The sequence below is a fragment of the Eulemur rufifrons genome, unplaced genomic scaffold (genome assembly GCF_041146395.1).
Source record: "Eulemur rufifrons isolate Redbay unplaced genomic scaffold, OSU_ERuf_1 scaffold_150, whole genome shotgun sequence".
Classification (NCBI taxonomy): domain Eukaryota; kingdom Metazoa; phylum Chordata; class Mammalia; order Primates; family Lemuridae; genus Eulemur; species Eulemur rufifrons.
In genome coordinates this window covers 17,501-487,644 of record NW_027182932.1, presented here as the reverse complement: position 1 = coordinate 487,644, position 470,144 = coordinate 17,501, and the positions used below count along the sequence as shown (strand labels likewise).

General features: G+C 50.4%; 9 protein-coding genes and 2 long non-coding RNA genes across 36 annotated transcripts; 7 read left to right on the top strand and 4 right to left on the bottom strand.

Annotated features, from left to right (window-relative positions):
• Positions 1 to 24,238: 24,238 nt before the first annotated feature.
• Positions 24,239 to 48,593, top strand: KCNG2 (potassium voltage-gated channel modifier subfamily G member 2). The gene is made up of 3 exons (XM_069464839.1): positions 24,239 to 24,258; positions 33,117 to 33,753; positions 46,887 to 48,593. The coding sequence occupies exons 1-3, from the start codon at positions 24,239 to 24,241 to the stop codon at positions 47,655 to 47,657; spliced, it is 1,428 nt and encodes a 475-aa protein (XP_069320940.1). The 3' UTR covers positions 47,658 to 48,593.
• A 2,594-nt stretch (positions 48,594 to 51,187) lies between these two features.
• Positions 51,188 to 82,920, bottom strand: SLC66A2 (solute carrier family 66 member 2). 3 transcript variants are annotated; one of them, XM_069464858.1, is made up of 5 exons: positions 82,621 to 82,920; positions 79,049 to 79,182; positions 74,334 to 74,387; positions 61,559 to 61,775; positions 51,188 to 52,895 (listed from the first exon to the last, which is right to left on the bottom strand). In XM_069464858.1, exons 1-5 carry the CDS (start codon positions 82,821 to 82,823, stop codon positions 52,688 to 52,690), a joined length of 816 nt encoding a protein of 271 aa, XP_069320959.1. In that variant the 5' UTR covers positions 82,824 to 82,920; the 3' UTR covers positions 51,188 to 52,687. The 3 variants fall into 3 exon arrangements, with proteins under 3 accessions (XP_069320959.1, XP_069320960.1, XP_069320961.1); XM_069464859.1 differs by lacking the exon at positions 74,334 to 74,387; XM_069464860.1 differs by lacking the exons at positions 61,559 to 61,775; positions 74,334 to 74,387 and having other exon boundaries at positions 52,833 to 52,895.
• Positions 82,921 to 87,205: 4,285 nt separating this feature from the next.
• Positions 87,206 to 93,890, top strand: HSBP1L1 (heat shock factor binding protein 1 like 1). 4 transcript variants are annotated; one of them, XR_011232287.1, is made up of 7 exons: positions 87,206 to 87,653; positions 87,760 to 87,926; positions 88,450 to 88,685; positions 89,429 to 89,495; positions 90,212 to 90,306; positions 92,110 to 92,167; positions 93,388 to 93,890. XR_011232287.1 is itself a non-coding variant. In XM_069464850.1 (6 exons), the coding sequence occupies exons 1-6, from the start codon at positions 87,358 to 87,360 to the stop codon at positions 92,113 to 92,115; spliced, it is 867 nt and encodes a 288-aa protein (XP_069320951.1). In that variant the 5' UTR covers positions 87,206 to 87,357; the 3' UTR covers positions 92,116 to 92,357. The 4 variants fall into 4 exon arrangements, 3 of the variants coding, with proteins under 3 accessions (XP_069320951.1, XP_069320950.1, XP_069320952.1); XM_069464850.1 differs by lacking the exon at positions 93,388 to 93,890 and having other exon boundaries at positions 92,110 to 92,357; XM_069464849.1 differs by lacking the exons at positions 92,110 to 92,167; positions 93,388 to 93,890 and having other exon boundaries at positions 90,212 to 90,437.
• Positions 93,891 to 99,360: 5,470 nt separating this feature from the next.
• TXNL4A (thioredoxin like 4A) lies at positions 99,361 to 117,275 on the bottom strand. 4 transcript variants are annotated; one of them, XM_069464852.1, is made up of 4 exons: positions 116,267 to 117,275; positions 115,579 to 115,752; positions 102,697 to 102,800; positions 99,361 to 99,687 (listed from the first exon to the last, which is right to left on the bottom strand). In XM_069464852.1, exons 2-4 carry the CDS (start codon positions 115,729 to 115,731, stop codon positions 99,516 to 99,518), a joined length of 429 nt encoding a protein of 142 aa, XP_069320953.1. In that variant the 5' UTR covers positions 115,732 to 115,752; positions 116,267 to 117,275; the 3' UTR covers positions 99,361 to 99,515. The 4 variants fall into 4 exon arrangements, with proteins under 4 accessions (XP_069320953.1, XP_069320955.1, XP_069320956.1 ...); XM_069464854.1 differs by lacking the exon at positions 116,267 to 117,275 and adding an exon at positions 116,225 to 116,256; XM_069464855.1 differs by lacking the exon at positions 116,267 to 117,275 and adding an exon at positions 116,192 to 116,212.
• Positions 117,276 to 117,662: 387 nt separating this feature from the next.
• LOC138379721 (probable 2-ketogluconate reductase) lies at positions 117,663 to 136,898 on the top strand. 7 transcript variants are annotated; one of them, XM_069464845.1, is made up of 10 exons: positions 117,663 to 117,857; positions 119,106 to 119,209; positions 122,094 to 122,177; positions 128,049 to 128,192; positions 129,431 to 129,495; positions 131,375 to 131,870; positions 132,929 to 133,100; positions 133,694 to 133,872; positions 135,122 to 135,218; positions 136,488 to 136,898. In XM_069464845.1, exons 6-10 carry the CDS (start codon positions 131,453 to 131,455, stop codon positions 136,642 to 136,644), a joined length of 1,023 nt encoding a protein of 340 aa, XP_069320946.1. In that variant the 5' UTR covers positions 117,663 to 117,857; positions 119,106 to 119,209; positions 122,094 to 122,177; positions 128,049 to 128,192; positions 129,431 to 129,495; positions 131,375 to 131,452; the 3' UTR covers positions 136,645 to 136,898. The 7 variants fall into 7 exon arrangements, with proteins under 7 accessions (XP_069320946.1, XP_069320944.1, XP_069320947.1 ...); XM_069464843.1 differs by lacking the exon at positions 119,106 to 119,209 and having other exon boundaries at positions 117,695 to 117,857; XM_069464846.1 differs by lacking the exon at positions 117,663 to 117,857 and having other exon boundaries at positions 119,086 to 119,209.
• Positions 136,899 to 140,351: 3,453 nt separating this feature from the next.
• On the top strand, positions 140,352 to 155,157 carry RBFA (ribosome binding factor A). 2 transcript variants are annotated; one of them, XM_069464861.1, is made up of 7 exons: positions 140,352 to 140,566; positions 142,717 to 142,759; positions 143,696 to 143,872; positions 144,461 to 144,573; positions 147,357 to 147,441; positions 149,210 to 149,277; positions 150,329 to 155,157. In XM_069464861.1, exons 1-7 carry the CDS (start codon positions 140,403 to 140,405, stop codon positions 150,600 to 150,602), a joined length of 924 nt encoding a protein of 307 aa, XP_069320962.1. In that variant the 5' UTR covers positions 140,352 to 140,402; the 3' UTR covers positions 150,603 to 155,157. The 2 variants fall into 2 exon arrangements, with proteins under 2 accessions (XP_069320962.1, XP_069320963.1); XM_069464862.1 differs by lacking the exon at positions 147,357 to 147,441 and having other exon boundaries at positions 150,329 to 150,563.
• Positions 155,158 to 183,083: 27,926 nt separating this feature from the next.
• On the top strand, positions 183,084 to 210,104 carry ADNP2 (ADNP homeobox 2). 7 transcript variants are annotated; one of them, XM_069464865.1, is made up of 4 exons: positions 183,084 to 183,247; positions 192,075 to 192,195; positions 200,333 to 200,422; positions 205,549 to 210,104. In XM_069464865.1, the coding sequence occupies exons 2-4, from the start codon at positions 192,088 to 192,090 to the stop codon at positions 208,681 to 208,683; spliced, it is 3,333 nt and encodes a 1,110-aa protein (XP_069320966.1). In that variant the 5' UTR covers positions 183,084 to 183,247; positions 192,075 to 192,087; the 3' UTR covers positions 208,684 to 210,104. The 7 variants fall into 7 exon arrangements, with proteins under 7 accessions (XP_069320966.1, XP_069320968.1, XP_069320965.1 ...); XM_069464867.1 differs by having other exon boundaries at positions 183,084 to 183,251; positions 192,075 to 192,129; XM_069464864.1 differs by having other exon boundaries at positions 183,084 to 183,251.
• Positions 210,105 to 225,912: 15,808 nt separating this feature from the next.
• On the bottom strand, positions 225,913 to 298,095 carry PARD6G (par-6 family cell polarity regulator gamma). The gene is made up of 3 exons (XM_069464840.1): positions 298,024 to 298,095; positions 264,391 to 264,613; positions 225,913 to 226,952 (listed from the first exon to the last, which is right to left on the bottom strand). Exons 1-3 carry the CDS (start codon positions 298,093 to 298,095, stop codon positions 226,117 to 226,119), a joined length of 1,131 nt encoding a protein of 376 aa, XP_069320941.1. The 3' UTR covers positions 225,913 to 226,116.
• A 13,621-nt stretch (positions 298,096 to 311,716) lies between these two features.
• Positions 311,717 to 356,028, top strand: LOC138379727 (uncharacterized). Of its 5 annotated transcripts, none has more exons than XR_011232289.1 (5): positions 311,717 to 311,781; positions 317,213 to 317,383; positions 348,213 to 348,289; positions 352,210 to 352,348; positions 355,542 to 356,028. It is a non-coding gene; the product is annotated as an uncharacterized lncRNA (long non-coding RNA). The 5 variants fall into 5 exon arrangements; XR_011232291.1 differs by having other exon boundaries at positions 311,722 to 311,781; positions 348,210 to 348,289; XR_011232292.1 differs by lacking the exons at positions 311,717 to 311,781; positions 317,213 to 317,383 and adding an exon at positions 337,274 to 338,192.
• LOC138379728 (uncharacterized) lies at positions 352,773 to 418,928 on the bottom strand. The gene is made up of 4 exons (XR_011232293.1): positions 418,503 to 418,928; positions 415,542 to 415,632; positions 381,730 to 381,864; positions 352,773 to 353,334 (listed from the first exon to the last, which is right to left on the bottom strand). It is a non-coding gene; the product is annotated as an uncharacterized lncRNA (long non-coding RNA).
• LOC138379724 (ribonuclease H-like) lies at positions 403,558 to 405,251 on the top strand. Its single transcript, XM_069464857.1, has 2 exons — positions 403,558 to 403,743; positions 404,578 to 405,251. The coding sequence occupies exon 2, from the start codon at positions 404,634 to 404,636 to the stop codon at positions 405,249 to 405,251; it is 618 nt and encodes a 205-aa protein (XP_069320958.1). The 5' UTR covers positions 403,558 to 403,743; positions 404,578 to 404,633.
• Positions 418,929 to 470,144: the final 51,216 nt, after the last annotated feature.

The following is a 470,144-nucleotide window of genomic DNA, read 5'->3' as shown; positions in this document are numbered from 1 at the left end:
ACTGTGTTGTGCACCTGCACGAGTGTGGCCCCTGCATGAGCCAGGTGATTGATTGACCGTGTGCCCCGATGTATGAGTGACCTGCGGTGTGCACCTGCACGAGTGTGCCCTGCATGAGCCCAGGTGAGTGGTATGAGGTGACTGGTGTGCAGCCTGCTCACGAGTGTGGCCCCGGCATGAGCACTAGGTGAGTGTATGAGTGACATGTCGTGTTGCCACCTGCACGAGTGTGCCCCCTGGCATGAGCCCAGGTGTGTGTAGAGGTGACTGTGTGCACCTGCAACGAGTGTGCCCCCTGCATGAGTCACAGGTGAGTGTAAGACGTGACTGCGTGTGCACCTGCACGAGTGTGCCCCTGCATGAGCCCAGGTGAGTGTATGATGACTGGTGTGTGCACCTGCACGAGTGTGCCCCTGCATGAGCACAGTTGAGTGTATGAGTGACTGTGTGTGCACTGCACGAGTGTGCCCCTGCATGAGCCCAGGTGAGTGTATGAGTGACTGGTGTGCACCTGCACGGAGTGTGCCCCTGCATGAGCACAGGTGAGTGTATGAGTGACTGCGTGTGCACCTGCACGAGTGTGCCCCTGCAATGAGCCCAGGTGAGTGTATGAGTGACTGTGTGTGCACCTGCACGAGTGTGCCCCTGCATATGAGCCCAGGTGAGTGTATGAGTGACTGTGTGTGCACCTGCACGAGTGTGCCCCTGCATATGAGCCCAGGTGAGTGTATGAGTGACTGTGTGTGCACCTGCACGAGTGTGCCCCTGCTATGAGCCCAGGTGAGTGTATGAGTGACTGTGTGTGCACCTGCACGAGTTGTGCCCCTGCATTGAGCCCAGGTGAGTGTATGAGTGACTGCGTGTGCACCTGCACGAGTGTGCCCCTGCATATGAGGCCCAGGTGAGTGTATGAGTGACTGCGTGTGCACCTGCACGAGTGTGCCCCTGCATATGAGCCCAGGTGAGTGTATGAGTGACTGTGTGTGCACCTGCACGAGTGTGCCCCTGCATATGAGCCCAGGTGAGTGTATGAGTGACTGTGTGTGCACCTGCACGAGTGTGCCCTGCATATGAGCCCAGGTGAGTGTATGAGTGACTGTGTGTGCACCTGCACGAGTGTGCCCCTGCATATGAGCCCAGGTGAGTGTATGAGTGACTGTGTGTGCACCTGCACGAGTGTGCCCCTGCATATGAGCCCAGGTGAGTGTATGAGTGACTGCGTGTGCAACTGCACGAGTGTGCCCCTGCATGAGCACAGGTGAGTGTATGAGTGACTGTCGTGTGCACCTGCACGAGTGTGCACCTGCATATGAGCACAGGTGAGTGTATGAGTGACTGCGTGTGCACCTGCACGAGTGTGCCCCTGCATGAGCCCAGGTGAGTGTAATGAGTGACTGTGTGTGCACCTGCACGAGTGTGCCCCTGCATGAGCACAGGTGAGTGTATGAGTGACTGCGTGTGCACCTGCACGAGTGTGCCCCTGCATATGAGCCCAGGTGAGTGTATGAGTGACTGCGTGTGCACCTGCACGAGTGTGCCCCTGCATGAGCCCAGGTGAGTGTATGAGTGACTGTGTGTGCACCTGCACGAGTGTGCCCCTGCATATGAGCCAGGTGAGTGTATGAGTGACTGTGTGTGCACCTGCACGAGTGTGCCCCTGCATGAGCCCAGGTGAGTGTATGAGGTGACTGCGTGTGCACCCTGCACGAGTGTGCCCCTGCATGAGCCCAGGTGAGTGTATGAGTGACTGCGTGTGCACCTGCACGAGTGTGCCCCTGCATATGAGCCCAGGTGAGTGTATGAGTGACTGTGTGTGCACCTGCACGAGTGTGCCCCTGCATGAGCCCAGGTGAGTGTATGAGTGACTGCGTGTGCACCTGCACGAGTGTGCCCCTGCATATGAGCCCAGGTGAGTGTATGAGTGACTGTGTGTGCACCTGCACGAGTGTGCCCCTGCATATGAGCCCAGGTGAGTGTATGAGTGACTGTGTGTGCACCTGCACGAGTGTGCCCCTGCATATGAGCCCAGGTGAGTGTATGAGGTGACTGTGTGTGCACCTGCACGAGTGTGCACCTGCATATGAGCCCAGGTGAGTGTATGAGTGACTGTGTGTGCACCTGCACGAGTGTGCCCCTGCATATGAGCCCAGGTGAGTGTATGAGTGACTGTGTGTGCAACTGCACGAGTGTGCCCCTGCATATGAGCCCAGGTGAGTGTATGAGTGACTGTGTGTGCACCTGCACGAGTGTGCCCCTGCATATGAGCCCAGGTGAGTGTATGAGTGACTGTGTGTGCACCTGCACGAGTGTGCCCCTGCATATGAGCCCAGGTGAGTGTATGAGTGACTGTGTGTGCAACTGCACGAGTGTGCCCCTGCATATGAGCCCAGGTGAGTGTATGAGTGACTGTGTGTGCACCTGCACGAGTGTGCACCTGCATATGAGCTCAGGTGAGTGTATGAGTGACTGTGTGTGCAACTGCACGAGTGTGCCCCCTGCATATGAGCCCAGGTGAGTGTATGAGTGACTGTGTGTGCAACTGCACGAGTGTGCCCCTGCATATGAGCTCAGGTGAGTGTATGAGTGACTGCGTGTGCACCTGCACGAGTGTGCACCTGCATATGAGCCCAGGTGAGTGTATGAGTGACTGTGTGTGCAACTGCACGAGTGTGCCCCTGCATATGAGCTCAGGTGAGTGTATGAGTGACTGTGTGTGCACCTGCACGAGTGTGCCCCTGCATATGAGCCCAGGTGAGTGTATGAGTGACTGTGTGTGCAACTGCACGAGTGTGCCCCTGCATATGAGCCCAGGTGAGTGTATGAGTGACTGCGTGTGCACCTGCACGAGTGTGCCCCTGCATGAGCCCAGGTGAGTGTATGAGTGACTGTGTGTGCACCTGCACGAGTGTGCCCCTGCATATGAGCCCAGGTGAGTGTATGAGTGACTGTGTGTGCACCTGCACGAGTGTGCCCTGCATGAGCCCAGGTGAGTGTATGAGTGACTGTGTGTGCAACTGCACGAGTGTGCCCCTGCATATGAGCTCAGGTGAGTGTATGAGTGACTGCGTGTGCACCTGCACGAGTGTGCACCTGCATATGAGCCCAGGTGAGTGTATGAGTGACTGTGTGTGCAACTGCACGAGTGTGCCCCTGCATATGAGCTCAGGTGAGTGTATGAGTGACTGCGTGTGCACCTGCACGAGTGTGCACCTGCATATGAGCCCAGGTGAGTGTATGAGTGACTGTGTGTGCAACTGCACCAGTGTGCCCCTGCATATGAGCTCAGGTGAGTGTATGAGTGACTGCGTGTGCACCTGCACGAGTGTGCCCCTGCATGAGCCCAGGTGAGTGTATGAGTGACTGTGTGCACCTGCACGAGTGTGTCCCTGCATGAGCCCAGGTGAGTGTATGAGTGACTGTGTGTGCACCTGCACGAGTGTGCCCCTGCATGAGCCCAGGTGAGTGTATGAGTGACTGCGTGTGCACCTGCACGAGTGTGCCCCTGCATGAGCCCAGGTGAGTGTATGAGTGACTGTGTGTGCACCTGCACGAGTGTGCCCCTGCATGAGCCCAGGTGAGTGTATGAGTGACTGTGTGTGCACCTGCACGAGTGTGCCCCTGCATATGAGCACAGGTGAGTGTATGAGTGACTGTGTGTGCACCTGCACGAGTGTGCCCCTGCATGAGCCCAGGTGAGTGTATGAGTGACTGTGTGTGCACCTGCACGAGTGTGCCCCTGCATGAGCCCAGGTGAGTGTATGAGTGACTGCGTGTGCACCTGCACGAGTGTGCCCCTGCATGAGCCCAGGTGAGTGTATGAGTGACTGTGTGTGCACCTGCACGAGTGTGCCCCTGCATGAGCACAGGTGAGTGTATGAGTGACTGCGTGTGCACCTGCACGAGTGTGCCCCTGCATATGAGCCCAGGTGAGTGTATGAGTGACTGCGTGTGCACCTGCACGAGTGTGCCCCTGCATGAGCCCAGGTGAGTGTATGAGGTGACTGTGTGCACCTGCACGAGTGTGCCCCTGCATGAGCACAGGTGAGTGTATGAGTGACTGCGTGTGCACCTGCACGAGTGTGCCCCTGCATGAGCCCAGGTGAGTGTATGAGGTGACTGTGTGCACCTGCACGAGTGTGCCCTGCATGAGCACAGGTGAGTGTATGAGTGACTGCGTGTGCACCTGCACGAGTGTGCCCCTGCATGAGCCCAGGTGAGTGTATGAGTGACTGTGTGTGCACCTGCACGAGTGTGCCCCTGCATATGAGCCCAGGTGAGTGTATGAGTGACTGTGTGTGCACCTGCACGAGTGTGCCCCTGCATGAGCCCAGGTGAGTGTATGAGTGACTGTGTGTGCACCTGCACGAGTGTGCCCCTGCATGAGCCCAGGTGAGTGTATGAGTGACTGTGTGTGCACCTGCACGAGTGTGCCCCTGCATGAGCACAGGTGAGTGTATGAGTGACTGCGTGTGCACCTGCACGAGTGTGCCCCTGCATGAGCCCAGGTGAGTGTATGAGGTGACTGTGTGCACCTGCACGAGTGTGCCCCTGCATGAGCACAGGTGAGTGTATGAGTGACTGCGTGTGCACCTGCACGAGTGTGCCCCTGCATGAGCCCAGGTGAGTGTATGAGGTGACTGTGTGCACCTGCACGAGTGTGCCCCTGCATGAGCACAGGTGAGTGTATGAGTGACTGCGTGTGCACCTGCACGAGTGTGCCCCTGCATGAGCCCAGGTGAGTGTATGAGTGACTGTGTGTGCACCTGCACGAGTGTGCCCCTGCATATGAGCACAGGTGAGTGTATGAGTGACTGTGTGTGCACCTGCACGAGTGTGCCCCTGCATGAGCCCAGGTGAGTGTATGAGTGACTGTGTGTGCACCTGCACGAGTGTGCCCCTGCATGAGCCCAGGTGAGTGTATGAGTGACTGTGTGTGCACCTGCACGAGTGTGCCCCTGCATGAGCACAGGTGAGTGTATGAGTGACTGCGTGTGCACCTGCACGAGTGTGCCCCTGCATATGAGCCCAGGTGAGTGTATGAGTGACTGTGTGTGCACCTGCACGAGTGTGCACCTGCATATGAGCCCAGGTGAGTGTATGAGTGACTGTGTGTGCACCTGCACGAGTGTGCCCCTGCATATGAGCCCAGGTGAGTGTATGAGTGACTGTGTGTGCACCTGCACGAGTGTGCCCCTGCATATGAGCCCAGGTGAGTGTATGAGTGACTGCGTGTGCACCTGCACGAGTGTGCCCCTGCATATGAGCCCAGGTGAGTGTATGAGTGACTGCGTGTGCACCTGCACGAGTGTGCCCCTGCATATGAGCCCAGGTGAGTGTATGAGTGACTGTGTGTGCACCTGCACGAGTGTGCCCCTGCATATGAGCCCAGGTGAGTGTATGAGTGACTGTGTGTGCACCTGCACGAGTGTGCCCCTGCATATGAGCCCAGGTGAGTGTATGAGTGACTGTGTGTGCACCTGCACGAGTGTGCCCCTGCATATGAGCCCAGGTGAGTGTATGAGTGACTGTGTGTGCACCTGCACGAGTGTGCCCCTGCATATGAGCCCAGGTGAGTGTATGAGTGACTGCGTGTGCAACTGCACGAGTGTGCCCCTGCATGAGCACAGGTGAGTGTATGAGTGACTGTGTGTGCACCTGCACGAGTGTGCACCTGCATATGAGCACAGGTGAGTGTATGAGTGACTGCGTGTGCACCTGCACGAGTGTGCCCCTGCATGAGCCCAGGTGAGTGTATGAGTGACTGTGTGTGCACCTGCACGAGTGTGCCCCTGCAAGAGCACAGGTGAGTGTATGAGTGACTGCGTGTGCACCTGCACGAGTGTGCCCCTGCATATGAGCCCAGGTGAGTGTATGAGTGACTGCGTGTGCACCTGCACGAGTGTGCCCCTGCATGAGCCCAGGTGAGTGTATGAGTGACTGTGTGTGCACCTGCACGAGTGTGCCCCTGCATATGAGCCCAGGTGAGTGTATGAGTGACTGTGTGTGCACCTGCACGAGTGTGCCCCTGCATGAGCCCAGGTGAGTGTATGAGGTGACTGCGTGTGCACCTGCACGAGTGTGCCCCTGCATGAGCCCAGGTGAGTGTATGAGTGACTGCGTGTGCACCTGCACGAGTGTGCCCCTGCATATGAGCCCAGGTGAGTGTATGAGTGACTGTGTGTGCACCTGCACGAGTGTGCCCCTGCATGAGCCCAGGTGAGTGTATGAGTGACTGCGTGTGCACCTGCACGAGTGTGCCCCTGCATATGAGCCCAGGTGAGTGTATGAGTGACTGTGTGTGCACCTGCACGAGTGTGCCCCTGCATATGAGCCCAGGTGAGTGTATGAGTGACTGTGTGTGCACCTGCACGAGTGTGCCCCTGCATATGAGCCCAGGTGAGTGTATGAGGTGACTGTGTGTGCACCTGCACGAGTGTGCACCTGCATATGAGCCCAGGTGAGTGTATGAGTGACTGTGTGTGCACCTGCACGAGTGTGCCCCTGCATATGAGCCCAGGTGAGTGTATGAGTGACTGTGTGTGCAACTGCACGAGTGTGCCCCTGCATATGAGCCCAGGTGAGTGTATGAGTGACTGTGTGTGCACCTGCACGAGTGTGCCCCTGCATATGAGCCCAGGTGAGTGTATGAGTGACTGTGTGTGCACCTGCACGAGTGTGCCCCTGCATATGAGCCCAGGTGAGTGTATGAGTGACTGTGTGTGCAACTGCACGAGTGTGCCCCTGCATATGAGCCCAGGTGAGTGTATGAGTGACTGTGTGTGCACCTGCACGCGTGTGCACCTGCATATGAGCTCAGGTGAGTGTATGAGTGACTGTGTGTGCAACTGCACGAGTGTGCCCCTGCATATGAGCCCAGGTGAGTGTATGAGTGACTGTGTGTGCAACTGCACGAGTGTGCCCCTGCATATGAGCTCAGGTGAGTGTATGAGTGACTGCGTGTGCACCTGCACGAGTGTGCACCTGCATATGAGCCCAGGTGAGTGTATGAGTGACTGTGTGTGCAACTGCACGAGTGTGCCCCTGCATATGAGCTCAGGTGAGTGTATGAGTGACTGTGTGTGCACCTGCACGAGTGTGCCCCTGCATATGAGCCCAGGTGAGTGTATGAGTGACTGTGTGTGCAACTGCACGAGTGTGCCCCTGCATATGAGCCCAGGTGAGTGTATGAGTGACTGCGTGTGCACCTGCACGAGTGTGCCCCTGCATGAGCCCAGGTGAGTGTATGAGTGACTGTGTGTGCACCTGCACGAGTGTGCCCCTGCATATGAGCCCAGGTGAGTGTATGAGTGACTGTGTGTGCACCTGCACGAGTGTGCCCCTGCATGAGCCCAGGTGAGTGTATGAGTGACTGTGTGTGCAACTGCACGAGTGTGCCCCTGCATATGAGCTCAGGTGAGTGTATGAGTGACTGCGTGTGCACCTGCACGAGTGTGCACCTGCATATGAGCCCAGGTGAGTGTATGAGTGACTGTGTGTGCAACTGCACGAGTGTGCCCCTGCATATGAGCTCAGGTGAGTGTATGAGTGACTGTGTGTGCACCTGCACGAGTGTGCCCCTGCATATGAGCCCAGGTGAGTGTATGAGTGACTGTGTGTGCAACTGCACGAGTGTGCCCCTGCATATGAGCCCAGGTGAGTGTATGAGTGACTGTGTGTGCACCTGCACGAGTGTGCCCCTGCATATGAGCCCAGGTGAGTGTATGAGTGACTGCGTGTGCACCTGCACGAGTGTGCCCCTGCATGAGCCCAGGTGAGTGTATGAGTGACTGTGTGTGCACCTGCACGAGTGTGCCCCTGCATATGAGCCCAGGTGAGTGTATGAGTGACTGTGTGTGCACCTGCACGAGTGTGCCCCTGCATGAGCCCAGGTGAGTGTATGAGTGACTGTGTGTGCAACTGCACGAGTGTGCCCCTGCATATGAGCTCAGGTGAGTGTATGAGTGACTGCGTGTGCACCTGCACGAGTGTGCACCTGCATATGAGCCCAGGTGAGTGTATGAGTGACTGTGTGTGCAACTGCACCAGTGTGCCCCTGCATATGAGCTCAGGTGAGTGTATGAGTGACTGCGTGTGCACCTGCACGAGTGTGCCCCTGCATGAGCCCAGGTGAGTGTATGAGTGACTGTGTGCACCTGCACGAGTGTGTCCCTGCATGAGCCCAGGTGAGTGTATGAGTGACTGTGTGTGCACCTGCACGAGTGTGCCCCTGCATGAGCCCAGGTGAGTGTATGAGTGACTGCGTGTGCACCTGCACGAGTGTGCCCCTGCATGAGCCCAGGTGAGTGTATGAGTGACTGTGTGTGCACCTGCACGAGTGTGCCCCTGCATGAGCCCAGGTGAGTGTATGAGTGACTGTGTGTGCACCTGCACGAGTGTGCCCCTGCATATGAGCACAGGTGAGTGTATGAGTGACTGTGTGTGCACCTGCACGAGTGTGCCCCTGCATATGAGCCCAGGTGAGTGTATGAGTGACTGTGTGTGCAACTGCACGAGTGTGCCCCTGCATATGAGCCCAGGTGAGTGTATGAGTGACTGTGTGTGCACCTGCACGAGTGTGCCCCTGCATGAGCCCAGGTGAGTGTATGAGTGACTGTGTGTGCACCTGCACGAGTGTGCCCCTGCATATGAGCCCAGGTGAGTGTATGAGTGACTGTGTGTGCACCTGCACGAGTGTGCCCCTGCATATGAGCCCAGGTGAGTGTATGAGTGACTGTGTGTGCACCTGCACGAGTGTGCACCTGCATATGAGCCCAGGTGAGTGTATGAGTGACTACGTGTGCACCTGCACGAGTGTGCCCCTGCATATGAGCCCAGGTGAGTGTATGAGTGACTGTGTGTGCACCTGCACGAGTGTGCCCCTGCATATGAGCCCAGGTGAGTGTATGAGTGACTGTGTGTGCACCTGCACGAGTGTGCCCCTGCATGAGCACAGGTGAGTGTATGAGTGACTGTGTGTGCACCTGCACGAGTGTGCCCCTGCATGAGCACAGGTGAGTGTATGAGTGACTGTGTGTGCACCTGCACGAGTGTGCCCCTGCATATGAGCCCAGGTGAGTGTATGAGTGACTGTGTGTGCACCTGCACGAGTGTGCCCCTGCATATGAGCCCAGGTGAGTGTATGAGTGACTGTGTGTGCACCTGCACGAGTGTGCCCCTGCATGAGCACAGGTGAGTGTATGAGTGACTGCGTGTGCACCTGCACGAGTGTGCCCCTGCATATGAGCCCAGGTGAGTGTATGAGTGACTGTGTGTGCACCTGCACGAGTGTGCCCCTGCATATGAGCCCAGATGAGTGTATGAGTGACTGTGTGTGCACCTGCACGAGTGTGCCCCTGCATATGAGCCCAGGTGAGTGTATGAGTGACTGTGTGTGCACCTGCACGAGTGTGCCCCTGCATATGAGCCCAGGTGAGTGTATGAGTGACTGTGTGTGCACCTGCACGAGTGTGCCCCTGCATATGAGCCCAGGTGAGTGTATGAGTGACTGTGTGTGCACCTGCACGAGTGTGCTCCTGCATATGAGCCCAGGTGAGTGTATGAGTGACTGTGTGTGCACCTGCACGAGTGTGCCCCTGCATATGAGCCCAGGTGAGTGTATGAGTGACTGTGTGTGCACCTGCACGAGTGTGCCCCTGCATGAGCACAGGTGAGTGTATGAGTGACTGCGTGTGCACCTGCACGAGTGTGCCCCTGCATATGAGCCCAGGTGAGTGTATGAGTGACTGTGTGTGCACCTGCACGAGTGTGCCCCTGCATATGAGCCCAGGTGAGTGTATGAGTGACTGTGTGTGCACCTGCACGAGTGTGCCCCTGCATATGAGCCCAGGTGAGTGTATGAGTGACTGTGTGTGCACCTGCACGAGTGTGCCCCTGCATGAGCCCAGGTGAGTGTATGAGTGACTGCGTGTGCACCTGCACGAGTGTGCCCCTGCATGAGCCCAGGTGAGTGTATGAGTGACTGTGTGTGCACCTGCACGAGTGTGCCCCTGCATGAGCACAGGTGAGTGTATGAGTGACTGCGTGTGCACCTGCACGAGTGTGCCCCTGCATATGAGCCCAGGTGAGTGTATGAGTGACTGCGTGTGCACCTGCACGAGTGTGCCCCTGCATGAGCCCAGGTGAGTGTATGAGGTGACTGTGTGCACCTGCACGAGTGTGCCCCTGCATGAGCACAGGTGAGTGTATGAGTGACTGCGTGTGCACCTGCACGAGTGTGCCCCTGCATGAGCCCAGGTGAGTGTATGAGGTGACTGTGTGCACCTGCACGAGTGTGCCCCTGCATGAGCACAGGTGAGTGTATGAGTGACTGCGTGTGCACCTGCACGAGTGTGCCCCTGCATGAGCACAGGTGAGTGTATGAGTGACTGTGTGTGCACCTGCACGAGTGTGCCCCTGCATATGAGCCCAGGTGAGTGTATGAGTGACTGTGTGTGCACCTGCACGAGTGTGCCCCTGCATGAGCCCAGGTGAGTGTATGAGTGACTGTGTGTGCACCTGCACGAGTGTGCCCCTGCATGAGCCCAGGTGAGTGTATGAGTGACTGTGTGTGCACCTGCACGAGTGTGCCCCTGCATGAGCACAGGTGAGTGTATGAGTGACTGCGTGTGCACCTGCACGAGTGTGCCCCTGCATATGAGCCCAGGTGAGTGTATGAGTGACTGTGTGTGCACCTGCACGAGTGTGCCCCTGCATGAGCCCAGGTGAGTGTATGAGGTGACTGCGTGTGCACCTGCACGAGTGTGCCCCTGCATGAGCCCAGGTGAGTGTATGAGTGACTGCGTGTGCACCTGCACGAGTGTGCCCCTGCATGAGCCCAGGTGAGTGTATGAGGTGACTGTGTGCACCTGCACGAGTGTGCCCCTGCATATGAGCCCAGGTGAGTGTATGAGTGACTGTGTGTGCACCTGCACGAGTGTGCCCCTGCATGAGCACAGGTGAGTGTATGAGTGACTGCGTGTGCACCTGCACGAGTGTGCCCCTGCATATGAGCCCAGGTGAGTGTATGAGTGACTGTGTGTGCACCTGCACGAGTGTGCCCCTGCATATGAGCCCAGGTGAGTGTATGAGTGACTGTGTGTGCACCTGCACGAGTGTGTCCCTGCATATGTGCCCAGGTGAGTGTATGAGTGACTGCGTGTGCACCTGCACGAGTGTGCCCCTGCATATGAGCCCAGGTGAGTGTATGAGTGACTGTGTGTGCACCTGCACGAGTGTGCCCCTGCATATGAGCCCAGGTGAGTGTATGAGTGACTGTGTGTGCACCTGCACGAGTGTGCCCCTGCATATGAGCCCAGGTGAGTGTATGAGTGACTGTGTGTGCACCTGCACGAGTGTGCCCCTGCATGAGCCCAGGTGAGTGTATGAGTGACTGCGTGTGCACCTGCACGAGTGTGCCCCTGCATATGAGCCCAGGTGAGTGTATGAGTGACTGTGTGTGCACCTGCACGAGTGTGCCCCTGCATATGAGCCCAGGTGAGTGTATGAGTGACTGTGTGTGCACCTGCACGAGTGTGCCCCTGCATATGAGCCCAGGTGAGTGTATGAGTGACTGTGTGTGCACCTGCACGAGTGTGCCCCTGCATATGAGCCCAGGTGAGTGTATGAGTGACTGTGTGTGCACCTGCACGAGTGTGCCCCTGCATGAGCCCAGGTGAGTGTATGAGTGACTGTGTGTGCACCTGCACGAGTGTGCCCCTGCATATGAGCCCAGGTGAGTGTATGAGTGACTGTGTGTGCACCTGCACGAGTGTGCCCCTGCATGAGCCCAGGTGAGTGTATGAGTGACTGTGTGTGCACCTGCACGAGTGTGCCCCTGCATGAGCCCAGGTGAGTGTATGAGTGACTGCGTGTGCACCTGCACGAGTGTGCCCCTGCATATGAGCCCAGGTGAGTGTATGAGTGACTGTGTGTGCACCTGCACGAGTGTGCCCCTGCATATGAGCCCAGGTGAGTGTATGAGTGACTGTGTGTGCACCTGCACGAGTGTGCCCCTGCATATGAGCCCAGGTGAGTGTATGAGTGACTGTGTGTGCAACTGCACGAGTGTGCCCCTGCATATGAGCCCAGGTGAGTGTATGAGTGACTGTGTGTGCACCTGCACGAGTGTGCACCTGCATATGAGCTCAGGTGAGTGTATGAGTGACTGTGTGTGCAACTGCACGAGTGTGCCCCTGCATATGAGCCCAGGTGAGTGTATGAGTGACTGTGTGTGCAACTGCACGAGTGTGCCCCTGCATATGAGCTCAGGTGAGTGTATGAGTGACTGCGTGTGCACCTGCACGAGTGTGCACCTGCATATGAGCCCAGGTGAGTGTATGAGTGACTGTGTGTGCACCTGCACGAGTGTGCCCCTGCATGAGCCCAGGTGAGTGTATGAGTGACTGTGTGTGCACCTGCACGAGTGTGCCCCTGCATGAGCACAGGTGAGTGTATGAGTGACTGTGTGTGCACCTGCACGAGTGTGCCCCTGCATGAGCACAGGTGAGTGTATGAGTGACTGTGTGTGCACCTGCACGAGTGTGCCCCTGCATATGAGCCCAGGTGAGTGTATGAGTGACTGTGTGTGCACCTGCACGAGTGTGCACCTGCATATGAGCTCAGGTGAGTGTATGAGTGACTGTGTGTGCACCTGCACGAGTGTGCCCCTGCATGAGCCCAGGTGAGTGTATGAGTGACTGTGTGTGCACCTGCACGAGTGTGCCCCTGCATATGAGCCCAGGTGAGTGTATGAGTGACTGTGTGTGCACCTGCACGAGTGTGCACCTGCATATGAGCTCAGGTGAGTGTATGAGTGACTGTGTGTGCACCTGCACGAGTGTGCCCCTGCATATGAGCCCAGGTGAGTGTATGAGTGACTGTGTGTGCAACTGCACGAGTGTGCCCCTGCATATGAGCTCAGGTGAGTGTATGAGTGACTGTGTGTGCACCTGCACGAGTGTGCCCCTGCATATGAGCCCAGGTGAGTGTATGAGTGACTGTGTGTGCACCTGCACGAGTGTGCCCCTGCATATGAGCCCAGGTGAGTGTATGAGTGACTGTGTGTGCACCTGCACGAGTGTGCCCCTGCATGAGCCCAGGTGAGTGTATGAGTGACTGTGTGTGCAACTGCACGAGTGTGCCCCTGCATATGAGCTCAGGTGAGTGTATGAGTGACTGCGTGTGCACCTGCACGAGTGTGCACCTGCATATGAGCCCAGGTGAGTGTATGAGTGACTGTGTGTGCAACTGCACGAGTGTGCCCCTGCATATGAGCTCAGGTGAGTGTATGAGTGACTGTGTGTGCACCTGCACGAGTGTGCACCTGCATATGAGCCCAGGTGAGTGTATGAGTGACTGTGTGTGCACCTGCACGAGTGTGCCCCTGCATATGAGCCCAGGTGAGTGTATGAGTGACTGTGTGTGCAACTGCACGAGTGTGCCCCTGCATATGAGCCCAGGTGAGTGTATGAGTGACTGTGTGTGCACCTGCACGAGTGTGCCCCTGCATATGAGCCCAGGTGAGTGTATGAGTGACTGCGTGTGCACCTGCACGAGTGTGCCCCTGCATATGAGCTCAGGTGAGTGTATGAGTGACTGTGTGTGCACCTGCACGAGTGTGCCCCTGCATATGAGCCCAGGTGAGTGTATGAGTGACTGTGTGTGCACCTGCACGAGTGTGTCCCTGCATATGTGCCCAGGTGAGTGTATGAGTGACTGCGTGTGCACCTGCACGAGTGTGCCCCTGCATATGAGCCCAGGTGAGTGTATGAGTGACTGTGTGTGCACCTGCACGAGTGTGCCCCTGCATATGAGCCCAGGTGAGTGTATGAGTGACTGTGTGTGCAACTGCACGAGTGTGCCCCTGCATATGAGCCCAGGTGAGTGTATGAGTGACTGTGTGTGCACCTGCACGAGTGTGCCCCTGCATGAGCACAGGTGAGTGTATGAGTGACTGTGTGTGCACCTGCACGAGTGTGCCCCTGCATATGAGCCCAGGTGAGTGTATGAGTGACTGTGTGTGCACCAGCACGAGTGTGCCCCTGCATGAGCCCAGGTGAGTGTATGAGTGACTGTGTGTGCACCTGCACGAGTGTGCCCCTGCATATGAGCCCAGGTGAGTGTATGAGTGACTGCGTGTGCACCTGCACGAGTGTGCCCCTGCATATGAGCTCAGGTGAGTGTATGAGTGACTGTGTGTGCACCTGCACGAGTGTGCCCCTGCATGAGCCCAGGTGAGTGTATGAGTGACTGTGTGCACCTGCACGAGTGTGCCCCTGCATGAGCCCAGGTGAGTGTATGAGTGACTGTGTGTGCACCTGCACGAGTGTGCCCCTGCATGAGCACAGGTGAGTGTATGAGTGACTGTGTGTGCACCTGCACGAGTGTGCCCCTGCATGAGCACAGGTGAGTGTATGAGTGACTGTGTGTGCACCTGCACGAGTGTGCCCCTGCATATGAGCCCAGGTGAGTGTATGAGTGACTGTGTGTGCACCTGCACGAGTGTGCCCCTGCATATGAGCCCAGGTGAGTGTATGAGTGACTGTGTGTGCACCTGCACGAGTGTGCACCTGCATATGAGCCCAGGTGAGTGTATGAGTGACTGCGTGTGCACCTGCACGAGTGTGCCCCTGCATGAGCCCAGGTGAGTGTATGAGTGACTGTGTGTGCACCTGCACGAGTGTGCCCCTGCATATGAGCCCAGGTGAGTGTATGAGTGACTGTGTGTGCACCTGCACGAGTGTGCCCCTGCATATGAGCCCAGGTGAGTGTATGAGTGACTGTGTGTGCACCTGCACGAGTGTGCCCCTGCATGAGCCCAGGTGAGTGTATGAGTGACTGCGTGTGCACCTGCACGAGTGTGCCCCTGCATGAGCCCAGGTGAGTGTATGAGTGACTGCGTGTGCACCTGCACGAGTGTGCCCCTGCATATGAGCCCAGGTGAGTGTATGAGTGACTGTGTGTGCACCTGCACGAGTGTGCCCCTGCATATGAGCCCAGGTGAGTGTATGAGTGACTGTGTGTGCAACTGCACGAGTGTGCCCCTGCATATGAGCCCAGGTGAGTGTATGAGTGACTGTGTGTGCACCTGCACGAGTGTGCCCCTGCATATGAGCTCAGGTGAGTGTATGAGTGACTGTGTGTGCAACTGCACGAGTGTGCCCCTGCATATGAGCCCAGGTGAGTGTATGAGTGACTGTGTGTGCAACTGCACGAGTGTGCCCCTGCATATGAGCCCAGGTGAGTGTATGAGTGACTGCGTGTGCACCTGCACGAGTGTGCCCCTGCATATGAGCCCAGGTGAGTGTATGAGTGACTGTGTGTGCAACTGCACGAGTGTGCCCCTGCATATGAGCTCAGGTGAGTGTATGAGTGACTGCGTGTGCACCTGCACGAGTGTGCACCTGCATATGAGCCCAGGTGAGTGTATGAGTGACTGTGTGTGCAACTGCACGAGTGTGCCCCTGCATATGAGCTCAGGTGAGTGTATGAGTGACTGTGTGTGCACCTGCACGAGTGTGCCCCTGCATATGAGCCCAGGTGAGTGTATGAGTGACTGTGTGTGCAACTGCACGAGTGTGCCCCTGCATATGAGCCCAGGTGAGTGTATGAGTGACTGTGTGTGCACCTGCACGAGTGTGCCCCTGCATGAGCACAGGTGAGTATATGAGGTGACTGTGTGCACCTGCACGAGTGTGCCCTTGCATATGAGCTCAGGTGAGTGAGTTGACTGCGTGTGCACCTGCACGAATGTGAGGGTGCCATGCGCAGAGTGGGGCCCGAGGTCCCCTAGAGCCGCCCGTGCTCGCTCCAGTGGACACGCCAGGCTCGGGGACCAGAGCGGTGCGCTGGACGGTGAGGAGACGGGCTGTGGGCTCCGGAGATGCCGCTAGCAAAGCGCGAAGCCCTCGTCGTCCCAGCCCCCAGGTGAAGTTGCGCGCCGGGGGCCGGGGTGGGGGCAAGGGGTCGACACTGACTCCGGTCCGGCCTGAGCGGACACAGACCCGGGCGCAGCTGCGGGTCGCGTGACGGGCGGTGGGGAGCGGGGAGGGGCGTCGGGAGCGCCCCCTCGGGCGCCGGGGCCGGGGCGGGGCTGTGCTGGGAGCCGCCCCCACCGCGCTCGGCGGCCGCGCTGCCGGTGGATGGAGGTCCTGCCGCGCCGCGCCGCGCCCCGTCCGAGCGCGAGGGTCCTACCGCCGCCCGGGTGAGAAGCGGGGGGCGGGAAGGCGCATCCGCGCTGGGGTCTCCGGGAGGGCCGGGCTCCCCCGGGCTTGGCTGGGGGCGCACCTGGCTCCTGCGGAGAGGGGGCGGGACGCGGGCGAGTCCCGGCGCTGCTGCCCTTCCTGGGCCTCTGCCGCCCCCGCCGCCACCGTCCCCGCACGTGCGCGCGCACACGGCCACCCCCCACCGGCCTCGCCGCGGACCCGTGCGGGGAGAGGGGCGCCCGGCAGCGGCGGATCCTGCGAACTCCGCGCGGGAGCCGGCCGGGGCCCTCCCTGCCGGGCCGGTGGGGGCCGGGCTGGGGGCGCGGTCGGGACAGCGGTCCCGGAGGGCGAGGAAGGGCGTCCGCCGCGGGGACGTGGGCTCTGCCGGCCGAACGCTCCCCCGAGTCGGGAGTCCCCGGAGACTGGGGCGCCCGGCGGCTTGGGGTGACCGGCGCTTGGGGTGACCGGCGGAGCCCCTCCAGTCCGCCTCGTGGCCAGTGACAGAACAGGGCCGCAGTCGCTGGCCGTGACTCTGGGACCACTTGTCACCCTCCCGAAATCCTGGCCCAGAGCTTGCTTTGGGCTCCGAGGGACCCACCTGCCTTGGGAGTTCGGAACGTCTCCCTCCCTGCTGGCCTCTGGCTGCGCGACCCCGGCACCCCGGGGTCTGCCCAGGCCGGTGTTGAGCGACCAGACCGGCCGCGTTGTGAATAACAGATTCCGGGAATCGAATGGTTAAGGGGCGAGGCCGGTTCACTCTTCGGCCTGCCCAGGGCAGCTGCCGCCAGCCGGGCAGTTGAGTAGACCCCGGTCAGGAGCGGGAGGGAGGCTCCGGGACCCCTCTTGAGAATCCGGGGGGCTCCACAGACCCCGGCGAGGGTTGGGGAGGGAGATCTGTGCTCCCCCATCCCCTGTCCTCTCCCGGGGGTCTGCGGCTGCCCCTGAAGTTGTCGCTTTCTTGGTAATTCCTGGCCAGGCGGATGGAACCACTGGGGTCTCTCAGACTGTGAATGGGGCCGTTGTGGCACGTTTGGGGGACAAAGGCCACCTGGCTGCTCCAGTGCTGAGGGTCACCAGTGTCCCCACAAGGAAGATGGCATCTGACCTTAACTGGGTGAGGTTCTGAAGACACTTTGATTCTTACACAGCCAGTGCCAATTTATATGTTCCACTTGGTAGCTTTTTAATACCTTGAGATTTCCATAATCTAAGAAAAATTGCTGTTTTGTAGGCATGGGAAGAAAAGGAGGGAAGCGAGTTCTTAGCCGACACAGAGGCCCGGGAGGCAGAGTCCTGCATGTGCCAGATGCTCGGGAAATAGGTGCTGGTTGATTAATCATTTGAGTTATAATTAAGAGTTTCCGCCTAGCGTATGGCTGGGAGCTGCACGATCATAATTACAGGTATAGGTGCCGAATTAATAGGTCGTGCCGAACACACAGGTTGGCAGCAAACGGTGGTGGAGTGCTGGGTTCTGAGTGTCTTGGGAGGATCTGGCTGCTGGGATTGTGCAGCCTCATCCTTCTGCCGGTGGTTTGGGCCGTTCTCCCGGAAGGAGTGAGTCTCACACGGGCGCCAGGAGGGCAGGAGGCGAGAGGGTTGTTTGCGGTGGGAGGCCCCGAGCCCAGCCCCAGCCGGTGTGTGGGGGCGGGAGTGAGGGGAGCAGATGGGACCTGTGAGCGAGGGGGGCCGCAGAGGACTGGCAGATGGGGGCGGGTCCCTGGAGGCCGCCTGTTTCTGAGGAATGGAGACATTTTAGGGCCAAAACTCTTTCCAGGGACATCCTTCAGTGGTGAGCAAAGGAACCGTGGTGTCCCCGCCTGTGGGAAGTGCAGCCACCGTGCAGTCTCCAGGAGCCCAACTGTGTGCCAAGGTCTGACCGAGGGTGCTAAAGACCCTGCCCCCACCGCAGCCTGGGATGCGGGATCTGGGGCCCCACCAGACCGGACCGCTGGCCAGAGCCTGCCGGCAGCAAGTGCTGCACCTGCACTTGGGTCTGGAGGCACGTGGAGCCCTTTTGGCATTAAAGAAGCACAACCACGTCCCTTCCAGGCACAGCAGCTTTCTGGAAGGAATTTTAGCAGTTCTCTCTCCAGGAGGAGCTGAGGCGGACAGGGAGGGTGAGCTGGTTCCTCTACTTGGAGCCGCCTGGCATCACCTGTGAGCACCTGCAGATGTCTCTGGGCTCCACTTACCATGGAGCAGATGGGTTTGCAAGAACAAACCTGCATAAGGAGCCCCTTTGAGAAGCAACCGAAGCAAACGCCAAGTCAGATTAGGTCACTCGGGGAGGCTGGGAAGGACGCGGCCAGACCCACGAGACTGACCACCTGGTTCGACCTCTTCCAGGGGTGTGGAAGCTGCGGCCTTCTGATTTCAAGATTGTTCTTTTTTAAGCACCAAAGGAAGTAAGAAAAGATTCATCTTTCTCTGCTGCACCCCTTTTGATAAAAGGATCTGTTCTGTAAAAAAAAGCTCCCCGATAGTAAGACACTCCGTGAGCTGACAGATGGTGTTCCGGTGGGGACAGCTATGCTGACGTCTGGCCTCACTGGCCACGAGGTGTGGGACACGTCTCTCGACTGCGTGTGGCTTCTCATTCCTCCCCTGTCAGGTGAGAGGGTTGGACTGAGTGACGTCTGTCTTAGTTTCAGAGGAGAAACTTGTGTTGTAAAAAGGGAAATCAGTAATAAATTCACTCAAAAAGAAAACACGTGGTATTTTAATTCGATGGTGAGTTTGGGAAAAGACTAATTGAAACGTAATGTACAAATAGCACAGAAGCCCATTGTGTTGCTCTCGTCAGTCCTGGGAGCTGAGACTGCCGGAAGTCAGAGGTGACAGTGCACCACTTGTGAAGGCCAATGCTCCAGACCCAGGCTCCAGTGGGGCCCCGGCGGGCTCGTCCTCCTCTCGAGTTGCAAACGTGCTCTCTCTTAATTTAGCGGCTCACCTGTCCGCCAAGGACTCCCCCGCCCAGTTGCCTCAGCCAGCACCTGTGCAGGGGCCACACCGGCTCACGGTTCACGCCGGCTCCCGCCGGGCCGGGGAGCCGTGGCAGTTCCCAGATGTAATGGCCTTCTTGGGGATATTTAACCTTCCCAGGCATTTATTTATTTATTTTTGAGACAGAGTCTCGCTCTGCTGCCCGGGCTAGAGTGCCGCGGCATCAGCCTAGCTCCGGTAACCTCAAACTCCTGGACTCAAACGATCCTCCCGCCTCAGCCTCCCAGAGTGCTAGGATTACAGACGTGAGCCACCGCGCCCGGCCCTTCCCAGGCATTTAAACGACGGAGTTTACATCTTAGATTGCACCTGGGTGGTGTTGAGCCCAGGAAATCAAAAGCTGGAATCACGGGGCGAGAACCTCAGAAACCCTCTGGCTGATCTGACTGTGGCTGCAGTTTCTCTTTCTGTGGAGGGTCAGCGAGTGGGGACAGCTGTGACGTCCCAGTCGTCCCTGAGCTGGCCGGCTCCACTCTGGGTGTGGACAGAGGCCCCCGGCTGGCCTGGCCTCTGGCTCTGGGCCCCGCCTGGGTGGTGCCGCCTGCGGGTGGAGGGAGCCACCCCTCATGCCAGCCCTGGTTGTGGGGACACAGTGGCTCCCCGGATCCCTGCCAGGGGCTCCCTAGGTAGATTCAGGAGGGGCCTGGAATTTGGATTCTCAGCACCTATCTGAGGTGCCTCTCATCTTTGGGAAGTTTGGGAAATGCTGATTTGTGGTTGTGACTAGCGTTTTTGTAGCAAGATATAATCAGCATTTCCCATATTATGGGTTAGTTTTATGTGCTCTGGTCATGACACAAAGTGTCTTTCTTACTGTGGGTTTAAAAATCATGGAAAGACCCTGCCCAAACTGTGTGCAGCTACAGGCAAACGTCCTCCTTGTCTCTGAGCTCAGCTCGCTGAGGTTGAGAAGGAGAAGGGCACAGGGCGCTCAGGACAGGTGCCGTGGACATGGGTGTCCCAGCCTCGCCCTTCCAGTCCAGGGCGCCGGTTCTCGCACTTGGCCCGCCTGCAGCTCTCAGTCTGGCTGTGCCCTATGCACCCAGCGCCAAGCAGGAACCCACCGGCTCCCCACCCAGGTCCTGCCCCAGCTCAGGGTCACAACTCAAGGACGCCTCCAGCCGCCCCTGAGCAGTGACCTGTGTGCGCTCCCTGAACTGCCCCCACCCCACGGCCAGCTCAACAGGGAGACACACCTGTCACAGTCCCGGGGGGGGGCTCCCTTTCTGTTTTCTGTATTGGAGGGGGGATGTCTTTATGTGCAGATTAACAAGAGAAAAGTCTATGACAAGTTTTATATTGGTGCATTTTATTTAACATCATAGCAATTAATGCAATAGAGTGAAAATGCTTTGGTGAAACGAAATACCTTAAAAATTAACGCGGTTCCCTTACAGGGACTGGCCCTGTGGCCCCAGGGTGCGACCCACCTCCTTGCTCGGCCTCCTTGGGGGAGCTGGGGCTGAGGCGTGCGCGGAGGCGGAGCCACCTCCCTCTGGGCTCTGAGCGCGGCTCTCCGCATCCACTGGGTCCCCATCCCTCGGGAAAATGACAGCTCTAACTGTGAACAAATTGTCTTGATTTAGTTTTCTTTTGTTTTCTGCCAAAAGAAAAAAAAGATCTTTTAGATGAGAGGAGATAGGAAATATATATCACTGGCTTCTTTAACACTTGCCAAATTAGAAACAGAAAAATTCTAGAGTCAAGAAACGCAGTGGGTAGGAGCTGGTGGGCAACGACCAGGATAGGCAAGTGGGAATTTTGTCTCTGGGAGTCAGAACGTGTTGCTTTTCGAAAAACCTGCGGGGCTGCCTGGGGTTCTCGTGGCCTCCACAGGAGCCGGTGCCAGCGGCCCCCCCTTGCCGCAGGGTCCAGGCTGCCTGCGCGGCTCTGCTGGCCGCCGTGGCTCCCCGGGTCCAAGCCAGCGGCAGCAGCCCAGGCCTGGCCCCCACGGCTCCCCGGCAGCCGGACGCGGGGCACCCTGCCTGGCCTGGCCTGTGGCAGGAGGTTTCTCAGCACAGAGATCCGGTCCCTTTTGACAAGTACGCAGGGCACTGGGTGCCCGCCAGGCACTGCTGGTGCGGTGGCTGCAGCCCTTGTGCCACGGTTCTCCTGGCCTCTGCACCCTCTGTCTGCCGCCACCTGTGTTCCCGAGCCCCGTAGGCGTGCCGGAGCGTGTTCTGGGCCCGCTGGCCAGCGACAGCCTGCCTCCTGGGCCTGCGGGGGCTCCCTCGGCCGGCTCTGCCCCAGGCTCGGGTGGGAACCCAGGGCCTGGGGTCAGGCCACGCCCACCTGACGGGCGTGGTCGCGGTGGGCGGGGCGCTGCCCGGCCGCACAGGGCTCCTGCGCCGCCAGCCCCGGAGAGGCCGCAGGTGGGTCCCGCTGGGCAGGTGTCCTCTCACGAGAGCTGTGGTTGTTGCCCTCGGAAGAAACCGGGTCACCCCAAAGGGGGTGTGGCCTCAGGAAGAAGCCAGAGCTGAGCTCCGAGGGGGACGGCTGGAGAGAGACTCTGTCGTATTTCCAGGTACAACAAATACGATTTTAAAATGACTTTTATCGCTTTTCCACTCCTCATAAAAGGAGCACATTTTTATCACAGAAGGACTTGGAACTGTAAAGAGAAGTCTGTATTTTTTAATCTTGTGTCAGATTACCCTGTCCAGACGCAATGGCTGCTGATGTCTTAGGGGACTCGTCCCCGTTCCCGCGTTTGTGCCACGCCGGCTGCCGCGTCTATGCGGCTCGTCTCGTACCTCGCTGTGCCGGCGGACAGCCTGCCGTGGGTTCGCTGGAATCCGCTTGTGTGTCCTGTTCCTGGCCCTGTAGGTTGCTTCCAATTTGTCAAAATTCCAAATGCCACAGTAATGGACATTTTTGTAGATAAATCTTTGAAACATGTTGAATTTAGTCAAAAGCTATAAACACTTGAGGCCCTGGATGCCCAATGTTAACACCGACGGGTTTCTCGGGAGAGCTGTGCCAGCATCCTCCCTCACGCTCTCTTCACCCGCGCCACACTGCACATCAGCATTTTTCATCTTCTTCATTTACAAAATAAATAGCTTTTTGTTGTGAAAGTAATACGTGCGATGTCCGTGTGGCCGGCGGGGTGAAGCGGGAGGTCTGGCCCCAGGGGTGCGGCCCACAGAGGACGCCCCAGCCCGCCGAGCCCTCGGTCGCGCCTGCTGCTCTGGCCGTAGGTTGTTTCTAGGAATCACAGCACCTGCTCACTGCCAGGTGAGCTGCGCTTTCCCTCCTGCTGCTGCTGTTTTTGCGTGGCGGTCGCAGTGGCTTTCTGTTTTGCGTTCTGTCGAGTTTTTGGCGCATGCGTCTTCCCAGACTGCGCCTCCGCCCCGCGCTGCAGCGGTGGCCGCGCCAGGGCCGCCTGTGCCCACCGTTCCTCTGCGCTTGGCCGGGGCGCGGCCGTGTACGGTCACAGGGCCCGAAGTACGTTCCAGCAGACATTTCTGAGTGTTTAGGGTGAGCCGGATCCGGTGCGAAGCGTTGGGACCAGACAGACACCTCCGTCCTCTCACATTTCGAGCCTGGCTGTGGGGAGGCCAAACACGTTCAGACACGCACACGCCTGGGGACGGGGCAGAGCCAGGCACACGCGGAGTGGCGAGTGCCCCGGCCGTGCACAGCGTCCGCGCAGAGGGGCAGATGCTTGCGGAGATCCTGGCTGCACCGCGTCCGTCACCCCCCGAGCGCAGGTGGAGTCCCAGGGGGTGTTCGCTCTGCCTTACGGAGGAGAAGCTGGTAGGGTCAGGTCGGGAGCTCAGCTCAGTCTCCCAAGTGAGCGGCGAAGGCTCGGAACCCTCGAACCCTCAGTCGTCTCGCACCGAGGCCAGCCCTGCCCCCCTGCCCGCTCCGCCCCCGGGACCGGCCACGCTCCGAGGCCATCTCTGCCGCTCGTCACGCGGGCGCGGCTGAGTCCCACTGTGGAGCCCCCGAGCGCGCATTTGCAAAGCCAGCCTGGCGCGCCGGCCGGGGCTCTGCGCCACAGACGTGGCTTCCTGTTCTGGACCTCGCTCCCGGGAGGCAGGACGTGTTTCTCAGAGGGTGCGATGTTAGAGTCCTCCGGTAGAACAGAAGGAGCGCTCACCGATTCCAGGAAAAACAAGACAGTAACCGAACGCGCAGCCGCTGTGCAGGTGAGCTGCTCACGCGAGTCTAACACCCCCCCCCCCCCCCGGGGTTGACGGGGACCAGAGCTGCTGGCGGCATCCTTGCCCCGCTCAGGGGGGCTGCAGTCGGTTCTGGCCCCAGCGTCCTCCGCAGGGCAGTCTTGCAGAGCCACGGGCCCTCGCTCCTGTGCCCGCGCTGGTCGGGGGTGCGGGCGGAGGATGCCCCGGCCCGTGTCGGCCCGTGCGGTGCTTCTCACGTGGAGAGAATTTCCACTTTATGGCAGAACCTGACTCTATTTTTAAAGAAGAGGAAGTTGGAAATAGTCTAAGGTGAAAAAAAAGAAGTAAAAATGGACAAGAAAAGCCACTTTGAAAGGACGCTTTGGAAAAGAGCCAGGAGCCGCTGGAGAGAGGACTGAGAGGACAGCGGCCGCCTCTGCTCAGCGGGGAGCGCGGACGTGGGGCCGTCGCCGTCGCCGGGAGCTCTGCGAGGCCACTCAGCTTTGGGCCATCTGACGCCAGACACGAGTGTGAAATCCTGGTGAGCAAAGGCAGTAAATGTAGAAACCAAAAATCAAAGCACAAACTAGAAAAGTCTGGAAGGACGTGTTCACGCCACCCTGGACAGCGAGGGCCGTCCAGCGTTGGCAGCAGCGGCAGCACCAGCCAGGCTCTTCCGGGCGGGGACTGTGCTGTAGAAACAAGCCCGAACTCAAAGCCAAACATCAGCTGCGTCTCTATACACTGGCAGGAAGCAGTCAGACGAGGATATCAGGGAGACAAAACCATTTATAACAGCCTCAAAAAGAATAAAATATCAAGGAAGAAGTTTAACCTAAGAGGCATAAGACTTGTACACTGAAAACTGCAAAACATACTGAAATCAATTAAAGACCCACATAAATGGAAAGATACCCATGCTCATGCATCAGAAGACTTGATATTGTTAAAGTGGCAACATTCCCCAAACTGGTCTATAGCTTCAACACAATCCCTGTCAAAATCCCAACTGCCTTTTTGCAGAAATGGACAAGCTGATCATAAAATTCATAAAGAATTGGCACTGACCAAGGTAAGCCAAAAAAAAAAAAAATCTGAAAAAGAACAAAGTTGGAGTACTCACACTACTTACTAAAACTTACTACAAAGCTACAGTAACCAAAATAGTGTGGTATCGGTGTAAGGAGAGACATATCAATTGATGGAATAGAATTGAAAGAGCAGAAATGAACCCACACATCTGTGGCCAGCTGACTTTTGGCAAGAGCACCAAGACTGTTCAAAGAGGGAAAGAAATGGTATTGGAACAACTGGATTCCACATGCGAGACAATGAATATCCAGAATATCCATGATACAATAGACAAAATCATTCATCAGGAACCAAGAAAACCAAAACAAATTAATGAAGACAACAGACACTAATACCACAATGAATCAGATGTTGGGATTGTATGACTAATATTTTAAAGTAGCTTTCACCAATCAGTTATGGGTTTAAAATACTTCATCGGTCATTTATGGGTTCTTCTGAAACAAATGAAAGAATAGAAAATCTAAGCAAAGAAATAAAGATATTAAAAACATGAAATTATAGAAATGAAAAATACAGGCCGGGCGTGGTGGCTCACGCCTGTAATCCTAGCACTCTGGGAGGCCAAGGTGGGCGGATCGTTTGAGCTCAGGAGTTCGAGACCAGCCTGAGCAAGAGCGAGACCCCATCTCTACTAAAAATAGAAAGAAATTATATGGACAGCTAAAAATATGTATAGAAAAAATTAGCCGGGCATGGTGGTGCATGCCTGTAGTCCCAGCTACTCGGGAGGCTGAGACAGGAGGATCCCTTGAGCTCAGGAGTTTGAGGTTGCTGTGAGCTAGGCTGACGCCACGGCACTCACTCTAGCCTGGGCAACAAAGCGAGACTCTGTCTCAAAAAAAAAAAAAAAAAAAAAAAGAAATGAAAAATACAAAAACTGAATTAAAAACTTGCTGTATGGGTGGAAAGCAGAGAGGAGATGACAGGGGATAGAATCAGAGAACTTGACAGATACACAGAAATCACCCAGTATCAACAACAAAAGGGCCTGAAAAAAAATTGAGTTGATTCACAGGGACCTGTGTGACGATAATGAAAGTATCAGCATTCATATTATGAGGTCCCAGAAAGAGAAGAAAAAGAGAGTGAGGCTGAAAAAATCTGTGAAGAAAGAATGCCTGAAAATCTCTCAAATTTGGCGAAAGACATAAACCTACAGATTCAAGGAGCAGAGCAGAAAGACAACAGGAAAATCTCTAAATGCTTGGAAATCAAATAACATACTTTTAAATTATCTGTGGGTCACAGAGGAAGCCACAAAGGAAATTTTAAAATACATAGAACTAAATGGAAAATGAAATGACAACAGATCAAAATACCCAAGATACAGCCAAAACAGTTCTCAGAGGGAAATTTACAGCACCAAAATGCTTACGGACTTAGAAAGGAGGAAAGGTCTCAATAATATAAGTTACAAAATTGAATTAATTCTTTAAAAACTCCTAAAAAAGACATCTCCAGGCCCAGGTGGTTTTACTGGAAAATTCTACCAAACATTCAAAGAATTTATTCTATGAAACATTCAAAGAAGAGGAGTGAACACTTCCTAACTTACTTTATGAGGTCAGCATTACCTGGTGACCATACTAGATAAAGATAGTACAAAAAAGAAAATGATAGATCAATATTTCTCATGAATTTAGATGCAAAGTCCTCAACAAAATATTACCAAATTGGATAGAGTTTCTGAGACAAGTGAGATTTAATCCAGGTGTGCACGGCTGGTTCAATTTCAAAATCAATATGTATAATCACCATGTCAACAGAACAGATATATAATCATATCAATTGATGCAGAAAAGCTTTTGACAAAATCCAACATCTAGTAGTAATAAAAACTCCCAGAAAACTAGAAGTAGATCCTCAACTTGATAAAGAACATCTACAAGAAAACCTACAGATGACGTCAGACCTAAGGGTGCAAGACTGCATGCCCTCCCTCCAATGTGAGGAACTGCAAGGATGTCCACTCTCACCACTGTTACTCAGCACAGCACTGGAGGTTAAGTAAGGCAAGAAAGGGAAATAAATGGCATACAAGTCAGAAAGGAAGAAATGTATCTACCCCTATTTGTAGACGTCATGATTATCTATTCAGAAATATCTTCCAAGAAATGTACCAAAAAAACCATCCTAGAAGCAATAAGTGAGTTCAGCAAAGTTGCAGAGTAAAAGATTAAAACAAAAATAAAATTACTTGTAGCCATGTTTGGTGGCTCATGCCTATAATCCCTGGTGCTTGGGAAGCTGAGGCAGGAGGATCACTTGAGCCCAGGAGTTCGAATCCAGACAGGGCAACACAGCAAGACCCTATCTCAAAAAAAAAAAAAAAAAACCTGTTTAAAAAAATTGCTTGCGGCCGGGCGCGGTGGCTCACACCTGTAATCCTAGCACTCTGGGAGGCCGAGGTGGGCGGATCGTTTGAGCTCAGGAGTTCGAGACCAGCCTGAGCAAGAGCGAGACCCCACCTCTACTAAAAATAGAAAGAAATTATATGGACAGCTAAAAATATATATAGAAAAAATTAGCCGGGCATGGTGGTGCATGCCTGTAGTCCCAGCTACTCGGGAGGCTGAGACAGGAGGATCGCTTGAGCTCAGGAGTTTGAGGTTGCTGTGAGCTAGGCTGACGCCACGGCACTCACTCTAGCCTGGGCAACAGAGTGAGACTCTGTCAAAAAAAAAAAAAAAAAAATTGCTTGCATTTCTACATACCAATAATTAACATGTGAAACCAAAGCTAAAAACACAGGACTATTTACAATCACTCCAAAAAATTAAATACTTAAGTATAAATAATATAAAACATCTCCAGAGTTCATATGCTACAAATTACAAAATGCTGATAAAAGATATCAAAGCAGACCTAAGTAAATTGAAAAACATACATGTTCATGGATTAGAAGACTCTATAAGGTACAGGTATCTGTTCTCCTCAAACTGATCTATAGGTTTAATATAATTTCTGTCAAAATCCCAACAAGTCTTTTTATAGACAAGTTTATTCTAAAATTTATATGGGAAATCACGGACTCTAAACTAGCTGAAACAACCTTGAAGAGGGAGGATGCAGTGGGAGGAATCGCTCCCCCAGTATTAACGCTGCAGTAATCCAGGCACTGAGGTGCTGGCAGCGGGACGGACACAGAGATCGACCCAGTGTAGACCCACACAAATATGTCCAACAGATTTTTGATGAAATTGCAAAACCAGTTCAATGGTGGAAACAGCTTTTTCAACAAATGCAGTTGGAGCAATTGGTTGTCCATGGGAGCTGGGGGAGAACTTCATCCTAAACCTTCACCTTCTACAAAACTCACCTGAAAGTGGACCACAGACTTAAATGTAAACATGAAGCTGTAAGAGTTCTAGAACAAGGCCGGGCGCGGTGGCTCACGCCTGTAATCCTAGCACTCTGGGAGGCCGAGGCGGGTGGATTGCTCAAGGTCAGGAGTTCGAGACCAGCCTGAGCGAGACCCCGTCTCTACTAAAAATAGAAAGACATTATATGGACAACTAAAAATCTATATAGAAAAAATTAGCCGGGCATAGTGGCGCATGCCTGTAGTCCCAGCTACTCGGGAGGCTGAGGCAGTAGGATCGCTTAAGCCGAGGAGTCTGAGGTTGCTGTGAGCTAAGCTGACGCCACGGCACTCACTCTAGCCTGGGCAACAAAGTGAGACTCTGTCTCAACAAAAAAAAAAAAAAAAAAGAGTTCTAGAACAAAGTAGGAGAAAAATCACTGGGATCTAGGGTTGGGCAAAGCATTCTGTGACTTGATATCAAGAGCATGACCCATAAAAGGTAAATCTGATAAATTGGACCTCATCGAAATTAACAACTGCTCTGCAAAAGTCCCTTTTAAGAGCACGAAGGGTAAAACTGCAGAATGGGAGAAACTGTTTGACCACCATGTAGTCAGTAGAGGACCAAAGTCCTGTCAAAATCAACAGTAAACAGCAAAAAAAATCCAGTTAGTGGGTGAAAGACACAAGGAAACCCGTCACTGGAGAGGATCGCAGGGGACAAGTGACACGTGACCACATGCTCAGCATCGTCAGCCTTCCGGGAAATGCGGATTGACCGTGATGACACACGGCTGCGCAGCTCTCAGAACGGCTACAGTAAAAGCACCGGAGCCCACGAGGTGCCGGGAAACGTCTCCCGTGCGCGGCTGGGAACGTGCAACGGCTCAGCCACGTTAGAAACCGTGTGGAGGCAGCTTCTCGCGCTGATCCTGCACCCGCCCCTCGCAGCCATGCAGCCCCGGGCATTTGTCCCCGAGAAACAGAAACAGTCACACAAACCTGGACATCAGTTTCTGCAGCAGCTCGATCACGAACAGCCCAGCTGGAAACTGCCCGGGTGTCCCTCGCCAGCTGGTGGCTGAACCGTGGTGCCTCCATGCTGCGGAGGGCTCTGCGGAAGGAAGGAATTATTGACACACACGCAAGCCGGGCTGACTCTCGGACCATCATGCTGAGTGAGCAGCCAACTCCAGAAAGTTCTGCCGTCTGTGGCTCCAGTTTACGGCGTCTTGGCACAACCGCAGGGCGGGAGAACAGGCTGCCGGGGTTGGGGAGGAGGCGGCCAGGATGGGAGTGGGTGGCCGGGATGCAGGGGGCCCTGTGAGCTGTTGCTGGGCATGGGGGTGTCAGGCTGGGGGCGGCTGTGCTGAAGTTTCCCAGCTTGTTACCAGCGGGGGAAGCCGTGGACAGGGACCAAGGGATGCCTTTGTGTTACTTCTGACAACTGCATGTGAATTTACAATTATCTCAAATAAAACATTTAATTTTAAAAATGTGTATGTACTTGTATCGTATAAAGGTTTACCAAAAATCCTGGACAAGTGAGTCACCTTAAGAGTTGTTACCTGTGGGGATGGATCGGTTTTGAAAAGGGGGACTTGGATTTTCACTATACACACTGCTGTATTTTTTATTTTTTTACATTGAAAATGCATGTGTTGGTAATATACTTGAAGTATAAACATTTATGTTAGATTAAGGGAGGCTTCTCGGAGAAAATGAATTTAATATGCAAAAGTATGTTCTTTGCAGCATTCATAAGATACTATCAAACTTTAATGTTAAAATAATGTCCAATAGGGAAATGTAAGTAAATTAGGAGGCAGCCTCAGGGTGAGACACGACTGCTTCCCGGCAGAGGCCTGTGAGGGCGTCGGCGGGTCACCTGGCGACCAGGAGCATCAGAGAACACTCGACATCGGGCCTCTGCCGGGTTCCCGGCGTCGGTGCGAGCGAGAACCACGTAATCCCGCCGCGTCCTGCTGCCTGGTGCCGTCTGGCCGTGGCGCTCCCGCGGCGGGACAGAACAGCCGCCGCTGCCCCGCCACCCCCAGCCTGGGCCCCGATGCAGCCGCCCCCGGCCCTGCCGCGCAGCCCGGGTCCAGCCAGCCTTTGCGGAGCCGGCGAGAGGGGCGACCCCGTGAGAACACGCAGAGAGACGAGTGGACGACACCCTCCGGGGCTTGCGGTCGGAATTTTTCCCTTGTGTTTTATTGTACTGTCCAATTTTCCATTTTTTCCAGTGAGAACACTGATTTTTAAGCAGGTGAACATCTCAGACTAATGAGGGGAAGAATGAGAAGCGCCAACGTGTCCTCCCAATGGCTGAAGAACGGAGGGCGGGCTGCGTCCTTCCTGGGACCCCCACGTTTTCTGGCAGGTGCCCTCTCTCTGACACCCACCCACTGACTGGTGACATGCGGCACTTGCAGAGTGGGCCCTGTACGGGTTCTGCTGTGCTGGTGGCAGCCCGAGTCTCAGTGGGGTCGTGCGTGATCTGTTTCCACGAACCGGCCCGCTGATGCAGGCGAGGCTCGGGCTCTGCGGGGCAGGTGCCGGCCGCTGGGAGGGGACTGCCTGGAGATTGACAGGGACTGAGCCGGGCGCCACCGGGCGTGTAGTTTGGTGCCCTCGGATGGCTTTGTACTCACGGGAAGCGTTAAACCGCGAGAGACAGCACAGGTCAGAACCGCCGAGTGTTGTGGCGGGTCAGGGTCAGGGTGTCGCTTACTGAGACGATGTGAGGCAGCCGCGTCCCCTCCCGCAGAGGGGCAGGCCGGGGAGACCAGCAGCAGGTCCCAGCGACCGGGGTCCCTGTGCGAGGCTCTGCCCTCCGTGGGGCCCCCTTACCTCTGCCCGCTCGTCTCTGGGTGCGGCCCGTCCGCACGGTGGCCTCCTGTGTTCCAGTACGTCGTGACGGTGCTGCATTGAGACTTCCCGCGAAGCCAGGTGCGGGTGGAGCTGGTGTGGGCAGGAGACACTGAGCTCTTCCAACCCACTGTTTTCCTTCCAGAAGTGGATTTCCGTGAGCACGTGGCGCGAATGTGTGGTTTGCTCCATCTCACCATGTTAAACTGCTCGGGCAGAGACATTCCGTGGCCTGACTGGGGGATCCGAACATTGGCTGAGCCCAGAGGGAAACCGCGGCACAGCAGGGAGGGCCTGTGTGGCCTAGTGGCTCCCAGCGACCCTGGCGCGGCCTGGCTCTGTGGAGAAGGAGGGATCAGAGAGCAAGACACGTGGTCCCTGATGGCAGAACTGACCCATCTGGTTACTGAGCAGAGGAAGCGCCGAGGCAGAGGGAGGGGGCTGTCACCACAGTCACACATGGCTGTCACACACAGGGCTGTCACATGGCTGTCACCACTGCCACACATGGCTGTCACACACAGGGCTGTCACTGCTGTCACACAAGCTGTCACACATATGGCTGTCACCTGGATGTCACCACTGTCACACCTGGCTGTCACACACAGGGCTGTCACTGCTGTCACATAAGCTGTCACACACACGGCTGTCACCTGGATGTCACCACTGTCACACATGGCTGTCACACACATGGCTGTCACTGCTGTCACACAAGCTGTCACACACACGGCTGTCACCTGGATGCCACCACTGTCACACATGGCTGTCACACACACGGCTGTCACCTGGATGTCACCGCTGTCACACGTGGCTCTCACATACGTGGTTCTCACATGGTGCCCACCCTGCCGTACCATCCTGTTTATTGTGGAAATATCGACCATGCAAAGTGTGAGGAGAAAAGTGCAATGACCCTCCTGTGCCCGTCGCCGGCTCCAGCAGCTGCGAGGTTGGGAGGTGTCCTGTCCTCACCACTCTGTCCTGTGTCATGTCGCCTGTGAACACCTCGCTGCGGACTCTGAGACATTAAACATTTCCTGCCTGATTCCCACATACCACAAAGCCGTTAGACCTTTAAAATAATTCCTCTAGGCCGGGCGCGGTGGCTCACGCCTGTAATCCCAGCACTCTGGGAGGCCGAGGTAGGTGGATCGCTCAAGGTCAGGAGTTCGAGACCAGCCTGAGCAAGAGCGAGACCCCCGTCTCTACTAAAACAAAATTGAAAATTATCTGGCCAACTAAAAAAATATATATAGAAAAAATTAGCTGGGCATGGTGGCGCATGCCTGTAGTCCCAGCTACTCGGGAGGCTGAGGCAGGAGGATCCCTTGAGCCCAGGAGTCTGAGGTTGCTGTGAGCTAGGCTGACGCCAGGGCACTCACTCTAGCCCCAGCAACAGAGCAAGACTCTGTCTCAAAAAAAAAAAAAAAAAAAAAAAAATTCCTCTAAATCATATGCCGTGCTTAGGTTTTCCATTTTCTGTTACATGTCTTCTTACTGTTGGTTCCTTCTAATCCCATCCACCTACACGTGACCAGCCTTTCTGAATATTCTCCGTCATAATGCCCAGGCGCCACTGCCATGCCCTTTGACCTCTGTTTCCTAAAGAGCAGGTGGTTTTATTTCTAAATATGCCAACAGCCAGCCCTGGCCGGGACTACTGAGGCAGCATCTGCAGGGCCCAGGCATCTATAAAACCTTCCTTCCACCATGTGTTCCATGGCCCACACTTTGAGAACTTTGAGAACGTTTTGCTCTTCTCCAGGCCTGCGGCCTCCAATGTCGGCACCATCTTGGCCTGTTAGGACCGGGGCGCACAGCAGGAGGTGAGCACAAGTGAGCGAGCAAAGCTTCACCTGTGTTTACAGCTGCTCCCCATGGCTGGCATCGCCGCCTGAGCTCCGCCTCCTGTCAGATCAGCAGCGGCATCAGATTCTCACAGGAGTGCGGACCCCACTGTAAACTGTGCGTGGGAGGGATCCAGGTTGTGGCTCCTTGTGAGAATCTAAAGCCTGGTGATCGGAGGTGGAGCTGAGGCGGTGATGCTAGCGCTGGGGAGCTGCTGCAAATACAGATTATCATCAGCAGAGAGGTTTGACTGCACAATAAATGTAATGTGCTCGAATCATCCCAAAACGATCCTCCCCAGTCTATGGAAAAACTGTCTTCCATGGAACCGGCCCCTAGTGCCAAACAGGTTGCGCACCGCTGCTCTGGGCCGTAAGCCAGGTCGCCACTCAGCCGGCAGTGCTGGCAAGCTGGAGGGGCCGCAGTCTGGCTTATTCGTAGCAGGAGAGGAGGGAAGAGGCGGGGGGCGGGCCAGGGACCCTCCGGGTGGTGCTGTTCTGCGCTGTCCCGCCCTCGTGGCCTAACACAGGCTGTCCTCCCCTTTCCTTTTGCAGGCCCAGCTGGCCGACCCTGGCGCGGCGCCACGACCTCTGCGGGCCCTCGGTGCGGCGCACAGACCATGGCCTTGATGCCCGGGCCCGTGGAGACCCCGGGCACGGAGACCCCCGGCGGTGGCGGCGGCGGAGGAGGCAGGGGCGCGCCCCGGCACGTCATCATCAACGTGGGCGGCTGCCGCGTGCGCCTGGCCTGGGCCGCGCTGGCGCGCTGTCCCCTCGCGCGCCTCGAGCGCCTGCGGGCCTGCCGCGGCCACGACGAGCTGCTGCGCGTGTGCGACGACTATGATGTGAGCCGCGACGAGTTCTTCTTCGACCGCAGCCCGTGCGCCTTCCGCGCCATCGTGGCGCTGCTGCGCGCCGGCAAGCTGCGGCTGCTGCGAGGCCCGTGCGCGCTGGCTTTCCGCGACGAGCTGGCCTACTGGGGCATCGACGAGGCGCGCCTGGAGCGCTGCTGCCTGCGCCGCCTGCGCCGCCGCGAGGAGGAGGCGGCCGAGGCGCGCGAGGGGCCGTCGGGCCAAGGGGCGCCCGGGAGCCCGGCCCGTGCCCTGGGGAGCCCGGCCCGCGCCCTGGGCCCCGGTGGGCGGCTGGAGCGCGGCAGGCAGCGCCTGCGCGACGTGGTGGACAACCCTCACTCCGGGCTGGCGGGCAAGCTCTTCGCCTGCGTGTCGGTGGCCTTCGTGGCGGTCACAGCAGTTGGCCTCTGCCTGAGCACCATGCCGGACATCCGCGCCGAGGAGGAGCGGGTGAGAGCGGGCCCTGGGATGGGGTCGGGCTGCTAGGGCCCAGGGCGGCAGGGTCAGGGCCAAGGCCTAGAACTGCGCTGGGAGCTGGTGGGGGGCGGGGGCGGACAGGGGTGGTGGAGGGAAGGGATGTGTAGGTAGTTAGGGTCAGGAGTGGCAGGGTCAGGGGCCAAGGCCTAGGACTGGGCAGGGACAGGACGGCAGGGGAAGGGCTGTGGGGGCGGGGTGGCTGGGTGAGGGCTGGTCCACACTTGTGCACACCCCTTCCCCCAGCGCTGGTTACAGCACAGGTCCCAGCGGCCTTGGCCCCCTCTGGTTACCGGGCACAGTGGGGCCCTGCCTGCTGTGGCTGGGACGGCAGAGGCTCCAAATTACATTCAGTTTCACGTCACAGCTCCGGGCAGCCTTCTCCCTGCAAACGGCTCAGCCAGTCGGAGCCCCAAGGCTCAGACATCGCGGAGCTAAACAGTCAGTGTCTTAAGGGTCTGGAGAATTTCATGGTTTAACCCCAGCCTTGGTCATCCAGACCAGAGGGACCCGACCTCCACCAGGGCCAGGCTTCCGGCCACGGCGCCCAGGATAGCTTTGAGGAGTTGCTGGGTCCCCCTCTCACTGGGCTGTCGGCTTCCTGCCTCTGTCTGTGCCGTCTCTGCCGCCCGGAGGCGTCTGCACATAAATGTGGGCTAACCAGTGTTACCACAAGAGGCAAAGCTTTTCAGCATTTGTGCACAGTCATGGAACCTTCTGGAAATGTCTGGGGAGGGACAGTGTGCCCTGGGCTGGAGGCGGGGGCTTTCTGTTGTCTGAGCTGGTGGAGTTGGGGGAGGAGAGGATGCTACTGTATTTGAGAACATTGTCCTGGCACATCACCAAAGACACAGGTCACACCAGGAAGCAGAGCAGCCCTAGCCTGGGCGGGGGACACAGAGCCCCTCCCCTGGCACTGCTCCGGCCCTCAGGGTGCCAGGAGTGCCTCTCCCTTCCCGTGTGGGGCCCCTCCCTTCCTTCCGAGGGGCTCTGAGGTGCCCTGACCCGGAGGACAGCGAGGACGGCCTGCAGGTCTCCTGGCCGCGTGCGAGAATGAGGGAAACCTTGCGTCAGTCTCTGGCTTCCAGCCCTGCCTTACGTGCCTCCCTGGGCCTCATGCCCTCTCAGGCCCCTCCCCCCTGGCCGTGCCCCCAACCCCTGGCCTCGCCCTGCCACCGGCTGTGCCCTCCGGCCTCGCCTCCATCTGCCACTGTCAGGTGGACCCGGTGATGCTGCCCGTGAGGCTGGGGTGGGTCTCATGAGGGCAGCTGGGAGCGTCTGGCCACTGCCCATGGCAGGTGATGAAGAAGTAAGAACTGTCATCACACCACCTGCCGCAAGGAAGAAATTTTGTATTTCATCAGCTCCCTTTTTTAAAAATTTGGTGAAATATACATAAAATTTACCGTTTTCACCATTTTTAAGTATGCAGCGTTAAGTACGCTCACATAGTTGTGCAGCCACCAGCACCGCCCTCCCCAGAACTCCGGCGCTTTCCCGGTTCGTTGAACTCTGACTCCCAGCCCCTGGCGCCGCATCTGCAGGGGACCCGGCAGAGCTGATGGGGCAAGTTCCCGTCCGGAGACCTGGACGTTTCAGTCCCCACGGAGGCCACAGACGGCCCTGTCCCCTGGGCGGCCAGGCAGGAGGAGCTCCCGGCGCTGGGGAGGGTCAGGGTCAGGGTCAGGGCTGGCGTCCCTGCTCTGGCCAGGCGATGTGCACCCGGTGGGGCCACCCCATGGCGGGAAGGCGGTGGGCTCCGCTCAGCTCTGATTCCGGCATCGGCCAAGCACCCTCACTGAGACCCCCAGAGTGAGGCTTGAGCAGAGTTCCCCGCGTGGCCCAGTTGAGGGACAAGTATACTCTCCATCACAGGGGCTCTGACCTGGCCCCGCCGTCCCACCCCCTTGGGTCTGAGGGTTGGGGGGTGTCCTCTTCACAGCACACCCCACAAGGCTGGCACCTGTGTGATGACAAGTCACATCAGCAAACATGCATCTCGTATTTGTCAAAACCTGTCCTCTGGGTCCCTCGGGGTGAGGGTGGGACACGGGGCACGGGGCACGGTGGGGGCGAGTCCTCCCCTCCCTGGAGCAGCTCTCGCATTCGGAATGAGCTGGCAAAGGGACCCCTGGGAAGTAGGCAGGGCCCCAACTGTCTTGACAGGGCGGTTTCAGGCCAGCAGCAGGTCAGCACGTGAGCCCACCTCGTCCCCAGGAGGCTCCAGTTGGCAAGCCCCACCCAGCGGGGGCAGGTGTCATCATGCGAGGCCCAAGCTTCTGGGGTCCCGGACGTCTGCACTCACTGAGGGTCCGGGCAGCACAGTCCCCACCAGGCGGCCACATTGCCAGCAGATGCCACACGGACAGTCCATGTCACCAAGGGTGCTCTTGGACTCTGACAACATCACCTTAGAAACGTACAGAAATGCACACGTAAGACCAGCCGTGGGTTCTGCAGAGTAAGAAGGAGAGCAAAGGAGGAGACCCGCGGCTCCGTTTGCTGTGAACCGACGGCCCGGACCTCACGGATCCCAATGGCAGCCCCTCCTCATGGCTCCTGGGGCTGGTCCTGTGCTCTGGCCTGAGGCAGCAGCCGGGCTCTGGGCCGGGGTCTCCGCCTCTCCGCGGACAGGAGGCCAGTGCAGGCTCCTCCGCACAGTGGCGGGAAGCTTCCAGCAGCTGCAGCGCACGGCTGCAGGGCTCTGCTTGGTCACACATGCTGACGTCCCCTTGGCATGTGACACAGAGGTTGGGGAGGGCCACCACAGCCTCTGTTACCGAGGAGACCTGGCCCATCCTCTGTCTACTGTCACTGGAGAATCACAGCAGGGCTGGTGCCAAGTGGACACCACGTCCGTGGAGGCCTCGCCATCTGAGAAGCCTCCTGCACCCCCCAGTTTCCAAGGGCAGCTCCCCATGGCCCTGTGTCCTGCCCTGGGGCCTGCAGGCCTTGTTCCCACCTAGCCCCTCTGCCTGGCACTCTGGACTCCTGCTCAGCCGTGTCCTGAAGTCCATCTTGAGGCTGAGCCTGAGCCTGCTGTCGGGGTGGCTCTTCCCGCTTGTCCTTCCTGGGCAGTCTGTGGGTGTCATTGGTGCCATCAGTGCAGCGGGGTGTGTGAGTGCCCTGGGAGGAAGGACCAAAAGCCCCACCAGTCCCAGGGCACGTGGAGTCGGTGTCTGCAGCAGACACCCAGTCCCCAGGGGAGGCTGGAGGAACCGGACTCCTCCCAGGGGACAACGTTGGTGGCAGGTGACGGGCACAGCAAGGCCCAGCGCTTGGCAAGCCCCACCCAGGCCACAGCGCAACCTGGACAACGTCCTAGTGCCCCTGTCCACGGTGGACGTGTAGGGAAGGACCTTGGCACAAAAGACCACAGCAGGGAGGGACGAACAGGGGCTCAGAGGGGACGGACGCTGTGCAGGAAACAGAAGGAAACTGCAAGATCCGTCACCAGCAGCTGAGAGGCCGAGAGGAGGTGTCACGTCCACAAAACAGGAGTGAGATGCTGCGAAAAACGAACCAAGAATAAGGAGAAGCTCTTAGAATTTAAAAACGGGATTAACCAAAAAGGAAGTGGTAATGTTTAGGAGGAGAAGATGAAAAAGTAGGCAAAGGTGAGAAACTGGAAGTTTGGTCAAGGTGACACTCACTGCCGCGAGTTCCGGATGCCAACAGTGAGAGAGGACTTGGTGCCCGAAATCTAGGACACACGTCTCATCCTGGACAGGCCACGAATACCCCACACTTGGTGGAAATGCACACGTGTGCTCACCCTGAAACTTTAGGGAAGGAAGAATGTTCCAGAAGCTCTGTGAGGAAGGGAAGGACGTAGGTCCGGGTGGGGGTGAGCAGGCAGTGGGCCGGGCCGGACGTCGGATCGGAGCTCTGCGCCGGCTGTGCTGTCTGCTCCGTTTGGGACGCGCTGCGCTGGGGACTTGCAGTCTGCACACGTGTCCACCTGAACGTGAGACTTCAGCGGCAACGCCAAAGCTCGGACGTCACAGAGGAACCTCCGAAATCCGGCGTGAAAATGTTCTCTACCTGCCAAGCTCTATCAGGCCAAACCGCAGTCAGGTGTGCGGCGGAGCACAGACGTTTCCAGGTTTGCAAAGACTCGGATGCTGCCGCCCGTCCACTTTCTCAGGACGCCGTGGGCGGAGGCGCGTCTGGAGGGACGCCAGGGAGCCAGGAGGGGACACAGGCGGAGGCAGCGGGGACCCAAGGGGGCTCCGACACCACAGCTCGGAGCAAGAGGCGGGGAGCCCCCAGGAGATCAGCAGAGTTGCCCATTTCTGATGCTTGTGCCGTTCGGGGAAATACGCCAGGATTCATTGAGAGCAGCGCACGTTCAGAATGGAGCCACGAAACGTTAGGAAACCAATGAGGAACAACGGGAAAATGCAGCCCTGCCCCGCTGCTTGGCGTGAACCTTGCTCACGTTTCCTCGGCCGTGCAAACACTCCCGGCACTGTGGGAGCCGAGGCGCCAGGTTCACTGCAGCTGCTCTCCAGCCCCGGCGACAGAGCACGGCCCATCTCCCTAAATAAACACGAGTTTCTTGCAAACAGTGTGATGTAGCTGCTTTTGGAGGATGTGGCGGGGGTTGGGCTGGGGCGCGTGAGGAAGCCGGACTCCGGAGCAGAGAAGCCAGCGCAAAGGTGGCACCTCCGTGGCCAGCGGATGAGCACGTAGAAGTAGGAAGTAACTCTCAGAAGAAATGATTAAACACTGAGAAATCACTGCCTGTGTGAGATGAGACTAGGGGCTAGGAGAACCGTTTTCCCTGTAAGCCTTTCGGTATTATTGAGTTTTTAAAAAATTATATGCCTGTTTACTTTGGCAAAACAAAAATTATGTGGAAAAACATGCTCACTCACCAAAACTCACTCAAGAAGAAATAACTAAGCTGAATAATCCTGTGCTTATTAAAGAAATTAAATTCATAGTTTAGAACTTTCTAGAAAGATAAGTCCAGGCCCAGATAGTTTCACTGGTGAATGTAACAAAAATTTCAGGAAGAAATAACACCAATTCCCATAGCGTCTTCCAGAAAAACACAAGAGCAGGAAGCGCTTCCCAGCTCATGCCAAGAGACCAGAGTTACCAAACAGAGAAAAGACAGCGCAAGGAGAAACTGTCTCATGAACACACAGAAACCCCTCAGCAGAGTGTCAGTGGACGGGACACAGCAGTAGACATGGGGACAGCACACCGTGAGCGAGCGGGGTTTCCCCAGGACACCAAGTGCGGTTCAATATTCCAAAAGCCATCAGTGTGATTCGTAATATTAACACGCCAAAGAGAAATGTCATCTTGTCATACGTCCTCGTCCGGATAGGGAACGTGCACGGAGCCCACAGCTAACCACAGACGTGTAATGAGACTTTCCCACCAAGATGGGGACCAGCACGAGGCGTCCTCTTGCGCCTCTGCCGTTCAGCCTCAGTCAGGGTAAGGAAGCAAGGAAACAGGCATGTGATCGGAAAGAAAGAAATAGAATTGTCTGTGTACAAAATCCTAAGAAATCCTTGAAGAAGCTTATAGAACAAGTAAGTGAGTTTAGCAAGGTCACAGGATACAAATCAGTATGTGAAAATCAATTATATTTCTGTATACGAGCAGTGAACAATTGGAATTCAAAATTGTTTTAAAGTACCATTAACAATAGCATAAAAAACACAAAACACTTAGGTATAAGTCTAACAACGTATTGCGGGATCCATCTATATGCTGAATATTAGAAAACACTGATAAAAGAAATCAAAAAACGAGGCTGGGCATGGTGGCTCACGCCTCTAATCTTAGCACTCTGGGAGGCCGAGGCGGAAGGATCTCTCGAGGGCAGGAGTTCAAGACCAGGCTGAGCAAGAGCGAGACCCCCGTCTCTACTAAAAAAAATAGAAAGAAATGATCTGAACAGCTAAAAAATATATATAGAAAAAAATTAGCCGGGCATGGTGGCGCATGCCTGTAGTCCCAGCTACTCGGGAGGCTGAGGCAGGAGGATTGCTTGAGCCCAGGAGTTGGAGGTTGCTGTGAGCTTGACGCCACGGGCACTCTAGCCCGGGGAATAGAGCGAGACTCTGTCTCAAAAAAAAAAAAAAAAGAAAGAAAGAAAGAAAAGAAATCAAAAGTGACCAATGAATGGAGAGACATGAGACACTGTGACTGTGGACAGGAAGACTTGTTCTTACTGAGATGGCGTCTTGCTGGGCTATATTGAGATGGCATCTTGCTGGGCTCAGACAGCCGCCACCTCTGCCTCCGAGCAGCTGGGACGACAGGTGCCACGACGCTCTGCCGGGCGGGAAGATGCCGGATCACTGAGGTGTCCCTTCTCCCACAGCTGATTTCCAGATTGAATGAAATCCCACTCGAAACCCCGTTTTTTGTAAATATGAGCAAGCTGATGCTGGTATTTTTATGGAAAGGCAAAGGAACCGGTTTGAAAAAGGAGTTGGAGGCTCGCGTGGCTTGACTGCAGAGGTAGGATAAAACCCCTGTCAGGACACCGCAGCCCTGGGAGAGGACAGGCGTGGTCTGTGGGCACAGAGGGTGTCTGGAGCGCACCACGCAAACCAGGCGCAAAGGCAGCACACGGGGAAAGAACAGGCTTTTCAACACTGGGCCCCAAGAACTGAACTTCCATATTCAAAAACAAAAAAACACAACCCGTGCCTTATATTTTCTACAAAAATTCAACTCAAAGTGGGCCATGGACCTAAACAAAATGTAAAACTATAAAACATAGGAGATAGTCTTTACTTATTTAGGTTAGGCAAAGAGTTCTTAGATCTGACATGAAAAGCATGATTCGTAAAAGAAAAAAATTAATAAACTACACTTCATCAAAATTTAAAACTTTTGTCTGCAACACTTAAGAGAATTAAAAGACAAGCTTCGGAGTGGGAGAAAATATTTGCCAATCACATATCTGACAAAAAGACTTGTAATTTGATTGCATAAAGAACTGTTTAAACTTAACTGTAATAAAACAACCCATTTAAAAAGGGACAAAAGATTTGAAATTTTTTAAAAAGATGCTTCATGTGAACAGTAAATACATGAAAAGATGTTCAGCCTTATTAGTTACTAGGGAAATACAAATTAAACCACAACGAGATGTCAGTTTCGTGTTGGAAGGGCTGTAATTTCGGAACCCGCGAGCTGGCAGGAGCAGGTGCGGCCGGAGCGCGGGGCCTGCGCGTGGGTGCGGCGCGGCTGCGTGGAGAACAGCTGCGGCCTCTGATGCGCTGAGCATGCGCTTGTCAGAGGACCCAGAAATACACTCCAGGGACTTCTCAAGGGGAAGGAAAGTGCGTGCCCATGTGTAAATTTGTGCGTGCCGTTCGTACCGGCTTTATTTGCAATAGCGCAAACCTGGGAACGACTCGAATGCACGTCAGCTGACGCCGGTGGGTGAGCGGCGATGAGTCCCTGCAGCGAGAGGACACGCTGGGGCCTGCTGGTTCTCGACCCTCCCGGCGGGGCCTGAGAGCCCCTCCCTCCGCTGTGAGGCTCCTCTGTGCTCCTCCGCCACTCCTGGGGGACAGGCCCCCCACTGGCTCCCGGGGACGGGGTGGCCGCCCGGAGGAGGGATCTAGATTCTGGAGTTTCCTTCGTTATGACTGTAGGTTTTCTACACAGAGCTGAGAAACGCTTGCGGTTTCTGGAAAGACCAGGTGCCCCAGAGACAGACGGGGGTGGGCAAGTTCCTAAGCGGGGGGCCGCCCGCGCGGGACGCGCTCCTCCCGGGCGCTGGTTGCAGCTCAGGGTGGAGGGATCGGTTTTCCCACGTGTTCCCGCAGACGCGAGCAACTGTTGCTCGTAGAACACCGCAGGGAGCCTGGGGGTGTTTGCACGAAAGGCCGTGAGGATCAGAGCTCTTCTCTCTGCCAGGGACGGGAACCCCAGCTGCTCTCCACGTTTGGGGGCCACTCTCTCTCCTGAAGCAGCGTTCACGCGGCTCCGGGGTCCTCCTCACGCCGCTCACGGCCCCGCCCCGGCAGGGATCGGGGTGGAGACCGCACCGGGGAGGGGACAGGATGGAGGCAAAGCTTCCGAGGTGCTGCCAGGACGGGCCTCCGGGGGAACCCCCAGCCCCGCCGGCCACAAGGCGGGGCCAGGGCTCCCTCTCACGTCTGCGCGGCTCACCCAGCCCCGCCAGCCCAGGTTGGAGCCTGGAGCAGCAGCGACTCGCAGTGGAATTAAAGAAAACCCCACTGTCAGCAGAAACGCAAGCAGGAGCCAAACAGAATTAAACGCCGGGGGGCGCCGTTCAGAGCTGCTCTGCTCAGGCCGCATCAGGGCTCAGCCCGTGTCCGGTCCCCACGGGCTCGCACGGCCCCTGCCAGAGCCCGGCCTGTCGAGGGCCCGGGGGAGGTGCCCGCGGCTTCCGCGCATGGTGCTTAGGCGCCCGGCAGCCCTGCTGCTCCTCTACCTGTAGCGGCGGCCGCCCAGCTGTCGGCCGTGCTCAGGGCCAGGGCGCCCTTCCTGCTGTCACGGCCCAGCCCCGGCCCTCGGCCAGCAGGTGCCCCAGGGAGCCCTTGCCGGGGCGCTGAGCCTTGGACGCAGAGGCAGGGCCGGAGCTAGGCCCGTGGGAGCAGGTGGACTTGGCCGGCGTGAAGACCCCCCCCCCCCCACCGCCCAGGGCAGGCAGGCAGGTGCCACGGGGTGGGGTCGTCTCGGGACGGAGGCCACAGTGCACTCAGGCAGCCCCTCAGGGGCCCAGGGGACGGGGAGAAGCTCTGTGGCAGGACCAGGGTTGGAGGAGCCCAGAGGGGGTGTGGGGACTGGGGGAGCGGAGAGAGCCAAAGTCCAAGGCCGGCTCACAGTGAGCTGGGGGTCGGCAGCCGTGAGGGCATCGCCGCAGCCCTGGGCCCAGGCCGGCCCCTTCCTGTGCCACGCGGAGCTCTCTCGGCTGCACAAGGCCGGTGCCCCCGCCCAGCCGCGACTCCTGCCCGTGTGGCCCCAGGCTTAGGCGGGGGCGGGAGAGACTGGCTGGGCAGCAGGAGGGCTCGGTTTAGGGGAGAGGCCCCAGGGGGGTGCCCTGGGCTTCCAGCCCGTGCCCCACGGGGCTCCCAGGGACCGAGGGGAGCAGTGCTGGCTTCTGCCCATCCCGGAAGGTTCCGGGTGGCCTCGTCAGCAGGGAGGTCAGCACGTGACCGGTATCTCCAGCCACACAGCAGGACGGTGACGAGCGGCCGTCATTGGGGTCCCACCGCTCGTTAACGCAGAAGTTGGTGGGAAAAGCTCAGGGCGCTGACGGACGCAGACTCCGCCCCCAGCAACGCGCTTCCTGGGCGGAGCCGTCTGCTCTGGGTCCCTCGCAGACCAGGTGACAAATCCGTTCCTGGTCCTGAACATACAAAACAGGCTTGGGGGGCCCTGTGGGGTCCACTCACCTCTGCCCCACTGTGTACCAGGGTCAGTGCTGGCTCCATAGCCTAGGACAGATGTTTGCGGTGTTTAAAAACCGCCGTCGCTGAGCCAGGACCCGTCCTGGAACCGACGTCTCACGGGGGTGGGAGGCGCGTTGCTGGTCCCCGGCCTTCATCAACCTCGGGGACGGGGCCCCCGCGCAGACGTGGGAGTTCTGCCTGCAGATACTCACGGGCCCCGAGCCAGTGAGGGCCAGGCGGGGGGCGCCGTGCGAGGCGCCGGGACACCACCCCGGTCTTCCCCGTGTGACTCGGCGGCGAGGCGGCCGTGCTGCCCTCGAGCGAGCGTCACTGCAGATGCTTCCTCGGCGCCCCCAGGGACAGACGGACCCGGAGCTGCTCTGCCCGCCAGGCGGCCACTGCGGTCGCACACAGCGCCGGGACACTCGCCGACTCCCCACCCACCCCAGCAGCCCCGCCAGCCACACACGCAGGGGTTTGCCTCGAGGTTTTTTTGAAAAATAGTTTTATTGAGATACGATTGGCACACCGACAGTTCACACTCTTCCGCACAGCCAGTGATTTTCAGTGTCTTCGGCTGTGCAGCCGCCACCGGGCTGTCCACCTAAAACATTTCCGTCACCCCAAGGAAGCCCCCGCCCTGGGCAGCCCCTCCCCCCAAGGCCACCACCGCTCTCCTGTCTCCACAGATGTCCTCACTCTGAAGCATCCTGTGGCAGGAAGCCTAAAGCATTGCTCTAGGGTTTACCATATGCAACTTATCAAAATCTGCTTCAGATTCGTATTAGCGTCACTCTGGTGAGGTACAGAAAGGTTACACCTATGTAGCTATATTCACTTTTCTCCCTGTTGGTGATATTGTTGGTATACATACTGTATCTGTTAATGTTACCAACCCAACAATACATTATTATATTACATATAATTATATATATTATTGTGTTACACATAATTTATATACATTATTATGTTATATATAATTATATATTATATTCCGTCATTACACTGTTACAGCTTTGCTCCCACACAGCTCCTTTGTGCTTTTATTGGCAAATACATTGCACATATATTATATTTCTATATGCTATAGGCCCAAAAATACATTATATACATATTATTTTTATACAATTGCTTTTCAAATCAGTTAAGAGAAGAAATAAGAAAAATGCATAGTGTCTTTTCTAATTACATAATTACCTTTACTGGTGCAGCTTTGTTTGCGTGGATTCAGATTATCATCTAGGGTCACCCAAAGTTTCCTTTCATATTTCTTGAAAGGCAGATCTGCTAGCAATTAATTCTGTCAGTTTTTGTTTACCTGGGAAAGTGTTTATTTTTTACCTTCATTTTTTAACAGCTTTGCTGGACAGGAGATTCTTAGCTGACAGGGTCTTTCCTTTGAGCACACTGAATATATCATCCCAGGGCCTGCCGGCCACGCCCCTGTCTGCTGACAGGTTGGCTGTCAGACTTATGGAGCTTCCCTTGTGAGTGACGCTTCATTTTCCTCTTGCTGCTTTTGAGATTTTCTCTTTGTTTTGACTTTCATTATTTTATTATGATTACGTTTATTTGTGGGTCTCTGTGTTTATCCTACTTGGAGTTTATTGAGCTTGGATGTGTAGGTTACTGCTTTTCAACAAATTGGGAGTTTTATCAGCCATTATTTCTTTGAATATTTTTTTCTTCCTTCTCTTCTCTCCTGGCATTCCCATGGGAAACTGTCAATGCACATTACTGTGTCCCGCAGTTCCTGAGTCTTCCTTTATTTTTCTCTTTTTCTCTCTGTCCTTCAGCTTGTACAACTGCTACTGAGCTAGCTTCACATTCGACAATTCTTTTTTCTGCCAGTTCAAATCTACTGTTAAGCTTTTCTAGTGAATTTTATTTCCATTGTACTTTTCAACTCCATAATTTCCTTTTTTAAAAAAAATTTTTGGCCGGGCGAGGTGGCTCACGCCTGTAATCCTAGCACTCTGGGAGGCTGAGGTGGGCGGATCATTTGAGCTCAGGAGTTCGAGACCAGCCTGAGCAAGAGCGAGACCCCGTCTCTACTAAAAATAGAAAGAAATTATATGGACAGCTAAAAATATAAATTTAAAAAAAAAATTTTTGTCTCTTTATTGATAGTCTCTGTTTGTGGCATTTTCATCATGCTTTCCTTCAGCTGTGTGAACATGTTCTCAATGGCTACTTTGAAATATTTTTTGTTAAATTTGACATCTGGTCACTCTCACAGGCAGTTTCTCTTGCCTGCTTTTTCCCCAAGGTATGGGTTATACTTTCCTTCTTTCTTTTTCTTTCTTTTTTAACATGCCTTGTGATTTTTTTTTGTTGTTGTTGAGAACTGGGCATTTTAGACAACATATTCTAGCAGCTCTAGGTACCACCCCCATCATGGTCTTGATATTTACTTTGTTCTTTTAGCGACCGGCTGGATTGTTGTTCTGGGGAAGCCTGTGCTGAAGCCTCCGTGTTGGAGCAGCTTGGCTGCGCCCACAGGCACTCTGGGATGGCAGGTCTGGGTAGCAAATTCTTCCTCTCTTTCACTGACCACACCCAGCTGTCAGACTCCACCAGTAGCCCACTGATAGCTCTATTATTTTCAACAATGTCCTAGGGCACAGATTCCTCTACAAACTGGTCAAACTGTGGCTCCTCAGTAGTTTCTGAGGTCAGTGTCTGATGCTGTTCTGACCCCAGGGGGTCTCTTCCCAGCGATCTTATTCCCTGGTTCTCTCCTGCGAACTCAGCAGCCTACCGTCCACGCTGTGTCTTTAATAGATCTGGGAATATCCTCCTAATTCCCTTCACCACAACCTCCAGTGTTTTGAGAGTGCCCTTAGGGTTTAAACTCCATGTTCTGTTGCAAATGAAGTCAGTTTCTTTGGGAAGAGACTAGGTTAGGATCTCTCCCTTACTTCCTCCGTCTCCCTCCAGGCAAAATCTCTGAGCCAGGCTCTGGAGCTGGGGATGGAAAAAGAAAAAGCTTCAGTCTGAGTGACGCCCCCTCTCGGAGCTGAGTGCTCGGAGGGAAGGCATCCTAAGATCGCATGGGCTTGGGATCACTGCCCCTTGCGCCAAGGCCAGGGCACCGAGGCCTGGTCCTCTCAGCGTACCACACTCAAGGTCCAGCTTCTGGTCCACGAGTGGGGAGTGGGTAGAAGAAGGGAGCCCCCCCATCCCTCCACTGACTCTCCCCGGGCCCTCACTCCAGCAGCAGGTAGCTGAGGGTAGAGTGCAAATTGCCGACACCTGGCCCTTCCTGGGGACGAAAGCTCCCACCTGGGCGCTGTGGGGGGGGGGGCCTCCCCGGCCGCACCCCCCCCCCCACTCTGCCTTGCTGAGCTGGGAGGGAGAATGCAGTCTTGGTCCAAACACCCCAGACTAACCTTTCTTGCTGAATTTTCACAGATTTTCTTGAATAGATGTTTCTTCATCTGCCGTTTGCTCAGAAGGCCATTTCCAAAGGCTTTAAGTGGTTAAGGGTTTTTAATGATTTTCGCCACTTTCCTGGGTCGGCCAAGCTCGTCGGCTCTCTTGCCATAAGTGCACCTCCAATTAAGACTTTTTTTTTTTTTTTTATAAACAGGAATTGGGCCCTTTCTCTGCAGTCCCACGCTTCCGCCGGGTGGGGTGGGGGAGGAAGGGCAGGCTCCCTGCGACCCAGCGCCTGGCCCCAACCGCGGTGCCTTCTCCCCGCAGGGCGAATGCTCGCACAAGTGCCGCAGCCTCTTCGTGCTGGAGACGGTGTGCGTAGCCTGGTTCTCTTTCGAGTTCCTGCTGCGCTCCCTGCAGGCCGAGAGCAAGTGCGCCTTCCTGCGGACGCCGCTCAACATCATCGACATCCTGGCCATCCTGCCCTTCTACGTGTCGCTGCTCGTGGGCCTGGCGGCGGGCGGCCCGGGGGGCAGCAAGCTGCTGGAGCGCGCGGGGCTGGTGCTGCGGCTGCTGCGCGCGCTGCGCGTGCTCTACGTGATGCGCCTGGCGCGCCACTCGCTGGGGCTGCGCTCGCTGGGCCTGACCGTGCGCCGCTGCGCGCGCGAGTTCGGGCTGCTGCTGCTGTTCCTGTGCGTGGCCATGGCCCTCTTCGCGCCGCTCGTGCACCTGGCCGAGCGCGAGCTGGGCGCGCGCCGCGACTTCTCCAGCGTGCCCGCCAGCTACTGGTGGGCCGTCATCTCCATGACCACGGTGGGCTACGGCGACATGGTCCCGCGCAGCCTGCCCGGGCAGGTGGTGGCGCTCAGCAGCATCCTCAGCGGCATCCTGCTCATGGCCTTCCCCGTCACCTCCATCTTCCACACCTTCTCGCGCTCCTACTCCGAGCTCAAGGAGCAGCAGCGGCGCGCCGCCAGCCCCGAGCCGGCCCTGCGCGAGGACAGCTCGCGCTCGGCCTCGGCCTCGGCCTCGGCCGCGGAGGACAGCTCCCAGGGCCCCGACCCGGCCGCGGAGCGCGCGCACGCGGGGCCGCCCTGACGGACGCGCCCCCGGAGCGTCCCCGGCCTTCTCCTCCTCCTCGCACCTCTATTTCCTCCCGATTTGAAGTCTTCTATGGCTGGCTAGATACGAGTTCAGTGAGTTCCAGAAATTCCAAGCCCGTAGCAAACGCCAGACTGCCGCGCTGCCTTAGGCCTCGCCTGCGGGTTCGCCTTCAGCCAGGGCGGCCCAGAAGGGGCAGGGCCCCGTGGGAACAGAGGCCAAAGCCCACGTCACCTTCCAGGCTTGGCCCTGCTCACAGCCCCCACTCCACCTGAGTGCCCTTATGGGGGGCGTCCCTTGGGCCCCGAGAAGGTGACAAGGGCTTCCTGATACAGTCGCCCCCCCATGATGCCCATTGCAGAGCCCAAGGTTTACCTGTGGGCATTTTAACCCTTTTCCTGCCTTCCAGGGCAGGAATCCAGGCCTGTGGGACATCCTCACCCTCCAGAACACCTCGTCTCCCCTAACAGGACATTTCCCTAAGACTGAAATGGAACAAAGAACCCCTCTGCCCTCCAGCCCTGGCTGCAGCAGGAAGGGGCTCAGGGAGGAGATGGGTGGACGCCTCCTGGCAGCCGCTGCAGGGCACCCACAAAAGCACCCACTGAGCCTGCTCTGCTCCGTGGAGACCAGTGGGGGTGGCACTTTCCAAATTGTGCCCCTTCATACTTTCATCTCAACGATCTCAGCCTGAACACCTGAGACGTCTTGGCCACAGCCCACAGCAAGAGGGCCCTGCTGTCCAGTTACAGGGAGCTGGTCTCGGGCCCTGGTGTGGCTGTGCTACTGCAGACGGTGCCTGATTCTACCAGAAAAAGAGCACCGGCCTCCTGCGCGGCTGTCAGTCGAGTTCCTCTGGGGCACCGCTGTGCTCTGTGGGGTCTGCCCCAGAGATCGGGCTCCTGGGGCCAGAAAGGGGGTTTCCTGTGATGCACACAGCATGAACCACCAGGGCAGGGCACCTATGATGGCGACAGCATCCCTGCACTTGGCCTGGTGGCACAAAGCACCCCCCACGTCCACAGCTGCAAGCCCCTCTGCAGAATCCGTGACTGCACAGCAAGCCCAGCTTCACACTGGGCCCCGCCGCGCCAGGGCAGGGCCAAGAACAGAACCCAGGGTGCGAACGGGCTGAGAGTTCCACACGAGCCTGGCTTCTGTGGGGCAGACCACCACGACAGCCTGTGCCCACCTCTGTCTCCTCCTCTCTCCCAGTGCCGGCACACACAGCACCTGGGCTCCACCCAGAGTCTGTCGTCAGGGTGCTGGGATGCCTGGAAACTTGGAAATAACTTGGTCTGCCCAGTGACCTGGACGCATTCCTCCAGGGTCAGACTGAGCAGCCAGCAGACAGCACAGGTGAGGCTGGATCCCACGTCTGCCTCCCAGGGGCCCCACGTGTTCATGGATCCTCACACCAGCTCCTTGGGGCAGAAAGGGGAAACCGAGCTGCCCACAGTGGACCAGGCCAGGGTGGCACCTGCCCACAGAGCCAGTCTGGAGAGCGAGGACCACAGGGCTGCACTGCCACTCCCGGAGGTGCACAGACCTGCCCTGCTGGCCGCAGCCCTCCCCTCCCTGCGGGGCCACACATCCCAGGCCAGCAGGGGGTCTGTGAGGGACACAGGTGTGCAGCGAGGACAGCGAGTGCCCTGGATGCAGGCTCTGGCACCATCCCCCAAAGCTGGGGTGGCGGCCAGATGGCACCCGAGAGCAGCTGGCCTCAGCCCTGCCTCCTCCTGCCGCCGGGACCCGACACCTCTCACAGGACAGCCTGGGGGAGCAGGAGTCAGACAGTTGCCGGCAGGCGGGGCAGGGCTCAGAAGTCACGAGAATGTGCTTGGCCAAGGTGAATGTCACCAATAGGGGCCTGCTGGCTATTTTGCTTTAGCCATAGCATCTTTATCCAGGGAAAAGGGGGAATTCCTTTAATCGGGGCATGTGTCCAGCTGAGGTGACAGTGTCCCTAAATGAACTGGCCTCATTAACCCACCAGCCCCAACTGTTTACATATGCCACAGCGACTCCTGGAAGCCACCTATAAGGTCAAGGGAAGGGTTCCTGGTTCTAGGAACTCTCCACCCCTGTCCCAGAAAACCCACGAATGTTCCACCCCTGGCTCAGCATATTGTTAGGGATTAGCATAAAAGGACAGACCCTAGCCCTGGGGTGGCATTGCTCCCGTGAGGATCAGTCTGCTCTTTGCTTCTGTCCTAAAGAGTGTCCTTTGCTTTCCATAAATCTGCTGTCTACACTTCATGCCTTAATTCTTCTCTTTTTTTTGTTGCCCTGCCCTTGAATTCCTTCCTGTGCGAGGTTCGTGGTCCCTCTCGGCGGGCGCGGTGGTCTGCGCTGCTAACACATCACTGCTCAGGCAGGCGCAGCAGACCCTCGCCGGAGGACAGTGCTGCCGGTGAGCTCCAGGGAAACGATTCCTCTTGTGCAGCGGGCGAGGACGCCCCGATCCACATTGTCCCTCCCAGGTCGCAGCCTCCCCGCCCCATGCTGGGCGAACCCGGGAGCACCGGGGGTGGGGATACACTTCCACCTGGGCACGCAAACCCCCTGCCCCGGACTGCTGTCCCCTCGGGGAAGGGCCCACCTCTGTGCCTCAGTTTCCTGTTAAACCAGAGTTGTCCCAGACTGATCCCCAAAGCTGGCTGCACTCTGAAGATGCACGGCCCCAGTCACTGCCACTGAGCTCCGACTCTCCTGGCACCATCTGTCAGCATTCCAGGGCGGCGAGTGCCAGAGACACGCCGGGAATCCGCTAGCCTTGATCACCCTGCTCACCCATGACCTGTGCTGTCACCTTGTGCCCAGCCCCCCCCCACTGACCCCTACCTGTCCACACCCGAGTGTCTGGAGATGGATCCGACTGAGCAGCTCCGGGACTGCACAAGCTCCCGTCAGTGTCGGGCGTCTGGAACCCCCCATATTTGCTGCCAAGCCCTTACGCTGGGGAAACAGCCACCTGTGTGGTCCCTCTGTGGCCAGCGGCTGCCACACGAGAGCTGCAAGGTCCCACCAGGCTCTGCCCCGCCACGTGCCCCACTGCACACCCCGCCACGCCTACCGCTCCCAACACGCTGGCCCCACGGGGAGGAAGAGCCGGGAAATACACAGATTTAGGGTTTGGGGAAAAGTGACCTCCAAGTACTCTTTGGAGAAGCTCATCCTCCCCCCAGTCCTGGTCCCTGGAAGCATGGTCTTCCATGAAACCGGTCCCTGGTGCCAAAAAGGTTGGGGGCCGCTGCTTTAAAGCATCCCATGGTGGGTGGGAAGTGGGAAGCAGGAGGACGTGTGAACCGCCACGGGCCGGGGCGCGTGGGGGGGAGGGGCAGACCACCAGTGCTGGGTGGAGCCGCAGAGCTGCCCCCGGGGTCGCGGGAACAGCCCGGGTCACACAGGGCCCCTTCCGGGGCCTCAGCACAGCGGACAGGTTCTGCCCGCCCCCTGCCTGGCCCACACCTCGCTGGGTCCAGTTTACGGACTCCAATCGCCACACGGGGGACAGTCGTCGCACCTGCAGTCAGTGACATTTTAATTTGGAGGAATTAACACTACAGACATCTCCATTTTAAAAAAATAAAAATCTTCAAAGCATTTTACAGGCCAAAGAGCTGAGGAAGATCCTCACCCAAACATTCAAGAGATCTCTGAGGGGCACTCGGGGGGGAGGGGCAGCGCTGGGTCTTCCCCCGCCGGCCACAGGAGCGACACCACCGCGCACGGCTTTGGTGCACACAGGCGGGCGCCTGCACGGCAGGCGGCCCCTCTGCCAGCAGAAGGGGAGACCGAGCCACAGGAGCCACACAGAAGCATCTAGAGCTCTGGGGCCAGCACTGGGCTGAGTGCGGCGTGACCGCGTGTTAAACTGAAAACAGGGCTGGGCAGATGTGCGGTGCCAAGGTCAGACCAGCGGCTCCCACCGCAGACGCTGCAGACCCAGAACTCCGGGGGCCGACGGGGCTGGGGCTGCGGACAGAGGATGCGGCAGGAGCCCCCACCAGGCCACCCGGGGCAGCAGCAGGACCCTGCCTGTCGGGACACCGGCCTGGCCTCCCCCTACTGACCCAAGGCCATCTCTGTCCCGGAAGACGGAAGTTAAAGCTGTGTCTGGCCAGTGTGTACAATGCCCAGAATCAAGGGAATCTCCCCCGTGGAGCCCACCAGGGCTGTCCATGGCCCGGCCCAGCAAGGGCCTCCACGTCTGTCTAAGGGACATCCCCAGGGACCCGAGGAGAACCTGACGCCCCGACTCTCACACCCGAACTCGCAGGCTCAGACACAGGCCCGGGGGGTGCACACACAGCCCCTCCCGGGAAGGGGCAGCACAGCAACGGGGTTTCCGGGCCCTGCCGGGCCGGTGCCACATCCCAGGGGGCTGCTCAGGAGCACGGGCACCTGCATCCTCGTGGCCCCTTCCATGCGCACCAGGGCAGAGAAGACGCCAGCCCTGCCCTGTGCCGCCGGCGCCGGGCAGTGGGGCACGTCCCCTCCAAGCAGCACATCGGTAAGGGTCCCAAGGCTCCGCTCACGGGACTCGCGGGGTCTCCAGACACCTGTCCCCTTCGCATTTCCTGCACACTGGTGCGTGGGTCTGCTCCCCGCGGGCCGCAGGCCCCCTGGCCCCACCGGGGAGCCCGTCCTGTGGGCTGAGGCGGACCGGGAGGCGGAGCCGAGACAGGGGCAGGGCTGCTGGGCCTTCTTGTGTGTCTGTGAACACAACCTGGGTTCAGGGCAGGTGTTTCTGAGCAGAAGTGAGAAAAGATGCTCGCTTTTGCCATCACCTTAAAAACACCTGAAACCCAGCCCTGGGGTGTCAAACCCACGCTGGCCGTCCCCGCGGTGGTGAGCGCAAACATCGCCCGGTCCTGCCTCCCGCAGCCTGCCCGGGGCCCATGCACAGGCTCATCAAGAACCTGACACCTGCCTGCAGGGGCCACGGTGCCCGTCCCCCAAGCCAGGACAGGTGGGCAGTGTCTGTGGCTGGCGGCCACGGGCCTTTGTCCTCCCTGGCTGTCTCACAGGGCCTTGGCACTGGCGGGGTGCATGGCGTGGGGTGCTGGCTTCTGGGGGTGGCGGGCGAAGGCGTAGGCTTGCGCCAGGATGGCCAGGTCCACCAGCACTTGCAGCAGGCCGCACACGGAGAACTGCAGGGGCGCCCCATTCAGCAGGAAGTAGGCCGTCTTGAAGGCGTCCCCGCTGGTCCACATGAGCACCATCTTTATGCTGAGGAGACACAAGCCAGAAGGTCAGCTGTGTGACCCAGGAGGTCGGGGGCACGGGGGGGGGCGGTCGGAGGATACCCCAGGAAGTTGGGGATCACCCCAGACTTATCTCACCCACCCCACCCACCCGAGACCCCTCTGTGGCCTCCGACCGGAGAGAGGAGAAGTGCTCCCCCGGCCAGGGGTCCAGCGTTCAGCTGTAAGACCCAAGAACTGGGCAGGGTCGTCCCGGCCACAGGGAACAGCAGGGCTGCGTCTGCAGAGCCGGGGCCTCTGGTCGGGCAGCCGTGTGCTGCCGGGAGGAGTGGCCGCTCCCCCAGAGCTCCTGTACCCCGCAGCCCGCACCCTGGGCGCTGAGGGCACAACCCGGAGGCTGCCGGGCCGAGGTCCGAGGCCAGGCACGAGCAGAGCAAAGCTGCTTCCCCAGGACTTCTCCATGCCCGAGACCCGCAGGGTCTCCATTACTGGTCATTGGTGCAAACTTTCCCTTCAGATGTCTCTGTCCCCGCGGCACAGGGACCTCGGTGAGTGAAGGAGGAACAACTGCCACCCGCTGTCCTGGGCCACCCGCATCCCTCTCTGCCCACTGCGTCTGGCACCCTAGCTGGACTGGCAGCAAACATGAGCACCGCTGCCTTCCTGCAGGAAATGTGTCTAAATTAAACCCGTTTCCACGGGCGGTCTGAATATTTCACAGCCAATGAAGCCAGACCACACGGCCTGAGGGGCTGCCGGGCCGTCAAAGAGGAGGGGTGCCGAGGAGATGAGGACACAAGGACACGGCGGCTTGCCCACTGGAGCCACGTGCACCTCTGAGCCTCCGCCTCAGCTCACTGCAAAACCAGGGTTCGGGGAGCCCCTGTGTGCAGGGTCAAGAGAGAGAGGCCACAGCTTGGACTGTGACCTGGCAAAAGCAACCGCTGAGTAGAGCCGGAAACGCACCTTCATCTTCTCCTCAAGCCCACACTCAGCTATGGGCAAGTCCTGTCAGCCTCTGAGAACACAAATTTGGCTTGGTAATTAAACCCACAGCAAAAACAAAGAGGGTGTGACATTCTTCCACTTGGGTCAGTTTTGCTAGATCATAACATCATTTCCTGGGTCCTTGAGGATTATGAATTTACCTCTAAGTATCGCTTTAATTGCATCCCACAAATTTTGATATGTTTTATTTTTCAGCTCAAAACATTTTCTAATTTGCTTTGAGACATCCTCTTTGATTAACAGATTAGTTAGAAGTACGTTGCTTAGCTTCTAAATCTTTGGAGATTAATTTCTAACTTAATTACATTATAGCCATACAACATAGTTTGGATAGTTTCAGTTCCTTTAAATAAATATTTATGACCCAGTAAATGGTCTGTTTTGGTGAATGCTCAATGACCATTTGAAAAGGATGTATATTCTGGGTGGAGTGTTCTATAGATATCAGGAAGATTCACTTGGCTACTGGTGGTGGTCAGATTATATCCTTGCTGATTTTCTGTCTTCTTTTTCTCTCAATGTCTGAGGAAAACTGAATTCTGTAACTGTAATTGTGGATTTGTCTTTTCATTTCTACCAGCTTTGGCTTTATGTATTCTGAGGCTCTGTTGTTCCGTGCGTACACGTTTAGGGTTGCTGCACCTTCTGGTGAATTACCCGTTTATCATTATGTATTGTCCCTTTTAATCCAAAGCAATTTTCCTTTACTTTCTTTTTTTTTTTTTTTTTTTTTTGAGACAGAGTCTCACTTTGTTGCCCAGGCTAGAGTGAGTGCCGTGGCATCAGCTTAGCTCACAGCAACCTCAGACTCCTCGGCTTAAGCGATCCTACTGCCTCAGCCTCCCGAGTAGCTGGGACTACAGGCATGCGCCACTATGCCCGGCTAATTTTTTCTATATAGATTTTTAGTTGTCCATATAATGTCTTTCTATTTTTAGTAGAGACGGGGTCTCGCTCAGGCTGGTCTCGAACTCCTGACCTTGAGCAATCCACCCGCCTCGGCCTCCCAGAGTGCTAGGATTACAGGCGTGAGCCACCGCGCCCGGCCTCCTTTACTTTCTCACATATTAATATAGCTATTCCAGTTTCCTTTTATTTGTGTATGCATAGTATGCATAGTACACACTAGTATACATCTTTCCCCAGCCTTTTATTTTTAATCTCTGTCACTATATTTAAAGTGGGTTTTTGACAGCAGGTAGTTGGGTCTTATTTTTATAACGAATATGAAAATCTCTGACCTTTAATTGGTGTGTTTCAACCATTTACATTTAATGTTCTTATTGACATGTTTGAATGTAGGTCTACCATTTTACTTTTTTGTTCTCAAATTGTCCCTATTTTTTATTCCTCCCTTCTTTTAGATTATTGTAAATTTTCTTAGTATCCCATTTTATCTAATGGATTTTTCACTGTCTCCTTTTGTATAGATTTTTTAATGCTTCCTCTAGGGCAGTGGTTCCCAAGTGGGAATGGTTTTGCCCCCATTCCCCCACTCCAGCTGGCAATTTCTGAAGACATTTTTAGTTGTCACAACTGGAAGAATGCCACTGGCATCTAGTGAGTAGAGGCCATGGACACTCTTAAACATCCCACAATCATAGGATATTCCCCCACAATATCAGTAGTGCTGCTGTTCAAAAAGTCTACTCTAGGGAATTATAATATAGTTAACTTTTCAGAGTCTGCTTAGAATCAGTATTTTATTACTTCACATGGAATGTGGAAACCTTACCACCATAAAGGCTGCTTTAGCCTCGCTCTCTTATACTGTAGCTGTCGTACACATCATATCTACGTGCATTGAAAACCTCACCAGACAATGTTATAGTTTTGCTGTTAAGCTTCACACATATTTTAGATAACTTAAGAGAAGAAAAATAATCTATTATATTTACCCCAGATATTAGCCATTTCTGTTGCTCTTCCTTCATTCCTGGAGCTCCAAGTTTCTGTCTGGTACCATTTCCCTTCCAGCCAAAGAACTTCCTTTAACATTTCCTTTAAAGCAGGACTGATGGCAGTGAATTCTCTTAGTTTTCCTTCATTTGAGAAGTGAAGCGAAAACTGCATTTCACCTTTATTACTGAAGGATATTTTTGCTAATATAAAATTCTGGGTTAACAGTTCTTTTCTTTCAGCATCTGAAAAATGTGCTACTTCCTTCTGACCTCCATGGTTTCTGATGAAAAATCCATAGTAATTCAAACTGTTGTCCATATAGATAGATACAGATATATATCCTCTTTTGTCTGATTGCTTTCAACATTTTTCCTTTGACTTTGATTCTTACAAATTTTTGAGGTGATACATGTTTGGGATTCACTGAACTTCTTAAATCTATGTTATCTTTCACCAAATTTGAGGTATTTTCAGTCCTTATTTCAAGTGTTTTTTTTCTTTTTTCTTTCTTTTTGTGAGACAGAGTCTCTCTCTGTTGCCTGGGCTAAGAGTGCAGTGGCATCATCATAGCTCACAGCAACCTCAAACTCCTGGGCTCAAGTGATCCTCCTGCCTCAGCCTCCCGAGTAGCTCCGAGTACAGGCATGCGCCACCATGCCCCGCTAATTTTTCTATTTTTAGTAGAGACGGGGTCTTACTCTTGCTCAGGCTGGTCTTGAATTTATGAGCTCAAGCGATCCTCCTGCCTCGGCCTCCGACAGTGCTAGGAATACAGGCGTGAGCCACCATCCCAGCCTATTTTTTTTCTATACCACATTCTTTCTCCTCTCCTCTGCACTCAGATGACATGAATATTAGACCTTTTGGTATTGCCCCTGACTATTCTTTTTTTTTAATTTTTCTATTGTTTCCTGTTCAGAATAGATACTTTTTGTTGGTTTGCCTTCAAATTCACTGCTTCTTCTCAGCTCCATTCTACTATTGAACCCATGGAGTACATTTTTTATTTACATTATTGTATTTTTCAACTTAAATTTTTCTTTTCTTTTTTTTTTTTTATACCTCTACTTCTCTGCTGAGATGTTCTATGTTTCCATTCATTTCAAGAGTACGTGCTCTTACTCTATGGAGCATAGTTATAATGGTGACTTTAATAGTCTCAGATAATTCCAGCATCTGGGCTGGGCGCAGTGGCTCACGCCTGTAATCCTAGCACTCTGGGAGGCCGAGGCGGGAGGATCGTTTGAGCTCAGGAGTTTGAGACCAGCCTGAGCAAGAGTGAGACCCTGTCTCTACTAAAAATAGAAAGAAATTATATGGACAGCTAAAATATATATATAGAAAAAATTAGCCGGGCATGGTGGTGTATGCCTGTAGCCCCAGCTACTGAGGCAGGAGGATCGCTGGAGCCCAGGAGTCTGAGGTTGCTGTGAGCGAGGCTGACGCCACGGCACTCTAGCCCGGGCAGCAGAGCGAGACTCTGTCTCAAAAAAAAAAAAAAAGAAAAAGAAAAAAATTCAGCATCTGTTTTGCCTTAGGTTGGTGAATGCTGATTATCATTTCCTTTTAGAGTTGAGATTTTTCTGATTCTTCATATGTAATTTTGGTTTATAACCTGGACATTCTGGACATCATGCAGTGAGACTCTGAGTCTTGCTAAATCCTACGGGCAGTGCTGTCACAGGCAACTGACATGGTTGGGTTCAGGATGCCAGTTCTGACGGTTCAGTTTTCAGAACCTCTTAGTGCCCGAGATCCATGCTGCACACGCACCACTCAGAGGCCAGTCCGGGACCTGGGTGGTGTCTGCTCTGAGGTTCAGTTCTCAAACCCTTTGGGTGCGGTTTAGAGCCAGATCCATGCATGCCTGGCTCCAGGGTGAGTCCAGGGGACACGTACCTGCCTTCCCATCATCTCACCACACGGTCCCACCTTCCCCGTCACCTCACCACATGGTCCAGCCTTCCCTGTTACCTCACTGCAGATCCCACCTTCGTCGTCACATCACCTCAGGGTCCCACCTTCCCTGTCACCTCACTGCAGGGTCCCACCTTCCCCATCACCTCACTGCAGGTCCCAGCCTCCCCCATCATCTCACCTCATGGTCCCACCTTCCCCGTCACCTCACCTCATGGTCCCACCTTCCCCGTCACCTCACCTCATGGTCCCACCTTCCCCGTCACCTCACTGCAGGTCCCACCTTCGTCGTCACCTCACCTCAGGGTCCCACCTTCCCCGTCACCTCACTGCAGGGTCCCACCTTCCCTGTCACCTCACCTCAGGGTCCCACCTCCCCCGTCACCTCACGGCAGGGGCCCAGTCTCCCATACTCCTGGGCTGGGCCCTCAGCTCCGCTCCCATCTTCCTTGCACAGAGCCCAAGCACAAAAGCTATAAAAAGGTGTCTCTTTTGGGCGAAGCCCAGAGTTGTGGGTTCAGACACTCCAGGAAGAACTCAGGCAGCACCCACTTTCACATTCCTGTCCACCCGCAGATCTAGGAGTACAGGGCGCGGCGCAACCTCCATCCTGTGGTGAATGGCTATCACAGGAAGTTCCTCTGGGCAGACACGCTCTCCTTCTAGTGACCCACAGATCCCACCTAGCCCACCTAGCAATCTGCTCCCATCATAGTCCACAGCTTGTGGGCAGAAACTGGGATTGCTGTGTATCACTGGAGGCTCCGGTGGCAAGGATGGGCCCGTGTTCTGCAAACTGTGAGCATAAACATAGATTCTGCGCTTCTCTGTTGGCCTCCACGTGGTCCCCAGCTCGCGATTCCTTCCCTGAGGGTGGATTCGCACGTGGCGCGACAGCACGCAGCAGGACAGCGGCAAGACATTTCTCTCCCAAATTTCAGAGCATTTTTTCCCATCACATACGAACTAAACTACAATTTAAGGCACATTTAAGCTGTAATTTAACTTGAAATCCTCTTACTCTAAAACCTTCCTGGAAAACCAAATTATGAAAAGAACCCATATGAACCACAGGCAAATTCCACGTAGGGACCGAGGGCAGGTGTGAAACAGAGAACTATGGCTTCTGCAGAATGTTCCATCCATGCCTCTGCTTTGCCGAGTCCCCCACGCGGCCGGGCATGTTGGGGGTTGGTGCAGGGCCACACACCTTCGCATCTGGCACCAGCAGCCCTGGATTCGCTGCTCTGACAGACAACGTCCCTGCATACAGGCTGGCCACACGAATCCACCACAAACGGCTTTCAAAATATCTTCCATGAAACACTGTCAAACCAAGCGTCCCAAACCCAGAAAGGCGGCTTTTTGCTCCCATTTTAATTCAGGTAAAGCCAAACGGTTTGCAGCTCAGAACACCAGGTGCTCCTTGAGGCTGGGGAGGTGTCCAGGCCTCAGAGGCAGACGAGCTGCAGGAGGGGCACCTGGGCCACCGTGCTGCTGCTGAGGGGAGGCTCCAACCAAAGGTGGAGCCCAGAGCCATCTGGGAGGGGCTGGTCAGCCTTCACGTCCCCTCGGCGCCTTCCCTGCCAAAGCCGCCAGCACAGAGCACCACAGGGAGCCGGCTGGGCCGGGAGCACGCGGGACGGTCACCCAGACAGCACCGACCACGGCAGGGCTCACACCTGCACACGCCAACAAAAATGGAGGGCAGAGGCCGGGACGCGGCCCTGGGTACACGCGGCCGGCAGGATGCACAGCTGAAGCTCTGATCCCAGGGCCACTTGTCCCAGCCCTGTCTACGTCCCTGGGCCCCCGACACACAGGTGTGTTCTGCACCACGGCAAGCACACACATGGGTCGTTGCTGGCTCCATGCAGGGACCCTGCCAACTGCGGGCGCCTCACCTCGTCTTTGCCCGTGGACGTGACAGCTGCCGACAGCCCTGCCCTTACAGGGGACAGGAATCCCTTGCTGCAGCCCCAAACCAGCCACATGATTTAGGGGGGGAGGGAAGCAGGACCAGCAGCAGGTAAAATGCGGAATTCAGGTGTGCGTCCCTGTCCCGAGCTCGCAGGGGTCTGCTCGCTGGGAGGCAGTGTCCCCTCGTGCAGGAGGAAAACCTGGCGTCTTGGAGGCACCTCGATGTCACGGGATTGGCGTCGAGCCAGCCTCCCCGTCTGTGCCCTCGGGTCCACTGCAAGGTCCCCACGGTGAGGCCCTCAGAGCAGGCACCAGGTGTCGGCGGGAGTCCACGGCGTCAACTCCGTGCTGCCGGGACTCGGCGCCCTGGTTCCCCCGAGACGGAATTCCTGCTCCTCCACGCTGGGTTTAGACAACCTTCACCCCGGCAACCATCCAAAGGAATGAATGAATGGACGAAGACTGAGCCCCGCAGGGTCCGTCACAGTTCAATGAGCCAGTGGGTTCCTGACTAGACTGAGTCTGGCCTGGTCCTGCCGGGAGAGTCCCAAGAACGAGGACGTCCCTCCGTCCTCGGACAGAGGAAACGCTGGCCCAGGGTTCCACCGAGAGGCACCCACAGCGCGGGAGCCTGCCAGGGTGCGGAGAGCCCTGCACGGGGCTGTCTCTTCCCAGGGCCCAGGCCTCAATCTCCCCTCTCTGCTCCCCAGCCTCAGCTGCCCCCACCTTCAAACCCCTCACCTGCCCTACCCTCCCTTCCTGTGGGAACATTCTGGCAGCTCCTGGAAGGCTCAGCTACCATTTGACCCCTGAATTCTGCTCCCAGGTCCACACTTGAGAGAAAGGAAAACACACATCCATGTGAAGGCGTGGGTGTGGACGTGGCCGTGGATGTGGGCGTGGCCATGGGCGTGGTCATGGGCGTGGTCGTGGGTGTGGACGTGGCCGTGGATGTGGCCATGGACATGGGCGTGGCTGTGGGTGTGGCCATGGGCGTGGCCGTGGGCGTGACCGTGGTTGTGGACGTGCACAGCACACTCACAACTGCCTCCGAGTTGCTGCACAGCCCAGTGTCCGTCTGCGAAGGATGGACGAGCAACACTTGCTGTATCCGAGCCACGGAATATTCCTCAGCCACAAAAAGGAGCAGAGCCCTGACACAGGCTATGACACGCATGAACCTGAAAAACGTCACACTCAGCGACGGAAGCCAGTCACAAAAGGCGACGTGTTGTACGGCTCCGTGTACATGAAGCGTCCAGAAGAGGCAAATCCACAGAGACAGACAGTGGACGGGAGGTGCTGGGGGTGGCAAGTGGGAGCGACGGCTCTTGCGCACGGGGCTCCTCTCTGGGGTGATGGAACATTCCGGAATCGGACCGTGGTGGTGGCTGCACGACTCTGAATGTGCCGAAACCCCCCGTTGGTGCGCCGTGAAGGGCCGTGTGTGGCGTGCGAGTGGTGTCTCTCCCCGTGAACCACGGGGGTCTCTTGCTACCACAGTTCTTTCACGGCAAGGCTCTTGAGTGAGCCCACGGGAAGGGTCTCCGCTCGTCCCCGGTGCTGGCCGTCACCCTGTGGGCATCCAGGCTGGGCTGGCGGAGAGCCTGCCGCACTTGGTCCACAGTTCCAAACTCCAGCCCCACCCACCTCTGCCGGGGGTCAGGGTCGGAGGCCACAGCTGGGGCCTTGGGGAACAGCCAGCAGCCAGGGCAGGCCCCGCGCCCCTCCCAACCTTGGGCCACCCTCGAGCCCTCCCTCTCCTCCAGCAGCCTGTCTCAGCGGCCCTGCAGGACGGCCGGCCACCCATGCCGGCTACGTGCTGCGCCCTCGGCCCCCGCGCACACACGTCTGCTCAGACAGGAGGGCCAAGGGCCAGTGAGCTGCAACCTACCTGGCTGTGGACCTGGCAGCTTTACAGCGCTGAGGAGAACAGCCTACCTCATGCCCTCCGTGGAGCGGAGGCAGTGGTTGCGGTAGAGCTGGGGCACGCCCAGCATGGCCTCGGTAAACACGGCCAGGAAGCCCAGGGTCTCCACGAACAAGGCCGAGTCAATGGACAGGTACGTGATGTAGCCCGCCACACCTGTGAAGGCCAGGACACACTGCACGTAGTCCGAGAAGCTGCTCCAGTGCCAGAAGTGGTGAGGGTCGAAGTCTAGGGCGGAGAGAGAGAGCAGCCTCAGCTGGGTGTGCAGGTCAGGGGTACAGGTGAGGGGTGCAGGTGTGCAGGTGAGGGGTGTAGGTGTGCAGGTGAGGGGTGTAGGTGAGGGGTGCAGGTGTGCAGGTGAGGAGTGCAGGTGAGGGGTATAGGTTAGGGGTGCAGGTGTGCAGGTGAGGAGTACAGGTATGCAGGCGAAGGGTGCAGGTAAGGGGTTCAGGTGTGCAGGTGAAGGGTGCAGGTAAGGGGTACAGGTGTGCAGGTAAGGGGTACAGGTATGCAGGTGAAGGGTGCAGGTAAGGGGTACAGGTGTGCAGGTAAGGGGTACAGGTATGCAGGCGAAGGGTGCAGGTAAGGGGTACAGGTGTGCAGGTAAGGGGTTCAGGTGTGCAGGTGAAGGGTGCAGGTAAGGGGTGCAGGTGTGCAGGTGAGGGGTACAGGTATGCAGGTGAAGGGTGCAGGTAAGGGGTGCAGGTGTGCAGGTGAGGGGTACAGGTATGCAGGTGAAGGGTGCAGGTAAGGGGTACAGGTGTGCAGGTGAAGGGTGCAGGTAAGGGGTGCAGGTGTGCAGGTAAGGGGTACAGGTATGCAGGCGAAGGGTGCAGGTAAGGGGTACAGGTGTGCAGGTAAGGGGTTCAGGTGTGCAGGTGAAGGGTGCAGGTAAGGGGTACAGGTGTGCAGGTAAGGGGTTCAGGTGTGCAGGTGAAGGGTGCAGGTAAGGGGTACAGGTGTGCAGGTGAGGGGTACAGGTATGCAGGTGAAGGGTGCAGGTAAGGGGTACAGGTGTGCAGGTGAAGGGTGCAGGTAAGGGGTGCAGGTGTGCAGGTAAGGGGTACAGGTATGCAGGCGAAGGGTGCAGGTAAGGGGTACAGGTGTGCAGGTAAGGGGTTCAGGTGTGCAGGTGAAGGGTGCAGGTAAGGGGTGCAGGTGTGCAGGTGAGGGGTACAGGTGTGCAGGTGAAGGGTGCAGGTAAGGGGTGCAGGTGTGCAGGTGAGGGGTTCAGGTGTGCAGGCGAAGGGTGCAGGTAAGGGGTACAGGTGTGCAGGTAAGGGGTTCAGGTGTGCAGGTGAAGGGTGCAGGTAAGGGGTGCAGGTGTGCAGGTGAGGGGTACAGGTAAGGGGTGCAGGTGAAGGGTGCAGGTAAGGGGTGCAGGTAAGGGGTACAGGTGTGCAGGTGAGAGGTGCAGATGAGGGGTACAGGTGAGGGGTACAGGTGAGAGGTGCAGGTGAGGGGTACAGGTGTGCAGGTGAGGAGACGCAGACCAACTGAGTGAGAGGCAGAGGCCAAGGTCCGAGTGAGGAGACATAAGCTGCGTGTTTTCTGGTCCAGGCACTCTGAGGGAGATGTGCACAGATACTAAGTCAACATAAAACATGCTAAAGTCAAGCCAGGTGCAGTGGCTTGGGGGAATGTGCCTGTAGTCCCAGCCTCTCGGGAGGCTGAGGCAGGAGGATCACTTGAGCCCAGGAGTTCAAGGCTGCAGTGAGCTGTGATTGTGCCACTGCACTCCAGCCTGGGTGACAGAGCAAGACCCTGCCTCTTAAAAAAACAGAAAAAAAGATGCCAAATCCTTAAGGTTCCTCTTACCATCTCTGAGAGGGGGTATAGTATGAGGGCTCCGCCACAGTCTCGGGATCTGATTCCCGGGTCGGAATCACAGTGTCCCCAGTAACACCAGGCTGACCAAGTGTCTCCTTCCCTGTCCCTGCCGCCAGGGCTGTCATGACGATGAACGAGTCAGTCTCGACTCTTGTTCCATGCCTGCCCACATCGAGACCCGACATAAACCGTCACCACCCACTTGGCTTCGGGGACAGCACCTGTGCTCCGGGACACATCCAACAGAACCCGAGTTCTAAACACTCACACAAATTAGCAAATCAAACGAGGCAGATGAACAGGCAATGCCCTGGGGACAGAGAGGCTGGGCTGTGGGGAAACATCAGGCAAATGCTCCGGGGCCCGAGGAGCAGCCCCCACACTAAGGCAGGTGGGGCAGGTGGGGCAGGTGGGGGCCAGGGAGGGGCGTCCTGGCTGCACCCACGTGCCCCTCCCCCTCCCTGTGCTAGAGCACTTAGCAAGAGGCAGAGCCTGAGGTCACGCCAGGGTGGACTGTCACCTCCCGGAACACAGGGAAGCTGCAGTGAGGGGGAAGGGCCAGTGCAGGGACGGCTGTGCACAGGTGGGCTGGGGACACACACAGGACACCAGGTGGGGGCCCAAGGGACGTGGGAAAACCAGGTCTGAGGTCAGTCTGTAGGAGACCTTTCTATTTTAGGTTCTCTGAGGGAGTCATTAGTAAATGAAAAATAGAAACGCCTCATTAAACAGTTTTTGAGAAAAAGAACAAGCTTGGACATACTTACCTTATACCATACACAAAATTTAACCTAAAATGGATCAAAGAAATAAATGTAAGACCTAAAACTATAAAACTCTTAGAAGAAAACATGCAGAAGACCCTCATGACGCTGGGTTTGTCTATGACTTCTTGGCTGTAACACCAAAGCACAGGCAACAAAAGAAAAAACAACTGGACTCATCAAAATGTAAAACGTCTGTGTTTCAAAGGACAAAAATCAACAATGTGAAAAGGCAACCAATGGAATGAGAGAAAATAGTTGCAAATCACATGTCTGCTAAGAAATGACGTCCAAGGCACATAGAGAGCTCCTGCAACTCAACAATGAAAAAAACCCAATTTAAAAATGTGCAAAGGCTTAAATATATTTTTCTCCAAAGAAGATCTACAAATGGCCAACAAGCACATGGAAAAATGCTCGCCACCACCTGTCGTATCAGGAAAACGCAGACCAAAACCACGAGGAGATGCCACGTCACACTCAGCACGAGAGCTACTGTCAAAACACAAGGACACAGGCGTTGGTGCGGGCGTGGAGAACACTGTGGGTGGAGACGGCGCAGTTCCTGTGGAAAACAGTCCCTCAAAACTACCGAAAACAGAGTGACCATGTGATCCAGCGATTCCACGTCTGGGCACATCCTCGGGAACTGAAAGCAGGGACTGGAACAGACACCTGCACACCTGAGCTCACGGCAGAGCCCGTCACAGCAGCCCAAGGGGGAAGCCACCCGAATGTCCCCAGTAGACGAGCGGGCAAACGAAACATGGGACACGCCTGCACAGGACGTCACCGGCCTTCACGAGGAGGAGATTCCGACACCTGCTGCGCCGCGATGAGCCTCAAGGCCGCTGTGCGGAGGGAATGAGCCTGTCTCGGGGACGAGCCCTGTGTGACGCCCTCACACGAGGTCCCAGAGCCACCAGGGCCACAGAAACAGTGGGGTGCGGGAGCCAGGGGCCGGGACCGGGGCCGGGAGGGGCGTCAGTGTTTGCGGGGACGAGTTTCCGACTGGAAGGCGGACAGGGTGGCAGCTGCACGTGGTATTTCACCCCACGAAGCCGACTCTGCACCTACTACTGGCTGAGACCGTCGATTTTACGTTATGAGTATTTTACCACAATACAAAAAAACTGAAAAAAAAAAAGAAACTGTGAAGGGGAAAAACAATTCAGAGAACGTGCTTGTGTGGAAAATCTAGTCCTGTGGAGGCCCGGCCGGCACCTGACCCCAAAAACAACCCCGGGAATGACAGATGCTCAGGCTGGGGCAGGACGGTGGTCCCGGGGCCCGGGAGGAGCCTGCACGTGGTCCGAGCCCCGCCGGCAGCCGAGGGGGGCTCGGAGGTCCAGGCATGGGCGGCGGAGCCACACGCCCGTGTTCGTATTTGCTGGGGGGCCACTTCAAAATGCAAAAAGCAATCGCTGGAATCACTGGTAATCCTGCATTTCATTTAACCCAAGACATCTAAACTACAACCATTTCCACAGGAATCCACGTGCAAGAACCTCAGCCGCCCGCATCCTCCTTCCGGTGCCACGGCCTTCAGGTCTGGAGCACGTGGCACACGTGGGCCACAGTCTACACTCCAGGCGCACCCGGGACAGGGTCCACACTGAGCAGTCCCAGGTGCTGCTGGGAGTCCCAGGGAGGCCAGGTGGCCGCAGGGCTGGCGCTGAGGGGGCAGCGACGGGCAGGTCAAGCCAGCGCCGGTCTCCTGGGGTCCCGGGGAAGAGCCGGGCACCGAGGGCGGCAGGGCGAGGGCGGTCTCAGGCAGGCCCAGGTGTGCCACCAGGAGGCCACGCCTTGCCGGTCAGCGATGAACGCGAGTGCGATTCTGGCACAAGAAACATGGCGATGCAACGCAGCATCAGGGCGCAGCCACCGTGTGCGCCTTCGCTTGCTACACAGAACAGGTCCGAGGGATCACGGCCCCGCACACCACTCTGTGGACACTCGCGACTCGTCCTGAAGACACAGAGACAAAGATCTGTCCAAGGACGGACACAGCAACGAGTCTGGCGTGGAGGGAGGGACCCAGGCAAGAGGGGAGGGGACACACAGGCTCCTTCTAGAAGCCCTTCCCGCCTGTGTTGCTGGAAGGAGAGCAGCGTCTCCCCCAAGAGCTGAGACGACAGAAGGCGCCAGCACCAGGGCAGCACCGAGCCCTTCCCCAGGCGACACACCGGGGCGTTACCGGAAAGAAAGGTCGTCGTGCGCATTTTAACACCACACGCTGCATCTCCAAGGAGACAGGGGCCCAGGTGTGCTGCGGCTGAGCACCCAGTGACAACCAGACTGTCTCATGGCCACAGCGCGGCCGTGGTCCCGTTACAGCCCGTGGGATTCAGAGACTGCCGTCTGCCCCTTGCCACGGCCCCTAACAGCTGAATCAGAAGGTCCAGCTTGTCAGCTAACTCATCCAGGCTACAGTGTCACTTGTCATCACTGAAATCAAGGCATAGGATACTCGTGGGCTCAGTGACACACTCTGAACAGCCTCAACCCACACAGTCAGCACTAAAGACCCTGGGAGGGCAGCACAGGGGTGGCAGGCGTCACCTGCTGAGACGCGGGCAGGGAAGACACGTGTGGCCCATCCACATAGACCCACGTGAGGCCCAGATCAGCAATTTCATAAACTCAAAGCAGTGCCGCGTGTCCTGAGTCCACAGTCAGCTGTTTGTCCTTGACACCTCCTGTCTCCCCAGTGCCCAGCCCCTCACCAGCCGCAGCTGGACCCCAGCACATGGCAGCCCTCGCCCTGGTGGCCGCCACACTAAACACGCCCTGCCACCCACCCTCAGGGAAGGAGATCCAAGCATCTAGCGGAACAACCTCCCCACCCAGACACGTCCTACCACTGAGGGGAGATGAGCCCCTCCTTCCAAAGTGCCAGGCAAGCTTCCAAAGAGGACCCCCTGGGAAACTTACAGCCCACCTTCAGCAAAACAACTATAACCAGTGAACTTGACCAAAGCAGCCATTTAAAGTCTGAGACCAGGCACGGCAGCTCAGGCCTGCAATCCCAGTACTTTGGGAGGCCAAGGCAGGAGAATCACTTGAAGCCACAGTTCAAGACCAACCTGGACCCTATCTCTAAAAAATTTTTTAAATTAGCTGGGTGTGGTGGCATGTACCTGTAGTCTTGGCACTTCAGAAGGCTGAGGCGGGAAGATCCCTTAAGGCCAGGAGTTCAAGGCTGCAGTGAGCTATGAACGTGCCACTGCACTCCAGCCTGGGTGACAGAGTGAGATTCTGTCTCTACAAAAATTAGAAAAATTAGCCGGGTGTGTTGGTGTGTGCCTGTGGCAATAGCTACCTGGGAGGCTGAGGCGGGAGGATCGCTTGAGCCCAGGAGTCTGAGGTTGCTGTGAGCGAGGCTGACGGCACTCACTCTACCCCAGGCAACAGAGTGAGATTCTGTCTCAAAAAAAAAAAAAAAAAAAAAAAAATCTCTGGAGCGTGTCTTAAGGGTACACAGCAAACAGAGACATTTGTCCAAGGATACCCTCTAAATGGCAGTAGGAACTAAGTCTGTGGCACGTGTGAGCCAGGAAGAGGCCCCCACTGCCCAGTCCAGCAGGGCAATGGCTTCTCCAGGAGCAGCAGGTGCCAGCACTTCTCACCTACCTGCTCAGCTCCAGGCCCCCTCCCCTGCCCGGCTTGGGTCCACCCCAGGCTCCGTGGTCCCTGCCTCAGCTGCTCACAGGGTGAGGACTCCCGTGAGGTGCAACTCAGGAGGGTGTCACCCAAGAGGCTGACTGCTGCCCCTGCCACCTGCTCCAGAGCAGAGGCTCAGAGGTGTGGCCCAGAGCTGGGGGTGCAAGAACAGAGAGAGCCCTGTAGCACCCTCTAAGGGAAGAGCCACTTAGACCAGAGCTCGGGCAAGCCGGAGCTTAAGGATGCTGACAAAACAGAGACCTTGACAGTCAGCAGTTCAGAGGAGGCTACAGCTCCATGAGCAGCCCGAAGTTTACCTAGGGACAGCCAAGAGGAGCTCTCCTGGGGGCAACCGTCAGACTGCCACCCCTGCCCAGCTGTGGGGCAGTATGTGCCCAGGCGTTATCAGGTCTGACAGCAGGTGTAACACCAGTGGAGGTAGACCCCCGACACCCAGGGATCAGGGAGAGTCAAAGCCAGCTAGAGTCACCAGCATGTCAGGGAGGAAGAGGCTCAGAGACTACACTAGTCCAGCCAAATTATGAACAAATAAGCAAGCAATAAACCACCCTCCGACCAGGTAGGGGATCAGTATCCATAGCTGCTGTTACATTTTACCTAAATGTCGGTTTGCAACAAAAAAAATCAGATATACAAAGAAACAGGAAAATGCAGTCCATATATGGTGAGAAAAAACAATGGTACACAAACTGCTTTTCAAGAGGCACAGATGTTGTACTTAGCAGAAACAGACTTCAAAATAGCTATTATAAATATGTCCAAAGAAACTAAAGAAAACATGTACAAAGAATTAAAAGAAAGTATGATAACAATATCTTATCAAATAGAGAATAAAAATAAAGAGATAGAAATTATAAAAAAGAGCCAAATGGAAATTCTGGATTTGCAAAGTACAACTGAAATAAAATTAAAAAAAAAAAAAAAAAAAAAAAACTCCTAGGCCGGGCGCGGTGGCTCACGCCTGTAATCCTAGCACTCTGGGAGGCCGAGGTGGGCGGATCGTTTGAGCTCAGGAGTTCGAGACCAGCCTGAGCAAGAGCGAGACCCCATCTCTACCAAAAATAGAAAGAAATTATATGGACAGCTAAAAATATATATAGAAAAAATTAGCCGGGCATGGTGGTGCATGCCTGTAGTCCCAGCTACTCGAGAGGCTGAGACAGGAGGATCGCTTGAGCTCAGGAGTTTGAGGTTGCTGTGAGCTAGGCTGATGCCACGGCACTCACTCTAGCCTGGGCAACAGAGTGAGACTCTGTCTCAAAAAAAAAAAAAAAAAAAAAAAACTCCTTATAAGGGCTCAACAGTAGATTTGAGCAGGCAGAAGAATCACTGAACTTAAAGAAAGATCAAGAAAGATTATGCAACCCGAAGAACAAAGAGAAAATGGAACCAAGAAAAATGAACAGAGACTCAGAGAAACATGGAACATCGCTAAATGCACCAGCGTATGCATGACGGATGTGCTACAGGAGAGGAGAGAAAAGGCAGGAAAACTACTCAAAGAAATTATGACTGAAAACTCCCCAAATATGTTAAAAATATTAATCTACATACCCAAGAAGCTCGACAAACTCCAAGGATCGTATGTACAAAGAAATCGGACACATCACAGTCTAAATGTTCAATGCCAAAAAACAAAATACAAAATCTTGACAGCAACAAGAGAAAAATATTTGTCACTTACAAGGAAACCCCAATAAGATTAACAGCTGACTTCTCATCAGTAACAATGGAGTCCAGAAGGCAGTGGAATAACACATTCAAAGTGCTGAAAAGAAAAAAAACTGTCAACCAAGATTGTTACAACTCCCAGAATTTTTTGTTTTTAGAAAAAAGGGGGGAGGGCAGGAATAAAGATGCTCCCAGATAAACAAGAATTGGGAGAATTTGTTGCTAGCAAACCCACCATACAGAAAACACTTAAATAAGTTCTTTATGCTGAAAGCACGAGGCAGTCGATGGGATTCAAATCCACAGGAAAAACACAGAGTGCAGGTCGAGGTGACTTATTATAAAAGACAACATAAGTGCACATTTCTTCTCCTTTCCTCTCTTAACTGACTTAAAAAGTAACTGCATAAAATAACATGTATTGTATTATTTGTATTATTGTATTATTATTTAACATACAGAAATGTAGAAGACTTGGCAATAAGCACAAATGAGGTGGGTGGGATCAGAACTGTATGGAGCAAGGAAGTGACAGCAGACGGTGACACAATTCACAGAAGGAAGTGAAGAGAACCAGAAGTGGCAAATAACAAGGTTAAAATAATAACTATAAATGTTCGCTTATTCTCCTCTTTTCTCTCAACTTCTTTGAAAGACAAAACTTATATAAAGGAACAATCAGAACAATGTTTTATTAGATGTGTAACACATGTAGATATAACACTATAGTAATCATACCGTTAGAAAAGGCAGGGGGGAACAGAACTATACAGGAGTAAGGTTTCTATCTGGAGTTAAGTTAGTATAAATTTGAAGTAGGTTCTGGTAAGTTAAGGTGCATATTGTAAGCCTTAGAGTAACTACTAACAAAATATCTCAAAAAATATAGGTAAGAAATTATTATTATTATTATTATTTTTTTTTTTGAGGCAGAGTCTCACTCTGTTAGCCAGGCTAGAGTGCCATGGCATCAGCCTAGCTCACAGTAACCTCAAACTCCTGGGCTCAAGCAATCCTACTGCCTCAGCCTCCGGAGTTGCTGGGACTATAGGGATATGCCACCATGCACAGCTAATTTTTTCTATGTATTTTTTTAGTTGTCCAGCTAATTTCTTTCTATTTTTTTTTTTCAGTAGAGATGGGGTCTTGCTCTTGCTCAGGCTGGTCTCGAACTCCTGAGCTCAAATGATCTGCCCGCCTTGGCCCTCAGCCTCCTAGAGTGCTAGGATTACAGGCGTGAGCCACCATGTCCAGCCGCTAAGAAATTATTAAAGAGATTAAAACGTTATGCTAGAATATAGTCACTTAAGACAAAAGAAACTATACAGGAGCAACAATGGGGGAAAAAAGACATGAGACATATCGAAAACAAAAAGTAAAATGACAGACGTAAATCCAAACATATCATAACATTAAATGTGAATGAGATAAACAATCAAAGCAAAGGGCAGAATGGCCAGAATGAATTTTTTTAAAGACCTAATATATGCTGTCTACAGAAGACACTTTAAATGCAAAGATACAAAAAAGTCAAAAGTAGAAGAATATAAAAAGATATACTATTCAAATAGTGACCATAGGAAATCTGCAGTGGCTATACTAGCATCAGAAAAAATAGATTTTGGCCAGGCACAGTGGCTTATGCCTATAATCCTAGCACTTTGGGGGGCCGAGGCGGGAGGATTGCTTGAGCCCAGGAGTTTGAGACCAGCCTGAGCAAGAGCAAGACCCCATCTCTACAAAAAACTAGAAAATTAGCCAGATGTGGTGGTGCATGCCTGTAGTCCCAGCTACTCGGGAGGCTGAGGCAGGAGGGTCGCTTGAGCCCAGGAGTTTGAGGTTGCTGTGAGCTGTGATGATGCCACTGCTCTCTAGCCTGGGCAACAGAGTAAGACGGTCTCAAAAAAACAGATTTTAAGGCCGGGCGTGGTGGCTCACGCCTGTAATCCTAGCACTCTGGGAGGCCGAGGTGGGCGGATCGTTTGAGCTCAGGAGTTCGAGACCAGCCTGAGCAAGAGCAAGACCCCATCTCTACTAAAAATAGAAAGAAATTATATGGACAGCTAAAAATATGTATAGAAAAAATTAGGCGGGCATGGTGGCGCATGCCTGTAGTCCCAGCTACTCTGGAGGCTGAGGCAGGAGGATCGCTTGAGCTCAGGAGTTTGAGGTTGCTGTGAGCTAGGCTGACGCCACGGCACTCACTCTAGCCTGGGCAACAAAGCGAGACTCTGTCTCAAAAAAAAAAAAAAAAAACAAAAAACAAAAAACACAGATTTTAAAACATAAATATCACTAGAAATAAAGAGACACACATTATAATGATATCAATCTATCAGGAAGATATAACAACTGGAAACATATATGCACCTAAGAATGGTGCCCCAAAATACATTAAGAAAAACTAACAAGTGAAAAGAGAAAAAGATAATTCAAAAATAGTTGGAAACGTCAACACCCAGTTTTAGTAGTGCATGTGACAAGTAGACAAGCAGAGCAATAAGGAAACAGATGACTTGAACACTGTCACCCACCTGCACGTAACAGACAACCCTCCCCGCTACCCAACAGCAAAACACGAGTGCACAGGGCCAGCCCAGACAGACTGGATGCCAGGCCCGCAGACGAGCCTCCATGTGGAAGTGCTGGGCTCACACAGAGTGTGTCCTGCAAGCACCATGGAAATAGAAGCGATCACAGAAAGAAATTTGGGGTGTTCACAAACATGTAGACGTTAACACATTCCTAAATAAACTTAGGAATAAATACTTGAAAGAAGAGATCTTGAAAGAAATTAGAAAATACTTTAAGCTGAATGAAAACAAAGAGACAACATACCAAAACTACAGGATGCAGCTAAAGCATTGCTTAGAGGAAACTATTGCTATAAACACCCATATTAAAAAGGAAGAAAGAAAAAAAAATCTCAATTCAGGAATCTAACCTTACACGTTAAGAAACTAGGAAAAGAGCAAAGCAGGCAGAAGGAAAGAACACTAGAATGGAATGAAATAAACCAGAGAATAAAAAAACAATAAAGAAAATCAACAAAACCCAAAGTTGATTCTTTAACACGAACAATAAAACTGACAAACCTTGTCTAGAGGTGTGGCGGGGAGACCCCAACCGCTGATGTCAGGAAAGAAAGTGGGACCGTCACTCACGACCTCACAGACACGAAGGGATCACAAGGGGATGCTCAGAAAAACCGTTTGGCAACAAATTACATTAGGTGGAATTAGATACGTGAAATGAACAAATTCCAATTCAAACTACCAAGCTGACGAGGAAGAAATAGAAAATCTTAAGAGACTTATAACGAGAGATTGAATTAGTCATTTTAAAACTTCCCACAAAGAAAAGCCCAGGCCCAGATGGCTCATGGGATAATTCTACCAAATATGTAAAGAGGAATTAATACCAATCCTTCTTCCTCCCCCACAAAAAAATTTAAAAAGAAGGGAACACTTCCCAACTTGTTTTTTTTTGGGGGGGGACCAGGTCTCACTCTGTCCCTGTGGGGTACAGTGCAGAGCGCGGTGGTGTCATCGTGGGTCACTGCAGCCTCACACTGTGGGGCTCACACACCCTCCTGCCGCAGCCAACTGATTTTATGCCAGTATTATCCTAATACTAACACCGGACAAAGTCACCACAAGAAAAGAGAACTACAAACCATTATCTCTTATGAAAATGGACACAAAAAATCCTCAACATAATACACAATCCAGCAACAGATAAAAAGTGGTATACACCACAATCAAACAGGATTTATCCCAAGAATGCAAGCTTGGTTCAACATACAAAAATCAACCAGTGTGATACATCATAATAACAGAATAAAAAACCCATGGTCATCCCAACAGACACAGAACAGTATTTGGTAAACTCTAATATTCTTTCATGATAAAAACACTCAACAAATTCAGAATAGAAGGGAACTCCCTTAACCTAATAAAGGGCAACTATAAAAATTCTGTAACTAACATCACACTTAATGGTGAAAGACCAAACCCTTTCTCATGAAAATCAGGAACAAGACAAGCATATCCATGCTCTCCGCTTCTAACCAGGGTAATTAGGCAAGAAAAAAAATAAAAAGCAACCAACTCTGAAAGGAAGAAAAAAACTATATTTGCAGATGACAGAATTATATATAAAAAATCCTAAGGAATCTACTAAACAGCTATTAGAACTAACAAATGAGTTCAGCAAAGTTGCACAATACAAGATCAATATGCAACAATTTTATTTCTACAAAGTAGCAATGAACAATCCAAAATGAAATTATTAATAAGAAAACAATTCTACACCGTCTAGGGGATGGACACACTTGAAGCTCTGATTGGGGGGGCGGGGACAAGGGCAATATACGTAACCTAAACTTTTATACCCCCATAATATGCTGAGATTAAAAAAAAAATTTCATTTACAACAGCATCAGAAAAATAAAATACTTTGGAATAGATTTAACAAAGAAAGTCCAAAACTTGTAACCTGAAATTTGCTCCTTTCTTCCTTCCTACCTCCCTACCCCGCCCCTCCCTCCCACCCTCCCCACCCCCCATGCACACAAACACACACACAAACACGCACACAAACACACATACACACATACACACACGCACAATGGCAGACTTCTAAGAACTACTTCACACTTGAAAATAGCAGCGCCGTGGGCTGGTTAGTTCGCGGGGGACATGGCCACGCGTAGTAAGTGACCCGCATGCATGGTCACCAGGCAGCAGGATGACAGTGACAGAGGGAGCAAAGCCGCAAAGGGTGGCGTGAAGCCCGCGTGTTGTGGGTGGGTGGCCTCATGCAGCGCGGTACATACCCAGATAGGACCGCCTGGGGGGCACTTTGATTTCTTCATCCTTACTATCTGCAGCTACATTTTTAAGAAGAGAGAAAGAAACAGAAAGGGAAAAAAGACAGAAACAGACTGGTTTTAACACTGGTAAACAACTGCGTTTCCCAGCCCTTTTTGCATTTCTTTAAAACAAAATTGGACCAGAAATACCACAAGATTTTGGTTTCTGTGAATTAGAAAATTCACTTTCTGAACTATTTTTCTCCAAAACTCTTCCAATATCCTAAAAGTGGATGGGGAATGGGGAGAAAATTTTAGGCCCAAAATTAAAGTTATCACATTTTCATTTAATTTCTGAGGTCAAAGGGGGATGAAGCCACCACATGTGTGCTACGTCGACAGAAAGCAACGTGACAGGCCCCACTTCCCTCTTCCCTAGAAGCCGTCTGCACACAAGCTTTGCCTGTGACACGGCCGTCCCGTGGGCAAAGCTCTGCGGGAGGCTGCTTGACGAGGCTGCTGCAGAGCTCACCCCACAAAACGCTGCGCACGGACGCCGGGTTCGACACGTGAAGTTGACAAGCGCACGGCAGAGACACGGACGATGACGGCAGTGACAGGTGGGCCTGGGCGGGAGTCTGCCAGACCGGCCCACCCAGCAGGGCTGGCCCCCACCGACCCAGCCCGGGACCCAGAGTGACAGGCCGGGACGGTGCTGTGGACAGGGCGCCCTCCCGCGGGTCTGGATTTAAAAGGAACAGACACAGATGAGTCCCGGGTGGCAGCCCTGAGGGCAAAGGTTGCCTGGCGCCTGCCCCAGGCAATGAGGACTGGACCTGAAAATGAAAATTTTGCAAGCAAACAGCCAAAAGCAAATACTGGAAAGACCTCTGCCCCTAGACTCTGTGGCTCCACACACAGGCAGCCACCTGGGTGGGAGCTGGGGCGTTTCCCCCGAACCTGAGGCTTAGCCTCCGGGTCTCATGGTCCCTGCACGGGCGGCTGGGTTTCCGCGGCTCCTCCCTTCTGCCGCTTTGATCCAGTCCAGACCGATTTCTCAGCCACTGGCACCTCGTCTAAAGGCCGAGACCCATGGGGGTGGCAGGGAGGGACCGCCCACGAGAGGGCAGCTCAGTTCAGGACTTGGGCACTTCAGCCACAAGCAGACTTTGCTCCCTCTTGTCCCCAGGCCCGAGCGTGCGGCCGTGGCCAGCAGAGCGCTGGGGCACGAGGACACCCAGCACAAGGCGCGCTGGAGTGGAGGCCCCGAGTGCGAGAGCACAGGTGTGGGGCTGACTGCGGACGGTGGGGAGGAACCAGCGGGCTGGGAACGGGCGCAGCGTGTCCCGCACAGGACCCTCCTGGGCGCCACCCAGGGAAGCATGTGCCCAGGTCTACCCTCATGCACGCAGACTGCGGGAGACAGGGTCTGACACTGAGAGCCCAGTTAGGGCCGTTTCAGCAACTGCCCGGTTCCACAGATCTGTCCTGAGCACGGACTGCGGCCCGGGCGTTCACCACGACAGCCCATCAGGACGCGGCGTCTGCCTCTTCTCGCTCGGAGCACTCTGGTTTGCAGAACGATGCTGCGATTTCAAGGCCAGGCCATAAAAAAGGCACAGCTTCCACCTACTTCTCTCAGCAGGCTCCCACCTGGAACCTGCCACCGTGTGAGGAAGCCCAGGGCATGTGGGAGGCCACACGGGCGTCGTGGAGGGAGCCCGGCCAGGCCCCAGCTGACGGGCAGCGCCAGCCACGCAAAAGTGTGAGAGTGATGGAGACAGAGAGATATAGAGAGAGAGAGACAGACAGACACAGCAGGCAAGCACGTGAGCTCCAGGGTCCCTGCCAGGCCTCTGAGAGCCGCCCCAGCTGTCACACAGGACAGCAGAGACCAGCTGTCCCTGCCAAGCTCGGCCCAAAGTGCAAACTCATGAGCAAAATAAATGTCGGCCTTTCAAGCCCTAGGCTTTGGGGCACCTGGTGGAGCAGCCAGAGAGACTGGAACGGCAGACGGGCCGGGGAGAAGGTGCCGCACAGCGGAGGCCGGAGGCCGGCGAAGAGGGGTTTGCGTCAGGAGACCCTCCTGGCGCAGGGGAGGACGTCGGCGGCACGGCCGGGCGGGCACGGGGAGGGCGTGGTCACCGGGGACCAGGCGAAAAACCCAGACCGGCCTGTCAGACTGGGGCGCACACGGGGGCGGCACAGGGGCTGTCAGCGTGGCGTCCACAGATGCCAACAAGCCCTGAAATGCCTGCAAGATGGCATGTGACCCTCCCACACCACGCGGCTACAGCTCCTATTGAGATATAATTATATGCCATAAAAAGCTCACTCTTTCAAGTGTGTAATTCAATGGCTTTTAGTATATTCACAGCGTCACGCAGCCACCATCACTATCTAATTTCAGAACATTTTCAGAAAGAAACCCTGTACTTATTAGCAGTCACCGTCCTCCCCTCCTCCCCTCCGCCAGGTCCATTCTGGGACTCACGTTGAGATTTGGGGCAAATGTCAAAGAAATTGAACCACCTCACTTTGAGCCACAGAAAACCATTTCTCAAATAACCCCTAAGAGGAATTTAAGAGAAAAAGTATACATTATAGAACAAAGTTAAATTTTAAAAAAGCAATAATAAATTTAAAATAAAATGAAACAAATGAACTCAGCCTCGTGTCCAGTTGCTGCAACCTGCTAAGAATCGGTGTTAAAATGCCACCACCTGACCCTCCATCCCTGTCCTGAGCTGATGCCTGACTCCCAGCGAAATACCAGTTTCGGGAACCAGGAGGCTGGCACTGCCATCGAGCCTCTGACTCGGGTGACGCTGTCACTCCCGGGTCCTTGAGCAACGAGGCTGGGACGGGTGGCAGGTCCGAGGGAGGCCACAGCAGCCTAGTCGCGCCCCCAGGCTGGAGTCCAACGGGAATGTAAGGCTGGTGGCGGGCACCCCTCCCTTCCCTAATGAAAAAAGAAGTCCTTCCTGTCCCTCAATACCTGCCCCAAAGCTGAAACAAAGAAATTCCTCACTCCTCACACCGACATCTCCTGGCCGAAGAAGCTCCCATCCCCCAGTCCTAAGAACCTATATAAACCCACTCAGACTTCTGGGCAGGGCAGCTTTTCTAGTCCCACTGGTGGGACTGTGAGGCTCGCCCGGGTCCCTCTCTCGGGGACTCGTTACCCCCACCCGGGAGCGCCCCAATAAAGCCTCTTTACTTATCCCTTTCAACTCTGCTTGTCTTTCTTTCTCTGGCGCCGGCTACTTCAAAGAAACCTTACATTTGGTGCCGAAACCCGGGAGGGTACTTTAACTTTCAGCTGCGCCGCCCGTCCCCTGGACTCCGGTCTTAAAACCTTACAGCTCCAGGGGGCGTGATCGGGCCATGGGGAGCTTACGGCCCAGGGAAGAGACAGACTTGGGAGAAGAAAGCCCGCGTGGCCTAAGCAGAAACGGAAAGCCACAGCCCCTCACCTCGCACGGGATCCTGACCAGTTTTAAAACCCAGCTTTCCAGGCACGATCAGTGACATGACCGGCACCCTCTCGGGTGTGACGTCCAACCCACGGCTCAACAGGAGAGGAGAACAGACACTGAGGCAGGAGAAGTGGCATCAACAGGGGAGCGAGAACAAAAACGCACCAGAAACAGACGTCTGTGGTCCCCTTGACACTCAGAGTGGCTCTAATCGGCCCAGGCACCCCGCAGCACGGAGGCTCTCTCCACAGACTGGAATTCGAGCGCCCTGGCCGCTGGCTGGCAACAGCAGCAGACAGGGAGCAGGACGGGCCCTCCTGGACGGGACGAACACAACGACCAGGAACAAGAACACAGGGACCAGCTCCCCGGTGGGAGTTCAAACACACAGCAGCCCCAGAACCAAACGAACCCTCGAAAGGCCTCTCCAAGCGATAGCTGAGATTAAACCAAGTCTCCTACTCTCTCCCCCCCAATGGCCCACAGACGAAACCAAAGTGCGAGCTGTCTTGGATTTAGTAACTAGAAAAACAGGAGAGGGAAGGCTCGAACCCTTCTGCACAGGGGAAGCCCCCAGCCTACATGTTCACACGAAGAAGGTCGGGTTGGAAAAAACTTGCAAAAGAGAAGGCAAAAACAGCAAGAAATATTTTCTATTTTCTGAGCTGCCAAAAGTTAAGGAGTGGCACATGCTAAGTGTGTGCTAAGCGTGTGCTAAGTGTGTGCTAAGCATGTGCCTGGCCTTGCCCAGATGACAGCACCATGGAGCACGCGGCCCGCATGTGCACGCCACAGGCAGAGCCTCCCTCCCCCCGCAGCAGGCCCCGGCGCACGCCTGCAGGGTCCGTGAGAGAGGCCCAGCCACCTTGGCGGCGGGTGACGGTAAAACGCAAGGGCAGCTTCAGGCAAAGCCGGGCACAGCCGTGACGCTGCCCTCTCAGGCGCCACCGTCGGTGGTGAGCCGGGACACAGACAGAAACGCGCGTCCTGCTCTGACACGGAACCTGCAGGTGCCGACGCTCCCGCCGGGGGAATGTGTGAAGGTCGGGACTGTCATCTGGAATTGCCTCACGTCACACACGTTTCCAGTCAGCCAACACACCGAAAATACTACTTCAGTTCCAGGTCACAGCACCGTCTGGTGAAATGAAAGCTGCTCCCATAGCGCTAAAGTGGCTTTTATTTTACCAAATGAACTCGAGACAAAATTCTCTTGTCGACTTAGTAGAGCTTTATTCCCAAAAGTCGTGTGTCACCAACCTGCGAAGGAGTGGCGCTTCACGTTCAGCTCGTTGGCCACGCGGACTTCGGTGCAGAGCTTCAGCATCAGCAGCATGGTCGAGATCATGACCACGCTCTGCCACAGCAGCGGGGACTCGAAGCGCCTTCCAAACCTGGGGGTGAAGAGCCCACCGCATCAGCAGGGGTGCCGGACACCAGCCCTCCCATCCGGGTCCCCAGCAGCGCCCAGGGAGAGGGGCCCTTGGGACAAGCTCATTTCTGGCAGTGAGGGTGAGCAATTTGGGCCATTATGTGCAAAAGGCCACTTCTGTTTCTTAAATGTTCAACAGAAACGATGAATGACTAGAGAAACTACGTGGGGAGAAATCAAGGTTTGAACTTCCTCATGTACCACACAGCAAAAACCAAATTTAGATGAACCCAATACTCAAGGTAAAGAATGAGACCATTCAAGATAAAACGGGAGGGAACAGAGGTGAATGTTTAACCAAGTTTAGGATAAAGAAAAAGACAAAATTTCAAAAGCACAGCTTTCCACAAAAGATGTACAAGGGACAAAACAATAGGAAACAAAATTCAACATCATTAGTAATTTTAAAAAGCTATCTAAAATAGAAAGATGTCAGTTTTTACTTACCAAATTGGTTTAACTTTTTTTCCTTTAATGCTAACAGTCAGTACTGGCAAGGACCTCACAAGAGCACTTTTTCCTCTCCAGCCCTGAGGATGTGGCTTACACAACCTCATCCAGGAGGCGGGATGTGGGAGGCTGCTCCTCAGGGGGCGCTGAGCTGCCCTGTCTGAATCCGGTTCTCCATGGGTTACAGCACGCATGCCTGGCCACAGAGAGACAACTCCTCCGCTTTCCAAGTGACAGAAAAACTCCAGTGGAAGAGAAGTTGTGAATCCACTTCCCTATGCAACACTGAATCTATCAACCTCAGTAGCAAAATGTTGCAACCTCTCTGATACAGTGTTTCATTCTTAAGAGCCCGCAGAGGCAGGGACTGGCTCAGTCTATAGACGCCGGAGGCTCTGGGCCACCAGGAGCAAGCATTAGCCCTGCACACATCAGCCACCAGGCACTAGCCAGCCCCTCCCCTCGCTCCTGACACCACAGACGCCAAATCCTGCATGTCAGCATTTCATGAATGTCATCTGCTGAATGCTGGTTTTGCAAAGTGATGTAAGAAACACGGTTAAATCGGCCCTTCAGGACTGTAGAGCCCCTCATACGCCGTGCACCCCCAATGCCCAGTGGGGCAGGACACAGCCCAGAGGGACTGGGCTCTTGGAAGCATGAAGATCCCAACCACACACTGTCCTGGTGTGGGCCCACCTGCTTTCTCACCTGAGGCCTGCTTCAGCCCCCCGCCCCCGCTCTCTCCCGACCCACACCCCATGTGTGTGCGCATGCATGCATGGTGGGGTGTGCACATACATGTGCCACACACTCCATGTATCCCGACCGCTACAGCGTAAACCCTGAGGCCTCTGGCCCAGTGCCAGACACCTGCTAAATCAAAGAGGCTGCTAACCTAGCAGGGCTGGTGCACAGCACAAGTGGGGCAACACGAAGCTCTAGAGAGAAAGAAGCTGATCATCGTATCACCCTCAGAGCAGAGGGCCTGGGCGGGCAAAGAGGATGCGCAGCTGTTTCAGAGTTTTGGACGGCCCCCTGGGCTGTCTGCTGGGTTTTGCTGGGGGAGGTGCAGGGAAGCACATGCCCAGGCTGGAGAGACTCTCAAGGGGGGACCGGCACCCTCTGCCCTCCTTCCTTTCTCCCACAGTTCTGGAATGTGCTGTGGAATTAGGGCCCTGTGTGTTCCCGCAGTGGCCACAGAAGCTGTGAGTGACCCAGGACAGCTCAGGACGCTGGTTCTATGCAAGAGAGCAGAGGACAAAGTTTAGGATCCCACAGAAGGCTGCCCTGTGCGCCACTAGGAAAGAGCTCAAGAGAGAATGCCCAGTCCACCACCTTCGCTGGGAACACCTGCTCCAAACATCTGTCGAATGCAGGGACAAGATGGCACCAAGGAACTGGTTTAATTTCCAGCTTCTTCAAAACAGATACTTAGGTGTACATCAGATCATTTCTCTTAGCGATTCTGAACTATAAGCATACTGGGGAGGAAAAACCTCTAAGTAGAACTTTTTTCCCATATGGCAATCCGACCTCAGGCAGTTCTCCATTAATTCACAGAAAACGGATTGCACAGCTCTACAGAAAAGCACAATGTTTCTTCACAACCTAAACATGTGAGTCTGGGCCACAGTGGGTGGCCAGCTGGTCGGCATGCAAACCCTAACCCGGTGAGCTCCTCTGGCGTACCCCTGCTAAAGCAAGCAGCATTAGACACATGTATATTTAGGGACCTGCTTCTGTTCACCTTACACTTAATTAAGGCCACTTTAGGGCACCCAGCCACAGGGAGGAAGGAAGGAAGGGATCTTCAAAGTGAACACCCTCTGCCCCCTGGCCCAGACACAGCCTGACCCAGAGACAAACCTCCAGACAAGACTCAAACTCAAAAAAGTTGCTGCGGTGGGCACCTCAGAGACAAATTCTCTTGGGAAGACACAGTCAACTCACTAGTTCCCCTTCTAAAAACCTCCAGGCAGGGCACACAGTGGACAGTAAGTCAACAGCTGCCGGAGGCCAGGGCTGGGACAGAACACAAGTGGCAAAGAGAACTTCCAGGCTTATGAACCCAGGTGGAAACCTCGGTCAGAACTCATCAAACTGCACACTTAAAATGGGCACATGTTTCTTAATGTAAGTCATGCCTCCATAAGGTTCATTTACAAACCAGCTAGTAAAAAGGCAGACACTCAGTGACCAAAGTCAAAAGCAGAGCTCTGGACACCAGCTGCCTGGAGTCCTTCCCTGCATTGGCAGAAGGGCCTTGGGACCACCCGGAAGGGAAATGGGGGCTTTTTTGGCCCTAGAATGCAGCTGTGAAACCTCTTGCCATTTCCTCTGAAAATTCACCCGCCCAATTATGTCTGGCTTCAACTGTTAAAGTTCACCTCAACTTCCTTAGCAGAATGCAAATGATCGGAAGTTGGCCTGACAGGGGCAGGAAAAAATAGTCTCCACTTAAGTGTTACCCAGAAAGTTTGACTTCCTATGAAAAAGAGGAAGAAAAGAAAAGAAAAACCACAGGACGGCCTGTCCAGGCGCCGGCCCAGGAGGCCCTTCCTGCCAGCTGTCCTCGCTTGTCACCCCCTCCTCGGTCACCCCCTTCGGGCTTCCTCCCCCCTCCCCCACTGCGAGTGCAAATTCCCGGGGTTGGGGGGGCAGCGCCCGCACGCAGGCCCTGGTAGTGTTTGATGCGTGTATGCCCGACATTAAATGAGGAGGTAGATCCGGAAATTATTTTGAGGTTTTCTGCTCCAACACCACCATGTTTTCGATAAGATAAAATCATAACAAGTTGTGACTCGCCTGAGACCACATATCTGGTCCCCTGCAGGCTGGGGCCGGACCCACTTCTTAGGAAGTGCGGGCACCTCCACTCGCCTGGCCTCAGCTGGGTACCCCGACAGGAGACAGCTGGCGGCGCCCAGGTGAGAAAGCCCCAACTCACCAGAACAGTATCCGTAAGATATTGGCCACCAGCAGCACCAGGCATACGTAGACGGAGAAGCCCTCGGCGTTCTGCGTCCTCCGGATGTCGCGGTACTGTGGGACGTAGGGCACCACCCCTCCGAAGACCATGGCCCCAGCTGCCCCCCAGGAAGCCAGCCGGTGCAGCGGGACCAGAAGCCAGTCCAAGCCTTCGGCCTCCATCGTGAACGCCGCTCGCAACACCGGCCGAGGCCCCTGCGCTCTCAGCGGCTCCCACGCATCGCCGCCGCGGTCCTGCGCGACCCTGCACCGCCGGCGCCTGGCGAGGGAGGCAGAAGGCGAAGAGCTCGAGTCCGAGCGGGAGGAGGCCGGGCCCGGGCGCACCTGCGCGTGACCGCGGGAGCCCGGCAGCAGGGTCCGGGCGCAGAGCGCAGCGCTCGGCACCAACAGCCGGAGGCCCAGGGCGCGCGCGGGGCACGGCGGGGACCTCCTGCTGGGGCAGCGGGCGCAGGGCCGGGGGGCAGGGGAGGCGGCCCCGAGGGCAGGGAGCGCGACCCAGGAGGGTGCAGCCCCTGGTGGGAGACTTACGGCCCGCGGGGCGGCTCAGCCCGGTGGGGGAGGAGCAGGCGAGACGCGCCCGGAGGGGGACCTCGGGCTGGGGGAGCACACACGGCCGGGGCGGGGGGTCGTGACCGCGTGCCCTGGCCGGGTCTCCTGGGCCCCCGGGGCCGCCCTGCATGGACCCCAGGGAAGGGCTGGGCAGACGGGCCCGCGCGCCCCTTACCCGCGCGCGCTCCGCTGGTCCGCGCCAGTGCGGGGCGGCCCCGCCCGCGTGACGTCACAATGGCCGGGGCCCCGCCCACGCCGGGACGGCGGAGCGACGCCGCTGGGTCCTAGAGTGCGCGGGCGGAGCGCGGCCGGGAACCCAGACGCGGTGGGGACAGCGGCGGCCTTCGGGCGCAGGGCTCCGCCCGGCCTGGGTCACAAAACACCTTCCTAGTCGAACCGCATCCTCAGGCCGGGCGCCCACGTGGACCCTTCTCCAGCTATCCCGGCGACCGAGGCCTCTTGTAGACGCGGCGCGCGGCCATCGAGAGCGGAAAACGCGGTCCTGGGATGGGGAAGATGCAGTTACGGGGCCGCGGAGGACACGGTCCTGGGGCGGCCGAGGGCGCGGTCCTGGGGCGGAGGAGGACGCCAGGCTGAGACGTACCCCTAGCGGCGTCACCGGAGCACAGGGCGCCCCGGGGATTTCAGGGGCATTTGTGCCCGTTTGCTCTCTGGACCAGTCTGTCCAGCTCCATCCTGACCCAGAGCCCGACTCGGAAGTTTCCTGTGTCAGGAAGCAGCTCTAAGCCCCGGAGGTGGTTGACCGGTCTCCAGTGGGGACAGGGTCATCCCTGGAAACCAGAAACCACCCCCTACATGTGTCTCTATTCCAAAGCAAGTACCCCAAGAGCAGCAGCACCCAGGATGGGCCACTACCATGGTAGGAGCTTGTTGGGCACATTGGTGTTGAAGGAATGCTGCCCAATACTTGCCAAGAGTTCCACAGGCCTCATCTCAACCGCACAATTCTGTGAGGTGAACCATTAGGGTGCCCGTTTACAGAAAAAGAAAGTAGAATTCCTGAGTCTGTCACCTGACCAAGGGACAGAGGGAAGACCTCAGGACACCAGCTCCATGGTGGGCTGGGTGAGTTCCAGCCAGGCCCTGCTGCCAAGTCTGGCCCCTCCAGCAGGTGAGGCTCCAGGGCAGAAAAGGCCAACTGCAAGTCCTCAGGGTCTGTCTGCAGAAAGCCCTCCTCTCACCAGGCTCTGCTTGGCGACTACAGGAGGGACCCGCAGATGAGGGACAGCCGGTGTCGTCTTCTCCCCAGTCCACCTGGCCTGGCCTCCTGCTTCCTGCCTTCTTGGTTTTGTGGGAAATGGTAAGAACCGTTATGGCCTGACCAGAGCAACCCCCCAGCGTCCTGACGTCATGCGGAGGCTCCTAGATGAAATACAGGGTGCCCACACCCCTCCAACCTCCCCGCTGCTCCTGAGGCAGCACTGTTCAGAGCGGCTTGCAGCGGGACGTGTAGGTAAATAAAAACGCTTGCAGAAGACAGCTGTGGCAGGGCTGGGAGAGAGAAAGTAGGTGTTTCCGCCTCGCCACATCCTCCTCCCAGCTCTAAAGCTGTTCCCTTCTCTCCCTCCTGGGGCTGGAGTAAGGCCACAGGCTTCCCTCCTGACCCAATGGAGCATCTCACCTCATGTGTCCCGAATGTGTGTGAGAGAATGCGGAGCACTTGGGCAAATTGGTGGCCAGCTCGTAGCCTGCTGCCACCCACAGGGTGCCAGCTCGTGCCTCTAGGAGTCCTACTAGGTGGATACAACCTTGCATACTTGGTCCAGGACCTCACCCACAGAGGTGCCCGGGAGGGTGAGCCGATGACTGCAGAGTGGGTTTGTACCCTTTGAACAGCACCCGTCTGGGATCAGAGCCCCCAGTCTATAAGGTGAGTCAGTCCAGCACACCTGCCGCATGGCCTTCAGCCTTCTCAGACAGAAGAGGCCAACCACGCCACGCAGGGCAGGAAAACAGCCCTCAGGGATGTCCCATCCTAATCCCAGCAACCTGTGACTGTTACCATATATGGAAAAAATGTTTTGCAGATGAGATTAAATTAATCCACCTTGGATTATCTGGGTGGGCCATAAACACGATCCGTAAATCTTCATAAGAGGAAGAAGGAAATTTGAAGGCACACGAACGGGCAGGCCAGGTGAAGAGATCTGAGGACATGGCCTTGGAGACTGGAATGCTGTGGCCACAAGCAGGGGAGTGCTGGTGGCCACCTGAGGCTGGAAGAAACAAGGAACCAATTCCCCCAGTAGCCCCCAGGGGCTCATGGCCCTGCCACCACCTTGGTTTCAGCCCAGTGAAACTGATTGCAGACTTCTGGCCTCCAGACCCTGAAGGAATAAACTCCTGTTATTTTAAGCCACCCAGTTTACAGTCATTTGTTCCAGGAGCCACTGGAAATCAGCACGGAAGCCCAAAATGAGTGACGAGAAGATCCTCGGAGAGGAAGCAGAGCTACTGCAGCGGCTTTTGCCACGCTCTGCTCACGGGGAGCAGGTGACCAGGCTCGGCCCCACACCGGGCGTGTGACGTGAGCACGAACAGGCTGGGAGCCCTTCCGGAAGTTGCCTGATCAACGGTGCTTCCGAAATGAAAAGTGAACAGCCGTGACCTTGGTCCTGAGAGCTGGGACTTTAGGGGAGGGCTGCAGGCCACTCACCCTGGTTCTTGCAGAAACCTGGGAAGGAGACTTCATGGAAGAACCACGCGAGGAACTTGGGCTCCACACTTGGGCAGTGGAGAACTTCTAGCACCAGCTCCTGCAGGGCAGCAATTAGAACATCACTGAGCTGTGAGGGCTAGATTGATGGCTGCTACGGTCACCATTTAGTTGTAATTTCCCCGCACCTGACTGGCACCACTACCGCACAAGGCCAGCTGGCGAGGGTTTATGGGGGTGGAGTACGCCAGTCTGTTATCAGCTTTTGTCAACAGTGCACTGTGTTTCTGTTTGAAGTGGAATTTGTGACTAGTTGCACAGCTAAATTAATGCAGCCTCCAACATGACAAGGTTCCCCACTCCTGGTTTAGAGAGAAATGGAGAAAGTTATGGACAAACCTGGCAATATATAGTTGTACCCTGATATTTATTATTCATCATCAGAGGTGTGGGAGGAAGACTCTCCAAAAATTCTTTTTAGATGGAAATTTTCCTTAAAATTAAACATAAGACAACTGTCTGAATATTGATTGACAATACCTTATAAATAGATTTTACTTTAGTTTTTATTAAACTTGTATTCTGTACAATGGAAATAAAGATTGCCTTTCAATAAGCTCAATGTATGGTATTAGAGGATTTTTCCCTGAACATAGTTCCTGAAATTTAATGTCCTTAACAAACTGAGCTTCCCTATTCTCACTTCCATATCAATGGGTTTGTCTCCCATGCAGGCAGGACCAAGAATCTGATCCCTCACTAGGCACCATACCTGAAAAACCAACCAGGTGCTAGGTGTAGAATGACAGGTCCTATTTCTCCAGCAGAGATTGGGGTCCTCAGGATCAGCAGAGAGTTTTTGAGTGGGTTCCCACTGGGCCAAAGAGATTACAGTTGAGAACGATCAAACATACGTTAGAAATACAATGCGAGAGCCAAAGAGAACCAGCACAGGGCTGGCCGCACCCTGTCCTCCCCACCCTCCGCCGCCGCCTCCTCTGCAGCCTCAGCCTCCAAAGAGAAACCAGAAGCTGTCTGACAGGATTCCGCACCCCTGAGCCCTCCTGGGCCGGCGGGCAGTCCCAGCTCAGCCTGTCTTTCCCTGAGCAGCCCACACAGTCTGTCACAACTGTCCCCAGCTCAGCCCCTCTCAGAGAAGGAAAAGAGGAAGATGCCAAAAGGACACAAGAAGCGGCAACATGGCCATGCTTTTTAAAAATTATCATTTTCACAGCTTTAAGATACAATTCATGTACCATCAAATCCACCCATTTAAGGGCACAAATCAATGGTTTTTAGTGCACTCACAGGGCTGTGCAACTGGCCCCACAATCTGATTCTAGAACATCTCTTGTCCTCTCCCAAAGAAATCCCTCCCCTCTTGAGAGGCAGCCCGTCCACTCTCCCTCCAGCCCCAGCCGCCACCAGCCTGCTTTCTGTCACCATGGGTTTGCCTGCTCTGGACACTTCATGCACATGGAGTCACACAGTGTGTTCTCTTGTGACTGGTTTCTTCACCGTGCTCACCGGGTGCAGCTGTGCCAGGCTCTGCTCCCGTGTGAGGCCGGGACGCTGCGTCACACGGATGTGCTGCACTTTGCTCATTACTCCTCTGCGGTGGGCACCGTCACTATGGTAACAATGCTGCCGTGTTGTCCCGTCCCTGGGTGTTCACCTGGGGGTAGAGGGGCTGGGTCACTGGTCACTCTGCTGAGCTCTTTGAGGACCAGCACAGCAGCGCACTGTGTCACACCCCACGGCTGTGGGTGAGCGTCATTCCCACACCCCTCCACACTTGTTTTTGTCTAATTCTGGCCGTCCTAGTGGCTGGGAAGTGGGACCTCACTGCCCTCTCGCTTTCCTTTTCCTGAGGACGGTGGCGTCTGGCGTGCTTGGCCGCATTGCACCTGTGGACAGTCGGCAACCCTGGCGAACGAGTCCTCGCTGGGCTGGGCTGGGGGATCCCTGCGTGACCCAGACTCTGCTTCGCCCCCACAGAGCTCCGCGCCCAAGAGGGTACAGACGTGTGAACAAAACAGGTAACTGCTGGGCACAGGGTCCCGGGAGGTCGGTCACCCCCCGCGGCCCGCGAGCCGGGACTCCGTCTGCGAGCGGGAAGGGCCGGGTCTGGCTCCCGAGACACACTGGAGGTGCGTGTTGGTAAAGTTGGCGGAGTCGAGAGGAGGCAGACTGACCGCCAGCCTGGGCGGCGGCGCGTCTGGGGCGGTGTGGGTGGCCGGCGGCCCCAGACCGCCCTGAGCCTCCGGGTCGCAGGTTAGAGGCGGCGGCGCCGCGCGAACACAGGCTGTGCGGGGAGAGGGTGGGCGGGGCGCCCGGGGTCGCGGGCAGCGGGGTCGCGGGCAGCGGGGTCGCGGGGGCGCCCGGGGTCGCGGGGGCGCCCGGGGTCGGGGGCAGCGGTCCGTGCGGCGGGGCAGAGCCTCCGTTCGGGAGGACGGAAGCCTGGAGCCGGCACGGCTGCGCCGCGGTGCGAGAGCTTCGCGCGGCTGACCTGGCACCTGACGTTCAGGTGGTGACTCTTCTGTCCTGTCTACTTTACCACAGTTACAACAGTGACAGACCGAGCTCCCCTGGCGACCGCCTGCTTCCCTGACCCGGGGACACCGCGCCCCGCCCAGGAGCCGCGCCCCGCCCCGCGCAGGTGCAGGGAGCCCGGCTGCGGGCTGCGAGGGCCGAGCGCGGAGCCGCTGCCACGCGGGGCCGGACCGCACCACCCGGCCCGCAGCCACATGGACGCGCGGGGCCCGGAAATCCCCGGCGGGGCCGCGCTGCGGGACGCGGTGAGTGCCTCGATTCCCGCATCCCTCCTCCATCCTCCCTTCCCCCGCTCCCGCCTCCCCACCCCTCCTGCCTGGGTCTGCGGGGTGGGTGCGGGAGCCCCGGCGCAGCCCCCCGCTCGCCCCGCCCCGGAACCCTCCGGCCCGAGTTCCAGACCCAGGCGACACTAGTCGTGAGGAAGAGACGTGGACTTTAAAGGACGTGGTAGGTGTCGCAGACTCTAATCCGCGTTTCCACACTAGAGCCGGACAGGTCCTCTGCTCCCCCGGGCCGCGCCGCGCAGCGGGGAGACCGCAGGGCCGTCTGCGAACGCGGAACCCTGTTGGGAACAGCTGCGATACTCTCCTGTCGCCGGGTGCACATTGTCCCAATCCCAATGCCAGCCAATAGATTCCCAGGAGTGTAAGAGACCCCCACCTTTGACAGGCTGCGGTGACTTCCGGTCATCCGGAGAGTCCTTGGGGAACCCAAGTTACCGAGGTCTCCCACGTCCGTCAGGCGCAGGACCGTTCTCCCCGTGCGGGGTGGGGAGGCCGGGCCTCCGCCTTACTCGGACTGCACGCGGCTCTCCTTGTTCTAGCACTGTCTGTTGGGAAGATTCCCCTTGTCCTCTGAGTCGAAAGGCTTTGGCGCCTTTGTCAAAAGTCAGAAGGCCATTTATAGATGAGTCTATTCCAAGATATTTAAAGTGCTGAACACTAGTAGTAAATATTACATTTACTTGCCTTTTGTTTCATTTTTTCAGGCAGAAAATCTGTTTCGGGAACTTCAAGAACATTTTCAAGCTCTGACTGCAACATTAAACATCAGAAATATCCTTTTTTATCTTTCACAAAAGCTGCAATGCTTTCCCACCGTTAAACTGTCTTGGAGTATCTTTTTGCTGCCTGCCATTGGTAGGTGATTGTCTACCTAGGATTTCCCAGGATTTGCCTTTGCTATTTTGTGCGGCATCCTGGTGTATGAATTACCATTCTCTCCTAGCAGTAGGTTTTACTTCCTGCGTGACCAGCAATGCAGCACATTTGGCATGGCGAGTATAGATTACAAGGAACACAATGTACAGTAGGCCCAGCTGCTCCGGAGACCAAGGCAGGAGGACCGCTTGAGCCCAGGAATCTGAGGCCAGCCCGGGCAACAAAGCAAGAGTCCCCCTCCCCCCCCCCATGAAAAATAAAAAATAAGTTTATTTTTATTATATTTACATGCTTAGAGTTTGGCTAAAACATACCAGACAGCCTCATATCCACAAATCTATGTCCAAGCAAGGGGAGCCAACTTTTCACAACTGAGGGCACGGTTCAATGATTACAGGTACATACTAAGAAAACTCAGGGAAAGTAGCTAAAGTGCACTCACATTAAGGCTGTCTTTGAGTCCCTCATTTTACAGGGTGCATCTGCCATGGCATTTTATGAGTACCCAGGATGAGCAGATGCAATTGGAAGGAGGGTCTTGGAGGGTTCGAGGGTGTTTTTGGCTTCTCGGGGCTCCAGTGCTACACAGGCAGTTCTCCTTAACATTGTACTGGAAGAAATGGGGAATCGCATTGAGGACTTGCAGAAGAATGTAAATGACTTAATGGTGCAAGCTGGGATTGAAAACTCTATTAAAGAACAAATGGTAAGTTTATTGTTTGGAAATTATGTTTACCTTTCGAATATCTTTTGATTCCTTTCACCTTGAAAAATACAATCCCCTATTTGTTCACTATGGGAATTACTGCCTCTGTGCTACATGGAAATCTCTAGAAATAATAACAGATATTCCCAAATGCCCTTTTCTAAATAGACTAAAACACTCTGTCCTAATTCCTTAAAAAGTACACATTTTAAATGCAAAACTGTATTATGTAAAAATCAGATTTTATTAGAGTACTTTTCACTCTACCCCTTAAGTTAGTCTTCAGTCGAAACACAAATCATAACAAGTTAACTACAGAACTGGTAGCTTCTCTTTGAGATTACATATTCATGTAACCATTTAAAGGATTCGTGTGTGTATATGAAGCCCTGACACATTCTGTGACTGGTCCTGAGGACCCCACCCTGGCCACCTGCAATGGAAACATTCCCTTTCTAGTGGAATGTCACGCTTACTCTTGAAGATGCACATAAATGCTGAGTTTTAGGTCTCAGACTGGATTTATGTCCATGTAACATATATGGACATATATCCCTTTGTTTTATTAAAGTATTTATATTATAATATTCTGAATATGCAAACATATTTTAATTGAACGATTTAAATGCCTTTGTTTGCTGACAATTGTTATCCTGAGCTGGCAAATTATCCTGTCCAATCAGAGCTAGTTCACTGATCAGTGACCTAGTAATGTCTAAAGCTGGTATTCTGGTAAATAAGATCACTGTAAACTGTGTCTTGCTACACAGAAGCTGCAAAACATCAAAGGGGAGGGTCTCTAAAATGCCATCTGCAAGGTGAAAACATAAAGCTTTACCTGTTCAGCTCTATCAGGTCCCACCTACCCAGGAGCTCCCAGCCTTCTCCAGGCTGCGTGGATTCTAAGCCTTCACCCTCCCACATCAAATTCCAGATCTCTTGAGGCCCAGGCACCTGTCCACCCAAAGCTAAGGGCTTGAGGGCAGAGACCACGGAGACCTGGCCTCTGCCGTGCACCAGGCCCCAGAGCTTAGCACAGGGCAAGGCACGGGGTAGCAGTCCAGCAACTACTAGAATGAGGATGAACTGCCCAGGCTCCAGATGGCTGTTTCAAATTAGATCAAAACATAATTAATTGTTAGCCATCAATTAAATGGTTAAGTCATTGTCAAAACTTCACTTTTTCGATGCACATACAGTCATTAAAGGCAGCATGAGAAAAAGTCAGATATCTAAAAGTTTATTTAAAAGCTGAAAATTAAAAAAAATACAAAAAACTGAAAATGCTTTTAAATTGAAAGAAGGACCAAAGAAAGTAAGTTTAAATCTGTTTGGATCAGTCTGTTGGTTGGTCATGTGAGGGCAGAGAGGATTTCGGGGGATTCTGCAAAGACCTGAAATTGTGCTTCTGTTGGGGAGGAGAGTCCATCATCCTGAAACGTTAAAAACTGTTCGGGATCCTGACAGAGTTGGCATATTATTGGCAAAGTATGTTTTCCTGGATACTCTTGATCGTTAGACAGTAACAGAGTATCACCAACATGATGTGACGTTTTCTGGTTTGGAGAGTACACCCTGCTCGTTCATTTTGAGTTTTCAATCCACACTAACCCCCATTTGACTAAAAGGAAAATCATTTAACATTTATGTTTTTCTGTATTCTGAATGTTTCTATGCAAAAATGTTTTAATACTTGCAGGAAATTAAGGTACTTTATTGAAAACTTTGGATTTGGATTTATTTAACTGTATATGAATTGGTATATAAATCAACCATCACTTCTCTCCATATTTTTTCTTACAGACCTGAAGATGTTATTAGACAAGTCACTTGAAACTGTGATAAAATGAAAACTCTTTGAGTAATAATCTATGTCATATGATTCTGATTTTCCATATTTAATTTAAAAATTCATTTAGTAAAATAAGAGATTAAAAGAACAAAAGCAACGAAGGAAGAATATAATTCAGAGGTGACTAAGTGCTTACCAAACACGGTTGTAAATAACAGAATATTTCTCAATGCATACCTAATACTTACCCACTGTGGATGAAAAGCATAGCCATATTAGTTCAAATATTTTTCCAAATTAAAATTCTATACAGATCTTTTTTCAAAAAGATGATAAGCAGTTTTCCAACAGAAGCTGCATTTGACTAACTGCATTCCAACTCATTTCTAGTCACATGCTTTTTAGAAAGACTCATTTTAATATATCCAGTCCAAATAGATTCTCACAGCAATTGTTCTTCAAACTAAATAAGACTTAGAAAACTCCAAACCAAATCAAACCAAACTATTAAGAAAAAACAAGAAAACAAGTGCTTGAGGAATTCAGTCTTTACTTCCTAAAGGAAACCAGTTATCCTTCATGAATATTACCTTTTAGTGGTGTTTTTTGTTGTTGTTATTGTTGTTGTTTTTACCAAAGAGAGTTTTCCCGAGGCCTGAGCTTACCCCTTCACCCACTCCACCCTGTAGAAGTCATTGCTAAGGAAAGGATTACTATTCAAGATTACTGTTCAATTCACTTCTCTCCAAGCCAAAGTAAAACAGAGCTATTATTATCTAAAAAAAAGTCAATTATACTCTCTCTTTTTAAAAAATAACATTATTCCTGTGTATATTAAGTCACATTCATACAACACTCAAAATTAAGACAGGCATGGTGGCTCACGCCTGTAATCCTAGCATTTTGGGAGGCCACGGTGGGAGGATCGCTTGAACCCAGGAGTTCCAGACCAACCTAGACAACATAGGGAGACCCTGTCTCTACAAAAATTTAATTTAATTTAATTTAAAAAATTGAAAAATGGAAAATCACTCATAACTCTACCAATTAACCAGTTAACTTTTTTTTTTTTTTTTTTTGAGACAGAGTCTCACTCTGTTGCCCAGGCTAGAGTGCAGTGGCGTCAGCCTCACTCACAGCAACCTCAAACTCCTGGGCTCAAGCGATCCTATTGCCTCAGCCTCCCGAGTAACTGGGACTATGGGCATGTGCCACCATGCCTGGCTAATTTTTTCTATATATTTATAGTTGTCCAGCTAATTTCTTTCTATTTTTTTTTTTTTTTTTAGTAGAGACGGAGTCTCACTCTTGCTCAGGCTGGTCTCAAACTCCTGAGCTCAAGCGATCCACCTGCCTCGGCCTCCCAGAGTGCTGGGATTACAGGCCTGAGCTACCACACCCAGCCACTGTTAACATTTTCTATGTGTACAAATTTATAGTTGCTCATATTGCTTATAATGTAGTATCCTGTTTTCTTTTCATATCATAAACATTTTTCCCATGTGAAAATTTCATACCCACTTTTTTCTTTGGCTGCTTAATATTCTATCTTATGGCTGTAATAATTTAAGCTATTTAGGTTAAGTGTTAACTAGTCGCTTGGACATAGAGGTTACTTCCCACCGTCATGCTGTTATAAATGATGCCACAATGAGCACCTGCCCGGGAAGTCTCTGCGCACTTCACAAGCAGCCGGAGGGAGGGGCCGCCAGCCACGTGACCTGCGGAGGAAACGCCTTTGACGCTCCAAACAGCAGCGTCCCAAACAGCCCATGCAAAGTTTTATTAATAAAATCGCATCATTTAAATTCAGTGTTCTTGGTGGTTTAAAATCATGGTAGTTCCATTTGGTTTTGTGACAAATCTCAAAGCATCTTAGCTGTAATTGTAATTTTAGTAGAAACTACAGTAGATATTTGAGTTGAAGTAAACCAGATGTGAATCCTCATCAGTGACATAGAACACAGATTATAAACCCAGTATTTTAAAGAAATTAAGTATCAATAGAAAAGAAAGCTTCAATTATTAACTAAAATAAAAACTTTGAGACTATAAAAAACACAGTAACTTCTTTCTAAATAAAGTTCTAAGCTGATCTCCTTTATAGGCTGCCAGCTAACATCTCAAATATTCATGTAAACCACAGACACCCACCTTTAAGGAGATCATTTGGCTTTATATAGTATCAATACCTGTTTAAACATCTTCCTGACATTTTTATAAGTGATTGCTGTTTTCTGCCAACTTGGAAAATTACATATATGTTAGAGGTATCTGCAAATTTTCATAAGGAATAGATAGACAAATTTACACGGGTTAAACACTCTTATTCTATTTTAATATTTATTGTTTAAAGTTGTATATCCCTAAAGTCAATACAAAATTTATGTAGAAAACAGTTTACTCATAGAATAAGTAAAATGGAGCTAATTCGACATCAAATGCAATATTCACATACCTAGAATTTAAAACTCATTTAACACAAAGTTATGAAACTTAACATAAAGCTTATAATAAAGGGTCAAATAAAGTCTGGGTGCAATTTCCTGAAGTTTTAAATTTTCAAATTTTAAGTGAAAACACACAACTTCCTTTCTTTGTCAGAGTATTTAACATGCAAACCAAGTTATATATAAACTTGTAACATCTCCACTTCAACCATGTCTCTTGCTTGATGTATCGCCATAGACTTTCCTTTTATTTTTCTTTAAGATGGGGTTTTGCGATGTTACCCGGGTTGGACTTGAACTCCTGGGCTCAAGCGACCCCCGTAAATCAGCGGGACGACAGGCGCCACCGCGTCCGCTCCGTCACCGGAGACGCCTGGTTCTCTCCCCTCCAAACCCTCTTCTACACGAGGGTCAGAAAGATCTTTTCAGAACGAAAACCCGGTCCTGCTACGCTCCTTCCGCGGCAAAGGCCCCGCGGCGCGCACCCGCCTGCGCCCCGTTCTCGGGCGGGCCCAGCTCACGCAGGTCCCTTCTGGAAGTCAGTGTCCCTCACTCTCAGCGCGCCCTTTTAAATCTTCAGCCTGAACTGATTTCCTCGGGACCTTCCCCGGACCGGTCCGGGTCTGCTGTCCGGTCTGCGGTCCCCAGCCCCCGCCGCCCCCGCCGGCCACGCCGCAGCCCCAAGCCTACCCCACCGCGGCGGCGGCGCCCGACTCCCAGGAGCGCGACCCCGCCGGAACCGCGGCCCGGCGCCGACGGCCCAGCGCGGGGAGCGGCCGCCCTCGCTCCTGCTCCGCCGAGGCTGCTCCACGGGGGGCGCTGCGACCGCTTCACCGTAAGCTCCACGTGCGCACAGACGCCGCGCGCCCGAACCGCCCCGAAACCGTCCTCCCCCACGCCACCGCGGGAAAGTCGCCCTCCGGGAACCGGTCCCAGTCGGCCTCTTTGGCCGGGGACCGGGGACCGCGGCTCTGCGTAACCGCAGGGGCCACTTGGGCGTCACAGTTGTGACCTGGGACCACCCTCCCCAGGCCGCTGCCGCGTGTCCTCTGCTAACCACTGTGTGCCCCGCGCTGGCACAACCTGCCAACCAGAAACTGCTCAGATCGTTTGGAGTTAATGAATTTCAAGAGTTTCAAAATACTTTGCACTCGTTTGTACGATGCTTTCTGTTCGTGGCCCGTGAGAGCACGGCCGCCGTCCCGAGGGCTGGAGGACGTGGCCCAGCGGCGACTGTGGGAAGACCAGCGCCACGTGTCCTTAGTAGAGCACTGAGACCGTACAAGGCGACGCGAACCTCGTCAGGACACTGGGGCATTCCTTTTATAGCTTTCGATGATAAATGTAAAAATGCCATAAAAGAATCCGAGAATCAGATCCATTTTAAAATCCATTAATAGGCCGGGCGCGGTGGCTCACGCCTGTCATCCCAGCACTCTGGGAGGCCGAGGTGGGAGGATCGCTCCAGGTCAGGAGTCCGAGACCAGCCTGTCTCTACTAAAAATAGAAAGAAATTATCTGGCCAACTAAAAATATATATAGAAAAAATTAGCCAGGCATGGTGGCGCATGCCTGTAGTCCCAGCTACTCGGGAGGCTGAGGCAGGAGGATCGCTTAAACCCAGGAGTTTGAGGTTGCTGTGAGCTGGGCTGACGCCACGGCACTCTAGCCAGGGCAAAAGAGCGAGACTCTGTCTCAAAAAAAAAAAAAAAAAAAAAAATCCATTAGTAAGTAAGTCATGCAGGGAAATCTATTCAAAATCAGCACCCACGTGAAGCAGGTGCCCAACATGTGTCCACTCTGAGTTTCTTGCCCAATTATCACATGAACTTTCAGGTAAGAAAGAATCCCAGTGATGGCCGGTGGCTCATGCCTGTAATCCCAGCACTCTGCACTCTGAGAGGCTGAAGCCAAGGATCACCTGAGCTCAGTTCCCCCTGAGCAAGCAAGACCCCATCGAGAAGAGGAGAGAGGAGGGGAGAGAAGAGAGGAAAGGGGAAAGGAAAGAAACCCGGTGAGGCCACAAATCGCCCTGCACGTCCCCTTTGAGAGTGGCTGGTTAGGGTGGGCGTAGACGAGGGTGCGCGCCTCATGCCCGCTCTGTGCAAGATCAGTGCAGGCACAAGGAGGCCCCCGGTTGCCTCCTGCAAACACACTGGCGTTTTAACCTTTCACATCGTTATTCTGAACATCTTAAAACTGTATGTAAGCGACACCATTCTGTAAGTGGCCTCCTCCTCCTCTTGTTTTTCTGTTCTGTGGTATGAGACTCACCTGTCCATGGCTGTGGCTCTGGTTCAGTCTCTAGCTGCTCGGTAATAGTCCTCTGATGATCCATCTTCTACTGGTATTTGACCAGTAGTGTTTCCAAATAATGCTGCAATATTCTCGCCTGTCTCCTTGTGTACACATGCCAGCTTGTCCAGGAAATTGACTACTTACCCTAGTCTGAACCTAGGTGTACTGCCTCCGTTAGCTGCCATAACTAATTTCTGGATTTTGCCTAAAAGCCATCCTGGGAAGATGGGAAACAGGAACCACTACTTCCTTCCACCTTGATTAAAGCAACATGAAACAGCAGATGAGGCAAGGCTCAGCTACACAGGCCTAGGTTTCGAATTCATATCCTCCGTTGCTGGTTGTTAACTTGGGGAAATATAAGCTTCAATTTCCCTCTCTGCAAATTATCTATCTTGTAGGTGGTTGTAAGGATTTGAGAAAATTGCTCGCAAAGCACTTAGCTCAGGGGAAGGTAGACAGCAGATGCACAAGAGAGAAAGTTGGAACGGAGTCTAAATCACTAGGAATTCAACTATGCTGTGATCACAAAGCACCAGCGAAAAAAGTTATTAAAATCAAGTGTGAATGAAGTTACTACGGCGCATATGTGTGTCATGGACTGAATGAATGCTTATGTCCTCCCCAAATTCTGAGTTGAAGGCGTAACCTCAGTACGTCTGTATTTGGAGTCGGGGCCTCTACAGAGGTGACTAAAGTGAGGTCGTAAGGTTGGCCCTGAACGGACAGGAATGGTGTCCTGTGAGGGACACCAGGGAGCCTGCCTGGTCTCTCTCCCTGGCACCCACGGAGGGCCCGGTGAGGACACGGTGAGAGGGCAGCCGTCCCCAAGCCAGGAAGAGCCCTTGCCAGAAACCAAATCAGCTGGAGCCTTGATCTTGGGATTCTAGACTCCAAAACTGCGAGGAAACAAATTTCTATTGTTTAAGCCACCCAGTCTGTGGCATTTTGTTATGGAAGTCCGAACAGACTAAACATTTACAATAAATATACAATAAACTTAAAAATCTGGAAGGTAATTTTTTGCTTATCTTTTTCTGGTAACAGCTAATAAAGCTGTTATCGATGAGAGATATAAGTCACATACCATACAATTTGCCCAATTAAAATATACAATTTCAATGGTCTTTTATATAATCAGGATTGTGCAACCGTCAACACAATCATAAACATTTTAATCATCTCAAAAAAAAAAAAAAAAAAAACCCAACCCCTGTGCCCACTGGCCACACCTCCTCATGCCCCCATCCCTCTCCGTCCTAAGCAACCACTACTCCACTGTCTCTGTGGATCTGCCTGCACTAGACACGCCACACAAGTGGGATCTACAGTATGGAGTGACGGGTTCCTTGCACTTACACTGTTTCCAAGGTTCATCCATATCGTAACATGTATCAGTACTTCACTGCGTTTCACAATTGAATATTTCATTGTATGGAGGGACCACATTTTGTTTTTCCATCCATCTCTTGAGGGTTTCCACATTTCTGGCTATGTGAACAATGCAGCCGAATACAAGTTTCTGTGTGGACACATGTCCAGCCCTCTTGGGTGTACACCTAGGAGTGAGATTGCTGCTCAAATGGTACCAACATGATCAACTCTCTGAGGACCAGACTGCCCCGTTTCCCAAAGTGGCTGGACCGTCTTATATTCCCCCCAGCAGTGTGTGAGGGTTCCAATTTCTCTACATCCTCACCGACACTCGTTATAATCTGACTTTTTGAATCTAGTGACCCTAGCGGCTGTGAAGTGGTATCTCATTTCAGTTTTGATTTGCATTTCTCTAACAGGCAGTGATGCTGAGTATCATTTTATGTGCTTACTGGCTATGTGTTTTACCTTATTTGGAGAAAAAGTAGGAGTGTCATACTGAATGTGCTGTGTGCCTGGTACTTGAGGTCATATGGATTCTTTGCACCGACCTCTCACTGTGACATGATTTTCCCTATTTTACATATGGGGAAAACTAACCCACAAGAGATTAAACTGTAGATTTTCATTTGAATTTTAAATCAATTTAAAAGGCATACACTCATTTGTATTTATGTAAAAAATGGGTTTCACTTGTTTTTAAGTACTCCTCATGTTTGCACAATAACCATAAACCAGCCGAGTGCAGTGGCTCACGCCTGTAATCCAGCACTTTGGGAGACCAAGGTGGGATGATTGCTTGAGGCCAGGAGTTGGAGGCCAGCCTGGGCAATACCTATGCAATAGCAAGACCAATCTCTACAAAAAACACAGTTAACCAAGTGTGGTGGTGCATGCCTGCTGTGTTCCAGCTACTCGGGAGGCCGAGGCAGAAGGGGCACTTAGCCCAGGAGTTGGAGGCTGCAGTGAGCTATGATGACTCCAGGCAGGGCAACAGAGTGAGACCCTGACTGAAAAAAAAAAAAAAAAAGAAATATAAGAGCTTCATAGGGTAAACACCTTAATCTCACTCCAAGAATGAAGATAAGAATTCACTTTGACCAAAATCAGTCATCTATACATGAAGTTTCTTAAGCGCAATTCAGACTGCTATCACGGCGTGTTTATTTCAGCTAGTTAAGGCCCTGCAATCCTATCTCAGCGACCCTCCAGCCCTTGAGCTTCATGTACTTTTCCAAAGGCTTTAAATAATTTGAAATATCTCCACATTTGTCCGTACACTGTGGCTCACGCGCTCAGTATCTGTATTTGGTGGAATAGTCCTTGGGAGACACAACCAGGCCGCGGCCTTTGCGGGCCCCGCGGTACACAGTCTCTATGATGTCCACCATCTCCTGCTTGTCCTCCATGGCCCAGTTAATCTTGTTGTTGTTGCCGGTGCCCAAGTCAATCATGATGTGCTTGTTCCTGCAGAGAGACCAGGGCGTCAACCCCACACAAATCCCACAATCCCATGGAAAAAGCCGTATTTTTCCTGTTGTTAAGAACACATACACTCAAGAGGGTACTCCATGATTTAGGTAGAAGGCGGGAAACAACCTAAATGTGATTTTTAAAAACGCAACGCGTTGGCCACCAAGCTTTTCCCATATTTTTCTGCATTTCTTTAGGACAAATATCCTAAAAGGAAATTAAAAAGTCAAAGGACACAGCTTTAGTCACTTGGAGAGACAAATTGTTCCCCAGAGGACTGTATTAATTTGCCTGAAAAAAACAATACATACATTTTTCATAGTGTTCTTATGAGTACTTGGCATACATTTTGTTAAAAGTCCTATGATAGTGAAATGAAAATGACATTTTATACTCTATAATTAGGGAAGTAGATGATTCTTTACATGTGGTTTTTTTTTTTTTTTTTTGAGACAGAGTCTCACTCTGTTGCCCGGGCTCGAGTGCCGTGGTGTCAGCCCAGCTCACAGCAACCTCAAACTCCTGGGCTCAAGCGATCCTCCTGCCTCAGCCTCCCGAGTAGCTGGGACTACAGGCATGTGCCACCATGCCCGGCTCATTTTTTCTATATATTTTTAGTTGTCCAGCTAATTTCCATTTATTTATTTATTTATTTATTTATTTTTTCCCAGTAGAGACGGGGTCTCACTCTTGCTCAGGCTGGTCTTGAACTCCTGAGCTCAAATTATCCTCCCGCCTCGGCCTCCCAGAGTGCTAGGATTACAGGTGTGAGCCACCGCACCCGGCCCTACATGTATATCTTTTAAGAGGCTAGATTTCACCTTATGAATTTATATGTGCACTTTACAAGGTAAAAATATTAACCCACTGTACTTACATGAAGTTTTCCTGGTTTGCTGAAGATTGATTTTTATTAATTTAACTTCTCACTTCTACAAGATCGTACATTTGGCTTCAATGCACTATTCCATGACAAGTGCCACCTGAGGTCTCTGGTTTGGCCTCCTCTCAACCAGAGCGAGCTACGGGCAACTCCGATGTCAGTCTCCTGCTTCAAACCTTCACTCCAAGACAAGATTCCATGTCCTCACGCTGGCCCAGGGGCCCAGGGTCGGACCCTCACCTGCCCTCGTCCTTGCTCTCCCAGGCAGGCCCCACATGATGTGCATGGAGCTCCTCCTGCGCTGGCTCCAGGCTGCCCGCCAGGCATTCCCCACAGCCCTGGCTGCTTTAGGTGCACTTCCCAGGAACTATTTCCATGCAAACACCTGCCCCTTCGCACTTCCCCAACTCCCTCTGCTAATCTGCTCAGCTGCTTGCTTCTATCAGATGAAGTTCTTAGTGTTGTTGAGACTAAGAAATATTGATTTATAGAAATGCCCCCTATATTTTTAGAGACAGATATGATTTCAGAAGTCAAGGAAGGCTTTGCCCTAAAGGAAAATGTGAACGTGTTAGTTCGCATGTCAAAAGCTGCCTCCCTCAGGAGGGCGTCTCAATGGTCAGTAGCAGCTGCTTTCCAAGGTGACACTGCAGTCCGGGCCTGTGGCTCTTACCTGTTTTGAAAGACAAAGCAGGTCTTGCCTAGAGCCACTCATGTGTGGAATCTAAAAACGTTGATCTCATAAAGTAAAGTAGCATAGTGGTTACCAGAGGAAGGGGTGGCTGGGGGGCAGGGGCTTGCAGAGATGTTGGTCAAAGAATATATATTTACGGTTAGAAGGAACAAGTTCAAGAGATCTACTGTACAGCATGGTGGCTACATTTAATGACAATACATGGTATTCTTGAAAAATGCTAAGAGAATGGACGGACGTATTCTTACCACAAAAATAACTATGTAAGCCTATGTGTTTGTTAATTAGCTAGGTTTAACCATTCCACAATGTATATATACTTCAAAACATCATGTTGTACACAATAAACACATACAATTTTATGTCAATTTAAAAAATACATTTAAAAAAAAATTAAAATCAGATTATCCTGGATTGTTTGCGTGAGTCTAACTAAACACATGAGGCCTCTAATAGCAGAACATTTTCTCAGGCGGAATTCCAAGCTGGAGAGACCCAGTATGTTGGTGCTGGCTGTGACGGCTCGGGGTCCCCAAGAGCAGAGAGAGCCCCTGGCCCACAGCAGCGGTAAACAGATCCCAGACCCATCACCACAAAGGACAGGCCTCAGCCAAGAGCCTGAACAAGCCAAAGGGGATTCTTGCTCAAACCCCCGAGATGAGCAGGCTGCCCATGGCCTGCTGAGACCTTAGGCAGAGACTCCAGCTGACCCTGCCTGGACTCTGGCCTACAGAACTGTGAGGTCAGAAATGGGTGTTGATGTCAGCTGCCAAATCTGTGCACGTGTAACACAGAATATAAAATGAATACACACCCTACACAACCCACCCAGACCTTCCTTACCCATAAGAGGCTCTACTTTTGGAATATGGTCGAATGCTCATATTGCTATTTACCAACCTCTATGGTAACTATAGTAAGAAATTTTGACAAGAAATAACAATTTCAAATGATGATTTCTTTCCAGATTAAATCTGCACAATAGAATTTTTGAGCTGATAAAATAATCTTGTATTTATAAGCTAAGTAATTGAGTTCAGGTTTTCCCCTTGGATATCAAAAAAGGACATTAAATAAAATCATTGATATCATATTTAATAAGTGAGTTATTTTAAAACATTTTTAATCAACAGATTATAGTCAAAGGTATCTTAAATGTCAATAAGAATGTCTTCCATTTAATTATATTAATACTTTACATAGGTTTCCGGGGAAAGTTGTTTCAAAAGGGTAATTTGCTACTGAGCAAATACTAAAACTTGAATTGTTACTTTAAAAATTATTTAAAGGGCTTACAGTGATTGCCTGGTGAAACAAACTGGACTGTGGCATGACCGTATAATCCACTTTCTTCTAAAGATATCTCAGCTATGTTAAACTTCCACACCAACATTCCATTTAAATAACAACTTTTAAGATAACATACCTGAAGAAAAACATGACGGTACACGGATCATATAACTCATACATTTTGTTGAAGTCAGGTACTTCTGTTATATCCACAAGATAAATAACTGCAAAATTTTTAACCTAAAAGTAAAGGAGATTAAAAAAAAAAAAAACTAAAGTAACAGATTGATTTGGATTTCATCCTATAAAAACAATTATAAAAACAAAATCAAGAATTTGTGTATAACAGAAGAGTTTTCACACTATTCTTCAACATTTGTTCCCAGTAGAGCTAACACAGAGGAAACTGATGCACCATCAGGACCCTCGGGGGCTGGCTACTTCTACCTGGTGTCAGCACTCCTCGGAACAGTTGGGGAACAGCTAAACTTCACTCAGGCCACAAGTTCTGAAAGTCCTGTGGAAAACACTCACAGCTATGAAATTCACACTGATCTAGTAATAGTCTATATGAACTTTTACAAACACTTAATAACATGCATTAAAAAATGCTCTAAAACACGCCTGTAGAATCCAGCCATCCAGCCCCCATCATTTATGTTTGAACACTTAAAAATACGAATCACACTACAAATGATACCATATATAGCAAGTTTTCTACAATATTTTAACTACAAGTTCATCAGAGAAGATTTAGAAAAACCAAAAAAGTATAAAGAAAGTAAAATCACCTCCAATCCCAACACCCAGAGGTGATTGCCGTTAACATTTTTGCCATTTTCTTTCCCATCATTTTTCTGGGTATATTGTTAAAAATCTGTTTATACTATTTTAACAAAATGTGGCCATAATGTGATCATACTACATTTTGTATACTGCTTTAATTATGAGCATTCTCGAGCCGGGTGTGGCGGCTCACACTTATAATCCCAGCACTTGGGAGGCTGAGGTGGGAGGATCACTTGAGCTCAGGAGTTTGAGACCAGCCTGAGCAAGAGTGAGACCCCAGGCGCAGTGGTGCACACCTGTGGGCCCAGCTACTCAGGAGGCTGAGGCAGGAGGATCTCTTGAGCCCAGGAGTTGGAGGTTGCAGTGAGCTGTGATGATGCCACTGCACTTCAGCCAGGGTGACAGAGCAAGACCCTGTCTCAAAAAAACCATGAGCACTCTCTTAGGTAAGACAAGGTCACACTGGATGGGCGGGCCCCACCCAACATGACGGCTACGGGAAGACACACCCCTGGCAGCACCAAGGACTGCAGTGAGGTGTCCACAGGCCCAGAGGCATCAGTAGTTGCCGGCAGCACCAGAGCTGGGAAGAGCAAGGAGGGACACTCCCTGGCAGGCTTCCGAGGGAACATGGCCCTGCCACACCTCAGTTTTGGACTCTGGTCTCCAGAATCATGAGAGAATAAATTTCTGCTGTTTTAAGTCCCTCAGTTTGTGGTGCTTTGTCATGGTAGCCACAGGAAACCAACATGACATACACAACATTTCTTCATATAATTCTAAAAACCTGACTATAATTTAGAGAGCAAATAACATATGTAGGATTTGCATTAAATACTGTAGCCTAAAACATGAGGGGTTAGATAACAAGACTAGCCAAATGTTGATAATTGTTGAAGCTGGGTGATAGGAATGAGGGTTGCTATCCTCTCCTCTCTGCTTCTGGGAATATTAAAAATTAATATGGAAATTTAAACCACCACCAGAGAGAGGGAGGGATGGAGGGAGAGAGGAGAAGAACAGAGAGAAAGTTCACAGGGAAACTCCATTTGCCCTCCAGCCTGGCAGAGAGAACCTTGATGAGCCCCCAGCATGCGGCACACCCTGGATGCCTGTGGGCCCCACCATCCATGTGTGGCTTTTAAAAACCCCTAACGTGCACCTGCACATTTGCATCACACAAACTGCTTGGCTGGATCATTCTCAGTGAACACCTATTTCTGAAACTGGTTTCCTGCAGTGGCGACAAGGGAATGTGTTTGTCAGATCGCTAGAACCTAGTTTTATTTTCATGGTAAACTAGTAAAACTGTATTCTGGTTTTATTTAAAAGCAAAATACCCTACTATAGAAGTTAAGACCACAAAATGGTCACAGACATTAGGAAAGTGGAGGTTATATTTCATTTTTATCCTTTCAATGCCTTGTTCAGGGATAGAGACAATAAATACCAATAAAAATCATATTAACTTCTAGAGTCAGGAGGCAAATATTATTTTAAAACTCAAGTTGACAGGGCTATAAATTATGTATAGAAAAAAGTAACATCACAAAAATTTTATCCTTTTTTCTTCTATACAAAACTATTAAATAATATAATCATTTGTAGTTTATAATGATTTGTGGGCATTTAATAATCAGAAGGTAAATGAATAAATGCAACGTTTAAAGACAACCGTGTTACAGAGGAGGGAAGGTGCTTGGTCACGTGGACATGGGGGGACGGTGCTGGGTCACCTGAGCACCGAGGAGGGGAGGTGCTTGGTCAGGTGAGCACCGAGGAGGGGAGGTGCTTGGTCAGGTGAGCACCGAGGAGGGGAGGTGCTTGGTCAGGTGAGCACCGAGGAGGGGAGGTGCTGAGTCACGTGGGCACCGAGGAGGGAAGGTGCTGGGTCACTGGACGCGGAGGTGGGGACGGTACTGGGTCACGTGGGCACCAAGGCGGGAAGGAGGTGGGTCATGTGGACACGAGGAGGGAAGGTACGGGTCACGTGAGCACCGAGGAGGGGTGTTAGAGTGTGTGTTTTGCGCGGAAAAATCATTAATCTGCCGTTCTGCTTCTGTAAACCTGCTTGCTCAAGATAGTACCCCCAGCACAGCAATTCCTAAGTGACTACAACACCCATGTTCTGCGTAAAATGTTTACAGCCCCCACGTTTTGTGTAAACAAAATATGGCCCGGAGCCCAAACTGCCCGGATCCTGTTACACCAAAGACAAGAAAATGATGTAATGCTCACTCAAGGCTTTTTGTACACATGCTTGCTCAATCTTAATAATTTTCCACCATACAAACTTACGATATAAAAACTTTCTGTTTCAAAGGCTGGCTGCTGCTCTCTGTGCCGCCGCCTCTGGCAGTGCAGAGGGTACTCACTGGCCAGCTAATAAAGACTCCTGATTTGGCTCAAAATAAATAAATAAAGACAAACATGTTATCTCCTCTTGCCTTCAAGCTCTGGCCCATGGCATCTAGGCCCCCGGAATTCTAACAGAAGCAGATGATCACATCAAGCTCACGTCCTACAAGAACCTGAATATCCTATTTCACCACAAATGGGTTTCAGGAATGTATGCAAGGCACTTCTAACTCATGAATTCTAATTCTTTCAACAGCCCTAACCAGGCTTGTTAATGTTTTACATTTGATGGGATTAAGGCTCAGTAAGGTCTCAGGATGCCCAGCCACAGCGAGAAGTGGCAGAGCTGAGATTCAAGCCAAGCCTGGATGAGATTTCCTAGACCGAGTCTGGCAGCCATCAGTGTTCCCACCTGCGGCAGGGGCGGGGCCCTCGGGAGGATAAGGCACTTGTCAGGCTAAGAGAATCCCACGTGTGGAGAGAAGACCCGAGAGAGCAGCCCAGTCTCAGGTGCCACACCTGGAACAAGGCAGCACAGGTGCGGGGAGAGGCTGGAGACGCCAGCAGGGACGCAGCCTCGAAGGACCTTTTACACTTAAGGAGCCTGGGCTATTGTTTATTTATTTCTAAGCAAGGCGGGGTGGGTAAAGAGTTCAGTTTTGTACACACCGAGTTTGAGAAAACTAAGGGAACATCCAGAGAAAAGTTACTATGGGCAGTGATGGCACAGGCTGGAGCTGAGCAAAGGAGTCTGGGCTGGAGAGAGTCACCTCACCGCTGCCACCTGCACCCAGCAGTGACCCCAGCCAAGGCAGCAGATGTTGGAGAAGGAACAGCCGGGAGGTGCACCAGGGAAGGCACCCTCAGAAACCACGACAGGAGGCTCCCAGGAGGGAGCTGTGCCGAACACCCCAGGGAGGTCAAGAGGGGACAGAAAAGCGCCTGTGACTCTGGCTCCTGGAAAGTCACAGCGACAATGGAAGACTGCAGGGGCTGAAGCCCCGGGGAGGACTGGAGCCAGCGGCATTCAGTGTGAACACACTCAGGAGCTGAGCCAGAAGGCCTGGAACAGGCCGGCGAGGGAGGAGGTGCATCTCCGCCGAGCTCCGCCTCTTGGTGAAACAGGAAATGCCGTCGGCGGGCTGCAAAGAGGTGGGTCGGAGGAGCCCAGCCGAGCAGGCCTCCAAGATCCGCGGCTGGAAGAGCCATCTCCAGGGCGACAAAGGGCACCCAGCCGAGGGGCTGGATAAAAGCCGCCGCCACATACTCTGCTGCAGGGTCAGTACCTCATGTCCTGGCCAAAGTTTAGCCTGCCAGTTTTTAAGGTTCTGCCTACATCTAAATTTCACTAAGCAGAGATAATTTCTCCTATCACTTTGCACATAATAAAACAATGAAAGAGGGCGTGGTGGCTCATGTCTGCAGTCCCAGCACTTTGGGAGGCCAAAGTGGGAGGATCACTTGAGGCCAGGAGTTCCAGACCATCCTGGGCAACACAGTGAGACCCTGTCTCTACAAAAAGAAAAAAATTAGCAGGACGCAGTGGTGCGCACCTGTAGCCATAGCTACTTGGGAGGCTGAGCCAGGAAGAATGTCTGAGTCCAAGAGTTCAAGGCTGCAGTGAGCTATGATCATGCCACTGCACTCCAGCCTGGGCAGCAGAGTGAGGACCTATGTCTCTAAAAAAATATCAATTAATTAAAAAAAAATAAATAAAAATTTTGAAAAAGAATTATAATTGAAAATGACTGTTGAGCCTAAGAATACTGAGTTATAGAAATGCCCCCTGTATTTCTGGAGACAAGATTTGATTTCAGAAGTCAAATAAGGCTTTGCCTTAAGGAAAAAATAAATGTGTTAGTTCAAAAGCTGCCTCGCCTCAGGAGGGCGTCTCAGGAAGGCCTCTCGTTGGTCAGTAATAGCTGCACTTCAAAGAGACAGCTGTAAACTGGGCCTATGGTTCTCACTTGTTTTGAAAGACAAGGCAGGCCTCTCCCTTAGAACCAAAAGGTTGCCAGAGCTGACAGGTGGACCCCCAGAGATGAGAGCTAATCAGATAGATATGCTAATGCCCACGCCGGGCCCAGATGGAACCATGCGGTTGAAGTGATTAACACAAACCACAGCTCCTGTTGACTTCTGGGATCATCTCTGTCTCCAAAAACACAATCACCAGAGCCAAGATGTCTCTGTTTGTTACTAAAGTAATAGCCTTATCATAAAACTTAGAAGTTTGCCCCAAGATTTTATAACTTATTGTTCCCCTAGTTAGAGCTAGTTAAAGGATCTGTAGTAGCCTTTTAGGAGACTTTGACCCTAAAGCAAACTGCCTGTTAATATGTAAATGAGAGCCTGTATCTACCCTATAAAATACCTGTGTGGAGTTTCAGTCTGGGATTTTTTATGCGGGAAGAAATATATCCATCTGGACAACCACCTTACACCTATTTTCATAAACCTTTACTTTATAAAGTATATCTTTGGCTCTGTGTATTATTACTATCATTATTTTACTTTTATTTCTGTTTCCTACTATTTTTTTCATCCTTTGCGATGACCCCTGCCTGAGAGACCTGATCAGAAGAAAAAAACCTCTTTGCGGGGAGCATAGCTAACTCCCTGCTAACTCCCTGCAAACAGGTGTAGTCAACTTAGAGACCTGATGGGAAGAAAAAAACCTCTTTGTGGGGAGCGTAGCTAACTCCCCGCAAATGACAAATATTATTAATAACATTAAAGAATAACCAAACACAAGAAAAAAATCCTGCCTCCTAAAGCACAAACTGCCAATTCAACGAAAGCCCAGGACACATTTCAGAGTCAACACGAATGACTCAGTGGACTGGACCCCCAGCGCCTCCAATCTCCCAAGTCAAAGCAGAAATTGACAGGAGAAGCCACATCCTCCTAAAAGTGATTAAAACATTTCATCTATTATTTTGTAAATAAGAACATTTATTCAAATTCAATGATTTCATGTAATTTTCATACTGTAAATGATAGTTTTGTAAGATTTTGAAAAAATGCCTTATTTCTCCTTTTCTTCAACAATGCGCAAAATTGTAGGTCATCCAAAAGTAAAAATAAACCACAACTAAGTGACACCACAGTACTTAATTTTTTTCTCCCTTTCTATATAAATTATATTATGGTTCTTCAAATTAGTTTGAAGCCCCCCAAGAGTAGGGAATTATATCTGCTGTTGCTACTGATTTATCCTCAGAACCAAACAGTACCTGACACAAACAAGGCACTAGCTAAACTTTTAACAATAAAAATGTTTTAAAAACTCAAGGACTGTATCTTTTTTTTTTTTTTTCCCCTGAGACAGAGTTTTGCTGTGTCGCTCAGGCTAGAGTGCCGTGGCGTCAGCCTAGCTCACTGCAACTTCAAACTCCTGGGCTCAAGTGATCCTCTTGCCTCAGCCTCCCGAGTAGCTGGGACTACAGGCGAGAGCCAGGACGCCCAGCTAATTTTTCTATTTTTAGTAGAGATGGGGTCTCGCTCTTGCTCTTGCTCAGGCTGTTCTGGAACTCCTGAGCTCAAGCAATCCTCCTGTCTCGGCCTCCCAGAGTGCTAGGGTTATAGGTGTGAGCCACTGCACCCAGCATATTGTTATTAAAAATGTGTTCCTGGCCCAGCATGGTGGTACACACCTGTAATCCCAGCACTTTGGGAAGGCCAAGGTGAGAGGATTGGTTGAGGCCAGGAGTTTGAGATCAGCCTGAGCAACAGAGCAAGACCCCGTTTCTACAAAAATATGGAAAAAAAAAAAAAACACAATTAGCCAGGCACGCTGGCATGTGCCTGCAGTCCCAGCTGCTTGGGAGGCTGAGGCAGGAGGATTACTTGAGCTCAGGAGTTCAAGGTTGAAGTGAGCTATGATCACGCCATTGCACTCTAGCCGGGGCAAAACAAACAAACAAACAAACAAAAGAACACGTGGTTTTGGACAGAATGGATTTAATGATACAATTTTGAATTCAAACAGTCCTGCCTTAGGAGACGGTTTGGTCTAATGTCTTACTTAAGGGCAGTGTCCTGCCAGGGGCTTGTGTACCTCTAGTAAGGACGGGACCCTCCTCCAGAATGCTGTTCCCGTCTGGGCAGTTCTGTGAGAAGTGCCAACACAGCGCCTCAGCTGCCTCCCTCTGGCTTTGACTCCCCAAACTCACGTGCCCAAGCCCACCCTGCGTGGCTCGCAGGGACTGTGCTGTGCTGCTGCTGTGTGGGCTGAGATGCAGAATACGGCAGAGCTATTTCTCCTCCTCATTTCACATCCACTAACAAATCTGTAGTAAACTGTGTATTTTTTTATATAAAACTGAAATTAAGCTAGATGTCCACTATTTTTTTCTCCATTGTAAAAATGTTCATTTTGAAACTACAGAAATGGAATGGAAAAGCCATTGGCTTGTATCAGCCCAGCATGTTTATTTTAAACAAGTTACATAACTTTAGAAAACATATGACAGTCAAATAAAGTAGATAGTATAGCAATGTTCTGTTTTAGGAGACCATGTCTCACCGCATGTTGCCTAGGCTGGCCTCAAGCAATCCTCCCACTCAGCTTCCGGAGCAGCTGGAACCACCCCTGTGCCACCACGTCCAATTCAGTAGCATGGGAGTGTTTTAAAGTGAGAAGTAAATGTTCCTTTTCCAGACTCACATATTTTCTTGTAAGGGAAGGATATACAGTCTGTTTTTTCTCCAGCTAACATCACAACAAACATTTCCTCACGGTAATAAGTAAAGCTCTTAGAAAAAAAAAAAAAAAAAAAAAAAAAAACATTCTATCCAGAAGCATGGACATTCCCAGTTTAAACCCCAGTTCTTCGGTTTTCAAGGCAATTAATTAACCAATTTGCAATGCCTGTCTAACGGAGCCATCCTGGGGCCCATAGGAGATACCCAACTTCCCAGCACTGTGACAGCTCAAAAAACAGAACTGTTCATTACTGTGTTCTCCTATCACTGGACATTTTGGATGTTTCCAATTTTGCTATAAATTACAGCAAAATTCTCACTGAGCATAAAACCATGTATAGTTGCGCTTTGTTTCCTACTGAAGAGGTAGAACTACTGGGCCCTGAGGCCTGATGACTCTTCAGGTTCTTCATATAATGCCAAACTGCTTCCTATAAGGATTATATCAATTTTATTCCCACCTGAACATTACAATGACTTTCACCCCAACCAGGTAATGCCACAACATTAAACGCCGTTTAATCTTCGATATACCTAAGTAACAATACGCACTGTTTTAATGGGTGTTTCTTTGAAGTTTTACTTATTAACCATTGGAATTTCTATTTTTTTTCAAGTTCATTGCCCATTTATCCATGGTGTTTTAAATTTCTCTATTTGCATAAGTCGTGTGTATATACATAAGCATAAGCCTATATCTAAAACAACATTCTGCCTACTATATTTGTAGTAATCTTCACTGTTTGAATAGCACAGATTTTTTTAAACCAAGTGCCATACGTATAAATTTCATTTCTTTATTTGCATTCCATGACTTCAATCTATCAAGTTGTTTTTTTTTTTTTTTTTTTTTTTTTTTTTTTTTTTGTTGAGACAGAGTCTCACTTTGTTGCCCAGGCTAGAGTGAGTGCCGTGGCGTCAGCTTAGCTCACAGCAACCTCAAACTCCTGGGCTCAAGCGATCCTACTGCCTCAGCCTCCCGAGTAGCTGGGACTACAGGCATGCGCCACTATGCCCGGCTAATTTTTTCTATATAGATTTTTAGGTGTCCATATAATGTCTTTCTATTTTTAGTAGAGACGGGGTCTCGCTCAGGCTGGTCTCGAACTCCTGACCTTGAGCAATCCACCCGCCTCGGCCTCCCAGAGTGCTAGGATTACAGGCGTGAGCCACCGCGCCCGGCCTCAAGTTGTTTTTTAATATGTATTTTTTTTATCATTTGTACAAGAGTAAATGTTTTTTCCAACCTTGCTGCCTACATTTCATAAGCATGCTTTTTCTTCAAGCGTGTTAGAGACTGGAGTGTTCAGCCACTCAATCTGTCTCCAAGTTCCAAGTGAGTAACTCTACAGAACACACAGCCAAAGGCTGACACGTGATTGCCAACCACCGTTCCACACTTCTGCACGGAGTTCCTCAACCAGCTAGGAATCCACATAAGATTCTGGAAAAAATGTTCTGGGAAGTCGATGGGTATGACAAATTTTAAGCATCAATTTTTGCATTTTTAAGTAATTCATTTCAAAGCCATCAAAAAACTGAGTGCTAACTTTATTTTCTAAAACGAATACTTGCTCTGATTAGCCTACTCATAATAATTTGAAAGTTTTGTAATGTGAGAGAGTAATGCCAGTAACCACAGTGGCTGATGATTACTGAATGTGCCACTTGCCACGTGACAGAAGTGTTCTAGAAACCTTTACGTTAACTCAATCCAACCACCAACGTATGGGCTAGGTGCTATTACCGGCTTTCCACAGATGAGCGAGATGAGGCACTGGGCCAAGTCTGTAAAGACCACACAGAGGGTCAGTGGCAAGAGCAAGGCTCCAGTCTGCACCCCCAGCCACGCTTCCCACCCCCCATGCCTGCTGCGAGCCACAAGCCTGTTTTGAACCAGAGACAAAAATACGTAGGGAACACCAAAAATATGCATTGTTTGTTTCTACGGGACTCCTCATCTGGCTGAGGGTCGACTTCTACTGGTTCATTTGACTCTCTGTAATCCTTAATGTGGTGTTTATGACAAATCCCCTAATATCGTTCCTAAAAAGTTCCATAAATACATCTGCCTTATGTACTATTAAAATGTACTATCATGAGTCATTAATATCACCAAGGGTATTTTAAACTCTATTTGTATAGGCTTTTTAACACAAAAATTAAATGTCCCATTTATTCTTACCCAAGGTGGAATTTAGGTAACGTGAACCCCAGAGCATTGCCGTGAGACAAACTGTGTTTCTACACAATGGAAAAAATACCCCAAAGCTACATGAAATAGTTCCTCGTCAAAACTGTGCATGAAATCAGCTGTTAATCGAAAACTTCAATTTTTATTATCACTCTTATCAATTAAATTGTCCCACATTTATTAACAGCAAACGCTGGACATCTGTCAAATCTTTAAGTGCATCTCCATATCTTCAGACCAACTTTCTTCATTAAGTTTATAGCTCAAAGCTGATCCAGCATGCGGTGGGGACAGGCACCGCAGAAACAGCACATCGACGTAACACATTCCAGGAGAAATGGTACAGTCAAGTCCAGCCTGAACATTTGGAACTTCACTCACTTTAAAACAGCTGGGTATCCAAACGGGGCTCGTACCAAGATGAGGAAGACCCTGTTATCTGCCATTTCTGCAGAGGGAGATTTTTAAATAGAGAGTTATATTGCTCTTTATACTAAAACCTTAGATTGCAAAATTTCTTGTTGAGCTTCCCCCAAAAAGGGCTTCCAGAATTATGAGTTCATATTTTGCCCTTATACTAAGAAAGTAAAACATTGACAGTCTTTTAATGCATTTAAAATTTGCACTTTAATAACTGTAATATTGCATTAAAAGTTTATTGATAAAGTAATCCAAATTTTTGGACCAAAAAGAGAGACTAATTTAAAAAAACCAAAGAAAAATACCCAAAAGTGAGCCCAATTAAGCTGTCCTTACCAACAGGTTCAATACCAAATAAAGTGTGTGTCCACTAGTAATAATACAGTGATTCAGTCTATAACTGACATACAGGAATTAGAAAAGAACAAATCTGGTAAAGCCCCCAGACAGTTACATCAACACATAAACTCTGTTTCCTAGCTAAGCGCCTCTTGCTGAGCTTTGCGCGGATGTGCCCGCCAAAGGCTCCCATCTCCAGCCACCCTGGCCTAGTGCTGCAGGCAGCAGGATCTAAACACCACCCGATGTTCCTTCCACCACCTGCGACGTACAGCAGTGAAAGATTCCAGAACACATGTCTCAAGTTATTTCAAAGGCAATAAAGCCAAGATTTGCCTATGGGGAAACTGCTTTTAGTTGATTCATCACTGAATTTCAGCAATCTGCCCTTGTCCACCACTGCTTAAGCAGCGGAAAACTGGTTCCCAGGCACGAGCTCTCTCATCACTTCTGACCCCTGGCAGGCAGGACCCTCTGCACGTGGGAGAACCGCTGCCCTCACTGACCCCCAAGTGCCCCCTCAAGGCCTCACTGTCTCAGCGTCCTAGAGGAAGAGTCTGGGAAACAGCTGACAACCAAAGCACTCCTACTCTAATTCTGACCTCCGCTGGGGGTTTCTGAAAAGTGTGGCCCTAATAAAAAAACAAACAAACAAAATATCTTGCACTCTTACTGGATTAAAGTAAAAAAAGAAAAAAAAAAGAAAACTGTGGCTCAAAGTCAAGTCATATCAGAATTCCCTGCGGAGCCTCCTTAAAAAGCCATTTCCAGACCTCGCTCCAGACCTACAGAGTCAGACTCTCTGAGCTGCATTTTAGAAGCACTCCAAGAGATACTTATGACAACTAAAATACAAGAACTGTCCCTAACACGCTGCCTCTTGATCTAAATAGGAGATAGTAAAAATTAATGAATGGCAGATCTTTCCTTTCTTAAATATACAATATAGCCTTCTCTCCGTTAGTATTTACTCGAAGGAGTGACTTTAACCCAGGCTGTACTAGCATCTGCGAGAGAAAAGATAGCTTCAATGTTTCTCACCATTCATTAAAATGAATGACCTTTCAAATTACTTATAGAATATTAATGTCAAATATGCCAAATATTTTATTAAGACCTTAATATTTTTGTCTTTGCCCTATTGCTCAATTACAAAAACCCAAATAAAACTTCTCCTGAATCCACCATAAGGAAATTAAAGAAAAGGAATTAAACCTCTGGTCATACAGTAGTGTCTGACAAACAAGTGCCACAGACCACCCAGTATACTAATATTAAAAATCCAGGGAAACTATTTCTAACAAAAGCATAATTCTATTTTCTCCTGGTGTTTTCTGCGTTTGAATCACTCTAAGGTATACATCACATGACTTACAAAGAGCATGGCAGGATAAAGGAAAAAAAAACCCTCCAAAATAAAAAGAACAGGATTTACTATGCTATTAACATAAAAGTTCTGCTTTGTAAATACAATAAACAAACAAGAACCAAAAAAAGACCACCCTTTCAAGCAAGCTATTTAAAGTAAGCTTCAACGTTCTCAATAAAGCCTAAAAATGTATTTTGTTCACTGCACTAAAAATTTTGAAAAAACACCATATCAATAGAAATGATTAACTTATTTGGGAGGAGGGGGATCATGAACCTCTTTAAAATTTGAAAAATCATACAAACTTCTCCCAGGAAAAGGTAAATTATTCTGTACATCCTCACATCACAAAGGTAAGAATCTGCGTATTGTTTCCTCTTTTCATTCTTTTCGCTACATTAGAAATTAAGCCATTAAGAATGAGTATATGGGCCCGGCGTGGTGGCTCACGCCTGTGATCCCAACACTCTAGGAGGCCGAGGCGGGAGGATCGTTTGAGGTCAGGAGTTCGAGACCAGCCTGAGCAAGAGCGAGACCCCGTCTCTACTAAAAATAGAAAGAGATTATATGGACAACTAAAATATATATAGAAAAAATTAGGCGGGCATGATGGTGCACACCTGTAGTCCCAGCTACTCGGGAGGCTGAGGCAGGAGGATCGCTTGAGCCCAGGAGCCTGAGGTTGCTGTGAGCGAGGCTGACGCCACGGCACTCACTCTAGCCGGGGCAACAGAGCGAGACTCTGCCTCAAAAAAAAAAAAAAAGAAAGAAAGAAATTCCAACACAGTGACACCACCCGGCAGATTACCGAACGCGACGCGACGACAGCGGGGCCGCCTTACCTTCTCAGCTATGCTGTACAGAACCTCATCCATTTTCATACAAGTGGGGTCCCAGTCGTGCCCGAACCGAATGACGACGACTCGGTCCTCCTCCGAAAGGATGGCCTGGTCTACCTGCCAGCCGTTGTGCAAGTGTGGGAGCATGTACGACATCTCGGCGGCCGGACCGGGTGCCTGTGGAGGGGACACCGCTAGCTGCTTCTCCGCCCAGGGCAGGGCACCTGGCGGGGACCCCACCCGCAAGCTTCGCCAGTGCGGGCGGCCGCCGCGGGGCGGGCCCCCCAGGGCTGGGAAGCCGGCCTGGTCCAGAGCCCACCGGCGGAAGACACTGCCCGGCCGGGCCTCCCCCCACACACCATCCTGTCCCCCCGACCCCCTCGCCCCGCCACCTCGTACCCTGGTACCCTCCTTATCCCCCCGACCCCCTCACCCCCCGCACCCTCGTACCACCCTTATCCCCCAACCCCCCCCACCCCCCGCACCCTCGTACCCTCCTTATCCCCCCGACCCCCGCCCCGCCACCTTACACCCTGGTACCCTCCTTATCCCCCAACCCCCCCTCATCCCCGCCCCCTCACCTCGCACCCATCGCTATCCCCGCCAGGCTCCTCACCCCCACCAGCCCCGCAAGCTCCCGCCCCCTCACCCCGGCCCCGCGAGGCCCCGTCACGTCCCGGCCCGCCCGCACCTCCGGGTAGGGTCAGGGGCTCCCGCCCAGGAATTCCTCCGGGCGTGCAGGCGCCGGCGCCGTGCGTGCTGACGCCGTGCGTGCCGACGTCGTGCGTAGCGGTGAGGGGCGGTGCTGGTCGCCGTCCTGGCGGCGGGTCGGGCTGGACGTGGGTGGGCGTTGGACGCCGTCTGAGGGGCGGGCGCCGATGCGGCCCCGGTGGCGCGTCGCCGAGCTGGTTCCTGAGGGTCGCGGGCTTCCCGTTTCCGTCCTTGCAGGGCTGGCTCGGCTGTGCCCCGCGCGTGCCGGCCCGGAGCGGGGGTGCCGGGCGGCCTGCGGGGCGGGGCCTCCGCGGTGGGGGCTCGGGTCTCGTTCGGTAACGCGGAAGGCACAGCGTGTCCGCGCGGGGTCAACCGTGAGGGCTGCGGCCCCGTCGGGAGTGCCCGGGTCGTCTCTGCCTCGCGCACGGGGTCCCCGTAAACTGCAGGGTCCTCCTCTGGGAGCGAGGGTGGAACACAAGGTGACTTGCCCCTCACGGGCACAAGGTACGGGCTTGGAATCTGAGCCCTTATTGTCGTTATTAACCTCAGCCCGTGGACGCCTACGGCATGCCCCCAAATTAGCGTCTTGGCAGTCACACTTGTCAGGCATCAACACAGTCGCTTAGCCTGTCGCAACCAGTTTATTAACAGAAGAGTTCTCCAAGCGAAGGCATAAGACTCACATGTCCCCAAGTAACTTATTGAAACTAGTTTCTTTAAAAACATTTTTCATTGTGGTAAAATATATGTGATATAAAATTGATCACTGTAACCATTCTTAAGGGTGGAAGCTCAGTGGCATTAAGTGCATTCATATTGTGCAGCCATCACCTCTGTCCGTCTTCAGGTACCTCTTTTTTTAAAAACTTTTGAGATATAAGTCACACACTAAAATTCACCAATTTAACGTCAGGTGGTTTTTCAGAGTTGTAGAACCAACGCCACAATCTAATTTTAGAAAATGTTTGTCACCCTGAAAAGAAACACCTTACCCATTAATAATCATTTCCCATTTCCCTCCCCCCAACCTCTGGCAACCACTAATCCATTTGCTACCTCTATAGATTTGTTTATTGTAGACGTTTTATATCAGTGGAAACTCACAGTAGGTAACATGTAAGTCAGTTTGTGAGGGACTTCTTTCATTTAGCTTAATGTTCTCAAGGTTCATCCATATTATAGCAGACTTCAGTAGTTGGTTCTTTGTTATTGCTGATTAATATTCCATTATATGGATATACTATATTTTATTTGCCCATCAGTTGATTGACATTCGCTTTTTCACTTTTTGGCTATTATGAATAATGCTGCTATAAACATTCATGAACAAGTTGTTGTGTGGACTTAAGCTTTCATATGGTAACTATGTTTAACTTTTTCTTTTCTTTCATATTTTTTTCCTTCCTAGCCAGCGGATTCCAGCATAACAGTTTGAGGAATTGCCGAACTGTTTTCCAAAGTGGCTACACCATTTCATATTCTCACCAGCAATGTGTAAAGGTTTCAGTTTCTCCACGTCCTTGCCCACACTTATTATAATTATTTACATACTTCTCCTTATGACCATCCTGGTAGGTATGAAGGGATATCTTATTGTGGTTTTGCTTTACATTTCCCTAATGGTTAGTGATGGAGAGCATCTTTCCATGGGCTTATTGGCCATTTACAGAAATAACTATTTATATCGTTTATGCATTTAGAAAATTGGGCTAGTTATCTTTTGATTATTGAGTTGTAATTGATTCTGGATAGAAATCCCTTCCCAGATAAAGGGTTTGAAAATATTTTCTCCCATTCTGTGGATTGTCTTTTTTTATTGGTATCATTTGCACACAAGTTTTAAATTTTGATTAAGTCTTTATCTTTTCTTTTGTTGCTTATGCTTTTGGTATTGTGTCTAAGAAACCACTGTTTAATTCAAGGTCATGAATATTTACTCGTGTTTTCTTCTAGAGTTTATAATTTTAGGTCCTATATTTAGGTCTGTGATTCATTTTGAGCTAATTTTTATGTATGGTATGAGGTATCCAACTTCATTCTTTTGCATGTAGATATTCAATTGTTCCAGCACCATTTGTTAGAAAGATTATTCTGTCCCCATCACATTATCTTGGCACCTTTGTTGAAAATCAATCAGTTTAAATATAAGGATCTATTTCTGTACTCTCAATTCTGTTCCATTGATTCACGTGTTCAGCCTTATGTCAGTACCACACTGTCTTGATTTGTTCTAGAAATTGGGAAGTCTCAGTCCTCCAACTTTGTTCCTTTTCAAGATTGGTTTGGCTATTCTGGGTTCCTCACATTTCCATATGAACCTTAGGATCAGTTTGTTAATTTCTATAAAAGGGGCAGCAGGGATTTTAATAGGAATTAATGTTGAATTCCTGTTCACACTAATTTAGAAGGCATTGCCATTATTGCCATCTTAACAATATTGTCTTCTGATCCGTGAACATGGGATTTCTTTCCATTTATTTAGGTCTTTTTTAATTTCTATGATACATTATAGTTTTCAGTGTCCACATCTTACACTTTTTTTGTTAAATTTATTCCTAAATATTTTCTTTTTAATGCTATTTAAATGGGATACTTTTTAAGTTTAATTTTCTGATTATTCATAGCTTGTGTATAGAAATGCAATCAATTATTGTATATTGATCTTGCATCCTGCAACCGTGCTGAGTCATTTATTATTTTTAATAATTTTTTTAGTGGCTTTCTTAAGATTTTCTATATACAAGATCATGTCATTTGCAAATAGGGACAGTTTTATTTCTTCCTTTCCAATTTGGATGCTTTTCCTTTTTCTTGCCTAGCTGCCGTGGCTGAAATATCCAGTACAATGTTCAGTAGAAGTGGTGAGAACAGACGTCTTGTCTTGTTCTTGATCTTAGCGGAAAGCATTCAGTCTACCCATCAGGTATGAATGGTTTGAGTGTTTCATAGATGCCCTCCATCAGGGTGAGGAAATTCTCTTCTGCTCCTAGTTTGTTTTTATCATGAAAGGGTGTTGGATTTTGTCATATGCTTTTTCTACATCTAGTGAGATGATCCTGTGGTTTTTGTACTTTATTAATATGGTATATTACATTGATTTTTTTAATATGTTAAAACAACCTTGCATTCCTAGGATAAATCTCAGTTGGTCTTGGTAATTATTTTTTATATGTTGCTAGATTTGGTTTGCTAGTATTTTGTTGAGATTTTGTGTCCATAATTCCTAAGATATTGGTCTGTAGTTTTCTTGTGATATCTTTGTCTGATTTTGGTATCAGGATAACAATGATGGCCTCATAGTTGAGAAGTGTTATCCTCTTTTCTATTTTTTTTTTTGAAGAGTTTGTGAAGTATTGATATTAATTCTTCTTTAAATGTTTGGTAGAATTCACCAGTGAGGGCATTTGGCCACATTTTTTCTTTGTAAAATAAAATTAGAAATACTGTTCTAAAAAATTTTTAAAATACAATAAAAGTTGCAGATTTGGCAGGGTAAGCTCCACTTATTGGGAAAGTTAAAGCATGTGGAAGACATCATTCCCTCATTATAATTTAAAATGAGATGTTATTTATTTTTGTGTAGAAACTGTGTTTGGTCAACATTTTCTGTTCTATCAATATGGAGGCAGATAGGATTTTTTTTTTTTTTTTTTTTTTTGAGACAAAGTTTCATTCTCACCCAGGTTGGAGTGTAGTGGTATGATCATAGCTCACTGTAGCCACAAACTCCTGGGCTCAAGCAATCCTCCTGCCTCAGCCTCCCACATAGCTGGGACTATAAGCATGCATCACCACACCTGGCTAATTTTTAAACATTTTTTTTGTAAAGATGAGGTCTCACTATGTTGTTCAGGCTGGTCTTGAACTCTGTCCTCAAATAATCCTCCTGCCTCTGCCTCCCGAAGCACTAGGATCACAGGTGTGAGCCACCGTGCCTGGCCAAGCCTAACAATTATTTGGCTAAAGCTCCTCATCTCTCCTTCCATTACATCAAAAAGTATCTGATCATCAAAAAAATGGCAATAAATAGGCAAAATCATCACTTGAGCTAATCAAACTGCTTGAGTTACACTTTAGAAATAGGATTCTTCATTAAAAGAATGACTATGCAAATTGAAGGCACTGTAAAAGCAAAAAAAAAAGAATGACTAAACATAAGCATTAAATAATGCAGTCTAAAATTCTCAAGTAAGAGCCAGGCAGATATCTGGGGGAGACGAAAGTGTCACTGCATGTCCTGACTGGGAAAGGGTGCACACATCCACAGTGCCCATCCCTTCAGAGCAACTGCCTTGAGTTAAGGAACCAATTGCTACTAATGATAGCCCTGTAACTCCTCTAGATGACTTTATAGTTTTAAAAGAATGTGTTAAGCCAAATATAAGACAATGTTAACATGAGGCTTTCCTCTCTCAAATTTCAGCAGAGTCCCCAGGTTTAAAATAAATGATTCTAGGTGCATATTCTTTCCAGAGAAACCAGACAAGGTTTACAGATTTTGCAGAGGAAATACCAGCCTACAGATTGTCCATCACCCTACTTGAGGATATATGAGGTGTTCCATCCCCGCCAAAACTGAGGCTGGAGTTGCCCCAAAAGCAGTGGCAAAGAAGTTCTCACAAGGGAGTGCCCCAAACTGTCCTGATGTGGGACCAGTTGGGATTCCAAAGAAAGCAGAGCGATTGGTCCAAAGGGCTTATTAGAGGAACTAATATACAGAGTGCTTCAGCAGTCATCCTTGTGGACAGCAAAAGAGTTGTTCTACCTATGTATGTCCACCATGAGGGGGTTGGGGCATGCAGTTTACATAAAGGTTCCGGGAATTTGGCTCAGGGCCAGGGCTGGGTTTCTTCAGTGTTTCGGGCAGCAACCTAAAACATCTTTAACAGTGTCTGGGAATGTTCATGGGCCCTGTGTGGGTTCGCGCCTACAGGGAGAAACACGCAGCTGGCCAGGCCACAGAAAAGTGAAGGCACTCTATGTCTTGGTCAGGACAGAGAAAAACGTGGGAGGAACTGGGCCACCATACAGGATATAAGAAAATATGTTGAGGGAAAATTTTGAGATCATTTCTTTGGAGAAAGTTGTGGTATGATGTATATTCCCATTCTCATTCTCTTCCCTTTGGGAAAAGAGGGGGTGCTTCCATGCTACCTCAAGCCAAGCAAGAACCCTCACTTTGGGTGGGATGGGGTCGGAAGGGAAAAGACCCTATCACTGGGGACTTGATCTTTGCTTAGCTGCAGAAATCTCTAAGTCCGTGTTCACTAAAGGGGCTTGAGTTGAGCTCTTGCGAGAAACCCTCAAAATCATACACAGTATGTTCTCTTTGAAAGGAGCCAATGCTTAACCTTATACTAAGAGTAATGCAAGTATCCAACTGCAGAAAAATAAACAGGTATACTTATTGACACTATATAGCTGTAAAAATGAATGATTACACCTCCACATATGAATAGGGACGAATCTCACACATACTGCTAAGTTTAGGAAAAAGCAGGTCACAGAAGACTAAAGTATAATCCCATTAAAATAAAATGCAAAAGCAAGCTAAACCATATATTGCTTAGGCAAATATATGTATATAAAAGGAGAAATAAAAACCATAAAATTCCAGATAGGGGCTGCAAGTGGGGCAGAGAGGAGCACAGGGAACTTCAAAGGTGATGGTGTATTTCTTATGCATGAGGGTGCATGACCAGGGGCTCATTTTATTGCTATTCTTTGTACCTTACACATGTTACCGTCTTTTGTGTGTATACAATAAAAAAGTTAAAGCCAGTTTTATCAAATTCTTACTTTTTCAGTACATTGAGTTCCAGCTTAACACAGGAGGTATTCTGGGAATTTGTGGATTCTTTTTGCTGGATGAATTCTCTAGAGCCCTCTGGGTAAGTAGTTGGAAAAGAAAACTTCAGTCTTTTGTAACTTACTGGTAATACTTTCTGCAAGGTGAAACTCACTCAAGAGTTTTGTTATGACCTTTAAAGAGTAAAACTATGTGTTTGCTCACTAGACTTTCAAAAACATGCTGTTTTGGGAAAGCCTTACTCCCTTTATTTGCCTTTCATTCATTCTTTTTTTTTTTTTTTTTTGAGACAGAATCTCACTCTGTTGCCTGGGCTAGAGTGCCGTGGCGTCAGCCTAGCTCACAGCAACCTCAAACTCCCGGGCTCAAGCGATCCTCCTGCCTCAGCCTCCCAAGTAGCTGGGACTACAGGCATGCGCCACCATGCCCAGCTAATTTTTTCTATATATATATTTTTAGTTGGCCAGATAATTTCTTTCTATTTTTTTTTAGGAGAGACGGGGTCTCGCTCATTGCTCAGGCTGGTCTCGCACTCCTGACCTCGAGCGATCCACCCGCCTCGGCCTCCCAGAGTGCTGAGGTGACAGGCGTGAGCCACCGCGCCCGGCCCATTCATTCTTTATTCAACAAATATTTATTTTGCATGTACATGTGCCAGACATGATGTCAAATGCTAGAAACTCTTGTGGAGTCTAGCAGAGGAGCCCGACATTACACAGAAAATCAGATACGTAATTTAGAATCATCTTAAAGTCCTACGAGGGGGAGAGTTCAGGGCATTATGAGAGCATTTAGCAGGGGGGCACATACTGTTTGAGAAGTTCCGGAAAAGCTTCTTTCTCTAAGAATGTGACATTTAAGTTGGGACTGCAGGACGCTTGACAATCAACCAGGGAAACGGGTGGGGGAAGGTTCCAGGCAGCCTGGGAACAAGCCCAGGGCGAGACTACGTAAGAGGAAACGGAAAACGTGCACTGGCCGGACGGGACGCCCCACGGCGCGCGAAGTGGGTGGGCGCAGGGTTTGGGCTTCACCGCCGGGGCAAGGGAAGAACGTGCAGAGTTGTGTGTTTCTTGTACACACCTGGGCTGCTGTGTACACCCAGGAGGGGACTGCAAAGGGAGCACGTGAGGAAACCCGCGTTTTAGATCATTGACTGCACCGGGGTCGCGAGAGCTGACGCTGGTTTCGAGGTCTGACCTGGGGGTAAAACTCCGAGACGCAGTCAGAATGGCGACTGACGTCAGGACCCCGGGTGAAACACTTTGTTCCCCGAAGAGGTGACTTAAGTGACACATTACCTAAAAGACGACAGTTAACACGGTCAAAGTTTTCTACACACTTTCTTGTTGTTAATTTGGGGGGTGAACACCTCGCCGGTCGCGCCCCAGGACCGCCCGGCGCCCCAGCAGCGTCCGCCACGCGGCCGTCGCCGGGCCACCTCCCCGCCCGCACGGGCCGCGGCCCCGGTCTGCGTCCCGCCCTCCGCCGTCTCTGCGGCGAAGACCCTCCGGGCACCATACGCACGCCCGCATGCTTCCGGTACGCGCCACCATGACTTCCGCCGCTCTCGCCTGCCCAGAAGGAGCGGATGGAGAGGGCGTGACCAGTGAGGGGGCTGGGGCGTGGCCGAGGAAGTGTTCGCACCGTGGGGGCGTGGCCGGCGCTCGACCGGGGCGGGGCCAGGGAAGGGCGGGGCTCCGGGCGCGTCGCTCGGTGCTCTTTGACCTCCCGGGGCTCGGGGTCGCTCTGTGGCGCCCGCTAAACCTGGGTGGTTTGGGAAGGTAAGTGGAACCCTCTGGCGTCGCGGAGCGGCCCGGGTGTGGCTGTGCCTTGGGACCTTACGTGGGACCAGGTGGGCTGGGCCGGATCCCGAGACCCTTCAGAAACTCTGCCGGGACCTGAAGGTCAGTTTGGACTGTTTATTGCTCCTCTGTTCTCTAGGCACGAGCAGATTAAGCTATACATGGATGAGCTTCAGGTTGGCGCGACAGGTTTTATAGTTCGTATTTACTTTTTTGCATGAATCTGCTTTTTGTTATTTTGTTGCTTTGTGTGTGTGTGTGTGTGTGTGTGTGTGTTTAGCAATCCCGGACAAACCATTTTTTAGGAAGGTAGCATTTGTTTATGCTGAGACACGTTGTGACATATTGATGTTTTCATGTTATTTTTCTGAGACAGAGTCTCACTCTGTCACGCAGGCTGGAGTGCAGTGGCACCATCACAGCGCACTGCAGCCTCAAACTCCGGGGCTCAAGTGATCCTCCCACCTCAGCCTCCTGAGTAACTGGGCCTGCAGACGTTCGCCACCACACCCAGCTAATTTTTCTATTTTTTGTAGAGATAGGGTCTCACTGTGTTGCCCAGGCTGGTCTTGAACTCCTGGTTTCAAGCGATCCTCCCGCCTCAGCCTCTCAAAGTGCTCAGATTGCAGGCGTGAGCCACCATGCCCAGCCCTGTAAGGTCATTTTTCTTTGCATACGGGACCATTTGAAGTAGGGCCGTTCGATTTCATCCAGATGCTGCCATTTCATAACTATAAATATGTGTTGGTCTTGGTTTATGTGTTTTCTCATTGGGTAGAAGCATTCTTTGTCAAAGGGCTACGGCCTTAGCAGTAGGAAAAGTACTGTTAGAAAGAATCATTCCAGCTTGGGGCATCCCTCCTGAGCTGCACAGTGATCCTGGGGCTCTTTTTACTAGACAAGCCGTTCCGTCCATTTCCAGAATCTGGCCGGCAGTGCAGCATTGGCATTGTGCCTACCATCTCCAGTCCTCCGGGTTGGTAGAACAGAAAAATGGCACAAGAAAACCCAATTAGCTAAGTTAATGGAGGCTTTTAACCTCCTTGGCCAAAAGCCCTCCCACTGTCTTGCCGAACCTTAGGTCCGCTCCTTTTGGACAGCACTGCCTGTCCCCTTGCCAGACGACGACAGAGGCCTAGAGGCTGGACGAGGGCTTATGTTAGCCGGCCTTACTCAAGGGGAAATACCGAATTATTTTCAAGGACTAGTTAAAACTGTAACAAAGAATACAAAGCTCCCCGGGGGCCAGAGACTCCCAGGATCACGCATTGCAGTCAGATGACTAACTCTTGTGCCGCAAAATTAAAGGCAGTTGCTTCTTAGATTCACATCTCACACCAGAAACAAGCACCCGACCACATTCCTGACCACACCTGGACCTCTGAATCAGTCTCTGACACCTGCCTGCAATTTTGGAAAACACCCGAGGCTCAGACGGTCTCCAGAGCAACAACCGAGCAGACGTTCTTCCTGAGACGCTGGCCCAGGCCAGTCCCCGTGAACCCTGAGGTAACTCTATTCTTACCTTACTTGCTGTAGATTATATTGCCAAAAACCCGGAATGCTTTAACCAAGATCTCACAGAGGTTGCTTGGTGTCTGCAGAATGTCCCTGGGTGTAACTTTCTAAATGGGTGTGGTCATGAATTTCCTTGTTAGACTCAGAAAAGTGTTTTACCTGTTCACCCTCCTTCCCACAGTCTCCTATCTGCCTGCCCCAAAACTTCTCCTGCTTCCCTGCAAACCTCACTGATTTCCCCGCTGATGGAGCCCACATGGTTTGGTGTGACATAGAGCTGATGAAATGAGGGCCACCGATGGGAACTGTTCCACTCTAAACATTCCCAGAGGTGCCCCCCTTTCAGGGCACCTCTATTTTAAGGCTCTCACCAAATACGATGCCCGGCAGGAATGTTTAACAATGCCTGAAGATGATTACTGAGGGGTCCAATCACAGACTGTTGCACAGCCATAGATACTGATGCTGTCAGGTTTAGACAGAGCCTGGGGTGGCGGGAGAAACCTCACTGCCTCCTGTGTGACCTGCGCTTGTGGCCAGACGGCCTCACCCGGCACCAACCGCACTGGCACTGCCTGGAAGATCTCTTCATGGCGTCAGCTGTGGTGGACAGAGACCCCTGACAGCACAAATTCCACCCAAGGCAAGGGCACCTCTGGGAGGCCTGATGGAACACCCAGACAAGGGCACACTTGGGCGTAGCCTCCCTGCAGCTGCAATCATTTGGGACACCCAGGGGCGGGGTTGACTCCACTCATCCGAATGCACTGATGCCATTAGCATACAACGGTCACAGCATTCCTGGTGGGTACACCAACATTGGCCATCCAGAAGACTAAAACACACCCTCGCTGGAGGACAGGGAACTGGGCTAGGCACACCGGGACAAGCCCAATTCATGGCTTGTGAAGAGAGGCATCCCTTAGAGAAAATTCCCTCTCCAAAACCGGCCACCGCAGAAGGAATGGTGTTCCAGGAGGAGGAAAGGGACGGGAAGCTGCCCTAGAGGATGATGGCGCCCTCATCACGTGGGTGGAAGAGACCAGACAAGCCATAAAATACTCCCAAACCAGAGGCGGGTGAGGGCGTGGGCGTGTGCTCTGGCCGTGACTGCACGTGGACCGGAGCAGCCGTGCAGCGGTGGCTGCCGTGCTCAGGGCTGAGGCTCCGTCTGACACTGAAGACGTGTGGTCCCCCGAGTTGATGGAAATTTTCAGGTGGCAAATGTGACCTCAGACACTATTCTCAAAGCTGAATGAGGCTCAAGGGTGTTCCGCAGTCCAGCCAGCGGGCACTGGGCCCACCGTAAGCAGCATGGGGACACGTCCACAGGAGGACCACGGCGGCTGCCGTTTCCCTCTCAGGCTGTGCAAAAGGGAAAGAGAATGGTTGTGCCCTCAAACCACTTGGAATCCTGATTTTTCCCAAATTTGGACCCTGATGTCCACCCCCATGAGATATAACATTTGGTGTAGGTGAAAGGCTGTTTTTGTGGGGCGAGGTGACAAAATGGCACTGTGGAATCAAATGATTTCTCTTGTAACAAAACCTCTTTTTCTCTCCCAAATACCAGTATATGGTGCAACACCAAGGTGGTGGGGAAAATAGATTTGTCAACGGTAAACAAGTTCTGTGGCAATTTAGACAGTGAAGACTGGATGTTTCTTGAATTTACACCCTCCTCAGCATGCTGTGCCTGTGAAGGTGTCAACCAGAAAAACAGAACGAGGCTCCTAATTTGGAAAGGAGAGCTTTATTTCTTGTGGGGGGCCGAGGCCTGCAGGTGACCATTCCAGCAGCTCCCGGGCCACATGCCAGGGACGTGTGCTTCCAGGCGGGGACACTGGGAGCAGGAAGTCGTACCGAGCAGGTGGCAAATGCACGTGTGTGACACGCCGTGGGAGGGAATGTTCGTGAAACGAGGAACAGCTGCCTGGTGCGGTTGTGCTCCATGCCGCTTCATGGGGTCTGCTCAGTCAGCGGGCCCCTGGGATTTTATGAGTATTTGTGAGTTCACAGACCACTTGGCCAGAAGAAAAATTAAAGGCATTAGATTCTGACCTGGTGTTGGTCCTACGGTCCTCGAATACAAGTAGCCACAGGTTCAAATGCCCGTTGGCGAGCAGGGTAAGTCTGGCAGCAGCGGGTGGGGAACGTGTGGCCTCCAGATCCCCGAGTGTGGCCCCTCGGCCAAATCCAGACTTCACAGAACAAATTGTTCTGTGAACTTTGGATTCAGTCCAAAGGCCACGCTCAAGGATCCAGAAGGCCACACGTGGCCCCGAGGCCACAGGTTCCCCACACCCCCGACACCACCGGCTGCCGAATGGGCAGCTCTGGGGTTGAGACTTCGGCCCGGGGACCTCCTGCGCTGTCAGCCGCTCGCTCGTGCGTCCCACGGAGTGGTCTTTGGCCAACGGGGGAGCTGAGGACTGAACTCTGAGCTTTTTTTTCATTGCCCGGATTCCTCTGTGAGAGGCCTGGTGAGCCATGGTGATGCAGTCTCACTAGATGGGCTTTATTAACTGGTGTCATGTGGCTCACTTGCCGGCCTGACTGGGGAGTAGCATCACGTGACAGATGGCAGCTCCCCTCATCTCCGCTGAAGCCTGTCTTTCTGCTGACTCCAGGTCTTGACACAAAGCTTAACTCTTTCAACCAGTTGCCAGCTGAAGAATCCCCAAAACCCAGCTCCAGCCGAGGCAGGAGGATCAGTTGAGCCCAGGAGTACGAGGCTTTAGTGAGCTGTGGCGCAGTCCAGCCTGGGTGACACGGTGGGACCCCACCTCTGACAGAGAACGTGGAGGGGGAAAGGGAGGGAAGACAAGAGCCAGCTGGTGCTACTTTGAGGCAAATTTTGGGAAAGTGAGACAGATTTGGGGGATATTGAACTCACCTGTCAAATATCAAGAGAGAGGAGTGATGTAGAAAGCAAAGCAGAATCTCAGGACAAGAAGCCGTGAGCTTGGTGGGCTAGAAGCAGCCTCACACGCCAGTCTCAGGAGAGGGTCGAAAGTTGCAAGTAGACGTTCAGCTACGGATGGACCGTCACGGAGAGAGCAGCGCACACCTTCAGACACGAGACACCCACAGTGAGGTAGAGGGAGGCGGGTGATCCATTTGGAGAGATGGGAAGGTACCTGGGGGGAATGTCCACACGTGGCGAGGGGTCAGAGGAGAGGCCCCCAGGGCTCCAGGCTCCCCTGCGGAAACCGCCACCCACGCCGTGGCAGCCCTGCCCACCGCAGGCCTCCAGGCTGATCGGGGAGCTGCTTGGAGGTGGTGTAGTGACATTGCAGTGACATCGCAGGGGACCTGCTGACGCCACTCTGAGCTCAGGATGTGCACAGAGATCAGACTCACTGCAGTCACCTCCACGTCACCCTGCCAGGCCAGGGAGGGAGCAAGGGGGGCCCCGAGGCTGGGAGCCTTGCGCCCCCATCCCCTGCCCTGAGGCCTGTGTGGGGAGAGGCCCCGGCCACACCCAAGAAGCCTGGAGCGAGTGGTCCCGAGGCAGTGGGGCCGCAGTTTGGTTTTATGCATTTTAGCGAGACAGGAATTGCAGGAGAGTCACAAATGAATACATGGAAGGTACGCAGTGGTTTGTCCCAGACAAGTGGGACATCTCGCAGCAGGGACTTACAGGTTATAGGTGGGTTTAAAGATTCTTTGGTTTGTAATTGGTTAAAAAATGAAGCTTTTTCTGAAGGTTTGTAATGTTTTAAGCTAGGCAAGTCTGTTAATCAGAGATAAGCCTCAGCACACAGACGCAAGCGATCTGCTAAGTGACTTGGTGGCCGTGCCCTCCCTCTGACCCCCACGCCCTCCCTCTGACCCCCGAGCCCCCCCTCTGACCCCCGCGCCCCCTCAGTCAGGGCTGCTCAAGGCTCCCTGGACCACACACCCCTCCTTGTCCCAGGCGACGCCTCCCAGGAGACTATATCCATCTCTGACGTTCCTTGAAAGAAGTGGAAGTTCATTCTGCTTTTCTTTCTGGGTCTCAATTTTCCAGGGCCTTTAAAAGAAGAAAAGCCTGAATTTAGAGCTTTGAGTCTGCGGAAGGCAATTTCAACAAAGGTAATATTCTTTTTCTTCATTAAGCAATCGCCTTAATAACTAATAACTAATTTTTAATCTATTGTAGCACGTCAGGTTGGACAGTGTGAGGAAAATGCAGGTAGTGAGGAAGGGGAGGTGCCTGCACTGTCACGCGGCTGGGCAAAAACAAGGCTGTAGGAATCCTGAAGTCCCTCCGTTCCGCAGGTGGAGGTGCCCTGCTGGCGGTGACGGCAGAGTTGTCCAGCGTGGGGCCCTGCGGGGCCACCTGTCCTCTCAGCCTCGTGATGTAGAAATCAGGGAGCAGAAGGGACTGGGTGTGCAGCCGGCCCCCACCGGGCACCTGCGGGCCCTGCCCCACAGTCCCTGCTCTGGGACGTGGCTTTCACGTCCGACCGCGGCCTGTGCTGGACATGGGTCAGGCTGTGCTTGCTGGAGGGAGCTGTGAGGCCCAGCTTGTCCTCTCTGCTGCTCTCGGTCCCCGGGCGGGCTCTCGTCCCCTCATCTGGGCAGCGAAACCGGAGGCTCTGGACCTTCTCCGCGTGCACACGCTGCTCCAGGCTGTGGCAGTCCTGTGACACACCCTTGCCCTTTAACCCGTGTTGTGGACAGACAGGTCAGGAAGCAAACCACCTCCCCCTGAAATGAACTAAAATACTCTTATCTTGGATAAAGCCATTTTAATATTTTACCCAAAGTCAAAAAAGTAAACACAGGTTGTTTTTTGGTTTTTTTTTAACCAGTTATGCTCTGATCTTTGAACAAGTTTTAAACATTCTTTAGCTTTGTTTTTCCTGCCAAGTTCCAGGGACCCAAAGATAAAAAATGTATTCATTAGCCTCAAGGCTTGAAAATTGACAGGTTTTCTTTTTAGGGGAAAGATACAAATGTTTAAAAAAATCTTATTTTTAATCAGGAAGAAGGCACATGAAGCTTTATTTAATTCACGTGACAGGCAGTAGCACACGTTTTACTTTCACGGTGGAAGCCGGTCAGTCCTAGGAGTCACGTGTTGCTGTGCAGGGTCAGTGTGCCGCCCGGCGTGTGTGACTGCAGGTGGGCGCAGAGGGTCCCTCCGACCGTGGCCCTGTTCTGAGAAGCTGGAGATGCAGTCCCCGTGCTTGATGCGGTTCTTATCAAGGATGAAAGGTTGATGCCACAGGAAATCTGTACAAACCAACTGTGAACACTTTCCTGCTTCTGCCAGTAGCAGCCCGGCCGACTGCCCGCCGCCAGCGCCTTGGCCTCGGCGCTCTCCCAGCTCTCTGTTTTGTGCTGTTCAGCGCATGAGTGACTCTAACTGCGTCTCTGGACTCTCATGGCCTTTGAAGGCTCCCGAAACACGTAGAACTTGCATGAAATGGCAGTTTCGTTCTCTGGCCCTGCTGGGAGGTGAAGGGGAGGCTTTGCCTGCCCACCCGCTGTGGGCACGAGGTGCCCCAACACCAGTGACTGCAGACCCACACGGATCACTCGTGTCGCAGTTGCTTTGGGCCAGGAGTCCAGGAGTGGCTCAGCTGGGGGTCTCATTCGGGGTCTCCCCGAGACTGCAGTCGAGTGCCGGTGCAGCTGCAGCCCTCCTGGCTTGCGCAGCAGTCAGCTGGCCTCACAAGCTCTGCTCCCAAGTCATCTGGGAGCTGGGCAACGCCGGCCCCTGGGAGGGAGACAGAGAGAGGAGGCCCAGGGAGCGAGGCCCCGAGACAGGAGCCGGGGTCTCTGCTGAGCAAGTGCAGCCACACTCCAGGCGGAGACCCAGGGATGCGACTGCCAGGAGGGGCCACCTCGGGGCTGCCTCCCCTGTCCGCTGTCCATTAAAGGACAGAAATTAAGCCCACATGTGATAGGGAGGTGGGCACAACGGAGACTTTGTACACAGTGCTGCGGGTCTGTTCCCTTTCAGGTTTTGTAGGACGTTGTCCGGGACAGGCAGTGAATCCCAGTCTTGCTGTAATTTGGAAAGCCTGTGGGCAGCAGACACATGCGTGGGCTGTTCCCGTCCGTCTCTCTGCAGGTCATGGACGGTGGGGAGCTGCCTGGCGTTCTGGTGTTTGCACTTGAAGGACCCCATGGCGTATGTGAGGCTCACATTGCAGAGCTGCAGAAATACTTCCGTCTCGTTACCATGGCAGAATTTGTGGAGAATAAAACACAATTCTGTCAGAAGATCCAGGCCATATACATATGGGGTGGAAAGCCGGCCATCGACCGGGAGCTCCTGCAGAGCCTGCCTTCCCTGAAGATCATCGCCAACGGGGGAGTTGGCCTGGACCACCTGGACCTGCAGCTCATCGCCAGCCTCGGCGTGCCGGTGGCCAACACGCCGCAGGCCGTCTCCGAGCCCACGGCAGACCTGGGGATGGCCTTGCTGCTGGCCGCAGCCCGCAGAGTCCTGGAAGGTAAAACCCCCAGCGAAGATTGTGGCTTTCCAAAGAACCAAATGATATATGTTTAATCACACACATGTTAAAATAATTGTAAAATATGCAAATAGGGCCAGGCATGGCAGCTCACACCTGTAATCCCAGCACTTTGAGAGGCTGAGGCAGGAGGATCGCTTGAGGCCAGGAGGAGTTCAAGACCAGCCTGAGCAACATAGCCAGACTCTGTCTGTACAAAAAAATAGAAAAATTAGCTGGGTGTGGTGACGTGTACCTGTAGTCCCAGCTACTAGGAGGCTGAGGAGGGAGGATCTCTTTCTTGAGCCCAGGAATTTGAGGCTGCAGTAAGCTATGATGATGCCACTGCTCTCCAGCCTGGGTGACAGAGTGAGACTCAGTCTCAAAAATATATATATATATATTCAAATAAGCTCCTCAAGTTACATGTCTCTTTCTGGTCCTGACTTCTTCACCCCACATCTGGGACTTTATTTCCCTGGGGACGGGAGCCCCTCCTGGTGGCTTGCAGCCTGGTAGTGCCCAGCCCGGCAACCGGGGCAGACGTAGCCCAGCAGCCTCCCGAAATGTGGGTGTGAGTGATCTCAGAGCCACCGCGGAGATGCCCTGGGATGGCGCCAGCAGGCAGCACATACCTGGGGACATCCCCCCTCCCACACCCTCCACCGCCTCTGGGAGCCTCCCTGGGCGCCCACAGCTGCCCACCCCCCTGACATGAAGCTTCAGTGCGAAGGGTTCCGGAAAAGAATCAGGAGTCAGGCTCTATTTCTGGCTAATGGTTAACACACACACACACACACACACATACCCCAAAACAACTAATTTTAACCAGAACTACTTCTTAATGTGAAAGAAGTTTCTATTTTAAAGCATCCTACCAGGAGGCCCTGGCTTTGCTTTGAAGAAACTATCATTGCTCCTGTCCTTCAACTGTCCCTGACACAAAATAATGTGCAGGGCGTGGCCCAGGCATGTCCCGACCCCGCACTTTGTCAGAGCCGCAGGGCCGCGGGTCGTCTGTGGCCTCCGCTGCCCACTGTGTGCTTGGCGTGTTGCAGGCTGTCGGCTGGCCGTCGCACCCGCCGCAGGGGAGTTCTGTGTGAACTGGATGGGTCAGGAGGTGACAGGGGCCACGCTGGGCATCGTTGGCATGGGCAGCATCGGCTACAAGATTGCTCGAAGGGCCACAGCGTTCGAGATGAAGATTCTGTACCACAATAGGACCCGCAGGTAAATGCAAAGACTGGCTTTGGAACCGAGGGGAGCCGGCAGCTGCACCACCTCCGTGTGGCTGGGTGCGTCTGGCCGGGCAGGAGAGTCCGGAGAGGGTTGGCGCAACGGCTCTGTGGACAGCAGCCACCTGCACGCGGCTCTCAGCTGAATATCGGCCGTCTGGGGTGGCCAGGGCAGGAGTTAGGATTCACCTAGAACCAGAAAAAAAACAGCAAAACCACCTGTGTCAGACCCTGTGATACCTGCTCTCTGGTCAGGCGCCTTCTGTCTCTTGTCTGGGATCTTTGGTGAAAGCGACGGGGCCAGGCCTGTCCCAGGCTCTGGGGGCCCCAAGAGGGGAGGAGGCAGTACCTGCCCTCCAGGAGCTCGGGGTCCGGTGGGGACGCTGCGGTCAGCGATTCTGGGCTTTGCAGCAGCTGCCCAGGCTCTGGCCTCCTGGGCCCACGTGGAGTCTGGCCGGGGGGGGGGGGGGGGGGGGGGGGAGGGGGGGGGAGACAGGCTCTGGCTCTCCTGAGAGGCTCCTCCCATGAGGGCAACGTGATGGATTTCTGGCTGGAGGATGTGATTTTTCTTCCTTGTTGCCTTCCCAGGAAATCGGAGGAGGAGGCAGCGGTTGGGGCCACTTACTGCGAGAGGCTGGACAGCCTGCTGCAGCAGTCGGACTTTGTGATGCTGGCGGCCAGCCTGACGCCCCAGACCCGTGGGCTGATCGGGCGGCGGGAGCTGCGGCTGATGAAGCCCACCGCCGTCCTCATCAACGTCAGCAGAGGTGCGCCGGCACCCTGAGCCCACGGGGCAGAACGAGCCTCTAGCAGTCGTCTTGGCGTTTCTAGTCGGCCCTTTGTCCTAAATGATGCCGGGGTCTGAAAAATGCGCTTAGATTGGTGGGAGGGGATTACGGGACTTTCACTTTCTATTTAGAGACATTCCTGATTTTTATCTTTACGGCATTTTGAACCTCAGATCATTAACAGTAACAAAAGGGATGAGGATGCCACAATATGGGGGTTTTCAATCTCATCTCTTTATGGAGATGAATTTTCTGAGCCATCACTTTCAAAAATAACTCAGTGTCACTTTGGTTATCTGACGTTTATGTGCCAGAAGGCCCTGTGCTGTGACCAGGTGGGACGGCAGGTGGGCGGTGGCACTCAGCGGGAAGGGGGCAGGTAGCTGGTGCAGCTCTGCAGGCCGAGGCCGGCGGCACAGAGCCCTGTGTGCTCTGCCGAAGTCCAGTTCTCCCGTCTGTAGAACGAGGAAAACCTGCTTGCAGGAAACCTCACGGCAATGAGCTAACGGCGCAGTTGGAAAGTTCCCTGGAAGCTCAGGCCTCCCAGGCGAGTGTGAACGGCTGGTGCAGCCTCAGCTGTCTCGGCCTCAGAGTGGGCCTCGTCCAGCGGCCACTCGGGCAGTGGCCACGGATGGAGGGCCGAGGGCGGCCTCAGCCTGAAGGGAAGAGCGTTTCTTCTCAGCGTCTGCTGCTCAGGCTCGCACACGATTTTGTGTTGGAAACCGTCGTTACGGAGCATGCTCGGTCGGCTGAATTTCCAGATGCAGCGGTCCAGCTCGTCGGGAGCTGTTAGCTCAGCTCGAACCCTGTGGCTCTGGGCAGCGGTGTGAGATGGGCCCAGGCTCAGGGCCAGACAAACCCAGGCTTGAATCGGCAGGGTTGTGTTAGGAGCTGTGTGATCTTGGGCAAGTCTGTAACTACGAGCCTCGGTTTCCCCACCCGTAAAAGGAATATTGGCCTTGCTGAGTTGTTTCGGGATTCGGAGAGATCGTGTGCATGCAGGCTTAGCTTCCTCCCAGGCACGTGGTGGGCAGGCCTGGTTTCTGTTACGTCTAATGAAAAATCGGGCAGTGTGAAGTCCACAGGTTCTTTGTCAAACTTTTGATTTACCTTTAAATGTGTTGTTGGAACAAAAGTAAGACGTGTTTGCAACAGCAGCTGCTGTGACCAGCACCGCTCCGGCGTGTTGCAGGCCGTGGTGATCGGAGATGCCGTCTCGTTGGTCCAGGTCTGCTGGTTGATCAGGACGCTCTGGTGGAAGCTCTTCAGACTGGGGTTATCGGCGCCGCCGCGCTGGACGTGACCTGCCCGGAGCCCCTGCCCAGGTAACAGCCACACAGACCCCCGGAGGGGCAGAGTCCACAGTCCCGACAGTCCACAGGAGCTGTCGAGGCTCGGCCCGGGGGGAGGGGCCTGAGCAGGTGACTGTCCCGGTGGGGGCAGCGGCTGGCGTGCAGCCTGTGTCCAGCCCGCAGCACCTCCTCAGAGAGGAGCTCGGGGCGCCCCAGGCAGTGGACCCCGGGGAGGAGGCTGCGTGAAATGCCTCCCGTGCCCAGCAGGCAGCTGTCCCCACCTGTGACCCCGGCTTGCCCTGGGAATGCCCCTTACACTCCTAGCTCAGGAAGTTTCTAGTGAGATAAAATTGAAGTTATTCCCTCAATTGCTTTTCAAGCAAATGTGTGTAATTCTGTATGTATCTCATTTGCTCATGTATTTTGACCCAGTGATCCATCCTGTCAGGACTAGAGTCTTGATTCTGTCGTTTGTTAGACCAGAGACTCCTCCCAGCTTTGACTTCTGTCCAGTAGACAAGTGACTGTCACATATTAACCGAACTTAACATCTAAGTTTACCAAGATCGACCACAGAACTTATAGACATTTCTGAGAAAAACGGTAATTTATGTAGAACAGAGGTTCTCTGAGTGTCTCTTGTCCCTGAACTGAACTGGGTCTCCTTGCACGACGGAGCCAACCACCGAGGGACCATATTTTTGCAGCGAGAAGAGTTTACTGTCAGGCGGCCGAGACAAGGGGGCTGGAGTCAGGTTCCGGTTGAGTCCTGACTTGGAGGGGAGCCCCTGGGCCAGGAGCTGGGCTGCGGCGAGGGGCTGGGGGAGGTGCCTGGGCTGCGTCTCGCCCTGAACGCTGCTACTCGTCAGAAGACGGTGGTGTTTCCCCGACCGCCAGTCTGGCCCCATGGGTTATGCCTGTGGGTTTTTTATCATGGCTCACTGTAAAATTTGGCACGCTGGGGAAAACGGTCCTGGGTGTCACCGGTGTCAGCGTGACCAAGTCCAGGAGGCTCTGGGTGACACATCCAACACGAGGCAAATTCCTGAGCCGGCTGGAGACTGGGAAATGTTTTTGAGGAAGTGTCTTCCCAAGCTGCAGTTAGGGCAGGTGGAAGGGAGTAGTGGAGGAGGAGCCCTCTGAGCAGAAGGGCGCCGGGTCCCTTGGGAGGAGGCAGCTGCCGCAGGACAGAGACAAGAGCTGTCCCCGCTCAGGGAGGGGATTCCCCCGGGAGGTGAAACCAGAGTATGGAGTTAGGAGACCAGACAACGCTGAACAGTCCCTCGGTAACTCTGATTCCAGAGATCATCCTTTGTTGAAGCTGAAGAATGTCACCCTGACACCTCACATTGGAAGTGCGACGCACCAAGCGAGATGGCGGATGATGAGGGACATGACTGACAGCATCCTGGCTGCTCTCGGTGGCCGTCCCATCCCCAACGAAGTGCTGCTGCCGTGATTCCCTGGGCGAGGCGTGGCGGCTCACAGGGGAAATGGTATTTTGTGTACCGTATCGATGTCCAGCCCAGCACGTGGGCCGCCTACTCTCAGGACGGGCGCGGTAGCGAACTTCCGTAGCCTGGTCTCGTCCTCCTCAGCGCCGTTCTTGAGGGAACTTGGTTTTCTCATTGGTAAATGGGGCACAAAGAAGAATTGCTTGTCTAAAGTTTCAGCCTGCAAACAGCTGAATTTTGATGAAAGCCCTAGGCTTGGTTTTAATTTGGATTTGGTCTTTGACTCTCCTAGTGCAGTGTTGGGTGGAAAACTCAGTTCTCCCACTGCACTCTCACCACATGCTTGTAGTGCCAGATGTGTGGGGATTTCTCTCCGCCGGCAAGCAAGCAGGTCCGCAGCGGACACCACCCAGGTGTCCTCTGATCCAGTTCAGTTCTGGCACTGTCTGCCTGGAGGTGGTGTCGGATCCCACAGGCTGAGGGCTCAAGCCCACAACACTGCCCCCTTGAGATACCGGCCAAAAGTCCAGGCCCCCAGAACTTCTGACCCACTAGCTTCACCTTGGGGTTCCCAGGACCCCGCTTAGGCTCGATTAACTTGCATGTTTATCAGTGTATTACAAAGGATATTTTATTTTGTTTTAGAGTGTTGCTCTGTTACCCAGGCTGTAGTCATAGCTCACCGCAGCCTTGGACTCCTGAGCTCAAGCGCTCCGCCCAAACGACAACCACCTACCGCCCGCCCCACGCACAGCAATCGCCACGCCTACGCGACTCCACGACCATCAGTCGCCACGCCCACACACCGTCACGCGTGGCTGTAGCCACGCCCATCCGTCGCGACGCCCATACGCCGACAGGCGCAGCAGAGGCCACGCCCTGCCTTCGCCCCGCCCACACGTCGCCACGGGCAGCAGTCGCCCCGCCCACGCGTAGCCGCAGCCCCACCCATACGCCGTAACGCGCAGACGGAGCCCCGGCCTCTCGTCGCCACGCACAGCTGCAGCCCCGCCCTCGCGCCACCGTGGCCACGCCCATCAATCGCCCCGCCCACACTACGCCATGCGCAGCCACAGCCACGCTCTCTCGTCCCCACGCGCAGCTGCAGCCCCGCCCTCTCATCGCTACGCGCAGCCGCAGCCCGGCCCTCGTGTGGCCACACGCAACCGCAGTCCTGCCCACACGCCCACACGCACAGCTGAAGCCCCGCCCTCGCGCCACCATCGCCCCGCCTTAACGTCGCCACGCCGATCAATCGCCCCGCCCTCACGCAAGCCGCCGCCCCGCCCACACTACGTCACGCGCAGCCGCAGCCCCGCCCTCTTGTCGCTACGCGCAGCCGCAGCCCCGCCCTCTCGTCGCTACGCGCAGCCGTAGCCCCGCCCTCTCGTCGCTACGCGCAGCCTCAGTCCCGCCCTCGCGTGGCCACGCGCAGCCGCAGCCCCACCCACATGGCGTCACGCGCAGCCGCAGCCCCGCCCTCGCGTGGCCAAGCACTGCCGCAGCCCCGCCCTCGCGTGGCGACGCGCAGCCGCAGCCCCGCCCAAATGGCGCCACGCCCAGCCGCAGCCCCGCCCTCGAGTGGCCACGCGCAGCCGCGGGACCCCCCACATGGGGTCACGCGCAGGCGCAGCCCAGCCCTCGCGTGGCCAAATACAGGCGCAGTCCCGCCCTCGAGTGGCCACGCGCAGCCGGAGCCCCGCCCTCTCATCGCTACGCGCAGCCGCAGCCCCGCCCTATCGTCGCTATGCGCAACCGCGGGACCGCCCACACGGCATCACGCGCAGCCGCAGCCCCGCCCTCGCGTGGCCAAGCACTGCCGCAGTCCCGCCCTCTCGTGGCCACGCACAGCCGCAGTCCCACCCTCGCGTGGCCACCCACAGCCGCAGTCCCGCCCTTGCGTGGCCACGCGCAGCCGCAGCCCCACCCACATGGCGTCAGTCGCAGCCGCAGCCCCGCCCTCTCTTCGCTACGCGTAGCCGCAGCCCCACCCACATGTCGTCACGCGCAGCCGCAGCCCCGCCCTCGCGTGGCCAAGCACTGCCGCAGCCCCGCCCTCGCGTGGCGACGCGCAGCCGCAGCCCCGCCCAAATGGCGCCACGCCCAGCCGCAGCCCCGCCCTCTCGTCGCTACGCGCAGCCGCGGGACCGCCCACATGGGGTCACGCGCAGGCGCAGCCTAGCCCTCGCGTGGCCACGTACAGCCGCAGTCCCGCCCTCGCGTGGCCACGCGCAGCCGCAGCACCGCCCTCTCATCGCTACGCGCAGCCGCAGCCCCGCCCTCTCGTCGCTATGCGCAGCCGCGGGATCACCCACATGGCGTCACGCGCAGCCGCAGCCCCGCCCTCTCGTGGCCACGCGCAGCCGCAGCCCCACCTACATGGCGTCACGCGCAGCCGCAGCCCCGCCCTCTCGTCACTACGCGCAGCCGCAGCCCCGCCCTCTCGTCGCTACGCGCAGCCGCAGCCCCGCCCTCGCGACACCATCTCCCCGCCTTCCCGTCGCCACGCCCATCCATCGCCCCGCCCACACTGTCACGCGCAGCCGCAGCCACGCCCACACGTCACGTGCCGCTGCAGCCCCGCCCACACAGCGTCACGCGCAGCCGCAGCACCACCCCCTCGTCGCCATGCACAGCGCAGCCCCACCCACACGCCCTCACGCGCAGCCGCAGCCCCGCCCCCGCGACACCATCGCCCCGCCTTCACGTCGCCCCGCCCATCCATCGCCCCGCCCACACGCCCTCACGCGCAGCCACAGTCCCGCCCTCTCGTCGCCACGCGCAGCCGCAGCCCCGCCCACACGGTGTCCCGCGCAGCCACAGCCCCACCCTCGCGTGGCCACGCGCAGCCGCAGTCCCGCCCTCGTGTGGCCATGCGCAGCCACAGCCACACCCTCTCGTTGCCATGCGCAGCCGCGGCCCCGCCCCCCACGTGGCCATGCCCAGACGTAGCCCCGCCCGCGCACCACCGTCGCCCCGCCTTCATGTCGCCACGCCCATCTTTCGCCACGCCCACACGCCGTCACGCGTTGCCATGGCCCCGCCCTGACGCCGCCACGCCACGCTGTCGCCCCGCCCATGCGTCGCCACGCCCGCACTGCGAGACTCCATCTGTCGCCACGCCCACACGGCGTCACTCGCAACCGTCGCCCCGCCCTCTCGTCGTTACAAGCGGCACTGCCCCGCCTTCACGCCGTCACGCCCCGCCGTCGGCCCGCCCTCACGTCGTTACGCGCAGCCGTCGCCCCGCCCAGCCGTCCTCTAACCTACACGTCGCCCTGCCCACACGCCGTCACGCGCAGCCGTCATTCTGCCGTCACGTCGCCACGACCAGACGTCAGCCCCCCCCGCACATCGCCGCCACTTGTGCAGCCGTGGCCCCGCCCAGAGGCAGTGTGCCTTCCGTCCAGCCGTCGCCCCTTCCAGCGAGCCCCCATCCAGCCATCACCCCACTTGCGCCCCGCCCACACGCCGCCCGCCCACGCCATCGTCCTGCCCACACGGCGTCGGGTCCCCAAGTCGCCACCGGCAGCCATCGTCCCGCCCCCATGTCGTCACGCCCCCTCGTCACGCCCACACGTCGCCCCGCGCAGCCTTTTTTTCTCCCACATGCCGCGATGCGCAGCCGTCGCCCCGCCCACAGCCGTCACGCGCAGCCATCATCCCGCCCTCACGTCGCCACGCCCAGCTGTCGTTCTGCCGTCACGTTGCTTGCCCCTGGTCCCCTTTCCTGCTCTGTGTCGCCTGGGTGTTGAGCCGCGGCATGTGGGCTCCGGCCAGCGGGCTGTTGGGCCCCCGCGCGGGACTCCGGGCGCTGCTGTGCGGCTGCGACGCCGCGCTTCTTCCGGGCCGCGCGCGGGCCCTGCACGGCTCCGCAGTCGCCTGCGGCAGCAAGAACCTGCTCAAGAAGTTTGCCTCTAAGTCCAGGTAACGTAGCGTGCGGGTCGCGTCCACGCGGACGGTGCCCGGGGTTGTCGTGTCCACGCCGGGCCGTGTCCGCGGAATGGGGGGGGTCGCGTCCACGCGGGACGGTGTCGGGGTTGGGTCCCGGGCCCGCCCGCGCCCAGGCCGCGGTGCTCTGCGCGGTCTCTTGTTTCACCGTGGGCATTGGCAGTGTTCCCACCAGTCTCCGTTCCTGAACGTGTGTGGGGGTTAAAAAAGGAAAAACAAAGCGATAAATGTATTTGATTTTTGTCGCCAGAGCATTTTTCAGGAGAGTAGTTTCATCCAATAAAAAGGGAAAGAAGGAAAAATACAGGAATTTTTTTGTGTGTTCGTGCCAGCTTTCTGCGTGGCCTTCGCCGAAGAGCAGAGCTTGTGGCGGTGGTTGCGGTGAAGGAGCTGAGGCCGCTGCGTTATTGCTCCGGGCCGCGCTTCTCCCGCCGCCGCGGGCCTCCCTCTTCCCCCTCTCCGCCCCGGGCGGCCGGACAGGCTGCACCGCGTGTCGTGTCTTGTCCTGGACCGGCTCCGCCAGACCACACGGTGTCTGGAACTTGCCCTGGTTTTTTTTTAATTTTCCCTGTTTTTGATGACCGAAACCGCTTTGAGGAGTGCGGGTCAGGTGTGTCTAGGTGCCCCTCCGTTGGCATTGGCCCGATGTGCCCATGATTAGACGTGGGCGGTGCAGTTTGGGGCAGAAGACCACAGAGGTGAAGTGCCCTTCTTGCATCCCAGTGAGGGAACCCGCTGTCACCGTGACTTGTCACTGTTGGTGCTGCCATGGCCACCCGGCTGAGGAGTTGGTCAGGTCTCTCTGCTGCAGTGAAATGTACCCCTTTCCACACTCTGCTCTTTGGGAGAGGGTCACTATTTGCTGTCCACACGTGGGGAGTGGGGACTTAGGCTCATAAATCCCTTGGCACTCTGCGTGGGCGAAGGTGTCTCTTCTCCCCCGTTTATTAATTTATTCATATCAGTATGGACTCGTGAGTTAAAATCCAGCATCACTTTATTTTGCTCTAAGTGTTCCAGCTGCGGTTTTGCGGAGCTCTAGCTCCTGTGTCCCTTTGACAGACCTGTCACTGCAGGGCTTCACTGCGTTTTCCGGCACGTGTGTGCGTCTAGCACTTCCTTACTTCGTGGCACTGCAGGACGCTCCAAGTTCATCCTGTATATTCCTGCAGCAGCCGCAGAATCAGGCTTTCTCCGAGGAGCCCCGGTTCCCTTTATTGGAGAGTGTTGCTGGACACCAGTCTGGGTGCCAGACGCGTTGGCTGCTGCTGGCCTGTTTGTCTTTTGGGCTTTCCCGTCTGACAAAGCAAACGATATATGTGCTTACACCGACCCTTAACTGCACACCGTCCTGTAAACGTTTCCGGGCGCAGCCATGTGCCTCCAGCTCTGGGGCGCACCCATGAGTCATCCGCCCTCTCCCTGCCTGGCTGGAGCGCCCAGTCCAGCCGGCGTGGCTGCCGCTGTCCACTGTGCGCCCGTGGGGTGGCCGTCCCGGCGTGCGCGCGTGGCTGTCCCGGCGTGCGCGCGTGGCTGTCCCGGTGTGCGCGCGTGGCTGTCCCGGTGTGCGCGCGTGGCCGTCCCGGCGTGCGCGTGGCTGGCTCAGTGTGTGCGCGTGGCCGTCCCGGCGTGCGCGTGGCCGTCCCGGCGTGCGCGTGGCTGTCCCGGCGTGCGCGCGTGGCTGTCCCGGTGTGCGCGCGTGGCTGTCCCGGTGTGCGCGCGTGGCTGTCCCGGCGTGCGCGTGGCCGTCCCGGCGTGCGCGCGGCCGTGTCAGAATCGCCTGTCTCTGCTCTCTGGGAAACAACTTCATCGGCCCAGCGTAGTGTTTACGTACAGGGTAGGAGGTATATTTTCAAGATCCTCTTTCTCTCCCTTGGGACTAGAAGTGGACTTGGAGTAAAAAATGTGAGATGAAATTGACACTGTGTTCGGTCCCTCCCCCACGGCCCATGTTGTTGTCGATTAAATATTGAAGTTTTCTAGAACCCCAGAAACAGAACTTCTGTGTCCAAGTTTAGCCCTTTACAAACAGTTGTGTCATCATAACCTGTTGAGTGAACATATCCGACTTTTTCATTTTTAATTTGCCATCACTATCGAACATAATTTTTATTTCTTCCCCACAGAAAAAAGTTCTGGTATGAAGGTCCTTCCTTGGGGTCTCACTTGGTGAGTACAGAGTAGCGGCCACGGGCCGCTTTGTGATGCTGATGGTGCAGCTCTGGCCGCGGGCAGGACTCCTGCTTGGCAGCCTTTTTGTTTCCGTTTTAGAGGGAAGGTATCTGTGTGGATGGGGCCGGCTGCCATTGGCAGCGTAGGATTTTGACCTTTTCAGAAAAAATGTACTGACACTAATGTTTTCTAGAAAGTCTTATCTATTATCAAATTCTAATATGGTAACATCCATTCAGTTTAGTGTGTGTGTAAAGTGTAAAAGTTTATGCAATAAATGGTCCCCATTAGAAAAAATAAATATATCATGTACGTCAACAGCCACTGGCTTGAACCTTTAACAGGGTGAATTTTATGGTATGTGTATTATATCTCAATACAAAAATTTTTTTTTTTTTTAAATACATACTGGTATACCGGTGAAATCTAGAAGGATCTGGGTCTGTAAAGCAAACTTTTTTTTTTGTTGTTGAGACAGAGTCTCACTTTGTTGCCCAGGCTAGAGTGAGTGCCATGGCGTCAGCCTCGCTCACAGCAACCTCAGACTCCTCGGCTTAAGCGATCCTCCTGCCTCAGCCTCCCGAGTAGCTGGGACTGCAGGCATGTGCCACCATGCCTGGCTAATTTTTTCTATATAGATTTTTAGTTGTCCATATAATTTCTTTCTATTTTTAGTAGAGACAGGGTCTCGCTCTTGCTCAGGCTGGTCTCAAACTCCTGACCTCGAGCGATCCAGCCGCCTCGGCCTCCCAGAGTGCTGGGATTACAGGCGTGAGCCACCACGCCCGGCCTGTAAAGCAAACTTTATCTTCATGAAAGCCGAGGTGGCTGAGAGGTGTCTTGTGTCTCTGGTGGTCCGCTGAGCCCTTCCCCCTTGGCGTGGTCTAGTGCACCGTTGCCATGTTGCCTCGTGTGCTCTTTTTCCTGGTGGAGACTCACACGCCGTCCAAGCTGGAATCCATCGTGACGAGTACTTCAAAGAAGACCAGGAAGGAAGACCACGTGCGCCTGAGGGCCCTGAATGGCCTCCTCTATAAGGCGCTGACGGATCTGCTGTGCACCCCTGAAGTGAGCCAGGAGGTCTGCGACCTGCACCTGGAGCTCTCCAAGGTACCCCAGGGCTCCAGAGCGGGGGCCGGGCGGAGGGTCGCGGGCCTGGCACTTAGTTCACCTGGCCCCGTCTTGCCTGAGAGCTACAGTGAGGCACCTTTTCTCTCACAAGGTCTTAGTCTTGGGTTGCAAAAGTGGCCATTGGTCTGGTGATGCGAGCACTCCAGACGGATGGCCCCGGCCTGCCAGGCTGAGCAGAGGTTTCACTGCTCACAGACAGCACTTGGGGCGCTGTCAGACAGCAGGAGGTCCAGGGACGTGTGCGCCCCTTTACCTCAGTACGAGGATGAGGGCGATGCTTCCTCCAGCCTCAGTGAGGGCGGCCAGGGGGCCTCAGGAGGAGAAGGGCAGGTGGGCATTTTCCCTGAGCGTCGCGGGGAAAGTGGCTGTGAGGCCTGTGCCGCAGGCTCAGGGTGATCAAGCAGGTGGCCGGTGGGGCCTGGGGAGGGACAGGCGAGGCTTTGGGTCCGGGTGTGCCCTGGGACACTGGCCTTGGGGTGGGGAGGTGTGTGGAGCTGTTGCTCTCCTGAATGCTGTTTGCCTTGAAAGCCCACATCAGCTAAAATGGGATTTGCATGTGGGTCTCAGGTCTCCCTGACTTCAGACTTCTCAGCCTGCCGCGTGTACTGGAAGACGACTCTCTCTGCCGAGCAGAACGCGCACGCACGGGCCGTCCTGCAGAGAAGCGCCGCACATATGAGGTGACCGCGTGTGATCGCGTTTGCTTTCTGAACGTACTCGCTTCTTGCCTGCGCCTTAAATTTCCCAGCTGTTTTCCTTGTACATGGACTTTCTTAATTCCTCATTAAGTATTTTTGCTTTTAAGGAAAATTTTAGAAGTACTTTCTAGGATTTCAGAGTATAATTTGCATTTTCACGTAGCCATGATCTAGGTCAGCCTTTGTCAGTGTGGTCCGGGATCCCTAGGGCTCTGGAGATCCTCTTGGGGGCTTGGGGGGTGAGAGGTTCTTTCACCTTCTCGCCGAGTGTGCACTCAAGTGCACAAGCCGTGGTGGGAGCCTCGGGCTGCACATCACGTGCTCACAGGGGAAGATTTGCCACTTAAGAATATCCTTGCTGAATAAGCAAAAATTACTCATTTTATTGACTCTTGACCCTGAGTACATGTCCTTTTAGTATTCTGTGTAATGGGCACAGACACAGATCACCTGTTGTCTGCCGGTGGACAACAGTTGTGGCAGGAAAAAATACCGAACAGAAAAGAATGAATGAGGCCGGGCGCGGTGACTCATGCCTATAATCCCACCACCCTGGGAGGCCGAGGCAGGAGGATCACTTGAGGTCAGGAGTTTGACACCAGCCTGGGCAAGAGCGAGACTCTGTCGCTACCAAAAATAGAAAAAATTAGCCTCTACCTAAAATAAAAAAATCAGCCGGGCGTGGTGGTGCATGCCTGCAGTGTGAGGTATGATGATACCACTGCACTCTACCCAGGTGACAGCGAGACTCTGTCTAAAATAAAAATAAGTGAACGGGTTTGGGTGTTTGGAGACATTCTCTCAAAACCAAGTGTATGAACTGCCACTTGAGGGCAATCAACTGACCCTGTCTGTTGCCAGTAATAAAATTTAAGCTTTTGAGTGAAAATCAGAATTTTGGAAAACTTCTCCTCACCACTGTGAGCTTGACAGCTCCTGGGTGCTGGAAGACCCCTCTGAGGAGACGGGCAGTGACGTCAGCCAATGCAGGGTTGCGTGATACGCCTGGTAACCAGGTCAGCAGGCGGCAAATCTGCAGAGCTTGGTGAGCCGTTGCTTTCCGAGTGGCCGGTATACGGGATGGCCAAACCACGCATGGGCAGATCTGCTCCGAGTGCCGGCCGCGCCAGCGGATGTCAGCGTGGCGGAGCGTGACGTGTTGGTGTGGTTGCAGATGCCGTGTTGTGACTGACCGTTAGCAAACTGCCGGTCGCTGAGCTGTTGTGTGGCATCCGGGAAGAGCCACGCTTGCCTGAGGGTTGCTAACACGCTCTCTCCCCAGTTACTCGCATCTCCATGAAGCCAGATTTTCTTACACTTCAACCGAGTAGGACAATGCAGAAGCCGTGATGCGATCCCGCTGCCTTCCGTTAAGCCAGGCCTTGGGGAGTGTGCACGTAGGGGAACAATGCCACGATGCCTGCTAATGTTTTAACGGAATATATAGTTATTTTTCATTTAAAATGTCTATGTGAGCATTTAGTGGGCTGAGGAGTATTTTAAGTGACTTTAAAAAGACAGGATTTTTAGATTCCTCAGTTTAATTTCTAGTGCAGTAAATATTGATAAAACCCACACAAACAAAAGTTCTTTTGGATCCTCAATAATTTTTAAGGAGGTAAAGTCTTCCCGAGACCAGAGATTTTGAGAATTGCTGAGCCTGGTGATAATAAAGAAGTTATTCCGTTTTCTCTTCCATTCTGAAAAATGCAGAGGTGCAGCTCCTGAGAGCTGGAATTCCTCCTTCGGGCTCTGCCTCTCCCCTCGCCCCTCCGGCCTCCTCCCCTCCCCTCGTGCCCCCTTTCCAGGGGACGGGGCGGAGGCCGAGACGTCAGTGGCACATGGACTCTGCCCTGGCGCGTGGCCGTCACCGGCATCCCTGCGGGAGTCCCCGAGAGCCTCTCCAATTGGGCATCACAGAATGGCCAGTTTCGTCTTTTACTCTTAAATATTTAACAAAAGCAAGAAAACGAGAGGTTTTCAACAAGTGTTGAAATAGCATTGTTTCCTGATTTTTAGACAATCAGAAAAGTCAGTTGAGCTGAATGTCCCTCTTCCCAAGTCCTGTGGTCACCAGGGCTTAGCAGCAGGTTTCTCCGTAGCTGCCCACCGAGGTCTGCAGTCACAGCTTCGCTGGGCGTGTGCCGCACCTGGACTGGCCCCGTCTGTTTGCGCTGCGTGTGACACAGAGGTCGGGGCCGGACGCAGTGTGACGCGGAGGTCGGGGCTGGACGCAGTGTGACACAGAGGTTGGGGCCGGACGCGGCACGATGCGGAGGTCGGGGCTGGACGCAGTGTGACACGGAGGTCGGGGCTGGACGCAGTGTGACTCGGAGGTCGGGGCTGGACGCAGTGTGACGCGGAGGTCGGGGCTGGACGCAGTGTGACTCGGAGGTCCGGGCCGGGCGCAGAGCTGCACCAAGTCTGGGTACTTGAGGCGGGCGTTGCGCCAGTGGGTGCCCGCTGGCTGGGAGGGCACAGGGCCCCGGTGATGCCAGGGCCGCCGCGGGTTCAGGCCGGGCCATTTGTGAGGATCTCAAGGTTGCATGAGAGATGTAAAGACGGCCGCAGTTGTGGTGCGCTCTACCCCCTTTGTGGTGTGGAGCTGGCTCAAGGTGGCTCCCTGGGCGGACGTTTTCACCTCTGCGTTCCGCGACAGCCCACTCTTGTCTCCTGGTGAGTCTCCGTGTGTGCCCTGCTCCGCGCCATGGGGCCTCCTGGCCGAGCGCGAGGTGCGGCCGCGAGAACCCACTCTCTCCCCCCAGGCACCTTCTGATGGCCCAGCAGACGGTCAGGAACGTGCCCCCGATAGTGTTCGTTCAAGACAAGGCAAACGCGGCGCTGGCTGAGGTAAGGTTTTTAAATAATTAACCTTTTATCATGTAAACTTTTATATGAAAACAAATTTAAATCTGTGGTCGTATAAACTACCAGTTGTTGAGTATTTAATTTTTAAATACTGAGAAGACAATGCACAGTTACTGTGTTCCCAGCCGCTAGAGGTGATGGCTTTTTCTGGCTTTAACTTTTTACGCTTATCACTGTGACTGACAAGGAAACGCGGTCTCTGTTCCTCGACTCACAGACTGCAGCCAGCACGGCCCTCTGTGCTTGGCCCACGCACCGCACACCGCCTCCCCTCGACTGACCAAGCCGCTGCCATTCTGCACCGTCGAGGCCCGTAAATTTCTCTGTCCTGTGACTATAAGTATTTCTGTCGTGGTGATCCTTGCTTAGAGATGGATTAATTATAAAGGTTAAAAACCTGTACATACACATGTATGTCTATTTTTTTATCTGGGTAGTGATTACCAGGTAGGTTGTAAGGTTGTTATATCTTAGAAATGTTTACCAAAAATCTGCAAATAGCATTTATAATACAATTATCTATCTATCTATTCACTATAGGACTAGATAGTATTTGGACCCACAGAAGGCAAATTTCTAATGTGACATTTTGTCTTTTGTTACTCACTGGTAACACTAACAGCATTAGACAGGTGATAAGCTTGACACATCCGGGACTTCCCTCGCTAGAAAAGAGGCAGGAGTGACAGTGACAGCGAAGGTGACAGTGCCCCGTGTAAAGAATCGGGGGCAGCGCAGGTGTAGCAGTGTGCCCCTCGGGCAGCAGGCCCTCGCCCGCACCGTGCTGGGCCCTCCGTCCAGCTCCCGCCACGAACTCCCGCCCCCGGGGAGGGCGGCCGCCCGCTCCGTGGGCTCCTTCCCAGAAACAGGCGCCCGACGGGAGGTGCGTGCTGTCTGGAGCAGGCCGCCGCGTGGCAGGGTCAGAACGGGCATGCGCAGGGCCCTGCGGGACCCCTGGAGGCCGTGGGCACAAGCAGGTTGAGGTTTGGGCGGGACTGTCGAGTGAGGTCTGGGTTGTCACCCCGGCGTGGGTGCGTCACCTGTGCCCGGCGGAGGTGCAGTTTTCATTGTCCGTTAAGGTCCCTCGACCACTGCAGAGCCAGACTCCCGACTTTGTGAGTTCCCAGCACGTCTTATCGTGTCTTCTTGGGAGGCTTTTTTCCCCTTAAACATGTAAGTTCTATGGCAAAACTGAAGCATTTTACAAAACTACATTAAAAACCAGTAAATGTTATTTAATTCAACTAATATTTAACTGGTGTTTTCGTAAATTTGACTAACATTTACAAGTTTTATTTTTTATTTACTTATTTTCTTTGAGATGGAGTCTTGCTCTGTAGCCCAGGCTGGGGCTATAGTCGCGTCATCACAGCTCACTGCAGCCGCGAACTCCTGGGCTCGCGTGACCCTCCCGCCTCGGCCTCCCAAAGTGCTGGCACTACAGGTGTGAGTCACTGCGCCCAGCCAGACCAACATTTACAAGTTTTAAATGTAGTTTTATGGTTCTAAAAAAGCCTCACTCCATTATCAGGGAAAACGCGCTATGTTAAAGTAGCAGTAAGGTGTTTGAAAGCACCGGCTGTTGGGCAGGTCCTGCCATTGGGGAAGAGTCCGTCAGGAACGTGGTGAAGTGCGGTGAGAGGCTCTGGCTGAGCCCACACGGGCAGCAGCGGGGCTGGAGCCACGCGGAGCCGGCTCCACTGCGTGTGCGTGGAGGCTCACCGCTTGCCCTGGGCGTGTTCCTTTTCAGATTGACCAGTTACTGGCAGTGGCCGACTTTGGACCCCCGGATGGAGAGCCCGCACCAGAGGATTTCAGGTGACACGTGTGGACGTAACTCTCAGTTTCCTGGTGTAAATTCCAGGTGTGGAGCTGCGGTTTGCCAGGGCGGCTGCACAGCCTGTGCCGACCTCTGGCGCTTGCCCTGGGCCCAGCGTCCGCCTGCAGCAGGTCCGTTTTGGGCCTGGCCACGTTACACAGTGAAGGCCTCAGGGGTCACCAGGAACGTCTGCCGGGACCCTTCCCGCGAGGAAAGGGGTCTCTTGTGAGTCTCTCGTCCTCTGCGTTCGCTCAGCACGGTGTTGCGTGCCTGCTGGCCCCGGCCTGGCGCTGGCCCCGGCCTAGCACTTAGGACGTATCTGTGGACAGAGGAGCGAGCAGGCCCAGTCTCTGGAGCCTGCAGTTTGCTCGGGGCCAACAGGAAGTTGTAGACATCACAGAAGAGTCAGTGTGTGAGGAGGAGTGTGCTGGAACCTGGGCTGGGAGAACGGGGGGCGGCCTGCAGAGGTGTTTGAGGGGCCTGTCCCAGCCCCGCGACACAGGGCAGGGTCTCGCATGTGGTCCTCGGCAGCATCAGTGTCTCCTGATGCTCCCAGCTCTGGTTCAGCTGCCTGCCAGGTGCTTCTGGCGCCGCAGCGTGAGAACCACGGAGCCAGACAGAGCCCAGGTGACAGCTGAGCCCTTCCGGAGCAGAGCGGGGGAGGGTCCGGGGCGAGAAGGCACCTCCTGGAGTGTTGCTGTCCCCACACAGGCGCCACTAGCTCACCAGGTGACCTGAGCAAGACCCGATAGGCTCCACCCGTAGCTCTGTTCAGCTGGCCTGGTGCCCTGGCCGCTTTACCGGAAAACAGTTGAACACGTGTTGTGATGGTACGGGCTGCCGTGTGGGCACCGTGCCGCCACTGGCCTCTGACGCTGGGGACTGCCACAGCCCAGCCCACCCCTCGCTCCTGTCCCCGTCTCCCTCCGGCTGACGTCCGGGGCCTTCATGAGCAGACAGGAGGCAGCACTCCTGCCGGCGTCTGGGTGAGGCGCCGTGTGGGGGGCTCGGCTGGTGCTTCGTGTGACGGCTCCTCCTCTCCCCTTCCAGGGACCCTGAGGCCGCACCGCTGGGTGACACCGCGGAACCGGCCACGCACTCGAGTCTGTGCGGGATCGATCACCAGGCGCTCGGCAAGCAGATCATGGAGTACAAGCGGAGGAGAGAGGGCAGGCTCGGGGGTGCGGCTGGGCCAGCGCCGGCGGCCGAGCTGGCAAAGCTCGCGGTGAAAGGGAAGAAGAAGGCCAGGCCCCGCGCGGGACAGGACAGCGCCCTCAGGAGTTACCTGGCAGGTGGGGACGACCTGGACGACGTCCGGCCGTGAGGGCCACCCCCCGGGCTCAGAGGAGGAACGGGAGGCCGAGAGAGGAGGCCGCGGCGCAGAGGACGGGCGCTGTGCCAGGGGATGGGCGCGGCAGCTCTGCCTGCCGTGGCCGTGGGGACACGTGCCCGCCGGAGCGTGTCAGGGAGCCGTTGGCACGAGCTGCAGCCTGTGGCTTCAGACGGTTGGTGGCTTCGTCTGCTCCTCTACCAGGTCGACGGTTTAGCTCTTCCGTGTATGTATCTAAACATGGTTTCCTATAGAAAGTCACTGTGGTTTTTCCTCCAACACTCTGTGTGTGGTTAAAAAAGCAAACAACCAAATTCACAGATTCTCACAATAGTGAAAATAGTGAAACAGCGTCTTGGGGACGGTGGCACAGGCGCCTCCACCGGCAGAGCTGGCGAGCGGCAGCGCGTTCTGGGCCCACGGGGCCGGCGCAGCAGGGCGGCCGGGAGCTGACCCTGCCGGCCCGGCCAGCTCGCCAGGGCTGCTGAGCAGGGCCCAGCACCAGGGCCTTCGTCCCCTGACGGGTCTTCAGCGCGGCCTTGTGCAGCAGCGTCCCCGCCTGGCTGAGGACATGGTCGAGCGGAGCGTGCGGGTCGGTGGGTGTGGTGGGGCGTCCTGGCTGACCCTGGCCGTGACCGAAGCCCCGTCACACTGAAGCGTAACGACGCTCGCCCCCGCGCCCGTGGCCGGCTAGTGTGTTTTCCAGAGTCCCTCCAAACATCCGGCGACCTGGTCTTTGCCTTCTGAGGAGCATGTGACCACGACACACAAGCCACGAGAAGCGTCTGTGTGTTGCGCCGAGCCTTTTGTGTCACCTCCAGTGTGCACTAAAGAAGGCGGTGGCTGCCGGCCCCTCCTCTGTGAGCTCACTCTCTTCTTCTCTGTAACGAGTGGGTATTTCTGGGGAGGTACTTAGACATGACGTAAATGTTTAGTTTTATTCAGTTGTTTAATCAGCACGAACAGGGGTTTCCTGTTTTACTCACTAGTTATATTCATTTGTTTTGATGTTTAAATTGTCCCTAATTTGGCCAGTGGGAGCCTGTGTTAGTTTCCTGTGGCTGCTTGTCCCCCAGCTCTGGAGGCCGGACGTCCAGGTCAAGGCGTGGCAGAGCCGCTCCCTCCAGGGGCTGCAGCGGAGGGTCCCTTCTTGTCCCTTCCAGCTCTGGTGGCCTTAAGCATTTCTTGGGAATATAAAAAACTATATATGTAAATTCACATCTCCTTACTCACAAGATAGCGTGTCGTACGCATTCTGGACCCTGCTGTCCGCGCTCGGTGCTGTGTCCTGGGCGTCGGCCCCCGTGTCCAGAGAGCTCCCTCGGGCTGCCCCCTGAGTGGCCTCCTCACACGGGCACCTGTGCTCACTCTCCTCTTTGTCCCGTTAAATCGCCAAACACACTGCATTTCTGTCCACGATGGATGCAGCGATACATAATACATACTGTTTTGTACAGTTTCATTTTAAATCAGTTAAGTGAAAAGTACACATTTATTCTGTGTTTTATGATTATATAGGTACCTTTACTGATGCTCTTTGTGTGGATTCAGATCTTCATCTGGGGTCACTTGCTTTCAGCGTGAAGAGCTGCTTTCGGGTTTTCTTGTAGGGCAGGTTTGCTGACATTGAATTCTCTCTGTTTCTGTTTATCTAGGAAACTCTTTATTTCACTTTTGTCCTTGAAAGTTGGCTTTGCTGGATATAGGAATCTTGGTCGACAGGTTTTTTCCCCTGGGAGCACTTCCAACATGTTCTCCCTGCCGGGCTCCGTGGTCTCTGCTGAGAATCAGTTGTTAACCTTGTTGAGGTTTCCGGCATGGTTTTTCTGTTTTTCTCTTGCTGTTTTTGGTATTTTCTTCTTGTCTTTTCCTTTTTGCTCTTTTATTGTCATGTGTCTGTTGATTTTTTTTTTTTGCTTATTCTGTGTGGAGTTCATCAAGCCTCCTAGGTGTGTGTATTATTGAGGTTTTCTTTTCTTGTTACTTTTGGGACATTTTAAGCCATTATTTCCTTGAATATTTATCTTCTCTTTTCTCCCTTTCCTCTCCTCCTTTCCATCCTGTGTACGCGTGCATTTGATGGTGTCCCGCCTTTCTCTGGGGCTCCGTTTTTCTCTCTGTTCTTCTGATTGCATCATCTCTATTGATCTGTTTTCAAATTTGCTAATTCTTTCTTCTGCCAGGTCAGATCTATGATTCCGCCCTCTAGTGAATTTTTCATTTCAGTTATGTACTTTTCAGCTGCAGAATTTCTGTTTGTTTCTGCTTCACGATTCCTGCCTGGCTGTCGGCATTCTCTCCCTGACGCAGTGTCGCCTTCCTGTTGGCCCCTCTGTGTTTATCCTGGTTTCCGTTAGTTCTTGGGACATATTTATAATGGCTACTTTGAAGGTTTTTTCTGTTACTAATAAGTCCAACATCTGGTCACTCTAACAGGAACTTTCTGTTTCTTGCTTTTTTCATACTTCCCTGTTTCTTTGCATGTGCTGTGACATTCGTCAGAAACTGAACATTTGAGATGACACATGTGGCCACTCTGGGCTTGTTACTGTGATTTGCTTGCTTATTTGCCTAGTGACTGGCTGGGCTGTTTTATTGGAGTCTGTCTCCTCCAGCCCCGGATTCCCAGAGTGTTCAGTACCTGATGTTGCTCCTCAGGGAACTCAACCTTGGCCGAGTCCAGTCGCCCTGGGATTGGGCGAGGGTTCTCTTAGACTCTTCCCTGACCACACCCAGATGTTTAACCCACCAGTTGTTCTATTGTTTCAATAATGCTCTGGGGCATAAATCACTCCACAGCCTGAAGAACCAAATCTAGGACGCTCTGAAGGGATAGTTGCTGAGGTCAGTGTTTGAGATTCCTTCTGACCTCAGGTGGGCTCCCTCCAGCTGTCTTTGCCCGGCTCTCCTTGGCCACCTGGGGGACCCGCCGCGTAACCTGTATCTCCAACGCATCTGCCGGTCTCCTCCCACTCACCTGCCACCGTGACCACCACTGTTTCTGAGAGCACCCTTGGCTTGAGCTTCTCCACGCTCTGTTGCAATGAAATCAGTTCGTTTGGGAAGAGACTAGGATTTATCTGCTTTGCAGCCAAAATCTCTGAGCCACAGCCTTGGAGCTGGGGATGGCGGGTGATCTTTTCTCGAGTGACACCAGTCATCGCTCGCCTTGGAGTCGAGGTTGGGGGTGGCAGTAGCCTGAGGTCCTGGCCTCCCCTGGGGAGAAACCACCCCCGGGACCCCAGTACTCTGAGCACAGCAGGTGGCAGGCAGAGCCTCGGTCTGTGAGGAGGCACCGCGCAGAAGGGAGCCTCCGCCGCTGGCTGCACTCACGCTGCCGTCCTGCCTTCCCAGGAAGGGGCCCTCTGGCCACAGCCTGGAGGTGAAGGAATTCCGGTTCCTGGGTCCACCCGCCTGGCGTGGAACTTGGCTTCGCTGCGGCAGCTCTCGGCAATGTGCAGGATGGGCTCCCTTGTGAGCAGGCGGGAATACAAGTGTCCTCTGAGCGGCCTGTCGCGTGTGAGCCGTTTCCCCTGGGCGCGGGCGCAGCCTGGGCGGGGACGGTGCAGCCGTGTGGGCGGGGAGGACCTGGCACTGCCTGCTGTAGAGCTGAATTGTCAAGAAAGGGACCGTTTTTACGATGTCAAGGAGTTCCATTTTGAGCACAGGAAAGTAGATCTGATGTTTGTGTTTCGCCTTAGGTATTATTGTTATTGACTTAAATACATATCTATTTAATTAAAACTCAAACATTTGAAACAATTTCCGTCTCTTTTCAAATGTGCCATTTCCTTCCATCCTCGTAACTGGCCTTGAGCGTGGCTGCTGGCCGTCCGCGCTGCTCCGCGCTGCGAGGCCTGCAGAGAGCATCGTTTGTATCGCTGACTTTCTTTCATTTTCTCACTTGGTCATGAGCACCATCCCTCGCACCAACCTGATGCTTCCTTGATCACAAAAGTGCCGCTGTCTTGTCGGATGAGGTTTCTGATTCCCTGTGCCTTGGCCAGCTCAGACTTGCCCCTGGCTGGCTTGGCCTGCTCCTTCGGGCGGGAAGAGCCGCCTCTCCTGCTCCTCGGGGACTGGAACCTTCCTTCTCCTGGAGATCTTCGGCAGCCTTGCCGGCAGCTCAGACAACGCTCAGCCCTGGGGGCCCCGGAGCCCTGAGGAGGCAAGTGCCAGACGCGGTCCCGACTGGCAGATGCTCCAGGAAGGCACCTGGGTATTCTTCTCCCGTTGCATAGGTAAAAATTAAAATGTTTGAAAGCAGCTTCGTTTGTGACACGTTCTTCCTCGTTGCCAGCCGGTGGGTGCCGTGAGGACCCTCCTCTTCGACCCGCCTGCCCCTGTGGGCGTCCACCCCGCAGCCATCCTGCCCGGCTGGGAACTCGCGGGAGCGAGGAGAAGTCACAGTTGCAGCGGGAGCAGTGCTGGGAATATGAGCCTTCCCAACAGAACTCTAAAATGTTAAAGTCCGTGTGTGTACTCTGTAACTTCAGAGAGTCAGATCTAAAACAATAACAAGAGCGAATATTAAGTCAGGGCAGAATTCGTGGGGGCCCAGTAAGGACGTGGCTATGTCCCCTGGGCTGGACAGACCCAGGACAGGAGAGTCCCGAGAGAACCTCTTGTATCAAAATGGCACGTGTTTTAAAGTGGCCTGGGACGTCCCTCTGTCCTCAGGTTGCGAAGCTAAAGGCTGGTGGAGAGGGAAGTGCGTGGCAGGCACCCGCGGGCTGCAGCCTCCGTTCCAGAGCACCGCGTTCGCTTGAGCGCCGGGGAGGGTGGCGTGTGTGGGTGCCGTGGGTAAGCCCTCCCCTCCTGTGTCACGGTAGAGACCTAGTCACTGAATTTCACCAGTTATTCTTCCTCAAGGCTGTGCGTGGCGGACGGCTCTGCACTAATGCTGTCTCCAGAGTGGCTGTGTGTGTCCCCGAGCACTCGGTCCAGCTGGTGCATCCACTCTGCACCCTGTTCACAGCGGGGTTCGACTTGAGAAAATGTAACACGGGCCGGATTTTCTTTGATTACGCTTGGGTGTGATAAATAAAGGAAAATGGATGATTGCATAAAAACAAAATTCCACATGGAACTACCGCTTCAGGTAGGGCGGAGAATTCTATACCCTTCCAGGTGGGTTTATCAGGTCAAAATCCCGTCCACTTGGGAACTGAAACATACGTGTGTCATGAGAAAAGCATCTCGTTGCGCTTTTTGGTTTTCTAGTAAGTAGAAGTGAGCACAACACTGCTATGGAAACGAACATCTTAGGATGAATTTTTAAGACGGTATCAGGAGTATCAAGAATGTAATGGTTGGCCGGGCGCGGTGGCTCACGCCTGTAATCCTAGCACTCTGGGAGGCCGAGGTGGGCGGATCGTTTGAGCTCAGGAGTTCGAGACCAGCCTGAGCAAGAGCGAGACCCCATCTCTACTAAAAATAGAAAGAAATCATATGGACAGCTAAAAATATATATAGAAAAAATTAGCCGGGCATGGTGGTGCATGCCTGTAGTCCCAGCTACTTGGGAGGCTGAGACAGGAGGATCCCTTGAGCTCAGGAGTTTGAGGTTGCTGTGAGCTAGGCTGACGCCACGGCACTCACTCTAGCCTGGGCAACAGAGTGAGACTCTGTCTCAAAAAAGAAAAAAAAAAAAAAGAATGTAATGGTGCTTAGGTAACCTGGAATAAATGATTTTCCTGTGAACCCAAGTTCAGGTAAAATTATTGAAACTTCTAAAGAAATATCGTATTTTGAAACCAGTTTTCTTTTTAAAAGGCCCACATTTTGTGTTGTCAAAAATGAGTTGTCAAGGCAGATAATTCTAAGCAAGTTATTTTTGTAGCTGTGCTCAGAATATCCATATATGTTAGCTGATGCAAAGTAGATTGTGCCTGTTAGGTATCGGAATGTAGGATCATTGCTTCTTAGCACAAATTTACAATGTTTCTCTATTGGCATTCCATTAACCCAAACCCATGATTGTGTTGAATGTATCAACTTTGTTTTTCTATAACCCTTAAATACTGTAAAAGGATAGTTCTAGAGATGGCAACATTTCTCAAGGCCAAACCTTGGGATGTCCAAGGCATCATAATACAAAGTCTTAAATTTAAATGAAAAAGGGAGAAGTTTGGACTGAAAGCTCTGAATACATCACCAGCGACAGGTAGAATGGAGGGTTTGCAGCTTGGGCCTTGTGGCGGAAACCAGCCCTCTGCCTCACTTTTCTTGGCACGGGGTCTCCCTTGGTCCCGACGTGGGGACGCTGTGCTGTGGGGCATGTCGTGCACACTGCCGGCACCTCCTCACCTGCCCGCAGTGCGGTTCTCGCTACTGACGGATGGAAGTTACATTGTGCAGACCGAGCGGTTCGGGGAAAGGAGTTTGTCACCTCAGTGACAGGCACCCCATTTACAACCGCTTGAGTCCTTTCGTGGACTGGCTGTGAAGTTAGGTCCCGTTAAACACCTCGTCCCCAAAGGTGAAACGTTTGCGACTTTCAGAGCTGGGAGTAGCCCTGCCCGAGTGGCCCCAAAGCACCTGGAGCGCCGTGCGTCCTGCCTGTGGCCCAGGTGCGTCCTGCCTGTGTCCCTGGGCCACCGGTGGGGAGAGGGGCGTGGGCGCCCCACGCGAGACCTGTGTCACCATGGCGATAATCTAGCCCATCAGAGTGAAATGCAGGGAAACACTCAGGACGGATTTGAGCTGCTCTTTCAAGAAGGGAGCACACTGCTCCTACCTGTCTCCAAGCTGGGTTGAAGGTGAAACCGCAGCTTATGTAATTTTCCCAACGTTGGAGGATGAGGTCTGTGTTAGTCTGTTTTGTGTTGCTACGAAGGAAATACCTGAGGCAGGGTAATTTATAAAGAAAAGAGACTTATCTGGCTCCTGGTTCTGCAGGCTGTAAGGGAAACACAGCGCCACCATCGGCTTCTGGTGAGGCTTCAGGGAGCTTGCACTCGGGGTGGACGGCCACAGGGAGCCCGTGTCCCCTGGCGCGAGAAGGCGCCAGAGAGGGAGGAGCGGGCGCCAGGCTCCCTTTCGCAGCCAGCTCGCCATGAACAGACCCCGGCACGGCCCCCCACCCCAGGACCTGGGACCCAGGGCCTCGGTCTCCCAGGCCTCCCGGCTGCCTTGACGATGGACTCAGCGCCTGCTCTGCCAGAGAGACCTCTTGCTGCGGGGCTTCTCGGGCTGACCCTCCGGGACCCCCTCACTACCACGGGGAGGGCACCAAGCCGCTCATGAGGGGCTTGCCCCGTGACCCAGACCCCTCCCTCCAGGCCCAGCTCCAACACGGGATCAGATTTCAGCGTGAGATTTGCAGGGGACAAACATCCAAACCATAGCAAGGTCTGTTGTCACAGAAGTGTGGGAGATTTTGGACATGCCGATGTTTTTCATTTTGAAGCAGTTCCAAAATGTGGAGAGTTGCTTAGGGTGTTCTGGATAAAGCATTGTGTAAGGACTGTGATTTGATATTGCCAAATGAAAACTTGTTCATTCAGATCCCTAGGTGGGAATGAAATAAGTGTACGTGGAGGTTTTGTGTCTGACTGCTTGGAGAGAGTATAACCAAAATTGGAGATTTTGGTGTAGACTTACCGTGGAAACGAGGACATTATCGTGCATGTCTTCCAGTAACACACAGCAGCCCGGCGTGGCTTCTATCCAAGTTCCTGAGAGCGGAAGCCGTCTTAGAATGTCCAGGTGCTCCTCCACTTGCGGTGGGGTCTCATACGATGGGCTTATGCAGATGTAACCGTGCGGTAAGTTGAGGCACATGCAGAGCGCAGCAGCAGCCGCACTGCCAAAAAGTCCAGGGATCGTCCGTCGGACCATTGTGAGTCGGGGCTGCCTGCATGATCTGTCCCCAGTTCCGGATTCTCTCTGAGCGTGGGCGATCCTTAGCGCAGCCAGAGCACCACAGCGCCTGCTTTCTTACCAGCTGGTGGCTGCCCCCGCTTCTGGGGGACACTCCGCAGCTCCCTCGTCCCTTTGTGGGAGGCCTAGGTAGCCCTTCTGCCTTGGGTTCAGGTCCAGCAACCTCCGCGTGACCCCTGACTATTCTTTACATAGGGAACCTTTGTAATAAGAATGTCAAAAAAAATTACCGCAAGGCTGAATTGACATACTTGGGCGTCTGTCCTAGTCTGTTCGTGCTGCTATAACAAAGTACCTGAGATTGGGCAATTTAAAAACAACAAAAATTTATTTCTCACAGTTCTAGAGTCTGGGAAGCCCAAGGTCAAGGTGCTGCAGCTCCCGAGTCTGGGGAGGGCCTGGGCCCTGCTTGCTGCTGCCTCCCCTGCAGGGATGAGCACGCTGGCCTCACGGGCACAAGGCGGAAGGAAAACACTGCCTCGCCAGTTCCCGCAGCTCTTCCGTGTTAATAAATTCCCCAGTCCCATCCTCAGTGGCTCTGTTCCCTGCCTCGGTCACCTCCTTGTAATTGTTTTATGCACTGGTCTTCTAAGTCATGTATTAATGCAAAACATAATCAGAGTGACAGCCCAACAAATGCAATAATGTGAGTTTTTACATTTACTTACATATTTACTTTTACTAGAGATCTTTTACTGATGAATAATATTTGACATATTTATGGGGTAAATGTGAGCTTTTGTTATACGCATAGAATGTGTCTTGATGAAGTCAGGGTATCTGAGGTGTCCATCACCTTAAGTACTTATCATTTCTGTGTGTCGGGAACATTTCAATTCCTCTCTTCTAGATCCTTTGAAATATACAATACATTGTTGGTGATTATAGTCACCCTGCTCTGCTACTGATCATTAAAACTTGTTTCTTCTATCTAATGTATGTTTGTACTGATTAACCAACATCTCTTCATCCTCCACCCATCCTCCCACCCTTCCCTGCCTCTGGTGTCTATCATTCTACTCTCTACCTCGATGAGATCAAGTTTTTTAGCTCCCACATATCAGTGAAAACGTGGTATTTGTTTTTATGTGCCTGGCATATTTTACACAACATAATGACCTCTCCCGTTCCATCCATGTTGCTGCAAATGACATGATTTTATTCTTTTTTATAGCTGAATAAAATACTGAATAAAATGTGGCTGTATATACCCACCACATTTTCTTTATTAATTCATTTAGAATTGTTATTTTCTTGTTGAATTGATCCCTTTATCACTATATAATGACTTTCTTTGGCTCTTTTTACTATTTTTCACTTAAAGTCTATTTTATCTGATGTAAGTATAGCTACTCCAGCTCACTTTTGGTTCCCATTTGCTCTTTTTACTATTTTTCACTTAAAGTCTATTTTATCTGATGTAAGAATAGCTACTCCAGCTCACTTTTGGTTCCCATTTGCATGGAACATCTTTTTCCATCCATTTACTTTCAGTTTATATGAATCTTTATAGGTGAGATGAGTTTCTTGTAGGCAGTATTTAGTTGGGTTATGTTTTTTTTTTTTAATCCATTCAGCCATTCTGTCTTTTAAGTGGAAAGTTTAATACATTTAAGTTTAATCCATTTACATTCAAGGTTATTATTGATACATGAGGGTTTATTCTTGTCATTTTATTAAATGATTTCTGGTTGTTTTGTATATCTTTTGTTCCTTCTTTCCCTCTTATTATTTATCATTGTGGTTTGATGTTTTTTTGTAATGGTAACATTTGAGTCTTTTCCTTGTGTGCTTGCTCTACCAGTGGTTTTATATTTTCATGCATTTTCATGAAATACTGCATGAAAACAGCAGATAGTGTTTTTTCACTTCTGGATATAGGACTCCCTTAAGCATTTTTTGTAGGGTCAGTCTAGTTGTGATGAATTCCTTCAGCTTTTGTGGGCTACAAAAGACTTTATTTTTCCTTCATTTATGAAGGATAATTGTCCTGGGTATAGTATTCTTAGCTGAGAGTTATTTTCTTTCAGCACTTTGAACACATCATTCCATTGTTTCCTGGCCTGTAAGGTTTCTGCTGAGAAATCTGCTGTTAATCTGATGGGGTGACTCAATGCTTTTCTCTTTCTGTTTTTAGAATTCTGTCTTTGACTTTTGACAGTTTTGCTATAATGTGCTAGAGAAGACCTTGAATTGTGTCTGTTTGGGGATCTCTGAGCCTCCTACATCTAGATGTCTGAATCTCTGGCTAAATTTGGGAAGTTTTCATTATTTCATTAAATATATTTTCCACCCCTTTTATTTTATCTTTGCCTTCTGGGACTCTAAAAATTCAGCTATTATATTTGGTTGCTTTCTGGTGTCCCATATGTGATGTCATATAGGCTTTGTTCATTCTTGTTTATTCTTTTTTCTTTATTTTTGTCTGGGTTATTTCAAAAGCCCTGATTTCAAGTTCTGAGACCCTTTCTTCTGCATGATCTATTCTACTGTTGAAGGTTTCAAATGTATTTTGTATTTCATTCAGTGAATTCTTCAGTTCTAGAATTTTTTAGTTCTTTTTTAGATATCTATCTCTTTACTAAATTTCTCATTCGTATCCTGAATTGTTTTTCTGATTTCTTTGTATTGTTTTTCAGTATTCTCTTGTATCTCACTAAGCTTCTTTAAAATCTGTTGTAGTCCCAGCTACTCGAGAGGCTGAAGAGGAAGGATTGCTTTAGCCTAGGAATTTAAGGCCAGCCTGGGCAACATAGTAAGAACCATCTCTGAAAATACATATGTATATTTTTTCTCTAATTCTTTTTGTGAGATTTTGTAAATTTGTTTTTGATTGGGATCTGTGCTGGAGAATTACTATTTTCCTTTGGAAGTATCATATTTCCTTGCTTTTTAATTTTTCCTATATCCTTATGTTGATATCTGAGCATCTAATGTGACAGTTGCTTCTTCCTGTTTTTTGTAGCAGAGGGCTTTTTCCTGAAGATATATTTATGACATTGGTTGGGCAGGGCACGTTGGCTTTGATTCTGGGTGTGTGCTGTAGTTTAGTCTCTGTACAATTAATTCAGCTATAAAAAGTGTCAGTGGTAGGCCGGGCGCGGTAGCTCACGCCTGTAATCCTAGCACTCTGGGAGGCCGAGGCGGGTGGATCGCTCAAGGTCAGGAGTTCAAGACCAGCCTGAGCAAGAGCGAGACCCCATCTCTACTAAAAATAGAAAGAAATTATCTGGCCAACTAAAATATATATAGAAAAAATTAGCCAGGCATGGTGGCACATGCCTGTAGTCCCAGCTACTCAGGAGGCTGAGGCAGTAGGATCGCTTAAGCCCAGGAGTTAGAGGTTGCTGTGAGCTAGGCTGATGCCACGGCACTCACTCTAGCCAGGGCAACAAAGCAACACTCTGTCTCCAAAAAAAAAAAGTGTCAGTGGTATCTGTAATTTCCTTAGTGGCTTAGGGTGTGGCTATTAATAGAGGCTGTGGTACAGTTTTGCTGGGGACTTAGGAGACCAGGTGGGCCAGTCTTTGGGCCCCAGTGGTGGCAGTGGTGGGCTGAGCATGCTTGTCCTTTGGCCCCAGAATGGCATTCTCTGGCACCAGTGTCAGCAGGTCTAGGAAGGCTGATTATTGGGCCTCCGTGTGGCTTGCTCAGATGTTGGTAGTGGCAGTGGTTGGCCAGGTGGGTGGGCAGCCAGTGTGGCATGAGTGATGGCAGTGGTGGGATGACCCTCTGCATCCTAAGCAATGTGTGCTGGTGTTGGTAGTGGCTGCAATGGGCCAGGCAGGCCAGTCTCCAGGGCCATAAGTGGCATGTGTAGGTAGGTGCCAGCTGTAGTGGTAGTGGCAGGATGGGTAGGCTCAACCCCAGGCCCCAGGAGAAGTGCTCAGGTGCCATCAGTGGAGAATTGGGCCAGTCAATCCCCAAGCCCCTGGACTGCGTGCTCTGGCATGGGGGGCCAAAGTCCAGCTGGGCAGGCTTGTCCTCAGAGCCCCAATGGTGTGTGCAGGTGCCTGTCATGGTAGGCAAGGACAGGGCAAGTCCCAGGCCCCCAGAAGAGTGCTTGGGGGGTGGGCAGCAGTGGCTGAGTGGCAGACCTGCCACTAGAGAGGGTGGGGCCACTTTCAATGGTGGCAGCCTAGGCTAGCAGGTGGGGGACATGTGCTCCACTTGCACCTCAGCCCTGATGGCAGCACCCCTTGCCTCCCTCACACCTCTGACCGCGTGAATGCGGCTGGGCCTCAGGAGAGTGCACAGTCTGTTGTGGCTCTCAAAATGGCACCTTACCATAGCTATTTAGGACTTGGGAGGAGTGTGGGACCCAGTGCAAGCTCCCTCCATGGGATGGTGCTGTTGTGCGGTCTCCAGGCAGTTCACTGTGTTAGTTTCAGGGCCTGCAAGTGTTGCGGAGCTCTCCCGTGGCGGGAATGTGGTTCACTGGAGGACTCTCACTTACCCTTTCCCTGCACTGGGGAGTCTCTCCTGGCCCCCAGCAGATCCCAGTGGGCTGTCTTGCTTCTCTTTCCTTGCTTTAGGTGTTTCCTGTCACTTTTCTGTTGAATTCCAGTGTTCTCTCTTGGATGACCTATTCAAAGTATGATTATCTACTCACTATTTTGGTTCTTCTTAGTGGAGGAAGCGAATATGAGATGCCTCTAGTCTCTCTACTTTTAACAGAGATATTCATTTTTTTGTGTGGCTTTGGATTGCCATCTAGGTTCCTTTCATTTCACCCCATACCCTTTAGCATTTCTTGTAGCTAAGGTCTCCTAGTGATGAATTTCCTTAGCTTTGGTCTGTCTGGGAATGTCTTAAGTTCTCCTTCAGTCTGGTTTTTTTTTTTTTGTTTTGACAGAGTCTTGCTCTATTACCCGGGCTAGAGTGCCGTGGTATCAGCCTAGCTCACAGCAGCCTCAAACTCCTGGGCTCAAGTGATCCTCCTGCCTCAGCCTCCCGAGTAGCTGGGACTACACGCACGTACCACCGTGCCCGGCTAATTTTTTCTATATATTTTTAGTTGTCCAGCTAATTTCTTTCTATTTCTAGTAGAGACAGAGTCTCGCTCTTGCTCAGGCTGGTCTCAAACTCCTGACCTTGAGCAATCCTCCCGCCTTGCCTCCCACAGTGCTAGGATTACAGGAATGAGCCACCGCACCTGGCTTCTCCTTCAGTCTTGAAGGATAATTTTGCCAGATATAAAATTTCTATTAATACTTGATAATTTTTTTCTTTCACTAATTTAAATATATTGTCCCACTGCTTTCTGGCCTCCACCATTTCTGATTAAAAAATGGATGTTAATCTTGTCAATGTCAAGGATTACTTGTTACAAGTTGCTTCTCTCTTGCTGCTTTCAAGATTATCTTTGGCTTTTGATAGTTTGATTATAATATGTTTCACTGTGGATCTCTTTGAGTTTATCCTGCTTGGAGTTTATTGAGCCTCTTGGATGTGCAGATTCATGTCTTTCATCAAATTTGGGAAATTTTTGGTCATTATTTCTTCAAATATTTTATGCCCCTTTTATCTCCCTTCTTCTGCAGCCGGAACTTCTTTAATGTGTATATTGGTACACTTGTTGGTGTTCTGTAGATTCCTTAGGCTTTGTTCATTTTTATTTATTCTTTTTTCTTATTGCTTCTCAGGTTGGGTAACTTCAATTGCCCTGTATTCAAGTTTGCTGTTCCTTTCTTCTGCTTGCCCAAATCTGCCACTGGACCCCCATATTGAATTTTTCATTTCAGCTATTGTACTTTTCAGCTTTAGAATTTCTGTTTGGTTCCTTTTTATTATTTCTGTCTCTTTATTGATATTCCCTACATTTCATGCAAAATTGTCCTGGTTGCCTTTAGTGCTTTGTCCTTGAGCACAGTTAGGACAGTCAATTTAAAGTCTTTGTCTAGTAAGTCCAATGTCTTGGTTTTCTCAGGGATGTTTACTATTGATTTTTTTTCTGTCTGTGAATGAGCCACACTTCCATGTTTCTTTATAGGTTTTATAAATTTATGTTGAGAACTGGAAATTTGGAATATCACAATGTGGTAATTCTGAAAATCAGATTCTCCCTTTTTCTCAGGAATTCCTGATGTTTCTTGTGGAAGGGAACACTTGTCTATGTAGAGACTATTTCAAGGATAGACCATATGGTAAGCCAAAAAAGAATTTTCAATAAATCTTAAAAAATTGAAATCATACAAAGTATTCTCTTCAACAACAGTAGAATGAAGCTAGAAATGAATAAGACAGGAAAACTGAAAATTTCACAAATACATGAAAATTAAACAAACACTCCTAAGCAACCAATGGGTCAAAGAACAAATCACTAGGTAAATTAGAGAATACTTTGGTATGAATGACAACAAAACCACAGCACACCAAAACATATGGGATGCAGTAAAAGTAATGCTCAGAAGGAAATATATTGCTGTAAATGGTACATTAAAAAAAGAAAGATCTCATATCAACAACTTAACCTTATTCCTTAGGAAGTAGAGGGAGAAGAGCAAACTAAATCCAAAGTCAACATAAGAAAGTAATGAAGATTAGAGCAGAGATAAATGAAAGAGAATAGAGAAACAATAGAATCAACAAAAGCAAAAGTTGGTTTTTTGAGAAGATCAACAAAATTAACAAACTTTTAGCTAAAGAGAGAAGGCATAACTAAATCAGAAATTAAAGAGGACATTAAAAGGATTAGGAGAAACTACTATGAACAATTATATGCCAACACATTAGATAATCTAGACGAAATCAACAGATTCCTTAAAACATACAAATTGCCAGTACTGACTCGAGAAGAAATAAGGACTGTCAATAGATCCATATCAAGTAGAGATTGAATCAATTATTAAAACCTCCCCCAAAAGAAAAGCCCAGGACCAGATGGCTTCACTGATGTATTCTATCAATCATTTAAATAAGCCTCAACACCAATCCTACCAAACTCTTTCAAAGAATAGAAGAGGGAACACTTCCTGGTACATTCTTTAAGACCAGTATTTCTTTGAGACCAGCGTTACCTGAAACTAAAGCTAGACAAAAATACCACAAAAAGAAAGCTACCCGGCCGAGCGCGGTGGCTCACGCCTATAATCCTAGCACTCTGGGAGGCTGAGGCGGGGGGATCACTCAAGGTCGGGAGTTCGAGACCAGCCTGAGCGAGAGTGAGACCCCCGTCTCTACTAAAAATAGAAAGAAATGATTTGGACAGCTAAAAATCTATATAGAAAAAATTAGCCGGGCATGGTGGCACATGCCTGTAGTCCCAGCTACTGGGGAGGCTGAGGCAGGAGGATCACTTGAGCCCAGGAGTTGGAGGTTGTTGTGAGCTAGGCTGATGCCACGGCACTCTAGCCCGGGCAACAGAGCGAGACTCTGTCTCAAAAAAAAAAAAAAAAAAGAAAAGAAAAGAAAGCTACAGACCAATATTTCTTATAAATATAGTGTATTTTGGGGGGGCTGTGATAACAAAGTACTATAATCTGGATACCCGTAAACAACAGAAATTTGTTGTCTTATAGTTCAAAAGGCTATAAATTCAAAGTCAAGGTGTTGGCAGGGCTATGCTTCCTAAGAAGCCTGTAGGGCGGGAATCCTTCCTTACCTATTCCTAGCTTCTGGTAGTTTACCAAAAAACTTTTGGTATTCTTTGGCTGCTCTGCATGACTCCAATTTCTGACTTCATCTTCACATAATGGTCTCCCTGTACGTCTCTGTCTCCATATGGCTGTCTTCTTATCACTAGTTATATTGGATTAAGGGCTCACCCAACCACATTAAGACCTCATCTTAATTATATCTGCAGTGACTGTATTTCCAAATAAGGTCACATTCTCAGGTACCTGGGATTAGGGCTTCAACACCTTTTTTGGAGGGACATGATTCAATTCATAACATATAGATACAAAAATCCTCAACAAAATAGCTAGCAAACTAAACCCGTAAAAGCACATTAAAAGATTATACCCCATGACCAAGTGAGATTTATCCCAGTCATGTGAGAGTTGCTCACTTAAGAAAATCAGTGTAATACACTATGTTAACAAAATGAAGGGGATAAACCACACATGATTATCTCAATATATGCAGATATATTGCTAAAAAGCATTGGGCAAAATTCAATACCCTTTCATGATTTAAAAAAAAAAAGAAAGAAAAACTCAGCAAACTAGAAATAGAAGGTAACTTCCTTAACTTCATAAAAGACATTTATGAAAAACCCACACTTAATATCATACACAAAGGTGAAAGTCTGAAAGCTTTCCCCTAAGGATCAGAAATAAAGCAAGGATACTCACTTTCACTACTGCTATTCAACATTGTACTGGAAGTCCTAGCCAGAGGACTTAGGCAGGAAAAAGAAATAAAAGGTATCCAAATTGGAAAGAAAGAAAGAAACTGTCTTTTTACTTGAAACTACAAAACATTGCTGAAGAATATGAAGAAGACCTAAATAAATGGAAAGGTATCCCATGTTCGTAATGGATTGGAAGACAATATTTTAAAGATGGCAATACTACCATCTATGTATTTAATATTTTCTATCAACATTCCAATGATCTTTTCTGCAGGAATTGAAAAGCGGATACTTGAATTTAAATAGAATTGCAAGGGGCTTCAAATATCCAAAACAATATTAAAAAGAAAACAAAATTGGAAGATTAACTCTTCTCAATTTCCAAACTTACTACAAACTTCATAATCAAAATAATGTACTGGCATAAGGATAGACATATGGACCAATGGAATAGAATTGGGAGTCCAGAAATAAAAGTATATATTTATGGCCAATTGATTTTTGACAGGAGTGCCAAAACCATTCAATGTGAGAACAATGTCTTCAAGAAGTGGTACTGGGCTGGGTGCTGTGGCTTACACCTGTAATCCTAGCACTTTGGGAGGTCGAGGCAGTAGGTTCGTTTGAGCCCAGGAATTTAAAGTTGCAGTGAGCTATGATGTCACCACACTCCAACCTGGGTGACAGAGTGAGACTCTGTCACACGCACACAGAACAAATGATGCTTGGACAACTGGATATCCACATGCAAAAGAATAAAGTTGGATCCCATGTCACTCAATATATGGAAATTAACTCAAAATGGATCAACGACCTAAATATAAGAGCTAAAAGCAGACAACTCGTAGATGTAAACATAGTGATAAATCTCTATGACCTTGGATTGGGGAATAGATTTTTAGAGATTTGACACCAAAAGATGAGCAGCAAAGAACAAACAAATTTGGCTTCATTAAATTAGAAACTTTTGTGCATCAAAGGACATTATCAAGAAAGTAAAAAGACAACCAGCAGAATGGAAGAAAATATTTGCAAATCATATGCTCATGAGCATTTAGTATCCCAAATGTGTAAAGAACTCTTACAACTCAGCAACAAAAAGAAAACCCAGTTAGAAATGGGCAAAGGATCTGAATAGACATTTTTTCAAAGAAGATATATAAATGGCCAATAAGTACCTGAAAAGATGTTCAACATCCCTGGTCATTAAAGAAATGCAAATCAAAACCACAATGGGATACCACTTGATACCCATTAGTGTTGAGCCTAAGAATACTGAGTTACAGAAACGCCCCCTGTATTTTTGGAGACAAGATTTGATTTCAGAAGTCAAATAAGACTTTGCCTTAAAGAAAAAATAAATGTGTTAGTTCAAAAGCTGCCTCGCCGCCTCGCCTCAGGAGGGAGTCTTGTTGGTCAGTAACAGCTGCATTTCAAAGCGACAGCTGTAAGCTGGGCCTATGGTTCTCACCTGTTTTGAAAGACAAGACAGCCTTCACCTAGGACCATAGGTTGCCAGAAGCTGATCAAAGGCCACCAGAGATGAGAGCTGATCAAACAGATATGCTAATGCCCAAGCCGGGCCCAGAAGGAACCATGCGGTTAAAGTAATTAGCACAAAGCACAGCTCATGTTGACTTCTGAGATCATCTCTGTCTCCAAAAGCACAATCACCAGAGCCAAGATGTCTCTGTTTTTTGCTAAAGTAATAGCCTTATCATAAAACTTAGGAGTTTACGCTAAGAAGATTTTGTAACTCATTGTTCCCCTAGATAGAGTCAGTTAAAGGATCTGCAGTAGCCTTTTAGAAGACTTTGACCCTAAACCAAACTGCCTGTTAGTATGTAAATGGGCAGCGGGAGCCTGTACCTGCGCTATAAAGTACCTGTGTGGAGTTTCAGTGTTTGGTATATCTCTGGGGTGGGATATAAGCATCCAGGTACCCTCCCTTTGTCTATCTTCATAAACCTTCACTTTATAGACTATATCTTTGGCTCTGCGTATTACTATTATTTTTTATTTCTGTTTCCTACTATTTTTTCATCCTTTGCGATGACCCCTGCCTGAGAGACCCGACTGGAGAAAAACCTCTTTACGGGGAGCGTAGCTAACTTCCCTGCACATTAGGATGGTAATAAAAATAATGAAAAATAGCAAGTATTGTCCAGGTGTGGGGAAATGGGAACTCTAGTGCATTGCTGGAGGAAATGAAAAATGGTGGTGTCACTGTGGAAAACTGTTTGTCAGTTCCTCAAAAAGTTAAACACAGAACTATCATACGATCCAGCAGTTCCACTCGTGTGTGTGTGTGTGTGTGTGTGTGTGTATGAATATGTATCTACACAAAATAAAAACATACACCCTCACAGAAACTTGCACATGAATGTTTATAACAGCTTCATTACTAATAGCCACAACATAGAAACATGCACGTCAATAAATGACTGGATGGATAAATGTGGCTTATACATACAATGGAATATTATTCAGCCATAAAAAAGAGTTGTGTACTGATACATGTGTAACTTGGACAGATCTCAAAGGCATTATGCTAAGTATAAGTAGCCAGACACAAAAGGTCACATATTGTATGATTTTTTTTTATATGAAATGTCCAGAATAGGCAAATCCCTAGAGACAGAGAGGAGATTACTGGTTGTCAGGGGCCAGGAGTAGAGTGTGGGGTGATTACTCAGTAGGCATGAGACCTTTTGGGGCGATGAAAAAGTTTTGAAACTAGAGAGAGGTGCTGGTTGCAAACCATTCTGAATGCACTAAATGCCACTGAGTATCACTTTAAAATGATTATTTGCACTGTGAATTTCCCCTCAATAAAAAATAGCAAAAAATAAATTAAGGTATAGCTCACCCTCTGTTCATCTAATCATTTTTACCCCCAAATTATTATTTCTCTTAGCTAAATACTGCCATGATATGTTGGCATTTGTTGAAGTCTCTCATTTTCCCTTTATCTGTGTAACCAACCTTGCAAAGTCAGGTACCAAAGGGAATTAGTGGGACACTTGCCATTTTCCACCCCGTCATGGACAATACACCTTGTCTTTGCTGTTTCCATTTTCATTCTAGAAATAAGGTTTCTGGCAACATTCGGCTGACACGGACAGGCGTCTGACAGCAGAGCGGGGCGTGACGTCCCCCGCACTGTCTGTGCTCAGGCACTTTGCTCAGCTGCTCACACGGGATGTCCCATCTCATCTTCCTACGAAATCCTGAGACAAAGACGATCCCCACCTTATAAATGCGGTGAGCAGAATTCAAATTCCACGATGGCCTGAGGACAAATGGCTGGGAATTTGGAGAAACCCAAATGCAGACTGAGGTGTGCGTGGCTCGGAGCCCGCGTTCGTTCCAGTCAGCAACACTGGCGCCCTGGCAGTGCCGGTCTCTCCAGGGATGGTTCCCTCGCTAGGTACGGCTGTGCATCCAGGCCGTTTACATTCTCAGTGAAGCTGAGGCTTTCCAGGGTCAAGATAAGTGTTTACGAAACCCAACCATCTCTTTTATTGATGGTTATGGCTATAACAGTTTAGGAGAATTTAGACCAAAGGACAGTGGTTACGGTTGCACACTGTGCAATGCAGTGAGTGGGCTTGTCGGTGCCACGTGTTTCACAGCTGGATCCTCTGATCTGAGAAACGCTCCGGCTCCGGGAATCCAGCTCCGGGAACTCGGGCACCGGGAATCCGGCTCCGGGAACTCGGGCTCCGGGAACTCGGGCACCGGGAACTCGGGCACCGGGAATCCGGCTCCGGGAACTCGGGCTCCGGGAACTCGGGCACCGGGAATCCGGCTCCGGGAACTCGGGCTCTGGGAACTCGGGCACCGGGAACTCCCTTTATAAACCTGCCGTGCGTCTCCCTGCGAGGAGGTCCTCGCTGGTTCTGTGGCAAGGACAGCCCCTCCCAGGAGCCACCGTGCCTTCACCTGCTCCCCCTGGCCTGGCAGTCAGGCAGGAAGGACCTGTTGCTCCCCTGGGGTCCTGGACGGGCAGGGAGTGGGGAGTCAGAGCCACCGGGAAAGGGGTGGGGACAGCCTCAGAGGCGGGAGAGGCCCCTTATCTCGGCCCCCCCCCCCCCCACTGTTAGTGCTCAGCTGCTTTGCGTCTTAAAGTCTGCGGAGGACAGGCCCCCTCCAAAGTACAAGCATTACTGGCGCCTGAGTCACCTGGTCTGGCTCTCACCCACACCTTTCTACCTGAGCAGAAGGGAAGGATGGTGGAAGGGAAGGCCGGGGCAGCGGGTGCGCTGTGGCTGGAAGGGGCCTGGGCTCGAAAGGCCCCGGGAGGCAGAGAAGGCGGGAGGGGCCGGACTGTGCCCAAACCGCTGCCTCTGACATTTTAGAGCCTTTGTGGACACACTGCTCAAGGTCTTCTCTGTGCCACGTCCAGCACAGGCCAGTCTGTGGAATCGTTTGTCATTTTAGCAATGGCTGTAGCTCCAACAGAAGGTCACTGTGCACACAGGCGGTGGGCAGAGCATTCGTAACACGAAACTCCGCCCCGGCCTGCAAAGCCAAACCGCGTCCTGCGCAGCCTTGTCCAGACTCAGGGTTTGGTCAGTGGCTGTAGCGTCCTTGCTTCTTCCTCCTGCCTCCAAGTCAGAGAAAGCCGAGTATTCTCCCCAAACCAGCCCCCCAGACGCCTCCCTGCAGGCAGCGCCACCAGGGCACACCCAGGGCCCGCCCTCCGCCACCGCGAAGCTGTCCCGCTCCCCAGCCCGCCCTGGGGCCTCGGCCAAACCCAGTGACAGTGACGGCGGCCGCTCCCTGGCTACAGCCGGCTCTGCACGCGCAGCCTCCGCCTGTCCTCACCGGGGGTCTCCGTTCACGTCCACGGTGTCTTGACAGCTTCTCCAAGGTGCCGCCCCCCCTGCGCCCCCCAGCCCTGTCTGCAGTGGCGCGTGGGGTGCCGCGTGTCAGCGCCAGGTCTGAGCGCCTGTCCTCGCGCTGAGTCCTTGGCTGAGTCCTTGGTGCCTGGGTCCCCGTCTTGGTTCTCGTTTGCTTGTCGTCATTGGTGGATCAGGCCGTTTCTTTGCATCCCTTTTGCCATCTTTTGTGCCTCTTCTAAAGCTGGGAATCACCACGGGGCGACGCGCCAGGTGGGGGCCTGTTGCCGAGGAGCCTCCCAGACCCAGCCCCGTCCGGCAGGGACCTCTGCTGTGACCAGCGGGGACACTGGGTGAGGTTCCTTTCCGCTCTACTTTTTGTCCGGGGAGCTTCGCCTTGGGAGTGTCCTCTCCAACTTTCCCCCCAGATTTTGGGGTCTGTGGCTGGAGGTGGCACAGGCGTGTTGTCCTGTCACTGGTGCTCACAAGCATCCAGGTCTGCACCCTCCCCCTCCTCCAGAAAACGCTCCTCACAGGTCCCCTCCTGGCAACCCTGGTCCCCGCCGATCTTTCTAAACGGCACAGCTTCGCTGGGGTGGCCCAGGCCTTCAGGGGCAGCTCTGGGAGCGTTGGGCTTGAAAAGACTGTCCATTTGGGAGGGTCTCTAGAAAAGAAAATGAATGAGATTTCTCAGGCCCAAACGGGCAGCAGTTTTTTAATTAGTCTGCAGGGGCCCAAAGGAAATTCTGAATGAAAACATCGTCTTACTATGAGATTGTCTGCCCAAAGCTCGTGAACAAACTTGCGGACCTGGAGCAGCAGCCGGCTCCCCACGGCCCTCGGGAGCCTCGCGGACCCGGCACCACTTCTCCACGTCCCTTCCTTCTTTTCTCCTCCCTCTCCTCCGTCTGCTTTGCCCTTCTCTTCCCAGCTACTCTCCTAAAACCCAAAATGTATTCCCCGTGAATATATTTTTCTTCCGTATGCCAGGTGGATACTGTAGGCAGCTGTAGAATGTCAACCTTGCACCTGAGCTGAATTAAGAGCTATAATCAAGGATTTCCCTAGACCCAAATTAGACCAGCAGCTCTCCATGGGAAAATTGAGAATTCTTTTCTATCCATATGACCCAGGGTCAGCTGACCTACGTCAGCTTGTGCACATGTTGGTCGGAGCCTCAGCTGTACCTCCTGGACGCAGAAGCTGACTGGGCTGACCCGGAAAGGGACCAGCGAGATCCCTCCTTCCACAATAAACCTGATGGTCAAAGAGGGCCAGAAAGTCGGTCAACATCTCCTAAAAGCCATACCTAGAACATTTCCGGTAAAAATCAACTGGACTGTAATTCATCATGCAAACAATCAAAAAAGATACTACTGGCCCGGCATGGTGGCTCACGCCTGTAATCCTAGCACTCTGGGAGGCCGAGGTGGGCGGATCATTTGAGCTCAGGAGTTCGAGACCAGCCTGAGCAAGAGCGAGACCCCATCTCTACTAAAAATAGAAAGAAATTATATGGACAGCTAAAAATATATATAGGAAAAATTAGCCGGGCATGGTGGTGCATGCCTGTAGTCCCAGCTACTCGGGAGGCTGAGACAGGAGGATCCCTTGAGCTCAGGAGTTTGAGGTTGCTGTGAGCTAGGCTGACGCCACGGCACTCACTCTAGCCTGGGCAACAGAGTGAGACTCTGTCTCAAAAAAAAAAAAAAAAAAAAAGATACTACTAATACTATAGGAGACTTTGGGATGGGCTAGGAGAAACCTTCCCGCGACATTCGGGAGTAGAAGAAGGTGCTGCGGTAGCAGGCCCTGCCATTTCATTTTGTCAGTGCAGGTAAACCTGAACTTGGATGCTGGGGGACGCAAGTTTCCTGCCACACGGAGAGGAGTGCTGTGCTGGGTGGGGGTGCTCGAGTGCGGCCCCTCCACTGTCAAAAGGCCACACGCACTCACGGATCTGGAAGACCACATGTGGCCCCAAGGCCACAGCATCCACGCCCCTGGACCGGGGCACAAGAGCTGTGTGGCACTTTCTTTTTGCTTTTTTGAGACAAAGTCTCACTCTGTTGCCTCCGCTAGAGGGCAATGGCTCGCACTCTGCCTGGCTCACAGCAACCTCAAACTGCAGGGCTCAAGGGATCCTCCCACCTCAGCCTCCCACGCAGCTGGGACTACAGGCACCAAAACGTGCGGCTCATTTTTCTATTTTTTGGTAGAGGTGGGGTCTTGCTCTTGCTCAGGCTGGTCTCGAACTCCTGAGCTCAAGCGATCCTCCCGCCTCGGCCTCCCAGAGTGCTGGGATGACAGGCCTGAGCCCCCGCGCCCGGCTGGTGCCTCCTGCGTGGCGTAGGCCAGCCCTGGCTGCCTTGGCACTGCTCTAGCTGTCCTGTGGGACCCTCCAGCTAAGGTGGTGCTGAAATGCCCCCAGTGGAAACTTACACTGTCATTACCACGACGTGGGTGGCATGAAGGCACATGATGACGGCGCTGTGCCCGCGTGACTTGTGTCCATGGGGACACGCAATGACACGACGTGAGAGCTCGGCCTCACTCCAGGGAAGGGACTGGAGCCGCGCCAGGGTGGCAGATGCAGACCGTGCGGGGCAGGAAAGCTCCCGTGGACGGAGTTCCTGTGTGCCCGGGAGCAGGCGCCCTGCGGCGACCTCTGATGGGCCCGTCCAGCTTGCCACGCTGGGCTCGTCCGAGTCTTTGTTTGGTCCCTCAACTCCACCTCAGTTTGGAGGGTGGTTTTTCTAACCTATACTGTCCTGGAATTGTCCCCCAAAAGATGCCCACTTCAGAAACAAATTAGAATGGGAAACAGCCCCTTTGGCTGCAGAACATTTTGAAAGGACTTTAACTGAGACGGAAGCCAATATGAACTTGTGGCCACACAGCTGGGTGGCACACTCCCCACCTACCCCTGCTGACAAGGACACTGGTAGACATTGAAAGGACTCAAGATCCGCTCTGCCCCCTCCCACCCAGCTACCGGGTGCCCCGTGGAGCTCTGAGCATCTCAAAGGAGCCCCGCAGACAAAAGGAAATGTACATTTTTTTACTGTGCTGGACCTATTTACTAAAACTGCCTTCTAGCATCCATTTCTACAGCCTGGAGCACTTCCTGGGAAGCTCCTGGATGGCAGCCTGGGGTCGCTCCCCAGACATACCTGGAGGGCAAAGTTCCTTTATCCCCAGAGCTAAGGGACCAGATGCAGCAGTTTCCACAGCAGGTTCCCTTATCTGCTTGCAGTGAAGAAGAAGATTCACCACAATTAACTACTTTTCTCTTCCACAAAGTGGTTACAATTAATACCTTAAATCAACATTGGAGAGAAAACTTTAAAAAGACAGTTGTAGTTTTTTCAGGTCATGTGTCATGTCATGTGTCATGACCTGTCAACAGGATAACCGTGGAAAATCTGTAAAGACGGAACATGGCCATGGAACCAAGTCTCAAGGGCTCATTGACTCTCTGCAGCTGGATTTATCTGGCTTCTGCCTTTCCTGGGATTCGAACATGTTTTAGTTATTGTATGTCTATTTCCAGGATGGCTTAAAGCACTTCCTTATCGAAAAGCCACAGCCCTTACAGTTGCTAAAAAGCCGCTTGTTTTTGTATTTCCAACCTGGGGCATCCCAACTTTTACATCAAGTGATCAAGGCACACACTTTATGGGACCATTATAAAAGAACCCTTTAAAATGTTACATCTTGCCAGGCATGGTAGCTCACAGCTGTTATCCTAGCACTCTGGGAGACGCGGCAGGAGGAGTTCGAGGTCAGGAGTTCAAGACCAGCCTGAGCAAGACCCCCATCTCTACTAAAAATAGAAAGAAATTTGCCAGACAACTAAAAATATAGAGAAAACATTAGCCGGGCATGGTGGCACATGCCTGCAGTCCCAGCTACTCGGGAGGCTGAGGCAGGAGGATCGCTTGAGCCCAGGAATTGGAGGTTGCTGTGAGCTAGGCTGACGCCACAGCACTCTAGCCCGGGCAACAGAACGAGACTCTGTCTCAAAAAATAAAATAAAATAAAATAAAATGTTACATCATATCAAAAATGACACTACCTTTACCACCCACGATATTCTAAACAGGTTGTAAGAACAAACGACATCCTTAAATTAAAAGTAGGACAATTCTCAGCCAACCTGGCACCCCTTTGGGGGAAGGCTCTCCCACTGGGCCTTCTGCCACGTGGCTCTCTCCCTGGAGAACACGTTATCCTACAGACTGCTGCGATAGACTGAATGTTTATGTCTCACCAAAATTCATACATCAAAATCCTAATGCCAATATGATTGGGTATTAACAGTCGGGCTTTTGGGGGGTGATTAGGTCATGAGGGTGGAGCCCTCATAAATGGCTTTGGTGCCTTTATAAAAGATGTCCAATGGCCAGGTGCAGTGCTCATGCCTGTGATCCCAGCACTTCGGGAGGCTGAGGCTGGAGGATCCTTGAGCCCAGGAATTCAAGACCAGTCTGAGCAACACAGTGAGACCCCATCTCTATAAAAATATGTGTATATATATATATATATATATGGCCAGACATGGTGGTGCACACCTGTAGTCCCAGCTACTTAGGAGGCTGAGGCGGGAGGATCCCTTAAGCCCAGGAGCCTGAGGTTGCAGTGAGCTGTGATGATGCCAGTGTATTCCAGCCTGGGCATTACAGTGAGGTACAGGAGACTCCCTTGCCTGTTTCACCGTGTGGGTTTCCAGTGAGAAGAAGACCACCTATGAGGCAGTGGGACCCACCAGACACTGAACAGGCCACACCTTGATCTTGGACTTCCCAGCCTCCTGAACTATAAGAAATAAGTTTCTGTTGTTTTTAAGCCACCCAGTCTATGGTATCTTGTTTTAGCAGCCTGAATGGACTAAGACAATTTGTAATGTATTTGAGTACTTCACCTCTGATACTACATTCTGCCCTGCTGCACGTGGATATGGCAAAGTACTGCAAAGGACTCATGCATTATTCCCGATGCCATCGCCAGCAGGTGACAGATGCCGTCCCACCACATCCTCCTGAGAGCTTCTTCATGATCTTCAGTCTGGAGACTTTGTCTATTAGAAGAGACATCTGAGAAAACTGCTCTTAAACTTTATTGGGACTTACCATCCACTGTTAACAGCAAATACCGCAGTGAAACTCCAGACAGTTACATTTTACAGCCTGGTTCGTGATTCACAACTACAGATGTGACCCAGAACCCCACACCATGGGGATAAGACTATTCCATAGGCCACCTTGAACTTTAGAGAGTCCCTAGCAGGAGCAGCTGACTCGGACCTTCAGAGCAAGCTCACCAGTGATCTCGTGGTCTCCTAAGTGGACGGCTTCCATCCAAGACCCTGGGCCAGGACCCTGTGATCTCCGTTTTGTTTTTCTCCTCTTGCCCGTAATCACTCTCTTAGTTTTCTGTAGGCCCCTGGTCACTGATGATGATCCCTTTTTTCTCTCTTCTTTCCTCTTTGTGATGAATGTTATGTCAGAAGATACTTGCTCTAGCAACGTGCTTAGATTAGCCCAGCAGAGCTCACTGCCTCAATCTTACTGAGTGCCGGACATGCCATCGGCCCCACACCCCCAGGGTAAACCCCTCTGGGCAGTCCCAGTCCCATCACACTGGAGGACTGGGAATTCAGCTGATGGTGTTTCCACTTGCACCACGGACAAAGGACCAAAACAAGATTTGCATTCAGCAACCTTCATGCAGTGATGGGCCAGTACTTGCAGCCCGAAAGAAACCAGGAGAGCCCCGCAGGTGGAGCCCAGCTAATGGGAAGGCGGGTTCCAGCCTCGTGGCACAGGCAACTCCTTTCCTCCTGGTTTCCATGCAGCCCTCCCGGAGCTACTGTCCCTGGGTCCAGGACGTCTGGCGCTGCTTCCTCTCAAGCTCTTTGGAAACAGTATTGGGACTTGTCTGCACAGAGAGACTCACTCTGGAAATCATCAGGGCTAGAAATCCAGCCCTGACGTGAGCTCCCAAACGAGGCACCCTTGATTATTCGGACACTTTGTGTGGAGAAATTACTCACTCACTCTTTATGCAAACAGCCCGAGCGATGTTCGCAGAGGTGGAAAGCACATAAACAGACACGACTTTAAGAAAGCTACTGCTACCTTTGGCGGACGTTGTGAACACGACCACGCCTCCCGCGCGGACTGCGGATCAGCCTTGACTCGCTGGCACGCGCCGTGGTGGACAGTCACACGCTGCAGGGTTCTCGCTGGCGGCCGCGGCAGTCTGCGCCGGGCTAACTCGGGCTGCACTCGGATGAGTCAAGCGCAGAGTAGAGACTACACAATGCCTTAAGGAAAAAACTGTCTCTTTAAGGTTGGTCCTCACGGCCTGTGGGATTTGTTGTCTTGGCCCAGGTTGGGCAACCGGGTTCCGGGCTCTGCAGCATCTCATAAGGACCATTAATGGGTCTTGCTTCCGCCATGTGGTCGTGAGTCCGGTCTGTTGCATTCTGCCCAGGGTCTCCAATGCTGCTGTGTGGCTGCTGTCTGTCAGGTGATCTCTGTGATGATACAGCAACAAGAAGAAACAACTGTCCCTCTGTGACTGACTGGTGACAAGCGGGGCGTCCACAAGCTGTGAAGACCTGGGTCTCCAGCCTTCCCGGAGTCAGTCGGCCACTCACAAGTGAGAGAATGACCAACAGGGGAAGGGAACTGAGAGACTGAATATGTCAGACAGGCAGACAACGGTCAGACCATATACGACAGTCCCCGACCCATGGCCTCCGCAGCAGTCAGCCCAGCATGGTCAGGACTTGGTCCATGACTGCCAGTTTCCATATTGTTTTGTTCCTCCTTCCAACTCAGGACCAACCAGAGAAAGCCAAATATATTCCCTAAACCCAGATGCTCTGCAAACATAAGCTGCCCCGCTCTAGGTCACCTGCCCCCTCAGCGCCCCCTGCCAACAGCCTCAGGTCCCCTTCACCTCCCAAACCCCTCTCAGGCTGGCCCCCTCTCCCCATCTTTCCTGCTGCTACCTGAATCTCAGCTCCCGGCTGTCACCATCTTCCACCTGGACCACCCCAGCGGTCACCTAGCTCGGAAGCCTAAACCTGCCCTTCCCCAGCGGCCTCCGTTCCTTCGCTGGACAGCCCCACTGTGCTTTCCAAGGGCAGAGCTGACTCCGCACACCGCCCCCGAAAACCCTTCCCTGGCTCCTCAGAGCCTGGCCCCCCCGGCCCCCTCGAGACGCTTCCCTCCTTGTGGTCTGCGCTGCCTGCACCCTGGCTGGGCTGTGCTCCCTCAGGCACGAGGCTTTGAGGGGCTGCTCCCTCGACCCAGGGAGCTCTCTCCTCCCCCACCTCTCACGGCCTTTGTCACCCAATGTCAGCTGGTCCTTCGGACCCCGGGCGTTGCTGGTTTGGAGCAGGTTTCCCGGTCACAGGCACATAGCGAGAGCTCTCCTCTCTCAGGACCACGACTGTGGTTCCTGACTGCACTTTCATCGTGCAGTTATTTCACCGCTGCCGTCTCCCCACTGGCCGCGAAGCTCCAGGAGAGCAGAGATGGGGGCGCCGTGTCTTTGCCGCCTGGTGGACACACACAGACGTAGAACAGAGGAGAGCAGGAGTACGTATAAGTTATTTCCGAAGGTCTCTTTTTTCTGGAGAAATTTCACTGTAGAAATTAACTGAGGCAATTTATTTTGCTGTGATGAGCATGTGGGCAGTTGTCCCTGTGCGTACGCAGTCGGGGCTGCTGAGCAGTGTGTGCCTCACGTGTGCGAGGGGAGCGGCCGAGGGAGGAAGAGGGAGCTGGAATCAAGCTGCCTCTGCTCACACAGGTCTGCGGCTCAGTGTGGGGGAGGTCAGCCCAGAGGAAGGGACCCGCAGCAAGGGTACAAAGGCACTGTCACCTTGGCACGCCAGGGCCCCTACTTTTCTGATCCCCACAGAGGTGCCTGGGGGCTGGTGCTGTCAGGCTCTGCGGCCAGTTTCAGACTCTTCTCCGTTCTGTGGCCACCCACATGGCTCCCTTTCTCCTGGACGGTCACCTTGCAAATGCTGGTGCTGACTGGAGGTGACCGGAGGAGAGCTGGGTGGCCTCAGCACAGGAGCAGAGCCACCTCGCCTTTCTGCCGACTGAAGGACGGACGCGAAACCGCCTGCCCACAGAAGAAGCAGAATGAACCACGTGTCGGCGGACTTGCCTAGCAGTTAAATCCTTAAGTCTAACTTGTGTCTTCGGTTTGATGACTTCACTGTCATGCACTTTCCTAAGTCTTTGGAAAGAATCTCGTCAAGCCCAGCGTCAGGTCCCAATCCCTTCTGCGGGGAGGAACCGCCTTCCAGTCTCAAAGCCGCACAGGGAGAGTTGGCTTCCCCAGTATCCGTGCTGAAGTGTTTAGGGACGAAGGGTATCAATACCTGCAATTTTGTTTGAATACACTAAAAAAAAAATGGATCCAGAGATATTTGAATAGATATATGATAAAGCAAATAAAACAGAATGTTACTTGTGAGAGCTAGGTGAGATATCCACTGAACAATGATTTCAACTTTTCAGTATGTTCAAAATTTTCATAGGATGTGGGGAAAATTTTCATTCAACATTTATTAAAATTTTATTATATTTATATTTTCTAAAAATTCATTATATTTATGTTTACGAGAATACTTATTTATGCTGTATTGATTAAAGTAAGCTAGCACTGGGGAGGCAAATCGGCATCAGACATGGTCCCCGTGGCTTTGGCACTGCCCGGGAGAGACTGACAGGACAGCAGACAATGACAGCACAGTAGGTGAGGGCAGTGACAGCCACGCAGAATGTTCTGGGAATACCAAGAAGGCCTACCACAATTTGGCATGTTTATGTCTGTACGGTGGTCAGGCATGTGTGTGTGTGTTGGTCAGGCATTTTGTGTGTGTGTGGTGGTCGGGCATGTTTATGCATGTGTGTGTGGTGGTCAGGCATGTTTATGTATGTGGTGGTCAGGCATGTTTATGTCTGTATGGTGGTCAGGCATGTGTGTGGTGGTCAGGCATGTGTATGTGTGTGGTGGTCAGGCATGTTTATGTCTGTATGGTGGTCAGGCATGTGTGTGGTGGTCAGGCATGTTTATGTATGTGGTGGTCAGGCATGTTTATGTCTGTATGGTGGTCAGGCATGTGTGTGGTGGTCAGGCATGTTTATGTATGTGGTGGTCAGGCATGTTTATGTCTGTATGGTGGTCAGGCATGTGTGTGGTGGTCAGGCATGTTTATGTATGTGTGTGGTGGTCAGGCATGTTTATGTGTGTGGTGGTCAGGCATGTTTATGTATGTGGTGGTCAGGCATGTTTATGTCTGTATGGTGGTCAGGCATGTTTATGTATGTGTGTGGTGGTCAGGCATGTTTACGTATGTGTGTGGTGGTCAGGCATGTGTATGTGTGTGGTGATCAGGCATGTGTGTGTGTGTGGTGGTCAGGCATGTGTGTGGTGGTCAGGCATGTGTATGTGTGTGGTGGTCAGGCATGTGTGTGGTGGTCAGGCATGTGTATGTGTGTGGTGGTCAGGCATGTGTATGTATGTCTGTGGTGGTCAGGCATGTGTATGTGTGTGGTGGTCAGGCGTGTGTATGTGTGTGTGTGGTGGTCAGGCATGTGTGTGGTGGTCAGGCATGTGTATGTGTGTGGTGGTCAGGCATGTGTATGTATGTGTGGTGGTGGTCAGGCATGTGTATGTGTGTGGTGGTCAGGCGTGTGTATGTGTGTGGTGGTCAGGCATGTTTACGTATGTGTGTGGTGGTCAGGCATGTGTATGTATGTGGTGATCAGGCATGTGTATGTGTGTGTGGTGGTCAGGCGTGTGTGGTGGTCAGGCATGTGTATGTGTGTGGTGGTCAGGCATGTGTGTGTGTGTGGTGGTCAGGCATGTGTATGTATGTGTGTGGTGGTCAGGCATGTGTATGTGTGTGGTGGTCAGGCGTGTGTATGTGTGTGGTGGTCAGGCATGTTTACGTGTGTGGTGGTCAAGGAGATGAGTGCAGCCTTGCATGGCGACAGCGGTTCGCTAGCACCGAAGTCAGTCCAGGTAGTGGGGCAAGGATTCCGTGAACAAACCCCACGTGGGCTTGCAGGAGCCAGAGGTAGGGCCAGGAGCGTGGCTCCCGAGGAACGCGTGCCGTGGTCAGCAGGGCCGCTCCTGCGGGGCTGGCTCGGTCACGGCAGGGGGCACCACGCGGGCGGTTTGCTCTGGGCAGGGCGGCCGGGTGCGCGAGGGAGCCGCCCTGAGGAATGTTTGCGCTGTGAGACTGGAGACCGGGGGAGAGACGGACAGGGAAGCTCGCTGCTCACCACGAGAGAGGCCGTGGCCTGGGGGCCACTAGGTGAAGCCGCCCACTTGGCAGCTGGAAACGTAAAACTGAAATTTAGGACAGAGGTGAAGATGCGGGCTTGGAACGGCAATAACAGGGCCCGAACCTGAAGAAGGGAGGAGGGTGGGAGACCGCGGAGCGGGCTGGGGAGGACGGCAGGCCGAGAGACAGGACCACGCGCCGCGCAGGCCCCGGGCCCAGACTCGGTGGCGGCGGCCGGCGGACACTCGCGCTCGGCGGAAGGACGCGGGCGGGCGGCCGCCGGGCAGTCCCCGGGAGAAGCCTGGGGCCTAGTGCACGAAGATCCAGAACTTTCTCCAAACCCCTACCCCGGGTTTTCACTCATTTTGGGAAATATACTATTTATTGCTACACAATTTTTTAAAAGTCTGGGCAAAAGTGGACTTTTAGGTCATTTAAGAGTTTATGCAAATATATGCACTTAACCCTCTCCCCACTCAATATGGAGTAGATCTAACTTAAAAATAAGAATTTTCAAGAAAAGGTGTGACAACTTTCTTCGGAAAAGAATTATGAAGTTAGGAGACCCAGTCCAAGAAGTGTTCACCAAGATGTGTCAATCAAGGGCACCCTTGTCCCAGTTCTGCCAGCCAAAGTTCTACCCTCCAATGGTAGCGCAGCATTCTCACAGTTGGCTTCCTATTGGCTCTGAGATGTGGGCGGGGCTACCACGCCTCAGGCTGCCACTAGCTCCACCCCATTCCATGCAAATGAACTCAAAGCTCTAGTGAGCCCACGTGACTAGTCACATGGTTGATGATGCTCTTCCCACCCCTTTAGTGACGTCATCACACACTCAAACTCTCACGAGAGTTTGCCCAGGAGGTGAGAGAGTGGCAGGATAGTTCCCTGTGCCAGGAGCAGGCTCAGGGGAGGGGGCTCCACAGGCGACCCCTCACTTCCGCTCCTGAGCCTCGAACCCAGCTTCGCCCAGGGGCCCAGAGGGCCTGTGGGGGGGGTGCCCAGGGGCCCCATGCACACTCCACTCCCATTGGCTGGCTGAGCCGGCATGCAAATGAGGCCCGACGTCACTTCCTGCGACCACTCGAGCGCCATCTTCTCTTTCTGGCCGCGCGGGAGGAGGGACGGGTGGCGCCGGGGGGTGGGCTCGCGCTGAGGCGGGGTCCCGCCGCGCGGGGCGGAGGCGCGGGGGGCGCGGGCGGCCCCGCGGGACGCGGCAGCTCTCGGCTGAGGACGCGGCGGCGCTGCGAGAGTCGGCGGCGGGGACGCGGCGCTTCTCGGGCGCCGAGCGGTAGGTACGGCCCTGGCCCCGGCCCCCGCCCGGCTCCTCCCGGCCACGCCCACGCCCGCGCCCGCCCAGGCTCTGCCCGCGCCCGCCTCGGCACTCCCGGGACGTTCTCAGGGCGCAGGGTTCGCGGCCCGAGCGGCGCCGCCGTCCCCGACGCGCCGCGGCCCGCCCCTCCCCGCTGGTCACGTGGGAGTGGGGCCGTCCCGGGAGGGCGGGGAGAAAGGCGACGGGGAGGGAGAGGGGAGAGAGTAGGGGGCAGGAAGGAGAGGGAGGACAGAGGGGACGGTGAAGGGAGGGAAGAGAAGGAACAGGGGGAGCGAGGGGTACAGAGGGGAAAGAGGGACACATGGGAGAGAGGGAGGCGCCCTGACGGGGTAGAGAGGGGGACCGCGGTGGGCAGAGGGGCACAGCAGGGAGGGCGGAGCGGAGGAGGAGCGGGACCCGGTGGGTGGAGGAGGGTTGCTGGAGATCCGGCCCCTGGAGGGAGCCCAGAAGCGCCCCAGGCCAGGCTCTCCCTGGAGGTCTCTCTCTCTCTCTAGGCCGGAGTGTAGAAAGATGGCAAAGCAAATGTAGGACAGGAACCGACGGTCACACCTAAATCTGTCCAGTTTTTTCTCCCCCACGGTTTATAGCAAATCCCTGTTTCTTCACTGTTGAGGTTTTGATGAGAATATCGACAGTTGATATGCAGATGTTGGCTTTAAAATTTTAGCTTTTCATCTGCCATTGCTGATTTCAACCAAATAGATTGTGTTTACAAAATTTCTACCAACATTCGGTGTATTATAACTGTCCTTTTAAGTGTATTGCAGTTGCAGAATGAGTAAATATATTAAGTATTTTCTTTGAGTTTGAGCAGAAGGCTTGTCTGAATGCTTAAAACTCATCATGTTTGAAGAGAAGGGGTGATCATTTTCTCTTGAGATCTTGAGGAATCTACTGGCTGGTGGTGGGGAGAGAAAGCTGACTGGTGAGCAGGAATCTTACGCTGCAGATTGGCAAGTGCTATAACACTGAAGTGCTGCGGGCATCACTGGAGCGTTTTGGAAGGAACCCCCAGCTTTCATCAAATGAGGGGCTCGGAGTCTGGGTAGCATTTGGCGGGGGAGGAGCGTTTGTGGGAGAGAGGACCACATGTAAGAAGGTAGGAGTTGTGCAAAGCTCACGTTCATTTGGGGTTGGAAGTCAAGCAACGTATGTAACTTACTCGGCCATGTAGTGAGTGTGCTGGCACTGCGCTCTGAAGACAGCACTGTGCGAGTGGCCTTTAAGTATGGCAGTGACAGATCTGTGTTCAGGAAGTGTGGACAGGAGTGAGGAGGAGACAAGAGGCTGCCCTTCCAGCGGTCTAGGTGAGCGGGTAAGAACGTGTGGGCTGCAATAGGGCGTGTATGACAGGAGTTGGTCCCTGGTTAAGGGGGATGATGACAGCGATGGCAAGAGTTTTAACTGAAGAAATCCTGGGATTTTTGGCAACACCTCTTTGCTTTGAACCCAAGTTTGCGATTGCCAGCACTGTGAGGAGGTAAATAGCCCTGCCCTCCACTCTTTGGTTGTCACAGACCTGTTAGGGCAGCGTGTTACATGGGAGGAAATTGACAGGTTGAAGGCCACAGGGATAGGAGGGGATCTGGTGATTTGAACCCAGACCTTCTGAATATATGGCATAAATATTGTTGTGTTTTAAGTCACTTTTTTAAAAAAGCCATGTATTCTAATAGTTGACATTTCATTTAGTTTTTTTGCGTATGTGCCAAATGCCATACACGTATTAACTCATGCATCCTTGAAGCTGCTCTGTAAATGGGGCTGCGTTCTCCCTGTTTTACAGGTGAAGCAACCAAGGCCCAGAGAGATTTAGTGGCTTGCCCGGGATTACACAGCCAGTCGTTGGAGGGGTTGATTGAAACCCAGCACACAGCCCCCCTCGCTGGTGACCGTTGTGCTGTGCTGCCTCAAGTGAAAATCCTTTTAGAATTTAGATTTCACAGGAACTAAAAAGAAAGTTTTGTGGATTAAGAAGAAATATTGTTTATTACCTGAATGACTTAATTTTTTACAGTGTATTTTTTCTATAACAAAATTTCCTTAAGTGATCATGATACTGAAAGACAGCAAAAGTAATCCTTTAAGTACCCCTTTGGGAAATAATATTTTCTTGTGCATATCAGTGAAATTTTATAGTAGTTCCATGTCTACCACAAACTTTGAGAACTGAGATTTATTGTGAACTGAGGTTAATTAGTGCATGATATGGAAACAGAGTTGGCTGCCCAGCCTGCCATTTTCTCATGTTGAAAATTAACAGATTTTACAGAGTACGAAGAATACATGGAGAACAGTATCTGTAGAGGATCTATGAATATGAAAACATTGAACCATTTCTTTCCTAGTTATTACTCCATTGGGCATTTTGTATGGACTTGTGTACTTAGAATGGATAAATTATGGTAAAAGAATGGATCTAAGAATGAGTAAATTATGCTATCTTAGAATGGATGAATTATGAGCAAAAGCTCCCTTCCCCAGAGTGATTGGCAGCAGTTATGAAACTTCTGTAATTTGCCTATATCTTATTTTTTATCCTTAGTTGGTTTCCTTAAAGCAGTTAGCAAACTGCTAGAGAGACTCCTAGAGAAGGGAAACTTTTTCTCTCTTTTTAAAAGTAAAAGAGGATCTGTGTGCTTGTTTTTTGGTGAACCACAATAACAATGATGAGGGAATGGGGCACTTACATTTGAGCATAAAAAGTTCTTATTCTTCAAATTCTGAAAGAAAAAAGATTGGCAGTTTTTTGGCCCTAGTCCCAAGCCTTGAACAAGTAACTACAGAACCCTCCCTGGTTAGTGGCAGCCTCGTTTCAGTAACGCCCTCTGCGAGTGAGCATCAGCAGTGGCCTGCAGTGTCTGCTTGTGCGATTCAGCCAGTCCCTGAACACTGCTGCTGCCGGGAGTCCACTGGTTCTTGTAGTCCATGCTTCTCAAAACCCCATCCTGAGGCCATTGCTGTGTGAGCTGAGACTGTTCCTTGCGCGCAATAAATTTAGCCTCCCTGTTTAAGATCCGTGTGGATGATGGACTACACTTTAGACAGTCCATTTAACAGCCCGCTTTTGGAGGAGGAAGAACCCCAGGGGACAGAGGGGATGGTGGGACCTGATGGAGGAAATGCAAGCAGGTCTGATAGAGCGAGTGAAAGGTGGCTGACAGTTTTTATTGAGCCTTGCTCTGGCCAAAGGAGCCAGTCTGGGCTTGAAAGTGACCTTGTACTTCGCGTTTAGAAATGCATCCTGGCCGCGCGGTGGCTCACGCCTGTAATCCTAGCACTCTGGGAGGCCGAGGTGGGCGGATCCTTTGAGCTCAGGAGTTCGAGACCAGCCTGAGCAAGAGCGAGACCCCACCTCTACTAAAAATAGAAAGAATTATATGGACAGCTAAAAATATATATAGAAAAAATTAGCCGGGCATGGTGGCGCATGCCTGTAGTCCCAGCTACTCGGGAGGCTGAGACAGGAGGATCACTTGAGCTCAGGAGTTTGAGGTTGCTGTGAGCTAGGCTGACGCCACGGCACTCACTCTAGCCTGGGCAACAGAGTGAGACTCTGTCTCAAAAAAAAAAAAAAAAAAAAAGAAATGCATCCTGAGCACTTGACAGCTTTTCCCTGAGAGTATAAGCTTTTGGAGGCTTGAACCCAATTCAGTGCATTATATTTTTTTAACTTTTACTATTTTTTCTATTTCCTATGATTTTTATATCCCCCAGTTCTACAATGGTACTGGTCCTTAAATCTGTCCTTTTGCTGAGACCTGCATACACTTTTCATGTGGATAAGTTGTCCGAAAAGAAGCTTACCCACTCCAGATCAGCCTCTGAAGAACTTTGTCTTTCCTTGTTACCCACCAAAATTTCCTTCCTCTTACATGTTAGCCCTCTCTCCTCCCACCCCTTCCCCATTTGATTCCAGTCTACCTTTTTGGATTTACTTACCTTTTGCTAAATATATTCAGACTTTTCTTCCTCTACCTCAATCCTTGTTTGATGCTGACTTACCTTGAAAGTCTTGGGTGCCGGCTCCCCATAGCTTGTCCCTCTTTTGAACATTCAAAGCACTTTCTGCATCTTATGGTTCTTACCCTGCTTTGTTTTATGTCTTTTGTTCATTTAATGAACACTTGCTGTGTACTGTGCTTTGTGATGGGCCCCAAACAAGCAAATACAGCATGATTCCTGCCCCGAAGAAGTTCATTCCAGTAGGGGAAATAGATACGTTGGCAGCTAATTGCAGCATAGTGCGGTGAGTGCAGTGGAAGACGTATAAGCCGGTTACCGTGCTAAGCTCTAGGAGGGCTCACGGGACCTGTCTTTGGGTAGCGGGTGGAAGAGAGGTGTAGAGGTAGGATGGCTGTCCTGGGAGACACTGCCAAATTGCCGTCTAATGTGTAGAAATTAGGGTTTTTCCGCCTAGTCTCACTACCACCAGATATCATCAATCTTAAACATGACTGTTTTGATAGTAAAAAATTGACATTTATTATTTTAAATGTCATTTCTTTAATTATTAATGAAGTTGAGTTACCAAAATGTTTGCCACTTGAATTTGGCTAATGGCTTTTTTCGATTTTATAGCTTACACATTTAAAAAAATTTTTGAAATAGTTGCAGATTTATAGAAAAGTTACAAATACAGTACAAAGAACTTATTTCCGAGAATCATTTATAGAGTGAGTTGCTGAAAAAGGGGCCACATTGTCACCAATACGATTTCCTACAAACAGGAATGTTCTCATGCATGTCCGATAACAAAGCCATCAAAATCAGGAAATCAATACATTATTACCGTCTAATTTCAGACCTTTGAGGTTTTTTGAGGTGTTCCAATAGCATCATTTGTATTAATAGTAAAAGGAACTAGTTTACAATTGCACATTGTATTTAGTCTCCTTTAATCTGGGGTACTTCCTTAGTTTTTTCTTTCATGATATATTTTTTTAAGTGTATAAATCATTGATATTTTTTTTTCAAGTAACTTTACAGAGTAGTGCAACCAGTGCCACAATCTAATACTAGAACATTTCCAGCATCCCACCAGAAAGTGTGTCCATTTACTCGTTCCCATGTCTAGCCAACTGCTAATCTACCTGCTGGCTCTGCAGATTGTCTTCTCTGGACATTTCATATAAATGGAAACAGATAATATGAGGATTTTTGCATCTGGATTCTTTGGCTTAGCATAATGGGTTTTTTTATTTTTTGAGATAGTCTTGCTCTGTCACCTCGGCTAGAGTGCAGTGGTGTTATCATCGCTCACTGCAGCCTCAAACTCCTGGGCTCAAGTGATCCTCCTGCCTCAGCCTCCCGAGTAGCTGGGAATACAGGTGTGCACCACTGCATCCGGCTAATTTTTCTATTTTTTGTAGAGATGGGCTCTTGCTGTTGGTCAGGCTGGTCTCAAACTCCTGACTTCAAGCCATCCTCCCGCCTTGGCATCCCAGAGTGCCAGGATTACAGGTGTGAGCCACTGTGCCTGGCCTGTTTTTGAGACCCATGCTGTAACGTGCATCAGTATCTAGTTTTTATTGCCAAATAGTATCCACTGTGTGGGTATGCTGCACTTTGCTCATCCTTTCACCACTTGATGGACATTTGGATGATTTCCATGTTTTCACTTTTGGGCTATTACAAACATTGCTACCTTGTATGATCTTGATACTTTTGAATATTACGGGCTAGTTATTTTGCACAATGTCTCTTTTTTTTTGTTGTTGAGACAGAGTCTCACTTTGTTGCCCAGGCTAGAGTGAGTGCCGTGGCGTCAGCTTAGCTCACAGCAACCTCAAACTCCTGGGCTCAAGCGATCCTACTGCCTCAGCCTCCCGAGTAGCTGGGACTACAGGCATGCGCCACTATGCCCGGCTAATTTTTGGAATATAGATTTTTAGTTGTCCATATAATGTCTTTCTATTTTTAGTAGAGACGGGGTCTCGCTCTTGCTCAGGCTGGTCTCGAACTCCTGACCTCGAGCGATCCACCCGCCTCGGCCTCCCAGAGTGCTAGGATTACAGGCGTGAGCCACCGCGCCCGGCCTGCACAATGTCTCTTAATTTGGGCTTGTTTGCCAGACTTCTGTGAAATTACTCTTTCCCTTGGTTATTAGTAAGTATTTTGTGGGGAGGTACTTAGAAATCATGTATATACCCCATTCTTCATCGGACTTTCAGTTTAATTATATCACTATGAACTTAAGTTTGTATGATAGTGAGTATACCAAAGTACCCCAAAACTTAGTGGAGTAAAACATTCTATTTAAAAAGCTCATTAGTTCTCAGGGTCAGGAATTCAGAGTAGGCTTGTTTCTGCTCCACAGGGGCCGGTCTGGGGAGAGTCAGAGGCCACGTGACTTGCTGGTGGGTGTGACTTGCTGACAGCTGGGGGCGGAGTCCTCTGAGGCATCTGTGCTCGCGGCTGGTGGCTGATGTCAGAACTCAGTACGCACATGGGGCGGGGCTCAGATGGGCATCTGGATTCCGAGTGTTACCATCCTGGGGGGGAGGGTGGCGTTTTTATAATCTGGTCTTGCAATTCTCAGGGCATTATTTCCTCCATACACTATTGGTTGAGACGGCCACAGAGTTCTGCTGAGGGTCCAGAGGAGGAGACACAGGTGCACCAACTTTTGGGAGAAGTGTCAGAGTCATGCTGTAAGAGCAGGGGGGGTGGGAGGTGTTGTTGCATCTTTGGAAAATTTAGTTGCCACAGGTTACAGTTGGTTACTTCCTATCTGCCCAAATTGTCCCATGGGCCAAGGGAGCTGCTTCAAGCTGGTTTCTTTTGTGTACTTTTGACATGGCTGTCAAATCATTGCGTGAGCAAACGGCCTTCTTTTCTGGCACAAGCTGTTCCGGGCTCGTCTTTATTGTGCTCCAGCCCTAGAGTCAGCCGTTTTTCCAAGGAGCCTGGTTCTTTTAATGGAAAGTGGTATTTAGAGGTTAAAATTTGGGTCCTAGGTGTGCCCACTGCTACTGGGGTGCTGCTTCCAGGTTCTCAGTGGACAGAGCTGTGGGGCTTGTGTATGGATGTGTACACACTCTCGGACAGCGTTTGTCTTTATGTTGACAACAGTGAGGTCATTTCAGCGCCCTGTGGTCTGGTCAAGTACCATGACGTTTATTTTAATTTTATGCCCTTTCAGATATTGTTTAAACAGCTTTATTGAGATATAATTTACATGCTATACAATTCACCCATTAAAGTGTACAGTTTAGCGACTGGGAGCATATTCATAGAGCGGTGCGTGTCTCCACGGTTGATTTCAGAACATTGTCGTTTTTCCAAAAAGAAGTCCTGTTTCCCTTAGCCGTCACCTCCTGGTTTTCTCAGCCCTGGCGGCCATGGTTATGCTTTCTGTCTGTGGATTTGTCTGTTCTGGGCACTGCGTACGAATGGAGTCATACAACATGAGGCCATTGTGTCTGGCTTCTTGCAGTTGGCTTTCCAAAGTTCATCCGGACTGTAGCATGTATCAGTGTTCCATTTCTTTTTGTAGCCAAATAATATTCCATTGAATGGGTATATCACATATCATTTATCCAGTCATCAGTTTTTGGACATTTGGGTTGTTCACACTTTTTTTTTTTTTTTTTTTTTTTTGTTGAGACAGAGTCTCACTTTGTTGCCCAGGCTAGAGTGAGTGCCGTGGCGTCAGCTTAGCTCACAGCAACCTCAGACGCCTCGGCTTAAGCGATCCTACTGCCTCAGCCTCCTGAGTAGCTGGGACTACAGGCACGCGCCACTATGCCCGGCTAATTTTTTTCTATATAGATTTTTAGTTGTCCGTGTAATGTCTTTCTATTTTTAGTAGAGACGGGGTCTCGCTCTTGCTCAGGCTGGTCTCGAACTCCTGACCTCGAGCGATCCACCCGCCTCGGCCTCCCAGAGTGCTAGGATTACAGGCGTGAGCCACCGCGCCCGGCCTGTTCACACTTTTTGGCAATTGAATAATGCTGCTGTGAACATCCTTGTTTAAGTTTTTGTGTGGGCCAGGCACAGTGGCTCACGCCTGTAATCCCACTACTCTGGGAGGCAGAGGCGGGAGGATCACTTGAGATCAGGAATTTGAGACCAGCCTGAGCAAGAGCGAGACCCTGTCTCTACTAAGAATGGAAAAATTAGCTGGGTGCAGTGGTGCACACCTATAGTCCCAGCTACTTGGGAGGCTGAGGCAGGAGGATCGCTTGAGCCCAGGAGTTTGAGGTTGTTGTGAGCTAGGCTGACGCCACGGCACTCTAGCCTGGGCAACAGAGCGAGACTGTCTCCAAAAAAAAAAAGTTTTTGTGTGGATGTATGTTTTTCATTTCCTTGAGTGCAATTGGTGGTTCATGTGGTACACATACGTTTAATCTTTTGAGGGAATTCCAGACTTTTCCAAACTGCCTGTGCTATTTTACATTACTACTAGCAACGTACGAGAGTTCTAATTTCTCTACATCCTTGCTAACGCATGCTATTTTCCTTCTTTTAAAAAACATTACTGACATCCTAGTAGATGTAAAGTATTATCTCATTGTGGTTTTGATTTGCATTTCCCCAAATAACTAATGATGTTGGGCATCTTTTCATGTGCTTTTCTTAATGGCCATTTGTATATCTTCTTGGAAGAAGTGTCTATTCAGAACCTTTGCCCATTTTTAAATGGGATTATTTGTCTTTTGATTATTGAATTATAAGAGTTCTTTATATAGTCTGGAATTATACTCTATTACCTAGTATTTACCAACCTTGATAAAAAATATTTTTTATGTATATGCTGATGACAGTTTTCTTTCTTTTTAAGGAAAATTTCAAAAATGTTTCAAATTCCTGTGGAAAATCTTGAGAACATCAGAAAGGTGCGAAAAAAGGTGAAAGGCATTCTTGTGGATATTGGGCTTGACAGTTGCAAGGAGTTACTGAAGGTAAGAAGATATAAATCACAGATGGAAAGGAGACGATAATATTGGAGGTGCTAGGGTTGGCTTTATGGAGGTGAGATATGAACTGGTAGTTTTTGAAGAGTGGGTGAGATTCCATAGAATGGAAATTGCTAATATTTTCGATGGCTCTATGAAAGCATCGTTAGTCCTTATTTATGTCTTTCTGACTTAAAGTGAGCTATTTAAGTTTTTAAGCTACTTTAAGGAGGGGGTTTTTATAGTCATTAGTTACTTAAAAAATTTGTTTTTGATGTTTGAAGGGAATGTGTTGAATTATCTGTTATTTTAGCAAAAGAAGACTCTAACTTTATTTTCCAGTATTATTAGAGTGATCAAAAAATAGGCATGCATACATGAAATGATAGTTTATTTTTGCTTTTTTTGTCCTGATTCATGAATTTATCTATATGCAGTCTTAGAAAAGTTTAAAAATTAAGGTCATAGTCACACACTTTATTGATAATTTTTTTTTCCTATAATTTTACTGTTTCTTTTAAATTGAGAATATGTAGCTGTCATATATAGTTTTAAAAAATGTTAAGGGTTGCTGTGTATCCTTAAATTGATAATTTCTTACATGTTTTATTCATAACTATAGAAATAGGGACAGTATCTGCTTTAAATTTTTAAAACTTGTAAAGAATTTGGTTTCTTTAAAACTGGGTAGAGTTTTAAAGACTCCACTCTGATAGAGAACTGGGAAGAGTTCAGTTTCTTAATTTTCAAATCTCAGACTTTCAACCAGATTTTTATTTATAAAAACGCAGTGCAATACTGGAAGAGTAACAATTACCAGGATTTGCATTAGTGGTCAGCATTTGTCTTTGCTCTCAAGTAGACAAATAGTGTTAATTCCTGAGGGACCCCAGGTAGGTCTCTGCTCACACTGCACCTTGTCGGGGGGTCTTCGCCCGCGGTGCTGCCCTTTCCCCGTCTTCTCCTACCCTGCTCTGTTTTGCCTCAAAACTGACACCCGCTGACCTGTCTCCCTCGCTGATTTGTTATCCGCTCTTCTCCCTGTAACCAGAATAGCAGCACATAGATTCTTAACAAATATGTTTTAAATGAATGAATGAAAGTAAAGCTCAAATAGAGAAATACTTTTAATAACAGATTGTGACAGAAAGTCAACTTTTAAGTATAAAGAGAGGAGAGTGGCAGCTCCTAGGTAGATCCTGTTGCTCAGGAACTTGAGTCTTGGCAGCTCTGCCTGTGAGTCCCGTCTTACACACGAGGAAGGAAATCGGGTGATTCTGTGGAGACAAGATTGGGAATATTTGCTAAGTAGGTTGAGCGTAGACACAGTAGATACGTATTGATAGTTTATTAATACTGGATAAATATGTGACTTTAGTATTTGCAGAGAGTATAAAAATGTGTAACTAACAACACATATGTTTAGACTAAGGAAATTTCAAATGACAATTTTTAGTTCTTAGAATGGTGCTTGGCACGAGGGGGATGCTTCAAAAACAAACGCTGAAGGTACAGTGGTATCTTTAGTAAACAGACTATGTTCTTTTGATCTTTAGATGGTTAAATAGAAGCTTTTGTTTTAATCCTGGCCATTAATTAATGGTATGGCCTTGGGAATTCAGTTCTCTGGCGCTCCGTGTCCTCATCATTGCCGTGAAGGAAGGTAGAGAATTTAAGTCTATCTACTTGCCCCGTTTAGGGAGTTGACGATCTGGCAGGAGCTGAAACACATACGGGGCGTTCACAGGGCACAGCAGGCAGCAAGGCCGCGCCTGGCCGGGGAGGCTGGTACCACCTGTGTGGGCCAGTTGAGAATTGAACTGCTTTTGGGTGAAGTTTGCTTCCTTAAAGAATGGGTGGGATTCTCCAATGGAAAGAATTGGGGAAGGTTGCGGGGAGTGAGTTATGTTCCCCGCAAAGAGGTCCTTTTTTCTTTGTTCCGATCAGGTGTCTAAGTTGACTACGCCAGTTTGTAAGGAGTTAGCTACGCTCCCTGCAAAGAGGTTTTTTTTTTTTTTGAGACAGAGTCTCACTCTGTTGCCCAGGCTAGAGTGAGTGCCGTGGCGTCAGCCCAGCTCACAGCAACCTCAAACTCCTGAGCTCAAGTGATCCTCCTGTCTCAGCCTCCCGAGTAGCTGGGACTACAGGCATGCGCCACCATGCCCGGCTAATTTTTTCTATATATATTTTTAGCTGTCCATATAATTTCTTTCTATTTTTAGTAGAGGTGGGGTCTCGCTCTTGCTCAGGCTGGTCTCGAACTCCTGAGCTCAAACGATCCGCCCACCTCGGCCTCCCAGAGTGCTAGGATTACAGGCGTGAGCTACCGCGCCCGGCCAGGTTTTTTTTTTTTGATCAGGTCTTTTAGGCAGGGGTCATCGTAAAGGATGAAAAATGTAGTAGGAAACAGAAATAAAAGTAAAGTAATGGCAATAATAATATATAGAGTCAAAGATATAGTTTATAAAGTAAAAGTTTATGAAAATAGATAAAGGAGGGTATCTGGATGGAAATATTTTACCCGCATAAAATATCTCCCGGACTGAAATTTTACACAGGTATTATATAGGGTACATACAGGCTCCGGTTGCCAAGGGCAACGGGATTTTCATACAAACAGGCAGTTTTAGGGTCAAAGTCTCTTAAAAGGCTACTACAGATTCTTTAGCTCTAACTAGGGGAACAATGAGTTATAAAATTGTCTTGGGGCAAACTTTTAAGTTTTATGATAAGGCTATGACTTTAGCAACAAACAGAGACATCTTGGCTCCGGTGATTGTGTTCTTCGAGACAGAGATGATCCCAGAAGTCAACATGGGCTGTGCTTTGTGTTAATTACTTTAACCGCATGGTTCCATCTGGACCCGGCTTGGGCATTAGCATATTATAACATCAGCTCTCATCTCCGGGGGTCCACCTGTCAGCTCTGGCAACCTTTGGTTCTAAGGGAGGCCTGCCTTGTCTTTCAAAACAGGTGAGAACCAAAGGCCCAGTTTACAGCTGTCTCTTTAAAGTGTAGTTTCTACTGACCAGCAAGACGCCCTCCTGAGACAAGGCAACTTTTGAACTAACACGTTTATTTTTTTTTAAGGCAAAGCCTTATTTGACTTCTGAAATCAAATCTTGTCTCCAGAAATACAGGGGGCATTTTTATAACTCAGTATTCTTAAGCTCAACAGAAGGTATTTCAGGAACATGGAATTTAGAAGCATGTCCAAATTGACTAAGCCACATCAAACCGGGCTGAGTGAATTCAGTTTTTAAAAAAGGTTGTATTTGGAAAAAATGATTCAAAGCTATAGAAAAGTTACAAGAATAAAGAGAGTACAAAGAACACTCATTAGCCTTTACCCAGATTTACCAATTAACATGTGGTCCTGTTGGTGTGAACATTTCCTCACTCTTGCTTACGGGTGGTCTCTGCATTACTGCAGGGTGTCAGCGTGAGCAAATGTAACACTGGTATGAGGTTTTGTCTGATCTAATCGTTCATAGCATTGTTTTCCCTTCAGTAATGGAGCCAGTCTAGGAGCAGGTATTCGTTTGGCCATCATGTCTCTGTAGTTTCCTTGTAATGTGAATTCAGTTTTTAAAAGTGTAATTCTGTTATGAAATTGGTTTTATTTTTAGATGAAATGTCAGTAACAGCTGAAGGTTTTCATCCTTGAGTCCTTTGTTTTTGACTTGAGTAGAACTGAACATTCCTCAGGAACTTCAGTCAACGTAAGAATGTTTACTCATCTGAATTTGTTCAAGACTGTTTACTTCTTTTTAAGACTTTACTGACACAGAGATACATACATGCTTCTTGGGAAAATTAGGAGATTTGAATGGCTTAAAACTATTAAGTTAGTTAGATTAACTGTTGGGTTAAATAGTACTAATTCTCTTGGGTGGAAATTTTTATTTTTAGTAATTTGTAATTCGGCCTATATTTTATGAAGTAGACACAGGAACGTAAAGAAAATCAAGACTCCCTTATAAACCATTACCCCAAAATATCCATTGTTAACATTGTTACATATCTTTATGGATTTTTTAAAAATGGGATACATTCACATTTTTTTTTCCTCACGAGGATATGGTCAAGCTGTGTAAGATGTTACACTAGTTTTGTTTCTTGTCACTCAACCTCATATTAAGAACCTTTTTCCGTGTCAAATGCATTTATTCTTAATCCATCCCAGTAGTTAAGGGTTCTTTGGTTTCAAACAACAGAAACCAAACAGACCAACTTCTGCAAAAGGGAATTTACCGGAAGGCTGTTGGGGGCTTATAGAATCCAAGCTGGCTGGAGAATAGCACAGGAAAAAGAAGGGACCGGGGGAGCGCCCGTCTGGTCCTCACAGATGCCCTGTGCTGCATTTCAGATTTCACAATGGAGTGTCACAAACACACGTGACTTTATTCTTCTAGCAAGAGTTAGGGCCTCAGGTAGGAGGCTGTGTGGTTGTCGACTGCCTGGCTGAGAAGAGTGAGCCTTGGGGAAAATACACGCTTCTAAGAACATTGTCTTCTTTCTTTTTTCTTTTTCTTTTCTTTCTTTCTTTTTTTTTTTTTTGAGACAGAGTCTCACTCTGTTGCCCAGGCTAGAGTGAGTGCCGTGGCGTCAGCCTAGCTCACAGCAACCTCAAACTCCTGAACTCAAGCGATCCTCCTGTCTCAGCCTCCCGAGTAGCTGGGACTACAGGCATGCGCCACCATGCCCGGCTAATTTTTTCTATATATATTTTTAGCTGTCCATATAATTTCTTTCTATTTTTAGTAGAGGTGGGGTCTCGCTCTTGCTCAGGCTGGTCTCGAACTCCTGAGCTCAAAGGATCCGCCCACCTCGGCCTCCCAGAGTGCTAGGATTACAGGCGTGAGCCACCGCGCCCGGCCACATCTTTCTTTCTTTTTTTTTTTTTTTTTTTGAGATACAGTCTTGCTCTGTCCCCCAGGCTGGAGTGCAGGGGCGTCCCCATCATCCTAGCTCGCTGCAACCTCAAACTCCTGGGCTCAAGAGGTCCTCCTGTCTCAGCCTCCCCAGTAGCTAGGACTACAGGCGTGCGCCACCACACACAGCTAATTTTTCTATTGTTGTAGAGATGGGGGTCTCTCTTGCTAAGGCTGGTCTCGAACTCCTGGCCTCAAGCAATCCTCCTGCCTCCAAGAGTGCTAGGAGTACTGGTGTGAGCCGCCGTGCCTGGCCATGATTACATTCAGAGTTCCCCGCATAAAATCTGACAAGAATTTTCTTTTTAGGGCCAGTGCTAGGTAAGTACCTGGCCTGTCTGAGCGTACTGAAACCACAGTAGGGATCAGTCCTGAACACCATTTCTGATGCTTAGCCCAGTTCATTGGGCCCGTCCCTTGAATAATGACTGTGTGTTTTACCCATTAAAATATTAAAGAACCCAGTATTTGGTTGCTTAATAACCAAAACCCACAAATATCATAAACTTGAAAGTGAGAGAGATATGTGTTCTTTCTGTGTATGCATGTATGCACTGCCCAAAATAGAGATTTCTAATACATGCTGTGTACATAGAGGAATTGTGATGTTATTTGGGAATTATAGTTTCTCTGGTGGGCTGAGGATTCATAAGTAAGTGAAGATTATTTGAGTATTGAATGAGTACTCCACCCATTAAGTTACTGTTACGTTTCAAATGTTAGTAGATACTGATGTGATAAATATTAGTAATATCCAGAGCTATTTAAAAGTATTACTATTCCTGGCAGCTTTTGTCATCATGCGTGTTTGAAATTAGAGGTACAGACACTATCATGGTAGAGGCCAGGAAAAATTTTTGATGTTAAAGAGGCGGTAGGGGAGAAAAAAGGGAGTTTTTTTTTTTTTAATGTTTCTGGTTAGAGTTTCAAGTACAGGCATACCTTAAAGATATTTCGAGTCCACTTCCAGACTACCGTATTAAAGCAAATATCACAATAACATGAGTCACATGAATTTTTTGGTTTCCCTTGCATATAAAAGTTATGTTTAGGCTAGGTGCAGTGGCTCACGCCTGTAATCCTAGCACTTTGGGAGGCCTAGGCAGGAAGATCACTTGAGGCCAGGAGTTTGAGACCAGCCTGACCAAGAGTGAGACCCTGTCTCTACAAAAAAACAGAAAAATTAGCTGGGTGCAGTGGTGTGTGCCTGTAGTCCCAGCTACTAGGGAGGCTGAGGCAGGAGGATTGCTAGAGCCCAGGAATTTTGAAGTTGCAGTGAGCTATGATGATGCCACTGCACTCTACCCAGGCGACAGAGTGAGACCCTGTCTCAAAAGAAAAGTTATGTTTACATTATATTGTAGTCTCTTAAGTGTGAAAGAGCATTATGTCTAAAACAATGTACATGCCTTAGTTAAAAATACTTTATTGCTAAATAATGCTAACAATTGTCTGAGCTTTCAGTGAGTCTTAATCTTTTTGCTGGTGGAGGGTCTTCCTCTGTGTTGATGGGTGCTCACTGGTAAGGGCGGTGGTTGCTGCAGGTGGGGGCGGCTGTGGCAATTTCTTAAAATAAGACAACAGTGAAGTCTGCTGCATTGGTTGACTCTTCCTTTTATGAAAGATTTCTCTGTAGCATGCAGTGCTATTTGAGAGCATTTTACCCACAGCAGAACTTCTTTCAGAAGTGGAGTCAGTCCCCTCAAGCCCTGCTGCTGCTTTACCAACTAAGTTTATGGAACATTCTAAATCCTTTGTTGTCATTTCAACAGTGCTCACAGCATCTTCACCAGGAGTAGATTCCATCCCAGGAAACCACTTTGTTTGCTCATCCATAAGAAGCAACTCCTCGTCCATTCGAGTTTTATCCGGAGATTGCAGCAGTTCAGTCACATCTTCAGGCTCCACTTCTAATTTAAGTTCTTTTGCTATTTCTACCACATCTGCAGTTCTTACACTGAAGTCTTCAGCCTCTAAAAGTCATCCATGAGGGTTGTAATCAACTTCTTCCAAACTCCTGGGAATGTTGATATTTTGACCTCTCCCATGAATCACAAATGTTCTTAATGACTTCTAGAATGGTTCATCCTTTCCAGGTTTTCAGTTTACTTTTCTCAGATCCATCAGAGAATCCCTGTGGTAGCTCTAACCTTATGAAATGTATTTCTGAAATAATTAAGACTTGAAAGTTGAAATTACTCTTGATTCATGGGCTGTAGAATGGATGTTGTGTCTGCAGACATGAAAACAACATTGATCTCCTTGCACCTCTCCACAAGAGCCTTGGGTGACCAGGTGCATTGTTAATGAGCAGCAGTATTGTGAAAGGAATCTTTTTTTCTGAGCAGTAGGTCTTAACAGTGGGCTTAGAGTATTCAGCAAACCATGCTGTAACAGACGTGCTGTCATCCAGGCTTTGTTCTCCATTTATAGGGCACGGGCAGAGTAGGTTTAGCATAGTTCTTAAGGGCCCTGGGACTTTCAGAATGGTGAATGAGCATTGGCTGCAACTTAAAGTCATAGCGGCGTCAGCCCTTAACAGTGGAATTAGCCTGTTCTCTAAAGGTTTGAAGCCAGACGCACTGACTTCTCGCTAGCTGTGAAGGTCACAGATGGCATCTTCTTCCATCAGAAGGCTGTTTCGTCTGCACTGAAAATCTCCTGTTTAGCGTGACCACCTTCAGCGGTGATCTCAGCTGGGCCTGGATGGCTCGCTGCAGCCTCTCCATCAGTGCTTAGCGCTTCACCTTGCGCTGTGACATTGTGGCGATGGCTTCCCCGTACACCTCTTGAACCAGCCTCTGCAGCCTCCTCACCTCTGTCAGCCTTCACAGAGTTGGAGAGTCGGGGCCTTGCTCTGGAGTAGGCTTCGGCTCAAGGGCGTGTTGTGACTGGTTTGGTCTTCTGTTCAGACCAGTAAAGGTTTCTTCAGAGCAGCAACACGGCTGTTTCCTTTCTTACCATTCGTGCGTGTAGGTTGTAGGCAGACACTACACCATTTTGTGTCAGGGACTTGAGCATCTGTGGGTTTGGTATCCGCAGGGGGTCCTGGAACCCCTCCCTCTCGGATATGGGAGAACAACTGTATTTTCATTTCTCTTTTCTCATGTAGGTTTCTTAGGTGCCACATACTTGCCAGGTTCTAATTAAATATTTCTTTATCTTCTGAATTTGCATAATGATCTCTTTTTTTCTGCTTTTTGAAAAGGACCTTAAAGGCTTCGATCCAGGGGAGAAATACTTTTATAACACATCGTGGGGAGATGTTTCTCTCTGGGAACCGTCTGGAAAGAAAGTGGTATGTATTTTCTGTATTTGGTTTTCCCGTTTCTTCAGAAGTCAGGGGTAAGTGTGAATTTAGTCTGAGGAACATCACATGTACTGGGGTTGCTGGTGGACGAATGGGGAGGGGGCCCACGCAGCCGTTTAGGGAGACAGAGATCAAAGTTCACTGCTGGGCAGGGTTATGGGTGCTTTGAGAGTCGTCTTTGAATGTAGTTGACACAGCGATGCAGGGAAACCGTCCTTGATTACAAATGCCACTGGTATAAAAAGGAACTTAGATTTAATAACTGTTCTGAGTGAAACAAAATGCTTTGAATTAGGTGTACACAATGAATGCACATCCTGGTTTCCGAAACTAAAATAAAAATGTAGATCGTTGAATCAAGGAACAACATTTTTAATAATTCAGAACTTCAAACTTCAGCAAATTTAAGCGGCTCCTTAAAGGGTTTTTTCTAGGAACCCTTTCCTGTCACCAGACATCCAGATTTGATCAGGATCTAATCAGCCCGAGGTTTGACTTAGCTGTCCCTCCCTAACTTCTGTTTGTCAGAGTCATGCTAGCCTTGGGAATTTCGGCTGTAAAAGTGTTTTCTGTAATTCATCCTTGTTTGACAGCAATGTTGCTGTTGTCAGCCGCCCTCTTGAGTCCTCGTTTTAGTCTCTGACCCTCCCTGGCCTGACATCCCCTCCCTACATCTGATGTGATCCTTGAATCCACCGCGACATGGTTACTCTGTAGCACAGCTCATGGCTGTTGAAATGAGCCTCCTTTAGCAGATCTTGACTTCATGAACCTTAAGCTTCATTGATTTTTCTCATCTGAATTCTTAAAATATCGTATAACGTAGCTTGCAGTATATATAAAATCACATTTTTCATTAAGAAGATTTTTGAAATCATGCCACAAAGCAGGTGACACTTTTTGGTGCCTAGTATAAAGAGGTAAAAGTTAAGATTCTTTTCCTCAAGGAGTTTGTTTTTGTTGGGTGAGTAGGGCCTAGACGTAAAATGTTATTTAGGTTATTAAGTATGAAATGTCTGATTTCCTTAAGTACTAAGTTTGACAGTTGTTATCTCTGACATTTCAACTTTGACACTTGTTATATTTTTATCATGAAGGTGCATCCTCAGTCTTGCAAATGCATGTTTTGCCTTGTGATTATCTTCCACATTTTTTTTAGAGCAATTTTTGTGAAGCCATGCATAAGTCAAAAATTTTATGTTTACTTTCGAATATGATTTCCATCGTGGACCAATGCAGTGCAGACAGCTTGAAATATCAAGTGTTTGTGAAGGATGCGGCTAATGAATGCACAGTACGTCAGTGGTTTGAGAAGTTCCGTTCTGGTGATGTTCATCTTGAAAATCGGCCACATGGGCGACCTGAGCAAGGTGGACAATGATGAGCTGAAAGCTGTGGTGGAAGCGAATCCATCTTAACCTACACATGAACTAGCAGCAGGGTTTGATGTTACTACTCTAACAATATTGGACCATTTGAAACAAATGGGCAAGGTAAAGAACCTGGGTAGATGGTTCCGCATGAATTAAATGAGCGTCAGAAGAGAAATCGTCTCAAAGCTTGCCTTTGCTGTCACCACATAGAGGCGAGCCATTTCTGCACCCTATTGTTACGTGTGATGAAAAATGGATTCTTTTTGACAATTGCAAGTGGATAAAGATGAAGTGCCGAAACACAGTCCAAAACCGAGTATTTGTCAAGAAAAAGCTAATAGTGTCGATTCGGTCCAGCGCTGCTATCATCCACTACAGCTTCATGAAACCCAGACAGTCGATTACAGCGGATTCTCCTGCAACCAATCGCATGAAATAATGAGGATGCTTGCGATTAAGCAGCCGAGATCAGTCAATAGAGACAGGCCAGTTCTCTTGGAAAACAACACGCGACCACATGTCACACAAACAATGCTGTTCACACTACAGCAGCTGGCTTGGAAACTCTGTCATCCACTGTATTCACTCACGTTTCACCAAGTGACTCCCACTTCTTCCAGGCTTTGGACCACTTCTTGCAGGGAAGAATACTCAATTCTCAACAAGCTTTGGAAAATAAAATGCCTTTTGTGATTTCACTGGCACTTGGTCTCCAGGCTTCTTTGCTGCTGGCACAAACAAGCTACCGTTAAGATGGCAAAATTGTGTGGATAGTTTAGGTGCATACTTTGATTAATTGTACTGCTTCTTGTTTGAGATACAGTAACTACACGTTTGATTCGAAATTGGACATTTCGTATTTAATGACCTAATAATTTGACAGTAGAGATTGAATGTATTAGCTACACATTCAGTTAAAAGGAACAGCACCGTTGTGTGGAGTGAGGAGGACTGATGTCTGCTAGGACCGGTGTCTTTGCTCCTAAGGTGGTCTGTCTCCCCTCTCTAGTTTGTTCCTGGGGACATAGGATTTAGGGACGGAGACGGTTTGGGGAGCACCGGAGGGAAAGTTGCATACTGCGGTGGATTGTGCGGCGCGTGCTGTCGTGAGGTCCTCCAGGGCTCAGAGAGGCAGGGGAGCCTTTCCCAGGCGCTGAGGACAGAGACTTGCTGGGGTGGTCTCAGCTGCTGGAGCTTGAATCTCGGGGTCTTGAAGAAGCAACGTTAAGGAGTGATGGGAAGATGGCGCCTGCTCTGGATCTGGCCCTTCCGGCAGCACCTGGTGCTGCGACTTCACTTCTGTCGTTGTTGGTCCTTCCTGTTTCCAGTGAGCGGATAGTCATACTCCAGTGTTTTGGTCACTGCCCTGGAACTTTGGCAGGTTTTTGTGTGAATATGTGCTTTCATTTCTCGTGGGTACGTGACTTGGAATGGGACTGGTGGGCTGTATGGCACGTGAATATATGTTTGTCTTTATGAGGAGCTGCCACACTGTTGTGCAAATCGGTTGTACCAGTTGGCTTTCGCCTCAGCAGTGTGAGCGTTGTAGCTGTTCTGCTTCCTTGCCGGTTGATACTGTCTGGGTTATTGTATTTATTGGCTTATCTACCCATTTCCTATTTTAACAGATGTGTAATGATGTCTCCTTTAGTATTAATTTGCATTTCACTAGTGACTGATGATGTTGAGCATGTTTTCACGTGTTTATTTTACATCCAGATATCTTCTTTGGTAAAAGTGTTCAAATCTTTTGAGCATTTAAAAAAAAGTTGGGTCATTTGTTTCCTTACTGAGATTGAATATGTCCACAACGCGTATTCCAGGTGAGAATCGTGTATTAGGTGGGTGGTTTGCAAATATTGTCTCTTAGCCTGTGACTTGTCTTTTTGTTTTTTAAACAGTGTCTGTAAAAGAGCAGAAGCTTTTTTATTCTCATGAAGTTCAATTTATCATTTTTTTCTTTTATAGATAATGTTTATGGTGTCATATTAAAGGAAAATTTGCCTAACCCAACACTAACAGATACTAACAGGCACTTGTTAGTAAGTTCTGTCTGTTGTTTCATTGAGTGTAATTTTCTTTGAATATACAGTTTCTCAATACTGTTTTCCATTGAGTATAAAACACCATTTTTAACGAACCACTAATAAAACTAAAACGATATTTCACTTAAATTGTGTTGCAATATGAACCATTGGTTGTGAGGTACATCCAGATTTCAGAGAGTTAAAATATGAAAAAATGTGTCTTTTACAATTAGCGAAACAGGTTTTCATTTTAGTGTCTGGTCTGAGGTAGTGGCTGTTGCGCTAGGTTTATTATAGATCCCACCAGAAATATTAGAACCTAGGATTTTCCCAACTGCTGAGAAGATAGTGACACAATGTTGAATGTGTTTAGATAATTTTACTGGCCTGTGACCCAGGAGGAAAAACTACATGAATGGGGGAGAGATAAGATGACAAAGTCTCGAAGAATGGAAATAAGCGTGTGTGTGTATGAGAGTAATCGTGAGAACACGGATTAGGAGAGGGACGGTGGTCATAAACCCGTGGTCGCTGTGACAGTGCCACTGCCAGCTCTGGGGCCGCGGGCGAGGCGTTCGGCCTGTCCAGGTCTCGGCTTCCTGGCCTGTGGGACTAGGGGTAGGTTCACTAGCTCCAGGATCCCAAGAGTTATCATGAGACCAAAGACGTTAGTGTGTCTCAGATTGTCACAAACCTGCAAGTTTTACTGGATGTTGGAGCAGATTGCACTCCTCATTTGGCCAGCAGTTATAAATGTCTGTTTCTAGACCCCGAGGTTGTTGATTCCCCCTAATGTGCCTTAACTAGAAAATCCATACGGGCAGTATAGTGTTCTGTGGCCTCAGGATTCTTCACAGCGTGGGTTTAGGCACACCTGCTCTTTAGATTAAATAGTTTATTGGGGGCCTGCATGTGCGAAGCACTATCCATTTGACTGCTACCTTCTCTAGGAATGGGGGGATTAAAAGGATAATAATGACATTTTAGCAATCTGAAAGCTGAAAGCTGGGTTCGTTGTAGATAAATTCCAGAGGTTTTAGAATTTGGAGTAAAAACAATGTTGGAACTAAGAAAAATGGGATGAGAGGGAGAAAATAATTTTCTCCTGCAGAAAAGTTAACCAAGTTTATTTTTAATTAATGCAGTTGAAGTGTAGGACTAAGTGATGAGATTTGTGGTTTTAGTGGATGGCTTAGAGCAGGGTCAGCAAACTACAAGTTGTGGCCCAAATCCTGTAACAGCTGGCCAGCCGGGGAGTACAGGCTGCTCCAGCGTCCAGTAAAACTTGCAAGTTTGCACAACTGATGAGCTAAGAATGATTGTTGGGTTTTTAAATATTTAAGAAGAAAAGACAAAAAGAGTCAAAAAGAGTGAAAACTATATGGAATTTGAATTGGTGTTCTTAAATATTTGTTGGAACATAGCTGTGCCCATAAATCACGTATTACTTGTGGGCACTTTTGCACTGCAGTGGTGACACAGTAGTCGCCACGGAGACTGTGTTGCATGGCCCAGAAGCCTAAAATGTCTACTCTCTGGCTCTTTACGGAAAAAGCTTGCCAACCCTGGGCTAGAAAACACTTCCTCGAGGAGGGACGGTGCGAATGTGTGTAGCACATCAGAGGAGAATCGTGGTTCCTGGACTGGGGAGGGCAGAGCGTCTTCCGTGCAGTTTGTATTAAACTATGCCTGAAGCTTTCTTTTCTTTTAACAGAGATACCGAACAAAGCCATACTGTTGTGGCCTCTGTAAATACTCTACGAAGGTACTTACTTCATTCAAAAATCATTTACATCGTTGCCACGAAGATGAGATTGACCAAGAGCTGGTGATCCCTTGCCCAAACTGTGTGTTTGCATCTCAACCCAAAGTCGTGGGGAGGCACTTCAGAATGTTCCATGCTCCTGTGCGGAAAGTGCAGAACTACACAGTGAACATTTTGGGTGAAACTAAGTCGTCGAGGAGTGACGTGATAAGCTTTACCTGTTTAAAGTGCAACTTCTCGAACACTCTGTACTACAGCATGAAGAAGCACGTGCTGGTGGCCCATTTCCACTACTTGATAAACTCCTACTTTGGCCTGCGGGCTGAGGAGGGCGAGCCGCTGAAAACTGCCGAGACTCCTGTGGAGAAGGTCCCACCGTCTGACAAGTATTACTGTAAAAAGTGCAGTGCCAACGCCAGCAGCCAGGATGCATTAATGTATCACATTTTGACATCAGATATACACAGGGATTTGGAAAATAAGCTTAGATCTGTGATTTCAGAACACATTAAGAGGACTGGACTTTTGAAGCAAATGCATATTGCCCCCAAACCGGCCGCGCGGCTGGTCGTGCCGACCAGCAGCAGTGCTCCGAGCATCCCGGCCGCGCCGCCGCGCTTCCACCTGGCCCTGCCACAGAGCAGTCCCAGCCCGGCCACAGTGCAGCCAGTGACGGTGGCCCCAGGTGCTCCCGGCAGCCTCACCCATTCCCCACCGGCCGCTGCCCAGTCCCACGTGACTCTGGTCTCCAGCCCTCTGCCCGTGGGCCAGAACAGCCTCACCCTGCCGTCCTCAGCGCCTCAGCCGGTCTTTCTTTCTCACGGGGTTCCACTTCACCAGTCTGTGAACCCTCCCGTGCTGCCCTTGAGTCAGCCGGTTGGACCCATAAGTAAGTCTGTGGGCACCGGTGTCCTCCCCCTAAGTCCGGCTGTCCGCCCCGGGGTTTTACCCCTCCCCCAGCCCGTGGGGCCCATGAGGCCTGGTGTCCTTCCTGTTAGTCCCTCTGTCACCCCCGGAGTTCTTCAGGCTGTCTCGCCAGGGGTGATCTCTGTGAGCCGGGCGGTGCCAGCCGGGGTCCTTCCTGCAGGCCACATGACCCCTGCTGGGGTTATCCCTGGGCAGACGGCAACCTCCGGGGTCCTTCCTCCTGGTCAGATGGTCCAGTCAGGGGTGCTTCCTGTTGGCCAGACGGCCCCGTCACGGGTCCTCCCTGCAGGTCAGGTGGTCCCGTCTGGTCTGCTTTCTCCCAGCCAGACGGTCTCCTCGGGGGGTGTCCCCGGGAGCCAGGGGGTGAGTTCTGGTGTCCTGCAGCTCAGCCAGCCTGTCATGCCAGGAGTTCTCCCCGTGGGCCAGCCAGCGAGGCCCGGGGTTCTGCAGCTCAGCCAGCCGGTCAGCACCAGCATTCTGCCCGTGAGCCAGCCGTTCAGACCCGGCGCTTCACAGAACACCACCTTCCTCACCTCGGGCTCTATTCTCAGACAGCTCATCCCTACGGGGAAGCAGGTGAACGGGATTCCGACCTACACGCTGGCCCCGGTGTCTGTCACTCTGCCCGTGCCCCCCGGAGGTGTGGCAACGGTGGCCCCGCCCCAGGTGCCCATCCAGCTGCTGCCATCGGGCACAGCAGCCCCGATGGCTGGCGCCCTGCCCGGCATTCCCTCCCCGTCGGTGCTGGTGAATGCCTCCCAGAACGTGTTCATTCAGGCCTCTTGCTCTGCGGCAGATACGAGCCAGGCGCTGAAGCAGGCCAAGCAGTGGAAAACCTGTCCCGTTTGCAATGAGCTCTTCCCCTCCAACGTCTACCAGGTCCACATGGAGGTGGCCCACAAGCACAGCGAGTGCAGGGCTGGGGACAAGCTCGAGCCCGAGAAGCTGGCAGCGTGTGCGCCGTTTCTCAAGTGGATGAGAGAGAAGACGGTTCGCTGTCTGTCCTGCAAATGCCTGGTCTGCGAGGACGAGCTCATCCATCACTTGCTGATGCACGGCCTGGGCTGCTTGTTCTGTCCGCGCACGTTCCACGACATCCGAGGCCTCTCCGAGCACAGCAGGACCATGCACCTGGGGAAGAAGAAGTTACCTGTGGACTACAGCAACAAGGGCTTTCAGCTGGACATCGACGCCAACGGCAACCTGCTGTTCCCCCACCTTGACTTCATTACCGTGCTGCCAAAGGAGGAGCTCGGGGAGCGGGAAGTCTACCTGGCCATACTGGCCGGGATACACTCCAAGTCCCTGGTGCCCGTGTACGTGAAGGTGCGGCCCCATGCCGAGGGCACGGCCGGCAGCCCCAGCAAGCAGGTGTCCACCTGCCCCTTCTGCTTTGGCACCTTTGTGGCGCCGGAGGCGTACGAGCTGCACTTGAAGGAGAGGCACCACATCATGCCCACGGTGCACACGATTCTGAAGTCCCCCGCGTTCAAGTGCATCCACTGCTGTGGGGTCTACACTGGCAACATGACGCTGGCCGCCATCGCCGTCCACCTGCTGCGCTGCAGGAGTGCCCCCAAGGACAGCGGCTCCGACCTGCAGGGCCAGCCTGACGCCGTGGAGAGCAGCGAGCCGCTCCTGCTCAACGGCGAGGTCGTCCCCGACGCCCCCTTCTCTGCGAAGAGAAAGCTGCCCGAGGCCCACGCGGGGGCCGAAGACCAGAGGGCCGGGGAGGAGCCGCCTCTCGTCCTGAATGTGGATGCCGCCCCCGGTCCAGAAAAAGGGACGAGCGTTGTGCCTTTTAAAAGACAAAGGAACGAAACCAGGACAGAGGGACCGGTCGTTAGCGAAGATGCTCTTCAGATTTTAGCATTAGATCCTAAAAAATATGAAGACCGTTCTTATGAAGAAAAAAAGCAATTTCTTAGAGATTATTTCCATAAGAGACCGTATCCTAGTAAAAAGGAGATAGAACTCTTATCCTCACTCTTATGGGTGTGGAAAATTGATGTGGCTTCATTTTTTGGGAAAAGAAGGTATATTTGCATGAAAGCAATAAAAAATCACAAGCCTTCTGTACTTTTAGGCTTTGACATGTCTGAACTTAAAAATGTTAAACACAGATTGAACTTTGAGTATGAACCACAAAACTTGTAAAAAAATTAGTAAAGCTAAAGTACTAGGTAATGGGTTTTCAATTGAGACTTTTTAAAACATTGTTTTCACTGCGTTGAATTAATCCCAGTGGTCTTTATGCTGCTCTTTAGACGTATTTCAGGTGCTCAGAAAGGCTTCTATGTAAGGAAGCGAATAGTTCTTTCAGATTTATTGTAACAATGTTTTCAGTTTTTCCCTCTGTCATGTAAATTAAATCTTTTGATACTTCATGCACGCCTTGTTTTCCCAGCAGTGTTAGTTGTCGTATGATAAAAAACCTGAAATCCACAAATACTTTTTTTTTTCATTTGAGGAAATTTCAGCCTGTTTCAGAATACTTGATCAACTGCAAGCCGGAGCGTCGCGCTCCCTCAGCTTTGCGGGCAGCGGCAGGTGAGGCCGGGAATGCTGGGAGACGCGGGTGCCAGCCCCGCGGTGGACGCAGCTCCCTGCGGGCGCGCTGCATTAACTCTTGCTGGTTTCTTCTTTGAAAGTTATTTACTTACTAGATTACAGTTTTGATCTACATTTTTTCAGGTTTGTCCTAACAGCTTTTTTTTTTTTTTAATCATAACTCAGAAAACTAAGTGTTTTTGTTAAAAATATACTGGATCTGAGGTCTGCCATGTAGCTCATAAATCAAGAGTTATTTTTACAAATGAAGTAATTCTGTAGGTGCAGAAATCAGTTTTCAGTGTAGACTTTCCCCCTTTTTTGATATGCTGATAAGTCATTTCTCCATTCAGCGGCAAGGAAATAAATCTATAGTGCCTTTTTAGAATAAACATTGAAAACACACCCAAAAACTCTTCCCTTAACCTAACTGCTGACAAACTAGTGAAAGGGAAGGACCGCGATGCTCAGGAATGAAGTCACTGCACCTGAGTGTGGGCACGAACTCAAATCCCAATGCAGGTTTTCAGGGGACAGGGTGGAGCGAGTGGGCAGGTGTGCGTCGCCGCGGCCGGCGAGGTCGGGCTCCGGCGGCGGGTCCTGGAGGCCAGCTTTCCTCTGGCCCCGCGGTCGGGTGGATGGGACGTGTGTTGCTAAAGGGTCTGTGTCGTGTCCTTTGGATGTTAAATCTCCGTTTTTTCCATCTTCTGTAAAATAAAGCACCAGAACCAGTGAGGGAGACCAGTTTGGGCCGAAAGTCACGTGCCAGTGGTACACAGCGGAGGAACCCGTCTGACATACCTGTGGGTGGGAATGTTTGGAGGAGGTGACAGCCTCTGAGAAATATAATAATGTTACTATATGAATTTTTAAAAATATAATACTTGCATGTAATTGCTCTAATGTGCATTTTTGAGGCAGTTGTGACACTGGTCTGTGATTGTTGGTGTACTCTGTTGTAAATTCAAAAAGAGCTTGTTGAACTTATTTTTTTTTTTACCTATTGTTTTCAGAGTGTCTATTTTGAATTAAAATTTGTTACACCACTGCAAGTAGAACTGTTTAATTCGTTTAACAGTCAAAACATTACTATGTACGTCTCTCAGGAATAATCTAAATGTGGAGGTAGATACCACGTATGTTTTCTAAAGAACACTACTTGTCCTCATGTGAAAATGAGCATAACTGGAAAGGGCTGATGACTGACCAGGGTCGCAGGATGGATTTGGCAGGGATTGGTGGTATTTCAGTAGTGGTGGTCCTCGCCGTGCCAGGCAGGCCATAACCAGGGTGTCAGCACTGTGACGTGTGCTGTTCCCGAGCCGTGCTCAGGGGTGTCAGTGGGGACGGACACTCCGCTGCTGGCTGTGGCCCAGTCCTTGCCTGTCTTCAGTCGTGCCCACCAGGGTTCCCAGCCTCGGCCCTGCTGACGTTGTGGTGTGGGTGGCCGTCCCGTGCACAGTGTCCCTGGCCTCCACCCACCAGATGCCCCACACTGCCCTGCCCCGCCCCAGCTGTGGCCCCCAAAGCTGTCGTTGCCAAGGGGTCCCTGAGGGGCAGCATCGCCCCGTGAGCTCCGCTCTGATGAAGCTGCCCCGGTTTCCAGGTGTGTTTCTGCGCCTTTTGATGCTGGGCCTTTTGTTGTGCAAGCTGCTGGTTATTGAATTTTTAGGCTACAGGTCAGAATTAGATAGAAGCTCCACTTCAAAACACTTCAGAAAGCACATGTGGGAGTTCTTGCAAATGTAAAAAAAGATTTATTTGAAATTGAAAAAATGCAGATCAGTAGTAGTTTAGTGATTTTTAAACTGTCATTAAAAGAAATTCAGAAGGAAGGAGATAGTTGTTTTATACGATGATTAAAAGAAGTTGTGCGCTTTCAGAAATGTTACTTAACGTGCGGGGGCCGCAGCGAGTTGAGGCTCCGCATGCTGGAGGTTGCTGAGGGCAGCGCTGGTGCGGCTCCTGTGGAGGCTGTTCCCTTTGAACCGGGTGGTGATTGTGCAGTTACTTCTTAGAGTTCACTGAACAAAGCAGCCCTCAGCCCTCACTAATGAAGAAAACCCAGCGCCAAAACTCTAACCTAGTTTTTACATTAGTTTGTAAGGTCTTTTTAGTAAATAGTAAGCATTTATCAGCTGCTTAGGTTGCTAGGAAACGGGCAGAATAGTTTGGTGACAGTCACCCTCGGTGCTGCCTGCGTTCTCCACATTGTCATCGGCGTGTGCTGCGCTGTAACAGTGAGTCCCACAAGTGGAACCGTGCCAAGGGGCGTACGCCCTTCAGGGACTCCCACGCATCCGACTCCCGCGCGAGAGCGTTATCCACAGAACCGCGTCAGTCGAGAGATCCCCGTGTTTGCATGATCTCTGCGCGACACGGGCCGCACACGGAAGCCCACGGCCACGGTCAGCAGAGCTGGAAACCAAGGACACAGAGAAGGAAACCGCCAGCTCTGCAGCTCTTGGAACCACTTGAACAGAAATTTGTTGGCATCGGTGTCTTGTACCAAAAGATTTGGGAACAGAAATCCAAATTTTTATTTCCTGTACATACGACGCTCCAATCTTTGAAACAACCTATGACGACATGAAAAGATGACAGGATCAGAGTTTGAGGGAATGAAGCCCAGCAAACATGACGTCTGGGAAGGCCGAGCGATACATGTTATTACGGAAATTCGGCCAGCGACGCACACTGTGTGAAATCAATGTACAGCCTGCGTCTGTGATCAGAACAGTTGGAGAGCCCTGTGCCGCCGAGTGTTCCTCCCCTTCACCTTTGGAAGGTCCTGTGTTGACTTGTTTCCATGGAGCGGCTGCTCAGAATCGGCAGGTTCTATTCAATTTAGCCAAACTGGCTTTTTTTTTTCTTAGTGAAGGATCAGTTTTAAACAAATACTTTGATACGGGTATGGAGAACTGAGACAGTATTTGTATTTTTTAATCAGTGCAGCCTTTGCGGTCAGTGTGCTGGAGCGGAACGATTTTTGTGCCATCTGTCCTCTTGACGTTAAGGAGATTCTAGACTGAATATTCCATGGTTTGGGACAGCATCCGTAAGTTTTCCCTATAACTTTATATTTTTTGTTATGTCAAGCGTCGTGGCAGGGCCCAAATAGCACAGCCCCAGTTTGGTTTATGTGGGCATAAAATTCCAACCAAACTCCAGACCTCAGGAGTCATCTGGGAAAAGTGGAGTTTTAACCTAACAGAATGGGGGAGGAGAAGGGGCGCCCCTGACAGCACAGCTGAAATGCGGACGCCAGGCCTGGCTGCTCCAGAGGACCAAGCCCTGAGGCAGCATGGACGGGCCTCCCCTCTGGCTCAGAGCGGCTCCAAACCATTTCTGTGCTGCAAAACGAAGCCAGGTGCTGGGGGGTGGGGTGGGGAATGGGTTTGTGCATATGGAAATGAAGGCGTGGAGGGCAGGTGGCTGGCTGAGGTGGACAGGGCTGGAGGGGGTGTCTGGGTGGCCTGGCTTCATGCTCCCCACTGGTACGTGCTGCCTTGTCCCTGTAAACCGTGCACGAATCCCGCGCAGAGGGAGAAACCCAGGTGACCAGCTGCCCCAGTTTGCTCACAACTCGAGGGGTTTCTCTGGATTTTCAGTGCTGAAACTGGGAACGTCCGAGCAAACGGACAAGCGTGTCACTCCACTCAAATGTCAGTTGACTTGCCTAATGTGACCTGTCACTCAGCAGTGCAGCAATACTGCCTTCAGGCCTGTGCAGAGCTCCCAGGTACCCAGGTATGTGGGGCATCCTGATCGTAGACAGCCTTTTCCTGGCGATAACATCGTCACAGAGACGGTTACCCAGGTACTTCCTGTGTGCCAGCCACCACGCGGAGCGCCTTGTGCCGTGCACTCGATAATCGCCATGCGTTGGTGACAAAGAACGAAAGGAGGGAAGTCCTGGTTGAGGTGGTGAGAACAGCAACAACAAAAAAATGGACCCGGATTTGCTATTTACTCTCCCTGCTGAACTGTTTTTAGCTAAGGAATAAATTTCCATCTATGAAGTACTGCTAGAAGGTTTTTTTTAGCTTTCAAAACTTACACAGAATTTCATTATCTTATTGGTCATATAATAGTTCCCTCGGAATAACCCCTTTTTCATAGGTTGTGAAAGTAAATAAGTGTTATACCTTTCTATTTATTTATTTTTATTTATTTATTTTTTTTTTTGAGAGTCTCACTCTGTTGCCCAAGCTAGAGTGCCGTGGCGTCAGCCTAGCTCACAGCAACCTCAAACTCCTAGGATCAAGCGATCCTCCTGCCTCAGCCTCCCGAGTAGTTGGGACTACAGGCATGTGCCACCATGCCCGGCTAGTTTTTTCTATATATATTTTTAGTTGTCCAGATAATTTCTTCCTATATTTAGTAGAGACGGGGGTCTCGCTTTTGCTCAGGCTGGTCTCGAACTCCTGAGCTCAAACAATCCTCCCGCCTCGGCCTCCCAAAGTGCTGGGATTACAGGCGACAGCCACCGCGCCTGGACTATACCTTTCTGATTATAAAGGTTTACTTTGTAGCACACCTGCCAATAGCCTTCTGCAGTTTGGGTTTTCTGTTATGCAGATGTTAAGTCACAGTTTTAGAAGTCTAACTTTTGACAATTTGTCCTCATTACTTAGTCTTTAATATTAACACATTTAAAGTCATGTCAGGACTGTAGCTATTTTCATATTCTGGGAATGTGCCCTTGGGACATATTACTTACAGCAGTCCCAGTTAATTTTTTTTCAGATCCTAAACTCTGGAGTTTCTTGATTTGTGTTCCATGAACCCCCTGAGTAAACAGTGTAAATGTGACTTCGAAGGCTGGAAAAACATTAAAGTCTAAAGTTCCAGATTTTTCATGATACACAGCTAAAATGAGAATTCCCCTGTCAACGTCAGAGACCGACGCTGACTTGGGGACCACTGTCCAGGAGGCCACCTTATCACCCGACTAAACGGGAGCCGGAGCCTGTGGCCCCTGCCGGGGTCTCCGAGCGTGTGTGTGCGTGTGAGCAGCACCTGCCGCGGTGCCCGGTGCCCCTCCGTCCCCTCCGTCCCCTCCGTCCCCTCCGTCCCCTCCGTCCCCTCCGTCCCCGTCCGTCCCGTGCGAGGGGCCGCGGCAGCCGTGCAGAGCCGGCCCGAGCGGGTTGTGCTGCGTCGGACGAGGACGAGGACGAGGCTCGTTACTAAAGGGCTCGGCTGTGTGACGAGCCGCTCGGAAAGGAACCGGGGGCCCGGCGCGCCCCCTGGTGGGGACGGCCGGGACAGGCAGGAAGACACTGTCGCCATTCTTAGCACAGGAGCGAAATGGGGGACGGGGACAGACGCCAGACATTCAGCTTGGGTTTGGCGTTCCCCAATCTGGGAAGGGGGAAGGTGCAAGGTCCCGTAGAAGACAAGGTCAGAGAGCGCGCGGGAGAGTGAGAAAGAAGTCGCCTCACAGCGGATGCCGCCGGGACGCCCAGGTGAGTTACAAACCACGGTGCGAGAGCTGCCGCAGGTGTGAGTGCAGAACCCCGCCTGTGCCCCAGAGGACGCCAGTTCTCAGGTGCCCGGCCCCGGCCACGCCCACAGCCACGCCCCCAGCTGCGATGCCTAGGCCACGCCCCAGCCACGCCCTCAGCGGCAATGCCTAGGCCACGCCCCCAGCCACGCCCCCAGCTGCGATGCCTAGGCCACGCCCCAGCCACGCCCAGCCACGTCCTCAGCGGCATTGCCTAGGCCACGCCTCCAGCCGCCTGGTCTCAGGTGCACGCTCCCAGCCACGGCCCCAGCCGCCAGGTCTCAGGTGCAATGCCTAGGCCCCGCCCCCAGCCACGCCCGCCCTCACACCTGTGTCCCTTCAGCCTCATCAGAGTTGGCAACCGCGGCCGCGTGAGCGCGTCCCCCCGGCCTGGAAGACTGCGGACCCGGTAGCGGAGGGAGCGCGGCCCTCGCGGCGCGGGCGGGCCTGGCCGGCTGGCGCACCTGTCCTGAGACGCGAAGGTAGGAGCCGAGACTGCCCTGTGCCGGCGCCAGCGGGGCTGTGTCTGCACCTCCAGAGCAGAGGCGGCGCGGGGCATTGCGCCCGGGGCCTTTTACTGGGTGCTTTCCCTTTGGGCAGGGAGTTCCGTGTCCTGCTAGGAAACGCCACATCCAGGTTCTCGCTTGTCGCCCGGACCTCCCTGCCCTCCCCTTTCCCGCCCGAACACTCCAGACCGTGTTTAAATCAGTTGTTTTCAGCTGAGAACCAGCCGATAGATTTGTCGAGAAATGCATGCACTCTGAGGGCGGTTGGCGGGTCAGGGGTCTTCAAGGCGCAAACGGGGACCGTCAGCACGACGCGTTGTCCCGCGGGCTCTGGTCCTGCGGTGTCCCGGGCCGCAGGCGGGCGGCGTGCGGACGGGGCTGTGCACAGGCGGCCTGGAAAGAGCAAGGCGACCTCGGCCGCTCGGCCTGGGGCCCGGATGCGTTTCCAGGGGCTGCACCTGGGGCCTGTGCCCGTTTGCTTTCATTGAATTCGCGTGTGTGGGTTAGGGGAGGACCTAACTATGAACGTAGTGAGACTAGGAGTGTCTGTCTGTACTTCACACATTTTCTCTTTTTTTTTTGTTTTTGTTTGAGACAGAGTCTCACTCTGTTGCCCAGGCTAGAGTGAGTGCCGTGGTGTCAGCCTCGCTCACAGCAACCTCAGACTCCTGGGCTCAAGCGATCCTCCTGCCTCAGTCCCAAGTGGCTGGGACTACAGGCATGCGCCACCATGCCTGGCTAATTTTTTCTATATATATTTTTTAGCTGTCCATATGATTTCTTTCTTTAGTAGAGACGGGGTCTCGCTCTTGCTCAGGCTGGTCTCGAACCCCTGAGCTGAAACGATCCTCCCCCCTCGGCCTCCCCGAGTGCTGGGATGACAGGCGTGAGCCACTGGACCTGGCTACAAATTTTCCTAAATGAATGTATATTTATTTAGTCCTCTAAAAACACGTGGTGTCTCCTTTAACAGTGCCACCAGTTAGAGCCACTAAACCCCATGGCCCCCACTGCACATTGCTGTTGTCACTGTTGAAACCGGAGCTGCTGGACTGCACAAGCGTCACAACTTGAAGGTCGGGGAGCAAAACACGTGGGTCCTCTGGTCGCCGTGAGTCGGCCCCACAGCAAAGCCCCAGGCCGGTTAATCCGGTGCCTTTTACCTCTGAGCCCAGAGCGTGAGGATCCGAGGACAGCCTGTGGGGCAGACATCCCGCCTCCCCGCCGGCCTCCCCACGGTGTTCTCAGAATCCACGTTGCGCCCCACCGCGCACAGCACGCAGTGGGAGGCGGCGGGTGTGCGGGCGGGCGGGCGGTGGGCAGCTGAGGGCCAGAGGCGAGCAGCACGTTTCTGTCCCGTCCGGGCTCCTGTTTAATAATTGCTCAAGGTAAAAGCAGGAGGAAAAAAGAAGGAAAAAAACTGGAACTTCAAAAATGTTCCTACCCTTTGATTAAGTAATTGCACTTCTAGGAATCTATGCTTACAGAAATAACCGGCAGTCTCAGCGTAGCTTCCCACTGCTGCAATGCTTTGTGATACGGACACTGGAAATAGCCAGTGTCAGGAGGAAAACGGTGACCTTCATGGAGGTCGATGCCTATGTTGCATCCACTGAAGACACAGTTTTGGAAGGATTTTCCTTGCAGTGGGAAATTTTTGTGTCATATGAGAAAGTAAGATGTGCAATTCTGTGTACAGTAGAATCTCAGTTATTTAGTGTCAAGTTGTCTGTCTGATGACTTCTGAGGAAACGTGAAAACATTGACAACAGCAATTATCCGGTAGATTTACTGTGGGCTTTTTCTTTCTACACTTGGTATTTTTCAAATTTTTGAAAGTGACCATGTAATATTTTTGTAATTAGAGAAAAAGTAACGTTAAGACAAGCACCGCAGAAGGCCTGTTGCCTCTTGGCAAGTGTTCACAGGTCTGAAAGAAACGAGGCTTCGTTGGTCTTGTGACCACACAGCAGGATGTGCGGCCCAGGCTGTGTCTCTCTTACCCTACTTTCCCCATTTCCTACTGTTTCCTTGGATGGAAGAGTCTATTTTTTTACTTACAGAATTGATCATGTGCATTTTTCTGAAAAACTCCAAGAGTTCGGAAAGAAAAGTCCTCATTATTTCATGCCCCAGAGACAACCCCTGTCCGGGCTCAGGTCCCCTTACGCGTGTTTGTAGGCACGTGTGTTGGGCTGTGTCAGTGCCGAACTGCCCGGACGCCGGCAGGGCACCTGTGGCAGGGTTGTATGTCTGCGATTTGTGTTTTCTGAAGCACTTTGTGGGTTCTCTGGGTTGGAACATTTGGACGCAACGGGGCAAGAAAAGTCTCTGTGGGTAGAAACTTCACTCTAGGCCACGAAGGTGCCCGACGTGAGCTCAGGTACGTGGCTCAGATTTTTTGTGGCACTTCGGGACTCCAGCCTGGACCCGGAAGAAGGCCGCGGCGGTCGGGGCAGGTGGAGAACTTCCCGCACGGACCGAGCCCCCCGCGCTGGACAGGGCGGGACTGGGAACTCGGGTCAGGAAACCTTGGCCTTGTCTCAGGCTGCCGCGGGTGCTGAGTGACCTTGACTCCTTCACGCTTGGACTGAGTTTTCTCGGCTCTGAAACGACGGTCATGTCTCCACACTTCTCAAAATTGTCGCGAGGGTTAACCAAGACCCATGAGTGTGTGAAAACTACCTTGTCGGCATGGTTTTATTCATAAGTTATTGCTATGAATAAAAATGAAGCGTGTGTAGAGAGGAGAAAACGGCAGCAGTTGGAAAGCAGAGGCCTCTAAACAGGGATGACAGCTGCTTCCCCAGCCAGGAGCCTGGGGTGGAGCCGCAGGCCGGCTTTTCTCTGCCTCCACTGCCCCGTGGCCACCGTGTCCTCTGCTCCGAGCAGGGAGGCCACTCTGGGGGTCTCACGGACTGCGGGGCCCTGGGCAGCTGTCGTCTGCACACCCCACCCCCCCACGCACGTTGACACTGCCCACAGGGCGGCCCGTCAGGGCCCAGTCGGGAAAACAGCAGGCAGGTGTTTCAGACTCAATGCAGGGCACAGGGACCTTGGCTTTGGAGTCCTGCAACCGGTAAAAACTGCAGCGGCTGCGCCAGGGCTGCTGGAGCTGACAGAGGAGGCAGCTGGTCAGAGCCTCGAGTGGAGGGAGTCAGCCTGGGCAGGGCAGGGAGGGCCATGCCCTGGCCACAGGGTGCCAGGGGTCCAGGGGGTCCCAGGGGTGCTCAGGTACTGAAGGTTCCAGGAGTCCTGGGGTGCCAGGGGTGCTCGGGTACTGAAGGTTCTGGCGTTCTTGGGGTACAGAGGGTGCCAGGAGTCCTGGGTTGCCAGGGGTGCTCGGGTACTGAAGGTTCTGGTGTTCTTGGGGTACAGAGGGTGCCAGGAGTCCTGGGGTGCCAGGGGTGCTTGGGGTACAGAGGGTGCCAGGAGTCCTGGGGTGCCAGGGGTGCTTGGGGTACAGAGGGTGCCAGGAGTCCTGGGGTGCCAGGGGTGCTTGGGGTACAGAGGGTGCCGGGGGTGCCAGAGTGCTGGGGTGCCGGGGCAGTGATGGCTCCCGTGAGGGTGGAGTACAGGTGGAGAGAGAAAGGGCCCCCCCTCCTACCCTGCAGAACCAGAGGCAGCGGCGTCTCGGGCTCAGGGCAGTGGCTGGCGCCCTCCCACCTGGGCATGGCGGAGGGGCGAGGCGTGCTGGTTCCCTCACATGTGGCCCTGCCGGACAGCAGGCACCGTCCAGCGCCAGCTGGCTGTCAAAGCCCGACTTGGCTTAGCCAGAACCCCCAGCACAGGGAGAAGTGACCCCGTGTCCGGCTGGTCCACTGCCCGGTGGCCGTGGAGTTGCGGTGCCTGGTGACCCAGTTCTGGCCAATGAGATGAGGGAAGAAGTCGGGCTGAGGGATCGGAGAGGTTGTGAAAAGTTTTTTAAGCCTAAGGTGACACCAGAAAAGATGGAAGGCCCTCAGTGTGGACATTGCTGGTCTGAACATGGTGCTTACGGTGTCTTTCCCAGTTCCCAGCGCCCTCCAGCTGGCTGTGCAAGGTGACATCCCACCTGGCCAGGTGCAGTCACTTTTCTTGCCAGCTCTTGCTCAGCCTTAGAAATGCATTTTGGGCCGGGCGCGGTGGCTCACGCCTGTAATCCTAGCACTCTGGGAGGCCGAGGCGGGTGGATTGCTCAAGGTCAGGAGTTCGAGACCAGCCTGAGCGAGACCCCGTCTCTACTAAAAATAGAAAGACATTATATGGACAACTAAAAATCTATATAGAAAAAATTAGCCGGGCATGGTGGCGCATGCCTGTAGTCCCAGCTACTCGGGAGGCTGAGGCAGTAGGATCGCTTAAGCCGAGGAGTCTGAGGTTGCTGTGAGCTAAGCTGATGCCACGGCACTCACTCTAGCCTTGGCAACAAAGTGAGACGCTGTCTCAACAAAAAAAAAAAAAAAAAAAAAGAAATGCATTTTGTTTCCTGCACGGAGCAGATGCCCCTCGTTCCTCTGACTTAGGCAGCAGCCCTGGTGCAGAGGTGGCACTCGCGTGGGACAGGGGTCGGCGGAGAAGCCAGCACGGGGGTGTGTGCGCAGCAGAGCTGGGCTGGGTCGTGGCAAGGGGGTCACCAGGAAGGACAACTGCGGTGCAGTCCCTGCTTTCGATGGAAGAGCGAAGTCTCTCACGCCGCTGACGGGGTCGTCTGCCGCTGTTGGCTAGAACGGGCGGTCAGGCTCACGCCGGGAGTCGGGGCCGGGGTGGGGGCGCCTTTCCTTGGCCTGAATGTGGATACACTTGAGTTTCTGAACACAGGGAGGTGAGACACGCAGTGGAAGTCAGAACGTCCGGGGCGAGTCATGGCTCTGAGAATCGTCTGTGTGATGTTGGAAACATCAGTCTGCTTTCATCTCCTCGTCTGGGAAAGGGCAAAGAACGACAATATCCTCCTGCTTTTCCTGCCTATTAGTTATTGACGGATGAGTTACCACATTTCCTGTCACTTGCTTATTGCCCGTTTCTAAAGCGTAAGACCCCTGGGAGCGTCTGTATATTCCCACGCGACATAACATCATCGGTAAGCGTCGCAGCAGGAGAGCAGAACCTCTGACCACAAAGCCCGCGCGGCGCAGGAGACAACGTGTGAAACCAAAAGGCCAAGGGCAGGTCTGCGAGTTCCCGGCGTGGCCTTTACCGTCATCGCTCCGTCCTGGTCCGTGCGTGGCGCCCCGTGGGAGCGGGTCGCTGGGTCTGGCCGCGGAAGGCGGGTTGGGACCCTGATCCCCCTGCCGGTGGGTGCGGCATCGCCCCAGCTGGACCCGCGGGGGCATTTCCTGCGCCGACCCCTCCCCGCACGCGTGGTTCTCTCTGTGCGGTTCTGTGCAGTGGATTTCCAGTTCTGGCCCGGTCGCCCACCGGACTGGTGGTCTCCACAGCCTGGTCCCGTGGACGTGGATTTTGGGTTGTCCCTGTCACCTGCACTAGTGGTGCCCTTGCAGTCTGGTCGAGGAAGGGGGGGTTTTGGATTCCGACCCACTGTCTACTGGGCTGGTGGTCCCCGCAGCCTGGTCCCGTGGACGCGTTTTGGGACTGACATTCTCGTCTGTGCGATTGGCGGCTCTGCAGTCAGCGTGTGGCCGATTGGAGCCTGAGTCTCACATCCGCTCGGCCGGGCTCCCTGCAGTCCGGGCCGGTGCAGGTGGGTCTCCTGTGACGTCTGGTCCTCTCTGGCGTCTGGCTGTGTGGACACAGGGTTTGGACGCTGATCAGGTTGTTTGTAAGTGGGAGGCGCTGCAGTCCGGGGCCGGGGAAGCACGTTCCTCACTCGGATCCTCTCGCCACACACAGTCTCGTCGCGTGGAAGCAGCTTTGGGTTCTTCTCACCTCCACGCGCCCTGGTGTGGCGGGTGGTCCCTGCAGTCTGGCTCCACGGGTGCAGTTTCCGGACACTGGTTCTCTCGTCCACACGGGTGTGGGGCTTTGGAGTCCGGTCAATTGAAAGTTGCGTTTGAAAGTTGCGTTTGGACGCTGGTCCTCTGGTTTATCCACGAGGCCTCTCTGACGCCAGGTGACGTGGAGGCGACTTCCTGACTCTGATCTTCGGGTGTGGACGTGGCTCCTTGCTGCACCTGGTCATGAGCAGGTAATGGCGTCATCTACAGCAATGGCAGTCTCCACAGTTGGGTCCTGTGGAAGACTGTGGATTTTGACTCACGTTATTTGTGGTACTCTCTGCTCCTGTCACGTATTTGGGACTCTCTGCAGCCGGCCACACAGAGGCACGTCGGAGGCTGTGCTCCCTCATGCGTGTGGCACTGGCTTCACTCCGGGCTCAGGCGGGTTCTACAGAGGGCCTGGAGCTCGGTTCTGAAGTGACAATTCCGACCTGCCAGTCGTCATAGCCATGTTGATGGATGGCGCCACAGTCTCGCGAGAGTGCGTCTGTGAGAGCCCTTCCCCGGCACTTTGTCTTGGGGGAAAAAGGATTCAGATCAAGAAATGATGTGTTTCTGTTCAAAGCTCACTGTGCAGGTGAATCTGGAAAACAGTGCTCATTTTCTGGGTTGCGAGACCAATGTCAAATCATTTTGTTTGTTTATTTATTTATTTGAGACAGAGTCTTGCTCTGTCGCCCGGGCTAGAGTGCCGTGGCGTCAGCCTCGCTCACAGCAACCTCAGACTCCTGGGCTCAAGCGATCCTACTGCCTCAGCCTCCCGAGTAGCTGGGACAACAGGCACGTGCCACCATGCCCGGCTAATTCTTTATGTATATATTTTTAGTTGTCCAGCTAATTTCTGTCTGTTTCTTTTAAGGGAGATGGGGTCTCACTCTTGCTCAGGCTGGTCTTCAACTTCTGTGGTCAAACAATCCACCCGCGTCGGCCTCCCAGAGTGCTAGGATTACAGGCATGAGCCACCTCGCCCAGTTCATTTTGTTTTTTATTAATAAGAATTTACTCCTAGGAAATATGGTTCAATATTGAAAAAATTGTCAATGTCCAAAAGTTCTGGTTTCTTTTTGCATGAGGATAAAGGAGAATAAAACATAAGCAAGGCAAGAAAAGAGGGAAAACAGAATTTGTATATTGACTTGGGGTGTCTTCAAGAGTAAATACTTTGGGGTGGGCTTGGTGGCTCACGCCCGCAACCCCAGCACCCTGGGAGGCGCGGGCAGGAGTTCAAGGCTCCAGTGAGCTGTGATCACACCACTGTACTCCAGCCTGGGCAACACAGAAAGACCCTGTCTTTTAAGAGAGAAAAGAGGAAGAAGAGAACACTTTGGGAGGCAGAGCGGAGAAGGGGGGAGGGGAGACGGACAGGTGTGGCGCTGGAGCGTGGTGGGGGTGGGGGCAATTGAGGGCACAGTGTCTGCCACATCAGGGAAGATGCAGGTGACCTGACGCTGACCTGCCCGTACCGCCCCAGAGGAAGGTCCTATGTGCTTGCTGGACGGGCCCTTGGTCATCAAGTCCAAGCACACAGGGGAATCCTACTACTTTCCTGACAACATTTTTATGGGGGGGATTAGCCAATGGTCCTCAAAATGCAGTTTCTGGGCCACCAGCAGTGGCAGCACCTGGGGAACACGTTAGAAATGAAAATTCTCAAGCCCCACCCAAGATCTCCAAATCAGAGCCTCGAGTGGGCCGGGCATGGTCTTAACAAGCTCTCCAGACTGTGCAGAGCGAGCAGTCCTTGAGCTTACACTGACCCGCTTGCCTTCTCAGAAAATCAGCCCAGCGGGGTCATGTTTCAGCAGAAGCAGTCCACATGAGGTATCTGCATGCATGTAGGAGCTGCTAGTTCAGCGTACGTCGTTGCAGTAAGTTAAACTGTGGACCATGAGACCGATTGCACTGCCAGAAAAAGCTTCATGGTGGTTTACTCCTGGGGTGGGGGAGCGTTTTTGTTTTTGTTTTTTTTTTAAACAAAACAATCTGTCATCCATTGTAGTGCCTATTTTTTTCATGCAAGGACTAAAAGGGGACATTTTTATCACACTGGGTTAATAGTTGCATCCTTTGAAAATATTTGACAGAGGTGAAGGCATGGCCTTGTGTTGGAACATTTCTCAGATTTTGTAACAATCAGATGGCTTTCCAGATACCTTTGTGAGTCCACACATTCCCTGTCTGTGATTATTTCGTGCAAAACCGTAAGATACTAAATACCCTCATCGATTCTCGAAGTCTCACTATCGGCTGGAAGTTCGGCTCCTCCCAGCAGCTCCAGGCTCTGGGGGTTGGGACGCGGACGGCCAGGTCAGGGAACCCTGCCTGGCAGCCAGGTGTGTGTGGCCCCTGCTCACACACAGCCCCGCATCTCCGACTCTGCCACGAGTGCGGCTGTGAAACCTGCAGCTGGTTTCCAAGGTGCCTAATCCCTCCCTGCCAGCTGCACGTCACCAGACTGAGGGCAACTGTCCAGCTGTGTGAGTTCCCCAACTGCAAACTGACAGAGGCTACACACAGGCCAGTGACATGAGGATTCAGTAGGTGACGAGTACTTGTTAAGCTACTGGCACTCACTGCTCATCTCAATGTTTGTACTTTTTGGTTTTTTTTGAGACAGGGTCTCACTCTGTCACCTGGGTTAATGTGCAGTGGCATCACCATAGCTCACTGCAAGCTCAAACTCCTGGCCTCAAGCAATCCTCCTGCCTCAGCCTCCCAAAGTGCTAGGATTACAGCACTTTGGGCCACTGTGCCTGGCCAGAGTGAGTAGATCTCGATGGCTGTGCATTATACGTTCAGTAATGATGTCAGAATGGTGGTGTTAAAGAAAATCCTACAAACCAGCGTGTATTTAGGAAATATTCAGAAAACCTTTTCCAAGAGGGTTCTGGACTGTCATCTGTCTGAGCTTTGGCTCATTTTCTCATCCATAAAACAATAATAGTTGCCTCGTGTGAGGATTAAGCACAATAGCACTTGATACATGCGCCATTTTGAGCGGTTATCCGCTCTGAGCGTCATCAGCACTGACATTCTCCCCTACCCGGAATACAACTGAAATAGATCATCAATGCATTTTAACTCAAAAGCCAAAAAAGTTTTTATTCTCTGATATATAAAACCAAGAAAACTTTAATACATAATACAACATAGCTTTTGTTTTTTAAAGAAGAAATGGCAGAAGTACAGACCTGGGTAGAAAAGTACACTCAAGCAGCTGTTCCAAGCAGTTTGTAATTCCTAAAATTAAGGATAATGGCATCCAAATCTCAGACAGCCTTTTTTTCCCTTTAAAAAATTATTCACATTTGGTTAACAACTTAAAACATGGTAAGAAATATAACTTTCCTTCTTGGTAGCAGATGGTTACTTAACAGATATTCAATAACCAGCAATAACTTAGTAAAAGAATATTTCCTTTGTGATAGTAACTTAGCCTGAGATTTTTGGTTTTGTAACACTTGTGTGATATCCCGGCAGTGAGGAGTGTTTTTTACTAAGACAAGATGCACCTACAGTCCGCTGGAGCCGTAAGTTGGGGACTTGGACCCTCACCCAAGACTCCGCGTGTCTCTGGCCTCCCCATGCGTGGGGACAAAGGGTCAGTGACCCATTGCATACAGATAAAAAACTCAAGCATAGGTGCAGAAAGACACAACTACTCAGAAAAAGCTATTTCTGTCCAATAATAGCTTTCAAAAGGAAAAGAATGTACTTTTCGCTTAATATTCAGGAAAAATGAAAATGTTAAATGCACCGTTTTCCGTGTGATCAGCCCAACATTCGGGGAGCCAGGCCAGCAGCGGCCGCTCAGGCGCGGGCTTCCCTGCGTCTGCGGAGCGAGTCACGCGGTCGGACTTCAGTTCCCAAAGCAGCGCCACGTCCCCAGTGACCTGTGGAAACTGAAAACGCCAGCACGCTCCCCGCCGGCCATCTCCTCCAGAAACGAAGACGAGCGCTAGTAACGGTGACTTAGAAGAAGGAATGGCTGTTCTGCAAAAGCAAAGGCGACAGAACTAGCACGTCCCAGTGACTGTGCTTTCAAGTCCCGGCCACAGGGGTGCGGTGCTCTCGTCCTCCCTGCTGAAAACGCCTGGAACCTGCCCTCAGCGCGACGCTGGCTTTGGGTCCCAGGTGACAAATTAGAGCCACTCTCCAGGCCGAGGGGGCCGCCTCTGCCGGTCACGAGGGCAGCCCAGGAATGTCTGGAAGCTCCACCCATTTTGGCTTTTTGAAATACGACTATAAACAAACAACGCGAATCTCTGCAATCCACCCAGGGCTGTACCTAGCCCAGGTTTGGGCGCACGTGTGCTCGAACCGGCCTCATGGCCACGGCCACCCGCGCCGGCCTCGCCCGCGTCCGCGTCCGCACCCTGAAAACACTGTGCTGACGTCACAGCGTAGCTTTTGCACGGGTTCAGTTAAACGCATGAATCTATTTAAAAATAATTTAAAGCTTTTTATAAAAAATTAGGTATTTCTAAAATTTAGAAATGAAGCATTTTTTGCACTTAGTCACGTGTTTTCTATGACTCTAGAGAGAGGGCACACGTGTGTTTTAAGTTTGGTGGAGAAATTCTGTAAAAACAGTATTTTCATTTTCTATCCAGGAGCTGAAATAAAGAGCAGGGTTATGGGAGCAAAGGAGGGGATGAAGTATACAATTATTTCTCTTCCTTGAGAACTGGAATACAGGCTTAGGCGCAGTCTCCCCATGCGGGGTTTGGGGGGGACCCCGCGCCGCTAGAGCGTCAGGGCCGGCCCGGGCTCCTCCACCGTGCGCCCCGCGGGGTTTGGGGGGACCCCTGCCGCTAGAGCGTCAGCGCCGGCCCGGGCTCCTCCACCGTGCGCCCCGCGGGGTTTGGGGGGACCCCTGCCGCTAGAGCGTCAGCGCCGGCCCGGGCTCCTCCACCGTGCGCCCCGCGGGGTTTGGGGGGACCCCTGCCGCTAGAGCGTCAGCGCCGGCCCGGGCTCCTCCACCGTGCGCCCCGCGGGGTTTGGGGGGACCCCGCGCCGCTAGAGCGTCAGCGCCGGCCCGGGCTCCTCCACCGTGCGCCCCGCGGGGTTTGGGGGGACTCCCGCACCCCTAGAGCGTCAGCGCCGGCCCGTGCTCCTCCACGCCGCCGCGCGGGAGCACCAGGCTGTGGCGCGGGTCCGGCTGCAGCGCGCTCAGCATGCGGTGGAGGCCGCCGCCCTCGCGTCCCGAGCTGTTCAGGGGCGCGTCCCGCGGCGGTCGGGGCACCAGGCCGGTGCCGTTGGCGCGGGTGAGGCCGCCCGGGGGCGCGCCCCTGGTGGGGGCCGGGGGCGCCGCGGCCCCCTCGATGACGATGTCAGCGTCCTCGTCGCTCTCCACCTCGTCGGGGTGAAAGTTCTGCAGGACGTGGGCGGCCGGCGGGCCTGCGCCGTCCGAGGACTGGCCGGCGCTGCTGGGCGCGCGGCTGCCGCGCACCACGTTGTTCCTCTGGTTGGCGGGCTTGACGGTGACGATGAGGTTGTGGCTGTTGGCGATCATCATGTCCGTGACCTGGTCCAGCGTCTTCCCCGCCACCTCGATCCCGTTCACCTCCAAAACCTCGTCGTTCACGGCCAGCAGCCCGGTGCTCTCCGCCAGGCCGCCGGGCACCATGCGCGAGATGAAGATGCCCGGCACCTTCTCCAGCCCGTGCGGCGTCACCCGCACGCTGATGCCGTCGCGGATGTAGAAGCCCAGCGGCTTCTCGCAGCCGTGCCGGTACAGCCTCACGCGGCGGTGCGTCTCGGGGAGGATGTCCACGTCGATGACGGAGGACACCGGGCGGAAGTCGTGCGGCATGCTGATGGCCAGGTGCGCGCGCCGGCGCAGACCTTCGTCCCGCAGCGCCACCAGCACCTTCTTCTTCCTCGACAGGGTGCCCGCCCCGAAGCTGTAGTGGTCCGCCTCTTCTGCATGGGGACAGAGAGGGGCAGTTAGAGGTGCACGCGCTAAACAGGTACCGCCGGCGCCTGGAACGCCTCGGCTGCCTGCCCGCCACTGACCTGCAACGTGTCTCTGATTTGTGCTGTGAGGCCTGCAGAAACCTGGGGCACTAAGTACTGCAATGAATTTTAATTTTTTATTTTTGAGACAGAGTCTGTCACTCCAGCTAGAGTGCAGTGGCATCAGCCTATCTCACAGCAACCTCCAACTCCTGGGCTCAAGGGATCCTCCTGCCTCAGCCTCCTCAGCAGCTGGGACTACAGGTGCACCACCATGCCCGGCTCATTTTTTTCCTATTTTTTGTAGAGAACGGGGTCTCACTGTTGCTCAGGCTGATCTCGAACTCCTAACCTCAAGTGAGCCTCCCACCTTGGCCTCCCAGAGTGCTGGGATTACAGGCGTGAGCCTGCAATAAATTCTTTACAGTTCAGTGGATTTGATACACACACGGGAGTCACCTACAAATTGTTTCACCGAGGTCTTAGCACCCACAACCCCAGGCTCAGCTGGTCCAAACAGAGCACCAGGCAAACATTTGAGGCAAGTCAATTGCAATCACCTCCCTAACATCAACTCTCTCTAGACAGCTCCAAACGGACGCCCAGCAACACCAAGCAAAATACTTTAAGGTCAAGAGCCTGCATCGGCGGTGGGTCTGGGCAGGGCTGAGACACTGAGGCTGGGCCAGGGAGCTGCTTTGGCTACAAACTGGGTCCCCCAAATGATCCTCCTATACATTTCTTCTCTTCAACTGTAAGATAGTGATAGGTTAATCACGAACAAGAAAGACCTTTCATACTTCCTTCTTTTCTTCCTGTGTGTGAGCACCCAGGAAGCACGGTGTTTGCTGACCAGCAGTTCACTGTAACGGGGGTGTTGCCCAGCGGGGAGCATGAATCACACGGCGCATCTGTGAGCGGAGGAAGGAGAGCAGCGCCCAGGACGTCTCCTCCTCATGCCCTGGGGCAGGTGCCCCTCGAGGCAGTGAGGCCTTGGGACTCGACCTGCCCCCTCCCCAGGTGCCCCGGGGACCTGCCCAGGACACCTGGCCTGTGGGGGTGTGAACACTTTACCCTGGAGTTGGGCAGCTGCATAATAAAGCAGAAGTCGAAAGAATTTATCAATAAGACAGACATTGTAAGGAGCTTAGTCTAAAGGTTCTAAAGGAACAGTCAGGTAGTGTTTGGAAACTCTGAAGAAAGCATTTTCCTCATGTCAGAAAAATATCTTGTTTCAGCTGGGCGTGGTGGCTCACACCTGTAATCCCAGCACTCTGGAAGGCTGAGGCGGGTGGATCGCACGAGGTCAAGAGTTCGAGACCAGCTTGAGCAAGAGCGAGACCCTGTCTCTACTAAAAATAGAAAGAAATTATCTGGCTAACTAAAAATATATATAGAAAAAATTAGCTGGGCATGGTGGCGCATGCCTGCAGGCCCAGCTACTCGGGAGGCTGAGGCAGGAGGATCGCTTGAGCCCAGGAGTTTGAGGTTGTTGTGAGCTAGGCTGATGCCACGGCATTCTAGCCCGGGCAACAGAGCGAGACTCTGTCTCAAAAAAAAAAAAAGAAAGAAAGAAAGATATCTTGTTTCATTATTTTTATACTAAGCCTCTTTTGTTTTTGACATGCACGGCTCTTTAAGAACGGTGTTCCCCGGAGCAGATGGACAGGCTCGCTCCCCACGAGACACGCACACGCGGGTCTGTCCGCCTGGCGGCCTGGGACGCCGACTTCCTGTGCATGGCCCATGGAACCTGGCCAACGTCCCCCGCAAGCCCCCTTCTCGGCGCAGTGCCCCGGCTCCCCCCGCGGAACAGCCTCCCCTCAGTTCTGTGGCTGTTGCGGGCAGCGTGGGCGGCGAGGCAGGCCCGAGCGCAGGAGGACAGGATTATCTGCCCACAAGGAAAGTCACAGCACACAGGCGTACCAGGCACACCCCGGCTGGGACCGAGCACCGAGCAAGTCAATGCTCCTTGGAGGAAAGACCCCCAGGCCCGGGGCTCAGCCCGGCTCTGCGTGTGGCGAGCAGGCGGCCCCGTGGGACTTCTGCGGACGCTGGAGGCCCGGCAGGTGCGGACGGGACCTCAGAGAAGGCGCTCCTTCCCCGGAGGCAGCACCCGGGCAGCGTGGGCGCGTCTCACCCTCACACCGAGACGGCGCTCGCGCTCCGGGGCATGCCGCAGGCCGCACGGTCAGCACACGCAGGTGCCGGGGCGCCCGCTGTGAGGACAGCCCTCCCGGAGCCGGCGCTGGTGCCAGCGTCACTCAGCACGTGCCGCCCAGTGACCGGCTCAATCCGCCACATCAACTGAGTCATCGCCGTCCACTCCACGGCCCGGAAGGACGTCTGAAACAAGATGCCTTTTGGTAATTACCCTCCAATGTCCCTCCCAGGCGCGACCCCACAGCTGGGGGTGTCCGCCCGGCCCTTTCGTGCACGTTCACGGACACATTTGTTGGTACTTTTGTTTCACAGACATGGGGTCTCGGTTCTCGGTCAGTGCCCAGCCTCTCTGTACCTTGCCTACTCGGCACGCTGGGGACACAGATGAGAGGATAAGGCCCTGTCCCCAAGGAGCCCCGAGGCTAATGGGAGAAAGAGTCACAGACCTACTGTGAAAGACGACCTCGAGGGAAAGGCCCTGAGACCGACCCGGGACGTGAGGGGAGTCCAGGGAGGGGCGATGCCGTCGCTGCCCAGGCGAGGGGTGGACTAGCCGGGGCCTGGGCCAGCGTGGGCTCTCCCCGGGCTGAGCACTAAACCAAGCAAAGGCACCTGCCCCGACAGGCCCGCGGAGGCCCAGGTGGGTCCAGGCAGCTCTGGAGGCGCAGGCCCCCCCCACCCCGTTTCTAGCACGTGGGTGCGGCTGACTGCCCCGGACCGCGTGCCATCCTGTGACGGCTTCATCAGCCCCAGATGACCCGGGGACAGATGTGCAAAGCCTGGGCCCTCAGGGCCTGAGGCACACGCTGTGGCCCCAGCAGAAGTCTGCTCGCCCCGCGGAGCCGGAGAGAGGCGTCCTGCAAGGACACAGCCCTCTGGACAGCGACCCCCACACTCAAAGCAGGGCCGGGACGTCACCTCTCGGAGGCCGGCGCTTCGGGACCAAGCGAGGGGGAAGGGCCAGGGCTAATCTCCCTCCGTGGGCTCCGAGGCCCTGAGGGGCCTCTCCCCGCTCCCAAGACAGGAGCCGCCGTGACGCCCTCGGGCCAAGTCCAAACCGTGCGGGTCTCCCCTGGGTGCCACACCTCGCGGCACTGCCCCTGCTAGCCCTCTCTGTGTCGGGGCTCAGTGTGGTGTCCACGGTAAGAGGATGGCGCGTCGGGTCCTGGACGGAGAGCAGCCTCGTTTATCCACCAACAGTTACAGCATAGGCCTCACCAGCCTCAAGCCTTCCAAAGTCCATCTTTGCTTCTGAAACTTCAGTAAAGGTTTTTCCCCTCATGATGTTCAATTACTAACCTCCAGGAAGCTCAGAACACATAATTTGTCATTTCCACTTATGTCCTGACTAACAAAGCTGCCACTTTGTTACCATCTGGAGCTGTAAACAGACGCGTGACTCCTCACTCGGTGACGGTGGGCACAGCCTCAGCCCCGGGCGCCAGATGGCCAGGGCGGCCCGAGCACAGCACGCCGTGACCACTGACTAATCCGCTCTTCCTCCCCAAGGCCGGGGCGAGCCGGCAGCCCAGGACACCCCACTGCAGTCGCCGGGCAGCGCAGTCCGGGGGCATCGATGCAGCCCACAGCTGAGGGGTGCCGGGCAGCAGGACTCCTTACCTCGATGGAAAGTTCTGGAATCAGACTTTCTAGAGAGAGGCAGGGTTGGTGGGAGGGCTGTGCGCCCTGCACCTTCGGACCACCGGTGTGGTGCCCGTGTTCCCACAGCGCTGGGGCCTGCAGGAAGAGCAGGTTCTCTAACGCGCCATTCTTACCTTCCAGCAACACGCACAGAGATGAGACCTACTGCCCACACCTGACTACGTCAGAAAGTCACACCAAAAACTAGCCCTTACTTTCAAATGACACACTATAATTTTTCTGTTCAAAATGCTATTAATTCCACCCAGAAGGCACACTAGCACAGAGGTGGCGGTTTCCAAGTTCCTTCATCACCCTGATTTGGGGAGTATACAACGTTGGTTTCCTCTTTTCCTTGAACAACGTGCCATTATTACATATTGTAGTTTTCAACATTAAGATTGTTAATCTGTTTTAAATTAGAATAAAATACTTAGCTGTACCAGATAAACGTATGAACGTTCGTGGCAATCACTAAACACACACACCTATACCTGCCATCCCACAAGCTTAGCGACAGCAACAGATCACAACCTCCCCGAGCGCCAGCTCTAATCAGTCACCCGAGAAGAAAACACACAATGTCTCCGAGGCAGCTCATTATTTTGTTAAAAATATTTCGACTTTCGGATCCTGCCACCACTGCGGACCATGGAGCCGACCTTGAGGAGAAATCTGGCCCAGACGCATCTTAGCCAGTCGAGGGGGCTGTTATCCCCGAGGTCGCTGAGGGAGGGCCGAGTCCCTCCCTCTCTCTTTGGACCCTGTGACCGCAGACCCCGAAGACACGGCACAGCGGGGTAGGGGGGCCCCACCTCCCTGCACTGGGCTGTGGAGCCTCACGTGCCACGCCCCCACCCCGCCCCGCGGAGCCCCGCCCACTTCCCTGCACTGGGCTGTGGAGCCTCACGTGCCACGCCCCGCCCCGCACCCCGCCCCGTGGGAGCCCCGCCCACCTCCCTGCACTGGGCTGTGGAGCCTCACGTGCCACGCCCCGCCCCGCACCCCGCCCCGTGGGAGCCCCGCCCACTTCCCTGCACTGGGCTGTGGAGCCTCACGTGCCACGCCCCGCCCCGCACCCCGCCCCGTGGGAGCCCCGCCCACCTCCCTGCACTGGGCTGTGGAGCCTCACGTGCCACGCCCCCACCCCCCCACCCCGCCCCGCGGAGCCCCGCCCACTTCCCTGCACTGGGCTGTGGAGCCTCACGTGCCACGCCCCCACCCCCCCACCCCGCCCCGCGGGAGCCCCGCCCACCTCCCTGCACTGGGCTGTGGAGCCTCACGTGCCACGCCCCCACCCCCCCACCCCGCCCCGCGGGAGCCCCGCCCACCTCCCTGCACTGGGCTGTGGAGCCTCACGTGCCACGCCCCGCACCCTGCCCCGCGGAGCCCCGCCCACCTCCCTGCACTGGGCTGTGGAGCCTCACATGCCACGCCCCGCCACCCGCCAGCCCCGCCCACCTCCCTGCACTGGGCTGTGGAGCCTCACGTGCCACGCCCCACCGCCCCGCCCCCGTGGGAGCCCCGCCCACCTCCCTGCACTGGGCGGGCTGGAGCCTCACGTGCCACGCCCTCCCCCCCCCACCCCGCGGGAGCCCCGCCTCCAAGGAGCATCAGCGAATCGGAGGTGCTGAAAGCCGGCCACGCCCTTCAGGGCCCACATGTCAACTCGAGGGGCAAGTGTTACCTTTCAGCGCAAGACACTGGTCTATCACAGCAGTGAAGTGAGCAACTGTAAGTGGGACCCCCGGGGTCTCACGGCTGCGGGCTCTCTGTTGTGGGTCCCGCCTGAAAGTGTGTCACGTGTGAACACGTCGTTCCTAAAACACCAAACTTTGGTTCCTGAAATACCTCTTTACAGGAGCAAAACTGTCACTGCTTCTTTCTCAAGCAATATGTTAAATCTTATATTTTCCACAAAATAAGCAATTCAGGGAGATATATTTTTTAGACAAATGTCTACCAACCCTCTCCCCATATCCTGTTTTCACTCAAATTGTATTTTCCTCTCCCATTTCTATTTCAAGACATCCTCAGCAAGAGGGGAAATAGAAGTCTGATCCTAGGAAGCTCCGACGGTTATAAGTTTTCAAACCAAAGATGTTCTAAGTAATATTTTCTTACAAAATAACCCCTCGTATCGTGTATGTCTTGATGTGTATGAAAAGTGGCCCTGCCTCTCCGTGAGGTGGCCCGGGAGACGGTCAGCCCCCTCTCTCGCAGGCCTGGCCGCCCTCCCTGACAGCGCTGCGAGGAGCGGCCAGGAGGACCCCCTGCCTGCAGGGCGGCCGCCCCAGAAGGATCAGGTGGGCACCGTGGCTCCACTTCACGTTCTTGCCCCGTGTTGTGGCTACAGATGGAAGACCCCAGAGAAGCTGGCTCACTGGTGCCATCTGTGACGACCCACGACGGCCACGGCCCAGCCCTGACTGCAGCCCATGGCCTGCACCGTGGACTCCGGCCAGCCAGCCCTCCGGCAGCACGTCAGAGACCGGGCCGGCACCTGCCCACGCCCAGCTGCCGGGGACCCTGTTGGCAGGAACCCGCCCAGTGCAGCCACCTCAACAAGCTCGATGCCTGGCGCCTGGGGACCCTAAGCTTGTCACACAGCAACACACCCAGGACACTGAGGTCACCCTGTCCCGGACTCACGGGGCACCTGCTCCTTCAGGCAAGCTTTCCCTGTAGCTGGGGCGGCACCAGGCCAGGACGCACGTCCAGGGCCACCGCCCGGCCCCAACACAGATGAGGTGGCAGGGACTCTGCCCCCGCTGCAGGCCCAAGGGCCGCTGCTGAGTAGCCCCATGCCTGCCCTGCCCTCCAGCAAGCAGCCGCGGTGAGAAGTCACATACGGGACGTGGTCTAAGAATTCCTCATGAAAAGGCCGAAACATCTTAGTTTTAACTAGCAGAGAAACAGACCACTTTTCTCTTCGCAGGTGGCTGTTACCAGAAAGTCATGACAGAAATAAAAACCGCCCCAGGCCGAGATCCAATCTGCTCACTGTCCTGCCTCACAAAAGCACGGCCGTTCGCTCGGTTCTCCCTCCGACCCCACGACCCCACGGGAACACAGCCCAGCCCCGAGTGTCCCCTCAGGCACGGCCGGAGTGGGGGGGTCACAGCACTTCTGAAGTCGGGGCACGGGGCGGGGGCGGGGCAGGGGGAGGGGGGCTGGGGGGCTGGGAGGGGGGAGAGGGTCCTGACCCTGCGGGAGTTTCACCTCCTTTTCTGTGGGAAGCTTTTCCCACCATGAAGACTCCAGCTTACTCAGCTATAAAAAAATTATTCAATTTAAAAATGACGACAGACTTCAACTTAAACAGTGACCAAGACAATTAACCTTGGGAAAGAGACAAAGTTACTATATAAGTAAATTAAAATTCAGAATCATGTGGGACACGTCCACGGTTCTCCCCCGCATGAATCTGTGGGTGCAGATAGTCCCCTTCACGCACCTCACTTTTCGACAAAGCACTGGAACCCTGATATTAAAAAGTTTAAAAATTCATTTAAAATGTTTTTTAGTCGAGAAAACTACTAAAAATGATTAAAAAGCACTTGCAAAACAATCTCAGACATCATAGACGTTGTTAGCACCCCTCCCTAAAGCCTGCAATTAGGAAGACGGGCAAGAGGTGCCTGGAAGCATGAAAGACCGAAAGTCGTCACGCGGTGCGTGGACCACGCTGTCCCCACTGTGACCACAGCTTCCCTTTAACAGGTAAGTCGGCTTCAGGGTCGAAAGGTTGTATCACCGGCTAGAAGAAACGTCGCTTTTCAACTAATTGGGGTTTCCAGAGCGTGTGGCTCTGAACCAGCAGCCGCTGCCCTGGTCGCTGGGCTCCGGCGCTCAGGCTTCCCGGGGCCTCGGGGGGCTGTGAGGCCTGGCCCCGGGCTGAGGAGGCCACGGCGTGATCCGGAGGCCAGCGGCCGGGCTGGTCAGTCACTCGTGCCACCACCTGCCGGGAGACGGCGGCCAGAGCAGCGTGGCCACCAAGGCGGCGCCTCCAGTCCCGGCGGGTCCAAGCGCAACTCGGAGCAACTCGCTCCCTCCCCATGATTAAACAACACGCACACACACAAGATACTCCGCGGCTGCACCGCTGGAGCAAAAAACAAGCCAGAACAAGATTTTTGCTCTTAAACTCAACATACACGTCAACATTTTTAACTCTGCCACGTGAGCTGAAACTGAAAATGTGCCACGAGTTAAGAAATCCCAAAACTCCCGGCAGTTTTATCTTCCCCGCAAACTCTGTCTTGAAACCTAATTTTTTTTGTTTTTTTTTTGTTTTTGAGACAGAGTCTCGCTCTTTTGCCCGGGCTAGAGTGAGTGCCGTGGCGTCAGCCTCGCTTAGAGCAACCTCAAACTCCTGGGCTCAAGCGATCCTCCTGCCTCAGCCTCCCGAGTAGCTGGGACTACAGGCATGCGCCACCATGCCTGGCTAATTTTTTCTATATATATTTTTAGCTGTCCAGATAATTTCTTTCTATTTTTAGCAGAGACAGGGTCTCGCTCTTGCTCAGGCTAGTCTCGAGCTCCTGACCTCGAGCGATCCTCCCACCTCGGCCTCCCAGAATGCTGGGATTACAGGCGTGAGCCACCGCGCCCGGCCTGTCTTGACACTTTAAAACCTGTCTCTGTGCTGTTTTCTCCCCAGTTGCCCAGCCCACGCGGTGCTCAAAGTGACACGGCTCGAGAGCACCAGGCCCGGGCAGCCGCGCCCTGCAGACACAGCCTGGAGCCGCCCGGCGGGGGCACCAGCTCCGATTTGCCGAGTACGAGCATCTGCCCTTAACTTCGCAGCTGTGCTCGGCGTTGGTATGACCTACCCGGGGGGCCACTTCCACTGGAGCTGTGCCCCCCACCCTTGAAGAGGAAACAGAGGTACCAGGGTGTCATTCTGGGCTTGGGTTTCTGCCACCTTTAAAACGAGGGACAAAAATCTCCAGATTTGCTGAGCTCTGGCACGGGGCAGGTGCCGGGGTGGCCTGGTTCAATAAGGTACACAGAAGGCCACGTATTTCCAAGAAGCGGCTGGGTGTGCCCTAAACGGATGTCCTAACGTTGTGGTTGCTGTTTTCAGAGTTGGTTTCAAGTTAAAAAGGAAGTTTAATGTGCATTTTTACGAAATGGCTCGAGGCAAGTGCAGAATAAGACGCAGGGTGCGAATCCACTGGGATCTTCTGGCAGTGACTGGCTCCCGCGAGAAAGACAGGGAAACCGAGACGGGAGGCTGCTCCGTGCCTGGGCGACGCAGGAGGACTGGAGAGAGGCCCCCAGCCCTGCCACGGCGAGACCCAGACGCCATTTGTGCACGTCTGTCTGCATTCGTTCACCTGTCCCATGCGTGCAGGGAGCACGGGACACGGGCCGGGCCTGCCCGGGTGCTGGGAACGGAACCGTGAGCAGACCGGATTACGTGGACTAAATAAACAGAAGAGACAAGCCCCATCATCCTGCCCCTTCCTGGGAGTCCAGGACGTATTTTCCCAGATTCCTCACTGCAACTGAAGCATCTGTACACAGATAACGCACAAGCTACACGCTAATCACGGTTTTGCCGCAGAAATGTGAACATGCTGTGTGTCCAGTACGCTCGGGCTCGGGCTGCCACAGCCAACTCCACCGTCTGAGGGGCCGGAAAGTCTGAGATCGAGGTCTGGCCCCCGTCTGGGGCGAGGGGCCGCGACGTCCCCCGGTCCCGGGCGAGGGGGCCGAGATGCCCCCGTCTCTCACTGGCTGGCAGACGGCCGCCTTCTTGCTGCGCCCTCGCGTGGTGGAGACGTCGTTCTCTGGTCTCTTCCTCTCCTTGTGACACAGCCCTATTCCGTCCGGGCTCCACCCTATGTCCCTTCAGCCTCTGTCCAGACACAGGCACAGCGGGGGTGGGGCCTTCACATAGGCACCTGGGGGCCACGGTGGAGGCCACAGCACTGTGCACCCTGTTCCCTTGCGTGTCTGCACCTCTCTCCCTGGCGGCGCCACGCCCCCTCCCGCCACGGCGGGGTGACCCTCACAGCTGCGCCCCTGGCGGGTGGGCATCTCCTGTCACCTGCGCAGACCCGGCGACGAGCTCTGGGCCGTCTCTTCCTGGAGGCAGGACTCGGTGTTCCAGTTGATAGGTAGCGTGAGACACTCCCAAGCCTGTTCTGTGGGAGGTTCTGCAGGCAGCACCTCTGAATCCAGCGGCCCCGAGTATCCACCAGCTGCTGCAGCACTGGAGGTGAGCGCCCACTCTGACACCACTCTGGTCGGAGGATGGTAAATCCTGGGAGGCTTCCTGGAGGAGGTGGCTTTCAAAGGTGAGGAGAGACTAGCTGGTCCTACCCTGAGGGTCTGTGGGGGGACCACCCAGAGGTGGCCGAGGAGAGAGTTCCAGGAGCCACAATGGAGGGAGAAAGGCAGCGTGGGGGAGGGGGACAAGTGATACCTCTTGAAATGGATGGAGATTCCCTTTTTTCCTGGGAAGTATCAGCAATATGGAGAACTATGCCACGGAGGGGGGACCACGGAAAACAGGTCTTGGAGCAGATAACCCGGCCAGTTTCAGAGTGTGCACAGACTTCGTCCTTCTGTGCCTGCCTGGAAGAACTCAGCACCGAGGGAGGACCGCGGGCCGCGCCGCGCTCACCCCACACTCGGGACCCGGACACGCTTGTCACAGCCGGCATCTCCTTATCGCGACTCCAGACTGAATTCCCAAGTGACAACTGACAAGCTGTACTTCCTTCTCCCTTCAAAGTTAAAAACAACACAAAAAAGCCCAAAGCCCCCAAACCAGCAGCTGGTCTTGAATCTCGGGTCCCACTGGGTCCCACTCTCAAGACAAAGGCCCGCGTCAGCCTGAGATGGTGACAGGGCCGGGGTCTGCGTTTCTGTGGGGACTGGAAGGGAACCATGGGAAGGGACGAAGGTACAATCAGCCTTCAAACACGCCACTCCCTGGCGCCAGCCGCGGCCCCCACTGTCACGCCGCGCGCCGGGCAAGGCTCCCACCGGACAGACGGCTTCGCCAGCGTGGACAGTGCTCCCAGGATGCCGTGTGTGGCCGCCACGGGCGGACGTGGTTTCTGTCGTCGCCCTTCACAAGCCCTAAAGCACACGCAGGAAACACCCGTGCACACACGCACGGGGTGAAACCACAGCGCGAGACGGCGTGTCTCACCACGGACGAGAAACAGCGACTTTCCTTTGCGTGTTCCACTCTACCAGCGGCAGCTGCGGTTCCCTAAAACCACCCGGCACGGGCGAGACCAGGGGACCCGGACTGGCGGAGCCACCGCCGGGGGAGGCTTTGCCGACCTCAGGAAAAGTCTCAACGGCCCCTGGCAGCAGAGGGTCAGTCCCCCGCGCCCCAGGAGGACAGGGTCTCACTGCCCACGGCGGTGCCTCCGGCCGAGCTCCCCCCAGGCTCATCCCCACCCCTGCCGAGGTGCTGCCCCCCACCCCCCGCCCTTTGCACTGAGCCCCCCAGGCCCGGTCCCTGGAGAATCCAGCTCCCAGCCCCCCCTCCCACGTCTGGCGAAGAGGAGACAGGCACCGGCCTGCGGCCGTTCAGGATCGTGAGCCTGGGGACGCCTGGGTCCAACCACGGCCCAGCCCTGGGCCTCCTGCAGGGCCGCCTCTCACCCCATGGCTCCTGCGGGGAAGGGAGGGTGGGGCTTGCAGAGCTGGGGGGCGCCACCCTCGTGGGCATTCTGTCTGCGCAGCGCCCAGGCGGAAAACAGGAGCCGCCGTGTGTGTGCGGCACCGGGACCGGCTGAGGATGGGCACGGAGGACGCTGCTCTGGGGGCGCAGGTGAGACCAGGCCTCCACTCCTTCCCCCATGTGGGGCTGGGCGGCCCCAGGGCAGGAAGGCTGAGTGGGCCCGAGACCACCCCGGGCACAGCCCGCACGGGGCAGGGAAGGCGCCAACCAGCACCAAGCGCTTCCCATTTCTCGCATAGTTTCAAAGGCCACAGAAGGGGGGCCAGTCACGCGCGTCTACAGAGACCCCCACACCTCCCAGGCTGCAGCTGCTCGCAGGGGGCCCGCGGCCAAGCCGGGTGCTGTGGCCCAGGTCGCGCTACAGGAAGGAGCTGCCGTTGGCTGCAGCCATTGTCTTAGCTGGGGGGAAGGTCTCTACTCAGCAACACCCGGAGCTGCTGCAGTCACCCAGGCGGCCCCGTGACGCCAGCCTGACACCCTGCCAGCCCACGGGCGGTGAGCTCACCGGGCGGCCGGACGCGCAGGCCCCGAGCTGCAGCAACGTGCCTCCCGCCCACACCGCTCCTGGCGGGTGGGTCCTGCCTCCAGCATGTCGCTGGCCCCCAAAGCCACCGCAGACAGGCGGGCAGGAGAGGGAGCCCCCCACGCAGTGCCACCTCCCTCGCCGAGGTCTGGCTTTAGACTCTCTTCCTGCCCCTGGGACCAGGTTAAATCGGCCGTTCCCTGCAAAGGCCGAGTCCGCAGGAGACTCGCGGGCAAGACGGCAAGAGCAGGTTCTGCAACGGGCGCGGGCTCCTCACTGCGGCCGACGTGCCCCCCCCGCGGCCCGGGCGCCCGCGCAGGGGCTCCACCTCCTCCTCAGTTAAGCGAGCACAGGGACAAACGCCCGAGCCGTGGGCTACGGGTTAGGCTGGGTGCCACCATCTCCCCACAAGAGTGCAAGGTCAGAGACTTGCCAGGATGCCGAGCAAGTGGCGTGGGTGACACAAACCCAAGGTGATCCTAAAGTTGCTCCTGTTTTGGTGAGGGCGCAACGGTCTGAGAACTCCGGAAGCTGCACGGAGGCTCAGATCTCGGGGCCTGGCCCGCTGGGCTCCCAGCCCCCAGGGCTGTGCTGCAGCCCGTCCAGGGGGCAGCCAGAGAGTTCAGAGTTGGGAATGCGACAGGGAGAAGGGAGAGGAGAGGTAGGTGCCGCGTGGGAAAGCACCGCGGAGGCCTGGCTGGGCCCCCCAGGGTGGTGTCGGGGCCGTGAGCTCATGCCTGGCCACCTGGGGGGCTGAGGGGTGAGGGGCGCGCTGACCTGCAGCTCCTGCTGGGGTGGGGAGTCCCGGCCGGGCCAGCCAGGCTGCGGCAGGGGGCTCACAGCCAGGGGGCCCCCCAGGCAGCACCAGGTGAAGCACCGCCCTCCTTCTGGGGGGGGTCTGGCCTCACGCAGGCTCCCAGATGGCGGAAGACCCTGCCCATCTGTGGTCTGTGCCCCCCAGGCACTGCGGGGCCCTCTGCAGACCAGTCCAGCCAGCCTCTGGGGCCCTTGCTCTCTGCTGGCTGGGCAGGAAGCTGCCTTGGATGCTTCCAGAAGGATAATCTTGCTGTCAAACGTATCTGCCTCTATTACACCGTGAAGTCCCTGGGGTGCCATGGGGACTCTCGCCTCTGTAGGACGCAGGCCTGACCCCAGCGGCTGCCAGTGGCCTCTGCACACACCCACACGGTGCTGAGACCCCAGGGACAGCCGAACGCGTGCGGTTCTGTGGGTGGGCCGGACCCTCCGCCTGCAGCCCCTCGCTCAGCACACAGAGCCTGCCCGACACAGCGAGGCCCAGACTTGCCCCTGCTGCTCCCCAGGGATGCGTGGCGAGGTCTGGAGACAGCTCGGTTGTCACGCTGGGGGTGGCGCCGCTGGCATCCAGAGGGTGCAGGCTGGGGCACTGGAGCAACCAGCAACGCTCGCACGCCCCCCAGCAAAGAATTACCCAGCCCCAGACGGCAGCAGCGCCGAGGGTGGGACCCCGCCTCCCACACACGCCCAGCAGGCGGGAAGGTGGTCCCCGGGGAATCCGGCCGTCCCAAGGCCTGCCTGACGTCTCACACACCATCTCTTCATGGAAACGCCGGTTGTAACTCCATGGCCAGGCGCGGTGGCTCAGGCCTGTCATCCCAGCACTCTGGGAGGCCGAGGCAGGCGGATCGCTGGAGGTCAGGAGCTCGAGACCAGCCTGAGCAAGAGCAAGACCCCGTCTCTACCAAAAATAGAAAAAGTAGCCAGGTGTGGCGGTGCCTGTAGTTCCAGCTACTGGGGAGGCCGAGGCAGGAGGATGCCTTGAGCCCAGGAGTTGGAGGTTGCTGCGAGCTGTGATGATGGCATGGTGCTCTACCCAGGCGACAGGGGCTGACTCTGTCACCAAACACAGCACAACACGTGGCTTCCAACTAGAGAACCCCAGCCTTGCTGGGCGGGGAAGGCACACAGCCCAGAAGGTTCAGTGCCAGAGGCCACGAAGCTGAGGACCAGCCCTGGGTCTCCTGACCACAAACCGGTGTTTGTACCAAGCGCGCCAGCAGTTCCAGTCAGACACCCCAGGGGAGGGGACAGGCGGCATCTGTCCCCAGCCCTTTGGCCGTGTCACCTAACACCCCGGCTGGGACGACTGTGCAGGCTGTGGTCCTGACGCCACGCTGGCTGGGGTGGGCACCAGGGTGCCCAGTGTGCTGGGGGGGGGGTGTGCTATTCGCTCAGGCCACCAGGGGAGCCACGAGAGGCCGCCGTGGCAGCCCGGAAAGCCCCACCCTCTCACAGAGCACCGCAGCCGGCTGGTGACACGGAGCCGTCCCACGGGGAGGGAAGGAGAATCCCTCCACCGCTGCCCCCGGGACTCAGCGAGACCTGAGCTAACTGCCCTCCCCGACACGGCGCTGCCCCTCCCCACCTCTCATCGGCAGGCTGTGCCAGCCCCCCAGCCCGCCAGGAGCCTGGGCCCTCTCTTCCCTGCTGGAGGCTTGACGGCCCCCACACGTGGGCAAGTGGGGGGCAGGCACCTGGGAGAGGCGTTCGGAGCTTTGCCGCCCAGCCTGGCCTGTGCGTGGGACAGGCAGAACCAGCCCAGTCCCGCCGGCAGGGTCTGCGTTTTAGCAGAACCCCACACATGTTTCAGGTGGAGAAGCGGAGTCCCTTTTGTTAGAAGGGAAACTGAGGCAGAAAGCAGCAAAGCTGGGAAGGGCCCAGGCAGGGTCTCACCCCAGCTCCTCGACTCCCCCACAACCGTGACATCATCTTTGACCTTGAACTTCTGTCCCTACTCCTGAAATGCCTGTGTCACCTGGGCTGCCTCTGACCCTAACCCTAACCCAGAGACACAGCACCCCCAGGCCAGCCCCTCCGCAGGACCCCCTGGCTCTGAGGGCGGCCCCGGCCCCGGCACCCCCAAGGAGAGACAGGCGAACGCTCGGACGGACGGCACAGTGTGACGGCCGGAGGGACAGGTCCACGTCTACCTGAGGTGCGGGGACTACCTTAGAAAACCGGGCTTTTACCGATAAAAAATAATACCTTTATCTGTCTGCTTGCTGCTGGCCGAGGAAGCAATCTTCCCATGTTGTGACACCTCAACTCTGGATTTCTTTCCAATAATATCTGAAAATGCACACTAAAAATTTTTAACGTAGTATTTTTGGCCCAATTGTTCTGAGAAAAAGCACAAAACTGCATAAACAGCTTTCACAGGGAAAGATGGCGCTGCTCCAACAAACGCTCCTCAGTCTCCTGGGAGCCACCTGGGAGGTGGAAGTACCCTGAACCCGAGCCCCCCGGACCCCAGCTCTGGGCAAGGCGCCGGCAGGGCTCATTCAAGCTCACAGTCAGTCTCTAAAGAATTAAAACTTCTTACTTTGGGCAGAACAAATGTTTCTAGAAACCTTTTAAGTCTGATGTTACAATTATATTTATATATTTTTTGAGACAGGGTCTCGCTGTGTTGCCCAGGCTGGAGTGCAGTGGCCTCACCACAGTTCACTGAGGCCTCCAAGTCCTGGGCTCCAGGGATCCTCCCGCCTCAGCCTCCCAAAGTGCTGGGACTACAGGCGTGGCCGCTGTGCCGGGCACAGTACTGTTTCTCAGCTCTGGGTACAGGGCCAGGTGTTTGGCTGAAGCTACACGTGCCAAAAAGCAGCAGGCGACACTCGTGCCAGCCAGAAGTCCTCTCAGCCTTCTCTCTCACGGGGCTCCCGGTCTCACGAGGGCCACGGCCCGTCCTCTACCACGGCCCTGCCGACAGCAGCGGCCAGACGCGCCCTCCTGACCGACAGAGGACGCAAGCCCGACGCTAGGGTCCCAGTGTCAGCGCTCGGGCTGCGGGGCAGGGCAGAGGGCCCGCGGTGTGGGGGCCGGCGGGACACAGACAGGGTTTCTGCACACGCTGCGAACGGGACAGGGAAGAGAAAAGCCACACGCAGAGTCCACCGGTCCCTGTCTTCCCAGGGGCTCCACCCACCCACCAGGGTCCCTCGTCTTCCTCTGCGGCCAGACGACCCCTCGGCAGGGACGGCTTCCCGAGGGCCACGCCCCAGCCGAGCGGTGGCAGGAGATGGCTGTTGTCTCTCCAGATGCCGTTGCGCCGGGGGGGGGGGGGGGGGGGGTCCGCTCCCCCTCCGTCTGGCCCCTCCGCCCGCAGACATTCCTCGCCCGGCACCCGCCACTCCCAGACCACAAAGGGACGAATTTAGCAAAACCAGTCGCAGTGATCTTTCTGTATCAAAACCAGTCTTAGCGATTTTTATACAACTTTTAAATAAAAAAGAATGGAAAATACAATAAATACACCCTCTACATACGTTGTGTTACGACGTTTAAATTCCCCGAGCCAGGAGTGGGTTTAGCCGTCCCAGTCTGAGCTGCGAGCACGCGGCCACGTCGCAGCCACGGGCACAGACACAAACCACAGTGACAGCCCAGGACCACGTGCGCCGCGATGGCGACCGGCTGCAGAACTTCCACTCGTGTCCACAGATCCCCTCAGAGACACGCCAGGGGTCGAGGGGCTTCATTGTCCTTGGTCCTTTTTTTCCCAAACCAGCTGAAGTTAATAACCCAACCCCAGGTGCATTTGCCCCGATGTGAAAAAGAAACAGGTCTTCAACCAGACAAAGGGCATTTATGAAAAGCCACAGCGAAAGGGACATTCCCTAACACAGGGCTGGACGCCTGCCTGAGGTCACGTCCTGAGGTCAACCCAGCAAGGAAGTGCTGGACGCTCTCCACGGCCGGGAGCAAGACAGAGGCGTCCGCTGTTCCCTGGCAAGCGGAGAAGGGGCAGCCCTGGAAGGGGCGCGGGGCCGAAGGGACCCCCCGGGAGGGGCATTGCTGGTCCCGCGGTGACCTCTGCGTGACCTCTGGAGGAGCCACGGGACTGAACTGAACCTCGCGTGAATATCCACAGCAGCACCGTCACCAGGGCCACCACAGCCGAGTGCCCCCGCCCCCGCGTGAATATCCACAGCAGCACCGTCACCAGGGCCACCACAGCCGAGTGCCCCCGCCCCCGCGACGCGTGGTAAACAGCACACACACCGGCCGCGCAGGGCGGGCGCTCTGACCCGGCTGCCGTGAGGACGAGCCCCGGAGACACCGCGCTGCACGGAAGACGCCGGGTGCTGAGGCCCGTGTCCCTACGGGTCCACTTGCGCCCACGGCCCAGGACAGGGACACCAGCCGGACGCTCCAGGGCCCGGAGACGGGGCGACAGGGAGAGACTAAACGGTGACAGAGATCTCTTTTTGGGGTGACGAAAACGTTCTAAAGCTGATGGCTGCACAACTCTGTTAACACACCAAAAGCACTGGATTCGGTATTTTAAATGGTTGGACACTGGATTACGTCTCAACAAAGCTTTTTTTTTTTTTTGAGACTGGGGCTCGCTCTGTCGCCCAGACTGGAGTGCGGCGGCCTCATCACAGCTCACTGAGGCCTCCAATTCCTGGGCTCCAGCGATCCTCCTGCCCCAGCCTCCCAAGTAGCTGGAACTACAGGCATGCGCCACCATGCCCGGCTACTTTTTTCTATTTTTAGTAGAGACGGGGTCTCGCTCCTGCTTGGACTGGTCTCGAACGCCTGCTCCTGGGCGTCCACGCTGCCTGCTGACCACGTGACTGCTGCCCCTTCCTGCAGTGCGTGGACCCCAGGCTTCGCTGCACCCAGGGGCCATGGCCCTCGGCAGCTCAGGGGGAGCATCTGAGTCACACCAGCATCTGGCGGTGGAAAGAGGCTGAAGCCGCTGGTGGGAACATCAAAGCCGGAGAGAGAAGACTGGACGACCCCGCCAGGCTCCGGCACTTTCTCTCTGTCTGTGCTGGAGGCCCCCAGCGGAGCCAGAGGGCAGCTCAGACCAGCAGGACACTGTCACCTTCACCCTCAGGGTTCGCCTCGGCTGTGTGCAGGCCAGTCGAGGACAACTGCTCTTTCTGGAATATCATCATAAATCACAGTCTGCAATTAACTGACACCTCTCACAAGCCTTGGGCCCGAGGCCTGAGCATTTGCCGGCAAGGACGGCCCGGCCCACCTCGAAGAACCGGACCCCCAGGTGCACTTGGCTGAGACGAGCCAGGGCCTCTCACTCAGAAATTCATGGAGTGGCTAAATGCACCCTCAGAAGATGATTTAATTTTTAATGTATTGAAAAGTGATTTTGAAATTAATTTTAATGAAACTAACTCTCATTGTCTTTCTATCCAGCTAAACTTGGAGCCAGAATTACCCCTCCGTTACTTTAAAAGTAACAGCAAATTTTTACCGTCGGTCCCTAAAATCTGTTTCTTGACCGTCTTCTCGTCTTTTCTGGTCTTTAGAACCACCTGAGCAACCAAGGAAGAATCGACAAGAGCTGCTCTGACGGGCCCCCACGGGGCTGCCGTCCTGCTCTGTCCCGCCCCGTCCTGCCCGTCCGGCCCCGTCCGGCCCCGTCCGGCCCCGTCCGGCCCGTCCTGCCCCGTCCAGCCCTGTCCTGCTCTGTCCTGCCCCGTCCTGCCCTGTCCAGCCCATCCTGCCCCGTCCAGCCCGGAGGGTCCTGTCCTGCCCCGTCCGGCCCATCCTGCCCCATCTGGCCCGTCTGGCCCCGTCCTGCCCCGTGAGAACTGCACGTGGAACACGGGGCTTAGCCGTTTTGAGTTTGGCTTCAGAGCGGATGGAGCTGCGTCCCACAGGCTGGGGCCCCGAGGCACGTGGCACGAGAAGGACCTACCCGCTGTGCACTCATCCGTGAGGACACGCAGCTCAGCCACTTGGGAGGGTCTGTTCATGGATCCTCCACGGCGCAGGCACTCTGGGCGCCAGAGGGAGCAGGGGAGACCCGGCCCCTTCCTCTCGAGGCACAACGAGCCCCACCCACCTTCTCTGCCCTGAAAAGGTGACCAGCCCCCTTCTGTGCCCACGGTGCCTCCTGCCAAGCACGTTTCTTCATGGGCTCCGACCCAGGCCCAGGGTGACAGCTGCTGGCACTGCTCTGAGAGCTGGCCACGTGTGGAGTCCTCCCAGGCCAACAGTTAACAGATGAGGAAACTGAGGCACGAGGGAGCAGAACTGACCCGCCCACGGCCACGTGGCTGCCGAACTGAGGGACGAGGCCTCGCGTTTGCTCACTGAGCTCCCGTCCGCCTGCCCGACTGACCCGCCACACACAGGGCCCGGCTGGATCCCAGGAAGCCAGATCGGGAAAACCTCACGGTCTGGTGCTAATCTCAGACACGCTGAGCTAAAAACACGGGCCAACAGCAAGGACAGGTTCTGAGGAACGTGTTAGGCGATGTCATCGTGGAGCGAACATCACAGTGTACACGCACCCCCGACAGCACCGCCTCCCACACGCTCGGGCTGCAGACCTGTGCACACCAGTGTGTACCTGTGTATCTGAACACCTCCAGACACAGAAAAGGGACAGCAAAGTATGGCACGATGACCTTATGGGACCCCGTCATTACGGGGTACGAGACTGTGCCCAGTGACGGAAGTGAGACGCCTCGGACGTGAGAACTTCCATTCCCGCAGTCTCTGCTGCACTTCAGTTACACACTAAGTCACCGTAAGCCACGGCCCGGGACTCGGTAGCCACACGCCGCCCCGCCCCGCCCCGCCCCGCCCCGCCCCGCCCCGCGCCGCCCCGCCCCGCCACGCCCCGCCCCGCCCCGCGCCGCCCCGCCCCGCCCCGCGCCGCCCCGCCCCGCCCCGCCACACGCCGCCCCGCCCCGCCCCGCCACGCCACGTGCCGCCCCACCCTGACACGCCCCGCCCCGCCACACGCCGCCAGGCCCTGCCACGCCCCGCCACGTGCCGCCCCACCCTGACACGCCCCGCCCCGCGCCGCCCCGCCCCGCCACGTGCCGCCCCGCCCCGCCCCGCCCCGCCACGCCCCGCCACGTGCCGCCCCGCCCCGCCACGCGCCGCCCCGCCACGTGCCGCCCCGCCCCGCCACGCCCCGCCCCGCCACGCCCCGCCACGCCCCGCCACGCGCCGCCCCGCCCCGCCCCGCCCCGCGCCGCCCCGCCACGCCCCGCCCTGCCACGTGCCGCCCCGCCCCGCGCCGCCCCGCCCCGCCACGTGCCGCCCCGCCCCGCCACGCCCCGCCACGCCCCGCACTGGGGACTCGAGTTCCAGTGGAGAACCCACGTGGGCATCGGGGAGACAGGGGCTTGGGGCAGCGATGCAGCTCAGGGCCGGCCCCCCTCAGCCAGCCTCCCCCCTGCAGTTCCCATCTCAGGTACCAAGGTCACCGGCCCCGAGTCCAGACGGCCTGTGTCCCCACAGGGCCTCCCGCGGATGCAAGACAGAAAGGACCCGAGCGGGAGCCTCAAAACCCAGCCCTGCGCTGATGGCCGGTTCCTTTCTCCACCTCCTGCTCCGCGGCTTTTACGATGAAGGGACAAGAAAGGAAACCAGGACCCCAACTTCTCACAGGGACGCAGGGCAGAGCCCACCAGCCCCTCAGGGCCTGTGCTCAGGGGGCGGCAGCCGCCCGCCAGGCTCTGGGCCGGGAAGAGACCAGACTTTGGGAGGAGCCTGCAGAGAAGTCAGGGTGGAACATGATCCCTCACTCGACGTCCCCCGGGTGACACCCGAACACGCTCCCTCCCGACGTCCCCCGGGCGACGCCCGAACACGCTCCCTCCCCACGTCCCCCGGGCGACCCCCGAACACGCTCCCTCCCCACGTCCCCCGGGCGACCCCCGAACACGCTCCCTCCCCACGTCCCCCGGGCGACCCCCGAACACGCTCCCTCCCCACGTCCCCCGGGCGACCCCCGAACACGCTCCCTCCCCACCTCCCCCGGGCGACCCCCGAACACGCTCCCTCCCCACCTCCCCCGGGCGACCCCCGAACACGCTCCCTCCCCACCTCCCCCGGGCGACGCCCGAACACGCTCAGTCCCCACGTCCCCCGGGCGACGCCCGAACACGCTCAGTCCCCACGTCCCCCGGGCGACGCCCGAACACGCTCAGTCCCCACGTCCCCCGGGCGACGCCCGAACACGCTCCGTCCCCACGTCCCCCGGGCGACGCCCGAACACGCTCCCTCCCCACGTCCCCCGGGCGACGCCCGAACACGCTCCCTCCCCACGTCCCCCGGGTGACGCCCGAACACGCTCCCTCCCCACGTCCCCCGGGTGACCCCCGAACACGCTCCGTCCCCACGTCCCCCGGGTGACGCCCGAACACGCTCACTCCCCACGTCCCCCGGGTGACGCCCGAACACGCTCCCTCCCCACGTCCCCCGGGTGACGCCCGAACACGCTCCCTCCCCACGTCCCCCGGGTGACCCCCGAACACGCTCCCTCCCCACGTCCCCCGGGTGACGCCCGAACACGCTCCCTCCCCACGTCCCCCGGGTGACCCCCGAACACGCTCCCTCCCCACGTCCCCCGGGCGACGCCCGAACACGCTCACTCCCCACGTCCCCCGGGTGACCCCCGAACACGCTCCCTCCCCACGTCCCCCGGGTGACCCCCGAACACGCTCCGTCCCCACGTCCCCCGGGTGACGCCCGAACACGCTCACTCCCCACGTCCCCCGGGTGACGCCCGAACACGCTCACTCCCCACGTCCCCCGGGTGACGCCCGAACACGCTCCCTCCCCACGTCCCCCGGGTGACCCCCGAACACGCTCCCTCCCCACGTCCCCCGGGTGACCCCCGAACACGCTCCGTCCCCACGTCCCCCGGGTGACGCCCGAACACGCTCACTCCCCACGTCCCCCGGGTGACGCCCGAACACGCTCCCTCCCCACGTCCCCCGGGTGACGCCCGAACACGCTCCCTCCCCACGTCCCCCGGGTGACCCCCGAACACGCTCCCTCCCCACGTCCCCCGGGTGACGCCCGAACACGCTCCCTCCCCACGTCCCCCGGGCGACCCCCGAACACGCTCCCTCCCCACGTCCCCCGGGCGACCCCCGAACACGCTCCCTCCCCACGTCCCCCGGGCGACCCCCGAACACGCTCCCTCCCCACGTCCCCCGGGTGACGCCCGAACACGCTCCCTCCCCACGTCCCCCGGGTGACCCCCGAACACGCTCAGTCCCCACGTCCCCCGGGTGACCCCCGAACACGCTCCCTCCCCACGTCCCCCGGGTGATCCCCCAACACGCTCCGTCCCCACGTCCCCCGGGTGACACCCAAACACGCTCCCTCCCCACGTCCCCCGGGTGATCCCCGAACACGCTCACTCCCCACGTCCCCCGGGTGACACCCGAACACGCTCCCTCCCCACGTCCCCCGGGTGATCCCCGAACACGCTCCCTCCCCACGTACCCCGGGTGACCCCCGAACATGCTCCCTCCCCACGTACCCCGGGTGACCCCTGAACACGCTCCCTCCCCACGTCCCCCGGGTGACGCCCCAACACAAGAGCAGCTTCAGGTGTGAGCAGAGGCTCCACTGTGTCAAAGGCTGCAGTGCAGCATTAACTGACCTGGCCCCTGTCACCTCCGTGTTCCGGGCTGTCCGCGTGTTGTTCCCACCCCAGACCTGCCCCCGTGGCCGGCTGTGATTCAGCCTGTATTTACATGACACTGCATTGGTTTCCAGAGTGCACCACTATAATTGAAACAACCCAAAATAACTGTTGGCAGAAAAGCCCGTATTTAGAGCAGACCTTGAGCAACTCTCATGGCCGGCACTCAAGCCCGACTTTGCCAACACACCAAACCAACTGTTCTCTTCTCTCTTTCACAGGGTTCACAGCAGCCCACAAAGGAGCCCAGGGAACGCCAGCGAGGGCCTCACTGGACTGCACTCCGCGCGGGACAGGGAACGCCAGCGAGGGCCTCACTGGACTGCACTCCGCGCGGGACAGGGAACGCCAGCGAGGGCCTCACTGGACTGCACTCCGCGCGGGCCGGATCTCTGCACAGCAAGCCGAGTCCAAGGCAAACAGGACACAAGCCCTTTCTGACAGAGGACAGCAGGCACGTGCTTCCGTAGCTCCCCAACAGGCCGGCATGGAATGCCGATGGCGAAACGTCCCCTTTCCTCCCAGTCTGCCGCGAGGACGCTAACCCCACCATCTTCACTTCCTCCATTTACAGCTCGTGGGCAGCCCAGGGGGTCGCCCCGGCCTAGCTCACAGACCCCCTGGAGAGAAACGGCTTCGTGGGTGTCCCCTGGGCATCCCCATCACTCATGGGGTCCTTCTCTCCTCTCCCAGAGCAGGAGGTAAACCCAGGAGGGACTCAACCAGCTTAACACACCAACTGCTGTGTGAGTCGTATTTAACTCATGCTATTGTTGAGCCCGGGGCCTCGAGGAGCAAAACCTGGGCAAAACCCTGTGGTTGGTTCCTGAAACTCTTACTTGTTGATGTTCTTGTTACAATTGATGGTGACAATTCTAAAAATGTGGATTACACGAATAGAAGGCAATAAATTTCACTTCTCTATTTATGTTTACCTGTATTTTTTTTTTTTTTTTTTTTTTTTTGAGACAGAGTCTGGCTCTGTTGCCCGGGCTCGAGTGCCGTGGTGTCAGCCTCGCTCACAGCAACCTCAAACTCCTGGGCTCAAGCGATCCTCCTGCCTCAGCCTCCTGAGTAGCTGGGACTACAGACATGTGCCACCATACCTGGGTAATTTTTTCTATATATAGTTTTAATTGTCCATATAATTTCTTTCTATTTTTAGTAGAGACGGGGGTCTCACTCTTGCTCAGGCTGGTCTCGAACTCCTGAGCTCAAACGATCCACCCGCCTCGGCCTCCCAGAGTGCTGGGATTACAGGCATGAACACCACACCTGGCCATGTTTACCTTTAAATTACACTTAAGCCTGACAAATCAAGAAAAAAACTTTACCCTTGTGAACTTTTTTCAAGTTTTCACATTACTTTTCACATTACTAATTTTCAAGTTTTTAGATTACTTTTTATTGAAGAAAACACAGAAAACAACATAAAATAACCAATTTTTCATTAAATTAGAAAGGATTGTCTTGTTTTTGAAGTTTTTATTCTATTTTCATAATAAAACGCAGTGGCCCCAAGGAAAACGTTTTTCTAGCGTGGCAGCCAGGGTGTTAAGCGGCTGCACAGAGGCTCGAAGCCAACGAAACTCTCTCGAGAAGACTTTTCAAGCAGCTGGATTGCAATATCATGGGGTACGTGGTTCACCCACCGTAGAGCTCACACGTGCAGTATATTCACAGAGCTGTGTGACCGTCACCACTGCCCAGTCCCAGAACGTTTTCCTCGCCCCCTAAGAACTCCAGAGCCCATCACCAGCCACGCCCACCCTCACCTCCCAGCCCAGGGTTGTGACTTTTGCTAGGTCTGCGGATCATTCCAGAGTCTGTCTGCGCAAATACAAGCAAACGTGAGCACAGACTTACTCTCTCCTGCCACTACAGGGGCAGTGTGATGCACACACCATTTAGCACCCCGTGTTTTCCACGTCCTACCTGGAGGAGCCTGGGTTGTAAGAACTGAACAAGGCATCTTCCTGCCACTGCTAAGAAGCTGCCAGGACACCAGTGACAATCTGGACTCGAGTGAGTGAGTCCTCGGGAGGCCGGGGAAGGGTCCGAGGGGCAGAGGCTCCTCAGAGGGGCAAACGCTGGGCTGAGAACCACTGTGTGTTTGTCTCCCACCAGATTGTGTCACCAACAATCCAAGGACACTTCTAGAAGTTTCCCTTTAGGCATCTACCCTGTGAGGCCTGACTTGCACGCGTACCCAGGACCTGTCGACCACTTGGAGAGCTGGACACGTCCACCCCCTGACACCCGCAGAGGAAAACGCCAGGGAGGCTGGGGCAGGGGACACCTGGCCGGGGCACAGGCCTGTGGGAGCTGCACGAGAGGATGCTTCCGGAACTATCTTCCTGTGGCAGGTGGTGTGCACCAGCAGAAAGCCGCTTGCACGAAACACTGGACGTGGCCGGCAGAACGGCTGACCACAGCGTGGCCTGGGGGTCCGGCCGACCCGCCGCAGGCTTTCACGGGCTTTGCACAACTTGCTGGAGTTCCTATCTTTCTTTCCCCTCTGTGTGGTTCCCTGGGCTTCGTCAACCTAGAGGAAGACCCTGTTCGATGGGGGAGGATGAGGAAGGAGTCGTTACTCGAAACACCCCGAGTGCCAGCACAGCCTTGCGGCAACCGGGAAACTCCAGCACGTCCTGGGCTCCGGGGACAGACCCAGCCTCGCTGCCGCAGGCCGCTCGGACACGTGAATTCCTACCGGCTCTCTTAGCTGCTCTCAGGTGATACGCTTGGAAAATACGCAAGCCATTTAGGTTTTAGTCTGCAAGGAAACCAAGTCTACGGAGGCCTGTGACACAGTGAGAACGTATTGCCAGAGTCCTACGGGGAAGCCGCAGACTTAGCCTGGCTGGTTCTTCCTTTGCTGACCTGTAAGTACGAAAGCTGGATTAGATGGTCTTTAAATTCCTTCAGTTTCAAGTTCCCATGATGCCGACACAGCAGGGACTCAATGTTTATTAACTAAACAGGGTCAGACATACGCTCGATACGGGGTGGCCAGGGAGTCATTTGCTGGAGAGGCTGTTTGCGTGGGGACGGACTTGCTCCAAGACAGAAACCTCCTCCCTGGCGCTGACAAACCAGCCCCTAAACCTTGAATGGGTCAGAGGCCCCTAACTCCACCCCGACGATTCTGAACATCAAAACTGCCCGTTTTCATGTTTTTCATGTGCAGGAAGATCAGTGTCAACCGCAGGAGTATTTACATTTCATTAAAAATTCCGGGAGCTGTTGGGGCCCGAAGGCCGGGGCATCCTGCCGCAGAGACACAGTGCCGGCCCCCGGCCCATTCCCGAGAGGAAGCAACCGACGACACGCTCTGCCGCTGGTCCTGGAGTCTGGCCCCGCGAGCGGTCGGGCCTGGCAGGGAGCCCGTCTGGCCTTGGCGTCCTGCTCAGGGGGGTCTGTTTAACTGGCATTTGGGGGCAGATCTGAATCCCCAGGGGAGGGGAGAGCAGATCCCACAGTGGGGCCCGAAGCCCCCCAACTCCCAGCCAGCTCCGGGTCCCGCCTGGGCTGCCGGCACACACTGGAGGGGCATCGTGCTTCCTAAACCACACGGTCTGGTCCACGCACCAACGACCAAGTGGGAAGGAGGCAGGAAGGATGAGAAAGCACACCTGGCTGGAGAGAGGAGGAGCCGTCCCCCGTCTCCCAGTGCCCTGCTAATCCCCTGGCCACACCACCCTCCCTGTGGCCACACCTGTCGGGGGGTGGTGTCTGGGGACAGCGGCGCGGTGGCCTTTCCTGGTGGCTGCAGCACCGGAGCTGCCCAAGGGCTCCGGCCCCGGCTCCCCACACACGAACTGCTCAAGGACGGCAGCCCCAGAGAACTGCTTCCCAGACAGGACTGCAGAGCCGGAGGGGCCCCCTCGGGGGGTGGCCAGGGTGCCTGCACGCCTGAGCGCTGCTCCCTCCTGGGGTCAGCTCAGACTCCCCGGAGTGAGGGAGCTCAGCCTCTCTCAGGGCCCAGAAATTCCCGTCAGAGTCACACGGACGCCTCCACTCTGGCGCCTTCTCTTCCTGGGTCCTGCCTCTGGTCTGGTGTGGTCAGGACACAGGGACAGGGTCCTGCCTCTGGTCTGGTGTGGTCAGGACACAGGGACAGGGTCCTGCCTCTGGTCTGGTGTGGTCAGGGCACAGGGACAGGGTCCTGCCTGTGGTCTGGGGTGGTCAGGGCACAGGGACAGGGTCCTGCCTCTGGTCTGGGTGGTCAGGACACAGGGACAGGGTCCTGCCTCTGGTCTGGTGTGGTCAGGACACAGGGACAGGGTCCTGCCTCTGGTCTGGGGTGGTCAGGACACAGGGACAGGGTCCTGCCTCTGGTCTGGGTGGTCAGGACACAGGGACAGGGTCCTGCCTCTGGCCTGGGGTGGTCAGGACACAGGGACAGGGTCCTGCCTCTGGCCTGGGGTGGTCAGGGCACAGGGACAGGGTCCTGCCTCTGGTCGGGGTGGTCAGGGCACAGGGACAGGGTCCTGCCTCTGGTCTGCTGTGGTCAGGGCACAGGGACAGGGTCCTGCCTCTGGTCTGGGTGGTCAGGGCACAGGGACAGGGTCCTGCCTCTGGTCTGGTGTGGTCAGGACACAGGGACAGGGTCCTGCCTCTGGTCTGCTGTGGTCAGGGCACAGGGACAGGGTCCTGCCTCTGGTCGGGGTGGTCAGGACACAGACACAGGGTCCTGCCTCTGGTCTGGGGTGGTCAGGACACAGGGACAGGGTCCTGCCTCTGGTCTGCTGTAGTCAGGGCACAGGGACAGGGTCCTGCCTCTGGTCTGGGTGGTCAGGACACAGGGACAGGGTCCTGCCTCTGGTCTGGGGTGGTCAGGACACAGGGACAGGGTCCTGCCTCTGGTCTGGGTGGTCAGGACACAGGGACAGGGTCCTGCCTCTGGTCTGGGTGGTCAGGACACGGGGACAGGGTCCTGCCTCTGGTCTGGGGTGGTCAGGACACGGGGACAGGGTCCTGCCTCTGGTCTGGGGTGGTCAGGACACGGGGACAGGGTCCTGCCTCTGGTCTGGGTGGTCAGGACACGGGGACAGGGTCCTGCCTCTGGTCTGGGGTGGTCAGGACACGGGGACAGGGTCCTGCCTCTGGTCTGGGGTGGTCAGGGCACGGGGACAGGGTCCTGCCTCTGGTCGGGGTGGTCAGGGCACGGGGACAGGGTCCTGCCTCTGGTCTGGGGTGGTCAGGACACGGGGACAGGGTCCTGCCTCTGGTCTGGGGTGGTCAGGACACGGGGACAGGGTCCTGCCTCTGGTCTGGGGTGGTCAGGGCACGGGGACAGGGTCCTGCCTCTGGTCGGGGTGGTCAGGGCACGGGGACAGGGTCCTGCCTCTGGTCGGGGTGGTCAGGGCACGGGGACAGGGTCCTGCCTCTGGTCTGGGGTGGTCAGGGCACGGGGACAGGGTCCTGCCTCTGGTCTGGGGTGGTCAGGGCACGGGGACAGGGTCCTGCCTCTGGTCTGGGGTGGTCAGGGCACGGGGACAGGGTCCTGCCTCTGGTCTGCTGTGGTCAGGACACGGGGACAGGGTCCTGCCTCTGGTCTGGGGTGGTCAGGGCACGGGGACAGGGTCCTGCCTCTGGTCTGCTGTGGTCAGGGCACGGGGACAGGGTCCTGCCTCTGGTCTGGTGTGGTCAGGGCACAGGGACAGGGTCCTGCCTCTGGTCTGGTGTGGTCAGGGCACAGGGACAGGGTCCTGCCTCTGGTCTGCTGTGGTCAGGGCACAGGGACAGGGTCCTGCCTCTGGTCTGCTGTGGTCAGGGCACAGGCACAGGGTCCTGCCTCTGGTCTGGGGTGGTCAGGACACAGGGACAGGGTCCTGCCTCTGGTCTGCTGTGGTCAGGGCACAGGGACAGGGTCCTGCCTCTGGTCTGGTGTGGTCAGGACACAGGGACAGCCATGGACGTGGCCCCAGGAGCTCGTGGGGCTCAGTGACGCCATCAGCAAGTGGCGATTATTTCTGAAGTGATTTGCGTTTTCGAAAAGTGTAATTCCTCATCCTTTGATTTGAAACGTCCAGCAAAACCACAGACATGCCAGTGGTAGACATGCCCCATGGACGTTTTACAGGAATCTATATTTATAGGTATGGAGCTACTTTTTGGAGTTTGACGTCAATGTACCAAAACCACAAAATGCTTTCATGGGTACAGAGTTCAGCTTGGGAAGATTAACAAGTTCTGAAGATGGATGGTGGTGATGGTTGTACAGTGTAATTAATGTACTTAATGCTACTAAACTATTAATATATACCTAAAAATGGTCATAGAGGTAAACTGCATGTTGTATGCTTTTTCCAGTACAAAAAGCAAGTAATCAATCTTCGTTATTGTGTGAACACTCTCCTTCACAGCACAGCACCTCCACCCCAGCCCGGCCCCCTGTGTGCTCCGCGTGTGTCTGGGGGGCCGCAGGCCCGGGGGGAACCGGGGTCCCCTCCACAAACGACCGCGCAGGATGGGCAGCTCCAAGCCCAACTGCGAGTCCCCCCCCCCCCGTGTCCTGGGCCACAAGACAAACTTGCTGCAAAGCAGCCCGGGCTTCTGGGCAGCAGGACACAGGTGGCCTGTGGGCGCGTGACGACCCTATGACAAGCCATTTTCCAGCAGGAAAGGATGGAAAGTACAGAGACAAAGGCAAAAACAGGAAAAGAAACTGCCGTGCAAGAGGAAATCCAAATCTTGCTTACGCATCTGGAAAAGAAAAAAGTTCACAGTGGAAATTTTTATGCCCCTGGACTGAGACCGGTGCAGGTAAATCCCTTCCCCGGGACCGACTCTGCACTCCGCACACTAAAGAAGGGTCCTCCCAGCCACGGACGGACCACGTGGCCCTAGCGTGACGCTGGGCCCGGGACCGGGTCTGGGTTCTGCGCGTGACTGAAACACAGCCCCCACCAGAGACCGGGGACCCCCGGCTGGGGCCGCCCCCGCGCCCTCCGTCACGGCGGCCACACCCGCACACACCTGCGGCGACTTCCAGACAACCGCGCCTGCGAACCGTATCCACAGCGCTTGACTTTTCTTGAAGCTTCAGTTTCGTCATGTGCAAACTGAGGATTACACAGCTTAGCTTGCTGTGAGAGTCACATGATGATCTAAAAACTCCTTGGTTAACAGTGAAATTCTGAGTGTTCCTGCGTGTTCCCAGGCAGGGCTCGCCGAGCTCCGTGCCGTGAGTCCCGGGGGAGCCCAGCCCCGGCCGCCCCGGCCGCCCCGGCTCTGGGGCCGGGCTGAGCACCGCACGGCGTTTCACCCCGAGCCCGAGACACTGGTGCAAGAGGCCCCGGCCATGTGGGGAGTCATCGCTAAGGGTCCCTGCAGCACACAGGGCATCAAAGGCGACTTTCAGGGAGCTGTGGGTGCTAAAGGGGAAGAAACGGACGTAACCCAGCAGGACGACACAGGCAGGGACAGAAAAACCAGAGCGCGAGGTGCCGGCATCCCCGAGGCCTGGCTGTGCTTCAGCGAAAGTGTGACTGGACGGTCTTCCTGGGCCGCCGTGGGGGAGCCGGGACGCTGTGGCAGGCGGGAGGTGCGGCCCTTCCCGCTCCCTGAAACCACGCGGAGCGTCTCCCTCCACTTAGCGGCTGCTCCCTGGTGGGAAGCCGCACTCAGCAGGCAGAGCCGCGTCTGGTCCGTTTGCCGCAGCACCGGAGGGGCCTCCCACGCACCTGGTGGGCCCGGGACCACCGCCCAGCTTGCCTGCCTGCAGCGGCCAGGTGGGCGCCGGGGCTCTGCCGCAGGGTTGAGGCACAGGCGGCGGGAGTGGCGCCTCCCTCTGCAGCGCACGGCAGTGCACGGCTGTCACCTGCCCTGGGAACAGAGACCGCCCTGCCGTGCCATCCGGGGAGGGCTCCTGCCAACACAGGCAGCCTGGAAACCACTCACGTCGGCTGGGGATCGACGCCGGCCTGAATCTGAGACGAAAGCCGCAGACTGTGCCTGCAGGCCCGGCCCTGCTTCCCACTGAACGCAGACACGCAAACGCGTTCATCCCACGCCGCGGCCACTCTGCCGTGACGGAAACAACAAAATGACAACTTTCAGCCAGGCGACACTTTGGCTACGGTGCCGGGTGTGACCTGCTCCCAGGCGGCGGCGCCCACTCTGACTTGGCCGAACGTCAGCCGGACAGACCCCCGGTGTCTCGCCGCAGCCAGGCCGGGAGGAACGTCCACTCACGACACACACCAGGTGCCTGGGGCAGCCGGAACCTGGCGGGTCCCTCTCGCCCTGGGGCCGGGTGTCCCGGCAGGACGGCGGCCACCACAGCTCCGGCCAGGCCCTGTGGCCTCCACTCAGCATCCACGTGGGAAATGCGAAGGTCGGAGTTTCCAGGCCGCACGGTAACAGTCTTCAAAGACGTGTTTTTTTCAAGTGACAAAGAACCAATTCAAATGTCACTCTAATGCCCTAAGGAGAGGGCCACTGGCAATATATATTTGAGTTCAAAATACACATATCTTTTCACCCAGCAAGGCCATTTCTACTATTTTACCCGAGAGAGAGAACTTGGCAAGTACCTAAAAATGCTCAGCAGTTTACAATAATGAGAAATTGGAACAATTTAAAGAAATACCAACTCATAATGGATTGATTACACTTTGTGAAACCCACATAACTGATACGTCCACCCTAAAAGGATAATGCCTATCTACAAACATCTGCAAAAGACAGAACAACAATGCTGGGTTGAAACAACGTCCGTGGCACGTGCATTCCAATCCTGCCTCTGTGGGGCCACACGCACTGGTCGCATCCCTAGGGAGACGCCTGCAGGGCGGGCAGGGCGGGCAGGGGCTGCAGGCAGCCGTGGAGGGGGCTGTGGAGGCGGCCGTGGAGGGGCAGGAGGGGCAGGGCGGGCAGAGCGGGCAGGGCGGGCAGGGCGGGCAGGAGGGGCAGGAGGGGCAGGGCGGGCAGGGCGCTGTCCCAGCCCTGCGAGCGGCCTTCACGTGGGCGCCTGGAGGACGCCCCGGGTCTTCTGGGCGGGGCCGAGCTTTGTCCCCTGCAATGAGCCGGTCAGCACATTCCCTGCTCCCCGCTCTCCCACTCCAGGGCCAGCGTGGCTCTGGGCATTCCGTGTTCTCCATGTTCCCACCACAGAGTGCTGGGAGACTTTCTGCCTTTTTTTAAATAAAAAAAAAAAAGGAAATCCTTCAAATGCACAAACTCCCAGGAATCCATGGCGATTAGAGAAGCAAACATGTCCTGTGGAAACGGTTCTGCACCGGCGTAAACCCCCGCCCTGTGTCCCTGCAGCACAGGGGCCAAGTGGGGCTACTTAGCAAAAACACACCTCTCCCCCGCCCCCAACACATGTAACCCCAAACCCTGGGCATCCGAGGAAAGAGAATAAAATGGGGACGGGATCACAGCGGTTAAATTCTGACCGCTGAACTCAGTGCTTCCAGCTGAGCAGTGAACCCCCAATTCAAAAACCAAACACACCTCTAGGCACTTGCCTAAGAACCAAGAAGAGGCCGGGCGCGGTGGCTCACGCCTGTACCCCTAGCACTTTGGGAGGCAGAGGCCAGAGGATCGCTTGAGGTCAGGAGTTCAAGACCAACCCGAGCCAGGCCAGACCCTGTCTCTACCAAAAATAGAAAAATTAACCGGGGGTGGCACCCGTAGTCCCAGCTACTCAGGAGGCTGAGGCAGGAGGATCGCTTGAGCCCGAGAGTCGGAGGTTGCAGTGAGCTATGACGACGCCACTGTGCGCTAGCCCAGGTGCAGAGCGAGACCCTGTCTCACAAAAACCAAAACAAAACAAAACAAAAAAACCCACCAAGAACATTGATTATGAGCAGCACTGATGCGCGTGATACTCTGAGAGCCCCTAGGGTCCACAGCCAAACTCTCCATCATTCTGTGCTTCACTCTGAAGAACATCCCTTACTTTTCCAGCAACTCACTTGAGTGAATCACAGCAAACACAGCCCTTTGCGCAACTTCTGATACAACAAAAAGTTGACAACTGTGTTCTCCTCATCCTATTAATAGGGACCCAAAGAATGTCTAGAATGCCAAGAACAGTTAACAGACACATGCAAATGTGCAATGCTTATGTTTACTTTAAAAGTGCACAGTTCAGAATCCTCTAATTGTGCTGAAAATCCTTCAGTGCGATGAAGCCTTCACACTCCCCAGGGAGGAGACTCAGGCCTTCCCGTGGCTCCCGGCAAAGTGTGTCCTGCCTGGAGGTGAGTAACAAGCCCAGGGGTATGCTGGTATTTGCAGGATTTATTTGATGGATAAGGGGTGAAAAATCACTGTTTGCACTTCCTGTTTATTCTGGATAAAAAGAGATACCCTGCGTATCTATCTTTTGCCGGTCTTGGTTCTGTGTTCTCGGACTCGGGCCGGCTTCCCAAGGCATTCCTGCTTCCTGCGGCCCTGGGGGGCAGGGGACAGACAAGCGAGTCCTTAACACCCACTGGGTCTGCAAGCCAGACGCCGCCACATGAGTCCATGCTCCCCGACACAGCCACTGCCTTCTGGCAACCGCTGTTCTCCCCGGGACTTAGCAGAGGGGCAAAGCACCCGGGAAGGCAGGATGACGGCTGCCGTCTGCCCAGGGGAGCCTGCAGCTTCTCAGGCCCTGGGCAGACGCAGGACAGGCCGAGCAAACACAGGGGGACGACGCTGGTGGGTCCTGCACCTCGGGGGGCAGAAATGCCACGTAGCACACGCTGAATGCCTCGATGCCCCTCGAGGACAAAAGCCAAGGCACTCCTAGACTGTTACCCGAGCCCCAAACCAAGAGGGATTCTTAACCTGGTATGTGCCAAGCGCCCGCCCATGAGGCGGTGATGCCTAGGAACTCTCCTCAGAACAGCATTCTTGAAGGCATAGAATGCAGGGGATTACAAAGGAAATAAATTATTTTGAAGACAATTAAAGCAAATGTGTGATACAGTACTATATGTGCTTTCATGTTAATGTGTTACATAACAACACGTACCATTGTTTTAAATACAGATTACTGTAAATGATGTGGAGGATATCTGAATACAACGACCACGCGACAGGAAAATGTGTGGGTTCTGCTGGTCACGCAGCGACAGGTCCAGCCACCCCCATTCCTGGTAAGGACCAGGGAGGGAGCTCCGGCCACCAGGCCCCCTGTGCCCCACCCAGGGGCCTCTCAGAGAGGTACAGGAGGTTTCCTGTCACCAGGGGAAGAGAGGATTTTTTAAAAATTGGACTACGTTAATTAGAAAGCCAAAGTACCCACATACATTGAGATTGGCTGAATTTTGGAAACAAAGGCTGGAGACAAACCCGGGAAGCCTCACCCGGGAACGCGGCTCGTCTCCGAGGGGGCGAGAGTCCCGCGCCAGCAGCCGCCCGGGAATCAGCACTTCCGTCCTGACGGCTTCACCGCGACACAATCCGCACGAAGTTCACCCACTTAACTCCATGGCTGTTACTATCTTCATGCAGATCTCTGGTTCCAGAACATTTCCATCACCCCGAAAAGAACCCTTGACCCTCCTAATTCTCCCCTCCCCCAGCCCCTGGCAACCGTGACTCTACCTGTTGTCCCTATCTGCCCATTCTGCCTATTCTGGACTCTTCCCTTATGGCGGATTCTTGCCATTCATGGCGGTTTGTTCTGTCAAACCAGCACAGCACTGAGCCAGTGAGCGGGGACCACGGCTCCCGGGGGGATACGGGGGGCGGGGGGAGCTCCTGCCAGCCTCAGGTGACGACATGCCGTCAACACAGAACCTTGAGTAACGGGAGCCAACCGCGAGCGTCACCACACGCAGGTGACCTGCGCTGGCTTCTCGGCACGGTGTTCGAGGCTCGCCCGCCGGCCATCGTCACTTCTCTTTACGGCCGAGTCCTGCCGCGTTGCACGGACGTGTGCACTCTGTCCCCTCGCCGGCGGGAGGCCCGTGGGCTGCTCCCTCTGGCTGCCGTGCACGTCTGTGTGCGTGTGTTTGCGGGGATGCGTTTTTCCACGTGCTGGTGTTTTTGAGGGTTTTTACGTCTACCGTCATGAGGAAAGCTGGCTGTGGTTTCACTGCCACGTCCCTGTGTGGTTTGGGGGAAGAGATTATTTCCAACGACAGATTAATTTTGTTAACATAGTTGAGGGTTTATTTCGAATGTCTTAGAAGAATGCTGACTGTTCATTTGTGATAGTTTCCTCTTAAAATACATTTAAATGGGTCAGTGCGCAGGAGTGATTGAGTGACAGAGGGGGTGTGGCTGCTGTGGAATCGTGGCGAGAGCGTGACAGCGACCCACACCGCCCACCCCTGCTGCAGTGACAAGCCGTGGGACGGTGGACGTCGGCTCTGGGGCTCGGGCTCACTTCTGCCCCCACCACGACGGATGCCGGCTTGGGGTGACACTGCTGTCACACAGACCAGCAGGTCTGTCCCAGACACGGGGGCACCTGGCTGCCCACGGCTGCACAGCCACCCTGACACTCGCAGCTCAGAGGCCACCACCTGGCGGCAGAGCTGAGGACAGAGCGCGCGTGACCAGCCAGCGGCCCGGGCGGCCAGGACGTCTTCCTACCCACCCCTCACAGCCGCCCGCGAGGCAGGTGCAGCTGTCCCACCCTGCAGACGGGGACACGGATGCTCGCAGGGTGACGCGCACAGCTGCGTCACAGGCCAGTGGAAGGCGGGTGCTGGGGTCTCCCTGCTCCAGGCTGGGACGTGACAGAGAAAAGGCAGCCGCTGTCGGCAACACCCTCGGGCCGAAAACACGAAATCTAGAAACACCAAAGCAGCCGGCATAACTCTAGGCTACTCCTCTGAGGACAGGGGAAGAGGGAAAAGTCAATGATGCGGGCGGGATGCGGCCTGGGCCGGCTGGCAGAGAGCAGGGCCGGGTCGGAGCTGCGGGCGGTCGGCGCCCCCCTGCAAGGCGCAGACCCGTTCCTGTCTCACCTGGGCGCCCGTTCCTGTCTCACCTGGGCGCCCGTTCCTGTCTCACCTGGGCGCCCGCGAGTCAGCGGCGGGGCTGCCCACCCGGCCGGCCCGAGGGCAGAGCGCCCTCTGCCGGCCTTCAAACCCACCTCCGCGGGTCGGGACGGAAAAGCCGGTTTCCCGCACGGGGTCGCGAAGCCGTGTGCACGTCTGCCGTTTACACGCTGCTGCTCAGCCTGCGCTGCGAGAGCCGGCGCCGTGGTCCGGGACCGGGCACAGCCGGGAACAAGCCCCGCTCTGCTCCCGGTTGGGTGGGGACGGACAGCAAACCAGCCCTGGGGACAGCGAGCAAGACGCGGAGAAGGCAGACCACGAGGACGGAGAACGGAGCGACGGGGAACACCCCGGGCTGCGGGACAGAGCGTGGGAGACCAGGCCTTCCTGCCGCGCGGGGGCAGGTGCGGACACCTGAGCGGTGCGAAGTCACAGAGCTCCAGGCGGGGGCAGGGGGTGGCCGCCCGTCCCAGGCCCAGCCAGGCGGCAGGCGGAGAGGGGGACAGAGAGCAGGGGGTGGGCACGCTGGCCTGCGGCCGGGCCCCGACCCCCTGGCGGCCCAGGGACTAGCGAGGACCCGACCCCCTGGCGGCCCAGGGACTGGCAGGGCCCCGACCCCCTGGCGGCCCAGGGACTGGCGGGGCCCCGACCCCCTGGCGGCCCAGGGACTAGCAAGGAAGCTAAGCTCAGGCCGCCCCTCGGCCACCCTGAGGAGGTGACGCCCTGCTGGCTTCTCGGCACGGTCAGAAGGACACCCGGGCCCGGCAAGCACAGGTCAGCGGGTTCCACCCTCACGGACAGAACAACGGCACAGCTGGTGCCGGCAGGGCACATCGCAAAGGCCGGCACTCAGGGTCACTCAGGGTCACTGGACGGGCAGGTGCCGTCCGTGCCCGCGGTGCAGCGGAGGCAGGCACTGGGGGGCCCGGTCTGCGGACAGGAACTGGGCAGTCCCCCGCCCAGGACACGGCGGTCCTTCCCCGGGTGCCAGCTCAGCCCTCCCTCCCGACTCCCCGAGACGCCCGTGTGGCGCAGTGGCGCAGTGCGCGCACCAAGCAGCCGCGATGCGCTGCAGCCTGGTGTCCCAGGCAGCCAGGGCTCACCCTGCGCACAGTAGGTCCTCCCACGCAAGGAGGGGCAGATCGATTAGGAAAACCACGATTATGATTCCACAACATCCAGCCTCCCCTGCAGGTGGCCTCTCCCTCAGCGTATTCTTTTGGAATGACGACGTTCCCCCAAGTTTAGAGATGAAAAATTCCAAATGCGGTTCGGGGACGCGAGCAGCGCGAGGTCCCACAGCGCGGCCCTCCCCGCCCTTCCAGCCTTCAGCTGGGTCGGTGATTCATTTTGACACGGAACAGTATTTCTATCACCTGCTGCCAAAGCCAGGCCGTCAGCGTTAAAAGTTCGCCAAAGTTGTAACGTAAAGTTAACATTGTTTCCCAATCCTGGAAAGACTGGCGGGTACGAGCCAGTGGCCCCGCGTTACATTCCTGCCCCGCCGACCGCTGCCTCTGCACGGCCTAGTTCACTCGCCTCCAGTTCCAATACCAAAAGCATCAACAGTACTTTTCCCTCAGTATTTAAAAGTCAGAAGTCAACATTATTTAAGGTGGAAAATGCAGTCAGTTTAAACATTTTAAGTCTTTCCAATAAATAAATGTTGACCCAAACCATTTCAACTTCCTTAATCTCCCACTACAAGCTGGAAAACAGAATCACATGGTCCTGTGATTATATATTTTTTAAATGTTATAATTATATAATAATGAAGTATTATTGATAATACTTTACATTATTAAATATAATATATAATTTGATATAATTAAATTAAATGTACTAGATATTATGAATATAATAACGTAATTAAATTATATGACTATTTCTTAAACGATCGCTAAGCGAGGTTGGCAGGCCAGCCTCCCGGGTACCTCGTTTCTGGATGAAGACCCTGAGCAGCGGATTCGCGCTGGAGACGGCCTTGCAGAAGTTGTCATCGTTGTTGATGGGCAGGAGGTCGCCGTGCACGTCCGCGTAGCCGATGGTCACGTCGCTGTTGGAGATGCGGTGGGTGTGCACAACCAGCTTGTAGAAGTCCTCAAACCTCCCCGGCTTGTGCCGGTCCAAGGAGAACCTTCGGAATTCCGCCCCAAACTAAAATGCAAGAGACCAGAGTAAACACCAGAAAAAGAGAGCCAGAAATAAGGGGCGTTGACTTAATAAACAAACGTTTGCTGAGCTCCTGGAGGCCCTGGGACACAGTGGCATTGTCTCCGTTTTCACGCAGGTCACCGTGAGCAAACAAGGAATGTCACTGAGGAAGAGGAACCTGAAGGAATTGAAAATTGTAGTGAGCACGGCTCAGCTCCTTCATCCACACGGACCCAGGACAGCTCCCTCACGTACATCCGGAGGGCGGGACGGCACAGGCCATGGCGCTCAGGTGGTAGGAGAAGCCAGGTCAAAACTAACATAAATGTGACGGGTAGCACGAAACAAGAGTCCATGCTCACGGGCTTAGAGAGCTCAGAGGCAAGAGAGGGCCTGATGAAACCTCAGGACTTTTTCCTAAGCGCAAGGGAAAGCCCTTAAGGGTTTTAATTTTAAGGCAGGAAGTGTTTTGATTTGATTTGTATTTTAATAGGATCAAATGGCTACATTTCAAAAGAATCAGAAACGGAAGTAAAACTCAAAGAATGAAGGACTCCCAGTCAAACACTGTGCTTCACGCAGCCGCAGGAGACAAGAGGGCAGGTTCTGGGACTTGCAGGATGACGGAGAAGGGCTCCCTTCAAAAGACAGCATTGACACGGCCCTTTGGATCTGTGATTCGGTGGCCTGACTTGGGAGATGCCTGGGGACCAGCCTCCTTCCCAGCAGCCCCTGGCCTGGCCCGATACCCACGGAGCAGCCTCCCGGGCTCCAGCCGCCCTTCAGGAGAGGCCCCTGGGTTTGGGCTTAGGACCGCTGGCCCCTCCACCCGGCACTAGGGACCTCTGCTCACCAGGGGGTGCAGACCGCGCTCTTCCTCGACGCAGCTGAAAACTAAGTATATCGGATGGAATACACAGGCAGTCCCTGGGGGACAGGTGGGGCACAATCCTGAGAACATCTGCAGGTCAGAGTGTGTGCAGCTCAGACCCCTGGTGACCACACATGGTAGTGACGGCAACACCACCACGACGGCTCCCGTGGTGATCACAGTACACGTGATGCTGTGTCATCCCCGGACCGTAATAAGAAGTTACAGAGACTACTGTGCTTTTTAATCCAAACAAACAAAAAACAAACTCATACAAAAGGTTTGACAGGAGATAGGAGAAAAGTCAAAAAAGAATATTAGGTTATTAAGTACGAAATGCCCGATGTCCTTAAGTACTAAGTTAGACAGTTGATATCTCTGATATTTCAATTTGACACTTGTTTTATGTTTATTGTGAAGGTACATCAGTCTTTCAAACACATGGTTTGGCTTGTGATTATTCTTCCAATTTTTTTTTAGAGCAAGTTTTGTGAAAACATGGATAAGTCAAAAATTCGTGTTATTTTCGAATACGAGTTCTGTTGTAGAACCAGTGCAACGCAGACAGCTCAAAGTATCAATGAAGGATGTGGCTAAGGAACGCACAGTACGCTGGTGGTTTGAGAAGTTCCATTCTGGTGATTTTCATCTTGAAAATGAGCCACATGGGAGACCTGAGACCAAGGTGGATAATGCTGAGCTGAAAGCTGTCGCGGAGGCGAATCCATCTCAACCTACGCACGAATTAGCAGCAAGGTTTGACGTTACTATTCCAACAACATTGGACCATTCGAAACAAATGGGCAGGTAAAGAACCTGGGTAGATGGGTTCTGCGTGAATTAAACAAGAGTCAGAAGAGAAATCGTCTCGAAGCTTGCCTTTCTTTGCTGTCACAACATAAAGGTGAACCATTTCTACATTGTGTTGTTATATGTGATGAAAAATGGATTCTCTTTGCCAATCGCGAGCATTCGGCATGATGGTTGGGGTCAAGATGAAGTGCCGAAACCCAGTACAAAACCGAATATTCATCAAGAAAAAGCTAATGGTGTCCATTTGGTGTCCGGCGCTGGTATTATTCACTGCAGCTTCATGGAACCTGGTCTACAGATGACAGCGGATTCTAGTGCAGCCAACTGGATGAAATGATGAGGATGCTTGTGATTAAGCAGCCGAGACTGGTCAACAGAGACAGGCCAATCCTCTTGCAAGACAACACTCTACACTTTTGATTCAAAATGAGACATTTCATATTTAATGACCTAATATTACAGGTTAACACTCAATGTTCCATCAACGCTAGGCCAACAGGAGTGTTAACTTACTTTGATCTTCTCACCACACCAACAATAACCTTTCCATTCCAGTAATGAACCCCCTGTGCTGCTCAGGAGCAGCTGGCCTCTCCCTGGAGCACCGTCTCGCACACGCTCCGTTATTCTCACTCACCCTTTACAATCGTCCCCACAGTGGAGCGACTGGAGCCCGATGTCTTCCCCGCGCATGGCGGCGTCCGGCCTTCTCCAGACGCTTAATTATTTCTACTGTCGTTTCCACTGGAATCACCTTTCTCTTCGCTGCCGGCTCCCCTGGACTTGCTGTGGACTCCGCTTCGCAGGCTTGGCCATCAGGGCGAACACAGACTCACAGAATCGAATTTAAAAGTTAAGTGAAAGCGGCGCCGTGTGTAGACCGCGTGCGCAGGGACCAGGCGCTGCGCCAGTGAGCCGCGTGCCGCGTGGCTGGTTCACGTGCGTGGAAGGAAGCCGTTCCCGAATTATGAATGTCATTATTTAATGATACATTTTCCTTATAGGGAGCCTTGGGAGCCCATTCGTAAGCTCAGAATGTCGTCAAGTCGGGTCGTCAGTAATCTGGGGACTGGCTGCCTAGAAAAATTAAGTGTCTACAGTTTACACAAAACTAGTCACTATATCATCTGGACATCACTGTCAATGAGTGAGGAGCAAATCATCTAAAATCATACGTGTTTGCATCAGAATCACCGGGAGGGTCATCAGAGCCTGTTCTGGGGTGTGACCCAAGAATCTGCATTTCTGACAAGTTCCCAGAGGGAGCCGAGGCCCTTGCTCTGGGGACCACACACGGAGAACCACCGGTTTTACGGGCAATCAGCGCCAGACCTGACATTCGGCAGATTCTCTCAATGAAACTGACTCCCTGAGAACAGACAGATCTCCTTTCCCACCTCCCCTTCGAAAAGCACTTCCCCAGGTTACCAAAAGCAAAACAAACCTCTCACCCACCCTGCATAGCCTCCAGGAACAAGGAAGCCTCCAGAACACAACAATGGGACAGTTCAAAATACAGGTTTGGGACAAGCCACATTCTATGATTAATCAAAACTCCTGAAGCTGTTTCCCATGTGGCAGCAGAGAAAGTAGCCTGACCCCAGAACCTGGCGTCTGGCCACAGTCACACCTCTGAGTGCAGCTGTGCCTAAGAGGGGTGGGGGGAAGAGCTATTGTCAGAGGGTCTGTTGCAGACCCCACGCCCTTCCCCCATTATCCAAAGATGAGCATTACATTTCTTCTTGGTATGTGACACAAGGATACACCACCAGCCGGCCCGGCATGTGGGCAACGCAGATTCTTTCATACACGGGGCCTGCAAGACTTGAGGACACAGGACGTCAAGCCTGCAACATGTTTTACGTAGTTTCTTTCAGATTCACTGTCCAATCAAATCACAAAGCATTTATTTCTTTTCCTTTTTTTTTTTTTGAAACAGAGTCTCACTCTGTCGCCCAGGGCTAGAGTGCCGTGGCGTCAGCCTCGCTCACAGCAACCTCAGACTCCTGGGTTTAACCGATCCTACTGCTTCAGCCTCCCGAGTAGCTGGGACTACAGGCATGCACCACCACGCCTGGCTAATTTTTTCTACATATATTTTTAGCTGTCCATATAGTTTCTTTCTATTTTTTTAGTAGAGATGGGGTCTCGCTCTTGCTCAGGGTGGTCTCGAAGTCCTGAGCTCAAACGATCCACCCGCCTCAGCCTCCCAGAGTGCTAGGATTACAGGCATGAGCCACCGCGCCCGGCCAATTTAGAAACATTTTTAACAAATATAGTCTATGGCCACAAGAAAAAACTTTAACTTCAATTTATATAAATATTTTTGTTGCAGAGAAGACTGACAGAGAAATTAAGCATAAAATTTTTAGGATAAAATATTAGGACAAAATCTCTTGGGGGAGTAATGGAAAGAGGAAATCAAAGAGAAAAAGGAGAATGTAGAATTTCTGATCATTAAAAAGAGCTCATTCTGGCCGGGCGCGGTGGCTCATGCCTGTAATCCTAGCACTCTGGGAGGCTGAGGCCGGAGGATCACTAGAGGTCAGGAGTTGGAGACCAGCCTGAGCAAGAGCGAGACCCTGTCTCTACTGAAAAATAGAAAGAAATTATATAGACAGCTAAATATGTATATATATATAAAAATTAGCCAGGCATGGTGGCACTTGCCTGTAGTCCCAGCTACTCGGGAGGCTGAGGCAGGAGGATCACTTGAGCCCAGGAGTCTGAGGTTGCTGTGAGCGAGGCTGATGCCACGGCACTCTAGCCCGGGCAACAGAGTGAGACTCTGTCTCAAAAAAAAAAAGATCTCATTCATCCTATTTTAAAATGTATGATAGCAGTATCAAATCACCATAGCATTTAGATTTCATTGGCTATATTTAAAAGATCATGTGCTAAAAGCTTTATTTTTAAGTGAAATATTTACAGCATGTTGGAAATTATATGTCCTTTGCAACTATTTATATTTATTACAAAAAATTTAGGTGCCAACTTAAAAACATATCATCCTCTTTACAGTGGTAGTCTCTCAAAATTCTTTCAGAGGGTCTGTGACTTTTTTTTTTTTTTTTTGTTGAGACAGAGTCTCACTCTGTTGCCCAGGCTAGAGTGAGTGCCGTGGCGTCAGCTTAGCTCACAGCAACCTCAGACTCCTCGGCTTAAGCGATCCTACTGCCTCAGCCTCCCGAGTAGCTGGGACTACAGGCATGCGCCACTATGCCCGGCTAATTTTTTCTATATAGATTTTTAGTTGTCCATATAATGTCTTTCTATTTTTTAGTAGAGACGGGGTCTCGCTCAGGCTGGTCTCGAACTCCTGACCTTGAGCGATCCACCCGCCTCGGCCTCCCAGAGTGCTAGGATTACAGGCGTGAGCCACCGCGCCCGGCTGGTCTGTGACTTTTGAAGACCACTGTGTCAGCGCCGAGGGATCACCATGATGATGCCTAAGCCACACTCAAGGTCAGCAAGAGGTTGGGCAGCCCCGGCGTTCCCACTGCCCCCCACGCGGCGGTTTTCCTAGGCGAGCTCAGGACAGGGCGCTCCTGCTGGGCGTCACTCACGCACCTGCTGGCCCACGTGCGGGCGCCTCCTGCCCGGGGAGGCCACCTCCTCCCTCCAAGCCAGTCACCGACTTCAATCAGAGACTAAAAGACAAGATCAGATTTGCTAAGAAAAGCTTGCACTGCTGTGACTGGCCAACCCAGCTAGTTAGTACAACTGCACCAAAAGGCCCACCGCTCCCTACCAGCAACCTGCTTGTGGGCTACGTTTCCCCTTAAAAGGACCCGGGGTTCCTGGACAAATGGCTAAATCTAGGCGTGTGGCAAGGAATTTACATGGTCTGTGAATCTCATCTTTCCTTTTAAAGAGTAAGAGCGTTTGTTGTTGGGAAGGTCACAGATGCGCAAGTCCTTACTCTGCAAAGCTTTCAGCTAAATGAGCTGTCATCCCATTACCATCTTGATAATACGTATTCCAATTTGCAGTTGACCCAGCTTTTATTCCTACACCAGGATAGTGAAAAATGGGGGCATTTTACCTTTGAAGTTATTAAAAATGGTCTCAAATACAAAATACCAAGATCAATAAGCAAAAGCATATCAGCCTCTACATGAAAATCATTTTTATTCCCTTTAAAATGTATTCAACAATGTGATCATTGTACTATAATTAGAAAACAAGGATGTCCATCTGTCACCTCCATCCGTCCGTCAGGCCATGTCTGTGACTCTATCTCTGTCTCTGTCTGTCCTCTTTCTAACTTCTCGCCATGGTTATGACTCTTTCCCTTCAGGAAGATGGGACGGCTTTGAGAAGGGTTTGCTCAGTGAATGATACCGACGGTCAGTAGCTGTAAAAGCAGCGCACCCTTGAGTAAACTTCATGACTGATACAGTTCTTGGTCAAGAACAAAAAGCTGGCAGAGCCCCAAGACAGCCAAGAGCTTGGGAAGTGTGGCAGGAAACTGCCGTGTTAGGAGTTACTCTCCAGGCACTTCCAGAACAGAGGGTTAGAGACCTGCAATGCTCTGCTCATCCGCAAAAGCAAGAACACGGGCAAAAACTGTCAAAATCAACTCTTGGAGAACTGCGGATTGCAATGTTTTTTGTTGTTGTTGTTTTGAGACGGAGTCTTATTCTGTTACTGCAGCTAGAGTGCCGTGGCGTCAGCCTCGCTCACAGCAACCTCAGACTCCTGGGCTCAAGCGATCCTCCTGCCTCAGCCTCCCGGGGTGCTGGGACTACAGGCATGCGCCACCGCCCCTGGCCTAAAACTGTGGAAATTAAGCAACAGCTTGTAACACGCCAAGGAGAGTTTACTCTAGAGAAATGGCTGAATCTCAGTAAGAACAACAAGCTTTGTGGTGTTTTAATTTCCCTATCCCCCTTTCTTCAGCTGTGAGAACCAGCAGCCTCACAACCTGGGAGGAGGCAGAGCCAGTCTGGTGTCCCCAATACCCCACACTCACTCACAGGACTGTCACTGCACACACAGAGCCAGTCTGGCGTCCCCAACACCCCACACTCACTCACAGGACTGTCACTGCACACACAGAGCCAGTCTGGCGTCCCCAACACCCCTACACTCACTCACAGGACTGTCACTGCCACACACACAGCCAGTCTGGCGTCCCCAACACCCCACACTCACTCACAGGACTGTCACTGCCACACACAGAGCCAGTCTGGCGTCCCCAAGCCCCATATTCTCTTGGAGGACTGTCACTGCCAGACCTGTCTTGCAGGTGCTAGAAAAGCTGTATCTGTAGCTCCCTTGTGGGAAAAGCCCTTCTTCCAGAAATCAGCAGAAATTGTTTAACATTTAAAGATCTTATGATAGAAGTTTCCTTTTTTTTCTTTTTTTCATGGGCCAGAATTATTTGTTAATAAGACCAACCTACGTTATATACAAAGGTAACCACTGAATAATTATAAACAAATAATTTCATCCCATACTCCCAGGCAATTTTGCATCTCTTCCCAGATACAAAACATTTACTGTAATAAACTTACAATGAGTAATTTGCCTGAAACCACTGAAAGTGGGGATACTTTCAAAGCAGCTTCTTGTACGATACGATTAACCGGGTCTCCCCACCCTCACCCGACCTATAGATGCTATTACTCATTCTTCTGAGTTAATGTACCGATGGTCTCTGTTAAAATTAAATTATCTTCTAACAGACAAGTGAAGCTATTAACATTTAGCTGAAATTAGTTGATTGGATTCTTTAATCAGTAAGGTCCTTTGTGAAAGAAACTCAGAAGCAGTTGAGACTTTTAAAAGCTATAGGTATTTTTAAAAGTTTTATTTTTAAATGAAATTTTCACAACATGCTGGAAATTATATCCTTTGCAACTATTTATATTTCTTATGAGGAAATTTAGACACTAATCTAAAAATACATTATTCCCTTTATACTTGCAGTTAAAGAAGTTCTTTCAGGGGGTGTGTGAGGCTTGGAGACTGCCGCACTGGGGTCTCGGGACCGTGCCACCGCGGGGGCAAACGAGAGCTGGACAGACACATGCACAGAAACGCTGGGCACTCCCACCCGTCAGGACAGCGACTGTCAACGGAAAGTACCTGCTGCTGAGGACGTGCAGCACTGTGCAGTACTGGGGGATGTAAAACGCAGCCCCTGCTGTGAAAAACAGTATCACACAGCCCCTCAACAAACTAAAAACAGAATTACCATACGACCCAGCAAGTCCATTTCTGGGTATATACCTCCAACAGCTGAGAGCAGGATCTCAAGGAGGTATGTGGCCAGCCATGTTCACAGCAGTGTCATTTACAGTCGTTAAAATGCGGAAGCAACTCAAGTGTCCATCGATGGCTGAATGAATACGCAAACTGTGCCATGTACACACAGTGGAATATTATCCGGCCTCAGAAAGGAAGGAGACTCTGACACGCGCTACAGCACGGATGAACCTTGAGGACACTATGCTGAGTGAGACAAGCCAGTCACAGGAAGACAAACACTGCATGTTTCCACTCATACATGGTCCCCAGAGCACGCAACATCAGACACGGGAAGTGTGCGGTGGGTGCCGGGCGGGGGAGAAAGAATGGGCATTGTTGCTCAGTGGGCAGAGTTTCAGTTCTGCGAGGCGAAGAGTTCTGGAGATGCATGACGGTAACGGTGGCACAGCAATGTGAATACAGAGCAGGTCCCTGAATGATGTTTCATTCAATGTCATTTTGCTATAACACTGATGGGGGGGGGAAGATTCCTGGCCATGGCCACTGTCTGTGTGGAGTTCGTGTAGATTTTCTCGGGTGCTGCAGTTCCCTCCCACAGATGTGCACGTTAGGCTAGCTGGCACGTCTGCACTGTCCCGGGCTACGTGACCGTGGGCATGTGTGCGCGCCCCACAGTGGGATGCGTTCTGTCCAGGGCTGGTTCCCACCCTGAGCCTGAGCCGAAGTGGCTGTACTAACAGCAGACAAAATAGACTTTAATATAAAAATTTTTACTACAGACAAAGAAAGATATTTTATAATAAAAGGGTCAATTCATCAGGAAGACATAACAATTATAAACATATGTAAACCTTACTTACAACACAACCCCAAAATAGATAAACCAAAAACTCACAAACTTGAAAAGAGAAATAGACAATTCAATAATAAATGTAGGAGACTTCACTATCTCATTTTCAATAATGCACATAACTAGGCAGAACATCAACAAAGAAATAGAAGACTTAAACAACACTAGTGGACATCTGTACAATACCCTACCCCAAAACTGCAGAATATATAGTCTTATCAAATATACACGAAACATTCTCTAGGATAGACCATATGTTAGGCCCTAAAACAAGTCTCAGCAAATTTAAAAGAACTGAAATCATACAAAGTATGTCTTCCAACCATAGTGAAGTGAAATTAGAAGAACATTTGGGAAATTCACAAATATGTAGAAATTAAACAGCACACTTCTAAATAACCTATGGGTTTCAGAAAAGAAAATCACAAGGGAAATTAGAAAATAGAGATCAATGAAAATGAAAAAATACCATACCAAAATTATGAGATGCAGCTAAAGCAGTGGTCAGAGGGAAATTTATAGCTGTAAACAATTATACTAAAAGTGAAACATTGCAAATCACTAACCTAAGCTTCCCCCATTAGAAACTAAAAAAGAAGTCCAAACTTAATCCAGAGCCAGCAGAGCAAAAGTAGGAAATAGTAAAAGACTAGAGCAGAAATAAGTGGAATAGAGACTAGAAAAACAGAGAAAATAACAAACCAAAATTGGTTTGAAAAATCAACAAAACTGATAAATCTTTAGGTAGACCTACTAAGAAAAATAAAAGAAGATTCAAATTACTAAATTCAGCAATGGAAGAGGGGACATTACTATTGATCCCAAGGAAATAAGAAGAATTATAAGCTTTCCAGTAGCAACAATCACATCTAGCACCCAAGGAAACAATATTCCTTAGAGAAATGACCTATTCTAGGACAGGCAGAGGAAACACACAAGATAAGCCTGGGGTATTTTATACCACCAGAAAGTAAGGAAGTGCCATAAACCAAACAAAATTCAAACATGGGGATATGTCAAAAGGAAACAGAAACCAAATGAAAAAGCTTCCAATGGCCAAAGCTGGAACAATTTGAACAAGAAAATAAGGCAGTAATAGATTATAACTCAAAGTATAAAATAAATGTCCATAAGTCCATAATGATATAAATGACTAAAACAATAAATGTGGTAGAGCAGGCAAATCTCTCATGCAGAAGAATACCAAATAATTTATGTAGATACACCTCCCTCAAGGAGGTAGAGCATAACTCCCCACTACTTAAGCATAGGCTACATATAATGTGTTCTTTCCAATGACTACAGTATTAAAATAGGAAAGAAAGAACAACTCTAAAATGGAGAAACCTGGCAAACATTCTTAGCCAGGTGATCAAGGTCAACATCAATGGTGGTAAGTCATGTTGACAGTGTGTACCCTTGATGTGATGTGATAAAAATAGTACTTTACCACTGTGGTCTTCCCCCCCCAAACCCATAATCCCACTCTAATAATGAGGAACACAATAGATAAATCCCAATTGAGGGACAGTCTACAAAATATCTTCTCTTCTCTTTTTTCTTTCTTTTATTTTATTCTTTTGAGAAGATGTCCTAGCATTGTGTCTACAAAATATCTTAACAGTACTCTTTAAAACTATCAAAGTCACCCGAGACATGGAAAGTCTAAGAAATTATCACAGCCACAAGGAGCCTAAGGAGACAGATAACTAAATGCAAGGTGGTATTCTGGATAAGATCTTGGAACATTAGGTTAAAAGGACATTGGGTAAAATTAAGGAAATCTGAATAAAGTATGAATTTCAGTTAATAATCAGGTATCAGTATTGGTTCCTTCATGATAACAAATGTACCAGATTAATATTAGATGTTAACAAAAGAGGAAACTGGGTGTGGTGTATATGGGAACTCTCCGTACTATCTTTGCAATTTTTCTGTAAATCTAAAACTGTTCTAAAACAAAATTTTATGGAAAAAGGAATTATAAGAGCATACTATGAATAACTGTATGCCAACAAACTGGGTAACCTAGATGAGATGGACACATTCCTAGAAAGACATAAACTATCAAAACTGATTCAAAAAGAAACAGAAAATCAACATAAACTTTTAACAAGATATTGTATTAGTAATTTTCTAAATTCCCACACAAAAAAATTCCAGGCCCAGATGACTGGTGAATTCTGCCAAATGTTTACAGAATTAATATCAATCCTTCACAAACTCTTCCAAAAAAACAAGAGGAGGGAATACTTCCCAACTTACTCTATGAAGTAAGTTTTAACCTGACACCAAACTAGAAAAGGATATCACAAAGAAAAGTACAGACCTATATCCACTATGAATAGAGACACAGAGATTCTCAACAAAAACACTAGCAAACCACATCCAGCAACATATAAAATGGAGCCTATACCGTGACCAGTGAGATTTATCACAGGAACGCAAGCTGGTTCAACATCCAAAAATCAGTCAATGTAATATAAGATAGTAACACATTTACTGCCATACTAGAAAAAACATTTTTTTCCTTGGGACCATGGTGTTTTATCAAAATAGAATAAAAACTTCAAAACAAAATAATTCTTTCTAATTTAATGAAAAATGTGTTTTTTTTTAATTGTTTTCTGTGCATGAATTATATGAAACTTGAAAACTAGTTCTCACGGCTTCCAAGGTAAAGAGACATGTGAGTTATATATGCTTCACAAGGCCCCCGGCTAAAAACTAGCATGAGTTAAATATAACTCACGTGACAGTTAATGTGTTAAAAGGACAAAAGTCATGTGATCATCTCAATAGGTGCAAAAAGCATTTGACAAAAATCTAATAACAACCTTTTGGCCAGGTGTGGTGGCTCACGCCTGTAATCCTAGCACTCTGGGAGGCGGAGGTGGGAGGATCGTTTGAGCTCCAGAGTTCGAGACCAGCCTGGGTAAGAGCAAGAACCCATCTCTACTAAAAATAGAAAGAAATTAGCTGGACAACTAAAATATATATATAGAAAAAATTAGCCGGGCATGGTGGCACATGTCTGTAGTCCCAGCTACTCGGGAGGCTGAGTAGGAGGATCGCTTAAGCCCAGGAGTTTGAGGTTGCTGTGAGCGAGACTGATGCCACAGCACTCTAGCCAGGGCAACAGAGTGAGACTCTGTCTCAAAAAAAATAAATAAAATAAAAATAAATAAATCATAATACCCTTTTATGATAAAAAATACTCAACAAACTAGGAATAGAAGGAAACTTTCTCATTCTAAGAGAGCATCTATGAAAACTCACAGCTAACACCATACATAACGGTTAAGACAGAAAGATTTCCCCCTGAGATCAAGAACAAAACAAGAATGTCCACTTTCACATCTTCTATTCAACCTTGTACAAGAGGTTCTACCCAGGGCAGTTAGACAAGAAAATAAAAGGCATCAGATTAGAAAGAGAGAATTTAAAGTATCTCTATTGACAGACATGCACTTATATGTAGAAAATCCTAAGGAATCCACAGAAAATCCTTATTAGAGTTAATAAATGAGTTCAGCATGGTTGTAGGATACAATACCAATATACAAAAATAAATTGCATTTCTATATAGTAGCAAGGAACAAACTGAAAATTAATTTAATAATTTCATTATCAATAGTATTATAAAGATAAAATATTTAGAAATAAATTTAACAAAAGTGAAATATTGACACATTGAAAACTATGGAACATTGTTGAAAAAAAAGATCTAAATGACTAGAAGTTCGTTCCATGTTCATGGACTGGAAGACAATATTGTTAAGATGGCAATACTTCCCAAATTGATCTCCAAATTCAATGCAACTCCTATCAAAATCTTAGCTGCCTTTTTTGCACTAATTGGCAAGTTTATCCTAAATTTATGTGGAAATGCAAGGGACTCATTATATCCAAAATAATCTTTACAAAGAAGAAGAGAGTTGGAAAACTCACACTTCCCAATTTCACAGTGTGCATCTTGTGCTAACACAGAGATAGACACATAGATAATCAAGAGAACAGAATTGAGAAACCAGGTTAAAAAATAAAAACCCTTACATTTGTGATCAATTTATTTTTGACAAGAATGTCAAGACAATTCAATGGGAGAAAGAAATAGTCTTTTCAACAAATGGTGGGACAACTGCATATCCCCACGGAAAACAATGAACTCCTGCCTCACACTACACATAAAAAATTAACAGAAGTTGCATAACAGACTAAATATAAGAGCTAAAATTATAAAACTCTTAGAAGAAAACACAGGATTAAATTTTCATTACTGGAGTTGGGCTATGATTTCTTAAATACAATGCCAAAAGCATAAGCAACAAAAGAAGGACATAAATTGGACTTCATTAAAATTAAAAACTTTTGTGTTTAAAAACCATCCAGAAAGTGAAGTGATGATCTATAAAATGGGAGAAAATATTTGTAAATCAGATACCTGATAGGTGACTTGCACCAAGAATATATTTAAAAACTCAACAGCAAAAAGCCAAGCAATCCCATTTAAAAATGGGCAAAGAACTTGAATAGACATTTCTCCGAAGAAGATATACAAATGGCCAATAAACACATGAAAAGATGCTCAGCATCATTAATCATTAGGGAAATGCAAATCCAAACCATAATGAGATACCATTTCAAACTCATTAGGATGGCTATAACAAAAAAGACAACAGCATGTTGGTAAGAATGTGAAGGAATCTGAACCCTCATAAATTTTTGGTAGGAATGTGACATGGTGCCACTGATTTGGTAGGTAGTTTTACAGTTCCTTAAAATGTTAAACACAGTTTCGTATGACCAGCAATTTCACTCCTAGGTATATACCTCAAAGGAATGAACACATATGTCCACCCAAAAACTTGTACATCAATGTTCATAGCAGCATTTTTCACAATAGCCAAAAAGGGAAAACAATCCAGATGTCCATCACCTGATGAGTGGAGAAACAAACGTGGTCCGCCCACACCACCGAATACTATCTGGCCACAAAAAGACATGAGGTGCCGAGTACAACAAAGATAGACCTTGAAACCGTAATGCTAAGTGCAAGACCCCAGACACAAAGGACCATGTACTTTGACCACAGTTGTAAACAGTGGGTGCCGGGGCGGAAAGGAGGATGGAGTTGAGAATGGCTGCTAATGGATGTGGGGTTTCTTTTAGGGGGCAAAGAAAACGTTCTAAAGTTAGATAGTGGTAACGATTACACAATTTTCTAAGTATACTAAAAACCAGTGAATTTTACACTTTAAAGATGTGTATTTTTATTTCATGTTAACTATAGCTTACAGAACTGGTATTTTTTTTAAAAGGTCACCTCAAAGATTAATTTTTTTAAACAATCAACTGAAGGTCGTTCAGAAGCCTGAAAACCCCGGGGTGGTGCTGGCAGGTGCCACCTGCGGCCTCCGCTTCTGCTCCAGGGCCGAGGGAGCCAGTGTCCGCTGCTGCTCACTGTCCACTTGGAAGGTGAGGAGCCAAGACCCAGGGAAGCCCTGCCCATCGCCACCGGGTCCCACGCCGGCGCAGGATGCGAGATTCGGTCCAACCCACTGGCAGGGCAGGCTTTTCCAGTCTGCATGGGTCCAACAGGGTTGAACTGGTAAGGAGGACAGAGGGCAGGCACCCCGAACAGGGTAGGACTTGCCTTCCCTCACACACCTGTCTCCACCCTGACCCCAAACTGCAAAGTCAGTCCTTCTCCAATTCAGAACTAAAACTTTATGTGAATGATATTTCTGCAGTCACAGGGCTCTGGTAATATTAATCTATTTTCATCGCTCATCGTCTATCCTCAAGGATAATTCATTACCATTACCATGATTATATTTTATTTTCCAAGTTAAAAGATATTAAAAAACATTACATTTTCCTTTCCTTGATACTTAAGAGGGCCTATCTACCTTACCATATGTTTAATGAAATCCATTCTGTGTAGAGCATGGATCAATTCAGAGCATGAATGGCTCTAAGGTATAAAACATTTTTTCTGTCTACAACAGAATTCCAAAATACTTGTGGCCTGAGATCTCCACAGTCCTGATGCAGTAAGTTCTGCACAAACCTCCTCATTGTGTGCGGTTCTCTCCCTAGTGGCACCGACAGGGCTCACGTGTGGTGGACGGTTGTCTTCGTGCCCTGAATTAAATCGAAAGCCTCCCATTTGGAAGCCGCCGTCCAAGTCCTGTACTGCTGGCTCAGAGAGGGTGAGAGACCTGCCCAAGTCTACAGAGATACCTGACTCCAGGCTGGAAACCCTGGTCCAGGGCTGCCTGCGATGCCAGGCTGCCCCGTCAGCCACCTGCGCCTCCTTCTTACCACTGAAAACAGGGTTCCCAGGTTGCATCTTGAACTCACTCAGCTACTATTAATATTTACTTAAAAACTTAAAAATGTCGTGTTTTTGCTGAGCAAGGTGCACCTATGGCTCAATACCATGCCCAAAGGAACTGTGGCACCATTTCTTAGTCTGTGCGGAACATTGCGCTAACGTCTGCACTTCCTTCACAAAGATTCAAAGAAATGAGGAGAATCTGAAACTGTTTTCTTCTCCCCTAGGTCCTTTCACGTCACTGTCTTTCTAACTTAGGGTTTGGACCTGTGTGACGTCCTTCAACCACCCAGAGGGAGGGAAGGCCTGGCCGTTCCCATCAGCCAGGCGAAGGCCCCTGCGGTGCTGTCTGACAGCTCCGCGGGGTGCAAGCGCACACACCACTTCCACCCCCTCTGCAGAGAGTTCGAGAGTGTGCACAGCCGCTCTGCTGACCCCACCCGGCGCCTGACTCAGCCGTCCCCAGCTCATCTCCCTTTCAGGCTGGTTTTCACAAAAAAGCCGATTTAAACTTAAAAGGCAACAGTTTCTGATTCTGAATTTCGATCCTCCCTTGTCATCTCCTCAAAATCTTCTGCTGGTCTTTTAAAAGCATCACGTCCTCTTCTGCACACAACGGAAGGCAGCGTTGTCTCCGGCGGTCAGAGAAGCTGAGCACACGTGCTGGTGAACACGGCTACTCTGGGGAAACCAGCAGAAACCAGCGTTTCGCTCTAGACGCCCCCCCCAAAGGTGAAAATCGAGGGCTGGTGCCTGGTATGACGCCCGAGGTGTGTCTGGAGAGGAGAGACGCACACACGCGTGATCCCACAGTGCGCCTACTTGGGGCCGCTCCGGGGAACCCCCACGGTGACGCCGCGAGGACTGCACACCACCCTGCCACACGGAAACCACTACCAGGATGCAGAAGACATTCCTCCAGGCTCCTCTAACGTGTGCTTTTTAAACAATTAGGATCACACACTGGTACATTTTTTTATGGTTTGAATAGGGATATATAACCACATAGCTCAAAATTCAAAAGGTATTCAGTGACCTTCCAGCCACCCAGCCTCCTCCCCACAGGCAACAAACGATTTCAGTTTGGGTTGGTTTTTTTCTGTGAACTTTACGGAGAAGCAGGATTTTAGTTTTTAGTGTACCCTTCCAAAGATACTTTATACATATGAAGGCAAACATGAATTGTACCTCTCTTTCCCTATTTTCTATATTCTCCCCCCCCTTTTTTTTTTTAATATTTTTTTGAGACAGAGTCTCACTCTGTCACCCAGGCTAGAGTGAGTGCCGTGGTGTCAGCCTAGCTCACAGCAACCTCAGACTCCTGGGCTCAAGCGATCCTCCTGCCTCAGCCTCCCGAGTAGCTGGGACTACAGGCATGTGCCACCAAGCCCGGCTAATTTTTTCTATAAATATTTTTAGCTGTCCATATAATTTCTTTCTATTTTTAGTAGAGACGGGGTCTCGCTCCTGCTCAGGCTGGTCTGGAACTCCTGAGCTCAAACGATCCGTCGGCCTCGGCCTCCCAGAGTGCTGGGATGACAGGCGTGAGCCACCGCGCCCGGCCCCGCTTTCTAAATAATGGCAGTGTGCTGCCCACTTTGGTGTATTCCACGCGTCTTTCATTTAATTCATGTATTTTGCAAACATGCTTTGGCTGGCTGCTCACAGCTCTTGGGGGAGGTACCCTGATTCACAGATGTGCCTGAACTTGAGAAAGATTAAGTCTCTTGGCCAACGGTCACGGGTGTCCCCAGAGACACAACACGCTCTCATCACCCTGGCCAGCAAAGGTCTGCCGAAGAACCGGGCGCTAATGAGGAGTCTTCACCGGTCAGAATCTGCCGAGGAACCGAGTCACGGCCCAAACCCCAAGCAGCCACAAGGTTAAAACTTTTAGTTGCGTGTTACAAGTGCAGGAAACTGCTGTAGCTCGCCACCGACTGGAAGCATGCAGTAAGCTCTTGACTCCTCACTGAACTAACGAATTAAACCTGTCATCAGCTTTAAGATAAAACTCTAGACCTTTATTAATTGGACACTGACTGACAATATAACAAAACAGGAGACAGGACAAGATTCAAGCACAAGGGCACGAAACACGTCCCGTGTCTCTTACCGGGCAGCGGGTCCCGCCAGTGCGGCCCGAGCGCGTCCCGTCTGCCGGAACCTCCGGCCATCTGCAGCCGAACGTCGCCGGTGTCAGCCGGCGACAAACCAAGTCAAGCAACAAACCAAGGAGGCAACGTTGCAAAGGATACTTGCAGACAGGTGAAAAGAAACACGGCCACGTTTTCTTGGAAAAAGGCTTTGTTTCCAAATTACCCACGAGGACGCAGCGCATCGCTCTGACCCCCCTACTTTCTGCTCCTGGGGTCACCACGTTCTCCACGGCTTCGCCGCGGCAGGTGGCCCGTCCCGAGGCGCCAAGGACGCCCCACCCACGCCCCACCGCGCGGCCTTCCCTTCGGCAGAATAAGCCCGCGAAAGGGAAGTTCTGGAAACTCCACTCACAAGAAGGCAATTCCGTGAACCCCGAACCTGCAGGGCTCCGGAAGGGCCCTTTTGTGGCCCGCGTCTCTTCACTGGAACCCAGGCCTTCACCCGCCACGGGGGGCGCCGCTTGAACCCACGCGCCCGCCGCTGCGACACGCACACCCTGGCGAGAAGACGGGCAACCAACCGTCCGCGAGTCGCGCCGCGTGTGACGGGCAGCGACAGCCACGGCCCAGGGGAGCGCGCAGAAGTGGAGGTCGGCGCCTCACAGTCCCGGGCACGGGCCCTCACAGCACAAGGGCCGCGCCAGGCGCTTCCACGGCGCCCTGCGCGCCTCAGTTCTCCCAGCCACGCCCCGCCCCGCCCAAAGACCAGCCCGCCCACGGATGCCCCGCCCACGGATGCCCCGCCCAAGACCAGCCCGCCCACTGATGCCCCGCCCATGACCGGCCTACTCACTGATGCCCCGCCCAAGACCAGCCCACCCACTGATGCCCCGCCCACGACCGCCCCACCCACTAGTGCCCCGCCCACTAATGCCCCGCCCACTGATGCCCCACCCACAACTGGCCTGCCCACTGATGCCCCACCCACTAATGCCCCGCCCATGACCGGCCTACCCACTGAGGCCCCGCCCAAGACCAGCCCACCCACTGATGCCTCGCCCAAGACCAGCCCACCCACTGATGCCCCGCCCACAACTGGCCCGCCCACTGATGCCCCGCCCCCAGCCCCTGGTCCAGCCCCCAGGGCCCATAGGCTGCGCCTCCGCTGAGGCCCCGCCCCACCCAGGCCCCGCCCCCAGCCCCTGTCCAGCCCTCAGGGCCCATAGGCTGTGCCTCCGCTGAGGTCCCGCCCCACCCAGGCCCCGCCCCCAGCCCCTGTCCAGCCCTCAGGGCCCATAGGCTGCGCCTCCGCTGAGGTCCCGCCCCACCCAGGCCCCGCCTCCAGCCGGAGGTGGGAACACACAGGTCTTCGGAACAGGGACAGATTCCCACGGACTATGCTTGACAAAATATTGACGATCGTGACAAATGGAAATAGCAAGAGTACAAACATACAAAAGCACATTCCCAGACCAAAATATGATGAAGCGAAGTTTTAAAAAGGGTTTAAGGACTCAAGGAAGACTTTCGATATGTTAAGTGAAAAAAACAGAACACACAGGGGCACCTGCAGTGTGATCCCGACCAGGCTGGAAATCACCTTGGCACAGCACGGCACGGCACGGCCTGCCAGGCCGGGAATCCTGTCTGCGCCAGCAGCCCCTCGGACCAAGCAGGTCAAGACCCTGGGCTGGGCCCAGACACGGTCCTTTGAGGAAGTTCCAGATCCTGCTCCTCAAAGGTGCTCCTGGAACCATCAGCAGCATCCTCTGGAGCCAGATGGAGATGGGACCTCGACCCCAGACCAGGGAACAGATTCTGCATTCTCAGGAGGTCCAGGGCTCACGTGCACACTAAGGGTGGAAAAGAGGGTGTTAACAGCCCACTAAGCATCTTGCTAGTCACAGCTATAGGCTGTTTTTCAGTATTCATTCATTCCTCAACGATGCCCAGTCCTGAACTGGTTATGAGCACATCGTGCTGAACAAATGACCTGCCTTCACAGCGCTGATGGTTTGCCGAGAGTGGAAGTTCAACAGTAATCACACATGCAAATATGTAAGTGCAAATACAAGAAATGCAGATGAAGAGACTGTAGAACACAGGCCCTAATTTAAACAGGGTGTATAAGGGATGGAAAGAATCAGTGAAGAGTGAGGACAGGGTGTTTCATCCCATGGCACAACTAGGAGCTAGGAGGGCAGCCCGGGCGGCCAGACGCGCAGAACCTGGTGTGTCTGATGCTCCAGGGAAACACTGGCATGGGGAGGCAGCTCCAGCACGTGACGGGTCCCTCAGGTGGCTCTAGCATTCCTGCTATGCATCCAGGTGGGCCCTGGGGGACAATGACGCCACTCAGAGGAAGAAGACCCTGGTGTGTCTTTGCCAGGGTGGGGCCACATGCCCATCTCTAAACCAGTCGCTGGCAGGAGATGAGACTCCCCTGAGACTGTTGGAGCCCCTGGCCTAGAGCAGGGTCTGTCAGGAAGTGGTGATGGCCGTCGGACCACCAGCTAAGCCCAGACACATCCTGACTGTAAAAGATATCATGTGTGTGAGTGTGCATGGTAAGCGTGAGCCGCGTCAGACGTGTGAGCTAGGGAGCAAGTGTGCACACCCAGGCCCTGTAGAAAACTACAGAAAGAACTCCACATGAGAAAAGATAACGCTACAGGTCTACACAGCAGCACAGACTGTCACCCTAACGAGGTACCTGTCAGAGCAGGGGACTCGGCGTAGCTTGCCATGGAATGACTTCCTGGGCTGACATGTTGGGACAGTTTAAAATCGGGCCACAGACCAGTGAGTCAGATGAGGTGGAGCCTGGCCGCTTCCTGTCCACCCACCAAGATCCAAAGTGATGACGGTGCAGCCATTGGCACCTGCAGAGCTGCCTGGACAAGCCCTGCACCAGGTACGGGACTGCCCAGGCAAGCGCTGGGGCCAAGAGCCCACTGCGCCCCGTGGTCCCAGCTGGGAGCACACCCACTCCCTGTGCAGGGCCTGCTGCTCTGGTTCCCACGTGTGCTCTGCACCCACAAAGCCAGCACTGCGAAGTGTAGACCTGGGGCAGAGGTGGGTGGGGAGGACCCAGATCTACGAACATGGGCTCTGCGTGGAAGGGGTTTACCGTGCGGAAGAGGAGGTGTGCTTGGTGCTCAGCTTCACGTGCACACTCTCTGTAACCCTGGCGCAGCCCTACTCAAGGGGGTGTCCCTGTCCCATTTCACAGACCAGGAGACTGAGGCCTCGTGGGGTCGATGACCTGCCCACAGTCATGGGCTATAAATGAAGGGGCTGAGGCTGAATTCCAGGGGGAAATTTAGGTGAGACCCAAAGAGCGCCCACGGTGGGGAGAGAATTCCAAATGGACTCATGGGAAGGGGCGCCCAGTGGAGAAGGGGTGCCCTGGTGGGGCCATCAGCGAGGGAGTGGCTGGCGCTGAGAGTGGGGGCTGCTCATCTGTCCCCGCCCCACGAGCCTTCCCCGACAGGCAAATCCACCCAGGCAGACGCCTGGACCCGGCCTGCGGAGGAGCGCGGGGTCCCCTTCCGACGAGAGCTGGCCACACGTGGTAGAGTCAGGGCTTCCCCGGGTCTGAGCCGCGCTGCCGCTGGGAGGGCCGGAGCGGCGGGCTGGGCCAGCGTGTCTCACAGATACAGACAGACACCAAGCAAAGCCACCAAGAGCCAGGGCACGGAGCTGACACACCTGGGCCCCAACCCTGACTCCACCTTACTGGTGCATAACTCTGGATAATTTATTAAATTTCTCTGATAAAAGTATATTCCCCACAGGGTTGAGAGAATCTAATACGCATACACACCTGTGCCCCACACGGCCTGGCAAGACAGCGAGACCCCAGCCCCGGGAGCGGTGGCAAGACCTGGCAAGACCCCAGCCCCTGGTGAGACCCCAGCCCCTGGTGAGACCCCAGCCCCTGGTAAGACCCCAGCCCCGGGAGCGGTGGCAAGACCTGGCAAGACCCCAGCCCCTGGTGAGACCCCAGCCCCTGGTGAGACCCCAGCCCCGGGAGCGGTGGCAAGGCCTGGCGAGACCCCAGCCCCTGGTGAGACCCCAGCCCCTGGTGAGACCCCAGCCCCTGGTAAGACCCCAGCCCCGGGAGCGGTGGCAAGACCTGGCGAGACCCCAGCCCCTGGTGAGACCCCAGCCCCTGGTGAGACCCCAGCCCCGGGAGCGGTGGCAAGACCTGGCGAGACCCCAGCCCCTGGTGAGACCCCAGCCCCTGGTGAGACCCCAGCCCCTGGTGAGACCCCAGCCCCTGGTGAGACCCCAGCCCCGGGAGCGGTGGCAAGACCTGGCAAGACCCCAGCCCCTGGTGAGACCCCAGCCCCTGGTGAGACCCCAGCCCCTGGTAAGACCCCAGCCCCGGGAGCGGTGGCAAGACCTGGCAAGACCCCAGCCCCTGGTGAGACCCCAGCCCCTGGTGAGACCCCAGCCCCTGGTAAGACCCCAGCCCCGGGAGCGGTGGCAAGACCTGGCAAGACCCCAGCCCCTGGTGAGACCCCAGCCCCTGGTGAGACCCCAGCCCCTGGTAAGACCCCAGCCCCGGGAGCGGTGGCAAGACCTGGCAAGACCCCAGCCCCTGGTGAGACCCCAGCCCCTGGTGAGACCCCAGCCCCTGGTAAGACCCCAGCCCCGGGAGCGGTGGCAAGACCTGGCGAGACCCCAGCCCCTGGTGAGACCCCAGCCCCTGGTGAGACCCCAGCCCCTGGTGAGATCCCAGCCCCTGGTGAGACCCCAGCCCCGGGAGCGGTGGCAAGACCTGGCGAGACTCCAGCCCCTGGTGAGACCCCAGCCCCTGGTGAGACCCCAGCCCCGGGAGCGGTGGCAAGACCTGGCAAGACCCCAGCCCCTGGTGAGACCCCAGCCCCTGGTGAGACCCCAGCCCCGGGAGCGGTGGCAAGACCTGGCAAGACCCCAGCCCCTGGTGAGACCCCAGCCCCTGGTGAGATCCCAGCCCCTGGTGAGACCCCAGCCCCGGGAGCGGTGGCAAGACCTGGCAAGACCCCAGCCCCTGGTGAGACCCCAGCCCCTGGTGAGACCCCAGCCCCGGGAGCGGTGGCAAGGCCTGGCAAGACCCCAGCCCCTGGTGAGACCCCAGCCCCTGGTGAGACCCCAGCCCCGGGAGCGGTGGCAAGGCCTGGCAAGACCCCAGCCCCTGGTGAGACCCCAGCCCCTGGTGAGACCCCAGCCCCGGGAGCTGTGGCAAGGCCTGGCAAGACCCCAGCCCCTGGTGAGACCCCAGCCCCTGGTGAGACCCCAGCCCCGGGAGCGGTGGCAAGGCCTGGCAAGACCCCAGCCCCTGGTGAGACCCCAGCCCCGAGAGCGGTGGCAAGACCTGGCGAGACTCCAGCCCCTGGTGAGACCCCAGCCCCTGGTGAGACCCCAGCCCCGGGAGCGGTGGCAAGACCTGGCAAGACCCCAGCCCCTGGTGAGACCCCAGCCCCTGGTGAGACCCCAGCCCCGGGAGCGGTGGCAAGACCTGGCGAGACCCCAGCCCCTGGTGAGACCCCAGCCCCGGGAGCGGTGGCAAGACCTGGCGAGACCCCAGCCCCTGGTGAGACCCCAGCCCCTGGTGAGACCCCAGCCCCGGGAGCGGTGTGCCGCCAGCTTGTCCAGCACCGCTGGTTCGCTCGCACGCCTGGCGACGGGCACCTCACGGGCATTCCCGGGCTCAGCCCCTCCCCAAGGCCCGGAGCCGCAAGCGCAGTAAAGGCAGGCCGAGCGCGCATACCTGCTGAACGCACGGGTTTGCGGCAGAGCAGAATGGCAGCTCCGTCCTGGCTCCCTCACACGGCGGGTCTGAGCCACTGACAGGGTCAGTCTCCTCCTCCACTCAGCCCCACGCCCTCACCTCTGAGTAGAAGCCATTGCTCTCTTAGGCCTGTCCCTCCCACCGCTGGCACTCTTTTTCAGGGCCCTTTTTCAAAATGAAATAAGCTTTATATAATTCCATGAGAGACAAGTTGTGCTCGTGAGCATGACCTGAGCCTGTAGCTCTGGGTGGAGAAGGAGGAGGCGTGGGCACCGCCCACCCCCCAGCCATGCAATCCAACAGGCCTCCGCCAAGTGACAGGTCTGTGCTAAGGGCCTGAAGCCACTGCGCTACCCTGGCCACCGCTGCCGTCCCCCGAGTGCTGCTGAGGGAAGTGGACACGGTGGCCAGGCCTGCACTCCTGGCGTGTGCTCCCCGCACCTGCCCCATCGCCACCAGGCAGACCGCACACAGGCCACATCAACACTCCTGGGCAGGACCACAGCTCAGGCTGCTGCGGAGAGAGGCTCTCCCAGGATGCACGAGGGCACTCAGGGAGATGCTGGGGAGGGAAGGGGTGGCCCCTGACATGACCTCAGAGCAGACAGGTGCTCTTTTCCAGGAGGTGTAATCACGGGATAATGGAACTACACGGGACATAGGACAGTGTCACAACTGAGAACTTTGGACCCCAACAGACTCAGCTCTGCCCAGAGCTTGCAGCCTCATTAGGCCTCGGGGTCCTCATCTCTACAGCCGGAGATGCCGTCTGCTGCATAACCGTCACACCTCTGTGCTGAGTGCCCAGCACGCCTGCCACGTGCCTGACGCCCTAAGGAAGGAGATATAACCACAGACTTCACTCAAACGGACGCTCCTCCGCGTGGTGTGCCTGGGTGACAGCTTCTCCTGTCAACCGTGCCTGGGCTCCCAGGGCAGGGAGAGGCCCCGCGGAGCTTCCTCGAGGAAGAACTTCAGGACGGCCCCGCTGTGAGCAGAGTGGGGAGTGATCAGAGTGAGAGAACACCACAGCCCCGTCCAGCTTGTCCTCCAGCACCAACGAGCCACACCGAGTCTGCGCCCCGCTCAGGTGCAGGACAGGAGCGTCTGGTGGGACTCCCGAGGGACAGAACTCCTCAAATGCAGGGACCCCAGGCAGCTCATCTCCCGAGAAGTGGAGTGGGCTTCCTCCACACACAGTCTCTCCCAACAGTGTCCCCAGGCACATAGTGTCCCCTTCCAGGCAAACGATCTTACCTGCGGCAGGAGGAGCACGTTCACGCACAGCTTTCGGACAGAACGAAGCCACCTGCATTGACATGGGATTTAACTCACGGCCACAGCAGGGCCTGAGGGCCTCTCCCCATGCTGGGCCTGTGCTCCGTTCTTGTGCCTGCCCAAGTAGGGGTGTTGACAGGCCAAGGGGACCACAGCCGGGGGCTGGGTGCCTCTGCTCCACCTCATGAGGGACCATCTTACAGGCAGAGACGGTGGTTCTGTCCCCCTGCACCACGCGGTTACCACACCAGACCGGCAAGGGGGTGAGGTCAGGACCAGGGTGGGAAGCCGGCGGCTCAGGCCCCTCAGGCCATGGAAAACAGGATACTAATATTACTTTCATTTCCAAATGCCTCTAGAACAGCTGACCACCTAAAAACAATAGCTTTAATGGCCCCCAAATTTCTCTTTCACAGCCCTTAATCAGGGGCCTCTGGGGGCACTCCCACACCAGCTTATGTCCCCAGAAGGAGGCCACTTGAGGGCCTGCACTTGTTAGTCCCATCGTCCCGGTCTCAAAGCAAAGGCACCAAGAGAGATCTGGCTCCACGGAACTGACCCGTTTACAATGCAGCTTTCGACAAGTGTACGGATGTGATAAAATAAAACATACATGTATCCACCCAGCAAGCAGGACTTTGCGGAGGAGCAGAGAAATTCCCACAGTGCTCCAACGACCTGCGAGACACAGAGCCTTCGTCACAGCCTTGAGTGTGCACAAGGGACGAGCTGCCTGCCGGGCGGGCGGCCCAGCACGGCCCGCGGGCAGAGGCAGAGCAAAAGCTCTTGGCTCCACAGGTTTCCACAGCCCCGCAGAAGTGAGGCTGCCGCAGGGTCCTCATTCCGCATGTGAGACCCAGGGGCTTTCTCTCAGGAAGACTGTCCGACCTTCGTCGTACGTAGAGCCCGTGGCACAGAGACATCCAGGGCCTGTGGGGCAGCACCACCTCAGGCTCCAGCTTCTTGCACAACATCCCGCCCACCAGAGGGGCCCAGAGAACATGTAGGGAAGCCAGGAAATGCATAGAAACAATCACTCGCACCACAGAATTAGACAAGGGCTGCGAAAGCCCCTTCACACTTCAGCAATGGGGTCCTTAAATTCTGTAAAATAAAGAATCTTTTCTTATTTATTTTGGTTAATCAACAAATACCTACTAAGACGTGGTTCAAAACTTCCAAGACCTACCACAACTGCCTCACCCCAAATCCAGGCAGGGTCACAGTCTCTGGGTACACCAGAGTCAGAAACAATCCAAGTGCTGAGCTGCAGGTAAGATCAATGTCTGAGACATCCCACAGGCCAGCTTTGTGTCACTTAAAGCCAGAGGACAGTAGCACTGTAAATGGCTACAGGTCACCACGAGGTTCCGTGTGACTAGTCGAAACGGCAACTGCATTATGTGTTGAAAAGCATGTGCATGTGGCCACCAAAGGATGTGGACCAGAACATCGATGGCGGCTTTGGTTACGAGGACCAGCACTGGAAACAACTCACACCTCTGTCAGCAGAACAGATATGTACGCTGTGGTTATCCCCACAGTGGAATTCCAGGCCCCCCAAAAGTACGATCTGCTGACACACAACCCGGGCGACTGTTCGGACCTCAGGCTGAACAAGAGGAAACCGGCGGCTCCGCACGGAAGGCTGTGTCGTTCCACTCGAAACTCGTCTTTGGTGATGGAGACCCCGGTGGTGGCAATGGGGGGAGGTGCCAACCGGCCACCGGATGGTCCACGTCTTGATCACCAAGGTGCACACGGAAGATGAGTGTACTTTACTGTAACACACGGGCACACTCACTGACCCCAGGGGGGCTGTCATCGGGTCTGGGGGTCTGGGACAGCTTCCCTGAGGCACGGCTGAGCTTCCCCAGGCAAGAGTGGGAAAGGACCAGCTGGCTGAGAGGTCAGGGGCGGGCAGACAAACCTAGCATTTAATGTGGGCCGGGCCACGTGGGAGGGCCTGGGCGCCCAGGCCGAAACCATCCCGAGTGGATTTCACACTCGTGAAGCAGTGGAGCCTTTTTTTCTCCCCAAGTGAAATGCCACATGTACCCCAAGACACGGAGCCGGGACAGGCCATGTGGGACGGACAGAGGGGGCGGAGGGAGGATGCTGGGGCAGGGCAGGAGAGCACACTCCGGGGCCCCAGGAAGACAGGAACGGCTGGGAGGGGGAGGAGTCCAAGGGAACTGATGTCACACTGTGACAAGTGCTCTGGTCCTGCTACCCCTGTTCCAGGAGGGCCCTCGGAGCACCGACAGAAGAGGTGTGAGGCTGACCAGGAGCGGCGCGTGCTCACCATCCCTGCTGACGCAGAGCTGGCCGCCGGCACGCTCCCGGCCTGTCACTAAGCACCACAGGAACCCGGAGACGCCAAGGGCAACAGAAACAGCAACATGGGTTCTTCGTTCCCAAAGTTTCCCCTTCTCTCCCTCCTGGCCGTGGCGCGAGCAGCAGTGACCTTCACAGGAGGGAGGGCAAGACAACTGACCCCTCTTGGGGACGCCCTAGGAACAAGCTGACTGGCGAATCAAGTATTTGTCACCATCCTCAAAAGTAGTTATTTTCTAAAGTACCCCAACAGATCATTTCTGAGCCAGTAGCTGCCAGGAAAATCCAGTTTTTTCTCATCTGAATTCAACTCGAGGAACAGTTATTGGGTACCTACCATATGCAAAATACTGCTCTTTACGTGTCAGAAGCTGCATGTTTCCCTGGAGCACACTAATGAGAAATGCAGTTAATATTCTGGCCTCCCAGCATACGTGGGCAGGATTAACAAGCCCCCGTAGGAGGGAAAGTGGACAATGGAGCCCAGCTCCTTCTGGGAACACCAGAGACCTGGCCTAGAGTCTCAGACCAAGCACACAGGCATTGCCCGTTGCTGACGCAGACACGGATGAGTGATTCCAGGGGCCCCGAGCACACTGACTGGCCTTGCTGGGTGTGGGAGAGCCCACCTGCACCGGGAACCTCTGATTTTAAAGAGTTGTAAAGTTGTGGGTTAGGTGACACTTTAGCTATCAAAACAAAGGACTCCCCCCACCCCCAAATCTACCCATTTACCTGACTGAACCTTCATTGGACCAGGGATGCTGTCTGTCTTGGGTACCCTTTTACCCCAACATGGGCCTGTGCCTGGCACATAGTAGTTGCTCAGTAAATGAGCAAACAAATAAAGAAAAGAATAGGTGGATGGGATCAGACTTCTAAGAACAGTTACTGAATAGAGGACTTCCCTTGAGGCCACGTAGCAAGAACCTTTTATACTGATGCAAGGAAAACTGAACTTCTCCCCCCAAAGCACAAGACTTAGTCTCCCAGCTGTTTCTCACCAGCTCTAATCCAGACAGCCGAGGGGCCTCTCATCCTATGCAGCGAGCCGGGACATCTGCACGGGCATCCTGGACTGGGTTTCATGGCCTCCACCAGCAGTGAGTGGTGCCAGTCATGGACTCTGGAGCCAGGTTATCTGGGCTCCAGTCCCTCATGCGAGCTTCATGACCTTGGACAGGTGAGGCTGCTTGTGACTCAGTGTCTTCTCTTTCTTGTATAATGAGGGTGATAAAAGAACGCATTTTACAGGGCCGTGATGGGGATTAGTGAGCTGTTACTTGCAATTGCAATGTACTCAGAACTGTGTCTGGCTCACATACACACACACATGTAGGGGGAGCATTAAATAAATGTTAAGAAATACTTCAGAATGCGCCCTCTGCACCGCGGGCTGCATCCAGCCTGGGCCGCCCCGTGCAGCCCGGGGTCTGGGGCAGTCCCAGAGCAGGGCCGCAGGGTGAAGCTGGGAGCCACGAGGGAGGCACAGCCCCTTCCTTGGCTCTCCCGGTAGAAATTTGACGAGAGGAAGTGGATTTGCCCTGTAAACAGCCAGCTGAACAAGTCTAACCACCCAGGATGCTCCACTGCTGCCATTCCAAGGTCCCTCCTGGCTACCTTTGGAGGCCCAGAGACCACCCTATGGGAAACAGGCAGGGTCCTCTCCGCTTTGCACTGATTCGGGATGTGACTCACAAATGTGAAAGCTTCTGAGACCACGAGTGGCCGTGTCTCCCAGGCCCCAACATTCCTTCCCTTCCCTAAAAGTGAACTCGGGCCTCTACCTCACACGCCGTGGGTCCTAGGAAAGGGCTTCACCCCGGCTGGTTGGGGCGCCCTTGGGAAGGCCAGGGGGCGGTCGGTTGCCCACGGGCCACAGATCCACCAAGGCTGGCAGCCTCCTGCGGTGGCCGCACCGTCGGTGCCCCCCAGACTGACTCCCCCCTTGGATCCCTGATAAGCCTCCTCTGGACGTGACTTCCCAAATCAAGTCTCTAAACCTGTTTAAACACAGACGTGCACAAATACAACAAAACTGGAAGCTTACAAGGGCGTAGCTGACACACTGGTGAGTCAAACCGTGTCCAGGCAGTTCTAAGCTGGCCCACGGGAGGCGAGTGCCCAGCCACCCAAAGGGGAGGCCCGGCCTGGGCTCCATCCCACCGGCCACCCCAGCTCGCACGAGATGGAAAAGCACGTACCCGTGGTGCCACGGCAGCCAACCACCTCCGCCAGCACTGAGGTCCTGGGGGCCAGAGGACGTGTGCTGACACAAAACACTGCATGCCTGGCTGTCCCAGCAGAACCGGCCAGCGGGCCCCCCACCCGCTCCCCCCGAGAGGGCCCGGGGTTGAGGCCTAGGGCGAGGCCACAGCACCCTGACACCGGTCGCTCCAGCACCAGCTGGAAACCTCCTGTGCACAAGCAGCTCTCATAACTCAGTAACTCAGTAAAAAGACCACTAATACAGAAAAGCATGCCGGACAGGCAGTTAAAAGTAGATGCACAAATAGCCGATAACTAGTAGCTTAAGAAATACAAATTAGAAATACACTAGTAACTTAAGAAACACAAATTAAAACACTGAGATACCATTTCACTTATCTAATTGGAAAAGAACGAGAAAATACCCAGTGCTAAAAGGAGAGACAGATGGATAGAAAACAGCATATATTTATATATATGTATGAGAGACTTTCTGGAGGAAAATTTAGCAATATGTATTCAAAGCCTTAAAAACGTGCGTACCTTTCGCCCAGTAAGTTCACTTCTGGGGATTTGCCCTAAAGAAACAACAAGAGTTCAGCACTGACTTAATAGAATCAACAACCTTTACATACTTCATATACGTGTATTCTATAAAAATCTTTATATAAAGACTTAAATATAAAGATGTTATTCACAGCAATGTTTACTATGGAAAAAAGAGAGTAACCCAAATAAGACACTAGTTAAATCAATTATGGCTTACACATGAGATAGAATACTACGCAGGCATTTTTAAAAAATGTTTTCTAAAAACATTAAGGACATGAAAGAATACTTGCAATACACCGTTAAGTTGGAGGGAGAAGCAGGCTAGAAAGTAATGTAGCTGTGTGATCCAATTTGTAAAACAAAACGCTCGGATGGCCACAGGCCACATTTAACGTAAAGTTACCACAGTGTTCACTCCTCTTTGTGCTTGGCTGGGGTTTCTAAATTTTCTACAGTGACAATGTACTTATTTAGAATCCAAAAAAACCCTCGGCATTGTTTAAACAAGGAAGCACAAACAGGGCGAAAACCTTCAGTGGTGGTATTCTCCCCGACACAGGGGGCGCTACAAGCCCCTGACCTGTGCTCTGAACAGAACCCTGGCACCAGCATCGAGACAAGCACCCTAAGACGACCAGAAACACCAAAGCAGGCTCCGACCGAGGGAGCGTGGCCTGGTGCAGGCATTGGGAACAGCTCCGCAGAAGGGCCGTCCTAGAGGGTCCTCAGGAGAGGGCAGATTCTCAGGGGAAGCATTTCAGGCGGAGGAAGCCACAGAGCAGGGGCACCCCGGCCAAGCAAAGTGTGGAGTGAGACCACAAGGAGTCGGCCATCTATGCTTGCGTCTGAAGCAACCCGAGATGATGCTGACTCATCGAACTCTGGGCCTCCTACCAGAGGGTCGCGGGCTCCAGTTGAGCACATTGCTGAGAAGGGGCACACTGTGTTCATTTAGATTTTTCAGGAATATGCAGATGACAGAATTGACAAAATACTAACGCAGTTAAAGGCATTGCTGGGTTCACAACTGCACTGTGGTGCTCCCATGAGAGTTCATCTCCTGCGACTCTGCCCTGCAGACCCGTCCCCAGCCCCACACTGGCCTCCCTGCTACCCTCTAAGGCAGCCTGGGCCTTTGCCGCAGCTTCCCTCGGCCTGAAACACCCTGCCCTAAACATCTGCGCCCCCAACCCCCATGCAGGTCTTGTGGAAGGAGAGGCAAAAGTCAAAGCTAAGTGTGAAAAAGGGCTGCACCGTTACCAGAACTAGGTAATGAGAAGTGCACATTGCTGGTTTGGGGAGAAACAGATGAATCACTGGGATTAAAATAAAAATGTTTGGGGAAGTGCAAGGGGCCACATGACGGGGGAGAGCCACCTGCCCCGGGCATTGGGAACTGACCAGCTGCAGCAGGTGGTGAATGACAAAAATTCTAAGAGGATCTGAGATGGTTTTCCAAGTGTATATTTTGAACTGCCAAAGGACCCTGACCCACAGTTCTGAACTCAAGGTGCTCTCGTTTCATCTAGGGAGCTATCCAGGACAAGTATAATGCCTCTTTTGCAGATGAGATAACTGAGGCTTGGGAGAGTTAAATGATTTGCCTGAAAGCTCACAAAGGCAGTAGGTGGCAGAACCCAGGCTGGACCCAGCTTCTGGCTGCCATTTTCCCCACAAATAAACCCATGGGCGTTATGGTGGTACATTTAGACTGAGGGAAGACATCACTGTCATAAAGCTTTGCCCCCTGCATTTTGACAACAGTGGTTCCCTGCAGAGAGGGACTCTGTGGTAACAAACATTATCCACGAAGGGGTGAGTGAGAGGCTGTGCACAGAAGAAGAGCCACATGGACTCTCCAGACAAGCAGTCGGGGGGGGGGGGGGGGGGGGGGGTGGAGCATGAGAGCAAGACCAGCAGGGTCAGCGGCCAGGTCGGTGTGGCCCTTCCACAGCTCCCAAGTTCAACCAGAAATCACCTCTGCCCCACTCAGCTGGAGAGAGCACCGCTGCATCTGAACTTGAACCCATGCTCAGGGTGAGAGGCCACACCCTTTGCGGAGTGGAGCTGGAGGAGACAGGGGGCCAACACCCCCCAGGGGAAGCGAAGCAGATGCTCACCCCCTGGCCCCCTGCACAGGGCTGCAGGGTAGGGCCTGGCACGGGCATTTCCCACAGATCCACCCCAGGGCCTTGCTGGGGCCTCCGACCCTCTGGAGTTGTGTGTCCGATGAGGCAGTCTCCCGCCACACCTGCGACTGAGCAGCAGGGACAGATCGTTTAGCATTAGCGTTAATCCATCTTCGTTACAGAGTCACCTAAAAGCACAGCAGAGAAACCCTTGGGCTGGACCCGGCCTGCGCCTGGACTGTGCTGGTGGGCACACGACGGACCGACCTGAGCGCACGCAGGGGCGCGTCGCCCTGCTGAGCCCCGCGAGGTCAGTGCCTGGACACGACATTGTGCCGCTCACACAAGACGCTACTGTGGGAGGCGGCTGGGCAAAGCCTACACGATCTCCATATTCTCTCTCACAACTGCTCCTGAATCTACAACGATTTCAAAATAAAAAGTTAAACGAGATTAAATGCCACACGCGCTTAGTGGCCATTGTACTGGACGGTGCAGCTCTAGAAAGTGGCATTTCCATGGAGCTAAAGAACCCTCCTACCTACTCACGTCTGTGGGTGCGTCCTCTCATATACCCCCCGCTGGCACACCAGATCCGGGGGTGGGCGCATTCCTGTGCTCCAGAGGCGATGGGTGTGAGGTGGGGTCATCAGCGTCCAGGGGGAAGGGCAGGATGCAACACAAAGGAGGGGTTCAGAAAAAGTCTTTGTACCCCAGGATGAGAAGAAAACCCTGCAACTCCTTGTAGCGCGTTCGAGAGGCGCCCCTGCCCTTGCTAGGACCCCCCCTGCCCCCCCCCCGCAGACACCCTGGAAAGCTACATCTAAGGCTGGGGCACTCCGGGGAGGGGGCATGCACCTGGGAGGGAACTCCCCCCTCGTGTTCACTGTGTGCGCAGAGTCGGGGGTCAGGCCCCTCTGCGGCCCGGCCCCTCCCCCCCACCCGCAGCGCCGCCTTGCTTTACCGAGAACTGGGGTGCGCAGAGAGGAAGGGCTGGAGGGCCCCTCGGCTGCCAGACAGTAGCTAGCAAAAGGCCCGGGGGCCCCTCCCACAGGACCCCGAACAACTAACTGGAGCTCCTCCCCTGCCGGCGAGCTCCGCCACCTAGACCCTCCCAGACAAAAGTGTCTGCAACTAAGGAACTGCCCCCGCGAAGCAGAAGCGCCAGATTCTATCAATCAACCAATTACCCAGACAGGCACTGCGACCCGCAAGTTCGGGCACGCTCCGCCCGGGCGCGGGCAGCAGGAGGGGCCGGGCGCGCCAGGGGGTGGGCGGGGAGTCTGGGTCGGGGCCGCGCCTGCAGGGGGCCTGGGCCGGGGGCGCGCCCGGGGGAGTCTGGGTCCGGGGTGGGGGGCGCGACGGGTGCCTGGGGGTCCAGTACGAAGTGCCGGACCCGGGGCTGGGGTCTGGGCCGGGGGGACCCTGCTTGGGAGCCGGCGGCCAGACTCCTCGCCGGTAACAAGCCTCCTTCACGGCCTTGGAGGCGACGCAGCCAGGGCCATCCCCCGGGCCGGGCCCCCAGAGGCCCCTCCACGGCCCAGAATCCCCGGTCCCCAACTCGCCCCGGAAACGCCGCCCTCCCCTCCAACGTGTGGCGCGCCCGGGTCGCCTCCAGCTCGTGGAACAAAAGAACAGCTCCCGCAGAGCGGGTCCAGAGCTCGCACCCGCCGCCCGATGGCCCTCGCCCCTCTGGGCGCCGCGACCCCACCAGGACCCTCCCGAGGCTGCCAGGCTTTGTGTCCACGCGGGGGGCGGGAAGGACGGCCAGGGTCCCCCGTGCGCATCCCACGGACCCCGCGCAGCGGCGCGTGGCGCGGAGCTCTAAAGTTATCGCCGGCGCCTGTCGCCTCCCACACTGCCCCCGTCTCCTCCACGGGCGCCCCATTCATTTGCCGGGGTGGGGGCTGCGGAGCCGCTGGGCTGGCCCCGGGGGCTTACCTTGCTCTTGACTTCCACCGCGCTGCAGTTGTAGCAGCGCAAGGTCTGAGACTTGTGAAAACTCCGGTTCATGATTTCGGCCCCGGTCAGCCTCGCTTTTGCCCTCTCTCCTCTGGGGCCGCAAAAAGACTCCTGGGGGCAGCGCCCCCAGCCCCCGCCGTCCGCCCGGCCCCAGTCCGCGCTGGCTCGGCGGCGGGGCAGCTCCGAGTGCGGCGGGCCGGAGCTGGGCTGGCCGCGCGCCGCAGGGACTTCAGGGGCCCTACGCGGGAGGAGCGCGGGGGACGGCAGCGCGCGCCGCCCGGAGCCTCGCCCCCCGGCCAGCGCCCCGCCTCCTCGGGCCCGCGCCCCGCCCCGCGCCCCGCCCCGCGCCCCGCCCCGCGCCCCGCCTCCTCGGGCCCCGCCTCCTCGGGCCCGCGCCCCGCCCCGCGCCCCGCCCCGCGCCCCGCCTCCTCGGGCCCTCGCCCCACCCCGCGCCCCGCTGCGCCCCGCCTCCTTGGGCCCTCGCCCCGCCCCGCGCCCCGCTGCGCCCCGCCCCGCGCCCCGCTGCGCCCCGCCTCCTCGGGCCCTCGCCCCGCCCCGCGCCCCGCTGCGCCCCGCCCCGCGCCCCGCTGCGCCCCGCCCCGCGTCCCGCGCCCCGCCCCGCGCCCCGCTGCGCCCCGCCCCGCGTCCCGCGCCCCGCCCCGCGCCCCGCTGCGCCCCGCCTCCTCGGGCCCCCGCCCCACCCCACGCCCCGCTGCGCCCCGCCTCCTCGGGCCCTCGCCCCACCCCGCGCCCCGCTGCGCCCCGCCCCGCGCCCTACCTCCTCGGGCCCGCGCCCCGCCCCGCCTCGCGCCCCGGTGCGCCCCGCCTCCTCGGGCCCTCGCCCCGCCCCGCGCCCCGGTGCGCCCCGCCTCCTCGGGCTCTCGCCCCGCCCCGCGCCCCGGTGCGCCCCACCTCCTCGGGCCCGCGCCCCGCCCCGCGCCCCGGTGCGCCCCGCCCCGCACCCTACCTCCTCGGGCCCGCGCCCCGCCCCGCCTCGCGCCCCGGTGCGCCCCACCTCCTCGGGCTCTCGCCCCGCCCCGCGCCCCGGTGCGCCCCACCTCCTCGGGCCCGCGCCCCGCCCCGCGCCCCGGTGCGCCCCGCCCCGCACCCTACCTCCTCGGGCCCGCGCCCCGCCCCGCGCCCCGGTGCATCCCGCCCCGCGCCCCACCTCCTTGGGCCCGCGCCCCACCTCGCCCCGCCCCGAAGCGCCGCGCCCCGCGCCCCGCCCCGCGCCCCACCTCCTCGGGCCCGCGCCCCGCCCCTCCCTGCGCCCCGCCTCCTGCGCCTGCCCCCGCGCCCTGGAGGACCCGCCTGCGCCCCGCCCCAGCTGCGACTCAGAGGCTCCCCGCTGGTAGAAGTTAGCCCCTTTCTCCTCCGTCCCGGGCCTGGGGAAAGAAGCGTCACTGTACCTGACCCTGACCCCATCTTGTTTTCGTTTGCCTCCAGCGGCGGCCTAGGAAGGGTGCTGATTTTCCTGGGGACCTGGTTCCTTAGGGCATCCCCCGTCTGTACTAATTGCCAGGTTGTTGCTGGAGTGGGAGTCTGGGAGCCCATCTCCTAAGGCTCGGGGAAGCACAGGTGAAAGTAAAAGAGAGAAGGAGAGCGTCAGATGCGCCTCTAGGCCTATCTGATGAGAAGAGAGACTTTCTAAGACAGCCAGTAGAAAAAAAAACGGGTTAAGAGAGAACTGGCATCATCATTGGGTACTTACTAATCGAGAGGCCTCTGGAAGAGAGCCTTGCCCTTGAGGAATTTATGACGACTTTCAGAAGACAAGACAGATTTTTAAAAAGTATTATAAAGTATGCTATGAATTTTTGTAATTTACAAGTTATGTAATTATAAATTTACCATAAATTCATTGCCAAAGAAATCTGCAGAATACAAAGGAATGAAAGAAAGCAAAATTTACCTGTAGTCATTCCACTGAGCAATCAGCTCTATCAACCTTTTGGTGTATTTTATTTTCATTTATTCTGCATATATATTTTACAAAATTGTGATCATGCTTTTTATCCAATTTTTCAAGTTGCTTTTTCACTTCATGATATATAATGAACACTTTTATTCTTAGAAAACATGTTTTTTAAAAGCTACATATATGAATATAGGCATAATTTATAATCATTCCATTATTGGATATTTAAGATGTTTCCAATGTTTACCTTTTATATAATATTGTGAATTCACTTATATCTGATTATTTCTTTAAAATCAACTCCTAAGAGAATTACTAGGCCATAAAGTACACATATCTCTAAAGCCTTTAATACAGATTGCCAAATTACATTCTGCAAAATTTAATTTTCATTTAGTTTTGCTAAATATTTACCCTGTTAGATGCCACAGACTTAGTGCCAGGGCTATGGTACAGAGTTGTCACCCCTGCCCTTAAGAGAAACACCAGAGTGGGCAGAGGACCAGATATGTATACAGTTCCAGAACAAGGCACACGTGAAGGAAACAAGCAAACGAGAAATGCCAGGAGCTGCACCTTTGGCAAGCCCCCAGGACAGAGGTGCTGGCATTCTTTCAAGGGGAATTTCCCAAGCTGAATGCAGATCTTTGGGTTTGAGAAAAGTCACGGGCTTATTGCTGACTGCAGGCTGCCCAGCTACAGTGGGCAGTATTGTCTTGTGGGTGGGGGGGGCTCAGGAGCACTCTGAGGGGTGAGTTCCAAACCAGATGGTTTACAGGACTGTGGGGAGAAATGAATAGCAGTCGGGTGGGGACCAACCAGCAAGCTCCGGGCTTTGGGGTGGGAGGAAACTTTTTGAAGGAAAGACTGTAAGGCTGCAGAATTTCAAGTAGTTCTAGATTCGGCTTCTGGAGCAGCTTGACGAAGAGTGAGATCATTTCTTTAGTGCTGGGGGCTCAGCGTGTGGTGCAAGGCCCCGAATCTGCTCCACCTGGCACCTGTGAGCAGTACCCCCACCCCAGATGCACTGAATCGGAATCTGCACTAGAACAAGATCCCCAGGTGATTCCTGTCTCCAGCTGCAAATGCGGAGCATGCTGCTCCGGTGTCTTCCTCACCTGCTGCCCCACACCAGAAGGAAAGGCTGGGGAAGCCAGCTGGTTGACGTGAAGCCTGAGCTTCCAGCCGAGACTTGGACAGGATTCTTTCGGACTTCAAGTACTCAGTTGACGTGGGTGTAGATGAAAACAACTGGCCAACCCTTCAGCTCGAAAAGCTTTTGCACAGTCTGGCAGCAGGATTGAAAAGGGAGCACCACACAGGTCCTGGCCTGACAGCTGTGTTTTCAGACAGCCGTGGGCTTACAGGGGCCTCATGGGTAGATTGGCCTCAGACAGAAAATGAGAAGAGGCCGGGCACAGTGGCTCACGCCTATAATCCTAGCACTTTGGGAGGCTGAGGTGGGAGAATCACTTGAGGCCAGGAGTTTGAGACCAGCCTGAGCAAGAGCCAGCCTCAGTATCTACTAAAACTGGAAAAGTTAGCTGGGCATGGTGGCGCACGCCTATAGTCCCAGCTACTCAGGAGGCTGAGGCAGGAGGATCCTTTGATCTCAGGAGTTTGAGTTTGCAGTGAACTATGATGATGCCACTGCACTCGAGCCCAGGAGTGACAGAGCAAGACTGTCTTAAAAAATAAAAAAGAGAGAGAAAATAGGGATGGGTTGAGGCCTGATCTTGCTCAGACTGTGGCTTTCTAACCCTATGCTTGGCACTGGAAGTTGGTCCCATGGGTACTGGGCAGGCGGTTTCTATGGCTGATGCCCCCAAACTCGGCACTGCTTCTGCTAAGCAAGAGGGCTCTCCCCCAAACAAAAAGCCCTAAGCCCACGCCTCCTGGCTCTTTCTCTGGTCATCAGTGACACTTCAGCGAACCCTCTGAAGAAGTCTGACATTCTCTTTCTTTCTGGGACTTGCTTCCTACCCACCTAGTCCTGAACCTTTACCTCCTGTAGGAACCTGGGTTTGCAGATTTCTGTGGACATTTTGGAGTGTGCAGATCTGTGCTGCCTTTGTTCCTGGCTCTTGAGTCTGCAGATAAAGGGTAGGAAAATGAAGCCTGCTGTGAAAACGAACAATAATAAACACCAGGCTCAGCTCTGCCCTAGGGGTCCGCAGCACTTCAAAGTAATGTCCAACGTTGCGCCTCCATTTCATACACAACCCTCTTTAAAGACACATTGATATGTATAAAATGAGACTGTACTGAAAGAAGTCTCGTTATTGAACTCTTACTTTGAAGAGGACACTCTGGTGTGAAAGTCTCTAAAAATATGTCTTTTAAAGGAACAAAAATGGGGTGAGAGTGTAAATGCAAATTCTCCGTTTCATGGGTACAGTCCTTTTTTGCTATCACTGGAGGAAGTGGCCAGGCTGTTCAACTCAGAGCCCTGCTGCACCTCCATCTCTGCCATCAGGGGTGTGCCGGGGAGGACCCCACGGCTCCACCAGCTTGGAGGAACTTGTGCTTCCTGCGGACCCTGGAGTGGAGGACCTGGGGCACCCTTGTTCTCTGGTCTTGGGCAAGGCGGTAGGGGGTGAGGACACTAAGGTAGGGGTGGCAGGTCAGGGAAGACCAAGTGTGACCCCTCACAGTTTTACCTGAAGCTGGTCCCGGTATCAGTAATACAGGGGTGAACCATAAGGCCAGAAGTGGGCCTAGATGAGCAGAAAGGTGCTGGCTGTGTCACCTGTTTGTGTCCCCTTATCCACCAGAGTCTCTCCCCAGGCCATTCTCTGGTTCAGCGAAGGCCTGGCCACACCAACACCTGTAGCCCCCCAGGAACAACTGAGTCCCTTCCTGAGCTCCTCCCCTGTCTGGGTGTATTCTGTCCTCCACCCCTAATCTTGTGCAAGCTCCCTCAGGCCTGCTGTTGCTCTGCTGTCCCCTGATGTGTTCCCAGGGCACCCTGAATGTCCCCTTCCGTGACACTTGTCACATGTGCATTTCCTGCTGTTGCTCTGCTGTCCCCTGATGTGTTCCCAGGGCACCCTGAATGTCCCCTTCCGTGACACTTGTCACATGTGCATTTCCTGCTGTTGCTCTGCTGTCCCCTGATGTGTTCCCAGGGCACCCTGAATGTCCCCTGCTGTGACACTTGTATGGTCGTCTTCATTTCCTGTCTGATACTCTGTACTTCCCACTAATCTCGTGTGTCTTCAGGACTGCCTGGCCGGCTTACAGACAGATGAGGGATTTGAGGTATTGCCCTGGAACACTGGGCACATACATGTTTTTGTGTAACCATCACCACCATCCGTCTCCAGAATTTCTTTCATCTTCCCCAAGTGGAACCTGTACTCGTTAAACACCCACTTCGTATTTTCTCTTCCCCAGCCCCTGGAAACTACTCCAGATGCCTCATATGTAGAGCACACTCTATTTGTCCTTGTGTGCCTGGGTTGTTTCACTTAGCACGATGTTGTTACGTATGTCAGAATTTCCTCATTTTTAAGGCTGAATTATATTTCACTGTGTGGATGGCCCACATTTTATTTATCTACTCATCTGTCAGTGGACACTTGTGTTGCTTCCACCTTTTGGCACAGCGAATAATGCTGCCATGAACGCTGGTGTTCAGTTCCCTGGTTTCAGTTCTTTTCAGTATATACCCAGGAGTGGAATCACCGTGTTGTAAGTGAATTCCATGCTTAATTTTTGAGGTACTGCCATATTGTGTTCCATAACAACTGCTCCATTTCAGTTTTCTCTTTCCTTTTTGTGGCTGAATAATATATCAGGTTTGATATACGTAATTTTGCTTATCCATCCATGTGTTGATGGACGTTTGGGTTGTTTGCACCTTTCAGCTATTGTGAACATGCTGCTATAGATGTTCATGTACAAGTTCTTGTTTGAACACCTGTTTTCTAATCTTTGGAATATGTACCTTGGAATGGAATTGTTGAACTATGGTAATTCTGCATGTAAATTTTTGAGGGAAGATTCAACTAGTTTACACACAGCCTGTACCATTTTATATTTCTACAAAGAGTGTTTAAGGGTATTCAGTTTTTCTGCACCCTTGCCAACACATATCTTTAATGTTTTTTAACAATAGCCTTTCTAGTGTGTGTGAGTGGGTATGTCATTGTGGTTGGAATGTGAATTTCCATAATAACTGATAATGTGTACTATCTTCTTACGTGCTTGTTGGCCATTTGCTTGTCTTTTTCTGTGCAGTGTGTATTTTAAGCTCTTTGTCCATTTTGTAATTGGGTTGTTAGTCTTTTTGCTGTTGAGTCTTAAAAGTTACTTATATACTCTTGATACTGGACCCTCATCACATATATAACATGCCTCTGTGGGTTGTCATCTTACTTTGTTGGTGTGTGTTTGGATTCCCAAAAGTTTTTAATTTTGAGGAAATATTTTCTTTACTTGCTGCGCTTATGGTGTCAGATCTAAGAAACCATTGTGAAACCCAGTGTTATGAAGGTTTATCTCCATGTTTTCTTCTAGAGTTTATGTTTTTATCTCTTACATTTAGGCCTTTGGACCATTTTTAGTTAAATTTTTCTGTATGGGCCGGGCGCGGTGGCTCACGCCTGTAATCCTAGCACTTTGGGAGGCCGAGGCGGGTGGATCACTCGAGGTCAGGAGTTCGAGACCAGCCTGAGCAAGAGTGAGACCCCGTCTCTACTAAAAATAGAAAGAAATTATATGGACAACTAAAATATATATATAGAAAAAATTAGCCGGGCATGGTGGCGCATGCCTGTAGTCCCAGCTACTCGGGAGGCTGAGGCAGGAGGATCGCTTAAGCCCAGGAGTTTGAGGTTGCTGTGAGCTAGACTGACGCCACGGCACTCACTCTAGCCTGGGCAACAGAGTGAGACTCTATCTCAAAAAAAAAAAAAAAAAAATGTTTCTGTATGGTGTGAGGTAAGGGTATAGTTTCCTTCCTGTGCATGTGGATAGTTCTCTAACGTCACTTGTTGAATTTATGACCTCGGGCCTTGTTTACAATCAATTGACCATAAAGGTATGGAATTATTTCTGGACTCTCAGTTCAATTCCATTGATTTATGTGTACCTTCATGCCAGTATCATCCTGTTTTGATTGCTGTTGCTTTGTATTAAGGTTTAAGATTTAAAATTGGGAAGTGTGAACCTCCAAAGTGTGTCTTTCTGTTTCAAGAAGGTTTTGGTTATTTATGTTCCCTTAAAATTCCATTTGAATGTTAGAATCAGTTTGCCCATTTCTGCCGAAAGGCTGTTTTGGATTTTTGTAGGAATTGCATTGAATTTAAGATCACTTTGTGTAGTATGGCCATCTTCAAACACATTCAGTCTCCAGTCCTTGAACGTGGAATGTCTTTATATTTATTTAGATTTTCTTTAATTTTTTTCAGTAGTATTCATATACAGGTTTGGACTTTGGTTAAGTTTTTTCCTAACTGGATTATTGTTGTTGATGTTATTCAAATGGAATTTATTTCTTAATTTTATTTCCCAGTAGTTGACGATTAGTGTATAGAAATAAAATAGATTTCTGTGCATTGATATGTTGTTCTGTGACTAAGCTGTATTTGCTTGCTAGCTCAAATAATTTTTTTAATTCCTTAGGATTTTCTATACTTAAGATCATGTGATTTGGAATCTGTGAATAGTTTTACTTTCCTTTCACATATGGATGCCTTTTATTTCCTGTTCTTATGTAAATGTTCTGGACAGAACTTTCAGTACAATGTTATTTTTTATTTCAAACTGCTAATTAAGGTGGTACAAGTGTTTTTGTTACATGGATGTCTTGTATGATGCTGAAGTCAGGGGTTTTGGTGTGTCCATCCCCAGAATAGTGTTCATTGTGGGCAAGTTTTTATCTTACAGCAACTCTCCCTCTCTCCCCTCTTGTAGGTTTTTCATGTCCTTTATATCGCTTTGTGCCCATGTATATCCATCTAGTAGCTCTCACTTATTAGTGAGAACATATGGTGTTGGTTTTCCATTCCTGAGATAGTTCACTTAGGATAATGGTTTCCAGTTCCCTCCACATTGCTGCAAATGACATTACTTCAATCCTTCTTTTTTAGAGATAGGGTCTTGCTCTGTTTCCTGGGATAGAAGGCAGTGGCATGATCATAGCTCACTGCAGCCTCACACTCTGGGGCTGAAGTGATCGTCCTGTCTCAGCCTCCTGAGCAGCTGGGACTACGGGGACATGACACCATGCCTGCCTTATTTTTCTATTTTTTTTTTTTTTCTTTTAGAGACTGGGTCTCGCTCTTGCTCTGGCTGGTGTTTCCCTCCTTTTTATGGCTGAATAATACTTCATGATTTATATACATATATACATATGTATATACACACATACATATATATACACACATTTTTGTCCCCTCATGAATTGAAGGGCACCTACGTTGATTCCACATCTTTGCAATTGTGAATTGTTCTGCCATAAACATTCCAGTGCAGGATAAAACGACTTCATTTCCTTTGGGTAGATACCCAGGAGTGGGGTTGCTAGATCGAATGGTAGGTCTACATTTGTTTCCTTGAGGACTCTCCATTCTGTTTTCCGTAGAGTTTCTACTAATTTTCAGCCCCCCAGTGTATCAGCGTTCCTTTCTCTCTGCATCTGCGGCAGCATCTACTGTTTTTTGACTTTTTAATAATGGCTGTTCTGATTGGGGTAAGGTGGTACGTTGTTGTAATTTTAATTTGCATCTCTCTGATGATTAGTGATGTTGAGCAGTTTTTCATATGTTTCTTGGCCATTTGTCTATCTTCTTTCCAAGAACGTCTGTTTCAGTCTTTTGCGCATTCTGGGATGAGGGTGTTCATTTTGTTCTTGATGATTTTTTGAGTTCTTTGTAGATTCTGGATGTCAGTCTTTTGTCAGGTGTATAGTTTGTGAGTATTTCTCCCGTTGTGTAGGCTGTCTATTCAGGGTGTTGGTTATTTCCTTTGCTGTGTACAAATTTTCTAATTTAATTAAGTCCCATTTATTTATTTTTGTTTTTGCTATTTGTCTTTGGGGTCTTAGTCATAAATTCTTTGACTTGGCCAAAGTCTCAAAAGTTTTTCCTACTTTTTTTCTAGAATTGTTGTGGTTTCATGCTTTTCATTTAAGTCTCTAATCCATCTTGAATTGATTTTTGCATATAGTGAGAGAGGGATCCTGTTTCCTTCTTCTGCGTATGGATATCCAATTGTCCCAGCACTATGTATTGAATAGGGCTTCCTTTCCTCGGTGTATGTTTTCTGCTTTGTCAAAAATCAGTTGGTGCTAGGTAGATGGTTTTATGTCTGGGTTCTCTATTTTGTTCCCTTGGATTAGTCTCAGTTTTTTACACCGGTACCATGGTGTTTGGGTTCCTGTAGCCTTGTAGTATAATTTGACGTCACATAATGTCACACCTCCAGATTTGTTGTTCCGTATAATGTTGCATGCAGAGGTGAAAGTGAGCATCTTTGCTTTGTCCCTGATCTTAGCGGTAAAAGCTCTCAGTCCCTACTATTGAGATAATGTTCGCTGTGTGTTTTCCATAAATGCTTTTTATCATGCTAATAAAATTGCATTCTATACCTAGCTTGTTTGATTTTTAGGTAATAAAATGGTGTTGTATTTTGTTTAAAGCTCCTTCTGTAAGAATTGATATGATGATGTGATATTTTTCCTTCATTATGCTAATATGGTGTAGTACATAGGCGATAAGAGAAAAAAACTTTGTGATACAATATCTGAATAACAAGAGTTACAGAATGAAAACAGAGGGAAAAAATTATTCAAGAAAAGTAACTACCAATGAAAAATAGGCATCTGCAAATGGAAAAAGACCATGAAATGCCCAGCATATGAGTGGAAGGAAGCGCAAAGCACATCCACCTGGAAAGTCAAACACTGGTGGTAAGAAGAGGAGGCGAAAGGCTCGCAGGGTGGGTGACAGGAGGAGTCATAAAACAAACTGCCGTCAGATTTCTCAGTAGCAACCTGGAAGCTAGAAAATCATGGGTGAATGCCTTCTAAATTAAAAATAAAAAAGAAGTGGAACATGAAAATGTGATTGAATTGCTACAATCTCAGGATAAAACTTTAACACATGAGAAGTTGCTTTTTATGAATGAGCAAAGAAAGTGGTTTCTTGAAATAGAATCTACTCCTGGTGAAGATACAGTGAACATCATTTAAATGACAACAAAGGATTTAATAAATTTAATTGATAAAGCAGTGGCAGGGTTTGAGAAGACAGACTCCAATTGTGGGTTGTTTTTTGTTTTGTTTTGTTGAGACAGGGTCTTGCACTCTTGCCTGAGCTAGAGTGCAGTGACATCATCACAGCTCCCTGCAACCTCAAACTCCTGGGCTGAAGCCATCCTCCTGTCTTAGCCTCTCAAGTAGCTGTGACTACAGGCATGTGGCACCCCACCCAGCTAATTTTTCTATTTTTTTGTAGAGATAGGGTCTTGCTATGTTGCTCAAGCTGGTTTTAAACTCCTGACCTCAAGTGATCCTCCTGCCTCAGCCTTTCCTATGACTCAAAATCCAGAAGCAAAGCAATGAAATGGGGCATGAATAATTATTAAGGCAGGAAAAGAGGTGTCCCTGACAAACCAGGAAATATGGTCATACAACTTTGAAAGTAGTTATCCATTATTAATAAATGTATGTCACTCAACCAGAAAGCTGTTGGTCTGGGCCTTATTTCTCTCAGCTTTCTTTGTTGCCTAGAACTGTGCCTGGCACGTTGTGGGAGCAGAAGAAATGTTAGTGCCCTCTTTAAAACTGTTCATTTAATTGAACATTATACTCTATTGATGTAGAACTCAGGTCAATCCATTTGGGGCCCTTCATGGGCCATTTTCTCAGTATTAGAAATGCAGAGTAACGAGCTTAATTATATGCTTGTGTAATGATAATAGCCAGCATTCACCAGCACTTAGCCTGTGCCAGGGCCAGGTCTAAGAACTTTATTTGAATTCTCTCATTGATTTCTCACAATAACCCTCAAAGGTAGGCACTATTAATACCACCCGTCCCATTAAATTAGAAGGAAAAACATGTTTAGAAAGAACTTTGCTCAGAATCACAAGCTAATTACACAGCAGAGTTTGGATTTGAACTCTAGACTCTGACTCCATGCACTATATCCCCTAAATTGAGATTTGGTATCAAATTTTAGAAAGCAGTTTAAAAAAAAAATCAATAGCATACTTTTAAGAAAAATCTATTTGTTTTAAAAATTTTAAAGGAAAATTTATTTAACTAAGTAAAAGGCTGTAGAATCAGGCCAGTAGGGCAGCTATGTGAGCTCACAACTGATTAGTATAGTGGTTAGACCAACATGTTCCTTCCCGTTGTCCTTGGTGTTGATGTTTCCACTTGTTATGGATTAGTAAGTGTGCAAAACAGTTTCTTTTGTTGTGTAAAAGTTGCATTATCTTTTAGAAGTATTTTCAATGTATATCATGTGACTAAATTAGGAACAGTGTCTATTTTCTACCCCTGTCTTCTTGGAATAAGATTTCACTTGGTAACAATTTTAAGGACAGTGCAGACACATCATAATATTGACTCTAGGAAAATTATTACTTGGTATTATTGTAATTACAAACTACAGTTGGCATTGATGAAACACTGTCAGTGGTTTTGTAAACAAAAATGAAGTGTATTTAAAAAATCCAGGGCCAGGCGTGGTGGCTCTTGCCTGTAATCCTAGCACTCTAGGAGGCTGAGGCAGGAGGATCGCTTGAGGTCAGGAGTTCGAGACCAACCTGGACAAGAGTGAGACCCAGTCTTGACAAAAACAAGAAAGAAAAATTAGCCAGGAATGGTGGCGTGTGCCTGTAGTTCCAGCTACTCGGGAGGCTGAGGCGGGAGGATCCCTGGAGCCCAGGAGTTGGAGGTTGCAGAGAGCTATGATGACGCCACTGCACTCTAGCCCAGGTGACAGAGCAAGACCCTGTCTCAAAGAAAGAAAGAAACAAACAAAAAAATCCAAACTGTACTGTATAATCTGTAGCTTTAAATTGTTTTGTTTTAAATCTTAAAGGCTAAATTAAATATGTAAAGAGAGTGTTATGAATATAATAGTGACCAAATTAACTGATAGAAATTGAAAGCAAGAGGAATTTAAAATAAAAAACGGGTCATTTTTTGTTGCTTTACACTTTTTATTCTCTCAGGGAATTTAAGAATTTTTCATTTATTTTAGGCATTTGGGATACATCAGTTGAACAAAACAGACAAAAATCCCAGCTTCCACTGGTCAAGACAAGAGAGACACTAAAAGATAAACATACAAAATAAATACAGTCATACCTCAGTATCGTTAGGGGATTGGTTCCAAGATCCCCACTAATACCAAAATCTGTGGATGCTCAAGTCCCTTATATAAAATGGCATAATATTTGCGTATAACTTATATATATCCTCCTGTATACTTTAAATGATCTCTAGATTACTTACAATACCAAATGCAATGTAGATGCTATATAAATAGTTGTTATACTGTATTTTTTGTGTTATTTAAATTTTTTTCCTGACTATTTTTGATCTGCGGTTAGTTGAATCTGTGAATGCCTAACCATAGATCCGGAAAGCTGACCATAGAGATCGCTACCAGGTGTGAAGTGTCATGGGCAGAAAAGAAAAAGAATGAGGTAGGAAGGATTGAGAATTGGTGTCTGGCGGTTGCAATTTTAAATACCTGGCTCAGGCTAAGTATCAACGCTAAGTGACATTTCCTTGTGAGAGGAGATTCCGGCTGTTTTGACAGTAAACAGAGTAGATGATGGGCAGGGAGGCCCTGCGGTTTAGTAGGTCCCTGAGGTATCATTGAGATGTTGGAAGTAACGCAGGTGAGAACTAGTCTGATGTATTTTGGAAGTGGAACCAACGAGCTTTCTTGGCAGATTGGAAGTGAAAATGAGAGTGTGAAGGCACCAAGGATGACGCCAAAGTCTGTGGCCTGAGCAGCTGGAAGGATGCCCTGACACCAGCACCTGGCTCTCTCTGTCCTTTGACCACAGGCAGAGTTTGGCGGGTCCTTTGGCGGAGTACTGGCCGCTAGACTGGGACACTGTCACGTGTCCCGACTTCTGGGACGTATGCGATCGGGGGAGGAGTCACAGGGGTCTGGGGCACGAACAGTTTTCCCATTGCAAATGCCAGCTGGATGTGCCGGGCCTGAAGCCAGTGAATGACAAACGATTCTGACTGTGACATTGAAAAAAACAGTGGTCCGAGAGTTTCAGGACCTCAAGGTCTCAACTGCGACCGACAGACACCTCGCCCCCCGCCAGCGCGGCACCCCGCTTCCTCCTCAGGGCGCGGCCGCGGCCCACACCGCGCGCAGAAACCGCCCCTCCGCGGCTGGGCGGGCGCGAGCCGCAGCCGCCTGCGGGCCGGGCTGGGAAGAGGCTCCCGCGCGCTCCCGCGCAGGCTCGGTGGCCATCTTCCGCGCGCGCTCCCGCGCAGGCTCCACCCCCTGCCGTGGGCGGTCGGTTCCCCACAGCAGCGGCCGCCCAGCCTGCGCGGCTCCAAGGTGGGGGTGGCACCGCCCGCCGGCCGGCCCATCCCGAGGCGGGGCCTGGCTGGGGCGGGCCCATGGGCGGGGCCTGGCTGGGCGGTGCGCAACGAAGCCCCGCCCCCGCCGCTCTCGGAGCGCGCAAGGCCTGTGGCTGCGCCCGCGCACGAGTCTGGGCGGGGCGGAGGGATCCGGGAGCGCAGCTGCGGGCATCAGGGCGGCGGGAGCCGCGGAGCCGGCCCCAGAGCGGCGCTACGGAAGCGTGTGGCCGAGACAGAGGCGACGGTGAGTGCAGCGCCGGCCCCGCGCCTCGCCCTCTCGGGCCCTTGCGCTGCGGCCTGAAGCCCCGAACCGCGGTCCCCGAGGGCTCCGCGGTGAGCGCGGGCTGCGGGCTGCGGGCTGCGGGCTGCGCCTGCGGCTCCGTTTCCAGGTTCGGGCGAGGTCCCTTCCCCGAGGACCCGCCCTTTGGGTTTCGTCCCTTCTCTCTGAGGAAGGGACCCGAGCTCAGCTCGGATTCAGGCAGGCGGGCGACTGAGGCGCAGACCGCCCGCCGCGGTAAAGCGGAAACGCAGACCCCTCCCCCCACTTGGCGGGTCTGGGGGTCGCGAGGGTGGCGCGAGGGGCGGGCGGGGACGGCCGGGGTCTCCAGGTGAGGGTGGGCGGGGCGGGGACCCGGGCTCCGGAGCCCCGACTGTCGCCCGAGGCGCCCGGCGCGTCCCGCCCGCGGTCCCGCAGCGGAGCTCGCTGGGCTCGGAGCGAAAGTCCCGGCCGCCTCCTCGGAGGAGGAGCGCGGGCTACTCTCACAGGTGGTTTCACCGGCTGTGGCTCCCGGTTGGGATTTTGGTCCCCGGTGTGGTCGGTAGCGGCTCCCTGATGCCGCCTTAATGGCTGAAAAAGCGCCCCAATCCACTGACTTAATGTGTGCAAGAAACGGTGTTGAGATTCCTTATTACCTTGCAATTATTTTAGATGATAAGGCTTCGTAGAGGAATTCGGTGGTGGTGTGCAGTTTGCAAACGCAAACGTTAAAGGGCTTGGAATACAGTAGATGCTCATTAAAACATTTGTTGAACGAATAATCTGGAAACATCAGACAAAGCTGGTCTCACATCTAGTAAAATTTAGGCACATACCCTTTTGACTAAGATTAAGGGAAAAACGTTGGCAAAAAACATGTAGTTTTGTTTATATGGTTTTTGTTTTGTTTTGTTTTGTTTTTTTGACAAAGTCGCTCTGTTGCCCAGGCTAGAGTGAGTGCCATGGCGTCAGCCTCGCTCACAGCAACCTCAGACTCTTGGGCTCAAGCGATCCTCCTGCCTCAGCCTCCAGAGTAGCTGGGACTACAGGCATGCGCCACCGTGCCCGGCTAATTTTTTCTATATATGTTTTTAGCTTTCCGGCTAATTTCTTTCTATTTTTAGTAGAGACGGGATCTTTTCTCTTGCTCAGGCTGATCTGGAACTCCTGACGTCAAGTGATCCGCCCGCCTCGGCCTCCCAGAGTGCTGGGATGACAGGCGTGAGCCACCGCTCCCGGCCACCCCTATATTTTCTTTATGAAGTTTTACATTAAAAGTTTTGGGTTGTTTCCACATCTTTGCGATTGTGAATTGTGCTGCTATAAACATTCGGGTGCAGGTGTCTTTTTTATAGAATGACTTTTGTTCTTCTGGGTAGAAGCCCAGTAATGGAATTGCTGGATCGAATGGCAGGTCTACTGGAATCTGTTTAAGGTATCTCCACATTGCTTTCCACAGGGGCTGCACTAGTTTACAGTCCCACCAGCAGTGCATGAGTGTACCTGTCTCTCCACACCCACGCCAACATGTGTTGTTTTGGGACTTTTTGATAAAGGCCGTTCTCACTGGAGTTAAGTGATATCTCATTGTGGTTTTCATTTGCATTTCCCTGATGATTAGAGATGTTGAACACTTTTTCATATGTTTGTCAGCCATTTTTATATCTTCTTTTGAAAAATTTCTATTCATGTCCTTTGCCCACTTTTTGATAGGGTTGTTCGATTTTTTCTTACTGATTTTCCTGAGTTCTAAATAGATTCTTGTTATCAGTCCTTTATCTGATGTGTAGTATGCGAAAATTTTTTCCCATTCTGTAGGTTGTCTGTTTACTCTCGTGACTGTTTCTTTGGCTGTGCAGAAGCTTTTTAATTTGATCAGGTCCCATTTATTTATTTTTGTTGCTGCTGTGATTGCCTTAGGGGTCTTCCTCATAAATTCTTTGCCTAGGCCAATGTCTGTAAGAGTCTTCCCTACGTTTTCTTCTAGAATTCTAATAGTTTCTGACCTAAGGTTTAAGTCTGTTAACCACTGTGATTTGATTTTTGTGAGGGGTGAGAGCTGTGTGTCCTGTTTTAGTCTTCTACATGTGGATATCCAGTTTTCCCAGCACCATTTATTAAATAAGGAATCTTTTCCCCAGAGTATGTTTTTTTCTGCTTTGTCAAAGATTAGATGGCTATATGAGGATGTGGAAACAACCCAAATGCCCATCGATTCATGAATGGATTAGCAAAATGTGGTATATGTATACCATGGAATATTACTTAGCTATTAGAAATAATGGCGATATGGCATCTCTTTGGTTCTCCTGGAGTGAGCTGGAACCCATTCTATTAAGTGAAGTATCCCAAGAATGGAAATACAAGCACCACATGTACTCACCAGCAAACTGGTTTCCCTAAGTGCACATTTGGGAATAACACCAATTGGGTATCGGACAGAGGTGGGGGCTGGGGGGAAGGGATGGGTGTATACCTACTTGATGAGTGTGATGCGCACTGTCTGGGGAATGGACACGCTTGAAGTTCTGACTGGGGGGGATGGGGTGGGGCAGGGGAGGAGTGCACACCTACATGATGAGTGCGATGTGCACTGTCTAGGGAATGGACACAACTAAAGCTCAGACTCGGGGGGATGGGGAGGCATGGGCAATGTATATAGCCTGATCTTTTGTACCCCCTTAATGAGCTGAAAAACAAACAAACAACAAAAAAAAGTTTTGGGCTTTACCTTTAGGGCTGTGATCAATTTTGAGTGAAATTTTTGTGTGTGGTATGAGGTATGGATATGCAGTCATTCCAGCTTCATCTGTAGAAAAGGCTGTCCTTTCTCCACTGGATTAGCTCTGCACCTTTCTGGAAAATCAGTTGACCATATGTATGTAGGTCTATTTCTGTACTCTCGATTTTGTTTTATTGACCTGTTTGTCTTTTCATGCTAGTACCACACTGTTGATTTTTATAGTTTTATCATAAACCTTGAATTCACATAGTATAAGGTTTCTAATGGTATTTTTCAAAGTTATTTTCACTATTCTATCTTTTTTGCATTTCTATGTGACTTTAGAATCAACGTGTCAATTTCTACAAAAAAGTCTGCTGGGATTTTAAGTAGAATTGTGCTGGCTCTATTGCTTAAATTGGGGAGAATTGACATGTTAACACTATTGACTGCACTGGGCTATGAACATAGTATATCTCTCTATTTGTCTTTGCACATCATTTGATAATTGATTCATAATTCCTATTTTTCGTATTATAAATGAACGTTTTTTACAGTGTCAGTTTCTGATTGTTCTTTGAACAATTGTTTTACAGAAATAGAGTTCGTTTTTGAGTATTGATCATGTATCCTGCAGTGTTCCTAAAATCACTTTAGTTCTGCTAACAGTATCTTTTGGTTTTCCCAATTTCATTATAAGATTTAGCACAGCCTCTGAGTTCCTTGTCAGCTCAGAGTTGAAGAATTGCGTAAGCTTATGAATTGTGATAGCAATACCTTGCAAGGAGGGATGTGCAGCATCCCCAATATTTGTCTTCATTTTTCTTTTAATGAAATATTAATATTCTTCATAATATGGAACTTTGACATTTCAAGCTGCTATTATTTAAGTAGTTGAATTTATAGGCAATTTCAGCAAAGTATTTGATTCCGAGGGTGGAATTGCTATTTGTTTTCATGGCTGGAATTCTAACAGTCTGTTCAAGTTATGTATTTTGGAGGGAGAATCAATTGCCTTGCTGATGATTTTGGGGGACAAGGAGAATATATGGTAAGAATTTCATGTTTGTGGCTTGAGCAGAACTGTGTGGATCAGGGTATGATTTAGTGAGATGAGGAAGAATGAGGAAGCAGTGGATTTAAGATTATCGATTCAGGCTGGGCACGGTAGCTCACACCTGTAATCCTAGCACTTTGGAAGGCCGAGACAGGTGGATCACTCGAGGTCAGGAGTTTGAGACCAGCCTGAGCAAGAGCGAGACCCCCGTCTCTACTAAAAAATAGAAAGAAATTATCTGGCCAACTAAAAATATATATACAAAACATTAGCCGGGCATGGTGGCTGTAGTCCCAGCTACTCGGGAGGCTGAGGCAGGAGGATCACTTGAGCCCAGGAGTCTGAGGTTGCTGTGAGCTAGGCTGACACCATGGCACTCTAGCCCAGGCAACAGAGCGAGACTCTGTCTAAAAAAAACAAACAAAAAAAGATTATCAATTCAGCTTGGACAGGTTAGATTTTAGGCCTGTTTGCCTACTGTGTTAAATGCTTATAGGTTTATTTGGGTGCTTGTAAATGAAGAAATATATTTTAGGTTAAAAACAGGCCTGAGGTCCCACAGCTAGTCATTTGCAGAATTAGAACTCAAGTCTTGGGTGCTCTGACTAAGCCCATGTTGTTATTCCCTTATGCTATATTATATCCTCAAGGCAGAAAAACATGCCTGGCTTTGGCAATAATAAAATGTTCCCTGGGAGCTACTAGAAATACGTAGCAGAGTGGAAGCTCAGCTGCCTGTGGAGTCCAGGCAGGTAACCGTGAGCCAGGTTGTAACATGGAAGAGTGGCCTTGTCTTTGGAGAACGGCGAAGTCCATGCCCCACCTAGAGGGTTCACTGTTAATCAGCTCCAGCAGATTATTACCGTGTGGGAACGTGGGTGCAGTAGTGCCAGATTTTCTGATTTTTCAAGAGAGCTAGAAGTGTTGATTTTTCACGTGAAGTCTTCTGATTTACAAATGTAGGTAGCTATCCTTTAACACACTGTGGGCCGGGCGCGGTGGCTCACGCCTGTAATCCTAGCACTCTGGGAGGCCGAGGCGGGTGGATCGCTCAAGGTCAGGAGTTCGAGACCAGCCTGAGCAAGAGCGAGACCCCGTCTCTACTAAAAAAATAGAAAGAAATTATCTGGACAACTAAAATATATATAGAAAAAATTAGCCGGGCATGGTGGCACATGCCTGTAGTCCCAGCTACTCGGGAGGCTGAGGCAGGAGGATCGCTTGAGCCCAGGAGTTTGAGGTTGCTGTGAGCTAGGCTGACGTCACGGCACTCACTCTAGCCAGGGCAACAAAGCGACACTCTGTCTTAAAAAAAAAAAAAAAAACAACACACTGTGGAGACCAACCTTGCGTGGGTCCAACAAAAATATCTGTCTGCCGAATTCTGCTTACTGGCAATGTTTGGTAGGGTTGTACCAGTATACTGTGGAAGCAACAACAGATTTACATGATGGGAAAAGGGTGGTAACCGCATATAATAAGCTCATTACAAGTGTTGAAGTGTAGGTTGCTTAGTTTAAACATGGTGCTTAGTCTGATGTTTGAGTTCAGTTTTCATATGGATCAGTTAATTATAGATGGGGGAGGGGGAATTGCTCCCTGCAGCTTTTTGCCTCCTAATTGCATGCTTTCATTTGCAGATAGGGCCGGTTTGGAGTGTGTGGATTTTTGAGTGAAACCTCTTCCCCAGATGAGAAGAAACCTTCAAGGAAGAACTACTGGCAGTGAGTCTGCAGAGTCATCTGGATGCATAGTATGGAATGTTCTAAGCCCAGATGTAGCTGAATGGGTGGCTCCACTGATGAGGAGTGGTAAGTCTGATTGTCCCCACTGATAATTAAATAACCTCAATCCTTTCCATAAAAATAGGATGACTTCTGCATTCTTAGCATTTACTGATGAACAGTAAGTTAATTTTCGTATCACTGGGAAAGACAACAGTGCAGTCTAAGAGAATTCTTTATCCCTACAATGTACTTAATGTATGATTTCAGAATTTGGCTTTCTTCTTCCAGTTAGGCACATCTCTTCCTTTGCTTATGTTTTTTCTTTTTTATTTCTTCTTCATTCCAAGGCCGGAAATATTCTTGAAATACTCAGCCAACACTGAAGGGATGGTCATGATGGTTACCGGTATCCATGGTAATCTTAGTTGTAGTGGATCTCATTCCCTCTGGAAGTGACTGTTCTAGTAATGGATACGAGAGACAGTTTTGGCTGATGGGAGATAAAAGAGACATCTGCAAGAGGCTTCTGGGGAAGGTTTTCTTGCATTTGAGAAAAGGAAGAAAAAAGATGGTCCCTCTTCTCTCCAGGGCTGGTTTTATCTAGATGTGACTTCTGGGACTGCTGTAGCCATTTTTCTAGTAGCTCGAAGGCGATGCCTCCATGACGGAGGGCAGCACCAACAGGATTGCAGAAAAGTAGAACTGGAGCCCCGTTTACTGTGCCTGGAGCCACCCTACCTGAATTGCTTTATTGTTTAAGTAGTTTTGCCTTGAGATTTTCTGTTATTTGCTATAGAAATCATCCACATTTGTTTGATTTCTTCCTTTTCTGATTACCCAAAGCCCTATCTTTTAGTGTCTCAGGCATTTCTACTTGATTATGTTTTATGCTGTTCAGGAATGTTTGAAGTCAAAGGCTATGTTTATATCCCTATCGTGTCTGACATTAGTGTGCTCTTCTTAGTGAATTCCTAAGTGCATATTTGTTGAACTGAATTATTTGAATGGTGGAGTATTTGAAAAACCAGTCCACAGAATTGAATAGAGATTTTCTTCTAATTCACGTCCTTTTCTTTAACCACACTACTTCCCTCTAGGATTATTAGTGAAGTTTGACTTTTTATTTAAGATGACTAGTGTGTAATATATGTTCAGGTGGTTAATTCTACTCTAAAACATATTGCTTGGATTTTGCCTTTTGTTTTTGTGCAACTTTACCATCAGAACCAGAATACTCCTACATGTTTGAGTATTGGCTTTCAGTCTAATAAAGGCAATTTTGCTTTCTTCTCCATTATAAAATCTGAGAATAAACTTTGTGTTTTCTGTGCTAATTGTAAGAATGAGGGACATGAACATTAGGAAACATAGTTCAGGAATGATTTGTGTTTGGCTTTGGAGTGCGCATTCACAATAAGATTCCCTAAAGTGTGCATCCCCCACTGTGTTCCTAGGACCCTGTGTTTTGGGCGGGGCAAGAGAAGAGGTGTGGTGGTGAGTATGGTAAGAGGGGTCTTGAGCCATAGGATGGATTATCTAGTTGCTTATATTTTAAGGCTGTATGAAACAAACCACTTCTTTTTTTTTTTCTTTCTTTCTTTTTTGCCAAAGTCAAGATATTCCTGTACTCTTCTATCTTTTAAGTTGTTATTATAATCTCAAAAAAGTATCAGGTAAGGAGCTCTTTTTCTTCTTGAAAATCTATGGTGTTGCTTTCAGTTATGTTAAGAACAATCATAAACTTGTGGTTTTGATTTTACCAGGTAATCTAGTAGTACATTTTGAATCCTTCAAAAAGTGATTTACATTAAGGGAAAATTTTAATTTTTTTCTTGATAGGTTGTGATGAAAATCTGGGAGAGTAACTTTTTAAGAAGATAGGGAAAGTTATATGATGTGCTTTACCCATCAGTTTCAATGCAGTAATATCATTTTTTAGTAATATGAGAAATTTAAATCACTAAGGTCAACTTTAATGTGCTTTGTTTCATATAAGTTTTGATGGGTTTGTAGGAATGGATCATGTGTCTTACCTAAACCAATCACGGCAGGCATGTGACTTAAGCCTGATCAGTCAGAATGAATCTTAGGACATTTGCTAGGAATGCTGGGATGAAGGCACTTTTTTTTTCTGAATTTCAACCTGAAAGTGTAGTCATTGACCTCCTGGCAGTTATCTTCTGACCATCAAAGGAAAGCTAGTTGAATAAGAAGTCAACATTGAAGGAACAGAGTGGAGAAAAACCATGCCCTGGTCACCTCAGTTGAGCTGCTAGCTCAAGCCTTCCGTGAAGGTGCTATGCCTTTACACTGTCAGTTATAGGAGTCAGTAAACACCTTGTTTAATCCAATTTGCTTTGGATTTTTCTCTTAAACGTATGTGAAAATGTCCTGATACATCCTTCTCATCACTCATTCCATACCTTTATATTAAGAGCTCAAGTAACTCGCTAAATCTTGAATTGTGAATTAGGCAAGTAAGCCTCTAATACAGTTATGCCGGGTAGCAGACAATGCAATCTACTCACTGATTTTTTTTTTCAGTACCAAATACAAGGACTAAGGTGGTAAACAAATATGTAGTCCACGCCATTGCAAATGGAGTTTGTTGTTAACTCGATGAGACTGACGTTATGTGAACAGTCTTACCATGAATGTATTCTTATCAACGGAAGTTAGGGTTCTAGAAAAAAGGAGCATGTGTTCATCTACAGTGATTGGTCCTTTAGCAGGGACTCCTGCTGAACCCTTGGCACCTCTAGAACCATAAAATAAACAATTATGGGCAACTTGGGATCTGGCTGACTTAAAAAAATAAATACAATAAGTCATTATTAATTATTTTTCCATAAGGAGAGTTTATAAAGGTGCAGGACCACAATCACTTATTCAAAATCTTGGGGCCCACATGTGTTTTTAAATTGCAGAACTTTTTATATTTTAGAAAGTTTAATTTGGTAGACATTCCTCATTATCTGTGAGAAATTGGTTCCAGGACCACAGATGCTCAAGTTCCTTATATAAAATGGCATTGTAATTACATATAACTCACACACATCCTCCCATATACTTTAAATCATTACTTCTAATACCCATTATGATGCCTGTATATCACTTTATTCGTGTGACAAATTCAAGTTTTGCTTTTTGGAACTTTGTGGAATTTTTTCCCTGAGGTGTTTTCTATCCATGCTTGGTTGAATCCCTGGATGCAGAACCCCGGGATCCTGAGGGTGGACTGTACATACTGTGTATTTAATGTGACTTCTCTGCTGTGGTTTGGATGTGATTTGTCCCTGCCAAAAAAATTAGTGAGGCAGTGTTGGGAGGTGGGGCCTGGTGGCAGGTGTTTGGTCGGGGAGGTGGATCCCTCCTGAGGAGACTAATGCCCTCCCCAGGGAGCACGTTCTCTCCCTTGTGGGAATGGATCAGTTCCCGGAGAGTGGGTGCTGTAAAGTGAGGGTCCTCTCCTGTTTGGTGTCCCTTCACACAGGCCTGCTTGCCTTTCCGTTTCTCCATGTGCTAGTGCAGCTGAGGCCTTTACCGGCAGCCGAGCTGGTGCTGGTGCCATGCTTTTGGTCTTTATAGCCACCGGAATTATGGGCCAAATAAACTTCTTTTATTTATAAATTAACCCAGCCTCAAGTATTCTGTTATAACAACATGAGCAGGTAAGACAATCTTTTTTTTTAAGGAATGGACAGGTGGCTTTTTTTTTTTTTTTTTCGTAATAATACAGATAATAATATCTTAACATTAGTTGAACTACTAAATAAATGCCAGGCTCTGTGTCAAGTACTTTTCTGTATTATCTTAACTTACCTGTTTAATAAATTGTATTCATTTATATACTTGAGAAAATTTAGAGAGGTTAAGTGACTTTATCAAGGTTCATTCAGCTAGGAGATAGAATTGAGGTTGTAACCTAGAGCTTTTGGCTCTGAGGTCTGTGCCCTTAACCGCTGTTCAGACTGTGGACTGTGCTGTGCTGCTCAGGGCCGGTGCGGAAGGCGTCATGTCTTGCCCACTGGGTTACTGTTCTTTTCAGCAGGGACTTTCTTGAGTACATGGTGAGAGGGGAAGGGAAGGGGGAAGAAGGGACTGTCTTGAAGTCTTACTGTACAGGGAAAAAGAAAATTTTTAAAATGTACTTTTAACCCATCACATATGACAGCTACATGATGGGCTAAAAAAATTGAAACATATCTCTGATGCCACATTTTCTAAAATAAAATTCTATCAGTGTTGTCTATCAGAAACATGGGAAGGGTAATCGCAGCCCAGTGTCCACTCCCAGGTTCAGTCTGGGCACATCCGTATTTTCTGAAACTTGATTCCTGGGATTGGGATTCTAGGGGTAAGGATAACGGCACGTTATTTAGTCTTTTAAACTTTAATTATGAAGTTCTGGTCTGTAATCCTAGGACTATTCACTGAACTCATGAAATCTTTAGAATTATAATATTTTTTAAGTCTGCCCATTTGAGCAGAAAATATTTCTTATTTTCTTCATTTTTTTTCTTTAATTGGTATTGAGATTTAACTTTATGTATTTTTTTTTTACCTGTTTTCATTTTTCCTTCAGGATTTTAAAAGATTTTAAGTGATCTTCATAAATCTATTATTCTTTTTGAAGAGAGATGTAGAAAATTAAAAGGAATGGACTCTGGAGCCAGATTGTTCATTGCATTGGCTAGAACTTCTAGAACATTGTGATTATAATGAGCATCTTGTCTTGTTCAATAATTAATGCTTCTAATGTTCCATTAAATGCTTACATTTTTGGAATGTTTATAATATTTTGACATAGAGCATTTTTTTCTTTTTTAAGATGCACCTATGTCCTAGGAATGATTAAGCATTATGTCTGCCTTTGAGTGTGCTTTATAAATGTGAAAGAGATCGCTTTGCTGGTTAAGACTTTTTAAAATCAGAAGTATATGTTGAATATTGTCAATTCAATTTTGACATCTGTATAGGCCAGATTTTAAAATGTGTTTAAAATGATCTTAAAAAGTGTTTGTCACTGTGTTGCAGTTGCTACAAACTAAAAATAAAGTTACTTTTATCTAGTTAAACTGCACTGTAGTTAATCTCTGGTAGTCTACAAATATTTTGCTTCTATGGTTTTTTCAAGAATATAGTGCTTATTTTTGTGCTTTTAAAAATATAGTTTTATAATATGTTGACTTATTTAATTTATATGTGTCTTATTAAAATATCTATGTGGTCCTAATATGTAGGAGCTCAGTGAATATTTGTTGAATAAGTTAGTTTTTGTAATTATCTGATTAGTGAGTTATCTTGATAGCTTATTTTTTCACTGGTGATAGGAAAAGAATATAGCAATTTTAGAGATGGAAAAAACTCAGAAACTTCCTGGTTTCGTGGTCATATGGCTGACTTCTGATCCTGATTTCCCATTCTGACTTCATAGCATCTTGCTATGCGTACCAGTCTACTAGAAGCAATCTGTTGGGTTTAGGTATTGAGCCCCCGCCCCCCACAGAGACAAAAGGAATAATCTGTTCACCAAATGTGAGAGAATGTACACATTGTAGAAATTGAAATTTTTTTAAACCCAGAAATACAATGGGATATTTTTGCACACATTAGCCTTAATGGCTCTGAGTTTCTCCCTTTCTAAATGTTAATATCTAGAAAGAAGGAGTTTGGGAAACTTTCAGGGAATAGAATGATTGGTATTAGCTCTTCAGTTTTGGGAATTTGATCCAATGTGAAAATCTTCATCTATAGCTAGAAAAAAATGTATATAAATATATATATTTTTAAGAGACAAGGTCTTGCTCTGTCATCCAGGCTGGAGTATAGTGGTACAATCATAACACACTGTAACTTTGAACTCCTGGGTTCAAGCTATCCTCCAACCTCAGCCTTCCAAGTAGCTAGGACTACAGGCATGCACCACCATTCCCAACGAATTTTTAAATTTTTTTGTGGACATGAGGTCTCACTATTTAGCCCAGGCTGGTGTCGAAGCAATCTTCCTGCCTTGGCTTCCCAAAGTGCTGGGATTATAGGCATGAGCCACTATGTCTGGCCTATAGAGAGAAAATATTTTAAAGTCCGATACTAAAGTGTAGGGAATGGAAACTGATATTAAATTTCCAGTTTTATAGTTAATGGTCCAGTTTAGAAGTATCTGGAAATAATTGCCATCTAAGGGGATATGCTTATGTAAATAGTATTGGTGATCTTAATTAATTAGCTGGCCATTGTTAGGGTGAGTGCTTTTCATACACCAAGGCTCTGCCTGTCACTTCAACAAGCCTTTTTGGGGCAAGACATGGTAGCTCACACCTGTAATCTTAGCACTTTGGGAGGTGGAGGCAGGAAGATCGCTTGAGCCCAGGAGTTTGAGAACAGCCTGGACAACAGCAAGACCCTGTTTCTTTAAAAAAAAAAAAAAAAAAAAAAAGTAGCTGGGATCATGGCGCATGCCTATGGTCCCAGCTGAGCTAAGAGGATTGCTTGAACCCAGGAGTTTGAGACTGCAGTGAGCTATGATTGTGCCTCTGCAGTCCAGCCTGGGCAACAGAGCAAGACCCTGTCTCTTAAAAAAAGAAAAGCCTTTATTTTTTTTTTCCTTGTGAGACAGAGTCTCACTCTGTTGCCCGGGCTAGAGTGCCATGGTGTCAGCCTCGCTCACAGCAACCTCAGACTCCTGGGCTCAAGCCATCCTTCTGCCTCAGCCTCCCAAGTTGCTGGGACTACAGGCATGTGCCAACACGCCCGGCTAATTTTTTTCTATATATTTTTAGTTGGCCAGATAATTTCTCTCTATTTTTAATAGAGATGGGGGGGTCTCGCTCTTGCTCAGGGTGGTCTCGAACTCCTGACCTCGAGTGATCCACCCGCCTTGGCCTCCCAGAGTGCTAGGATTATAGCTGTGAGCCACAGCACCCGGCCTAGAAAAGCCTTTTTGAGCCCATTCCTTTCAGCTGGGACTTACTTAGTCACATAGGTTTTAATTTTATGCAACTTAGTGTATTTACCTGAAATGCTGATCTTTTAAGTGAATTAGGAGTGGAAGGTGGGAGAATGATCTTTTCAAGTCACAGTGTTAATTTTTCCTTCCCGCACCCAGGGTCTCATGTCATTCTGGTTCTCTTAAACCTATAATAAACCACTGATTTTTAAGTTCCTGTATAGAGTGGAATTCTGAACCACTTCAGCTGCAGTTGTCCTCTACCCTAGGGCCATAGAAAGTGGTTTGGAGTGCAGTTTCTGCCGCTGGGAAGAACTACTGATCTCCCTAACAAGGATAACTGCACTGATACATAGCACTGGTAGGCTGCAGCCCGCTGCTAGGCGTGGCCTGCACTGTGTGCAGTGGCTTCGCTCGCCCCTTGTCAGGCACCACTGTTCTGCAGTTGGACGGGCAGGGCTGTTTCTCAGAATGCAGGTCACCTATAGCAGAATCATCTAAAACCTAAAAGATGATATAGAGAGTCACCATCATGATTCAATATGTGAAAAATGTTATTCTTCTTTAATCAATAACATAGCATGATCCCAATAAAAATACCAGCAGGATTTTTAAGGATTAGACCAGCTGAATCTGAAATTTTGTAAGGAAAAAATAAGATTATCCAGAGAAATTCTTTAAAAAGGGAACTTTTAAAAAGGAACTAGTTCTCCCAGATATTAAAAGTGTATTCTAAAGTTACAGTAATAAAACACCATGATTCAGGTATATGATTAGATAGATTAGTGGTACAGAATACAAGTAGTCCCAAATTCATATGGAAATTTAGAATATAATGAAGACACATTTCAAGTGTGAAAAGGAGATAAGGGTTTTTTTTTTTTTTTTTTTTTTTTTTGGCAGCTGGGTAGTCATCAGGAAAAAATCAGATCCTTGAGAGAAGGAATACAGATTTTTTTCCTTTTTATATTTGAAATTAGGGAAGACTTTTAAGAAAATATTTTTTGAAAGATAGAAAATACAGGTACTCTGATGCATTGTTAGAGGAAGTATAGGTTGGTACATTCTCTTAGGAGATTTGGGAAATGTCTGCCAAAATTTAAAAATGCCTACCAAAGTTTAAATGTATGTGTCCTTTGATTAATCATTTTCACTTCTTGGTATTTATCCTGCAGATAAATCCTTTAGGTTTGGATTTACTTCATCATATTTCCACATGTGTGAATATACAGGTTATTCTTTGCAACATTTCTTACAATAGAAAAATATTAGAAACAACTTACTTTTCCATCTGTCAGAGACTATTTCTACTGATATAAAAATGCAGCCTTTAAAAACTAAGGGAGGGCCGGGCGCAGTGGCTCACGCCTGTAATCCCAGCACTCTGGGAGGCCAAAGCGGGCAGATCATTTGAGCTCAGGAGTTCGAGACCAGCCTGAGCAAGAACGAGACCCTGTCTCTACTAAAAGATAGAAAGAAATTAGCCACACAACTAAAAATATATATAGAAAAAATTAGCTGGGCGTGGTGGCGCATGCCTGTAGTCCCAGCTACTTGGGAGGCTGAGGCAGGAGGATCGCTTGAGCCCAGGAGTTTGAGGTTGCTGTGAGCGAGGCTGACACCATGGCACTCTAGCCCGGGCAACAGAGTGAGACTCTGTCTCGAAAGATAAATAAATAAATAAATAAAAAATTGAGGGAGGTAGTTTTTAAAAAGTTATTGCTATTGCCTGATTTTCAAGATGTAGTATGAAGTGAAAAGGTAGGGTGCCAATGATATATGATACTATGTAAAAATATTTTTACCTATATTGACTACCTGTGAAAGGCTACAGAAGAAGCTAATATTAGTGGCTGTGTTAGAGGAGAACTGGGTGGCTAGGAGTAAGGTGGGAAGGAAATTTAGTTTTCATAATTAATATCTTGAATCTTGAGTTTTGTGCCATGGTGATATAAGACCTATCTGGGGGGAAAAAAAGGTGATAGTTGGTAAAAGCAAAAAAAAAAAAAATTCCACCAAATTTTCGTCTTTATCAACTTATCAGAATCTCCAAGGGTGAAATCACCCTGAATCTCCTTTGGAAAAATTTTTTCCATAGTACTGGTAAAAACCACATAACATTGGTGTAGTTGAAGAATAAATTTTTAAAGACTCCACATAACATGAGATTTATCATGGTAATCATTTCTAAGTGTATGGTTTAGTAGCGTTAAGCATATTTACATTGCTGTGAAACAGATCTCCAAAACTTTTTTATCTTGTAAAACTAAAACTCTATACCCATTAAACAGTAGCTTTCCTTTTCCCCCTACCACCATCCCCTGGTACCCACCTACTTTATGTTTTTATGAACTTGGCTACTTTAGAGACCTCATTTAAGTGGAATCATGCAGTATTCGTGACTGGCTTATTTCACTTGACATGATGTCCACAAGGCTCATTCATGTTATAGCATATGGCAGAATTCCATTCTTTTTTAAGGCTGAATTATACTCCATTGTGTATGTACCATATTTGGTTTATCTCTTTATCCCTTGGTGGACGTTTGGGTTGGCTATTGTGAATAGTGCTGGTATTATCATGGGCGTACAGACATCTCTTCAAGACCCTGCCTTCAATTCTTTTGACTCTATCCCAGAAATGGGATTGCTGGATCATGTGGTATTTCTATTTTTAATTTTTCGAGGACCTGTAATCATGTTTTCCGTGGCACCTGCACCATTTTACAGTCTCTCCAACAGTGCACAGGGTTTCTGATTTCTTCACATCCTCACCAACACTTATTTTTTGTTTTTTTGGTAGTAGCCATCCTAAGGGGCATGAGGGGATCCTAATCTATATTTTTAACAAGCATTTTGATGTATTTCTCAGTGAGCTATGATGGCACCGTTGCACTCCAGCCTGGGTGCCAGAGGAAGACCACATCTCTTAAAAGAAAAATCATGTATTTCTCATATACTTTAAAAAAGCTTTATGAAGTTATGAAGTACACTTAAAGATTTTATAGTTTGATTACCTAAAAAATGCAACTAATAGTCACTTTTTAGAACTGTTATCTGTGTGCTTTGTTTCTGTAATTTAAAGTACATGTTGTATAATCAGATTGTCTAGGGATATACCCTTCACTCTCCCCCTCCCCCATTTTTTTCTTTTATTTAGTTAGCTGTAAAGGAATTGCCTGGGGAACAGACTCAGCTATGTGTACTTAACCCCAAGATGTTTTGCTCACCTTAATTCTTTTCTCCAATATAGTTAAAATTCTAAGGTTCTACATGTTATAAGAATTCCAATGGTATACCAACATTCAAAATATTATGTTTTAATAAAAAACTGACTGTCCTTTTTACTTGGCATGAGAGAATTTGAGCTGTTTAGTTTTAATTGAAAATACTAAGATCCTAGTAAAAAAGGGAAAAGAAGTATAAATTGTCCTTAAATTTTTTTCCTCCATTTCCAAGAAAATTTTAGGGTGTGAGTGTTCTACAACAAAATTAATAGCTTATGCAGTATTTTGCATTTTGAGTAAATTCCTTGTGGTTTTTGTTTTCCTCACTTGAAGTTCCTGAAATTGTTATTCTGGAACTGTTATTGCAGAGTGTCCATTCTTTCTGGCAGGTATTTATTCTTGAGAAGTATTATTTCTAAAATCACATCACTGTATGAGTATCCAGCTATAACCTATGACTACATCATGAGTATTAGAAGTCATTTTGAAATAACTTTTACCAGACTTTAATGTTCATTACTGTGCCATTTTCTCCTTTATGACTGTTTTTATTTGGATATTTTAGACTGAACTGCTACATTTATTCTATCTGGTGTGTGAGTTGGTAGAGGAGGGTTCAGGTAGTTGTATGGCTTGGGAAGAGTGGGAGTTCAGTCCTCATGGTGAATTGTGAGAAGATGATGAAATCCTTTATATCAGTTTCCATAGACCTGCATTTCATAGACTCACATTTTAATGAGAATTGGTTGTGCAGCTGCAACCCTGGCAACAAAGCCTAGGAGAAAAGCATGGGGGCAGCATTCCAGAAATCAAGGCAGGCTCTGGTCTCATGTGGAGCTGAGCCAATGAAACAGATAAAATATAAAGCATTTAGTACAATTAAGACCAATACTTTCTTTGGCATAGTGGAGTTGAAAATTTTCCACACGTTTTATTTAAAAAGTCCAAAGCAGTCATAAGTTGCACACTCAATAAGAGTAGCTATATTACATTCTCTTTTAGCATAAAAATAAAATACTCTTGGAAGTTAATATTTCTGTGAATTATATCTAAAATGTCATGATTACTGGCCCATTCTTGGTGAAGTCTAGACGTTTTCAAAACACAGGGCACCAAATTTGTCAGATTTTTAAACACAAGCTTTGAGGTTTTAATAACTTTAAAAATTAAATGGTCATGGCCGGGCGCGGTGGCTCACGCCTGTAATCCTAGCACTCTGGGAGGCCGAGGCGGGTGGATCGCTTGAGGTCAGGAGTTCGAGACCAGCCTGAGCAAGAGCGAGACCCCGTCTCTACTAAAAAAAAAATAGAAATTATATGGACAACTAAAATATATACACACAAAAAATTAGCCGGGCATGGTGGCGCATGCCTGTAGTCCCAGCTACTCGGGAGGCTGAGGCAGTAGGATCGCTTAAGCCCAGGAGTTTGAGGTTGCTGTGAGCTAGGCTGACGCCACGGCACTCACTCTAGCCCGGGCAACAGAGTGAGACTCTGTCTCAAAAAAAAAAAAAAAAAAAAAAAAAATTAAATGGTCATAGCAATTTTAATGTGAATGTTGCATGGTTATTGGACTCCATAGATTCTCCTAAATAATACAATTTATTAAATATATTCTCCTAATACTATGACAGTGACTATATAATCTATCATTAAAGCATAATTTCATTATTACCTGGTTTTTATACAATTATGTTGCATCTGGGTTTTCCCTCCTATTATATTAGGAAATACTACAATAAAACATTTTTGTCCATATAGGTATTTTGCTTTCTTTTGGATTACTCAGGATTATTTCTGTATTTCCAGAAGTGTTACTAATGCATTAAATGTAAACATTTTCAATAATTTCTGACAGTGTGTATGCAATTAGTAGTTTCTCTACTTCTTTCCCTTTATTGATTACCACATTTTAAAATTCATTGCATAGATGTGAAATGGCAGTTGCATTTTTTGTTTTTAATTTTAATTTCTTTAATTAGGAACTTTGAACATTTTAAAAGAAGCCTACCAGCTTCTCCTCTGTGGATTGTAAATTTTACATCCTTTTCCCATTTATCTATTGGAAATCCATTAGTTGTTTTAGGTAATAGTCCTAAGAATCTCTCAAATTGAATGTGGTAAACTTCTCATTCATTCTGTACGTACATACCAATATGTGCCAGACCCTGTTACAGCTTGAACAAAACATCATGATGTAATTGCAAACTCCTCGAGCTAAAAGGACTCTTAGATAGTGTTTTCATTTTTCACCTAAGAAAACTGAGATCCCATCCCAAATTACATGATCAGTAATTAACCTTAGGGAATTGTGGCCGAACTGGAATTAAAGCTCTGTAGGCATCGTTGCCTCCATACTCTTCCATGTATCTCCTCTTTGCTCTTCCAGATACGATACCAGATTTCTTCCCACTGCCCCTGCTGCTTCTGCTATCCTTGTGGATTCCTGTGGCCTAAGCAAATCAGCCTAATCCTAGTCTTCTGGTTTAAAGAACCCATTGGTTTTTACCATTCCTTTGGCCGCAGTGATTGGTCTGGGAATGACAAGTCAGCCAAGTTGATCCAGTTAGAGGGTAGCCTTGAATTTTCATTACCATTAAGTGCTAGTAAGTATTTTAAAAAATGTTTACGTTTTTACCTTTTAATTTGAATTATCTAGTTATGTAGTTTCCAAACATGAGATTTTAAAAGCCATCTTTTTGTCATTAATTTCATCCTATTTTTGTAAGAGAATACAGTCTGTCTGGTATTGATCCTCTCAAGTGTTTTGAGGCATGCCTTTTCTATTATACGACCAGTGTGTGTGTGTGCTGTATGCTCACGAATATAATAGATATTCTCTAGTTTTTTTGCTGGGATCGTCAATATCTCTACTTATATTGTTCTCTTCTTGATGAATTGATGTTAAAATTCTCAACTACACTTGAATTTTTACACCTGTATTTGTGGTATTTATTCCTTATGTATATTGAAGCTTTCTTGTTTTCTATGGATGTGTTCATGATGATAATACATTTTTGTTATATCAGTATATAGTATCTGAATTTGTCCTTTATGATATTTTTTGCCTTAAATTTTATTATGATTGCTACTGTAGCTTTATTTTGATTCATACTCATCTGATGTATCCTTTCTTAAATATGTCTCTTGTAGGGACTATATTGCTTTATCATTTTTTAACCCACCATAAAATCTTTGGCCTAATTTGTTTTTAAATTGGCAAGTTTAACTCATTAACATTATTGTAATTCCTTTTTTTTTTTTTGAGACAGGGTCCTGCTCTGTCTCCCAGGCTAGAGTGCCGTGGCATCATCATAGCTCACAGCAACCTCAAACTCCTGGGCTCAAGTGATCCTCCTGCCTCAGCCTCTGGAGTAGCTGGGACTATAGATTCATGCCACCATGCCCAGCTAATTTTTCTATTTTTTGTAGAGACGGGGTCTCATTGTAGCTCAAGCTAGTCGTGAACTCCTGGCCTGAAATGATCCTCCTGCCTCAGCCCCTGTTGTAATTACTCTAATTGGGCTTACTTTTGGTCCTTTCCCCCCTTTCCTGCCTTTCATTGCATAGGTTGGGGTTTGTTTTTTTTTTCCTATTATTGTTCTCATGCTTGTTGTCCTTTAGACCCATTCTTGTTTATTTCTGCATATTGATTACACTTAAAGTAGCTTTTTCTTCCCCCACATATGACAGATACTCTAGCGCACTCTTACGTTCTCTGGGTGTGTGTCCTGACTCCCCGTCCCCAGTGAATGTATTGCTAGTATTTTAGGTCAGAGTTTTGTTCGATATCAAGGCATTTGACTACTTTTATTTTGTCCCTCCCTTTTTCTTTTTCTTTTCAATATTCCTCCAAGATTGTGCTTAGTGGGCTTTATATGACATTCTGAGGCTTTGTGTTCTTGAGAATATTTTTGCCTAACATATTGGAATGATATTTTGTCTGGATGGAAAATTCTAAATGTAAAGTTCTTTTAATTCAAGACTTTTAAAATAGAGGTAACAATCCTTTACCTGGAATTCCAAACTCAAAAAAAGATCTGAAAACCAAAGGACTTCTTGTAACTCATTTGGCAACAAAACCCAACAAGCTGACGTGAGGCTGTTTATGGCTCATTTGACAGAAGAACCCAACCTTAACTGACATGAGGGTATTTATGGCTTTTATTCATCTCATTTAGTGTATTTATAGATTTTTGCTTCAAAATATTAATGAGTTCAATTATGGGTCAGTGCCTTAGACACTGCTCTGGATGTTACATAATATATGATATATACCATATTACTTTTGTAAAATCTGAAAAATTCTTGTCTTAGTCTGTTTTGTCTGTCTGTAACAGAATACCACAGACTGGGTAGTTTATGATGAATCAGAAGTTTATTGGCTGACAGTTCTGGAGGATAGGAAGTCCAAGAGCGAGAGGCTGGTATCTCGCTGGGCAGAGAAAGCGAGGCAGTGGGGGAACTCACCCCTTTATAATGAACCCTTCCTGATGGACGCACTCTCAGTGCAGGGCCAGAATGAATCCGTCCCTGAGGGCTGATCGCTACTCCCGATACTGTTGCATTGGATATTGAGTTTCCAACACATGCTTTTTGGAGGATACATTCAAGCTATAGCAATTTTAAATTCTGAAAAAACCCTTGCCTCAAGAAGTATGGATTGTGGGCTGGGCGCGGTGGCTCACGCCTGTAATCCTAGCACTCTGGGAGGCCGAGACGGGTGGATCGCTCGAGGTCAGGAGTTCGAGACCAGCCTGAGCAAGAGTGAGACCCCGTCTCTACTAAAAATAGAAAGAAATTATATGGACAACTAAAATATATATATACAAAAAATTAGCCGGGCATGGTGGTGCATGCCTGTAGTCCCAGCTACTCGGGAGGCTGAGGCAGGAGGATCGCTTGAGCCCAGGAGTTGGAGGTTGTTGTGAGCTAGGCTGACGCCACGGCACTCACTCTAGCCTGGGCAACAAAGTGAGACTCTGTCTCAAAAAAAAAAAAAAAAAAAAAAAAGTATGGATTGTGAATTTGGGTTACTCCATCTTGTATCCAGTGTTACTTACTGCGATATATATTAATCTTATTCTTTTGCTTTGGCGTTGGTCTATTCTTTTCTTTCAGTGTTTTCAAATTTTTTCTTTGGTGAACTTAAATTTTCTAGGAATAGTTTCCTCTGTTATTTGGCTCTTTGAGCCCTTATAATATTGACTTCTTTTACCTTTAATTCTGGGAAAGTTACCCTCATTATTTCTTGAAATGCTTTATTTCTTCCCTCCTTCTGAAACTCCGATTATCTGGATATTGTCTCTTTTTCATGCTCAATATTTCTACTTGATTCTTTTTCATTGTTTCTTGTTTTCGTTTCGTAGTGCTTACATCTCTCATTGACTTCTCAGGGCTGTATTCTTGGATCCTCCATTCCAATAATTCTACTTCAGATGGCATCAATTGTTTAGTGTGTTGTCTTTCTTTTACAGTGGTTTTATGCTCCAGATGTATCTGTTTGTCTATGCCCCTTGGGGGGGGGGAGGTATTAGTTACTTACTCTAATGTGCATTGGAATTTGTGTCAGTCCAGGTGAGTTTAAGGAGAGGAAGGGCCTGAGTCTAGGTCAGCCAGCCGCCTGGCACCGCTGAAGTGCTGTTGAGTCTCCTCTTGGCTGATGCTGCATCAGGCAACTTCTGATTAGGGTTTGCTTCGTACACTCTCAGAATGAGTAATATCGGGAAGAGGCAGTGTCCTTAGATCATAACTCCCTCTCGGCTCCGTACCCCTGGCCCTTGCTGTGGGAGCCTGAGTGGGGGCAGGAAGGGTGAGTGCCCAGAGGCACTGCACCTGTTTCCACAGCTTCCCCCACAGGGCTTTTGTGTTGTCTGCATTGTATCTTGCTGTCAAAGACATCTAGGCTGTTGCTGCTAATTTTTCTGTGGTGAAGGGACAATCAAAGGAGAGACAAGGGCAGAATTCAAAAAAGCTTTTAGCTAATCTGTCTTTTAACTCCAACCTCTGCTGCCCTTTGCTTCTGGTCACCAGTTTCCTCTCAGATAAGTTCAGTACAGCTTCTGGTATCTCCAGCAGTTTCTGTTTGTTTTTGTTGCTGCTGCTGTTACTGTTCCTGGAATCTGGATTTACTTCTATGCTTTTTCCTTCCCAGGGTTGATTCTGTTGGGATCAGAAGCCTGTGACAGTTTGCAATCTTGATAGGAATTGGATGACCTCATTTTGGCCAATAAGGATAGTTACACAAAGATTTCCTCAAGAAACATGAAAATCTTTAGTTAAAAAATGTATGCAAACAAAATATATACAAACTAAATGAAAATAATCATGTACGGGTTCCTGTTCTCTATTGCCATATAACAAACTATCTTAGAACTTAGTGGTTTTAGCGAGCAATTCTTTTATTAATAATTTACCTCTCATTTTTGAAGGTCAGGAATTTGGGCAGGTATTGGCACTTCTTCTTTTATTTATTTATTTATTTATTTATTTTTGAGACAGAGTCTCACTCTGTTGCCCAAGCTAGAGTGCCATGGCATCAGCCTGGCTCACAGCAACCTCAAAGTCCTGGGCTCAAGCGATCCTCCTGCCTCACCTCCCGAGTAGCTGAGACTACAGGCATGCTCCACCATGCCCGGCTAATTTTTCCATTTTTTTCTAGAGACAGGGTTCCACTCATGCTCAGGCTGATCTTGAACTTCTGAGCGCAAGCAATCCTCTTGCCTTAGCCTTCCAAAGTGCTAGGTTTATAGGCATGAGCCACAGCGCCCAGTCTCATATTCTTTTAGTAAAGTTGTAAAATTTTATTATGTAAGTTTGCATATTTCTTGTTAGATTTGTTCTAGGTATTTTATGGATTTATTTTTTCTATTTGAAGTCCTATTGTTATATTTTCCTAACTGATTAATATATAGGAACCTAATAATTTTTATATGCTAATTTTTAATGCAAACACCATACTGAACACTTGAATTAGTTTTTTAAATTTTATTTTTGTTATTATCATTTTCTTTTTTGTGATGGGATTTTGCTATGTTGCCCAGGCTGGTCTTCAAACCCCTGGATGCAGGTGATCCTCCGTCCTCAGCCTCCCTAGTAGCTGGGACTACAGGCGTGCACTGCTGGGCCTGGTTTTCAGTTAGTTTGATAGTTGAAATGCTTATTGTCTTCCAAATAGTCTCCACATAGTGGCATTTTTTAGTTGTTTTCTGATATTTAAACTGTTTATCCTTTTGGAACTTAACTGAATTAACTAAGACCTCTAGTATAATGTTGAATAGTGCTAGTGTTGGCTGAATATCCCTGCTTATCCTGACTTTTTATAATCGACCATAGTATCAAAGATTACATTTTCAATAGCGTTTTAAAAGATTGTGGAACACTTGAGTCCTATTGCCATATTAAGTATGCCTTGTAATTTTTTGTTGAACATGATGATATAGTGGGTAAAAGGAGCCATGGTAAATAGGCATTTGTTGTGAGGTTTTATGTTTATCTGGTTGGGGTTTAGGCCGTTTTACTATTTACTTTTACTATTTACTAGCTTTAGGTGTTGGAGGATAAAGTTTCCTCTTGTGCCCTTATGTTTGTCCTCTCTTGTCTTTGAGTTTGAGACTAAGAAGGCGCTTGTTTCTTTTGTCATCCTGTTATGTGTTAAGGAGTGGGGGGAGGGGAGACATTAGACAGTGCCATGGTTAGTTCTCAGGTTTTCAGTGAGTCTGTGCCCCTGGCTGTGACCTACACAAAAGTGCTTCTCAGTTTTGTTTTGTTTCTACCCCCAAGTGAGACAAAAAGGCTGGAGCAGACTGGAGTGGGATATTTATTTCCCCTCCCCCAACTTGGTTAGTTTTTGGTGAAACCCGGTTGGTTAGGCTCTGGTGAAAGTTTCTCTCGAGGGCCAGCCTTACTAGGAGAACAGAATGTGCTGGTGTGTTGCACCATGGCTGCCTTCCCCTCCCTTTGCTGAGGCACAGGAGATTTTCTCTGACCTTCACTGTGGGAACCTGGTAGGAAGGTTCCGGGAGGTGAAACCCACAGCCGTGTGGGGGCCTGCCTAAGACCAGGCACCCCTGGAGTCCTTAACTCTTAAACTTGTCTACGCTGAGCCTCCAGCTAGTCGTAAATTACAGTTTAGATTTTCCTGCCCTGGTACTGGGTCCTGCAGAGTTTCTGCTTGTGGGTTTCTGTTCTGGCTGAGTTGTGGTTCTCTGTCTGCCTGCCTGTCTCTCTCGTTTGGGGAGCAGCAGTTTCCTGTGTACCCTCATTTCTCCAGTGGATCTGAGATGTTGGGTTTTCCATTTGTTCAGCCTTTTTCTTGTTCTGTGGATGGGAATGATGACTTCTAAGCTCCTTACAGATCGGAAACCAGAAGTCAGATTGCCATATTTTTTGAAGATTGATTGATTGTTTGCTTGCCAGTATTCACATTATAATAAAGTGACTTCTATTCAGGCATGTTATAAAGGTATACTTATCAATAGCTAAAGTAGAAAGGCACAGATTAGAAATTTAAGTAGCAGGAACATGAAGCCTTAGAGTTACAAGAATGAAACATCAGAAATACATTTTCTGCTGAGGATTTGCAACTTGTTTTTTTTTGCATACAGTATTTAACATGTCAGCATTGTGTTGTTTAATAAATACATGTTTATGTGAAATATTCCACAGAAACTCCATGGACATCTGATTTCTTAACCTTTTTGGCCTGCAGAGTCTGTGGTCATCATAGTGGAATAATAGCTTGCTTGTTGGCATCAGGAAACAGATTTAAAGAAGGCATTAATAATTTTATGTCTCTTTACGTTCTGCAAAAATATCCTTAATGTTCTACTGGACTGTAGCAAGACTGCCTTATCTGAAAGCTACTTGGTCATCTCTGAAATTATCTTTCTAAAGTATTTACTGAAATAAAGTGCTGCGTGCCAATTCTCCCACTTGTTCTTTTATCACCCCTGCTCTTGCACATTCCATGTGTGAAAAAGGAACAACCCGATATTGGGAAGAAAATAGAATGCATTTTTCTCAGTAGTAGCATAAGAATCATTTTTCTCTTCCTACTCCTTCATTTTAATAAAGTACAATACAGAGTATAATAAGGTCCCAATGTTTTGAGCCATGGTAATCTGAAACTTTTTAACTGACTGTAAGTGCTGGAGTTGCTGTTGCCAGATATAGCAAAGGTTATGGATTTTAAATTGGGTGGTCGCTGCCTTGCAATTTAGTTTAAAACAAAAGAGAAAGATCTGTTAGCTGTTTACAGAACTGTAGTGGATTCTTTACCTACTTACTGTTGTGCATCACAGTGCTGGTGAACTTGTAAGGTGAGCTTAAAAACAATGAACACTGATTTACAGGGGAAAAAAATGCCACTTTTCTGTTTATATTATCTGCCTTCCCTTCTAATGTTTCCCCACATGGCACTGATAATTTGTGATACTGCTTGTCTCTGAAATGTATCACTTTAGACATATATGCAGTTACCATACATTTGTACAATTAGTAACACTCTGGTATTTCTATAATGAGCCAGGTATTGATGAAATAATAATAAAACAGACATCATTTCTCCCCTCATGGCTCTCACTCTAGTGGAGAAGATGTTTACTGTACAAATGTGTATGTGATATCAGGGGATGATAACTGCTCTGTGGAAAAAGAAGATAGAGAATGACAAAAGCAATCCATGTGACCAAAACGTCTGTACCCCTGTAAATTCTGAAATGAAATAAAAACAAGGAAGATAGAGAATCATGTGGGAGAGATGGAGATGTTAATTTAAACAGGGTGTTCAGGGAAGGCATCAGTGAGGTGAAACACAGGCAAGGGTTTAAGGGCGTCAGCCACAAAGCTCCGGAGGGCGGAGCATTTTCATCAGGGATCAGGAAGTGCCAAGCTGTGTGTGCGAGAGGAACACTGAAGAAGGCAGAGTGGCTGCGAGCCACAGGGCCAGGGGTGGGAGTGAGGCCAGAGAGGTGACCAAAGGCAGTTCATGTTTGGCCTTCCAGGTCATGGAAAGTCTTTGGTTTTTATTCTTTTTATCATTGAATGATTTTGACTAAAAATGAAGAGGAAGGACATGCAGTTTTTCTAGTGGTTGGCTCACCATGCGTCCGACTGAGAACCAGCACTGACTGGCCACGCTGTCCACTCTGGCCACGCGAGCCACCTTGCTCCTTCCTCACACTCCCCCGGGACCCCTCAGCTGTCTGGAATGGAGTGTAGAGCACGTTCTGCAATAAGGTTGTTTATTCTTGGTGGTGGCTTTTCTTTCTGCCATTTATTGTTCTGCTGTACAGTTTTAACCTATAATAATGGGGTGTGCAAATGTGTGCTGGTGCCGGTGGAGGACCTGCCCTGGTGAAGCAAAGGAAGAGCACTGTGCTCACTGTGTGGACAGTTCGAGTTTTCTTCAGGGGAAGCGACTGAGGAAACGGAGGGGGATGGATCAGTAGAGAGCTGGGGTTGCTGTAAGACCATTAGACATTCTGGAAACATCAGAGCCACTAGTGCAGCCTGAGGGGATTAACCAACAATTCTATGACAGGTGGCCAGAGACACTCTAACTGGGGCGTTCCCTGATTTCAGGGATTTGTGTAAGGCAGAGGAGCGGCTGGTCAGTGCGCTGTGTCTCCGTAGCGCTGTGCTGAAGGCGCCCCGGACGGCGCAGGCTCGCTCAGCACCTCCACTTTCGGGAACCACGTTCCACACCCTAAGTGAGGCGTGAGTGTAATAGAAATGTCTTTTTTTCTTTTTCTGAAAACACAAATGTGCATGTTCTTGATTTGTTTAATTTCACACAAAACCACATTCTATAACCAGTCATCTCAAAACAATAAATGAGTTCACTTAATAAAAATAGAAAATTATCAGTTGAGAAATGAAAAAGAACCGTACTTTCTAGAAAGGCATCTTAGAGGACCGATTGAAATATTTTACCTGTACTGTTAAACCTAGAAGTTCCAAAGGCCATTTAATATACTGGAACTGTCTCTGCTGCCTTAGGAGTGGCCAACTCCTTTAATATAACTGTGAAGAAAGTTCAAATTTGGCCATATGTACTTGAAAACAAACTAGAAAGTCTCTTGGCAAAGCAGTGGAGCAGACAGGTTTTGGTGTGCCCACCCTGTCGTTTGTGTCCTTAACCAGATAGGAGCTGTCCGTTGTGATCTAATGTCCACAGCATTCAGTGTGAGTTCAATATGGGGAAGGGGTTAAGAAGTTAGTAGAAAGCCATTTATTTTTTGAAATCATAATGTCTTTGTAGGTTTGTAAGTGTCAGGGGAAATTTTGCTTTAATGCTTTTCTTAAATTGATCTTTATTCAGTTCAGATTGGAGTTTTTAAGCTACATACCTCAAAATGAAGCAAGTCTTTTTGTTTGTTTGTTTTGTTTTGAGACAATCTCACTCTGTTGCCTGGGCTAGAGTGAGTGTCATGGCATCAGCCTAGCTCACAGTAACCTCCAACTCCGGGGCTCAAGCGATCCTCCTGCCTCAGTCTCCCGGGTAGCTGGGACTACAGACATGCGCCACCATGCCCGGCTAATTTTTTCTATTTTTAGTAGAGATGGGGTCTCGCTCTTGCTCAGGCTGGTCTCAAACTCCTGAGCTCAAATGATCCGCCCACCTCGGCCTCCCAGAGTGCTAGGATTACAGGCGTGAGCCACCGCGCCCGGCCAAAGCGAGTCATTTCTTAGCAAACATGAGGTTGTTGCAATTTTTAGTTACTTAAAATGTGACATCAGATAAAGTAATCAATAATATTTAAAAGAAAAGATTTAATTCCTTTTGAAACTTTTATATAAAAAAAATAAAACTTACGTAATGATGCACACCAATAAACAGGTATAAGCCACCACCCAACACAGATGTCCTAGTGGCGGACAGTTGAGTAGTTTCTAGTTTTTAGTTTTTTCTGTTACAAATTACGCTGTAAATTCTTGTACCTATATCTTAGTACCCCCCTGACTTTTAGTATCCTTGTTTCTCTAACATATATCTAGAAGTAGAATTCTCAGTTGTGAGGTGTGGGCATGATCAATTGTACAAGATAGGGCCACATTATTTTCCAAAGTGATAATTGCTCCCACGTCACTGTGTGTAAGTTCCACTTTCACATCTTCATCAATGCTTGATTTTTTCCGACATTAAAATTTTTGCTAATCTGATGGGTAAAATAGGATTTCATGGACTTGTTCTTTTCTGATTGCTAAGAGGTTAGGCATTTCTTTATGTGCTTAATTGCTTGGTATGGTTTCTTCTGTGAAATCATGCTTGTTCATGTCTTTTGCATATTTTTCTGTTTTTTTCATAAGCCTCCCTTTATGTTCTGAACACAAATTCTTTGTTGGTTATATGTGTTAAAACATACTTAACTAACATCTTCTCGGCGTATGTTTTTGTGTTAATGTTTTCTTACACTCGGTAATAAAGATTTCATCCAGATTTACTTGTAAAAGTTGAAAAATCTTGCCTTTTACATAGAAGCCTGGAATTGATTTTTGAAGAAGGGATTTAATTGCATTTATTTTCTATGTGGAGAACCCTCTGTTCCACAACTACTAACTGAGTAGTCTTTCCTTTCACCACTGGTGTGCAGTATAGAATAGTGTATCGGGCTCCCATACATGATGCGTTCGATTATAGACTGTATTAGCCCATTGGTCCATCATCGTGCCAACACCACAGTGTCTTCTGCAGTTTGCTTTATAGTGTCCTGATACCTGGGAAGGCAGGTCCCTTTCTTTTTCTTCTTCTTTTGTAATGTTTTGGCCATTCTTAAAATGTATATGGCTACTCTGTATAAATATTTATACAGAATATAAATATTTATATTTATATATTATATTTACACGGAATGGCCATGTAAATTTTCAAATTAGTTTATTAAGTTTTCCAAAAGCCCTGTTGGACTTTGGATTAGACTCGCACTAAATCTATAGATAAGAGTATTCCTATTTATGAAGCTAGTGTATGTCTTCATTGTTTAGTTATTTCCATAAAGGCTTTTAAAAAACTTTGTACTAATGAAAACTTTTAAACATATTCAAAAGTAGACAGTAGTATAATGAGCCCCACGTATCCATCTCTCAGCTTCAACAATTTCAATTCTTATCTTTATTCTATCCACTCTCTTCCTTTCCTTTATTATTTTGAAGGCAAATCTGAGGCATATCAGTTTATCCATAATTATTTCAATATGTGTCCCTAAAAAAGACTTAACCACAATACCATTATGATATAAAAAATTGATAATTTAAAAGGGTTTATTTACACATAAATGTACATATGATAATTATGAAGCAAATGTATTTGAAGCAAATATTATTCAAGGTAAGAAATAGGACATTGTCAGCACCCCAGAAGCCTCCTGTGTCCTTTCCAATTACATACGTTCCTGTTCCAACATCTGGTGGAATTGCTATCCTGATTTTTATGGTAATTACTTCCTTCCATGATTTTTACCATCTATATATGTATCCCTAAACAATACAGTTTAGCTTGCCTATTTTGACTTTAAATGGAGTCATAACTGGAGGTGATCCTTCGTGTTTTCTTCTTTTTTTTTTTTTTTTTTTTTGACAGAGTCTCCCTCTGTTGCCCGGGCTAGAGTGAGTGCCGTGGCGTCAGCTTAGCTCACAGCAACCTCAGACTCCTGGGCTCAAGTGATCCTACTGCCTCAGCCTCCCGAGTAGCTGGGACTACAGGCATGCGCCACCATGCCCGGCTAATTTTTTGTATATATATATTTTAGTTGGCCAGATAATTTCTTTCTATTTTTAGTAGAGACGGGGTCTCACTCTTGCTCAGGCTGGTCTCGAACTCCTGACCTCGAGCGATCCACCCGCCTCGGCCTCCCAGAGTGCTAGGATTACAGGCGTGAGCCACCGCGCCCGGCCGTGTTTTCTTCTTTAATTCAATATTATATTTATAAGATTGATCCATATTCATGTAGGCAGCTAAATTTCACGTTCATTTTTCTTTATTGTTTTGTTGTATGGCTGGTACCATAATAGATTTATCCATTATAGTTTTTTTATAATCTAGGTTGATACCCAATGCGACCGACCATTAAGAACATTGCTCTTTTATGCATTTGTGTGTGTGTAGCCTGGTGAACATGTGCATGAGTTTCCCTAGGGCTGTGCCCCCCATGACCAGGTGGCAGAATAGCGCCCCCTGCCACCCAGTCTGTGGGAAAAATTGTCTTCCATTAAACTTGGGAACTGGGGGGTTGCATGGCAGGAGATGAGCGACTTCATCATCTGTGTTTACAGCCATTCCTCATGGCTCCCCACACCCCCCCTCTGAAAAATTATCTTCCATGAACCCGGTCTCTGGTGCCAAAAACGGTTGGGGACCCCTGCTCTAGGGCATATACCTAGGAGTGAAATTATTGGCTCTAAAGTCTAAAGAGTTCACCTTGACCAAGCAAGAGCAAATTGTTTCAAAGTTGATGTTATTCTTTGACATTCTCACCAGCAGTTTGAGTGTTCCATTATTTCGTATCTTCAGACTTTAAAATCTTTAGCAATTGGGGAAGAATGTAGTAGCGGTTCTTTAAGTTTAGCCTTGTATTGTCTTACATTTTAATATGAGAGTGAACAGGCTGGTCTGAAGGTAGTCAGTTATCTCGATTGATTGTTCACCATCAGTTATAGACTGAACGCCTTGTTCTGCTCTTTCCCCTCTTCTCACTACTGCACTTGTCTTAAAAAAAAAAACAAACCAAAAGAGAGAGTGAACAGTAAGCCTGACTTGTTTGACTAATACCTTGTGAACCTCAAGATTATACACATAAATTAGAGATTTCTTAAACTAAAATTCCCCAGTTGAAGTCTTCCACACTTTTGTTCATATTCCATTTATATTATAACATAAAATCAGTTCTTTCAAGGTATAGAAAAAGGGACATTTAGATAAATTGAAGCAGATTAATTTAAGACATTATATACTATAACATCTTTTGTTTTTATGTTTATTTTCCAGTATGGTTAGGCATGAATCTAATTTGGCACATTCTCCTTATTCTGTTCCTAGTAACTCTTGTAGAAATAACATAGTAGCCACCAGGCATCTTTGTCACTCTATATACTAATCATTATTACAGCTTAACATTTTAAAAGATGAAAAATAAAAATGGAAGTTCTCGGTGGCTCACGCCTGTAATCCTAGCACTCTGGGAGGCCGAGGCGGGCAGATTGTTTGAGCTCAGGAGTTGGAGACCAGCCTGAGTAAGAGCGACACCCCATCTCTACTAAAAATAGAAAGAAATTATATGGACAGCTAAAAAATATATGTATATAGAGAAAAAATTAGCCAGGCATGGTGGCAGCAGTCCCAGCTACTGGGGAGGCTGAGGCAGGAGGATCACTCGAGCCCAGGAGTTTGAGGTTGCTTTGAACTAGGCTGACGCCACGGCACTCTAGCCCGGGCAACAGAGTGAGACTCTGTCAAAAAAAAAAAAATAGGAAAAAGGAAGTTCTAGTATTTTCCTCTAACTTCCCAGTAGATCATTTTGATCCTCCCTCAGGCGAGCATATCCCACATTGCAAACCATTGATGACAGAAGTCAGAAGTTTAGAGCGCCCAGCCCCAAATCTTTAATTTTATGGCGTAAGTAAATTATAATTTTTAGAGACTCCGACATCCTTCTTTTCACTCAACTAGCTTACTTTATAGCTTACTTTAATTAGGAGGAACATAATGGTGTATTTAAGCCTAATGAAACAGATATCAGCAATATATGTTGAGTAGGGTAAGCATATAGTTTATCACCAAATCACTAGACTTTTGAGGATGAAAGAGAGTAATAGTAATGTTAATCATTCACCACAGCAATAGGTATAAATCTGGACTGTCCCGGGCAAATCCATGATATATGGCCACTATCGTGTGTTGCATGAGTGTAGTTAAAACTAATATCTTGCACCTTCATGTCATGAGGTAGAATAAAGTAATGTTCCATTTATTTTAGGTAGAGCAAAGTTTTAATTTCTCCTTTGTTGAAATGAGGAAAATAGTTTTTAAATGCCCCTCATAAGTTTTCTCATTCTGTCTTTTTCCACCAAGGGAATCTTGGTCAGATGACAATCAGGAAAGATGGTTTAATCTATATAAGAACATCCTGCAAATTATAAAGTGTTATAGTAACATAAGTTACATTCCATTATCAGGCCAGGAGGCAATGGAATAGGAAAGCTGAAGTTTATTTCTGCTTTTCTGACTTTGGTCTTAACTTTAAGGTTTCATTCTTTGAGTGGCCTTAGGTAATCCCCCAAGATGGATTCCCAAGTCCAAAGTGAAATACTTGATTAATATATGTTCCTTTCTACTAACATGAATGATAAAAAGTAAATTGTTTTAACAAATTGTTCTATCGTTAAATTCATTTTTTAAAAAACTCAGTTATCCACAAAGAATTAACAGATTCATAACTAGATTTTCATGTACTTAAATTTCTTACATATTAATACTTTGCTTAAACAATTTATACATTTAGTACTATATGATAATTCTTAAGGGCTTTATTTTCATTGCAATGGTACCAATGGTATAAGCTGCTTATTTAGGAAGAATAAATTATTTTTAAATGTACAAGATGTAGATGTAACAATTTTTATAATCATACTTTTGGCTATAAAACAATATCTATTTTAAGTTGGGATTACGTTTTAGTCCCTGTCTCATTAAATTAACTAGTTATGCATGAAAGCCAATATAGTGTAGTATAGTATTTCTAAATTCCAGCTATTCATGTGCCATCTTCACAATTTACCATAGCCCTATGTTACCTGTAATGTTATTCTGTATTTTTCTTTAAATGATTCTCCGTTTCACAAAAATTTAAGTGTGAAGAATAATTCACTCTTACATATAAGAAAGAAATATTACTTCCCATAAATAAAAGATATACATAAGCAAACACTAAATACATAACTGTTAAAGGTTAATGTTATTAATATTTATATATACCTCCCAAAGTTATCTCAAGTACTTCTAGTGTGTATCTGCCACACTTTCCAAAATACTAGTGTTAGCACATAGTAACTATACACAGACTGGATTCAAATCCTAATTCTTGTTAACTGTGGCTTGGCGCAATGAGTTTCTTAGATTCAGTTTTCTCATCTGTGAAGTCAAGTTGATGGTTTTACTCTCATAGCCTTCATTATTGTACGGGCTAAATAATGCCAGTGAAGAGTGCCTGTCACATAGTAAGAGCGCAATAATTGCTAGTCCTTATTACTGTTTTTATTATCTTAATCCTCAGATATCTTTGTTATCTGACAGTAGTCATCCTAAACAAAATACATCACCCAAGAAAGACGGTTTAAAAAATGGTGATATAAATGTAGACTTTGATCAACTGAAAGTTGATGATAAAAGTTAGTATAAAAATATATTATCTTTCATAGTTGCCAGAAAACAGTCAAGGTTTAAAATATCTCTAGTGTTTATTCATTAAATCAAAATAAATATTTTTAATTGACTACAATGGCATCATTCTGATTGTGAATGTTAAGTATGTTCTTATTTTTGCTTGACTTGTCTTTAAAGTCACCTAATATATCCGATAATGCTGAATAATAATACGGACTTTTATTCTGCTTCATGTTTCCAATTTGAAAACTTTCTTTCTTGTGTCTAATTGTATCTCTGTAAATTGTGTACATTTTTTTAGTTTTCTCCTCTATGAAAAGAGATTATGGTCATTCCAAAAAGATCATTAATTTTAATGATATAAAGAGCTGCAGCACTACTTAGTCCTTTTAAAGAAGTTTTCTCTTATTCTGTATATAAAGATAATGTCTTTTTTCCAATAAATAACAATTGAAAAATCAGAATAGTAACAGTTTTAATAAACTGGGAATCAATATTAATTAAAGGGAAACTAGGAAGCAGATCACTCAAACTGAAAAGAACTTTTTATTCCGGGACTGCTGAAATCCCTTATTCACAGAAACCTTATGCTTGGTTCTCTTATTTTGCTTAATATTCATCTTTAGATTTGTATATAAAACAAGTAATTATCATAGTGATTCATCATGCTTTTTAGATAACTTTTCAGAGGGTTAAACATTGTAGGTAATTCATAGCTCATTGTTTTCAATTTATGAGACTGTAGAAATTACCAAGAAATAAGTGAAGACTGGTTTGATGCTAAAGAAAACCTGACAGGAGGTGACTTCTCAGGAAGGAAAGAAAATCAAATAGAACAAGATAGATGGAATCTGAAGTTTACACTAGGTTGGTTTAACAATTTACTGAGGAATCCTAACCTATTTGTAAAATAATACTTACCTGCTTCTGGGTTGTGTTGGGTGCCTGAGCTGTTTTAATATTTTATTCCTGTTTGCGGCTTTTCTTTATACAAAATGAGAAATTGGCCAGTTGGAGGTCAACTTTTTAAAGAGCAGAAAATTGCTAAAAGCTTAAACCCAAGATTTGGTTAGCAAGTAGATAAGCTGCATTCTTTTCCACTGAGCCCTCACTGGACACTTTCCAGGTGCGGTTACCTGGTGAACAAAACCAACTTCTCAGTTTTCCTCAGGTAACCAGTACTAATCTATCAAATCGGTATTAGTGATGGAAACTATTTGCTTTCCCTCACTTTAATAATTTCATCTATTTCAGGAGTATTTTCATCTTTAGATAGTCCTTAAATGCTTATAATAGTTAGAATAATCACAGGCACTAGAGAAAATTCTATCATTTCTTGTGATAGTTACGCTATCTCTCTTTATTTTTATCTGTATGTTTCTGTGGGTTTTTAAATTTTCCATATTAGCGATGGTTTTATTTTTATCTGCTTGTATAAATAATGGCTTATTAAGATTTTTAAATAAAATATGAAAATATAAGAAAATTAAAATTACCTGAAGTTTCTCCAACCTTCAGTAACCACTATGAATATTTTAGTGATCATTTCAATGCATTTCTTTATGCATATATTAATACATATACACAACTTAAAATATTATATCATCTGATTTAATTGTAACTTTTTTTCTTTCCTTGCATTATTTTCCACCATATCACTTGTCACAATACTGTGTGTTTTGCTTACTTGATGCTTGATTGATTACTGGGTTCACTGCCTTCCCACCCTTACATACTAGCTCAGCAAGATCAGGGATTTTTGTTCACTGCCAAGTACAGCGTGCAGCCCATAGGTTACCCAGTAGATATTTTGCATTGAATTAGTGAAGGGTTAGGTGATGGGTGTAATGTATACCTTCTGACTCCTTTGCTGTACTATAGCTCTTTACTTCTTTTTCACTGCAATATAAAAATGTAAAGCTAGGTAGTTTCACTATTTTCTCTGTAGAATACATTTATAATCCAAAGAGATTAACAAATTAAATGAAGTAAGTTAATGAAGAAGGTTAGGTATTAATTACCTAAAGATGAAAGACACTGCCTGAATTCTAGCACTAATACTTAACAGATTTGTGACCTAAACTCCTATGACCTCAGTATCAACATCTGTAAAATGGAAATAATATTAATAATAGCTCCCTCACAGAGTGGTTGGGAGAATCATGTGAGGTGATGTGTATATAAAGTGCTTAGCGCGTTGCCTGGAGCAGAGCATTCAGTAAGTGCTAGGCTACTCTTGTTACTATTGTTACTTAATGAACACAATAAAATATACAAATCTCCCATTATTTAAAAATTATTAAAACATAAGTAAAAGTACTCATGGATTCATTCAACAATATTTGTGTACTCCCTCTGTGCCAGGTATAGGATTTGCTAGTAATTCAAGTCTCAATTTAGTGAATTTTTGATTTCAGACCAGGTTCCTTTCACAATATTGACTATGAGATGACAGCCTAAGAATTTTGAATTTTTTTGTCAAGCAAGAAAAATAATTATCTATAATCCAATTATTTGTGGTTTCCAAGATCATGCTGTCTAACTCAAGTAATTTGTCTGTTTTTTTCTTATGTGTTCTTAACATTATCACAAGCTATATAATACCTGCTGTTGATATTTGTCTGATTGAAAGGTTTTCTTGGTACATTATTTCCCGAACAAAGGAATGTGTGTAAAGAGGTCTCTGAAACCACTAGCTCTAGCCAGCACTACCACTACGGAGTTAAGATCCTGTGTACATCCAGTGTTCTCATAGCACTTCTCTGAACCAGGGACAAATGACAGACTTTTTTATTCATGATGTACAGTCAGCCCGTGGGTTCTGTATTCATGCATTCAACCAACTTTCTTGTTATTTCCTAAACAATGCAGCATAACAACTATTTACATATAATTTACATTTTATTAGGTATTATGAGTAATCTAGAGATAATTTAAGGTATATAGAAGGATGTGTGTGGATTATATGCAAATACTATGCCATTTTATATAAGGGATTTGAGCATCCTCAGATCTTCGTGTCTGCAGGGAGTCCTAGAACCAGTCCCCCAGGGATACCAAAGGACAGCTGTAACTGATTACTCCGTTTAGATGTAATTTATTCATTTAGAGACTTAATATCAACTAATCCATACCCATTTATTTTTCCAGATGATACGATTAAGGCCCAGAAATCTTAACACTGTACTCCAGGCTTTTGGTCTTCAGTCTGGTCATGCTGATATTTGTTGATAACTTTTTGACAAGCTTTGTGATAGTAAAAAGAAAGCACAAAATATTTAGCAAGTTTTCATTTTCTCTTAAACATCTCAATACAATGATGATCATTTCTGTGGTATATTCTGTTTTTCTACAAGCAGAAATGTATGCTGAACCCTTACGAAGAGATAAAGGTTATTTGGTACATGTTGGTGGCCTCTGCCCTTCAGTATCTGAGGTATGCCAAGATTTCTTTTTGAACTTCATATTATTTCTCTTTTTTTAGGTTGATTGAAGGTCTCATTTCCAGAAATACCTAGTTTCTGAAATTTCAATTTATGATTCTTCTACTAACTACAGGTGTGTTTCCCAAATTCAGTCCAATGTGCATTACTGTGTGCCTGCTGCTCACTAGAGGTTCTGTACCAGACATCAGCCGCAGTGGGGATAGAGTCAAAGGCCATTCCCACAGGAGGGTCCCAGGCTAGTATAGGGGGCCATGCAGACAAATAGTTGCAGTCATTATAGACAAATAGCTGCAGTCATTAGTTCGTGCTGTTCTTAATCAGATCTTTCTTGGATTATACTTTGTAGCTTGTTACTAGTGGTATGTAGCAGACTGACTGACTTCCGTGTACTTTATCTTGTTACGCGCTGTTTCACAGGGAATGTAGAGAGCCTTAGTTAAGGAGAACGGGCTCCAGAAAGAGATAACTTCGGCTCAATTCCCAGGTCTGTCAGCAACTTGATGAATAAATTTGGGCAATTTACTTGACCTTTTTGTACCTCAGCCTCCTCTTTGTCTATAAAGTGAGGTCGACAGTACTGTCATAGCGATGTTGTGAAACTACTGTGAGTTAAGTTTGTAAAGCACTAGGAGTAAAGCCCGGCACATAGTAGATGCTCAGAAAATTGTATTCTATTATTTCTGATTTTAATTACTTTTTAGATGACACTTTTATACTTTTTAGGTGGATAGCTACATCATCTATATATAATCTCTTCCAATCTGTCTGTTGCTACTTTCTATTTTGTGACATTGTCAGATCATTCAAATCACAATGGTGATGGAAATAACTTTGCTGTCTGCTGATAAAAAATGATGGCTGTTCATTTCAGATATGAAAATCTTTATCAATTAAGAGAGAATCCTGTTTGTAGTTGGGATTGAAATTTGTTAGAAAATAGGTGTTTAGGCCGGGCGCGGTGGCTCACGCCTGTAATCCTAGCACTCTGGGAGGCCGAGGTGGGCGGATCGTTTGAGCTCAGGAGTTCGAGACCAGCCTGAGCAAGAGCGAGACCCCACCTCTACTAAAAATAGAAAGAAATTATATGGACAGCTAAAAATATATATAGAAAAAAAAAAAAATTAGCCGGGCATGGTGGCGCATGCCTGTAGTCCCAGCTACTCGGGAGGCTGAGACAGGAGGATCGCTTGAGCTCAGGAGTTTGAGGTTGCTGTGAGCTAGGCTGACGCCACGGCACTCACTCTAGCCTGGGCAACAGAGTGAGACTCTGTCTCAAAAAAAAAAAAAAAAAATAGGTGTTTAATTTTATTTAATGGAGTCACCTAAGAGTATATGCTTTCTAAATTTTACTCATTAATGTGGTATTAATACAGTTCATTAAAGTAGTATTATAATCCTAGTAGTATTTACCTGATGTGAAAGATTCTTTTAGCATCTTGTTGAATCCTTAAAACAAACTGTGGGGTTTTCTTTTCTTAAGTATTATACATGCTGTGTGGAAATTTAGAAAATACAATTAAATGCAAAAATACAAGGAGGTTATAAAAAATTATCCATAGTCCCATCATTTGAAAACAACCACTTTTCAGATTTGGTATGTATCCTTCCACTGACACTCTCTAGGTCTGGTGCTTTTATGGGAATAGCTCTTGCCTGACTTTCTCAATTATATGGTTAAAGTTCTGATTCAATGTTTCAACTTTTCTTGTTTTTTTGGTCTAAATATTTCCCCACAACAAGGCCATAAAGATATTCTCTTAAATATTCTGGTAAATGTTTTAAATTTTGACTTTCACATTGCAAGCCTTTGAGTCATCTGGAGGTTATGTTTGAACATAGGAATTAATTTTAATTTTTTTAGTATAAATAGTCCCCAGATTGCTAATCTCTGTAACTTTATCATATAACAGCTTTGCAAATGTTTTACATTAAATTTTAATATAAAATTAATAGGAGATAATTCATGAGAAATGCTTAGTGTCTTTTATTTCTCATCTTTAATTTGGTTTTTATTTAGTTATCCTAAATAAACATTCTTCCTGATTTCAAACTAAGTATATCAACCTTTTTTTTTTTTTTTTTTTTTTGACAGAGTCTCACTCTGTTGCCCGGGCTAGAGTGCCCTGGCGTCAGCCTAGCTCACAGCAACCTCAGACTCCTGGGCTCAAGGGATCCTCCTGCCTCAGCCTCCTGAGTAGCTGGGACTACAGGCATGTGCCAACATGCCCGGCTAATTTTTTCTATATATATATTTTTAGCTGTCTATATAATTTCTTTCTATTTTTAGTACAGATGGGGTCTCGTCCAGGCTGGTCTCGAACTCCTGACCTTGAGCGATCCACCTGCCTTGGCCTCCCAGGGTGCTAGGATTACAGGCATGAGCTACCTCGCCCGGCTTAGTATATCAACCTTTATAAGAGCATTTATTATTGTGAAAACTATATTTGAGCCAGTGATTACAAAATTAAGTTTGCGGTAATGTAAAGTCAATGAAAAACCTTTTGGTTTTCTGCTTTTCTGTTTTAGATACACAACTGTTGCTTTCCAAAAAAACGAAACAAGAAACAGTGATATAAAGATGGCTGTGAAGGAAATGAATGGTGCCAAAAAGGTGGGGGCCTGCTGCTTTCTAGTCTTTTTTTTCTTCTTTATTCTTGAATAGTGCTACTCTGTAAGTAACTAATTATTATACTTTCATCACTTTTTATAGCTAGTGTTATCTCATAATTATTAAAACCATAAAAGGTAGTCATTTTATTTTTTTATGCCCTCATCTGTACCTCACTGAGGTTTTAAACACAATGTGGAAAATGATGGAGGTTTGCTCTGCCTCCTGCTCATCCTGTGACTCTGCGAGAGCTACCTCACTCTCTGAGCTTTTTGCCTTCAAATGAGGATAATAGTTACCTCAAATATTTAGAAGTTTAAATGAGTTTAATATGGAAAAATTCTTAGTACAATGTACTGAGGATGTACTCAGTAAGTACAGCTATTATCGTTGCTATTATATACCAGTAATTTGGCTTTTTCTTGGAGAGCTCATTTTTTCTGTGGTTTCAACTATCACTTTTAACTATCACATTCCAATCTTTTCACTTATTTACTGAACAAAGAGTTATTACATACCAACTGTGTACATTATTCTAGGAACTGGGAAAGCAACAGTGAACAAAATAGACAAAAATCTGTGCTTTTATATGAAGCTTAAATCTAGTGGGAGAGATAATGGCAATAAGTAAAAGTAATATTCTAGTGTGACAGAGCTAATATTTTATGTATTTTGCCCTGACTTTTCATCTAGGATTTAAAGTCTGAGCCCTTCCTTTGTTGAATTTTTACAGGATTTACAGTGGTTTCACACCATTTATAGTCTACTTGCATGGTTAATAGTAACTAACTGATCATTTTAATTTTATCTTTTACAAGTGAAGGAGGCTGCACTTTATATTACTAGTTCCCCTCCCCCCCCATAACCTGTGATACAATTCTGGGCATGTAGTTTGTGTTCATTACATAAAGTATTTAGTAAATAAAATATAGAATATTTATAATTACTCTTCAGACCAGCCTTTATCAGGTGGGTTGGTTATGTCCTGTCTTTGGGAGGGTTGAGAAAATAGTTACACCATTTGCTGTGTTCTGGGGTTCAGAGGAAGAATCCCAGTTGAGGAAGGCTGATTTAGACATAGTCTCATAGACTTTATCATTACTATAAAAAATTATGTTGGGCATGTTTTCTTAATACATAGCCCTGAGCACCGCTGAAGTAAAGTTACTTGGTATAAATAATCTTAAAGTAAAATTTTCAGAGCAGTTTATTTTATTTATAATTTTAAAATTTATTTTAATTGAATAAGCTAGATTATCACTATGTAATGGTGTTAAGAAAACTTTTAAAATGCTTATTTAGGGTGTCAAGAATTGTAAACAAATTGAATCTGCTAAATTATTACCTGATGCACCTGTTAGATTCATACCTCCAAATACTCTGAACTTGCGTTCACCAAGATCATGAAGTGACTGGCTGAACTACATCCAGAAGTCAGCAGGTAAGAACTAAAATTATATTTTAATTGGTTTTAAGCTTTTTATGTAAAAGCATAGTTCCATTCAATAACTTAGCTATAGTCAGATTGTGTTACTTTGGAAAAGACAAATGCTTGCGTATGTTTTCACTTTGCCTAGAGACCATATTATAGAAGCTCTTCAGGAAGTAAGAATAAATCCTAAAGGGTTTCTGAATGGCTTATCTGTTAATACTATTGTGGAAATGACTTCATCCGTTCTGAAAAACTCTTGTTTTTATTCCTAACTGGAAGCAGAGATCATACAACGTATTCTTTTTTATTTAAATATTACTTTAAAATTTTAAGCTATTGATTTCCTTTTTGACATAAAATGAATATTAAATTAAAAATAATAAAACATAAAATTTAAAAACAAACATATTACTATTAATGTAAAACCATTTACCCCAAAATTGCTTGGTTTAACATTCGTCATCTCACAGTTTGCAGATTAAGATTCAAGGCTGGCTTAGCTGGGTAGTTTGCATTCAGAGTCTTTCATGTTGCAGTAAAGAAGTTGGCCTGGACCGTAGTCATCCAGAGGCCACACTGAGCCTGGAGGGTCTCCTAAGATGGCTCATTCACATGGCTGTTGGCAAGAGGCCTCAATGCCTTACTGCATGGGCCTCTCCACAGGACTCTTCGAATCCCTTTACATTGTGGCAGCTGGCTTCCCCTGAGCAAGAGAGCAAGGGGGAAGCTGCTCTGACCCACCCTCAAGAGTCACAATCCATCATTTTGCCACATTCTATTAGATGAAGGTCACTACATGCAACTCATACTCCAGGGGAGGGAAATTTAACCCCACCTCTTAAAGAAAGGCATATCAAAGAATTTGTTTATATATTTTAAAATGACTACCAGTGAACATATACAATACCTTTTTACAACATAGGTGAGACTTCTGTTTCCAGTTATAGGTGTGTAGATGACTCAAGCCAACCGTCCACTGAGAACAACTAGAAAACCTGAATAAATATTAAAAAAAAAAAAATCTGCTTGAAGGCACTGATGAGCTATCTAGATAATGATGAATTACTGGATCAGGGTACAAAGAGGAGTCTCAAAGTATGCCCAGTGTTTGGGGGTACTTTCCCCCCAGTATTATTTGCAGAGGGGAAGCTAGGAGGGCATGGGCCATTTTCATAGCATTGCAGCCAGGGGGATGGGTGTTGAGCCTAAGAATATTGAGTTATAGAAATGCCCCCTGTATTTCTGGAGACAAGATTTGATTTCAGAAGTCAAATAAGGCTTTGCCTTAAAGAAAAAATAAATGTGTTAGTTCAAAAATTAAAAAAGAGAAAAAAGAAAAAAGAAAAAAAAGGGGGGGTAAACTTTTACTTTAAGCAAGAGCTCTCTGCACGGCTCAAGCCAGCCGCTTTAAGCTTGGAAACCGCTGCTTTCTAATGTAAACGATTCCCAGAAGCATGATCCACCCTTGAGAGAGGCTGATTAGAAAACAAACAAACAAACAAACAAACAAAGATCTTAAAAAAGATAATCAAGTTATTGCTCAAATTCAACAGTGCTATATTAGAGCATAAGAGAAAATAGCTTCTCCTAAACAGTCTGTGTTTTCTTGTGTAAAATGTTAAAGAAAATGTTAATAAAACTTATGCAGATTTCATAAGTTTTATTATGAAACTTATGAATCACAAGATGTGCAAAAAACGGTTAGTCCGCCTGACTTGAAAAATTTAATGTTACATATATTGGCTTTTAATAATGCTAATTCAAAGTGTTAGTGGCTTTTACATCCGCTGCTCAATATTGGCAAACTTTTATTAATGATCAAAGACCTCAATTAGAAATTAAGTTAAATGGCAAATCTTTTGTTAGACTTATAGATACTGGAGCTGATGTTACAATTATTTCTAAAAGTTTTTGGCCAAAAGCTTGGCCTTTACAACAAGTTCCTACTGTTCTTACCAGAATAGGAACGATGACTGACATATTTCAAAGTCGACAAATTTTAAATTGTTCAGGCCCTGATGGACAGACAGCCACTTTAAAACCTTACGTGGCTAACATCACTATTAATTTGTGGGGAGGAGATTTGTTACAGCAGTGGGGAGCATACATCAATATACCTAATGCCTCTGCTAAACAGATTATGCTAAATATGAATTATAACCCTTGTTTTGGTTTGGGTAAAAGGAGCCAAGGGGCTAAGACTTTTGAGGCACCAAAGGCACATACTTCTCGGCATGGGTTATGCTATCCAAATTTTGGATAGCGGCCACCGCTACTGAAAAGCACCATTCTGCTCTGGCTTTAAATTGGATATCACAAAAGCCTATGTGGACAGAGCAGTGGCCACTAAAACAAAAAAACAAACAAAAAAAAAATTGGGTGCTCTTCAGATATTAGTAAAAGAACAATTACAAGCAGGACATATAGAGGAGTCCACCAGTCCGTGAAATTCTCCTATATTTGTTATTAAAAAAGAAATCTGGCAAATGACAAATGTTAACTGATTTAAGAAAAGTCAATGCAGTTATACAATCAATAATCAAGCCAAACATATTGTTTCTCATTGTCCCACTTGTCAATTAATTAATCAGCCTAAATTTTCTGCAGGAGTTAATCCTCGAGGTCTCTCACCAAATAAATTATGACAAATGGATGTTACACATATTCCTGAATTTGGCAAGTTAGGTGTTGTACATGTTACTGTAGATACTTATTCCGGTCTTATTATGGCTACTCCATCCTCTGGAGAAACTGTTAGACATATGTTCTCACACTTACACTCCTGGTTTATATACATGGGAGTCCCAGCCACCATTAAAACTGACAATGGCCCTGCTTACGCTAGTCATTCCTTTACAGCTTTTTGTATTACATGGGACATCAAACACATTACTGGCATTCCTTATAATCCTCAAGGACAAGGCATTATAGAACGTACACATCAAACTTTAAAAAAACATGTTATTAAAACAAAAAAGGGGAGGTACACAGTCTCCCAAAGATAGAATAAATCAAGCCTTATTTACCTAAAATTTTTTGAATATTCGTAAGGAAGATAACAGCAATAGAAAAGCATTGGAATAGGAGTCCACAATCAGACTCTTTCCCTCACCAGCCTATCTGGTGGAAAGATGATGTAGAAAATAAATGGGAAAAAGGATGTGCAAAGGTGTGGCGGAGAGTTTTTCTTGTGTTTTGACAGATGACAGACCAACAGTCTGGATTCCAAACAGAAGCATCAAACCCAGAGTGGAAACTCGAGGGGGGAAAAGCGGAAGACACGTCAGGCACAGACATGACGTGGGGACAGCTGAAGAGAACATACGAAGAAGCAGACGGGATATTGAACTGGACATCTGTACCTAAAACATCTGTAAATCTTTTTCTTGCCGTGATCTGCGTGGTGAGCATGGTGGTAAGAGTGTCTGGCAACCAGACACATCACTATTGAGCATTCTAAAATTGCACCCACAGATATACCCCTTTGTAAGAAAGTAATAATTTCTGACCCTAAAACTTGGGTACAATGGGACAATTGTAGAGCTCACACGGGGCGCATTCCTGCTGGGTCCACATCTTATGGTGTTGTCCTAGACTTGAGTCCCTATGGACATCCTGCCTTCTCTCACAATTTTAAAAAGCTTCATTGGAATAAAACTGCCACCTTGATGTCTGTAAAAGACACTGACCTTAAAAGACATATTACATGGCTCAATGATGGTATGAGCTCTCCAGCTCCTCGTATTTTAGATGGCCCTATTCATGATCAATTGTGGAAAATATCAGCTGCTTTGCACCCTTTGCAGGCCTGGATTACACACACTTTGGATACAAACAATAACCAAGAATGGACTTTGAATTTAAATTCTACTCATTATATTCAAGTTTGTGTTAGACTGCCTTACTTATTTATGATTGGACATGCTGTTTATAAAGAACCTTCTTTCCTAGTGACCTGTGACAACTGTTCTCATTATACCTGTGTTAACAATTCTATGAAGTTCAGTCCTTATAAAGAAACACTTTATATTCTCAAAGCCAGAACAGGACTATGGTTACCTGTTAAAATGAAGAGTCTGGCAAGAAACACCAGCAATGTTCCTTTTGGACAAACTACTTAACCACATTCTTAAATGTACAAAAAGATTTATTGGTCTCTTAATAGCAGCTATTTTGGGAATCATTGCTGTCACTGCTTCTGTGGCCACCGCAGGTGTGGCTCTGCATCAGACAGTTCAGACCACTGAATTTGTTCAAAATTGGCACCACAATTTAAATCAATTATGGTCTACCCAAAATCAAATTGATTCTAAATTAGCTATTCAAGTGGCTGACTTACCACAAGCAGTCACCTTGTTGGGAGACCAGGTTATAAGTCTACAAAAGCAACTTAGACTTCATTGCGATTGGAATATCACTCAATTTTGTGTTACACCTCATTTTTTAATCAAACTTGGTTTCCTTGGGAAAACATCTACTTAACCAAGGAAATCTGACTGAAGAGATTGGAAACTTACAACAAGAAATATTAAGTACCTTCAGTAACAAACTTAAATTGCTCTCTGAAGCTGACATTATTAATGACATCTCTTCTGGTTTAGAGTCAGCTGATCCACTTTATCATCTTAAGATCTATGGGAGTTCCACTGTTGTAACTTTTGGCACTATTTTAATCCTTTGCTTGTGTTTATTTATAGTGTGGAGAAAACTCCAAACAAGACAAGAATCCGGAGACCAATGCCTCGCTGTGATGGCTGTCCAACTCCATCAACTTTCTTCAAAAAATAAAAAAGGGGGAGATGTTGAGCCTAAGAATATTGAGTTACAGAAATGCCCCCTGTATTTCTGGAGACAAGATTTGATTTCAGAAGTCAAATAACGCTTTGCCTTAAAGAAAAGATAAATGTGTTAGTTGAAATGCTGCCTCCTCTCAGGAGGGCATCTCGCTGGTCAGTAGAAGCTGCACTTCCAAGAGACAGCTGTAAACTGGGCCTTTGGTTCTCACCTGTTTTGAAAGACAAGGCATGCCTTTCCCTTAGAACCAAAAGGTTGCCGGAGCTGACAGGTAGACCCCCCTGGAGATGAGAGCTGATCATATAGATATGCTAATGCCCAAGCCGGGCCCAGATGGAACCATGCGGTTCAAGTAATTAACACAAGGCACAGCCCATGTTGATTTCTGGGATCATCTCTGTCCCCAAGAACACAATCACCGGAGCCAAGAAGTCCCTGTTTGTTGCTAAAGTAATAGCCTTACCATAAAACTTACAAGTTTGCCCCAAGATGATTTTATAACTCATTGTTCCCCCAGTTAGAGTTAGTTAAGGGATCTGTAGTAGCCTTTTAGGAGACTTTGACCCCAAAGCAAACTGCCTGTTAGTATGCAAATCCCGTTGCCCTTGGCAACGGGGAGCCTGTATGTACCCTATAAAATACCTGTGTGGAGTTTCAGTCGGGGAGATATTTTATGCAGGTAAAATATTTCCATCCGGGTACCCTCCTTTATCTATTTTCATAAACTTTTACTTTATAAACTATATCTTTGGCTCTGTGTATTATTATTGCCATTACTTTATCTTTTATTTCTGTTTCCTACTATATTTTTCATCCTTTGAGATGACCCCTGCCTGAGAGACCTGATCTGAAGAAAAAAACCTCTTTGCAGGGAGCGTAGCTAACTCCCTGCAAACTGGCGTAGTCAACTTAGAGACCATGATCGAAATAAAGAGAAAAAAAAATCCTCTTTGCGGGGAGCGTAGCTAACTCCCCGCAGATGGTGTCTTGGTAAATTCTAAGCATGGGAGTTCAGACCCCAGTGGGCTGTACTTGAGGAGAACAAGTTTGAACTAGAAATACATGTTCCCCAGAAGGGCTGTAACTCAGCTTCAGAATTTAGTCCCTAAATCATATTGAGATGATCTTGGGTTATGAGTTCTGCCAGGCACCTGGAAGAAATGAAAGTAAGACTTCTCTGGAAGAAAATAATATCATTTTAGGCCTCAAATTATTTATGCCAACAATTTAGTAGTTGTTAGCTTATTTTATAAATAAGAACATACAGTCAAAATCATGGCCAGTGGGCACCGTGGCTCACACCTGTAATCCCAGCGCTTCAGGAAGCTGAGGCAGAAGGATCACTTGAGGCCAGGAGTTTTGAGACCAGCATGGGCAACGTAGACAGACTCCATCTCTACAAAAAATGAGGAAGACATTTCAAAAGCTCAGGGAAAGCTAGGCCCCCCCCACACCAGTTAGCCCTGCTGTGGCTGCAAAGAACAAGTTCTTCAAGGAAATGCAAAGTGCCACTCCAGTGAACATATGAATGACAAAAAAGCAAAACAGCTTTATTGCGGATACAGAGAAAGTTTGTGTGCTCTGGATAGATCACCCCAGCTACAACATTCCCTTAAGCCAAAATCTAATTTAAAGCAGGTTCCTCTCTTGAATTCCATGAAGACTGAGAGAGGTGAGGAAGCTGAAGAAGAAAAGGATGAAGCTAGCAGTTGGTGCATGAGGCTTAAGTAAAGAAGCCATCTCCATAAATAGAAAATGACTACCATCCTAGGAGAATATGATTATTGGGATTTTGTTTTGACTAGAATTTCTGTCCCTCTCGGAGACCAAAATTTAGCTTGTTGCATATTTTGGAGCAATGTTTTTTAATAAATGTACTGCAAACCAGGTGTAATTCAACTCAATGAAAAAAACCAACAGAAATCTCAAGCTATTTTGAAACAGGAAGGGGAAAATTTGCAAATAGAAGTTTTTCCCAACTGAAAAAGAGAGGGCAAAACAAATGAACCCTTTGGAAGGTATTAAAGAAGCTGTCACAATCTGAGTGCCAAGCAAGGTGATTGTCAGACCTCAAATGCCGTTGGTCTCTGCCTCCAAAAAAAAACAAATCATTTTATCTAAGTTATAGTAGTCAAGCCTGTAAATAAATATTTTTAAATTTCTGAAGCTGTTCCTCCCCACTAAAAGATGCTCAAAATTAAAAAAAAAAAAAAAATCAAAATATTTTTTAGCTACTTTTGTCAGAAAGGTAAATATTTCATAAGGTGTCACTATGCATGTTGGCCCTCAGTTTATCACGCTGTAACACACCATCTCTCAGGTTTTGCCGTGACAGTACCTAACAAGGCTTCCAGGCTCTCTTCAACACCTCCAAGCTCCCCTTTCTCCAAACACAAAAGGAAGAAGAAAACAACAAACCCCCATCTGCCCGCCCTACAGTTCCTGGGAAGAGACGGTCCTCACATTGTTCCTGCTTAGACCCCTGAAGTCTGGAGAAGGAGATGGGGACAACTGTGCCAGCAGGCGAGGAAGGACTCCCAATAAGGGGGAGGAAATTTGGCTGAGGGGACAGAAGGGAGAAGGGACATGGAGAGGAGGGGTCAGTGGAGATAAAATGGTGAGGGGGTGAGAAGAAAGAGCAACAAAACAGGGAGAAAGGAGTGAGGATCACACAAGACAGAAAAAGATAAAATGGAAGAGAAAAAGGAGGAAGGGTCAGGGTTAAAGGACGCAGAGACGGTGGCAAAGAGAACTCGGAAAAGGCTGTCACTGGGAGGAAGGGAGATTAGGGGGGTGCTACCTAAAGGGCTTCACCCCAGCAGGCGAATGGGCTGCACGGAGAAGGGGGAACTGGAAACCGAGCGGGTGGCAATAAGGGGCTGTGGGCGAAGGCAGGAGCCTGAGGGGGACGCCGGAGCGAGGGAGCGGCGGGGACGCGGGGGCAGCGGCTTGGCCGGCCTCGCTCCCTCACCGTGGCTGAGCCGGCCCGATCCTCGGGCGCAGCCTCTGCCCCGGGTGCGGCGGTGGCCGGACCGGACCCCGCCCCCAGGCCGAGCCAGCACTGGGGCTCCGGGCTCGGCCCCAGCCTCGGCCTCTTTAATTCAGAAGCCGGAAGTGCCGCAGCCACAGCCCGCCCTGCAGCGGAAGCTCCGCCCTGCGAGGCCCCGCCCCAGCGTGAGAGCCGCGCCTGCGCGTTCCTGTTTCCGTTGCCGGGTCCTGGGGCGGGGTGTCTATGTCACTGAGCAGCCAGCAGAGGGCAGGCTTCTAATTGTTCAGAGCCCCGCAGTGTCTGAGCGTGTCCAAAGGGGTTGTGGGGACCTGTCACCTGGGCGCTGCTTGGTGAAGCCTGGGGGACTCCAGGGGACTGCCACAGTGGGTACGGGGAGCAGCCCTGCTCCGATGGCCAAGAAGCTGAGGAGCCTGATCTAAGACCAGGAGGGAACACTGGGTACCGACTCCCAGCCCAGGCATCCCATCCTCCATCCCCCTCGCCTCTGAGAAACTGGAACCCTCATACATGGCTGATGAGAGTGAAAACTGGTGCAGCTATTGTTGAAACACTCTGGTGGTTCCTCAAAAGGTTAAGCATAGAATTACCGTATGACCCAGCAAGTCCACTTACAGGTGTGTAACCAAAAGAATTCAGAACAGAGACTCAAACCTACACTTGCACACTAATGTTCATAGCAACTGTATTCACGCTAACCAAAAGGCAGAAACAACCCAAATGTCCATCAACAGATAAATGGATAAAGAAAATGTGGCGAGTACACACACAGGAATATTACTCAGCCATGGAAAGGAATGGAGTTATGACACCTGCTACAGCATGGGTGAATCTTGGAAACATTATGATAAACAAAATAAGCCAGGCACAAAAGGACAAACATCATATGATTCCCCTTCTGTGAAATATCTAGAATAAGGCAGATTCACAGAGACAAAGTATGTTAGAGGTTACCCGGGGCTGAGGGCGGGGAAAATGGGAGTTATTACCTAATGGTTACAGAGCTTCCGTTTGGTATACTGAAAAAATTGGAAATATATAATGGTGATGGTTGCACAACATTGTGAATTGTACTTAACACCACTGAACTACACTTACAAATGGTTACAGTGGCAAATTGTGTGTATCACAAGAAAAATAGGTTTAAAGTAAAATAATTTTTAAGATACACGAAAGCTGAAAGAATCAATCAGCAACAGACTCTTAAACTGCAAGAAATGTTAGACGTACTTTAGGCAAGAGAAAAATGATACCAGATGAGATTATGTTTAGAGATCTGGCCATGGTAACCAAATGGGTAGTATGTGACTTTTTTTCTTTTTAAAACGTCTTTAAAAGATAATTGACTGTTTAAACAAAAATAACAGTAATGAAATTGGGGCATATAACACATGTGTAAGTAACACGTATGACAATAGCACAGAGACCCAAGGGGAAGCGACGGAAGGACGGAGCATGCTGTACGGCCCTTACGCTGCACAGAAAGTGGTGTCGTATCACTAGAAGGTAGAAACCAACGGTATTGTGACGTATCCTACGCTGCACAGGACAGCTTCCCACACAAAGAACTATCCAACCCAAAATGTCAGGTTGAGAAACCATGCCCTAAAGCTAAATAACTAAAACAGTAAAACAAAAAGTTATAGCTAATGGGCCACAAAGGCAATAAGAATGAAAACAATACTCAATGCAAAAGAAGTCATAAAAGAAAACAGAGCAAAGGGCTGATGAGATGAAGGGAAAACATACAGGAGGGTTTGGTGAATGGAACATGGTGGAAATGACATGGTGCCAGCTTCCAGGCCCAGGACTCATGAAACCAGCAGCTTCCCCTGTCTGTCTCTTGGAACATTTGCTCTGGAGGAAGCCGTCGCTCACATCGCCACCTGGGCTCCACCTCTTGTCATACCAGTGGTGGCATTAGATTCTCATAGAATCTCGAACCTGACTGTAAACTGCGCGTGGAAGGAGCTAGGTTGTGACTTCTTATGAGAATCTAATGCCGGATGGTCTGAGGTGGAGCGGAGGCCGTGATGCTAGCGCTGGGGAGCGGCTGCAAATGCAGATTACCGTTAGCAGAGAGGTTTGACTGAACAATGAATGTGATGCGCTTTGGTTTTTTTGTTTTGTTTTGTTTTTTTTGAGACAGAGTGTCGCTTTGTTGCCCTGGCTAGAGTGAGTGCCGTGGCGTCAGCCTAGCTCACAGTAACCTAAAACTCATGGGCTTAACCGATCCTACTGCCTCAGCCTCCCGAGTATCTGGGACTACAGGCATGCGCCACCATGCCCGGCTAATATTTTTCTATATATATTTTTAGTTGGCCAGATAATTTCTTTCTGTTTTTTTTTTAGTAGAGACGGGGTCTCGCTTTTGTTCAGGCTGGTCTCGAACTCCTGTCCTCGAGCGATCCACCCGCCTCGGCCTCCCAGAGTGCTAGGATTACAGGCGTGAGCCACCGCGCCTGGCCTGATGCACTTGAATCATCCCAAAACCTTTCCCCCTTCCCCTGGTCTCTGGAAAAATTGTCTTCCGTGAAACCGATCCCTGGTGCCAAGAAGGTTGGGGACTGCTGGGATATAAGACAAACATACAAAAATAAATTCTATTTGAATATACTAGCAATGAATGATTGGAAATTGAAATTACGAATGATACCATTTACAATAGCATTTAAAAAAAATATTTACAGGTAAATCTGACAAAACTACAGAAGACCTGTACTATAAAAACTGTAAACATTGCAGAGTAAAAATAAAGGAGACCTCAGCACAGGGAATGATACATCTTCGCAGCTCAGAAAAACACTCAGACATCAATTCTGACCAAATTGATCTGCAGATTCAGCACAAGCCCAGTCAAAATCTAAGCGTTCTCTGTTGTAGAAATTGTCAAGCTGATTCTAATATTCATGTGGCCATGCAAATGATGTAGAATAAGTCCTCCAGAAAAAAAAAAGAACAAAGATGGAGGACTAATACCACTCAATTTCAAGATTTTGTATAAAGCTATGGTAATCAAGACAGTGGTAAAAGACAGACAAATAGATCAATAGAATGAAATAGAGAGTTCAGAAATAGATTCATGGCTGGGTGTGGTGGCTCACTCCTGTGATCCCAGCACTCTGGGAGGCCGAGGAGGGAGGATCACTCGAGGTCAGGAGTTCAATACCAGCCTAAGCAAGAGCGAGACCCCGTCTCTACTAAAAATAGGAAAAAAAAAAAAAAATTAGCCAGGTGTGGTGGCGGCACCTGCAGTCCCAGCTACTCAGGAGGTGGAGGCAGGAGGATCACTCAAGCCCAGGAGCTAGAGGCTGCAGTGAGCTAGGCAGACACCGTGTCACTCTAGCCCAGGTGACAGAACAAGACTCTGTCTCAAAAAAAATAAATAAATAAAAATAAAAGGAAAAGAAATAGACTCACTCATGCATGGAAAACAAATGTGTTACAGATGAGCAAAGGCCATGCAGTGGGAAAAGGATTGTCTTTTCAATAAATTGTGCTGGAAAGTGTGGCTACTTATGTGTCAAAAAAGAAACTAACTCATTCCACACCTCATACATATATGAAAATTAACTTAAAATGGCCCATAAACATAAATGTAAAACTATAAACTTCCAGAAGAAAATAGAAAATGTTTGTGATCTTGGGCTAGCCGAAGATGTCTTAAATATAACACCTGAAGTATGATTTTCTGAAAAAACACAGAGAATTTTATCAAGATTTTAAACTTATATTCTTCCAAAGACACTGTTAGTGTGAAAATACCAACCACAGATGGCAGGAAATATTTGCAAAGCCTGTACCTGATAAAGGACTTGTATCCAGAATATGTAAATAGGTCTCAAACTCAGTAATAAAAAATAAATAACCCAATAACAAAATGAGCAAAAAATTTGGCCAGATACTTCACCAAAGAAGATGATGCTCAGAAGACAGGTCAGTATGCTCAGTGTCATTAGTCGTGGGGGAAACGCGACTTACACCACAGTGAGAATTGCTGCGCATCTACCCGAGTGGCTGAAAGAAACAGACTGGCGGGCCATGCAGGGCTGGCTTCGTGGGCCTGTGACCTGTGTGGCGACACAGAGCCCCTGCACGGAGGGCCCTGCGCCTTGTTTCATGCCCTCCTGTTTTCATCTTGAAATCCTTAATGATCTTAGAACACGGAGCCCGGCGTTTCCATTTTGCCCCAGACCCAGCAAATTATATAGCCAGTCTCGACTCCACACGTTAGCAAGGATGGGGGAAAGTGGAGCTCTCACACACCGCTGGTAGCAATGTTAAATGGAACCACCGCTTTGGAAAACAGTTGGGCAGGTTCTTAAAATGTTAAGCATTTACCTCCCATAGGACCCAGCATTCCCACGCTTAGGTGTATACCCAAGAGAAATAAAAATATATGTCAAAGATTATATAGATTTTATGGGGATTAACTAACCAATAAAACCCCTTTTTTTTCCATTATATCTTTCATGAATAGCGAAGGCATTACAAATACTTTCTCTTTAAAAAGTTTCTCTATTCATCTGTCCCAAAGGTCACACTGTAAATAATTACCTTAGATTTTGACCTCTTATTTATGCAGTGACAGTAATTGAAATTAGAAAAGTAAAACATTTATTTATTTTAAAGCTACTAGAGACTTAACTATCCCTTCCATAACAGGCAAAGTTTTCATTTGGGGGAAATAAACCATTTTTACTGTGGCACATACACTACTTACATTATTAATATTGGTTCCATTTTATGAAAAGAGAGTTTTTTTTAATTCAAAGTTGTGATTTCAATAATGATGAATTGTACATTTTATAGCTTGCTCTAGTCTTTTAACACAATTAAAATGGACCTATCCCCAAGTTTTACCAACTTCTTAAAAACTTACCAGTCTATAACAATGACACAACTGATGAAAATGACATATCTGTGTAACGATGCAAAACTCACCATAGGTTCAAGAATAATGTACTTGTTTCATATCTGAAGATTAAATATATTGTAAATTTGGGGGGGAGATGTCTTTTTTTTCTTATTTTGGAGACAAGGTCTTGCTCTGTTACCTGGAATACAGTACAGTGTTACTACCACAGCTCACTGCAACTTCAAACGCCTAGGCTCAAGTGATCCTTCTGCCTCAGTAGCTGGGACTACAGGCACATGCCACCACACCTGGCTCTCGCCCCCATTTTAGTAGAGATGGGGTCTCGCTCTTGCTCAGACTGGTCTTGAACTCCTGGCCTCAACCAATCCTCCCTCCTTGGCCTCCCAAAGTGTTAGGATTATAGGCATGAGCCACTGCACCAGGCCTAAAATATACTGTAAGTTGCACAGTCCATTTCCTTGGTTGTTGGGAAAAAGAGCACAGGCAGCAGCAGAGGACTGTCCTGGGACACTCTTCATCACACAGCAGTAACAGTTTAGTCAAAATCATACCCGAAAGCCCAACCTTGACTACTCAAGACACAGGGCTATGCTCTGCCATCAATTAGAAAACGGTTACCTTTCTGAAAACCCTCAGGATAAATTTCCTTCTGGTTTCAGTACTGTGAACAATAGCTACGGTTCACCTGGGCAACCGATTTGCTTTATGGCCATCACTAAAATGTTGAGCCTGCCCTTTTATACCAAAAGCCGAATTTGTGACACATCCTTAACAAGCTGTAGGAATTCACGGAAGACTTTCTTGTATTAGGTTTCCTCCTGGCTCTATTTTAGATCCTAAACTTCATTTCTCTTTTCATCATCCTTCTCATCCCCTTCTAATATATATAGCCTTACTCTGTTTCTTCTTTTCTAATTGTCCTCAAAATATTTTTAGAACAAAATAAGTTCTAATAAAATACACCGTGTATACTTATTGATACACATGAGGACAATGTGCACACATGCACACACATAGATTAAAAGCCAACCGAATTTTATTCTTTCTCCAGGATGATGGGGGACCCTGCTTCCTGCGCTGTGTGGCTCGCGTGTTGCACCGACAGCACTGGTGACAGCGCCCGTCTCACTCTTGGCCAGCAGCAAATATTCCCATCTCTTGTTTCTCCATTCCTCAGCAGTTGAGAATAGGAATTAATCAACGTTTTATAATGAAATGGGATGTTTCAAAATGTTACATTAAAGCTCAATTCCACCACTGAAAATATTTGTTATGTTTTTCTCATTATATACATTTACTAGCCCTAAACCGAATCTAACTGTATTTTGTACAACATTTAGTACACAATCTATTTTAATAGAACTCTAAGACAAACTTTCAACGATTAATGAAGTATATGATATATAACCTACTAATTTTATTGAATGGGTTTTCTTTCAAAATAAATTATGTAATTAAAAATTAGAAAATTACATCTTTCTAAATCATATACATTTTTAAAACTTCTATTTTCATTTTAAACTCAATTATAAAAAATCACAATAATGTACATTGTACCCAAAAAGCCCTAAAGTCAGCATGATATAATTCATCCATGTAACCCAAAATACTTGCACCCCCTAAATCTATTGAAATAAAAAAAAAAACCTAAAAAAAAATGGTCACAATAAAATTATATGCTTTGTCCATTTGTCAGAGAAAAATAATTAACGGTAAATACTAGGCCTTCTTTTTCAATTCTATATGAAATTCCTTTTGATAACACTTGATAGAATTCTATTCACAACAACACTCAGCCAAATACACTTCTTTCTATAGTACTAAGTGTTCAGAAACACACAGCATTCAAATAATGTAGTTTCCATGTAATTAGGATATCATTTTCAGTTTGATAATCTGGCATAGAAGTCTTCCAGTGGAAGAAAGGAGAAATAGCTAAAAAGAAACAGTTGACTTAAATGATGATGGTTACTACTGAATGAACCGGTTCCCTAAAGCGTAGTGGAATGGGCTGTCAATGCCTGAAAGTGACAGAGACGTGCACGTCTGGGAACAGAAGGAAAGCTCTGTTGGCAACACAACAGTGATCCGACCAGGGAGGATAATCCATTTTTTCGTTACATATCTATCCCACCTCCCGACCCCTGTTTATCATCCACGTTCCCCAACAGGCTTCGGTGCCATCCACTTACTCCTTTTTTGTTTAAAATTTTTCATTCAGAAATTACTCATACAAGGAAGTATTTTAAAATATGTGCAGTTTGAAGAATTAGAAACACCAGAGAAACCACCACCTCTGCTCAGAGAGAGCAGAAGCTCCTTGGATAGGCCCCTCCTGCCGGCTCCCGCCACCACCACCAGTGTCCCTAACTCTGTGTTAACCGTTTCCCCGTTTTTGTCTTCATACCGTTCAGTCCTGTGTATGTGCATCCCTTAAAGCACGTTGCTCTGTGCTGCCGGGTTTTGAACTTTACAGAAATGGAATCAGTCTGCAAGTATTCTTTTGTAATGTGATTCCTTTCTTTGATATTACATTTTTGCAATTAATCCAGACTGATGTGTGAGGTGACAGTTTATTTTTATTGTAGTGCAATAGCCTGTTATATAAATATATGACTATCCGTTCTGCTGCTAATGACCCTTTGTAATGTTTCTATATTCTGCTGCTGGTGTTACAGTTGCTCTGGCCTGATTATTTTTCACAAATTGAATGTTATTTTTATATTTTATAGTTCATGCTTTAATTTTAACTGCACTTATCAACTTTGTTCCTTATTCATTCTTACATTTCAGAACTTTCATTTGGGATCTTTTTTTTCTTCCTAATGTAAACCATTAAGAATTTCTTTTGTCTCAGACTTTGTCTAAAAAAGCCTTTATTTCAATTTCTTCCTTGAAAGGTAAGTAATTCTAGGCCAAGAGTTATTATCTCTCAAGATATATTGAAGCTATTGTTCCAGTCATTTGAATTCCGGTGCTGCAGTTAAGAAGTCAGTCGTGAGTCTAACTACCACACCTTTATAAATGATGTCTTTTCAAAACTCTATTGACTGTATTTAAGGTTTTCTCTTTCCCTCTAGTAAATTCTGCAGTTCTCACTATAATATGGCTAAATGTGGATACCTTTTTTGATTTGTTCTTCACTGGGCTTGCTGGATTGAGTACTAGTATCTTTTACCCAGTATCTCTATAAATAGTGATTCTTCCTCATTTCCTCTATTATCTCCTTCTAGAACCATAGCTATATAGATCTGTCAGTGAACTCGTATCCAGCATATATAAAGAACTCTGTGACACTTCAGAAAGAATACTGAAATAAACCAATTCAGTAAGAAATGGGCAAAGGAACTGAACGGACACTTTGTGAAGAAGATATCATTGGTCGATAGGCACATTAAAGATGCTAACTTCAGGAAAATGCAAACTTAAATTTCGTGAGATGCCACTAACAAACCCACTGGAATGACACAAATTTTACAAGACCGACAATACCAGGTTCAGAGAACTTGGAATTCTCATATACTGCTGGTGGAAATGTAAACTCTTCACTTTGGATAACAGTTGTGTTGTTTCTAATAAAGTTAAACATACATTTATCATATGGCCTAGCAATTCCACTCTTAGGTATTTATGCAAATACACGCCTACACCTGTACATAAAAGCACACTCTATCTTATGTCATGATAATCCCCAAATGTCCCTCCAGCAGATAAATGGATTTAAAGTCATGGTATATATGCACACAATGGCCTACTCAGCAATGACAAAGAATGAACCACCAACATCTGTAAGCAGATGAATCTCAAAACATGCTGACCAAAAAAGCCAATCGTGGAAAATAATACACTGTATGATTCCACTTATATACAATTCCAAAGCAGGCAAAGCTCATCACTGTGACAGAAAGCCAATCGGTTACGGAGTGGGGCGGGAGGGCAGGGTGGGCTGAGCACACAGGAGCACAGGGAACTTCCTGTATCTTGACTGAGACGGTGCTGACACAGAGGCACCGATTTACAGATGAAGTAAGAAAAACGACTTCCTCGAGAAAACACAGCCAGTTAATAGTAGAGCAATATTAGCATTAGTCTCGGTCTATTAACATTTTCAAGCTTTCTCTCAGAAGGACAAACTGGCTGCAGGAAAAGAGCTCACGTTCACCCAGCATTTAACAAATACTGCTGGGTGAGTGCCACATGCCAGCCACATGCAATAGAGACCCCGACCTCACAGAGGTCACAGTGGGGGGAACAGGTTTTACGGCAGAGGGCAAAGAACGCTATGGCACCACCAACAAGCAATTCCACCACATGGTCTGCTACAGGGGCCCCTAAAGTACCTCCCACAAGAGTTTTTAAGACCTTTAATTTTAAAGTCTAAAGAAGAAGATAGAGTCACAACAAACAATAAGGTAAGGTAGATCCTTACCTAACACATAAAAAGATAACTACAGATGGTTTAAAGACCTAACTATAAAAGGTAAAACCATAAAGTTAATAAAGGAAAATGTAGGGAATATTGTTGCCTTAAGGACTTCTTAAATAAAATTTCAAAAGCATAAAACAGTAGGCAAACTAGACTGAATTTGATCACATCCAAATTAGAATTTTCTGTTCATAAAGAAAACTATGGAAAAAAATTAATAAACAGATGACAGAAAGAGAAAAGATATTTACAAAGCATAAAACCTGTAAAGGAACTAATGTCCAGTGTAACAAGAGCTTCTGCAAGTCAACAGGAAAAGACACAATCCCCGTGGGAAATGGGCAGAAGGCAGTAACAGGCACCCGCAGCAAAGGAACCCCAGAACCATGTAAGAACACCACGAGCTGCCTAAACCAAATACAGAAATGCAAATTAAAACATCCCTCCGAATGACAAAATTTGGGCACGTGAACATCAAGTATATGCAGACGTACAGGAAAACAAAACCCAATGTGCACAGCGCTACCGAACTTGTAGACTGAGGCATCTTTCATAAGAGCTTAGTCAAATTAATTACCCATATGCATACGGCATCACCAAGGAGGAATTCTCTCTGGACGTACATCCCAGTGAGTGGCCGTGAAGAGCTGGGGCAATGCACAGTCATCCGTGCCGGAGGGAAGCTGGAGACATTCACCTGCGTGTCTGCGGCAGGGAAATAATTCAAAGCACGGGGAAAGGGTATGATGCGAGGAGACACGGAGCATGGAGAAGAAAAAGGCAGAGGACACTCCCCTTAGGGTTGTAGACAGAGCCAGATGAGGTCATGCACAGAAAGTGCCCAGTCCCTTGCCCTTAGTCCTATGAAAGTAATTCCTGCTACATGGTATAGGTCACCCCCTAAGCTTCCACCCCACTGTTTATTTATTTGTGCAGCTGGAGCACAGAGCTTTGTTACGAGAACTCAATAGAAGACGCGGCGGCACCGTGAGAGCCCGGGGGAGGCGAGGCCTCCGGAGTCTCGCGGGTCCCGTGTGCACAGCGGCTGCTCCCCGCGCTGCTGCAGGCGGGACAAGCCTCACCCCACCCGCATCTCCATCTGCGCATCTGTAGAGTGGAATTGTTAAAGCCAATGCCATGTGGCTGATTTGAGGGTAAATGAGATAATGTAAAGCTCGTAACAAGGGTTCGTTCCCCTCGCTTCTCCTCCCTCCCAGGTATGTGAAGGTGCCGTCTCACCAGGGGGAGCCCCGAGCCACCATCACATGTTGCGGTGGCCACGCAACAACATGGAAGAAGACTCAGCCATGCTGAGACAACACACACCTATACAGAAAATGACTAGAAAGAAGAAAATCAAAGTGAGCACCTTACTTGAATTTGGGTAGAGAAATTATAGGTGGTTATTTTTCTGTTTTTCTATTTTCTGAGTATCCTATAATATGGTTACGTTACTTTTAGAAATGGAATATTTCATGGCAAACAAATATTTTACTTTAAAATTGCATTGAACAAAAAGTGTTAAACTTTAAAACCTAAACAGCATCTTTATAGATCCTCCATCAGTGGAGTTAATTTTAAAATTCTAGAATATATTCTGAAGCACTAGGTTCTTCTTAATTCTAACACTTAACCTGGGACAAATAATTTACTCTGAGAGCTGCATTCTTCACCTGTAAAGTGGGGCTAAATTTAACTCACAGTTGTGAGGATGAAATGAGATAATATGTAAGTACCATGGAGATGATCATGTTTTGAAAACTTCAAAGTTTGCAAAGATATAAATATAAACCCATTAAATACCAGAAGACCTATATTCAAATTTTAGCTCTGCCACCAACAACCTGGATGACTTTGGGCAATCTACTTCACCTTCTTACTACAGCATCTTCTCAGCAGTGTGGGAGTAATGACAACATGCCTGTGTTGCTGTGAAAATTAAATAAGTTACTTATATAAAGCACAGTGCTTGTCAGAAAATAATGGCTCATTTAATGTTACCAATTATAATCCTCCTGAAAACCACTTCTGCAGTTAATGTAACTGAATATTATTATTAATGTCCCAATCACTGTTTCACATTAATGTACAAAAAGAGAAAAGTCATATTCCCTACTCTTAAGGTTCTCACAGTCAATAAAAGAAATGGAAATATATTTCAAAGATCATAGGAGACTTCAATAACTAATAAAATCAAATTTTATATCTATTACTAGGGGAACAAAGAGAAAGAGGAACAGGATTGGGTACAATGAGGAATGTATCAAAATCTCAAAGGAGATCACATTTGAGTTGGATCTTGAAAGCCTGGGTATGATTTTGTCCATTAATGAAGGAAAAATACAAAATTAAAAATCTAAGCCAGGCATGATGGCACACGCTTGTAATCCCAGCTACTCAGGAGGGTGAAGTGGGAGGATCTTTTGAATCCAAGAGTTTGAGTCCCGGCTGGGCAACCTAGCGAGATGCCATCTCTTAAAAAAAAAAAAAAAAAAAAAAAAGCCATAGAGTGCTCAGGCCATTGACACTTGTCTCATCAGATGGAACACTGAGAGGGGAAAGGCTAGCTGTAAAAAGAAGAAAGAAATATCATGATCTAATTGTGAAGAGCTTTATACAAATGCCCTGCTCCATTATTTGGACTTTATGCACAATAGGGAAATCAAAAGAGGATTTAAGAACACAATCAGACCTAAAATTTAGAAAAATAACTGGTAAAATTAAGTTGACTTAACGGTGTCAGGAAAGACTTCTCAGGAGATGACGCTTGAAAGAGGAGTCTGGGAAGGTCATCCCAGGTGGCATGTGGGAGACACAGACCTGAGGACCTGCCCAGCGTATCTCCGATTTCTGGAGCGTAGCAGAGTGGGGGGTGGCAGAGGTGATGTGGAAGACACGGGCCGAGACAGCGACACCTTTGCACAGGAATGGGGGCTTCGAGGGCAAGAGAGAAAGGCCTGTGATGGTAGAGCGATCTGAGATGACATTGTGGAAAAACAGGGGCTGGAGGAACAGGCAGGAAATCACAAGAGTGAAAACACAGCCCAGAAGAAGGAAGAGCAGATAGACTCAAGAGACATTTTAGGGGACCATTCAGTCTAGCCTGGGAGGGAAAAAAATGAGTATGTTCTACTTTTTACCATTTCCCTATTCAAAAAGCACTCACTATTCCCCTCTACCTATGGATTAAAATGTCAATGCTAGCATTCTCAAGGCCTTCCTAGTCTGACCCTCCCTGCCTTTTTATCCACTTTTCCTTAAACCCCACAGTCCCTCTACTTGGACTCTCCTCTCTGCTGCGTCAAACCCTATACAACGACTGAGGCCTGACTAATTCCATGCCACCCACAGGGCCCTCCGAGCTCTCCTGGTGTCTCTCCCCTCAAACAAAGCCTCCAGTGTTGTAAATTACTAAACCGTCATCATGTGGTAACGACCCTCTCCTATTACTAGGTACTACTGTCTCATTCTTTAACAGCTGTTTACATTTCTATGTGCCTTGTCTTTATGTTTCCTTCGCAGAACTGCAAAGAAATGTCAAGCACATGAAAACACCTAGACAACAATCCAAAGCAAGATGAATGTCAGAAGATTTTGGCATCCTGGAAAAAACTCACCATGGACTTTGGTTATTCAGAATTAGCTACTTCTTGTATAAGACTATCTTGTAAAATAAAATAGTAATGGTAACAGTGGTAAAGTATATCTGCCAATCCACTTTCACAAGATATGTAAGAAGAATAAATCAATATAGATTGATGTTGAGCCTAAGAATACTGAGTTATAGAAATGCTGCCTGTATTTCTGGAGACAAGATTTGATTTCAGAAGTCAAATAAGGCTTTGCCTTAAAGAAAAGATAAATGTGTTATTTGAAAAGCTGCCTCATCTCAGGAGGGCATCTCGCTGATCAGTAGAAGCTGCACTTCAAAGAGACAGCTGTAAACTGGGCCTTTGGTTCTCACCTGTTTTGAAAGACAAGGCAGGCCTTTTCCTTAGAACCAAAAGGTTGCAGGAGCTGACAGGTAGACCCCCAGAGATGAGAGCTGATCATATAGATATGCTAATGCCCAAGCCGGGCCCAGATGGTACCGTGCAGTTCAAGTAATTAACACAAAGCACAGCTCATGTTGACTTCTGGGATCATCTCTGTCCCCAAGAACACAATCACCGGAGCAAAGATGTCTCTGTTTTTTGCTAAAGTAATAGCCTTATCATAAAACTTACAAGTTTGCCCCAAGATGATTTTGTAACTCATTGTTCCCCTAGTTGGAGTTAGTTTAAGGATCTGTAGTAGCCTTTTGGGAGACTTTGACCCTAAAGTAAACTGCCTGTTAGTATGCAAATCCTGTTGCCCTTGGCAATGGGGAGCCTGTATGTACCCTATAAAATATCTGTGTGGAGTTTCAGTCAGGGATATATTAGATGCGGGTAAAAATATATCCATCCGGATACATTCCTTTATTTATTTATTTTCATAAACCTTTACTTTATAAACTATATCTTTGGCTCTGTGTATTATTATTGCCATTACTTTATCTTTTATTTCTGTTTCCTACTATATTTTTCATCCTTTGCGATGACCCCTGCCTGAGAGACCTGATTGGAACAAAGAGAAAAAAAAAACCTCTTTGCGGGGAGTGTAGCTAACTCCCCGCAGATCGAAAGGAGAATACAATGAGTAATTCCAAGAAGAATCCTTGGAATTACATAATCAGGATAATAACTGGTGGTTTTTCAAACTAACTTATTTACAAAGAAGTAACTTAGGAATGGCCATTCTCCTCCTCTCTAATAATTCTAAGACAGAGAGACATAGCAAACTTTAACTTAAATAAACTGTTCCTGGAAATTGGGCTTCAACGAGTTAAATTATAATACATAAAAAAAGAAATAATATGTACCTAGTTGCAACTTCAAAGTCAACATACACATGAAGAGGACTTACAGTTTGGGCTTATGTATATCTGTAGTGACAGGAAGAACTCCAGGAGAACTCAGAAATTTCAATGCCAAACATGTCACAAGAGGTCAGAAGTCACATTTTCTAACTGGGGTTTGACCCTAAAGTAAGCAATACATGTAATTAATTGATGCCTTATTCTGAAACATTAACTTGAATGGGACTAGTCTACCAATCCACTGTTAGTCTAATCATGCTAGTCACAATGTGATCACCTCTAGAAACACAAAGTCAAAGTTACTCAAGACAGAAAGGAAACATACAGGTTGACTATTTTGATTGCTTTTTCCAAGTAGTCAATAAAAAATAAGTTAACCTCCCCCATAACACTGCCTAGGTAATAATGCCAGTAGAGACTAGTAAAACATCCATATCTGTTTCAAAAGCATGTCTTTAAACTATAACTATTACTTAAAATAATTATAACCTTCTAATGCCATGTTATAACTACCCAAATTAGGTGTGCATAATTTGTTTGGATTAAAGAAGAAAAGGAAGTGATATATGTAACTTGATTTTATTGGACATTAAACTATACATGGTATTTAGGGAAATAACATGACAATGAGTTATGAATCATTAGGAATCTGCATGATTGAAGGATTAAATTTCACTTGTTACTGATTTTTTGTTATATGATTCTTCACCCTTTATATCTTGATTAGAAATCTGTAAAACAAGGGCTAACATCATCTTAAGCATAAAAATATTTTATAAATATTTAATAGAAATGTTAAGTAACTATTTCAAAGCTTTAATGACACCTATCCAAATTACATAAAAGTGATGAATTAATGTGACAACTATAGTGTCATAGACATTTAAACTGAAAAGGACTACTATTACCTAGGCATATCTTCATACAACCCTCAACTGACTACCATATTTCCTTTTTTAATGATAAAATGACTCAACTGTTTCAATTTTATGATGATTAAACATTAGAAGACATCCTTCCATTTCTAGAAATGTAAAACGTTTTTCTGAGAGGCCAAAATTCGTGCTTATTTAGTTCCCAAATGAAGACATCTATAGACTTTATGTTATTATTAATTTATAAACATGAGCTTTAAACCAGAGGGACAGCTTCACCGTTAATCAAAACATCAGACTTTATCCCAGATATGTATTTTGAGCTCAGATTTATCTTTTCAGTAAAAATACTTTCCATAGCAAAATAATAAAACTTGTAAAAGAAGTTTCCCTTAGGTATATTTTTTTAAAGATTTGAATTATTGAATAAATCTCAGCAGTGATTCTGTAACTTACAGCACCTTTCCTACTTTCTTGGATACACTAGCAGTTCTTTCAAACAAGGAAAATTAAAAGAAAGTGGTAAAAAGGACTCAGAACACTCTTTCCTGGGGAGGTGTCATGGACAGGTACTGCTATGAACTCTGAATGTTGGATATCATCACACTTAAGTGGAGTAAACGTCTAGAATGAACACAGATACATACTCCTATTTTGTTATTGACATAAGAAGATTATTATTAGTTGCTAAGAGTTCAATCAATTATGAGGATCTGAGGCATAACTGCTTTAAAAGGCCACAAATTCTACTCGTGGAATTTCCTTTTAAAATTGCAACATCAGTCTTACTACATTAAGAATCCTGTATTTGATGGTGATATTGCTGTGGATTCTGTGGTGTCCAGCGTTATATACAAACATAAAGAACATGCCTTGGGTTTGTTTCTGCTAAAAGGGATTTTTTTTTTTTTTTTATTGCTTTTAGCTCTGCTTTTGAACTTCAGAAAATATCCAGTGCCTTTAGCAACAAATTTTTTTTTTTTTTTTTTTTTTGAGACAGAGTCTTGCTCTGTTGCCTGGGCTAGAGTGAGTGCCATGGCATCAGCCTAGCTCACAGCAACCTCAAACTCCCGGGCTTAAGCAATCCTACTGCCTCAGCCTCTCCAGTAGCTGGGACTACAGGCATGCGCCACCATGCCTGGCTAATTTTTTTTTCTATATATATTTTTAGTTGGCCAGATCATTTCTTTCTACTTTTAGTAGAGACGGGGTCTCACTCTTGCTCAGGCTGGTCTTGAACTCCTGACCTCGAACTCCTGACCTGGAGAGATCCACCCGCCTCAGCCTCCCAGAGTGCTAAACAACTTTTTTTTTTTTTTTTAAAGAAAAATCGCAAGATTTTTGTCAGCTGGGAAGATGGTGGAGGTAACAGTTTTAAACTCGCCCCCAAACCTCCTTGACAGAGTTACTGGAAGAGTAGCAAACAAAACAAAGCAAAAGGCCCTGGGATAACATATACAGTACCAAAAAAATTAAGCGATAAGGAGTCCTGTGAATCCCAAAATTTGAGCAGTCAGGACAAATCTGCAAGAGCTACAGTTGCAATCGGTACTGACAGCTACGGAGGACAAGGAGGGACACGGCAGGGAATCTAGGGAGCTGAGCACGGGAGGACCAAACTCGCAGCTGCAATGGACAGGGTGAGACACCCTCACGTGAGACGATCCACAGTAACGCACGGATCCGTGGCAAACTCCCGAGGAGCTGGAGCACGACAGCCCTCTGACACTCAAAATTAGGCAAAGCTCCCTTCCAGGACAAAGCCCCATATCATAGAGAAGTGTGAGGAATTAAAGTATCAAATACTACTGGAGTCAGTTAAAAAGACCTTTAGTATAAGAAAGGGTGGTTCAAGGAAAAATGGGGGAAAGATAGAGAAAAATCTAGGAAATCTCAAGAAATATGAGGCCATACTTTTAGCACTTCATAAAACTGGCATAAGAAAAGCATTAGAGCCACGAATCTAGTAAAAGGATTCAGACCCACTTCTCCCTACTACAAGTTTGGGAAAACAGATTTTCACACCAGAATGACAACAGGAAGGACTGCGGCTCACGGGACAGAGTGACACCCTTATGATGAAAGCGTGTCAGAAAGATACGCCTGCAAAACAGAAGAAAACCAGGGTCCACTGTTTCAAGAAATGAGAAAAGACATTAAGAAAATGATATAATAGGAAAGCTGTAAATCAGAATTAGACAAACTCAGGAATGAGTTAAACATTTGAAGTAAATGGAAAAGAAATCACTTCAGAAGTGAAGTCTAAACTAGAAGCCACACAAGAGTGATTATACAGCAGATAATATCAGATAAACAGAAGTTGCAAAGAATGAAAAAATTAAAAATCAAAAAGAAAAAAGATGAAAAGAATTCAATTGAAAATTACAAACACAGAAGACAGGAAAAGAAGACTAAACACACTAAGACAGGCCTCAAATAATAAAAACTAAATATATATAATAGTAAAATTAATCATAACTATATATAATTTTAAGTTTCTTATTCTCAGATAGCTGTGTATATAATGTTGAATAAAATATTGACTAATTATATGATATTCTAAAATTTTATTGTTCATGATATCCACGATTCTCACCATGTCAGAGGAAAGGTAAGATTTTAGATAGAAGAGATACATAAAACCCAGTAGTCATAAATTTGAATGGAAAATATCAGTATGAATTAATGAGGTGTTTTTATCTTTTAAAAGTATATTCACTTCCTAACTCTGTCCATTCCAAGGCCTACAGAGACAACATGGTAGCAACACGAGTGGCCAGAAAGTACTGTTGAAATACAATTTCAAACTAAAAGAAACCAGAGCCCCTGGAAGAAACTAGTGGTTTAGGATGTGTACAAAATGGGCCTTAAACCTTGTCACCCAAGAAAGCAGCAACGAACTTCGGGAGCCAACACAGAGGCTCCCGCTGGTCAAAGCTGGGAAAACCTCAGCATCAGTAAGGGTTTTGTCAAAAACGGACCCAAGTATCTCAAGGGTATTTAAGTCCATGGATTGCAAATGACAACTAAAAGAAAAAACCTAGCTGGTTACCACTGGAGGATGCTATTTTGAAAACTGATAAATACATGAAGAGAAGGAATTAAACACTTCTCCTACTTTTCCCATGTGAACCATACCACAGCGTGACCAAATAGCAGATAATGGGGAGCCTGTGTCCTTACAGAAGCATTCCAGTTAGCAAAGGAAAGATAAAATTAGATTACCACCATTTTGCAATTCTTAATGAATTACTGGATCTAGCATCAATAGCTACATATATCACAAAATGAGACGACTGACACATGTGCCTCCTGAAAACACAACTCTCCGCAGCCTGTGCAGCAGCCTCGACCCACCCACAGCCCCTGGACCAACCATCAGTTTCCAGGAAATACAGAGGACTGAGCAGCAGGTCAAACTGGACCACAGGGCTGCGATCCTCGAAAGCCAGACTGCGAGAAACCAAATGACCCAGTTTCCCCCAATCAATAAATGCCAAATGAAAGCCACAACAAAAAAGATGGATGAGAAATCCACGGATCAAAAGAACAGAAACAAGCAGAACGAAGCCATTATACCAAAGTAAACGATAATGTTTAGGACGCAGGATGCAGGACTGCCTAAGAGGTGGTCACACCAAACCCCATAACTTTGAATGCACGACTCAAACTATGTAGCTTTCAATTTTTTTTATAATGGAGTCACGAGTCAAAATAAAGAGTGAAACTTAATGACTACATATGCAATCCTAACAATAATTCTTCTGCAGCCTTCTGTAACTTCAGCCATTTCTAAAGTTTAAAAGTCACCTCTGTGTTCAGACTTAACTGTAAATAAGCAGAACAACTTGACTTAAAATGAATCCAAGGCTTGAAAGTACAGAATAGGAATATCAGGCTTTACAGCAAAAGATTGGACTTCCTGTCCTCGCCCCATGCCACTTCCTAACTGACCTCAGGCAAATGCAGCAGGCAAGAAGCAAAGGCACTGGGTCAGGCAGTTCTCTGCACAGTACCCCCTGGAGCCAACTGTCCAGCAGGGAGACAGTCACGACTGTGACTGATGTTGGGAAAGAAGCACAGAATGCTTGGACGTGAACCACTGTGATGAGAGGAAATGCCGCACAGCTCTCAGAGGGGATGAGGCAGAGGACACACGAGGAACCCCTCCTGAGCACTTAACCTCGGGTTTTCTTCCTTTCTTTTCGTCAACCTTTATATGACACTAATAAAACTAAGACTATTTACTAGGTAAAATAAATTTATTGATACTTAATTTAGGAGCTATGGACCTCACAACATGAAGGAAGATAACCCTTGGCATCATTTGAGGCTACACTGATGAAGCAAGGAGAGAAAGGAACACTTACCGACAAGCCGCGATACAGAAGGAGAAGGCGTGTGCAATCCTGTTCAACAACCTTTGCATCTTCTGCCACAGTTTAACTTGCGCACACACAGGTGCTGTGATAATCCAACAGACCTCTGCATCAGGCACTGCGGGGTTAATTCTCTGACTCCCACACGGCAGGTGGTCACAACCTAACAGCAACATTCACTAGGAGAGTCTGACAGCTTCCTAGGGAACATCCCTAGAGCTTCTAGAAGGATGCTACACGTGAGATCTAGAAAGATGCCACACGTGAGAAAAAGGAGTAGTCTGAAAAACTGAAATGGTTCAGTCAAGCTTACATGATTTTAATTTTTAAAAACGAATCCAAAGAACAGTATTGCATTTCAGCAGCCTTCTGTGAGCAATTTTGATATACAAAAACTGTTTTGTTAAAAGTCTCAACCATAAGAAAATACTACTTTTAAGTCTTCGAGATTTTTTAAATGTTTGTATTATCAACATCACCTCTCTGTAATTTGTATTTAGCTACCACACCTCAAATTATTTGCTTTAATTAAAAATATAATAATTAAAACAACGTATTTTATTCTTATTTTTCATACAGTATTATTTTGTTCCTTCCACTAACCTACAGGAGCTAAGAGTTGTGCATGGTCAGCTTTAAAGTATTCTGAGCGTGAGTGTAGAGTCAGAGCCACACAGAGCCTGAACCCTTTCTCTATCTTCTGTTCCTTCCCTTGCAGGTAATTTTATGATCTTCTTCACCAGAATACAGGGAAGGGACAAAAATATATGTAATTCAATTTTGTTACTTATTAACAAAGGCCAAAAAAAAAAGTGTTTAAGTGAGCTTTTGTAAATTATCTGTTTTCCATTTTTACACATAGCATTTAAAGACTATGGAGATATAGGTATAAAGAAATTTTATCTAAATTAACAAGAACAACAACAACAACAACAACAAAACCAACCTCCAAACATTTAAAAGGATAAATTTGGCTCTTGCTTTGTTTTGTTTTGACACAGAGTCTCACACTCTGTCGCCCGGGCTAGAGTGTCATAGTGTCAGCCTAGCTCACAGCAACCGCAAACTCCTGAGCTCAAGCAATCCTCCTGCCTCAGCCTCTTGAGTAGCTGGGAACTACAGGCATGCGCCACCATGCCCGGCTAATTTTTTCTGTATATATTTTTAGGTGTCCATATAATTTCTTTCTATTTTTAGTAGAGACGGGTCTCGCTCTTGCTTGCATTGGTCTCAAACTCCTGAGCTCAAACAATCTGCCCGCCTTGGCCTCCCAGAGTGCTAGGATAAATTTGGCTTTATTCCTTTAAAAATACCCAGAGAAACAAAATAAAACCAAGTTCTTATTTTAAGACATCCTTATAATTAGTATGTAACAAGTAAATAGAAGAGTCATAAATTAGTTTGATTTTATTTTGTATCCTGAATCTTTGTCTACCAATATAAATAGCATTAGAAACCAGGGTGGGAGGAACTTTCTTTTTAAAAACTGAGTGGTTTGTTTAATAATTTCTAAAATATAGAATGAAATTATTAAAAATTCTGTCAGTGGGCTATGACCTAATGCAATTTTGCTTTGTTTTGTTAAGAGGGTCTTTGAGGGGCTCTGTGGCCCCAGTTAGAGTACAATGCCATCATCATAGCTCACTGCAGCCTCCAACTCCTGGGCTAAGGTGATATCCTCCTGCCTCAGCCTCCCAAAGTGCTAGGATTACAAGCGTGAGCACACAGGCAAGATGTTATTTACTTACTGCACATACCATGCTTGTCCTGTATTACAATGAGTAACGAACAGTATACTATTTTTTGACAGCTTCACTACATAAAAGCAAATGATTAACTAAAAGCCATTTTAATAAAAGACCTAAAGAGTTAAAAATTCTGATAACTGCAAAACTATTATAAATAGTACATACTGATATTTTACTTATCTAATATTTATTTTATAAACACAAGTTGCTTGTGTATGTTTCTGTATTTGTTTTTCTAACTATATACTCCTGCACGGTAAGTGACTTCAGTCCTTTGTAATGTATGTTGATTAGCATAATAATGTATTTTTGGACTTTCCCCCCAAGGTCTCACATGAAATTTTACAGGGATTTTTTTGTTTGTTTGTTTAAATTTACTTACTTTGTAATATGGTCAACATTGGCAATTTGCTTCTGGTTCCATATAATCTCAATGGCTGCCCAAAGATGCTGGATAGCTTTTGTATCCGCCTGTCATCTTTTTGTTAAATGTGCCATGACCTATTTACTTCTTTAGCTGTAGTAAGACATAAAAACATAAGGGAAAAAAACATTACAAATTGAATTATTATCAACACAAGTGAGTACCATCATCAGTGCCTCCTGACTACTGATCATACCAAGGTAGCAGGTAGCACTGGCAACTTTCTGCCTCATTCCCTACCGTCCACCTCACCACCTTCTTCATGCAAGTTACCATTTGCTTCATTACTTCATAAAAAGTGAGAGTCTAAAAACAAAAGGGTTAAGGTTTTCCCAAAGAGGACAAGTGGCTACCTTATGCCAACATGTTTTATTAAATAAATTTAAGTTTTATTCTAATGCACAGAAATATTACAAGACAAAATTTCATTTATCAATGATGCATTGTTTGTAATTTGATCAATATAAAATGGAATTTAAATGCCCTAATTGTTTGTACTTTGGTTTATTATAATCATGGCTTAAAAAGTCCAATTCTGTATGCATATATTGATAAATGGAAGCATTTCAATAAAATAAAACCATGAACAGAAAATGCAAAAAGTATTAATAGTTACTTCTGGGGTAAGATGGGAAAAGCTGGCAAACAGGATACCAGAGGGCCACAAATTATTAGGAACAATCATATTCTTGAATAGATGTTAATTTCAGGGGTATTTATTACATTATTAAGAAACAACATTGCTATTTTATTCACATTTCAGTATTCTGGAGTATCTGAAGAAAATAGCCACCCGACCTCCAGATGATTTTCCACCTGTGCCTGGCAAGACTGGGGAAAACCCTGGGGCCACAGCTTGGGTGTCTGGTGACTGCGGGTTTTACAAAAGAGGCCTCTCCTGACTCAGCTTGGAGGGACTCATCTGTTAGGAACAGAGTGAGCCTATGAAACCTTCACCACGAACTTTGTGTTAGATCATGAATCCCAGCATTTGGCAACAACTGAAACATATCTCTAAGTCTTACAGATTATAATGCTAAGTTTAAAATCTAGGCCTTAAAAATACAGTACACGTTAAAGCTTCTGGGATTCCTAAAATCTCCTTGCCCGGACCTTTCCTGTCCTGTAAGGGAAGAGAATGAGCGAGGGAAGCTCATTCTCGGCACTTCACTGTGTTGCGTGGTTGCCAACTGAGTCCTGTGAATCTCCTCTTTCTCCACCTCCACACTTCTTTTCACAGCCCCCTCAGTTCTCCCTTTCCTTGACAAACCCAAGTAAACCCCACAGTTGCTATCAAAGCTTATCCTGAGAAGACTCACTTCAAGTTAGGCTGGGGTCAGTGGGGCTCCTAGAATGAGACGGTTTTCAGAATTACACTACCGACAGAATACATGTTGAACATGTTTTAAAAGGTATTCTTGAATATCCTGCTTCTTCACACTTTTACTTATAATAGTTCCAGACTTTGCTCCAAGAAAATAAATAAAAAATAATGCCAGTATTCAAATTTAAAGAAAACTTAAGGAAAATCAGTTGGTTCTGTACAAACTTAGATGTAAAACTAAAAGATAATGAAAATTACAATTAAGAAACACTTCTGTTTTAGAGTAATCACTTTAAGATGAAAGAAACTTTAAGATGAAAGAAGACAGAAACTTCTCAGTTTAAGTGCACTCATAGAGGAGTGCCAACTTTCAGGATCTGATCAGCTGTACAGCAGGAATTCAGTGGTAAGAACATATGTTAGAAAGTGACATCTAATGGTGAACTGTAATAATACAACTTAACCCTGTGAGATTATAGAAAGACTCAGACAAAACAACAAAATTTCAGTCATTCTTACACACTTGAAAAAATACACAGTTGCCCACTTTGTATAAAGCACTGTGGTAAACATAAGGAAGTATTTAAAAATATATAAACAATGGCCAGGCATGGTGGCTCATGCCTGTAAACCTAGCACTTTGGGAGGCCGAGGCAGGAAGATTGCTTGAGGCCAGCAGTTCAAGACCAGCCTGAGCAAAAGCAAGACCTCATCTCTATAAAAATTAGGAAAAAAAAAAAATTATAGCCAAGCATGGTGGCACATGTTTGTAGTCCCAGGTACTCAGGAGGCTGAGGCAGGAGGATCACTTGAGCCCAGAAATTTGAGGTTGCTTTGAGTTGTAATGACACCACTGCACTTTAGAATAGGTGACTGAATGAGATCCTGTCTAACCTAGCACTTTGGGAGGCCGAGGCAGGAAGATTGCTTGAGGCCAGCAGTTCAAGACCAGCCTGAGCAAAAGCAAGACCTCATCTCTATAAAAATTAGGAAAAAAAAAAAATTATAGCCAAGCATGGTGGCACATGTTTGTAGTCCCAGGTACTCAGGAGGCTGAGGCAGGAGGATCACTTGAGCCCAGAAATTTGAGGTTGCTTTGAGTTGTAATGACACCACTGCACTTTAGAATAGGTGACTGAATGAGATCCTGTCTAAAAAAAAAAAAAAAAAAAAAAGTAAAAAATACTGATGCTTGCCAAAAAATAACCTAAAACCAGTAGAGAAAATTTGGCATATGCATGGAACTATGAATTGTACAGTAATATATGACATATAAATTGTCCACAATATGAAAATTCGGATGGCGAGACATTAATTCTAGCTTCAGTAAAAATTAAGCAGAAAGAAAGAGACGTCTTCTGCAAAATGGTAAATATATGGAAAAATATAAGAGCCAATCTTTTCCTTTGTTAATTTCTTTAAAAGATAATTGGCTGCTTAAACCAAAGATAAAAATAATTGATAGGTGTCATTAGGTTTATAATGCATGTGGAAGTAAAATACATGAGAACCACAGCAAACAGATGGGAAAGTGGGAATAAACAGAATGATACTATTGCAAATCTCTTACATTTTTTGTGAAGTGGTATTACGTTACAATGTTATATATTATATATTGTAAATGAATTATATTAATTCATGGGAGACTATGGTACATTAAGCATGCATATTGTAATTTCTAGAACACTAAGGAATAATACAAATAGGTATAGCTAATATATAATGAAACTTGTAAGTTTTTTCAAAATACACATATATAAAATTATAAATAATTTATTCAGAACTATCAAATATGAAGCAGCAAAGCTAACATTTGTAAATAATATTAAAATAGGAAACACAACTATTTATAGAATATAACAAGCAGAAGAACACAGTGGGAACCAAGTGGCAAAAACTCTAAAAGTGACGTCACATATTTCTAGAAATGATTAAAATCGAGATTAAAGAATGATGCAATGCTACACACCTCAGGAAAAGAGATGCAATGTTAAAATCAAAGATCTGTGAGCTCTGCCTGAACCAAGACACAGACAGCAGGTACACCTCGCAATACAGGTGCCCTGTGGGGAGGGTCGTTCGCACTAGAAGCCCAAGTAGGGAAGCAAAAGCGACAGGGCCATGAGGTGGAGGAGGAGAAGGGCGACTTTTTCACCGCTGCCTTCGCGGAGCGAGCGGCCGTGGAAGCTTCTGGAGGGCGGGGAGGCGGCCTCTCGGCTCCGGGGGCTGCAGAAACTTCTCAAGGACGCGGTTTTGTCCCGGCCGCCTGCGACCTGCGCGGGGACAGGAGACGCTGGCGCGGTGCGGGCGGCCCTGGCCGGGCGCCGGGAGCTGCAGCCCGAGGAGGTTTCGCTTCCCAGAACCGGAGCCGGACGGAGCTTCCGCCGCGCAGTGGACGCGGCTCCCGGCCCCGGCGGCCCTCAGAGGAGGAGGGAGGCTGCGGCTCCAGCCGGGGCTGCGGCTTCTCCCGCCCGGAGTCCCGAGTCCCGGGGACGAGGCCGAGGAGCCACCAGCGCGAGCCCTTCTGCCCGAACCGAGCAATGCGCGGTGGAGCCGGGGCGACCCCAGCACCCTGGGCCGACTAAGGCCCGCGGCTGCCGGCTGCCCTGCGGCCCAGGGTCCGCCTCCGTGTCCCTGGAGGACCGCAGCGACCGTGCTGGCCGTGGCCCGCGACAGCTCCGCGTCATGGCACGGGGACACCCGCGTCTTCCTGCAGGTGGTCAGCAGGGCCATCGCGGGGGGCCGCAGTGGGATCCAGTTCGCCCCTTCCACCTGGACCCACCCGGGGATGGACAGAGACCTCGAGGGCTCTGGTTTACACAGGAGCAAAAATGACTGGAACGACGCTGACGATTTCACTGGCTGGGCCGGGATGTGGCCTCCCCAACCCGGAGTGTCCTTCCTGAAGACGAGCAAAGGTCCAGCGGGACTAAGCAGTCGCCACTCTGTTCTTCACTCCTGCCACAGCTTTCCAGGTGGGACTGGCTCCAGCGAATGGGGGCCCCAAGTTACCTACTGTTGTCACACTGTACACGTATTCAGTATTTTAAGGCTTGAGATTGTGACAGGCTCCGAATTGTGATTTACATTAAATTCATGACAGGTATTAAAAAAAAAAAAAAGCCCAAGTAGAACATGACAAAGAATGCAAGAGAAAGACAAATCCAAGCGAGGTGAATCCAATGAAGTTTGGGGCGTACTATAAAAGTATCTGAAACAGCTTGACCTATTGAGACAAAATCTCTTTAAAGTATAACCACTGACATTCTTCTTACAAAATCTAAATTTATTCCTTGATTTAACATATAATTCACATTCGCCTGTGACAACACCAGGAGCTCTTCGACGCTCTAAACATACAGCAATAAGCAAAGAGACAAAAATCCTTCTCTAATCTAGTAAATATGATTAATGACGTGACTAGATACAAGAAAAGAATTGTAATTTGGGTGTTCACCAATAAAAAGAAAATTAGATCCTATGTGTAGACAGTTGATCATTTAAGGTCCTTGTTGATGCGGCCAAACCAACTTTTCGGCCCCTTCTTACCTGGATGTGTATTCTATCACTATTAAACTGTACTATTCACATTCCCAAATATGCCCCCAACCCTTACACCTCTAGCCTTTGTTTATGCGGTTCTCTCTTCTGGAATGTTCTCCCTTGCCCCATTACTAATTAGTAAAAACTGTCCTTTCTAGGACTTACTCTAATCCAATCTTCCCTGACCAAACTAAATCAAACTCAATTGTCTTTTGTATTCTAACAGTAATTTGTTTATATCTCTCTCACAAATTTATTGCTTGTACACATAACTACATATTCCTCAAAAGAATTCTTTTAATTCAACTAAGACAAGACATGTCATTTATTTTTACATCTAATGTCTTTCAAGGTGCCTAGCACAGGTTTCAACATGTTAAATCTGCAATACAAAATTTTTAAACTCAACTTTTTCAGCTGTTATGTAAACAACAAGATCCTAGAGTAAGCCTTCATTTCTGTTTTATCAAAGACTGAGACATCAAAAAGGAAGACCAAGACCGGAAGACTTGCAGAGATCATTGCTATAGTCCTCAATCTTTTTTCTGCTCAAATGCATTTGAGGAATACAACAGACTCCTTTCAGTAAAAGTAGCTCGTGACCCTCAAAAATAAAAAACAGAAAACTTGTGAGTAACTTTAATGAGCCCCAGGCGACACTGACACTCTCCACCCTACATACGCAGGCTCACCGCAGCCCCTCCGTCACAGCAGCGTTGCTACATCCATGGAAAAGCTGCTTCAGAGCAGTGACGAGTATAGAAGCAAGGCTGGAATGGGTTAAGAAGTGAATAGGAAAAAAGAAAATAGAAGCGCTTTTCCTTCTATTACAAAAAACAATTGTAGGAAATGTACTTACTTACGTTGGCCTAAAAGAAAAAAGTTGTGATTTTAACCAAATCAGAAATGTTAACTGAATTCAAGCTCCACTTAGGACAAAAGTTCACCTCAATTTATCCATGTAATTTTACCTAGTTCTCTGAGTTCCAGAGGATGAAACTAACTCTGGAAAAACACAATGGTTATAAAACAAAAACTCAAAGTAAAAAATAAATAAATATTTTTTAAAAACCACAACAGTAAGCTGTTACCACTGCCATTCCATTTAGGAAACAGCAATTCTACAAAGAAATTGTTACCAAAAAAAAAATTGCTGCAAAAAAGTCAGCTGGAGAAAGTGAAGCAAGAACGTCACTCTGCTGAGCCTTACCTGGCCCACCCCATTCTGAGTCGATGATTATCACCAGATGCAGGCAAAAGACATGGATATTTTTATCCAAATTTCATAAATAAACATAATACTATGAAAATCCTGAGTTTAAAACCCCAGTACAGCCGAGGGAGTACTGTAACTTTGTTTTTATTTGCCTCAAACGGGAGCATATGCATCTTTAGCTGTTAATGGTCACACCCTCCTCTCACTCTGTGTTCCAAACAGAGGATGCCTTTCTTTCCTCCATGCCTTTCTCTCATATCAAAAACCTTATCCAACTTTCAGCTTGAGTTCTGTCTACCAGTGAGTCTTTTCTGGTTATCACACCTTATTTGGGAAATCTTAGCATTTGTGCTTTTAATGTGTAATATTGCCAACTGGGCCTTGCTCTCAAATTGTTAAATATTTTCCACAAGAGATTATAAAGTTCTAGCATGTAGAGACTGTGATACCTCGTTCTTTCATGTTTCCGAGGCTCTTTGTATTCAAATTAAGTAGAGTACTGTAAACTATTAATAATTATAACTTATACTGCTCAAAGTCCCATTTTCAACCCAAATCTCCATTCTAAAATTTCTTTGAATAGTAAGAGTTAACATTTATTGAGTGATACTATATAGCATTCACTGTTCAAGATACTTTTCACATATTAACACATATAATCTTCCCAACAACCCTATGATATAGATACTACTATTCCTATTTTACAGATAAGAAAACTGAGGTACAGAAAGGCCAAGTGACCGACCCGAAGTCCCACAATTAGTAAGTGGCAGAGTTGGGATTCAAACTAAGACTGACACAGGAGCTCACATTTCTAAATTTTTAGCAACACAAAAATAACTCTTACAAGGCCTGGTCCTCCCTGGCCTTGTTTAAAGATGTGCCTGGATAAGTAGCACAGTTTCACAGCCAGAATTTAAAGAAATTCTACTCTTTTCTTTTCAAAAAGGGATAAAACATAGTGTACAGCAACACTTAACCAAATCCCCTTCCTTCTCCTGCGTTCTGTCCCCAGGCACTTCGATTCCAAGGCCTTTGTCTAGCGATCACTATCAGTTTTCCAGCCCCCAAAGGGAAAACCACAAAGGCATTCTTTTGATAGATGGCCCCAGGCTCCCTGCTGGCAAAGAGAATCCTTCCTTCAGAAATGTTTAGGTTCATTTGTCAGGGTGGGAGAGAAGGCCATAAAGATACCCACAGTCACGCCTAGAAAATTGCCCTGAGGTAATTTGCGGAGAAGGGAAACTTTGGCCAAATACAAGTTTCTCCTCTGCAAAGTCCATCCAGAGAGTTGTTCAAAAGAAAAGGCTGGCCCGCTATTTGCAATAGATTCTCTACATATTGAAACACAGTTATTTCTCTGGGGGTCACGAGCACTTTTAAGACTTTGGCTTTTTTCCTTGGCTTGTTTTTTGCCCGGGCTAGAGTGCCGTGGCGTCAGCCTTGCTCACAGCAACCTCAAACTCCTGGGCTCAAGCGATCCTCCTGCCTCAGCCTCCCGAGTACCTGCGACTACAGGCATGCGCCACCATGCCCTGCTGATTTTTTAAAAATATTTTTAGTTGCCTGGCCAAGTTTCCTTCTATTTTTTAGTAGAGATAGGGTCTCAGTCCCGCTCAGGCCGGTCTCAAACTGCTAAGCTCAAACAATCTCACCGCCTTGGCCTCCCAGAGTGCTGGATCACAGGAGCCACCTCGCCGGGCCGAGACTTTGGCTTTCTTATCAGAAAAATGTTGATTCATACACAAACTTTGAGGAAAAGCGTACGTCACAGTCCTAAATTAAGCAACCCTGGCCAAGCGTGGCGGCTCAGGCCTGGAACCCTGGCGCTCTAGGCGGAGACAGGAGGGTCGCCCGAGGCCAGCAGTTCGAGACCCCCGAGCCGGGCAAGGCCCCGTCCCTACCTGGAGTCAGCGAGGCCGGCCGGGCGCGGCGGCGCCTGCAGCCCCGGCCACCCACGGAGGCCGACGCAGGAGGCCAGGGGTCGCTGGAGCCCAGGAGTCTAAGGCTGCAGCGAGCTGTGAGGACGCCACGACACTACTCTAGCCCGAGGGACAGAGCGAGACTCTGTCTCAAAAAGGAAAAAAAAAGAAATCCCTAACGCGGAGGGATTGTGAGCTTTGTTGAATCACAGCTTGTACGTTTTCTTAAGCCCGGGTCATGGCACTTACGGAACACCGGGACCCGCTGTGCCAGTGGCGGCCCCCAGGCGGCGCTGCGGGGACAGCTAAGCGGGCCGCCTGCGCCCACCGCAGAGGCTGATGGGGACGGGGATTCGATTTTAACTTTTTTAAATTGTGGTAAAATATGTTATAAAATTTGCCACCTTAACCATTTTTGAGTATACAGTTTGGTGGCATTAATTACTGTGCATTCACAGTGTTTTGCAACCATCACTATTTTCCAAAACCTTTTTGTCACCCCAAACAGAAATTCTATAACCATTAAACAATAATTTCTCATTCTCCCCTCTTCCCAGCCCCTGGTATCCTCAAAGCTACTTTCTGTCTCTATGCATACGCCTATTCTAGATACTTCATGAGTGGAAACTTACACTCTTTGTCCTTTTGTGTCTGGCTTATTTCACTTAGCATAATGATTTAATGTTCATCCATGTTGCAGCCTGTGTCAGAACCTCATTTATTTTCATGGATGGATAATATTCCACTGTATGGAATATCATACTCTGCTTACCCATTCCCCTGTTGGACACGTGGGTGGCTTCTACCTTTCGGGTACTGTGAGTAGCGCTGCAGGACACACTGGCACACAGGCATCTGCCGAAGTCTGCTTTTAATTCCTTTGGGTATATACCCAGAAGTGGAGTTGCTAGCTCACATAGTAATTCTATGATTAACCTTTTAAGGAATCAGCAAACACTTTTCTACAGCAGCTGTACCATTTCACAATCCTACCAGCACTGTACAAGTGTTCCAATTTCTCCACATTACCAACACTTGCCATTTTCCATTTTTTCTTTTTTTTCCTCAAAAAAATAAAACAGCCATCTTAGTAGATGTAAAGCAGTATCACATGGTGGTTTTGATCTGAATTTTCCTAACGACTAATGGTGTTGAGCATCTTTTCATGTACTTATTGGATATCTGTTATCTTCTCTAGAGAAATGTCTTTTCAAGTCCTTTGCCCATTTTCGAATTGGGTTGCCTGTTTGGTTGTTGTTGAGTTGTAAGTGTTCTTCATAGATTCTGGATATTAGTCCCATGTCAGACATAAGCTTGGTAAACATTAGGTTGTCCTTATACTTCCTTGATAATGTTCTTTGATGCATAGCAGTTTTAAATTTTGATAAATTATAACATCTATTTTTTTTCTTGTTGCTCATGCTTTTGGTGTCATACCTATGAATCCATTGCAAAATCAAAAGTCTGAAGATTAACTTCTGTTTTCCTCTAAAAGTTTTAGGGTTCTGGATTTTATATTTAGGTCATTGATCCCTTTTGAATTAATTTTTATATATGATGTGAGGTAGGAGGTCCAACTTCATTCTCTACAATGTGGAAATCAAGTTATCCCAGCACCATCTGTTGATGAGACTATTCTTTCCGAATTGGATGGATTCAGTGTCTTGTCAAAAATCTACTGGCCATATAGATCTATGGGTTTATTTCTGAACAATAAATTCTAATTCATCAGTCTATATGTCTATCCTTATTCTAGTGCCACACTGTTTTGATTCCTGTAGCTTTGTAGTAAATTTTGAATTGAGGAGGAGGAGGAGGAGGAAGAAGAGGAGGAGAATTTTTGAGAAAAAGCAGGACAAGGAATGGAAGACTAACTGCAGTTTTGGAAAATGATAGTTTTTTTTAAGTTGCTTCCAGCTACAGGGTGCAAAATGAAGAGAAAATATCACCAGGATTTAATTTTGGACGGGGAATGAGGGAGAGGCAAGTCTCAAGGACAAAGCTTCCATTTCTGGCTTACACAGGGTCCTGAAGTAAGGACTGTGGGAAGAAGACTAAGTTTGCAGAAGGCAGTGGTGTGTGCATGTGTGTGCTGAGTTTGGTTTGGGGCAGACTAAGTTCAGATGCCTTTTAGAAATCCAAGGGAAGATGCCAAGCAGCTATGTGGAGATACAGCTGAGGACTTCAGGAGAGCACATGCTGAAGATCTGTGAGACACGTAATAGTAACCAAAACCATAAATGCAGATTTGACTTCCCCAGGACAGAATATGGCAGAAAGAGACCTAGGCCCCAAGAACTAAGAGCAAATCCAGGAGAGCTATCCTATAGAAATCCAGTGAAGATAGGATTTCAAAAAGTGCAGAGTATCACTGAAAAGTCAAAAAGCAAAAGGAACTGAAAAGTCCACTAGATTTAGCAAACTGTTGGTCACTGGTGACTTTAGCAAGAGTAGTAGTATTTTGTTGAAATAATATTGTTAGAAACCAGATCAGGGTGGGTTAAGAAGTGACAGGTGGAGAAACTGAAACAGAAAGAGAGCTCTTCCTAGAAGACAGACTGAACAAAGGGAGGAGGCAGATGGGAAAGGACCTGGAAAGAGATCAGAAGACACATGAAGGTCTATGGTTATGCAAATTTTATCCTCATTTTAATTAAAATACGTACATATGATTTTTCAAAAATCAAACAATCCCAAACCCCGTACCCCTATTGCTGCTACCCTATGGCAATCCCTGCCCTCTATTTTAGTTTTGTTTTTTGGTACTTACCTCTGTATTTATAAGCCCCACCCTTACCTACTGACGTCCTACCTCAAGTCAATTAATCTCTTCCACATACACCCACCCCCAACACAAACGCACATACACTATCCTTCCTCTTATCTTCTCAATAAAGTCATACCCCACTTTCTAGTTAAACCAGCATTCACTGTCTTAATTACCAGGACTACGAGCTGACATTCACAACTGCTCTGAACTCTTATCACATCTCCAGCTCCCCAAGACCCAGTCCAGACATTTTCCCAGACACAGAGCAGGGCAACTGTGGGCTCATCTCCTCTATTTACTTCCTCTTGGGACTGCAGTCTTTTTTTTTGTTTGTTTTTTGTGTTTTTTTTTTTTTGAGACAGAGTCTCACTCTGTTGCCCAGGCTAGAGTGAGTGCCGTGGCGTCAGCCTAGCTCACAGCAACCTCAAACTCCCGAGCTCAAGCGATCCTCCTGTCTCAGCCTCCCGAGTAGCTGGGACTACAGGCATGTGCCACCATGCCCGGCTAATTTTTTCTATATATATTTTTAGCTGTCCATATAATTTCTTTCTATTTTTAGTAGAGGTGGGGTCTCGCTCTTGCTCAGGCTGGTCTCGAACTCCTGAGCTCAAACGATCCGCCCACCTCGGCCTCCCAGAGTGCTGGGATTACAGGCGTGAGCCACCGCGCCCGGCCGGGACTGCAGTCTTATACTGCTTATTGCCCAGTGCTGGAAAGCAATAGCCTCGTGTATTTTACCCAGTTTCATCATGGATGGTGGGAATGTAAGTCCATTAGTAGTTGCTCTGCCATGGCCAGAAGCAGAAGTCTAGACTGTCTCCTAGTATCTGTTTCTAGAAGGGCATCACCCACTTTCAAGACAGTCTAAATGAGAACTGTTCTCATTTGTCCTTTTCAGAAAATACACCTCAAGGCTTTTGCAGTATAGAAAAGGGTAGTGAGCTGGCTGCAGGTGCTGGGGAAGGGCTGTGTGCACGTAACTACCACAGACTGGGAGCGATCACCCTATTCTCAGCTCCCTTCACTTCCCCACCCCCAGAGGGACCTGGTGCCTCTAATTCTTGAGATTTCCATGGTTTTGAGGCTCAAACTGGCATGTTCCTTGACCTTCCCTCTCAGGCACTTACGTTTCCTGCTAAATCAAAAGACACTTCCACCACTTTCTTTCCAGTTTCCAAAATGTCATCTTTTCTACACTCTAGTCTATCTCATTCTTTTTGTCTATATATATGGATATACATACATGCACACACACACACATGCACACACACACACACACACACACATAACAACGCTCATTTCGATAGGGTTTCAGGAAAGAATGCACATTCAGTTAACCTTGTTCCAACAAAGGTCAGGTTTGAACGGTTTGTTTCAAATATGAAAGACTTCAAAATGTTTGAGATTCTATAAAAAGATTCACTTGAGAGGATGAGGTTGACTATATAAGAGAGAAAAGACATACGTAAACTTTTTCTAAAGCCAGAAGATCAAATTCAAGCCAGAGAAAACATAGTTTTTAATAAGAACAAAAAAGTATATCACATGTAAATTAATAACTTTGGCCATATTTGAAAAGATTTATTAATATTTATAAATCTAAGGAAAATAATTATCTTCTCCTAAATAGAAATTCAGCAATATGCCATAAAATTATTGAAATCAATATAAAAGAATAGTGAAAAGAAAGTATTCAATTTTCTCCTGCTTAATCATAAAAAGTGGGGCACTATAAAGGGCTTCTCTGTTAGCCTCAAGTATTTGATGCATAAAACTGTCCTATGTATCTACACAACCTGCACTGGACCTGCCAGAGCACAGCACAGTTCCCGTAAGAGTTAGTTTGTTTTGACATTTTCTTTTTTTTTTTTTTTTTTTTGAGACAGAGTCTCACTTTGTTGCCCAGGCTAGAGTGAGTGCCGTGGTGTCAGCCTAGCTCACAGCAACCTCAAACTCCTGGGCTCAAGCGATCCTCCTGCCTCAGCCTCCCGAGTAGCTGGGACTACAGGCATGCGCCACCATGCCCGGCTAATTTTTCTATATATTTATTTTTAGTTGTCCATATAATTTCTTTCTATTTTTAGTAGAGACGGGGTCTCGCTCTTGCTCAGGCTGGTCTCGAACTCCTGACCTTGAGCGATCCACCCGCCTCGGCCTCCCAGAGTGTGTTTTGACATTTTCTTTACATTCTGTGGGACAGAGACTGTACACTGTTCAGCATGGGATCCATAGCTTAACATGGAAAAGTCTGAATTTAATAATTCCAAAACACTGTACAACACTGTATCCTGGGGAAGTAAATAAATCTATATAAACAGAAATTTTGAGTGCTGATTGCATAATTCAAATTTTTGCTTTCTTTCTTTTTCTTTTTTTTTGAAATGGAGTCTCACTCTGTGGCCTGGGCCAGTGTACAGTGGTGTCATCACAGCTCACTGCAACCTCAGACTACAGGGCTCCAGTGATTCTCCTGCCTCAGCCTCCCGACTCGCTGGGACTACAGGTGTGTGCTACTCCACCTGGCTAATTTTTCTATTTTTTTGTAGAGACAGGATCTCACTCTTTCTCAGGGTGTTTGAACTCTTGCCTTCAAACAATTCTCCCACCTCAGCCTCCCAGAGTGCAAAGATTACAGGTGTGAGCCAAATTTTTGCATTCTGAACATATCAAAAACACTATCACATACAAAAATGACCTAAAGCACAGTTTTGCTGTCTACACATTTCTCCATAAAAATGGAAGTCTGCAAAAAATCATAAATTATGGAAGAGATTTGAGTTGTAATAGCTTATCAACAATTTACTACATAAAAAAATGAGTATATCACCTTGCTCTAAAAATTTTAGAACTACATTATGAAACCTAGGCTGTTAGTTTCTGTACTTGCTATAAATGATTTTGGTTTTATCCAAAATGGGTTATGTGTCCAAACCTAACAAACATTAAATTACAAATTTCCTCCATTACAAACCCTAATATTTTACACTTCTAATAGAAGACAACCTATAAATGTATAAAGCTAAAATTTCAAACTGTAAAAAATTCTTTATTCACAGAAAGGAAAAACTCTTTCATAAGGAAGAATGTCATTTGCAAGCAAAAGGGAGTAATAATTATTAGTGACTATTCATTTCTGCAGGGACATAAAGAACTAGAAGGAGGTTAAAAGGTTTTGTTTTTTTTTTACATCTTGTCATGTAAAATTATGATTAAATATAACATAAATGTCTCCCTATTCAGCAAAGATAAACAAGTATTCTCATTAAAATATAGCTAAGAGTTGAAAATATTTGCTGTTAGACAACACTACTAATTTTGCATAATTTTGCACTCCACGTTGTTGGGCCAACAAAGTTTTTTACCAGTGATCTAAATCAATACTGCAATTGGAAGTTTATGCAATTATAAACATAATACATTGTATTTTTGTGATAACTTTCCAGTTTGTATTGATTGATGGTCATTTCTAATGACTTTTCCTAAAATATTTTTGAATGCTTAAAAATTAACTCTATTACTATCAAAGAAAATTACTCAGTTGTCTATAGCAATTCATATCAAAAGCACACCTAATTTTGTTTAATGGACATTAAAGAAAATAGGAAAAGTGCACATTCCCTTTAGTGGGAAGTGTTGTAAAATTTTGCTTATTTCAAAAATTAACCTAGAATCATTCATCCAATGTTTTTGAGCACCTACTATTTGCTAAGCACTGCTCTAAGTACTCAGGATATAGTGGTGAATGATTCAGAAAGGTTCCTATACTTATATGGCTTACTGTTAATATTTGAGGGTATTGGGGGAACAGACAATAAATGTGAAAACAAAAAGATGATTTCAGATAGTGACAAGTCCTGTGAAAAAAAGAAAAGAAAGGGAAAAAATCAGCAGGCAATGGGGAGGGCCACTTTAGATTGGGTGGTCAAGGTTGCTATGGTGGTCATCAGTGTTGTTCATTAAATACTTCTAGTTGTCCTAAGCACCAGCAGTATTGCACTTGTAAAGGAAAATAAAAATCTCAGGACCCTCCAACTCCCTATGCCAAAGGGAAGGTCAAGCCCAGATGCTGAGTCATGCAACACTCTCTTGCAAATGAACAGCTGTTACTAACACTACAGGCCAGATTGCCACAGAAAGGTAAATGGCTTCAGGCATCTACACGGACAGTTTCCACAGATCATTCATAAGAACACTGTTTGCTGGCCTCCCATCAATGAGGACATTCAAATTGTAACTTCCGGGTCTGCAGGCTAAGTCTAGCTCCTAAAACTAAAGTCCACTTTGATTCCACACTAATAATGTGGATTACAAGTTTATCTTCCCAAGTGCAGAACAGAGACAAGACCATTCTTTCTTCTAGCTACCCAGGAACATCTGTATAACCGATTCTTCCTTTACTCCCTTTTCTCTTCAAACATTTACCTAACCTTGTGTAAAATGCAGATTTCCTGGCAGTAACTAAAATCTCACAAGAATGTAACCATTTGCATCATGGCCCACCCTCTCCCCTTTTCTCTATCTATATGCCCTCACTCTTTAAATACTGAGTTTCCAAATCCCTCTTCAGATAGCACAGATCACAGATGCTTCTGTGGTTTGTCCTTGAACTTTGGCTTCGTAACCCTCCACTGATTGAGATCTTTGCCTGGCCACCTATTTGGGTTGTCACACTTCCCCATAGCCCTAAAAAAGTGATTTATGACACTTGGCATTTGAAGATTCAAGAAACTTACTCTGATTTGCTACACTTTTTCTATATACCACAGGCAATGGCAGTGCCCCGATGGTGGCTGCTGTCAGCCTGCTACCAGAAAGAGGACCATTCGAGGCAGAGCTCCCACTGACCCATGATGGATGGGTAGCATGAGCAAGACCCGTTGTTTTGAACCACTGAGGTTTGAGGTTGCTTGTTTCACAGCACAACCTAACCAATCCTGCCTATCATAGAAAGTTAAGGAGATCATAAATGAAGTAAAACTTAAATGATGAAAAAGAGCTAGGCACACCAAGGGGAAAACACATGCAAAGACATAACTGAGAGAGGACAGTGGCGGGAGTGTGGTGAATAAGGAGAATCGTATGAAGGAGGTGGAGAGCTGTACTCAGATCAGGCCACGCAGGATTGAAAGCAGACTGTGGGCAGCTTGGGCTCAATACCATTTCCATAGGCGAGCAAGGTGGGGATTTTAAGCTGGAGTGGGGGGGATGGGCATGGGAGGGCTTTTAAGGGAAAAGCTACCTAATGAATCGTGAACAGGTAAAGTCCCTTTCTACCACCAAATTCCAGATGACTCGTCTCACGCTCAGACAAGAGACCAAACTGTACCTTTCTGGAGAAATTAAATGATCCCAGAGAAAGAACCTTCAGACACTGACATCTGAAGGAACCTAAAGAAACAGCCATCTGACCACCTGACATCCCAACAGTAAAACTCACACAAAGAATGTCCAATTAGCTTCCCAATGTCTCACTCATAAATACAAACAGACAGCCAGGAATCACCAGACATTTGAGACCGGCTTCTCCACAAAAGAGAGAAAGAGGTCACATGGAGCAAACAGAAAATACATATAATTGATATCATAGAAGAGTAAGAAATGGAATCGCACCTATAAACCATAAATAGGATACTCTAAATAGAAATATTCAAAAAACTTTAAAATATGATAAACAAATTCACTTAAAGGGTTAGAAAATAAAGTTGAGGCAATCTTGCACAAAGTAGAAACAAAAGACAAGACATGCACAAATAGGAGATAAGAGAAAAAAAACTTTGTGATACAATATCTGAATAACAAGAGTTACAGAATGAAAACAGAGGGGAAAAATTATTCAAGAAAAGTACCTACCAATGAAAATTGGCATCTGCAAATGGACAAAGACCATGAAATGCCCAGCATATGAATGGAAGGAAGCGCAAAGCACATCCACCTGGAAAGTCAAACACTGGTGGTAAGAAGAGGAGATGAAAGGCTCCCCAGGGTGGGTGACAGGAGAGGTCATAAAACAAACTGGTATCAGATTTCTCAGTAGCAACTGTGGAAGCTAGAAAATCATGGGTGAATGCCTTCTACATTGAACCAAAAAAAAAAAGAAGTGGAAGATGAAGATGTCACTCAATTGCTACAATCACAGGATAAAACTTTAACACATGAGAAGTTGCTTCTTATGAATGAGCAAAGAAAGTGGTTTCTTGAAATAGAATCTACTCCTGGTGAAGATACAGTGAACATCATTTAAATGACAACAAAGGATTTATTAATTTAATTGATAAAGCAGTGGTAGGGTTTGGGAAGACAGACTCCAGTTTTTTTTTTGTTTGTTTGTTTGTTTGTTTGTTTTTGGAGACAGGGTCTTGCACTCTTGCCTGAGCTAGAGTGCAGTGACATCATCATAGCTCAGTGCAACCTCAAACTCCTGGGCTCAAGCCATCCTCCTGCCTTAGCCTTTCAAGTAGCTTAGACCACAGACACATGCCACCCCACCCAGTTAATTTTTCTACTTTTTATAGAGACAGGGTCTTGCTATGTTGCTCAAGCTGGTTAATATCCTCGATATGTTAAAAAAAAAAAAAGAAAGAAAGAAAGAAAAGAATGTAGAGCAGGAAGGAAAACAGGAGTAACTCCATGACAGACTGGACCTCTTAGGAAAGGCCTAAGTTTTGGTTTCCCCAACGCAGGCCCTCCCCCCCCAGGAATGCCGCTGGTAACAACTGAGGGCCCTGGCTTGGAAACTGGCCAATTAGGAGCCAAAGCTCTGGCTTGGAAACTGGCCAATCAGGAGCCAAAGCTATCGGCCACTTTTGAGGGAACAAATGAACTAAAAGGGGGGTGGGGGGGTGTGCCCAATACATGTAACCTATCGATAAGTATAAAAGCTTTGTTTCCACCCCAGGGCGAGGTCCGGGCTCGTGGAGAGACCACTGCGCTGGTGCTCTGAGCCTTGGACCCTAGCCTAGGCTAGAAAATAAACTCCTTTGTCTGTTGCAGCCTTGGTGACTCTGCCTATCTGTTCCTGGGACTGAGGGTAACCGGTTCTTACATTTTTGGGGGCTCGTCCGGGATCCCGAAACCCCTGGAACAGAATCCAGGCCCAAGGAGGAGTTGGAACTTTAAAAAAAAAAAAAAGAAAATCCGCGCGGTGCAGGTAATTGGTGGCCGGCCAAGACCTAGGTGGACGCACTGGGAGGTTGCTGGCCCGGGAGCGAAGGGAGACGTCCCTCGCCCCCCCTCGGTAGGTTTCCGGCACGGGCCGGTAAGGTCCGTTTGAGAGGGAAACTAAGCTGGCCACAGGGCCAAGAGTTGGGAGTTTGTGAAACGTCTTGTCGTGGTCTATGTGCGTTATTGTCTGGTGGCCATTGTTCCCTGTTTGAGTCTTTGGTGTTCGTTCAGCGGCCCATCCCCCAGCAGCAGCAGCAGCGGCAGCGGCAGCGGGGGTGGGGGGGTGGGGGCGGAGGCGGCGGCGGCGCCCGCTCCCGGCGGTGCGGCGGAGGCCCGCGCGTGTGCCCGCCCACTCCCGGTGGCGGCAGCGGCGCGCCAGAGGCCCTTGCGCGCGCCCGCCGACTCTCCGGTGGCGGCGGCGGAGGCCCGGACGCGCCCGCCCACTCCCGGTGGCGGCAGCGGCGCGCCGGAGGCCCTTGCGCGCGCCCGCCGACTCTCCGGTGGCGGCGGCAGCGGAGACCCGCGCGTGCGCCCATGCGCCCGCACTCCAGCAGCAGCAGCAGCGGCCCCTGCACCCTCCCGTTGTCCCGCCCAGAGGCGGTGGCGGCAGCGGCCTAGTGCCCGCCCTGCACAAAGGCGCCGCCCACTTGCTTCGCTTTTAGTGTTAGATTGTGGCTTATATCGCCGCTTTTGTCCGTGTTTTATGTTTCTTCTTCACTCACAGGAGCGTGGATTTGATCTGATATGCAGAGAAAGCAGCTCTATCTTTAGTCCCCAAAGTTTCCCGATTAACAACGGAGTTAAATGTCCTGTTTGTCGCAGAGGCGGCAGACAAGGGTGGACTAGTAACTCTCCACCACACTCAACCCCCCAGCCCTTTCCCCCCGCTACTTCTGTTTATTCACTGCAGCCCACAGCGTCTCCCAGCTCTGGGCCCGTGGCCCCGCCGAGGCCCCGGAACCCTGTCGCCTAGGGTCATCCTTTCGATGATTCCCTCGGTCTCTGGAGTTACTGCTTTTTGGTTGCAGCTTATTCTTGTGGGCTCACTGGTTCTGGTATTTGGTATCGGTCTATACACTGTTGCCCCTCCTTCTTGGGGAACCCCACAGAGGTGCGCCCTCACACTCTTTTACTGGGTTGTAATAGGAATAATAGTGTGGCTGCGAATAGACCCCCCCACATAAAGTCTGTCTGCCTGATTGAATGAGTGAAGCGTGACTGTATAAGGTTCCACGGCCACGGCTACGGAATCTGAGTGGGTCCTAACCTGCGATTCTGTGGCAGCGTCGTATGGCATAACGGTGATTCACTCCCCTAAAAGGGAGTGACCAGGCCCGGGGTTTATACGGGTACACCTTAGCCAAGACGCGCCTAAGTTCCCGCGAGGGACGCAGCCAGGCGGACACCTGAGAGAAACCCCCTTCCCCCGTTCCCTTTGTGAGCATGGGGCAGACACAGACAACGCCTCTGTCTATCCTCATAGATCATTTCAAAGAAGTCAAGGATAGGGCTCACAACCTCGCTATAGAAATCAGGAAAGGCAAATTTATTAAGTTTTGTAAGTCTGAGTGGCCAACTTTCGGGGTTGGATGGCCCCGGGATGTAACGTTTGACTCTGGTATCATTTCCAAAGTAAAAGAAAGGGTGTTCGACAAAGGGCCCCACGGTCATCCTGACCAGATTCCATACATTATTGTCTGGCAAGACTTAGTCCAGGACCCCCCACTCTGGTTGAGGAAGATCCTGCTCCCAGTAGGAGACAGCAAGATCATGGTAGCAAAGGAGGCCAGGAAAGAGGGGGAGTCCAAATCGGGGACTACAAAAGGCACCCCTTTGGACTCGCCGTCTGTTCTTCCGGACTCCACTCCCTATCCTGACCTAATAGACCAGGAGTGTATTCCACCCCCACCTTATAACCCCGCTGCAGCCGCAGCCCCAGCCGCTGCAGCCGCAGCCCCAGCCACTGCAGCTCCCTTAGTGGATGGCCCGGCGTACGGGACCCGGCAGCGGGCCGCTAGAACACTGGACCCAGAACCAGTCATGGCTCTTCCCCTGCGTGCAATAGGGCCCCCGCAAGCTGACGGGGAACAGGCTTACCAATATTGGCCTTTTTCGACTAGTGATCTGTATAACTGGAAGTCTCAAAATACCAACTTCTCAGAGAATCCTAAAGATCTAATTAACCTTTTAGATTCTGTTTTGTTCACTCACCAGCCCACCTGGGACGACTGTCAGCAACTACTAAAAGTTCTTTTTACTACTGAAGAAAGGGAAAGAATACAGGGAGAAGCACGGAAACTGGTTCCAGGGGATGACGGCAGACCCACCACTAATCCAGGGATCATAGACCGGGCGTTCCCACTTGAACGACACCCCTGGGATTACAATGAAGCTGAAGGTAGGGAGCGTCTCCGGGTCTACCGCCAGACTCTAATGGCCGGTCTCCGGGCAGCGGCACGAAAGCCGACCAATTTGGCTAAGGTAGGGGATGTTCGGCAGGGGCCCGAGGAAAGTCCAGCGGCCTATCTGGAGAGGATTATGGAGGCTTTCAGACAGTACACTCCCATAGATCCTACAGCAGAAGAGAGCAAGGCGGCAGTAATGATGGCCTTTGTAAACCAGGCAGCCCCTGATATAAGGAGAAAAGTACAGAGGATGGATAGATTATGTGAAAAGACTATACAAGATCTATTAGAGGTGGCTGAGAAAGTCTATAATAATAGGGAGACCCCGGAAGAGAGGCTAGAAAGGATTAGACAAGAAGATAGAAAGTTCCAGGCTGGGGAAATTAGAAAAGCCAACAAAGAGATGGCCAAGATTCTTCTGGCAGCTACAGGGAGCACGCTCGGGAGAAAAGAGTTTGGGGAGGAGAGAGGAGGCCGCCCCCGGAGGAGAAGGCTAGAGAAAGACCAGTGTGCAAACTGCAAGGAGAGGGGGCATTGGGCTAGAGAATGTCCTAAGAAAAAAGGGGGGCTAGGGGGGAAAGCATCGCCTAAGAGAGTCTTAATAGCGGGGCAGGGAGAAGACAGTGAATAGGGAAGACGGGGTTCGGATTCCCTCCCCGAGCCCAGGGTAACTATAGAAGTGGAGGGGAACCCAGTCAGTTTCTTGGTAGACACAGGAGCAGAACATTCAGTAATCACTGGAACCACTGGAAAGTTGTCCAACAAGACTAGTTGGGTGCAGGGGGCAACCGGAACCAGACCCTACCGATGGACTACTCGGCGAAAGCTAGACCTGAGCTCAGGGCAAGTGAGCCATGCCTTTATGGTCATTCCGGAGTGTCCCACCCCCTTGTTAGGAAGAGATATACTTACAAAGCTAAGAGCCCGTATCTATTTTGAAGACAAAGGAATAATAGTAACTGATGCTAAAGGGAACCATATCAGCAGCCCTCAGGTTACTCAAGTCCTGACCTTGGCCCAGGCGGATGAGTACCGACTATACCAGCCTGTGAGGATCTGTCAGGAAGGAGAGATGGAACACTGGTTTCGAGATTTTCCTAAAGCCTGGGCTGAGACAGGGGGAGCAGGATGGGCAGAGCATCGGCCTCCTCTTTATATTGAGCTGAAACCGGGAGCTGAACCGGCCCGAGTCAGACAGTATCCCATGCCCCAAGAAGCTAGAGTGGGAATAACGCCTCACATTCGAAGGCTCCTAGACGCCGGGATCCTCCGGAGGTGCCAGTCAGCCTGGAATACTCCCCTGCTGCCAGTGAGGAAACCGGGTGGAAAGGATTATCGGCCTGTACAGGACCTCAGGGAGGTCAACGCGCGCGTCCTAGACATCCACCCTACGGTTCCCAACCCCTACACCCTGCTGAGTTCCCTTCCTCCAACATAAACCTGGTATACTGTTCTGGATTTAAAGGATGCCTTTTTCAGCTTGGCAGTAGCCCCGCGCAGCCAGGAAATATTTGCCTTTGAATGGCAAGATGAGGAGAGGGGAATCCGAGGACAGTTGACGTGGACACGGCTACCCCAGGGGTTTAAGAACTCACCCACCCTGTTCAACGAGGCCCTCCATGAAGACTTGGGTGAGTACCGGGCCAGTCATCCACAGGTGACTCTGCTACAGTATGTAGATGATCTGTTACTAGCTGCCCCAACCTCACAGACCTGCTTAGAGGGCACCAAGGACTTACTCAGGGCGCTGGGCGAGATGGGGTACCGGGCTAGTGCTACGAAGGCCCAGATCTGCAAGGAAGAAGTCACCTATCTAGGATATAAAATAAAGGGAGGACAAAGATGGCTAACTGAGGCAATGAAATAGACTGTGTTAAGAATACCCACTCCGACCTCATGTCGGGAAGTAAGGGAGTTCTTGGGATCAGTAGGGTACTGCCGCCTCTGGATCCCAGGGTTTGCAGAAAAGGCTCGACCCTTATATGAGGGGTGTAAGGCAGGTCAGGCTTGGGAATGGACTAAGCAAATGGAGAGCGCCTTCCAAGCCTTGAGAACAGCCATGCTAGAGGCCCCGGCCCTAGCCCTCCCTGACCCCACGAAGGAGTTCCACCTCTTTGTGGATGAAAAAAAGGAAATAGCCAAGGGGGTGCTCACACAGATGCTGGGACCGTGGAGGCGGCCGGTAGCATATCTGTCCAAGAAACTTGACCCCGTAGCGGCAGGGTGGCCGGCGTGTTTGTGTATCATCGCAGCCGCAGCCCTGCTGGTCAAAGACGCCGACAAGCTCACCCTGGGTCAGCATCTGCGAATTACCACCCCTCATGCCATAGAGGGGATCCTGAAGCAGCCACCAGGGCGATGGATTACAAATGCGAGGTTGACTCACTATCAGGGGCTTCTGTTAGATACTCCCCGTATCGAGTTTCGAGCTCCTGCCATCCTGAATCCAGCCACGCTCCTGCCAGATCCTGGACCGGCAACGCCTGAGCATAGCTGCCTTGAGATCCTGGCGGAGACCCAGATGGCCCGGAAGGACCTGCAGGACCGCCCTCTTGCGAACAGCGACCTGACCTGGTTCACGGACGGGAGTAGCTTCGTCAGGGAGGGACACAGGTACGCAGGAGCAGCCATAGTAGATGGACAAGGCAACCTTATCTGGGCTGCACGCCTGCCACAGGGAACGTCCGCCCAGAAGGCTGAGCTGATTGCATTAACGGAAGCCCTTCGCCGGGCCCAGGGAAAGAGGCTGACGGTATATACTGACAGCCGCTACGCCTTTGGGACAGTGCACATACATGGAGCCCTCTATAAAGAAAGGGGCTTCATCACGGCAGAGGGCAAAGAAATCAAACATAAGCCTGAAATACTTCAATTGCTAGAAGCTATCCTGTTACCAAAGGCAGTGGCTGTAGTCCACACTCCGGGACACCAGAAGGGGGACTCCCTAGAAGCTCGAGGCAACCGGGCCGCGGATGCCGAGGCCAAGAGGGCTGCGGAAGGACCTACACCAACAGATGTCCTACACTTGAGCCTGCCGCCCCCAGGAATGGGAGAGATACCCCCTCAACCGGACTATTCCAGTATGGACATGGACTGGGCCAGAGAAAAACTTCAGGCAACGCAGGGTAAGGATGGTTAGTTCCAAGACAGAGAGCATCGCCTAGTAGTTCCTGAAGCCTTGGGGAACCATCTGCTGAGACACTTGCACCAGACAACGCATCTAGGCAAGAAAAAGATGTTGCAGCTGCTGGACACTGCACAACTCAGATTCAAATCACAAGGAAAGACAGCAGAAAGCATTGTCAAGGACTGTCGTGTCTGCCAGGTCATGCAGCCGGGGAGGATCAGAGGGACCCATGCAGGTATCAGGGAACGGGGGAGGCGGCCAGGATTGTTTTGGGAAATAGATTTCACGGAGGTAAGGCCAGGGAAATATGGGTACAAGTACTTGCTGGTTATGGTAGACACCTTCTCAGGGTGGGTAGAGGCTTTTCCTACTAAAAGAGAAACTGCTTTAATAGTAGCCAAGAAAATGCTGGAAGAAATAGTTCCCAGATACGGGCTGCTGGAGAGCATAGGGTCTGACAACGGCCCAGCCTTCACAAGTCAAGTTAGTCAGGGACTCGCCCGGGCTCTAGGGGCAGATTGGAAACTACATTGTGCATATAATCCCCAGAGCTCAGGGCAGGTAGAGAGAATGAACAGAACTCTAAAGGAGACTTTGACTAAATTGGTTCTGGAGACTGGCGGGGACTGGGTGACGCTCCTTCCCTTTGCCCTGTTCCGAGCCCGGAACACCCCCTACCATTTAGGCCTAACCCCCTTTGAGATAGTATACGGTGCTCCTCCACCGGTAATTCCAAAAATGAAACCTGAGACCCTGCCTGAACACCCTATAGAAGTACTACAGGCTGTGCAGGCCCTGCAAAGGGTTCAGAGCCAGATCTGGCCTGCCCTTCGAGCCATTTATCAGGTCACCCGACCGGCAGGGGAAAAGGCTAACGGGCACCCTTACCAGCCGGGAGATTGGGTATGGGTAAAACGGCATAATAGCAAGACCCTGGAGCCCAGGTGGAAGGGACCTTTTCAGACTATTCTTGTTACCCCCACTGCCCTAAAGGTTGACGGAGTGGCAACTTGGGTACACCACTCCCACGTAAGACCTGCCAACGAGGACGAGCGGGAGCAGCAGCAAGTTCAGTGGAGGGCCTCAGCGGATCCTGAGAATCCACTAAAGACGAGACTGACTCGCGTAACAACCAGACCGCCGCGGGACTCAGGATAAAGACAATACGGAATAAAAATGCTGGTGGTGACTGCTATATACATAACCCTTATGGGAAAAGTAATGACTGACCCAAATCCCCACATGCCCTATAACCTCACCTGGGAAATCACTAACTTAGAAACTCATGAAGTTTATAGCAGGACTTCAGGAACGGCCCCACTAAACACTTGGTGGCCGGACCTGTACTTCAACTTAGAACAATTGCCAGGCATGGATAATCTGCAGTATAACCCTAAGCGGCAGGGATTGGGCTATGAATATCAGTATACCCAACGCCAGGCCCGGATAGAATTAAGTAGGAATGGTTTTTTTGCATGTCCGGGATTTAGAACAGGGGAAATGAGGCGCGCGTGTGGGGGGATCGAGTCTCTCTACTGTGCAGCCTGGAAATGTGTGATTACCAATGACGGAGAGTGGAAATGGCAGGTCCGACCTCTTTTCATTGAGATGTCTTATGTCCGGCCATGCTCACGAACCAGGTATACCTCTGACTGTAACCTGATACGTGTAAGATTCACAGAAGAAGGAAAAAAAGACAGACGGTGGGTCTCGGGACTATACTGGGGAGTAACTCTCTATGATCGCCGCTGGGGGGGGGCGAGGCACTGTAATACAATTCAAACTGAGGGCTTCTCCCATCTCGGGCGCTGTAGGGCCCAATCCAGTGCTGGGGGGAACCGATTCTGACATTTTGGGGGTGCTGGGAGATAAACAAAATGGCCCACGCCCGACTGTTGCTTCACCCTCACTCTTAAGGACCCCGGTGGCAGAGATAGAAACGCAAATAACCCCCAGGACAAAGGGGTCAGGAGATCCCTTATGGAAAATGCTGACAGCAGCATATGAAGCATTAAATCGCTCCGATCCCAATGCTACAAAAGCCTGTTGGTTATGCTATGACATCAGACCCCCTTTCTATGAAGCAGTAGGAATAGATGCCCCCTTCAACCGCACGGGAGAGGAGGCCCCCAGGTCCTGCACATGGGACCACAAGGGGCCGGGGCTAACACTTCAGGCAGTCACTGGAAATGGGACCTGCGTAGGGAAGGTGCCCCCTAGCCATGCACAACTTTGTGCTATAGTCCACCCATCTATAAACCGGAATGGAGGAACAAAATGGGTGATTCCGGCACTCAATGGATGGTGGGTTTGTTCTAAAACAGGCTTGACCCCATGCCTTAGCCTGTCTGTCTTTAATGAGTTAGAGGAAGTCTGCATCATGGTACTAGTATTCCCTAAGGTTATCTACCACCAAGAAAATATAATATATGATGCATGGGAAAAAGGCACAGGAGGTGCCAGGTTAACTACAAAAAGAGAGCCCTTTACAGCAATAACCTTAGCCACCCTTTTCGGTCTGGGTGCAATAGGAACAGGGACAGGTATCTCATCCTTAGCGGTGCAGCACAGGGGGTTCAATAGCCTGAGGGCCGCTGTAGATGAAGACATATCCAGGATCGAAGAATCCATCTCCCATTTAGAAAAGTCATTGACCTCACTGTCTGAGGTAGTGCTGCAGAACCGGAGGGGACTAGACCTACTACTCCTCCAACAGGGAGGGCTGTGTGCGGCCCTAGGGGAAGAGTGCTGCTTCTACGCTGACCATACCGGGGTAGTAAGAGAATCCATGGCTAAAGTCAGAGAAGGACTGGCTAAACGGAGGCGAGAACGTGAACAAAGAGAAGGGTGGTTCGAGTCATGGTTCAATAGCTCCCCTTGGCTGACTACTTTGCTTTCAACTTTATTAGGACCCCTAATTGTGCTTTTGCTCATCCTCACTTTCGGACCGTATATTCTAAATAGGTTAATTACCTTTGTAAAAGAACGAGTCAACATGGTACAACTGATGGTACTGCGACAACAGTACCAGAAGCTGAGCTATGACTCTGGCTTACAAAAAGGGGAAACACGAGGCCCCATGTCCGAGCAAGAGTGCTAGGAAAAAAAAAAAAAAAGGGGGGGGGAATGTAGAGCAGGAAGGAAAACAGGAGTAACTCCATGACAGACTGGACCTCTTAGGAAAGGCCTAAGTTTTGGTTTCCCCAACGCAGGCCCTCCCCCCCCCAGGAATGCCGCTGGTAACAACTGAGGGCCCTGGCTTGGAAACTGGCCAATAAGGAGCCAAAGCTCTGGCTTGGAAACTGGCCAATCAGGAGCCAAAGCTATCGGCCACTTTTGAGGGAACAAATGAACTAAAAGGGGGGTGGGGGGGTGTGCCCAATACATGTAACCTATCGATAAGTATAAAAGCTTTGTTTCCACCCCAGGGCGAGGTCCGGGCTCGTGGAGAGACCACTGCGCTGGTGCTCTGAGCCTTGGACCCTAGCCTAGGCTAGAAAATAAACTCCTTTGTCTGTTGCAGCCTTGGTGACTCTGCCTATCTGTTCCTGGGACTGAGGGTAACCGGTTCTTACAAGAAACCTCTAAAATTTCAGAAAAAGCCCCAAAAACTCAATGGGAAAACTGAGCAAAAGATATGGACAAACAGAAAACACAACACAAAAGGTCAAGTTATGGAAAGACAATTTCTCTTAGAGAAGACCAATTTCTAAACTACATCTAATATAGCATTTCTATTTAATACCTATCAGACTCGCAAAACTATAGAAGCCTGGCAATGTACTCTGTCATACAACTGTACAGAAACAGGGATTCTCATACAGCAGTGGTGGGAACAGAAAATGTCTCAATCTTTATGGAGGGAAATGTGGCAATAACCACCAAAATTACATCTGCATTTTCTCTTTGACCCAGCAATCCTCCTGGCAAAATAAAAAATGATGTACATACACATTCATATCTTATAGCAGTCTTTGTAATAGTAAATCCACAAGGAACTGGTGGAATACAGTGCAGGGCATCTACACAGTGGAATGCAAACTGGAAAAAAGGGATCATATCATGTCAAAAGGCAATCAAAGAAAAAATATTAATGGATAAAGTGGACAACATCAAAATTAAAAACTTTTATGCTTCAAAGGACACCATCAAGAAAGTGACAGCCACAGAATGGTCATAAAGACCTGCAAATCCTACATCTGATAAAAGACTTCTACTCAAAACACATAAAAGGTTTTTACAATTCCATATAAAGACAACCCAACTAAAACATGGACAAAGGATGTGAACATACATTTATTCAAAGAAGATAAACAAATGGCCAATAAGCACTAGGATGCTCAACATCACTAGTCATTAGAGAAATGCAAATGAAAATCACAATGAGATGCCACTTCACGACCACCAGGATAGCTATAGTCAGGAAATCTGGACAATAACAAGGGCTGACAAAGATGCAGAGAAACTGGTATTTTCATTCTTTGCTGGTAGGAATGTAAAATGGTACAGCTGCTTTCAAAAGCAGTTCAGCAGTTCCTCAAAAAGAAAACAGAGTTGCCACATGACCACAGCAATTCCACTTCTACATATATGCCCAAAAGAACTGAAAATATATGTCCACACAGAAACAGGTACATGTATATTCACAGCATTATTATTCATAATAGCCAAAAAGTGGGAAAAACTCAAAGGTCCATCAACTGATCAATGGATAAACAAAATGTGTTACACCCAATGGAATATTATTGACACAATGAAACATTATTCAGCCATAAAAAGGAATGAAGTAGTGACACATGCTACAACATGGATGAACCTGGAAAACGTTCTAAGTAAAAGAAGCCAGACACAAATGGCCATATATCATATGATTTCAGACATATGAAATGTCCAGAATAGATAATCCAGAGACAGAAAGTAGAATAGTGAATGCCAGGGGCTGGGATGAGCAGAGAATGGGAGATGACTGATATTGCATCTGCGGTTTCTTTTGGGGACAGTGAAAATGTTCTAAAAGCAGATACTAGTAACAGCTGCAAAACCTTGTAAATAGACTAGAAGCCACAGAATCATATTTATGGAAAAAAGTCACTGGAGCCAATTTACATGTCACTTTGTTCAAGTGGGGAGGCAGCAGAGGATTATTTTTGTAGCTTCTATGTAAAATTATCAATTTACAAAGAATTTTCAATGATTCCTGTTTTTTCCATGTGTTTCCTCTCCCTTTGAGACTTTCCCCCACCCTCTAGGAAAGTTTCCATTATTACTGTTACTATTAACTTTTAAAACTATCTGTTATGGACATTTTTCAAGCTTACAAAAGTAGAGAGAATTATATAAGCCTTTGTGCTACAATAGTTTATTAACATGTGCCATGTATTTTAAATCTAAATTATTTTCCTGAAATTGCCAAGACCTAGGCCACATCCTGAGGCATGGCTAATCACTCAAACCTGCCAGGATGGTGCTGGGCCAGGCATGTAACGCTTTCAGGCTAACTTTGGGTGAATTCTGGCAAACTATTTCCTTCACTCACAATGACATTTCTCAAACATTCCCCTTCACTATCTTTGAAGATAGGATGGGCAAGGTAAATAGTGACCATTACATCGTCTAAGGAGCAGGGTTCCATAAAAAAGGAAGAGAAAGAAGAGTGAAAACAATGCACTTCATTAGACTGTTTCAGCCTTTGTCCTTTCTCACAATAAAGTGCCATTCTCCTAAGTGATATAATGTCTACTTAAAGTGTGAGGCTTGATAAAGTATAAAATCCATCCCCATATACACCAAAACATACCCAGAATGTAGAGTACAGATATTTAAAATGTAAGGTAACTGAATATATTTAGTTATACTTTACTAGTGTGTTGCTCTTCCAAATGTAAACTCTATGTTTAAGATATCACCAGTTCACTGCCTTGAAGCAGTTCTCAGGCCACAGTGCAGGGACGGAGACTCCAAAAGGAGCCTGAGGACTGAGCTGTGGAGACAGAGACCAGAGACTGAAGTGGCCAATTTTCAGTTTAGCCTTTTTTCAGATAATTCATATTTTTCAAAGGCAATTATTTTCTGTGATTCAGACTTCAGATTCTTTTCCTTTCCTATTATTTACAATATTTAGGATAATTGTATGAAATGGTACCTACTTAAGAATACTGACTCACAATAGTATAACCACCTAACATTTTCTACTCTGTTCAAGATCAAATTTTATAAAAATATTCTCTTTAAAATGCAATTCTAACAGCAGCAATTAAGAATAAAATTCTTGACTGTATCGGATAATCTGAAACTGAGAAAATTATGCGTATTTAGAAAATTTGACTGAACACACTTTAAAAACACAGAACTTTGTGTGTTCTCCCCCGAGGCAAACTGAGAAGACAGAACACTGACACCACTGGGAATCCAGCCACCTGGGGAAGGGCCATGTCACACAGTGGGAGAAGCAAATAAAGAGCATGGACCAGACTCTGCTGAACACCCTGTCAACAGTACCAGGCCCAGGGAGGCTTTCCTGTCACTTTCTACATGTCCCTGTTCCTTTAAAACCAATCTGCCACACACCTTGACTTTTGTGAAACTGGTGGAGAATTATGAACCTATATTACAGAGGAATTAAAGAAACCTGTGGAAATTATCACAACTGCCTAGGTCCTAGGATCACTATGAAGCCTCAAAATGCTTGTGTGAGAAATACAGTTAGTGAGGAGTGAACACAGATATTGTCCAGTAGTGGCTGAAGCCACAGTAAGTCTTACAGCTCAAGGACTTCTTCCCAGAACAAAGGAATTAAGTCCTACTCTCCTCATACTCAGCCCAAAGGCTTTGAATCTATTGCTGTGGATGGGTCTTGCAGCTCAAGGACTTCTTCCCAGGGCAAAGGAAGTAAGTCAGAATCTTCTAGAACTCAGCTGAAAGACTTTGAATCTCTTCCTCTGGATGGCCATACCCACTGAACAACCTGTAGGTGGAAATGCCACCCCCAATCTGAAGGAACAGGAAGAATCATCTGAAACCCAGATAAAGGCCAGGGAAAAGAGGAGGCTGGCCAGAGAGCAGGGCACAGCCCGGAAAACTTTCTCAGGTTGTCTCACCACGGAGTGCAGATGTGACCCCCAGACGGTTGGTCCGACTGCCCTAGGGAAAGGCTTCCAAGCTTTTCTGATTTTCCTACAGGACTATGAGAAATCCGGAGCTCTGAGGGCAGAAGGGGCAGGAACACCATGCCGCTGCTTTTCAGTCCAGTTACTGGAACACCCAGACATTCAAACTGGATGTCAGCCTATCTCCTGAATATTACCTGCCTCAAGATATGGTACATATTTACCTGTGATTATAGCTATATCTGAGCCCATCAGGGAACATCAGCCAATGGTACCTTTGATATCCATCTTACCTAGCAACACGGTAGCATTTCTGAGGAACCTGAAAAGACTTAAGGCTTTCTTCCAGGATGCATTTATTTTTCAGGTTGTGTTTTTTTCCCCCAGATTGTTTTGATTATCTTCTTTTTTTCCCCAGGAAACTTAATTGATCTGATTCTTGAAAGAGAATTTCTGAGATTTAGAGCTAAAGGTCCCAGGGTACACCATTTTCTATAATCTATTCCAAAAAGAAATATTTAAAAAGAAAGCATGAATACCACTTAGAAAAATAAAAAATTTGAAATGTGAAACATTTAAAAAAGTGTAACTTTTAAAACTTAGAGCTTAGATCCATCCCCAGAGATTCTGGTTTAATGTTTTTTTTAAAAATTTAAAAAGCAATTTAGATGCTCACTCATGATTGAGAACCAGCATGCTAAATATTGTTTCTTCCTAATGTGACTTGTGTAGCACCATCACCTAAAATCCCAAATAATTCATTTAAAACAATATGGTACAAATACTGCTGTAACTAAGGCTTACAATAGTACATTTTTCATCAGCATTTGTCTAAAAATGCAGGTGAACCAAGAGAAAGTCCAACTTTATATTAGACTGCTCGTCGTTTGGCTTTTAAGTCACTTGAAAGTAACTGGGACTAAAACTAGTTTTATTTGAATAGTCCTTAAAAACAATAAAAACTTTCAAATGATTCAAATGGCAGTTTCTTGCCTGAAACAAACCAACGTGAATATTAATCACAAGTAAGAGGCTTCTTAAGATTGTGTAGAACATATATGTGAAGAGTGATAAATAAGTAGGTATTTCAAAAGGAACATTTCAGGTATGTTGATATTAAATGATATTAAACTTGATATTTCCAAACATATAAGAGAAATGATAAATTATAAGTAAAGTAGAAAAAATTACTTTAGACTTTATATTGTCTATAATTTAAAAAGATAACATCTCTAATGGTAAATACACCTCCTCCCAAAACCTATTAAATTTGTCATCAATGGAAATCCCAAATACATTATTCTTATTTTTTGACCAGGCAGTTAAAATAAGCATATTTTATATTAATTGGGGAAGGGCCCCATGTCAAAATTCAATTGAAAATTAAGGACTTGCTCTCTCAAACAGCATTTTTCAGATACACTTTTGAGATAGAAAAACAATAAGCAGGTAAATCAAGAATCTACTAAAAGAGAAAACTAAAAAATTCATAATAGCTTTCAAGCTGAGAGAGCTTCTCTATACTTAGCCTTCCTTAAAAAATTTTTTTTCTAAAATCTTTCCATAGCTATCAAATATGAGAAAATCATATTTAATAACCCACTGGAACATTACTGTGGATGGCTGTCAGGATGATCTGGATCTGTGGATGCTATAACTCACTTGATCTGTTGCTCTCTTCACCACATGCTTCTCATGAAATGGTATTTTATTTTAGATGACAGTGTACACCTAATGGAATTCTGAAGCCTTAGCATTTACCACAGCTTTCAAGAAATTAGCTATTTCAATGTAAACTGAACTTATCCAGGAGAAGGTATGTTAAAAGATTCCTCAAGACAATGACTTCCCCTTTGAAGACAAGAATGCTTTAATGTTGGAGTTAATTCCAAGTGTTTTCAAACATTTTTCTCCATTACATAAGTATTAAAAGAAAGATCATAGGTCTCCCCACCTCCACTGCTCCTGCCTCAAGTTATCTTTATAATGTGAGCTACCATAGTGACAGCAAGAAAATGAGCCAATTATCCACACTTGTTCTTAGATTGCCAGCTATCAATCATCACCAGTGAAATTGGAATTAACCAGAACTTTATATATGGAATGTTTTGATTACCAGGAGTTTCCTAATATCCCTGCCTTTCCACTTCCTGCTTTTGTAGGTAGAATGAGCATAGTTTTTATATTCTGTTAATATTACATACTTTTGGAGACTTATAAAGGTACATTGGGAACATGAAGGCATATCAGTACAAAGACCCAAGAGGTTCATGGGTTTTAGGGAGACAGAATAGCATAATATAGGTTTGGTAGTCATACCCATGGATTGAAACCAATTTGATTATGTCTGTGTGAACTTGGGTACCAGCAATTTAACTGTGTCTCTTCCCTTATTATAAAATCGTTATAACAACATTCCCCTCATGATGCTGTTGTGAAGACAAAATGGAAAATGTACACTGCCTAGTATGGAAGATGCTCAATGATGGACATCTTAAAAAAAAAAAATGGTAGTGCCATAGGCACTGTTTGTGATAAAACCTAGCTTGCTAGAAACTGCTTGCAAAGTGGACTTGCAAAGTGATCTAATGTGCATAGTCAAATTAAAATGTATGTAAGTCAGATTCGCTAACTATAAACCATAGTATCTAACTAAATTTTTTTAAGTAGTATTTTTAATCCCACTTATGAGAATTAATGTGACAAGCTCTCAACAGAAATCCATTGAAAAATATTTGTATATCTTGCTTTTATGTCCATATGATAAATGCTTAACCTAAGAAAGAAGATCCTACATTCTTTAAATTATATTTTAAATTTACTTAACATACAAGCTGACCAAACCAGGAAAAAAACAAAAAACCCAACACTGAAAACTTTTAAACGGGTCTACCTTTCACTTAAATGCCCAGATAATATCTGGAGAATATAGTATATGTTTGATATTTAATACAGGTCTACTTTTTAACAGAGTACTGTAAAAAATTAACATAAGAAAGTTGCTTTTAGGTCAGGAGTGGTGGCTCATGCCTTAATCCTAGCACTCTGGGAGGCTGAGATGGGCAGATTGCTAGAGGTCAGGAGTTCGAGACCAGCCTGAGCAAGAGCGAGACCCTGGCTCTACTAAAAATAGAAAGAAATTAGCTGAACAACTAAAAATATATAGAAAAAATTAGCCGGTCATGGTGGTACATACCTGTAGTCCCAGCTACTCAGGAGGCTAAAGCAGCAGGTTTGCTTGAGGCCAGGAATTTGAGGTTGCTGTGAGCTAGGCTGATGCCAGGGCACTGTAGCCAAAAAAAAAAAAAGTGAGTTGATTTTAAAAACCCTCAGGTGGTTAATACAGTAAAAAAGTTACAAATTAGAATAAATTTTAAATCATCAGTGCTAACACCTCACAAGTAATTTTAACTCAAATACAATGTATCTTAATTCAGCTTCTGTTCCACAGTACCCTGGACTTACTCTCTTCTGTTACACTTTATTGTGCTTCCTTCAGTAATTGGGTTACTCTGAACTATAAACTCTGCAATGGCAAGAACTCTCTTATCTTGTTCACCTCAGCACCTAGCAAGTGTATGGCACATAGCAGAGTTTCAATAAATAACAATGTATTAATAAATGAAGTTAAGACATTAAAATTGCATATATTCTACTTGTACAAAAAATGCAATTTTAATGTGATTTTATGAAACAGATTTAATTATGAAGTAACTTGAACTATAAAAGCATTTATTTAAAATAAAACTAGCTTACCTACTATACTTATTATTCAGTTTAAAAAATAAAACTTTGTGTACAAGTTTTCAGCAACACACATTTTCCAACTAACATGTAAGATAATGTGATCTGGAAATGTATCTCTCTCATTTCTGAAGAACATATAGATAACAGTCTATATGACTCCTTCAAAACTCTGATGCAACAGTATTCTATTACCTTCATCATTTCTCTTTTTAATTTTACATAAAGGTAGACAAACTTTTAGCCATTTATGGAGCAAACAGTCTGGACAATTGCTGATGTTACCAACTGTAAGTGAAATCTGCCACATACCCAGTGCAAATGCAACTTTACAATGATTTAATAGTGTGAATAAATTGCTTCAGTGTTTGCACATAAGGGTATTTCTATTGCTTCTGATCAAACACATTTAAAAGATCTTACCCTGCACCTTAATTGTGAAAATATATTCCAAGATACTAAATTTCCCTTAAAAGAAACCTGAGTTAAAAATCAGAATACTACTCTGAAATAGAAAATATACAAAAAAGAAAGATTAAATATCTAATTAGATTATTTGTTGAATTGAGTTAAATATCTAATTTCCTAAGTTTCCCTCCTAAAGTATGTAATGGATTATACAAATACTAAGAAAACTCCAAATAATTTTTATGTTATAGACTATTTCTTTCCATTTGTAACTAATTTTGATATTAAAGCTCGTATAGCATTTTCACAATACAAACTAAGTAACTTTTTATGAATTTCCTACAGAAAAAAACATAACAGCAGGTACCTACGCACACATAAGCTCTTTCTTTAAAGCAATACTTCATTTCTGTATATGTTTTAAAAATTAAAGTTAAGCCATGATTACTCAAAAAGACTATTTTATTGAGTATTTAGATTTAGAGTCTTATCTCTCTCCCATTATCTTCATTTCTATCATTTACCTCTTATTCCAGGGATTCTCAAACTTTCATGTGACACGGATCACATTCTCTCTCAAAACATCTGATTCACCCACTTGTCTTCTGTGTGTGTTTTTCTGTTTGTCATACAATGGGATGGGATGAGGGGTGTGCTACAAGGAGGGGAACCTTCTATAACTTAAAGGAGGACTGCTATGCTTTTAAGATAATACGTAAGGGTTTTAAGTGAGATAATGTTTGTAAATAATTGCACAGTGGCTGATATACAGTAGACAGACAATACATGATATTAATACATATTATTGTAACTCATCTGTGTTATAAAATCGTAGACACCAAAACATTTCAAAAACCAAGACTACTGGGGGGCAAAACACTGACAACCTGCAGTGCAACCTCTGCACAGAGTCTCTGTGCCAAAGCAGATTCATACTTGTTTTGAAATGTGACAGTGGCACGCAAGTAAGTAACTCAAAGTTAATACGTGAGAGATACAAGTAGACATTGAACTCAAATCAGTTACTTTTTACTTCTTGTGAAAATTCCTAGTAAAAATGTTGGTAAGGGATTAAGGACAAGAATACTCCCTACACACCATGTATGACATGCGGTACTATGTATACACCGTTGTCTATGACACCAAGTATTTCGTATACACTGTATGAGACAACAGGTAGCGCTTGCGTACACAGCATGACAAGGGCAGTGTGTACACACAGTACATAGGGCGCCGTGTAAAACACCAGGTGTGTGCACACCCCACAAAGCACACACACATACACACACACACCCCGCAAGCGCCTCCACAGCTGGCTCTGAAGAAAAGCGCGAGGCAGGACAGAGCAAAGGAAAGTTCGCGGCCGGCCGCCCCCAAGGAGCCCCTCCTCCCAGCGCGGCCCAGCAGCTTCTCCCCAGAGCTCCGGCGGGAGGCGGCGGCGGACCCCGCAGGAGTCCCGGAGGCCCGCGAGGACCCGTTGAGGCAGCAGCGGCCTCGCTCCCGGGGTCGCCCGCAGCCCCCCGGACACGCACGGACCCCCGCCTGGCCTCGGCCGACCCTGCGCCGCGGCTCCCACCGCCCACGGCGCCCGGAGCCCGCGAAGCGTCCTCTCCTCTCCGCCGTCCGCACGCCGGGCCCGCGCTGCCGGCCGGCCCCACCGTGCAGGACCCGGGGCCTGGCCGGGTGGGCGGCGCGGGGCCCGGCGGGCGTGCTCACGCGACTCCGCGGCTTCCCGGCCCGAGCAGGCCCCGCGCCGTCCTCCCGGGCCTCCGCCCCGCGCCCCCGGGCTTTCCCCACCATTGTTCTCCGGCTCCGCCGCTGCCCCCGCGCCCGGCCCTCCCGCCGGAGCCGCCTGTTCCCGCCGCCCGGCGCCTCTGGGGCCTGAGCCGGGGACCGGCGGGCTCGGGGCCCAGGGGCGCCATGTTGGCCGCCCGCAGCCTCAGAGGACGCCGCGGTCGCACCGGGCGAGGCCGGGAGGCGCGGGGGCCCTGCAGCCGGCACTTACTGTGTGTCCTCACCAGCCGCGGCCGCGGCCAGGCGGGAAGTTAGACGCCCTCGCTGGGAAAGTTGGCGTCCCCACGGGCCGCTCCTCCCTGCCGCCCGGCCGCCCGGATAGGCTGTGCCCGCGGGAGCCCTGCACGCGGCTCCTACCTCTGCTCCCTCCCGGCTCCCACGACGCTGCCCACAGCCGCTTCAGCACGTCCCGCGCAGCCACACGCGCCCTCCCTCCCCACAGGCACCAAGGCTGCAGCTGGCGTCCGCGGTCCTAGCGCCGCTGGTTCTGCCGGCAACAAAACCGGCCACCTGGTTTTAATATCTTTTTAATCCGTGGTCAAGAGGAATTGCAGACAGGTGCTACATTCCCATTCCGTGCATATGCAAACAGGACTGCAACAAGAACAGGACCAGCCATTACCAATTTGGCAAGGTCACCCCAAATCTGCGTTCCAAGTAGGTTGTCTATCAAAGTCAATCTGTATCTGACATCTAACGGGAGGAGATCCCGTACACCTGTGGTTTAAGGAAGTATCAGCGATAAGCATACTTTTATAATGCTCACATATTTTCCCTCTTGTCCTTTCTCCTAGGAGTTTGGAAGGAAGAGCTTTCAGCTAAAATGTCTTGCTCTCGTTATGAGTGGGCATATGTACTTATACTTAGTTTCAGTCACCAGCAGTCAAGTGAGGTCTGAAAATAGGCAAGTACAGTACAGTAAGTTATTTTGAGAGAGAGAGAGACCACATTCACATAACTTTTGTTATAGTATTTTGTTATAATTCTTCCATTTTATTATTATTGTTGTAAATCTCTTATTATGCCTAATCTATGAATTAAACTTTATCATAAACATGTATGTGTAGGAAAAAATCATAGTATAAGTAAGGTTTGATAGTATCCTGGTTTCAGGCATCCACAGGGGGCCTACCTGAGAATCATGGGAAAGACACTACGGGGCCCCACCTCCTCTTTCGCTGGGCATGGAGGCTCCACCTCCTCCCAGGATTGGCTCAGGATTCCCGGCTTCTCCCCCATATGATGTGGCCATCCCACCTCCCTTCATGCAGGGCCTGGCAGCCCTGCCTGCTCTAACGGTGGAGGTGGTGCATTGGCTAAACCGCCCTCCCTCTGGGTAACGGGCCCCGCCTCCTCTCAAACACAGCGTTGTGGCCCCTCCTCCTGTCACGCAGGGAGGGGAGGGCCGCTTCATATCAACCCGTTCGCAGGGGCCCTGCCTCCTCTGATGCAGGGCACATGGCTCCCCCTCCTCTCACACATGATTCGGGTCCCCACGTCCTCATGCAGGGTACGGGGAACCAGCTCCTCTCCTGTCGGGCATGGGGGCCCCAGTTCCTCCCAGGCATGGCTCAGGAGCCCCGGCTCCTGCCCCATAGGGCGTGGCCACCACACCTCCCCCCATGCAGGATGCGGCAGCCCCGCCTGCTCTAATGGTGTTGAGAGTGCATTGGCTAAACCTCCTCTCACTCGGGGCAAGGGTCCCTGCCTCCTCTCAAGCAGAGCGTTGTGGCCCCACCTTTTCTAACAGTGCGTGGGATGCGTTGGCCCCATCTCCCCTCATGCAGGGAACGGGTCCCCACTTCTAACGCAGGACATGGCAGTCCCAACAAGGCTTATCTGTTCGTTGTCCAACATTCTCTAAATCCAAGGGTTGGGGACTGGCCTACAGAGCAGGGCTCATCTCTGGAGTTTGTAAGGTTCCCTAAGTCCCTGGAAGGGAATGGCCTAAAGGGCAGGGCTCATCTCTGGGCAACATCAGGTTCCCTAAATCCCTTGGGGTCTGGCCTACAGACCAGGGCTCAACTGTTGGGATGTCCCAGACTCCCTAAATCCCTGGGGGGGGACACAGGCCCCCAGAACAGGGTTTATCTGTGGGATGTCCCAGGTTCCCTAAATGACAGGGGGCCTGGCCAACGGAATAGGGCTCATCTGTATGCTGTCCCAGGATCCCTAAATCCTTTGGGGAACTGGCCTACAGACCAGGTCTCATCTGATGACTGTCCCACGTTTCCTAAATTCCGGCAGGGGGGGGGACTGGGAAACAAAACAGGGCTCATCTGAGCACTGTCCCAGGTTCTCTAAGTCCCAGGAAGGGACTGGTCTACAGACCAGAGCTCATCTGTGGGCAGCCCCAGGTTCCCAAAATCCCGGGGGGCCTGGCTACAACCAGGGATCTTCTGTGGGCTGTCCCAGGTTCCCTAAATGACTGGGGAGGACAGGCCTACAGACCAGGGTTATTTGTGCGCTGTTCCAGGTTGTCTAAATTCAAAGGGGGGACAGGCCTACAGGCCAGGGCTCAGGTGTGGCCTGTCCCAGCTTGCACAAACCCCTTGAGGACTGATTTACACACCAGGGTTCACCTGTGGGCTGGCCCAACTCCCTAAATCCCTGGGGCAAACTGGTCTATAGACCAGGGTTCATCTGTGGGATGTCCAAGGTTCCCTAAATTCCTGGGGGGACTGGCCCACAGATCAGAGCTGTCCCAGGTTCCCTAAATCACTGAGGGAACAGGCCAACAGACCAAGGCTCATCTGTAGGATGTCTCAGGTTCCCTGAATCCCTTGGTTACTGGAATACACACCAGGGCTTCCCTATGGGATGTCCCATGTTCCCTACATCCCTGGGGAGACTGGCGTACAGACCACGGCTCAAACTTGGGATGTCCCAGGTCTTTAAATGCCTGGGGGGACTGATCTACAGACCAGGGATCATCTGTGGCCTGTCCCTGGTTCCCTAAATCCCTGATGGGGAGTGGCCTAAAAACCGGGGCTAATCTGTGGGCTGTCCCAGGTCCCACAAATCGCTGAGGGGACTGGCCTACAGCCCAGGGCTCATCTGTGGGACGTCCCAGAGTCCCTAAACATCTGGGGAGGACAGGCCTATAAGCCAGGGCTTATTTGTGGGACGTCCCAGGTTCCCGAAATCACGGGGGACAGGCGGGGGGGGACTGACATCCAGACAAAGGCTCAGCTGTGGGATGTCCCAAGTTGCCCAAATACCTTGGGGACTAATTTACAGACCAGGGCTCACCGGTGGGCTGGCCCAGTGCCCAAACTCCCTGGGGAAGACTAGGCTACATACCAGGACTCACCTGAGGGGTGTCCCAGGTTCCCTAAATCTCATGGGGGACTACCCTACAGACTACAGCTATTCCAGGTCGCCACAATCCCTGGGGGCCTGGGCTACAACCAGGGCACCTCTCTGGGATGTCCCAGGTTCCCTAAATCCCCGGGGGTGACTTGTCTACACACCGAAGCTTCTCTGTCGGCTGGCCCAGGTTGCTGAAATCACTGTGGGACTGTCTACAGACCTGGGCTCCTCTGTGGGCTGTCCCAGGTTCCCTAAATCCCTGGGGGGGACTGGCCCACAGACCAGATCTCATCTGTGGGATGTATCAGGTTTCCTAAGTCCCCCTGGCAGGACTGGCCGACGGACCGGGGCTCATATGTGGGATGTCCCAGGTTGCCAAATACCTGGGGTGCCTGGGCCACAGACCACAGATCTTCTGGGGACTCTCCCAGGAGTCTCAATTTGTGGGAGAGTGTTATAGCGACTTAGGTTCCCTTAATGCATGTCTTTCTTCCTTTTCTGTGAGAGATCAGGATCTCGCTGGGCAGGGCATCTAAGAAGGCTTATTCTCCCTGCCTCCTGCACATCCTAGGGTGGGGTCCGGACTAAGTGATGAGCAGAGGGCCGCTGGAATACCTGGGCTGACCTGGAAGGGAGGAGCACCCGTTCCCCGTCTCTTCCTTGTTATCAGGTATGGAGCCTGTGTGTGATGGCCGGAGCCCCTGCTGCTGCAGTGGGCCAGGAGGCTTTTCCAGCGGGAGCTGTGGGAGCTAGGAGGAAGGCGGCAGACCACCGGGGTTGGCTCTCCCTGCCCACACAGGGTACCTCAGTCATTTCTGGACACATAGAGGCTCCTGTCTTCCACCCTAAAGTCTCACTCCTCTGAGCTCCCGTGAACTCGTTCGTCGGGAATGTGGCTACATCTACCCTATGTTCTGTACTGAGAGAGGTGATTTGTGTTCAAAACCTCCAAAACTGTAGGCAGAAGGGCTCCTTTCCTGTTTTGTATGGAAGGGTCTTCCCCAAGCTTCACTTGAATTCACAAGAGCAACCTGCACCCAGCCCCAGGCCCGTGCCGACCTCACACCGTCCTGTGTCGCCACAGGCGGCCTGGGCAGGGGAGCGGCCCAGGATGTGCAAGGGTGCACACCCCATGGTTCAGAGTGGGGCCCCCTCCTCCTGGTCACTCCCTGACAGACACCAGCAACTGTGCCTGTGCAGGCTCTGCACCAAGGTCGCAGGTCACAGGGAATTCTCACAGACTCCACCAACTGTGACTGCTGAGTCCCGGCCAGGGTCACAGGTCGTCCTGACACAGGCAACTGCACCTGCTCAGTGTCCACGCCCAGGTCACAGGTCGTCCGAAATTCAAATTCCAACGACAATGACATACCCCGTCACACACACTAGAGAGGCTAGTATCTAAAAAAACGGAACTGCTGATTTGGGGTTCACGGTGATGACCTGGGAGCGTGTGGCTGCTGCAAAACACACGGTAAAACACACGGGAGGACTTCCCGTGAAGCAGCGGACCTCACACGGCAAGGACGCCGGAGACTCTGAAGGCAGGACACAGAGGACGTTGCGCTGCGACGCCACGTTCCCTGGCGGGACGGAATTACTGTAAGGAAACTGCGTTCATGAGCAACCACCTGAACACCCTGCCAGTGACACAGAGAGGACAGCGACCTCCCTCACAGAGGCTGAGCAAGACCCACGTCCAGCTCAGAGGCTGCTACCCCATTGGGGCGGAGAGGCCACCGCGTGGACGTCACACCCGTGGCCACCACGTCCTGGGTGCGGGGGACCTCGGTGGGGTGGAGACTGCGGGTGCCCCGTCTCCACATGTCCACACGGAGCCCCTCGGGGGTCTCTGAGGACCGGCCGGCCCTCATCAGGCGGCTGTGGGCGGGAAGGTGGTGCCCGCGGGGCTGGGAAGGGAAGGTCGCACTCACCCTCGGGGCCTCGCGAATCAGGGCGAACAGGGAGGACGCAGTCGGTTCGGGTCTGAGGCCAGGCCGGCAGGCGGCATGGAGGCGGCCTCCGCAGGACGACGCGAACGTGGCGGCACCGCGTCCTCTCACGCCGCGGGCACAGCCGCCGCGGGACATGAAGGGCGCTGCGCCACCTGGTGGCTCGCGCCGGCACTGCAGCCCACGCTGCTCATCGGGGCGGGGACGGCGGCCAACACTCCCCCCTGGCCTTGCCGGAGACCCAGTGAGACTCTGAGTTCAGCGTCTTCCCAGCCAGGATCTGGAAACTGAAAATCAGATGGGCTCACTTTCCTGTGTCTTTCAGAAAAACGCGAAGGGAGGGAACAATTAAGGGGAAAACATATGGATTGAAATAAGTGGAGCTATAAACTTCACAACTGACATCGAAATCCATTCAAAACCGTCCTCAGACTTCAACTGCAATGCAAAACTTTAAAGATTCGGGGAAGAAACAAAAAAGAAAATTGACAAGGCCTTGGGTTTGGTGTTGACACAATCACAAAAACAATCTGATCCACAACAGAAAAAGAATACCATGGCTGTTATAACGTTCAATATCCATCCTGTGTGAAAGACCGAACTCAGAGAAAAAAAGACAAGCCACAGAATGATAAGAATATGTGCAAAATACATACCGGAGGAACAATTCACATTCTACATATAAAAAGAAGTCTTAAAACTCAACAATAAGAAGACAAACTCCTCGATTAAAAAGGGGTACAGATCTCAACACACACGTGACCAAAGAACATATATAGATGGCAAATAATCATAAAAAGAAATGCTCAGCATCATAGATCGTTAGGGAATAGCAGATACAACAGCAATGAGATACCAGAACACACCTGCTAGAATGACTAAACTCTTTAAAAAAAAACAAAAACAAAAAAAAGAACCAACCACTGCCGGAGGAAAGGCAGAAATTCTCATTCATTGCTGGGAGAATGAATCATGGTACACAGTCACTCTGGAAGACAGCGTAGAAGACTAGAATATGCCACCCCGAGATATAGCTCTTTTTCTTGTCGTTATTGTTTTGGACAGGGTCTCTGTGACCCAGGCGGGAGTGCAGTGGCACGAACACAGATCACTGCCACCTTGAACTTCCACGCTGGAGCGATCCTAAGCCTCCCAAGTACCTGGGACTGCAGGCATGAGCCATTCCTGCCAAATAAATTTTTCTGTGTGTGTACGGATGGGTCCTTGCTATATTGCCCAAGGGTGACGGGCACGCAGACCAGGGCTCATCCGTGGGATGTCCCAGATTCAATACATCTCTGGGGTGGGGGGAGGGGGACTGGTCTACAGCCCAGGACTCATCTGTGGGACGTCCCAGAGTCCCTAAACATCTGGGGAGGACAGGCCTATAAGCCAGGGCTTATTTGTGGGACGTCCCAGGTTCCCGAAATCACGGGGGACGGGCGGGGGGGGACTGACATCCAGACAAAGGCTCAGCTGTGGGATGTCCCAAGTTGCCCAAATACCTTGGGGACTAATTTACAGACCAGGGCTCACCGGTGGGCTGGCCCAGTGCCCAAACTCCCTGGGGAAGACTAGGCTACATACCAGGACTCACCTGAGGGGTGTCCCAGGTTCCCTAAATCTCATGGGGGACTACCCTACAGACTACAGCTATTCCAGGTCTCCACAATCCCTGGGGGCCTGGGCTACAACCAGGGCACCTCTCTGGGATGTCCCAGGTTCCCTAAATCCCCGGGGGTGACTTGTCTACACCCCGAAGCTTCTCTGTCGGCTGGCCCAGGTTGCTGAAATCACTGTGGGACTGTCTACAGACCTGGGCTCCTCTGTGGCCTATCCCAGGTTCCCTAAATCCCTGGGGGCACTGGCCTACACACCAGAGCTCATCTGCGGGATATGTCCCAGGCTCCCTCAATCCCTTGGGGGATGGGTCTACACCCCAGGGTTCATCTGTGGGCTGTCCCAGGTGCCCTAAATCCCTGGGGGAATGGCCTACAGACCAGAGCTCATCTGTGGGATGTATCAGGTTTCCTAAGTCCCCCTGGCAGGACTGGCTCGCGGACCGGGGCTCATGTGTGGGATGCCCCTGGTTGCCTAAATACCTGGTGTGCCTGGGCTACAGACCACAGATCTTCTGGGAACTCTCCCAGGAGTCCCAATTTGTGGGAGACAGTGACAGCCACTTAGGTTACCTTAATGCATGCCTTTCTTCCTTTTCTGTCAGAGTTCAGGATCTCGCTGGGCAGGGCATCTGAGAAGACTTTTTCTCCCTGGCTCCTGCACATCCCAGGGTGGGGACAGGACTAAGCGATGAGCAGAGGACCGCTGGAATTCCTGGGCTGACCTGGAAGGGAGGAGCAGCCGTTACCCGTCTCTTCCTTGTTATCAGGTGTGGAGCCTGTGTGTGATGGCCGGAGCCCCTGCTGCCGCAGTGGGCCAGGAGGCTTTTCGAGCGGGAGCTGTGGGAGCTAGGAGGAAGGCGGCAGACCACCGGGGTTGGCTCTCCCTGCCCACACAGGGTACCTCAGTCATTTCTGGACACATAGAGGATCCTGTCTTCCACCCTAAAGTCTCACTCCTCTGAGCTCCCCTGAACACGTTCGTCGGGAATGTGGCTACATCTACCCTATGTTCTGTACTGAGAGAGGTGAGTTGTGTTCAAAACCTCCAAAACTGTAGGCAGAAGGGCTCCTTTCCTGTTTTGTATGGAAGGGTCTTCCCCAAGCTTCACTTGAATTCACAAGAGCAACCTGCACCCAGCCCCAGGCCCGTGCCGACCTCACACCGTCCTGTGTCGCCACAGGCGGCCTGGGCAGGGGAGCGGCCCAGGATGTGCAAGGGTGTACACCCCATGGTTCAGAGTGGGGCCCCCTCCTCCTGGTCACTCCCTGACAGACACCAGCAACTGTGCCTGTGCAGGCTCTGCACCAAGGTCGCAGGTCACACGGAATTCTCACAGACTCCACCAACTGTGACTGCTGAGTCCCGGCCAGGGTCACAGGTCGTCCTGACACAGGCAACTGCACCTGCTCAGTGTCCACGCCCAGGTCACAGGTCGTCCGAAATTCAAATTCCAACGACAATGACATACCCCGTCACACACACTAGAGAGGCTAGTATCTAAAAAAACGGAACTGCTGATTTGGGGTTCACGGTGATGACCTGGGAGCGTGTGGCTGCTGCAAAACACACGGTAAAACACACGGGAGGACTTCCCGTGAAGCAGCGGACCTCACACGGCAAGGACGCCGGAGACTCTGAAGGCAGGACACAGAGGACGTTGCGCTGCGACGCCAGGTTCCCTGGCGGGACGGAATTACTGTAAGGAAACTGCGTTCATGAGCAACCACCTGAACACCCTGCCAGTGACACAGAGAGGACAGCGACCATCCTCACAGAGGCTGAGCAAGACCCACGTCCAGGTCAGAGGCCGCTACCCCATTGGGGCGGAGAGGCCACCGCGTGGACGTCACACCCGTGGCCACCACGTCCTGGGTGCGGGGGACCTCGGTGGGGTGGAGACTGCGGGTGCCCCGTCTCCACATGTCCACACGGAGCCCCTCGGGGGTCTCTGAGGACCGGCCGGCCCTCATCAGGCGGCTGTGGGCGGGAAGGTGGTGCCCGCGGGGCTGGGAAGGGAAGGTCGCACTCACCCTCGGGGCCTCGCGAATCAGGGCGAACAGGGAGGACGCAGTCGGTTCGGGTCTGAGGCCAGGCCGGCAGGCGGCATGGAGGCGGCCTCCGCGGGACGAGGCAAACGTGGCGGCACCGCGTCCTCTCACGCCGCGGGCACAGCCGCCGCGGGACATGAAGGGCGCTGCGCCACCTGGTGGCTCGCGCCGGCACTGCAGCCCTCGCTGCTCATCGGGGCGGGGACGGCGGCCAACACTCCCCCCTGGCCTTGCCGGAGACCCAGTGAGACTCTGAGTTCAGCGTCTTCCCAGCCAGGATCTGGAAACTGAAAATCAGATGGGCTCACTGTCCTGTGTCTTTCAGAAAAACGGGAAGGGAGGGAACAATTAAGGGGAAAACATATGGATTGAAATAAGTGGAGCTATAAACTTCACAACTGACATCGAAATCCATTCAAAACCGTCCTCAGACTTCAACTGCAATGCAAAACTTTAAAGATTCGGGGAAGAAACAAAAAAGAAAATTGACAAGGCCTTGGGTTTGGTGTTGACACAATCACAAAAACAATCTGATCCACAACAGAAAAAGAATACCATGGCTGTTATAACGTTCAATATCCATCCTGTGTGAAAGACCGAACTCAGAGAAAAAAAGACAAGCCACAGAATGATAAGAATATGTGCAAAATACATACCGGAGGAACAATTCACATTCTACATATAAAAAGAAGTCTTAAAACTCAACAATAAGAAGACAAACTCCTCGATTAAAAAGGGGTACAGATCTCAACACACACGTGACCAAAGAACATATATAGATGGCAAATAATCATAAAAAGAAATGCTCAGCATCATAGATCGTTAGGGAATAGCAGATACAACAGCAATGAGATACCAGAGCACACCTGCTAGAATGACTAAACTCTTTAAAAAAAAACAAAAACAAAAAAAAGAACCAACCACTGCCGGAGGAAAGGCAGAAATTCTCATTCATTGCTGGGAGAATGAATCATGGTACACAGTCACTCTGGAAGACAGCGTAGAAGACTAGAATATGCCACCCCGAGATATAGCTCTTTTTCTTGTCGTTATTGTTTTGGACAGGGTCTCTGTGACCCAGGCGGGAGTGCAGTGGCACGAACACAGATCACTGCCACCTTGAACTTCCACGCTGGAGCGATCCTAAGCCTCCCAAGTACCTGGGACTGCAGGCATGAGCCATTCCTGCCAAATAAATTTTTTTGTGTGTGTACGGATGGGTCCTTGCTATATTGCCCAAGGGTGACGGGCACGCAGACCAGGGCTCATCCGTGGGATGTCCCAGATTCAATACATCTCTGGGGTTGGGGGAGGGGGACTGGCCTACAGACCAAGGCTCAACTGTGGGAAGTCCCAGGTTCCCTAAATCCCAGGGGGGACTGGCCTACACAGCAGGGCTCATCTGTGGCATGTCCCAGGTTCTCTAAATCACAGGGTGGGAGGGGCCTACAGACCAAGGCTCAACTGTGGGACATCCCAGGTTCCCTAAATCCCTGGGGGGGGCCTGGCCTGCAAACCACGGATTAGCTGTGGGATGTCCCAGCTTCCCTAAATCCCTGGGGGGACTGACCTACAGACCCAGTCTCCTCTGTGGGCTGCCCCAGGTTCCCAAATCCCTGGGGGGCACTGGCCTACACACCAGGGTTCATCTGTGGAATGGTCCAGATCCCCTTAATTCCTGGGGGGGGGGGACTGGCGTACATACCAGAGCTCATCTGTGGGCTGTCCCATGTTCCCTACATCCCTGGGGGGACTGGCGTACAGACCACGGCTCATCCTCGGGATGTCCCAGGTCCTCAAATACCTGGGGGGACTGATCTACAGACCAGCGATCATCTGTTTAGTGTCCCAGGTTCCCTAAATGCCTGTTGTGGAGTGTCCTAAAAACCAGGGCTCCTCTGTGGGCTGTCCCAGGTCCCACAAATCGCTGAGGGGACTGGCCTACAGCCCAGGGCTCATCTGTGGGACGTCCCAGAGTGCCTAAACATCTGGGGAGGACAGGCCTATAAGCCAGGGCTTATTTGTGGGACGTCCCAGGTTCCCGAAATCACGGGGGACGGGCGGGGGGGGACTGACATCCAGACAAAGGCTCAGCTGTGGGATGTCCCAAGTTGCCCAAATACCTTGGGGACTAATTTACAGACCAGGGCTCACCGGTGGGCTGGCCCAGTGCCCAAACTCCCTGGGGAAGACTAGGCTACATACCAGGACTCACCTGAGGGGTGTCCCAGGTTCCCTAAATCTCATGGGGGACTACCCTACAGACTACAGCTATTCCAGGTCGCCACAATCCCTGGGGGCCTGGGCTACAACCAGGGCACCTCTCTGGGATGTCCCAGGTTCCCTAAATCCCCGGGGGTGACTTGTCTACACACCGAAGCTTCTCTGTCGGCTGGCCCAGGTTGCTGAAATCACTGTGGGACTGTCTACAGACCTGGGCTCCTCTGTGGCCTATCCCAGGTTCCCTAAATCCCTGGGGGCACTGGCCTACACACCAGAGCTCATCTGCGGGATATGTCCCAGGCTCCCTCAATCCCTTGGGGGATGGGTCTACACCCCAGGGTTCATCTGTGGGCTGTCCCAGGTGCCCTAAATCCCTGGGGGAATGGCCTACAGACCAGAGCTCATCTGTGGGATGTATCAGGTTTCCTAAGTCCCCCTGGCAGGACTGGCTCGTGGACCGGGGCTCATGTGTGGGATGCCCCTGGTTGCCTAAATACCTGGCGTGCCTGGGCTACAGACCACAGATCTTCTGGGAACTCTCCCAGGAGTCCCAATTTGTGGGAGACAGTGACAGCCACTTAGGTTACCTTAATGCATGCCTTTCTTCCTTTTCTGTCAGAGTTCAGGATCTCGCTGGGCAGGGCATCTGAGAAGACTTTTTCTCCCTGGCTCCTGCACATCCCAGGGTGGGGACAGGACTAAGCGATGAGCAGAGGACCGCTGGAATTCCTGGGCTGACCTGGAAGGGAGGAGCAGCCGTTACCCGTCTCTTCCTTCTTATCAGGTGTGGAGCCTGTGTGTGATGGCCGGAGCCCCTGCTGCCGCAGTGGGCCAGGAGGCTTTTCCAGCGGGAGCTGTGGGAGGCAGGAGGAAGGCGGCAGGACACCGGGGTTGGCTCTGCCTGCCCACACAGGGTACCTCAGTCATTTCTGGACACAGAGAGGCTCCTGTCTTCCACCCTAAAGTCTCACTCCTCTGAGCTCCCCTGAGCTCGTTCGTCGGGAATGTGGCCACATCTACCCTATGTTCTGTACTGAGGGAGGTGGGTTGCGTTCAAAACCTCCAAAACTGTAGGTAGAAGGGCTCCTTTCCTGTTTTTTTTTTTTTATTGGAGGGTCTTCCGCGAACTTCACTTGAATTCACAAGAGCAACCTGCACCCAGCCCCAGGCCCGTGCCAAACTCACACAGTCCTGTGTCGCTACAGGCGGCCTGGGCAGGGGAGCGGCCCAGGATGTGCAAGGGTGCACACCTCATGGGTCAGAGTGGGGCCCCCTCCTCCTGGTCACTCCCTGACAGACACCAGCAACTGTGCCCGTGCAGACTCTGCACCAAGGTCGCAGGTCACAGGTGTCCTCACAGACTCCACCAACTGTGACTGCTCAGAGTCCCGGCCAGGGTCACAGGTCGTCCTGACACAAGCAACTGCACCTGCTCAGAGTCCACGCCCAGGTCACAGGTCGTCCGAAATTCAAATTCCAACCACAATGACATACCCCGTCACACACACTAGAGAGGCTAGTATCTAAAAAAACGGAACTGCTGATTTGGGGTTCACGGTGATGACCTGGGAGCGTGTGGCTGCTGCAAAACACACGGTAAAACACACGGGAGGACTTCCCGTGAAGCAGCGGACCTCACACGGCAAGGACGCCGGAGACTCTGAAGGCAGGACACAGAGGACGTTGCGCTGCGACGCCAGGTTCCCTGGCGGGACGGAATTACTGTAAGGAAACTGCGTTCATGAGCAACCACCTGAACACCCTGCCAGTGACACAGAGAGGACAGCGACCTCCCTCACAGGGGCTGAGCCAGACCCACGTCCAGCTCAGAGGCTGCTACCCCATTGGGGCGGAGAGGCCACCGCGTGGACGTCACACCCGTGGCCACCACGTCCTGGGCGCGGGGGACCTCGGTGGGGTGGGGAGTGCGGGTGCCCCGTTTCCACACGTCCCCACGGAGCCCCTCCCAGGTCTCTGAGTACCCGGCCGCCCCTCAGCAGGTGGCTGCGGACGGGAAGGCGGTGTCCGCGGGGCTCGGACGGGAAGGTCGCACTCACCCTCGGGGCCTCGCGTCTCAGGGCGGACGAGGAGGACGCGGTCGCTTCGGGTCTGAGGCCAGGCCGGCAGGCGGCATGGAGGCGGCGCCCGCGGGACGACGCGAACGTGGCGGCACCGCGTCCTCTCACGCCGCGGGCACAGCCGCCGCGGGACATGAAGGGCGCTGCGCCACCTGGTGGCTCGCGCCGGCACTGCAGCCCTCGCTGCTCATCGGGGCGGGGACGGCGGCCAACACTCCCCCCTGGCCTTGCCGGAGACCCAGTGAGACTCTGAGTTCAGCGTCTTCCCAGCCAGGATCTGGAAACTGAAAATCAGATGGGCTCACTGTCCTGTGTCTTTCAGAAAAACGGGGAGGGAGGGAACAATTAAGGGGAAAACATATGGATTGAAATAAGTGGAGCTATAAACTTCACAACTGACATCGAAGTCCATTCAAAACCGTCCTCAGACTTCAACTGCAATGCAAAACTTTAAAGATTCGGGGAAGAAACAAAAAAGAAAATTGACGTGGCCTTGAGTTTGGTGATGGGTTTTAACACACAACAACAAAAAGAATCTGATCCACAACAGAAAAAGAATACCATGGTTGTTATAACGTTCAATATCCATCCTCTGTGAATGACCCAATTCAGAAAATAAAAAGACAAGCCGCAGAATGATAAGAAATATGTGCAAAATACATACCGGAAGAACAGTTCACATTCTACATAGAAAAAGAAGTCTTAAAACTCAACAATAAGAAGACAAACTCCTCGATTAAAAAGAGGTACAGATCTCAACACACACGTGACCAAAGAACATATATACATGGCAAAGAATCATACAAAAAGATGCTCAGCATCATATATCGTTAGGGAATAGCAGATTACAACAGCAATGAGATACCAAAGCACACCTGCTAGAATGACTAAACTCTTTAAAAAAGAAAACAGAAAAAGAACAAACCACTGCCGAAGGAAAGGCAGGAATTCCCATTCATTGCTGGGAAAATGCATCATGGTACACAGTCACTCTGGAAGACAGCCTAGAAGACTAGAATATGCCACCCCGAGATATAGCTCTTTTTCCTGGCGTTATTGTTTTGGACAGGGTCTCTGTGACCCAGGCGGGAGTGCAGTGGCACGAACACAGATCACTGCCATCTTGAACTTCCACGCTGGAGCGATGCTAAGCCTCCCAAGTAGCGGGGACTACAGGCATGAGCCACTACTGCCAAATAAATTTTTGTGTGTGTACGGATGGGTCCTTGCTATATTGCCCAAGGGTGACTGGCATGCAGACCAGGGCTCATCCGTGGGATGTGCCAGATTCTCCACATGTCGGGGGGGGTGGGGTCCTGGCCTACAGACCAAGGCTCAACTGTGGGAAGGCCCAGGTTCCCTAAATCCCAGGGGGGACTGGCCTACACAGCAGGGCTCATCTGTGGGATGTACCAGGTTCTCTAAATCACAGGGTGGGAGGGGCCTACAGACCAAGGCTCAACTGTGGGACATCCCAGGTTCCCTAAGTCCCTGCGGGGGGCCTGGCCTACAAACGACGGATTAGCTGTGGGATGTCCCAGCTTCCCTAAATCCCTGGGGGGACTGACCTACAGACCAAGTCTCCTCTGTGGGCTGCCCCAGGTTCCCAAATCCCTGGGGGACACTGGCCTACAGACCAGAGTTCATCTAGGGAATGGTCCAGATCCCCTTAATTCCTGGGGGGGACTGGTGTACATACCAGAGCTCATCTGTGGGCTGTCGCATGATTCCTACATCCCTAGGGGGACTGGCGTACAGACCACGGCTCATCCTCGGGATGTCCCAGGTCTTTAAATACCTGAGGGGACTGATCTACAGACCAGGGATCATCTGTGGCCTGTCCCAGGTTCCCTAAATCCCTGTTGGGGAGTGGCCTTAAAACCGGGGCTCCTCTGTGGGCTGTCCCAGGTCCCACAAATAGCTGAGGGACTGGCCTACAGCCCAGGGCTCCTCTGTGGGACGTCCCAGAGTCCCTAAACATCTGGGGAGGACAGGCCTATAAACCAAGGCTTATTTGTGGAACGTCCCAGGTCCCCAAAATCATGGGGGATGGGGGGGGCACTGACATACAGACAAAGGTACAACTGTGGGATGTCCCAAGTTGCCCAAATACCTTGGGGACTAATTTACAGACCAGGGCTGACCTGTAGGCTGGCCCAGTGCCCAAACGCCCTGGGGAAGACTAGGCTACATACCAGGACTCACTTGAGGGATGGCCCAGGTTCCCTAAATCTCTTGGGGGACTACCCTAGAGACTACAGCTATTCCAGGTCCCCACCATCCCTGGGGGCCTGGCTACAACCAGGGCACCTCTCTGGGATGTCCCAGGTTCCCTAAATCCCCGGGAGTGACTTGCCTACACACTAAAGCTTCTCTTTCGGGTAGCCCAGGTTGCTGAAATCACTGTGGGACTGTCTACAGACCAGGGCTCCTCTGTGGGCTGTCCAGGTTCCCTAAATCCCTGCGGGGACTGGCCTACACACCAGAGCTCATTGCGGGATGTCCCAGGCTCCCTAAATCCCTTGGGGGATTGTTCTACATCCCAGCGTTCATCTGTGGGCTGTCCCAGGTGCCCTAAATCCCTGGGGGGACTGGCCTACAGCCCAGGGCTCCTCTGTGGGACGTCCCAGAGTCCCTAAACATCTGGGGAGGACAGGCCTATAAAACTGGGTTTATTTGTGGGACGTCCCAGGTTCCCTAAATCTTGGGGGACGGTAGGGGGGCACTGACATAGAGACAAAGGCTCAATTGTGGGATGTCCCAAGTTGCCCAAATACCTTGGGGACTAATTTATAGACCAGGGCTCACCTGTGGGCTGGCCCAGTGCCCAAACTCCCTGGGGAAGACTAGGCTACATACCAGGACTCACCTGAGGGATGTCACAGGTTCCCTAAATCTCTTGGGGGACTATCCTACAGACTAGAGTTAGTCCAGGTCCCCATAATCCCTGGGGACATGGCCTACTACCAGGGCACCTCCGTGGGATGTCCCAGGTTCCCTAAATCCCTGGAGTTGACTTGTCTACACACCAAAGCTTCTGTGTCGGGTGGCCCAGGTTGCTGAAATCACTGTGGGACTGTCTACAGACCAGGGATCCTCTGTGGGCTGTCCAGGTTCCCTAAATCCCTGGGGGGACTGGCCTACACACCTTAGCTCATTGCGGGATATCCCAGGCTCCCTAAATCCCTTGGGGGACTGGTCTACACCCCAGGGTTCATCTGTGGGCTGTCCCAGGTGCCCTAAATCCCTGGGGGGAATGGTCTACAGCCCAGGGCTCATCTGTGGGACGTCCCAGAGTCCTTAATCATCTGGGGAGGACAGGCATATAAAACAGGGCTTATTTGTGGGACGTCCGAGGTTCCCTAAATCATGGGGGACCGGGGGGGGGACTCACATACAGACAAAGGCTCAACTGTGGGATGTCCCAAGTTGCCCAAAGACCTTGGGGACTAATTTACAGACCAGGTCTCACCTGTGGGCTGGCCCAGTACCCAAACGCCCTGGGGAAAACTAGGCTACATACCAGGACTCACCTGAGGGATGGCCCAGGTTCCGTAAATCTCTTGGGGGACTACCCTACAGACTACAGCTATTCCAGGTCCCCAGAATCCCTGGGGGCCTGGGCTACAACCAGGGCACCTCTCTGGGATGTCCCAGGTTCCCTAAATCCCCGGGAGTGACTTGTCTACACACTAAAGCTTCTCTGTCGGGTGGCCCTGGTTGCTGAAATCACTGTGGGACTGTCTACAGACCAGGGCTCCTCTGTGGGCTGTCCAGGTTCCCTAAATCCCTGCGGGGACTGGCCTACACACCAGAGCTCATTGCGGGATGTCCCAGGCTCCCTAAATCCCTTGGGGGATTGGTCTACACCCCAGCGTTCATCTGTTGGCTGTCCCAGGTGCCCTAAATCCCTGGGGGGACTGGCCTACAGCCCAGGGCTCCTCTGTGGGACGTCCCAGAGTCCCTAAACATCTGGGGAGGACAGGCCTATAAAACAGGGTTTATTTGTGGGACGTCCCAGGTTCCCCAAATCTTGGGGGACGGTAGGGGGACACTGACATAGAGACAAAGGCTCAATTGTGGGATGTCCCAAGTTGCCCAAATACCTTGGGGACTAATTTATAGACCAGGGCTCACCTGTGGGCTGGCCCAGTGCCCAAAATCCCTGGGGAAGACTAGGCTACATACCAGGACTCACCTGAGGGATGTCCCAGGTTCCCTAAATCTCTTGGGGGACTATCCTACAGACTAGAGCTATTGGAGGTCCCCATAATCCCTGGGGACATGGCCTACAACCAGGGCACCTCCGTGGGATGTCCCAGGTTCCCTAAATCCCTGGAGTTGACTTGTCTACACACCAAAGCTTCTGTGTCGGGTGGCCCATGTTGCTGAAATAACTGTCGGACTGTCTACAGACCAGGGCTCCTCTGTGGGCTGTCCAGGTTCCCTAAATCCCTGGGCAGACTAGCCTACACACCAGAGCTCATCTGCGTGATGTCCCAGGCTCCCTAAATCCCTTGGGGGATTGGTCTACACTCCAGCATTCATCTGTGGGCTGTCCCAGGTGCCCTAAATCCCTGGGGGGACTGGTCTACAGCCCAGGGCTCATCTGTGGGATGTCCCAGAGTCCTTAATAATCTGGGGAGGACAGGCATATAAAACAGGGCTTATTTGTGGGACGTCCGAGGTTCCCAAAATCACGGGGGAGCGGGGGGGCACTCACATACAGACAAAGGCTCAACTGTGGGATGTCCCAAGTTGCCCAAATACCTTGGGGACTAATTTATAGACCAGGGCTCACCTGTGGGCTGGCCCAGTGCCCAAACTCCCTGGGGAAGACTAGGCTACATACCAGGACTCACCTGAGGGATGTCCCAGGTTCCCTAAATCTCTTGGGGGACTATCCTACAGACTACAGCTATTCCAGGTCCCCATAATCCCTAGAGACATGGCCAACAACCAGGGCACCTCCGTGGGATGTCCCAGGTTTTCTAAATCCCTGGAGTTGACTTGTCTGCACACCAAAGCTTCTCTGTCGGGTGGCCCAGGTTGCTGAAATCACTGTGGGACTGTCTACAGACCAGGGCTCCACTGTGGGCTGTCCAGGTTCCCTAAATCCCTGGGCAGACTAGCCTACACACCAGAGCCCATCTGCGGGATGTCCCAGGCTCCCTAAATCCCTTGGGGATTGGTCTACACCCCAGCGTTCATCTGTGGGCTGTCCCAGGTGCCCTAAATCCCTGGGGGGACTGGCCTACACACCAGAGCTCATTGCAGGATATCCCATGTTCCCTAAATCCCTTGGGGGATTGTTCTACACCCCAGCGCTCATCTGTGGGCTGTCCGAGGTGCCCCAAATCCCTGGGGGGACTGGCCTACAGCCCAGGGCTCATCTGTGGGACGTCCCAGAGTCCCTAAACATCTGGGGAGGACAGGCCTATAAACCAGGGCTTATTTGTGGGACGTCCTAGTTTCCCTAAATCATGGGGGACGGCGGGGGCACTGACATAGAGACAAAGGCTCAACTGTGGGATGTCCCAGGTTGCCCAAATACCTTGGGGACTAATTTACACACCAGGGCTCACCTGTGGGCTGGCCCAGTACCCAAACGCCCTGGGGAAGACTAGGCTACATTCCAGGACTCACCTGAGGGATGTCCCTGGTTCCCTAAATCATGGGGGACGGGGGGGCACGGACATAGAGACAAAGGCTCAACTGTGGCCTGTCCCAAGTTGCCCAAATACCTTGGGGACTAATTTATAGACCAGGGCTCACCTGTGGGCTGGCACAGTGCCCAAACTCCCTGGGGAAGACTAGGCTACATACCAGGACTCACCTGAGGGATGTCCCAGGTTCCATAAATCTCTTGGGGGACTATCCTACAGACTACAGCTATTCCAGGTCCCCACAATCCCTGGGGGCCTGACCTACAACCAGGGCACCTCTCTGGGATGTCCCAGGTTCCCTAAATCCCCAGGGGTGACATGTCTACACACCTAAGCTACTCTGTCGGCTGGCCCTGGTTGCTTAAATCACTGTGGGACTGGCTACAGACCTGGGCTCCTCTGTGGGCTGTCCCAGATTCCCTAAATCCCTGGGGGGACCGGCCTACAGACCAGAGCTCATCTGTGGGATGTATCAGGTTTCCTACGTCACCCTGGCAGAACTGGCCTACGGACCGGGGCTCATATGTGGGATGTCCCAGGTTGCCAAATACCTGGGGTGTCTGGGCTACAGACCACAGATCTTCTGGGGACTCTCCCGGGAGTCCCAATGTGTGGGAGACCGTGACAGCCACTTAGGTTCCCTTAATGCATGTCTTTCTTCCTTTTCTGGCAGAGATCAGGATCTCGCTGGGCAGGGCATCGAAGAAGGCTTATTCTGCCTGGCTCCTGCACATCCCAGGGTGGGGTCCGGACTAAGTGATCAGCCAAGGGCCGCTGGAATTCCTGGGCTGACCTGGAAGGGAGGAGCAGCCGTTACCCGTCTCTTCCTTGTTATCAGGTGTGGAGCCTGTGTGTGATGGCCGGAGCCCCTGCTGCTGCAGTGGGCCAAGAGGCTTTTCCAGTGGGAGCTGTGGGAGCTAGGACGAAGGCGGCAGGACACCGGGGTTGGCTCTCCCTGCCCACACAGGGTACCTCAGTCATTTCTGGACATAGAGGATCCTGTCTTCCACCCTAAAGTCTCACTCCTCTGAACTCCCCTGAGCTCGTTCTTCGGGATGTGGCTACATCTACCCTATGTTCTGTACTGAGGGAGGTGAGTTGCGTTCACAACCTCAAAAACTGTAGGTAGAAGGGCTCCTTTCCTGTTTTGTAGGGAAGGGTCTTCCCCAAACTTCACCTTAATTTACAAGAGCAACCTGCACCCAGCCCCAGGCCCGTGCCAACCTCACACAGTCCTGTGTCGCTACAGGTGGCCTGGGCAGGGGAGCGGCCCAGGATGTGCAAGGATGCACACCCCATGGTTCAGAGTGGGGCCCCCTCCTCGTGGTCACTCCCAGACAGACACCAGCAACTGTGCCTGTGCAGACTCTGCACCGAGGTCGCAGGTCACAGGGAGTCCTCACAGACTCCACCAACCGTGACTGCTCAGAGTCCCGGCCAAGGTCACAGGTCGTCCTGACACAAGCAACTGACCCTGCTCAGTGTCCACGCCCAGGTCACAGGTCGTCCGAAATTCAAATTCCAACCACAATGACATACCCACTCAAACACACTAGGGAGGCTACTATTTAAAAACAATGGAACCCCTGATTTGGGGTTAACGGTGCTGACCTGGGAGAGTGTGGCTGCTGCAAAACACACGGTGAAACACACGGGAGGACTTACCGTGAAGCAGCAGACCTCACACGGCAAGGACGCCGGAGAATCTGAAGGCAGGACACAGAGGACGTTGCGCTGCGACGCCACGTTCCCTGGAAGGACGGAATTACTGTAAGGAAACTGCGTTCATGAACAACCACCTGAACACCCTGCCAGTGACAAAGAGAGGACAGCGACCTCCCTCACAGAGGCTGAGCCAGACCCACGTCCAGCTCAGAGGCTGCTACCCCTTTGGGGCGGAGAGGCCACCGCGTGGACGTCACACCCGTGGACACCACGTCCTGGGCGTCGGGGACCTCGGTGGGGTGGAGACTGCGGGTTCCCTGTTTCCTAAGTCCCCACGGAGCCCCTCCTGGGTCTCTGAGGCTCGGCCGCCCCTCAGCAGGCGGCTGCGCACGGGAAGGCGGTGCTCGCGGGGCTAGGACGGGAAGGTCACACTCACCCTCGGGACCTCCCGTCTCAGGGCGGACGAGGAGGACGCGGTCGCTTCGGGTCTGAGGCCAGGCCGGCAGGCGGCATGGAGGCGGCCTCCGCCTGACGACGCGAACATGGCGTGGCGGCACGGCGTCCTCTCACGCCGCGGGCACAGCCGCCGCGGGACATGAAGGGCGCTGCGCCACCTGGTGGTTCCCGCCGGCACTGCAGCCCTCTCTGCTCATCGGGGCGGGGACGGCGGCCAACACTCCCCCCTGGCCTTGCCGGAGAACCAGTGAGACTCCGAGTTCAGCGTCTTCCCAGCCAGGATCTGGAAATTGAAAATCAGGTGGGCTCACTGTCCTGTGTCTTTCAGAAAAACGGGGAGGGAGGGAACAATTAAGGGGAAAACATATGCAATGAAATAAGTGTAGCTATAAACTTCACAACTGACATCAAAATTCATTCAAAACCATCCTCACACTTCAACTGCAATGCAAAACTTTAAAGATTCGGGGAAGAAACAAAAAAGAAAATTTACATGGCCTTGGGTTTGGTGTTGACACAACCACAAAAAGAATCTGATCCACAACAGAAAAAGAATACCATGGCTGTGATAACGTTCAATATCCATCCTCTGTGAAAGACCAAATTCAGAGAATAAAAAGACAAGCCACAGAATGATAAGAAATACATGCAAAATACATACCGGAGGAACAATTCACATTCTACATAGAAAAAGAAGTCTTAAAACTCAACAATAAGAAGACAAACTCCTCGATTAAAAAGGGGTACAGATCTCAACACACACGTGACCAAAGAACATATATAGATGGCAAATAATCCTACAAAGAGATGCTCATCATCATGTATCATTAGGGAAGAGCAGATTACAACAGAAATGAGATACCAGAGCACACCTGCAAGAATGACTAAACTCTTTAAAAAAAAAAACACCAATAAAAAGAACAAACCACTGCTGGAGGAAAGGCAGGAATTCTCATTCATTGCTGGGAGAATGCATCATGGTACACAGTGACTCTGGAAGACAGCGTAGAAGACTAGAATATGCCACCCCAAGATATAGCTCTTTTTCTTGGCGTTATTGTTTTGGACAGGGTCTCTGTGACCCAGGCGGGAGTGCAGTGGCACGAACACAGATCACTGCCACCCTGAACTTCCACGCTGGAGCGATCCTAAGCCTCCAAGTAGCTGGGACTACAGGCATGAGCCACTACTGCCACATAAATGTTTGTGTGTGTGTACGGATGGGTCCTTGCTATATTGCCCATGGGTGACGGGCATGCAGACCAGGGCTCATCCGTGGGATGTCCCAGATTCTCTACATGTCGGTGAAGGGGGGGTGGGGGACTGGCCTACAGACCAAGGCTCAACTGTGGGAAGTCCCAGGTTCCCTAAATCCCAGGGGGAACTGGCCTACACAGCAGGGCTCATCTGTGGGTTGTCCCAGGTTCTCTAAATCACAGGTTGGGAGGGGCCTACAGACCAAGGCTCAACTGTGGGACATCCAAGGTTCCCTAAATCCCTGGGGGGGCCTGGCCTGCAAACCACGGATTAGCTGTGGGATGCCCCAGCTTCCCTAAACCCCTGGGGGGACTGACCTACAGACCAAGGCTCCTCTGTGGGCTGTCCCAGGTCCCACAAATCGCTGAGGGGACTGGCCTACAGCCCAGGGCTCCTCTGTGGGACGTCCCAGAGTCCCTAAACATCTGGGGAGGACAGGCCTATAAATCAAGGCTTATTTGTGGAACGTCCCAGGTTCCCAAAATCATGGGGGATGGGGGGGCACTGACATACAGACAAAGGTACAACTGTGGGATGTCCCAAGTTGCCCAAATACCTTGGGGACTAATTTACAGACCAGGGTTCACCTGTGGGCTGGCCCAGTGCCCAAACGCCCTGGGGAAGACTAGGCTACATACCAGGACTCACCTGAGGGATGTCCCAGGTTCCGTAAATCTCTTGTGGGACTACCCTACAGACTACAGCTATTCCAGGTCCCCAGAATCCCTGGGGGCCTGGGCTACAACCAGGGCACCTCTCTGGGATGTCCCAGGTTCCCTAAATCCCCGGGGGTAACTTGTCTACACACTAAAGCTTCTCTGTCGGCTGGCCCAGGTTGCTGAAATCACTGTGGACTGTATACAGACCAGGGCTCCTCGGTGGGCTGTCCAGGTTCCCTAAATCCCTGCGGGGACTGGCGTACACACCAGAGCTCATTGCGGGATGTCCCAGGCTCCCTAAATCCCTTGGGGGATTGGTCTACACCCCAGCGTTCATCTGTGGGCTGTCCCAGGTGCCCTAAATCCCTGGGGGGACTGGCCTACAGCGCAGGGCTCCTCTGTGGGACGTCCCAGAGTCCCTAAACATCTGGGGAGGACAGGCCTATAAAACAGGGTTTATTTGTGGGACGTCCCAGGTTCCCTAAATCTTGGGGGACGGTAGGGGGGCACTGACATAGAGACAAAGGCTCAATTGTGGGATGTCCCAAGTTGCCCAAATACCTTGGGGACTAATTTACAGACCAGGGCTCACCTGTGGGCTGGCCCAGTGCCCAAAATCCCTGGGGAAGACTAGGCTACATACCAGGACTCACCTGAGGGATGTCCCAGGTTCCCTAAATCTCTTGGGGGACTATCCTACAGACTACAGCTATTCCAGGTCCCCATAATCCCTGAGGACATGGCCTACAACCAGGGCACCTCCGTGGGATGTCCCAGGTTCCCTAAATCCCCAGGGGTTCACTTGTCTACACACCTAAGCTTCTCTGTCGGCTGGCCCTGGTTGCTGAAATCACTGTGGGACTGGCTACAGACCTGGGCTCCTCTGTGGGCTGTCCCAGATTCCCTAAATCCCTGGGGGGACCAGCCTACAGACCAAAGCTCATTGTGGGATGTATCAGGTTTCCTACATCACCCTGGCAGAACTGGCCCACGGACCGGGGCTCATATGTGGGATGTCCCAGGTTGCCAAATACCTTGGGTGCCTGGGCTACAGACCACAGATCTTCTGGGGACTCTCCCGGGAGTCCCAATTTGTGGGAGACCGTGACAGCCACTTAGGTTCCCTCAATGCATGTCTTTCTTCCTTTTCTGGCAGAGATCAGGATCTCGCTGGGCAGGGCATCGAAGAAGGCTTATTCTGCCTGGCTCCTGCACATCCCAGGGTGGGGTCCGGACTAAGTGATGAGCAGAGGGCCGCTGGAATTATGGGATGACCTAGAAGGGAGGAGCAGCCGTTACCCGTCTCTTCCGTGCTATCAGGGGTGGAGCCTGTGTGTGATGGCCGGAGCCCCTGCTGCTGCAGTGGGCCAAGAGGCTTTTCCAGCGGGAGCTGTGGGAGCTAGGACGAAGACGGCAGGACATTGGGGTTGGCTCTCCCTTCCCAAACAGGGTACCACAGTCATTTCTGGACACATAGAGGATCCTGTCTTCCACCCTAAAGTCTCAATCGTCTGAGCTCCCCTGAGCTCGTTCGTCGGAAATGTGGCTACATCTACCCTATGTTCTGTACTGAGGGAGGTGAGTTGTGTTCACAACCTCAAAAACTGTAGGTAGAAGGGCTCCTTTCCTGTTTTGTAGGGAAGGGTCTTCCCCAAACTTCACTTGAATTCACAAGAGCAACCTGCACCCAGCCCCAGGCCCGTGCCAACCTCACACAGTCCTGTGTCGCTACAGGTGGCCTGGGCAGGGGAGCGGCCCAGGATGTGCAAGGATGCACACCCCAGGGTTCAGAGTGGGGACCCCTCCTCGTGGTCACTCCCAGATAGACACCAGCAACTGTATCTGTGCAGACTCTGCACCGAGGTCGCAGGTCACAGGGAGTCCTCACAGACTCCACCAACTGTAACTGCTCAGAGTCCCGGCCAGGGTCACAGGTCGTCCTGACACAAGCAACTGACCCTGCTCAGTGTCCACGCCCAGGTCACAGGTCGTCCGAAATTCAAATTCCAACCACAATGACATACCCACTCAAACACACTAGGGAGGCTACTATTTAAAAACAATGGAACCCCTGATTTGGGGTTAACGGTGCTGACCTGGGAGCGTGTGGCTGCTGCAAAACACACGGTGAAACACACGGGAGGACTTACCGTGAAGCAGCAGACCTCACACGGCAAGGACGCCGGAGACTCTGAAGGCAGGACACAGAGGACGTTGCGCTGCGACGCCACGTTCCCTGGAAGGACGGAATTACTGTAAGGAAACTGCGTTCATGAACAACCACCTGAACACCCTGCCAGTGACAAAGAGAGGACAGCGACCTCCCTCACAGAGGCTGAGCCAGACCCACGTCCAGCTCAGAGGCTGCTACCCCTTTGGGGCGGAGAGGCCACCGCGTGGACGTCACACCCGTGGCCACCACGTCCTGGGCGTGGGGGACCTCGGTAGGGTGGAGACTGCGGGTTCCCCGTTTCCACACGTCGACACGGAGCCCCTCCCGGGTCTCTGAGGACCGGCCGCCCCTCAGCAGGCGGCGGAGCACGGGAAGAATGTGCCCGCGGGGCTCGGACGGGAAGGTCGCACTCACCCTCGGGACCTCCCATCTCAGGGCGGACGAGGAGGACGCGGTCGCTTCGGGTCTGAGGACAGACCGACAGGTGGCATGAAGGCGGCCTCCGCGGGAGGACGCGAACGTGGCGTGGCGGCACGGCGTCCTCTCACGCCGCGGGCACAGCCGCCGCGGGGCATGAAGGGCGCTCCGCCACCTGGTGGCTCGCGTCGGCACTGCAGCCCTCGCTGCTCATCGGGGCGGGGACGGCGGCCAACACTCTCCCCTGGCCTTGCCAGAGAACCAGTGAGACTCCGAGTTCAGCTTCTTCCCAGCCAGGATCTGGAAACTGAAAATCAGATGAGTTCACTGTCCTGTGTCTTTCAGAAAAAACGGGGAGGGAGGGAACAATTAAGGGAAAAACATATGGAATGAAATACGTGTAGGTATAAACTTTACAACTGACATCAAAATTCATTCAAAACTGTACTCAGACTTCAACTGCAATGCAAAACTTTAAAGATTCGGGGAAGAAACAAAAAAGAAAATTGACGTGGCCTTGAGTTTGGTGATGGGTTTTAACACACAACAACAAAAAGAATCTGATCCACAACAGAAAAAGAATACCATGGTTGTTATAACGTTCAATATCCATCCTCTGTGAAAGACCCAATTCAGAAAATAAAAAGACAAGCCGCAGAATGATAAGAAATATGTGCAAAATACATACCGGAAGAACAATTCACATTCTACATAGAAAAAGAAGTCTTAAAACTCAACAATAAGAAGACAAACTCCTCGATTAAAAAGGGGTACAGATCTCAACACACACGTGACCAAAGAACATATATACATGGCAAAGAATCATACAAAAAGATGCTCAGCATCATATATCGTTAGGGAATAGCAGATTACAACAGCAATGAGATACCAGAGCACACCTGCTAGAATGACTAAACTCTTTAAAAAAGAAAACAGAAAAAGAACAAACCACTGCCGGAGGAAAGGCAGGAATTCCCATTCATTGCTAGGAGAATGCATCATGGTACACAGTCACTCTGGAAGACAGCCTAGAAGACTAGAATATGCCACCCCGAGATATAGCTCTTTTTCTTGGCGTTATTGTTTTGGACAGGGTCTCTGTGACCCAGGCGGGAGTGCAGTGGCACGAACACAGATCACTGCCATCTTGAACTTCCACGCTGGAGCGATGCTAAGCCTCCCAAGTAGCGGGGACTACAGGCATGAGCCACTACTGCCAAATAAATTTTTTTGTGTGTATGGATGGGTCCTTGCTATATTGCCCAAGGGTGACTGGCATGCAGACCAGGGCTCATCCGTGGGATGTCCCAGATTCTCCACATGTCGGGGGGGGGTGGGGTCCTGGCCTACAGACCAAGGCTCAACTGTGGGAAGTCCCAGGTTCCCTAAATCCCAGGGGGGACTGGCCTACACAGCAGGGCTCATCTGTGGGATGTCCCAGGTTCTCTAAATCACAGGGTGGGAGGGGCCTACAGACCAAGGCTCAACTGTGGGACATCCCAGGTTCCCTAAGTCCCTGCGTGGGGCCTGGCCTACAAACGACGGATTAGCTGTGGGATGTCCCAGCTTCCCTAAATCCCTGGGGGTACTGACCTACAGACCAAGTCTCCTCTGTGGGCTGCCCCAAGTTCCCAAATCCCTGGGGGGCACTGGCCTACAGACCAGGGTTCATCTAGGGAATGGTCCAGGTCCCCTTAATTCCTGGGGGGGACTGGCGTACATACCAGAGCTCATCTGTGGGCTGTCGCATGTTCCCTACATCCCTAGGGGGACTGGCGTACAGACCACGGCTCATCCTCCGGATGTCCCAGGTCTTTAAATACCTGAGGGGACTGATCTACAGACCAGGGATCATCTATGGCCTGTCTCAGGTTCCCTAAATCCCTGTTGGGGAGTGGCCTTAAAACCGGGGCTCCTCTGTGGGCTGTCCCAGGTCCCACAAATCACTCAGGGGACTGGCCTACAGCCCAGGGCTCATCTGTGGGATGTCCCAGAGTCCCTAAACATCTGGGGCGGACAGGCCTATAAACCAGGGCTTATTTGTGGGACGTCCCAGGTTCCCTAAATCATGGGGGACGGGGGGGCACTGACATAGAGACAAAGGCTCAACTGTGGGATGTCCCAAGTTGCCCAAATACCTTGGGGACTAATTTACAGACCAGGGCCCACCTGTGGGCTGGCCCAGTGCCCAAACTCCCTGGGGAAGACTAGGCTACATACCAGGACTCACCTGAGGGATGTCCCAGGTTCCCTAAATCTCTTGGGGGACTATCCTACAGACTACAGCTATTCCAGGTCCCCACAATACCTGGGGACCTGGCCTACAACCAGGGCACCTCCGTGGGATGTCCCAGGTGCACTAAATCCCTGGGGGTGAGTTGTCTACATACCAAAGCTTCTCTGTCGGGTGGCCCAGGATGCTGAAATCACTGTGGGACTGTCTACAGACCAGGGCTCCTCTGTGGGCTGTCCAGGTTCCCTAAATCCCTGGGGGGACTGACCTACACACCAGAGCTCATTGCGGGATGTCCCAGGGTCCCTAAATCCCTTCGGGGACTGGTCTACACCCCAGGGTTCATCTGTGGGCTGTCCCAGGTGCCCTAAATCCCTGGGGGGACTCGCCTACAGCCCAGGGCTCATCCGTGGGATGTCCCAGAGTCCCTAAACATCTGGGGATGACAGGCCTATAAACCAGGGCTTATTTGTGGGACGTCTGAGGTTCCCTAAATCATGGGGGACGGGGGGGCACTGTCATACAGACAAAGGCTGAACTGTGGGATGTCCCAAGTTGCCCAAATACCTTGGGGACTAATTTACAGACCAGGGCTCACCTGTGGGCTGCCCCAGTACCCAAACGCCCTGGGGAAGACTAGGCTACATATCAGGACTCACCTGAGGGATGTCCCTGGTTCCCTAAATCATGGGGGACGGGGGGGCACTGACATAGAGACAAAGGCTCAACTGTGGGCTGTCCCTAGTTGCCCAAATACCTTCGGGACTAATTTATAGACCAGGGCTCACCTGTGGGCTGTCCCAGTACCCAAACGCCCTGGGGAAGACTAGGCTACATACCAGGACTCACCTGAGGGATGTCCCTGGTTCCCTAAATCATGGGGGACGGGGGGGCACTGACATAGAGACAAAGGCTCAACTGTGGGCTGTCCCAAGTTGCCCAAATACCTTGGGGACTAATTTATAGACCAGGGCTCACCTGTGGGCTGGCACAGTGCCCAAACTCCCTGGGGAAGACTAGGCTACATACCAGGACTCACCTGAGGGATGTCCCAGGTTTCCTAAATCTCTTGGGGGACTATCCTACAGACTACAGCTATTCCAGGTGCCCATAATCCCTGGAGACATGGCCGACAACCAGGGCACCTCCGTCGGATGTCCCAGGTTTTCTAAATCCCTGGAGTTGACTTGTCTGCACACCAAAGCTTCTCTGTCGGGTGGCCCAGGTTGCTGAAATCACTGTGGGACTGTCTACAGACCAGGGCTCCACTGTGGGCTGTCCAGGTTCCCTAAATCCCTGGGCAGACTAGCCTACACACCAGAGCCCATCTGCGGGATGTCCCAGGCTCCCTAATCCCTTGGGGATTGGTCTACACCCCAGCGTTCATCTGTGGGCTGTCCCAGGTGCCCTAAATCCCTGGGGGGACTGGCCTACACACCAGAGCTCATTGCAGGATATCCCATGTTCCCTAAATCCCTTGGGGGATTGGTCTACACCCCAGCGCTCATCTGTGGGCTGTCCGAGGTGCCCCAAATCCCTGGGGTGACTGGCCTACAGCCCAGGGTTCATCTGTGGGATGTCCCAGAGTCCCTAAACATCTGGGGAGGACAGGCCTATGAACCAGGGCTTATTTGTGGGACGTCCTAGTTTCCCTAAATCATGGGGGACGGCGGGGGCACTGACATAGAGACAAAGGCTCAACTGTGGGATGTCCCAGGTTGCCCAAATACCTTGGGGACTAATTTACAGACCAGGGCTCACCTGTTTGCTGGCCCAGTGCCCAAACTCCCTGTGGAAGACTAGGCTACATACCAGGACTCACCTGAGGGATGTCCCAGGTTCCCTAAATCTCTTGGGGGACTACCCTACAGACTACAGCTATTCCAGGTCCCCACAATCCCTGGGGGCCTGACCTACAACCAGGGCACCTCTCTGGGATGTCCCAGGTTCCCTAAATCCCCCGGGGTGACATGTCTACACACCTAAGCTTCTCTGTCGGCTGGCCCTGGTTGCTTAAATCACTGTGGGACTGGCTACAGACCTGGGCTCCTCTGTGGGCTGTCCCAGATTCCCTAAATCCCTGGGGGGACCGGCCTACAGACCAGAGCTCATCTGTGGGATGTATCAGGTTTCCTACGTCACCCTGGCAGAACTTGCCCACGGACCGGGGCTCATATGTGGGATGTCCCAGGTTGCCAAATACCTGGGGTGTCTGGGCTACAGACCACAGATCTTCTGGGGACTCTCCCGGGAGTCCCAATGTGTGGGAGACCGTGACAGCCACTTAGGTTCCCTTAATGCATGTCTTTCTTCCTTTTCTGGCAGAGATCAGGATCTCGCTGGGCAGGGCATCGAAGAAGGCTTATTCTGCCTGACTCCTGCACATCCCAGGGTGGGGTCCGGACTAAGTGATCAGCCGAGGGCCGCTGGAATTCCTGGGCTGACCTGGAAGGGAGGAGCAGCCGTTACCCGTCTCTTCCTTGTTATCAGGTGTGGAGCCTGTGTGTGATGGCCGGAGCCCCTGCTGCTGCAGTGGGCCAGGAGGCTTTTCCAGTGGGAGCTGTGGGAGCTAGGACGAAGGCGGCAGGACACCGGGGTTGGCTCTCCCTGCCCACACAGGGTACCTCAGTCATTTCTGGACATAGAGGATCCTGTCTTCCACCCTAAAGTCTCACTCCTCTGAGCTCCCCTGAGCTCGTTCTTCGGGATGTGGCTACGTCTACCCTATGTTCTGTACTGAGGGAGGTGAGTTGCGTTCACAACCTCAAAAACTGTAGGTAGAAGGGCTCCTTTCCTGTTTTGTAGGGAAGGGTCTTCCCCAAACTTCACTTGAATTCACAAGAGCAACCTGCACCCAGCCCCAGGCCCGTGCCAACCTCACACAGTCCTGTGTCGCTACAGGTGGCCTGGGCAGGGGAGCGGCCCAGGATGTGCAAGGATGCACACCCCATGGTTCAGAGTGGGGCCCCCTCCTCGTGGTCACTCCCAGACAGACACCAGCAACTGTGCTTTTGCAGACTCTGCACCGAGGTCGCAGGTCACAGGGAGTCCTCACAGACTCCACCAACTGTGACTGCTCAGAGTCCCGTCCAAGGTCACAGGTTGTGCTGACACAAGCAACTGACCCTGCTCAGTGTCCACGCCCAGGTCACAGGTCGTCCGAAATTCAAATTCCAACCACAATGACATACCCACTCAAACACACTAGGGAGGCTACTATTTAAAAACAATGGAACCCTTGATTTGGGGCTAACGGTCATGAGCTGGGAGCGCGTGGCTGCTGCCAAACACACTGTCAGACACACGGGAGGACTTACCATGAAGCAGCAGACCTAACACGGCAAGGACGCCGGAGACTCTGAAGGCGGGAGACAGAGGACGTTGCGCGGCGACGCCACCTTCCCTGGAAGGACGAAATTGCTGTCAGGAAACTACGTTCTTGAGCAACCACATTAACACCCTGCCACTGAAACAGAGAGGACAGCGAACTCCCTCACAGAGGCTGAGCCAGACCCACGTCCAGCTCAGAGGCTGCTACCCCACTAGGGTGGAACGGCCACCGCGTGGACGTCACAACCGTGGCCACCACGTCCCGGGCGTGGGGGACCTCGGTCGGGTCGAGAGTGTGGGTGCCTCATGTCCACATGTCCCCACGGAGCCCCTCCTGGGTCTCTGAGGACCGGCCGCCCCTCAGCAGGCGGCTGTGGATGGGAAGGCGGTGCCCATGGGGCTCCGATGGGAAGGTCGCACTCACCCTCGGGGCCTCGCATCTGAGGGCGGACGAGGAGGTCGCGGTCGATCGGGTCTGAGGCCAGGCTGGCAGGTGGCATGGAGGCGGCGCCTGCGGGGCGACGCTAACGTGGGGGCACCGCGTCCTCTCACTCCGCGGGCACAGGCGCCGCGGGACATGAAGGGCGGTGCGCACTCTGGTGGCCCGCGCCGGCACTGCAGCCCTCGCTGCTCATCGGGCTGGGGACGGTAGCGAACACGGTCTCCTGGCCTTGCCGGAGAACCAGTGAGACTCCGAGTTCAGCGTCTTCCCAGCCAGGAACTAGAAATGGAAAATCAGATGGGCTCACTGTCCTGTGTCTTTCAGAAACACGGGGAGGGAGGGAACAATAAAGGGGAAAACATATGGAAGGAAATATGTGTAGGTATAAGCTTTACAACTGACATCAAAATTCATTCAAAACCATCCTCACACTTCAACTGCCATGCAAAACTTTCAAGATTCGGGGAAGAAACCAAAAAGAAAATTGACGTGGCCTTGGGTTTGGTGATGGGTTTTAACACACAACAACAAAAAGAATCTAATCCACAACAGAAAAAGAATACCATGGCTGTTATAACGTTCAATAGCCATCCTCTGTGAAAGACCAAATTCAGAGAATAAAAAGACAAGCCACAGAATGATAAGAAATACGTGCAAAATACCCACCAGAAGAACAATTCACATTCTACATATAAAAAGAAGCCTTAAAACTCAAAATAAGGAGACAAACTCCCCGATTAAAAAGCGGTACAGATCTCAACACACACCTGACCACAGAACATATATAGATGGCAGATAATCAGACGAAAAGATGCTCAGCATCATATACGGTTAGGGAATAGCAGATTACAGCAGCAATGAGATACCAGAGCACACCTGCTAGAATGATTGAACACTTTTAAAAAAAACACACAAAAAGCACAAACCAGTGCTGGAGAAAAGGCAGGAATTCTCATTCATTGCTGGTAGAATGCACAAGGGTACACAGTCACCCTGGAAGACAGCGTAGAAGACTAGAATATGCCACCCCAAGATATAGGTCTTTTACTTGTCGTTACTGTTTTGGACAGGAATTCTGTGACCCAGGCGGGAGTACAGTGGTACGAACACAGATCACTGCCACCTTCAACTTCCACGCTGGAGCGATCCTAAGCCTCCCAAGTATCCGGGATTACAGGCATGAGCCACTACTGCCAAATAAATTTTTATATGTGTGTACCAATGGGTCCTTGCTATATTGCCCAAGGCTGACAGGCACACAGACCAGGGCTCATCCGTGGGATGTCCCAGATTCTCTACATGTCGGGGAGTGGGGGGTCGACTGGTCTACAGGCCAAGGCTCAACTGTGGGAAGTTCCAGGTTCCCTAAACCCCAGGGGATCTGGTCTACACAGTAGGGCCCATCTGTGGGACATCCCAGATTCCCTAAACATCTGGGGAGGTCAGGCCTATAAACCAGGGCTTATGTGTGGGACGTCCCAGGTTCCCTAAATTATGGGGCGGGGGGAGGGAGACTGACATACAGACAAAGGCTCAACTGTGGGATGTCCCAAGTTGCCCAAATACCTTGGGGACTAATTTACAGACCAGGGCTCACCTGTGGGCTGGCCCAGTGTCCAATCGCCCTGGGGTGACTAGGCTACATACCAGGACTCACCTGAGGGACGTCCCAGGTTCCCTAAATCTCTGGGGGACTACCCTACAGACTACAGCTATTCCAGCTCCCCACAATCCCTGGGGGCCTGGCCTACAACCAGGGCACCTCTGTGGGATGTCCCAGGTTCCCTAAATCCCTGGGGGTGACTTGTCTACACACCAAAGCTTCTGTGTCGGGTGGCCCAGGTTGCTGAAATTACTGTGGGACTGTGTACAGACCAGGGCTCCTCTGTGGGCTGTCCCAGGTTTCCTAACTCCCCGGGGGCACCGGCCTACAGACCAGAGCTCATTTGTGGGATATAACAGGTCTCCAAAATCACCCTGGCAGAACTGGCCCATGGACCGGGGCTCATCTGTGCAATGTCCCAGGTTGCCTAAATACCTAGGGTGCCTGGGCTATAGACCACAGATCTTCTGGGGACTCTCCCAGGAGTCCCAATGTGTGGGAGACCGTGACAGCCACTTAGGTTACCTTAATGCATGTCTTTCTTCCTTTTCTGGCAGAGATCAGGATCTCGCTGGGCAGGGCATCGAAGAAGGCTTATTCTCCCTGGCTCCTGCACATCCCAGGGTGGGGTCCAGACTAAGTGATGAGAAGAGGGTCGCTGGAATTCCTGGGCTGACCTGGAAGGGAGGAGCAGCCATTACCCGTCTCTTCCTTGCTATCAGGGGTGGAGCCTGTGTGTGATGGCCGGAGCCTCTGCTGCTGCAGTGGGCCAGGAGGCTTTTCCAGCGGGACCTGTGGGAGCTAGGACGAAGGCGGCAGGACACTGGGGTTGGCTCTCCCTTCCCACACAGGGTACCTCAGTCATTTCTGGACACATAGAGGCTCCAATCTTCCACCTTAAAGTCTCACTCCTCTGAGCTCCCCTGAGCTCGTTCGTCGGAAATGTGGCTACATCTACCCTATGTTCTGGACTGAGAGAGGTGAGTTGTGTTCACAACCTCAAAAACTGTAGGTAGAAGGGCTCCTTTCCTGTTTTGTAGCGAAGGGTCTTCCCCAAACTTCACTTGAATTCACAAGAGCAACCTGCACCCAGCCCCAGGCCCGTGCCAACCTCACACAGTCCTGTGTTGCTACAGGTGTCCTGGGCAGGGGATCGGCCCAGGATGTGCAAGGATGCACACCCCATGTTCAGAGTGGGGCCCCCTCCTCCTGGTCACTCCCAGACAGACACCAGCAACTGTGCCCGTGCAGACTCTGCACCAAGGTCGCAGGTCCCAGGTGTCCTCACAGACTCCACCAACTGTGACTGCTCAGAGTCCCGGCCAGGGTCACAGGTCGTCCTGACACAAGCAACTGACCCTGCTCAGTGTCCACGCCCAGGTCACAGGTCGTCCGAAATTCAAATTCCAACGGCAATGACACACCCACTCACACAGACTAGAAAGGCTACTCTTAAAAAGAATGGAACCCCTGATTTGGGGTTAACGGTGATGAGCTGGGAACGTGTGGCTGCTGCCAAACACACGGTGAAACACACGGGAGGACTTACCGTGAAGCAGCAGACCTCACATGGCAAGGACGCCGGAGACTCTGAAGGCGGGAGACAGAGGACGTTGCGCGGTGACGCCACGTTCCCTGGAAGGACGAAATTGCTGTCAGGAAACTACGTTCATGAGCAACCACCTGAACACCCTGCCAGTGACACAGAGAGGACAGCCTCTCTCACAGAGGCTGAGCCAGACCCACGTCTAGCTCAGAGGCTGCTACCCCATTGGGGTGGAGAGGCCACCGCGTGGACGTCACACCCATGGCCACCACATCCTGGGCGTGGGGGACCTCGGTGGGGTGGAGACTGCGGGTGCCCTGTTTCCACATGTCCCCACGGAGCCCCTCCCGGGTCTCTGAGGACCGGCCGTGCCTCATCAGGCGTCTGCGGACTGTAAGGTGGTGGCCACGACACTCCGACAGGAAGGTCACACTCACCCTCGGGGCGTGGCTTCTGAGGGCGGACGAGGAGGTAGCGGTCGCTTCGGGTCCGAGGCCAGGCCGACAGGCAGCATGGAGTCGGCGCCTGCGGGGCGACGCTAACGTGGCGGCACCGCGTCCTCTCACGCTGCGGGACATGAAGGGCGGTGCGCCCTCTGGTGGCCCGCTCCGGCACTGTAGCCCTCGCTGCTCATTGGGGCGGGGAGGGTGGCGAACATGGCCTCCTGGCCTTGCGGGAGAACCAGTGAGACTCCGAGTTCTGCCTCTTGGGAGCCACGATCTGGAAATGGAAAGCCACATGGGCTCACCGTCCTGTGTCTTTCAGAAAAACGGGGAGGGAGGGAACAATAAAGGGGAAAACATATGGAATGAAATAAGTGTAGCTATAAGCTTTACAACTGACATCAAAATTCATTCAAAACCATCCTCACACTTCAACTGCAATGCAAAACTTTCAAGATTCGGGGAAGAAACTAAAAAGAAAATTGATGTGGCCTTGGGTGTGGTGATGGGTTTTAACACACAACAACAAAAAGAATCTGATCCACAACAGAAAAAGAGTACCATGGCTGTTATAATGTTCAATAGCCATCCTCTGTGAAAGACCAAATTCAGAGAATAAAAAGACAAGCCACAGAATGATAAGACATACGTGCAAAATACATACCGGAGGAATAATTCACATTCTACATATAAAAGGACGTCTTAAAACTCAACAATAAGAAGACAAACACCCTGATTATAAAGGGGTACATATCCTAGCACTCACAGCACTCATGTCCAATCCCTGTGCAGGTCAGGACCCTCTGTCTGAGGCCCGGGAGGCAAAGGGAAATTCATCGGGTCACCCCTGTCTTCTGGCACAGCTGGGCCCAGAGGCTGGTGGTGACAGGAATCTCGAGCCATCTTATGCCTCCCTCTGCACTGGCTTCATGTTTGACAACTCTCTGTGGTGGTGACCCAGGGCCTTCATGGCTCCCAGCTCGATTCCTGCCAGTCCCTCCAGGGATTTAAGAAACTTGGGAAAGCGCTCAGATGAGCCCTGATCTATATTCATTTCCCCAGGGTTTTCAGCAACCTGGAACAATCCAGTTGATCCCTTGTCTGTAGACCTCTCAGCACAGGGAGTAAGGGAACCTGGCACATCCATAGATGAGCTCTTGTTCTTAGATCAGTCCCCCCAGGGAATTAGGGAACCTGGGACAGCTCTGGTCTGGGAGATAGTCCCTCTAGGGATTTAGGAATCCTGGGATATCAAAGAATTAAACCCTGGTCTGTAGGCCAGTACCCAAGGGATTCAGGGAACCAGGGAGATCACTGAGATGAGCCCTGTTCTGTAGCCCAGTCTGTCCCAGGGATTTATGGCACTGGGACAGCCCAAAGATGAGCCCTGGTGTGCAAATGAGTTCCCAAGGGATTTGGGCAACATGGCACATCCCGCAGTTGAGCCTTGTTCTGTACACCAGTCCCCCCTTGTGATTTAGAGAACCTGACACAACCCATAGATGAGCCCTGGTCTGTAGGCCAGTCCCTCCCAGGGATTTAGGGAACCTGGGACAGCCCACAGAGGAACTCTGTTGTGTAGGTCCGTCTCTCCTCAAGGACTCAGGGAACCTAGGACAGCCCACAGACGCGCAGTAGTCTATAGGCCTGTCCTCTGTGGGATGTAGGGACCCTGCGACAGCCCACAGATGAATAGTGTTCTGTAGGGCAGTCCCTCTAGGGATTCAGGGAACGTGGGATAGCCTACAGATTCGTCCTTTTTTCCAGACCAGTCGTCCCCGGGCTTTAGGGACCCTGGGACAGCCCACAAATGAGCCCTGCTCTGAGATCAAGACCCCAAGGGATTTAGAGACCTGAGACAGTCCATAGATGATTCATGGTCTGCAGGCCACTCCCCGTGTCCCCCAGCGATTTAGGGAACCCAGGACATTCCACAGGTGAGCTCTTGTGTGTAGACCAGTCCCCCCAGGGATTTAAGGAACATGGGACATTCCACATTTGAGCCCTGATCTGTTGGGCAGTACCCCAGGGATTCAGGATCTGGGAACATCTCAATAAATGAGCACTGGTCTGTACACCAGTCTCCCCTGGGATTTATGGAACCTGGGACATCCCACATATCAGCCGTGGTCTATAAACAGTGCCTCCAGAAATTTAGGGAACCTGGGACACCAAAAATTAATCCCTGCTCTGTATACCAGTACCCAAGGGATTCAGGGAGCCTGGGACATCCCACAGATGAGCCCTGGTCTGTGGACCAGCCCTGCAAAGGATTTAGGGAGTCTGAGACATACCACAGATGAATCCTGGTCTGTGGACCAGTCCTGGAAGGGATTTAGGGAGTCTAGGTAATACCATAGATAAGCCCTGGTCTTTAGACCAGTTCCCCCCAGGGTTTTAGGGTCAAATGAGATTCTGCAGATGAGCTGTGGTGTGTGGGCCAGACGCCCAGGGATTTCGGGAACCTGGGACATCGAAGAATTAAACCCTGGTCTGCAGACCAGTACCCGAGGGATTCAGGGAACCTGGGACAGTCCACAGAGGAGCCTTGGTCTGTAGGCCAGTGCTCCCCCACAGGGATTTAGGGAACATGTTACTACCCTAAGAGGACCTGTGCTCTGTAGCCCAGTCCAGCCGGGGATGTAGGAACCTGGGACAGTTCTGGTCTGTAGGCTAGTCCTCTCCAGAGATTTAGGGAACCTGGGAGATCACTGAGATGACCCCTGTTCTGTAGCCCAGTCCGTCCAAGGGATTTATGGCACGGGGACAGTCCACAGATGAGCCCTGGTGTGTAAATGAGTCCCCAAGGGATTTGGGCAACATGGGACATCCCACAGTTGAGCTTTGTTCTGTACGCCAGTGCCTCCTTGTGATTTAGTGAACCTGGCACAGGCAATAGATGAGCCGTGGTCTGTAGGCCAGTCCCCCCCGGCGATTTAGGGAACTTGAGACAGCCCATAGTTGAGTCTGTAGTCCAGTCACTCCAAGGGATTTAGGGAACCTGCGACAGCCCACAGAGGAGCCCTTCTCTGTAGGCCAGTCCACCCAGAGATTTAGGGAACCTGGAACAGCTCTGGTCTATAGGATAGTCCTCCCAGAGATTTAGAGAAATTGGGACATCCCACAGATAATCCCTGGCTGTGGTCCATCCCCTAAGGGATTTAGGGAGCCTGAGACATCCCACAAATGAGCTGTACTCTGTAGCCTAGTCCCCGCAGGGATTTAGACAACCTGGTACACCCCACATATGAGCCCTGGTCTGTAGGCCAGTACCCTCATGGATTTAGGGAACCGGGGATGTCCCACAGAGGAGCCCTGCTCTGTAGGACAGTAGCACTTTGGATGTAGGGAACGATGGACATCCCACAGAGGAACCCTGGTCTGAACACCACTCCCCCCTCCCCTCCAGGGATGCAGGGACTCTGGGCCATTCCAATAGATGAGCTTTGGTCTGCGGACCAGTCCCCCTGGCATTTACAAAACCTGAGACATCCCAGTGATGAGCCCTTGTCAGTAGTCCAGTCCATCCAGGGATTTAGGGAACCTAGAGAGGTCACAGAAAGGCCCTGGTCTATAGGCCAGTCGCCCCTTGGGATTTAGGGAACCTGGGACATCCCATTCATGAGCCCTGGTCTGTAGGCCAGTACCCCAGTGATTCAGGGAACCTAGGACAGCACTGGTCTTAGGGACAGTCCCCCCAGGGATTTAGGGAACATGGGACATCCCACAGATGATCCCTGGATTGTAGGCCAGTACCTCCAGGGATTTAAGGAACTGGGAGAGCCCACAGATGAGCCCTGGTCTGTACACAATCCCTTACTCATTTCTGGAAACTGGGACACACCACAGATCAGCCCTGGTTTGTTAACCAGTCATCCCCAGGGACTTAGGGAAACTATGACAGACCTCAGATGAGGCCTGGTCTACAGAGAATCCCCCCAGGGATTTAGGGAACCTGAGACATCCCACAGATTAGCCCTGGTTTGTAGACCAGTTTTCCCAGGTTTTTAGGGAATCTTGGACATCCCACAAATGAGACCTGGTTGGTAGGCTGGTGCCCCTAGAGATACAGGAAACCTGGGACATCCCACAAATGAGTCCTGGTCTATAGACAGTCCACCCAGGATTTAGGGAAACTGAGACAGCCCACAGATGAACTCTGTTCTGTAGGTCAGTCCCTCCATAGGGATTCAGGGAACCTAGTACAGCCCACAGAAGTGCCGTGGCCTATAGGCCTGTCCTCCTTGGGATGTAGGGAACCAGCGACAGCCCACAGATGAACAGTGTTCTGTAGGGCAGTCCCCCTAGGGATTCAGGGAACGTGGGATTGTCTAGAGATTAGACCTTGTTTCCAGACCAGTCCCCCCAGGGATTTAGGGGCCTGGGACAGCCCACAAACGAGCCCTGCTCTGTAGATCAGTACCCCAAGGGATTTAGGGACCTGAGACAGTCCATAGATGAGCCATGGTCTGTAGGCCAGTCTCCCCACCACCCAGGGATTTAGGGAAACCAGGACATTCCGCAGATGAGCTCTTGTGTGTAGGCCAGTCCCCCAAGGGATTTAAGGGACATAGGCCATTTCACATTTGAACCCTGGTCTGTAGGCCAGTACCCCAGGATTCAGGGAATTTGGGACATCCCAATAAATGAGCGCTGGCCTGTAGACCAGTCTCCGCTGGGATTTAGGGAACCTGGGACATCCACATATCAGCCGTGGTCTATAAACAGTGCCTCCAGAAATTTAGGGAACCTGGGTCATCCAAAAATTAATCCTTGCTCTGTAGACCAGTACCTGACGGATTCAGCGAGCCTGGGACATCCCACAGATGAGCCCTGGTCTTTAGACCAGTTCTCCCCAGTGATTTAGGGTCACGGGACATCCCACAGATGAGCTGCGGTGTGTGGGCCAGACCCCCAGGGATTTAGGAAACCTGGAACATTGAAGGATTAAACCCTTGTCTGTAGGCCAGTACCTGAGGGATTCAGGGAACCTGGGACAGTCCACAGAGGAGACTTGGTCTGGGGACGGTCCTCCCCCCCCAGGGATTTAGGGAACCTGGGACCACCCTAAGAGGAGCTGTGCTCTGTAGCCAGGTCCAGCCGGAGATATAGAAACCTGGGACAGTTCTGGTCTGTAGGCTAGTCCCCCCAGAGATTTAGGGAACCTGGGTGATCACTGAGATGAGCCCTGTTCTGTGGCCCAGTGTCCCAGGGATTTATGGCACGGGACAGCCCACAGATGAGCCCTGGTGTGTAAATGAGTCCCCAAGGGACTTGGGCAACATGGGATATCCCACAGTTGAGCCTTGTTCTGTACGCCAGTGCCCCCTTGTGATTTACGGAACCTGGCACAGCCCATAGATGAGCCCTGGTCTGCAGGCCAGTGCCCACCCTGGGATTTAGGGAACTTCAGACAGCCCAAGATGAGTCCTGGACTGTAGAACAGTCACTCTCAGGGTTTTAGGGAACCTGGGATGTCCCACAGAGGAGCCCTGCTCTGTAGGACAGTAGCTCTTGGGATGCAGAGAACGACGGACATCCCACAGAGGAACTCTGGTCTGAACACCACTCCCCCCTCCCCCACAGGGATGTAGCAAATCTGGGCTATTCCAATAGATGAGCCCTGGTCTGTGGACCAGTCCCCCCTGGCATTTACAAAACCTGAGACATCCCAGTGATGAGCCCCTGTCGGTAGTCCAGTCCCTCCAGGGATTTAGGGAAGGGGGAGAGGTCACAGATGGGCCCTGGTCTGTAGGCTAGTCACACCCTGGGATTTAGGGAACCTGGGATATCCCATTGATGAGCCCTGGTCCGTGGGCCAGTACCCCAGGGATTCAGGGAACCTAGGACAGCTCTGGTCTTAGGACCAGTCCCCCCAAGGATTTAGGGAACATGGGACTCCCACAGATGATCCCTGGATTGCAGGCCTGTACCTCCAGGGATTTAGGGAACTTGGGGAACCCCACAGATGAGCCCCGGTCTGTACACAATCCCTTACCGATTTTGGCAACCTGGGACACACCACAGATGAGCCCTGGTTTGTTAACCAGTCACCCCCAGGGACTTGGGGAAACTATGACAGACTTCAGATGAGGCCTGGTCTACAGACAATTCCCCCAGCGATTTAGGGAACCTGGGATATCCAACAAATTAGCCCTGATTTGTAGACCAGTTCTCCCAGGTTTTTAGGGAATCTTGGACATCCCACAAATGAGACCTGGTCTGTAGGCCGGTCCCCCTAGTGATTTAGGAAATCTGGGACATCCCACAAATGAGTCCTGGTCTATAGACAGTCCACTCAGGACTTAGGGAAACTAGGACAGCCCATAGATGAGCTCTGTTGTGTAGGTCAGTCCCTTCTCAAGGATTCAGGCAACCTAGGGCAGCCCACAGAAACGCCTGTCCTCCTTGGGATTTAGGGACCCTGGGACAGCCCACAAATGAGCCATGCTCTGTAGATCAGGACCCCAAGGGATTTAGGGACCTGAGACAGTTCCCAGATGAGCCATGGTCTGTAGACCAGTCCCTCCCCCCAGGGATTTAGGGAACCCAGGACATCCCCCAGATGAGCTCTTGTGTGTAGGCCAGTCCCTCAAGGGATTTAAGGGACACGGGACATTCCACATTTGAGCCCTCGCCTGTAGGCCAGTACCCCAGGGATTCAGGGAAGCTGGGACATCCCAATAAATGAATCTGGTCTGTAGACCAGTGTCCGCTGGGATTTAGGGAACCTGGGACATCCCACATATCAGCCATGGTCTATAAACAGTGCCTCCAGAAATTTAGGGAACCTGGGACATCCAAAAATTAAACCCTGCTCTGTATACCAGTACCCGAGGGATTCAGGGAGCCTGGGACATCCCACTGATGAGCCCTGGTCTGTGGACCAGCCCTGTAAGGGATTTAGGGAGTCTGGGACATACCACAGATGAAACCTGGTCTGTAGACCAGTTCCCCACAGGGTTTTAGGGTCACGGGACATCCCACAGATGAGCTGCGGTGTGTGGGCCAGACCCCCAGGGATTTCGGGAATCTGGGACATCGAAGAATTAAACCCTGGTCTGTAGGCCAGTACCCGAGGGATTCAGGGAACCTGGGACATTCCACAGAGGAGCCTTGGTCTGGAGGCCAGTCCTCCTACCCAGGGATTTAGGGAACATGTTACCGCCCTAAGAGGAGCTGTGCTCTATAGCCTAGTCCAGCCAAGGATATAGGAACCTGGGACAGTTCTGGTCTGCAGGCTAGTCCCCCCAGAGTTTTAGGGAACCTGGGAGATCACTGAGATGAGCTCTGATCTGTAGCGCAGTCTTTCCCAGGGATTTATGGCATGGGAACAGCCCACAGATGAGCCCTGATGTGTAAATGAGTCCCCAAGGGATTTGGGAAACATGGGACTTACCACAATTGAGCCTTGTTCTGTACGCCAGTCCCCCCTTGTGATTTAGGAAACCTGGCACAGCCCATAGATGAGCCCTGGTCTATAGGCCGGTCCCTGCCTGTGATTTAGGGAACTTCAGACAGCTCACAGATGAGTCCTAGTCTGTAGGCCAGTCCCTCCCAGGGATTTAGGGAACCTGGGACAGCCCAGAGAGGAGCCTTTCCTTGTAGGCCAGTGCACCCAGAGATTTAGGGAACCTGGGACAGCTCTCGTCTGTATGCTAGTCCTCCCAGAGGTTTAGGGAAATTGGGACTTCCCACAGATGAGCCCTGGGTGTAGGTCTGTCCCCCAAGAGATTTAGGGAGCCTGGGACTTCCCACAAATGAGCTCTAGTTAGTAAGCTAGGCCCCCCAGGGATTTAGGGAACCTGGTACCGCCCACATATGAGCCCTGGTCTGCAGTTCAGTCTCCCCCATGGATTTAGGGAACCTGCAATATACCACAGAGGAGCCCTGCTCTGTAGGACAGTAGCATTTGGGATGCAGGGAACGACGGACATCCCACAGAGGAATCCTGGTCTGAATTCCACTCCCCCCTCCCCCCAGGGTTGTAGGGAATCTCGGCCATTCCAATAAATGAGCCCTGGTCTGTAGACCAGTCCCCCCATGCATTTACAAAACCTGAGACATCCCAGTGATGAGCTCTTGTTGGTAGTCCAGTCCCTCCAGGGATTTAGGGAACCTGGAGAAGTCACAGAAGGGCCCAGGTCTGCAGGCCATCTGCCCACTGGGATTTAGGGAACCTGGGACATCCTATTGATGAGCCCTGGTCTGTAGGCCAGTACCCCAGGGATTCGGGGAACCTAGGACAGCTCTGGTCTTAGAGCCAGCCCCCCAGGGATTTAGGGAACATGGACATCCCACAGATGATCCCTGGATTGTAGGCCAGTACCTCCAGGGACTTGGGGAACTTGGGACATCCCACAGATTAGCCTTGGTTTGTAGACCAGTTTTCCCAGGTTTTTAGGGAATCTTGAACATCCCACAAATGAGACCTGGTCTGTAGGCCGGTCCCCCTAGTTATTTAGGAAACCTGGGACATCCCACAAATGAGTCCCGGTCTATAGACAGTCCCCACAGGATTTAGGGAAACTGGGATAGCCCACAGATGAGCTCTGTTGTGTAGGTCAGTCCCTCTCAAGGATTCAGGGAACCTAGGACAGCCCACATAGGCACCGTGGTCTATAGGCCTGTCCTTCTTGGGATGTAGGGAACCGGTGACAGCCCACAGATGAACAGTGCTCTGTAGGGCAGTCCTGCAAGGAATTCAGGGAACGTGGGATAGCCTACAGATTAGCCTTTGTTTCCATACCAGTCCCCCCAGGGATTTAGGGACCCTGGGACAGCCTACATATGAGCCCTGCTCTGTAGATCAGTACCACAAGGGATTTAGGGTCTTGAGGCAGTCAATAGATGAGCCATGGTCTGTAGGCCAGTCTCCCCCCCCCAGGGATTTAGGGAACCCAGGACATCCCCCAGATGAGCTCTTGTGTGTAGGCCAGTCCCCCGAGGGATTTACGGGACACGGGACATTCCACATTTGAGCCCTCGCCTGTAGGCCAGTACCCCAGGGATTCAGGGAAGCTGGGACAACCCAATAAATGAGCCCTGGTCTGTAGACCAGTCTCCCCTGGCATTTGGGGAACCTGAGACATCCCACATATCAGCCGTGGTCTATAAACAGTGCCTCCAGAAATTTAGGGAACCTGGGACATCCAAAAATAAATCCCTGCTCTATAGACCAGTATCCTAGGGATTCAGGGAGCATGGGACAACCCACCGATGAGCCCAGGTCTGTAAACCAGCCCTGCAAGGGATTTAGGGAGTCTGGGACATACCACAGATGAGCTCTGGTCTCTAGACCAGTTCCCCCCAGGGATTTAGGGTCACGGGATATCCCGCAGATGAGCTGTGGTGTGTGGGCCAGACCCTCAGGGATTTTGGGAACCTGGGACATCAAAGAATTAAATCCTGGTCTGTAGGCCACTACCCGAGGGATTCAGGGAACCTGGGACAGTCCACAGAGGAGCCTTGGTCTGTAGACCAGTCCTCCCCCACCGTGATTTAGGGAACATGTTACCGCCCTAAGAGGAGCTATGCTCTGTAGCCCAGTCCAGCCAGGGATGTAGGAACCTGGGACAGTTCTGGTCTGTAGGCTAGTCCTCTCCAGAGATTTAGGGAACCTAGGAGATCACTGAGATGAGCCCTGTTCTGTAGCCCAGTCTTTCCCAGGGATGTATGGCACCGGGACAGCCCACAGATGAGCCCTGGTCTGTAAATGAGTCCCCAAGGGATTTGAGCAACGTGGGACATCCCACAGTTGAGCCTTGTTCTGTACGCCAGTCCCCCCTTGTGTTTTAGGGAACCTGACACAGCCCATAGATGAGCCCTGGTCTATAGGCCAGTCCCCCCCGGCGATTTAGGGAACTTGAGACAGCCCTCAGATGAGTCCTGGTCTGTAGGCCAGTCCCTCCCAGGGATTTAGGGAACCTGGGACAGCCCAGAGTGAGCCTTTCCTTGTAGGCCAGTCCACCCAGAGATTTTGGGAACCTTAGACAGCTCTGGTCTGTGGGCTAGTCCTCCCAGAGCTTTAGGGAGTTGGGACATCCCACAGATAAGTCCTGGGTGTAGGTCAGTCCCTCAAGGGATTTAGGGAGCCTGGGACATCCCACAAATGAGCTCTAGTCTGTAGGCTAGTCCCCCCAGGGTTTTAGTTAACCTGGAACATCCCACAGATTGGCTCTAGTCTGTAGCTCAGTCCACCGCTAAAGATTTATGGAAACTGGGAGAGCCCACAGATGAGCCCTGGCCTGTAGGCCAGTCCCTCAAGGAATTTGGGGAACATGAGACATCCCACAAATGATGCCTGGTTTTCAGGGCAGTCCTCCCAGGGATTTAGGGAACTTGGGAGAGCCCTGAGTTGAGTCGTAGTATGTAGACAGTCTCCTCAGGATTTTGAGGAACCTCGGACACTCCACAGTGAGCTCTGGTGTGTAGGTCAGGCCCCCCCCCAAGTATTTAGGGAACCTAGAACAGCCCATAGATGAGCCTTAGACTGTAGGCCAGTTCTCCTGGGGATTTGGGGAACCTGGGACATCCCACAGATGAGCCCCGGTCTGTAGGGCATTCCTTGAATGGATTCAGGGACCGTGGGATATCGCACAGATGAGCCCTGGTTTGTAGGCCAGTCCTCCCTGGGGTTTAGGGAACCTGGAACAGCCCACAGATGAGCCCTGGTCTGTAGACCATTGACCCCCTGTGATTTAGGGACCCTGGGACAGCACACACAGGAGCTCTGCCCTGTAGGCAAGTCCACCCCAGGGATTTATGGAAACTGGCACATCCCACAGATAAACCCTGGTCTGTAGGCCACTTCCCCTAGGGATTTAGGGAACCTGGTACAGCCCAGAGATGAGTCCTAGTCTGTAGGACAGTCCCTTCTAGGGACTTACAGAACATGGGACAGCCCACAGATGTGCCCTACTCTGTCGGCCAGTCCCCACCCCTGTGATTTAGGGAACGTTGGACAGGCCACAGAGTAGCCCTGGTCTGTAGTCCATTCCCCCTAAGGGATTTATGGAACCTGCAATTGTCCACAGATGAGCCCTGGTCTGTAGACGAGTCCCTAAAGGGATTTAGGGAACATGGGACATCCCACAGATGATCCCTGGTGTGTAGGCCAGTGCTACCAGGGATTTAGGGAACTTGGGACATCCTACAGATTAGCCCTGGTTTGTACACCAGTTCTCCCAGGTATTTCGGAAACCTTGGATATACCACAGATGAGCTCGGGTCTCTTAGCCAGTCCCTCCAGTGATTCAGGGCACTTGGGGCATCCTACAGATGAGCCTTCATCTATAGACAGTCCCCTCAGGGATTTAGGGAGCCTGAGACAGCCCACAAATGACCCTGTCTGTAGGCCTGTCCCCCCAGTGATTTAGGGAGCCCACAGAGGGAGCCCACTCCCATTTAGGGAGTGATTTAGGAGAGCCCACAGAGGATCCCTGGTTGTAGGCCAGGCCCCCAGGGATTTAGGGAATGTGGGACAGCCCACAGAGGATCCCTGGTTGTAGGCCAGGCTCCAATGGATTTAGGGAAACTGGGACTGCCCAGAGATGACCTCTGGTCTGTAGGCCAGGCCCCCCCTGGGATTTAGGGAACCTGGGACATCCCACAGATGAGCCCTGGTCTGGAGGCCTGTGCCCTCCCCAGGGATGTAGGGAATCTGGGACATCCCAACAGTTGAACCCTGGTCTGTAGGCCAGACTCCAAGGGATTTAAGGAACCTGATATAGCCCAGATATGAGCCCAGCTCTGCAGGCCAGTCCCTTCCAGGGACATAGGTAACCTGACACAGCCCACAGATGAGTCCTGCTCTGTAGGCCAGTCCCCACCCCTGGGATTTTGAGAACCGTGGACAGTCAACAGATGAGGCTTTGTGGGGCTGCCATGTCCTGCATGAGAAGTGGGGATCTGTTCCCTGCATGAGGGAAGATGGGGGTAACGCATCCCACCCACTGTTAGAAGAAACGGGGCCACAACACACTGCTTGAGAGGAGACAGGGACACTTGCCCAGAGTGAGAGGAGGTCTAGCCAATGCACTCTCAACACCGTAAGAGCAGGCGGGGCTGTCGCGCCCTGCATGGGGGAGGTGGGATGGCCACGCCCTATGGGGCAGGAGCCAGGGCTCCTGAGCCAATCTTGGGAGTAAATGGGACCCTCATTCCCCGTGGAAGAGGAGGTGGGGCCCCATACCCTGCATGAGAGGAAGTGAGGGCCCGAGTTGTGTGTGAGAGGTGGGGGGGCTGTGCCCTGCCTGAGGGTGGAAGGGGCCAAAATATCCCACCCACTGTTAGAAGACGTGGGAACACAATGCCTTGCTTGAAAGCAGATGGGGCCTCTTGCCCCGAGTGAGAGGAGGTTTAGTCAATGCACTCTCAACACCGTTAGAGCAGGCGGGGCTGCCGCATCCTGCATGGGGGGATGTGTGATGGCCACACCCTATGGGGCAGGAGCCGGGGCTCCTGAGCCATGCCTGGGAGGAATTGGGGCCCCCATGCCCGACGGGAGAAGAGGTGGTTCCCTGTACCCTGCATGAGGATGTGGGGACCCCTTCATGTGTGAGAATAGGGGGAGCCATGTGCCCTGCATCAGAGGAGGCACGGCACCTGAGAACTGGTTAATATGAGGTGGCCCTCCCTGCCCTGTGTGAGAGGAGGAGGGGTTGCTGTGTCCTGCGTGAGGGGAGGAGGGGCCAATGTGCCTTGCCCCACAGAAGACTAGGGGCCCTGTGCCCTGCATAGGAGAGGCGGTGCCACCATGCCCTGCTTGACAGGGGGCTGGACACCTGTGCCGTGCTTGACAGGAGGCGGCCCTCCGTGCCCTGTGTGAGAGGAGGTTGGGTGGTTGTGTCCTGCGTGAGGGGAGGAGCAGCCAATGCACCCCCGCTCCACAGAAGAGGAGGGGCCCCATGCCCTGCATCAGAGGAGGCAGTGCTGCCATGCGTTGCCTGAGAGGAGCGATGCACTTGCGCCCTGCTTCACAAAAGGTGGCTCTCTGTGCCCTGGGTTAGAGGAGCAGGTGCCAATACATCGCACTGACTGTTAGAGGGGGCAGGGTCACAACGCCTTGCTTGAAAGAAGATGGGGTCCCTTGCCCAGAGTGATAGGAAGTTTAATCAATGCAACCCCCCTACCATTAGAGCAGGCAGGGCTGTCCAGACCTGCATGGGGGAGGTGGGATGGCCACGCCCATTGGGGGAGGAGCCAGGACTCCTCAGCCAATCGTGGGAGGAAATAGGGCCCCCATGGACTACAGAAGAGGAGGTGGGGCCCCATACCATACATGGGAGGAGGTGGAGCCCCTAATCCAGAGGGGGAGAGGTGGGGCCAATGCATCTCACCCACTGTTAGAGGAGATGGGGCCACAATGCCCTGCTTGAGAGGAGGCATGGCCCCTTGCACAAAGTGAGAGGAGGTTTACCTAATGCACCCCCCCATTGTTAGAGCAGGCGGAGCTGTCGCGACCTGCATGAGGGGAGGTGTGTTGGCCGCGCCCTATGGGGGAGGAACTGGGGCTCTGGAGCCATGCCTGGGAGAAACTGGGGCCACCATGCCCAACGGGAGAGGATGTGGGGGCTCAAATCGTTTGTGAGAGGAGGGGGAGCCCTGTGCCTGCATCAGAGGGGGTGCGGCATCTGCGAACTGGTTGATTTGAGGCGGCCCACTGTGTCCTGCGTGAGAGAAGGTGGGGTTGCTGTGTCCTGCGTGAGGAGAGGAGAGGCCGATGTGCCTTCTTCTACAGAAGAGAAAGGGTCTCGTGTCCTGCGTTGGAGGATGTGGTGCTGCCAAGCCTTGCGTGACAAGAGGGGTTCTGTGCCCTGCTTGACAGGACATGGGGCACCTGCACCGTGCTTGATAGGAGGTGGCTCTCCATGCCCTCTGTGAGAGGGGGTGGGGTGGTTGTGCCCTGCGTGAGAGGAGGAGGGGCCAAGGTGGTTCCCCCCACAAAAGAGGAGAGGCCCCGTGTCCTGCATCAGAGGACAGTGGGGGCCTCTGCCCTGTGTGAGAGGAGATGATGCACCTGCACCCTGATTGACAGGAGTCAGCCCCCTGTGCCCTGCATGGGAGGAAGTGGGTCCAATGCATCCCATCCACTGTTACAAAGGGCAGGGTCACAATAAATCCTTGAGAGGAGGGGTGGCCCCTTGTCCAGAGTGAGAGGAGGTTTTGCCAATGCACTCCCACCACTATTAGAGCAGGCAGGGTTGTCGCACCCTGCATGAGGGGAGGTGGCATGGTCATGCCCTATGAGGAAGGAGTCAGGACTCCTGAGCCCATCCTAGGAGGGAGTGGGGATTCATGCCCCATGCAAGAGGTGGGGACCCAAATGCAGCGTGAGAGGAGGTGGGCCTGCCATGCCCTGCATGAGAGCAGGTGGAACTAATGCGTCCCAAGCACTATTAGAGGAGGCGGGGCCCCTTGTCCAGAGTGAGAGGATGTTTAGGCCATGTAACACTCACACCATTAGAGCAGGCGGGGCTGTTGCACCCTGCATGAAGGGTGGTGGGATGGCCATGCCCTTTGGGGAAGGAGCCGGGACTCCTAAGCCAGTCCTATGGGAACTGGGGCCCCCAAGCCCCATGGAAGAGGAGGTGGGACCCCGTACCCTAGGTGAGATGAGGTGGGGGCCCGAATCCACAATGAGAGGAGGTTGGGCTGCTGTATCCTGCATGAGATGAGGCGGGTGGCCTCACCCAGAGTGAGAGGAGGTTTAGGCAATACATTCCCCACACCACTGGGGGGGGCCGCAGGCTGGATGAGGAAAGCTGGGATGATCACGCCCTAGGGGGAGGAGCTGGGACTCCTGAGCCAATACTGGGAGGAAATGTGGCCCTCATACCCCACGGAAGAGGAGGTGGGGGCCAAATGAAGCATGAGAGGTGGTGGGCCTGTCGTGCCCTGTGTAAGAGGAGGCGGGGCCCCGTGCCCAGAGTGAGAGGAGGTTTAGGCCATGAACCACTCTAACCACCGATAGAGCAGGCGGAGATGTCATGCCCTGCATGATGGGAGGTGGGATGACCATGCCGAATGGGGGTGGAGCTGGGACTCCTGAGCCAATCCTGGGAGGCAGTGGGGCCCCTATGCCCACGGAAGAGGAGGTGGAGTCCCATACCCTATGTGAGGGGAAGTGGGGTCCCAAATCCAGCGTGATATGAGGTGGGGCTGCCGTGCCCTGTGTGAGAGGAAGGCCATCCCACCGACTGTTAGAGGAGGTGGAGCCACAACGCCCTGTTAGAGAGGAGGCAGGGCCCCCTTGTCCAGAGTGACAGGAGGTTTAGCCAATGCATCCCCTTACCTTTAGAGAAGGCTGGCCTTTTGCACCCTTCATGAATGGAGGTGGGATGGACATGCCCTATGGGGGAGGAGTCAGGATTCCTAAGCCAATGCTACGAGGAAGTGGAGCCCCCATGCCCCATGGAAGAGGAGTTGGGGCTACGTACCCCACATGAGAGGATGTGGGGGCATGAATCCAGCGGGAAAGGAGGAGGGGCCAATGCATCCCACCCACTATTAGAGGAGGTGGGGCCCCTTGCCCACAGTTAGAGGAGGTTTAGCCAATGCACCCCCTCCACCATTAGAGCAGGTGAGGCTGTTGTGTTCTGCATGAGGGGAGGTGGGATGGTCACGCCCTATGTGGGAGGAGCTGGTAATCCTGAGGCATTTGTGAGAGGAAGTGGGGCCACCATTGCCCACGGAAGAAGAGGTGGTGCCCTGTACCCTATATTACAGGAGGTGAGGGCCTCAATCCAGGGCGAGAGGAGGTGTCCCTGCCATGCCCTGCGTGAGAGAAGGATGGGCCAATGCATCCCACACGGTGGTAGAGGAGATGGGGCCACGGCACCCTGTTTGAGGGGAGGCAGGGCCCCTTGCCCAGAGTGACAGGAGATTTACCCAATGCACCCTCCCTGACGTAAGAACAGGCGGGGCTGCTGTGCCCTGCTGAGAGGGGGTGGGGTGGCCACGCCCTCTAGGGGAGGAGCCGGGACTCCTCAGCAATCCTGGGACAAAGTCTGGCTCCCATAACCCACAGAAAAGGAGGTGGGGCCTGTATCCTACATGAGAGGAAGTGTGGGCCCGAATCCAGATGAGAGCAGGTGTGGCTGCTCTGCCTTGAATGAGAGGACGAGGGGCCTTTGCATCCCACCCACTGTTAGAGTAGGAGGGGCAACTACGACCTCTTTAAGATAGTCACATGGCGGTCATGTGAAAAACCATGCCTTATTCCCCTGGTGGTCACCTGAGAATCACGTGATAATCACGTCTAGGTCACGTGCTGGTCACGTGATAGTCATGTGGCAGGCATGTGATAAAAACGTCCTGGTCCCATGATAGTCTCATGCCGGTCACGTGATATTCACATTATAGTTATGTAGCCAGTCACGTGGTCTGGTAACATGGTAATGTGGCTGCTCAAGTGATAGTCACGTGGCAGTAACACGATAATCACATCCTGGTCACATGGCAGTCACATGATAATCACATGATGATCACGTGGTGGTCATGTGATAGTCACCTGGCAGTCAATTGGCAGTCATGTGATAGTCACATGGTGGTCATGTGATAATCACGTCCTGGTCATGTGGCGGTCACGTGATAATCACGAGGCAGTGATGTGACAGTCACCTGGCAGTCAAGTGCCGGTCACGTGATAGTCACGTGGTGCTCCCATGATAATAACATCCTTGTCACATGGCGGTCACGTGATATCCACCTCCTGGTCACATAGC

Coding starts and splice junctions, on each gene's coding strand:
- KCNG2 (XM_069464839.1), top strand. CDS start 24,239: ATGGAAAGATACCCATGCTC. Junction 24,259..33,116: donor ATGGAAAGATACCCATGCTC/ATGCATCAGAAG, acceptor GGGCACGGAGAC/CCCCGGCGGTGGCGGCGGCG. Junction 33,754..46,886: donor TCCGCGCCGAGGAGGAGCGG/GTGAGAGCGGGC, acceptor TTCTCCCCGCAG/GGCGAATGCTCGCACAAGTG.
- SLC66A2 (XM_069464858.1), bottom strand. CDS start 82,823: ATGGAGGCCGAAGGCTTGGACTGGCTTCTGGTCCCGCTGCACCGGCTG. Junction 74,388..79,048: donor GAAGCGCCACTCCTTCGCAG/GTTGGTGACACA, acceptor TTAAAAATGTAG/CTGCAGATAGTAAGGATGAA. Junction 61,776..74,333: donor CCCCAGGCGGTCCTATCTGG/GTATGTACCGCG, acceptor TCTCCGCCCTAG/ACTTCGACCCTCACCACTTC.
- HSBP1L1 (XM_069464849.1), top strand. CDS start 87,358: ATGCACATGGAGTCACACAGTGTGTTCTCTTGTGACTGGTTTCTTCAC. Junction 88,686..89,428: donor GGGCCGCGCTGCGGGACGCG/GTGAGTGCCTCG, acceptor TCATTTTTTCAG/GCAGAAAATCTGTTTCGGGA. Junction 89,496..90,211: donor TGCAACATTAAACATCAGAA/ATATCCTTTTTT, acceptor TTAACATTGTAC/TGGAAGAAATGGGGAATCGC.
- TXNL4A (XM_069464852.1), bottom strand. CDS start 115,731: ATGTCGTACATGCTCCCACACTTGCACAACGGCTGGCAGGTAGACCAG. Junction 102,801..115,578: donor TGTACAGCATAGCTGAGAAG/GTAAGGCGGCCC, acceptor CTTTACTTTTAG/GTTAAAAATTTTGCAGTTAT. Junction 99,688..102,696: donor ACCGTCATGTTTTTCTTCAG/GTATGTTATCTT, acceptor GTCTCTCTGCAG/GAACAAGCACATCATGATTG.
- LOC138379721 (XM_069464845.1), top strand. CDS start 131,453: ATGCGTGGGCTGTTCCCGTCCGTCTCTCTGCAGGTCATGGACGGTGGG. Junction 133,873..135,121: donor CCTCATCAACGTCAGCAGAG/GTGCGCCGGCAC, acceptor TCGTTGGTCCAG/GTCTGCTGGTTGATCAGGAC. Junction 135,219..136,487: donor TGCCCGGAGCCCCTGCCCAG/GTAACAGCCACA, acceptor CTCTGATTCCAG/AGATCATCCTTTGTTGAAGC.
- RBFA (XM_069464861.1), top strand. CDS start 140,403: ATGTGGGCTCCGGCCAGCGGGCTGTTGGGCCCCCGCGCGGGACTCCGG. Junction 144,574..147,356: donor AGAAGCGCCGCACATATGAG/GTGACCGCGTGT, acceptor CTCTCCCCCCAG/GCACCTTCTGATGGCCCAGC. Junction 147,442..149,209: donor CAAACGCGGCGCTGGCTGAG/GTAAGGTTTTTA, acceptor GTTCCTTTTCAG/ATTGACCAGTTACTGGCAGT.
- ADNP2 (XM_069464865.1), top strand. CDS start 192,088: ATGTTTCAAATTCCTGTGGAAAATCTTGAGAACATCAGAAAGGTGCGA. Junction 192,196..200,332: donor GTTGCAAGGAGTTACTGAAG/GTAAGAAGATAT, acceptor CTTTTTGAAAAG/GACCTTAAAGGCTTCGATCC. Junction 200,423..205,548: donor AACCGTCTGGAAAGAAAGTG/GTATGTATTTTC, acceptor TTCTTTTAACAG/AGATACCGAACAAAGCCATA.
- PARD6G (XM_069464840.1), bottom strand. CDS start 298,095: ATGAACCGGAGTTTTCACAAGTCTCAGACCTTGCGCTGCTACAACTGC. Junction 264,614..298,023: donor CGGTGGAAGTCAAGAGCAAG/GTAAGCCCCCGG, acceptor CTTGCATTTTAG/TTTGGGGCGGAATTCCGAAG. Junction 226,953..264,390: donor GGTCTTCATCCAGAAACGAG/GTACCCGGGAGG, acceptor GTCCCCATGCAG/AAGAGGCGGACCACTACAGC.
- LOC138379724 (XM_069464857.1), top strand. CDS start 404,634: ATGGCCCGGAAGGACCTGCAGGACCGCCCTCTTGCGAACAGCGACCTG.